This window comes from Eretmochelys imbricata, chromosome 8, assembly GCF_965152235.1.
Source record: "Eretmochelys imbricata isolate rEreImb1 chromosome 8, rEreImb1.hap1, whole genome shotgun sequence".
In the NCBI taxonomy this organism is placed as follows: domain Eukaryota; kingdom Metazoa; phylum Chordata; order Testudines; family Cheloniidae; genus Eretmochelys; species Eretmochelys imbricata.
This window is the reverse complement of record NC_135579.1, coordinates 8,966,563-9,543,278: the sequence shown is the minus strand read 5'-3', so window position 1 is coordinate 9,543,278 and position 576,716 is coordinate 8,966,563. Positions and strand designations below refer to the sequence as shown.

The following is a 576,716-nucleotide window of genomic DNA, read 5'->3' as shown; positions in this document are numbered from 1 at the left end:
AGCAAATGACAAAAATATATTGTTCTCTCCATTCAGGAGGTCTCTATGGCAGGTTCAGGGCATCACTCTGCCAAGGCCAGGGACTCCTCCAGAGCTAGGCTACTGCTTCATTTCAGCCCTAGCCCCTGGCCAGATTTTGCAGGGGACAGGACTCTTCAGGGGGCTGTCCCCCTTTAGAACAAAGGGTGCAGGTAACCCTTACCATCTGGTACCTTCCTTTCCTCTCCTCAACTGCTGACCATACTACCTATTTGCACTCATGTTCCCAGACTAGTGCTCAGGTAGTCCTGGATTGGGGTGGCGAGGAATGGAACATGCCGAAGAGGAAGCCAGATCTCATTCTTTCACACTGGCACAAATCTGGTGTCACTGAACTGACTTCCACAATTACTCCAGATTTACACCAGGGTAACTGATGTTCAGTTTGCACCCAGTGCCTGGCCTTCGTGAGTTTCTCCAGCCTATTTCCTGGTGGCGTAGTGAAAGGATGGATTCATTCTGCAGCTGGCTTTAAATGGGAAAGCAGACCATTTCCCTGGAGGAAAGTGTACACAGGCTGTAGGTGAGCAGGGCGTTGTTGTGAGTGCACTGAGAGCTGCCTTGTAAACATACGCATGCCCAAACCTCACTCCCATGGTGTTAGCCTCCAAGATATTCATCAGACATTTTTGCAGAAGGGTGTGGACCACATATGTCTTGGCTTTAAACAAAGCCTCAAGAAGGGAGCTTTTTTTTTTTGGCCTGCAGATGGATCTTTATTTTAAGACACCCAACTGAAAATCGCCATTGCTTCGTTCCAAAGCACATTCCACACCATTTTATTGTCCCAAGGGTTCTTTTTTAACAGCCCAGTCACCATGCCTAGTGCTTGGATCACAATTTGACTTTTACAGCTTTTTTTTTTTTTTTTTTTGTAGTGTGCTTTAAAAATACCTAACTACTTTGAAATGTCAGAACACAAGGCTCAGCTTTATTTGCCAGCATGAGTTTGCTCTAATGTTCACAATGGGTAATTGGAGACTGAATTGGCCCCAATTTGAAATACAGTGTGATTATTAGCTCCATACTGTGCTGACCCAGCTTTAGTCATGTTATTTTACACCTGTATAGAGGGGGGAATACAGCCGTAACTTCCTCCAGTGCCTGGTTTGGTAAACTTAAGATTTTAAAGCACTCAGCAAAGCAAGGCCCTGGAGGAAAGAAGTGTATTTTAACCTCTAATAGCATGTTATACAATCAACTGATATCTATGAGATGGATCCTACATCCATATTAAAATACTAGTCCAGATTCTGATCTCCGTAACATGAATGTAAATCCAGTGACTGATTACGGCGTGCAAGTGAGTTCAGAATCAACACATCAATCTTGATGTGTATTGACGAGACAAGTTTTTACAAAAGAGAGCACTATACTAAATTCAAAGGAATGATTTCTTTCTTAGTACAATAGGGACAGTATTAAAACAACTACTGCAGGTCTGCAAATCCAATGATACTCTCAGCCACATACAGCAGGAAAAACCCTGGCCCCATTGAAATCAATGGGAATTTTGCCATTGGTTTCCATGGGGCCAGGATGTCCCCCACTATCCTTGCTGTGCACCAGGAATTCCCACTGCCATCCATGCTGTTTCTGTGGCCTCTAGATAGTCTTTACCTTAAAGACATTCAGCTTGTATATGATAAATTGTTAGTACCCACAGAAGACTGAAATCTCGCTAACACCATTAAGTGGCCCCATCATCATAATGCCTGGGCACCTTATTAGCGTCTGATGCCATCAGCCTTCCCACAGGGCAGTGCTACTATCCTAATTGACCAGATGGAGTACTGAGGTACAGAGAGGCTAAGGGATTAACCCAAGGTCACACAGGAAGCACATGGCAGAGCAGGGAATTGAACTGAGCACTCAAAGGTCCTAGACTACTGCCCTAACCATGGCTCAGCCCTCCTCTCTAAAGGTTCATCCGCTGATTGAAGGGGAAAGGGGGTCTAGCATTTATAACACTGAACAGAGAGCAAGTACTCCTGGTTTTCCCAGTGACCCACTGTGTGACATAGGGCAAATGACTTGGGACCTGATTTTCAGAGGTGCGAAACACTTGGAGCACCCATTGACTTCAGCTGGAATTGTGGGTGCTCAGTGCCTCTGAAAATTAGGCCCTTATCCTTTGTGCCTCAGTTTACCCATCTGTCAGATACATATAATATCACCAACCTCAAGGGGATGAGAGGCTTAGGGCCTGATCCTCCTTCTGCTGAAGTCAATGGCAAAACTTCCATTGGCTTCAGTGGTCCTGAGTCCAGCTTTAATAAATGGAAAAAGCACTGTAGGACCCTCGAAAGGTTTTATGCTACAGAACAGCCATGCATTATGGCAGATATACCTTGGCCATTATTAGCTATTGTTAAGGCACTTTAAAAACAAAAGGCAGAAATGTAAGCAACTTCTAAGTAGTTTGTATTTACTCATCTGTCAGGGGCAGTGTGGCCTAGTAGCTAGCATACTGGCCTAGGAGTCCTGGCTTCTGTCCCCAACTTAGCCTGTTCGGTGACCTTAAGCACGTCAGTTTTCCCATATATAAAATTAGCATAATGATACTTCCTTTGTAAAGGGCTTTGAGATCTCCTGATGGAGAGTGCTACATAAGAGCTAGGTATTATCATCACTGAACCCTGCTCTCAAAGAAGTTAATATCCAAACTCTTGTTAACTCCAGTGTGAACAAGCTCTGGTCCTTACTGATTACAATTCATATTAAACAAGCACATGAATCTGTCATCTGCTGGCCTCACAGAGTTTATATGCAGACAAGCATAGTTTATCTTTAAAAGAAATCCTAAAATGCAGGTGCTTCTCCCTTCGAAGAATGCAGCCACGTCAACCATACAGCAACTGCATGTGCTTCACTATTTAGGTAGCCTGAAAATATAGAGAGAGGAAAGTCAGAGAAACCAACAAGATAGCACACTTCAGAAAAGACTATGCAACCAGAGCAGAAGGATATTTTGGCAGGTTAGACCATAAAACAACTTGTTTTATTTCTCCCTCTATTTTCAACTGCTGCAAAGTAACTCTGTGCCTGGAATATTGTATTCTTCCACTAGATGGTGCTTTGCTACCAAAAAAATATTACCAAGGAAGCACATTCTCAAGTTCTTTCCTGGAACAGAGTAGGCAAATATATGAAGTCAATACAGTTCATCTTTGGGAGCAGAACATTGCCATTCGCTCTGATCAACAGCCAGCCTTATAATTAAAAAACAAAACAATCTAACTGGAAAGCATCTCTTTTCATAAAATCTCTGGGGGATTCACAACATTTCTATCCTTTCTGAAAATTAACGCTCTTATAAAAAGTTGCATGCCATGTTGGTGTAGTCATGTTGGTCCCAGGATATTAGAGAGACATATTAAATACAGACATCTAGAGATATTAGAGAGACTCACCCACCATATAAAAAGTTGTGATTTCACAGAACTATCAAGGGGAACAAGTAGCTCTTGCAGCTTCACGCAGAAGTGTCCCCTCCAAAACTGTTGCATTTTGGTCTCTAGAAGTTAAGGTTAACACTTGTAACCTCAGGGTCGGGAGTTGTTAACATAGGAAAATTACTTTAGAAGTCCCCCCTTGGAAGAAATCCAGCATGCAGGAAATCCCAGGAATTTCCCGTTCAAAGAGGGTGCTGACAAGACGTGAGCTGACATGCATCATCTAACCACAGTTTTCTTACCATTTTTAAAGCTAAAACACCAGATACAGAGAATTGGTCATGAGTGGCCATATCACCTGACTTCGAAGAGCTACAAAAGGATCTCACAAAACTAGGTGACTGGGCAACAAAATGGCAGATGAAATTCAATGTTGATAAACGCAAAGTAACATACACTGGAAAACATAATACCAACTATACATATAAAATCATGGGGTCTAAACTAGCTGTTACCACTGAAGAAAGAGATCTTGGAGTCATTGTGGATAGTTCTCTGAAAACATCCACTCAATGTGCAGCGGCAGTCAAAAAAGCGAACAAAATGTTGGGAATCATTAAGAAAGGGATGGATAATAAGACAAAAAATATAATAATGCCTCTATATAAATCCGATTGAGGTCTATAAAATCATGACTGGGGTGGAGAAAGTAAATAAGGAAGTGTTATTTACTCCTTCTCATAACACAAGAACCAGGGATCACCAAACGAAATTAATAGGCAGCAGGTTTAAAACAAACAAAAGGCAGTATTTCTTCACACGACACACAGTCAACCTGTGGAACTCGTAGCCAGAGGATGTTGTAAAGGCCAAGACTATCACGGGGTTCAAAAAAGACTTAGATAAATTAATGGAGGATAGGTCCATCAATGGCTATTAGCCAGGGTGGGCAGGGATGGTGTCCCTAGCCTCTGTTTGCCAGAAGCTGGGAATGGGCAAGAGGGGATGGATCACTATTCTGTTCATTCCCTCTGGGGCATTGGCTACTGTTGGAAGACAGGATACTGGGCTAGATGGACTTTTGGTCTGACCCAGTATTGCCGTTCTTATGTTCTCAGATCTCACAGATATCACAGTCCTCAGTGTATTAAAGAGATACTGCATCAGGTTGATCCACAAACTGCTTAAATATATATTAAAGCGATCACACTTCATTGTTCCGGTTAGGAATGGAAACAGCATCAAACATCTGCAACTGAACAAAGGGCATGGGGAGGTAAGGAGGAGGAAGCTTTGTGATTATTGTTAGGGCAGGTGTCACCAAGTGCCATTGTTACACAAGTTCTTTTTCTTAGTGTGTGTGCAATGCCCAGTCCTTGGAGAATTGTGGTATTGTGGTTAGTTTTATGATGCACATTCTTTCACCGGGAGTTGAATCCCTAACTGTCCTTTGTGCCTTTGAAAACCTCCTCCTATGTCTCCTGACCCATCTCTGCTTCTCTCTCCACTGGCCAGTTTGCCTTTAGGCTACCATGAACTCTGCAATACAGTTACTGTCACTAAAACCCAACCACCTCTGGGGTGGGGAGCAAGACGCCTTTAAACAGCCAACAGCTACAACTTCACAAGCATTCTAGCCAGGGACTGAGGAATTACTCATTCCATTGACACTACCAGGGGAATTTTGGGAGGGAGAGTGTAATTATTCCCTCCCACTTCAGACAGGATGCTGGTGCCTCCGTGCTTCAGAACAACACACTAGAACTTTATCAAGGCATTTGAGGCTGCAAGCTAATCTGCTTATTGCTCCCTGGCTGAGGAGAACATGGTCTGTTCCTCTGGGGAAGGGGCAGGGGACAAGGAGGGAGGGAAGCAGAAGCTTGGAAGAGGGGGTGGGGCAGGAACATCACCAGAGGAGAACTTCAGTTTTAAGAAGTGTCATGTATGGGGCCGGGGGGCGTCCTCTGTCTGGTCCCGTGTTCACATAGCCTTGGTCCTGCCATTAACAAGGTGCTCGCTAGGCTCCTGTGCGGCTGCCTCTCTGTCTAGGGGCTGTCGATAATGCCCATTAGAGGGTCTGGTATGATCAATGTTTAACGTAACTGAATTCTCACACTAGCTATATCTTATCACAGGCTGCAAATTCCTCCAGCTAGCATTTCCATAGAATGAGTTTTAGAAACATGTACCAGCCTGAGAGATAGCCAGAACAAACAGGGCCTGGCCCATGTCATGGCCCAGCTAATCTCAGCATTTCACTGTACTGGAGGGCTAAAGAGGTGGCACTTAAAAAAAAAATCTTTGAGAGAAAACGTACAGTTCATTGTGAATTGTTTCCCCCTGCCTTTGACTCTGACTAGAAACCAGTTCCCAGAGGTCCAGCAACCTGAGACTGGGGCTGGAAGGCTGGGAAACTGGGCTTTACTTCTGGCTCCACCAATGAGTTGCCATCAGTCTTGGGTAGTTGTAGAGAGCCCATCACCTCAGCATCTAGGCTGTGTGACCTTGGGCCAGTCATTAAAGCTCAGCAAAGTGCTTGGCGACCTCTGGATTAAAAGCACTACCTGCCACAGGGCAGAGACGTGTATTTGTACAAGGCTCAGCGCAATGGGACTTGATCCTGATTGCAGCACTTGGATGTAAGACAAGGAGTAGCAATTATGGAGGGGCTGTCATGGGGGCTGGGAACCTCTGTGCCTTCTGGGGACCTGCAGATGACCTGCAAAAGCAATGAAGTATCACTCCTGATTAACACATAAGAATAGGGTTGGCAACCCTCGAGGATTGGCTTGGAATCTCCCCGAATTGGCATTGCTCTCCCGGTGACCACTGAAAGCAATCCAGGAGATTTTAATAGGCTATTTTAAGAAAATGACATTACATCATGGTGGGGAAAATAATCTCCTGGAATAGCTTCAGTATGAGTTGGCAGTCCTACATAAGCAGCATCATAAGAACAGATCCTCAAAGGTATCTGGGTGCCTAGCTCCCTGCCTAAATACCTGAGGAGCTGGGCCATTGGGCCAAAGGCTGGTTTCCACCTCCTGGTACCAAGGGACTCAAATGTATTCTAATCACAGTGTCAGTGAGGCGGGGCCAGCTGCAGAAGGGGTGGAGCCAGAGAGCAGCATGCTCCCTAGGGAAATCATGGATATTCACTTGGATTTTTCCTTGGACATTAACACTGTTCTCTGCAGCATTAACTTCCAGCCACAGCTTCTGCTCTCCCAGCTATGCTGCCTGGGGTAGAAGGAGTCTTAGGGCCTCATGAGAAGGGGCTAACGCTCTAAGCATATGCCCTGCAGGGGGCCATGGTATTGGGGCTGGGATTCCTCAGGCTCACAGTTAGGAAAGTGCACTCTCTTCCCACTCAGGAGACAGTGCCTCAGGCTGTCAGCATGGTGAGCTGCATGGACGTCTGGAAGGATCCCTCATGCCTCCAACGGGTTTGTGGCTCTGGAAGGGAATGATCTGGCTCACTAATTGGAACCAAAAGAATTCATGCCAAACAGTGAAACCCAGCTGCCTATTGTGGCCTGATTTTCAGAGGTGCTGAGCACCTGTAGCTCCCACTGACCTCAGAACTTCAGGCCATTTCCAGGTAGGTGCCTAAATATGTAGTTAGGAGCCTCGGTCCGGGTAGGTTTCAACACTGCAGCCTAAAAGTGCACATTTCAGTTCTGATGTGAATGTCCCAGTTCACCTTTAGTTAATTCACCCATATTCCTTATCCAGGCAAAACTCCCACTGACTTCAAGCCCCACAGCCTGCTCACCTGCCTGGGGAACGTGGCAATTTATGGGAAGCCAAGGCAATGGGAGATTTGGGACCTTTAGTTGGGAAGAGTAGAAAAATGCTCCTGTGTGAAACTGCATGTGCGGGAGGATTTCATCCGGGCCAGGGCTCTCAGCAAGGGACTGTTTTAAAACAACAAAAAATGTGGCAGGGAAAGAGCCATCCATGCACCCTGCTTGGGAGAGTTTCTGTATACAAACAAGTATATGGCATTGCACGGAGGGACTCATGCTGGCTTCCCGTGGAGAACAAAGCAGGTGAACACAATAAAATGAAGCCTTCCAGGAAGGGAGGGAATCTTTCTAATCACCCAGGTGGATTTTTATTGTAACGGAGCCAGCAAGGCAGGATTTGACGCTGGGGGTCTGAATGTGTCACTTACTAAGAACAACACAGCCAATGCTGTTCTTATCGAGCTTTCCTACCACCCAGGTGCATGGGCTGGGTTGGTTTTTTGGATACATCGCTGGAAATGCTAGAGGCCTGACCACACAAGTGCTTGTAGGCTGCACCAGTGCTGAAACAAAGATACTGGATTTTCTAGTCGGCCTGGAGACGCAGCCAGCCAGATTGCTCTGAGGCCATGGTGGTGGTTCCAGGGCTTGCATTGCTTCTGCCACATGTTTCATGGGTGTTCCTCAGGGGCTAATGGCTCCAGTGATCTGGGTCTAGAGACCTGGATTCTACCCCCAGCTGTGTGACTTTCTCTCAGCCTATAGTTTGTCTTGTCTATTCAGTTTGTAAACTCTTCAGGGACTGTGCATCGTTAAGCAATTATCATAAAGGGACTCTTGTCTTGGCTGGGACCTCCACGTGCTACTGCAATATAAATATTAACAGAGCATTAGCCTTCTCCCAGTCTCTAGTGCTGGGTGAATTCTCCACACTGTCCACTATCTGACTAAAACACGTCCAGTTCACCCCACCCCAGAAATTACTGTGCCATCAGCCTCCAGTTAAAGTACATGGTCAGCATAATTCAGGACCAACAAGTAGGCTTTTGGAAACATGAGTTAAAAATCCTAATATGAACAGAAACATCTTCTTTAATATTTCAGAGAAAAACACTATTGTTCCAGTCCATACTGCCCTTTCAGCTGAGCCTGAAGTTACGGTTATCTCCCTGCTAAGAATTATCCTCACTTAGAGATAGGTTCAAGTCACAGCATATGTAGATGGATCCAGATTTCCTACACACTAGAATCCAGAACAAGGCTGTTTTCTACAGCCCATTGTAAAGAAAGGAGCTATCTGCAACCTTCATTGGGATTCAGATTTTGAATACCTCTGATTGCAGGCGTGTTTGGGTCTTGATTTTGGTTCAGGCCCATCTCTTCAAAGAGATCTTCCGCCACCTTCTCCTCCTCTCCCCCATCCCGCTGCACTCCCCTTCCACTCCCTCCATGCATTTTTCCACACTTAATATAGAGTTTGTAAAATTATTGCTCAAAGTGGAAACAAAATTGGGTTAATCTGACAGTTACACCATGCCACATAATGGCTCCAATTCTCCTTTTTCTTTATTTAACCATAGGGCTCCAAATTCTGCTCTCACACATGTGAAAGCCCAAATGCTCAAGATGCTGATCCCAGTACAAGATGCAGAGTTTACTTGCCAGCTGTGACTCAGCAGCTCTGAACCCAGATCCCAACCCAAACATCAGTGCGTCCTCAATAGAAGCGTGTCTATCTCAACGTGGGGACCTCATACAAACAACCCTTTCATGTTTGCACAGGATTCTGCCTATCAGATTTCTGAAATGTGGCCTTTAGTTTCCCGGTGAAAGACAAAAAATTGCAATGAAATGCAAGTTTACAAAATGCACCCATGAAGGAAGGCAGATCTGGGTGACAAAGCACACACTAAAGTCGATAGGGCACACAGGAGTAAGTACAGGCTGCATGTTTAATGAATGTCACAGCTGGAGGGAACGTGTCCATATACTTCATTACATTGATTACCTCCTGTGCCAAGGGCTGTGAAAAGCCCAGACCATGAGTGGATTAACAAACCAAAACAGTAAAAAAAAAAACAGAAACACCATCTTAACATTTTATCAGTAACGTCAACAGAATTCAGCTGAAACTCGACAATATCTACCAAACCAGTGTTCTCTGGATCAATTGTTTCCAGTGATACCTGAAATCAATATGAAACTTAGTTGGTTTCATTGCAAACTTGAAACTGAGACTCAAGACTGGTTCTCGGAGTCCTGCTGCCCAACATAATGGACGGACGTTTGCCAGTTTATCAACCCACAATCACCCAAACAACATTAGACACTGAACATTTGGCTGCACCCAATCGGTTGCTTGTCGCTGTATGCGCTGCTCAGACTGGGCATGTCAAAAGGTTCAGCCAACCTCTTCAAGTGAAAATGGGTTTTGATGTATAACAAGGGGAAAGTAACCGAGTTTTGCTTTGAGAGACAAAGTGGGTGAGGTAGTACCTTTTATTGGAGCACCTTGTCTCTCTAACATCCTGGTACCAAGACAGCTACAACAATACTTCATTCGACTTTTGCTTTGAGATTTTAGGTTTATCTGAAGCGAAAACTCAAAGCAGATTTCTGGGTGATGCTAAAACCAGGCAGATCAAAATCCATGAAACAGTCCCTGCAAAGCAAAATGGTCAGTGTTCACACAGGTGTTAGTGAACTTCACCCATGCATGAGACCTAGGGATTTAGTGATTAGAGCACTAAGCTTAGTTTCAAAATACCTCTGTCCAGTGGAGCGATGCCACTGATTCATTGTGTGACCTTCTGCAAGTCATTCCACTGCTCCCTGCCTTGGTTTCCCCACCTGTAAAATGGAAATAATTCTAGTTACCCTCCTTTGCTTTAAGATCCATAGATGAAAAGCTTGAGAAGTGCAAAGTATTATTGTTACTATAAATATCTGGGGAAATCTCGCTTTACTTAATATGCCTGTCATGTGAATCGAACTCTGTTCACTTTTACAATGGAGGTAGGGTGGGGGGAGAGTTCTACAAAAAATATTTCAGTTCTACCCATTTGTGGCTTCATAGTCTTATTCTTGCCCTGAACGGCTTGTGATCACACACTGGGGCAGGTTCTGCTTTCAGCTATGCTGCTGTAAATGGAGAATAATTAATTGGCGCTGGCAGGCTTGTAAGAACATGTTCTCTTGTTTGTCAACAACCAGCATAGCTGATAAAAAGTTACAGGGAATTAAGATCCATGTGTTTTAAAGAGTAGACAGTATTATTAATATCCCAGGCAGGCAAGGAAATGTGTGGTTTGAATGCAGGATTTTTAACCTGACAAAGACCCTGCAAACAACACAATCTCCCCCAGAAGAGTGCCACACCCCTAAAAGCTATTTTTCTATCACATGGTTAGGAGGATCAAGTATGAACTGAGTTAACTGATGCTCCAAAATCTTTGAGTTGCACAATCTCTCTCAGATAATGAACACTAACATGCCTGCATAGATAGCTGCACTAAAACCAAGAAAAGGCAGCTGTATATAAAAATGCATCATATAATCCAAGCTATTATACCTGGGTTTAAATGACTGAGCTTCTCTAAATACACTGGCAACACTTTAGTCTTAATACATTGTCCTTTTGTAGCTCTGTACAAGGAAGATGTCATTTCAGAATGTTAATAGTTAAGATGCTGACTCAAGCCCAGTTTTGTCATCCCCACACGAGTACACTAGGGCTGTGAACGCTCTGTGCTCATGAAGAGGTATTTTTATTTTGCATTCATTACGTTCTCACCAACCTACAGTTTTAATCCTCAAATTGCAAAATTGCTGTTTGCAGCTTTGCTACACTGGCTCCAGGTCTCCCTTACACATGATCTAGGGTGATAAGTTTCTTCTGTTGCTTGCTAATAAAGCTGGTACCAAGCTTTGTAGAAATGAGCTTTTCCTTCTGCTTTCCAAAGGAGCAGAGAGCTGACCCATATGTGTATTTGTGGGTGCGTGACACTTACAGACACAGTGAGATGGAATTGGGTATATTTTTGCTAAGCGTTTCATAGATATAAGGCAGCCTAACTAATCCATTGCAATTCTATGGTGCCTTTCTTTTGAAGACCACCAAGCACTTGGCACATATTTAGTTATTAACCCAACAAATGTCTGAGAGGTAGCTAATCATCATAATCTCCATTTTATACATGGGGAACACTAAGGAAGAGTGAGAGGCTAAATCACTTGCCCATAGATACACAGTAATTCAGTGACAGACCCAGGAATAGAACCCCAGAGTACCTATTCACAAAGGCTTGCTGTCATCAATAGACATCACTCCAGCCTTGGCACTATTGGTTTTTGATGCCCTTAATAATACTGCCCATACCTATATCCAGGACCGGATCCTTGGGACTGATTCTTCTCTCCCAAATATTGGTTGTATACTGGTGTAACTCCTTTAACGTCAGTGAATTACTCCCCACTTACACCCATGTATGTGAGAAGAAACTCACATGTGCTGATGGATACCTGTGAGGCTCACACATCTGAAGCCAGTACGTGATCATGCTTTTGCTGTGGTGAACTTTACTGTGCAGAACTTGCTTCCCCCTGAAAACTGTCCTCACTATTAAAAAGAAAAGTGTCTCGCATATGGGGATATAGGCAAGGAGCAAACCTCTTGCAGACTTTTTGCACAGGGCTCTCAGGCTACAGCAATGTAAATTAGTAAGATTTCCAAACATCCTGGAGGGATGAAATGCCATTTTTGCAGCATCTGGTTGCCCTTTGGAACACAAACTCTTTAATCGATGAAAGTGTGGGGGGGGTAGGGGGAGTCTGCCTTTAAATAAATCCCTTCAAATCCTGGAGATCCGGCCCCAACAGATCTTTATAAAACTGTCACTGAATACTTCAGGAAATTCTCATAACAAGGAGCACTAAGATAGTGGGGGAACTGTAGAAATGTGGCAGTTTGTTATTTGAGAGGAGACAGGGAAGTGAGCCTCTCTGCAGAGGCAAAGTATCATGAAGAAGGCAAGTGGACCTTAGCTAGAGAGAGACAGCGAGAAATGAATGCTGGTGTGCTTAATAGAATTAAAGGTTGCCCATTGTTAGGGAAGTTTACTCTCCTTGAGAATCATCACAGGCTCTGGGTGACAACTGCTCCTTGTCTTTTGAAGTGCAGCTTTAGGCGTTTCCTTTGCTATCTTGTCACCCATTGGATCAGAGGCTCCTTTACCACATAGGGTCATTGGGTAGCAAATGAATAGGGGGTATTGGCCTTTCAGAACATCACCTTATAAATATCTGAGATTTGGATTCTTGTAACTTTCCTTGTCCTGAGTATCCCCACTTTGGATGTGGAGAGAAGCAGAGCTGCGCTGCTCATTCAACCATCTCCGGTGTGGAGAGCTTTAGATCAGCTAGTGGAATAAAACTTCACCCTATCTGACAGCCATGAAGAGCCACACCTTTATCATCTTCACCAGCATTGGGATCTATTGTGCCACTTTCCACACGTCAGCATGGTAGGGTCTCAGCCCAGCTGAACGAGGACTTTTTGGTGATGCTTCTGAGTCTGTATTTACCTCACTTATCCTGTTTTATTTGTTACAGGTCTGTGAACAACTTTCTGATGACGGGACCAAAGGTAATTTATACATGGATTATTATGAATTTAATTATAGATTTTTTTCCTGTTAGCAAACCAAATGTTGCCTTTCTAAGGAACCACATTTACTGATCTGCATATGGGCACCAGCTCCCTCTGTGTAATGAGGGGAAACAGTTGAAACGCATTTGAATTTGCTTTCAAGTGGCCTTTTGAAAGGTTTGGGAGTTTAAGACCCATTCTTTTTCTATGCAAGGCGTATCTGACCTACTCCACCAGCGTGGCTGTGGGGGCCCACAGCGGGATTGAAGAATGTAAACATCAGTTCACCTGGGAGCGCTGGAACTGCCCAGAAAGTGCCCTGCAGCTCTCGACTCATAACAGACTGCGGAGTGGTAAGTGTGCATTTAGAGGCAGAGCATGGATTTACCTAGAACTCCTTCTTTCCCTCCTGCCATCTCTGTGTACCGGATACAGCCAGTTTATATTTAGGTAGGGTCTAGACTATATAGATACATATATTAGAATGATGGCAAATTTTGGAGCGGGGCAGGAGGGAGACAGACAGGTAGACTGCAGACACAGCCTCACACTAAGGGCTTGCTTGTCTACATGAGAAAATTGCACCAGTTTAACCTCAGGGGCGACTTTAAACCCAAATTAGTTCAACCAATGAACACACACACTCACTCTTACTTCGGCTTAAGAGTGGCTTCTTGCAGTTTAGCTTATATGGTGGGAGCAGGTTTAAGCTGAAATGAAACCCCTTAAAGTGAATTAAAAAGTGTGTCCAGAGAGGAGTTTGCATGAGTTTAAAAACTGATTTAAGTTAAACTGATGCAACTTTACTGTGTAGAGAAGACCAGGCTGGAGCCTGCCACCAAAACAGAAAATGACAGGGACAGAAAGCTGCTAGAGAGTAACCCTGATTGGTATCAAGAAAAGTCAGTGATAATTGATCTTGGTGGGGTTAGGATCAGGCCTGTTATATTAAATCTCATTGTCCCCATGAAACTCTTTTCCATACATAGATACACACAAGGTGACACCTTGTCATGCCAGTAACTGTTGTTGAAACTGAAACAAAGCTGGCAGAAGACAGAATTCACAAGCACTTTGCCATGTTCTATGGAGGGTTTAATTCCTCTATCTTTTGTCCTAATTGCCTTATGCAAAGACTTCCCCACCCCACACCCCAGCCCATACACACACACTCAGCGATTGCTCTGTTGGAAGCTCCACGAGGGGGCCTTCTTACCAGTAAAATGGGACCCCCCCTACTAGCCCATACACACACATTCAGCGATTGCTCTGTTGGAAGCTCCATGAGGGGGCCTTCTTACCAGTAAAATGGGACTGAGGGTTTCTGTTCTTGAGGGTGACAGTGTCTTTTTTCGTTTCTTTCCAGCTACCAGAGAAACCTCTTTTGTTCATGCCATCAGCTCGGCTGGAGTAATGTACACGCTCACCAGAAACTGCAGCATGGGGGACTTCGACAACTGTGGCTGTGACGATTCCAGGAATGGCCGTGTAGGTGAGCTGTGATTTTGCTGGTCTAGTACACTGGTCTGCTTTTGGGTTGATGGCATCACAATTTTCAGACTTGAAAACATGTAGGGCTACATTCAACTCTGTTCCAACTGTGCAGCCCCATTGACTTCCTTGTAACAGAGTGAGAAATTGGCTCAAAGGACTGTTCCTGCATTTAACATTCATAAGAATTACACATTGAAATGATTCTGTGGTTCTTCTTATCCAGCTAACTCCCTGCCAATGCAGGATTGGCTCCTCCAACATGTTTCCTAGAGCTCTGGGTTTACACATTGTACTGAAATCGACCTACACCCTGAGCTTCTGCACATAGTTATTATTTGTGAATGATGCGTCCTTTCCTAGGTGGCCGAGGATGGGTCTGGGGAGGCTGCAGTGATAATGTGGAATTTGGCGAGAGAATTTCCAAACTATTTGTGGATGCTTTGGAGACAGGACAAGATGCCAGAGCTTTAATGAATCTGCATAACAATGAAGCAGGGAGACTTGTAAGTAAAAAAAAAGAAAAAAAAAAGGGGTTGTCTGTATCCAAAATATCTTCATAATCAGCACATCTACAAAGCTTTAAGGTCCCATTCTCCAACCCTGAGTTGTCCCATTGACTTCAGAAAGACTGCTTGCATGAATAAGTAATACTGCACGTGCATATGGAGTAAGGCTTTTGGAATCAGGCCCCAAAACCTGGACATCAGAAAATGATTGCAATAGGCTTCACTTGCACTTTGGTTCAAAGCAAAGCAAACAGCCAGTATAGTAACATGCACCATTTCTCAAGAATTGCAAAACCTGGCCTTTGCCGTCCTGTAGCTGGTAACCACTTGATCAGACAGTAAAATAGAGCAAACCTTATTTTCATCTCCTGTAATGTGCAGCTCAGGGCCTTCTTTAGGGGAGGAAATGTTGTCCGTTGGTTAGAGCAGGGTAGCAGGAGCCAGGCGATTTAGATTCTAAAGTTGAGGATGGCAACATTTAGCATACCTATTTCACAGGATATATCAAAGCCTAACAATCTGACATAGACACTACAGTATTGGCCCCCTATAATTATCATAGAGAGGGATTCGTAGATGATATTGGTGAAGTGCTTGGATTAAAGGTGCTGCATGAATACTTAGTACTGTCATTCTGTATCTAAGATTATTGCATATCGTCTGCGTGAACGGTGCTGGTTTAACAGCTCCGCACATGGAAGTTATCCACAGTCCTGGGACAACCCAGGCAATAGCATTACCTTGCCAATGTGCTTCACAAGCGGCCTGAAGAGACTCCACTTGTGGGGGTAAAGTAGCTCATGCCCATCTCTGCCAGCTCCCAGTTAGCGATGGAACATATGTCCATCAGGAACTGAACTGAGAGCACCAGTTCATTTCACACGGGCCAGTACACAGTAATGACTTTCAGCCCCAAACAGTGTGAGCTGGATTAGAACTGATGACTGAGAAATGAGCAACCCCTTATGCCACTATCTGAAGTTTTATTGCAACAGACCCTGTTTGTGCTGTGGTTTTCTGCTGCTCCTAACTGCTGTGCCTTTTCATCCCAGTCTGTGAAAGCAACAATGAAGAGGACGTGTAAGTGTCACGGGGTATCGGGCAGCTGCAGCATCCAGACCTGCTGGCTCCAGCTTGCTGAGTTTCGAGAAATTGGGAATTATCTGAAGATCAAATATGACCAGGCCCAGAAGCTGGAGATGGACAAGAGGAGGATGAGAGCTGGGAATAGTGCCGACAGCCGTGGGGCCACCGCAGAGACCTTCAGCATGGTGCTAGCCACGGAACTTGTCTTCCTGGAAGACTCTCCCGATTACTGCGTCAGGAATGCCAGCCTGGGCCTCCATGGCACCGAGGGGCGGGAATGCCTGCAGAGTGGCAAGAACTTGTCTCAGTGGGAGAGGAGGAGCTGCAGGAGGCTCTGCACGGAGTGCGGCCTGAAAGTGGAAGAGAAGAGGACTGAAATTGTCACCAGCTGCAACTGCAAGTTCCACTGGTGCTGCGTGGTGAGATGCCAGCAGTGCAAGCAGGTGGTTACCAAGCATTACTGCTCCAGAAGAGATGGCTCTTCCCCCAGCACCCCCAGGCGCCGGAACCGGGGGCACAAGAGATAATCGGCAACTCGCTGCTGTTAAGAAGTGGACTCATGACAAAGAGTTGCCTTTCCAATTACCCGCGGTTGCCATCCTATCACCAAATTTGCGATTGGGAAGAAATTTCCCTAGGATCCTAAGGGACATGGTGCGGGGGGTGGGGGGGGGGCTAATCTTCTTCTTGAAGCATTAAGTGGTGATTGTCCAGGCAGGGTCAGGTGGGTGTACTTCCCACAACCCATGTTGTGTGATTACACAGAGCAGGCCGTGGGCCCTGGTGGACCTAGGGCCTTCCTGCCTACTTTCCTGGTGTTTATATTTCCTTTTAACTCGCTTCTTCCTCATAGTCACTGTGTCTGTGTATCTGGGTGAAGAAGTAGTTTCATTTTTTGGTGATGTCAGATGATAGTCTGTGGGCCTGATTCAGATGTCATTTACACCACTGTCAATCTGGAGTAAATCCACTGAAGGACTAACTCCAGGCATCAGTGTAACAGAGATCAGAATCTGCTATTCCAGGCTGAAATCTGGTCTCAAGTACCTAGGTGCTTCCCTGTTGACTTCAGTGATGCCGCACAAGCCTAAAAGCAGAATATGAACCAGTGGTGGTTGATGCACGTGTTGCTTGTAAATATTTTTAACGTAATACTTATGCACTTTCTGATGTAAAAAGGGTCTTCACAACATCATGGTTTATACTGGGACCACTACAACATTTTTCACCTCAAGTGTTTTCCTAGCTTTACGGACAATATGTACAGATTTCATGCTATCTATATATATATAAAAAAACCCAGACAGTTTTATGTATCTGTATCGGATGAAATAACACAATTTATAGCGCACCAATTGAAAAAAAAATCAGTAAAGAAGAATTTGGCATCTTCTCTGCATATTGATTATTAAGCAAGTTGTATTATTGCTTCAACTCAATTTGTTTGCTGTATATATTCTGATGGTATCCAAAAGGTTATGATGTTGGACTATATTTTGCAATAAACATTTGAATTAAATCAATGACTTTTTCCTCCTGGACTCATAAAAGTACAGTATGAATATATTTATAAAAGAGCCAACAAGTTTTAATTGCTAATCCAAAGCCTAGTGAAGTCAATGGGAGGCTTTTACACTTCCTTCAGTTTGCTTTAGCTTAGGCTCTAAATCTCTACAGAGGATTTTGTAGTACCTATCACTGTAGTATCTAACCCTCCCTGAGTACTAAGCATGCAAGCACTGGCTTGCTAAAGTAAATTTTGAAACTCCACATGTCTCTTTAATTTGTCTATGGCCTAACATTCTACAAACAATGCAAACTCCATTGTACTTTGATGTGGTAAGTATCAGCACTTGTTGCAAAATTCTTTATTCTAAGGAACAAGATGAGCCCTTTGAACTAGAAGGCATGAGAGAAAACTTGGGGACAGTTGTGAATGTGTCTGCTAAGGTTCCCTGCTGATGCTGCTTATAAACAACCTGATGCCATGTATGCCTGGGAGAACAGGAGGAGACACTTGCTACTGCCGCTTATTTCTTAAGTGTGGATTCTGCCCTCCTCATTTGTGACACTGCCCTTATAATTTTGCCATTGCTCAACTTAATGGACTGATTCATCCTTCCACTGAGTCAACAGGCTTATGCTAGAGAAGCCTGAGCCACGTTTTCTAGGGTTTAATTTGCTACTAGTTTTGCCCAAGTCTGAGGTTGACATATGAGGTTTAATCAGGAAGCAAAATATTTTGTAAGTATTTATTTACCTGTTTTCAAATTGGCTGATTCACTTGATATAAAATTAAAATAGCTAAGTTAATAAATACATTAATCAAGTGATCAACCAGTCCCCAGCAATAACCCCATGCTCCTGGGGGAGGGACATTAAAATAAATACAGAGATATTGATCTTTAAAGATCAGGTCTGGGGTTTTTTTTAAAATCACTGAACTGTGATAAGAAAAGGAGTTCTTGTGGCACCTTAGAGACTAACCAATTTATTTGAGCATGAGCTTTCGTGAGCTACAGCTCACTTCATCAGACCACGGTATGCATCTGATGAAGTGAGCTGTAGCTCACAAAAGCTCATGCTCAAATAAATTGGTTAGTCTCTAAGGTGCCACAAGAACTCCTTTTCTTTTTGCGAATACAGACTAACACGGCTGTTACTCTGAAACCTGAACTGTGATAAGGTTTTTTAACAAAGGGCCAGAGCTGTCTGATGGAGCTATCCCTTAGAGGGCTTCTGTGGAAGCAGACTGACACAATAAACACTGGGGTCCCCAAAAAAGAGATGAGCCCAGGAAGCGCCTAGAGAAAGAAGTGCGCCATATGCACCCAACTGTGAGACTGAAGGCTTGTCTACACTACCGCTCAAGTCGATGTACCTTACGGCGCTCAGGGGTGTGAAAAAAGCCACCCCCGAGAGACGCAAGTTACATCGACCTAAATGCTGTCCACACTGTGCTATGTTGGCAGGAGAGTCCCCAGCTCACATAGGTTCTCCCTCTCGCTGAGGTGGAATAATTATGCCAATGGGAGAACACTCTCCTTTCGACGTAGTGTTTCTTCGCCAGACACACCACAGCTGTGCATCGCGGTAGTATAGACTTGCCCTAAGACCAAACGTTTTAACAGAAGCTTAGAGAAGGTTTTCTACCAGAAATCTCACAAAAGGGCTTTGTTTTTGCTAGGGAGAGGAGGGAGGATTTGAGGGTGTGTATGTGAGAGGATTGTTTTATGCAGACCACAAGGCAGCTATTCACCAAGGCTAGGATTTTCAAAAGCATCTAAGGGAGCTAGGCTCTTCTGGGTTTGTAAATTCCTATAGACTTTGGCAACTTGCTCCCTTAGGCACCTTTGAAAATCCCAGTCTGTAAGATCTGAGCCCTTTTGCATGTTATTCTCCTTAGAGCAACTCTTCATTTAAGTCTAAGTTCCCACTCCTTGTTCCTCCAGAATCTATAGTCATGTTATTGGTCTAATTAGGGCCCTGATCCTGCAAACTCTTATGAAAGTGCTTATCTTCACACCTGTAAATAGTCCCATTGACTTCAACAGGGCTACTCACGGATGGAGTTTTTCCCCCAGTCCTTTATTGCAAGGGACATCCCTTATTTTTTCATCTCTGTACAACAAGATTGGGAGTTGCTGAGTGCTGCAAAAAGCAGCAAGAAATACCCCGGCGAATGTAGGTGAGTACTGCTTATTAATTATTAATTATTATTGTAGGTGATGATGGTAATATTGGGAGGATGGATGGGCAGGGGGTGCTAAGAAAACAGTCCTTTATTTTTGAAATACAATGTTGACAACCCTACTCACAGGCGAAAAGTAAAACTCATCTGTGTCTACAGGAATAGGACCGTGGACTGTTAGCGGCTTGAGGCAGGGATCAATTGAAATTTCAGTCATTTGCAGTGGTCCAGTTCCACCGATTTCAATGGGGTTGTACCTGAGAACACAATATGGCCCCATCATGTTTTCCTACTTATTTGTATAGAACCATGCAAACCAGTATTACTATATAAACAACGAATGAGCATGCACTGAATACTCATGCACTGAATAATCATGCACTTGCAATATGTTCCAACCAAAGGCATAAAGATACTTTAACTCTGGTGGAATTAATTATTATTTGAAGCGGTACAATTGATGTCTGTTTCTTAGTCATTAGGAAAGACCTTAGAACACAAATGATAAACACATTAAGTAAAGCTACACCTTGAATAAAGCTCAGTGTTACACTCCTTCAGTATTCTTTCTCCATCCATCTTGTTGCTTAGATACAGTATTCAATCAATCCCTGCCAGATTCAGTAAGAAACAATAGAAATTTAAGATCATCTCAATCCATCACCGCACTGACAGAGAGCCATTACACCCCAGGGCACTGTTACTCACTTTCAACAATATTCACATTTGCAAATGTCATGTATACAAGTTGTCACATTCTAATAGTCCTTGAGGTTGCCCCGACACCCGATCCAGCAGACAGATTTAATTCTTTGAAAGGCAATTTTACCTAAACTGCTGCCCTGTTCGCTACATTTTATCCAGCAAAATTTCATATAACATACGACACCCAACCCCCCCCCTTTTTTTTTCTTTTTAAGGTTACAATAAGGCCTGCAACTTCCTGTTCTGAAACCTTCCACCTCAGACGATGAAGTCACCACCTTTTTTAAAAGACATTATTACTGAAGTCAACTCAAACCTAGAGACCTGATTCTCAATGCCCCATAAGGTCATTTTATGTTCCTGGAGCAAAGGTGACAAAGTGACTTTAAAGCTGCCCTAAAGAGGCAGCTGAGTATTGCCATGGTGTAAGGAGTCCTTATAGGCAGCTTTACACTGCCTGCTTCCCCCACTCACCCCTAAGGAGCTCGTTGCGGCCAGAAGACACAGGAAAAGGATGTTCTTCTGAGATGGGAAGAACTTGAGGAGGCAGAATTGGAGCATTTTATGTTTCACTGACCCTCACCCAGGGGATGATTCTTAGGGGAGTTGTTCTAGCCCGAGTAACTTAGAGCAGCCCTGGACATGAAGCATTCAGAATCTGATAGTCTTTACAAGGAATTTTTTTCACGTGGAATACATTTGGTATGGGAAAAGTAATGTATTTTATAAGTGACTTCATGACTGGACTTTTGATTGGCCTAAAGCAGTGATTATATATCACCAGCACGCACATATACACAGTGTTGTGGGTTTACTCCTCTTCAGTGCGCTGTCAGTGGCTTTTAGTGTGCAAAATCATTATTTTTTGTACTCCATATTTAGTGATAAACAGCAAGTTTTAAAAATAAACTCAGTAAAATTCATCCAGTCAGTGAGGTTGCACCAGGGATACATTTGGCCCACTATATTTAAGTCACACTGAACTATAGAATACTTTGAAAAATCATTATTTGTTTTGTGACTGTCCGCCATCAGGGCTGAAGGCCCCTTTGTGCTAGGTACACAGGTATAATGATAAAAAGATCTCTGCCCCAAGAGTTGCCGTCTGCATGGAGAGACAACAGGTGATGACAAAAGTAGGGTGGCATAAGCCATTGGCTGACGGTAGAGGAGATAAATGTCTGTGCATATGTTGGTTTGTTTTGTACAGTGAACAGGCTAAACCAAGAAGCTTTCTGGGTCTCTGGGCACTGCTAGTTTAAGGTCAAAACTCTCCTCTCAGCTCCGTGCAGTGGTTCATATTGGGCTCAATTCTGTTTACACTTGTGTGTGATCACAGCTGGGCCCACTGGAAATGAAAACTACGTCCACTGAACCAAAGAGTCACACCTGCATAAAACCATTGTAAGTGAGCTCAATATCAGGCAGGTCGAATCAATAGGGGCTTTGCTACAGATTGCAAAGAGAATGGGATTGGGCCTGTTGCATATGACAGGTGCATGGGGGACATGAAGGGTGCGTCCTGAAACAGCTAGTGTGAAGTTTGCAAAGAAACTTGGAGGATGACTGCTCATTTGCACAGGAACACCATTCTCTCTGAATGCATATGAAGCCAGAAGCTAGGACTGGACAACAGAGGATGGATCACCTGATAATTGCCCTGTTCATTCCCTCTGAAGCATCTGGCATTGGCCACTGCTGGAAGACAGGATACTGGGCTGGATGGACCTTTGGTCTGACCCAGTATGGCTGTTCTTATGTTCAGTTTCTCTCCCACTATAATCCCAACACAGACAATTGCTGCCTTTATTAAGGCCAGCCCCACTTCAGTTGCTTGTATCCTGCAGAGGACAGGCCTTGCTCTGTGTGCACTGTGTTGGCCTTTTGTCTGCTCTGCCAAGGCCCCGCTCTGGTTCTTTACTCTGTATTGGATGATTGTGCTGTATCCTCCCCTCTCATCATATTAAAGTGTCAGGAAAATATATTCTTTGGCCATCCATCTCCAGTGCTTCTGGCAATTGTATGACATGAATATTATGGCTCTCAGAGTAGAGAAACTCCATCACTCAAGCTGACAAGTGTAAGGATCTCCTCTCTTGAACATGGTGAGTGACCTTTTCATATGCAGCGAGACTCACTGGTCATGCTGCCTCTTGTTCAGTGAAACCAATGAGTCCCAGCAATTCCCTGAAGCCTTCAAACAAAAGTCATTGGCCTTTTTCGACTTGCAAAAACCTTCTTTAGCATGACAAAGTTAAAGGGTCTTAATCACCACTTGGATAGCCTCTGTCAGCTCCATATACATGAATGGGATGGAGGACAATGATGGTGTCTGCGAGATGCACTATGCAGGATTTGTTGGCTGGGATTTTTAAAGGATCTTACAGGAGTTAGGTACCAAAATCCTGTTGACATGCAAGAGAGTTAGGTTCCCATCTCGTATTAGATGCCTTTGAAAATCCCACCTGTAATTTTTAGCTAAAATTTTTACAAGTGTGTGTTTAAAAATTAGGCCCCTAAACCAAAGTGGCCTGATTTTCAAAGTTGTCAAGCATTTGCACTTCCCAACAAATTTAACTCAGGAAGTGCAGTCTCCACACTTATTCCTGGGTTCTGGCAAGGTGGGGAGCGGGAGGTGCACGAGTGGCAATGATCCTTAGCCCTCTCCACTCTCCTGTTGTTTTTTTTCCTGTCTCTCTTTCTTTCCCTACATACACAGCAGTGCTGCATTCAGGAACATTCTAGACTGAACGGCTTGAAGGAAGCTGAAATATATTGAAACTAGCCTGTAAGACTATCCATGTCAAAGACATCACTGAAAAAAACTCCTCTTTTTTAGCAACAAAGGTTTGCTCAGAAAATAAGATCTCATTAATGCAGATCTTTGGCTAAGCAAATGTCTAGATTAACTGCGTCCATTTAGACAGTGGAACTAGTTTTGTGTGAGTTTTGATATCCATTCACAATCAAGGCCTATCTAATGTGTCATAGCCAGCACAATGCAGTGAAACCTTACAAAATTCTTTTCACTTCAGTCTCATTAGAGTCCAGGTAATTAATGGTTTCAGCATTTACAAAATTGCTACCTTTTGCAAAACCCAAGAAAAGCGTTACAGGTATTGCCCAGATATTTTTTGAGAGGGGAGAGAATACTGGAATTGAAGGTATTTAATTTGGACCCTGAATGACTGGAGAGGAAAGCTTCATAATTATTAAACATTTATATTCTAGTAGCATCCAGATGCCCTGTTCAGGATTGCATTAGAAGCTGTACAACCGGAGGTAGGCACAGTCCCTGTTCTAAATAACATATGACCTAAGATGACGAGCAATATGATGAAAGGTAAAGGGAGCTAGCGACAACCAAATAGATATAACTTCCATATATATTTGCAATTTCCCCCCAGACCGCTAAAGTGCCATCAGTAAACTCATTACTTCATGAATGAGTAAGGAGACAGTCCCCAGCTGCCTAAAACGTCATTCTGAAACAGACAAGTCTGTTTAGACCCATGACAGGCCAGAAGACAGTTTTACATTGAGTGGGGACCCTCAGAAAGACCAGCACTGAAAGGCTTCATAGATGAAGAGCGCTTCCTGGAGAGATGGGCCTGATCTTTGGAGAAATTCAGATCTAGAGCCAGCTTTATGGCTTGGACCCATAACTATTTTTTTCCTCAAGAGGATATTGAGAGGAAGGAGACTTGATGCCTGAGATGTAGAAGGCAGCTCCCGAGAGTAGTGGGCAGTATAAGGACGACAAATGCAGCCAAGAGTGGGAGAAGACTTCCCAGAGAGCAGCTAGGAGGAAATGAGAGCAGATACGTAGTCAGGAGCAGAGTGGTGCAGAACCTAGGAGGTCAGGACAAGGAGCTGGAACCTGTTGTGGAAGGCGAGGAAGCCGATGAAGAGGTTCAGAGGAGAGGGTTACATGGTGGGAGGGAGGAATGAACTGAGCAGTGGCCTTTTAGATTTCTTCTCATTTCTTTAAGAGTTCTTCCCTCTAGTCTCCTTTCAGTGCTTACTTGTGACTCCTGTTAACATTAATGGAAGCTATATATGGGCACATCCAGGAAAGAATAGTGCCATATGTGTGCAAAGCCTAGGCAGTATATGGCCCTTAATTTCCTCCTCAAATGGTTTCAGCAGCCCCTGGTATGCAATAAAAGATGACGATGATGAAGGAATAAAGACTGTAAAAAACAGTGGGGAGAGAGACAAAGGGTTAATGCTTTAACCTTTCACCTCAGATTGGGCTCAAACACAGGCCATATGCAGCATAAGTTTGTTGGCTTCAGCCTCGTTTCTTTGGAGACAATTGGACTGCATCTCAAAATCGCTGCAAGAGTGGCTCTGCTGAGCAGGCTTTTCTCAACACAGAACTGGAGCATGCCTAGGACAGAAAAGAGGCGAGTTCTGAAATGCGGAGCAGCTTCCCTAGGACTTGGTCCTATTGAAGTCAGTGGGACTCTTGGCATTGATTTCAATGGGTGTTTGCTCAGGCCTATAGTGCCTATCCACACCAGCTCTGGTTATCATTTGTGAGACCAACTTTTTCCCATGCATATTTTGAAGAGGGTATTTTTGATGTGTTTTTGCTATCTATTAATGCAGAGCACCCCAAGCCGCACTACTCATTATTATTCACAATACCATTCAGCTGCATTGTTGAGGAGGCAAGGGGTTTCCCACCATCCCTACTCCACTCTGGACAGCAATAAAGCCCAGATATTCTAGTCAGACAGACTCAGGTGGTGGGTCTTGTTCCCCATAGTTCAGTCCAAATCCCAACTGGTGGCATCTGCCCAAATCTCTCACAGGTGCCAGTACTGATCCTTCAGGAATACAACTCACAGCATAAAACATAGAATTGTAGGACTGAAAGGGACCTCGAGAGGTCACCTAGTCCAGTCCCCTGCACTCAGGACTAAGTATTATCTTCTAGACCAGTGGTTCTCAAAGCCGGACCACTGCTTGTTCTGGGAAAGCCCCTGGTGCGCCAGACCGGTTTGTTTACCTGCTGCATCCACAGGTTTGGCCGATCGCAGCTCCCACTGGCCGCGGTTCACCGCTCCAGGCCAATGGGGGCTGCAGGAAGCGGCGCGGGCCTGTTCTAGACCATCCCTGACATGTGTTTGTCTAACCTGCTCTTAAACATCTCCAATGATGGAGATTCCACAACCTCCCTAGGCAATTTATTCCACTGCTTAACCACCCTGACAGTTCTGAAGTTTTTCCTAATGTCCAATTTAAACTGCCCTTTGCTGCAATTTAAGTCCATTGCTTCTTGTCCTATCCTCAGAGTTTAAGGAGAAGAATTTTTCTCCCTCCTCTTTGCAGCAACCTTTTATGTCCTTGACATGTACTTCACACAGACATGACAACTCCACTCTCAGCCCTCTCACACAATTCCTGAAGGTCACCCTGTTCTGGCCCAACTCCCCATTCCCACTTCAGCCCATCTCACGCCATCCTTCTTTTTCACCCTTGCCAATTTTCCTCAACAACTGTGTGGGCCTGGGATCACTTACAGGAAGTCCTGGTTTGACAGCATGGCAGGAAGCAGGAGGGGAACTAGCTGGCTCAACCCCATGAGGTGCTGAGCACCTCTTGCAAAATTTGGAACAATCCCAGCCGTTGAAACAAGATGCAGCACTGCAGGCTGGGGACTGTGCTCTCTGCACACCAGGGGAGAAGTTAGTAGTGACTCATGGGCACAACTGAGCCCACAGAAGCCCTGCAGCAGCAGCTCCTGTCCCACAGGGCTGGGCCCAGCTACCTACTTTGGCGTTGTGACCTGGTGGCACCAACAACGCACAGCAGCTCCCTCCATCCCCCCTCATCACCCTCTACACTGGACCAGGATGAAAAGACCCCAGAGGGGGGCTGAAGAGCAAGCCCACCCCACACTCACCCAGCAGCAACAGCTCCTGCCCTGCAGGGCTGGACCCAGCTCCCCACTCTGGGCGCTGAGACCCCATGTGCCGTGCTGCAACACCACTCACTCAAATATGGCCCAAACCTGAATGATGCTGTGACCCTGTGCACCAGATCACAATGACCAGAGCAGGGAGCCAAGCCCAGTTCTACCGGACAGGAGCTGCTGCTGCTGGGTGAGCGCGGGGCAGCCACACTCTTCAGCTCCGTGCATCTGGGTCCGCTGCCTGCAGTGCCAGGGCAAAGGGTGCTTCTGTGGGTGGTCAATGCCCCTTCGGCTGGGCAAGGAGGTGACAGCAGCAGGGGAGGAGTACTCACACTGAATAGGGAGCTTACATCCGCCACTGCTGTGGACCATACCTCTGTGACAGAGTTCAAGTTTAGCCCGGGGGTTCTTAGCAAATTGCAAATGTAACCCTTTTCACAAACACCCTTTTCACAATACAGCATGACAGATGGAATTCCCATATGAAATGTTGGTGTGTCTGCAGAGACAGCAAGCGTTAATGCGCGCTTCACTGGATCATGCATATCTAAAATTTCCATCTACTGCAGAAGGGCTCAGGCTGCAGGACTTGAAGCTAGATCTCAAACAGCCCACAGTTCGGGGTTGATCAGATTAGCTATGTTAGTTCAGGCCCATCTTTCAGATCTGCAACTGTAAGGGTCTGAGACAACTCCTTTCCTGCATGATCAGGGGATAGGAAGAGAGCATGCATAAATTGCAGCTTTATCTCATCAATCACCAGACGACTGTCACAAATCACAGTCCAATTCCTTTTAGGCAGTTGGAAGCACTAAATTGCTCCTCCAGTTTCCAGAGCTCCTCAAATACAGGCCAGGTACCTTCAGAGAGAGAACATAAAGGGGTGATGAAGATGGATGCTCAAGACTTCCTGTACTTTAACCCACAAAATGTCACATCAATAGGGAGCCTGCCTTAGGTCATCTCAGATTATTTCACTGTTTGAGGGATTGCCCTGAGTGAGGCATTTTCCACAGTTCAGTGCAGTTTCTCTCTCTGTTACCTGTTGGGAGTGTCTCTTTCAAGCTTCACAAAAATACAACTGCTTATAACACAAAATACTGTGATCATATTCAGCAAGGATGTAATTCTAAAACAATATTTTATAGAGCATGGAATTCTGACAGAAAATATTGCTTTCAAGAGAACCGGTAATGGCAGAAGTTCCTACTGCTAGAAATTCCTGACTGCTAGAAGTTTGGACTGGATGACAGAGGATGGATCACTCGATAAAGTACTCTGTTCTGCTCACTCCAACTGAAGCATCTGGCACTGGCCACTATCGGAAGACAGGATACTGGGCTAGATGGACCATTGGTCTGACCCAATATGGCCATTCTTCTGTTCTTTTAAAGATGAACTCAGTTTTAAACTCTTTCATATCAGTGGGGCACTTCCATTTACTCTGTTCTAGAAAATGAGAGGGTGCTTTACAGAATCATAAAGGCAACACATTTAAAACAGACGAACAGAAAAGCCCAGTGTTATAGGATATTATTGGGGCAAATAGCTCACTAAATTCCTAAATAATTAAAGGTCAGGCATTGATAAGAATAGGAACAGCCTCTACACTACAATAGAATTACAAGGGTTATCAATCCTTATCACCTGGGACATGAACTGATCACCAGCTGGCACCAGGAAGAACCTTCCCCTCAAGATATAGTACTGCAAAGTTAGGTTCATTATAGGAGTTTCTCACCTTTTGGTGAGACATCTGGCATTGTCCCCTATTGGAGGCAGGATGCTGGAAGATGGATCATGAGTCTGTTTCAAATCCCATAAATGTACAAGCTGTCATCATAACAGGGACTCTTATCCTGCACCAGTTGAAACTGGAATGAATTTTGCTACAAAATCAAACCCTGTCCCTCCACACACACACACACCCCTCCCCCCCGCAGGGCTTATCATTTGTATTTAGCCTGACAGTGATCTCTAAAATCTACCTTAGTTACTTAGGTCAGAGAACTCATCTTGTGGATGTTCATAATTGCGAAATCGTTTGTGTTGGCTTAGGTTCTGAAGCTAATTCTGCTCTTGATAAATCAGCAATGTTGATAATGGTGACAGCCAAGTTCTCCCTTACATGAGGCCCGCTCCCACACAGGTGGATAATTGTGCATGGGCATCTGTAGGAAGAATGTCACCTAGAGGTGGGAGATTATAGAATCAGAAATGTAGGACTGGAAGTTAAAGGGACCTTAAGAGATCATCTAGTCCATCCCTCCAAAACTGAATTTTTATTTCACTGGAATTCCCTGTATGGTATGTCTCCATTCCACCAAGCACACAGATACTTTTGGTCTAAATGACTTATTAAGAGAATGACAAAACAAGAACAAGAGTAAAGTCTCCAAATAAGAGCACACAGCATATCTGGCTTCTGTAACAGTACTGACGAACACAAAATGGCTGCCAGCCCTCAGGTCTTACAGTGCGGTGATTCTGCACTCCTGCAGCAACCCACAAGGCCCATCACATCAGGAAAACAATATAGGGCAAGCCTGAGGTTCTATGCCAGGCCCTCTTTAGCTCACCCCAGTGCTCCCCAAATAGGGAAGGCACCAGCCACTTCCCCTCTGGCATTGTACTAGCAAACCCCAGAGTCCTTAGAGATTTAAAGGTGTAGTACACAAAGCCAGCATAATAAATACATAGATAAATATGACACAACATATACTAATTTTTATATGCAGAAAAAACCTGTTGACCCCATAACCTTTATGGATATAAAAAGTCTTCTCTTAAGAGACATTCTGTAGTAGGTATTCACTCCTTATTGCCAGTAGTAAGGACCTTTTTGTCATTTGTTTTGGTGCAGGGACAAAGTAACTGTTTTAGAAGATCTATTCTTTAATCGATATTTATTTAAGTGGGATCTGGTATATCATTAATCATAGTGCTAAGATATAAAATGCTAGTCTAGCCTGAAGAATTCTGCCTCATTCCTTTTTCCAGAGTAAGACATTTAGAAATCTGCACTCTTATTTTTAAATGCACATCACTTCTTAATAAAGTAATGAAATACCCCTCTCGCTTGGTTAAATACATACCACAGTGCTGTTTTAGCAGGGTTCTAGCCCTGCATGGAAATGTACTGTAGCGAACCATTTTGAAAGTAACCCATTTTCATGTCACTGTGATTACTACAGTATTTAATGTTTAGCCGCTGTGCCTGATAATCAAGCTAACTGCTGACAAAAATCTTGATTTCTTTTTTTTGAAACTTGACTGCAAGCAGATGGTGGCTTTGCCCTTGGGGAACTATGTCCTCCCAGCTACTTTGTTATCTCCCTAGAGATCATATTTCCTAGCAATGGAAGTACAGTTATGTATCGGTAGGCTGCTAGATATTGTTGGGCTACTAAAAGTACACATGAAAATACAACCATCCTTTCATCATAAGCACTTACTTTAGTTTAACTTGAAGGTTACAGTCCCGTTACATCATCCTGCAAATTTTGCCTCAGTTTCCTTGACAGGCCACTTGTGTATTAGAGATGGGATTCGAGCTCCTGAAAAGACATCAGCTACTTTAACATAGGATGTCCTGACAACCATGGCAGAATTATCTTTCAGATATTATTCACTAGGACAAATGCCACCCTGGATTATGGTGTGAATTACTGCTTTTTAACCAGAGCAGCGTGCCCATTAGGAGCCCTTCTAGAATTGTCCAATACCTGTAAAACATTTCTCCAGTTATTTTTAAAGACAGTATCCGCACGGAGGAATCGTATTATTAACATTTGGCATCAGTTTAAAAGCCTTTCTTAGGAACTTATACAGCCCCTATTAACCTATTATTTGACAGCCCCACAACCTTTAAAGTACTTTTATTCCTGTTTTACAGTTGGAGACACTGAAGTACAGAGATGCTAAGATACTACAGACTTTTGCCAATACAAGTTACGACACAGTTAGTATATTGCTTGTGAATGTGTACGCTTGGCTTCTTGCGTTGCCACTGCATATACTCCCCAGGAGTGAGTGTTTCAATGCACAGTGGGGTGCATCACGGTGTAAGGAACTGGGGTGTAGGCAGTTTTGCCTAGCAGTGACAGCTGGGCTGGTGTCCACACATCAAGCTCAGCTACAAGACAGCAGTCATGGGTCAGAGGAATGGCCAGAGCCAGGATCAATAAGCAAGAGTCAGGCTAGGGTCAGATTTCAGAAGACAAGGTACAATCAGGAGCCACAGCAGACCAAAAGCCTGTGCGGTTACCCAGACAACTTCCTGGGCCATCCTCCAGGATTAAATTGTGAGTTTGGCCAATCACAGGGCCTCAGAGAACTGTCACTCTGGATCCTTTGGGTGGTACTTCCTGTGGCACCTAATCTCCAGCATGCTCCCTGGCTACAGCTCTGCATGCACTCCCAATAGCAATGTGGGAATATGTGCTGGCCCAAGCTCTGCAAGCCTGGGTTTGCACCTAGGCCTCAGTGCAAGCGGGGAAGAGGTGGGACCAGGCCTCTGCAAGCCTGGGTTTGCACCTAGGCCTCAGTGCAAGCGGGGAAGAGGTGGGACCAGGCCTCTGCAAGCCTGGGTTTGCACCTAGGCCTCAGTGCAAGTGGGGAAGAGGCGGGACCAGGGCGGGAATTTGGGGAAGGGGTTGGAATGGGGGCGGGGGAGGGGGAAGGAGGTGGGATGGGGCAGAGTCAGGGTGGGGCCAGGGCACCCACTGGCGCCAGGAGAAATTGACGCCTATGACTGGAATGGGAAAGCGTCCTGCTGCAGAGAAATAAATAAGGCTGCCATCCCTAGAAACCTTTGGGAGAAGATTGCAGAGTACCTCCATGAAAGGTTTGTCAATATCTATCAGGAGAATTCAAGGGACATTCCTGTGTACATAAACAAACTGCTCTGCGTGCCTCTTTCGCCCACCTAACTCTACAGGGGAATGAAAAGCAGATGCAAACAACTCCACCTCTCTTTGTTGTACAACTACCTCTTCTAGCACAAGTAAATTAATGAAAAGTCAATAGCTGTGTCCTGCTAAGTTGGCAGTACCATCACGGTAATGGAAAATAATTTTACACATTTACCTGACGTTTCTTTCCCCTGCATCGGGCTCCCCCACGCTCGACTGCCAGGACTGACTGGACTGTGATGGAGTCTCAAACAGGTATTGGCTCATGGCATGGCTGGTCCCCCCAGTTGAATGTCCCCCATCCTCCTTTTCTTCCACGTCCACGCTGTTCACACCAGAGGCCTGTGACGTGGGCTCCTCTGAGGTATCCATGCTGGTCTGCAGAGCATTGTGGGGTCTCCACCAAGTATGGCATGCAGCTCTTTGTAAAAGCGGCAGGTCTAGGGCTTGGCATTGGATCGACTCTTGGTCTCCGTGGCCTTCTGATAAGCCTGCTCCAGCCCCTTTGCGTTCATGTGCCATTGCTGCTGATCCCAGTCATACCCTTTTCCCTGCATCCCCCATGGCAATCTGCTCGTAGATGTCTGCTTTCTACAACTGGTCCATAGCTATGCTTGCACAGCCTTTTCTCATCACAGGCTCATGATATCCAATATCTCCTGTCTACTCAAAGCCAGAGTATGTCTGGAGCGTGTATCCAGCGCAGTCAGCTGGGCCATTGCGCACAATAATGGAGAGATGCTAGGTGTGCTCAGCAAGCTGGCCAATCAGGAAAAAGCATTTCAAAAATTCATGGGGCTCTAAGCGGGGAGGGGAGTGCACCTGTCGGTCTAAATCACCAGAGTGATCAGTGTTGGGCATGGTGGGACAGCTGCAGGAGGACTGTTAGGACCAACATAGGTAACGCAGTGCATACATTCGTGCTGCATTGACCTCAACACATCAACCACAGCTCAGGGCCACTCAGGGAGGTGGTGTCACTATGTCAGCGTAATGGAGAGCTTACATACGCTGACATTACATTACATTGGTGGGCGACAGGTTTCAGAGGGGTAGCCATGTTAGTCTGTATCAGCAAAAACAATGAGGAGTCCTTGTGGCACCTTAGAGATTAACAAATTTATTTGGGCATAAGCTTTCGTGGGCTAAATAAATTTGTTAGTCTCTAAGGTGCCTCAAGGACTCCTCGTTGTTATTGGTGGGAGACAAATTTAACTGTACATACATGCACAAGCAGGTCAATGCAAGGCAGCTTACATTGACCTAACTTTGTAGTGTAGACCAGGTCTGAGTAACTTGCCGAAAGTCACACAGGAAATCCATGGAGGGGATTCAACCCAGGTCTCCCAATTCACAGACTACTATCCTAGACAATGGACCATTCTTCCTCTCAGTCTGATGCTACCCCTTGCTGAGCACGTTCTGTAGGAACTCTAGCCAAGCACCTCCTACAACTAGATCACTGGCAGCCAAAGGTACCCAGCACCTTGCAGGATCAGACTAGACAGGTCTCTTCTACAAGGAGGATATAGAAGAGGGAAATTATTTTCCCAAATCTGAACCTTTCTGCATTTCAAAACAGTTTGATTAACTTTTTAAAATTTGTTATTAATTTAGCACTGCACTGCATTTCTGGCTCAGAAAAGGCTGGAGGGGATGAAATGCTCCACTGAGATCCACTGCAGAATTTTCGGAAGAAATCACGATCACCAGATGATCTAGCAAATCACTGACCTTTAGTCCCCATCCCCCACCCCAAGATCATCAATTTCAGAGCACAGCAAACTTTCCCTGAATATCTTAATTCTCCTGATCCCTCTGCGATGTTTCCACTCATCTATAAACCTGCCGTTGTTAGTCTGCCACACCTATCGCCCTTTGATGTGTTCTTACGGAGCCCACAGCTTGCTGGCCACCTCCAGAAGTGGTATTAAACGTGATAAGCTAAGAATTACAAGGGCAACCTAATAGCATGAGTAGATATATCAGTGGTAATAGACAGAAGGGAAATAGATAGCACAGAATGACATTAATGGTGAAAAACTCATCTTCCCTTCTATTCCTGCTCAGTGCACCCTGCTCTTCCTCTAATGTGTGAGGGGTGGTTTGGGTGGACAAGAAGCCCAGATTCTATTGATTTGGCCTTGAGCTTCCATTTAGCAAAAATATCCCCAACACTGGTTTTGATATTATCTGACCATTTGCCCACTTCTCTGGAAGAGTGAACAACTTGTGTCCTCAACTCTGTCAGATTAGCTGGTGGCGAAAGTATAGGACAGAGTAATCTGTTTTCACAGTTGAATATTAATTTATCTGAGATTCCAGTTACCTTATGGACTACAACCACACATTTTTCTTCATAGTCACTGAATTTTTCAAATATATGGGCTTGGGCAGTCCCCTGCAGATGAATGGTACATTTCATAGCACCCACTGTGTTCTAATTATGTAAGAGTGACACACCCATACAATCCTATGCACTGGTATGTACACTGTATAGTCATGTTCTAATAATGTTTTGTGTTTCAGGACCTTTTGGTGCTCACAATGGGCCATAATGTGAAGTCCTTACTCAGGTTTTAGTGAGTCCTTAATGAGACAAAACTGTCATTTAAGAAAAATTGAGGGAGGACCTCACAATATTGTCCAAATGTGCTTGCATGCAAGGGTTTGAAGAAAAAGTCCATCAAAGCCAGTTCTTGGTTGTCTTTGAAGCAGATCAAGATACCTCAACAGGGACATGTAAGAGAAGGATGTGTTCAGGGAAGGAGGGAATTTATGTCCCCTGCAGTGGAGATAGGCTTAGTGATTGGATCTGAATGGATAACAGACAAAGGAAGAGCCTGGTCTTTAGCTTCCTGCAGGGCAGACCACTGGAACTAATAGGCCTAAGGCTGAAACACAACATATGGATGAGTGATGGCTCTATTTAACTTGTAAACCAAGTCTAACAATTTAACTATCTTGCCATCATATGTAAAGCCACTGACCTGTTCCTACCACTTAAATCAAAACTTGGCTTCTAGGTAGATTAGTGCATTGGAAAAGATATAGAAAAGAACCACCTCAGAAGCTGTTGGTAAGAGATTTTTTGCTGATCCTGTTCTTTATATTGGTCTTTCTACAAAACAATATTTCAATCTACTTCAGTCCAATTGTTCTCAGTAGGCCTCCAGCATATCACAGAACTTTTCAAAACTACTACCCGATTATTGGGTCCAATGCCATGAATAGTGGAACTGCATTAAGTATCCCTGTCCCTATTTTGCAGATAGGAAACCTGAGACACAGAGGAGTTAAATGATCTGCCCAAGGTCAAACAGGAAGTCTGTGGCTAAACTGGGGATGGAACCTAGAGTTCCCAATACCCAGACCTGAAATCAACTTTCTATGGGACGGCTGAGGCAAGAAATAAGAACATAATAAACTTTAAGACAATTTTCATAGCTTTGCTCAGTGGGTTAAGCGTGTAAGTCTTGTAACTTCAGAACACACACCACTAACTGTACTGTACCCTGGTTATCCGGTTCATACAAAATACCAGCTTTGCCCTTCAAAGAGTAGGACTGGATGTCCTTCCTGGAAGCTCTGCCTCAGTGCTTTCAGCAATTTTGTTACAGTGTCAGGTTTCCAAAACTGTAAGGCGACTGCAGAGGTGATTGCTTTCCAGAGGTGGGAATCCAAGAAAAGGCAACATGATGGCACTGTTAAGCAAGTAACAGATTACTCAGCCTATAGGCTTTGGAATACTCCAAATATCAAAGATCTTTGAGCTTAATAAACCAACTCAGCTTCTTTCTATCACGAGATTCTTCAGGAGTCTTTTGTCTTCCTTCAGCTCTGGGTCCCTTGCTAACTAATTTAGTTGAATGGGTTAATTCTTCCCTCTTTCCAAGAAGAGATGCAGAAAGTTATTGCATTCTCCCTATGAGTCTGCACCCCCTGCTGTGACCTGAACTTAAGACACCCGCAGAGTGGTAACATTAGTTGTACTGAACGTTTTGGTTTTTCCCTTGCAAAATAGAAGAAGTGTTAACATGTTTTGGTTACAGAAACCTGCTTCTGTAACCAATCTATGTATTTTATGAAAGACTGTCCATTTTATGTTGGAAATGAAATTGAAAACAATTAACCCCTGACTTAAGGTTTGCCTTACAAAATCATCAATGCCTAAAATATAAGCAACTTTTATAAGCCAGTTTTTACCCTTTTTCTTCAAAAACTGAAATTTCTCTTACCTTAAACAGACTTTCCTCTCTGGGCCAAGTGTTAAGATCCCAGCACACAATCTCTTGCATGTTGCATTTTTGGCACAAATGACAGGTTTTACTTGTGCAAAACCCACTAGTCTTATTTCGCATGGACAAATGAGTTGCAGATGCAAATGATAGTGATTTTGATCTTTTTATGTTCAAACTTTGTTAGTTGTAACTAAGGAGCAGAGTCTGTAACAAAACAGCTAATTAATATAGTACAGAAATATGAAAGGCAATTTCTCACTAGTAAGCTATATATTATGATGGATAAATATGGGCCCCGTTCTCTGCTGGTGTAAATTAATGCAGCTCCAGAAGCTTTACACCGCCAGGGAATTTGACTCTGTATCGAGACAGCTGGCCAGAAACCCAGCTGGTACAAATCAGTATAACTCCATTGACCTCAATGGAGCTAGACGAATTTACACAAGCTGAGGATCTAGCTCAATATCTTCTGTATGCGTACAGTAAATCTATAAACTATAAAAGAGCACAGCTCTGATATTATATTCTAAACATGGATTGCACAATACTCTTATCCCACACTGGTTCACCCATCCCTAGCTAATAGCCTTTCCATTCATGTCTCACGGTGAAGGAGGAGCTGTTTGTTTACTGTGTGTACCCAGACAACAGCAACTGGAGCACAATCAGCTGGGAAGTTCAGTTTCCCCCCAAGCCTGTTTGACATCTCCCAAGCTGCCCAGGTGAGAGCTGCGAACACTTAAACATGCAACTTTCGCAAGTATTCACACTGAGTTGGGCTAGTTGAATGTGGCTACTCAGGTACATAAGTGTTTTCAGGGTGGAGGCCTAGGTAAATGTTTGAGTTAAGTGGTTGGTGGGAACAGAGGAGGAGGCAGGCTAAAAGCCAAACTGAGGTGAAAGCAGAATATGGATATATTACTTACAGCCCATTTTGACCAGAATGGAAAAACATATTCCTTGATCTTCCCATTTTGCCTTCCCTCTACCTGTCCTTTTTACTTCATCACCCCAACAGAAGATCCACAGTGAAAGAGACCCCAGCAGCAGGATTTGAGTGGTTTTTGCTTATGTAGCTGTGGCAGGACACCTCTATTGGACTGAAGTGCGTTCTGAGCTTTTCAAGCGGAGAAAGAATCTGATAATTTCCAAGGGTTATTCATTTCTATTATGCTTTCACATTTAGATCCCTTCTTCTGAGTTCTTATTGGCTGCAACTAAAAGGAACAGAGAAAGGAAAACTAAGAGGTAGCTGGGGATGCAGCTAGTATATACAACATGTAGTTGATATAATACAATGCAATGGCTAGAAGTTGAAGCTAGACAAATTGAGAGTGGAAATAAGGTGGACATTTTTAACTGTGAGAATAATTAACCATTGGAACAACTTATCACTGACAATTTTTATATCAAGATTTGGATGTTTTTCTAAAAGTTCTGCTCTAGGAATTATTTTGAGGAAGTCTGTGGCCTTTGTTATACAGGACATCAGACTAGATGGTCACAATGGCCCCTTCTGGCCTTGGAATCTATGCCCTGGTCTACACTAGGACTTTAGGTCAAATTTAGCAGCGTTAAATCGATGTAAACCTGCACCCGTCCACACGATGAAGCCCTTTATTTCGACTTAAAGGGCTCTTAAAATCGATTCCCTTACTCCACCCCTGACAAGTGGATTAGCGCTTAAATCAGCCTTGCCGGCTCGAATTTGGAGTACTGTGGACACAATTCGACGGTATTGGCCTCCGGGAGCTATCCCAGAGTACTCCATTGTGACCGCTCTGGACAGCACTCTCAACTCAGATGCACTGGCCAGGAAGACAGGAAAAGAACCGCAAACTTTTGAATCTCATTTCCTGTTTGGCCAGCGTGGCAAGCTGCAGGTGACCATGCAGAGCTCATCAGCACAGGTGACCATGATGGAGTCCCAGAATCGCAAAAGAGCTCCAGCATGGACCGAACAGGAGGTACGGGATCTGATCGCTGTTTGGGGAGAGGAATCCGTGCTATCAGAACTCCGTTCCAGTTTTCGACATGCCAAAACCTTTGTCAAAATCTCCCAGGGCATGAAGGACAGAGGCCATAACAGGGACCCGAAGCAGTGCCGCGTGAAACTTAAGGACCTGAGGCAAGCCTACCAGAAAACCAGAGAGGCGAACGGCCGCTCCGGGTCAGAGCCCCAAACATGCCGCTTCTATGATGAGCTGCATGCCATTTTAGGGGGTTCAGCCACCACTACCCCAGCCGTGTTGTTTGACTCCTTCAATGGAGATGGAGGCAACACGGAAGCAGGTTTTGGGGACGAAGAAGATGATGATGAGGTTGTAGATAGCTCACAGCAAGCAAGCGGAAAAACCGGTTTTTCCGACAGCCAGGAACTGTTTCTCACCCTGGACCTGGAGCCAGTACCCCCTGAACCTACCCAAAGCTGCTTCCTGGACCCGGCAGGCGGAGAAGGGACCTCCGGTGAGTGTACCTTTTAAAATACTATACATGGTTTAAAAGCAAGCATGTGAAAGGATTACTTTGCCCTGGCATTCGCGGCTCTCCTGGATGTACTCCCAAAGCCTTTGCAAAAGGTTTCTGGGGAGGGCAGCCTTATTGCGTCCTTCATGGTAGGACACTTTACCACTCCAGGCCAGTAACACGTACTCGGGAATCATTGTAGAACAAAGCACTGCAGTGTATGTTTGCTGGCGTTCAAACAACATCCGTTCTTTATCTCTCTGTGTTATCCTCAGGAGAGTGAGATATAATTCATGGTCACCTGGTTGAAATAGAGTGCTTTTCTTCAGGGGACACTCAGAGGAGCCCATTCCTGCTGGGCTGTTTGCCTGTGGCTAAACAGAAATGTTCCCCGCTGTTAGCCACGGGGAGGGGGAAGGGTTGAGGGGGTAGCCACGCGGTGCGGGGAGGCAAAATGCGACCTTGTAACAAAAGCACATGTGCTATGTATGTAATGTTAACAGCAAGGTTTACCCTGAAAGAGTGTAGCCACTGTTTTATAAAATGTGTCTTTTTAAATACCACCGTCCCTTTTTTTTTCTCCACCAGCTGCATGTGTTTCAATGATCACAGGATCTTCTCCTTCCCAGAGGCTAGTGAAGATTAGAAAGAAAAAAAAACGCACTCGAGATGAAATGTTCTCCGAGCTCATACTGTCCTCCTGCACTGACAGAGCACAGACGAATGCGTGGAGGCAAATAATGTCTGAGTGCAGGAAAGCACAAAATGACTGGGAGGAGAGGTGGCGGGCTGAAGAGAGTAAGTGGTGGGCTGAAGACAGGGCTGAAGCTCAAATGTGGCGGCAGCGTGATGAGAGGAGGCAGGATTCAATGCTGAGGCTCCTGGAGGACCAAACCAGTATGCTCTAGTGTATGGTTGAGCTGCAGCAAAGGCAGCTGGAGCACAGACTGCCACTACAGCCCCTGTGTAACCAACCACCCTCCTCCCCAGACGCCCAAGAACGCGGTGGGGGGGCCACCGGCCAACCAGCCACTCCGCCACAGAGGATTGCCCCAAAAAAAAAAAAGGCTGGCATTCAATAAATTTTAAAGTTGTAAACTTTTAAAGTGCTGTATGGCATTTTCCTTCCCTCCTCCGCCACCCCTCCTGGGCTACCTTGGTAGTCATCCCCCTATTTGTGTGATGAATGAATAAATAATGCATGAATGTGAAGCAACAATGACTTTATTGCCTCTGCAAGCAGTGATCGAAGGGAGGAGGGGAGGATGGCTAGCTTACAGGGAAGTAGAGTGAACCAAGGGGCGGGGGGTTTCATCAAGGAGAAACAAACAGAACTTTCACACCATAGCCTGGCCAGTCATGAAACTGGTTTTCAAAGCTTCTCTGATGCGTACCGCGCCCTCCTGTGCTCTTCTAACCGCCCTGGTGTCTGGCTGCGCGTAACCAGCAGCCAGACGATTTGCCTCAACCTCCCACCCTGCCATAAACGTCTCCCCCTTACTCTCACAGATATTGTGGAGCACACAGCAAGCAGTAATAACAGTGGGAATATTGGTTTCGCTGAGGTCTAAGCGAGTCAGTAAACTGCGCCAGCGCGCCTTTAAACGTCCAAATACACATTCTACCACCATTCTGCACTTGCTCAGCCTGTAGTTGAACAGCTCCTGACTACTGTCCAGGCTGCCTGTGTATGGCTTCATGAGCCATGGCATTAAGGGGTAAGCTGGGTCCCCAAGGATACATATAGGCATTTCAACATCCCTAACAGTTATTTTCTGGTCTGGGAATAAAGTCCCTTCCTGCAGCTTTTGAAACAGACCAGAGTTCCTGAAGATGCGAGCGTCATGTACCTTTCCCGGCCATCCCACGTTGATGTTGGTGAAACGTCCTTGTGATCCACCAGAGCTCGCAGCACTATTGAAAAGTACCCCTTGCGGTTTATGTACTCGGCAGCTTGGTGCTCCGGTGCCAAGATAGGGATATGGGTTCCGTCTATGGCCCCACCACAGTTAGGGAATCCCATTGCAGCAAAGCCATCCACTATGACCTGCACATTTCCCAGGGTCACTACCCTTGACATCAGCAGATCTTTGATTGCGTGGGCTACTTGCATCACAGCAGCCCCAACAGTAGATTTGCCCACTCCAAATTGATTCCCAACTGACCGAATCTGGCGTTGCAAGCTTCCACAGGGCTATCGCCACTCGCTTCTCAACTGTGAGGGCTGCTCTCATCTTGGTATTCATGTGCTTCAGGGCAGGGGAAAGCAAGTCACCAAGTTCCATGAAAGTGCCCTTACGCATGCGAAAGTTTCGCAGCCACTGGGAATCATCCCAGACCTGCAACACTATCTGGTCCCACCAGTCTGTGCTTGTTTCCCGAGCCCAGAATCGGCGTTCCACAGCATGAACCTGCCCCATTAGCACCATGATGCATGCATTGGCAGGGCCCATGCTTTCAGAGAAATCTGTGTCCATGTCCTGATCACTCACGTGACCGCACTGACATCGCCTCCTCGCCCGGTATCGCTTTGCCAGGTTCTGGTGCTGCACATACTGCTGGATAATGCGTGTGGTGTTTAATGTGCTCCTAATTGCCAAAGTGAGCTGAGCGGTCTCCATGCTTGCCTTAGTATGGCGTCCGCACAGAAAAAAGGCGCGGAACGATTGTCTGCCATTGCTCTCACAGAGGGAGGGGCGACTGACGACATGGCTTACAGGGTTTGCTTCAGGGAGCTAAAATCAACAAAGGGGGTGGCTTTACATCAAGCAGTATTTCAGGCAGGACTTCATGGAGCTAAAAAGGAGGTTAGTCTGGCCTCTGATTGATACATGGCTAGATTTACCTCGCTGTACCTTCCCTGTGAGTGACTGCAGTGTGACCTAGAGGAATGAGTCCCCTAGACGGGGGAGGAGGCAAATGAGTACAAAACAAATCTGGTCTATTTCTTGTTTTGATCCACTCCATCTATCTTTTACATCTTTGGCTGGCAGCAGATGGTGCAGAAGGACTGCATGCCATCCACATCTCATGGCTGCTCGGCAGAAGATGGTGCAATAGGACTGCTAGCAATCTGTATCACCTGCCTGCTCACCATAAGACTGTTCAATAGGACTGACTGCAGGACTAAAGAGAATGACCTGGTCAAGTCACTCCAAATTTAGTCCCTGCGCCCATGTCTGCCCAGGCGCTCGTGGCCGACGTGGCCAGGAGCACCTCGGACATGATGATGATGGCTACCAGTCGTACTGTACCGTCTGCTGCCACAAGGCAAGGGGTTGCTGCTGCTGTGTAGCAATGCAGTACCGTGTCTGCCAGCACCCAGGAGACATATGGTGACTGTTACCTGAGCGGGCTCCATGCTTGCCGTGGTATGGCGTCTGCACAGTTAACTCAGGAAAAACGGCGCGAAACAATTGTCTGCCCTTGCTTTCACGGAGGGAGGGAACAGGGGCCTGACAATATGTACCCAGAACCACCCGCGACAATGTTTTAGCCCCATCAAAGTGCTCCATTGTGACTGCTCTGGACAGCACTCTCAACTCAGATGCATGATTGTTTGCCGTTGCTCTGACGCAGGGAGGGGCGACTGAGGACACGGCTTACAGGGTTGGCTTCAGGGAGCTAAAATCAACAAAGGGGGTGGCTTTACATCAAGGAGTATTTCAGGCAGGACTTCACAGAGGGTTCCAATAAGAAATGGTGCACCTAAGTTATTGTTCTTATTGGAACAAGGAGGTTAGCCTGGCCTCTGATTGACATATGGCTAGATTTACCTCGCTGCACCTTCTCTGTGAGTGACTACAGTGTGACCTAGAGGAATGAGTCCCCTAGACAGAGGAGGGGGGGAAGCAAATGAGTACAAAACAAATCTGGTCTATTTCTTGTTTTGATCCACTCCATCTATCTTTTACATCTTTGGCTGGCAGCAGACGGTGCAGAAGGACTGCATGCCATCCACATCTCATGGCTGCTCGGCAGAAGATGGTACAGTACGACTGCTAGCCATCCTCATCTCTTGCCTGCCCGGCAGAAGATGGTACAGTATGACTGCTAGCAATCCGTATCGCCTGCCTGCTCACCATAAGACGGTTCAATAGGACTGACTGCAGGACTAAAGAGAATGACCTGGTCAAGTCACTCCAAATTTAGTCCCTGCGCCCATGTCTGCCCAGGCGCTCCCAGCCGATGTGGCCAGGAGCACCTCGGACACGACGATGACGGCTACCAGTCATATTGCACCGTCTGCTGCCAGAAGGCAATGGGTTGCTGCTACTGTGTAGCAATGCCGTACAGAGTCTGCCAGCACCCAGGAGACATACGGTGACAGTTACCTGAGCGGGCTCCATGCTTGCCGTGGTATGGCGTCTGCACAGGTAACTCAGGAAAAAAGGCGCGAAACGATTGTCTGCCCTTGCTTTCACGGAGGGAGGGAGGGAAGCGGGGCCTGACGATATGTACCCAGAACCACCCGCGACAATGTTTTAGCCCCATCATGCATTGGGATCTCAACCCAGAATTCCAATGGGCAGCGGAGACTGCAGGAACTGTGGGATAGCTACCCACAGTGCAACACTCTGGAAGTCGACGCTTGCCTCGGTACTATGGAAGCACTCCGCCGAGTTACTGCACTTAGAGCATTTTCTGTGGGGACACACACACTCGAATATATAAAACCGATTTCTAAAAAAACAACTTCTATAAATTCGACCTTATTCCGTAGTGTAGACATACCCTATGAATCCTCAGCTGGTGTACATCAGCATTGCCCTACTGAACTCACTGGAGCTAGTTTATACCACTGACAAGTTGTTCTGTAATCCTCATATTTTAACATGGACAGGAGACATCTGTAAGGGAGAAATACACTTAGCAGTATTTGTTTGCAGAAATGGAACCCCTGGTTGTGTATATCATGCTCACACACACTGGTACCATACAAATGCTTTTCTTATGACTTTTTCTACTTACTGTAGCAGTTTGTCACTCTATGTCCACCTCAAAGATTAGATTTCTTCCTCTTTCAGTTGTTAAAGTAATGCATTGGGAAGAAGATAGTGCTTGCAAAATAACATTCTATTCATTTACTTTCAGAACGGATTACAAAATCAAGCCAGATGTGCAATTTACTAACTCTATAAGCTTTCAGTTCCATAAACTTTACTGTTAAAAATAAGCCTTTGTTGGACTAAAGTAAACTGGCCAATATAACCTGGTTTCGTGGGCACTAATTTGGGATACCCAGCGTGACTCACTAATACCTTTGTACTGGTGAGTAAAGAGTGATCCCAAGTTTACACTAAGAAAATCTTGATACCACTTCATAGTCATGTATTCTCTATTTGGATGATGGCCATTATAGCAAAACATTTACAAACACCAATGACCAAATTATCAAGGCCTTGAGCAATTAGTAAACTATGCAAAATACAGGTGTGAAACTCAGCACTTCTGTACACAAGTGGGTACTTGCATGTGCAGATCAGGTTACTGCATATGCACTTCCCATTTCCCTCCACAATTACCCAAATTTCCACTCCAAAGTTTAGTACATGCAACAGGTGCATGTGCATTAGCCCCATCTCTTTGAAAACAGAACCATTTAGCCTTGCAATTCCATTGTTGCTTGGATGGGAAGTGGATAATTACTCATCTATGTTACAGATAGGGAAGTTGAGGCACTGGCCAAACAGATTCAGTGGCGGAGGCAGAATTAAAATCTAGTAGCCTTGACATGCACTGTTCTGCTCTCGTAGTTACGGATCAGATCCAGCTCAAAGAAAACAGAAAGATTCCCAATGAATTCCACAGAGGTTAAATTGGGCCAGATCAAATATTTAGTGCTTATTGTCCTTTGATTACAAGTTGGTGCTTTTCACAGAGGGATGTATTTTAAAAATACAATGTTTGCAAATAACACGATTGATAGTTCAGAGGATCTGTTGTCATTTAAAAGAGATATTTTGCAGAAGTGAACTAGCAATTGAAACAGCAAAGAAGGGGATTCAGGTTGGCTTTGTAGTTCAGTGACATTCTTTGCTGTATGTAATGATGGGTTTGCAGCTTTTGTAGCACTCAGTTAACATTTATTCAATGCAGACGCACTCTGCTCAGGTGGGGCAATATGTTTTATTGCAGTTCATAAAAAAGCAATAAAAGACTTTAAAACCATCAGGCTGATCTTAAATGCATGAACCTAATAATCAGTATGATAAGCTATCATTTACATGAATAGGAAATTGAATGGGGATTTCATTTCCTAAGCCTTTGTTGCTCCTATTGAATTGAGTTGATGGTGCTATTCAGGCAAGCCAGCATGGTGTCTTGTTTACAAGAGAAGTTTGCAAAACAAAGAGAGTCATGGTCAAAACTCAATTCCATATATTTGCATGGGAGGCCCCTGGAGAAAAATGTATCCTGAAACGCCCTAATGGAATGGTTCACTTGGAAGTGATAAGTTGACAAAGAATGATCTCAGTGCTTACCAGACCTGTGGAGGGCAAGGAAAGAGGAAACTGGTCTTAAACTGAGTAGGCCTGATCAAACTTTCCTTGCACGGGCAAAACTACCACTGACTGGACTTAGTACTTCTATCAAAGTGCTGCTTGCCATAAGAAGGTGTTGGTGCACATTGGCCAAGATCAGCATTGGAGTAATCAGGCACAACTCCCATTGATTTCAGTGGGAATTGAAGGTTCTCTATACCTTCCCTACAGACAGACTATGCACTTCAAGTACACAATAAATCAGCTGAACAGATCTCACAGCTGCACAGATTTTCATTTTTCCTTGTGAATGCAGACTATGGAGTCACTCTTCTGGATTTATACTAGTACAACTGAAAGCATAGTTGGGCTCAATGCTTTTAAAGCAGCCTTTGCCATGCCTAAGACTTTTCACAGCTCATTTGCTAAATTACAGATTATAAAAATAAGTAACTGCAATTGCGGGGCTGTGTTAATTTTAGAAGCTTAAACATCAGTCAGTAATGACTGCTTTCCATTGGTCTACGGCAAATGACTTTATGGTGCATGGAGGAGATTTATCCACATGCGTATGTTAAAAACTCCTGGGAATCTTCTCACATAGAAAGAAGAGAAGAGGCCTAACACAGAAACTAAATACATTCAAAACACTGCTGTCATTCATGCTGTAACAGAAATGCCACCCAGTAAGAAAAGGCTTTTACAACTCCTAAAGGAGATAAGAAACACCGGCCAGCATAGCAATAAGAAGCTGCTTTTGGAAGTGCAGAATTTCCCAACCTGACAATCAATACAGGTTCTGGAAATGCCACAGAACATAACTGTTTCCTTACTAAGGAAATGACAGTTTAGGCATTGACTATAAATGCGATTACAAAGAAGGATGGGTAGTTTGGAAAATCCTTTTTCAAAGTCAAAAGAATTTAAAGCTAAATTAGGCCTTGGCACACACAAATTCTACTGGCTTCAAGATTTTGCCTCATGTGAGCAACTGCTCACCCATGAGAGTAAGGGGTTCACAATCTGAGCCCAAGTTTCCTCTGCAGAATGTTTATTTCTGATTATATGTAAGGAATTAAAAAAATATAACTCCCAGCTCAGGTTTCAAATCTGAGGTTGATTTTTGAAAAGAAGATAAACAGGAAAAAAACCCTTAAATCAAGCAAATCTGATATGGAGTCAGAGAGAGACAATAAAAGTCATCCCCATTTTTACTGTCAGGTTTCAGAGTAGTGTCACACAGTAAGCTAAAGGTGAGCAAACCAGTTTTCTCCATCGCTAGCTATGGTTCGGGCACATTTTAAGATAATTTGAGGAAGGAAATAGAACACAGGACAAGACTACGTAAACATATCTTTCTAACAGGTCATGCAAACTATTTCATACAATAGCATCACCTCTCTTCATCTGTGAAACACGCCTGTGAAGTAAAACTGAAGAGAATTCTTGGTCCTTCAGTGTTATCATTAGAATATCATTTGCCCATTTGTTTGTAACAATGCCTCACCTCTGGTGGGGAAGACCAACAAAAGGCTCTCCCCTGAGCTGAGAGCAGGAGGTAATAACACAAGAATTTGGCAGGCATCCTCTCTAGGAGACTCCATATCAATCATGTTGCTGACACACCAAGCCCCCAGCGAAGAGATCTCAAGTTGAGAGCTTTCTGGGCTACCCGAGGCAATGGTGGGCCTTGCTGAAACAGAGAAGTGCACGAACCTTTACCTCGAATCAACTACCTATTTCCTGCTATGCTCCAGTCCTTACATATGACATTGCTACTTCAGTTTGAGAGCCAAGTGCATTTTATTAAAACACAACATAGCAAGTAATGGAAAATGGCATAGAAAGGAAAAATCTTTGTGGTTAATTTCCCCCTGCTCTGTATTGTCCTTGTCATTCAAGCCTTCACTTTAATAAGTTAGTAGACGAGATTGAGCTTCTATTGCCAGAGTTGCCACTTACTGTGTAACCTTGGACATGTCACCTAAAAGTGAACTACAAAGGAAAAACAATAAAAATTGTTTGTTTCTGCTCTTAGGATGTGCCAAGAGTTTGGTTTTTTTTCCAAAAGAAAACATCCAACATGTTTTCTGCTCATGTTTTACAATAGAAAGCTCAGAGGAAGTGGAGATTCAAGGGCTTGGAATTTCCAGAGGACTCTCGATTGCTGAGAATGGCCATGGAAAACTGCAGTTTATCCTCCAGAGTGAGATGACTTATCTTAACCTGACTGCTCTGGTTAAGCAAGTTCAATAAAGCCTCCTGTGTCTGCCTCTAGATAGGATCAGCTGTTCAAATGTAAGACAGAAAAGTAATTTGGTTTGCTTACTCTGCTCCTGTCATATCTGTCAGTTTAATCAGTTCATTAACAATGTGATGACCTGCTTAGGCCTCTAGTCCCTAGAAGGTGTGCAAGATTAGTAGCTACTTTATTGGGGGGAAGAAGGTGCTACTAAATGGTCCTAAGAATTAAATTTCTCCTCTAGTCTTAGGTGAGAAATATGGGTTAGCAAATACCCATCTAATTCTCTCCTTTCCTCACAGATGCTGAAGTAAAGTCATAAGCTTTGAGTAATGACTCCATCTCCATAAGCTTTGAGTAATGACTTAGTTCACTCAGAAGGCTATGATCTCTGCCTCCTACACTGGTTGATAATAAAAGCAAGTGGGGAAGAGGCTTTGCTTGAAGTTGTTGCCATCTTAGAGGGCATGTTCAAGGCTCACTGCAGTCTACATAGGCTATTCTTAAAGATAAGAAATCACTTATCAGCCAAGGTGGGCTGATGAGCAGCTATGCACTCCAATCTTGCTGGATCTGCAGTTCCAGGAATAGCCTTCATGCCATGATTTGGTGCTTACCCCGCCCACCAAATGAATAAGAATCTGGCGCAAATAAAAATCTAAGTCAAAATCCAAATGAAACTGCAAAGTCCTTCGAACCTTTTCCGTTTGCTGGGTCACAGTCCTCCTTTGAAGGTCTGTCCATCGTCTCACCTCTCCAAGGTGTAACAATATCTTTTCCACATCCTGCCCCCTTGGTTGTAGAGATATTTGCACCACTAGGTGGCACTGTGGAGAGCTATGGCCCTTCCATTACTCCAGGATCCAGCCTTGGAACTTGAAAATCCTGGTCAGATGTCTGTCCTCAAACTCCAAACTATACGGCTTCCCAGGGTCACATGCTAGGACACCTTGCTTTTAAGTCTCCTAGGCCTTCTCCCAGTCTTCTTCTTTGGGCCATCTTAGAGTTTGCCAGGTTCTCCCTACTCTTTCTGAGTTTCTCACTATTCTGAGCCAGAGGCAGCTTTTATATAGCTTGACATTTTCTCCAAGCAGGACTCGCTTCCAATCTGTAGTCACATGGCCTTCCAAGGACTACAATTTCCAGAAAACCAGTCTTTAAGAGGCTGGTACTTGGAACCTGCATGTGCTAGACCCAGCCCTGCCCTTAAAGGGACAGCACACAATGTGACAGTGAGCCATCCAGGAGTAGAAATTGGTAACTTCTGCTTTGTAGTTACCATACATCTGAATTTTCCCAGACAAAGCCTCTATTTTGAGTTTCATTTCTGTTTGGGGAGGATTTTAAAAATAACAGGAAATGTCCTAGGTTTTTGTAGAGCATACAAGCTGCAGTTCAGAAAGAACCCTGATTGGTCCACTTCCTGATTGGTCGCTCCCCTACATCTGCAGCTGATTGGTTCATTCCCCTGCAAGCCACATCTCCTGGATCCCACCCACCCAGGCTCCATCTCCCAGCCCTGGGGAAAGGGTTCCACAGGGAGTCGCTGACTTATGGCTGTCACTGTGTCCTGGGCTTGTGCCAGCCACCCTGCCACCGTGATGGGGAGCCACATTTCCCCCCTACCTCCATTGAGTACTCCTGCTTCTGATACCCCCTCCACCACCCCAACTGTGCCCCCCTCCTGCTTCTCTCCTCCCCGCCCCCAGCAGTATTCTCTTTTTGGGAACCTGAAATATGGTAACCCTACCTTTCAGCAGCACTCAAGCAAGCTAAGAAAGAGCTGTTGGTCAGCAATGTCCAATCCAGTGAATAACCTATGGACTCTTGCCTCAGAACAAGCATCTAACCTCTATTGGTCTTTCCTTCCACAAACTCCCAAGGGATCAGTTATATCTTAGAAAAATGGGAGTGAATGCTATTCATTACAGAAGGAGTTGGCACTAACATTTGCCATTATTGGACTGAAGAAGCTTCTGAAAGCTCAGAAAAGAAAAACTGAAATGATATATCCATAATAAACAAATCCTTGAATGATTGAAGCATCTTATTTCTTGCTAGGGTTATAAAAAATTAGCACCATCAGCTGCTTCAAACCTTAAAGAGTAGGACTCCTATATAGAGCTGTGTGAATTACTGATTTTTCAGTTTCGTGGCTACACTAAGAAACCAGGGGGAAAAAATCGACTTATTTATACTGGTATTGTTAACTCTCATGATATTTGGTTTTCTTCTTAAAGTCCCAGATCCTGGAGTCATAGGATTATGGGAGAAACTCAACTTTCATTAAAAAAAAAAAAGTTAATTTCTAGATCCCCATGGTTGTAGAGAAAAGCTTGAAAATGTGACCCCCTAAAGACTCAAAAGACAAGTAAAAGGCACCCATTTTTAAAAAAATATTATCTATTTTTAAGCCCCTCTCATGATTATTTGGGCCTGACTTGTGGTTTCTGAAAGCTTTTAGTTGGCATGACTGCAGTATTCTCCAGTGAAAGGTGGGGAGAAGAACAAGTGGCCTGTGTTAAATAGTCACATTGTTCTAGTATGTCCACAACATATCAAAGTTCAGATATTTGAAAATTAATCTTGCTACTCCAGCAGATAGAAGAAAATACCTAACAGGAGGGCATCTTATCTTGATGCAATATTCTGTGAATGTGGACAACTCATTTCTTATTCAAAAAAAGCCCCCTCCTGCCATGGGAGCACTAAAGCCGTATGTAACATTGCTCTTCTGGCTGGTATGGATCAAGCATAGCAGAATTGCAAAAACGTTTCAGAACTGTTATGTTCAATCCATGCCAGCCAGGCAAACTATGAACTGATGGAGTGCTTGTATAGAAAGCCTAAAGGAAAAGGTGTGACTACAATATTCTAAATCAGCTTCCTTCCTTGAGTAAAGGCAGTAGAGGAGGAGAATCGGCCTGTCACACTTTGAACTGTGTGGCTCATATCCCATTCTTGGTAAAACTCCCTAGCTGTAGAATAAATTAATTTTACTGTAAAAATATAGAGATAATATGGAAAAATCAGAACTCAAGGTATACCTTTAACATAACTAACGTAAAGCAATTCAAGAACTTTCTCACTAAAGGTAAGATTAAATTTTAGTGCTTCTTCCTACTAGAACATGCTGCAACAAAAACTGGAGATGGAGTAAACTATGGATCTCTATCAGAAATACACCTACCTGTGGCTTTTAATTAGAAACCTTAGGATTTTCATTTGTAACGGCTGTGCCATTAGCTGCCAGTTACTGAAATCTGTCTTGAACTTCTTTCCTCCAAAGCATGATGACAGGTTTCAGAGTAGCAGCCGTGTTAGTCTGTATCTGCAAAAAGAAAAGGAGGACTTGTGGCACCTTAGAGACTAACAAATTTATTTGAGCATAAGCTTTCGTGAGCTACAGCTCAATTCATCGGATGCATCCGATGAAGTGAGCTGTAGCTCACGAAAGCTTATGCTCAAATAAATTTGTTAGTCTCTAAGGTGCCACAAGTCCTCCTTTTCTTTTTCCTCCAAAGAGTATCTTGACCAGACATAAATGAATCAGATTATTTCAAAGTAATTTTGCCACTTGTCATTGCTGATCAAACCACTGTGCTGAAATTGCAGGCATGCATACATGGTTCTTGGAGTGCATCTAGTCACTTAACATTATGTTGAAGTATAAGCAGATGCTGTAAGCAAGACCTGATTTCACAAAGTACAGGTCAAAAGTGTCTTTTGGAAACAGCCACATGAGTAACTCATTAGAAACAACTGAATTACTTTGGATGTACAGCGGTGTAAATAAGAACTTGGTTCTCTATGGGTAGGTTAAACCAAGGCAGAGAGAGAAAATGTCACTAAAAGTATGATGTCATTTATCACCCAGCACAATAAACTGCAGCATGTGATTCTATGTTTATTAATTTAATGGGAATAGATCCTAAAACAAATAATTACTAGTTCAACTTATCCAATGATTACTAGTCAATTTGTAGTTGGTTATAACACTAACATTTATTTCATGTAATATTAATCACAAATACACTTAAAATGATACTAATAAGCATCTTAAGTTGATAGTGTTTAAAAAAATCTCCACTGGACTTTCATCCTTAAGGTTCTTCCACAGTCATCCACTGCTGTAGCCTAGGTTTATTGGGATTATGTTCTATCAACCAATCAGCAAACCAAATCTACAGGATGAAAAGAACATCTTCTATAACTATATAAAGAAAACATGAAAAACCATTTCACTTCCATAAAAACTGACCCTTTTTATTAAAGACACTATCTTGATACAGACACTACTAAACACAACACACCCTTTGTTTGAGACGCTATTAAGGTATGCAAAACTGTACAGCCCTGTTTATAGTAAGCCATAAACTCTATTTACCAAGTTTGCCTTTTTAATCTATTCATACGACATATTGCTCTTCAGTCTTCAGCTGCTTAAAATGAATTTTAGACTTTTCATGTCAGGGACTTTCTCTATATAAAAGTGTTTGTACAGGGGCATTTTAGCCCTACCTCAGTACAAACAATAAGTATGAGGATTCTATTTTGAAAATAGAATATGCACTCAAATGCTTACAGAAAAGTATTATTAAATTATGTCAGTTCTATCAACACTGCCAGCTACTTCAACACATTGAGCCCTTCATACAAAGTCAGTGTCACAACTTTCCACACCGCAATCATGTTTGAGTACCTTTCAGTAACCCTTACAGGCAGGAAATGGACCCCTTGAGAAGTCAACAAATGTGATGTTCTGGTACTTTTTGAAAACGCAACACATTGTGTAAATTTTCTAGCAAACTGTAATGGTATCTAAGCACAGATGTGAAAGGCAGGAATGCCTGAGTTCTAATTCCATTTGCTAATGACTCACTCTGGCCTTAGGCAAATTACTTACCCTCTCTGCCTTGATTTCTCCATTTGTAAAATGGAGTTTATCACACATACTTGCATACTTCATAGGGCTATTGAACACTAATTAGTGGATGTCAAGTGTTAAGTACTAGTAAACTGCTTACAGTACTGTGAAGGGAGAGGAGAATTGATAGAGTAGTAGAAGGGAAATGGAAGCAGGGATTAGTATCAGATATGAATACAATGCTTTGACAAGGGTTACAGACAGGTAGACTTTAAATAAAATAATCCTAGGAGGTTACAGGGAAGAATCTAAGGGACTAGGGCATTGAGCAGATCTGAACACTAAACACAAAACAGTTGAATTCATACACAGTGACAAAAAGTGGTGCAACTGGGAGGAAGAGGTTATAGGTTACTGCATTTTAGAGAAATGATTAAAACAATAAGAATAAGTATTTCAGCAGAACAAAGGCAAAGAGAACAGTGATTGCAAATGTACAGACAAGATGATGTAGGAGTAAAAAGTTAGCATAGTTAAGGGGCAAGGAAGACTTCTAAATTTTTCAGCTTCGGAGAAAATTAAACTTTTTATGTCCTGCACCAACGTTCATACAGTCATATGGGAGTCTTTCTATTCTCTTCAATGGGCTTTGGATAAGACGCTTATTTAAGGAGATTAATGATGACAGAAGGTCAAGAGGTTTAGTCAGTGACGTGGGCCTTTATACCGAATTCATTGCAGCAGTATAGATGACTGGAAAGGGGTCATAAGAAAACAGTTGGACACCTGTAGATGGTTTCATTGGAGAACTACTCAGGGGTCAAAGTTTATGTTAACTAGGGTGAACGTGATCACATGACCAAGAGAGTCCCAACCTAAGATAAGCAGTTAATTTGATATTACTAATTGTAGCACATATAGCAGAAGTTAAAATACAGAAATCTTTGTTTGAGGGATCCTGCAGGCATATATATATATAATTTTTTTTTTGTCTAAAAAGCTGCCAGAGCTTCACTGTATTAGCAAACTGTCACAAAGCATTTAATCTTACTCATGCCCACGGGTACCCAGTACTGGTTTCTCCCAGCTAAACTAGGTAGAGAGGCAGATATTTGACATCAGTGAACCTTAGCTGGCCCTTGATTTCTACGAAGAGAGGTAAAGCAGCTTTCCGTGAAATATTATCAGGAGCCATGAACGTCACCATAAAGCAAACATAATACAAGGGAAGAATTTTGTACGACAGAGTACAAACCAATGGATCTGCTGGTTTCTGCTTACAAAGCTCGGTGAGCCCAGCTAGTAGTGTAGGATTGACATAGAGGTTCAGGTAATCCTTTGCAGCTTGTCCAACTGGAATTGGCTCAATAATCACTGGAAAGAATAGCCATGTGAGTTGAATTATTGCAAAGCAATTTGCTTATAATGTTAAAAAATTACTTTCCTTCAAATGTTTAATATACCGTGGTTATATTTTCCTTGTAATTGATAATACTTAACCCTTTGTATGGCTTCTCTGCAAGCCATACACCATGACACAGAGCTACTGCGGTGTGTTGCCCCCAAAGCAATTCTAAGATGGATGGAGCTCCTGGATATTGTATCTTGGTGATCATACACTGGCAGTGGTTGGTCCAGGGGAAAAAAAGTACCCTTATAGATGATTGGGGGAGAGGAAGAAATAAGACAAATTGAGGACCCACCCACTTCACTGCATATTTATTGGGAGAGCCCATTGGGGGCTACTTCTTCAGTGCCCCACTACCGCTGTGGAGCTGGCTTGTCACCCTGGAGGACCTACATCAGATATTGCATTTTTATTGTGGGGCAAGGGACAGAGATAGAATGGTTTACATGGGATTCTGAAGAGGGAAAATGCATGATCTCCAGGGGAAGAAAGACTAACATTCATACTAAAGAAAGACCTGCGACAGGATTTGAGACAGGTTTTCAAGTGGTTTGAATTCTGTTTAAACATAGTTCCAACTAAAATGGTTTTAAACTCAGGACCACATGCTACTCCTATTTGGTTTTCTGGTGTAGTGGATAGGAAACTCCATGAGTATCTAATCACAGATTTTGCTTAGAATTACTCCTTTGAGGATTGTATCATCCTTCCCCTTAACCTATGGAACAAGCAAAGGGCTCTGTCCCAAAGCTAACAGGTGCCTTTGTCCACGCCAATTGGAACTTGGCTCCTGAACTGTACTGCCATGTGACCCTCCACCAGTGGATGAGCATGAATCCCCTACCCCAGTCTCAGAAGAGGGAATTCAACCATTTCAGATCAACAGTAACTCCAGGGCAGATTTTCACTTGGAAAGCCGCTCTGCTCCCAGTGAAACATGCTGATATGAAGTAGCTCCACGGTTCCTCCCATTCCCTAAATTTGCCTGCCCCAATTCAAATGTCATAGAGGGGCATTTGCAGTATCTGTGGGGCAGAAGGGAAATTAATTCCCAACCACTGTGATTTGGGTAGCTCTTCAAATAGATTTTGCTATTTTCTGCCCCACATGGCATAGCAGCTCAGCCATAGTTTAGTTAGTCAATGAAAATGGGACCAAACTGTTCTAAAACATTTTTCAACCCCCCTTTACGAGCCTATGTTCTATACTGAATGTTTGGCTACAGACAGGTAGGAATAGGGCAGGAGCCATACACTCCTAAAGACGACTTGAAGTTTACAGGCAAATAAATGCTAAATCTGTACCTTCAGGAAACATGAACTGAATTTCTCTTTCTGCTGAGGAAAATCTGATACTGCCATGAACTGCATTCCTCAGATCATCTGTTCCATAGATTGCTCTTAAACTAAAAGCAACAGAGAAAAGCTTTCTCACTCAAATTGCAATAAATGAGGTCCAATAAACAAAATCTTTCCAGTTAACAAAATCTTTTGTTTCTTTTTTGTGCCATAATTTCAAAATGAAAAAGGTTGGCCCAAACCTTTATTAATTTTCTACAGTAAGGGTGAAATCCTCACCCTAGTGAAATCAACCCTTCACTTCAACGAGGCCAGAATTTGACCCTAAATCTATTTTTCAGTACGTTACCTGTCAGGGTGCGTTTCCTTAGCTCTTATGCTATTTGATGGTCCAATCAACTCTTTCCAGTATGCGATAGCATGATGTCTGGCAAGAACCATAGCAACTAAAGCCCCAGAACTCATATATGCTGTTAAATTAGGAAAAAACATTTTGCCATATTGATCTGCATAAAAGTTGCTGCATTGCTCTGGGCTTAGTTGGAGCTTTCGTTTCTAAAAAACAAAGAAAAGGAAAAAGTAAGCTTCTATTTTAAGCATATATTGTATTAGTCATGGATGAACACCACCAAGATTTACATAAAAATGCTATATTGCATAATTTATATTTTCCAGCACTTGTAATGAATTTATAACTCTCCAATTTCCTACATTAAGCTATTTATCAGCAGCCATTATGTCTTCTTTAAAATGTGCTGAAATGAGACAAAATGGTATTGTGGGATCTCATGTTTGTGTCTTGGTAGCTTCCACATAAAATCTGAGCAACGTACAAGTAAAACATTTTTTCTGACCGCCAACCCTGCAAGCTCAACTGGGCTCTGAAAGACAAGTTATATTCTTTCTTTCTGTCTCAAGTAATAATAAATATTCCACAAATGGAAGTGTCAATTTCTGTTGATGATGTACAACTGGGAAAATAATCCAGCTCACTCTCCCACAGCTGTATTGGTTCTGCAGTGCTTACAAGAGTAAAGAGCAGTAAAAACTTAATTTACTGACAAAAAGTAAGCAGACACAAATCAGAATACACACAAGATGTCATTTTAGTCAATTTTCTAACCATAAACATGCTATAGCATTTTTTAAATTGATGTTTGACCTAATGCATTATTCTAATTAGACTGTATACAAGAAACTGAATGCATTATCAGTGGTCTGTGGTTTAGTTATTCAGCTCAGCAATACTATTTTGCACTTTTATGCAATCTTCTCTTCATCCTAGACCACTACCTATAGGACTGTTCGATTTTTCATTCAAAGTATATATATTTGTATATTCTCCAGAATAACTAACTAGCTTGCAAATAGCAAGGATTAAGGCAATTATCAGTGGCAGATTATTAGTGGGGACTGAGTAAGCATACAACATTCACTAAAGAAAGCAAGCAAAAGAAAAATTTGTGCTTTTTGAGCCCAGCCCTCTGACATTGGAGCACCTTCAGTTACTATTGACTTTAATGTTGAGGTCACTGGGTACCTCACAGGAAGCTTTAAGCACTCTATGTTACCAGGTCTCAGATTTTGTCTTTGTGAAATTTGATACATTACATGTAAAGCAAATAAAATGTTTTTTTTGGGGGGGGAACTTTGCTGATGTACTAAAAATGATACAGAAAATTATGATTTTGAAAAAAAAATGAAGGTAAAGTTTTTTAGTCCTTACTCCATTAAAGCTTCATATACAATTCCATAGCAAATATACTATACTTGACACCTACTATTTTAGTAGCTGGAATTTAATGGGCTGAAAAGGAACATTTCAACTGAGACGAATACAAGGGTTTTACTTGTCTATCAAGCTGTTTCTGAGCAGCTCAACTTGCTCCACTTAGGTTTCTGAACTGCCACCTCTAAAAGACAAAATAATTCAACACAGCTGTATAATGGTGACATCTAGTGGCCAGTTCCTAAAATCCAACGAACAGTAATTACTTTAAGCCAGTGATACCCAACCTTTACAGCCTGAGAGATGCACATATTAATTCAGAGGTCAAGGGACCACAAGCCATACTTTGGGGTACATCTTTGCTCCACTTTGCTTCTTCTGCAGTGAAAAAGGAGCAAATGCACCCTACAAGTCTTCTACTGGGAATTCCTGCTGGTATAGAAGTGGCACTGCCAACTCTTATAGCTCCCTCCCCAGAGCTCCTGGAACATCCTTGCTAGACATTTCCCTAGGCTCAGCCACAGCCAGTTGATCTTCTTTCCAACTCCCACTGGGCCTCCAATGGCCTGGCAGGGAAGCAGGCAATGGAAGAGCCTGAGCTACCCTCTCCTCTCTCTCTTGAGGGGCCAGGTGTTTGGCAGCTGTGGCAGTAAAGAGATAAACACTGCTCAGAATGCTCTGGGTTCACATCAGAGCTGCTCCTGAGGCTGCAAGGGAAGCTGGTGCCTCCACTTCCATCTTGAAGTGACAGGGCTAATTCACTTCTGTTCTATAATGAGAGAGAGTTTAAGAACTGCAGTGACTGGGAAACCAATTGCAAATCAATGACTTGCAATGAACTTAGCAAATGCACACAGCAGAAGAGACTTGGTGGGGTTCTGCTGTATTCTTAGAAAAGTGATTCAGTTTAAAATTGTAAATTGTTGCTTGACATTTGCATGTATCTGCTCCCTATATGTTGTCAAAGTCCCGGTTACAGAGTTTATTGACAAAATCAATGTTTTCCCTGCTGCCAGCAATGCAGAGTCAATGTTTCTATGGAAGCTGCATTCTGTTCCGCCTCTTGCAGCAGCAGCAGAATTACCAGCTCATTTGTACGAATAGAATCTTTCCTTCTGGTGATGGTGGCTGTTGATAATATAAAGTATCTGAAAATCAATTAGTATTCTATGTTTTATTTACAGTGCTGGCAGTTAAAAAAATCTTGTTCTGACTTGTAAACAGTGGTGCTGAAACTATGAGTGCTGGGGGTACTGCCGCACCCCGGGCTTGAAGTAGTAATAAACACCAAATACATGGTTTCTATAGTTTTCATGATCAGCATAAAAATTGTTCCAGCATCCCCCCTTGTAAACTAAGCCATTTTATATGGAACTCCCAGATATAATAAATATGGAACCTCAGGATGCTATTGCCTATAGAACCCACTGAGACAATAACTATGGAACAGCAAGATGCTATTTTTGAAATCACTTTTCTTAGGTGTGAGGCAATTCTCCAAAAAGGCCCATATTTTTTTAATTTAACGTACCCGCCCCTGCACATTATACCTCATTTGAAAGCTTATTTTATGTGTGTTTAGCTGAAGCATGATGTTGAGCTGTCAAGTGGGGTCATAAGCCTGTAGGAAAGCTGAAACTATAATACTCAAAATAAGGAAGTGTCATTTTTTGCACAGTTTTAGAAACACAACAACATGACTATGACTATAGTTTTTACTGTTTCAGTTAATTTCAACACCTTAATGTGGTGTTTATAGGTCATAGCTACCAAATGACAATGCATTAAAAAATTTGTATTGGTTTTGCATGGGCAAATTTCCGCCCCCTAGAAATGATTAAACTGTTTAGCATTTGGCAAAGACAGCGAATATCAACATTTTGCAATATATTAACATGAAATATTTTCACATTGCATATTCTTAATTGTCGAAGTGTCGCAAGTGATTATAATAGTTTTCTATTTTTTCAGTTGAAATTGGCTGACCAGATCAGTTTAACACTGAAGGCTGTTCACCAGTAACACTAGATTACGTGCCCATAATTTGTGCTGCACAGTGAGTAGATATAAATATATGAATTCCTAAAGGGATGCTTCTTCATTTGTAAGCTTTTGTACATATAATGTAGCATCTAGTCTGCCTCACAGAAAGTTTTAATTTATAATTGTCTATGCATGCAGTACTATCCTTTGAAATATTCTAGAAACTAGCTTTTGAATTCAGTGACACTTATGCACAGGTTAGTATTAGTGTTAGAGCTGACAATACACAACTTATTATGAATATGGAAAAGCTAAGAGAGAAAGAAGTGGTCTAACAAGAAGTAGTGAAGACAAAGTCCACAAACAGTCCTTGCTTCTGTACTGAAGAGGGATGAGGAGCATGTGACAGATCTCACCAACCATGTCATCAACAATATGACAAAAACTCATTTGACCTGGAATCACATTCAGAGATGCTTATCAACATATCTACTAGATTGCATGTAATAGATGTACAAGATTCTCTACTGAAAATAGCAGATGTTGGTGGTGAACAAATGGAGAGATTTGCAAGAAGTGTACTTGAGACACATAGCCTCTTCAGCCCAGTCAAGAAATCTGGCGTCAAAACATTAGTTGAAATGCGTAGTGCCGACTCCATGGGTGCTCCAGGGCTGGAGCATCCATGGGGGAAAATTAGTGGGTGCCACTGGCAGCCAAGCTCCCTCCACCCTGTGCCCCATTCCTCCTCCGCCTCCTCCCCTGAGCGTGCCGTGTCTCCGATCCTCCACCTACCTCCCAGCGCTTCCTGCCTTGCTGCCGCCAAACAGCTGTTTGGCGGTGAACTTGGAGGGAGGGGGGGAGCGGGAACATGGCACGCTCAGGGGAGGAGGCGGGGAAGAGGCAGGGTGGGGGATTTGGGGAACGAGTTAGAATAGGGGCAGGGAGGGGGCAGAGTTGGGGCAGGGACTTTGGGGAAGGGGTTGGAATGGGGGCAGGGCAGGAGGGGGCAGGGCAGGGGTGGAGTCGGGGCAGGGCCGCGGGCAGTGGGGAGGTTGAACACCCACCGGCGGGAGCAGAAGTCAGCACCTATGCTGAAATGACGTAAACCAAATGTAAGTCCGACATGACATGGGGGGGGGAGGAAGAGAGAGAGAGAATCACAGCAGCTATCAGTCCAGAAATTTTTTTCTGCACAGCCCTGTCCTTAGCAAGATGCAGAGATGATGTTTCAATGGCAAGTGTTCTTAGTATTCCAATAGGACCTAAGTCTATGTCCTTCTTCCATGCTCATGGAACTCTAAGAAGAACAGACTAAGCTTAATTAGGGCATCATCTGGAAACTCAAGCTGAAGAAATCCATGAGCTAAGAGCATGCAACAAAGAAATCAGTGTACATCAGAGATGACATGGTTTTCATACAAGTGATGGCTGGAGACAAATTCCACACATTCAGTGAATTGGCTGCTGAGTACCTGAGGCAGGTCCTAAAAAGATTTGTCAAAGCTGATTCTGTAACTGAAGCCTTTGATATGGATATGACAACTGTAACTCTGTGAAAACTTCATAAAAAGAGAGCCTGGACAGGATCTAAGACTGGATGCAAGAAATACCAGGTGATTGGTGGATGGTGGAAAAAGTTTCAAAATGTGGCATACAAGCAGTCACTTGTAAAATTTCTCTGTAAACATATGGTTCAAAATGCACCTGAGAGTGTAGGAGCACCTCCAACTCAAACACTCCTTGCTGGAGGCTTTTCCAATGGTGAAGTAGCAAAGTCCGTGAAGAAGCTCAAGATTTGTACAGTACTGAAGAGAAAGTGGATACAAGGATGCTTCTGCATGATGTATGTACCAACATGGCTTTTGGATCTTTTGGTGTCAAAGAAACCATAGTAATTAGGTTACCTGATACAGATATTTTGGCCGTTGCTGGAACACAAAGATAACATGTAGATTGAAACAGGCACCATTACCAGCACGCTGACAAGCACTGCTTCATACCTGTGCATGCAATTTGTGACGCACTCACTCCTGATTTCTGCAGCATCCTTCTTGCTGCACACACATTAGCAGGATATGACTCTGTCATCCCTATTTGGTATTGGGGAAAAAAATCTGTATCTAATACTGCCAAAACAAAGGGAGCTTACTGCTTCAGAGATCTTGTCAAACTGGCAGAAAGTGGTGGACAGCAAGGAAGTTGGTAGCACTGTTGTATGACCTGAGCAAGAAAGGAAAGGAGACCCCCAGAGACATGAGTTGTTCATACCTCAATCTAGCCATCAAAAAGGACAAGTCACTGGCCAACTCCCACCAGGTGAGGACAGTTTTGAAGAACATGTCAAAAGAGCATCTTGGCAAACACAGATTTGGATGTCTTCACACATAGGTAAACCAGACATTGGATCACCATTGCAATATGGATGGAAATAGGTGGATGATGAACTGCTTCTTGCATTCTTCAAGGGCTCAATGGCATCTGAGCTTATACAAGATCTTATCTGTGCCAGTAAAAGAAGAGATCGTTGCATAATAATTGGCGTCTGTACTCAGAACAATCTTCCCTACACAGAACGGTGTACTTGCTTATGTAACGAAGACTGTTATAATCCACGCCCTCTCGACAGAGATCACAATGATGAAAAGATGGATGATAATGATGTTGACTAGAAATGTCACCAGTGCTGTTACATTTCAATGATACCTGTACAAATGTATTAGATTTTGTTGAACCCTTTGGATTGTTGTCGTGATTCTTTGATGTCACAAAGAAATCCAATTTTAGGTCTTGAAATAATACATAGAGTCATTAGACTAACAGAAACGAATGCAAATATTTCATAGTGGCCATTTTAACAGGATGATGTTAGTGTTATTGTTTATCCCCATTTCTATGGTAATGGTACCACGTGACAGTTCCACATCATACCTCATCTTAAAGTAGACATAAGCTGTCAAATGATATATGATGTGCATGTGTGTAGAAAGGGTACATTAAGTCAACCAAATTGGTGGTGTTTGCATCTTGCTTATCAGATCATAAACAAATTTCAAATCAAAACCAACAATGTGCAGAATCTTGTTTTATGTAAAGCATATTACCTGAACAATGGTGAATCCTGATCTGAGAATTATATCTTCTATTTCTTCTTCTTTGTCAATTACATCTGGTTTGATGAGGGCCAGAGTTCTTTCTACATAAATCTGAGGCTCAGGCATTAACGCTTGCATCTTTGCTTCAAGATTAAAATTTCAGTGCTTCTCCCTTACTGAAAACACAGTGTTTTATTATAATTACATTACATTCTTGTTAGCTGAACATGCAATTACATACCAACATCTTTTGTTATATAACCTTTCTAAAATTTGACAGTTTACTCATATATAGGAGATAGAAAAGGAATCCCCCACACCTACAGAGGTTGCTCAGAAAGCAATACTATTACTGGGCCACCGCCTGCAAGACCTTTCTGCCAAAGAAGGCCTATAAGGAAGAGAGAAAGTCTGATACAGGTGTTAGCTGATGCCCATGTGTCTGCTCTGCATCTCTCAACAGTGGAAGCACTTGCTTGTTTGGCCCATGAAGTTGCTATAGATCAGTTGCTATATGGCTCTCAACTTCTTTATCATTGAGGGCCGCATATGTGGCCCACAATGTGTTATCTGGGACGCAGAAACTGGGTGGCAGGACAGCATCAGCCCTAGCCCTGACCCCGACCCAGGACCCTGTGTGGGGCCAGCTGGCTGCCCACCACGGTACCCCGTCATGCAAGGCTGGCCAGGTGTTCTGGAGCCGAGCGGCAGCCCTGGACCCCAGAGCTTGCAGGGCTGCGTGGCTGCCCGGGACTCCTGACCCTGCAGGGCTGGGCAGCTGCCCCAAACCCTGGACCTTGTGGGGCCACCGGGCAGCCCCAGACCCCTGACCCCAAGGGGCCGGGCAGCCCGGACCCCACTGCACCAGGCAGCCAGGAACCATGCGGGCTGGCCCTTCAGCCCAGAGCTGAGCCGGGCCACAGCTATTTGCTAATTGGGCTGCATGCAGCCTGCAGGATGAGAATCACTGCTATAGATCTTGTGAAGTGTGCCTTGATTCCTGCTGAGACTTCAGTAAGAGCATTCTTTGATTCTTGCAGCTTGCAGAACCTAAGGTCAGGCTTGTTAATATGCTATCTGCATCAGGTTTTTCCCATTCCTCCCTGATCGATCCTCAAAAGAGAAATACAGGAGAATTGCTGCCTTGGGGGAAGATTTTGAGGAACAGTATTTGCTTTGAGGCTTATCCTCAGGAATCTGCTTCGGATGGGTCTGGATTGTGATCACAACCTCTTTGCACATGGCCTCAAACTTCACAGGGGGAAAAATCCTTCCGGATTCTTTCCCTTTTTAGTTCTTTTGGGCTTTTTTCACTTTTTGGTCTACTTTAAGAGTATTACTGCCTGGCTGTAATCAGAGCACAATCTTTTGCAGCTTGCTTTGTGCACAGCCCAGAGCTCTCTAGAAACTTCTTCCTCTGAGTCCTTCCCTTCAGTGTCCCACTCCCCCAAGCTGCAGATGGGGTCTCATTGTCAGAGTTCCCCGGCTCTAATTCGGAGGGAAGGGGCTGGTTATGAGCCCTGCTTCTCTTCCTAAGGCGCTTAAGACCCATTTCAAGACTTGTGGAGGAGGACCAATAGCCCTGCAAGGGTCTTAACTGTGTGACTCCAAGACTTACCTCCCCCTCTGGGTCATCTGGATAAAGTCCTCCTCCTCCGAGCCTCTCCCTGTTCTGCTCTGTGACTTTTGCAGTGGAGTCATAGCTATTGGGGGGGGGGAGTAGGGGCCCCAACATGCCTGTCCAATTCAGAGACCTGTGGGTTGGCTGGCTGGCAGCAAGCTGGACATAATATACCCTCTGCCAAGCCTGGGGAAGCTCCCTCACATACTGAGCACCTTTTGTGCTTTGCCAAGTACTTGCACAGCTGCTGTGCCATACATAAAAGAGGGCAGAGGACCTCAGCAGGGAAGCACTGCTGCAGAGGCTCCCCACAGCTGTGGCCTTGATGCTGCACAAACCCTAAACCAAGCAGGTTTGGAACAAAGAAAAAAAGCTCGCTATTGCCTGAAAATGGTTAAAAAATAATAAAGACAAAAAAGATGAAGAGAAAACAAACTGCTCCTTGACTGCCGTGCCTCTGGTTAAGTGGGAGAAAAAGGAGTGGCCAGCGAATGCCTTCGGAAACTGCAGCATGGAGGGGAGCACCCAGATGGAGCAGAATTGTGGGAGATGCAGGACTGCAGAAAGTGCTCAATCCTGCAACCCATAGCCACTCACATTGTCCCACTGAAGCCAAAGGCACTATTTACTTGAATGAGGGCTGGGACCCTTTTACTCTGATCTGGCCCAACTAAACTTCAATGTCTTTCTCACTTTGATTAGGAATTTATAAGATTACCTTGAGCACTTAACTTAAACATAAGAGCATGGTACTGTACTATGTCAGGCCATTAATGAGCTCATAAACTAAAAATATATGCAAGCTCTTGTCCTAGGGTCCAGTCCAGGACACCTGAAGTACTTGCCCTGGCTGACGTGTCATGGATGGGCACCACCAAACCACCAGAGAGAAATGAGAGGCTTATTCCCTGAAAATGGATTTTAACTGGCGAATACTTCATTCATGGGAGATACCACAGCGGTATCCGTGCAGAAAAGAGCTGGTTCTCATTGTAAACCATTTCGTTTCTTTAACGCCCGGGTGTCACTGGAAGAGAAGCAAAACAAGGGGCCCGATCCTGCAGCTTCTAGCGCTCCACCTGCGGTCAGCAGAAATTGTGCGCGTGCAAGACACGCCGGATCGGACCCCCATCAGCATGGGAACCTACTGACACCGTGACATCCAGGCCTCAGGACTGAGCTGGGGATCTGCCCCGCGAGACCGACCCACGGACCCACCCCGCTCTCCTGCGGCGCTGAACCTGGGGGGAGGGGGGCAGAATCTGCCCCTGGTGCCCCCAGGCACTCGTGCAGCGCTGCCCACGGGCAAGGGCAGGGGATCGCTGCCTGGCCCCCGCAGCCAGCCCGCTCCCTAGACTCCCCCGGCCCTGCGAGCCCCTCTCCCCGCACGGAAGCCCGCAGACCCACGGTGGGTGAGCCCCCACCCCGCCATGGGGTCAGCGCCCCTGGGGAGCCCGGGGGTAGAGCGGGCCACGACCCCACACCCTGCCCTCGGCCCCCCACACACCTTCAGCCCGGCAGCTCCTGCCCCGCCTACGGTTGCTAAGAGACCCGAGGCAGCCGCCGAAGGAGCCGCCCCCCTACGGGGCCGGCCGAGGTCCGCGCCCAGCGCGCGTTCAGTGCCTCGGAGCCCGGCGCGCGGCGGGGGCCGACTGGGCGGAGAGCGTGGGCCGGCGTCTGGGGGACGGCGGCGCCCGCTGCTCCAGGCGCGTCCTCGCTCGGGTTGTTCCCATAGCAACGCGTCAGGGCGGGTGGAGAGCGACTCCCTCCTCCCCCCCACTCACTCCGCTTGCGCGTGGCTCTTCCTTCCTGCGCCTTTCTCTGGGTAAGAGCTCCCAGCCGCCCCGTGTGGACGTGCGGAATCCGGATTTGCCACCAACCCCTGCCGCCCTCTTACGAGAAGCACCGGGGGAGCTGCCGGAGTTCTGCTTAATTTATGCCAGGGCTGCGCCCCAGCACCTGCAGGCTTGGCCGTTCATAGCCCCGGCACCTCTTTCATTACAAATTAACCACCGCCTGGATGTCAAGCGCTGACCAGCTGGCCATGTCCCCTGCGCAGTCAGACCCAGGCACTCTGGAGGCTTTGTGGGTTTGAGGCGGTTTAGGTGACAAAGGGTTTTGGTGTGTGTTTGTCATTGAGATTTAAGTTTCATGTCTCACTGTTTTGAAAGCTGGCTCATTTGAATTCTGCACTCGGGTCATACATACTATGAAGTATTTATATACTACCTCTGAGCTGGAAGGATCCCCCGGTGCTTTACTACTCACCATAAACCTGGTCCTGGAATTGCAGTTGAACGCAGACGGGCTAAAATCAATGAGAATTCCGCATGTGGAGCACTTCCTAGTTCATAACCTAAATATTTACAGGAGCCCTGCAATCCAGCCACCTCTGGGGAAAAGGATGGCAGTCAGGTGGCACACAACATAGAGGGGAGAGAAGGGAAATTTTGACCAGTCTGAGGAATCCTATCCAGTGCACTTTTTGTAAGAGAAGAGGGTTTGCCACCCTTCTAACATCCTTTGCCATAATCTCCATTCGCCACCTTCCCTGGTACACTCTGTGTACAATAAGATGGGTACAATCAGAAAAAAAAAATCATACACTGGCAGGGAGATAAGACTCGAAGACTGAAACTGTCTCTTCCATCTCTGATTTATAGGATATAGAAAACAACAAATGGTTTACTCCTGTTTAGTCTAAAAAACAGCAAATGAGAAGGTAAGCAGTGGAGCAAGCTAAAATATTAGTCTTCAGTTTACAGAGAAGTTAATTCAATCTTGTTTTATCACAGGAAAATAAATTCAGTGGTTGTTCTTTTCTGGTCCTTTGTGCATATTTGTCCATATGATAAGGCACTAGTCAATATGGTGAGACATTCAGTATCCTCTAGAAATACCCGGAGACTGGATTATCAGGGGTGAAGTAGGACAGGACAAAACTGAGATAGTCACTATGCATACAGTTGACCTTTATCTTTAGATACTGTAGCAGACAAAGAATGTAAGCAGTTAGAAGAGGAAATGGGGGGATTGGTTCTAAGTGGCCACAAGATGTCACTATTGAGCCTCAGAAATCTGCCTCACTGTGTAGCGTGGAAAATATTCTAGAGTGGCAATTAAGGTGTCTGCAACATTTCCGCTAAAATGTAGAATTCATCTCTACTACAATAATTTGTTTCTCGTTTTTGAGATGTTCTGCTTCACCCTTGATAATCCAGTCTCTGGGAATTTCTAGAAGATACTGAATGTCTCACCATACTAACTAGTGCCTTATCATGTGGACAAATGACTTTTCAGAACAGCAGTTTCTTGAAACTGGTCTCAGAAACCCATTCCACCACCCATTTCTAACACAAATATTATAAGATCCAGATTCTAATATCTTTGCTCCAGTTTAGCAGCACCTTACTCAATCAGACTACCTGTAGTGAGGTAAGGAGATTTACCAATGTGTATCAAAATCTAGCCCTTAAGGACAAGAAAGGCAAAGAAACCTTTCCACGGGCTTTGGTTTCTACCCTGAACTACTCAACAAAGAACAGTCATGTAAATACTCAACTTCTCTTATTTTTATAGAATGCATAATAAATTTTGCATTTCTGTACCTAGTTAACAACAAATACTTGGAGTTGGTGCACTTGCAGCATACAGTTCTGTGCTACACTGAATGTTTTGGGGCTGTATAAAATTGAGTTTAACATTAGAATAAGAACTGATTATAACATTCATCTTCATATGAAATTCAATATGATATCTTTTCAAAAAGTTACTGGAATCCACTACAAAATTTCTAATCACCCTGCAATGGGTGGGGCTCACTACTATGGCACCTCCTGCTGACTGTCCCAGGGATTAGCTATGCTAGCCAGTGCACCCTCTGCTGGGGGTGTCTCACCGCTGTCACTTCTGCTCCAGGACCCACATCACTCCCAGGACCACGGCATCATTTTCATGACACAGCTCTCCAGCTGTGCCGCACTCTGTGCTCCACCCTTCCAGGGGTATGTACTGCAGTCCAATAGCCCAGCCATTTCCTCAGTGGTGAGGAGGTGGGGAGGAGACCCAGACCCGCCCCACTACTCTGGGTACTGGGCCCAGGGACCCTGTAGATGGCAGCCATGTATTGCATCCCCTCCAACCACTCAGTTTCCCTGGGCCACTTCCCTACAGTCCTAGCACCTTCTTCATCCTTACTTCAGGGCCTCAGCATAGCAGTCTTAGCAGCCAACCAAGAACTTGCTCTCATTCCCCTATTCCTACCCAGCATTGCTCAGTCCAGGATGCTAGCTTTCTTCCACCTGCAAGGCAGCCAGTCCTGTATCCTCAAAATCTAGGGAGAAACTGAACCAGCTCTGCCCTGAAGCTCTTCTTGTGTGGGCCTGCCTGGCCCTTATTGGCTGCTCCTTGCAGCCCCTCTCCTATTGGCTGCTTTCTGCACAGCCTCCCTAGGGATCCATTAACCCCTTACAAGCCAGTGTTGGGCAGATGCCCCATCACACTCCTGCACCAGAAGTAAGGGGGCTTTGCTTCAGAGTACTTATGAGTCCTGGCTCAAGAATCAGGGCCTTAGTTAAATATGTACACTACGTTTCTGTTCAAGATTTCTTTTAAAAGACTAAAAAGCTAAATATTTGAGACTCCCTGATTTTCCACAGCAAGTAGCCACTTTCCCAAAGATATCCCACTACACAGAGGAAAGGCTGAATTTTGTATCTCCCAACTGTCTTCGAGCTCAGTTTAGTTATCTGCTTTCTCAGTTTTGGGGAGGGAAAAACCAGGTATAAGTCAGAGCTGTACTCAACCTGTGACAATCTGTAATGTGATCTATATCTATAGTAGGCCAATATATGCATGACTGCACGCTTAAGGCCAGATTCTGCAGTCTTGTGAGCAGCCCTGTTAAAGTCAATGAGACATTTCACAGGAGTGCTTGTTTACAACTTACTGCATTAATATTATTAAATATCATCATGATGTTTGAAAAACCACCCAGGGTCTGATCCAACTCCCATTGATTTCAAAAGACTTTTGATCTGGCTCTTTGTTATGAATGAATAACAATAAACATGAGAGAGAAAATGGGTGAGGTAATGTCTTTTATTGGACCAACTTCTGCTAGTGAGAGACAATCTTTTGAGCTATACAGAGGTCTTCTCCAGGTCTTGGGACCAACACTGCTACAACAACACTGCAATAAACATTATGATTACAGCACAATGAATATCACTTACAGTTCTGAATATATCTCTGCACCTAGCTTTGCTGCTGTACTTTATCTGTTAAGAGGTTTAAGAAGCCTTAGTTGTCCTTACTTATTTTTAGCCAGCTTGAAATATAAAAAAACACTAAAGGGTTCTGGTTGCAGCTAAGTTTGCGTTCTGGTAACAAAAGACAAATATAACTTTTAACCTCCAATATTGTTTCAAAGCTTTGTATTCTCTGTACTGTCATAAAAATATGGAGAAATTAATTGGGTGTAGTTTGTTTTATAGAAGAGTATAACAGCAAATACTATCCTATATTCCAGAATAATAGGTTAAAGAAAGACTAAGGGAATGACGCTAGCTAGTACCATGAATAAAAAAATGTCAGGCTATTTGTATTTGCACATAATCCAACATTACCTACTTTTTGATGTTATACACTGTAATAATTTCTGTGTGTTAGTAATAATTCACTAGCTATATAGTGACCAAATGTAAAGCTTTCTGAGGAAAAATCTGAGGAACTGTCCCAGATTGACGTGTCATTAGAGGAGGTTTTGGAACAAATTGATAAACTAAACAGTAATAAGTCACCAGGACCAGATGGCATTCACCTAAGAGTTCTGAAGGAACTCAAATGTGAAATTGCAGAACTACTAACTGTAGTCTGCAACCTATCATTTAAATCCACTTCTGTACCAAATGATTGGAGGATAGCTAATGTGATGCCAATTTTTAAAAAGGGCTTCAGAGGTGATCCCGGCAATTCCAGGCTGGTAAGCTTGACTTTAGTACTGGGCAAACTGGATAAAACTAAAGAAAAGGACAAAATTGTCAGATACATAGATGAACATAATTTGTTGGGAAGAGTCAACATGTTTTTTGTAAAGGGAAATCATGCCTCATCAATCTACTAGCGTTCTTTGACGGAGTCAACAAGCATGTGGACAAGGGGGATCCAGTGGACATAGTGTACTTCTATTTCAGAAAGCCTTTGACAAGGTCCCTCGCCAAAGGCTCTTAAGCAAAGTAAGCTGTCATGGGATAAGAGGAAAGGTCCTCTCATGGACTGGTAACTGGTTAAAAGATAGGAAACAAAGGGTAGGAATAAATGGTCAGTTTTCAGAATGGAGAGAGGTAAATAGTGGTGTCCCCGGGGTCTGTACTGGGCCCAGGCCTATTCAACATATTCATACATGATCTGGAAAAAGGGTAAACAGTGAGGTAGCAAAATTTGCAGATGATACAAAACTACTTAAGAGAGTTAAGTCCCAGGCAGAATGCAAAGGGCTACAAAAGGATCTCTCAAAACTAGGCGATTGGGCAACAATATGGCAGATGAAATTCAATGCTGATAAATGCAAAGTAATGCACATTGAAAAACATAACCCAAATATACATTTAAAATGATGAGATCTAAATTAGCTGTTACCTCTCAAGAAAGAGATCTTGGAGTCATTGTGGATAGTTCTCTGAAAACATCCACTCAATGTACAGCGGCAGTCAAAAAAGCAAACAGAATGTTGGGCATCATTAAGAAAGGGATAGATAAGACAGAAAAATATCATATTGCCTCTATATAAATCCATGGTACGCCCACATCTTGAATACTGCATGCAGATGTTGTCACCCCATCTCAAAAAAGATGTATTGGAATTGGAAAAGATTCACAAAAGGGCAACAAAAATTATTAGGGGTATGAACAGCTTCCGTATGAGGAGAGATTAATAAGACTGGGACTTTTCATCTTGGAAAAGAGACCACTAAGGGGGGATATGATTGAGGTCTATAAAATGATGACTGGGGTGGAGAAAGTAAATAAGGAAGTATTATTTACTCCTTTTCATAACACAAGAACTAGGGGTCACCAAATGAAATTAATAGGCGGCAGGTTTAAAACAAACAAAGGCAGTATTTCTTCACACAACTCACAGTCAACCTGTGGAACTCTTTGCCAGAGGATGTTGTGAAGGCCAAGCCTATAACAGGGTTCAAAAAAGAACTAGATAAATTCATGGAGGATAGGTCCACCATTGGCTATAAGCTAGGATGGGCAGGGAGGGTGTCCCTAGCCTCTGTTTGACAGAAGCTGGGAATGAGCGACAGGTATCATCACTTGATGATACCTCTTCTGTTCATTCCCTCTGGGACACCTGGCATTGGCCACTGTTGGAAGACAGGATATTGGGCTAGATGGATCTTTGGTCTGACCCAGTATGGCCGTTTTTATGTTCTTATGTTTCTATATATGTATTTTACAAATTTTGAGCCATTACAGACCATCAGCTAAATATATAAGTAAAGAGTTTTCAGAAGTTCTGTTAAAGGGGCATACATAAATAAAAACTGAAATCAAAGACTTAAAAAAAAACCTGTAAGGAAAATTAATATTTCAAGTTAAATGCACCACAGCAAGATATTCAAAGTCAAGTGGCAGATTTTTAAAGGCATAGTTTTATTATGTGCCCAACCATCTTTGAAAGTTGCATGCATGGAAATTTGGTGTGGATCAATTTTTGCCTTTGGAAATCTATTTATTTAATCTAAATATTTCTGGCATCACTCATACATTTTTTCAAATAAGAATAATATTAGATAACATGGGAGGATTTCCAGGCTTTTGTAGAAGTCACATCCTCAGTTCTCCTTTACAACTGTTTTTTTTTTCCTGAAGCTGAAGTCTGTGTATTGTATGAGGTGCAATTTTGCTACCCTTACTCACCTAGAGTAATACCATTGTCCACAAATACATAAGGTATTACTTATAAGAATGGCTGAATTGGGCCCAGAATCAAGAGGTCATACACATTGATTTCAATGATAAATCATCATCCTCATCAAAATCATCATTATTGCAGGATCAGGCACACGGTGTGTGAAAACAGGATGTTATTTTTCACAGCAGAAGGCATGTTATGCAAGGAGTAACACACAAGAGGGTGTGTGGTTATTGGGAAATAACCACACCCTTTAAATACGAGTGAACCACAAGACCAGGAAGTTTAGTTACTCTAACACCCTGGAAGGACTGTCCAAAACAACTCCTAGATCCTTAGCTGTCACTGTGGAGCACTCTGTGAACAAACAGTGCAGTGGGATACAAAGTAGGTATACAAAAGGGATTTTTGCAGGCCCCATATTCCAAAAAGCCACTCTAATTTGTGTCAACTGCCAATGGTAGCCAGGGATTGCCAGGACACAGAGATACACCAGTCTTACGCTTTGCTGTTGGATTTGGGGAGTTTGGAGTATCAGAGGGAACCGTGCAGTTAGGAATGACATTTGGGACTGGCAGTTGAAATGGGGCAATTCGGAATGGCAGCTAGAAGTGGACAGTTGGGGTGTAGCCAGCTGGAATTGTCTAGATAGGTGCGAGACTTGGAATTGGCCAGCTAGAAATGATGGCTGAAATTGGGCAGTTGGAGAAAGGAAACTTATAGCAACACTTTCCATTTGTAGAAGAGAAGGGAAGGACATTCAAGTCAATGAGTCAATGTTAATCAGAAGCAGGATAATGCGTACGAGAAGAGCAATATGAGGGATGTGAAGGTGAGGCAAAGAAAAGAAAACTGATAGAGCAAAACAAAAAATCAAGAGAACTAGGGAAAAAGTGAGAGGAAAGAAAGGAAAGGAGAGGGAGAAATTCACCCGAAAAGAGAAGTGTGTAACTCCTGGTTAATAAGGGTGTGTGAAGCTAATGGCTTGTCTAAACGGGGACACCCAGCAAAATTAATCTGAATTAACTAATAATGGGAATTTAAAGTGGTTTAGTTAAACCACATTAAAATCATAGCAGACACTCTTATTCAGAATTAAAATGGTCTTAATTCAATTTAGTTTAATTCACTTCCTAAATGAATTAAAATGAATGGAATTAAACTCAGTTTAAATAAGAGCTTGGCTAAATGGGGACACAGGAAAATTAATCTGAATTAACTAAAGGTGTGAACTGAAAGTGGATTAGTTAAGCTATATTAAACCTCTCTATAGGTGAGGCTGTCATATAGAATTAAAGTGGCCTTACTTCAGTTTAATTTTAATTTACTCCTCGGGCTGGAAATTCATTTTGAGTGGTCACTGAATTTTAGATTGTTTTAATAATGTTGTGTTTGTAACCAATGAGAACGTGAAAATAAAAAGTAGGTTTACAAACACAAACAATATGGCTGAGAATTTAACCACACAAAAATGAAAAAAAAAATTGTTACAGTTTCACCAGCAGTTGTTAATCAAACATTGCACACATTCATGGGATTCAAAACAAAACTCCATCTTGGGCCTTTAAAATTCTGTTCATGACAAGTGCCATAGGCACCAAGACAACAGGGGCTGGGAAGTGGACTCAAAATGGTGAATTCTTCATTATGTTGAGAGGCACCAGATTTATCAAGTAAGCTCATAACTATGTAAGTTTGCTTATTTATTTAGAAATTCTCCATTAGGTCCTCACCCAATGACATCTTTTTACTGACTTCAAAAGGAACTGGATTAGGCCCTTACTCTAAAAATAGCATGTTATGGAATTGTGGTCATCCTGAGTACAACATTATTTTGCAATCATTCTTTGCTTGTTACAAAGACATGGAAAAAAACCACATTTCTCTGTTTTGATCTTAATTTGAAAATGGAGGAGGGGGGGGCCTAAAAATGTTTTTAAATGATTTGTGTAAGGATGGCCTGGATCTTAGATTTGATTGTTGAGCAAGAAAATACACCATCACATTTTTATTTTTGTTAACCACAACCAGTCACCGGTGTTCCTTCTGAATTGCAGTAGAGCGTGCAATTACTTGAGTGAAGCCAGAAGAGAAATTTACCAGAGTAACAAGAGTCAGCGGGCAGACAAGTAAATAATCATTTCTCTTTGCCAATTAGTAACATTTACAGAGAAATTTAGGTGGCAATTGTCACTTTCATCCTTAAATCAAATCAAGGCTTGAACAGGAAAAGTAAAAAAGGGTGGTACCCTCTGAAGTTCTGCCCAAAAGCCATGCTCCACTTTCATGAGATGCCAAAATGGGATACCAACAGACTGCAGATGTTGAAAAATATGACCACATGGGCTCTCCTGGACTTCTCAAGTTTGTTTTTTTTGTCAGTGAGATTCAGCTGCACTCTTGGGATAGCCAGATTAAGGCATAGGCTCTAGCTCCCACGGTCACACGATAACATCAGAATCTAAGGCTATAACAGGGATCCACAGCAGTGCCGCGTGAAAATTAAGGAGCTCAGGCAAGCCTACCAAAAAAATAGAGAGGCAAATGGCCGCTCCGATTCAGAGCCCCAGACATTCCGCTTCTATGATGAGCTGCATGCCATTCTAGGGGGTGCAGCCACCACTACCCCAACCCTGTGCTTTGACTCCATCCAGGGAGTGGCAGGCAACACGGAAGTCCGTTTTGGAAGCGAGGAAGATGATGATGAGGAGGAGGTTGTAGATAGCTCACAGCAAGGAAGTGGGGAAACCGGTTTCCCCAAACAGCTAGAATCTGTTTCTCACCTTGGCCCTGGAGCCAGTACCCTCCGAACCCACCCAAGGCGGGCTCGCGGATCTTGAAGGCGGAGAAGGGACCTCTGATGAGTGTACCTTTGTAAATATAATACATGGTTTAAAAGCAAACATGTTTAATGATTAATTTGCCCTGGCATTTGCGGGCAGTACAGTTATTGGAAAAGTCTGTTAATGTGTCTGGGGATGGAGCAGAAATCCCCCAGGGACAGCTCCATAAAGCTCTCCTGGAGGTACTCTCAAAGCCTTTGCAAAAGGTTTCTGGGGAGGACAGCCTTATTCCGTCCACCATGGTAGGACACTTTACCACGCCAGGCCAGTAGCACGTAGTCGGGAATCATTGCAGAACAAACCATTGCAGCATATGGTCCCGGTGTTTGCTGGCATTCAAATGACATCCGTTCTTTATCTCTCTGTGTTACCCTCCAGAGAGTGATATCATTCATGGTCACCTGGTTGAAATAGGGTGGTTTTAGTAAGCGGACACCCAGAGGTGCCCGTTCCTGCTGGGCTGTTTGCCTGCGGCTGCACAGAAATCTTCCCTGGTGTTAGCCACGCAGTGGGGGAGGGGTGAAGCCATCATCCCAGAGAATTGGGTGTGTGTGTGTGTGGGGGGGTGGTTAGTTGGGTTTCTGCTGCACATGAACCCGGAAACCGCAGCCCCTCCTTTTAAATTGCCAGCCCATTTTTCATGGGCAACCAAACGGCTACTTCGTATGGGAAATGAGGGCGCTGCTGTTTGAAGCCATTCCCATATGTTATGAAGGTTAAAGAAGCCAAAAGACTGTGGCTTACCATGGCTGCCTGCAAGCCGAATTCTGCTGCCCGGCCCTGCGTGAGTGATCTCTCACACCAAACCGGCAAACCCTCAATAAGAGGCACAATGCGACCTTGTAATGAAAACACATGTGCTATGTAATGTTAACAGCAAGGTTTACTGTGAAAGAGTGTACCCATTGTTCTATAAAATGTGTCTTTTTAACTACCACTCTCCCTTTTTTCCCCCTCCACCAGCTGGATGTGTTTCTCCTTCCCAGAGGCTAGCGAAGATTAGAAGGCGAAAAAAAAAGCATTCGTGATTAAATGTTCTCTGACCTCATGCTGTCCTCTCACACTGACAGAGCACAGCAAAATACGTGGAGGCAGACAATCTCAGAGTGCAGGAAAACACAATATGACTGCGAGGAGAGGTGGCAGGCTGAAGATGGTATGTGGTGTCAGCTTGCTGAAAGAAGGCAGGAGTCAATGCTCAGGCTGCTGGAGGATCAAACTCATATGCTCCAGCATATGGCTGAGTTGCAGGAAAGGCAGCAGGAGCACAGACCGCTGCTACAGCCCCTGTGTAACCAACCGCCCTCCTCCCCAAGTTCCATAGCCTCCTCACCCAGACGCCCAAGAACATGGTGGGGGGGCCTCTGGCCACCCAGCCACTCCATCACAGAGGATTGCCCAAGCAACAGAAGACTGGCATTCAATCAGTTTTAAAGTGCTTGTCCTTCCCTCCTCCACCACCCCACCCAGTGCTTCGCTCCTCCACCACCCCTCCTGGGCTACCTTGGCAGTTATCCCCCTATTTGTGTGATGAATAAATAAAGAATGCATGAATGTGAAGCAACGATGACTTTATTGCCTCTGCAAGTGGTGATCGAAGTGGGGAGGGGAGGGTGCTTAGCTTACAGGAGAGTAGAGTGAAACTGGGAGTGGGGGCACGGTTCCATCAAGGAGAAACAAACTGAACTTTCACACCGTAGCCTGGCCATTCCTGAAACTGGTTTTCAAAGCTTCTCTGATGCACACCTCGCCCTCCTGTACTTTTCTAACCGCCCTGGTGTCTGGCTGCGCATAATCAGAAACCAGGCAATTTGCCTCAACCTCCCACCCTGCCATAAACATCTCCCCCTTACTCTCACAGATATTGTGGAGTGCACAGCAAACAGTAATAGCAATGGGAATATTGGTTTCGCTGAGGTCTAACCAAGTCAGTAAACTGCGCCAGCGCGCTTTTAAATGCCCAAATGCACATTCTACCACCTTTCTGCACTTGCTCAGCTCCTGACTACAGTCCAGGGTGCCTGTGTATGGCTTCATGAACCATGGCATTAAGGGGTAGGCTGGGTCCCCAAGGATAACTATAGGCATTTCAACCTCCCCAACAGTAATTTTCTGGTCTGGAAAGTAAGTCCCTTGCTGCAGCTTTTGAAACAGACCAGAGTTCCTGAAGATGCGACCGTCAAGTATCTTTCCCGGCCATCCCACGCTGATGTTGGTGAAACGTCCCTTGTGATCCACTAGTGCTTGCAGCACCATTGAAAAGTACCCTTGCGGTTTATGTACTCGCTGCGTCGGTGCTCCAGTGCCAAGATAGGGATATGGGTTCCATCTATTGCCCCACCATAGTTAGGGAATCCCACTAAAGCAAAGCCATCCACTATGACCTGCACATTTCCCAGAGTCACTACCCTTGATATCAGCAGCTCAGTGATAGCATTGGCTACTTGCATCACAGCAGCCCCCACAGTAGATTTGCCCACTCCAAATTGATTCCCGACTTACCAGTAGCTATCTGGCGTTGCAAGCTTCCACAGGGCTATCGCCACTCGCTTCTCAACTGTGAGGGCTGCTCTCATCTTGGTATTTCTGCACTTCAGGACAGGGGAAAGCAAGTCACAAAGTTCCATGAAAGTGCCCTTACGCATGCGAAAGTTTCGCAGCCACTGGGAATCGTCCCAGACCTGCAACACTATGTGGTCCCACCACTCTGTGCTTGTTTCCCGGGCCCAGAATTGGCGTTCCACGCCATGAACCTGCCCAATTGACACCATGATGTGCACATTGTAGGGGCCTGTACTTTGTGAGAAGTCTATGTCCATGTCCTCATCACTCTCATCACCACGCTGCAATTGCCTCCTCCTCGCCTGGTTTCGCTTTTCTTGCAGGTTATAGTCCTGCATATCCTGCTGGATAACGTGCGCGGTGTTTATAGTGCTCATAATTGCTGCGATGATCTGAGCGGGCTCCATGTTCCCAGTGCTATGGCGTCTGCACTGAAAAAAGATGCAAAACAATTGTCTGCCGTTGCTCTGATGGAGGGAGGGGTGACTGACAGGGTTGGCTTACAGGGAATTAAAATCAACAAAGGGGATGTCTTTGCATCAAGGAGAAACAGAATGGCCCCCCTCAAGGATAGAACTCAAAACCCTGGGTGTAGCAGGCCTTTGATTTCACAAAGGGAGGAAGGAGAAAATGAATCCAAAACAAATCTGGTCTATTTCTTGTTTTGATCCACTTCATCTATCTTTATACATCTTGCTAGCAGCAGACTGTGCAGTATGACTGCTGGCCATCGTCATCTCCTGGCTGCTCATTAAAAGACAGTGTAGTAGGACTTCTGGCAGGACTGAATTGCTATGAACGAAACTTAAAAGGATAACGACCTGGCTGAGTCACTCCCATGTTTGCCCAGGCACCCCTGACCTCACCGAGGTCGGTTAAAAGAGCACCCTGGAGTATGGCGACAATGGCTACTAGTCATACTACACTATCTGCTGCCAAAAGGCAATGAGCAGCTACTGTGCAGCAATGCAGTACCACGTCTGCCAACACCCAGGAGACATACGGTGACGGTGAGCTGAGCGGGCTCCATGCTTGCCGTGGTAGGGCGTTTGCTCAGGTAACCCAGGAAAAAAGGCGCAAAACGATGGTCTGCCATTGCTTTCACGGAGGGAGGGAGGGAAGGGGGGCCTGACGATATGTACCCAGAACCACCTGCAACAATGTTTTTGCCCCATCAAGCACTGGAATTTCTACCCAGAATTCAAATGGGCGGCAGAGACTGCGGGAACTGTGGGATAGCTACCCACAGTGCAACGCTCCGGAAGTCGACAGTTGCCTCGGTACTGCGGATGCACTCTGCCAACTACATGCCGGATAAATGCACTAAGACCATTTGTGTGGGGGGACACACAATCAATCGACGGTATAAAAACGCTTTCTACAAAACCAACTTCTATAACTTCGACCTAATTTCATAGTGTAGACATAGCCTTAGATAAGTCACTTCACCTCTGTGCCTCAGGCCAGGTCTACACCTAAAATGTAGGCATAGCTACAGCCCTCAGGACTGTGAAAAATTTCGCACTCTGTGCAGAGTAGTTAGGTTGGCTTAACCCCTAGTGTAGACACAGCTAGCTACTGCCTCTTGGGGAGGTGGATTATCTCCACATCGGCGGAAAAGCCCCTTCCACTGATGCAGGAAGCATCTATGCTACAGGGTGCAGCACCAGCTGTGCAGACAGGGCCTGTGCGTTTGACTGAGGGGGCGAAGCTTCAAACCAATTCTCACCGCCCCCTTTAAATGGAGGCCAATGGGGGGATTAAGGAAACCCCCCCGCCAAGAGATGGGCGGGCTGCTGCCCCCCTGCTCAGGAACGGCCTCCCCCTCAGCACTCGGGCGGGGCAGACACACACCCTGGCTGGGGAAGCTTCATTCCACACCAGCGCCCGGACATAAGGCCCAGGCCGGGCGAGCCAGCCCCGCTGCGCGCCCGCGCCCGCGCCCGCTCCCGTCCCTGCATCGCCGGCCGGCCTGACCCAAGCTCGGCCCCGCGGTCCGCGCTGCTCGCTCCCAAACTCCCCAGGGCTGCCCGCCCCACTCTTGGTCTGAAGGGAGCCAATGAGAGAGGCAAACCCGCCTGAGTGACAAGCGACGACAGCCAATAAGCAGGCGCCTTGTTGCCGGGTGGCTCGAGCGCTCGCTCTATAAAGGCGGCCACGCGCGGAAGGCTGCGGTGCGGGCTGGAGAGTGCGTGTCTCTGGCGGGGGAGGGGGTGACGGCGGGGTCGGGCGACGAGCAGCAGCCGAGCGCCGCGCGAAGGGATCCCACGTCGAGCTCACGCGGGGATTTTAATCCGATTCCGGCCGGCCCGGATTTTATCGCGAGCGGGTTTTAAGGTGAGTCCGGGCGGGCCTGGACAGAGCCGGCGGGGGGGCGGCTTGGGCGGGCGGCGGCACCGCGGCCTTTCTGACCGTGCGCTACGCTTGTGTCGCAGGCGGCTCTGTCTCCAGCCTCGGGAGAGGGGCAGGATGTCCGAAGTGGAGCAGCAGGTGGCGGATCCCGCCGACGCCACCCAGAACGGGCACGAAGCGACCGAAGGCGCCGGGGAGCAGCAGGCCGAGAGCGGCGGGGCGCCGGCAGCAGCGGCGGCGCCGGCGCCTGCCAGCCAGAACGGAGCCGAGGGCGACCAGATCAACGCCAGCAAGAACGAGGAGGATGCGGGGTAGGTGTCCTCCCTGAGGCGGAGGAGCGGGCCCCGCTCTTGGCCGCCATGTGCCGCGCTGTCGCGGATCAGTAGGCCGCGCGCGCGCTCCTGCCTGTCGCCGTAACGGAAATGGGGGGCGGAGAGGGTAGAAGGCCCGGCCGCTCAGACCGTCTCGGCCCCTTGGGGTAGGGCCGCCGAACGGCCCCGTCGCGGAGGGCAGGCTCGGCTCGGCGCGGCGGCCAATGGGCAGGCCGGTCACTGCCGCGGCGGAGGCCTTTCCTTTGTTCTGGGGCTGCCTTTTGTTGGCGCCATGTGGAGGCTGGGGGGAGGGGCGGGGAATCGAGCCTGCTGGCTCCTCGCGCTCTGAAATGGCAGAGTTCGCCCCTCGCTCCCGCTCCGGCTGCGCCGCCCGGGGTTTCCGAGCGGGGAAGCTTGGCAGGGCCTTGCTTTTCCCGCTGTACGGGCTGGAGCGCTTCCCCTCTGCGCAATGGGGGCCGGGCCCCCTCCACTGTTGATGCAAATCCCGCTATCGGCCGGTTTTTGAATAAGGTCTGTGGAGATGCCTTTTCCGTGAAAATTGTTGAGGGGAATCTGGGGAAGAGATGGCATCATAAGGGTAGAACGGGAGCATTTAGCGTTACACGTCCTACACCACTTACTAGGGTCTATTTCTTGGTGCATTGTCAGCTAGTGGGGGTTTGTCTACATTTGAAATGCTTCAGTGGCATAGTTGTAACGGCACCACTGTGGCACTTCAGTGTAGATGCAACTGCCTATGCTGCTAAGAGGTTTTGCCTGCTGGCATAGGTAAATTCACCTGCCTGAGAAGTGGAAATTTTTCTGTCAATCTAGTACTGTCCATGCTGGGGGTTAGGATGGTGTAACTATGCAGTTGAAGCATGGATTTTTCACTCCCTTGAGAGATGCAGTTAAGAGAATTTAATTTTCATCTACATTGTACATTCTAGTGTACACAATGCCTTGATCTCTTCTGACTTTGGGGGAGAGGGTGGAGTTTTTCCAGTGCTGGCTCTCATCCAACTGTCTCTTGGGACTTACTATTACCACCCCCATATTGGTGCTTACTGGTGCACAGTTATGCCTGCTACCAAAATACAGCACATGTGTATCTTTCAGAGTTGTGGATTAAGCCACTCCTTTCCATTCAAGCTTACCTTCTGTCCTTGGTTTGAAGCCTTCTGATTAAGGTCCAAATAATCACATGAGCCTCAGATCTTTGGGTGCTTCACAATGGCATGGTTCTGCTCCGTATGACTGCCTGTCCAGCAGGACTGAGGAGGAGTGTAGGAGCTAGGCCACTGGATAATTTACTGTGCAAATCAAATACTTCAAAAATTCTGCCCTATACATTGAAGTGCAGTGCACACCTGTAGTAGCAGCAGAAGAGGAGATGTGATAGTGCGACTCTACCCGTTTCCTCACTGGGGGGAGGAGATTTTTTTTATCTGTTTTCCATACAGTGTGCAGGGAGCAGGATTTGGCCCAAAATCTAGGGATGAAACTGTCTGCAATTCTTATATTGATTTGAAAGCATTACAGTATCCTGTAATACTAAACTGCGTTATATGGTGACTTTTGGCAACTCTAAAGTGTACCTACAGAATTGTCTTGCCATTAAAGCAAAAGTGCCACTGTAGATTACTCAAACCTATTGTCAGTCAGTACAGATTAAAGAAGCCTTGCAAAAATTCCATTTGCTCAGGGTGAGCAAGCATTTTGGTGAGGATAAAATCAGATTTACATGATCTTCACACCTCATGGTAATGGGTGAGTGCCTGGTTTGGTAAATTCTCAACCCTTTTTGTAAAGGTGAGGTTAGTGTGATTGAGGACTAACTGGTCAAAAACACATTCCGACTTTCCAGTTGGACTAATGACATTGCAACTGCTTTAAAGAGTACACAACTAGAATCTCTCCACAAGGAAGTAGTAATCAGGAAATGGTCCTTTTACCTGATTACAGGTCTTTCTATTAAAAAAAAATAGATGGCATAATATACATTTGTTAAGGCTTTTTCCTTTTGTAGATAGGTGGGAACACTTAAATTTTCAAATAGATTGAACTGGAAGCCAAAAAGTAATGTCCAATAACTCCAGTTACTTCAGTTCACTTAAAAGTAGCCAAACTGGAACTAAGCAGCTGGGCTGCCTTTACGGTGTCAGGGCTCTGAATTCAGCCCTAGAGATGTGTGAAAGGCTAAGGTTAAATGTTACCTTGGAAATAACATGATGTGAAGTATAGCCATCTTCCTGGGTTTTGCTGGAGTTCCTGTTGGATCTTGGATTGTTTCCTGAGCTCTAATCTGGATAGATGAGCTGGGGTAGCTGAATGTCCCTTAAGTTCTAAATGTCTTGATTTAAGTCTCTGGTGGCTCAGTCTTCACTTCCTACTCTTGATGTCAACTTTACAAATCAGTTTTCTAAACTAGATGGTTTTGAACTTACAATGCAAGAGAAGGGAAACCTGGCTGCCTTTCATAAACTCTTAACTAAGCTTTCAGGGTTCTATCTATGGAATTACAAGTTAGTTGTTCCCTGTGTTACAAAATGGTATAAATGTGTCATGTAGATGTGACACTAACCATGTAGGAACTGGGCCAAAATTCTTGAATACAAAAAAGCACATCCTTCAGCTTTATGGATGTTAACTCTTATCGCAAAAACTAAATTTTATTTTTTGTGAGCTAGAAAGTTATAAGTGGCAGTCAATGAAGTGCTGTTAACAGAATATTGAGGCTCTGAGGGAGAACCTCAGTTTCTAACAATAACTGTCTCTGTACTCATTCTTGCATCAAACTCTCATTTTAAACACCTTTATCCAAATTAAAAGAATTTATGCAGTTTTTCCTGAAATACAAAAGACTGCAGAGTCTTCTAACAGCAATACCTTTGAAATGGCATATATTAACAGGCCATTGAATGCACTTCTTGCCTTTGGCCTTGTTCCTCAATGCACAGGAGGCATATAGATATTATGTACATCATGCTGTCTGCTGCTGTAACAATTCCTAATGTAGTAATTTTACCCTTATGAAATTTCAGGAAAATGTTTGTTGGTGGCCTCAGCTGGGATACAAGCAAAAAAGACTTGAAAGACTACTTCACTAAATTTGGTGAAGTGGCTGATTGTACAATAAAGATGGACCCGAACACAGGAAGATCAAGAGGTTTTGGATTTATTTTGTTCAAAGAAGCTGGAAGTGTTGACAAGGTGAGTTTAAGATTATGCCTCTGAGCTTTCTAAAGTCTAGTGAAAAATCTCCTTTTGCGTGAATTAATCTTGCCATACCAAATTATTTGCAGGTATTGGAACAGAAAGAACACAGGTTAGATGGGCGACTTATTGACCCCAAAAAGGCCATGGCAATGAAGAAAGATCCAGTGAAGAAAATTTTTGTTGGTGGACTTAACCCTGAAGCCACAGAAGAGAAAATCCGGGAATACTTTGGAGAGTTTGGAGAGGTATGTAACTTAATCCTGGTACATGCTGAAACAGAACAGAATATGCTGTAATTACATTTTGTAAACTGAACATAGACTGGATCTTCAAGTTGGCATCTGTTCCAAAATGCCTTCAACTATTAAACATTAAGCATTTTTATAGTAGTAACTTAAAATGAAGGGTTTGACTTTCAAAAAGTCATGCACATAAAAAGATGACCATCACTACAGCTCCATGCAGAAATTGCCAGATGTGCACTTGTTTGTCACCATATTTAAATCCTATTTTGCAAGGCTAGAGCTCTAAACTTGTGTGAATTGGCTTAAGGAAGTTAAAGCCAACAGAATAGCATAATCATGGTATCTGTATGTAATGTGTTCAGCATGAAATACAGAACGGTAACAATACAGTGAAAAGTAATTGTCCTGAAGTTGTAGTATTTCATGTTTTCAGATTGAAGCAATTGAACTTCCAATGGATCCAAAGACCAACAAAAGGAGAGGCTTTGTGTTCATCACTTTCAAGGAAGAAGATCCAGTCAAGAAGATCTTGGAAAAAAAATTCCATAATGTTAGCGGAAGCAAGGTAGGAAATGATTCAAATTGAAGCAATTATTTCCCCAATTTTGGAAGTTGCTATCTAGTTTACAACACTATTTCAGAAAGTATGAGATTCAGTTTAGTGACTGTTTCTGGTCTTCAGGTACACATATGCAATAAGGACAATTTATATTTCATTAGTTAAGTTGGACTATTATTTGAAGGGCTCTGACATTACCGTTCTAGGATTTCTCAAAGAAACTTCTTTCTGCTGATACTGCAGCAAGTTGTGTAAAGGACTGTGTTAACCTCAAAAGGAGTTCAGCTGCTAGACTTGTAAAAGTCCCCTTGCAGTTTTAAAATAACCCTAATATTTTAGGGTAGATAACTTCATTGTGAGACCAACACAAATTAGCTGAGGTGCTTGTTAAATGCACAAATTTAAAACTGAGGACAAAATTTAAGCTTTAATTTAATAGCTTGTAGCGAATTTAACATGATTCTTTCGAACCTCTTTAGTTTGACTGCCCTTTTAATAGCACTCCCTGGTGACCTTGCAACAGTAAACAAGAGTGGAATATCCACAAGCACTGTTCATTTAAAACCTCAAATCTGCAAAAGAGTATCAACTTAAACTTTTGGTATTTGCATTTATTTGGATCCTCTTGACTGGTGGCTCTCTCAATGAGGAAGTAAGCAATTTTTTGTAATGTTTTTTTGTAAGCAAGTAATTTTTAGTGAGGTGAAACTTGAGGTACACAAGACAAATCAGACCCCTGAAAGGGTACAGTAGGCTGGAAAGGTTGAGAGCCACTGTAGTAGACCAGTAAAATCACAGCTCACCTACTTTATATTTTCCACTACAAAGGCAGAGTTGTACTTAAGCACATTGCTCTCCTTGCTTTTTTTAGTGTGAGATCAAGGTAGCACAGCCGAAGGAAGTATACCAGCAGCAACAATTCAGTAGTGGTGGAGGAAGAGGCAGCTATGGAGGAAGAGGCAGAGGTGGAAGAGGTGGTAAGTGTTGCACACGATACTTAAGTATGGACGCATTCAGAACTAAGATGCTTGTACTAAAATGGGATTTTGTGGATGGTTTTCCCTTCTGTAGCTCAAAGTCAAATTTGGAATCAAGGTTATGGCAATTACTGGACCCAGGGTTATGGGAATCAAGGATACGGCTATCAGCAAGGTTATGGTGGCTATGGAGGCTATGATTATTCAGGATGTGGGTATTATGAATATGGACCAGGCTATGATTACAGTAAGTAAAGAGAAATGTATTGGGTATAAGCGCACACAAGTAATAGCAGTTTAATGCATTTGATCTCTTGTTCATAGGTCAAGGCAGTGCAAATTATGGGAAAAGTCCAAGACGTGGTGGTCATCAGAATAATTACAAGCCATATTGATCAAATTTATTCAGGTATGCAGTGGCATGGTCTCTTTTAGAAAATGACTGCATAGGTTTTGTACTCAATGCTGTAGATGGATATTACAATTATGTACCAAATTTAACTTTACAATAAATTTCTATGGCCTGTTAAATGTGCATCTTACTCAAGAGCTCCCTGGAAATGTCTTACATGTTTAATATTTACAGATAACTAGTTGTCTAGACAGTGTGGTGTGTAAACTTCAGCCTTCCTGAAGATATTAATTAATGATTTTATTAATAGGTTAAACTGAAACTGATTTTGAGGGTCTGCTTAAAGCTGCAGCTCTGCAACTAGGGACTGCCTCTTGGAGTTTACTATGGACTCTGCATTACTCCAGTTGTACAGAATGAGATGTATCTTAGGGAACCAGTGTCACTTTCCACCTTTTTATTTTGTATTGTTTTTGTGTCATACATTTCCTGTAATGGAAGTGTTAATTTTACTGTACTTTTTGGTACCTTTTTGGAATCTAATGTATTGTAAGGTATTTTACATGTGTTCTGATTCACCATGACATGGATATTGAAGCTATCCTAGCTTTTGAAATAAAAAAGGTGTAATCTAGTGTCGTGTACCATTCTTCAGCTGTATCAGTACAATTCTAGTGTACTGCTTCCAGAACTGAAGTAAAATTAGTTGTTCATAGCAATCTTGTCACAGTTTAAAGGCTGGACTCTAAAACTGGACTGTGTTGGTCAGTGGTGTGCTCACACTTGAAAATGAGCCATCAGCTCCCAACTCAAGTGTGATATTACAGAACAGAAAATTCAGTAGAAATCCCTCACTTAAATTGAGCTATCCAGGAGTGGTGGTGGCTTTTGAATATCTTGTCTTCCAGACAACTGACTCTCTCCTTTAAGCTTAATTGGGTACTAGTAGTTGACTTTGCCTCTGGTTCCTAGAAAAGCCAAACTGTAAGCCAGTGGTTCTCAGCCTATTTACCATTGTTTTTTATGTGGGCTGCATCCAATACTACCTGTATGGTCCTGAGGATGTCACGGGCTGCAGCTCTGCTGAGTGGGCTGCAAATTGAGAATGTATGTTTGTTGCAGGTGGCTTCATTGAAGAATCAGAACTGTGGGGTGAAGGGGAGACTAAGTTGGGAAGAATCCCTCTTTCCACCTGCTTTTAGCAGGCATTGTTAAAAGGTGTCTTAAACAGTGACTAAAATCCTGCTCATTTGTGTGCAGGTCTCATTTCCTTGAACTTGTGACTAATCTTTTCCAGTTTTCCAGCCTTCCAGGAAAAGTGAGACAACTTTATATTTGAAATTCAAGACAAGCTGAACTTTTCTGGCTTTATATAAATTAAAGCAGAAAGGAAACAACCTGTAAAGCTAAAACTGGCATATTAAATGCCAGTCCAAAATAGTTTAGACTACACTTTCTCCAGGGCCACTAATATCAAAATTCCTCTTTTTTAAATCTTACATTACACCTCTACTCACTGCAGTATAGTTAATCTTTCTTATTCTAGGCTTACTGACTACTCCAAATATCAGGTCAGAGTACTCTATTTAATGGCACCCACTGTTATGCTTTCTTGATGGAAGCTGGAAGAACCTTTTGAAAGTCACATTGCCACAAATCTAGCATAGCTTTGATATTTCAGTGTAGCAGAGACACCTAAATTTGAAGCAGTTATTTAAACATAATTTAAAAAAATTGAGAACTAGAATTTCAGCCAACAGAGCAACTGTGAAAATCAAGACTCCCAAGATGACCCCCTCACACAATTAACTGACTCCTCTTAATAGCTCTTCTGTTGCAACTTTAATTACCTTCTGTACTATCAAATGCAACCTTAACTCTATTTGGAGTAAGTGTACTAAAAAGGCAATGGTGTTACTGGGGAGCAATGCTAGTAGGCTTTTGGTGGAAGCCATCTACTGTAGAAGTATTAGGTAAATTGTCAGGACTAGCAGCAGATGTAATTCTAGCACTCATTTACTATCTAAATATTTACAAATTAGGGCTCAAATTAAGGTTTTTTGGAAGTTTTTTTTTCAGTAGAATGTATTTAGAGATGGGTTACTTTAAAGGGCATTGTGACCATGATTTAACAGGAAGCAGCTTTAGTATCTGAAACTTTTCATCTCTTTTTCTGGCTTTACAGCTGCAGCATTTCCCCAAATGCTTAATACAGCAATTTCCAGAGGCAGTTCAAAGCTGTAGCAGGGCCAGAGCTAATATGTATGCACCCCCCCCCCAAACTGCTGCCTCATCTCTGGCCTTGATGGTGGCAGCAGCAGTCAACCACCCCTTTGCTCCCACCTGTTCTTTAGCAGCTTAGCTTTTTTTGTTGGCATAGAAAGCTACTCTTCCCCTGCATAAGCAGGGGATAGCCTTCGCCACCCAGAACCAGCAATTCAGTGCTTAACTTCTAGACTCTAACTTCCCTTCAGCCATGACAAAAGTTGTGGTGCTAACTCAGCTCTTAAAAGAGCTACTTTCTAAATCTCTGCCTGAGACAACAATAGTGCTGCAGCTATTTAAGGATGTGATCAAAGACAAACAGGCTATACCTTGATAAGGCTCACAGCATAAGTTGTAAGAACCAAACAGAATGCTGTTATAAATTGATGCTGCAGTAATCATACTGAATCTCTCTCTCCTAAAGATCCACCTGCTAGAGGAAGTAAAAGGGACTCAAAGGTGCAGTAGCTACCCCCAGAGTATCCTGTCCTTTGCGAGAGCCACAGTAACTTCATTATGAAGCCTTTGTGGCAGATCTCACTGGATACAATGAGACTTTGTACAAGGGCCACGACATCCACTTCAGCAACTACAGAGATCTACCCCTGCCTAGACAAATTCCTCAAGATCCAGAACTTTGTGCATAGATAGCATGGACCATAACTAAATATTGACACAGATGCTGGTCTGCCTGATTTCATGGACAAGGACACATATACATTGCCTCTAGTACTTGCTAATAAAAGCATAGACCCATTCACAAGAATGCAGGCAGCAGCAGGTGCTGTTTCTGAGCCCTGTGAACACTCAACTAATGCATTATCCCACAGAACATTTGACAAGAGTCTCCCTCTATGCATTCCAGACTCACAGGTACTTGTGCCTAGATGAAATGGGAAGTACATCTGGGGCACAGGACAGTGCCAGGCATCTGGAACCCTGGGGAAGGAGCATCAACCTGTGGAGCTCAAATGTGTAAACTAGTGTTACGGAGATTCCAGAACCATATAGAGGGCTTCTGAATCAGTCAGACAAGACTCCCATTCAGGTGTATATTAACCCATAAGGAATGGGCAAAGAGGATTCTCCCTGCTAGAGGAGCAATATGCATAAAAGGAGAGCTGAACCATAAGACAGACTTGGCTCAGCAGACTCAGAACAGTGCCTGAATCAGGAAGCCCATGCTGATTTTGCACAAGTTCAGCCTTCTGGTAGTCAACCTATTCACCCATCAAAAGAACAAACATTTGAAATACTCCATCAGATGAATCCCTGAGGACAGATGCTCTTTTGCAAAGATAGCCCCAAGGCCTGCATATGCATTTCTGCCCTTTCTAATTCCAGAAAAGATACAGAAGATAAGGAGAGAAGCAACAAACCTGATAATGCTAGGTCTTCACTGGCCAAGGAGACCATGGTTTTCCAATCTGATAGAACTGAACTTGGAGCCACTGTTGCAGCTACTTGTGAGATGAGACATCCTTTACCATGGCCTATTCCTCTATCCACACCTAAATCATCTACAACTTATCGCCTGGCTATTGAGATTGGAAGTATTAGCTGTGTTAGAGCTATCCTCCACTGGGAGTGGAATCATCCGCTGTACTAGGTGAGCTTCAATACTAAAGGCCAGCTCCTCCATGTGGACTAGGTTTAGCTCATGGTGTTAACAGTACAACAAATATCAAGGATCCTGGACTTTATTCAGGAAGATGTAGGCAAGAGACTTTTGCCCAGCACCATAATATGCCATGTGTCTGCTTATAAGAAACATCCTATTTTCAAGATCCTCTGGTTCCTTGACACAGAACTGTCAGGTATTCAGACTTTGCAGAGCAGTCCAAGTGGTTCAGCCAATCTTTGTGGAAGCCTACCAAGGGCATTAAAAGCCCATGCCACACAACCTATTGAGCCACTGACCTGTATATCCATTCTGCCTATCCATGAAAAGTGTCTTCTAGTTACTATATCTGCTAGGTGAGTTCCTGAAGTGTCACTTCTATACAATAGTAGAACTCTATTGTAACATAATAACATGCTGCTAACAATCCCAGAATCAGCATTCCCTACCTCACAAGGAAATTATACTCCCTTCATTCTGTCCAAAGGCACAGCACCAAACAGAAAACTGTAGCATACTTCAGATGTTTAAAGAGCACTAAAGATTATATCCGGTGCACTGAACTGACAAGAAAAACAGGCTTATTACTTGCTTTCAAATGAGGTGCTAAGGTGTCAGTGCTTCTGTTCCTGATAGCATCAAGGCTCACTCCACAAGATCTATGGTGACTCTGTGGTGGAAAGAGCTTGTGCTTTCATGATAGAGATATGCAAGGCAGCAACATGATCATCTATTTAACATCTTTATTAGACTCTGTAAAAAGTGGGTTTTTTGTTCTCTGCAGCAGCTTCCATGGTCTAGTATAGTAGCACTGCCATTTTGTGCAGTTAACTTCTCTCACATCCCTCCCTATTTCAGTTAACTCCTCACTGCTTCTCATAAGCAATGGAAGTGTGAGAGATACTAAACTGCAGCACTGGAAACCTCTTACCTGACTAAATCTTTCTGCTCTCCCTGGATGGGTTCCTAGCCAGGGAACAGTATTTTAGTTCTGGATGTAGACCCTGGCCTACTGTTGGGAGTACACTTAACTGTACACTTAACTTACTAATACTATTCTACAAGTTTTTACACACATGTGGAATGAACTATCTGGCAGCAGGCTGGAAAAGGAGGCATAGCTAGCACAGGTGTATTACAGCTTTGAACTCCCTCTGGAATCTGCAATCAGGAGGGAAAGAGCTGCATCTCCCACCATTTGATAAGTAGAGGCTAGCAGAAAGTAAATAACCAGATACAAAATTTACCCCTCCCTCTGACCTTATTCTCGGAAAGTACTTAAACCTCCAGACTGTATATAACTTCCTGTATCTTACTGTTGTAGTATCCCACTGCCATTAGGAAACACCCTGTGAATCTGACTCTTTTGAAGTTGCTATAGAAGTGCCCCAGGTAGATCATGTGAGCTAAATGCTGTAGTTTGTTGCTGTTCTTCCCTCCCTGATCACTACCTTTTCATTTACCTCAAGGTAAGGGAGCATGCAAAGTAAAGTGGAACACAAGTAATCCTACATGCCATGATTTTTTTTTTCTAAAAATCAGTAAAAACAGCTAAAAAATAATCAAGCTGAACTCTGAGAACTTAAATAATTACATAACCATGGGGGTTTGGGGAGTGAGAAATAAGCAGATATTTTAACTAGTTCTAGAAACAGTTCAGCAGAGAAGACTCACACCATTATCCCTCATGAAGTGTACATTAGCCAGCAAGTGCATATAGAGCAGCTTGTGAGTTAAGGAGCAGGCTGTCACACTGAGACTTGTGGAGTTGGATCCTGGGTGCAGTGATTAGAGCCTAAAGCAAAAACTGAGGGTGCTTATACTCTAAAGCAGAGTTTACCATTCCTTTTTTGTTGTAGTTGAAATGTGTTCCATTGCTGTTGAAGAGTACCTCAAGCTACCCCGTGAGAGCATGTATGTACAAAGGTATCTTCATTGCCCATATGTACTCTGCCATCTGTGGGCAGTTTAGATTGGACCTCCTCTTTCCTCACTAAACATGTCCTCGGAAGGCAATTCACAGGGAACTTAGGTGCTGAGAGCCATCTGTTTGAAAACTATGGCTGAAAACCAGTCTAGCTGTTTAAACCTTATATTGGCACAAAATCAGGTGGTATAGCTGGTGAGACCCTGAAGTATGGCAAAATAAGGACCGATACATATGATTACTGGGGTCTGCATGCTCTCTAGTTCGGTACTATGGGATGGTAGAATGTTTGGCCTAGCTGAGATGGTTATAGTCACTGGGATACCTCAACCCAGAAAAATGAAATGCTGCAAAGTGTGGTACATAAGAGCTAGAATAGGAAAATAACTCCTGGGTAGTCATTGTTTTCTGAAACTGGCTGCTAATTAAGAGAATCCCACACCACCTTTGCTACAGCTGAAGCAAACAATTTTATGTCATAATGCCTATGTATTTTCTCTAAAGCTTTTCACTGCTAAAGAAGCGTTACTAAACATTGCAGCTTCAAATAATTGTTTAGCTTAAATATGCACTAGTTATGGGGAAACATGATCGATTTAATGATCCTTTATAGTACATTTTGTCAAATTACTATCTGGAACTATAGATGAAAGATAAGACATTGTAATGTATGTATCTGGTTTAATATTTTCTTTATGTGGAGGAAAAACTACATCAATACCTCTCCTCCTAAATTGTATTTAAAGCAAAGTTGCAGACTTTTTGCCATGTACTGTAGCAACTGTTTCTTGTATGATGTAGGAAATAAGCAACTAAAAAGGAGAACTACCTTCATAAAGTTGTGTGATCAGTTATATTGCATACACCTGAAAGCTGACATCCAGCCCCTACAGCAGTCAGTGTCTCTAATTTTAATGACAAATTAGGCCCTAAGATTCCTCTGCCTGCTGTTTAATTTCACAAACCTAGACTAAATACTAGTTAAGGTATGCTGCTTATATGCTAATTCAGAAGCAACTTTTTCATGCTTGAATAAAACAGATAATGTTGGCATGACTTTTTGTAGCTGATAATACAGCATTTGCGTGAACTAAAGTTAACTTCCGGTGCAATGCACAAGGATTTTAAGGTTTCTCCTTAGTTCACCACATTGTGTTTTTGCTTCTGGTCTTATTGCCACTCCCTTTACTGGCAAAATTCCAAATGGCATCAACTTAAAAAGGGTAGGGCTCTGTCACATACTGTGCCTTATAGGAAGGAGAAAGAGTATTTGTTTTTTCTTCTTTGATTACTCAAGGAGAATAGAGTAGATTCCAGCATGGACCTAGTTGTGCTTGTCTTACTCAAGGGTTCAAGTAGAACAGTCACATAAGCAGCAACCAACACAATGAAACACACTGAAAACTAACTACCCTCTCCATCACCATAAACAGACACACAGTAGGTGATATTCTTTTAATAGCAGCAGGTTCTAAAGGATCCAGCTGCTATTGGAGTAGTCAAATTTTGAAGTGCTTTAAGGATAAAGATTTAATTATACCAAAAAACAGGCATTTGACTTGAGGGAGAATAGATGGTTGGGGGGACTGAGAAGCCAAAGTGATCCTACATAAATCAAAATAGTGATTAGAATAGCAGAAGGGGTCATCTATTTTGCAAAAATACTACAGAAACATTTGATTGGTTAGCTCTTTACACCAAATGCACTGTCATTACTAGTTTAGTGATCTGAGCATTCTAATTAAACAAACTGCACAAGATAAAATGCTTACCTGGCCAGATAGAGCTGAGGCCTAAAGTTAATGGTGTTTTCCTACAGGCTCACATGTCTTTTCTCTTTCCATATCTGAAATGCAAGCAAATTCATAATGTTCAGACAAGACATTAATGACCCTACTGAGCTAACTGTGCAAACGTAAAAAAAGTTAATAGTTTAGAGATACAAAGTATTATATAAATATTGAACTAATTCTCAACATGTGCCTGGTCAGTAGATAAATATAATGAACCTATGCAAGTGACCACCTTTACTAGGCCTCTCTCTGTGCTAAGAGAGACTCGTACAGTTATCCCCCATTAAGTACAATTGTGTTCACCTCTTAAATAGATTCACTGGACAGGTTAAGGCCAAAATTTTCTAAAATGGCCTTTAATTTTGGGTGCTTTACTATAGGTAACAAAGGCCTAGCTTTCACAGGTGCAGAGGAGTTTTGAGTATTAGGCCCAACTGCCTCAAATTCGTCAAGTTAGAAACCATCTTGAAAAAGCTGCCCTAAATTGCTTCCCTTTGGTCGCACTATAGTAGTGACATAGCCAAGGTTCTTGCTCAGTTTGCTAACCAAAACTGCTGCAAATTAATCTGACAGTCTTACCTGTTAATATTTCATCCATTTTGTCCACAACTAATTTGGCATTGTCCATAGTAAAGCACAGTGGAGGCTTGAATTTAAGCACATTTCTTCCTGGACCATCTGTACTCAACAGAATGTAGTCTCTCTTTAATCTAGAGATGGAAGAAGATTGGTCTAAAAATCTAAATACTTCTAATAATTTGACCTAAAATGTAATTTTTTTAAAATTTTTAAAATATTAATTACAGCAGTGTTGGCATGATGGAGACTTCAGAAAATTCTCTGTCCTTTAAGTTTTGTGGTCCAATCACCACAAATTGTGTCAAGTTGTAGATCATCTAATATTCACGACATGTAAGAAGCTGAGATGAGAGGGGATTATTTTGTTTTAACAGAAATTCACATTAAGGACTGCATGCAAGATACAATCTAAATTACATGCTTTGATGTTTTGACTGACATTTTATATACCAAGTGTCAGCACAGTGTAATTTGAAACTGTTGAAATCCTTTGTGCTTCTTTTTATAGTTTAAAGAAACACCAGCCCACTGACATACACTAAAGCCAAGATTAAAAAAAAAACAAAAAAAAACAAAACAAAACCCAAACAAACCAGGCATTACTGGAGCCTCAGTACTTTTTGAAGAAGTGGTTGTCTTTATTTAAAAGTTTGGTTACTACATAAGTCTTATTTTACCTATGAACTTCACACAAACTTCCCAATGACGTGAGTCTTTAAGGATTAGACATCACTTTGAGCTGTATGTGGAGACTGACAAGCTCAGGGTTAAAACCCATTTATCATCTTGGTGTCAATATAATATTTTAGTCCGCAGTGGCTATGCACATATATATGCTGTATAAATGTTGAACGATTAGTACTTGTCTCTCACAACATTAAGTTTCATTAAGTGCTACAATATTGTGAAATCACATGGATGTATGTACTTTTTAAAAAAAATACCTTGTTATTAAATACTCAGCTTCTTCAGTAGCTGGGATCCTTTTCTCTTGGTCTTTTATCAAATCCACTCCAATAAATAATCCAACACCCCTTTAAAAGAAAAACGGGTATTCAGTCTAAAATCAGCAAGAAGGAATTAGGAATAATTTACAAAGAAGTGGAGCAGCTACTGTCCTATGAGCATATACTGTTGTACTTATTTTCATATTTCACTAATTCTATTACTAATGTGATTAGTTTGTTAAAGGGTACTACTTGTTGTCTTAACACAGAGGAGGTGCTGTCAATGTAATTAATACAGCAAGACAAGATTTTAATTTTTTCCTCCTAGTCACGCTAATTCCCTGATTGAGTTTATGTTGTGTGTGTGAATTTAGCGATGGCAGAATCAATGTATGTTTCCATTTCTGTGTTTTAATCTGGATCTGGCAGTGCATCATAAGGGTGTCAGTTTCTAGGCCAATTCAAGTCAGTCAATCTTTGTAATAGCTTGGATGGGGATGGGGAGAGAGACCCAAAAAACATTTGTGATGCTGAATTAGTGAACACAGGCCCACTGTAGTTCCACATTAGAATGTTAGTTGATGCTAAACATTGCCTGTTAACACAAGATTTAAAGACCTTGCCACCACCTGTGATTTGCTCCAATTTGATAAATCAAACTATCTGAAAATGTGAATTGGTTGTTGATACCTGACATCACCAATGATAGGATGCTTGACCTTCTGTTGATTCAGTAATTCCATCAAGAAGTTGCCTACTTGTGTGGCATGGGCCTGAAGATGTTCCTTCTCAATCACATCTAAAACCGCTAAACCTATTGCACATGAAACAGGATTTCCTCCAAACTAAGCTCAAAGGAAAAAAAAAAAAAGTGTCAGGCACTTAGGGAGAAAGAAAAAAAAATTAAAGGACAGTCTTTATGTATCAATAAATATTTCAACATTACAGCCGAAAACCTTCCTCCATTGTTTGTGGACTATAATTGCTCAATGTTGCTTTCAGTTAACATGTTACCTGTATCCTACAGTACTGTGACACTTAAACAGTGATGTCCTCTTTCACATTTAGTTGGTCATGTAACCAGAAAACAATGATTTGGTTAACTCTCTTTACTTACTGTATTAAAATACTCCACGCCAGTGTCTGCAAATGCTTCTGCAATTTCTTTTGTTGTTGCTACACAGGCGATGGGGTGCCCATTTCCCATTGGTTTGCCCATAGTGACAATATCCGGTACGAAATCCTCTCCCTGAAGCTGGAATGCCCAAAAACATTTGCCAACCCTGCCAAAGCCAACCTGAATTTCATCAGCAACAAAAACTCCTCCTGCCTTGTGTACGTGTCTGTAACATAATAGGGACATATTAGACTTTTGGCACTCAACTGCCATCTCTAAAATTTGTTGCAAAACTGTGATACTTCAGCTGATACTTGAATTATACAGCACAGTTTAACAGAAAATATCTAAACCAGGTAAATAAAAATCCAGTATGCTTGTTCTTCATTACATAATAATAATGTTGCTGCCCTGAAGAGCTTACAATTCAATAGGACTAAAGCATTTTATTCTTTTTATGTCAAAAAGCATATTAATCTAAGCTATTTGCATGTTGTGATAAAGACAGTGGTTTCATCTCAGTTTAGATAAATAAGAACACAAAACATGTATAAAGGGTTCTGAAAGCATCTACTTACTCTGCTATCATCTGGAAATAACCTTCTGGTGGAATGATCTGACCACCCACACTTGGCAAAGATTCAATGAAAAATGCAGCAATCTGGAAGAGTAACATGCAATATTTGAACTAAATAATAAAGGTTACTGAGGTAACATAGGCAAGTTGCAGACTCTACCTAGCTAGATGAATAGTTTTTAAACTATTACTTTGCTATATATAGTCAAATCTTCAGAAATTATATCTGATGGAGGTAACATGAAAATATAATTGTCATTTATGCCATCTACATGCTTCTTAATTCCCTGACATGGATGGTCCTGAAATGTCTATTGCTGCTGATAAACTCTACTACTAATTCCCACTGCTAAAGAGTCAGCAGATAGATTAGGAAAGATCTTTTCACCTTTCTGCCCCTTTTTTGTGCTTGCTCAATTATTTTTTTCACTTCATTGGCATAGGCTAGGACTGAATCTTTATGGTCTTCTCTGTATATTCCGCGGTATGTGTCTGGGAGAGGAGCCTGAACAAGGGAACAATGCCTTATGATTAGTAATGCCACAGATGTGGTGGATAATAAATTAACTGAAATAGTCGAGGTATACAGGCTGCAATATGTACATACCACATGGACCCATTCCTTTTGTCCTTCTAGATTTCTGAATTTATATGGACTTATGTCAATCAAGGATGTCAGATGTCCATGGTAAGCACTTAAAACAAAAACAATGTAGCAGCAGAACTAAACAGTAAGTTTCATAATATCACAGTTCTCTAGATTTAATCTGGTTTTGCACCCTTTGCTGTCAGACAATCCAGCAGACCAAGATCTGGTCACATGGCCCAAAATAGCTTTGCACAGGAATTTATCAACCAGGTCGACTGTATTTGGGATTTTGGCTCCTACTTTCCACCCTGTTTACTTGGTAGAAGAAATTGACATCAATCCCCCACTTTGGCTTTTCAATGGCTTGTTTCTACCATCACAGCTCTGTATCAGGAGAAGTATATTATCTGTTGGCCATGATCAGGAATCAAATCGGAATTAAGCCCCAAAACTCCAGATGCAGAATCTTTGCTGTTTCTTATGTCTGCTTTGCTAGCTACTGTGTAGTAACAGACTATTTTTTGTTATAGTCACTAGTACCATTGACACCTCTAGAGGGCAAAATTATGTCAAAGAAATTTGCAGATGGGGTAGTTGAATAAAATTGTGCCTTTTCTTTAGAAATGGAAATTAAAGTTATTAAACAAAAATAAAATACAGTAGATATTAAACAGTATTTGATATACTTACTGGTCCAGAACAATAATATCCTCGTGTTTTGTATACTGTCGTGCCAATCTCAAGGCAAGATCATTGGCTTCTGATCTGCAATTGACAATTCAAAAGCTATTTCACTGCACACACATCGACACGATATGAAACCTTGGCCCTCCATGCTGTGCTATTTTGCATCCACAAATTACATCAGTTGCACATGCAAATAATCACAGATGCAAAACTGCAGCCCACGGGGCTGGATATGACTAGGATTATGATACTACAGTGCACTTGCTAGATACAGGCTTGAAAGGATTAGAATAGTGGGTCTCAAACTTTTTTACTGGTAACCCCTTTCACATCACAAGCGTCTGAATGTGACCTCCCCAATAAATTAAACACACTTTTTAATATATTTAATACCATTATAAATGCTGGAGGCAAGTGGGGTTTGGGGTGGAGGTTGACAGCTTGCAACCCCCCATGTAATGACCTCGCGACCCCCTGAGGGGTCCCAACCCCCAGATTGAGAACCCCTGGATTAGAGTGTTTATTTGTAAATGTTCATTGTACACACAACCAAATGGAAAATATTTCCATCTACGATAATCAAAATAAGAAAAATGCTGCTTGAGAACGTAGAGTTTGAGTCAGGGATATTTACTTTGTATATTCTGATGTGATATTGACAATTTCCGCTTTAATGTTTTTCTTAATGTTTGCCATTAAATAATTGTCTTCTCCCCCCGTTTCACGTAACTGAAAATTTAAATGGATTAAAAGAAAATAAAAATTGAATTCTGCCAAGCCTAGTTATAGCACCTTTCAACAGAAGATCTGAAAACATTTTACAACAGTGGATAAGTACATAATATAAATTACCACAGAAGCAGGCCAAAACAATCATAGCCCTGGTTAGTTTGAAAGAAAAAATATTATATCTGAAAACAGAAATGAATACCCTTATACAGAAATCTGACTACCTGAAAAGAACTATATTTTAGGGTAGGAATCCACAGAGAGGCTAACTAAGGATAACATTAGCTAGAATGCTTCTTTGACCATGGGATGCTCTTCCAGGAGGAAGATCTGCTGGTAAAAGATGGGGGTCCACCTGACCAAGAAAGGGGAGAGCATCTGCATGCAGTAACTTACCAACCTAGTGAGGAGAACTTTAAACTAGGTTCAAAGAGAGTAGGTGACAAAAGTTAGCATAAAAAATGCAACTTGAACAGAGGGCTAGGTGTTGGAGTAGACATGGAACATTAGAATGTCATAGGAGCAACAAGAGGGAAATCAGTGGGAGAATCTGCTTAACAGCTTTGATGCCTATACACAAATGCAAGGCATATGAGAATAAATGGGAAGAACTGGAAGTATTAGTACATAAGCTAAAATAGGACTTAATTGGCATCAGGGAGATTTGGTGGTATAAGTGTTATGACTGGAATATAGGGGTATAGCTTGTTTAGGAAGGAGAAGCAGGATGAAAAGGGAGGAGGTGTTGCATTATATCACAAAAATATATACACTTGTTCTAAGCTTCAGAAGGTGGTGAGAGACAAACCAGTTGAAGGTCTCTGATATGGGGGGGAGGCGGGGGTGGGAAGAGGGATGATGTCATGGTATACTATATCAGGAAGAGGAGGTAGATGATGCATTTTTAGAACAAACAACAGAAATATCCAAGACCTGGTAGTCATGGGGGACTTGAACTACCCAGATAGCTGCTGGAAACAGAATATAACAAAAGATCAAATTTCCAGAAAGTTCTTGTAATGTATTTGGAGACAATTTTTTGTTTCAGAAAGTAGAAGTAACCAGGGCGATGGCCAACTTAGACTTCATTCTGACCAACAGTAATTAGGGTGAAAGTGATCATGTAATGATCCTTTTCTTAGAATCATGAAATCAAAGGAGAGAGAGAGAGAAAGAGAAGCAGCAGAATAAGGACAATGGACTTCCAGAAAGCAGGCTTCAACAGACTCAGAGAACTGGTAGGTAAAGTCCCATAAGAAGAAAATCAAGGGAAAAAGGGGTTTAGGAGATCTGGCAGTTTCTCAAGGAGACAATATTAAAGGCAGAACTGCAAACTATCCCAGTATGGCTGCATCAAGAACTCTTCAATTATCTGAAAAATCAATAAGGAATCCTACAAAAAGTGGAAACATGGACAATTGCTAAGGAACAAGACAAAAGAACAGCACAAGCACATGGGGACAGAATCAGAAAGGCTAAGGCACAAAATGAGTTACACCTAACAGGAGACATAAAAGGAAGTAAGAAGAAGTTCTTTAAATGTATTAGGAGCAAGAGAAAGATGAAGTAAAGTGTAAATCCTCTAATTAGCAGGGAAGGAGAGCTAATAACTGATGATATCAAGAAGGTGGAGGTGTTTAATACCTATTTGGCTTCAGTCTTCACTAAAAAAAGAAAGATGTGATCAGATACTCCCCACAATTAATATTAACAACCAGGGAGAAGGAGTGCAAACCAAATAGGTAAAGAAAGAATATTTAGATAAATTAGATACAGTCAGGTTGGCAGGGCCTGATAAAAATAACAATCCTAGAAGCAATCTTGGAACCCTCACCAATTATCTTTCAGAACTCCTGGAGGACAGGGGGAGTCCCAGAGGACTGGAGAAGGGCAAACGTAGTAGCCATCTTTAAAAAGGGGAACAAAGAGGACCCAGGGAATTATAGTCTGGTTAGCTTAACTTCAACACATGGAAACATACTAGAATAAATTTGTATGCATCTAGAGGATAATAAGGAATAACCAGCATGGATTTGTCAAGAATAAATCGTGTTAAACCAACCTAATTTCCTCCTTTGACAGGGTTACTGGCCTAGTGAATGAGGGGAGCAGTAAAAGTGATCTAGCTTGATTTTAGTAACGCTTTTGATACTGTCTCACATGTCACTCTCATAAGCCAAACTAGGGAAACGTAGTCTATATGAAATTAATATAAGGTAGGTGCACAACTGGTTGAAAGACCATACTCAAAGAGTAGTTATCAATGGTTCATTATCAAACTGGGAGTATGTAGCTAGTGGGTGCCGCAAAGATCAGTGCTGTGTCTGATACTATTCAATATTTTCATTAATGACTTGAATAATGGAGTTGGAGAGAATGCTTATAAAAATCTGAGATGACATCAATCTGGAAGGGAGTTGCAAGTACTTTTGAGGACAGGATTAAAATTCAAAGTGACCTTGACAATTTGAACAATGTGTCTGAATTCAACAAAATGAAATTCAATAAAGGCAATTGCAAAGTACTTCACTTAGGAAGGAAAAAAATCAAATGCATAGCTACAAAATGGGGAATAACTAGCTAGGTGGTAGTAGTGTGGAAAAGGATCTGGGGGTTATAGTGGATCACAAATTGATTATGAGTCAACAATGTGATACAGTTGTAAAAAAGGTGTATGCTGGGGTGTATTAATGGGATTGTCATATGTAAAACTGGGAGGTAGTTGTCCCACTTTACTCAGCACTGAGGCCTCAGCTGGATTACTGTGTTCAGTTACAAGGGCCATACTTTAAAGAAGTGGACAAACTGGAGAGAGTTCCGAGGAGAGCAGTAAACATTATAAAAAGATTTAGAAAACCTTACCTATGAGGAAAGGTTAAAAAAACGGGCCTTTTTGTCTTGAGAAAAGAAGACTGAGAGGGAAGATTGTCAAATATGTGAAGGGCTATTATAAAGAGGACAGGGATCAATTGTTCTCTGTATCCACTTAAAGTAGTAATGGGCTTAAGATGCAGCAAGGAAGATTTTGGTTAGATATTAGGAAAAACTTCATAACTACCAGGATACTTAAGCTCAGGAATATGCTTCTAGAGATGCTGTGGAATCCCCATCACCGTACATTTTTAAGAACAGGTTGGACAAACACTTGTCAGGGATGGTCTAGATTTACTAGATTTTGACTCAGTGCTGGGGCTGAATTTGATGACCTCTCAAGGTCCTTTCCAGCCCTTCCTTTCTAGGATTCTGTGATAAATCAGTTTAGACAAGAAGCTATAGAAGCTACTACTATGAAAATTAAATTTACGCTGACTGCTTTTATTGCAGTATAGATAGTACTGCCTTTAAAGATTGACAATTTTTTGAAAAAAATTATTAACTGATAGAGCAGAGCCTTTGAAATAGAATAAAATTCTCTTCAAAACCAGAATACTCTTAATTAGTTTTTTGTATCCAAAGTGTATTTTAGTTCATATCCTAATGTATAGTAGATTTTCTTGGCAAAAGTAGTCAGCTGGAATTGTATGTGTTAGTTGACACGAACATTATGGAATTTAGTCTTGTTCTGTAATGCAATATTGAGATTATATAGTATACACTTCTGTTTGGTGCATGGGGAACATTAATAGAAACATTTAAATGCATAATTAAATGTAATAATAAAATTTCAAATGTCAGCATCCAGTACTTGAATATCCCCATACCTCAAAAATAATTTAACACAATATTGGCAAGTCCACATAAGCCAGAGCAACCACAGACAGATCAAGAAAAGGAAAAAACCCTTAGTATGACAGAGTGAGAACACATCTAAATAATATGAACTGTTCATGTTTTCATAGAATCATAGAATATCAGGGTTGGAAGGGACCTCAGGAGGTCATCTAGTCCAACCCCCTGCTCAAAGCAGGACCAATCCCCAATTTTTGCCCCAGATCCCAAATGGCCCCCTCAAGGATTGAATTCACAACCCTGGGTTTAGCAGGTCAGTGCTCAAACCACTGAGCTATCCCTTTTCTTCTATAAGCTGCTTTTTAAAAGCTTTTCAAAACCATTGTGTCTGTGTTTTCCTAATAATTTGGTAATTTAAACCTTTAGAGCAGCAAAAGTTTAAAAAGGATAAACTCCAGCAGCTCTCTCAAAAAGTCTGAAATTATCTGAAAAACCAGACAATGCATGATCTACACCCATACTTACAAGATCCTGCAGCTAACTACTTATAATGAAGTGTATAGTCACTATACCTGTTCCTCAGCTATAGCTAAGAGTTTATCACTAGTAATACCTCATACTTACCCTGAATTCAAAAAATAGAATGTGCACAGCTTCTCAGGCAGTGTTTTAGAAAGTCTCTTTGCATAATCCACCAAATTATCATGGAGATAGCGAGAATTTGTATTTAGCAACTGATTCTGTTCATGTGCTGCTTTTACTACATCAGGATGGCAATGCCCAACTGAAAGAAAAAAGGGGGGAGTTTTAATGTTCTCTCCATTCATACAAGTTCTTTCCCTACGACATCTGTTGTTGACAAATAGATAAATATACACCAGTGGTTTCCAAACTGGGGTTCACAGAACATTACAGGGGGTTTGCCAGAAAAATTTCACTAATAGCGGCCGGAGGACCCCGGGCATTGGAGGCAGCAGGTGGGACCCGGGTGCAGGGCAGACAGCCCGAGCCCCAGGGAGAGCAGGGCAGGGCAGCTGGGGCTAGCAGCCCGAGCCCCAGGGAGAGTGGGGCAGGGCACCTGGGGCTGGCAGCCCGAGCCCTGCCCCCATCAGCGGCGGAGCCGGCTGCCCGAACCCCAGCACTACACGCGGGGCTGGCAGCCCGAGCCCCAGGAAGAGTGAGACCAGGCAGTTGGGGCTGGCAGCTCGAGCCCTGCCCCCGTCAATGGGGGGAGCCAGCAGCCCGAACCCCAGTGCTCCGTGTGGGGCTGGCAGCCCAAGCCCCAGGGAGAGCGGGGATGGGCAGTTGGGGCTCGCAGCCTGAGCCCCAACCGTCAGTGGGACCTGCAGCCTGAGCTCAGTTGACCGGGGTGATCAACGGGGTTCAGCAGCAGGAGCACCATGGAGTGCGGAGGAAATTTAAACTTAAATCCCTGGAAATATTCATTTTTAGGATGGAGGTTCATGAGATTTCACAATTTAGTGAAAGGGATTCATGGGCTGTTAAAGTTTGGGAACCACTGATATCCACTGACATGCTCACATATTTCTTAGGGTGCAGAAGCTGACATTGTTCCCTGTATTGCAGCAGTAGTGTATCAAAAGTATGGTCAGTGGGCAAAGACACAGTGCTGGTATGCTTGGAGAGTCTACTTTAGGGTGCATCATCTGGTTCACAAGTTCTGGTTGTATTTGTTAAAAAATTGCTTTAGTTCATATTCTTAACCAGATTTCCTGGATCCTGTGAATCAGCTTGCTAAATCTGGGGTAGTATCCAATTTTTAATCCACTGAACTGTGTGTGCACTCTGTCCTCTAAATCGTTCAAATGCATAGTTCTGCATAGGACTACAAGCCTTGACCACTTTGATAGATTCCAAATACATGCAAGAGGAAACATCTGGATTTTCCACTGAAGCAGCGGTCAAGGAGTAAGCAAAGAAACAGTCTTAGAGGAGGATATACACAAAAAACCCCGCCTTACGGTAAAACGTACACAAATGGAACAGACCCTATAAAGTCACTCATTGCTTTCAGCTAAACAGTCGATCTACTTTTGGCTGCATAAGCAGGAGTCTTGTGAATTTTAGTTTACTGCATTTTTACAAAGATTGAGCAGACAGCAAATGGGGAAAATTTCATGTATACACACCCAGAAATCAAGGTGTGTCAATAGTATTGCCCAAATTACAGACCCAAGAGATGTTTTCCAACCAAATGACATAAAAATTGGGCTTCTGCAATGCAACATAGTAGTGCCTTCTTCATTGTTTTTATTCTGTCTGGTTGAATTCTCCCAGAATACTGTTGCCTTCGTTTAGAACAACCTGGTAATGAATAATGTTATTTTAAACTTACCATGAGACACATTGTTGATACAGTCAAGGTATTCTCTTCCATGTTCATCATACATATACTGGCCTTTTGCCCTAACAATCTTCACTGGATCTTCAGGAAAAAAGAGCTTGCAGGAAGAGCTGTACCAAACATCAAAACCACAAAACTTCTTGAACTATAAGATCCTGATAAAACATCTAAAAGTCACATAGAATGAACTATCGCCAATCTTTTTGTAATTTTAACCAAAGGCAAAAAGGAAGCAATATTTTCTCAAAATAAACTAAACATGAACTGCCTGCACTCTACTTCAGTCCCCTCAAGCAAAGGTTGGAGAAGAGAGACAGGCATTGTACCATGCTCTTTAACAGTCAGCCAACTTTGGTGGACCAGCAGGGAAAACCAACTTCAAAATGAAGAGACCTTCACTGAGAATGCCTGACCACCAAACTCCAGTGTTTAAATATAGGGACTTATATCTAGTGTCTCGTCTGATCTGAACTGCTGTGGTCCCCTCTTTATGTTGTTATTACATTAAAATTTCAGACAGCTATATGTCTCCGCTCTCTTCGTCTCCTTCAAGAGGCACATACACTAAATTCTGTTAAGCTCTCCTCCCAAATCCGATCTTCTCAACTTTTCATAATTTTTTTCACCTGCCGTGTATTTTCTATATGGTTCTGATCCTACAAATAGAACCACATGGATGGACCTGTGCCCACATGCAACCTTGGTGACTTCTGTAAGTCTCTGCATGGTTGCTGCAGTCTGCCCACATGGTTTTCTTTGCAAGATTGGGGCCTAACTTGGGAGGGGGGCAAACATTTTGGCCTGAGGGCCACATCGGGGTTCTGAAACTGTATGGAGGGCTGGGTAGGGAAGGCTGTGCCTCCCCAAACAACCTGGCCCCCGCCCCCTATTACTTCCCACCCCCTGACTGCCCCCCTCAGAACCTCTGACCCATCCAACCCCCCCCCTTGTCCCCTGACTGACCCCTCCTGGGAACGCCCTGGGACCCCACCCCCTATCCAACCCCCCCGCTCCCTGTCCCCTATCCACACCCCCACCCCCTGACAGGCCCCCTGGACTCCCATGCCTATCCAACCCCTCACCTGTTCCCCATCCCCTGACTGCCCCCCCACCCCAGAACCTCCGTTCCATCCAACCGCCCCCTGCTTCCTGTCCCCTGACTGCCCCCCCTACCCCAGAACCTCCGTTCCATCCAACCGCCCCCTGCTTCCTGTCCCCTGACTGCCCCCCAGGACCCCCTGCCCCCTTACCATGCTGCTCAGTGCAGCAGGACTGGCAGCTGCAGCACCCGGCTGGAGCCAGTCCCACCGCTCAGAGCGCTGGTGGCACGGCGAGCTGAGGCTGCAGGGGAGAAGGGACAGCCTCCCGAGCTGGGAGCTCAAGGCCCGGGCAGGACGGTCCCGCGGGCCGTAGTTTGCCCACCTCTGGCCTAACTGATCAGTGTTCTTTTATAATGAGGTGCCCAAACAAGTAAAGCTCCTAAGTGCCTGCCCAAGGGACCAGGAGAGAGAATTCCCACCTGATGAAAATATGTAGTTTCAAGTAGTTATTAAAGGAACACCATCAACTTGAAATTAGTGAAGGAGAATATGTTATAGGAAGGCTAAGATTTTGTCATGGTTATTTTTAATAAAAGTCATGGACAGGTCATAGGCAATAAACAAAAATTCATGGAAGCCGTGACTTATCTGTGACTTTTGCTGCTGCAGCTCCATAGTTTCTCCCACCACCGTGGTGGCTGGTAGCTCTGGGATTCCCCCTCTGCTAATGGCAGCTGGGAGCTGCAGGGTGACTATATTTCCCATTTTCTCTTTGGGATACCCCAGCTTCTTGCCAGAGGCATCCCCCTCTGCCCACATGAGGCTGTCGCCCATCACTGGAACCCTGACAAGGGCCCCCTCAGGAGTCTGTCTGTGGGAACTCTGCCAGGGCCCCACTGGCTGTCAGCTCCAGAGTCTTGCAGCCCCTGGGGCTGAAGCAGAGAATGTCACGGATGTCTCTGGAAGTCACGGATTCTGTGACTTTATGACCTCTGTGACATAAACATAGCCTTAGTTATAGTACCTGTGCCAGTTTGTGTGGATTTAGAACCATATATTTCTATTGTCACAAATCTATTTTTCTTGATTCTATTGCTGTCTGAAAGACCCACAAAAACCACAGGGGACACTGACTGACCATGCACACAAAATGCTGTCAAATACACAAATAAAATGAAAAATAACTCAGAAAAATAACTAACTCAGTGACAGCAATCTTACTTGTAACAATAATATAACAACAGTAGGTAAAACATACTCTGATTTTTAAGGTTTCAGAGTAGCAGCCGTGTTAGTCTGTATTCGCAAAAAGAACAGGAGTACTTGTGGCACCTTGGAGACTAACCAATTTATTTGTGCATAAATATTTTTGCTCAAATAAATTGGTTAGTCTCTAAGGTGCCTCAAGTACTCCTTTTCTTTCTGATTTTTAAGTTTATAGTGTTCCTTTAGCACTTATTAAGAAATCTGGCTTCCAATGTCGATGACTGTGGACACATCAATTAGTGGGAAGATTACGTTTTGAAAAGTTGTTCCTCATGTTGTGTGTATGACTGAATCCATAACACATTTCTTTTAACACCAGAGCTCACTTTCAACCCATATCCTTCTTGTCATAAAACCTTTACATATAAAGAAAAGCCAGTTGAGAGAAGTCTGTCCTTAGTCTTAATTTCAAAGGTCAACAGTCACATAAGCAGATTGCTTGCTATTGTCTTTGTTGCATTCTACAGTTCTAGGAGCTTTTGTGGTCTTTTTGAAGTGCAAAGAAATTTCCAATAGTTCATTTTCTTCTGTTGCCAAGTACTGAACTCTGCTGAGGAAATCTAGTACAATAAAGGTACTTCTGTTTGGTATAGTGTCTCAGCAACACTTCAGGTTTTGAGCTGTAATATTATAAAATGAAGCGGAATATGTGAAATTAAATATAAATGAGACATTTTGCAATATAAACAAACGTAGCCTAACAACATAAGAACAGCCATACTGGGTCAGACCAAAGGTCCATCTAGCCCAGTATCCTGCCTTCCAACAGTGACCAATGCCAGGTGCCCCAGAGGGAATGAACAGAACAAGTAATCATCATCAAGTGATCCATCCCATCGCCCATTCCCAGCTTCTGGCATTAGGGCACTAGGGACGCCATTGATGGACCTATCCTCTATGAATTTATCTAGTTCTTTTTGAACCCTGTTATAGTCTTGGCCTTCACAACTGTGACGTTACACTCCATATTCTTAGGTTGACTGCGTGTTATGTGAAAAAATACTTCCTTTTGTTTGTTTTAAACCTGCTGCCAATTAATTTCATTTGGTGACCCCTAGTTCTTGTGTTATGAGAAGGAGTAAATAACACTTCCTTATTTACTTTCGCCACACCAGTCACCATTTTATAGACCTCTATCATATCCCCCCTTAGTCGTCTCTTTTCCAAGCTGAAAAGACCCAGTCTTATTAATCTCTCCTCATATGGCAGCCGTTCCAAACCCCAAATAATTTTTGTTGCCCTTTTCTGAACCTTTTCCAATTCCAACATATCTTTTTTTGAGATGGGGCGACCACATCTGCATGCAGTATTCAAGATGTGGGCGTAACATGGATTTATATAGAGGCAATATAATATTTTCTGTCTTATTATCTATCCCTTTCTTAATGGATTCCCAACATTCTGTTCACTTTGACTGCTGCTGCACAGTGAGTGTTTTTTTGTTTTTTTGTAAAAGAGAACTATCCACAATGACTCCAAGATCTCTTTCTTGAGTGGTAACAGCCAATTTAGACCCCATCATTTTTTATGTATAGTTGGGATTATGTTTTCCAATGTGCATTACTTTGCATTTATTAACATTGAATTTCATCTGCCATTTTGTTGCCTAGTCACCCAGTTTCAAGAGATCCTTTTGTACCTTTTCGCAGTCTGCCTGGGACTTAACTATCTTGAGCAATTTTGTATCATCTGCATATTTTGCCACTTCACTGTTTACCCCTTTTCCCAGATCATTTATGACTATATTGAATAGGACTGGTCCCAATACAGACCCCTGGGGGACACCACTATTTATCTCTCTCCATTCTGAACACCAAACGTGTTTTTTTAAATATACTGAAAATATGAACTAAGCAAACAATGAAATATATTTATATTTTGAAAATATGGATGTATCTGTTTTCACTCCTTTCAAAATACTAGGAGCCTGATCATCATCTCAACTCCACCAGCATAAATCCACATAAAGCACATTAACAGCGCTGGCATTACTCCTAAATTATCCTAGCGTTAATCCAAAATAACCATTCTGGATTTACAGCGGTGTAACTGAGGCTACCTCTTCACTTATGGAAGTGTGTAGACTACAGATACAGCACACTCAGCTAGCCCAGGTATGAGCAGCACTATAGACTGTGAGACACGGCTTAGGCAGGGGTTCTGGAACAATTTACAGTGGGGGATGCTGATGATGGAAACCATATATTTGGTGTTTGTTAATGCTACTTCAAGCCAGGGGGTGCAGGAGCAACCCCGGTTCCAGCACTACCAGGCTTTGGTGAGTAGAGTGCCCCACGCACCTGAACCCACAGGTCATATACTCTACACACCCCTTTATATACCCAAGAAGTGCTGCTCTTGTTTAAACTGCTATTTTAGCAATGTAGTGTCTTCACTGCTTCCCTGCTGCCAGATCCTTTCCCCACTGCTGAAGCCTCTCCTTGCAGCGCTGTAGCTACACACCAGTGACAAGTGTGGATCCAGGGGGTTGGACTAGATGACCTTCTGGGGTCCCTTCCAACCCTGATATTCTATGATATTCTATGATGCAGTCTGCCTTTCACTGCAGCGTGTAGTTACACATGTAATGGCTGTACTCCACACCCCACCCTGAGTGTGGACATAGCCTGAGAGCATTATCAAGACAGTGGAAGTGATTAAACTACAGTACTTTAAAGAAGCGGATTCAAAATTATTTTCAGCTGTAACCTGTGTTAATGCAGAAATCCAAAGGAGGAGGGAATTCTGAAAACCCCCAAATCCTCAGATCAATGAATCAGGGGAAAAAAACCCTAAATCTTTTGGGAGACAAAACAAAGAAGATTCGGGCTGCGGGTTATTATTTCTATTCTGTAGAAAGCACCGCAGCCGTAGACGTTAAAAGACAAGATCCCCCAAGAGCTCTGCTTACATTCTCCAGCTACCAGGCGGCGCAGCGGAGTTAGCTTCGGCAAGTTCCGTTTCAAACCAATGCAAACACTGAGAGAGTTGCGCCAGGAAAGGGACTGCCTGCCCTCGACCCGCGGACGCTGTTCAGGGGAGGGCCACGGGCACCTCGGTAGGTTCCTTAGGCTCGCAGCCCGCGGGCGCAGATGAGAACCCGGCGCCTTAAAGGCCCGAGCCGGACCCGAATGAAAGAGGCGACCCGTTGATGCTCCAGCGGCGCCGCGCCTGGCCGCAGCCCGGGGCCCCGCGCCGCACCTGAGCCTGCCGCGGGCGGCCCCTACTCTCGCCGCACCTACCCGATGAGCCGCCTCCGCAGAGCCAGCGTCTCCCGCCGGGAACACGGCTGGGCCTGCATGGCTCTTCTCGCGGGCGGAGAGCGGTGGCCGGCACGGTAGCCCCACCCCGCCGAGCGGCCTTCTCTCCGGGCGGGCAGGCTCGGCTCCAACCTGCCAGCCCCGCCCCCGCGAGGCCAGCGCCGCGCTCCTGAGGGAAACTGCCAGCGTAGCAGGCCCGGGCCCGGCCTCGTTCGGGGAGCGCCAGGCCCAGTGCGCTTCCCGCCAAGTCACGCCCCCACCATCGGTCGGCCGCCCGCTGCTGGGGCCCAGCGCCGCAGCTGGGAGGCGAGAAGAGCAAGGGTAGGGCGAGGAGCGCTGGCTGGGAGGGGTGGCGTTAGACTGGCACCCTCCGGAGTATTTCTGCCCCATGCCCGCCCCGCTGTCCCGAGCCTTATGGGCCCCCGCTGCCCCATGTCCGCCCTTCAGGGCTCTGCCAGCTGTGGTTGGGTGTATTCCTGGAAGTCTCTCCACCTGACCGTCTTTAATTAAAGATTCATCTTTAGCTGCTGGAGACTGCAGGACAATCCTGGACGTCTGGCAACCCTTCACGGCCTCCCTGCTGCCAGCCTAGGCCTGCGGCCTCACCCGACTTGTACCCACCCTACCTGCCTCACACCACAGCCTCCCTATGCCTGCCACCTCCCCGCTGACCTGGGCCCACCTTGGCCCTGCAGCTTTCCCACGCCCTCCCCGCTGGCCTTGGCCCCACGCTCCCCCCAGACCAGTTCTCCTGCCTCCCTCTCTTGATGCCGCAGAGAGGGGATGGGCACCCTGGAGTCTCCTAATTCTCAGGCCCAGCCCTGCTATTGCTTGTGCATGTAATAGCCAGTCTGTCTCGCTGTTACCCCAGGGTTGTCACTTCCAAGGGGCAGAAAACTCAGTCACTGGCCAGGCCCTCCACAAAGAAAAGGACCCTAGTGCTGACAGCAATAAAAACCAGCCAGATGGGAACCGTAGCAATTAAGCCAGGGATGGCCAACCTGAGTCTGAGAAGGAGCCAGACTTTATCAATGTACATTGCCAAAGAGCCACAGTAATGCGTCAGCAGCCCCTCATCAGCTTCCTCCCCTGCTCCCAGGGCCTTCCACCCCCCCGGTAGCCTTGCTGATTAGTGCCTCCCCCTCCCTCCCCACACCCCCAATCAGGTGTTTCCTGGCATGCAGGAGGCTCTGAGGCGAAGGAGCGAGGGCACGGCTGTCTCGGGAGGGGGCGGGAAGAGGTGGAGTGGGGGTAGGGCCTGAGCAGTGAGCACCCCCCTGCCCATTGGAAAGTTGGTGCCTGTACAAGGAGCTGCATATTAACCTCTGAAGAGCCGCATGTGGCTCCGGAGCCATAGGTTGGCCACCCCTGAATTAAGCTTTGTCTACAAGAGCAAATTACACTGTTCCAGCCTACAGTATGAATTGAAGATCATGTTGTTAAAGAGGTGCAAAACCCCTTGGGAACACTTTAAGAGTGACTTATTCTGGTTTAGTTTAGGTCAGTTAGGAACAAGTGTAAGCTAACCCATAAGTCACTCAAACTGAAAGAAGTGTATCTACACAGTTTGCTCTAGTTTAACTATATTGGTTTAAAAATGTGGTTATATTTATGTGAAACTGATGCAGCTTTCTTGTGTAGACAAGGCCTTAGTAAAGTATAAAGTGCTTTGAACAGTGATAGATTAAATGCTGCAAATTATTAATTATTCAGAACTTTTGGCATTTAGCACAGGCTATTCTAGTGATGGTATTATGTCAGCAGGAGCATCACTGCGTTCATGTGCTTTGTGATCCCATTAAAAAACACCTTAACAAATACATAGTGTCTCCAATAGAAAAGAACTCACCAGAAAAGAGCAACAAAAATAATTAAAGGTCTAGAACACATGACCTATGAGGGAAGAGTGAAAAAATTGGGTTTGTTTAGTTTGGAAAAGAGAAGAATGAGAGAGGACATGATAACAGTTTTCAAGTACATAAAAGGTTGTTACAAGGAGGAGGGAGAAGAATTGTTCTTCTTAACCTCTGAGGATAGGATAAGCAATGGGCTTAAATTGCAGCAAGGGAGGTTTAGGTTGGACGTTAGGAAAGACTTCTTAAATGTCAGGGTGGTTAAGCACTGGAATAAATTGCCTAGGGAGGTTGTGGAATCTCCATCATTGGAGATTTTTAAGAGCAGGTTAGACAAACACCTGTCAGGGATGGTCTAGATCAGGGGTGGGCAAACTTTTTGAGGGTCACATCGGGGTTTTGAACTGTATGGAGGGCCAGGTACGGAAGGCTGTGCCTCCCCAAACAGCCTGGCCCCTACTCCCTATCGGCCCCCTCTCACTTCCCACCCCCCACAGAACCGCTGACCCATCCAACGCCCCCTGCTCCTTGTCCCCTGACCACCCCCTCCCAGGACCCCCCCCAATTGCCCCCTGGGACCCCACCCCCCTTCAAACCTCCCCTGCTCCCTGTCCCCTGACTGCCCCAAGTCCTATCCACACCACCACTCCCTGAAAGGCCCCCCGGGACTCCCACGTGTATCCAACCACTCCCTGCTCCCTGACTGCCCCCTATCCAAACCCCCCGCTCTCCGCCCCCTTACCATGCCGCTCAGAGCACCAGGACTGGCAGCTGTAAGTAGTACACAGTAAGTAGCACATTCCTACAGGGAGCAATTTAATACACTAGACCAGCAGCTCTTGTAGCTGTGCTGCCCGGCAGGAGCTCGCAGCCCCGCCGCCCAGAGCACTGGTGGCATGGCGAGCTGAGGCTGTGTGGGAGGGGCCAGGGGCTCAAGGGTCCGGCAGGACAGTCCTGTGGGCTGTAGTTTGCCCACCTCTGGTCTAGATAATACTTAGTCCTGCCATGAGTGCACGGGACTGGACTAGATGACCTCTCAAGCTTCCTTCTAGTCCTATGATTCTGTGATCACTTTGAGACTTCCTGTCTGGATTCTAATTTTCTGTGGAGATTATACCAGTGAAGTACGTGACACTTTTTTAGAATTCACAATGGGTTAATACAAATAATTTTATGTCACTGGCCTGGGCCCTTCCAAATCCTCATTATCTGTATTGTACGGTTTTCTCTTTTGAATATTTGTATGTTAAGGTGGGTGTTTCTTTTTGTATCTAAAAATTAATTGTGGTGTGTGTTTTTGTGGGCTACCTTTCAGAACATTGTCCGATATCACAAACGTATTGGAAGCACGATATATACCCCATAGTTTTAAGCAAAGAAAAGTTTGTATTCCCACATTCCTGTGTTTGCTCAGTGAAAGAGCACCAGAGTTGACAATGCTGGAGAAAAATGGTTTACTCTCAAACTGGTGAAGAGGGTGCATGAATAACGGGAAATACTATCATTAGTTCAGATTGGTCACATTAACTTATTTGCACCGATTTGTTCACACTGAGGACAGTGGAAGAACTATTGAAAGCCTGAGGGGAATTCTCCCACCCATTGCTTAAAACGTTTGCCCTGTTTTAAACATAAATGGTCTTACAAAACAATGCCTGCAACCACTAACGTTCTGGAGTAAGCAGTCTGCAGAGATTGTAGACCTGAGCCCTTTGTGAACTGTTTGAAACAGCTTGATAGATTTTGTTACTGATTAGAAAATAGGGTCATCTATAAATTGCATCTTTAATTGCAGCTGTGGATAGATTTACTTGATAAATACAAGAGGAATTTAATTTTTGTGTAAATGTGGATGATTTGGAAACAATGATGTAACATGGACTCAAAACTACGTTGATTTTAAAGTCAAATTCATTTGTTTTATAATTAAACATACATTAAAGGGAACATTAGTAAGGTTCAGAGGGGTAGCATTGTTAGTCTGGATCTGTAAAAGTGGCAAAGAGTCCTGAGGCACCTTATAGACTAACAGACATATTGGAGCATAAGCTTTCGTGGGTGAATACCCACTTCGTTGGATGCAGCGGTATTTCGTCTGTATTCACCCACGAAAGCTTATGCTCCAGTATGTCTGTTAGTCTATAAGGTGCCACAGGACTCGCCATTAATAAGGTTGTTAATCTTTATTTGAATTCTTGCCTCATTAAAAACATTTAATAGTTATTTAAAATAACAAACATTTAGAATTTGGAAAGTTTATTCTTAGCTACAGATGCTGCAGTTTATGATATATATTCACACCATCATAAAAACAACTTGGAAAGGGAGGCAGTTTTATTTTTTTTTAAAGTCCAAATATTAATTTATTACAGATTAAAACACAATGAAGCAATGGTTTTGAAGGTTTCAAAATAATGCACTGTCCATTGCAGTTATAAAATAGAAATAAAATGATGGAGTACTAGTTAATACCATTTTAACATAATAAACAATGGATAAGAAACACTATTAATGCCTTTTTAAAAAACAAACAGTTGTTCCCCAAAAATATGACTAAGTAGAACACTGCTCTTGGCATGTACATTTTAACAGTTTATAAAAGGGTTTAAAAATAAGACTTGCTAAATGCCTCCTTTGTATAAAGGTACCTATTTTTGTTTTAGAAAAGCAATACATTTTACTGAAACTTAGGAAAGCTTCGGATAAGATATTATGTAAATACATTCAAACAGAACTGTTCTTCACAAGAGGCCCAGCACGCAAACACTTACTCATGTGGGTAGATGAACAGACGCAACTGAAGTGAATGAGATTACCTACATGAATAAGGAATGCTTGCATAACAGTTTATAGGATCAGACCCCACTGACATAATGAAACCTGGTGAGCTAATACACTTATTTATATTCTTCTAAATACTGTATAAATAGGTCAGATTTTCATTTAGTGTAAAATACTAACAGTTGTAGCTTCTTCAACGCAGATAATTGCACTTAGATTATAGAATGAGTGCAGTTTAAAAAGACTTGTATCTCCACCCTAAATAATACTGTATGGGGCAACAGATCGCAGGTGGTTTTGTTTGCACTTTGATTATTTGGATTGTAAACTGTGATTGTAGCCTTAACTTCCTGCTCAGTGGCATTTCCAGCTGTATGTTTTATCATACTGAATATATCTTTTTTCCTGTGAAATGCAGAAAGTAAAACATCAAAGGTAAATGGAGAAAAAACAAACAGTGCAAGATAAAAATTATTGTATTCTGAGAATTTCTACAATATTGCACTCCGCCACACTGAAGTTACCAACCAGAATGCACCCAGTAAGAGGCTGATCCAGTTTTAATTTTAGCTAATGGGCCTGATCCTGAAACTCAGTGAGTAATTGGGTGCTAAGCACTTTGCAAAATCAGGTCCTAACTATATTTATGTTTAACTAAAGAAAACAAATCTGAAAATATAAACTCAATTTTACACTCACATAAAATAAATTGCAAAACCTAAGGTCTGTACATATCACTTTTTGATAGGTACAAATCAGTATTTATCATCAGAAAAAGCAGCAGGGTAGGTTTTAGTGAGTTACAGATTATGTATTTTAAATATATGCATGAGATTACTCCATTTTTACTTCCCTCCTTTTAAGAACTCTCTGTTGTATAATGGAGCCTCATAAAAATAGTTAGCTGATTGTTCACATTACATGAAACTCAGCAACGAGGCAGCCTCTACCAGCCTGTAGTACACAGGGATTCATTGGTTTTACAGCAGATGAAAGGAGAACTGTAAACTGCCGATATACTGGTTCCCTACCTACAGTCAGTGGTTTTGATAACTGCCAGTTCTAATGCATTGAAAGCTGATGCCTCAATATCTTTTTCTGGCTCCCCCTAAACTCTCTAGAATACTGCATAGTCTCTGCTGTATAGTCTCATGTGCCTTGTTCAGCTCAGTTTTAAATTATTGAAATGACAGGTTTTCACTGCTTACTGTGCTCATATTCCACAAAATAATGCTAGAATATTTTTGCTGATGATGATTAAATGGAATACAAATACATGCAAGAGTCACACAATTAAAACTATGTATTAAATCATGAACCAACTGTAAGCAAGAGAGACTGAGTGCAAATTAAGAAGAGTAATTGTACTCAGTGGTTTACTTTGACGTTCAGTAGACTACCAAAGGAAGTAGATGAAGCTACTAGTCACCAAAGTATTTAAAACTGGATTAGATTCATATCTGGGATTTATAACAATTTTGGGTACAGCTGCCAAAGACTGGTTGATCCTCTAATAAAATGCGGTGGGGATGGACTAAAGTGATCAGTTGTTCTTGCTTCCTAATTTTCTGCATTAGTAGAATAGTTATTCTTAGCATAACAGTGAAACAGTTCAAGAACAGTTCATCTCTGCATAAAGGTTGTCTTGTAAGGCTGCCAAGGTCAGTAACACCCAAGGCAATATGCCACATCTGTGCCAGCTGTGCAAATTAAAGTGACTTGGGCAGCTTGAAATCAGTGAAAATATTTCATTAAATACATCAAAAACTTTATTGCTAACAGATAGGAAGCCCCATTTATTAAGTGCACCAGCAAATATTTACTTATAAATCTACTGTTTTTATCATTGTCAGGTAAAAAATGCTTATGAAGTAAAAACAATCAAATGCATAAAATGAGGGAAAGCAACACCGAGGTTACAGTGCATCCTAATGGAAACAAGTACCATTAAAAAAAAAAAAAGACAGATGGCCAAATTCTACTCTTTGCTACATTTACTGGTGTAAATTCTGTTGAGCAGAATTGGGCCAAGAACATATAGTACTTGTCTAAGGATAATTTTTTTAAGAGCAGCTTTTATTGTTTACATTTTATAGTCAGATTTTTAATTTTCTTTATTTGTACATTTGGCTCATTGTTCAGATAAATCTGTTGACAATACGGAAAATATTTAAAAGTTTTCTCTCCTTTCAAAGAAGTTTGGCTGGCAATCTCAGGCAAATTTTTTTTGTCTATTTAAGAAGCACAGTGAATTAATTACTAGGACAACAATTAAATAAGAACAAATGAGAAGTTTATGGTGTTTCTCATTATGGTGACATGTCAGAAAATATACAAACTGAAAAAAAAATTGAAAATATGAAACTGTGTTTAAATAAATATTCTGTTGTTTTACAGAGATATTTCAACCATAAAAATACATAAGAGAGTTATCCATACTTCTCCCCCAAATGAACATCAGAAAAATCAGATTCCCTTCTCCCTGACATAAAGCTACTTATTTTGCTAGAAAACATATCCTCCAGGGGGCAGCATTAAACAAAAGTTCAGTTGCCATGCAATCTACCAAAATCAACTATTTTGTACATCTAGTTTTGTTTATTGAATTTTCATACCAAAAGGATGCATAATTATATATTATGAAAGGTTATTTATGGCAGAGGCTGGCTGTTTGTCATGGCAATAAATCTGGAAGTGTCATGGCATAACAATACTTTGTTTGCCATAGGAAGTGATGAGAATATTTAAATAAATACCATTTATTTTATAGTGAATTGCATAACACAATTTAGTGGTGTTTAGCTAATAGTTGAAAACTCAAACTCCACTACATGATATGTAGAGAACACCAAAGTCCTGATCCTGTAGTTGGATCTCTGTTGGTGGAAGGGTCTGCCTGCAGAGGTCTAACTGCAGGATTGGGGCCAAAATTTGTAAAAATTCATGAAAGATCCTTGCTCCATCGTGGACTGATGCCAGTTTTACACCATCTAAGAATTTGACCCTGTGACTAAATAAAACAAAAACACAAACAAACAACAACAAAAAAGCAACCCTAAGAGCAGGGTTTCTGTCATGGAAGTCTTGGCCATAACAAACGTACAACCTTTTTATAGTAGATAATCATGGTAATATATCTGACAGGCTTAAAAAATATGGAATATGCTTAATAGATATTTTTGACATGGGTAGATTCCATCCTTTTCAGTTTTAGCATTAACAGGAATGACCAGTTCAAAAAGCACATATCAATGATTTGTTTAGTTAAAGACCATCAGACACCAAACATATGAAACTATAAAACTGAAAAACTGACTAAGAAACATTTTATCCTTTGGTTTTCTAGAAAACACATAAGAAATATTTCAGCTTTAGTATTAGGAGAAAACATTCATAGATAGAGATTTTAAATATACAGGAGAAATAAGTTCATCATCATTACATATACAGAAAATGTCAGCATCTATGAATGGATGAAAGAAAATAAAGTATTTGGCAACATCTTGATTTCTTGATCTAATTATCAAAAATAACTATCACGGCTTGGAAAGAAATATTTTCAGTTTGGAGTCAGTTTGGGTTTTCTCCCAATCTCTTTCCTAACTAGGAGAAACATTCCTTGATTAACCTCCAAGTACATAATTGCATCAACTGCAAACTACAGTTCCCCCCACAAGGGCAGGCTTAATCATCAGGTTGTTTAAAATGCTGGCAGTGAGTCAACCTCAGACTCCCAATGTCTGTATGCTGGTGGCACTGAACTGGAGCTTGCAATGATGGGAAATATTTGGAAAGTAGTCAAGGCCAGAGGATATCTTCCCATTGGGAATTATAGCAAGATCTCCCACCACTACTATAGCAATGGTGCAATCACACTGTTGCTTGCACCGACTGTGCTACACAAATGCTAGACCAACAGCGGAAGATTTCCCTAAAATTCTGCATAGACTAGGCCAGACAGGGCAACTGTACTGGAACTCTGTTAACAACAATTGGGCATTTAACATGACTGAAATGACAGGGTGCAGCATATGGCCAGGACTGTCCTGAACAACAGTGAATGAAATAAACCACTCTAGCTTTAGGGCTTGTTTACATTGCCCTGGCAAAACGCATTAGAAGGGTGTGATTTGTAAAGCACTCCAGTGTGCTGTACTCTAAATGCCCCATGTAGATCCCGTTGGTGTACTCTAAAAGATATCTAAGTTCGTGTTAACATAATCAAGCAGGAGTATGTTAATGCGAACTAGGGAATTGGGTGCGTAACTGCCCTTTGTGCCTTTCAGAATCTCCCCTTAAAGTGATAGCTAACCTCATGAATTAGAAATAATTACAATGCATTTTTATTGCTGGTTAAATTATATAATTCCTGTTTCTTGACCTATTAGTTTATCTGAGTTTTAATCAATATAATTATAGAGAAAAGTAAAAAATACAACATACATCTTTATAGTCTTGAAACAAAAAAAGACAAGTAATACAAAACCAGAGTGGCTGACAAATATAAGAAATAAAGTTAACTGCATATTCCTGTGAATCTTTTATGTAGTCCACATCTATCATGATGAGCTGTATGTCCATTTCAAACATTAATCTGTGTACAGGAAATGCTCTCTGTTGTCTAGGAGGCTTTCCTAAACAAATCCAGTAAAAATAATGCACCAAGGCATTGATGATAATTCATAGGCATAATTCTGAAACTTTCTACTATCTGTTTGGAAACGTAAATGGAGAGCAGCATACAGTACCGAGCACATTTATCCTTGTTCATTTTATTAGAGCTGGAATTAACTCTGCACTAGGTTAACTTATAGAGGCAAAGCTCATTAATTCTTGCCTTTATCCCAGTATCCTCACTTCATCACAAGCTTGCATGTGCCCAATAGACTCAATGGAATAATGATCTAAACACAAGGTTTGTATCAAAACAATAAGCACCATAGGCACAACGTTTTGATGTTTCCTCTCTCTTTATTCTTTAGTTACATTATGCTACTAAAGAAGTGCATTGGGAGAAGCACAGAGATCAAAGGATTGCAGTGCTTTGCCATGCAACTTTTTCCTTTCAGAGCCAACTCTCCTCAGCCAGTTCTACAGCTCTGTCCAAGATGGGAACACCTTCCCCTCCCCCTGGGTGGCACGCTGCTACTCCACTCTGTACAGCTAGGCATGCAGCTGCAGCTCCTATCCAAGACGAGTGTACTTGATGGCTGTGCAATCACTCTAGGTTTCTCCAATCTGCCTGGTTACCTTACTACTCCTGTTCCCTCACCTACTAGTACATCAGTTACAAAATCAGCATGTCCTAAAAGCCTGGGTCTTGACCTTTTGGTTAATTAGGCTTTACCTGATATAGGCTCTGATGACCTGTTTACCAGTACATCCAAGTTTTGTCTATCCACTTTTCAATGTCATTGGCGTCTACTGCTAAGCCCTGTCCCCATCCAATAAAGAGAAACCATTAGGCTTTCTGGATGTTCTCATTTCTTCAAGAATGGAATGGAGCTGGTCAAGGTAACTTGCAGAATGGGATTACTGTGTCACAGATCACAGTTCACAGAGTATTTTTGAGTGGTTGTGTGGTATAGACTGAGCCTGAGTTCAAACTCATTTATAGCAAAGAGAGAGAAAGACAGGGAGAAGAAGGTGGAGGAAGAGTATGAGTATGCAGATCAAATTATACAGTGTTCACAAAACAAGCCCTACCAACCAAGGGAATTGAATACTGTATTTCATACTGTGACCTCTTCCAAGTTTTGGGATCCCCCCAGTGTAGCACTTTTAAGTGCTCTCTTGCTTTAGAAAAGACTTTAGCAGAGTTCTCACTATGCGCTGAGCCTACGATAGCAATTTTTTAAAAAAGTGTGTTTGGCAGATGAGGTTTCCCAGGTTCTCTGGATTCTGCAGTAACAAAGACGGAATCCCCAGCAAGACTCTTGCAACTCTTCAGCCACACACCCCAGAAAGTTAAATGTATGTTTCTTCCCGAGATACAAGTTTTGTCATTAGTAGTTGAAGCATGCACAGATGGCCGAGTTCATCATACTGAGCCAAAACTTTACTTTTTCCATCAGTGTGGGAGCATGTAGCAGCGAATGGGGTTGGCCTTGTTTTCTCTGCCCGCTGAAAGTCCTTTCACTCGGCCGGGTGACAAATGAGTTTCTTTCATTTCTAGGGCTTCATTCTTCTTTTCTTTTTTGCTTTCAGCCATGTTTTTTCACCCTTTTAGTGAGTGTGCAACAGAAATGAGAGTTGAAAGCCAAATTTAGGAGAGGGATCTCTCTCCTCCATGCTCTAAGGCACACTAGGCAACAAATTGTCTCAGTACCGTTAGTCCACACAGTAGCATTAGCAGCAAATACGATTATTCCCATCCACTGCAGCTTGTTTGTACATAAACTCCCAATGTTGCCATGCATGTCCTATGGGCTTGGGAAACTTTATAACATTTTTAATGTCCATAAATGACAGCATCCAGTATAAAAAAGTTCAATATATTACTGTTGATTTTTTCTTTACAAAAATTAAAAGATCAAAATATGTCACATTATTTACATACTTTATGCTTCATGATTAGAGATCACTGAAAAAAAACACACAGACAGACAATGTTTTAATCACAAAGACAGGAATGTTTCTTTACACTCATTTACCACAAAGTAGTTAATTATTGTTAATGCTGTAAGAATTGATCCCTTTTGGCTTTTTAATATTAAACAACTAAATCAATCAACATAGAATTAAATACTGTTCTTTTAAGGCCCTGCCTACATTCTTGAGTTTGTAACCAGCTAGTGATGTGGTTGGCTCTGAACTTGATTTATATCCCCACATCACCTGGTTAAAATCTGATTGGTAGCTGAACAGTTACTAATGTCCCAGCATTGCCAGTGTTAGTCTGCCACATGCTTCTCTGCCTCTAACTAGTTTACAGTACTGTCCTTTAGTGGTATGGAGAAAAGGCCCTAACCATACCCAGGCAATTGGTTTGGGCAGTCCTCCTTCCTAGCTGTCTTTGCATTAGGTATCCCAGGATGCACTGTTCTGTGTGCTGCTGCTCTTTTGTATGCATGTCATTTAGGTGCTTTATCCCCACTACTGAGGCACTATGGAATAGCTGCCCAGATTTTCCTAGAATGCACTGGTACAAACACTTTCAGGCAATGTGGTAGGTGTGGCCGCACTATCGTGATGGCAGAAAAACTCCTGTATCAGGGTGCTGGGGGTGCAGGAGCACCCCCTGCCTTGAAGTTGTAATAGCCAAATACAGGGTTACTGTTTTCAGCACCACCCCTATAAAATTGTTCCAGCACCCGTCCTGTATGAAACCGAATGATTTGTAACTTGGTTAAAGAGACCAAAACTCTATCTGGTTTCTAAATCATGGCTAAAAGGTAGAGTATGGGGAGGGTTTAACAGAGAACTGTAAAACTAGAATGAAAATTAAGTTAAACCCAGATTGCTGAGCCAACCACCTTCACTAATGAGGTGGCAGGGAACATTCAGCACAGGAACAAGCTTTTCACCTTTCCCGATTCATTAAAGCTATCCCTGACAGTAATTTCACAAGCACTATGGCATCCTTGAAAACCATGGCATCTGTGCTGTCATAAAATGATACACTCCTAAAAATTGCTATATTCTCAAATACTTTGTGGTTCGTTGATGGCATCAAGAGGATTTTACATTGGGAGAAAATAATTTTAATACATTTATTTGAAACATTGCTGAGGAAGCATTTGGCACAATCCCTATTCTGCATTGCCTGGTTAGAGCGGGGAACATTTATTTCAAAAATCTGGGCTTCACTTAGTTTTCATTTGTGCAGAACAACTTCAACATTTAAATTTTTTTTCATTTTATTATATTTCCTAAATGGACTATATATACATACTGTACACATACCCCTACACTCTCTGGGGAAGATTAGCTGTTTGGCAGGTGCAAATATTTGTCAGTGTAATTTAGGCAACTTGGATGCATAAACATCTAAGTGTGCCTACAAATCAGGTACAAAGAGCTCTAAGTGACCCAGGGCTCAAACCAACAAATGTTTGCACACTGAATAGCTTTCTTCACATGAATGATCCCATTCACCTAAATGTGAGCTACCCATATTAATCAAGTTACTAAACTAACTATGCACATGACTGGGTCCCTAAACTGCAAGTGCAAAAATGGAGCCCTGGTAAAGCCAGGCCTGAAAAAAAGCTGGCTCTTTATGGACCCGGTTTATGAGTAAGGTATTCAGCAATTGTCAGCTCTGGAGTTTCTTGCACTTCCTCTATAGCATCTGGTTCTACTATTGTAAGAGACAGGATACAGAAGTTCTGCTCTGAGCTGGTATGGCAATTTCTAAGTAAGGTATGTTCTCCATTGCACAGTTTAAATGAAGCTCAGAAATACAAACAAAAACTCAAAATGCAAAAAAATTCAAACCACTGACAAAGCAGGGAGTTTCACTCTACCTTGTGCCAACATCCTGGTACTGGCAGTCCATCTGGTCCCTGAAAAAATTAATTCACAGGTATCATTTCTATTGGAAGTTACCTGAGTTTCATGCTGAAAAAAACTCAGGCCATTCATCATGATGATGTAAGATTCAGCAGAACAACCGACAAAGACTGACTCTAATTACCATGCAAAAACATATATTTGTATAAAAACAAAAATACATATGCAAGAGAAACAATTAGTTATCAGGAGCAATAAAAAAACCTGGAATCATGGTGAATTCATTTCACAGCCTGATTTAAAAGGCTGTGGGGTTTATGCGGTCAGAAGCATGTATGGAGGGAATTCTGCAGGAACACAGCTCTTGGTGGTTTTCTTGTTTTAGTTTTTTTTTAAATGAAATCTCAGTTTCTCTTAGTCTGATCCTGCAACACTTAATCCCTTTGAGAAGTCCAGAGTCGTTCCACTGATTTCAATAAGATTTCACTTAGCTTGTAAACTCTCTGGGGCAGGGTCCATCCTTTTGTTGTGTTTTTGTACACCACATCACACAGTGGAGTCCTGGTCCATGACCAGGTTGCCTAGGCATTACAGTAATACAAATAATAATGACTCATGGCGTAACAGACTACTCAGTGGGAGTATGGGTGTAAAGATTGGGCCTTTCATGCTTAGTTACTGACAGAGGTATCAGAGTCCTGTAAAGATCAGAATGGTGGTAAAGTTTGGCTATAGTGAGGGGAAAAAAATTAACCACGTGCATGTGACAAGCAAATTAATTAACCTATCCTTAGAAGGGAAAGGGGCTAGATGTGAATATGAACCACAGTTCAAAGCCACATTGGAAGAAATAGTAGATTAAGTCACCTATATATACTCTGTTTTTGGTGCTGGATTTTTAAAGAGCATGAGGTCCATCTCTGTGCATTTCTGCATATGTAATTACTGTGGGTGCGCATGTGAAAACTGGGTGTTCACACATAAGTCGGTAGAAAGGTAACTAATTAGCTACTGTGTGTGCAAATACCAGGTCTGTGTGCACAGTCATGGTAACTCTGGGTAAATATAAGTGAAAAATGCACATAGACTTTGGGCTGCTCCTTTTAAAAACCAGGCCGCTACTGCCCATCATTTCACAGCCTATTACTTATATTTTGCATTAACTTTCATAAGTTAAGATAACCTAACCTACATGAAGCCCAGTGTGACAGATGTGGCAGGGGAATGACACCCTCCCAACATTACGCATGTCATGATACACAGGTCATGCTATAGTAACACATCTTTTATATCATTACAGAGTGATTATAACATGTTTGGTCTTTGTGCTGCTTCCACATAAAACTTTGAATTCTGATGAAGTACCTTTGAAAGAGAGCACTTCGCCAAACCATTTGAACACTGTATTTGCTAGAGGTAAACTCCTGTCCTCTGCTGCAGGGGGTATAGTGGGATAGGAGGAGCTTGGAGGATTGGAGTAGGAATCCCGCTCTTACATTCAGACGACCATCAGTCAAAGCCAACCCTCAGCCTACTCTGTGTTGTCCTGCACTTCCTGCTGGCAAGATGACTCAGGGTTCAAGTATGACCCATTCTCCTTCCTTGGCTTATTAAGTACAGAAAAGTCAGCATCTTGCCCCAGACAGGAACTTTTCATTAAAAATATACAACCCATATATTTATTTTGGCAATAATAATAATAATAATAATCACCTGCATTTATATTGCACCTTTCCCCCCAAAGGATCCCAAAGCACTTTACAGACGTAAAAACTAGTTTGCAAACACTACACAGGGAGCATGCTATCTACTCCTGGTCTGAAACCTGTTCAATAGCACACAGCAACATTATGCAGCAGGTCAGAAAGTGCAGGATGACAACTACTCAAACGAAGGGTCTTGAAACAATAAGGTATAGGTTAATCCACCAGTGCCGCCCAGAGGATTCAGGGGGCTTGGGGCAAAGCAATTTCAGGGGCCCCTTCCATAAAAAAAAGTTAGTTTTGCTGCCCCAAGCGACGGAGAAAAAAAAAAAGAGAAACTCAAGTCATGCCGCCGAAGAAAGAAGAGGACAGGAGGACCTGCCACCAAATTGCTGCAGAAGACTGAAGCGGAGCCATTGAGCTGCCGCCGAAGTGCTGCTGATGAGGAAGAGAGGGACTGAAAGACCCGCCGCCGAATTGCCGCCGCCCTGTCTGTGGGGCCTGGGGCAAATTGCTCCCCCCGCTCTGGACAGCCCTGTAATCCACATGCATAGTAGTTAGGAAATGGAAATACTGTATCAGCAAGTGTATATACTGTCTACGTGCAGAAGAAACCAGATTCTATCTATAGTGAATACCATTAAAATCTTGATATTTACCACACCTCGGTATTTACCTATACTGAAGTATTCCCTGTAATTTGACTGGGAAATACTTTGGTAGATAAAACTACTCTGAGGGGCAAAGATCAAAAGTTCACTGGGGTCCCCTGTATATATTTGGTTTCCTTGATCCATGTAGGAACCTGTTTAACTTTGTGGAAGAATGCCTGTGTACTGCCCTTTGGTTGCTTGGAAGAAAAATATAGACCAGCTAAACATGCATATTTTTCTGTGTTTTTTACAGCAAACTCCTTCAGTTGGCCATGCAGAGTCACTTTCCACAGCACAGCCAAGCACACACATTTTCACATAATCTGCACTTTAACCTGTTGACTTGACAGCCAATATGTGCGGACAACTGGATTCTGACACTGCAAATGCTCTTTCAATGCATGGCCTGTCAGTGTACTCCTATGACCACCATTCCATAGAAGTACAAACTGGCTCTGAATCTAATGTGTGTTTCCTTCTCTCTTTAGGGGAAGGCACTCATATATCCATCATGAAAGGGCTTTGCAGCTGCAGAAACAACTAGACATAAGAGCCATGCAAGAAAGGAAAAGAGAGGAGATACTATACCAAAGGGCAGGGTATGCTCAACCCATTCAGGCCTGGTAAGCCTGGCTCCCCTTTATCGTCTTTAAGATTACGTTCTCCCTGTTTAAAAATGAACTGCTTGTTGAGATTGATGAAGGACACAGAAAAGTTACTTAAACAGACATAATTTAATCAGCAACAGAAAGAAAATGGGTTCAAATTACTGTAAATCTATTTTTGATGACAAGAATAGTAAATTCATCTAGACACTATCAACTCTGTCATCAGACAAGATTCTTATAACTTTGTAACAGCAAAGTTAAAACCATGGAAGTAAAATAATTTGATACACAAAGAAAGCTGATCTACAGAAGCCAAAATGAGTTACAAATGCTGGTATAGCTTATGCCAGTTTCCTGAACAAAGTAAGATATGCCGGCAAAAACACTTCTTTGCTGGTATATCTGCATCTACACCAGAGCTTTTGCCGGCACAGCTCTGTTGGTCAGAGGTAGGGAGAAGGAAGAAAAAAAAATATCACCTCTCTGACTGACAAGCTATGCTGGCAAAAGTTTTACGCGTAGACAAGGCCTAACAAAGAATCATTTACTTTACCTTGTTTAAAGCAAGTACCTCACAGTAGATCACTATGGCTGGAGTAAATTATAACCACTGATTTGAACAATGTTCCTTTAATAAATAACAACAGTAACTTTCATCCATAATTCTCAAAGCATTTTACCAAGATGGATCAGCAACAACGTACCCATTTTACAGATACAAGGAAAACAGTAGTTTAGAAAAGGAGGACTATCTTGACCTGAAGAAGAGCTCTTTGTAGCTCGAGAGCTTGTCTCTTTCACCAACAGAAGTTGGTCCAATAAAAGATATTAACTCAATCACCTGTCTACCTTGACGTAAAACAGAATCTAACTGTTCTATCTAGGCCAGTGGTGGGCAACCTGTGGCCCGTAGGCCACATGCGGCCAGTCAGGGAAATCTACTGACGGGCTGTGAGACAGTTTGTTTACACTGACCGTCCGCAGACACAGCTGCCTGCAGCTCCCATTGGCCAGGGACGGCAAACCACAGCCACTGGGAGCTGTGAGCAGCTGTACCTGTGGACGCTCAGATAAACAAAGCATCCTGTGGCCCGCCAGCGGATTACCCTCACGGGCTGCACCACTGATCTAGGCCCTATCAAATGAATGTGAAACTCTGGAAACATACACAGTAAGTTTGATTAATGTTGGTCTCGAAAAACCAGCTGTTCTGAGGAAGTGGAAGGAAGATTCTCTGATTCTCTCTCACTCTCAACTAGTCCCAATTGCAGTCTGAGGAGAGACAGCCCTTTGGTGCTAGTCGCTGTCCCACTCTGAGAAGCTGTCAGAGGGACCAGTCAACAGCATGTCTTCTCGCCTGGACTCACTGACAGCTTGGGGAATTCACAATGAAAAGATGCCCCTTGTACATGGTAGCACAATGTGCCAAGACTGCCAAACCAGCCCTAAAACATGGCCTTTGGACTAATGCATGAACTGTCCTTATTTTGCAGGAAAGGGTGTGTAATTTTAACCTGAGTTAATTTATAAATTGAGAAATTTGCACTGCAATCAACTATCAATTTCCAAAGGAAAAAACGGGTCAAATTTAACCCAGTGCAACCTCAAGTAATGTTTGGTGACTTGAGGAATGAATTTGACTCAATATCTAATCTTCTCACAGTACCACATTGTCCTCCATATCCCCAAGATCTGAACAGAGATGTGCTGGGCTAAAATCTCTCACCACTCTTTTAAAAGGGTGAACTATCTACTGCACATCTATCTTTGATTTTTAAATATAACGAGAAGGTCCTTAACACAAGATCCTTATCTTTATTACTGCAGCCAGTTCTTATCTGGCAAGTAAAGGATCATTACTGTGAGCCGATATGTCTTGAGCACTGATGCCTCAGCAGTGCAGATTGAAAGAAACACTGAAAAAAAAAGTCAGAAAACAATAGCAGTCTGCTCTGATCTAGTGAAAATTAAATGAGCTGTCAAACAGAGCCCTCCAACAGACAGCAGAGTCAAGAGAAGAGTGTCATGGGTACTCTTGGTGACATGGAATGTAAGGAAAAGCTTTCGCCCTGTGCAAAACAATGACATACCACTGGACAAGGCTGATCCAACCCAGGCGGGCCTGGTTCTCCTTTTTGCCCCTTGGCTCCTTTTCTGCCAGGTATTCCTCTTTCTCCCTGTTGACACAATAAAAAGATTAAGCCACACTGGACACAGAAGGATGACAGTTCAATTTTAATGTGAGAAAGACTTCCAGGGTTACCATTTTCACGGAATGATTCACAATGGGGAATAGATACACTGAAGTAGTTACGCTGATATAAACCCCACAATTAGAACCAGTCGGAAATTTTCCAATGGGATGGGTTTCTGTTGGAAAATGCCGATTCATCAAAATCTAAATGTTCTGCTGGAATGTTGATTTTGATGAATTTCCATTGAAAAAGAGGCATATATGTATGTATGTACATATAGATACACACCAAAAAATGTATTTTCATGGATAAACTTTGGGCAAACAACTTCTTCTATTTACATTGTTTTAACCTTGTTGGCTTAAAAGGGTTGCCATGACTGTGTGGACAAAATCTGGCCCTTTGTGACCAGAAAAGATATAAAATATACTGACCTTCTCTCCCCTTTCACTTTTATCTCCTTTCTCACCTCGTAGTCCTGGGAAACCCTATCAAGAGAATTTTAAAAATGAGAAAGGTATTTGTAAGTTCAGTTCCAAACAACTCCATCAAATGCATGCTAGCTCACAAGGTCAATTAGAAAGAAATCACATATTTTACACACATCAGTGGCTGATTTCTTTGGGGGAAAGCTCATGGTTTAATATACCTTCATGGTATCCTATCCCCTGGATGGGGATTTTAGTTATTCTGATACATTCTTAATGAAGTTGAAATTCCTCATCCAGCTATTAGGTGGCATTCAATCAAGCTGTGGCACAGTTACATCTGTGGGGCATGAAGTAGAGTGGTCTAATGGCTGTACTGCAATAAGTGTGTTACAGTAAGTCCACTTCTCATCCACCAGATCTCTCCTCTGGGCACAGCAGATTTAATTGAAAATGAGAGATAAAGTGCTATATTTCCTATATGGAAAATAAGTATTTGTAAAATTAACACACCACCCATTTTAATGTTTGATGTTCCCAGATGCCACAATTAAAACAACATATCAAATACTTACATCTAATCCTGGTTCCCCTGGCTTGCCCTGGGGTTATAAAAAAAATAAAGAAGAAGAAAAGATGCCACGTTAAGTGTCTCTTATGTTGTATGTAAACTTAGAACTATTTGGCAAAATAACTATGTGTCTTGTAGTTTTGTTGGGACTCAATATAAATGTACATAACTAATATTTAAGCAAACGGCTGGAGAGAGTTAAAGGGAAAGTATTTTTTGCAGCTCTGATAGGCAAATGATTTTGTATTGTTGTTGATAATAATGCTCCTTAATGCAGGTGCATGTTACCTGGGAACATGGGGAATGTGGACAAGTTAAACAGGACCATTTAGAATCTTCTGTGTGTGACAAAAGTAGGTCAGAATTGTCCCTGGTGTAACTCTATTGACTTCCAATTGATAGGAAGTAATAGAGAAAGAAAGAGAGAGAGAATTATCGGGTGGCTTGGAACCGTGACCTAAAGCTAGCTAGATCCAGATGATAAGGGACGGCATCACAGAATGCAGTTGTACATGCATATTAGATTTCTGTAAAGCAAATTTTGGGGACTTAAGAAATCTAGCGAGAAAGGTGTAATGGGAGAAAGCATTAATATCTATTCACGTGGAAGGTGGTTGGAGAATTTTAAAGATACTAATTACAGCACAGCTGACTACAGACTCCTTTGAAAAAGAAGAAATCTAGTAAACTAACCTCTTTGGATTTATACCACGGATGAATTTGGTTCAGTAAGTCTATGATTATCTTTATCTTTTTAAATACAGTAATGTCCTAGAGAACACAGCATCTGAGATTGCCATCATTTGTGTCATACACATCTACTAGGAGAATAACAAATGTGTGCACAAAAGGAAAACTGGAGGGAGGTAAAGGGCCTTATGCTGCATTCTGCTGCTCAAAACCACATTTGGCTTACCTTTCTGTCTTATGAATAAGCTCTGTAGATGGAGCCCTGCTCAGCCTATAAAGCTCTCTCATCAGATATCTATTCGCTAGTGATTTAAGTCATCTCTGAATATATGTACTATGATATTTATTTAACAGGGCTAACAGGAACCCAGTGATTGCTGAGGACTCTATGGCTGACAGTCTACTTCTCAGCAAAAATTGGATTTTTTAATAATTAAAATGACAATATAGTCTATAATTAGAGTATATTTGGTTCAACTTGAGAGTTAGATCTTTAGGAATTCTCTTCACTCCATTAGCTAACTGGCTTAGGAGATGGATGCCAAAGCAGACTGCAGAGTAGATTTCAAATTAATTTAATATTTTTGTGTCAAAGTAAAAATGTCTCAAAGCAGGTGTACACCCCTTAAGGACTGATTTCATTTGATTATGAAGTACTCATAATCCAACAATTCCATGGGTACCTAGGACTTCCTTTGTGTCACCATGCTGTATGCTGTGGCCACTCTGAATGTCAAAGAAATAGCAGGAATAGAACTAAGATCCTGCTGCTCCCAAAACACAGGCCTCTGCTACTTGAGCTAAAGGAGCACCTGTTAGCGGTTAACGGTATAGTGCCTGTGACCCACAGTTTTGAAATTCTGATTATACCCAGTAGAGAGCAGGTTTGCATATACACTCTAGTCAGTTCATTATAATTACAATATATTTTCATCTTCCCTTTCCCTACTGAATTATTACCTTCTCCCCTTTGGTGCCTGGTAAGCCAATAAGTCCCGGGGGACCAGCAGGACCCTAAAAAGAAAAGTGATCTATCAGAAGGATTTGGAAAACTGATACTAAAAGTTTTTTTGTAGCAAAAAAAATACAAGCTAGCAAATTTCCCACATACAAACCAAGCTACTCACAGGTGGCCCAGCGTCACCAATTGCCCCTTTCTCACCATGGTCACCTTTTTCTCCCTTTACACCATCCAAGCCCTGCATGAAAAGATGGTGACAGTTACCAAGGGGAGAGCATGTACATAATAGCATTGGACTGGGTAGGTTATAAATACCCTGGGCTCAATTCTTTTCTCATATACTTTGGTGAAACTGCCATTGAAGGCCAGAGGAATTGTGCCAATGTGACTGAGGACAGGTCAGGACCAATGTAAAAGTGAACTGCATTATCTAGGATCAGGATTACAATACTTGGACAAGGAAAAGGCCAGTTACTACATCAACTCCATTTCATGCAAAAGCAGTACAGTCGATACCTCTGATCTATCTGAAGTTTATCTCCCTGCCTCCCTGTAAACATATCATACTTTGCATTTATATATACAGTTGGACAGTAAGTTTTCTTGAATACATCACATGAGAAATATTTGGAACTAAAAGTTTAAATGTGTGGGTTAGGAAACAGTTTACATCACATGTTCTGCGCAGAGTAACAAAGAGGATTCAAGTTCATAAGTCGATTTGGAGGAAATATTGTTGATATAATATGGGCCTAATTTTCAAAAATGTTGAGCGCTCACAACTGCAACTGAAGGCAATGAATGCTTTTGGTGCTCAGCAATTCTAAAACCCAGCCCCTGTGTTTGATCATAGCCCTTTTTGTTCTCTCTCAGTCATGCACCAGCAGCCTGGAAGTATTGTGTGACAAACACTTAATTTATTGACTCACCTTAGGACCTGGGATTCCTTGAGGACCCTGCAGGGAAGACAATGGTGTATTTGAAAAAACAGATTTTTAAGTCAATTAAATATAATCAAATGCAATTCCCCAATCATTTTTTGTGTTAGACCCACAGATCTGTCTTTGGCAGTGATATATTATAATTATTTAATCTTAAACATTTCTTCTCAAGGTGGATGGTAGTTTTTTGTCTCTCTCAGACCAACTCAATAGGAATGAAAAATCATTTCTTGCATAAACACACAAAATCCTTGGAAATTAACCTTGGATAAAGAAGGCTACAGAAGGCTTTCTGAAGAGGGAAAATTATAAAGCGTTCTGTTGCTTAACCTGTACCCCAACATTAATATCCTTTTGAATCCAAGTGAATTGGAAAAGACCTTCGGGATCCCTTCTCCTGAAGCTATAGGTGGTATCTTAATTAAAACGGTCTTTCAGAAGTCCTCCCTTATTCAGTGCCTCAGAATAGTTCCCAAGACATGCTGCCTCCTCCTCCCACCTACAAATGTGATCAGTACATTGACTAGTCTGTAATCTTCTGGCACATCTCAAGGCTCTGTTTTGTCCTATGTTTGCCACCTCCCAGACATCTTAGAGGTCTCTGTTGAAGAAGCTCAGGGGGTATCAATCCTACAATGGCAAAATTCCCTTGACTTCAGTAGGACCACAATCCAGCCTAATTTGTACATGTGTATATGCTGATGACAGTTCTTGCCATTTCTATTCCTAAAATGCTGGGGCATGCGCTGATATCAACTGCAAATACAAGTCTTAAGCCCTATGATACTTAAGCATGTGCATTTGCATACAATTACACAAAAGTGCTGAAGTACATTCCTGAATCAGGGCCTGAAACACAGCATTCATACCTTTCTAGAGAAAAGTTTACAGAACACAAGAAATAGTGCTCAAGTTAGTTTGGGAACCACATTATGGCCCATTAGTCCCTAATTCTTCGGACTGCTCAATGAAGTCTGAAGTGCGTAGGATAGCAGACAATAAAGTGCTTCCTTTTTTAATAAATTTAATGTGTCAGTGAATTTTCAGACATTCTCTACTGTAGGTGCCGTTCGTCATAAACTTACCATAGGGCCTGGCAATCCAGGGGGTCCTGGTTCCGGTATGATCTGAAAATAGGAATTTCATTATATATTAAAGTGGGTTGTTAGCATGTACTGTATTGTGCCATATTAACACATGACTAGTGTGGTCATTGATTATTGTTTAACTAGTTTTAGTTAACAACACCTGGATTCACAAAGGGGCTTGTCAAGGAGGAGAATGACGACAATTGCTGGACCAATATGACAGCTGAATTATGGGATATTCTAAGATGGGTGCTTCTCAAACACTCCTGTTGAAGTTCCACTTTAATTGAATATTGATTGGGCCAGAGAAAGCAAGAATGACTCTACAGGCTAGTGCGTTCACTTGCAAGGTGGCATTTCTCTACTCTAACCTCTTCTCCCCATCAGGCAGAGGGGGAACTTGAACTAGTGGTCTACTACATCCCAGGTGAGCACCCTATCCACTGAGCTAAAGGAGATCAGGGATGTCCTCCCTCCCGCTCTCAGGATTTTGTGTAGAGCTAGGTGGCCTCTGAGCATACCTACCTGACGGGGCCCTACAGGCAAGTTAGGCGTAGAGTGCCTATCTTCCCCCTGTTCTTGGATCACGCTGGGGCCTAGAGGCAGGCACCAAGGGAACTTTTACTGTAAAAGTTTAGGTGCTGAGTGAGTTTAGGTGCTTACAAGGTGAGGCAGCAGCCAAGCTGGACCATAGTGGTGCCTAAAAACAGGACTTAGGCACCTAAGTACCTTTGTGGATCCGGCCCTGAACAACTGAAGAACCTATTCAAACTCAATCCATTTTCTAGTCACAAAATACAAGTGCCTGAAATGTGATTTCTCTAATTTTCTTAGGAATCTATCCCTTTTCATGCAGACCTGAGAAGAATGGCTTCCTATTTGACTAAAAGCAAATAATTTCAGTTCTGGTGTAATTAATAAAAAGCTTTAATTGAAACCAACTTTAAAAAAATAATTAAAAATGAGCAAACAAAATATATGTGTATATACTGTAAAATGGCAATAAAGTCACAAGAATAGCACTTAATTACCACATCGCTGCTCAACACTTCAGTGATCAATGTACAATCCAAGGCTAAAAAGAACATTAACTTTGCATCTGTGACGAAGAATTGTGCATCAGTTCTAGTTGAAAATGCAGTGTTTTGCTCATTACCATTACTGTACCTAAAGAACTAAAAATATAATTGCAGCCTATGCACACACCGACTTCTTTTAATACTGATAGCATCAACAACACTGTGCTAATGTCTTACATGATTGTTCTGCAAACACGGGGATCCAGTTTCTCCTCTCTCTCCTTTTGGCCCATCAATTCCCTAAATGGTAAAAATATAATGCTGAGTTTACACATCCCAGGCTTCCAAAAAGGCTATAAGAAGAGAGAAAAATATATTTTCTTCACCTTATCCTGAAGTCTTTACTCAAGCAAAATTCTGATTCACTACAGTGGGACTGTTACATGAGTGAAGGGCATTTTGCTGAAATAAGGTTTTTAACATGGCCTCCCTACTGGGAAAGCTACTGTTTCCATTGTCTTGCTGAAGCTCAGGGATGACACAGACTTGTCAGGCTCTGATCCTGCATGTTGTGTTCTGCATGAGTAGACCCGATCCCCACCGCCATCACCACAGAGCTGCACTGATTTTCACCCACATGGGGCAACTTGCACCATTGGATCCTTAATGTTTATGGCTCTGATTCAGCAAAGCAGTTAAGCACATACTTAACTCTAAGCCCTAAAAAGGACTGGAAGGGACTTCAAGAAGTCATCAAGTCCAGGTCCCTGGGCTGAGACAGGACCAAGTAAACGTAGACTATCCCTGACAGGTGTTTGTCCAACCTCTTCTTAAAATCCTCCAATGACGGGTATTTCACAAATTCCCTTGGAAGCTTCCAGAGTGTAACTACCTTTATAGCTAGGAAGTTTTTCCTAGTATCTAACCAAAATCGCACTTGCTGCAGATTAAGTCCATCACTTCTTGTCCTACCTTCAGTGGATACAGAGAACAATTGATCCCCATTTTCTTTACAACAGCCCTCAAAATATTTGAAGACTATCATGTCCCCCCTCAGACTTCTTTTCTCAAGACTCAACATGCCCAGTGTTTTTAACCTTTCCTCACAGGCCAGGTTTTTTAAACCTTTTATCATTTTTGTTGCTCTCTTCTGGACTCTCTCCAGTTTGTCCACATCTTTCCTAAAAAGTGTGGCACCCAGAACTGCATCACTTAGGCACTGGCATGCCTAAGTCCCACTGACTTCAAATGGCAGTTAAGCACGTAATTTTAAATGATTTGCATGGGTCTATGAGAACTATGTTCTTTGGGGAGCTGAGAATGTGTTTCTTCAACTTCCATCGAAAACCTCTTGAGACATCACACATTGCTCCTTATTAAATCAACACAATTCTGTCCCCTCAAGTGAGTTTGCTTCACATTTTCCAAGAGCTAGTGCATTTTTCAACTTACAGTACTGATGGAAAACAGGTTGAAGAACAAGGTATCTTTCGTGACTGCTACTCAAGATACAAAACACATAGATGGAGAAAGAAGAACATGGGGAGAATGCCTAGCATAAGTTTGTACAATAATAATCATATCTTACTGTACTGTACTGATGATAGTATTACTGATGAAGAAACAACACTGGTGGTGAACATGCAGCTCACTCCTTATGCCCCTCGCCAAAAATGTACCTCTTCTTATTCAGTTAATCATTTCATGTATTCTAAAAGTGATGTTAGCTAAGCAATGCCATTTGCAAATATTTCTTCAGCTCCTTGAGAGTTCTGACATATCATAGAATTAATATTACTATTAACAAGGAGAACTAAGCTTATGAGTTAACAGCAATATTGGTTTGATAGGGATGTAATTTAAACTAACAAAGCATCTAGATATATAACACACATCTATGGAAACAATATGCTGGAGGCAATAAGCCCAATGTGTATATACTGACAGACAGACATACCGGTAGGCCAGACAAGCCCATTTCTCCGATCTCTCCTTTTTGTCCCATTATCCCAGGGTTTCCTGGGTCTCCTTTAGATCCCTGCAGGTCACAGAACAGAGCTTTATTAGGAGAAAGGTAGATCTATATCTATAGATACAGATCTATCTATCTAAATATAAAAGGGCAACAGATACCTCCCCCTTTTGCTCCCTCTTCTCCATATTACTACTTCTTCAGTACACATCAGTCAACATCCCTTAATATTAAACATTGTAAATACTGATTTTGCAGTGCAGTAGAATTTAATTTAGTGGCTGAAGAGAATGCTGAAATTTAAGATTTACTAAAGAATTTGAGAGAGTGTCTCATGAGCTACACAAAACTAATTCAACTTGTGTGGGATCTGAACAGCATCCTGTAGACTGATAACTGACTGAAGGGGCCATAAGCAAAAGGCAATGAAGACTGCTGTCTTTGCATGCTCAGATTTAGTTTTGCAAACTGCACTTAGCATGGCTACGTAAGGAATTCTTTTAACTCAACTCCTACTATCATACCACAACAGTCATAATTTTATAAACCATACATCTAGTACCTTTTCCCCATCAACTCCAGGTGGACCAGGCAATCCAAGCTCCCCCTAAAGCAGTACAAATGAATAAAGGTATAACATCAAATGAAACCAGAAAATAATTTCACAAAAGAGCTGGATGTAAAAGTAAATTCTCTTTTTGTATGGAGTCTGACGGGCATCAGCTTATGAGCAGCGTGAGGTAGAAAATGGCAACTTTTTATTTCAAGTGAAGTACTAGGTTTCATTAGTCAAGTAGAATTTGGATTGAACCGATGGGCAGAGATATACATTATTCTGAACCAATCTAAATATCATTTCCTAGTAAGATACTTTTGTGCATATTTGTTATAAGAAATTATAACTGATTGACTATTATTTATTGCCTATTGATCTTGACTGTGAATGAGGGTGACCATTTCACAAAGAGTGGATGGTACTGGTACTGTAAGATACTAAATATGTGTATGCGAAACACTCAGACATGCTAAGTGTGAGAACATGGCTTCTGATAGGAGAAAACAAGATAAAACTTAGAACTTAGGATGATCAATAGCCAAGCACAGTGCATACTCACAAGCATTTTCTTTATCAATGGGCGTAATCCAGACTCCACTGAGTTCAATGGCAAAACTCCCATTGACTTCAGTGGGGCCTGAATTTCACTCCAATATATACAGGAATGTGTATGGGCTCACTTCCAAGTACAGTATAACACATTCATTCAGACAAAGCCAGCAGAAGGGTGTTGGCCCAGCGATGCAGAGAAAAAAAAACAAACAAATATACTTTTGCATCTAGGTAAAAGGCTTCTGTTGTTCAGAGAGGAGGAGAATTTAGAATGCTCTCTTTCCTGCAGACAGACTCATGAGTTAAAATACCCAGGTTCAGTCCTTTCCTGCCTCCCACCCTTTGTGATTTGAAAGACATTTCTCCAGTCTTGCTCTAAGATGTCATCACAAGGGGACACATCCCGCCATAGTTCCACATGGAGAACTCCCATTGATTTTGATAGGAGGTTTGCATGAGGACCGATGTCAGGGTGTGGCGAGGGGGCACAGTATCTGCTGCATGCTGTATAACAGAGGTCAATCCAACCTTTGGTCCTGGAGCTCCTTGAGGGCCTGGTGGCCCCTGGGGACCTGGTGGGCCCTGAAAACACAGCAAAGAAAGATGGCATAAATATAACTGTCTAGAGTATCATTACTAATCCAGCACACGTTCACTTCACTCTGGGGATCAACCTTGAGCGAGCTTCTCTTATAGGTTATGTCTGCTCTTGGAGCCAGGGGTGTGATTCCCAGCTTGATCTCATCATGCTGGGATGCTAAAAATGGTAACATAGTTGAAGTAGCAGGGGCAGCAGCAAGCACTGGCATAGGCTAGTACCCACAGTATACCCACACAAGCTGGAAATCACCCCCCCACACACTCCAAGTGTGGACGTAGCCATAGATTTATAGTAATGTTTGTCTAACTTATCATAGCACAAATGTCCATGACAAGATCAGCTAATATTAAACAGACAAGGCTGTTTCCCACATCACAGGAAATGTTCACTCAAAAAAGACTGTGTCCAATCTGGTGTAGAGGGCCATGCTAGCACTGAAATACACGTGCTTAAAAGGCACACATTTCTAGATATAAGTAGATCTGGTCCAAAATCTGTCTTGTTGCCTGTGGGCAGGGCTGGCTTTACAGTTTTTGCCGCCCCAAGCAGTGAAAAAAACCGCCGCCGCGGCCGGCAAAAGGAAGAAGCTGCCGCCGATTTGCCGCTGCGGCCGGAGGAAGTGCCGCTCCTTTCTCAATGCCGCCCTAAGCACCCGCTTGGAAAGCTGGTGCCTGGAGCCGGCCCTGCCTGTGGGGATCTTACTTTTTCCATCCCCTCATTACTGGCCAATCCTATGCTGGAAACACATCGAAGAGGAATGGTGCCTACCAATTCAGATGGACAGTAGACTAGATGAGGGAATTTTGCCTATCTATGGCTCAACGTGACCATGATGTTTGAAATCAACCAGCCAATTCAACTCAGCTCTACTGGCAGGTGAAACATGAGTTCCATTATGCCACATATGAAGTGATTAAAAAGTAGTGGGAACAGAAAAGCGTACATGAATACTAAGAGCAGGAAAACCTTCTGCTAAAAGTTTGCAAGCTCATGTAAACTATTCTTCTTACTAGAGACCTTTGCAAAGCAGGAGTTTGAAAATCCTTTGATGGGGATGCATTTTGTCATTTATAAGGGATCCCTAAATGGCACCACATCAGTCACCTACCCCTTCAGCTTGAAAACCAACAGTAACATGTTGCATTATTCTGAGCTCCTAGTCCCCATTGTTGTACTTCACAAGGTTACATTTAAACAAAACAGTTTTTAAGAGGCCTGTTCACTGAGAAGGAATGAATGGGTAAATAGGAGAAATGGCTGAGATCCCAGTGAATAAGCAGAAGAACGGTAAAGGCAAGGTCAGTGACATTTTAATAATATACCCCTGAGCATCTCAACATGCAGCACACATGAAACTCAACCGACTCAGAGACCGTGGGTCATTTTGTTAGTAAACTGAAACTCCAAACTTTTGGTGGAAGCTTTCCAATGATCTCAGTCCACAAATTCCATTCACAAGGCCACATGCTGTGCTATTCTGTCCAAGCAACCCATGTAGACATCTGGCATACAGTAATTACCATCACTTTATGTTTCCCTGCAGCCTGTTATAAAACAATAAAATGGTTTTCAAATGTGTCTGTAATTAAATATTTATTCTACTCAGCTTCTTTAATCTTTGCTAAATGGCAGCATTAAACGTGGTCTCACTTCTTTTCTTGCATAGCAAATACAGGCTACACAACAGGGACATCATTTTCCTTTACATGAACTTCAGGAAATTTTCCTTCTGGATACTTTGTCGTATTGTTTTCATTTTATATAACTGACAGAGACAAAGGGTCAAATGGTACCCTCCTTTACATGTACGATCTCACTATAGTCATGGGCACAGATCAGATTTGGCTCAAGTCACAAGTACTTCAGAGAACAAGTACTTCAGTCGAGAACAAGTACTTCAGTCGTCTCTAGGGGGGTGCTATGCAAAATGTTTGCTGCAAATCCTGAGACTCACCTGATTCAAGGTTTTGTGGGGACTCTGAAACTTGATTTACATTTGCAGATTTTTCAGGGCTCCTGGGTCAAGTTTTGTCACTGCACTCAGTCCTTCCACTCCCAATCAACACCAGGCTGACACAGTCCTGCTGGGGCCTGCAATCCCTCTGTACTCTTAGCTCCAGTATCTTCTGGGGCTGGATGACTACTACTTCTACAGTCTCTGCTTAGTTGGGAGTAAGAACACCTGATTGGCTTGCTTCCCTTAGTCCCAAACAGGTCTTCTAGGGATAAATGTGTCAATTTCCCTCTGCATTTCCTCTCCACCCTGCAGCAGTTGAGTGGGAAAACCTCTTGTTCCTACTGTTGTGGCTGCTTTAGCCTGGAGCCTTAGCTAATACTTAGTCTAATTGGTCTAGATAATACTGAGTCCTGTCATGAGTGCAGGGGACTCCCTTCCAGTCCTACGATTTGATGATACCACAGGCTACACCTGTATGCTTAACAGGGAACAGAGTGGCATCTGACCTCAAACCCACTCACAGTGACTCAATATGTTCATGCACCTTAGCCCATATTGTAAACATTAGCAAATCAGGCTGAAGTAGTCTGTGTTGCTTCTGTACATCCATCTAACCAAGCCCTCTCTAGTGCACACATCAGCGTGGTCTCCGAACACTGCAAACTCTTAGGAACGTACCTGATGCCCTCTGTCCTCTCACTCAGCCCTCCTGCCAGGCCACCCTTGTTCCTTAAATGGCCTCCTAGGTCAGGAGGAAGCATTGGCCTAACGGCTCCCCATTTCTTCCTAGAGACTGGGTGACCTTCACCATTTCCCCACATCTCTGGGGGCACTGCGTGGTCATTCCTACAAAGAAGTGCCTTGGGTGTGGCTATATGGTTTAGGCAACTATGTCCACTATGTCCCTGTTCCCCTCTTCTATCTTCTGCAGGGTGTGATGACTCCCCCACTCCCAGTAGAGCAAGGAAAACACTTCTGCTCCCACTGCCAGACAGCTCTATTCTGTTGGGACTCTAAGAAGCCTCAAAATCCTTAGCACAGGGATTCCCTAACAATACACACTAGCGGTTTTGGGGCATCTTGGCTTTTGGGTGTCTTTCCCAGCAGCCATGCTAATGATTATGGGGCTTCTCTCAGGCCCAGATCTACGGTGATCAGTGGGGAAGGAGTAGCTTGAGGAAAGAGAGGGTCCTGTGTGGACAACGTGAGGTTCAATCTTCCTAGGTATCTTGCAATTCTTGCTCATCCGTCTGCAAGGTCCTGATCGCTGCATCAACCAAACTCTGCAGGGTAAACTAACTTCCCCAGGCTACTCTAGCATATGTCTCAAGATCAGTTCTCTCTCAGATTCACTGGATTTCAATTGGTGCAGTAATCTCAGCTGGTTAATTCAATTCCAATTAAGAACAGGAGCACACAACAAATTATCATTATCATCTTATTGCAGAGGTACCTTGAGTGCATCCAGGATTCTGCCATCGTAGTCAATTATTACAGTATCTCCCTGTTCACCCTTCAGGCCAGGTGGACCCTGGAGACAAAGGCAAATTGCAAACTTTGTGGTAACAGCTATGGTGTTACCCCCTGAAAAGTGGGCAGCATGAAAACAACAGCTAGAACAGGGTTAAGTACTATTTTGGCCCCTAGATACTTTGGTATTTGTCTCCATATACATGCAATCGATACCAAGAATGCAACTATACAGAGCAAAGTCGGAAAGGACCTGGAAGTATAGGTTGAGTGACAGGCAGAATGTAATTACCTAAGCTGGCATTTGACTGGTACAGCCTCATTCTTATGAAAAAAAGTCATGGGATCTTTCAGTGACAGCAAGTGGTCAGCACCTCTCTGAGGTCAATAGTAAAAGTAGATGCAACTTAATTGACTTCACAGGAGCTATCTGCATTAATTTGGCTCAATATCTGTATGGTGATTTGTTTTAATATGCTCCATCTTCCATATTATTCTTATACAGTACTGAACCCTTCAACTATATGGCAACAGATGACAGACAGAGTTGGATGGAGGAAACTGACCCATGTTAAGGAGAATACAAGAGTCTAAATTAGTGAGGCAAAAACAAACGATCATATACCCTTGGTCCAATGGGTCCATCTCCTCCTCTCTCACCAGGATCACCCTGAAAATGAACATCACATTTATTATTCAGAAATAATAAGGAAAGTCAGAAGTATTATGAAAAAAGTCATTTACTGCATGTCAAATACTTATTTTAGGTAAAAGTATAGTCTCAATAAGAAACTCCAATTGGTCAAGAACAAATGGATTTTAGATATTTAGAAGCATATGCCTTGCTAAAATAACCTTAAAATAATCTAGCTGGCAACAAAAGAACCCAGCCTGATCAGATATAAGACAGCAAAACCATTTATACAGATTTGACTTAATGTATTTCCGAGTCACAAAGTGATGCCATTTCAATAGCTAAGCATTTAAACCTGAAAGTAAGAGTTCCTAATAGAGTGATACCAGCTTGAAGCAGAAGTACCAGCAAGCACAAATCAGCACTGCTACTATGGATTTAGAAGTAGAATGGCTAAGGGTTGTCTCCAGCCCTTAGTTTTGAATAGTTTTATGCATGATGGGGAGTATGACTGCTCTGAGCAGAAACATACTTGGATGCAGATTCCATTAAAGCAAAAGCAGCTGTAGAGGAACAGCTGATCATGAAGGGCAGACATGTTATGTTGTCACTGCTCAATACAGCGTGGTCATGTTGCTGCATTTCTTTTCAGTTGTGAAGAAAAAGTAAAACTGTGAGACACACTAATGCTAACTATGTAAAATGGATATAGTATTAATCAAAACACGCAAAGCAGAGGACAGAATCTTCAGATTTCTTGCAAGACAATGCAGCCAAAAATGTCAGAAAGTGGTGATTTTGGAACTCTATTCTCTGTCTCAACCCACCACGAAAAGGTAAAATGTTAGTGAAAGTTTACAGGCAAAGTTTTGGTTTTTGCCATTTTAATGCAATTTTTAGAAAACAAAAGTTTAAAACTCTTGTTAAACTGAAACCCACTGCCTCAATGCTGTTGTGACCAACTTCCAGCTTAATGAACATGTGTTTTATTTACCTTTGATCCTGGCAATCCATCTATTCCTTTCTCTCCTTTGGGACCTGTGCTTCCTTGCTCTCCCTGAAAATAAGATAATTCACACTGAACCTTACCAGATATGAACTTTGAAGCCAAAACATCTTAAGTCTAACTTGATAGGACAGAAAGCAATTTTCTTAAGGTTACAGTACTTTTGCCTTATCTTAAACTTCTACACAGATACTGGAATGATCAAAGCTTTGCTTTTATTCTAAAAGGTCTTCAAGTGCTGCCCATGCCCAAAAGGGAATTTGAAAAACTAAAATAAAGCTTTCAGGCTTTCAAACACAGTAGGGGAGGACACATTCACCAGCAAACCTAGTCCCTAGTAGGCAGCCACCACGAACATGTGAACAATGGGAAACTTCCACAGAACCGAGTCTGCTATACTGTTGAAGTGAAGTTATTATAAAGACCACATACATCCTGAATTCCCACGTCAAGGAAATTCCCACTGGCTTTGCTTGATTCAGTTCTGCAAGATCAGGTTCTAAATGACAACTTGTAGCGTATGTCTGCACCGCAATCACAACCGTGAATTCATTAATTTAATAATCTGAGTTATGACTTGCAGGGTTAGCCTGTGCTGAAGCTTGTGCTGCTGCAGCTTCACTGCACAGGTACCCAAGCTAGCTAGATTAAAGTGCAGGCATGTCCCCAAAAGCTGCAAATATGCCCCCTTGATAGCAGTGTAGACAAACCCTGTGTTATCATTTAGTTAGTGACTGTCAGCACTTTCAAGTCAACAGATAACAAACAAGTGAAAATATTTTAATTGGCATTAATACCCTAGGTGTTTAGATTACACGTCTATTGTTCCTTTTTTGTTCTTTTTAGTTTCAGATCAAAAGTGTCTGCTTATGACTCTCTGCTTTAGGAGCAATCTGCATTGACTGTGATATCTGGCCAGCAAGGGGTACCAGATGGTAAAAATAGCCACCAGGCAGACAGATATAGAGCTGAAATTTACCTTAGGCCCTTGAAGCCCTGGCTGTCCTGGGATCCCATCATCACCCTGGTGAAATAAAAATATACATAGTGTGTCTATCAAACCGTGAAAATACACAGGTCCAATATGCCAGCCAATGTTACCACTGGGTAAGAGCTCAATTATACTTATCACCATAACTCTGATGCGCTCATGGGATAGAGCCAGATTTACAGGGTTTTTAGGTGCCAATTGGGATTTTCATAAGAGCCTAAGCAGGTTAAGTGCCTAACTCTGATTGGAAGTCAACAGGCCTTTGCAAATCTGGCCCATAATATACAGGAAGGTTCTACCTGCATTTTGGAAATTGAATGCATTATATTCACTAAGAATTCTAACTTGTCAAAAAGGAGATTCACAGGTTTAGCTAGTCACTTGCTTTCATTGTTACATTTAAATTAAAGATTGTTCATAACTAGAGAATGATAGAGTTTAACCCTTATATATTGAAGATTCGGAGCCAAATTCTGCCCAGAAACACACAAGTCCTTGATTGCCTTAGGGAAGTAAGGAGGAAGTAAGGCATGAGCCTTTTGGAGTTTTGGTTTCAATTCTCTGGAAGGCATTGATATAGAACAGCTTTGGGCACCAGTATAAAAACTGGATAGACAGGATTGCTCATGCAAGGCTCCCTGGTTTTCAGTGGGCTACTTAGAGCAACAGTTTGTCCTCCTCGATGAAAGGCCAGTATCCTGTAGAAGAGCAGACAGTGTGTGTGTAAGCTGCTCTCCTTCCTTGCCAGAGAGTATACTTTCTCCAAACACAGAGATTATGTCCAGTGGGCTCCACTCCTCAGAGTATGGTGATGTCTTTGTTTGGTCAGTCCTACGAGAGATTCAGACTAACCAATGCTGGCCTGATGGAGAGAAGCATTCTCAAAAATTCACCCATTTTATTTTCAATTAATTCAGCAAAAGGACTCACATCTACAACCTTGTGTGGCATTTTGGCTATTTTATTCTTTGTCGATGGGGCTAATGTAATTACTGCTTCTGGGCTGATCACCATAATGAAAAACATGCTGATGGCACAACAATGTCTGTTTCAAGGTCACAGAATTGTTATTCTTTAATTGAACATGTGCTAGAAATCCTGAAGAATATAAAGTGTGAATCAGTGCAATCAACCATGACTAGGGCCTTGTTGAACCTTGTTTCTACAAATGGCTCACAAAGCATTTTGTGTGGCGGTGAACTTTTTTTTTTTAAAAAAGGAAGAAGAATCAATATCTTACCTTTCTCCCTGGAAAACCAGGCTCACCCTTCAAAAACGAAAAACAAAGGAAGGGAAATAAGAGAGAGATAACATGAAATAATCATACTCATTTTTAAAATTATCAGTTGAAGTAGAAATATTGTTCTGCTATTGATCTACATTATCTTCTCCTGAAATGCCAAAAAATCCAGTGTGCCTACAATATGCTAAAATTAAAAAAGCAAATTCCCCCCTCCTCATTTGAAATTTCATTGTTTTACTTCTCTTAACAATTAGCATACTTTCTGTCCAGAAGATGCAATAAAAAATTAACTTTTCAGTTTCCAGGCTATGGCCAATTTGATTCTCTGGCATTCATAGATGCAACTGATGAGGAGGAGATTACATCAAACTGAAAAAATGTGTGCAACCCTGCCCAGGCACATACAGGCATTTTGAAGGTTCTGGCCTTGTTAAAATTAGAGGTTTAATAAAATGTTTACCACCTACCTTTAGTCCTGAAGGTCCCCTTACACCCTGTTAAAAGTCAAATTTATCAGTATATTTATTTGGAAATAAAAGCATAACAGGATTTAAAAATATATGTCTACAAATGTTTACAGCTCTGTAGAAAATGGCGAGGATGCCTATGTCTGTTTTTGTTATTTATCAGCATTACTACAGACAAACAAACACTCTCAGTATCAATGCACTTTACACCACAAATAGTAAAGAAAATGCTCCCTAAAGATTTATATTTTATGTATGAAAAATGACCCATAAAGTGTTTTGGAACCTGACTCAGTACCATAACTCCATGCTAGACCTCTGCACAGAACAAATAATTGAAATGTTACAGGTGAACTTGTTGAGCTTGGTTATGTCGGCTATTTTATATTCCATAGTGGGACTCAAAAATATGGTCAACGGAGGATGTCCACAACACCAGTGCTTTCCAATAATCTGCTGGTGGGGAAGCAGGTGATTGGTCAGTAAAGCAGCATTAGAGTAGTTTGTAAATATAGCTGTTTATGAGATAATATAGATTAGATTCCAGGCGGTGGGACAAATTCATCCCTGACATAAACAGGCACAACTGCCATGATCTATTGTCACATTGTGAGTCAGCAACACTAGTTATTTAGTGGGTTTCAGGATCTTAACAGACAGGTTTCCAAGTGGCTATCCTATGTGAGGAAGGGGAAAACGGTCCAAAGGGCGTTACAACAACTGTACCTAGCTGGGAAGGAAATCCCTTCACTCCATGGTTTGAGGAGATGGATTTAGAGCTGTTTGAGTTGTTGTAACAGGTGGAAATGAACTACTGTTCAATTTAAAAGGTGATAGAGAGTAAACAGTCAGTTCATTACAGTGCTAGCGTCACCACAGAATCATAGAAATGTTGGGCTGGAAGGGACCTCAAGAGGTCATCAAGTCCAGCCCCCAGCTCTGAGGCAGGACCAAGTAAACCTAGATCATTCTTGACAGGTGTTTGTCTAACCTGTTCTTCAAAACCCCCAAAGATGGGGGGTTTATAATATAATTATATTTATATAATATATATATATAATATTATATATATATATATATATATAATATATAATTTATATAATATATATATATATATAATTATATAATATAATTCATCCCTGACATAAACAGGCACAACTGCCATGATCTATTGTCACATTGTGAGTCAGCAACACTAGTTATTTAGTGGGTTTCAGGATCTTAACAGACAGGTTTCCAAGTGGCTATCCTATGTGAGGAAGGGGAAAACGGTCCAAAGGGCGTTACAACAACTGTACCTAGCTGGGAAGGAAATCCCTTCACTCCATGGTTTGAGGAGATGGATTTAGAGCTGTTTGAGTTGTTGTAACAGGTGGAAATGAACTACTGTTCAATTTAAAAGGTGATAGAGAGTAAACAGTCAGTTCATTACAGTGCTAGCGTCACCACAGAATCATAGAAATGTTGGGCTGGAAGGGACCTCAAGAGGTCATCAAGTCCAGCCCCCAGCTCTGAGGCAGGACCAAGTAAACCTAGATCATTCTTGACAGGTGTTTGTCTAACCTGTTCTTCAAAACCCCCAAAGATGGGGATTCCACAGCGTCCCTTGGAAGCCTATTCCAGAGTTAAATTACCCCTACAGTTAGAAAGCTTTTCTGAATAGCTAGACTAAATCTCCTTTGTTGCAGATTAAGCCAGTTACTTCTTGTCCTAACTTCAGTGGACATGGAGAACAATGGAGCCCCATCCTCTTTATAACAGCCCTTAACGTATTTGACGACTTATCAGGTCCCCCCTCAATCTTCTTTTCTCAAGACTAAACATGCCCAATTTTGTTTTGTGTTTTAAGTTTCTTCAGGTTTTTTTAAACCTTTTATTGATTTTGTTGCTCTCTGGACTATCTCCAATTTGACCACATCTTTCCCAAAGTGTGGTGCCCAGAATTGGACACAGTACTCCCGCTGAGGTCTTACCAGTAGAGCAGGACAATTACTTCCCATGTCTTACATACAACACTCCTGTTAACACACTCCAGAATGATATTAGCCTTTTTCATAGCTGCATTCCATTTTTGACTCAATTTGTGATTCACTATAACCCCCCAGATCCTTTTCCACAGTACTACCACCTCGCCAGTTATTCCCCATTTTGTGGTTGCACATGACCTTACCCACTCCACTGTGGGTGATACCTATGCTAAACCAAACACATCCAAGTAGATTCAGCAAAGACCTTGCAGCACTTACTACCCCCTAGGGTGGTCCCCTGGGTCCATTTTTTCCTGTATCTCCAGGGGGCCCTCTCTCTCTTCCATACCTTCTTTTGTCTGTTGACAATAAATTCTTCACAGTCTTCGCTGTGATTTCTCTGCTTCTTCTCTTGCTTTTACTTGGGATAGCCAGGATAATTTTTTTCTCTGGTTCTTTGACCAACTTTCAGATACTGAGTGATCTTGCTTTTTGTTGCATATGACGAAGTAGGTAATCCAGAGGTGTAAAAAAACCCCCAAGAACCAAAACCAAAACCTAATATTTTTTTAAAGCTGCAAAGGTGTAATACTTCATGGTCTTCTACGCGGTTCAGTGCTCAGAACTTTTTCTTCTCTCAACCTTCTTTTCTTGGTTTGAGGAAGGTGCAGGAAAACGAGTGAAAATAATCCACATTTACCAACGGTGTCCCTTAAGAATTAACCCTCCCCTGAAAAATATAAACTGTGTCCTAGGGGAAGTGGGTGGCACCAATGAATCATCATCATGTCAGCCAGATTCTGTTCCCAAATTTCACAATTAGATACTTGTGAAACTCATCTTGGCATTGTAGCTGTAGTGACGCTGGTAAGTAGCATTAACAACATTTTCACCAATTAAAAAAAAAATCTCAGCGAAAATAAAAACTACCCCAAAATTCACAAAATGCAAAACTACTTCCTTGACTAATTAGAATCCAAATTTTGGAAGTGTACCTTTTCCTGTATCTCCAGGGGGACCACAGAGGAGGCAGGGGTGGGGAAAGTGGGAGCAAAGGAGCTTTTTAGAAGAGCTAGAAGACAAGAGACTCACCTCTTTTCTTTATGGTGAAGTAGGGTCTTATGGTGCATCTGAGAGGGCTGAAGTATCAAGGCAGTATCTGATTGCTTATGTTTCCTGTACAACTTTCTAAGCTCAACAATTGTCCATCTCTGGTAATGTGTAGCTTAGCATACTTTTTAATTAGCAAGCAATGGCACAAACAAAATAATTTGCTCTGTGTAGTTATGGAGGGGAGTAAATAGGACACCCAAGCCAAAAACTACATGCATGTCTGAGCTAGGCAAACATTCCACACTAATGAAGCATAATGAATCCATTTGTGCTGACACTACATGGCAGGAATAATACTACTAACCATCACTCCAGCTTCCCCTGGCTCTCCTTTTAAGCCCTGGGGAAAGAGGTTAACCAAGTCAGTGAAACTAATTACGGATATTTGCACCAAAACCCTTTATCCTCCAAAAAGTTAAAAAATAATTACTGAGAAGTTCATTGATTTTACATTCTGATTTTTTTTTTAAATGAATTACCAATGAGTTGGAGATTTGCAATGGGATGGGTGAAGGTTACTCATCAGGAAGGAAATAAACTTTGCTTTTTTATAAATTTAAAAAAATATTCTGACTTCTGCAGAAGTCAGCTCCCATCTCTAGCCCACAAGTTTTCCAGGATAATTAATTTCACCTATTGTGAAGCTACCATTTCTCTAACGACCAGACTTCTGCAGAAGTCAGCTCCCATCTCTAGCCCACAACTTTTCCAGGATAATTAATTTCACCTATTGTGAAGCTACCATTTCTCTAACGACCAGACAGTTATAGAGAATTAAAGAGACTTATTAGGTTACATCCAGAGGAATCATTAGAAGCAGCTCTGAGGCCACCTATGGTGACTATTCTCCTCCAGTTGTGATAGGGAAAGAGAAACTCAAACTTTGTGGGCTAAAAGCCTAGCAGTGGTGAGCACTGCTAGTAACCAGAGCCAGCATGCTGGCACCATGCAGGATGGGCCCTCTGGGCAGGCATCCATGCTGCAGGGTAGGGTACACACTTTTGCCCTCTTTAAAGAGAAGCACACATTCCCTGCTAGCAAGTTCTGGAGACCCTGGGGCCTGGTTAGACACCCCAGCTGCCAGACCTGGTCTCCCGGCAGCCATACTTTATTCCCCTATGTCATAGCTCCCTTTCCTAATGATCTCAAGTGCTAGGTGAGAATCCTAGCATATCCTGATGCAGCATCACAGGGCAGGAAAAGGCTCCTAATATCCCCTTCCCCTACTAGTACCTCCACATGGCCCAGAGAGGCATGGCCGTGTGCCAGGTGGCTCCCAGATGAAGTACATTGTGGGCATTCTTAGAGAGCACCCATTCTGTTTTACAATGTGAATACTCTGTATTTATCATTTCTTACAGGGAGGCCTTGTGGTCCCCTGGGGCCATCTTTTCCTGTATCTCCAGGGGGACCTCTTGCACCCGGTGGTCCTGGGGGACCCGGTGGGCCAGCAGCTCCATCTTGACCTTGATCACCCTGTAGGAAGTTCAGACAAACATTGTGATGTGAAAAAAAAACAACACAAATGCTAACAGCAAACTAACTACACTGAGTAGGAGAGAAACCAGCAGGGGGCATGGTAGGGGGATAGGTCCTTCTGATAGCAATGCCAAAATTGTTTGAATGGCTTGTCCCATAGTGATGGTTAAGATTTGAAGACAGCCAGTTATGGTGCATGTGCGTACATGTGGGTGAGGAGAGCTCTTCCACGTGGATCATGGATCACATCTCACCCTAGCTTTAATGCATGGTGACAATAAGGCAAATTTGACTGGATGCTTTTTAAGGTGAATGCCTTGGATACAGCCTTATAGTAAAGGATTATAGCATCCTGGAAGAATGGCCCCAAACACTGCATGGGGACACTGCATGGTTTGGGTGAAATTACTGTAGGCTACTGAAAGGTTTTGTTTGGTTAAATAAGAGACAGTAGAGAGAACCTGTGAAAAGACTCAGATTCCTCCAAAGTCTGCAAGAGCACTGTGGCATGCAGGGGTGTGTCTAATTAGAAAGCTACAACTGTAGGTCAAAATTCTCTGTTCAGATCTGCCAAGCAGATCTCATCTCTAATATATGCACAAAGCTGATGGTTTGTTCACATATCCAAGAGAAGTTTGCCCCCTAGAGTTTTATTGGCATGCAGGGAACCTGTTAGCTCTGTGGGTGATTTTCAAAGATTTTCAAAACTGGGTGTCTAAATTAGGCTCCACAGTCCATAGTTAGGCAATGGAATAACCTGATTTTCAGAAGTGTTGAGTACTCAGCACCTCCTTTTGATCTGACCCATATTTTTCCAAAGACTATCCCAAAGGATTTTAGAGTAACAGCCGTGTTAGTCTGTATTCGCAAAAAGAAAAGGAGCCACAAGTACTCCTTTTCTTTTTCCAAAGGATTTTAACATTGAATGTCCCAATCACGCAATCCCTATTCAGACAAGACTCCCAATGGGCCATTAAGGTCTTTTTTTTCAGTTTTGACTGATCCCTTATTCAGGATTTTGACCCACAGCTTCCAGCAGGAGTTTTGTCTGAGTAAGTTGTGCAGTACTGGGCCTCATAGCAAATACGAGCATAGAAAACACTTGTACTACCACCATTTAGTAGATAATAAAGGAATCAAAACATATTTAATGACATCCCTCTACTACAGTGGTTCTCAACCTATTTACCATTGTGGGCCGTATATGTGGCCTACAATGTGTTACGTGGGCTGCATCCATTACTACCTGTATGGCTCTGAGGATGTCACATGGGCCGCAGCTCTATGCTGAATGGGCCACAAGTGGCCACAGGTTGAGAACCACTGCTCTAATACAACTGAAATGTAATGATATTAAAATGCTCCACTTGCACCATACTTTGCCAGGAGATAAAGAAAAGATGAGCCTACATCTCTACTTGAAATTTTAACACTAAAGAATTTAGTAGTATACACTTGTTTCAGTTAAACAGCCAGAAAAGCTTGTTCAGAAGCAGGAGCACTCCTGATCTCAGAATGAATTTCACTACTCAGATTACCAGCTACTGATCCCCTGGTGAACGCCAATAGCCCAGCCTTTAGGATCCAAGCTGATTGTTCTGACATGCAGAGTTAACAGTAGAAATCCCCATGAAAAGGTTAGATCATAACTCTTAACAACATCTGGACAGGATACCAATCTGAACAAGACAGGAACAGAATTGTGTTTAATATGGTCCACCCACAAATTAGGGAGGGATTTTCAGAAGTGCCTATGTGAATTGGGAGCACAAATCCTATTGCCATTCAATGTGATTCATACTCCTAAATGACTCAGAGACTTGAAAATTCCACTGCAAATCCTGAAGACTCTACCCAATTTTGTCTCAGACAGGAAATCTCCCACTGCATTTTGCCTAAGTAAAGAAATTCCAGTTAAGACTTGCGGATTTGGACTGATCTATTTTATTGTGTGATTACTACTATTATTCATATGGTGCAAGTATAGCATACAGAACTATCCTTAATCTCCCCTCTTCCCCCCCATGACTCACACAAAGAGCCAGACCCTCAAGGCCTTAGTTTTCACTCCTTCCTTACATAGGCAGAACTCTCACTATGTTCACACGGAATTTTGGTTGAGTTAAAAACTGAGCAGGCCTCTCAGGATTTGGCTCATTGTATTTATAACTTACAATGGCAATAAGGTGCTATTAGCTAATAAGGAAACATAATTCAGAAGGAAGCACAGCAAGCCAGAAGACGTAGATTCAACACATCTACCTTAAGGATTCGTCGGCTAAAGACATGCTGGTCATTAGAGAGAAATCCATGATTGAGGCGAGGAAAAACCATCTAGCCAGGTGAGTGAGACGTAGAGCGTGAAAGATCAAGAAGTCAAGACAAAGGTTACAGCATGGGAGTGATTTTTAAAAGGTTCAGCTAATATTATCTTACAAAGTAACTTCACCAAGGAATAAAGAAATGACACTGGAGGAAATAACCAAGAAAGAGAAATAGTGAGATTCAATGATTCAATTGGAGGCTTTGTAAGTAACCAAGAAAGAGAAATAGTGAGATTCTTTGATTCAATCGGAGACTTTGTAAGTAGCAAACACACACATGAGAGAGAAGTCTTTTCATTAGCTTAATGCAGAGGAGGGAATTCAGAGCTGGCAGGGTACAGAAGAGGTTCCCACATGTCAGAGTTTCACTATACAATAAATACATTATTCCAACAAGACACAACGGAAGATATAGCCCATTGGAAGATACCCCCCCGATCTCAAGATAGCAAATACATTATATTTCCTCAGTAGCCATAATGAATATTAATTGATTCCTCTGCCCCCAACCTACTAATAAATCTTACAAATTTACTGGATGAAAAACAATCTATTCAAGAAAATGACACCATTCATTGCTTCTTTTTAAAAGCTGGATATGTATCTATCTATAGAGAAGTGCAAAAAACATTTAATTTCTGAAGAGACAAGGTGGGTGAGGTAATATCTTTTATTGGACTAACTTCTGTTGGTGAAAGAGGCAAGTTTGATCTCCACAGAAGTTGGTCCAATAAAAGATATTACCTCACCCACCTTCTCTCTCATATCCTGGGCCAAACACATGGATGCAAACATTTCATTTCTTAAGAGCTCTCTTCCCCCACCAGATTCATGTGCATGAAACTTTAAGTCAAAATACTGTGAGCTGAATGTAGCTGAATATGACAGATTTGTGTTCTAACTTTCTATCTGAAATTTGAGTTCGGCGAGTGCAGATCACCTAGTTTTCCTCTCTTGAGAGGATACCAAGGGATACTTTTCCAACTTCTGTCTCAATTACAGACTCTGGGAACATTTTTGTCAGCTTAACCATGCAGCCTGTTGCTAGCCAGTGTCTGTTTCTATAATTTCCCAAGGTACCAGAGGGATATAACACACATTATCAATAACATCTTTCTTCAAGGGGCACTGACAATGCTGAGGACAAGTGCTGAACACTTAACTGAAGGTGGAAGTGGTCGGATATTGGCAGCTGAGTGGGTATGAGACTGAGTTGCACAGTTCTTGACACCTTCATGACATGTCCAGATGATAACTCCTGTCTCCTAAACTGCTAAGCCAATATGACGTCAATTAAGCTATCATCAACCAGGCTGTTACCTTCAGATCGGGAAGTGGCTTCGTCATTTCTGGCAAAGCTTACAACTTTTCCTTTAACTTTGCCTTAACCTGACATCCTCCAGTGACTCCCACTATAGTGTCTTTTGCCCTGCTGCTAAGAAGTCTACTACTTGGGCCAGTCAGTAACACATACACAAAAAGCATAACATTTTCTCCTTCCCAAGAACAAAGCATGTCACTGGCCACACGCAACAAATCTCTACTGGCCTAAACATTCCCAAGTCCATCACTCACTTGAGTGTAAGTCACTTGTCTACACATCTGTATTGTCAGAGAAAATGAGATCATATGATATAGGACAATCAATAAATCTAGAGTAGATAAAACAGGGGCTTGATTAGAGAGAATAACCATACCTTTGAGAAACAGAACTCCATATTTAAGTGGTGGGTAAAAAATTCCCTAAGGTAACATCCTGTTCATCTCTCTCAGTAAATAAATGAAAGAAAAGGTCACAGCTAAAGTTATTGATCCTGAAAAGACTTATGCATACGAGTAGGCTACTAAGGATAGTTACTCACACGTGTAAGCGTTTGCAGAATTGGCCACTCAATTCTCAAAAATTAGCACATAGTACCTGTATAAGGTAACTATGTGAGCAAGAGTTACATCCATTTATGCGATTATCTGTTTTGGACACACATTTTAAATAGGTGCAGATTATAGAAAATTAAGCCCTAATAAAGTTTATTACACCCAAGGACAGAAATAGAGTGCACAGCAATGAATTTTAGTAGTTAATCTTTATTTGCGTTGATCTCATTTTCACTGTTTGTTTTCTCGAGAACATTCATGAGTATTTATTTTTTCTAGTCTTTCCATACTCAACATAGTGTGACAAAGTTCCTCCTCTGCCTTGGTGGGTCCTGTGCTTATTGGTGGATTTGCTCGCCTCAGAGGTTCACGGCAGCCCTCAGTTTGGCCACTTTCATGGCTCAAATCTGACGTTCACTCAGTTAGCCTCATCACTGGCCAGCATGGGGAAAGGAAGAAGAACAATCCCTGCAGTCTCTGTTGATCCACCTAGTGGATCGGGGAACAGGCCAGAGACCTTCCACTCTGGTGGAACCCACAGTCCAGTTCAACTCCTCTGGTATCAAGTAGGGAGTTGGGGGGGATGGAGGGAACCCGGGCCCACCCTCTACTCCGGGTTCCAGCCCAGGGCCCTGTGGATTGCAGCTGTCTACAGTGGCTCCTGTAACAGCTGTGTGACAGCTACAACTTCCTGGGCTACTTCCCCATGGCCTCCTCCCAACACCTTCTTTATTCTCACCACAGAACCTTCCTCCTGATGTCTGATAATGCTTGTACTTCTCAGTCTTCCAGTAGTACAACTTCTCACTCTCAGCTCCTCGCACGCACACCACAAACTGAAGTGAGCTCCTTTTTAAACCCAGGTGCCCTGATTAACCTGCCTGTCTTAACTTATTCTGGCAGCTTCTTGATTGGCTGCAGGTGTTCTAATCAGCCTGTCTGTATTAATTGTTCCCAGAAAATTCCTGATTGTTCTGGAACCTTCCCTGTTACCTTACCCAGGGAAAAGGAACCTACTTAACCTGGGGCTAATATATCTGCCTTCTATCACTCTCCTGTAGCCATCTGGCCCAACCCTGTCACAATAGTGATACTATTTTTGTATTAAGTTTTGCATTAAATAGGCTCTTTTCCCCACCATGCTATTTTACAGATCAGGCTCTTATTGGATACATTACCAGTTATTTATCCTTTTGGATTATTACCACCAATTATTTATTCTATCTGATTCTTTATTCTTTTTGATTATCAACACAGAGTTGTGACACAGCTTCCTCTATCAGCTAGGAAACAACTTTAGAAAATAAAGCGACCACTGAGACGGTAGAGATAATAGTTAGTTTGTGTGTGTGGTTTTTGGAGGGGGGTGGGGGGGGTGAGAAAACCTGGATTTGTGCTAGAAATGGCCCACCTTGATCATCATACACATTTTAAAGAGAGTGGTCACTTTGGATGGGCTATTACCAGCAGGAGAGTGAGTTTGTGTGTGGGTGTGCGGAGGGTGAGAAAACCTGGATTTGTGCTGGAAATGGCCCAACTTGATGATCACTTTAGATAAGTTATTACCAGCAGGAGAGTGGGGTGGGAGGAGGTATTGTTTTATGGTCTCTGTGTATATAATGTCTTCTGCAGTTTCCACAGTATGCATCCGATGAAGTGAGCTATAGCTCACGAAAGCTCATGCTCAAATAAATTGGTTAGTCTCTAAGGTGCCACAAGTACTCCTTTTCTTTTTGCGAATACAGACTAAGTTATGGAAACAGAACTACTCTAGGCCAGATGGTGTCGAAGGACAGTATGTTTTAGGGACAGTATGTTTTAGAGATGCTGCGCAGTGAGTAAGTGCCTTAGAAACCCAGACACATCTGATTTATTTGTGAACCACAAACTTTTAGCTTCAGAATCTGATTGCTTAACTGTGCTGCCGAGGCCCCAGAGCCAGGGATTCCCCAGGGACACAACACATTGAGAAATTGGGGCACAAACATATTTCATAACATGGACACTTCTGAATGCACATGGTTTTTATGTAATTGAGAACATCTGTGAATTGCTTTCAGCCTAGTTTTAGTTACATAAGGCAACTGCTGCACAATCACTCAGGAGGTTTTGTATTTAACCCATCACCATGATACTCTAGAAAAAATCAGAGCAGCTCATTGTAGAGTCAGTCCTCATCAATCATTAGACTTCTTTGTGTTTCTCTCTTGACACACAGGATCTCATTTTTTGTTGTCTGTTTGTTTGTGTTTGGGCACCTTTTTAATCTAGCAGAAAAAGGCATAATGAGATCCAATGATTAGAAGCTGAAGCTAGACAAATTCAGACTAGCCAGAAGGTGCAATTTTTAACACTCCAGGTGACTAACCACTGGAACAAGTTACCCAGGTTTGTAGTGGATTCTCCATCACTTGCAGACTTTAAGACAAGACTGGATATCTTTCTTCAATGTACACTATAGTGCAAAGAGAAGCTATGGGTTGGATGCCAACGTTACTAAGTAAGGTTCTCCAGCCTGTGTTCTGTAGGTGGTCAGATAACGGCCATAGTAGTCCCTTCTGGCCTTAATAACAATCTCTTCTGTAGTTCACATAGGCCCTGATCTTGCATTGTGATCTATGCAGGCCATTATGGGTCTCTATTTGGACAGATTGGTGTTTCTGTTCAGAGCCACAAAGCGTTCTCAATCTGGATTCGGGGTCAAAGGGTAGAAACCACATCCAGCACAAGGCTCACACCCCTCTTAGATCATATTTTGAGGACTTGGATAGGAATTTAAATGGTGCCTAAGCCTGGTGTTGATCCTCTGTGCAGGGGATGGCAGGTTAAGCATTTCAAAAGGACCTAAGTAACTTAGGAGCCTAAATCTCCATTTAAAAGTCAATGAAACTTTGACTTGGGCACTTAGGATCCACTTTTGAAAAATAAGTCTTAACGTCCCAATTGATTTAGGAGCCTGAATTGTCAGTTTACCTCAGTCACTGTGACACCAGGTATGTTTATAAAATGACATCCAACCTTAGGAGCCTGATTCTGCTGAGCGCCGAGTGCCACAGCACCTTGTCAGAAGAAGCCCTAAATTTTTTAGCTCCGATTCAGAACTTTCAATAAACATTTAATAAACAATTATCTCTGCATGATGTCACAAAGCATAATATTCCTCATGAGGATGAGAAAAAACACAAAGATCATTCCTACATCTCTTTCCCATGAGACCAGTAAGTGAATTCCTGGTAACCTGGTCTCACCTCTGAGTTATACAGGTGGAGTTTATATAATTTTTAGGGCTGTCAAGCAATTAAAAATATTAATTGTGATTAATTGCACTGTTAAACAATAGTAGAATACCATTTATTTAAATATTTTTGGGTATTTTCTATATTTTCAAATATGTTGATTTCAATTACAACACAGAATACAAAGTGTACAATGCTCACTTTATATTTATTTTTGATTAGAAGTATTTGCACTGTAAAAACCAAAAGAAATAGTATTTTTCGATTCACCTAATACAAGTACTGTAGCGCAATCTCTTTATCATGAAAGTTGAATTTACCAATGTAGAATTATGTACCAAAAAACCTGCATTCAAAAATAAAACAAAGTCAAATTTGAGAGCCTGCAAGTCCACTCAGTCCTACTTCTCGTTCAGCCAGCTGGTCAAAACAAATAAATTTGTTTACATTTGCAGGAGATAATGTCACCTGAAAGTGAGAACAGGCATTCTCATGGCACTGTTGTAGCCGTGTTGCAAGATATTTACGTGCCAGATGCATGAAAGATTCATATGTCCCTTCATGCTTCAACCACCATTCCAGGGGACATGCATCCATGCTAATGAAGGGTTCTGCTTGATAAGAATCCAAAGCAGTGCGGATCGACGCATATTCATTTTCATTATCTGAGTCAGATGCCACCAGCAGAAGGTTGATTTTCTTTTTTGATGGTTCGGGTTCTGTAGTTTCCGCATCAGAGTGTTGCTCTTTTAAGATATCTGAAATTGTGCTCCACACCTCATCCCTTTCAGATTTTGGAAGGCACTTCAGCTTCTTAAACCTTGCTGTAGCTATCTTTAGAAATCTCACATTGATACCTTCTTTGCATTTTGTCAAATCTGCAGTGAAAATGTTCTTAAAATGAACATGTGCTGGGTCATCATCCAAGACTGCTGTAACATGAAATATATGGCAGAATGTGGGTAAAACAGAGCAGGAGACATATAATTCTCCCCCAAGGAGTTTAGTCACAAATTTAATTAACACATTTTTTTAATGAGCGTCATCAGCATGGAAACATGTCCTCTGGAATGGTGGCCGAAGCATGAAGGGGCATACAAATGTTTAGCATATCTGGCTTGTAAATACCTTGCAATGCCTGTTCTTACTTTCTGGTGACATTGTAAATAAGAAGAGGGTAGCATTATCTCCTGTAAATGTAATCAAACTTGTTTGTCTTCGCAATTGGCTAAACAAGAAGTAGGATTGAGTTGCAGGCTCTGAAGTTTTACATTGTTTTGTTTTTGAGTGCAGTTATGTAAAAAAAGAAAATCTATATTTGTAAATTGCACTTTCACAACAAAAGGATTGCAGTATAGTGTTTGTATGAGGTGAATTGAAAAATACTATTTCTTTTGTTTATTATTTTTACAGTGCAAATATTTGTAATAAAAAATAATATATACTGATTTCAATTACAACACAGAATATATATGAAACTGTAGAAAAACATAGAATCATAGAATATTAGGGTTGGAAGAGACCTCAGGAGGTCATCTAGTCCAATCCCCTGCTCAAAGCAGGACCAGCACCAACTAAATCATCCCAGCCAGGGCTTCGTCAATCCAGGACTTAAAAACCTCTAAGGATGGAGACCCAAAATATTTAATAAATTTTAAATTGGTATCCTATTTTTTAACAGTGTGATTAGAACTGTGATTAATCATGATTAATTTTTTTAATCACGATTAATTTTTCTGAGTTAATGGCGTGGGTTAAAGGTGATTAATTGACAGCCTTAATAATTTTGTTTGTAAATAAAGAAAAAAGATAATTCTTCACCCCAAAGATGCTGAAAGACCCTATCACAAAATACCACAATCCACCACTGCGTGGTGACAAGACCCAACAAAGCTTTAAACCCTCTTCTTAAGGTGCACCCGGAATTAGACAATTCTAATAGTCTGCTGACTCAGTTTAACAGCGGCTCTGTTCTCCCTGTCAGAAACACACCCAAAACACTTCTCCTGCAGAACACAGTTCATTGCAGCAAGTTCCCAAGAATAAGCTTGTGAGGAAACAACAGGGAACTCTGCAGATCAACCATCAATTTCCCTAGAAACTGTTGTGCTAGACAGGTTTCAGAGTAACAGCCGTGTTAGTCTCTAAGGTGCCACAAGTACTCCTTTTCTTTTTGTGCTAGACAGACAATGATAGCGTATCCTCACAATACACTTCCCACAGACAGTGCTGTGCAGTAACAGAGTAATTACCACACAAGTGTTCCTTTAATTGGGTAATATGGAAAAGCCACTTGGGTGGTATAAAGTTCCCTCCCCTTTTCAGGCTGAAGGTGTCCCAAGGGTCCCCTCACTTTATCTGCTCTTCTCTCCTTCATGTCCCTGCATTGTGATTGCTGCTCGCTCCTCTGGGGGATGGAACCGCTCCCTCTGGATGCCTACTCCCAATACAGCACAGAGGTGTTGGTACAGACTCTACCCTTCCTGCTGAGCACACTGATCCCAGCAACTGCTAACCAAAGTTCACATCTGAATCTCAAGGGCCACCTAACACCGTATGCTGCTGGGTATCTGGGCTGCCCTTGTTTTGTTGCAATTTTTTTCAAGGCCTTTGCATCTTTGATTGTGATCTGACGATCGGTGGGAATTTGTTTCTCGGCTCCCCATGCGCAGACTGTGACCAGCTCACATGCTGTCTAGCTAGCAGTAATTAATACTCTTCATTAAAATGACAATATTAACTATGTGGTACAATCAGAGCAGTGTGGGATATTCTGAGACTCCACAGATGGAGAGTCTGGAGGAAGCCTGGGGTCCTGGATCTTCTGAAAGTGACAGCACCGCTAACAACAACCTCTTCCAGCCTCAAAGGAAAGCCACCAGAATGTAAGAGACTCTCAGTCTGAACACAGCTGTGCAAAGGAGAACATTGTATATTTAATAATCAGGAAGGACCCATATAGGTTTCCTTCACAAAGTGCCTACCCTGCATTTAAACACAAAAAGAAGATTCCAAGAAACCACACATCAAAGCAGCAGACGAGCCATCTTCCAACAGCCAACTCCTAGGTTACTCTCTCTGCGTCAGCCTCTAGGTTTAGAGAGGTGCACGCTAATTTAACAACGTTGAGCGTTCCCAGGCACCTCCAGCAGACATAAGAACTCCAGCTCAGCCTGTGTTTATACACTGCAGGCTAATTAAACCTTTACTCACCTGAGTAAAACATAGTACTGTGGAAAGCACGTGTCTGATGACACCCGCACCACATCATGTCTTATTTCTTGACATGTTGAGCCTTCACTTACCATACCTGTAACCAGCGGCTCTGTTCTAGCTAGAGGATTGATCCCATATTTTCAATGATTTACTTCACAGGTTAGAAACAATATGCGTTAGTGTCATTCCCACAACTGGTCATTAATTTCCACACATTATGGCAGAAACGGTTTTCTCTCCTCACTTGGGTTGGTTACCTTTATGCTCAATGAGAAGCAGCCCAGAGCAATTACGAGGGAGTGAGAATAGATTATGGAAAGAATACACAAGAATGGAAGAGACCCTGAGAGGAGAGAAGACGAAACAAACTTATAACACCAGTAACCCTACTGGTACCTCAAACTCCTGCATGTGTCTGTTGTATCTACTTGCTGTCTCTCATCATGTACTTGCATTGTAAAGTCTGTAGGGCAAGGACAGTGTCTTTTTCACTATTCATATGGGTACAGTGTCTAGCACAGAGGGGGCACTGATCTCTGACTGACAACTCTAGGTATGACCACAATACAAAGAACAATAGTTGTCTCAAGTGAAACATGGAAGCTTCTGGTATTTCTTTGTTCTCCTTTCTCAAAGAAAAGAAGACCTAATATTGGGAAACCAATACAAAAATGACCTGGGCTCATAGGACTGAAGGTTCTTAACTAAAGTTTTCATGTCTCCTGACCATAATTATCTGGGGAAGAAAAATGATGCCCAAGACTCAATAGTGATGGCAGAATATTTTCTAAACCTTCACTGCATTACAGTTTGCATTGACAAATATTACACATAGATTTGCTTTCCTTTACCATAGTGGGGTTTGGTTGTGTTTTAGAATCATAGAATATCAGGTTGGAAGGGACCACAGGTGGTCATTAGTCCAACCCCCTGCTCAAACCAGGACCGATCCCCAATTAAATCATCCCAGCCAGGGCTTTGTCAAGCCTGACCTTAAAAACTTCTAAGGAAGGAGATTCAACCAGCTCCCTAGGTAACGGATTCCAGTGCTTCACCACCCTCCTAGAGCAAAAGTTTTTCCTAATATCCAACCTAAACCTCCCCCACTGCAACTTGAGACCATTACTCCTTGTTCTGTCATCTGCTACCACTGAGAACAGTCTAGAGCCATCCTCAGGTAGTTGAAAGCAGCTATCAAATCCCCCCTCAAAAATAAATGAATGAGTGCTATTGGTACTTACCCTTGGGCCGATGTCCCCTTGTTCACCCTACATGTCACACAAAGCAGCAAGGTACAGCAATTAGAGCTCAAATCTCAGACATGCAAGACAGAGTGGGAGGCAGTAGACTGTGGAATCGTACCCCAGGGGAAATGGAAAGAGCCCCATAGCTTAATTCATTCAAAACCAGGTCGGATAAGGCCTTCAGACAATTTGACAGGGAACAATTCTGCATCGGCAGGAGATGAGCAGAAACTCCAGGTATTTTCCATTTCTAAGGCTCCCACAGCCACTGCCTGTAACCTACATGGAACAATGGTGCCTGGGCTAAGATAGTTTATTGTAACAACTTTTCTAAATCTCAGTGGGAGAGATAGAGCATAACATAGAAATAGGAGAGCACAGCCACTAAGCTATCTGTGCTGCTGGAGAAAAGGATGGCACGTGGATGTATCAGGTTATGTGAGGATCACCAGGAAACTTATCGCTTGGAAGAGTTAGCATCTGCTAATTCTTTCCCCCGCTGAAGAGAATGTGACATTATTTCTACCCTGTCATTTCAGAGCATTTCCTGCTGTAACTTTTCCCTTTGCATGGGAAGGTAAAGAGAGAATTTAGCCTTATGGCTCCATGCTCCACTATGAAACAATTAGAAGACAGGACTATACCATATAAGGGTATTCTGAACTAAAAAAATCCCAGTGCCCAGGAAACAATAAGTATTTGCTAATGCAGTGTAGAGGGTTTTTAAAGATGCATTTTGATGAGTTTAGTCTTTACCTTTTCCCCTTTTGGTCCTGGAGGTCCCTGTAAATATAAGTGAGATCAGAATAAAAAAGCTGCATATATAATCAGCACACACATCTTTGTTCCATGTCTTGACTAGAAAGAAGATTCTTTGTTTCACAATTTGATTCCCATTCAACTCTATTTCTCTTTCTTTTTTATTAAGCTACATGTTCTTTTACATAAAAGTTGTATGTCTAATGAAGCATCAGTAAGATCAACCATTCTGTTTCCCTCTCATCAGCAGGAAACCCCCAGACTAAAATAACAGAAAAAGCATTTTTAATCTGCATTTCAAGCACGCATGATATTGATATCTACTATAAACAAGACATTGCTTGAGCTATTAAAATCATTTCTAGACACACATGCTCAGTACGTCATTACAGGTGTGTTATTCCCAATTATACAACTGTTCAAAACATATAAGGAGGGCAGGCTGCTTTCTTTGGCCTATTTGCTGTTCCCTCAAAATAGCTCTGTCTCAGATAGACAGGAAGAGGGGGTTAGAGCCCCAAAGAGCCATGAAAAATGCTCTGATGTGTGTTTCACTCAAGGTTTAAGGCAAAAGAAGAATTTCATTTCCATTCAGCACAGTGAATGGCGTGAGCATTAGCTAAAGCAAGATCTCATGTGCCACAGGGTAGAGAGGAGACAGCAGGTCAAAAGGGAGGCGCAATGGCAGAAGCATTTGCCTACTTGCATTGCAGCCCATTCGCTGCAAGTCTGGCCTCAGGCAATAGTGTTGGCCCCTTACTTTCAAGGGCATTCCATGGACAAGCTCAGGAGCGGCCTGGTCTGAGTACAGCCATTTGATGTGCTAGGTTTGCTTTTTCTTTCAGTTTGGTTTTTGCCTCCCCAAAGGAGTCTCTTCCAGCCTTGGGGCTTGCATTGAACTTCCGACCATCAGCATCAACATACACACAGAGAGAAGAATGGGCCCTGTACTACATGTTGTATGTGTTTTTGGTTTCTGTTTCTTCTTTTAATTTATGGGTCTTCTTTTGCCTTAGGGTTTTGCTAATTTAAGGCCAGATCCCATTTGGACAGTAGAATGCTCAGCATGTTGCACAACCTGGGCCCCCAGTTTCTTGGGTTTAGATTTTTTTTTTTTTTTTTTTTTTAAACACCGCATTTGCCTTTTCTCTATTCCCATGTGTTCTCTGTAGGGATGGGCAAAAGCCAGAGGGGGTTGGCTTTGCAAAACTAATTCAAGCTATTCACAACCAGTAACCATTCTCATCCTTCTCACTGCCACCAAAGTGTGAGGTGGGTTTGGAGTACGTAAAATGGTTCCAGTCTAAGTCTATTGCTATGTTTTTTTTGGGTTTTTTATTTTTTACATTTTAAACATTTATTGAAATTAAAAGCATTAGTGATAGAGAAATTAACATGATTTGGAAAAAGGAAAATCAGATTCACTTGTTCTCCTTTTAGTCCAAGCAAACCCTGTAATTTTAATTTAATTTTTTAAAGAAAAAAATAACCATCAAATGTTTCTCATGGGGGAACAAACTGAGAACAACAAGTATGGGACATGAGCTCCAATTCTGCAGGAGAGTCCATGCCTCTGGAGCCTGTTGCAAGATTGGGGTTATAGCCTATATTTGCTCTACACATGGACATCCTGCTTACAGACATGCATAGATTTTAAGGCCAGAAGCAGCCATTACGATGATCTAGCCTGACATCCGGCCTCTCCATATGCCAGTGGATGTTTACTATGTGGACCAAAGGAATTATTGGGCTGTACAAAAAGTAGATCACACTATAATACACAAAAAGAAAAGGAGTACTTGTGGCACCTTAGAGACTAACCAATTTATTTGAGCATGAGCTTTCGTGAGCTACAGCTCACTTCATCAGATGAAGTGAGCTGTAGCTCACGAAAGCTCATGCTCAAATAAATTGGTTAGTCTCTAAGGTGCCACAAGTACTCCTTTTCTTTTTGCGAATACAGACTAACACGGCTGTTACTCTGAAACTATAATACACGTGGGTTTCACGCCCCTCTCCTCACTCAGAGTCCTATCCTGCAAACATTCAATTCCATGTGTATGCTGACAACAAAGGAGCCCAGGGAAATCTATTCAAAGTTCTTGGCTGAAATTTCCAAGGAGCCAAAGGAAGTTAGGCATTTAGGGCCAGATTTGTAAAGGTATTAAGGTGCCTAAATAGGTACCGACTGGGATTTTCAAAAGCACCTAAATCCAATGGAAATCAATGGAAGTTAGGTGCCCAGATGCTTTTGACAATCCCACTAAGCACCTACCTGCAGCTTTTGGCACCTAGCTACCTTTAAAATCTGGCCCTTAGGTCTCTTCAGCCCCTTTGAAAATCCTATCCTTTGTGTCCTGAAAACAGGGCTGGAAAACACACGAGACCTGCCTCTTTCACGAAACTTCTACTCTTTTTTTTCTTTCCAGGTAGGCCAAAAAATACTGAGAACAGCACAGAAAATTAATTTTGTGTGTCTATATATAAAAACATATACCAACTTTTTCAAACGTCAAAAAAAGTTCAATTCCGGATTGGTTTGAATTGTGGGCAAAGAGACTCTCGTACTGGTCTAATTGGTTGGTCCACCCCAATTGTTTTCTACTAGTAGTCTTTGTTTTTTTTAAATGTAGCAACAGAAATAGAGCATATTTGCAGCTATAATGAAACATTCGCAAAGTGGCTAACAAAATATCTAGAACGACTTTGCATGAATGAAATTAGCCTCTACTAGCTTTCTCAATACAGTCACTTAATGATTTGTAGCTTAAAAAGATTTCAAATGCAGCCCTCTAGTGATCGTGGAAGGAAATGTAGTTTGAAAACAAAATACACATAAGTGACAGTTCTTAAATATCCTTTCTGAAAAAAATCATAACTGACCAATGTTCAATTAGCATGTTATCAAAAGGCTCTGATTTTGTAAAGACAATAAGGAGACATGTACCTGGATTTCCAATAGGCTTCCAAGCAAAAGAAAGAAGTCAAGAAAACATCGCGTAAAAATGGATTCCAGACTGTGCCCCATCCCAATAATTCACAACATGCTATTTCAATAATCATGCACCCTGAGACCAGCTCCAAACCACTCTGGAGAAATGTACACCCCTATTCAGCAGTGTGTGCATTCAGACAGACTGGTCACTTTTGCAATTAAAAAAATTTATTGACACTTTTTACTCCCATTAGCACCCAGCTAAGAGTGTACACTTGATTTTGTTCCCTCTGATGCATCAGTGGAGTTGTTTCTTAAGTTCCTTACAATCTGTGCAAATGCATGGAAAACAATGGGGTTCATCAGATGTTACTGAGGGCATAATTTGTTTTACTAGAGGAAAGAATCCAACTTTGCTTCCCAGCCAATCCCTAGTTGAGTTTATAGGGCTGGCACTTAGAAAGGTACATCTTTTTATTTGTAAACTCAGCACACTGTATATAAAAATGACAGAGAGTCAAAAACCACAGAACTCCAGAATGACAGCGTTACGTGAGTCACCTTTCAGAGTAAAAGCTCACAGAGGCCCCGATTCTGGACAGATTTACAAAAGTGCTGAATTTTATACACTGTGATTGGTCCCACTGAAGTCACTGGGATTTCACCCAAGTGCTGCAATTTGCCCAGATGCAGGATCAGGGCCTAAACTGGTAAATCCTGAAGTCAGTCTGTGTTACAAAGCACAGAGTGACCTTGCTGTACTGCACCTTGTAATAATCATACTGCAGAGCGCCATTATTACAATATTTGGCTCTGTATGTGTGTCTCTCATGGAGTAACTAGAAATAAACAAATAGTACATTTGACACTTAATGCACTACTTACTGGCTTGCCATCCAAACCAAGGGGCCCCTGAAAAGGGAAGCAAAGATACCAGATTACAAAAGGAGATTAATTTGTGAATGCAGTCATTTCAATCATGCTCTAAAAGAGGCTCTAGATTAGATCTAGTACATTGTTAAGGATATTAATAGATCTTATCACTTTTTCAAGATTCAATAATATTTCTCAAGAGAACAATAAAATAAGGGAGGTCAAGTAATATATAACAGAGAGTATGAAAGGGTGTGAAAAGAAACAAAGGCATGGTGGGAAGAATAAGATGATTCCCTTCAGGCATGGTGCTTAGATCTGTCAGGGATTTTTAAAGCACCCAGCAGAGCAGCACAGAATCCAGGATGGATCCCACATGTGATTCAACTTCACAACTGGGCCTTTATTTTTCAAAACAATAGGGACAAGAATTTATCATTTACCCAGATTCTATGGGCCACCTATTGCCCTGCATCATTTCCACTGACAGCAACAGGAGTTCCGCTGTGCAGAGACAACATATAGCATGGTACTTTAGGCCCCGATACTGCACACACATACACAGATGCTCAGCTTCGCTCACCAGAGTAGTCGCATAAAGTCAGATGCATTAATAAGTGTTTGCAGGATTGGGGCCTTAGCAATCTTAACTATCCTTTAAATCTACCCTCTAGGATTCCCAAAGGAAATGCACAGTAAGTAACCCGAGTAAAGGTTGATTTATTATTTACAATCACTTCATCCCTTACATGGCTTTTAAATGTCATTAAACATATTAGATCAAATTGTGTCTGTCCCTTGACTGAGTGTACATGAGAAGGGGAGTCCTGAGCACCAGGATACTGCTGCGGTCTAGGAGAACCTGTGCAAAGACACTGACTTTAGTCCTACTACTCCTCAATCAGAGCAGTTGAATAGTTGCAGTAAATCTCTGGAAAGACAGTGCTGTTACCAGCTGGTCTCCTTGCCACCCAGATAACTTCATATCTTAGTCACCTACTAGAGGACAGGCCCAACAAAGAGAATAACAGAAAGCCACTAGTCGTCACCTTCAGCCCCCAATTAAAACCCCTCCAGTGCATCATCAAAGATCTACAACCTATCCTGAAAGATGATCCCTCACTCTGACAGATCTTGGGAGACAGACCAGTCCTCGCTTACAGACAGCCCCCCAACCTGAAGCAAATACTCACCAGCAACCACACAACAAAAACACTAACCCAGGAACCTATCCTTGCAACAAAGCCCGATGCCAACTCTGTCCACATATATTTTGCATCCAATGAAGTGAGCTGTAGCTCACGAAAGCTTATGCTCAAATAAATTTGTTAGTCTCTAAGGTGCCACAAGTACTCCTTTTCTTTTTGCGGATACAGACTAACTGGGCTGCACTCTGAAACATATCTATTCAAGTGACAGCATCATAGGACCTAATCACATTAGCCACACCATCAGGGGCTCGTTCACCTGCGCATCTACCAATGTGATATATGGCCATCATGTACCAGCAATGCCCCTCTGCCATGTACATTGGCCAAACTGGACAGTCTCTATGCAAAAGAATAAACGGACACAAATCTGACATTAGGAATCATAAAATTCAAAAACCAGTATGAGAACACTTCAATCTCTCTAATCACACAGCGACAGACTTAAAGGTGGCAATTTTGCAACAGAAAAGCTCCAAAAACAGACTCCAAGGAGAAGTTGCTGAACTTGAATTAATATGCAAACTAGATACCATTAACTTAGGTTTGAACAGAGACTGGAAATGGCTCAGTCATTACACTAATTGAATCTATTTCCCCATGTTAAGTATCCTCACACCTTCGTGTCAACTGACTGAAATGGGCCATCTTGATTATCACTTCCAAAGCTTTTTTCCCCCAGCTGATAATCGCTCCTCTTAATTAATTAGCCTCTTACAGTTGGTATGGGTACTTCCACCTTTTCATGTTCTCTGTTTGTATAAATATCTTCTTACTATCAGGTTTCAGAGTAGCAGCCATGTTAGTCTGTATTCGCAAAAAGAAAAGGAGTACTAGTGGCACCTTAGAGACTAACCAATTTATTTGAGCATGCTCGGGGATCGCATAACTAGTTCCACTCTATGCATCCGATGAAGTGAGCTGTAGCTCACGAAAGCTTATGCTCAAATAAATTGGTTAGTCTCTAAGGTGCCACAAGTACTCCTATTCTTTTTGCTGATACCGACTAACACAGCGGCTACTCTGAAACCGTTCATATCTTCTGTAATTTGATTTACAACAATCTCCTAAACATATAAGGGACTGAGGTCCCAATACTGAGGTCCCAATTCACTTTGGCACCTGCTTACGTCTCACAGACTAACACAGCTGCTACTCTGAAACCGTTCATATCTTCTGTAATTTGATTTACAACAATCTCCTAAACAGATAAGGGACTGAGGTCCCGATTCACTTTGGCACCTGCTTAGGTCTCACAGACTTCAAAGGGGGTTAAATATAGGCCAACTTTTAAGCACATGCTTTAAGCACTTTGTTAGATAAGGATGGACTTAAGCATGTGTGACATACTTTGCTGAATCGGGCCTTAATAGGTTAATTTTAAACAACTGTGCTTTGGAGCACAGCGATTCTCCAGTGGCAAAGTCTAATCCAGCTCAGCAGTGTGGCTTGGAATTCTACAGTAATTTCAAATGCCATTTATGGTTCAACTTCTGTTGGTACAATAAAAGATTAATATCACTCACCTGGTCTCTCTCATATCCCGGGACCAACACGGCTACAACAACACTGCAAACAACTTTATGGTTCAGCCTTTCCCTAGGCTGGTGAGCAGCTGTCACTATGTCATGTGAGAAACCCAACTACAAGACTCCACACAAGAACCATGCCATCCACATGCTCATACAGAAGCAAAGGAATTGCTCATTTGTGTCCCGAAACAAACATGCAATTTTGATTGCTATAACTGAATGTGATGTTGCTTTCATCACTTCATGGTAATATAAGGGCCATGGTCACTAAGTTATAGCTTGGAATCAGTACTCTTTTATATTTCCACATCACAGCTACAACTGTATGACATATGTCTGCCCCTCTCTCTCTTTCTCTAAGCAACACCGGGCTGAATTCTGCTTTCACATGACAGGGATGTAAATTTGGAGTAACCCTTTTGAAGCAGAGTTTGGATCACTCCTGTACAACAATATATTGTCAAGAGTCTCCAGATTTCATAAAGCAAAAAATATGGTAAAACAATTCAGTTCAACTCAAAGTCTTGTGATGCTGTAGTTAATTTAAAAAAAAAAAAAAAGGACAAAAAATTGTGTAAGAGAATCCCAAGCAATACATTAAAAAAATCTCTCTCCGCCTACTCACTTGTTAGTTTTGGAAGTAATCTTCAAAAAGTGTGATTCTGTTTTCCTTTATGCACACACATTCTAAGGATTTTGTATGGTGTTTTAATCTTCTTAGAACAATGTTACCCAGTGAACTTTTTTCAGTTTTTTAACCAAATAAAAGGCAAACAGACAGAGAAGAATTCACATGGCATGCAGAACTGGTTACATTTTGGTAGAGCCTGATATAAAGTAGCTCTGGAACCTGGAGCAAATTCTAGTTTTCAGAAGCAAGTTATAAAAAAATAATCATCCAAGAATTTAAAGATGCAAACCATTTCATTTCAAATCCCAATCCAGTTGCTTTTAATTGCTGTTTTATACCAAACACACAAAACAGTATCCAAAAGGGATGGGAAGGGAGGTTCTCTTAAGGGAAAATATTCTGTTTGTGGGAAGGTGTTTAATGTGTGTTTGGTACAAAAGGCACACTAGAACAGATTTCCAAAGGGTCCTCACCCCAGCTATGACATCTGAGTGCTGCCAAACTGAAATTTGCATATGCATCTACTCCAAGCCTTGAATTTTCAAAAGCATCCTTTTACTGAGATCACTGGTCTACGCAATTTGAATTTTGGGCTACGTAATTTGAATTTGGAGTAGTCTTTCATTTAACTCATTTCTAATCTAAAAAGTAAAAACTATAGTTTCCTCTGTAAAATTCATCCCTATGCAGAAAATGACATGGAGCCAAAGCACCATTTAAATTCAACTTAAGCCCTGTTTTAAGGACTTATACTAACACTTTGTACAGGGGTGAATTTCACATCTCATCCACATAGTCTCCTCCACGTTTTATTTTAAGACACACTTCAGCTATCCTGGTCCACTCTAGCCATTGTTAAAAACTTAATAAAAATAGCTTTACTGTGTCTGGAATAAATGTAAAGCCCTGAGGCAAATTTCCATTTCTGATTGGTTCCAGAGAAATCCGATCCACCAACACTCTTCATGAGGGCCTCCAGTCACAAGCAGGACATCATCAAAACACATTCCCATTGGCTGAACATGCTGTGAGGACAGGACGCTTTCCCCTGGTAATTGAACCCCATTCTGTGACTGGTACAGTACTGAACATTGCCTGTCTTGGGGCTCAGACCAGTGTAACTTTGTGGGAAATAATCCACTTTTGGAGGGAAAGGAGGAACTATTTCTCAGTCAGTTTGATTTAAAAAACCCAACATCTGTTTGGAGCCACTCAGAGGTTTCGAACATTAGAAGTGGTGTGGAAGAAGGGACTGTAGATGTAGACTGCAGGTGATGGGGTGATAGGTGCATGATAAGTGAATATATTCTCCTTGATTCTACGATCTAAATGGTACATATGCACACATAAAGACTTCTTTCCAGATTAAAAATAAAACCCGGGGCCTATCTGTTCTGCCATGGAGTGTATGCAATGGTTTGTTTATAGTTTAATTTAAAACATAGAAAGTAGTAAAATAAGATGTGGGCTTTGGGCTGGGCCATCACCATTTTCTCCATGTCAGCACTTGACATGCAGTGTTTCAACCTCAGAGTAAACCGGATTTATTCAGACACATTTTGAAACAAAAACAAATTGTGGCTGTTTTATAGTTCAAGCTGGGGAGGGGGAGAGTGGAATGCCGAAACGTCATTTCAGATTTATCTTTTAATTCTCAGTGGCTGAACTTCACGCCTGTGCAGAAAGCCAGCTCAAGGCCTGTGAAACATTTACACCTTTGGCCTGGTTTACTCCTAAGCTATGCTGCTCAAGTGTATGAAAAATTCACATACCCTGAGAGACATAGTTAAGCCAACCTAAGCCCTGGTGTAGAGACTGCTAGGGTGGAGAAGAATTCTTCCATCAACCTAGCTACGAACTCTTTAGGAGGTGGATGTACTACCCCAACAGAAAACTCCTTCTGTCACTGCAGCAAGTCTCTACACTACAGCGCCGTAGCTGCAGCACCACAGATGTGCCGCTGTAGTGCTTGTAGTGTAGACATACCCTTCAAAATCGGGCTTACGTGGGACTTGAAAGGTGCCTGAGTCTTCGATCTCTGGACAGGGTTTATGTTACCACCGGTGGGTGGGTGGACATGGATGTGTGGTCGCCAGTATAGCTATCCTGGCAAATCTTTTCTAGTGGAGATCTGGCCTAAGTGAGCGGGCCTGCCACATGTGGAGGAAGCAGTGGGAGGAGTCAGCTTAGCAAAATGAGGCTGCTGCAGGCTGCTGAATGGAGGATTAGTTTGTGATTGCTGTTGGCAGTCACAGCCTTCTCGTCTGCTCAGTGTTTGCATGTGACTGAAGAGTGCTGGGAATAAGAGATGAATGGCCTTTCTTTCCCCCTCCCCACTTTTGCTTTATTCAATACTAAAATACCACTGACGGTACTGGGGAGGCGCTAACAGGGCTGTAGTTAATAGAACTTGCTCTCATCTCACTCTAGGTTATGTTTCATTGGTATGTGCAGCATAACGGATAATTGCTTCAGTTCTGTACTTGCACTATGGCGAGAATTTAATAAAACAAAGCACATAAGAAAAAGAGGAAGTTAAATTACTTTGCTCCTTTGAAATTTACAATGGGGGAGAAAAGGGGAAACATCAGGAAATGAAGGGCCAAATTTTAATAACTGAGGCAGCAACGCTAGACCGCTGGCACTAACTGAATAAGCCTAGTAACAGCAGACACAATTGTTGTCATGTACCCTTTGTAGTTTGACTAGCTCCAAGCCCTACACCAATACCAATTTACTTGGTACGTCCTCCTCTAAAAGTTTATTGTGTCGTTTGGATTGACAGCCATTTCAAAAGCATGTTTCCTATTAGGTTTAACGTCACCATCCTGTAGTAATTGTCAGTAATTTTAAATGGTAGCAGAAAGCATTCTCAGGCTTAAGAAGTGGGTTTTAGTTGCAAAATGAGTAAGATCTGGTCAGAAATGGGAAAAGGCCATGCCCACACTATGACTGAGACTTTGTTTAAATGTGATTATTGCTAGCACAGACTCTCCATCCGTTGCAGAAAGGGATTCCCCCCTCCGAGAATCCATATTATAAAATCATGCTGCTGATTGCTAGGGGGTTCAGCTGTAGCTTGATACTAGGCAAAAACATCCAAATCTTTATTGGTTTCAGAGTAACAGCCGTGTTAGTCTGTATTTGCAAAAAGAAAAGGAGTACTTGTGGCACCTTACAGACTAACCAATTTATTTGAGCATAAGTAGCTCATGAAAGCTTATGCTCAAATAAATTGGTTAGTCTCTAAGGTGCCACAAGTACTCCTTTTCTTTTTGCAAATCTTTATTGTTCAGGAAAACTTGTTAGGAACATGCTAACAGCAGCCATTTTTAAGCTTTAAATTTGGCTGCAGCTAGTTTGATTTTAACTTTAGTGCAGACCTTCTAATGAGACTGGATTGCTGCGAAGCACAGGACAGTATAGGAAGAATCCTAAGACTTCCGCTTATTTTGGGGTGGGGTGGGGAGAATGAAAGAGGCTAATCTACTGTGCTTCCTGATTGTTACCAAACCGTTTTACTAGCCCTGGCAATTATATATACCATGGTTTGGTCCCATCTGCAGAGGTATAGTCAAACTCAACTGTAAGCACAGCTGGGGTGCTACCTTTTAGAATCCAATCTCCCAATGACAAATTAGAATCCTGACATTGGTACAAAAGCAACAGTGTCAGCTGGCAGCTCCAAAGCCTGCACATCCCCACACTCCACCCCTGAGTGCCAGTCCTCATCCTATACTGCCCTGTTCTCATATGATGCTGTGGCAGGGGTTGGCAGACAGAGGGGTAGCACTTTCTCCCTGAATATAGTGAAGAACCTCAGCTGCTTACTTTAGGACTGTCCAGCAGGTGTTGCTGGGCTGGCTGCAATGGAGTAGGCAGTTCCTCCAGCACATGCTGTAAGAGGGAAGTGTTCCAGGGAGTGCTACAATCCAGCTGCTGCGAGAAGCCAGAAAACTTGGGAGAAGCAAGAAAAAGCCCTTTGAGAGCCTCCAACCTTGGCAATACAAAGCCATCCTCTTTGTTTTACATTTAGAGACCCAGCGAAAGGAAGCCTGTTGAACACTTCAGGCCTGAGTCCCGTCCCACTTACACTAACATAGCTCTGACTTCATTGTAGTTACTCTTCATTAACAGAAACATCAGCAGGGCCTGTCCCTTAGTTTACACACTTCACTGTGGGAATGTGATTTGTTTTGTTCTGCCCAGGCTTAGTGTTCATTAGTCAGCAAGACTGCAGACCCTGGGGATACTGGCTTGCCCACCCATGGCTTGCCTGACCCATCATACATCCTCACTATACTAAGGAGAAAAGTCATGGCAGCTGCATATACAGTTATGAGCAGACTAATGCTGGTTTCTGCCACGTGAGCATGTTGCAAACTCCTGGCTGCGAGGGTGGAGCAAGGATTTTGCAAACATTCTGAGATGACTTTCACACCCATAGGTCAGCAATGAAGAACTAAAGTAAAGTAGCAAGGTGATGTAACTTAAGTTTCATTTGATTTTGATGCAACTTCTGTGTATGTAAAAGGCTACATTAGTGTCTCCCAACATTATGAATTAAGTCTCTAAAATACTATGCGGCTCTGAAAATTTATAAGCAAGCTCTCCAACTGGAAAGGAATTTATCACATCTTCTCCACCCCCATTCCCCTGCTTTTGTAGAACTTATGATTAAACCCAAAAAGTTTGATATGCTATTTTTTAAATGATTGCATAACTAAAAAAACCCTTCATTTACAAAAGAACTTGCATTTGTCATGTTTCATGTCAGTGTATTTGCATAAAAATACTTTTGCAAAGCAAATTATATTTTAAATGATTGAAACTAACCAGCATGGCATTCCCAAAAGGAATACCTGTTTCCCTTCTTAATATTTTCTGTGTAATTCAATCAAATGTTTTTCTTGTTAAAATTATTACAAAGAGCATCATTCCAAAGCCAGTCTCGGCAAATTCCTTATTGCCAGATTTAACAGGCAAGCCATTTGAATTCTATGGGGTGCCTGATATGAATGCAGATGAAATTTAAATACATCACAGTTAAGCAAAGATAAATATTTACTCAACAGAGATGCCCCACAAGAAACACAACTGCCTTCTGAATAAAACTAAGCCACAGGATTTGCTTTATCATCATGATTACTGTAATGCTAGAGTGTGCAGGGCACTTTACAGACAGATAGAAGGCATGGGCTCTGGTCTTAAAGGCCCAATTCCACAACCTAGTCTTGCCCCGCACAGATACCAACTCCTACAATGGAGTCCCACTCAAGCCCATGGGACTTGGAATGTGGACCTTTTTTCCAAGATCAGGCTTAATGCAGAACCGAGCAGCCTAAGGGCTACTCTAACTTGTGCCAATTTGTAATAGCAGCCTAATGAACATTACAGCATTAAGGATCACTGGAGCACAGTGCATTCTGACGCTGCTTCTACCCCATCCAGTTTCCGAAATACCTGCTATATACCATGGAGTGAGGGAGGACTTTGCACCAACTAAGGATTCCTCATATAAGGTGTCTTTGTGCCCCTTGAGCAATGCAAAATGACCATAGCATGGGCCAAAGAATTACCCGGCAGGACTTGCACAAAAAGTAGCAGCACAAAACTTACTTCATATAAAAAATGCACCGTGTATGGCCGTCGGAGAAACAGCAGCGATACCATCAGAGTTATGTGAAGACCTTTGGCTCTTTAAGTAGGCAAGGGAGATATTTAGTTTGAAAAATAGCAGCAGGTGTGAGGGAAGAGAGAATTTTATCACAAAATGACAGAGGTTTTGAAGTTGGCTACAGTCCCAGCATAACATAAAACAAGACTCGGGTGGACAAATGGCCACACTCCAGCCGATGTACTGTTAGCATAATTCATTCCTCATTGCATGGACTCTCTGTCCTGATAGTAAATTAAGCAGAAAGATTTATGTCCCTAGAACTACTGAACCAGTGGTTAGAGAGAACACTTTGCATCTGCTGTACAGCTTTGAAAAGGCATTTAGTACTCTCTAACTGACTATTACAGGGAGGGATTAGGCCAAGGTGTTGTGTACACAGTATCGGCTTGGAGGTGTATGAATTTCTCCATTTGACAGGAAGGCAAGATATCATGGGAATAAGGGATAAGTAAGAAGTGGTTATTTATTTAAACAGCCACATTATTGGAACGAAAGCTACTTCATGTCTTTGTTCAGAGGTTGTCAGCCCCATCACCATGAAAACAGAAGGAGACAGTAATTACAATGAATAGAGACTGCTCTCTCGCATTTGGAAGTGATGCTTGATTTAAGGCCCCCATGGGAAATATATGCATTTTACAGAGCCTGTGGCTTCTTAAGGAATTTGCACAGTATTCCACTTTACTTTATTCTTATGACAGCAACCTCCCTCCACACAGCCTAAAACAAGGAAGGGTATTGAAAATGAGACATTTGCCTTCTATATGATCAGCAAGCCAACTTGTTATCCTAAATTCTGGGGACATTTCAGTGTTGCTTTTGTTTTGTGATTATACTTCTATTTTGAGCCACCCAGAATAAAGGAAATAGTTACCAGATGATTGATTGTTCTGACTAGGTGGCACAAATGTTTACTGATGAGTTGCTTTCTTGATAATCTTTCACCTCAAGCACATGATCCTCTTACGATCCCTTTTTGGCACTGTTCCGGATAGAGTCACAGCTAGTCTCTCGCTGTTCAGTTGACATATTGTACATCATTTTAAAGTATAAGGGAATTATGGGTTCCATGAAATCCATCCCCCTGGAACTCTTGAAGTCCTGCACACAGTATCATATACGACCCCAAACAAACACTTTAAGAGCTTCATTTTTTGGTTCCAAAGGGATTATTTGAGCAATGTTGCAAAAGGAAGCCCTCCACACTAACAAGAGAATTTCTAAAGTATTCCCTGGGGACTGGGCTGCAGCCACCATCTTGCATTTTCCCTGGCAAAGGCTAAATCCTTGTATGCCTTTTTAAAAAGACCACCTGCATTCACTCCACTCAGAGAAGACACTAAAGATGACTTCTGCCAGTTCTGGTTGGGACCCTGAAAGTCTCCAAATCCCCTCAGCTTGCCTCATTACTACATTTTCCTGATGGTGCTGTGTTCCATACCAGAAGTAAGAAGCAACAAACTCTCCCCACAGAGGTATCAGATGACACATAACAAAACAACCTCTGATAAGCCAGAGTTCTGCATTAAATGAAGGTTAAAATTCCTCACTCTGTTTCTAGGAAGATACGCATCCAGACTGCAGGACTCTGTGTATCAGGTCCTTGATGAAAAAAGAGCAGAAAGCAACAATAAATTGCTAGCACCAATATCCATGATACAAAACAAACAGGAGAACTCTGCAACTAAACTCAGCCATTGCAGAGGTTATGTTATTTAATGGAGGGTGAATAATCAAAGTGTTGTTAGAATCCAGTGTTGCAGCTTTTCATTCTACTCTGGAGGAAGCTTCACTCTGTTTTACCTAAGGAGCAGACACAACTGTCATAGAGCAGTGGTTTTCAAACTGCGGGTCACGACACAGTACTGGGTTGTGGAATTTAAGGCACTGGGTTGCGGTGGCTCTGGTCAGCACCGCCGATTGGTCTGTTAAAAGTCCTGTCAGCGGTGCTCCCCAGCTAAGGCAAGCTAGTGCCTACCTGTTCTGACACCACGCTGTGCCCTGGAAGCGGCCAGCAGCAGGTCCAGCTCCTAGGTGGCGAGGGACTATTGGGCTCCACGTGCTGTCCCCGCCCTGAGCACCGGCTCTGCAATTCCATGGGGGGGGGGGGCGATGCCTGTGGGCGAGAGCTGCACAGAACTGCTTGCGCGCCTCCGACTAGGAGTCGGACCTGCTGCTGGCCGCTTCCGGGGTGCAGCGTAGTCTGCGGTGTCAGGACAGGCAGGAAGCCTGCCTTAGCACCCCAGCTGTGCTGCTGACCAGGAGCTGCCCGAGGTAAGCCCACACCCCAACCCCACGCCCCAATCCCCTACCCCAACCCTGAGCTGCCCCCAACCTTCCTGCACCCCAAACCCCTCATCCCCAGCCCCAATCCAGAGCCTGCACCCCCAGGCTAGAACCCTGACCCCCTCCTGCACCCAATCCCCTACCCCAGCCCTGAGCTGTCCCCAACCTTCCTGCACCCCAAACCCCTCATCCCCAGCCCCAATCCAGAGCCTGCACCCCCAGGCTAGAACCCGGACCCCCTCCTGCACCCAATCCCCTGCTCCAGCCCAGAGCCCCCTCCCCCACCCTGAGCCCCTAATTCCCAGCCCCACCCTGCAGCCCTCACCCCTGCACCCCCAACCCTCTATCCCAGCCCTGAGCCCCTCCCACACCCCAAACCCCTCATCCCTAGCTCCATTGGGTCACGGGCATCAACAATTTTCAACTTGGTTGCCAGAAAGAAAGAAGTTTGAAAACCACTGTCATAGAGGACCAACAGACTTCACTAACACACTGAGGACATGATTCATATGTTCATTTTACTGAGAACATGTTCAGTCCTCTGGCCTATGACAACTCTTACCTGGATGCCCCAAGTCTACTCTCAGATGTCTGTCTTAATGAGATTGTGGAGGACATGATTGAGAGATTGGCACAGGACAATGATTTTTTGTTGTTGTTATTACTGCTTGGGTGGGTGTGCTCTCCAAAATATTAAGGAATACACCTGGAAGTGTAATGCTAAATATCAAAAAGGTAGTGACCTGAAAATGCAAAATTCTTGAAAGACAGAAGCTAAAAGGGGTTTCTGGGTTTGTGACTGTTACAGTGATCTTGAGTAGGCTTGGCACTAAGTTTTGATCTATCTCGGCAAAAAGAGTGAATAGTTCCAACAACAGAACGATTTATTTCTTCCACTCTGTCCAATGAAAATGGCAGAGTTTGAAGAGTAGTAGTAGCTTATAACTAGCCCACGAATCAAGTCACTGTAAGCTCTGAAAGGAGAGCCCCACCCCCCAACCCCGCCAAGCTGTCAGACATGCCACATCTTCTTGGCTGCTAAGCTTCATTTCAAAAGCCACTGCTCACTCATCTGTGCATCACATTGCACCAATTTTCCTCCAGAACAACAAAGTACTTTTATGGGGGAACCAGTCCCAAGGCTCCCCTCAAATTTCTGAGATTTGAAATGACTTCCATATGTCCTGCAAGTTTTTTTTCAAGTGTTTAAACCTTGGTTGGAATTTCACCTAATGCCCAAACACAGGAGAGGACACAGATTCTGTGCGGTTTTAATGCAGGTAAGCCACCATTTTGGAGCAGTATTTCATGTAGGCATTTCATCCAAGCACTTCATCTCTTGACTCCTTTATATATATATATATATTTTTGGTGCCAATCCTTCCCTGTTTTTCAGCGCTGCTAGATTCCAGCTGGGTTTCCTCCACATTTGCTGCATGGGAGTAAATCTTCAGCTTTTCGTGCGCAACAAGCAGAACCTCCAACACAATTTCCACGCACAAACACACTGGAAGCAGGAAAGCAGACAACAGTGTAGTAGAACTGGTTGGGTAGCAATGTTCCAATACATCAGCCATCCCTCACAAACACAAATAGGGAATATCCAAGACCGGTAGCATGAGCAGCTACTGGTCTTAGATAAGTACAATACTAGGTTGGAGGATACTAGGATAGAGGTAGACACCCAAAGCTTAGTTTGTGTATACATTTGTCTTTCAAGTATGTTGGATCCTGATGTAGTCAGTGCACTTTGTACTCGTGTGGAGGAGCAGGCTGGAGACAGGCTGTAAGTATCAGTGACCCCTGGCTGGAGACTATGGCAGTACCGTGGTGTAAAAAGGTAAAAGGAGAGATTTCATAGCAAGCTCAGATTTGAACACAAAATACCTCATTAGGAGTGGGGTTTATTTCAGAAGTTCTGGTTTAAGCAGGAAAACACACATTTGGCTGAGGACTCTGTATTCCTTCCATGCAGCATTACAGCAAGTAAACTCCAAAGCAAATGCACAAGCCAACAAAAAAAGCAGATCTAATGTTTCTTCAGAACTCCCTCCTTTGGTGTCTGGTCTGTAAAGCCACTTTATCCTCTTCCCATGGCCTGAAGCTAGCCGTCCCCCCACCCCGCTTTTAAGATGCTGAGCCGAACCAGGACCAGCTGGACCTAATTAGCTCCCAAGCTGAGAGCATCTCCGACTGTTTCCTCTGAGGGGCACCATCAAGATGGGGTATGGGAGGGTTGAGGAGTCCCCCTGGAAGGATCACTTGAAGATGTGGGTATGATACCGCAGGGGAAAGAGGGAACCAAGATTTGGCAGAGCACCACTGGCAAGCCTGAAGAGTGCCCAGCCGGACCACACTTAGCCTATGTTAGAACTTTGGACACATGGGCACCACATTTAGAAAGAGAATGGCAATTGATTGGGCCAAATTCATCCCTGGTGTAATTAAATGTACTTGAATGGAGTTACTCCTTTGGTCTGATGATATATGAAACATATACACCTTCAGAACCAGAGAAAGCATTTATGCCTGTGTCAAAACCCACCCCTGTAACCTGTACTGAACAGTGCTCATCACCATAGAACCCAAGTGCCTACTACAGTCATTGCTAGGACCCCCACTGCTTTGTTATGCCCACTGGAAAAAAAACAGGGATCAGAAAGGCTAAATGAATGCAACTGCAATGTCCCGGTGGGGCGGGGAGCGGGGCGCTTTGTCTTCCCAATGGAAGAACCATCCCTAAATCCAAGCATAAACATCCTGCTTCCCCAGAGAACTGGTCTTACAAAATTAAAGTTGTCGCCACTTATATTATTGTTAAATGAATATGGCAGAGAAATTCACAAGTACGTTCGAGGGTAACTTTCTGCTTAAAGAGTTTTTCTAAAGTCACATGTTATTGGACCTGGTCACAAAGAAATAAAAGTTATACTAAAATTGCGGTGAAAGACAATAAAACTAATGGTATTCTATAGATTACCTCCATCCCCTCGTAAAAATGCATGTTTATGTCACTATGTAGGTCAGGTTCTCATTGAGAAAGAGATCCTGAAAGCATGTGCATGGGTGACTTGACTCACAAAGGTAACCCCTCTGAAGTAAATGGAACTTGTGTGAGGAAAGATACTCAAATGGGTGTTTACAGGAAAGGACCCTAAATTACAGTGTTATAAACCATGGTGAAGCTACCTAGGAAAACTAAGTGTTTGATACAGCAGCCAAAGTCCTCATTTAAAGGATGGACACTGATTAAAGCACATAAAATACAAACTATGTCTTAAAATACTGAAGAGTTAAACAGCTGCTTGGTATACTATATCTTGCACAGAACGGTCTGTGGTTATACAGTAGCTGCAGCTCTGTTTCAGACAAACAGTTGCATTCTCAATATGCCTGGCTTAATACTCTAAGGGGATATCTTCAATTATTAGGACTAAGTGATTATCACACATGTTGACAATTCATCGAATTACCAGACTGTCAAGTTGTGAGTAATTTCTGATTTCTCCCTGTAAAAGCAGCTCTTTATGGCATGACTGCTGGCATTCAAGTATCCTTCTTTTCAAAAAGTCTAGCTAACCATGTGTCTTGGAGTGTGCGCTTTTCTGGTACGCTAATAGAGTACCCTTCATAAGGAATGGGGGTTTCTGAGGATTTATTCCTTGGCATATGTTATTCATTTCTTGTAGATCAGCCTGTCTACAGTCTTAACACATTTACTGGGTCTTACATAGGCTTTCCTGTGCTTAGTTATCTACACAAACTGAAATTCCTAATAGCTCAGGGGAAAAAAAAACTCGATTGGTTACGGCCAAGGTCTAAAGCTGCCCTCAGTTCCATTATTCTGCTGTTCTACAGAACTTCTGCATTAGGAAACTTACAGGGATCGAGTTCCTTTTTTGCATTTACTCCTTTCCCTTCCAGACATAAGATGCCCAACATTAGGCTTTAATTTTTGTCTTTAAAATTAAATTAAAAACTGAGTTTACCTCTCTTGCCTGTTGTGTTCCAGTTCTATTTCTACATACATATAACTGACTTCAGTGAGACAACCAGAGTTACAGCTGTGGCTCCCAAAGAAGATTTTAGCCCACTGTATGTATCTTTAAAAACTATTTCATTGATTTACTTATTTTTAAAAGAGTCTCAGCTGTTTAGTTACAGCACGTCATTACTGGGGCTGATCGTAACCTTACAAGTAATGTTCTTCCTAATGAAGAAGTATTTAGAAAATTCGTCTCAAACAACTCATTCTTCATTGGGCAGCTGTTCAGAGAATGGAAGAAATGGCCCTAATGCACAGAAACCCTGCAGGGTAGTCTCTTTTTGTTCTGTCTGTACAGCATCTAGCACAATGGCACCCTAGTCCACGACTAGAGCTTCTAGGTGCTACTGCAGTACAAATAATAAATGCTAATCCACTTTCTCTCTTTTCTATTTTATTTTATTGAACAGTTTTGGGCAGGATCAATCATCAGCTGATTCTATTAGCACCAGTGGCCATCGTAAGAAAAGGAGGTTGTTACTGCAGAGATTGAGGCTATTGTATTAATTTGGGGAAGGTCTCCACATTTCACCCATGCCTGCGTTCGGATTCCTTGCATTTCTTAAAATTCAGCCAAAAGCAGCAAAAGTTCCAACTGGCCAGAGGTCAGAATTTAATTCTGGTTTTCCTTTTCCTGCTCTGGTCATTCCCCTGGAGCTCTCATCACAGTAAGAAACGAGTTAGGTGCACATGCAGCACTCATGACAACTACGATTTATAAAACTCTCTCATAATCAAAATTACAAACTGAAGGAGACAAATTAACAATTAACACCCCTCGTGTCACTAACGCTGCAAGGAAAATTTAGAAAAATAGGAGACAACTCTTTATTACACTACACATTTTCTGTAATTTGCTCCCCCTGTGCTTTCTATTAATAAGGCCATTTGCAAAAAGACAGACTCTTGGTTCTTGAATTCATCTGATCCTGGTGCTTCTTTCCCAACTCAAAGACATAATCCTCTAATCTGCAACATCGCCATTTGTTGCTGTGAGATTATTATAATGTTACAGAAGGATCATGACATCAGGCGGTGAATAAGGAGCAGAGGTACATGAAACTCCTGCAGAAAAAAAGGCTTCAAAGGTCTCCTGAAATGAGAAAGGGAAGAAAAACGCAGTCCAGAAATATAAGATCTACTGTGTTAAGAGAATCATTCCTTAACAGTAGTGATGGGTCTGAATCAAACCTCGAGACCCAGACTTGACCACGAGCCTCTCTCTAACATGCGGAATGTGAATACACTGTACCTTCCTAAAGTTCATATCCAGATCCCAACTCCCTCTGTTTGGATCCCACGTATTGGTTCCGTTCTTTATAGAAAGGGAAGTTCAGCTCAGAACCAGGATTTTGGATCAAAGCCAAAAGCTATTCAGTAGCTTTTTGTTGTTGCTGTTGAAGTTTTCCACGTAGCATGAATGAGTCTTTAGTAAACCAATCATCATCCTGGCTGCTGGCACCACAGTGCAACCACCTGCCTGGAACTGCCTGAAGCCAGGCCACCTACAGGACTGAGCCCTGAAGTTCAGACATGCTGTTAAAATCCCAGAGTGTGTTTCCAGAATGGTGATGGGGCTGAGTGGTGATGGTTTGAAGGTACCTTCTCTAGTAGCTGGAAGCATATTAACCTCCTCTACTATGGAGGCACTGTAGTGGGACTACAGGAGCCGTGCTGCATAGCATGATGTTGGCAGTTAGCTGAACTGTACGGAGACAGCAGCCTTGAAGACGGGAGCCATTCACATGGCAACTTTTGTCTCTGGGAACTTAGGGATGCCTTCTTCCTTGTGAAGCCCCACTGCTTCTAAACACTCCCCCACAAATGTCTAGGGAATGATGCCTCAGAAATTCCACAAGATTCACCTGACTGAGTTGTCCTACCCCTCTTGCATATGCCTGTGGGTTTCTCAGCTGGAGGGCAAATGGGGTGGCCAAAGTTCACATATTTTGCCCCGATCTATTCCCAAGTCCCAGAGCACCGTGTAGTAAGGCACTAGTGTGAACAACTAAAGGAATCAGGCCGCTTAGAAACTAGAGTGATGAGCATGCATAAGAACCTTTATAAAATAGAATAGTTCTTATTTCTTCCCTACGTGACTTGAATTCATTAATTGGCTCCATAATGGGAAGATCTCACTGCATTTAAGTGTTAGCGGGAAAGGTCTATGGTATTCTTCTTGCATCTGGTCTTCATTTTCTCTTTACTCCCTGAAAATTCAGCTGTCTACACTGCTAACATAAGCAGGAGAAGGCATCCCTTTCTTTGCTTCCTATAAAGCCAATCTGTATACTGCTGTTTTAGCTTTAGAATGTAAATGCCCACCAACAAGCCGACTGACAGCCTATCAAATAGACAGTAACTATTCCAGCCCACATACGAGGACCCGTCTAAGCCATTAAGTCAAGGATAAAGAGCTGAGCCGAGAGCTGGAAACATTCTAGGCCAGATTTTGCCACCCTTCATCCCATGCAGTAGTACCTTACTCCATGAATGGCGTCCTTGGTTTCAATGGGATTACTCGCAGAGCAAAGTCCTACTCAATATGAATCTTTACAGAATCCAGCCTTGTGCCAACATTTTGGTGAATCATAGAATATCAGGGTTGGAAGGGACCTCAGGAGGTCATCTAGTCCAACCCCCTGCTCAAAGCAGGACCAATCCCCAATTTTTGCCCCAGATCCCAAATGGCCCCCTCAAGGATTGAACTCACAACCCTGGGTTTAGCAGGCCAATGCTCAAACCACTGAGCTATCCCTCCCCCCAATCCATTTTCTTTCCCTGTGTCCTTTTTGCATTGACTTTTCCCCGAGCCAAAAATGGACTTCGGGACTGAAGCTGAAAATCAGTTTTGTGACTCAGCGGAATTTGTTTCGGTGGAAGTAGAAGCAGCAGGCTTCCTAATTTTCCTACCCTTGTCTGTCTCCTTCTGGTGAACCCACTGCTTCCTCAACTCTCAGTCACTGCGTACACAATGACTACCAGTTGCAGAATCCATATTTACCAGAACAATGCGTGAGGCGACAAGCTTGTTGGAATGTTCCAAAGCCCCCTCACGATGAGGTTCTGTTCACATCTTCTCCCACTGGGACCATGCACTGACATATGCACCTCAGTTATTATGTGTCAGAAACTGTGGTGAATGGTGATGGAAAACTAGAGAGCTGTAACCGCAGAAAAATTTACTTTATTATATATGAAATGTCGTACGTTGCACACTTCCTAACAACACAGTGCAGTTGCATTCTGTGCTTGCTTCTGTCAAACAGAGGCTAGGGACACCATCCCTGCCCATTCTGGCTAATAGCCATTGATGGACCTATCCTCCATGAACTTATCTAGTTCCTTTTTGAACCCTATTATATTCTAGGCCTTCACAAAATCATCAGGCAAAGAGTTCCACAAGTTGACTGTGCATTGTGTGAAGAAATACTTCCTTTTGTTTGTTTTAAACCTGCTGCCTATTAATTTCATTTGGTGACTCCTAGTTCATGTGTTATGAGGAGTAAATTACACTTCCTTATTTACTTTCTCCACACCAGTCACCATTTTATAGACCTCTATCATATCCCCCCTTAGTCGTCTCTTTTCCAAGCTGAAAAGACCCAGTCTTATTAATCTCTCCTCATATGGCAGCCATTCCAAACCCCGAATAACTTTTGTTGCCCTTTTCTGAACCTTTTCCAATTCCAACATATCTTTTTTGAGATGGGGCGACCACATCTGCACGCAGTATTCAAGATGTGGGCATAACATGGATTTATATAGAGGCAATATAATATTTTCTGTCTTATTATCTATCCCTTTTTTAATGGATTCCCAACATTCTGTTCACTTTTTGAACTGCTGCTGCACAGTGAGTGTTTTTTTTTTTTTTTAAAAGAGAACTATCCACAATGACTCCAAGATCTCTTTCTTGAGTGGTAACAGCCAATTTAGACCCCATCATTTTTTATGTATAGTTGGGATTATGTTTTCCAGTGTGCATTATTTTGCATTTATCAACATTGAATTTCATCTGCCATTTTGTTGCCCAGGTACCCAGTTTTGTGAGAACCTTTTGTAGCTCTTTCCAGTCCACTGGATTGGGCATTGGATTGGAAATCAAGTAATCTGAATTCTATTTCCAGCTGTGCCACTGACCTGCTGTGTGACCATAGACCAATCACTACTCTGTGTCTCTTTCCATTCCCATTGTTTGTCTGTCTTATTTAGTTAGACAGCCCTGTGGGGTGGGGATGTGTTTGTATGGTGCCTAGCACAATGGGCCCTGATCTCATTTGGAACATGTTGGCTCCTTTGTCATACACTGCTTTAGAGAAAGGAGACAGCTAGCCAAAATGATCAGAGTTATTTTTACTGAATGGATTGGAACATTGCATGGCTCATTAGTATCTCTGGAGGATGTCAAACAAAGCCACTAAAGTTTGACATTTTTAAATCAGCAGGTCCAGATAATTTGAATCCAAGTGTTTTAAAAGAACTGGCTGTGGAGCTCACTGGACAGCTATTGTTGATTTTCCAACACTGGAGAAGTTCCAGAAGGCAGAAAAGAAAGCTAATATCGTGCCAGTTATTCATATGGGTAAATGGAATGACCTGAATAACTATAGGCATGTCAGCCTGGCATCAGTCTAGGGCAAGATAGTGGAGCGGCTGACTGGGGACTCGATTAACAAAGAATTAAAGGAGTGTAATGTAATTAATGCAAATCAACATGGCTTTATGGAAAATAGATCCTCTCAAACTACTTGATATCGGTTTTTTTAAATGAGATTACTAGTTAGGTTGATAAAGGTAATAATGTTGACGTAATATACTTGAACTTCTGTAAGGAATTTGAGTTGGTAGCGCAGATTTTGATTAAAACTAGAATGATATAAAATTAACATGGCACACATTAAATGGATTAAAAACTGGCTACCTGATAGGTCTCAAAATGTAACTGTAAATGGAGAATCATCATCATGCAGGTGTTTCTCCAATGCGGTCCCCCCAGGGATCAGTTCTTGGCCCTATGTTATTTAACATTTTTATCAATGACCTGGAAGAAAACATAAAATCATCACTGATAAAAGTTTGCAGATGACATAAAACTCGGGGGAGTGGTAAATAATGAACGGGACAGTTCACTGTTTCAGAGCAATCTAGATCACTTGGTAGACTGGGTAAAAGCAACCAATATGCATTTTAACATAGCTAAATGTAAATCCGTACATCTAGGAACAAAGAACGTAGGCCATGCTTACAGGATGGGAAACTCTATCCTGGAAACCCATGACTCTGAAAAAGTTTTGGGATCATGGTAGATAATCAGCTGAACAGGAGCTCCCAGTGTGATGCTATGGTCAAAACAGCTGGGAGGCACAAACAGGGGAATCTCGAGTAGGAGTAGGGAGGTTATTTTACCTCTATATTTGGCACTGGTGTGAGCACTGTTGGAATCCTGTGTTAATTTCTGCTGCCCACAATTCAAGATGGATGGTTATAAATTGGAGAGGGTTCAGAAAAGAGCCATGAGAATGATTAAAGGATTAGAAAACATGCCTTACAGTGACAAACTCAAGGAGCTCAATATATTTAGCTTAACAAAGAGAAGTTGAAGCAGTGACTTGATTATAGTCTTTAAGTACCTACATGGGGAACAACTATTTAATAATGGATTCTTCAGTCTGGCAGAGAAAGGTATAAAAATGATCCAATGGCTGGAAATTGAAGCTAGACAAATTCAGAGTGGAAGAACAATGAGAATAATTAACCATTGGAACAATTTACCAAGGGTCACAATGGGGTCTCCATCATCGACAATTTTTATGTCAAGACTAGATATTTATCTAAAAGATCTGCTCTAGGACAGACATGATCATAATGGTCCCTTCTGACCTTGGAACCTGTGAATATATGAATCATGGAGAGAAAGAGAGCACAAAATACAAATCATTTGTGGAGGGAAGGAATATATCCGATTTGTCTTGTTTATCCTGATTCTGGCATTCTCCTTTTAGTCCCAGCCACACTACTGGATATTTTAAGAGCTATGATGATCAAACTCTGCTATCAGTGGCCTAGTAGTTTATACCAGGGTTTCATAACATTTCAGAAAATAAAAGGAACTACAGCTACATTGATAGCAAGAAAATTTACTATGGCCCTGATCCTACAAAACTTACGCATGTGCTTAACTTTACACACTTCAATGGGACCACTTGCTGCGTGTCAAGTCTTTGTAGGATCAGGGCCTAAACTATACTAGTTAAACATGTCAGATGTTAACATGGTTCCATCCATTGTATGGACAGGCTTAACAGTAGATTAAATATAAAAAGTCAAAGTTTTATAGTATTTGAATGAAGAGTTTTTCTAGGCAAAACTTTGACGTGGACTTGCTCCAGGTCTAATCTGATAGACTCTTAGAAACTGGGACTTCACCCTCACCCTCTGGTTTTCAGGCTATGTATGGGAGAAAATGGTACATTAAAACTCAAATTGTTTTAGATCCCCAAGCAATGGGGAGAAGGAACAGTACCCCAAGGAGGTCACTACGCATCTACCCCAGTCATTATAATTATAATCAGACTATTGGATTGAGTCAAACTGCTTCACAATAATAACAGTGCATCTCTAGAGGATTCAATGACACGAGGCATAATGAAAACACTTTCCTCCTCTCCTCCAAGCAGTTATGAGAACGTTAAGAGACAATAACAGTTGATCACTTTGGCAATGGGTAGGATAGTTTAATAATCTGTGTGATAAAATTGTTTCCATAAAAAAAGCTACAAAAAGAAGGGCTGTTTTCTGCTGTGTTCTCTGCCAAGAATGCTACAAAGTTTATTCCTTTCCAATTTTGAACCAAATATATAAAAGCTAAAGTTAGTCTTCTGGCAATTTACTAACTTTATTGTTTTGCCAGCTGAAGTCTGCATTTAGAATAACTCAGAAGCTATAATTAGTGATTACATCCTAGCCTAAAACTACCTAAGAAGTTTTGGGATTTTTTTGTTTTTAATTGCAATCTACATAGCTAGGATGAGCACAATAAAATATTTTTAGTTGTTTTAGAGTTAAAATGAAACATTTTACTCCTTCACTTCTCCTTAGTCTTAGATCTTGATCCAATCGAGACTGTGCAAAAAGCTATGCATGTGCTTATGTCATTACAGTATCTGGGCCTTATTTTATACATAGGCTTGGCAGAATTTGCTTTTTATTTTTTATAATTTCGATAGACAATATCAATGTTTATTTTTAAGCATTATTTTTTCAATTTTTATCAATTTAGATTTTCACAGTTGCAAGAAATTACAGGGGATGAGACAGTTATTTAATGACAATAGATGCTGAGTTTCAAAGAGTTAAAGCTTTAAAAACCATTAAAACAGAAATCATCAACATCATACATCAAAATATACAAATTAAATATCCTTAAACCAACAAATCATACCCGTTTTTACTACTCATTTGCTAGTCCATTTGTAACAAACTTTACTGGAAAGTCTAAATCACTGGATATTTACTGTATTACATTCTTAATTTGCCTATCTGTAAATTTCAGTTATCGTTGATGGAAATATTTTGTTGTTGGCTTGTGTGTGTATGGTGAAGTTGACATTTATCGACATTTACTAATAAAAATCTAATCCTCCCAAGCCTATTTATATAGTGTCTTTAAAACTGGTTTTCAGGATGCTTTAAAGCAGTGGTTTTCAACCTGTGGTCCATGGAATTTAATATAATATTCAACCATCCGACAGAATTTCATACAGTATTACACCTCTGCTATAGAATTTTACAGTATGGTGCAATAAGCTTCCTGAAAGAAGATAATTCACTATTAAATTCTATATTTTTTCTTATAACCCTATTACATTTCTATAGAACTCTAATTGGTTTCATTCCTTTCAAATTCTACAATAGTTATTTTATCTTCTTATAGAAATAACTTTATCAACTCAAGATTAAAATAGCCACATATGTAACAAAACACTCCAGTACATCTGCTGGATTCTACTGAGGTCCCAGAAATTTAAGTGTCATGTGCATTTATGACCCTGGATGAAGAACCATTTGACTTAGACTTGTTATTTCCTAATATGCCAGAGGTTACATGTATTTATTTCATTGGATAAGGGATATATAGATTAAAAGGAATTGCTTTCAACTTTTGTAAAAATACACTGTTCTTGGAAATTTAGAAGACGGTAGAAAGAGCAACCCTCTACCTGCTCAGAAGACTACATCACATCAAGTTCTGCCCTACATTACAGCCATGCAATCCTATTGACTCATACAATTGTAACTGAGGGTAGAATATGACCCAAAAATGTAAGCTGCATCAACTGTCAAAAAGCCGTGTGTGGAATAGACAGCAGACATCCCATCCATGCATCACAACAGATGGAGGACTTTTTATCCTCCTTTAAACTCACACGACAGACACAAAGCCAAAATTCCTTTCTACCACAACAATGCCTGTTATTGAAAATATCAGGGAAGTTTTTGTTTCTTCTTTTACTGTCAAAACCTCAGGTAGTGTAAATAACATTCCCCCCCCCGCCCCGCCTGAAATGTCCTGCAATGAACAGAGCTGCACTTAACTTGAAGGCAAGCTGCTGAACTGACCTCACTGCCAAGTGTTTCCCATCTGTATATCATAAATTCACAAAAGGGCATCCTGACACAGTGATGATCACTAAAGAGACTGCACATGAATTCAGGTTTCCATACGCAGTACGAGACAGCTAGAGGACAGAAAGCAAGCCCGCTAGCTAGCTAATCTCTCTTTTATAAACCACAAATGAGTAACAGAGTTAACCACAGCAGCATGTGTAGCACAGACCACCTCCCAAACATCTACCTGTTCAGGAGTGACTAAATCATTAGACCAGTCTGATCAAGCAATTGGATGTGATGGAGGCCAGCATGTGCTGCTACCGAATCTGAGACACAAGTGCCTGCTTTTATTTAAGCTTTCCTCTCCAAAGGGCATTGGACTCTTCAGAAAAGAGAGATACGTTTGCCTCCTTCTTAGATAAAGCTACTTATTGTGCTTAAAGCTCTGTGGAAGCAGCAGCCTGGGGTTCGGATGAGTTTTGGCAAGCCTCACTGGCAGGTTTGGCTCACTCTGTTTTGCAACTATTTTGACCAGGATCTTAAAGCGAAACTGCATGAGTTACCTTGAGTGCAGGGCCCAGTGGGGTAGGAGGGAAACAGCAGCCACAGTGGGGCAGCAACAGGTTCCTGCCCTCTTGCAGATAGAAAGACAGGGGTGAGGAATAGGTGGAGCTCTGACTCTGTTTCCCTCCAGTACTCTGACCAGCCGCGCTGTGGTGGTGGGGGCACCAGGAAGGGGATTGTGACTAGTATGCTCCCTCAGGGCAGATTGTAAGGTTGTATCCTAGCCCTGTAAACTGAATTATTTATTTCCTTCCATCATTTCTGGTTTTCAGGAGCCTGCGACTAAAACTGCATTTGGCAGTGCCAAAAATATCATTGGGATAAAAAAAAAAAAAACAAACCAAACCCAAACCCAACAAAACAATATTTCCCAAGGGCAGCACTAATTTATAAATGGTTAGTCAGCATCCTGTTGAAGAAGAAAGTCATTCTAAAATTGCTATTGAATGGTCCAATTAGAGCAAAACCTTCATGCTTAATCTTTAATAAATTAAATTCTTAACCTCTGATAAGCCACTTAAGCATTTCTATAAACTTCTGTTCAGTCGTGTTTGCTGTTCTTCAGAGGGATTTCTACTGGTTGTTCCCTGGCACTTCGCAGTTAGCAAAAAGCTGTCCGTGTTGCTATGAATGTTCATTCTGGGGTTGGCATTTCCCCCTGTTCACGACGACTGGGTCCTTTTGAGGGGAGAGGGATGATGTGTAGGTACCTGAGGCCTTGCCAGCAGTGCTACTCTGGGCAGAAAGTGCAAGGAGCTTGAGAGACCTCACCACGCTGTCGCTGGAGTGTTCCTAGAAACCTTTTCCACAGCTATAAGAGGTTAACTCCCAAGCTGCTGCCAACTGCAGTGTGTTACCATGACCTTGGAGCCACTGGCAATCAGGATGGGTTCAGGTAGTAATCCTGCCTCCAAACATCCTCTCAAGTCTTTAACCCTGAGTTCACACAGCCCAAGGAAGCTACTCTAAACAGTGGTGTGTGGGGCAGTCAAGCACCTCAGGAAAAGTGCATGGTACTATGTGGGGGAGGGAGCAGGGGTTGATATGGTCAGAGCAGGACCTGCAGAGGCAGGACAGGTTTTAAAAGGGATACACAGTGGTCACCATTAAAAGACCAAAACCCCCAGGAATTGCTACACTCTGTCAGATACCTACATTAGAAAACACTGACCGTTTAAACAGAGATACCCCCCAAATACCACACCCTTGCATTGACCACCAGCAGGGAGCACTGAACCTGGGAATCTTAAAGCATGTGCCTCTACTTGCCTGAGCTAATAGACTTATATCTATTAACCAAGGTTGTAGCAGGCTCATCAACCACTATATGCAACCAGTCACCACTAGAGGGGGACAGGGTACCACTCTGAGTGGGTGTAGGTTACATGAATGGTAGTTGTAATTTCCTCTGGAAATAAGCAGTCCGATTGACTATAAATTATTACAAAGAATCTTGCAGGTCTCCTACTGTTCCTTTCAGAATGGGTTTTTATACTGAGTTTAAGTTATTAAAACCAACTAGAAGGGCAACTACATACTTTCCTGCTATTGATGTAATGAAACAAAAGGCTTGTCCTAGAAATTAATTTACTATTACATTGCCCAATCTGCGAGGCCAGCATCTCTGAGGAAATCTTTTCCCAGGGCGGCTCAAAAACAAGTTCCAGGGAAATGAAAAGTGAAAAGTTTTTCTTTTTTCCCTTAGCCATTTTCACTTCAGCTATCCATCCATCACACACTGCAAGTTTCTGCTGTTTGCATGGTTTCAGAGGAGCAGCCGTGTTAGTCTGTATCCGCAAAAACAAAACAAGTACTTGTGGCACCTTAGAGACTAACAAATGTATTAGAGCATGAGCTTTCGCAAGCTACAGCTCACATCATCGGATGCATCTGATGAAGTGAGCTGCAGCTCACAAAAGCTCATGCTCAAATAAATTTGTTAGTCTCTAAGGTGCCACAAGTCCTCCTTTTCTTTTTGCTGTTTGCATGAGTCCAAAATGGAATTAAGCTAGAGCACAAGGAGGAGGAAAACAAGAAAGTGCATTTTCCCAACAGCTTCTTTTAAAAAGATGTCTGTCATAGCAAGGAGAAGCCTAAATCATCTCCTGTCCCTTAGAAGGGGAACAGCAGGAACATCAAGAAGCTCTGACAGAGATTCAAGCAACACAGTGTGAACTGTACATTATTCACAAAAACAGCTGCAAAACTGCAGTGCACTGTAACACTAATGGATGTACATTGTGATTTCACTGACTGATTGCACACACAGCATACGGAGCAATCACTTTGCTCACCACTGAAGTGCAGGCACTTGCTCCATTCTGGGGTGGAACATGGCAGGTGTTTAAAAATACACAGTAGCTACACAATGGGGTAGTGGGGCACATGTAAATCCACAATTTGGGATTTGGCCAGAATCAGGTTAATACTCCTACTCTTGCAGTAAGTGTCACAAAATCATAACAAAAAAAATAGCCAGGACCTTGGTTTATTCTCTCCTCAGAAAGAAGACACCCTCTGGCTGAGCAGCATCCTTTAGAACCAGTGCAAATGGGAACAGCACCACATACTGAATTACCTATACTGCTTCATACCACTCCTGGGTCTTCCCAGAGTTGTCTAACCCTCAGCAGGGCTGTCCCTAGTGGGGCAGGGGGCCTGGGGTGGACGTTACAAATCCGTCACTTCCGGGACCAAACCGTCACTTCCGGGACTGACTGCACCAGCCAACTGCACTGGCCCGTGGGGCCCCACAAAGTGCGGGCCCCGGAGCGGTCGCCCCGATTTGCTGTACCCAAGGGACGGCTCTGACACCAAGGGACTGAGGTCAGCATTGCTTAGCTGTGAGATCACAGTTGGAGGTGGTAGGGTGCCCCATTCTGTAACACACTTTAGAAAAGAACAATTGGGATATTTTTAGATATGGATACATCAAGGCTCATTTTCAGCTATCTGTGCATTTCCTTCAGCAAGTCAACACCCAAACGAGGCCCCTCTACTGCTGAGCATTAACATGGAGACAAATCCCAAGGTCCTCACTCAGTTTATACTCCAGCAAGCTCTCAGTGGTTTGCTTGAGTAAGGCCTCCCTACAAATATGAAGGGAGTCAGGATTTAGCCAATAATCATTAGTATACAATGCACAATCTGCTCTAGAGCTGTAAGATTAAATCCCTTAAATACCATATCCACTAAAGGGAGAGAAAAGGAAGAAAAAAATCTTAGACAGGCAAAGAGAGCGATGGCTGATGGAAAAAGAGCAAAATGCGAGGCGTAGCTTAGAAGAGAGTAAAATATAAATGGCATGGCAGAGTTACCGGGTAGCCATCTCGTCCTGACTGCCCCTGTGCGGAGTGAATAAGCGAGACAACAAGAAAAAGTCAGTCACAGTTCTACTCTCAGCAGCCTGACAACACACTGCAATATGTAAAACTCAGAGCCTGACCCACCCGGAGGGCTTAGTCCCTTCTGCATCCTTGGCAGCCAGTGGGAGGCGCAAGAACTCACCAACGTTTAAAGTGCAGGCTATCACAAGAGGAACTTTTCCTATTGGAGGGGAAACTGATACAAGTGTGAATCAAATACAAATCTCTTCACCTTTCAACTGTTTTTGACTTTTTGTATACATTTGCTACTTAGCAAGGGCTTTGCTCCCACCCACCCATCCCCTCCTCTCATGCAATCCTACAGCGGAGTCAGGGACATATTGCCAGGTGCCACTGCAGGCCAGCAGGCAGAGTTCCCCACAGCAGTAATGAGGAACATTACTCTGCTTTAAGCAATCTGATGGCAAGATATAGATGCGCTTTGGCATAGTGCCCCCTCTGGGTTGAGGACCCTTTCTTGAGAAAAGCAATGGGGAGAAGCAGGAGGAACCCTGTGACTGTCTCCGTTTGTGTCTATGGCTTTGTGTCTCCCTGTCTGTGAAGACCTCAGGGGAATCTGCAGGATTAGGAGCCCAACCTGTGATCTGGGGCAGTTCAGCAGTGTGTGAGGACAAACACCAAGCCCTGCCCTCTCTTGATGGAGGGATTTGGGTGAACCACTTCTGTGAGGATTTCCCCTCTCCATATCCCCCTTCCATTGTTTTTTCCATGGGAGGAGGCAATTTCCCAACCCCGCTCAAGGTTTTGCACCTGTTTAGGGTGAAGTTAAAATAGAAGTTGGGCTCTACACAGAAAAGATCTTATGCAACATCAGAAAGGGGACACAAAACACAGCTGGCCAAGGACGTTTCTCATTTTCTAGTCTCCTTGTTTTCCAAAGGGATGTTTGCAGCTAGATATATGGTTAAACACGTAGTTAGCTGCCCATCTGGATATACAAACGAGTGTACAAGTCATACAGATTCCAAGTACAGAGCTGTTAAATTTCAGGGTTGTATCTAGTACAGCAATGTCATGTGATACTGTATATACGTGGACTTTATTGGCATGGTGTTATTATACAATGGTAGGTGCATTCATACATTTCTTATTGTGTCAACTTTCTATATTTTCTCCTCAAGTTTCCTCCAATCTAAATACAGTAGCATCCACGTCTAGTAAAGAGACACTGCAGTATTTAACACACACTCTACAGAGATGTAGGTTCTTCCAGGAACAAGACATTAATTATAACAACTCATTTAACAAATTACAGACTTCACATAAAATATACAGTGTAATTTTTATGAAGGTTTATGGTACCGGACAACTGAAGCATAAATATATAAGTAGGAAACACTGTGTAAATCATAACCCTCATTTATTGGTAAGTTTCCATGGTCTGTACCTTAATACAGAAAGTGTTTGTTAATATCTGTTACAGTAAATGTTAAATTATAGTATATGGTAAATCTATCCTTCAGACTGTAGAAACTTCCTACTCAGCATGTGATTTTAATATCCTCTGTAACTGAGTCTTTATAGAGTATTTGACTAGCATACTCCTTCTTCTACAGACAGAATGATCCATCATCTAACAGACCTAAATACTGTACCACAGATTCTAATACTTCATACATGCAACTAATTTATGACAGCCAAAAATAAAACACCAGAACAACCACTACTAGTGGCCAACATAATTGAGAATGCATTTTAGCATAATGTGACGCTATATGTATAGAATGTAATCAGTTCCTTATGGCCAAAAATCAAGAAACATAAGAAAGTAATAGACTTAACTGCAATGCTGCTGACATAAAATAACATTGTGTTTCTGTGGGTTTTAGGACTTTTTTTTTTTTTTTAAAAAGAGTTTAAAGAGTCTTAAGCCACAGATTTAGGGCTTATTAAGAAAAGTTTTACAAAACGTTAAAAAAAGTCTAAAAGAGTGCAGGGGGCAAAGAGTCTTGTTTGTGAGTAAAATGTTCGTAGTGGTATAGCTGCAGGAGTGCCCCCTAGTGGACCTTCCCAGCTGCCTGTCATGGCTGTGGATCTCCCCAAGAGGGGGAAGTCTCTGTCTCCAGTGTCCACGGAAGTGGGTTCCGGCCCACCAGCTAATTGTTCTGTCAGTCTTAATCCCTTCGGGGGCTACTGGAGGGGCTCAGCCTTGAAACATTTTGATGTAAAATAGGAAAATCAACTCAGTACTGGACCACCCCCAGTCTTCCCCTGGGGTGTTCCCTGCCCTTTCCTTTGGGCTTGGTTCCTAAGCAGTCTCTTAGTAGAGCGTTGCTCTCTCCTGGGAGAGAACTGCTACTCCACAGGGGCTGCTCCAGCTAACTCTCCACCAGCAAAAGTCCATTTGTGCAAAGAGACAGAGCTCAAGCCTTCTACCTGGCCAGTCAGCCCTGGACTGGGCCAGGTTCTTTCCTTTTATTCCCCCTTTAGGTATGGCAGGCAGGGCTAGCTGGATCCAAAGGATCTGATTAGCCCCTTCTCTGCTGACGTGGGGCCTCTCTGCTTCACCAGTCTCCCCTATGCAGTGTCTGCAATTCAACAGCGCGTGATAACCAGCAAAATCAAAGTAACTGGAGACCAAAAGGAAATAGTTTCTAAATATGTTGTTCAAGCTAAATCAGATTAATAGAAGTGAACGGACAGCACATACAGTGACATTTCAGGCCTCAATCCTATAATTGACAGGATGAAGGCAGACTGCATACACCTTGTGGTATCAACTGCAGGAGTGGAGCCTAAACTGTTAAAATATTCACTTTTAGTAATTTAAGGGGTGGTAAGCAACAAATGCAAAGAAATGCGTCTTTTAAAATATATAGGGAGTTGGAAGCAGATCATCTTTTTAATGTTTACCTACAAATAAAATAATAAATAATAATAATAATAAAAGACTTTTCTGAATTCCAATCAAATTCAAATAATTTAATACATTGCAGAACACAAATTTAATTAATAGGTAGGGTGACCATATATCCCGTTTTGGCGAGGACAGTCCCTTTTTTAAGCCCTGTCTTGGCCGTCCCAACTTTTTTGGCAAAAGTGGGCATTTGTCCCCTTTGCTCTTGCCAACTTGATCAGCTGACAAAAGCATATGGGACAAATGCCCACTTTTGTCAAAAACGTGGGGTGCAGAGGAACGCACAGGGAGATGAGCAGCGATGCCAGCCCTGCGTGGGGCAGGAGGCAGGGCTTGCACAGGAGGCAGACAGGGCTCGCGCGAGCAGTGACCCAAGTCCCGTGTGGAGGGCAGGCAGGGCTTGGGTGAGCAGCGACGCCAGCCCCAGCCTCATGTGTGGGGGCAGGCAGGGCTCAGGGAAGTGGCGATGCCAGCCCCATGTGGGGAATGGGGGAGGACTCGGGCTAGCCCCAAGCACTGTCCCATTTTCCCTTCAGGAAATATAGTCACCCTATCCATAGGGTACCTTAGTCGGGGGAAACTGCCCCAAATATACCATGCAAAGCTCTGTGTGGTTGAATTGTGCTGGTGTAAATCCAGAGTAGAATGTCTCGAAGACGGAGCCCTATGGCTTAGCTCTAGAAGGTCAGTGTGTATAATGATTTTGCTGAAGAAGCAAAAACATGCTCTGGATTTTGTGCATAACAAGGAAGCTCAGGAGCCAATACCCAGCTCACCTCAGTGCCAAGTAATCTGGAATCACTTGCTTCTCAATTGTTTTTCCCCCCAATAAATGTTCCCTTGCTAATATTACGGAGACCCATATACTCATTGTACTATGTGGATAAACAGACTGTTGAACTTTTTATTTAGAAAATATTTACAGAAAAATGATTTCACTGACAGACTAAACTCCTAAATACTAGTGAGCTCGGACAAATTCATTTACCTAGGCTTCTGCAGACAGATACCGCCACCGACTGATTGCTAATATCGTGCACAACTTTTATAACAGAATGTGTCCCTGGGTAGAGTTTCAGACAAGCCCCATTTCCCTCCCCTCAGGGAGGTTATCGGTCAAAATCATTGTTAACTGCACATTCTTCTATGGTTCCCACTGAAAACCAAGCCAACATAGCGAAAGTTTTCAGATTCAAAAATGAACCTGAAAGAAAAATGAAACCTCAAGGGACATAAACGCACATTAACTGAAAGCATAAACACAAAATGTTGTTCAAACCCACACGAATCAACACTGCTGAGTTTTACCACCCTAACATTTTACTTGTGTTTCATCATCAGTTCAAGGATTTAACTGAAATATATAGACTTGGAGATTAACTAGATCAAAAGATGGTTTATCAATGCATTGCAGAGATTACTGGAGTAACTCCCTCCCAGTCTCATTGGCCCTTAGCAGGAAGGGAATGGTATTTGAAGAAACTGAGACTGACATTACATTGCTTATCAAGAAAAGCATGGCAGGTTTGAAATATAAAGAGCAGGACTTTCAAAAGCTGTTAAAGGTTTTAGATGCCTTTCATTCACTTTCAGGAAGTCAATGGAAGGTGGCGGGTGCCTAATTCCCTTAGGTTCAATTGAAAACCCCATCCATGACAGCATTTAATTGGTGCCAGTAAGGCTAACTTCTCATCCCAAGAGCACTGGGAAAGTAACAGATTTGGGGATTTCATTGGAGGGGATAAAGAGGGATGTGTCTGAAAGTTTTCTTAGGAGGAGGGATTAGCACATATTCAACTACCATCCCTTCAAACAATGCATTCACCATAAAGGTTCTGGCCATGCTGCAAGGGATGTTTATGACTGGCCAAGCAGCCCCGAAGAGAGAAGAAAGCTATAAATTTTTTTGGCTGAATCACAGTGGTGCGGGGCTATCAACATCACTAATGATAGGCAGTAACCAACTGAGACACAATAGGTGGGAGAAGTGAGATGGACAGTTTTCAAATTTAAAACATCAAAACATTAAACTATTAATACAGTGTGCACATTTTTTGAGCATGGAAACTGACCAAAGAACTCTTTAAAGAAAGAGAACAATGTGTTTTACAGAATATTTGCTGGGTTTTAAATTGCCACAGGCTCCTTAGGGCAGCGAGTTAAGCATTTTTGAAGCTTTTATTTTTTTAAACTAGTTGTCTACAATCAAGGGGGCGGGGGGGGGAAACAGCATCTGGTACCAATTTTCCTTCCTTACACACCTCTACCAAAAAAGGCTGTTCTTGTAAAACGATACAGAAAGGAAAAAAAATTGCCTTAACTTTGTTGACCCAAGAGTAAAATCCACGGTACTTACTGCAGGTCCTGAAAAACAAAAGCAAAACCCCAAACACTTATTAACCACAAGAAAGCAAAGTATCATGGAATACAACACAGTACATAGCAGGGATATTTCTACTTTGCATCAAGTTTGACAGCATTCCACATGTAGATAAAACACAGCATCTACGACCCGGTTTTGGAGCGAGCGTTACGCAGCTGTACATGAATGCTCCCACACTAGGATAAAACTGAATCTTTATCTCTAGCGTGTGAGCCTTGGAGAAGGCCCGGAGCTGGCAGCAGCAAGTGGCAGTGCAATACAGCTAAAAGTCTGTGAACCGTGCAGCTGCCACTGTGGAGTTCTCTGCTCCCATTTCTGGTGTCTGTAGGAGGAGGCCAGGTCTATACTACAGCCTTCCGCTGGCATAGCTATGTCAACTCACAGGAGTGAGGAGCTGAGTGGGACCTCTGACCAACACAGCTGTGCCAGCAAAAGCCCCTAGCGTAGATGCAGTTATGCTGGCACAGCTGCGCTTCTGATGGTAAAGCTTATTTCACTTAGGGGTAAGGCTGCACTGGTTTTGCTGGGATAAGCTGCGTTCCCACTAGGAGTGCGTTGTTGCTATAGTACGTCAGTATACCTATACCAGCCAAGCATTCCTAGAGTAGACCTGGCCGACGGAAGGGAGCCACTGATGCATAGCAACTTACGAGGCACAAATTCCATCACCACATTTCAGCTACTGGGCTCCATGTTTCACTGAACATTCTCCTGACTTCCACTCCTGCACCTAACCATTGGGTCACGCTGCTGCTACTCACTTATGTTGCCACAAGAGGGGAACATGCTGTGCGTCACACACAGGGCAAGGTAACTGAAAACAAAAGAAAGACAGACTCCTCTTGACTTCAGTGGGCTTTAGATCAGACCCACAGAACTCAAGTCTCAAGTGGTAACGGTGGCAGTGGGAAACATGGCATCTCCTGCTGCGTAACCACCTCCACCATGCAGGTACCTACTCCCGACCAATTTCTACAGCATTCCCACACTCCCATCCCTTCAGCACTGTGCAGCAGGGGTGAACATTTGGGCTGTGGACCAATGACATCCATGTTCCACTCTTGTTTGAGAGGCTTTTTACACTGTGTGTTTTTGGGCCTCTTCATGCTCCATTTCCTACATGATCAAAACCAGAAATGGATTCAATGCAAAAAAATGTGGGAGAAATTAAAATAGAAAAAAAAGCAGCTTACTGGAAACTCAATTTTAAATGAGAAGCATGTTTCTGTTTCTTTTTATGAATCTTTTCAAGCTTTCAATTTTTTTAAAAAAACTTAGTTTAAAACATCTAAGTGTTTAAAAATGAAACAATAAAAACCAAATAATTGTGCAGAATAAGGATCCAAACCAACTATTTATTACGGCATGGGGTACATACTGCCAGGAACTGGCCTGTTAGCATCAATAGGCCAGCTCAATGTATTCAGCACAAGACCTGATAGCATCTGGGCCTGAACATGGTGAGTTCATTGTGAGTTGTGAATGCTGCAGGTTATATATTAGAAGGGCATACATCCAAAGTTTAATTTGTTACGGGGGCAACTTGACCCATCTTCGGATCAGGACCATTATCTTTACCTTAGGCTATGACATGGCTGTTATTGTACTTTCACAGATTTAAATTCTTATGACCAGATCCTAAGCTGTTGTAAATTGGCGTAGCTCCATTGAACTTAGTGGACCTAAGCCAATTTACCAGCAGAGAATCTGGCTCTTAACATAAACCTGATTTAGTCACTAATTTCTATCAATTTACCCACGCAAGGCCCCTTTTCATCTTAATGAACACCAAATTAAGTGACGTAGTCAGGACATTTTAATATGGGATTGTAATGGTGTACCTAATTTACCTTAGACTTTGTTGTCTTTTTGCCTTAATTCAGATACAGTGTCCCTCAAATATAGGCAAGCAACTATGATATCTGATCTGCCACGTGCTCTTATAAAATGCCTCAGCCTTGGTCATGAGGCTCAACTGAATTGCGTGGATCGCTGTAGATCATCTTTTGCAACATGCAGCTCAGGGCAGTAGTACCTTGATATCCTGATTGATATCAGTTATGCTAAACTTTTACTGATAAAGGGCAGAACTGGCTAGAAATTTTCATTAATTCTAAAAGTTATAGGAGTCCCTCAAGGGATTTATGAATGAACCAAATTTGATTTTTTTTTTTTTAAATATTGTCCAAGAACTACATCGTTTCTGACTTGCTCAATGTTTTTCACAGGCCGGTCATGAGACACTTGTCTGCTACAGAAGAAAGTCTTTTTTTTTTTTTTAACAAGGCAATAAGCAAAGAAGTTAGCCTTGTGCCAAGGGTCTCGCTCTCCTTCCCTTAAATGTAGGTATACTGCATGAGGCACTCTCCCTTTCTGAGAAATTTGTCAAAATTATGAATAAAAAGTTGATCAGTTTATTTTCAACGTTCTACAGACAGAATGAAACCAGTTGGAAATTATTATTATTATGACAAGCAAAAATTGGAAACAGCCTTCGTAAATTTGGGATTCCACAACAAATTACTTCGGAGGCATATTTCAGAAAGGAAAATGGGAAGACAAAATAACCTACGGAACAAAGTCTGAGCCGTTTCTGACAGATACCCCATTAACAAACATAGCATTGGCAGGATGCCATTCTTATCTATAACCTGCAGCATTTATTACTGCTAGATTTAAACAACTCCTATAATTATGACTTTATGTTAAATAGCCAGAACTCTAAATGTATATCAAAGTATTTGAAAATGCTCACAGGCACACAAAGGTGGATGTGTTGGAGGAAAAAGAAGTCAAATTAGTTAGTTAACAATCCAGCCCATGAAAGCTTATGCTCAAATAAATTTGTTAATCTTGAAGGTGCCACAAGTATTCCTGTTCTTTTAATCCAGCTTTAGTTATTTATTATTAATATATATTTAGACTGGGGTAGTGCCCAAAGGCCTATCAGGATGGGCTTTGTGGTGCCAGGCACTATACAAACATGTGGTAAGTGACAGCCCCAGGCCCAAAGAACTTAGAATCGTTTGCTTTCATTATTTTTGGCATATAGCTCATTCCAAACATGCTGTGCTTCTCCCGCCGACAGAGCTTCTGCCATTTGCAGAGGTCGGAACAGAGCGTCTGCACCAGACGCGCTGCATCGGTAAAACTTCCCCGCGGCAGCGCTGTACGTATAGACGTGGCCTTAATCAGTTAGACCTTATTGACACTGGGAAAATGTTTTATGTTTGAGAACATATTAACACAATGTGAACAAGATTTTGCCCTTAGCGTGGAAAAGGACAGTTATATTTAACGAATATATTAGCTGGCTGTAGAGGATAACCATGAACAAGCTAACATTTTTAAATATCACTTTTCCCTGTCTATACCAGGGTGCCAAGCTGTGTCAGTTAAAACATGTCAGCTAACACATTTTCTAACAAGATGCGTTTTCCCTCTGTAGAAATTTGCTTTGATGGCAACACCTTGGATGAGTTCTTTAGCTTAGATACTACTTAACAGGTGGTATCTACAATGGTTTCTTCCCGGTGCAGATGAGAAGCCACCTGTGTTGCATATGAATCCGTTGAGTCAGTCTCCTGCAATGCCTCATATATAGAAAATTATCCTGAAGCCCCCCAGTCCCAGCAAGAGTGATGAGCATTATAGGATAAATGCTTCAGGTATCCCAGAAAGCACTGGGACAGCCATGGATCTGTAGTATGCTCTGCAGCAGGGGTTCTCAAACTGGGGGTTGGGACCCCTCAGGGAGTTGCGAGGTTATTACTCGGGGGGCCATGAGCTCTCAACCTCTACCCCAAACCCTGCTTTGCCTCCAGCATTTATAATGGTGTTAAATATATTTTAAAAAGTGTTTTTAATTTATAAGGTGGGGGTCACACTCAGAGGCTTGCTACGTGAAAGGGGTCACCAGTACAAAACTTTGAGAACCACTGCTCTACAGAAATGTACCGTAGCAGTTCTGTCCAAAACAGTTTTGGCTGCCTGAACACGTCAAACAGTTGCAAAGATAAGTGAGACCCACCAGCCAATTGATGCACTCAGTGTTCAGGTAGTGGCTTTCTTGCTTTCTGTAGACACACCTGAAAGGTGAGGGCAGGATGGTGCTTCCCAAGTGAGACCGATTAGTTGTTTAAGGTATCTTGGTCCCATAGTTGCAACATTACACTGATTTTTTACACTGACTTTTTTTAAAAAGCAGCCTCTTCCAGGAAGCTGTAACCTGAATGCCCTTTACAAAGGTGATTCCTTCTTTGCATATAGCTTTGAGACATACGTGAAATCCATGGCACCGGCTGCTCCTCTGTCAGAGACATGGAAACAATTAAATAAGAGCCAGATGACTGCAGGAGTAAATAAAACGGGTCAGATAGAGTCAACGACTCAATAAATCTGTGGACTGTTTAACTGTACTGACACTGACAAAAATGCTTTCCAAATCTATGCATTGTTCCTGTTTAAACATGAAGGTCGGTGAAGACCATTAGAAGAAACCTGGGCTGTAGCTGTAATGGACAAGAAGGGTTTGGGAGACTCAAGAAACCCCCAAATTCACATTTGTTTTACTTGTTCCGTAGAGATTTTCACAACACTCAGGCCATGTACAAATGTGCCTCTGCATTTACTTTTGAAGTGTACAGTCCTGGCTCCTAACACACTTACGTCCTGACCAGGCCAAAGGACAAGAGCAGGAACATGCAGTGGAACTCACAGGGAGAGCGTTTCAAACTGCCCCAGTGCAGGGCTTTGGCTGGGTTTATGGGGAAGTTTCTTTCCACTAAAGGCTGCCTCTGCACTGAAAATTTACAGCACTCATCCCACGGATAGCCTAAGTACAGTATCCCACGGATAGTACAGTACTGGCTGGCAGACAGGCCTATCTATGTATGTGGGGAGGGGACAGCTCTGGAAGACCATATCACTTCCAGAAGTGAGCAGCTGCAGCAAGACCCTCCCCTCTTTATTATCTCAAAAAGCAGCTGCAGCAAGACCAGGAGCCAGGAATTCCCTTCCTATTCCTCCCTTCATGGGGTAGAAACAATTTATCTTTTTGTCCCCAGTCAGTAAGAGCAGAAGAGGAGGGAAAGGTGATAATCCCTTTGGAACGTAGTACTGAGCACCTATATTGTTTGGTAAGAATTGCTGAATTCCGAGCAGATTAGCAGAGAGAACCCATTTATGTTTGGCTGCACTAGCATTGTTAGCCAGGGCTGGTCTAGCCCGAGTGCAATGTCACCGTGAGTGGCAACAGTGGAAGTGCTAGCATGGCCAGAGTATCAGCAGTTTTACCACCTAACTTGGGTTTGCATTTGGCCCAATGGCGCCACAGTTCAGACATGTCCTTTAAGTACTTTAGTTTTACTAAGGAAATTTTAAATTAATTTTGAAATAGTATTTTATCCACCCATAAACAATGCCCATCATCAGTCGTCTTCAGTGTGCTTCAAGAGTGATGAACTCTCTGTAAATTCCTATACACTTATAGCTGTATGGTTAATTCTTATACTGTCCAAATCTAAACAGAAAAGAAATGGTTCAGTTGTGTTTTAAATCAAGAAGTGGGTGTGGCTGGAGAAACCAGGCTGATCTCTCCAACATCACTGTGGAAAGCTGCTTGATTTTAGAACAAATTTATTGAATGCCTCATATGTATTAGAAAGCTTTAACATTGTAATTTTAACAGCTGCCAGAGAAAGACCTCCCCCAGGGCAAGCCTGAACCAGTGCTGAGCCTTCTGGCACTAAGACATTATTGGTCTGGAGGCTGTGAAGTTGTAACCACATAGAGTCTCCAGGGAGGGATGCTATCATGCTAGGCAAACAAATTTTTATTCCCATTTATCAGCTGTGGTGAAAGAACAAGGACCTGGTTTATGTGTGGTAAGATTATGAAACAAATATATAAATATATGTTCAAGCTATCTATGAAAACAAACTTTTGGCAGCTATGCCAAAACCAATATGCAGAGGGAAGTCTGCTCTTTGCCTTTCTTTATATCTGTAATACAGCATGACAATTCTCATGGGCTTCATTACATAGGCTGTGTTTAACTACTTTGCTGTATCTAGTGTACTGCATTGTGTGCTCTTGTTCCATCTCAGTGTAAGGCATAGTTTAACCACAAGTGTGTGCCCTATAAGCCTCCCTGCCAAAAATAACTACAGTTTCTCCTTGGTTTCCCTCCCCAATTACAGAAAAATCTAAAGAGACATAATTGAGTCTCATTAATTCTTCATAATTCCTCTGCTGGTTGTCGTCTGATCCCAGGGCAATTTTCTGTTCCTTAAGAGGAAGGATATTCTTATGGTTAACGCACTGAACTGGAACTCAGGAGACCTCAGTTCAAGTCCCTGCTCTGCTACAGACTCCCTGTATCACCGGCGGCAAGTCACTTAGTCTCTCTGTGCCTTTGTTCCCCATCTGTAAATTAGAGATAATAGCACTTTCTTTCTCTCACTCTTGGTGCTGTATATGTAAAATGTAAGCAGCTTTTTGGGGCAGGGTTAGTCTCTTACTGTATCTGTACAGTGCCTAGCACAACAAGGTCCCAATCTCACATTCGGACCTAGATGCTATTTTAATACAATTGCTACTAGCATCACAATAATCATATTTTCAGGCTGTTCACGTGAAATATTAAAATATAGTTTGAGTACAAATTCTCAGAGGTCACCATCTTGAACCTCAATGATGTCTTTAAAACAGAAGTGGGCAAACTATGGCCCAGGGGCCACATCTGGCCCGCGGGACTGTCCTGCCCGGCCCTTGAGCTCCCGGCCAGGGAGGCTAGCCCCCAGCCCTTCCCCCACTGTCCCCCCCTCCCCACAGCCACGCCGCTGCGCAGGCTGGGCAGTGCAGCTTCCAGTCCTGCTGCTCTGAGTGGCATGGTAAGGGGGTGGGGAGGTTGGGTAAGGGGCAGGAGGTCCCGGGGGGAAGTCAGGGGACAGGAGGCGGTTAGATGGGGCGGAGGTTCCGGGGTCAGTCAGGGGATGTGGAACGGGGGAGTTGAATAGGCGTGGGAGTCCCAGGGGGCCTGTTAGGGGGTGGGGAGGTGGATAGGTCGGAGCAGCCAGGGGACAGGGAGTAGGAGGGGTCGGATGGGGGGGCCCCGGGAGGGGGCAGTAAGGGGACAAGGAGCAGGGGAGGTTGGATGGGTCGAAGGCTCTGAGGGGGGCAGTCAGGGATAGGGAAATGGGAGGGAGTGGGGGGCCAGGCTGTTTGGGGAAGCACAGCCTTCCCTACCCGGCCCTCCATACAGTTTCGCAACCCCAATGTGGCCCTCGGGCCAAAAAGTTTGCCCACCCCTGATTTAAAATGTTTGACGACTGAATAGATGGACAATGTCGTAAGAGAAAATTCAATAAACTGAAGTATTTAAACACTATTCACTGTTTGAACGTTGCAGTTAGCACTTGGTTGAATCTTATAGCCAACCAATAACTTTATGGAGCAGAGTGCAACATTAAGAAATCAAAACCACATGACAGGATACTCCACCTCGACAGCTGGACTTAGTCAAGCAGAACAGGATTCATTGTAGTAGATTGGATCGCTGTCCCATGAAGTCCAATATCCTTTTGCTGGTTGCAACAATCTCTGATGTTTACCTGGCCCAATATGTGATGTCCTCTAGTGAGGAAGCGAAGGAAATTATTTCCTGACCTCTATGGCAATCAGTTCTGTGGCCTGAAGTGCATGATTTACCTCGCTCCACCTCCTCCTAACTGCAAATACTGATGGTCAAAAAATTATTCAGCCCTTTCTGAAAATTCAGTGAAAGTATATGATTATATGTTCTCCTGCAGCACTGAGTTCCACAGGCTGACACCATGCTACACTTTTATTGATACGAAATTTACTTACCCTTAATTCCATCATGTGTGTTCTAGAAGTTCATAGCTGAGTGTTTATATCAGTTTGGGATATGACCAGCTTGGGCTTACAGCCCCAGATGTTGCACCACCTGAGAATATTTTTGGCTTGCCCTTGAAATGAAACTATATCCAAGGCACAGAAACCCTGTTGCTAATTAAAAATACGTATTTACAGTGCTACGTTTGCTTAGACCAAATTAAAAGGGCACTGTCAAAGTTGGGAGGCCAAAAATTTCATCCACCATGTTTTAATTTGTATAGCTGTTCACAAACTCCATGTAGTTCTTTAGATATGTTTTTACCTCCCAAATCCAACTTCGTTCCACTCTACTTCCGTAGTACCTTCTAGCTTCAAAGCATAAAGCAAATACCCTTTTGAAGCTGATATAGAAGCATCATTAGCCCCATTTCACAAGAAAGGCAGAAAAACAGTCTTCACAAGGAGACAGGTGTGTTCTTATCTCGAGTTAGCTAAAACATGGTGACTAACAAAAGGGGAAATCCTTGCGAAGGATGAGGAAGTTTATAGTTTTTATATGAGTTAGCTAGCTGAGGTAAAGGCTATGGGTGAACGTGAATCTCAAGAATTTGTGCCCAAGACCAACACAAGTTAGGCTTAGAATTCACTCATTCCTGAGTCCCAGTCTGTGAACATTTTAATAGACCACACCAGGTGTATAATATATAAGTAATCCTAAAATAATAAGCTGGTGTATGGTTCCCGAGACACTGTATATGTGCCTTTTATATTTCTCTCTGTATTACTACCTGCTATGACTGTTCACATGCCCACCTCCCTTCTCCCTGTACTGTCTTTCTTTGAAAGAGAATGGTTTCAGAGTAACAGCCGTGTTAGTCTGTATTCGCAAAAAGAAAAGGAGGACTTGTGGCACCTTAGAGACTATAATAAATTGGTTAGTCTCTAAGGTACCACAAGTACTCCTTTTCTTTTTGAAAAAGAATGGGGCACACATGGCTAAAGGAAAAAACAGCAGACTAATAAATTACACACGGACAGACACACACCTGCATAATCAATGTGATAGTGCCCCTTTAAGTCACTGTGGCTAGGTACCAGTAGAGCTGAAGGGTTTACATCAATAGATAACCTATTGTTCATGGGAGATGGGACTTCTTCATTTCACAGGTCAATTAGATAAAGGTGGCTAGTATCTTTATCAAGCAGTTGAAGTACTTTTAAGTACTATTCCAATCATCACCTGGGTGCACCACACTCCACAGGAGGAAACATGAGGCTTACCAGGTTCTCCTCGTCGTCCCGGCTTTCCCCGCCTTCCTGGAGGGCCTGTGGAAATGAGAGAAAAGAGCTATTTATTACATGGAAATCACTGTCAGGAAATAAACCTCACAGGCAACAGGACCAGGAGAGAATATACAACAAGCCATTCCTTTCACATTCAAAAGCTTCCTCACATCTGCGCCATCCTCCCCTATGAATCATCTGAAAAACAGTAGGTGCTTAAGATACATTTTAGTATGTCCACTATAGCAAAAAACTGTTTTGGAGAAAATGCCTCTCTTTGCTGATCCATTGCTAAAGCACATGAAGGGAATGCTCTTCCCCTTACCACTCCATTTGGTGGGGAGTGCTCTATGATGTTACACCCCATATTCTTCATAGAAATATGGTTATGATATGAACATGGTACAACAGATATACTTTATGCAAGATGGGTCTTGTAAGATATCATTGGAAAGGTTATAATTTACTGAATGTGTTTATCCAATTTGCATGCATGTATCATTTTTGTATCTGAAGCGGGGAATAATAACCATGTCTCTGTATTCCAAATGTGCTACTTTAGATGAGGCCAAACAATGTTAGTGGCTTACTGAAGAAATGCACACATGCATAAGGATGACCCCAGGAACTGTGTGCAACAGAAACCTCTCAGAGATCGCTCTACACAATGGGAACTTTGACCCAGGTCACAGCAAAAATGCTTTCCACCAAGTGGTGGTGGTGGGGGAGGGGGGAAAGAGATATAAAAGAGGAATCCTCACTTTCCCTACAACAATACACCTGAAAACACCTGAAGAACAAAGACTGAACTGTGGGAAGTGATGGTCCCAGGCTGGAAGGATTTTTAGCCTCTGTATGAAAACCTGGGAAAGCCAAGGCCACTTGTGTCTTGAGAATCTGCCAGTCTGTTTATCACTCAGGGTGAGAATCTGCTAATTTCTATTCAACCTATCTGGTGTCAAGCTCAGTTAGTGGCTTTTGTTTATTTACTAAGGAAATCTGCTTTGTTCTGTTTGCTATCCCTGGAACCACTTAAACCCTGCCTTTAATAGTTAATAAAATTGGTTTTGTTTATTATTAAACCCAGTTTATGCAATTTCTAACTGGGGAGGGGGGCAAGAAGTCTTCACACTGAGGAAGAGGGTGAATTTTATGAGCTTGCACTGTACAGATAGTTCTATACAGTGCAAGACTGTATTATTTTGGGTTTGTCTCCCAAAAGGGATGGGCACGTGAGTGTTGGGGGAGCCCTCTCACAGAGAGCTGACTTCAGTCTGTGTCTGCAGCAGCGTGTGGCCCTGCCTGTGTGTGTGCTGCAAGAGGCCAGAGAGCCTAATTCCACAAAGCAGGGAGACGGAACCCAGGCTGGTTGAGCAGGAGAGGCTCAGTTTAACCCCAGCACATCAGGTGGCAACTCGGACGGAGAGGTGGGGTGTCCAACCTGTCGCATTCTCATTATATAATATTTTCAATCGCCCTGTTGGAATAAGGCAACCATTTTTCCGAGCTTACAATTCCCATGATCCTGGAGACATGTGAATTGCATGATGAGGCCAAAAGAAAACACGTGATTGAGGTTGGTGGTCTACCCTTAGCTGGCTGGTTCTGGTCTGGTTCTCACCATCTGACACAGACGATAATGAAAAATAAAAAGCAAGAAACAGCACTGCTCATTTTCATCATGAAAACCCCAGTGTTTCCCAATTATGCAGCTATTCTATTTCCAGCCCTGCCTACTATTGTTTGATGGGGAACAGAGTCATTAAATATTCCTGCCCCTTTTACAAAGAACTCACAATTTGCATGAACGATTCCTTTTCTTAATAAGTAATGGAGTCCCTAGCCAAGCTCTGGAGTCCCTAGCCCTTCTTAGTGCTAACACACTTTTAGGCATAGTCTCCAATTATTTTATTTGCAAGCCTCCCATTGACACAAACGTACATTTCAGAGGCAAACTGAAAGGAGGATATTACTCTTCAGTGTTGTTTAGTATCAAGAAATACAATTCCATTTGCAAATAAAGGATTTTTAATTTCTACCCATCATTCCTGTGATCTGCAAAGCTTTTTGTTTTAGGTTCCAGAGGTTTGCTAGCCAAAAAAAAAAAAAAGAAAAAAACCCAACAACCCAGCTTTTGCTAGATGGTCATAGTTTTAATTCACTGCAGTATATGGTTCCATAGTTTTTACTCCAAAAGATGACAAAAATTTCAAAATTTTCTAACATATTCTGGGGGGAAATTTTGCTGAACTTATACCCAAATACTCTCATTCAAAAAGGGTGTGGGAGGTACAAGACAGTGGAGAACTTTAGACCTTTTTCTGTACCCTGAAAGAATCTGTCTCTGACACTGATCTAAAAGGAACTTTCCGCAGTAAACAGAAAACATTGCCCAGGTTTTCAGAAACGGTTTCACAGCACCTAGTCCAAATTTGAAGTGAACCTAGGCAGGGTCTTGGCTTCATTTGGAAACCATGGATGGATTGTCGGTTCTGCATGGTTTCAACCCATAGCTGGCCTTCAGTTGTGTTTTGCTTTGAGTCTTTGGGTCTGATTGACTCCAAACCCAAGAAGGTTCACACAAAATGTTGTGACCCAAAACTGCTCAGTTTTGCAGAGCTGTGGTCTCAAAACCTCTGTTGTATAACTTGAATAGCCAATGGATATCAGCTGAGCAAGCATCACAGACTCCTTCTACCCTGACTTCTGCCCATGAACCATAAACTTTTCCCCAAAGAATGAGAAGGTAAACTGGTCTTTATGCTGGAACAGATTGCGAAAACTGCACTGCAGTTTCCTTATGCCGATTGCTGGACAGTGGACTTGTGTTGCAAAATTCCTTCCTTCTCTCCTTCCTTCTAAGTGAAGCCATATGAAACAATCCACTTTACTTGGTGTGCTGAACCAATCAGTTAGTTCAGGCTATCCTCTGAGATGACTCATTTTAACTTAAAAAGGACTGATTGATAAAGACAACTTGAAGAATGGCTAGAGACCCTGGGATGGCGGGCGGGGAGGGGGAATAAAAGGATTTAACCAGTTCAAGCTAAAAGACGAACAGAAGAGAATGGAAGGTCATAAATCATATCTCTAGGTGGAACTGGCATAGTGATATAAAATCTATTTCCAAAGTAAAATACAAGCTATGTAAGCGCATCTGCAAAAGAAACAGGATCCAAGGCAAGTTCGCTAACTATACAACTATGATTATTTATTAAGTCGTAATGTAAGCCACACACCTTCTGGGTGTGGTGTTCTGTCCCATCTAGTGGCACCGAGACCACTTAGAGAGCAATTAATGAGTCTGCTCTACAACCTTAGCTAACAGCCAGTTGGCTTTTAGCTCATGTGATAGAGGCTCATGCACTAAGTTCCAGAGGTCTCCGGTTTGCTCCTGCCTGCCGATGCCCAGGGTCTGTTGGTGTTACAGTAACCCATAGGCTCAGCACTTCGTGGGCACACACCCTGGAGAAGCCCCACACTAAGGGTCTGTCGAGTTGCCCCTAACTGCTCCCCACTCCTGTCCAGTGGTGCTTTCAACCCAGGCTAGATGGCCTGGCTGAGGGTGTGGGTTAGATCTTGGGTGCTGCTGTCACTTGGGCTGGTAACCCCCCACTTTGTAGCGTGGATGCACTCTAAATGACTTGAATGCTGATAGTCTTCCGGTGCCTTCCCACAATTCCCTCCGGGTGACCAGGAGGACAGACAACCACTGGGCTACTGGCTATTCTGGAGTGGGTCTCCCTGTTGAAGCTATTCCAATTTATATAAATAAATAGTAATTGGATCAAGGAACTTGCAGCTGGGTCTCTCACATCCCAGGGGAATGCCCTAACCAAAGGGCTAGAGGGCATAAGGTAAGCACACCTCTCTTCCCCCCATGGCTTTGTGAATCTAGCCACTTGCTTTTGTGGGGAAAAAAAAATGGTTACAATGGCCTGGGAACTAACGTTTCAGTTTTGGTTTGAACAAAATGTTTGTTTATTTAAACAACTTTTTCTATTCACAAAAAAAATCTGAAAATTTTCATTTGCAGCATAACCTGACCCAGTTTTATTTTCATGTTTTGGAAATTCCAGTGAACTGAAAAAAATCAGCTATTTGCCCAACTCTACTCACAGAACAATGAATAATGAATGTGCCTCAAGTGCAGGTCAGTTCCTGGAATACAATTTTTGTGTGTGGAAGACAGACAAAATTAGTGCCTCTCCATCTAACTGTGCCCTATTCATTTTGAGCCATACAGCTGAAAAATTAGACTAATGATTGAGGGCCCCAGGGCTGAAAGTTCTCCCACAACTAAGACTACCGTTCATTTCAAATGGGAGTCTTGCCTGCATATGACTGCACAATCACAGACTGGTCATGTAGTGATATATCCTGTTCACCTTACTTTTGCAGAACTCCAATTTACGCTCACCCCCCACCCTTTTTGTTTTGTTTTTTACAAGGGTAAGGTGGACAGGAGTTTACCCATAAAATTTCAGTGACAAGTGCCAATTATACCTTATCACAAGAACAGGAATGTGCACAGGAGACAAAGGTCAAGGAACCAGATTTGATTTGATTACAAGGGGGAAAGAGTCAACCACATGGGGCACAATGGGACCTGCTTTCCTGGTATGGAGAGAATTATGGCAGTTCATTGAGTGCGTCTGGCACCACATTGCCCTATTTGCAAACTCCCTTGGGCAGACTAGCTCAACTAGCCATAATTTACTGAACTGCTGGAAAATGTAAGGTTTTAAACTTTCCCAATATTTTACAGTTCATTATGAGTTTTAAAACAGTGTTGATTTTCATGTTTCACTTATTAGCCCAATGCTAGACAATATAAATGACCACTACACAATATAACTAGTCTGTTCTACGCTGCACTGTGAACTTTTTACCTTGTTACTGAATGGCAACTATTTCATTGTGCATATCAGCTATTCCTTGTAATGTTTCCAGACAGCAATATTTTTCATGGTCTTTTCTTGTATTCCACGTTACTAAACTTGTAGTCTTACTAGAAAGCTACTAATGCTTTGATATTGTCAGTGCTCACATCTCATGTGCTGGAATAAGACTGTTTAGTTTGAATGTGACAAGATGTTTAGAAATAGACTGCTTTATGCTTTGTATTTATTCTCCTCTCCAAAAATATCTCGCATAAAAATGTAAATAAAGAACTCTTAGCACTGATATGGGATAGCTGATGAGGTTAGAAAAAAAAGGCATAGCTATTACGCAAGTGACAGTAATGCAACATAAATCTTAATTATATTGAACCAGCATCAAATTACATGAGGTTAAATAATTTATAATCCTTAACAATTATCTTCATATGAATTATAAAACCACAATTTTCCTTGTGTTCTTCTAACAGAACTTAAGTAGGATAACTAGGAAAACCACACTACACAGGAGTTGAAACTAAGCCTGGCTTTTTAAGTCTTTTCTACGCTAGGGAGATTTTTTTTTTTTAAATGTTTCTTGCCGTTGCTAGCATTCAGCTGAACTGGAGATAACAACAGTGGGACATCAGCTGTAGAGACAGCCCACTATGAGCTAGTGCCTAGGATAGCACCACATCATTCTAACCTTGCATGCGAGAAAGTCTAATTGAAATGATGCTGACAATCTCATCAGCAGCCCACAGCCCATGTACACCAGATAGCTGATGTTGGCAACATTGGTTCATCTGATCACTTCTATCAACAGTGGGAAGTTTTTCAAAAATGTCTCTAGTTAGCAAAGAATTCAAAGAAAGATAAGTTATTCCCAACTTCTGTGTATTGTGTGTGTTTTTAAATCGATAACAAGGTTGCCCACTAAATTTGTAACTTCGGAGGACCATGGTATATCTTATGGCAAGGTTACACTATCCCGTATTTTATAAGTGCTAGTGGGGTCAGGAATTCTGCTGCCTTTGGGTTCGGTCTTCAATGACTCCACTGGGCCCAGTAAGTGACTGTGCTCCCTGATTGGTCAGAAGAGCCAACTGATCAGTGTTTAAACCCTGGAGCAATACAATGGGTGCTCAATGTGTTCTACTCCTGCAGCAGTGCCAGACCTACTTCCTGCTTCCTCTCTGGCCCTTGCTCCAACCCCTTCTGCTCCACTCCTGCCCATGTCTCTGCACTCCTGATTCCTGACCCCTGGCTTGTCTCCTGACCACAACTGCAACTCTGCCCCTGGGTTCTGTTCTGGCTCCTGCTTCCTGGCTTTAACTATTGGCTTGTCTCTTGACCACATCTGTGGTTCTGCCCTCTGAGTCTGCTCTGACCACTAGGCTAGACTCCTGCTCTGACCACTAGGTTGCACTGCTTACACCTCCGTGTGTGTGACTGTGGGGTTTCTTTTTCTTCAGTTTGGCCATACATCAGTAATAATGGGATCGTCAATAACTTGAAAATATTGACTAAAGTTATCTTGATTTTAATCGGTATCAAAAACCCCTCTCCTTTGAGTGCATCATCCATATGGAAATGAAAGGCAGTATGACTGCTGTGACATGGTCGGGCCAGATGGCTACAGGAAAGTGATAGAAGGCAGATATATTAGCCCCAGGTTAAGTAGGTCCCTTTTCCCTGGGTAAGGTAACAGGGAAGGTTCCAGAACAATCAGGAACTTTCTGGAAACAATTAAGGCAGACAGGCTGATTAGAACACCTGCAGCCAATCAAGAAGCTGCTAGAATCAATTAAGGCAGGCTAATCAGGGCACCTAGGTTTTAAAAAGGAGCTCACTTCAGTTTGAGGTGCGTGTGCGAGGAGCTGGGAGCAAGAGGCACAAGAAGCTGAGAGTGAGAAGGTGTACTACTGGAAGACCAAGAAGTACAAGCATTATCAGACACCAGGAGGAAGGTCCTGTGGTGAGAATAAAGAAGGGGTTGGGAGGAGGCCGTGGGGAAGTAGCCCAGGGAGGTGAAGCCGTCACGCAGCTGTTACAGGAGCCACTGTAGACAGCTGCAATCCACAGGGCCCTGGGCTGGAACCCAGAGTAGAGAGCGGGCCGTCCCCCCAATTTGATACTGGAGGAGTTGAACTGGACTGTGGGTTCCACCAGAGGGGAAGGTCTCTGGCCTGTTCCCCGATCCACTAGGTGGATCAACAGAGACTGTGGGGATTGCTCTTCTTCCTTTCCCCATGCTGGCCCATGATGAGGCTAACTGAGTGAACGGCAGATTTGAGCCATGAAAGTGGCCAAACTGAGGGCTGCTGTGAACCTCTGAGGCGAGCAAATCCACCAATAAGCACAGGACCCACCAAGGCAGAGGAGGAACTTTGTCACACTGCTTATGACAACTGCCAAAAAAAGTATTCAATACTTCAAAAATCCAACTTTGCACCATGTAACTTTAGATAAAGCCCCTGATTAAAACAAATGAAATACACATTTTCCTTCATTCTGTTTGTTTCATGTCTCCCACAAAAGCACTGTACTTGCAATTTCATGTGTTACAAACATCCTGTAGCCTTTGCTGGAGTGTTAACAAAAGAAAAACTGCATTAGCTGAAGGCTGACATATTTTAAAAGATGTATCAGTTATTTTAATTGCAGGTTATCAAAATTCTTCCCCCTCACTCACAGGCTAAATATTATGGAATCCCTTTCCAATAAAGTAGTATTTCATATAAAAAACTCTGGCATCCCTGGTTTCACTCACAGGTCTCTGAGCAGAATTGAGATACAGCAGCATAAAAATCTTCAGTACAGGGAAATACATTTCCATCTACCTAGTCACAGAAAAGTCACATGGGTTTTCCTGACCAAATTTCTAAAAAAAATTGACTTGAGGATAAATGCGATCAGCACCATTAAAAGAACACATTGCACTTACTACCTTTAGGTCAAGATTTTCTGAAGTGACTCCTGATGTGGGGTTCCCAACTTGAGACACCTGAAGCAGATGTGGTTTGCAGAAATTTTTGAGCACTCACCTTTTGAAAATTAGGCCTCCCTAAAGCATCTCACACAGGGCTCCCAAAAACATAGACACCTAAGATCACTAATCACTTTTGAAAAACTTGACCTTAGCTTCCAAAAGCTGCACTAGCAAACTTCATGAGAAACTTTTCATTTTCTAATTACTACTAGCAAAAGGGATGAACCAAGATGACACCACTACGTTAAGCGCATCCAACAGGATTCAATCAAAAGACACCAAAGGATTAAATGAATGGGGATGTCTAAAATGAACCTTCCCACATCATTACAGAGTGGTTTGTGCACATCAAAGTAGAAGCACATTTAGGAACCACTCTCCTCTCCCTTTACCCACAGGTCAGAATGTATCTATTAAGAAGGTTTATGTAAGCGCCAAGGCAGACAATAGATTAGTTTTAATTGTTCAACATTGTCAGGCCTGGAAAAAAACTGGTAAATTATAATCCCAGTTTCCCCTTCAAAACCCATTTATTCTCAGCCTTAGAGAATAAGCCTTCACTCCCATACGTTGCACTGCACAACTACTAGTGACTGGTTACGAGTCTGATTTAACCATGCTGGAAATGCACATTTGAAATTTATTTTGATTTTTCCCTCCAAATGTAACAGAATATTGAAGAAAGGAAACAAGAAAATCCTCTCTCATTCACGGTCTCAGTTCCATTGATTTCAATGGGGTAGCACAGAGGTCGGGGTGGACAAAATGTGTCCCGATGATCAGGAGAGACCCCACGTTCTATGTTTCAGTATCTTGTGAACACCGAGTGGCAAGATGTCAGTCTATTCACATAGCCTGACACTCACTTCTGTGCAGAGGACCAGCACAAAGAGAGGGTCATATGGTGCATAGGCCAGGTGCTATCTCCTTGCCTAGGGAGTGAATTCCACCCTTTAAGGAAAACCAAACAACAGTAAATTGACTACATTGAATGTTCACCGAGACTGAGGAGAGTGGTGCACTTTAGTTAAAGACATTACAGCTCATCTAGAAGGCCAGAGGCATCTTTGGAGACAACCAGTTATATTGTGGGATTTCTTAAGTCTGGTTAACTCCTATTCCTCTTACCTTAAGCAAACTCTTTTTGCAATGAACAAAACATCCCGGATCATTTGAAGAGCTAACTGAAGTGGAATCTTAGCATTTTACCACATGTTTAAACTACTGAAAAGCCCAACCCTGCTCCCTTTGGAAGTAATGGAGATTATGCCATTGGTTTTAATGGGAGCAAGTCTGAGCCCTAAAACTGCAGAATTGAATGCTGTAATATATATTTTAGGAAATTGGTTCTCTTTTCTACCCACACCAGACAGCTTCTTCAGACTGTCAGTGGATTCAGCTCTTTTGTTTATTCATTAGCATCCAAGATAAAAATGAATTTTTATTTAAGATATACGTTAAGAATTAACTGGAATAAAGCCACAATTGCACTTAGGTTGATTTTTTCCCTTCTTTTGTTATGACTGCTCTCTCTCTTGCTATTTTCAGATAACACCCTGGCATGGCTGCAGCACAAAACACGTATGGTGGAGGGCAGAAATGGAATTATGGAATACACTTTTTTTTTTTTTTAATAAAGACAAGAGGACACTTATATTTTGGCAGCTGTGCATCCTGCCATATGCAGGTTGTACCGCTTAAATGACAGATTTCTATTTTCCACATTTCCTTCTAGACAGCTGCTTCAGTACAAATCCTGGACGAGGCTGATCACTTTGAAAACCTTTGATAAACTATCAGAGGGGTAGCTGTGTCAGTCTGGATCTGTAAAAGCGGCAAAGAGTCCTGTGGCACCACAGAAAGCTTACACTCCAACACGTCTGTTAGTCTATAAGGTGCCACAGGACTCTTTGCCACTTTTGATAAACTAAATGCACACACACAGCTTCATGTTTCTTTGTCAGCACAATGGCGCTCCCCATTCATCTGACCCAGTGTATGCAATGACAGATTAATTCACTGTATTCCTAAAGGAAATTTACTTTCCATAGTTACAAATGTCATTATTTAATTATTTAGAATTAAATAATAATAAAGAAGAAATCTATACAAACGTTCTTTGTGTCCTGATGCTTAACTGACGTTTTAATGTCACCATGGCATCCTGCAGCATTAAAAAGCAACCAGACTGAAACAATTAACTCACTTTAACAAGCAAATCAGCTACAAGAAACCACCTTTCCAACCCTCATTGTTCTCCAGGAACATACCAATAGCTCTCTCCAAAAACCCTGTCCAAAGACAGCTTTTGCTGTGTGTGTCCTCAAGGTCCAAGGTCCTCAAATTCTACTTTTATCAGACCAAAACAAGGAGCAAGTTTTAGATTCCTAGATCCCTCACAGTTTGTAACTGAATTCAGTAATTTAACACTACTAAACACTACTAAATGCAAACTATTGTCAGTAGCTTCCAATGCAACTGATTTCCGTGGCAGTAACATGTTTAGAATTCAGTACCATCTGTTCCCTTATTCAGAAGGGATGCACTAATTAACATTGCACTTGGGCAAGTGACAACTCAGATAATAAAATTAATCCAGCATTTCAGTCAAAGAATGGGAAAGCCTCAAATTGTTAAAATAAACACTGAAAAGTTTCAGAGTAACAGCCGTGTTAGTCTGTATTCGCAAATAGTCTGTGCCACAAGTACTCCTTTTCTTTTTACTGAAAAGTTTAGATCTTCCTGCAAACTATCAAATCCTTGCTAGGTCTGCAAAATTGGCCTGGAAAATTTTACAAGAACAGAGTCCCACTTACCACTGTAGCGGGAAATGAGAAATAGAAACATTCATCTGGGCATTTCAAAGCCTCTAAAAGGATTCGGATCAAAATTAAACAGATTGAAACTCTTTTTGGCAGAGACCATTCTTCTGTTATGTGGATACAGAACCTAGCCCAGCTGGGATCCCTGTATCTTGACTAGGCCTCCTAGGTTCTACTGCTGTAGGAAAAAATAAATAATAAATATAAGGTCTTCTCGTTTTATCCCAAAAGGTCTATTACTATCTATAACTTGCCTAAATCCCAAAGTAGAGCTATCCTTATGTAAGAGCTCCTTATGATTTCAGATTGGTTATAGTAGAGACACAGGGCTGGTTTACACTACCGCGGTAAATTGATCTAATTTACACAACTTCAGTTAAGTGAATAACGTAACTGAAGTCGACATAGTTAGATCCACTTACCATGGTGGCTACACTGTGCTGTGTTGACTGGAGAGCATCTCCCGTCGACTTCCTCTACACTTCTCGGGGAGGTGAAGTACACATATCGATAGGAGAGTGCTCTCCCATTGATTTAGTGTGTCTTCACCAGACCCGCTAAATCCGTACTCACTGCATCGATTGCAGCAGTGCCAATCTACCCTTAAGTATAGACATGCTCACAGTAAACAGATACCACAAAATAAACGTCAGCATGCACTAAGGAATGCCATTCTGTCCAATAATAGATTTATAGCCCTGAGTTACATTTGTTAGGAGCCCATTGTATTGTGGAAATAGTGGGTTGCAGATGTTTGGAACAAAAGCAAATCACCACAGGACTCAACATGTGCCCAGGAAGGTTCTGCCAATATAAAGTTACCACCACCAGTTGGCAAACTCCTGTTATTTGAGAGCACAATATGAATCTTATGATATTATTCCATTGTCTCATGTGGCACTGTACCGTGTTTCAAGGGTGGAGCAAATCAAACATAATAGCATCATCATCTTGAGTCTGGAATGAAAGAGACTTGCGTTTTCTGCCATACATCAAGAGGAAATGGTTTAACACTCATCAACAATGACAATAGCGAACGACCAGAAATCTTATAATGTACATAAGAGGGAGTTTGCTCTCCTTACTTTGATAAGAATCAATCATCCACACAGTGTCATCAACACTATGTCACTTGTAGTGCCGAGGGCACTGTGTGGGTGACTGATTCTCACAGTAACTTGACACACCACCACATGGTCAACCAGAAGCAAGGTCAAATTGATATATTTGGTCAACACACACAAATAACATTTGTGGGTAGAGAATAGAATTTTAGTGGCAAAAACAACACAAGACCACACACTGCAAAGTCATTCTGCTTTTACGGACTTATTTAAGTATACAAAGCAAAGGATTGCTCTAGTTGAGTAAGCAAATTTGCACATCCAACTATGAGCTTGTTTACAAACAGCCAACAGGTGTACATGCATGTGGAGAACACTCTGTCTAGCTAGCGTGTTTCTAGTAAGTGGCAACAATGTAATTCTTTTTCCTGATCGCTCCAAGAACTGCAAGACATTTCCATAACATCTGTAAGATAATACAGTTTATCAGTTTACTGTATTAAGTTAATTTAGTTATATTTTTAAACTCTAATGGGGCACTTACTACTGACACAAGGTTAGACTCATCTTTGGTAAGAGATGCATTTTCAGACCATTTAAATAATTAAGGAAATGTATACCATGTGCATTAGCCTCATGTAATCTCACCCCAAGAAAAAATATTCTTGTTCAATCTCCAGTATTATTCAATGTGACAGAACGTCAATCAGTGAGAAATTGACAACAGATTATGACAACAGATGGACTGTGCAATTGTTCACATATCCCCGGAATGATCCCCATAACTACACAGACAAGTGCGTATATGATAAAGGCTTAAACCAAAATACATGTCCTTTGTATTTAAAAACACTGTTCCATATAGTGTGAACACATTCAAGGACACAATCAATGGGCAATACAGAATTTTGACAAGATTTTCTATACTCTTTGTCTCTACGCTCCCTAAAAGAGAAACCTGGCAAATGCAAACCATAAAGAGCTTGGGGGAAACAGCCAGATTTATCCTAAATATAAGTCCATGATGGTTCCATGGGCAATACTTGCAGCTATCATTCATGTTACAAATGATGTTTAACAAAATTAGCTTTCCTGTTTCAAAATTCATCCAGTCTTGCACTATTTCATAGCACAGTTTCAACATCTTTTAAAAATTTGTTAAAAACTTCACATTTCCTTTCTGTTCCAAAATCCCTTCATAACGCCTTCAGCATGCAGAGTATATTTATTTTAACCTTTAAAGGATTAACATGTTTTGCGTGTGTTACCTCACAAAAGCATCACTAATAAGAACCTTAACTCCTTTCAAATGAAGGATCAAGAGTAATGCATGTTTCATGCAAAAATGTTTTAGACAGCTTCTGGAAATGCTAATTATTTTTATAAATATACCTTCCGGAAGAAAAAATCCTTCCATGTTTGTAACACATGGAATGGAAGCACCATAGTTAGTAAGTTTATTCCATATGTAGATTTAGCAATACCACATGATGGTGCCAGGTTATGCTACCGCACCTATAAGTCAAGGGAAATTTGAGAATACTAGTCAGAGAGAAATTTTGCTCTAAAGCGACATGCTGTGATTCTACTAATATAGCCCTTTGACATTTCCATGCCCCCAATCCGCAAGGTCAACGCAAACAGTAACAATTCATCTTGAAGATTAATAATGTCAGTTTAGATTTCTGTAGGGGACTGGGAACTCTCTCTAATCAAGCCAAGAGATGAGCAGCAAGCAATTTTTGATGAGGCTTATGAAATTTAAGAAGAAGATAAACTTAATCTGTTATGATTTAGTTTATCAATTTATTAATGAACACAGAAAGATAGTACAAATAAACCTAAGATCTTGCTCTGGTTAAAATACGAGTAATGAAAGCTGTTTCTAAGTATGTTTACCCTGTATAAAGTGTATAGTGAACCATACAATGAAGTTACAGCACTATCTACTGAAGAATCCAACATCTTTCATCACTTAGTGGAGAACCGGACACAGATGACAGATATTTAGGAGAAAAAGTGATAGCTATTTGGGATTAAAGAACACCAGACAAGAGATTCTGATGTGTGAAGCTACATAAGATAAATCTAATTTGAAGAGTTTACTAAACAAATGTGCAATATTGGCAGTACTAGTCAAGGGAGAGCTCTTAAAACAAATTTCAATTTCACAAACAAATGATTTAAAAACAAAAATTCAGATATTCATGACATAGTAAGCAGCTCATTTATAGCAGGGATGCCCAGACTCTGAGACACTGCACCTTGCCAATTGCTTGGCAGCCGCACCAAATTTGCATGCGCAAACTTACATAGTTTTAAAATGAACATGAACACAGACACACCCAATATTTGCTTGTATTTGCGTGTGTGGTGTGTGTGTGTGTTTTAAAGGAAATGTGGAATAAGAACTCAATTGTATTTTAAATTACAGAACACACACCAATTTCTGCCCTGCCTTCACATACAATGTTCACATAAAGTTGCTGATGTTCTGGTACAGGCTTCCGTTACCAGAGAACCAAGTGAAGTCTGGGGAAAGAAAACCGTAGGTTCCAGAAGCATTATTACCATATTGGCAATGAGAAAGGTGTTCCCCTCAGAGCGGATCACAAATGGGGAGGAATACATCAGACCTATGGCAATCCCAAACCTTTCCCTCAAAGCTGGATAGCTATTGTATTGGTAGATACATTTTCAAACACCATTACTTGATGGTTACTATCTCCAAACTCTGATTTTGTAATTGCTTTCTACTTCCAGGGATCAACTGACTTTTCTATGCAATGCAGGAAATTTCACAAACTTACTCTCATTCCAACCCCTCCCACCTCCTTCAATATAGGGAGGAAATTCTGGGTATGAAAGGGCACTTTGACATAGCAAAGAAAGCCATAAAAACAGATGGCTGGAAGCTGAAACCAGACAAATTCAAATTAGAAATAAGGCATGATTTTTCAACGGGGAGAGGGTGATTAACCATTGGAATAAGCTACTAAGGAAGTGGTAGATTCTCCATGTCTTGAAGACTTCAAATCAAGACTGGAGGCCTTTCTGGAAGATCTGCTTTCGTCTACCACAAGTTATTGGGCTCATTACAGGAGTCACGATGGCATTTTGTGGCCTGTGTGATATAGGAGGTCAGACTAGATGATCTAGTGGTTGCTTCTGGCCCTAAAATCTATGAATTTACACTAAACGTAGTAGACTATTCCATAGATTTGAAAAGCCAGAAGGCACCAGTAGAGCACAACAGTGCAAAACTATGACACTGGAAATTGTGCATATTAAGGGAAAGAAAATATAGTGGCAGATGCCCTGTCCAGGAAAGAGGACTCTGACCTTGCTGTATTGTAAGAGGGGAGGTGTGAGCCTGGGAGCCCCTCAATGCCAACTGGCAGAGGGCCCACAACACTAACTCATATCAGACCTGGCATACTCATTACCCCCAACACATTGTTGTCATAATATGTACGTAAAAGGTATCACATATCGTAAGTAAACTGATGACACGCTGGTCCTGAAAAATCACTGAGTGATGTATGTACGGGTTGTGTACAAAGAGTTAGACATATGTGCTGGAAATAGGTTATTAAAATGTGTTTGAGATGCAGCACATGAACCCAGCTTGCCCCAGGCAAAGGAATGCGTATTTACCTGTCTGACTGGCTTCATTTTGATTAGAGGACAGTGAAAGCACATTTATACACACAGTGAACAAAGCTATCAAGCTGGGGCTTAGTAAGCACACCAGGGGGAAGAATCTGCACCTCAGAAATCCTTCTTCGCTTTGGAGACAGAGACAATAGACTTTGGGTAATTTTCAGGGAGCCCAAAGGCATTTTAGTTATCTGTAAGTTAGGGCAGGGGCGGGCAAACTTTTTGGCTTGAGGGCCACATCCGGTTTCCGAAATTGTATGGAGGACCAGTTAGAGGAGGCTGTGCCTCCTCAAACAGCCAGGTGTGGCCCGGACACTGCCCCTTATCCGACCCCCCCCCGCTTCTCGCCCCCTGAAGCTCCCCCCCCGGGACTCCTGCCCCATCCAACCCCCCCGTTCCCTGTCCCCTGGTAGGCCACCCCAGGATCCAGCCCCATCCACCCCTCCCTGTCCCCTGACCGCCCCTGCCCCTGACTGCCCCCCGCCTTCCCATCCAACCCTCCCTCTCCTTCCTGACTGCCCCCCGGAACTCCTGCCCCCATTCAACCCCCTTGTTCCCCGCCCTCTGACCACCCCAACCCCTATCCTTACCCCGACCACCACCCTGAACTCCCCTGCCCTCTAGCCAACCCCCCTGCTCCCTGCCCCCTTACTGCGCTGCCTGGAGCACCAGTGGCTGACGGCAAGAGCACCAGGACAGGCAGCCCAGCTGCAGCCAGCCACACCACCGCACAGAGCACCGGGTCAGGCTGCGGCTCTGCAGCTGTGCTGCCTGGCAAGAGCTCGCAGCTCCACCACCCAGAGCATTGCGCCGGCAGCGCAGTGAGCTGAGGCTATGGGCAAGGGGCCTGGGGCTAGCCTCCTGGGCCAGGAGCTCAGGGGCCAGGCAGGAGGATCCCACGGGCCATAGTTTGCCCACCTCTGAGTTAGGGAATAAAGGGAACAGCACGCTTTGGTTCGGTGAATGTTGGGTCCCTTGGCAACTTGATGCGAGAAAGAAAACTGCTTAGGCATAGATTGTAATTTGCTAAATGTAACTTCGTCACTGAAAATCATGTTTTATTTGTAACCATACCCCGTCTCCTTTTCTCTTGCTTAGTATCACTGAAATCTCTGTTCTTTGTTAATAAACCTGTTCTTGTTTTATTACAAAACCCGCTCAGTGCTCTGTATTAAAGTGAAGTGAGAGTCTTCAGGCTGGCATGTGCTCTGTCCCTTTGCAAGCAGCAAGAGGGACTGGGCACTGCAGAAAGATACCTCTGGGGGAACTCGCTTTCACTGACTGTTACCTACAAGGCAAGGTTTAGACTGGCAGATTCCTAAAGAGCAGTCAGGCTGATGTGTCAGGGAGCTGACAGGCACCTTGGCAGCAGCAGAGCCCTCACTTGCTGAGGAATGGGGGGGGTGACACAGTGGCTCACAGTTCTGGGTGCCTTGAGCAAGATATCACAATCATCTAGTTTGACCTGCTGTTTGACCCCCTGATTGCAGTCCAAGAGCAGTGCCTGAACTAGAGCATATCTTGATTTTAAAATATCCTGTCATGGAAACTCCACCACAACCCTTGGTAAATTATTCCAGCGGCAAATTACCCTCACTGTTAGAATAATGCATGATTCAAAGTAAATTTATGTCTGCAATTACAATGGTAACAGAGCTACGTAAAGTATTTTTAGCAAATATTTGGTAACGAAACTCAATTGCTGCAAACTATGCCAGGAGAGTACACCTTCCTTCTGTTAACAATAACTTATTAAACCAAGGTGCAGATTTTGGCCACAATTTAAATTCCCTCCACCTTTTGCTACTTCATTTGTAATAAATCTTGCAGAAACTAAAAATATAGCTGTATTCCAGCTACACATTTCGTTTCAATGCGTACGCAATAATTTATTTTTAGATTCTTTGGAAATCAAAACCTTTTGTGCAAGGCGAGTATCAAACAGTGTATTTTGCAGATACACAGTACAGGTGAGTCATATCACATGCGCATTTAACTTAACACGAATTCAACTATACGCACTCGGCAAAAAAAAAAGAACAAGATACCTGTAAATAGTGCTGGCGATTCTGCCCACCATTCCACTCAGTGAGCATATGCCCCAGAGTGAGTGTGAGACATGAATCTGCTGTTCCCTCAGTTGATCTCAGTTCCCTTGTGCCTCTCATAGTGTGAGCATCTCGCCGCGCTGAGTGTGATTCTAGTGTTTAAAGATACTGTACATATTTTTCATACAACATTGCCCCTAAACGCAAGCCAACTACTTCATCTGGTGCTCAACCTAAGAAACAGCGATCTGTTCCAACGCTGGATGAAAAACTGGCTGTGTTGGACTTATTGAGAGATGGTATATCGGTCTCCAATGTGGCACGTAAATATGGCCACAACGAATCAAGCATCCATGCCTTCAAGATTCAGGAGAGAGAAATTCATCAAGCCGTGGCATCAAGTGCTCCAATAAGTGCTAACGTGATGAGCTAGGTGCGTGATAAGACTTTAGTGAAGACTGAAAAGGCATTAAAACTTATGGCTGGAAGACATGAACCGCAAATGTGTGCCTATCAATGGCAACATGTTGCGAGAAAAGGCTCTTAGCCTCTACGCGCTGTTCAAACCTCCTGCCGAAGAGGGACAGCCTTCTGATGAGAAGGAATTCAAAGCCAGCCAAGGTTGGCTTAACAGTTTTAGGAACCGCTTCAACCTCAAAAAAGTGCAACTACCGGTGAAGCTGCATTTGCCAGTGAAGAGGCAGCAAAAGTCTACCCTGAACAATTAAAGAAAATCATAGAAGAAAAGGGCTATCTTCCGGAACAAGTTTTTAATGCTGACGAGACTGGGCTCTTCTGGAAAAAAATTCCCAACAGCACTTACACTTTGAAATCAGAAAGACAAGCCCCTGGCTTCAAAGCAGCTAAAGACCGTGTGACTGCGTTGTTTTGTGGCAATGCGGCTGGGCATTTAATAAAGCCAGGCTTGCTCTACAGGGCTGCAAATCCCTGTGCTCTAAAAGGCAAGAACAAAAATCTCCTGCCTGTGTTCTGGCAATCAAATAAAAAGGTTTGGGTGACGGCAGCATTATTTCTGGATTGGTTCCACAAGTGTTTCATTCCGGAGCTCAAGCGTTACCTCGAAGAGAAAGGACTTGACTTTAAAGTGTTGCTGATCGTAGACAATGCTCCTGGCCACCCTGCAACACTCTGGTTTGCGTATAACGACACTGAAGTCGTCCTTCTCCCCCCCAATACCACCTCTATCCTCCAACCTCTCGACCAAGGAGTGATTCGCTGTTTCAAGGCCACGTACACTAGGTTTATGTTCTCACGGATATGTAGTGCTATGGATGCTGATCCCAATCTTAATGTGTTGGAAGTCCTTCAACATTACTGATTGCATCACTTATATTAAACAGGCAATGGATGCAATCAAGCCTGAAATAGTCAATGCATTTGGCGAAACCTATGGAAAGAATGTATGAATGATTTTAAGGGTTTCCCGACCATTGACAAAGAAGTGAAATGCATTGTTCAGGTGGTCAGGCAAGTGGGTGGTGATGGCTTCATCGACATCCTTGAGGAAGAAACTGAAGAATTAATTGAGGGCCATAGAGAAACATTGACTAACGAAGAGTTAGAGGAACTGATAAAATCATCTATAGAAGATGAAGATGATGACGACAAACAGGAAGAGCTAGCAAGTTGGAATCTTCATAAATTTGCTGAAGTGTTCCAAGCAGTGAAACACTTTGAATGATTTAATTTTTGAATACGATTCCTCTATGGAACGAAGCCTCAAAATCACAAGTAGTATTACAGATGATTTAAGACCGTATCAAGAAATGTTTGAGCAGCTCAAGAGACAACAGAGACAGCTGCCGATCACCATGTTTTTCAACCAGTAGCAGATGAGCCCATGCAATCAACTTCTCGAGCTGAACCAGAGCCAACCACTTCGTCTACCACTCGCACTCTATCACCTCTGTCTCCTGGATTGACATCAAGCCCTGATGGCCCCCTGTAATTACTCCCTGTAATTAAAAATACAGTACTGTAAAATTATATTTTGCATATGTACTCTATTATATACTGTACATTACTGTATACATTATACATATTACTGGACAGGGTTGTATACACAAAACCATGTACAGTATACTGTACTTTATGGGCGATTTAAGGGATTTTCAAGGGTAATTTTGACTATAGGCGCTTTTCACCTTACACGCTGACTTTAGAACCTAAACCCCCGTGTAAGATGCGACTCCACTGTCTGTGGCTGCGAAGGTTCATGGGGATAGGTTCATGGGGACCAGAGAGAGACTCGCTTCTTGGCAGTGTGACATTATTACATTCTTAAATGAGCTACCACAGGTCTAAGTTCATTTTCTAAGACAAACTGTTGAGCCAGAACACTTTATTTTTGTAATCTTCAAAAATAATGTTGTAACTGGAATAAAGGAATTCATCTACATGGAAAAATTATTGCAAGGCCTTCTACCGCAGATATATCAACTCCTGGCTTTCTACTGTATGCAATAATTCTCACCAAAACACCTTTACAAAACCCATTTGCTAATATTAACACGGCTGCATTGTTCCAAATTAAGCTCTTTCCTGAAGACTGTGGTGTCTCTAGGACCAAGTGGCTTTGCAAGTTAATGTACTAACAAATCTTTCAGTGCTAGAGACCTGGTTGCAAATTTGATTTGTGGTCTCATTCAAGTTCCTCATGGAAAAATCTTCACGCAATAAAAATCAGACATAATTTGTTACAATGCCGTGCAATTGGCAGTCTGTGCTGAGAAAACAGTCCCAGAGCTGCAGCATGAGAGCAACTAAGATGGACTGGCAGACCTACAATGACAAGCTCTCACAACACCTGCCAGCATTACATCTGGCTCAGATGCCTAAACCTTGCTTATCAGAACTAAAATTCACTCACCAAAGGCTAGGAAAGTAAAAGGGCAGTCTGAGGAAAAGCTGGAGAGAGAGACAGATAAGAGGGAAGAAAACTGAAGAAGAGCAAGGATAGAAAAAAGTTGGGAAAAGAGAATAAGTAGAGAGAAAGTGAAAGTCAAGTAAAACAATGGCTAAGACGGGATATTTTCTTCATAGCATTTTGAAGAGGAAAGATGTGTATATGCAGACACAGAATTTTGGGTGTGTGGGAAGGGTCTGCAAAGGTTTTATTCTCCTACCAATATTCAGGATATATTGCTTGGGGAAAAAGTCTCTGAACAGTTTTGGGTTCTCCAATTAAAGTTTAAATTACGTGAAAAATCAAACAAAAAGGTTTCACTTCCAGATCTGCAACAACACCACACTTTGTTCTGACAAATTGGGACCAGGAGATTGGCACAGAGACTCTGGCACAGAAATCGTTTAGCTTCACATTTGAGATCAGGGCAATAGCATTAGATCACTTCGTCAAACCCAAGTTGTGAGCAGCTGTTTGGCTTTCATTTCAGACAAAAGTTTATCCCGTAAAAGAAATTCTGGCCCAAACCCAAGGGCTATATTTGTTCGCAAGCAGCGTTTTATATTTTAGTCCTGATAATGGAATGAAATCAGTGATGAAAAATTTTAACAGGAAAGACTAAAAAAAACTGATGAGGTTCTTCGGTTAGCTTTGATTCTGTTGTGTTGAAACATATTAGTTCTTGAATTTCCAACATATTAAATAGGATTTTAGCCACATGAACTTTACCTGAAAACATAATTAAAGTTACAGTGAGCCGCCCCCCCACGAGGATCATGAATAAACACCAATTTCACTCTGTTTCTAACCCGTTTGACCAGCAGGGAGACATGCTTTTAATAAAAATTAAAAAAAAAAAATCTGGAAATGAAGTATAGGTTTTATGGGAAATACAGTATTCATTATATAGAGAGACAAGGTGGGTGAGGTAATATCTTGAATTGGATCAACTTCAGTTGGTCAGAGAATGAGGTTTTTGGGCTTACCGGACCTGAAGAACAGCTCTGTGTAAGCTTGAAAGCTTGTCTGTCTCACCAACTGAAGTAAAAGATACTACCTCACTCACCCTGTCTAATATCCTGGGACAACATGGCTACACCACCACAACATATTCAAGACATAGTCAATACATAGTTATCTACACTTGGAAATAGATTTAGTCCTCTGAAGCATTAAGCAAGTATGAATGATCAGAACAATACAGTAATTATTTCCAGTGCAGTGTGTTTGAACTGCACTGTACAACTTTCATCAGAAACATAAGAGGAGGTCTCAGTTGAAGATATCAGCTGAAGTATAGTGCAGCCCTAGGTAGGGAAGAGAAAAGTATGGTTGACATGATGGATCAAGAAAAAGTGTTTCAGTATATTAAGTTTTTTTTGTTTGTTGGCTAGGAATTCCCGATACAGTACTACGATCAAGTTCAAATCTGAACCAATCATGCAACAGAGGGATGACCGCTAATGCAGAGGATTTATTTAAAAAAGCAAAATGAAGGAAGAAAAGCATAATCAGTTGCATTTAGAAGACATGCACCAACTGCACAAGTATCTGGACATCTTTACAATTAACAAAAATGATAAGCAGCAAGCAGACCCTCACCAGATTAACCCCAAATATCATAATAATGCAAGGGAATTAAGAGATGCTGCAACCAGTCATATAGATACAAGGTACATATAGATACAAGATACGTATAGATACAAGATACCTCAAATCTTTAGTTATGCATAGGCTTGAGTAAACAGGCCCTGAAGGTAAACAGATCCCAACTTGCTGGGCAAGGAGTATGTGTTCCAGAATCAAGGACCCAGTTGCTGAGCATACAGTTTGCAATGGATGTAAATGAATGAAGAAGGCCTGGAGAAATGAAAGGCACCTCAGCATGTATAAAAACATAGCAGAGGCACCAAAAGGTATGCTGAAGGCTTTCTGGCGGGCAGCATGCACAATAGGTGCTTGGCACTAGGTGGCAAATAGGAGAAATTAATGAAGAGCCATGGCCCAGTATTTCCAAAAAGCACTCACTGAGACTGTAACTGTTACTACATTCAGTGGCTCTCACTTTCTGGGCTCTCTGGTGACACAGAATTTGGAGTTGTGTTACTTTTTTTTAATTCTCGTGTGAAGAGGAGATTATGTGTTGTTTGCAAGCAGGGACGTGGGCAAGGATACAACAATTACTGTATTTTAGACAGAAGACTTCTTAGGAGTCATCATACTGCACAAAATGAGAGAATTGTGTGATCACAATCAAGTACTGGAGCTGCACAGTTCCCCGGGCCTAAGAGATTCTCTGTGGAGCTTTGCAAGCTTATATTCAATTTGTGAATTAATAAATTACCACTGTGATTTGTTTAACCACGTTTGTTGTGCTTCCTCACTACATCTTATTTGATTAACAGTTTGTTTTATTTGGCTGCTTTATGTCAACTACTCTCGAAAACAGCTTCGAATGTTATGAGAAAGCTATTATGAAGTGAGTAGCATTGCTTGACTGCTCCTTCCAGATGAATAATCTATTATCTACAACTGAAAACATCTTTCTGTGTGATACACTGGCCATTTCAGCTCCAAAGCTTCAGTCCTCTGTTGAGCAAAGGGGCTATAAATCCTTCTTTTATGGCAACCAAACACTTTCACCCTTAAATATTTCACAATAAAAGACAGAAGACCAGGATTGATACAACAACAGAGGAGATGTACATTACTTTTTTGTGGAGGAAAACATCCCAAAGATGTCAAAGGAAAATTAAATGATTTATGACAATATTTGCAGGTAAAAAGATTGCACTTTCAGTACTTTACTTCACAACATCTGTACAGTTTACAGATCAACAGAATGAATGATAGATTGCTGGTTTGACTTAACATCCAGCAAAGGCTCACAGTTTTAGTCGAGATGAAGTACTGCTGTTCTTTAAATTTTGAGAGCACAATGAAAAGCAATAAGGGCAAGTATTCAGAGTGAAGCTATACAAGATGTTACTAAATTTGTACATCACTGTCAGTTTCCACTTGCACTTGAAGTGTCAGAATTGGAGAAAAATGGTACAAAATACTGTGGAAACATGAAACACAGCCAGAAAAATAAAGACAGGAAAACATTTGTAATAGCCAATCTTTTCCACTTTAGTGATGGAAACTGAATGGTAGAAGTTTGTGGATGGAAGTAGTTTGAATGGGGGAGAGAAGGGTCATGTAACACAGACAAGAATTACAAAGTACAGAATCAATGAATTCAGCACAATTTTGGGATTCACTTCCAGTTATACTAATTTTGGGCTGCTACTTTGCTTAATTAACTAATTTATCACTTTATGGACAGCTTCTGATTTTGGACTGGCAACATTTCATATGAACATGCTCTATGCAAGGTTTTTGCTAAACATCTGTGTTACTGTGATATCATCTTTCAAGAACAAAGCCAACAATACTCCTTTCCACGAGGGAAGTGGGTGGGACAGTGGGGATGGCCTTAATTTTTTTTAATTGATTATTGTATGGGACCCATCTCCACGTCTTGCCAATAAAGTCAAATTAGTTTTAAAGGTTAATTTGCAATACAATGGGCAGAATTCTGATTCCAGTTAAATCCACACTGATGACACATGGACTGCAAATGACCCAATTTTAGGCTTGCCTATGAAGGTGAGCTGTTTCAGCCAATAACAAATCCAGTCACAAGATCGTAGACTTCATTACTATTATTAGCTAAATCCAGACTGTTTGGACACGTTCTGGTCACAGTAAACTTCACTTTCTGGTTCTCAGGGCAGATTTATATAGCGTAGTTTATTTCATCTGAGGATCTCAGAGTGCTTCTCAACATTAATGAGCCCTTAAAGCCCTGTGCGATGTTAGGAAGTGCTGTCATTTCATGGTAAGATGGATAAATGGAGGAACAAAGAGGGCGAGTTACCTAAAGATATGTAACATTACTGGTGCAAATGAGAATAGAATCTAGGAAGATCCCGAGTTCCAGTTTCCTGCTCTGGACAATGCTTCTTTTCTGAGATAATAATTTGCTAGCATAACATGTTTAATTCAGTTGTCCCAAGTGTGGATACATGCTGCTTGATTATTAACTGTCAATTATCCTTTAAACTTTTATCACATTCAGATTATAATATACAACACAATCAGTTTGGGTGTTATGAGATGGGATTTATGTTCTTTTAATGGGTTAAAAGATTATTCTGCAGCAACAGAAACCAAATCTGAATAAAAAAAAGTTTTTCTACTCACAAAAATGTTTTGTGAAACCCTTATATAGAAAAAAGGTCCACAGAGCTGAATAGATATGAAATCATCAGGTTTCTACAGAAATTAAATGAGTTTCTAAAGAAGTTACTCTAAAAACAACGCAATATCATTCTCTATTAAATAGTCCTACAGAACTTAGCAGAGAATTATAACCCTGCATTAGAATTCTATACGTTAATTAAAAAATTTTATAGAAAGGTTGTCAGATTTTACCATAAGGGAATACACAATCTCAACTCACCCACATTACTAGGCAGTCTCCCTTTAATTATATTACCTGTACATAATCTGAGTGGTTACTGTTCAACCAAATAAGCATATATACTGCAATATTTATTTTTGACAGCTGCTTCTATTTTGGATCCAATACAGTACGCTATATAATTAATAGCAGGTATCTCATCTGACTCATACATCTCTCTGATGTGTGAAACCAAAGTCAAGCCAATCTGACATGGAGTAATCCATTTTACTATATTCGGGAGTGAAAAACAACATCTCTTTCATAAAACAAGTCTTCAGAATGACTATCTGCTAGATTGGTAGGAATAAAACTGACAAGAAGGATTATCCCAGGAGAACCCTGATCCACCAATAATTATCTCCACCTGTGAAGGGAATACATTCAAGTGTCTTTTTACAGGATTATGTGAACAGAACAAATTCCCTTTCACTTTGGTGACCGCTATCATCCTTTTTTGGGATACTTACTGCTGGCATGTTAGTAGCCAAGTTACCCCCTAAAACTGACTTTGTGCTATGAACACTTGACAATATAATTTTACTCATGCTCCTCATCTTCATAATTCACTTCACTCTTGGAACCATCATCAGTGATTTCAACTATTCTTTTGAGGCACAGCTGCCTTTTACAACGGTAGTTGCATGTAAGTACTTGTAATTTATACTCTGCAAGGTTGCTCTACTTCCACCTAGCACTCTTTAAAATAGATTGAGGACATGTTTTGAGCTCCAGGTGCCACGTCTAACAAACAACAGACATGCACTTGTTGCACCCACAAACCATTTAATTTCATGCACACTAGTTAACCATGAGATTCTCCAATCCAGGTTTGGTTCATACAAATTTTGCTTTGGATCCTGTTGCAACCATTGCTGAAGATTTGGTCTTATGAACCTTTTGTTGAACAAGGGATATTTTGAGCTGCTAGGTTCACAAAGACACAGGTGCAGTGATGCTCAGCATCACCACACCTAACGTTTAGGCACCTAGAAAAATCTCTGGGATTCACAAAGCCTGGGTTAAGTGCCTAGGCTCCCTATACAACGAATGGGGACAGCTAGATGCCTCGGAATGGGTTTCACAAAAGGCAGCATGCCATGAGGCACCTCACCTAAAATAGCCAATGGGAGATGCCAAGCCAAGGGTTGTGTGCTAAAACTCACTCCCTCTCTTAGAGATAGGCACCTAAGTCTGGGCATCACTGGATCAAAGCGAGCAGGCATGAGAATGACTCTCATCTGCTGGGTAGAGCATCCCGATCTGTGAGGTGAGACACCCAGGGTCCAGTGCTCCAGTGAATTTCTTATTTAGTTATCCACAGTGGAACCGGTTCAACAGAAGACAGGGAGCCCCACCTCAGAATGTTCCATAGCCTAAAGACTAGGGCGCTCACCTGAGAGGTGGCAGATCCCTGTTCAAATCCCTTCTCCCTGTCAGGTGGAAGGGGGGGACTTGAAGTGGGGGTCCCAAGTGAGTACCCTAACTACTGGGCTGAAAGTTATGAGGAAGGTTCTCCTCCACCTCCTGCCTCTCCTGGCCATTTTGTGTATAGGGCCCTGATCTGGAAGTTATGTTCTTTGGAGGACCACCTACCTTCTGGTTTGGGCATCGCTCTGGGGCTCAGGCATCTGGCAGAGGCAGAAACACAGGTGCCCAGAGAACTTTTAGTACAAAAATGTAGGCGCCTACAGGCAGCGGCTGAGCCAGGGTTTTGAGAGTCCCAGTTGGGCCTGATTCTGGGTGGCAGTAAGGTGAAGATCCTTTTGTGAATCTAGCCCTTCATTATCAAAACGCTGATTGGTTGAGTATATGTCACACTGAGTAAGACACAGTGATGTAATAAATGGAAAGAATATTATTCAGTTTGTACAGAATGTGATTCTGAAACTTCTCTCTTACATCCAGCCAGGAACTCAACCATATCTATTTATTTAACCCTTCTGCTTGCATTTGAAGGTAAAATGAACTGGGCTGCAAATAGGCTAACGTCACACCACAGGCCGCATTTAATAGTCAGCACCATTGTGTCTGAGACATTCCAGTATTTCCCTATACTTAGCAGAGGAAATTACAGGGCATCTTAGATAGCATGATGCGGTAGATGTTGGTCACTCTTTGTTCTGTCATGGAATCATAGAAATGTAGGACTGGAAGGGACCTCGATAGGTCATCTAATCCAGTCCCCTGCACTCATGGCAGGACTAAGTATTATCTAGACCAGTGCCTCTCAAGCTATCTGATGTGGGGGATTGGCATTTTTTTTTTCAATGTGCGTGCAGACCGGCAGCTGATGGCATGCCTGTCTGCAGACCACCACTTTGAGTAGCACTGATCTAAACCATCCTTGACAGGTATTTGTCAAACCTGTTCTTAAAAACTACCAATGACAGAGATTCCACAACCTCCCTAGGAAATTTGTTCCAGTGCTTAACCACCCTGACAGTTAGGAAGCTTTTCCTAGTGTCTAACCTAAATCTTTCTCGCTGCAATTTAAACCCATTACTTCTTGTCCTGTCCTTGGTGGTTAATGAGAATAATTTATCACCATCCCCTTTATAACAACCCTTTATGTACTTGAAGACTTATGTCCTCCCTCAGTCTTCTCTTCTCCAGACTAAACAAACCAATTTTTTTCAATCTTTCCTCGTAGATCATGTTTTCTAGACCTTTAATCATTTTAGTTGCCCTCTTCTGGACGTTCTCCAATTTGTCCACATCTTTCCCAAAGTGCAGTGCTCAGAACTGGACATGAGATTCCAGCTGAGGCCTTATCAGTACTGAGCAGAGTGGAAGAATTACTTCTCATGTCTTTCCAGCTCCTGCTATTAGGTCCCAGAATGATGTTTGCTGTTTTTGAAGTAATAACCACACAGAACTTCTGTATCAGTGATGAATCTGGTAAATAAAGCTCAGTTATATTAATTTCCCCTTAAAAAGTTCAGATTTCACAAGCTTCAGCTACTTTGTTCACTTGCAGCAGTGAGGCAAATACAGATGGCAGCTCAACCCGCTTGCCTCCTTTCCATGGTTCTCTTTTTAATCTACTAAACATCTTACTGAAAATGCTTGGATTCTATGCTCATTTTTTCCTTGCTATAGTGAGTTATACATGTTTACATTTTGCTGTAACAGTTTAAGGAGAGTAAATCTTACAAACACTTCTGCTGAAGCCATATAATGATAAATCAGACGCTAAAAAAAAAAAAAAAAGGAATCCAGACTTCAGACGGAATAAAGACAAGATGGAGAGTTTTTAAAAAACACACTCTTCAAATGTTAACTTCTCTCCTTCCACCAACTTTTCAGAGGTAAGTTGCCATTTGCCTTGACTGACACCTCTGCAATAAATATTCTATAACAAATGTGATGATGCTGACGGACAAGTCAGTTTCCTTCAGTTATCAGATTTTGCTTGGTAAACCATGTAAAAGGAGATGAACAAACACTATATTCCAGCAGTTCTCAGTGAAACTCCTGCCAATTCTTTTCCCTTTGGAGAAGCTAATGACCTTATTTATAGGAGTTGGGGAACAAACTGCTGAACTTCCTTTCCATAATCATTTCATCATTGTCCTCACACTGAAAACTGGCTTTTACAAAGTAAGTAGTATCTAGTCATCAGTCTCATTTTCCAGCAAGAGACAAATTAATTTTACAAGTTTAGGAAGCCTATTAGAGTGCAAACCAGAAGACTGTATATAACGTCCATTAGAATTCCTGTTCTTTAGGGTTTAAAATTTGGTCTAGTGCTTTTATGTCTATTTCTCAGTTGGGGATAACATTTCTTGGAAAATGTGCTAAAGTGCCATTTTACTGTAAAAAGGGCATACATAAAAGTGAATTTCCAAATCAGGCTTCCAAAAGAAATGCAGGAATTCAATGACTCACCAGAGTTTGGCATGCTAAGAACAAAGAATTGTTTAGGGAGAAGAGTATCTTCACATTGAAAAAGGCAAAGGATAATGAAGTCCCAGCCACCTATATTCAGTATTGGTCAAATTTTCTGCAGTATTTATTATTTTTATAGCACCCAAAAGTATTCTAGGCACTTTGCAGAAGAAAGATAAGGACCCTATCTCAAAGAGATCCCAGTCTAATTTGATACATGACACAAAGTGAGGTTAGCAAGCAATAAAAGGAGGAGGTAAAGAAGAGCAAAGGTACAATAACACCACCCCATGGTTACTCAATTCCCGGAGTGCCTCTCAATGGTCGCATTACATCTAGATAGAATTTTCTTTTTAATGAGGAAGAACTAACTCACTCTTTGTAGATGACATGGCTTTGCTTTTAAAGTCCTCAAACTAGGAAAAACTCCCTTTGAAGTCAAGGGGAGGGTTGAGTTTTGCCTGAGCAAGCGCTGTGGGATGCTTACATGAAGCAATTCTCTGGAGAACCATTATTTGGAAAAATATTGACTGAAACAGGAAATTGCATAAAACAAAAATAAATTGGACACTTGACAGAATATATAAAATATTTAGGCTAAAATAACTACCACTGCACAAAGCAAACAAACAGTTGCCGGAAACACAAATTAAGTTGCTGGAATCAGAGAAATAAACAGAAGAATAGTAGATGGAATCAGTAACAAAATCCTCAGTGTGCATACAACTGACATGTCTGCCTATTGCCGCTGAAAGAGCTGGCTTGGATGAGTCTGCTCTGCTCCTGACTGGACAGTCTCCCTTCCTATTGAGTGCCAGATGCATGTCATAGAAGACTTGACATTGCACGTATTTTAAGGTTTGATTTAAAAAAAAAAAAAACCTCAAAGTCTAAAGAAATAATTAATTCTTCCTACCCGGTGCTCCAACTAATTACAATGGGACCCATTATTTGAAAGATACAACTCCTGCATGAGACATTGGAAAATTCATTCAATTAAGCAGCATGACTGGATTTATATCTGCCTCAAAATAGCACAAAACTCTCAACAAGCAGACCACAATATCAACAGCTGCTGGAATTGAAGCAAAGCTATTGTGTGGCTAACACAAGGATTCTTCTTAGCCACTATACCTTCCCTCAGCTTCTGATGAATGGTGATTCTGAAGTTTATCTTGGAACTGTGAGTGTGGTTAGTGTCACTGGATTCAGAGTCCTTACAGCCAAAAAAAGGATTGGGGGACTTCTTTTCTCCTGTATAATAGACTCTTTGGAGACGTATTTTGAGTTCATGGCTAACCTTCAAACACGATGCTCAGAGTCCTTCATCCCCACAACGCCTTCTCTTGTCACCAGGAGTGGGTAGTGCACTAAGAACAGATTAGAAATACTTGTGTGACAGTAGGAGTAGGATAGTCATGCCACCACGCTTCAGCACCCAAAGCCACACAACAAAAATCATAGAATCACAGACTTTAAGGTCAGAAGGGACTATTATGATAGTCTAGTCTGACCTCCTGCACAACGCAGGCCACAGAAATTCACCCACCTACTCCTGTAACAAACCTCTAACCTATGTCTGAGCTATTGAAGTTCTCAAATCATGGTTTAAAGACTTTGCGGTGCAGAGAATCCTGCAGCAAGTGACCCGTGCCCCACGCTGCAGAGGAAGGCAACCCCCCCCCCCACCCCGGGCTGGGTCTCTGCTAATCTGCCCTGGAGGAAAATTCCTTCCCGATCCCAAATATGACGATCAGCTAAACCCTGAGCATGTGGCAAGACTCACCAGCCAGACACCCAGGAAAGAATTCTCTGTAGTAACTCAGATCCCACCCCATCTAACATCCCATCACAGGCCATTAGGCATATCTACTGCTAATAGTTGAAGATCAATTAATTGCCAAAATTAGGCTATTCCATCATATCATCCCTTCCATAAACTTATTAAGCTTAGTCTTGAAGCCAGACATGTCTTTTGCCCCCACTGCTTCCCTTGGAAGGCTGTTCCAGAACTTCACTCCTCTGATGGTTAGAAACCTTCATCTAATTTCAAGTCGAAACTTCCTGATGGCCAGTTTATATCCATTTGTTCTTGTGTCCACATTAGTACTGATCTTAAATAATTCTTCTCCCTCTGTGGTATTTATCCCTCTGATATATTTATAGAGAGCAATCATATCTCCCCACAGTCTTCTTTTGGTTAGGCTAAACAAGCCAAGCTCTTTGAGTCTCCTTTCATAGGACAGGTTTTCCATTCCTCAGATCATCTTAGTAGCCCTTCTCTGTACCTGTTCCAGTTTGAATTCGTCTTTCTTAAACATGGGAGACCAGAACTGCACACAATATTCCAGATGAGGTCTCACCAGTGCCTTGTATAACAGTACTAACACCTCCTTATCTCTACTGGAAATACCTCACCTGATGCATCCCAAGACCGCATTAGCTTTTTTCACGGCCATATCACATTGGCGGCTCATAGTCATCCTGTGATCAACCAATACTCCGAGATCCTTCTCCTCCTTTGTTACTTCCAAGTGATGCGTCCCCAGTTTATAACAAAAATTCTTGTTATTAATTCCTAAATGCATGACCTTGCACTTTTCACTATTAAATTTCATCCTATTACTATTACTCCAGTTTACAAGGTCATCCAGATCTTCCTGTATGATATCCCGGTCCTTCTCTATATTGGCAAGACCTCCCAGCTTTGTGTCAATGCTGAAACACAGAATTATCTGGAATCATGTAAGACTGAAAAACAAACAGGAATTTACTTCAGTGGACATTTGACTGGAACAATTATGAGGGCTAGATGGCTGAATGGAAAGAAAGCAGTTTTCTACAAGCAGCACTATGGCTATGGCTGGACATCAGTTAAGGCAGCTAACTACTGTGCATAATATAATGCTGGCTAGTTGGCTGCAGTTCTCTTTCTTAATCACTAGCTGACACTGCTACAGATGAGTTCCAAGCTACAGATTAGGATGTGGAGCCAAAATTCAGGGGTGTGTTTGGATCCTGTGTTTTGGTTTGAGCCCATCTCTTGTTAGAAAGTAATCACATGTAATAAGGGTCTGGCTCAATGAGTTTTCATTTCAGACTTCAGGCTGCTGTTTTTCCCCCTGCTCCGACATATTTTATGGCTACAGCACATGAAGAAGAATTCAAATATTCAGCTAAGATCAATTTTGTCTCACCCACACTACTTTCACACAACAGCTTCTGGACAAGTTAACTTCTAACTTTTGCTATGTTACAAACTGTAGTTCACTGTATTTTTCTGTGTTGCCCAGTGAAAAAGTGAAATGTCCTTTTACCAAGCCAGTCAGATACCGCAGTGATGAGTGTAATATACGAACTTATCTAGGAGAGGTTAGACAAGAACACATTGGGGGAACAAGGGATATTACAATTGTTCAGAGAGGTATTAATCCATTTCCCAAATATCAATCAATTTGATATTTGCTTACACATACCAGTATGCATGCAAAAGTTCCCTCCCTGAAGAAATAGTTTTTTGACCATTTTCTCTGATTGTTAAGGGATCTGTAATTCACATCAAATATCAGCTTTAAAATCTTTACTACAATGGTGGCTGTCGGTTTACCTCTGGTTTTCCAATACATTCTTTTCCAACAAAACAAACTCCACTATATATGGACAGGGTTCATGGCTGATTTCAGGATGCACAAGCTAGCAGTTTTCCAAATAGAAATGGGCCACAAAGCCCATTTTTCATCACAGCCAATTTAAGAGCTCTGTCCATTTGTTTCTCCTTCACATCCATCTCCACCCCAATCCCAGGTGAAAATGTGTATCAGAAATCTGCTAATTATGCATTTACCTGCTGCCTCCCTCTATACACAAATGATAGGATCCCAAAAATACCATGTTTGATTATGGGATTTCTAGGGTGCATCATTTTTTATTTTGATAGCCAGTCTGTAGTGGTGCTACAGATGACTGTCTCCACACTTCTGTTATAATCCCCTATTTCAATATCAACATCTGGCTCTGCCAATTACCCTAACCCTGACCCAGAGAGCGGTGAGACTTAATCCTCTCCCTGAAAAATTTCCAAGCTATCCTGTGACTGCCAAAAAAAGTCCACATTCCTCATTTTCTATCACCCTCAGCTATATGGCTTGTCAGCTTGAATTGTCTAATCATAAATACAAACATTTTTTAATACATCCCTGGAGGGAACTTGTATTGCTTTACAGTGTGGTCCACAGTGATCACAAACACTAATAAATGAGACTTGCATATTAATTTCACTGAACCAGACACCTCCTACATAGGGTTTCCAGTTGTGGTTGGATGTATTCCTGGAGGTTTCATCACATGACATAATCTTTAGTTAAAGATTAATCTTTAATTCCTGGAGACTCCAGGACAATCCTGGAGGAGTGACAACCCTACTTCTACATGTCCCTGGCACACAGAGGCTTGACTTTCCTCACCAGTGTATTTGGATAAATAAGAAGAGACTCCAATATTAGTCCATCCCTCATTTCAAGAATGAACTAAACTTCTGTGGAGGTTCAAAAATGTTTGTGTAGGAGTGAAAACATCAGCTACTCTGGTATTTCTGGCCTAATCAAACTAGGGAAAGACGAGGAATCTCAAGAGAAAACTCAGTTCTCACAAGAGTTCCAGCCCAATTTTGCAGATGAAAGAGGTCTGGACAGTTTAGAAAATCATCCTGAAGTTTGGGGTGTTTACCCAAAATGAACCTTTTCCGTAACATGAAGTTCACCCATTACTCACTTTTGACCACACTCCTCTGTCCCTGTGTAACCCATACACCTCCTGGGTGTGGTGTTCTGCCCCATCTAGTGGCACTGACACCACTTAGAGAGAGAGTTAAATAAGTCTGCTCTACAGCCTTAACTAACAGCCAGTCGGCTTTTACCACATGCAGCAGAGGCTCTTGCACTAATCTCCAGAAGTTCCTGGGTTCGATCTCGCCTGCTGACAACCAGGGTCTGTTGGTGTTACACTTGCCCCTTGAATCTTTCTGGAGAAAGAGCCTGTTTTGCTGAAGGATAACCCAGAGTCCACCCATGAGACCTGACAAACACGCAGAGTTCCCAAGGGAAACTTAGCATATAGCATCTGGGAAACTGGGCTTAACTCAGGCGGCTCCTGATCAGCGACACAGTTGGGCTAAGGCAGGCTGCCTGCCTGCCCTGACACCATACTGCGCGCACCCTGGAAACAGCCAGCAGATCTGGAGCGGGGATGAGGGGGGGAAGGTAGGAGGTTCCAGGCTCTGCTCTCGACCGTGGGCACTGCCCCCCAGCTCCTACTGGCTGGAAACTGGCCAATGGGAGTGCGGAGCTGGTGCTCAGGGCAGGGGCAGCACACAGAGCCCTATGGCCCTCCCAGCTAGGAGCCGGACCTGCTGACTGCTTCCGGGGCACAGTGTGTTGCCAGAACAGGAAGGGACTAGACTGCATTAGCCCCACAGCACCGCCAACCGGACTTTTAACAGCCAAGGCGGTAATACTGACTGGAGCCGTCAGGGTCCATTTTCAACCAGGTGTTCGGGTTGAAAACCGGACACCTGGTCACCCTGCTTCTCACTCCAGCACTCTCATACCCAAACATCATGGCCTGGCTTTAATCCATGTATGGAGTTTCTTATTATTTTCCTCTTATAAAAAAAACTGTAAAAAAATAAAGTTTGTTTCTTGTCTTTGGGTGAATGCAAGAGGTAAAATACAATCCAGGGGACAACTGGACTGTTTGTATTTGATGTTTTAATTTTAATTAATTCATTTTGGTTAATTTAGAAGGGATAAGACATCAAAGGACAATTAATTATGGTAACCCCCTAGCAAAACCAGCTCTGTTAATTTCAATTTCTGCACGTGATGATCCGTTTGCTATATTACGAATTTTTCTGAGGGGTCTGTTCCAAGGCTGAGCACTGTAGCCTTATCCAGCAAAGTTCTTAAATGCATGCTTAACTTTAACATCGTTGCTGTCTCCCATGATTTTACCATGAGACATGCGACATTTGGTATTTTTTGAAAAGCCCCAGTTCTTGGAGTCAGGTGACTGCATGAGAATCATATGGTTATAGAGTTTAAGGCCAGAGGAGACCATTAGATCATCTAGTCTGACCTCCTGTATGTCACAGACCACCAGCACCACCCAGCACCTCACATTAAACCCAAAAATGGAAATGAGACCAAAGTAAATGAGACCCACAGGAGGCCAGATTGTTTTGTGCTACAGACAGCAGATAGGACAGGAGGTACCAGCAGAAAGGACGGGATGGCACTGCAATGGCAGGGAATTGATTAGATGAGATAGACCCAGATAATCCTGGCAAGGGATCCACTCCAAAATGCTGCAGAAGAAGGCAAAAAACCGCAACGTCACCACCAATCTGACCTAGGGGAAAATTCCTTCCTGATCCCACAGAATCTCAGCTTTTACTTAAACATAAAAAAAGGTAAAATTCAAGCCCTCCTGGTTGCAAAGAGAAGCTTGAAAACATGAGGCCTAAAAGAACCCACAATTATTATTTTTTAAATTTCATGATTTTTCAGCCAAATTTCACTTATTTGGGGGCCTGATTCACAATTTGTAAACACCTGGTGTTAGCAATACTGCTTTAAGTATAAGCATAATTTCACTAACTTTAAGGGTACCATGTATGTTGCTTAAAGTGTCAGCTAGATCAGGGCCAGAACACTCAGCATTTTGCAGGATTCAGCCCCAGAATTACTTCCCCTAAAGGCCCCACCTGGTGTGAAGAGGATTTATACAGGAAGTTTCTACCTAGACCAGGGCCTGGCATCTGTCATGCTCCCTTCAGCATTACTCCATGCATGCAGCTATTACTAAGTTGAAATCCTTCTCAAAATGCTGGCAGACTTCCAGTCTGTTTCCATGTCTCTTTGTGAACTGACGACAAAGATTCTTCCTTTGTGCAGAACTGATGGTTTCTCTGAGGTCACAATTTTTGGCCTAAGTTGTAGCTACTTCAAAGGCAGTAGATATCATGGGGCAGGCAGAAAGCAAGTTGTAAAAAAAAAAAAAAAAAAAATTAAAAAATTAAAAAAAAAATGCTGGCACTTCAGCAAATAGTGGTCCACTTCAGGGGATCTTCAGAACTTTAAAAATTAATTTGAAATTCATTTTATCATGCATCCATGTTATCTGTTGTAAATCTCAGTACATGAGGATTCTAGTTTTGATCCTAAACTCCTGGAAAGAAGTAAAAATCAGGAAAATCCAACTGCATTTCTCATTCACTTGCTGCCCTAACTACAATCTCCCTTCCCACCCTACCCTTCAGATTAAGATGCAGACGTAGGCCAGGTCTACACTGCAGACCTATATTGGTATAACTATGTCACTCAGGGGAGTGAAAAATCCACACCGCTGAGTGACGTAGTTATACGGACCTAACCCCCAGTGTAGACAGTGCCATGTTGATGCGATGGGAGAGCTCCATCGACATAGCTACTGCCTCTCAGGGAGATGGATTAACTACACCTACAGGAGAAATTCTCCCATCAGCGCAGGTACATCTTCACTTAGTGCTACAATGGCGCAGCTGTGCTGATGCAGCATTTTAAGTATAGACCGGCCCTCATAAGATCATTGAATGTTTTACTTGACTCTCAGATATCCAGCAAGTTTCCTTAGGATATAAGTGTACCTCTACAATATAGTTGAAATGTTTGCCATATGTAGAGTCACCAGCTAGAGTTATTGTTTTTCTGGATGAAGTTCTAATCTGCATTTTTAAATTTTTATTTATAATGGCTATGAACTATGATTACGACAATCATCCTCCAAGCCAAAGAGTTACTGCCACCTATTGCCCAATTAATTCACCAATTCAGAGGGGAGTGATCAGAAAACATTTGTGAAGCATGTTCAGTTTCTATTGCTTTACTCATTTCTTTACTGAGTGTTACAAGAGGGTCTCAGGTACACCATCAAGTAATTGATTTTTTTTTTTTTTTTTTTTTTTTTTGCAATGAGCGTTGTGATCTCCGCACATCCACCAGTGAAGTTATTTTGGAAAAAGTCTTTGTGTTTCAGTGTAGCAGCACAAACGTAAAACTAACAGCAGAAAACTCCTCGCCAGGCTGGGATTGCTCCTCTCCTGCATGGAAGAAAGGGCCCAGCTACTTCCACTGCAGACATTGTTGAGTATATTTGGTGGAACTAGCATCAGTGGCAGGATGGAATTGGAGAGGCTTCATGCGAATCCATGGGGTTAAAACCTGGGTCTGCTGGTCCCTGGACAACTGCCGCATCTATGCAGTCACCTGACACTCTTAAGCTTGGAGAGGACACCAGGAAGTTGTTTGTGCAACCAGGCAGATTCCCCAACAGGCTGCTTCTGGTTCCTGGTCTGTGTCTCCAGCTTTGGCTCTTGCTTCCTGGCCTCTGACTCTGGCTCCGACTCCAGCTACTGACTTCTGACTCTGGCTCCGGCTACTGACCCTTGGCCTCTGACGCCAGCTCCACCCATGCCCCAGCTGTGACAGGCTGCAGGACGAATGGGTAAGCCAAGGGACCCTGCTGGCAAGATAAAGATTTCCTGGAAAAGTTAACATAGCCTGGGGTTGTGTTATTTTTCCACTTAGACTCTTCTGTGGTGGGGAACCTTCTTCTATAGAAGTTCCTAGGGCAGCTGTGGTCAGCAAAGACACTGGTAATGCACAATTGAAGGTATGCTGCCAAAAGCTGCTGGGGACAAACAGATGGTGCAGAACCACAGGCTTCCAAAAGGCCAATGCTGCCTGACGCCACCACTTGGGTGGTGCACCTCCTTCCCTCTCCCCGGCAGAGTGCTGCCTCATACAAGGCACAATTTAGCCCTAATGGTACAAGATGCATTTCTGAAATACAAGGTCAGGGGTGTAATTAAATGGAGCTGCTAGTTTAATGACACTCTTCAGAAAAGACAATTAATAGCTAAAAGGCATACCCTGTTCTGGAGCAGCAGAGTCTGTACTGTGTTACAATCCAGCCTGCAGCAACAAGGACAAATGGGTCGCAGCATATAATGAATGCATGTGTGGCCCAGATGACACACCCCATGTGCCAGTCATTCAAAGCGCACTTCATTCTCAAGACTTGTCTACACAGTGTGTTAGTGCTCATCGGAGTGGTGCAAATTGTAGTGTGATCCAGCGTGTTATGCACTAACTGGCCCACGTGGATGCTGCTGGCGCACACTAAAAATTCCCTAGTGTGCCCATTAACATAGTGCATGTTAGCGAGTAGTAGGAAACTTTTGGTGTGCACCAGTGGGGTACACAGAGGCCAGTTAATGTGTGACACACTGGTGCACACTAGAATTTATACCCCAGCTGATGTAAATAGCTAATATAGTTTTTAAAACTTAGGTAACACTTTTTATTTGAGATCTTCAAAGCGCTTTACACAGAACAATACGTATCATTATCCACTTTTTATGGATCAAGAAACCGAAGCACAGAATATTTAAGTGACTTGCTTAAGGTCACTGAAGAAGCCAGTGCGAGTTGGGAACAGAAGCCAAAAGAAGGTCTCTTGGCTTCCAGTCCAGAGGGCCAAACTGCTTCTTTGTGTTAGCCAAACCATCTGCGCTACAACCTTCTGCCTTACTTACAGTCTCTCTTTCTTTAATCAATTGCAAAGACAGTGCAGGTTCTTCCTACACTGCAGTAACTTTCAGATACCACCACACTCCAAAGAGAGCCAGTAACTCAAGGTAGAATTTCTGTAATTATGCTCACATGCAGGTTGATGTGTTCTAATTTAAATGCATTGAGTACTATTTGGAGCAGCAGTTTATAGAAAACAGCTCCACCGTTTACATTTAATTCCACCCTGGAATAATGACCATACTTCTCAGAACCAGCCAATAGATATGTCTGCAGGATTCACGCTGGTGAAGCCTCACAAAGTCTACATCAACCAGAAAGGAACAGGGGAGGTCAAGGTCAAGCTTCCCAAGCAGCTGAAGGATGAGACGAACAACCTCCAGGTTTAAAATACTGAGGTCTAGCCAGCTCATTGGAGCTGGTAGGAAAAGAGATATTCCCCACCCACCTACCCCCACTGAAATTTTTGAAAACAAACGAAATTATAATTTTCATTGAAATTTTCAGAAGGATTTTAACTTTTACTCAAAAAACTGAAAACACAAAAACTGAAATCTTTGGGTTTTGGCCAAAATTTTTGTTCTCTGACCAAAAAATTAAAAAAAAAAAAAATAAAAATCCTTTTTTTTTTTTTAGGAGAGCACTTCCAGTGAAAAAACCTGTTTTGTTGAAAACTCAATTTTCTGCTTTACAAAAAAAGAAAAATTTTGCCACCCCTCCTGCTCAAGTCCAGTTACCTGGCTGTACGTGGCTGTTGTGGACACAAGAAATGCTAGCAGTACAATAACAAGGAGATGTACAAGACTAAGGATCGTAGATCTATTGTCTATCAAAAGAGATGTAGAATCAAATGAGTAGTAATGCCCAATGTACATCACATCAGAGATTACAATTACCTAATTCCAGTAACACAAGTACCCTCTCCCAGCCACTCTAAATTACTTCATTGAAAGTGGTAGTTTTCCTATTCCCACTCAATGCCTTTGGAAAAGCAGCCTTCAAAGAGAACAGAGAAAGCCTTTGTGTTCCATCTTATATTACTGCTTACTAAGGAATCCTTTTCAAATAAAAACAGCTCACTGACTGTGTAAAACAGTCTAACAAGACCACTACATTGAAGTAACGTCTAAAGTCAAGGCCTCGAGCTGTTTTAAGAAGCAACATGCTTCTATGTCTTTGACCATAGTAACAAAGATAGACACTGACAAGCAGCAACTCTATATTAGGTGCATGTTTAAAAACATTTGGAGTTAATTGAGGCTTGTCTTCATACCAGCGCAGAATGATGCATTGAATTTTGAATAGGATTCAGTATTATGAACATTTTTTTTAAACCTTATTGGTTATGGACTCTCTCCCTCCCTTCCCCCTTTCAAATACAAGCTTGAGGCCACAGGTCTCTCTCCCCATCCGCTTATCTGTTGCTTTCAACTTCCGTCAGCTCCTGATTTTACTCAGAGAAAATCTTGTATGTTCCAGTTAAGGTCTTTTCTGTACTATAATATAGCTACATAAGGGCTTGCCATTTTCTGGTATCTCAAATGGATAAATTACAGAGTTCATTAGGAGGACAGTTTCTTGGAAATGGAATCATTTGTCACTGTGTCTATAAGAACCTACTCTGTTAATCTTGTAGATGATTCCAGAACCAGAACTTGCCTTCGATATGAAGTCCCAGCTCCTGCCATCAGCTCTACAGGTTGTATAATTGGGGAAGGCGGGCAAATCAAGCAACCAAAGGCATGAAATCAGACTGTGTTCTGGTGTCCTCCAAAGTGGGTGGCCCTTCAATCTCATATTACCCCTGTCTGTTTTCTCAGACACCCCAAAGAGGGGTTTAGTTTGGTTTTTTTAACCCGAAGTAGGCAGAGTTAGTAAAACATGGAAGTTTATAATGTTACCTTCTTTACCAAGCGCATTTGGATTCTATTTCAGAAAATTAAGTTGTAATTGACTTTTTATAGATACACACATTCTGGAGCCACCTCAAATGTTCAGCCAATAAGCAGTTGTCTGTGTTTTTATAGCAACGTGTCTTTTGACAGTTTTTTAACCTTTTCCTCCAAAAACGTGCAAGTTTGCAGAAGGGATTTTGTTCTGTAACAGTGTCTAGTGCAGGGATTGGCAACCTTTGGCATGCGGCCCGTCAGGGAAATCTGCTGGCGGGCTGGGACGGTTTGTTTACCTGCAGCATCTGCAGGTTCAGCTGATCGCTGCTCCCACTGGCTGCAGTTTGCCATTCCAGGCCAATAGGGGCTGTGGGAAGCAGCATGGGCCGAGGGATGTTATCCTTTAGGTGCTTACAAATTGGTTGTTTAATAATTTATTCCAGTATTTTTCCGGGTATCAACATTAGGCTGATTGGTCTATAATTCCCCAATTTCTCCTAGCTCCCCTTTTATAAAGATAGGTGTTACGTTTGCCTTTCTCAAGTCCTCTGGGACCTCACCCATCCTCCAGGAGTTCTCAAAAGAGAATTGCAAACTGTTCTGAGATTGCTTCGACTAGTTCCTTCAGCACTTTACGATTAACTTCATCAGGCCCTGCTGACTTGAATACATTAAAATGTCCTTTAACCTGTTCTTTCCCTATTTTGGCTTGCGTTCCATCCCCCTTGTTGTTAATATTAATTGTGTTGAGTGTGTGGTCACCATTAACCTTTCTTAGTGAAAACTGAAGCAAACTAGGCATTCAACAACTGTCAATATCAGCAACTGTCAATTCAGTAACTGTCAAGTAGAGGACCCATACTTCCTTCATCTTTCTCTTGCTTCTAATGTATATAAAGAACCTCTTCTTATTGCCTTTTCTGTCTCTTGTGAGGAGTAACTCATGTTGTGCCTTAGCCTTTCTGAAGTCCCTGGCTGCTTATACTAGTCTTTTGTATTCCTCCTTCATTTGTGAGAGTTCTGGTCTATAAAGCACTATTTGCATAATTCTGTTGACTTTAAGAACCCACTTGAAAATGGACCTGACAGAGAGGAAGGATGGTTCAGTGGTTAGGACACTAGCCTAGGATGTGGGAGATCTTCTCAGTAGAGACTTCCGGGAAAGTGGGGATACAATGGGGTTTAAACAGCCTACCAGTCAGTGAGGATAAATTCATTAAATAGTGTCGAGTGCCCAGGTACTATGGTAATAGCATCATGTAAGTACCCAAGACGGATAGTGTCTTTTATTGTTTGACATCACAGTTGGCCAAATGCTGAACTCCTGATCTTTCCTTCCAAACCTCCTCCACTCCCCACATTCCCTTTCACTGCTGACACCATCCTTCCTATCACTCAGTTCAATAACCATTGGGTCATCAGACTCCTCCCTCTCCCTGCATGTTTAAACGGAGATGGTTCAGGGCAGATGGGATGGTCTTGTTTTATATGACCTGATTCATTCACCCACTCTCGGCCACAAACAAGTGTGAAATGAAATGGATACATTTAGTTTCTACTGACACACTTTAAAAACTGCAAGCATAATTGTATTAATACCAGAAGTGGGTCTGAGCAGCACAGTTGAGATGTAAATCCAACCTGCCCCAAACTTAGGGAGAGTGTTTGGATCTGGGATACTGGCTCAGGTCCAGTTCTCATTATTACTGTTAATTACCATTTTAGACACTAGGAGTAAGCAGAACAGCTAGTATTTGGAAGGCACCTACCAATTTTCCTTTTAGAGCTACCATTTATCCTGATCTCTTGTCTCTCAGTTATATGCTGTTGGGAGTGGGAGAGAAGACATCATCAATGCTACAAAAGCACCAGCTATTATTCTGCTTGTTTCAAGTTTCAGTTTTTCCTCAAGTCTGCATGTGCTAATTCTTGCTTTCATGAGAGGACACAAAACAACCACATGATGGAAAAGCAGAATGGTGAGAAACAAGCCTGCTCTCACATCACAGTGCACATTCCGATCTCACTATGGAACACAACACAACAACACAAACCTTGCCTTACTATCAGCAATCAACAACCCTTTTCAGAGACATGAAACGGGAACTCTATGAGTACAATAAAGAGAAGCAGCAGCAAAACAACAAGGTCCTTCTACATGTTTGTTCAATGGAACCCGTGCAACATTTGCCAGAAGTGACTTCAAAGAGAAATTTTGGTCCCTGCCTGTGTGCTGTGCTAATCAATCAGCATGTCTGATGAGTCAGAAAACCCACAGGGTGACATGTAGAACATTTTAAATTCTGCCAGGGTGTCTTGCCAATCAATCACATTCTGCACGCTATGGGTCATAAAATCCAATGAGTAACATGAACCAAACTCCAGATTCTGCCCAGTGTGCTATGCCAATCACTCAGAATGTGCATGACAAATCATCACATGTTCACTGGGCAACATGTGGAAGCATTCTTGGATTCTTCTATGGCCCCCTCCCCCCCCAATAGTTACTGCAGGGAGAGGGGAGTTTATTGCTCTCGCCACAAACTGAAATTAATTCTACTCTTGCTTATAATCCCATGTGATAGGTGCTCTTTATGAAAAGATCTCATAAAGCACTTGTGTGGGCTAACCAGATTACCCACTATCCTCAACACATTTACAGACCACTACTCTGGTGAGTGGACTGCACAGTTTTCTTACACACTTCAGAACCCAATTTTGCAAAGTCTTTCTTACACAAGTGTGACAGACAGAGATGCCAATTTCCTGCACAAACCCTATTGAATTAAATAAAAATCCTACTGAATTAAGTTCAAGTATCTTTGACAAAGTGTATGTAGTATTTTGGGATTGTACATAACTCTCTCAAAGGGAGCCTTGGGAAGTGTTATGAGCGTTAACTGACTACTTTAAAACTGTGTGCCAGACAAACAAAGTGGGTGCCTAGGAAATGGGGGGGGGGAAAAAGGTAAACGCAAATTAGCACCTCCAGTTATGCAAAGATCTGGCACCTTTTGAAGCTTCGCCCTGAGGAGGGGACCATTGTCTGGCCAGTTACCTGTTCACGGTCTCTGCAGATCAAAGACCCAAACTGTCTGAAACCTGTCTAAAGGAGCGACTCTCAGATTCACAGGAGTGCTTGTTCTTACCTAACAGCTGTTATTAATTTGTGATTAAAAAAAAGAGCCCTTGCTGGAGTTCAAGTGATCTCTGGTAAATCTATTGGTGTGGGCTGTTGTTTTAAATGTGATCACCTGAAGAATAAATGTGTGATAATTTATACCTATGACAGGTTTCAGAGTAACAGCCGTGTTAGTCTGTATTCGCAAAAAGAAAAGGAGTACTTGTGGCACCTTAGAGACTAACCAATTTATTTGAGCATGAGCTTGAGCTGTAGCTCACGAAAGCTCATGCTCAAATAAATTGGTTAGTCTCTAAGGTGCCACAAGTACTCCTTTTTCTTTATACCTATGAGCAATTACATGGTTAATAGCTTCTGAGGAGAAGGAAGAGCAGGCCTGCTTAGATAGTCTGACTTGCTGGGGAATTGACAGTATAGGCAGGAAACTAGGTAGCTTTAAAATACCCCGGTCTGGAGGGAGAGAGTCCCAGGTCTTTGCCCAAGAGAGGAAACTGCTGAGGAGCCCAGAGCTCACAGTGGGTGACCTTGGTGGACTACAAGGGGAATGTTTCAGAGTAACAGCCGTGTTAGTCTGTATTCGCAAAAAGAAAAGGAGTCCTTGTGGCACCTTAGAGACTAACCAATTTATTTGAGCATGAGCTTTCGTGAGCTACAGCTCACTTCATCAGATGCATACCGTGGAAACTGCAGCAGACTTTATATATACACAGAGAATATGAAACAATACCTCCTCCCACCCCACTGTCCTGCTGGTAATAGCTTATCTAAAGTGAGCAACAGGTTAGGCCATTTCCAGCACAAATCCAGGTTTTCTCACCCTCCACCCCCCCACACAAATTCACTCTCCTGCTGGTGATAGCCCATCTAAAGTGACAACTCTTTACACAATGTGCATGATAATGAAGTTAGGCCATTTCCTGCACAAATCCAGGTTCTCTCACTCCCTCACCCCCCTCCAAAAACCCACCCCCATACACACACAGACTCACTCTCATCAAAGTTTGGATGAGCTATTACCAGCAGGAGAGTGAGTCTGTGTGTGTATGGGGATGGGTTTTTGGAGGGGGGTGAGGGAGTGAGAGAACCTGGATTTGTGCAGGAAATGGCCTAACTTCATTATCATGCACATTGTGTAAAGAGTTGTCACTTTAGATGGGCTATCACCAGCAGGAGAGTGAATTTGTGTTGGGGGGGTGGAGGGTGAGAAAACCTGGATTTGTGCTGGAAATGGCCTAACCTGTTGCTCACTTTAGATAAGCTATTACCAGCAGGACAGTGGGGTGGGAGGAGGTATTGTTTCATATTCTCTGTGTATATATAAAGTCTGCTGCAGTTTCCACGGTATGCATCTGATGAAGTGAGCTGTAGCTCACGAAAGCTCATGCTCAAATAAATTGGTTAGTCTCTAAGGTGCCACAAGGACTCCTTTTCTTTTTACAAGGGGAATATACATGCACAACTTCCCTGAACTGTGACAGCAAGTATCCACAGAGACTTACTCTCGAAAGTAAGGTTTGATACGTGACAGCCATACTGGCTTCTTTCAGGCTCTTGTCCAAGGGCACTGGCAGTCTAGACTCTGCACTTTTGGCCCTGTAAATTTTGAAATGCAGTCTGAGCACCTGCATCATTTTTAATCCCATGTTTTAATCATCAATCTACAGGAAGAGAATTCAATATATCCCTTCAAATTGGGCATCACTTTCCTTTGAAATGATATTGAAACAATAAAACATTTCAATAACCATACAGCTGCAGAACAGCAGTGCTAGAAACACATGCTGAGTTAAAGCCCTCAGCAGATTTTTATGACTCAGTTACAAAAGAAAACAAAAAGCCTTCTGTGGTTCGAAACAGGGGTGGCGAGTTATATGGGCCTGTGGTGCCCGGGCTCGAGCATATTCAGGGCCCGAGAGCCTGGCTCCACCAATGTTCGGAGCCAGGTCTCTCCCCATACCCACCTGCCGCACCTGCGCGCCTCCCCCAGAGTGTGTCCGGGCCCCGCCTGCTGCCCCTGTGCACTTCCCTCGAGTATCCCTGCCTGCCCCGGGCAGCAGGCAGCTGCCCCCTGCAGTTCCGCCCTCCGCTCCCTCGCCAGCCACTGCCAGCTACAAGGGAGTGGTGCCGGGGGCAGGCTGAGGTGGTTGTTGCACCCGCAGAGGGAGGAGGTGCATGGCAACCCCAACTCAGAGTTGTCTCCAAGGGTGGGGAAGGGCTTATTCTGGCTGGACCTCCTGAGTAGCAGCCTGCGGGGGACTTGCGTGAGTGTCAGGCTAGGGAGGGAGGCCCTCCCACTCCTCTGCAGTGCAGGGAGAGGGCGGGGCGGGGCTGGGAGAGTCCTCCTCTCTGCCCCCCCGCCCCAGACCCAGGGCAGCCTACCTGTTGCACCCCAAACTCTTCATGCCCGGCCCAGCCCCACGCCCCCTCCTGCACCATCTGTCCCAGCCCAGACCTCGCACCCAGCACCCAACCCCACCCCATCCAGCACCCCAAGCCCCCTTCTGCACCCCCTCATACACCCCAAACCCATCCCATACCAGAACCTGCACCCAAACTCCCTCCCAGAGCCCACATCCCCTCCTGCACCCCAATCCCCTACCCCAGCCCAGAGCCTGCACCAAGCACCCAAACTCCATCCCAGAGCCTGTACCCTTCCTGCACCCAAACTGCCTCCCAGAGCCTTAGGCAGGTGTGTGGGGCGGGGAGCAGGACTTGGACTTGTTCTGGGCACCACCAAAAATTATACCCCTGATTCCAAACCCACAGATGGACACACTGGGCAATCACCAAATAATTGTTCTATAAAGAGCCAGTTAAAAAAAAACAAAACAAAAAAAAACCCCCACACTGGTAGAAAAAATACCCAGGGCATTATAAATAGCCCAACTGTGCATCCTTCCCACTGCAATTTACTTAATGCTTTAAAGCACTGCAACTGAGCCCAGGGGCAGTGGGCCTGTACTATTGGAGTACCCGTCATTAGTTCAGTCTGAGAAGGTGCTTGGAACTGCAAGGCCTATCAGTTATGGCCAAACACACAAAGCCAAATCCTCATTGCCTACATAGCCTGGGGGAATGAGCTGTTCAAAGGGCTGGGGGAAAAGGGCGATGCGGGACAGAGGGAGCAAACTGACCACCACCCTCCTGTGATGCTTTTTTGGGGCATCCAGAACTATACACCACCTTGTTATATCTCTGCCTCAGTGAAAGATTTCCAGCTGCTAAACTGTGTGTCAGCTCTCTGACATTTCAGTCTGTTAGCCAGTCCAGCAAAGGATCGCCCGTCCTTGCCTTGCCTGTAAATTCTTGGCATAATTCAGTTCACAAACTCTCCAAAAGTGTCTTCCTCCAGCCCGTCACTGGATACCTACAGAAATATCAAGTCCACTGACTCCAAAGGGACAGAATAAACACCAGCCTGCAGGCTCAACTGAGGTTGCTCACCTCCTGTAACGTAACAGCACTGAGATGGATTTATACTAAAACAAGAATAAATTTATTAATAAAGAATAGAGATTAACTGCTGCTAAACAGAGATAACAGATACAGAAAATGCCTACAAGTAAAACAGAAATATAATATGTGCTTCAAGACTCTGAATATTAACCTTAGCAGGCTCCTCGTTTGTCTAAGTCCTCTCACTTTCAGTTACTTTTGTCCTTGCCCCCCACAGTTGGGGATCCACCATTCAAGAATGCAAAGATCATTGACCTCTTTGGTCCCTCAGTGTCAGATAACAAGATGCCCTATTGCTTCTCCTTATACTCTCCAAAGTGCATTGTCTTTTCTTCAAGAGTCAGATGACCCCCTTGTGTTCAGACTGTGGGGGGTGTTTGCTGGTGTGCAAACCAGCTGTTTCCTCATCTTCCTGTGACTTGCTGTTTACCTCAAATGCAAATGAACTGCCCATTGTCTCTGGCATCCTTGAGATTCCAGACAGAGGCAAACCAACCTTCCTTTGCCTAGGACAAACGTGTTTACCAAGTCTGCCCCCAAAACATATTTCAGGAACATAGTTATGTATGTGTGCTGGAAATCTTTATACATCATCCGTCCATACATCACCCAGTGGTATTAATGACCAGCAAGTCACCAGCTTTTATTTGATATGTCACATGATGCTCTTTACATATAAATATGATGACAGCAATGTGTTAGGTGTAGAGAGTATGTCAGGCCTCAGAGGAGTCACAGAAGAGTGGGAGCCCTCCGCCAGTTGGCACTGAGAGGCCCTTAGGTCACACCTCCGCCCTCATAGCCAAAGACTACAGAGTATCTCAACCTGCCAAGGGACAAGAGTGGGACAAAAAACCCTGGGGTGGGGGGAGGGAGAGAGAAAAATCATTCATGTCAGAAACTTCAAAATGCTCTGGGATTCCTTCCTTTATGACTCTTTCTATACACCCAATATGGTGTTTTTTATTTCTAAAGGAATTCATTTTCAACAATAAAAGCCACTAGGCATTTGTCTGGCACAGCGGTAACTTTGGGTAGAAGAGGAGGAATGCCGTCCCGCAGACTGTGGTGCAATTGTGCAGTGCGGTTGCTCCTGGCTAGGACTGCAGCAGCTTCTAAAGCTGCTGTGCCTCCCTTAGGCCGTGAGAGTTTGGCTAGTGGATCTGAGGAGTTGCAGATTTTCATTGCATTAAGCCCAAAACGTGATAATTCTAAACCAAGGGGAAAAGGGCTGTCTCACCAAACTCCTCAGCAGGAATTAACTGTAGTAGGGAAATCTCCTATTTCCCAGGCTTTTAAAGTCTAACAACAGGACATTTGTGAGCGTGCTATGAATTATGATCAGAATAATTAAAACTGAACACTTAGAGGGAGCGCATGCACGCCAAGTGCTCAGGTTTGCTCTGTTTAAGGCAGAGAAGCCTCTGCCCGCGCACAGAAATGCGCACGCTGCTGAGCAAGAGGGAAAAGGTTATGCCTACAATTAAATCAGTGCTAGTGAGCAGGGGCTACTCCTGCTGCCATCCTGGAGAACTGCTTTTCCCACTTGTACAGAAAGTGTGCCTTTAGGAGAAAGTGTCTCACGACATGTGCTGGGCTCACCAGCCTGCCTGCCTCACCCAGTCTGGTTACTTCATCTGACAGAAGTAGCCACAGGTGTATTTAAAGAGTAATATGATTCTGTTTCTCTCTGCATTTGCACAAGTTTCTTCTCACATGCACTGTTTTCATGTTAGAAACACCAGTGCATCTTTTGTATTAATTTTGGGCAGCTGAAACAGAGGAAAGAGGGCTGCAAAGGGTTGTGTGTGCTGGAAGAAGGAGGGAAATGAAAGGGAATGAGAAAATATAAGGCTGGCTTTTATCAAAAATATTCTTTCTTGCAAAATATTCTTGTCCCTCACATTTCACTCTAATCTCTAGCGCACTATTGAAACTTTTAGCCTCTCCATCCTCACTCCTGACTCAGGTTAGAGAGCATGGACCAGAAAAACAACTAAACAACCAACGAACTGGTGGTCTGAAAGTTTTCATTCAACTCACTATTCATATAGTAACTGACAAGGAGCACTGATACCCTCTCCTAGGCCTAGATGAAACCAGAATTTCACAGAAGCACCAATGAAGTTCTTTAGGAGTTAATGATATAGGCCTCTATTCTGCAAATGCTGACACACGTGAGTAGCTGTACACACATCTAAGTGAACTTAATGGAACTACTCACATAGCTAAGAGTTTATAGCATAGGGGCCACAGCTTACATCCCCAGGGCTGTGTGTGGTCATAACTATGCCCCCTTTGGTCAAACTAATTCTTCATCCTATAAACAACAGTGGGTAACTTATGAGAGTTAGCATAACTTTCAGAGTAGCAGCCGTGTTAGTCTGTATCCGCAAAAAGAAAAGGAGGACTTGTGGCACCTTAGAGACTAACACATTTATTTGAGCATAAGCTTTCATGAGCTACAGCTCACTTCATCGGATGCATTCAGTGGAAAATACAGTGGGGAGATTTATATACATAAAGAACATGAAACAATGGGTGTTACCATACACACTGTAATGAGAGTGATCAGGTCAGGGGAGCTATTACCAGCAGGAGAGCGGGGGGGCCGGGGGGGAGGGGAGGGGGAGGAGAACCTTTTGTAGTGATAATCAAGGTGGGCCACTTCCAGCAGTTGACAAGAACATCTGAGGAACAGTTGGGGGTGGGGGTGGTGGGGAATAAACATGGGGAAATAGTTTTACTTTGTGTAATGACCCATCCACTCCCAGTCTCTATTCAAGGCTAAGTTAATTGTATCCAGTTTGCAAATTAATTCCCATTCAGCAGTCTCTCGTTGGAGTCTGTTTCTGAAGTTTTTTTGTTGAAGAATTGCCACTTTTAGGTCTGTAATCGAGTGACCAAAGAGATTGAAGTGTTCTCTGACTGGTTTTTGAATGTTATAATTCTTGACGTCTGATTTGTGTCCACATGGCAGAGGGGCATTGCTGGCACATGATGGCATATATCACATTGGTGGATGTGCAGGTGAACGAGCCTCTGATAGTGTGACTGATGTGATTAGGCCCTATGATGGTGTCCCCTGAATAGATATGTGGACACAGTTGGCAACGGGCTTTGTTGCAAGGATAGGTTCATGGGTTAGTGGTTCTGTTTTGTGGTGTGTGGTTGCTGGTGAGTATTTGCTTCAGGTTGTGGGGCTGTCTGTAAGCAAGGACTGGCCTGTCTCCCAAGATCTGTGGGAGTGATGGGTCGTCCTTCAGGATAGGTTGTAGATCCTTGATGATGCGTTGGAGAGGTTTTAGTTGGGGGCTGAAGGTGATGGCTAGTGGCGTTCTGTTATTTTCTTTGTTGGGCCTGTCCTGTAGTAGGTGACTTCTGGGTACTCTTCCGGCTCTGTCAATCTGTTTCTTCACTTCAGGGGGTGGGTATTGTAGTTGTAAGAACGCTTGATAGAGATCTTGTAGGTGTTTGTCTCTGTCTGAGGGGTTGGAGCAAATGCGATTGTATCATAGAGCTTGGCTGTAGACAATGGATCGTGTTGTGTGGTCTGGATGAAAGCTGGAGGCATGTAGGTAAGCATAGCGGTCAGTAGGTTTCTGGTATAGGGTGGTGTTTATGTGACCGTTGCTCATTAGCACTGTAGTGTCCAGGAAGTGGATCTCTTGTGTGGACTGGTCCAGGCTGAGGTTAATGGTGGGATAGCGCAAGTAGCAGAGCATGACCAGATGTGATACATACGCATAGGGATTAGAAAAGGGACCAAGACAGAGTCTGGATTTGAATCTGAACCTCTCAAAATCTGAGGGAGAGGGGAAGTGGATCTAAGTTTTCCCGCTTGGGCCCATCTTTGGAATGGACAATGTTATAACCACTTAAACCTTTTCAGAAACGCTCCAGCCATTGCTTCCAGGATGAAACCAAGGTACAACAAAGTCACTTCCTGACACAATTTTGTGGGCAAATAATGGCACTCCCTTATGCCCAGTTTTATTGAATAGAGAGTGTTTAAATGCAATAGAAACAAATGTAAACCAAAAACATTCACAGGTCAGGAAAAAAGGGGCTAATTTCCATGTCTTTATTAGCACTGAGGCTATTTGTCTGCTTTGGCAGCAATATGTATTTATAAAAAAACCCAAAGCTTTGCAGCCCCAAGGAACATGAAAGTTAAATCTGTAAGAATTTTGCATACAATATCAAAGAGCAAGACAACGCAGTGAAACTTTTCAAATAGCTCATTTTTCTCTTAGCAAAGCAAATTTTCCTACTGTAAAAAAAGTGCACAGAGTCTCAGATTTACTCTTGCAAAACGCAGTGTGAGCCGCACGTAAGACCGACCACATGTTCAAAGAGCCAATCCATCTCCTCCCATTTTGCAAGTCAGATACTGGAGTCCTAAACACACTGCTTTGAAAGTCTGAAAAAAGACAGAGAGACTGGTCATTTTCACCACCTTTCCTCGGTGAGGAGGAGGAGGAGTGAGCGGATTGAATTTTATATTAAAGTAATGTGTGCTCTAAAGTGACTCTCTGAAACCAAAGACGTTCTCTAATTTGATTAAATAAAATGAAAGAAAACCTTTCTTGGAATTCAACATCTCTGAAACACTATTGTTTGGAGCTGTGGTGGGCAACCTGTGGCCCGTCAGGGTAATCCGCTGGTGGGCCATGAGACAGTTTGTTTACATTGGCTGTCCGCAGGCACGGCCACCCACAGCTTCCAGTGGCCGCAGTTCGCCATTCCTGGCCAATGGGAACTGTGGGAAGCTCCAGGGACGTACTGGCCGCCACTTCCCGCAGCTGGCCAGGAACAGTGAACCGCGGCCACTGGGAGCTGCAGGCAGCTGTGCCTGTGGATGGTCAATGTAAACATTGTCTCATGGCCCACCAGTGGATTACCCTGACGGGCTGCATGCAGCCCATGGGCCACAGGTTGCCCACTACTGGTTTGGAGTATTTTAATCTCTCTGCTAAAGAAGTTGTTATATTTCACAACCCCCGGCACTCCTGCTCCCCTTTTCTTCTTTGGGATCTTTCATATTCCCATTGCATTTCCATCACTGTAAGATTTCTCCTTATACTAATGGCCTGGAATGTATGTACAATCATTTCTTTCAGATTTTTGTCTCAGTAAGCCATTAAGTAATTTTTAAAGCACTTTTAGAGCTAGCTCTTTAAAAAGTCATCATCATTCTCTTCTCCCACTGTGCCCCCAATCTATTTCAATTTCCAGTGTCAATCAACTATTTCTAATACTTTTCAGCTGGTATATAAATGTTCCATCCATTTTAGTGTAACGGCTGTAAGAGACTTGCATGTAACAAGCGCAGTTCTGTTTTATATTAGTTAGCATTATGAAATATATAAACACATATTTGACCCCCCCTCTCCTCCACTGACTTTTTCTAAATGAATTTATTGCTCATGAAAGGTGCAGTATGACAATCCAACCCACAGGACAGGTGAAACATGCACAACGGCAGTGAATGCTCTCTGTGTCCCAGTGTGTCTCAACTGGCGCTGGTTGAAATTTTGTGTGTGTGTGTGTGTGTGAAATATGCACTCACTTCAACCTGAAACATTTGGTGAATTTATGCCAATTTTGCTGAATTGTTTTGATTGGGGGGAAAAAAACCCAACCCTAAAAATACTCTGAAAAAAACTCAAAACATTGTTTCAACGTTTTCAAAATGAAACATTTTGTTTTTTGAAGAGAAGTTTCCTTTAATTTAATTAATTTGTTTTAATAAAAAAAAAAAAACATTACAGAGAGCTCAGTAGTGAAACAATTTGTTTGACCCAAAACAATTTTTTTCAATTTTTTTGATTGGCCAAACATTTTGGAAAATTTCATTTTCGGTTTGACCAGAAATAAAATGATTTTTTCTGATTTTTCAGACTTGCCAGCGAACCAATAAACCCATTATTTGCACAACTCTAGCCGCAATCTCAACATGAAGGGATCAGCTCTAGGCATGCAAAGTCCAGTCTCAACACCCAACCAGTCCTTGCCCTGTGCACTGAGACTGCCATGAGGGAGCAAATGATGATGGTGCTGCCAGAGACTTCGACATCCGTCCACTCTGAGGTGAACCAAGACTTGCACATCTTCTGGTATTTAAGTGGAGGCCTATTGGAGAAAGGCCCAACACATCCTACTGCCAACCCTGTGAGCCATTTTATAATGCCACTCATGACCATTATCATGCTCCTTCACAGGCCAGATCCTGGCTCCTTGGAAGTAAATGTATTTTAGCACTGCTTTCAAGAGGACTAGGATTCGAGCCTAAGAGAACAAGTGCCCTTGGCCCTTCTTCATTCAAAAGCCTATTTAAACACACGAGTGTGTGCTCTGAACAGCTCTGAATGCCCATAGCCTCCATTTCCAAACTGGTGCTGTTTTGTGGCCCCCTGAATGCTGTGGCTCTCCGACATCGGATATTGGTCACTTTCAACCTCTCCCAGAAACCATCAGCTCAACCTGCAACCTCACTGAACGTTTCTTCCTTAAAAGCTTGAGCCTCCCATGCTTCTCCCAGTGCGTAGGAGAAGTCTGTGGATGGAAAAAACCATCTCTGCCATTGTGAACGATGTACTGTTCTGAGAACGCCAGAACTCGGCTGGTTTTGATAGTGCCGAGCAAAGTTTTGACTATTTATTTATTTAATTTACAGCTTTAGTCCCTAAAGGCCTCATCCAGTTAAAGATATTACCAGTTTTTGCAATGCAGAAGACATAAAAAAAAATCTAATTTCCTATATTATCCTTTATACAGCAGTTTTGGGGAATATAAGAAACAGACCTAGTACATATATATTATAGCATCTGGAGAACAGAATCTTGGGCAAAATCAGTCAACTACAAGCACATGGTTCACTTATTATAGCCTTTGAATAGGCTTTTGGGCACTGACTACACTATCAGCTGCCCAGGAGTAAACTAAAGCATATCTGGAATGGATGATCCCTTGCACTTGACTTGAGTGTTAGATCACTCTCATGGTATCTAGCTTTCCAGCACTCTCCCCAAACGTAGCAGAAAAGCCTTTCCAAGCTTCCCAGCAGTTTTGTTTTTTTTTTAAGAATACAATTTTATAACAGACAGTTATAACTATGTTGCACAAGTACAATTCCAGCAACCCTGTATAACTATGTGTTTCAGCTATTCTGTACAAGCAAAGTTCCAATAGCCCTTTCTCGGAGCTGATTTCCACACGGGGTTAATCGTGTTTTAGTCTCAGCAATGCCATCTGTTGGAGATCATGCTACAGTAGACCTCATTTGAGATGAGGAAAAGGTTGTGTTTTTTTAAAAAGGCCATCAATAAGTAAACTGTACCTAGCTATCAAGTAACATGATTTATTACAGAAAAAGCCAGTTCTATAAGACAACAGGCTTTTGTTTTGAGGGTCGCCCCCACAAAATTCTTTTATTCAGAAAATGATACAGTTTATTTCCTATTGTTCAGTGTTAAATAGGGAAGTGAACAGGTGTTCCAAAAGCAGCACTTCCCTTGGTATCTGACAAAGAAATCTCCTAGAGACCTCAAAGTATTAATCTGGTAGGAGAATTTGATCCCTCTGGAGTAGAAGACCCTATCCACCCAGGCCATGTACATTTAGAAATTATTTATCCTTCAGAGAAATCCTTTGAAGAAGTTGCCATGCTCTATCCCAACTGGTTCTTCAGTTGCCGCTGGAAAGAGACATAAAGGGAGCTAGGAAGTCACCTTGAGGGGACAAAAACCAATTCATGCTCTCCTGGGAAAAACGAAAGGTTCTGGTGTGAGACACTGTCCCTGGCATGTCACGTGACTAATACATAAGACTTTTCAGCTCTGTTTCAAAGGGTTTTTTCCTTTAGAACATTCCAGCTCCACTTGTCAGTGGAAGGAGGATACTGTGAGAAAGGAGGCTGGATTTTAGCTAACTACTATCAACTGTAATCAGATTATACAGTAGTGACTTCAGAAATCAGAAGCATCTTTATTATCAAGCACTAACCAGATTGACATTACCTTGGCCTAGCTAAAATAAAATGGTCTTTGAGCCATTTTTTTATCCAGATTAGTTACATACTAGGTACAATACGCATAGTGAAGTGACCACATTTGTTACAGTCTATTTGTAAGTAACACTTGCAAAAATTTAAATGAACAACAGTCAGCGCTTTGTGTTCCTGAGAATCTCTCTAGACCCCAAGCAAATCAGTTTTAGAAAGAGAAAAAGAGCAGAAAAATGGTTCATTAATCATAAGCACAGTTTGCTAAGTAAGAATATAAATGCACACTTGTTGAGTCCTCTAAATTAGAATCAAAAGTAGTAAGCTAATAGGCCCTTAACTATACCCAACACCGAAATAATACCAAGCACAGTACTGATTTTTTGGTTTTCAGCCAAAAACTTTGTCAGTTGTTAGTTTTTTCTGATGAAAAGTCAAAATTTCCCACAGAAAGCTTTTGGACCCCCCCCCCCCTTTTTTGGGGGGGGGGCCACAAAAATGTAATTGAAAGCTCAATTTTCCATCAACTAACAGTTCTAATGGAAAATTTTCAACCAGCTCTAGTTAGTTCCACCTTTTAGCTTACTTGCCAGACCTGCTGCTTAGACCAGAGATTCTTCTCTGAGTCTCATCTGTAGTAATGTACATGGTGTACAAATCCTGTCTCTGACACAAGCCTTATGGCTAGTCTGCTCTAGTGTCTGGCTGACACGTGCACTAACAGAAAGGGAAGAAAATGGAAAATATGGATTCTACAAATTCCAGATGAGATTTTTCTTGCACGTTTCCTACCAGCCTGGCCAGAGGAGATTTCCTTTTGGTTCATCTGAGAGAGCTGCCAACAAGACCACAGGCATCCTAGGCTGAGTTCTGAAAAAGTTAATATTCAGGATACCCACCCAGTGCATCCCAGCTCCTAGTTAGAGACTCAGCCAGATGGTTAAGCCCATTCTAACGTCTGGTCATCATTCAACAGACCAGGTTGCCATCATTTTAGCAAATTGCTACCATACTGCATCAGCTGCAGATTTTTCTCTTATGAACTTGTTGTTATTCTGCCTTATTAAACCTGCCAGTTACATATTTTTTTTATCACCACCACCACTACTAGTTTGATAATGAGTTTACAAAGTATGTTACATAGAACATTGTGGGGAGGGACCACATGTCTACCCTGTGGGATATGCTAAGGACAGATTTCGGCCCCAGTCCTGTTGGAGTGTGAACTCTGATATGCCAGCCAAATTCCAGTTGTGTACTTTCACTCAGTTCAACTAACAATTCCCCCTACAGTTTCAGCAGAACACACTTTTCACATTAAATTTCCAATGCTATGTTAACGTGGACTGTTAAACAGCTGTTATGTTTGTTCTCCTCAACCCATATTCCAAACTGCATTTCAGCATTGGGCGAGTGATCTTTACATTGCATGTATGAAGTTTGTAAAATGCTTTAGGATGAAAGACAGTTTATAAATGTAATATATTATCAACTCTAGTATTTCCAAGCCTTTCTCAATTCCACCAGCTGTGTCTGACTGATCATCTTCTTATGTCCTAGTTTGGATAGTGATTTAATGACAGGTACTTATGTCACCACTGAATCAGACAATGTTTTAATGTCATGTAGTACATTGTTATGCCAACATTCCCCCTTCACAACCTCTAGATCTGGAGGTGAAAATGAAAATGCACTGAAGAAAATACAGACTTTAAAATCTTCGTTTGTTATAGGAACTTTTTGCAAACTCAAAGATTTTCTTCAACAAAAGAACTCCTGAACCATCAGGTTATAGAAGAAATCTCATAGGCAGAGCGCACACATCTAGCACAGTGCATTTTTCAGTTTATCGTATCTGTTACTGATATTACAATTACAAGGCTTTTGTTTGTAAGATTCCAGATTTAACAAAGCAACTGGATTTGTAGGTAAAATATAGAACATGTATTTGGCTTCAATCTTTCTACAATTATTTCTATAGTTAGTTCAGAAGTGCAAACTGATTTAGGATATTACAGATTAAGAAGTTGGATGGATTCATCAATTCCTTTGTTGTTCTTTAGTGAAAAGAGTATCATTCCGTCATTAAGGTGGGGGTTTTCAATGGAGTCTAAGTGAGTTAAGCACCTAAAATCTCACTGAAGTTCTATGGGAACTGGGCACCTATGTCCCTGATGCTTATTTGGAAATCCCAGCCTAATATAGGTTTCAGAGTGGTAGCTGTGTTAGTTTGTATCAGCAAAAAAAACAAGGAGTACTTGTGGCAATTTAGAGACTAACAAATTTATTTGGGCATAAGCTTTCATGGGCTAAAACCCACTTCATCAGATACATGCAGTGGAAAATACAGTAGGAAGATATATATACATAATGTAATACATATATATAATGGTGTCCAGTTTGCAAATTAATTCCAATTCTGCAGTTTCTCATTGGAGTCTGTTTTTGAAGTTTTTTTGTTGGAGAATTGCAACTTTTGGGTCTGAAATTGAGTGACCAGGGAGGCTGAAGTGTTCTCCGACTGGTTTTTGAATGTTATAATTCTTGATGTCTGATTTGTGTCTATTTATTCTTTTGCGTAGAGATTGTCTGGTTTGGCCAATGTACATGGCAGAGGGGCATTGCTGGCAGACATCACATTGGTAGATGTGCAGATGAACGAGCCTCTTACAGTGTGGCTGATGTGATTAGGTCCTACAATGGTGTCCCTTGAATAAATATGTGGATAGAGTTGGCAATGGGCTTTGTTGCAAGGATAGGTTCCTGGGTTAGTGTTTTTATTGTATGGTTGCTGGTGAGTATTTGCTTCAGGTTGGGGAGCTGTCTGTAAGCGAGGACTGGCCTGTCTCCCAAGATCTGTGAGAATGAGGGATCTTCCTTCGGGATAGGTTGTAGATCCTCCAACAAAAAAAAACTTCAAAAAACAGACTCCAACGAGAAACTGCAGAATTGGAATTAATTTGCAAACTGGACACCATTAAATTAGGCTTGAATAAAGACTGGGAGTGGATGGGTCATTACACAAAGTTAAAACTATTTCCCCACGCTAATTTTTCCCCTACTGTTACTCATACCTTCTTGTCAACTGTTTGAAATGGGCCATCCTGATTATCACTACAGAAGTTTTTTTTCTCCTGCTGATAATAGCCCACCTTAATTGATTAGTCTCATTACAGTTGGTATGGCAACACCCATTTTTTCATTGTGTGTGTGTGTGTGTGTGTGTATATCTTCCTACTGTATTTTCCACTGCATGCATCCGATTAAGTGGGTTTTAGCCCACAAAAGCTTATGCCCAAATAAATTCGTTAGTGTCTCAAGTCCTCTGTTTTTTTTCAGCCTAATATATTAGGTCAAAAAGCAAAGTACACAGTAAATATGGTACACTGATAAATAGAGTGACAATAGTATTGCTGCTAGTCAGCAATCACAAGAGGACACTGAAAAAGTAAAGAAAGCCAACAAGATTCTTGGATAAATACTGGAATTGACTATAGAGTAAAGGAGATGGTGCCACAATACAAGACCCATGTCAGGCCTAGTCAGATATTGTGTACCAAACTGGGCATCAAGCTTAATGGCATTCAGATGTTAGAAACAGGATGCAAGTGAACAATAAAGCTAATCTGTGGCACAGAGGGAATGAAATATGTTCAGTCCTGAAAAAAAAAATTCAAGTACAGCTGACATGCGATTGACTACAAGGTCCTGGCCAGGAATCTGTTACCACTACATTACTAACCTAGACTTAATAAATAAATCTTTGGCTCCAATGTTAGGCAGGACTTTTTTTAATCCTGCAGATTAGATACATATGAATAAGAATAGCCAATCCAGATCATTGGCTCGTGTAAAAAAAGACAAATGTTATCAGTCCTCATGCTTCATGGCATAAACTGATCACCAGCTGGGGGTTAAGCAGTTTCCCCCATAATGAGCAATTGTTCTAGTACAGTATGGAGTGTCCTCACACCTTCTCCAGAAGCATCAAATATATACTGCTGTAGAGGCAGGATACTGGGGCTATGTAAACAATTAGTTTATTCTGACACAGCAACGACTACATTTCTGAAGCATATTCTTTATATACTTTGTTTTCTTTGTCCATTTCTCTGATAACCAAAGTTGATAAATACTTAATGACTCAATGACACATCCAAAACCACTCGCTCATAAAGAAACAATAGCCCTCACTGCAAAATAGGAAAACAAAGTTTAGAGATTCCCTCCCTTCAAGCTTATGTTTGTGTATATAAAACCGTACTTGTCTTTAATATTTTAAAACTGCTGAAATAAATTGTAAGATAAGTACCTATACACTTAGTGCAAAAGAGACAAGTCAGCTTAAAATAAACTTTGTACTCAGAAGGTTTGAGTGGAGGATCCTGTTATCTTTGAAGTTGACAGCAAAATTCCCACATTTATCAATAAGAGTAGGATTGAGGCCACAGGGGGTACAGATTATCTCATGCTATTGGATTTTTCACAGTTCAAATGACCGTATACTGGACAGTGGAATATTTTTCCCAAAGGAAGCAGCATAAGCCTTATGACTAGGGAAATTTAAACCAGACTGAACAAAGCACACACAAAAAATCTGTCAGAGGGAACAATCACTGTTCAGGAAATGGGGAGGACAGGGGAACTTTTCCATCTCTATGCTTGGCAATTCTGTTATTTTGCTCAGGGTAGGTATCTCAGTAAAAATGTGTTCAGTCTCTACCAGCTACAGCAATGTCAATGAAGTTAGGAGCTTGTGTGAAATGTCACTTGGACCCAGCCACGAAAGATTTGGGAGTGAAGCAGCATTTGCCCAGACTGTTGAGTTCTGGTCATTGTGTGTGAAATATGGTTCTCTGGTGAGGAATACAGAGAATTGAGGCTTCTTATGTTCAACTCCCTTCTTTCAGCTTTATATCTTGACCAATGCAATAGTGATTTCTCTACAAAAGGCTGCAGAGAGAACTCATTTACTAACAAGAAGTGAACAATCTGCTATAACAAAGGGGGAAAAGAATAATAATCAGAATACAAAAATGCATTTAAACGTTTACACAGCTGGTTTCAAGACAGCATTTCTAAGGACAGCTGTTTGCACAGTTCAATAAATAATTTTACCACACAACCTGCAGTTTAGCTATAGGGACAGAAAAATGCACTGTACTCATGCTTCATTTGTAGGACACTTCTTTGGTCCCATTTCAAATCCAGGTGCATCTTCAGCATGGAATAAAGATATCCTCAATCTATCAACGTTTCTTAAAAGTATACCAGCTTCCTAGGATAACCCTGGTGATTTGTAAATTTTTGTTTCTTTTCCCTTTTAAAAAAAAATAAAGAACCCAAATGATTCCAAAAAATAACTCTTAAAACCAACCTCTCTCCCTTTTGAAAAAATCCTAGTTGGATTTGCTAAGGTTGAGGGTGGTTTTTTAAAAATATGTTTAAATGATTAAATTACTTAACTGCAAGTCAATGCTGTTTACGAATAACGTCAAAGTAATACAACTGCATCTGACTTTACTTTCATTCTCTTAGACTTGATTCCAGCACAATCACTGCCTTAGAACTAGGAAATAAAACAACAGCATGAGATTTTCACCAAAGTCTGTGCATCATCTATATACATGCACTCACACTTTGTTTTAAAAGAAAGCTCTTTTGATCCATACCAGAGTACTGACACTTACCCACCCCCAGCCCGCATCTCTCACATATTTTTTAAATTGCCATCAGGAAATAGAGTAGAACTTTAAATAAATCAGACTCGGAAAAGATCCTTCATTCATTGTTGCATTCTGAAGATGGCATTTAGTAGAACTATTTAGTGACAAAATTTAATTGCTTTGGTTTTAAACACACTTATGAAATGGAGCTGATTATTAAGCCCAAGTCAGCAGTTCATTCCTATACCGCAAAGCACTTAAGCATGTGCTTAAGTCTCATTGTCTTCAAAGGGACTTAAACATGTGCATAAATGCTTTGATGAATTGAAGCCGAAGAACAGAATCCTGCAAGATGCTGAATGCCTCCTAAAAAGGTGCTGAGTGCCCTTAACTCCCCCAGAAGTCAGTCCTTAGCAATGCTTCATTTCCTCATGGGGCATGGTGGATTCTTTACAGTGATGACCTTTTCTCCCCTGAGTCAGTAATGAATATTAATCTGTATTTTCTACACGCTCCAAGGACTCTACATCAGACATTGTGTCTCTTTGCATAGAGGTTTTCTTTCCCTTAAGCATAACTTATGAGGGAGGATAAGTGCTTTGGCTGCATGGTATTCGGCTGAAATGCCACACAAAACCCCAGCACTAGGTTTGAAGGGGGTAAGTATATTGTTCTGTATGGGTTTCTAATACAGGAATAGTAACTCCTCTTTCTAATTGACCCAAAACTGGTCTTGGTCCTAAAAAACAAATCTGCAGTCACGCTCATAAGAGGCTTAATACTGCAGAAAACAGACAAAGCAGATGGTTCAGGATCAGGACAGTCCGCTCACGCCAATATCCCAGATGTTGCCACTTCTGATGTTCTAAAAGCTTTTGCCTTCAAATCCAAGTCCAGAGGACTGAGACCCTAAGAGCTGGTGATCAGCAAACCTCAAAATGGATCAGAGGCTGAGTTCAGAGTTCCTTCTGATGCACTACCCGCTCTAGAAGCCATTCTGACATGCTAGCATAGTTAAAATGCCATGGCGTTTAATGTGAGTATATTCTAATTCAATTAATCAGGGGGCTACTCACATAAATATCTGTCACAAGAAGGTAACTTCATGGTCAAGAGCAGTTTGCAAGTTACTAGAATGAGCCGTGAAGTTACATTTTAAACAAAGGCTTTTGTTGTTCAAGTGTATTTTGTCTTTTGAAACGTTTGTTGCTTTTTAACTACCTCATCTTTCATACAGGGAAGTACACTGATTAAAACTGCGGGGTTTATTAATGCTATTTTATATTTATACCGAAGTAGCAACCTCAAGATTGGGGCCCCATTACACCAAACACTGTACAAATTTATAGGAGAACAAGCAGGTCACTGCCACAAAAATGTCACAGTCTAAGTTTTCCCTTCCACATTCACCCTCACTTATGGAAAAACTTGGTCTTACCAGCAAGGGTTTTAAAATGTCTTTGTGGGCAGGCTAGACTCACAACAAGCCTCACGAGAACTCAGAGTAGAAGGAGGCAAACATGTGACACACTCATACAAGATGCTTGGGACAGAGACCACCTCTTATAAATGTGTGCCAAGCACACAGACAACCATATTAGTAAATCATATTAATCAACAGCCAATAAATATTAATAAGAAAATAGTTTGATGCACTGTCTGAGGCTTGCAGTGGGATACAATTCCTCCTTAAATGCCTTCTTTATACTTTGAGTCCATTGGTCTTCTGGCCTACTTTCCCCCCCATTTTAGGTGATTTGAAACTTATCCAAATGAAATGTAGTTTTGTAAGTTGAACAAAAAGCTGCCTGCAGGTAGTATGTTAGAACACACTCCATAAAATTACTCTCCAATCACCAAGCTTGACTTGCAATAAAAAAACCTGAGTCTTCTTGGTAATTATATCTCACTTGTGTGATTGTTTCAACATAGGACCTGGCTGTCTGATCCACACAGAATATCTCATGAATATTACTTTAAATACTGTAGTTACCACAATCTATTCATTTCTCTCTTCCAAACATCAATTGCATCAGATTCCTAAAGGTAAATAGAACACATCAATTTGAAACAGTATGCTGATGATGTATCTTCAGAACAGGAGACAATACAGCCAGAAGTTGCTAGGAAAGAGGAAGTTATTACTTAATATATATTTTCTCCTTAGCCAATACATATTGATCAGTAATTTCTCTATTACATATGAAATTAGCCAGGTTTTTTGCACCCTCAGTCCAAGCACTAATTCGGGGTTTCTTAATGCTCAGTGCCCTCTCTGGGATTGTTTTTTGATGACAAAGATGAATACTGACAGTGTCACTTTTTTTGTAAAAAGTACATCAAAATATCAGAGAGAGGGGGAGAGAGAGAGAGAGAGAGAAATCAGTCACACAGTATTACAGTGGTGTGAAAAGAATGTCTTGAAACCAAACAGTGATCAAAAAAGTATATGAAACATCATACAATAGGATGACAACATTTTTTACTACTAAAACATTCTGCAATACAGGTACCACTGTAAATGGATAATGCCATGCTGGAAAAAACACTTGAATAATTCTTATCTGTTTTAATAATGAAATCTAAACATGGTGAAGTTGATTTATACTATTTCTTTACTTATTGCCATTTATATTACTTCGGCATTTTGCTCATCTAGGATCATGAAACGAAAATGTTCTTTTTTCAGAGTAGCAGCCGTGTTAGTCTGTATCTGCAAAAAGAAAAGGAGTACTTGTGGCACCTTAGAAAGAAGAAAAGGAGTACTTGTGGCACCTTAGAGACTAACCAATTTATTTGAGCATGAGCTTTCGTGAGCTACAGCTCACTTCATCAGATGTATACCGTGGAAACTGCAGCAGACTTTATATATACACAGAGAATATGAAACAATACCTCCTCCCACCCCACTGTCCTGCTGGTAATAGCTTATCTAAAGTAATCGTCAGGTTAGGCCATTTCCAGCACAAATCCAGGTTTTCTCACCCTCCACCCCCCCACACAAATTCACTCTCCTGCTGGTGATAGCCCATCCAAAGTGACAACTCTTTACACAATGTGCATGATAATGAAGTTAGGCCATTTCCTGCACAAATCCAGGTTCTCTCACTCCCTCACCCCCCTCCAAAAACCACCCCCATACACACACAGACTCACTCTCCTGCTGGTAATAGCATGACCATGAACATGATACAGTTCTGTGGTGACCTAGAATCCTATATTACCAGCAGGAGAGTGAGTCTGTGTGTGTATGGGGGTGGTTTTTGGAGGGGGGTGAGGGAGTGAGAGAACCTGGATTTGTGCAGGAAATGGCCTAACTTCATTATCATGCACATTGTGTAAAGAGTTGTCACTTTGGATGGGCTATCACCAGCAGGAGAGTGAATTTGTGTGGGGGGGTGGAGGGTGAGAAAACCTGGATTTGTGCTGGAAATGGCCTAACCTGACGATTACTTTAGATAAGCTATTACCAGCAGGACAGTGGGGTGGGAGGAGGTATTGTTTCATATTCTCTGTGTATATATAAAGTCTGCTGCAGTTTCCACAGTATACATCTGATGAAGTGAGCTGTAGCTCACGAAAGCTCATGCTCAAATAAATTGGTTAGTCTCTAAGGTGCCACAAGTACTCCTTTTCTTTTTGCGAATACAGACTAACACGGCTGTTACTCTGAAACCTGTGGCACCTTAGAGACTAACAAATTTATTTGAGCATAAGCTTTCGTGAGCTACAGCTCACTTCATTGGATGCATGCAGTGGAAAATACAGTGGGGAGATTTTATTTTCACAGAGAACATGAAACAATGAGTTTTGCCATACACACTGTAACGAGAGTGATCAGGTAAGGTGAGCTATTACCAGCAGGAGAGAAAAAAAACCTTTTGTAGTGATAATTAAAAAAATGTTCTGAGTTTCTAGTCAGTTTTGCACACTTTATACCTCTTCTAATAGGCATAGAATTTAGGTTGCAAACATGGCACAAATGTTTTGAAAAATACCCTCTCTGATATTAAAAAAATAATTAAAATATTAGTTTGTAATATGTTTAATTTTTTAAACAGAACCAAAATTTGGAGCCAGATTCTCTGGCAGTGACTATTTAAACAATATAAGGGGCAGCACAGATGAATGGATATTTTATTATATGCAGATACACTACATCATTAATGTAAGATGAATATATTTTTAATGGAGAGTGTAATGTGATCATTTGTTAGTAGTTTAAAACCTGTTGAAAGGTTTATCAAAGCAGCTATGAAAAGTTCAAGTCCACACAAATGGAAGGAAGAGTTTAAGATACTGTATCAGAGCTTTAATAAGTCTTTCCACTAAAATGCTGATAAAGGCAGATAATTATTTCACAGTTGAAAATTTTCAGTTTTGTATAGAAACTCTGATGCTGCAACAAGGATAGAATGGAAAGTTTGGAAGAATGACTAGGTCATTTTATTTGGTCCCTTTGAAGAGATCTATCTTAGCTTCCCCAGAACAAAACTGGAAAACAGACTTCAGTAGCTTTCTTGAATTCCCCAAGTTTAGTTCAAGATCATATTTTTCTTCTGGGGAATGAAGAGGGAGATTTTACTTCTGGCTTGAGGTATTTCTTGTGTTTGACAATCCTTCCCTTGCAACCAGATTATGCCCAACATTATCCCATGATGCCACAGGGTATAAGGCTGCAAGCATTTACACACATGAAAAACTTTATGCATGTGAATAGTCCCAGTGAAGTCAGTGAAAATACTTGCATGGGGAAAGTTACTCATGTGTAACATTCAAAAACCAGTCGGAGAACACTTCAGTGTCTTTGGTCACTTCATTACAGACCTAAAAGTGGCAATTCTTCAACAAAAAAACTTCAAAAAAAGACTCCAACGAGAGACTGCTCAATTGGAATTAATTTGCAAACTGGATACAATTAACTTAGGCTTGAATAAAGACTGGGAGTGGATGGGTCATTACACAAAGCAAAACTATTTCCCCATGTTTATTCCCCCCCACCCGCCCTACTGTTCCTCAGACGTTCTTGCCAACTGCTGGAAATGGCCCACCTTGATTATCATTACAAAAGGTCCTGTCCCCCCGGCTCTCCTGATGGTAATAGCTCACCTTACCTGATCACTTTCATTACAGTGTGTATGGTAACATCCATTGTTTCATGTTCTCTGTGTATATAAATCTCCCCACTGTATTTTCCATTGAATGCATCCGATGAAGTGAGCTGTAGCTCACGAAAGCTTATGCTCAAATAAATTTGAACATATATAGAACATATATATTAGGTTCATATATAGAACATATATGAACCTAATAATGTCTCCATCCTAATTTTCATTCTCCCATGGAAATACCCTTTTATTATTTTTCAGGAGTTCAAGCTTGAACTCTTCACACTCATGTCAAAGGAAAATGTTACTCCTCCACTTCTGGCTTCCAGTGCAATTGAACAGTGTAGAGCATGAGGAAAGAGCTGTTTCTCTGCATTTGTTTTCTTAAATATGTTTTAGAACACACAGTATGGTTAATTAGTTGGGCTGCATCCAAGTTTTACAAGCCAAGCAGCATACTGAGAACAGACACCCTCATCTAGGGCAAGAGTGACTATGTAAATCATCTCCGAATGACACGGTCATCCGCAGATGAGGGCTGCTTTGATTTGGAATGTGCCAAATGCTGCTTTTTGCCCTGGTCTGCCATCATCTGCACCAGACAGCTATACCCTGGGGAATCATCATTCTTGCCATGGACAAATGCGTAACAGATGCTAAAAACTTCATAGAGATAGCAGAGCAACCATTGCTCAGGTCACGGGCATAGCTGTAAACAGTCCTGAGCATCTATAATACATCCAGCTACCAACACCTAGGGTTGATACAAGGCAAATTGGCTGAAGGAAGAAGAAAATCAATGAACGAACCAAAGCCTTAAGTGTTCAAAGCTCAACAGTCCTAAAATTCTAGAGATGTATAAAATAGTCCTAGATTTTAAAGATCTACTAAATCCTCTCATCCGTTTCCTGGATATTACATTGTACGCTCAGCCGCTTTGCCTACTCTAGGATTAAATGCAGTGGCAGCTCTAAATCAAAACGTCAGGTGCTTTGGCTCTGTGAGTACTAATTAAGGCCACTTTTGCAAATGCCTCAGCAATCTGCTGTGGTACCAAATTGTTCACTGAAGTTCTCTTATTGCTTGGTAGTCCATGACAAGGGTGCACACAACAGAGCCTAGGACTTGGAAATGCAATCCCACAAGGCTCCTTCATATGCCAATTTTAACAGCTCTGAGTGGTACACAGAACTGGGCTCACGGGAAATTTATTTCCCTTTGTCTGAGGGGAAAAGTGCCTTAGGGTGTGCCAATAGGAGAAGTGTATTGACAGGATAAAATGATTTAAGGACTCCCAAACAGTGGTGCTTCCACCTTCTTCCTTGACAAACCATCCTTCTAACAGACCTCACCATTAAGAAAAAGTCATATTGATATGTAATCTGGGGATATACTCTCTCCAATCAGACTGAGAACATGAATCCTTTCCATTGAAGGTCTCATCACTACACTGAGATGAATGCTGCTGCTGCTGCTCTCAGTTACACTAGTGTCAACCCATAGTGATTCTGCTGAGGTCAGGGAACTTTCATCTGGATTGACCTCAGTGCAACAGGCATAGAATTTGGCCATTCAGTGTATGATGTTGCGTAATTTCTAAGACTTTTAGAAACGTTCTCCCTCTTCTCAAACTGCTACACATAGTAGATGAAGTGATTATAAGAGGAAAAGCTATTTGCTTTGTCAATGCATCCACTCAGTCATTATAGAAAATTTCTACAACCATTTAAACCAGCCAATCTCCCTCTATCAGAAGAGAAACCACACAGCATGTCAAAATGCCTCAAACTACAGTCATTTAAGTTGCTCTATATTTATCAGATTTCAAAAATAAACTTAATTGTGAATTAACATGGCCTGGGACCGTGGGGGAGAAACAGGAAACAGTTAATATCTCTGCGCAAATCCATATTTCATAAAAACACCTGTACCCTATGCAGTGAGAGATATAGTGAAAGGCTAACATGGCACTCTAATGCATGCTACTGGCTGCCAGTAACTGGCATAATATGCAGATCTTTAAAATAGGTGACTCACATGGTGGACCACAAAGTCCTCCTCACTCCTTCCGGGACATTAGGGTTATGGTAGGCACTGATCTCCTGCATACCTTGCACAAGACTGTGACTAACCTCTGTGCATAGGCATGTGAAGGAAATACCTTGTGTCCTTCCCCATCCTGGCCTTGTGTGCAGCTAGCCACAATCTATCCCTGAGCTACTATATGTCAATTATCCTGGCCAACATGGGATCACTGCATGGAAAATTTGCTGCTGAAGATGATCTTACAGAGGAGTGACTTTACCATAACAAAACCATAGTCATTAGCTTAGGAAACTTTACTCATACTGACAGGTTTCACAGTAGCAGCCGTGTTAGTCTGTATTCGCAAAAAGAAAAGGAGGACTTGTGGCACCTTAGAGACTAACACATTTATTTGAGCATAAGCTTTCGTGAGCTACAGCTCACTTCATCGGATGCATTCAGTGGAAAATACAGTGGGGAGATTTATATACATAGAGAACATGAAACAATGGGTGTTACCATACATACTGTAACCAGAGTGATCACTTAAGAGGAGCTATTACCAGCAGGAGAGCGGGGGGCAGGGGGCGGAGAGAAAACCTTTTGTAGTGATAATCAAGGCGGGCCATTTCCAGCAGTTGACAAGAACGTCTGAGGAACAGTGGGGGGAGTGGGGGAATAAACATGGGGAAATAGTTTTACTTTGTGTAATGACCCATCCACTCCCAGTCTCTATTCAAGCCTAAGTTAATTGTATCCTGTTTGCAAATTAATTCCAATTCAGCAGTCTCTCATTGGAGTCTGTTTTTGAAGTTTTTTTGTTGAAGAATTGCAACTTTTAGGTCTGTGATCGAGTGACCAGAGAGATTGAAGTGTTCTCCGACTGGTTTTTGAATGTTATAATTCTTGATGTCTGATTTTTGTCCATTTATTCTTTATGTAGAGACTGTCCAGTTTGACCAATGTACATGGCAGAGGGGCATTGCTGGCACATGATGGCATATATCACATTGGTAGATGTGCAGGTGAACGAGCCTCTGATAGTGTGACTGATGTGATTAGGCCCTATGATGGTGTCCCCTGAATAGATATGTGGACACAGTTGACAACGGGCTTTGTTGCAAGGATAGGTTCCTGGGTTAATGCTTCTGTTATGTGGTGTGTGATTATCACTACAAAAGGTTTTCTCCCCCCCAACCCTTCTCTCCTGCTGGTAATAGCTCACCTTAAGTGATCACTCTCCTTACAGTGTGTATGGTAACACCCATTGTTTCATGTTCTCTATATAAGTATATAAAGTATATAAATCTCCCCACTGTATTTTCTACTGAATGCATCCGATGAAGTGAGATGTAGCTCACGAAAGCTTATACTCAAATAAACGTGTTAGTCTCTAAGGTGCCGCAAGTACTCCTTTTCTTTTTACTCATACGGTGAATCACCAGAATGAACAGCTGGCTTCTAAAAGCTCCTGCAGTGCTTTCAAACTATTCTCTGGGGCTGGTTTTCATAAATTGTCACTGTTAGCACCTAACACACAAATTTCAAGCTTGCCAGGAGGAGCACCGCTGCCACATTACTGACCAAAGCAGAATGGTTGGTGCAGAATGCTACCGTTGGGGAACCAGTTTCTCAGATGCTACTTGAACGGCAGTTCTGTAACAGGGCTGGGGAAGGATGGCATTTTAGTAAAGCAGAAAGAGATCTCCCCAGCCCCGCTGCACACTTTTGCACAAGCAAATTTAAATAATTAGATGGGAACATCAGAAGTTAAAGATGGGTGTGTGACGGGCTGGGTCAAGAAACCCCCTTGGGACTGCCGCCTGATATGCTGAGACTACCTCTGAGCCCGTTTTCCCTGGCAGCCTGGGACTTCAGTACCCTGTCTTGTTGAACCAGACATGCTAGCCTGCTGCAAACACAGACCCAGGTCTGATCCACGTCCCCCACAAGCTGCAGACTTAACTGAAAACAGCTTAAGAAGTGCTCCTGTCTCTAGCACCCAGACACCCAGTTCCCAATGGGATCCAAACCCCAAATAAATCCGTTTTACTCTGTATAAAGCTTATACAGGGTAAACTCAAATTGTTCACCCTCTATAACACTGATAGAGAGATATGCACAGCTGTTTGCTCCCCCAGGTCTTAATTACTTGCTCTGGGTTAATAAATAAGTAAAAAGTGATTTTATTAAATATAAAAAGTAGGATTTAAGTGGTTCCAAGTAATAACAGAACAAAGTAAATTACCATGTAAAATAAAACAAAAGCACACAAGTCTAAGCCTAATATAGTAGGGAACTAAATGCAGGTAAATCTCACCCTCAGAGATGTTCCAATAAGCTTTTTTCACAGACTAGACTCCTTTCTAGTCTGGGCCCAATCCTTTCCCCCAGTACAGTCCTTGTTCCAGCTCAGGTGGTAGCTAGGGGATTTCTTGTGACTGCAGCCCCCTTTGTTCTGTTCAACCCCCTTATATAACTTTGGCACAAGGCAGGGATCTTTTGTCTCTCTGGGTCCCCACCCCTCCTCCTAAATGGAAAAGCCCCAGGTTTAAGATGGATTCCAGTACCAGGTGACATAGTCACATGTCCTGTGAGACCCCAAGCCTTCATTCTTCCTGGCCTGACTCACAGGAAGGCTTGTAAGTAAACAGAGCCATCTACAGTCAGTTGTCCTGGTTAATGGGAGCCATCAAGATTCCAAATCACCATTAATGGTCCACACTTTGCATAATTACAATAGGACCTCAGAGTTATGTTTCATATTTCTGGTTTCAGATACAAGAATGATACATTCATATGAATAGGATGACCACACTCAGTAGATTATTAGCTTTGTAATACAACCTTACAAGAGACCTTTTGCATGAAGCATATTCCAGTTATATTATATTCACAGATTAGCATATTTCCATAAAATCGTATTGAGTGCAATGTCACAGGGCGCAAATAACATTCTCCTAACGTAATGTAACGTGAGCTTATCAAGAGTTCCTATAGCTCCTGTTTTCTAAGTATAATGCATGTTTCTCATTAGAGATGGCTTGAAACCAAAGTGCCCAGCCTGCTTGGGGTGTTGTCATAATGGCCCCAGTTAATCTGGCCCTTAGAACATTGCTAGTCGCATATCCAGTACCCCAAAGAAACCATCTGGGCATAACTGCCTGGGCTTAGACCACCTCCCATCTGATCAGCATGGAAGGCCAACTGGCACAGCGTAGTAATAATAATGAACAAAAATAAGATTAGCTCAAAAGCAATAGAGGATCTCAGATATACAAGCAAGTCATGGACAAGCTGATTATGGCAAACTGTCAGCTGGTCCCATGAAGCTAAGTAAGAGATGCATAAAATATATTTCTTTGTGCTTAGAGGCCACTAAGTTAGAGAACAATGTCTACAAGGGATTTCAAAGAGGAAAGGAGGAAAAGGATATCTAAGAACTCAGAAGACACATTTTATTGCTCTCTCTTTGGCATTTGTTTTCTTTAACAAGCAAGTTCAACAAATCATTCAGCAATGCTCCACTACTGGCCTGCAATGGCATACAAGTGAGTTAGAACAGAGCTTCCGAACTGTGATGGACCCTTACTCTTTTTCAACTGACTCTCCTTTCCTCCCCAGGTTAAACTGAAGGAAAACTGCAATTTATGGATTTGATTTTGGAATTGCTCCATCTAATTAAATAGAAGAGTAGATAATTCGTTTCCTTAGCTTAAAAAAATATTAATTGAAGGAGGAAGCTGCCATTTTACCAATTAGACTAAGAACCATGTCAACTTCAGTCCACACTCAACTCCTGTTTGCATCAATGGTCCATCCACATAAGAAACAAGAGCAAGATTAAGCACATAGTTTACAATGTATATATGTTGCTAGACATATGAAGGAGTTAGAAAAGCTAGAGCAGTGGTTCTCAACCAGGGGTACATCAACTCATCTAGATCAATGTTTCTCCACCTGGAGGTCGTGATTCCAGGGGGGTCACAGGACAGGCTTAGGGGGTTTGCATGTGCAGAGCTGGTGTTTGGGGGTGGCAAGCAGGGCAACTGCCCAGAGCCCTTTGCCACAGGGGCACCATGAAGCTAAATTACATGCTTCAGCCCCAGACAGCAGGGTTCTGCTTCAGGGGTACAGTAGTCTGAAAGAGAACCACTGAGCTAGAGACTTCCACGGTTGTTTTAAAGTAAGCTACACTGATCCAAGGACTGACAATGTTGCACTCAGCGTTACAATTGCACTCTGCGTTGAGCAACTTGGTTAGCATGGGCTCACTGCACAGCAAATCTGCTGCTGCCAATGAGCTTTCTGACTGAGGAATTCTTAAGTTTTACTATTTCATGAGCCACCCGGGCAAGGAACATCTAATGCCACTGGATTTGGGGGGGGAGGGGAGGAAGGGGGAGGGAGAGGTTATGGTAGAGAGGGTTTAAAAATAGGAGTAATACAGATATCCCAAACTCATGCCCATAGAACCCCTTATACTATCTCACACCATCCTGTGGGTCAAACCCTGAAATCCTTTACTCATAAAACAGCACCCAGGGCCTTCAATATCTCCTTCCCCCTCAGGTATTTGGTTTTAATTAATATTCCTTTAATGGTATAAGGCTTTGGAACGAATCACTGAAGGTTTCCCTGAAGTAACTGTAACTCGCATGTATTCTGTTCTGCAGCTGGAGTCGTAGTGGCACTCGGACAAATGTATTTTTCTGGCATAGAGATGAATCACTTTGTATTTGAAAGCTGGCTACCCAGAAACCGAGCAGGGGGAAAGGTGGTGAGTGCAGGTTGGGGTAAGGAAGAAATCACCCACAGATGTTTCACAGAAAGACCAAAAGAGCATTCCACTCTCTGAAAAAATGCAGCTGCCAACAAAGCCTCTCTGATCGGCTACATCATCCAAGGTGCAAACGTTTGCAGCAGATGTATAAGCTGAGAAGATTTCCCAGTTCCTCCTGAAAGAGTGAGGTGCTTGGTACAGCTGAATGACAGGGAGAAAACAACATTTGCCGTAGCTGTTTGGAGAATTTAAAACAAAGTAAAGTAACAATTCCATTAACACTAGCAAGTACAACCTCAAAACCTGTTAGTATTATCATGCTTATTTGGATGGTTGTAGTAATTGCTAGTTTGGGTCTTGTCTCATCAACCAACCTGAGTAGGGCTATGCAAGCAAAATGATTCCCTGCCACTCATTGGGAAAATTTTCCTGGTGAGGGTCTATAGTTGTCATAAAAGATCCTTTCAGTATATTCTGGGCTGAGATTCACTGGAGGTCACTCCAGTGTGCGCTTCATTAGTGAGTCAACTTTGGGACCCCATAAATGGCAATCTCAGCTTTCATTCAGGGAAAAAACCCTTTTCCCTGTGGAGAGTCTTGAAGATGTCAATTGATATAAGCATATTATTAGAGCAAAAAAGAACCAGGAGCTCACTTCCTCTTAGGGACATAGGAGTTGCCATGCCTCAGGAGACCAGTGGTCAATCTAACCCAGTATCCGGTCCCTGACAATGGCCAGTATCAGTTGCAGGACGTTGGGAAAGACCTCAAGATCCATACCCTCTCCTCAGCCCTCACCACATATACATGCTAACCTTTCAAATGAAAATTGGCTTACTGAGTTTCATAGGAAACTTCTCTCCAGCCCGTCTCAAAATCTGTAGGCCTGCCCTGTGCACAATGGTGGGATTATGGAGGACAAGAATTTGTAGGTTCTGGGGTAGCAAGGGCCGCAAAATACAGTTTCACAGCCCCCCGTTTCCTCCCCTCTGTAATGCTAAGGCATGTTAAAATTTTCAGCCCTCTGAGGTTGGGACTGAGCCATTGCTGCTTGCTCAGTCAGGAAGCTCCTATAAGCAACCTCATAGCTCAAACATCTCTATTGGTGGCTTTTCAATCTAATATGACCTATATAAGCCCCTGTATGAACCACATCCTGAAGTCCTTACTCAGCCCCAGGGGAATTATCCTGGAGGGAGAAACAAGTAAAGGTTTACAACACTTGGTCGTCTCATTATCATTAGTGAGCCTACATACTTGCACCCAGCAGCTGTGCTTCCAGACTTGATATTTTTATAAGCCAACATGCAGCGATGCTGTCCTAAATATTGGCATGGCTCTTGCTAGACACTCAAAGCTCAGTGGGGGTATGAGTCAATTTACAAACCAATAAAAATCTCATTATTGTTGATTATAATTATTTTGTTTATACCGCATGTAAAAGGCAAACCAACTGCTTATGTGACTCACCGTAGGAGCCTGATTTACCAGCAATCTGGTAGTGATTTCTTAATAAGATGAAACAGAACCCACAAAGCATGCCTCCAAATTGTTAGCAAATAAGGAAAAGACAACTGAATTCAATTTCTTACTCATGTGACTGTCGAAATGGTGCCTGGTCTGCAATGGTACTTGAGTTTAAAAAAACAACAAAAACCCAAGCCTGGTTAGTGCCCATTAGAGGATATGTTTCATAATCAAGTCTAAGAGTCAGACAAAAACAGACAAGTTTCCAATATCTTTTCCTAATTGATTAAAATCAGCTGGAAGGTGTCTATGCAGAGATTGTTTAAAAATAGAAACAAAAACAACATAGTTATGTACCAATGGAAAGGAAAAGGATTTGGGAAAATCCTAAGAAAAACAGAATATAATTAAGTTCCAGCTTGAAGACAGCAATAAGTGGCAGGATTTTCTCTCTGAGGGCATGGCACTGAACTAACCTCTGGCCACACATGGCATCAGTTTTCTGGTCTTCAATAGACCTGTCTAGTTCAGCAATTCCTGCTGGAAAAGAGGTCTGATTTAAACACAGTGTGGTGCGTTTAACAATGGTAGCTCACAGGACTAAATACTTAAAGCCGAAAGCAGCCTTTTTGTCTATTTTTTGACTCTTTAAATCACCTTTTTGCCAGGATGCCTATAAAAAAAATTGAGAAAGCTTAGGCTGCCAATGCACTGCTGTGACCGCCAATCGTGTTAACTAATTCTGTCTCATTGTGTCCTTGTCTCCCCTGTTCAGACAGTCTGTATCCACTTATGGTCTCTTGTAAACTCTCTGGGGCAGGAACCATCTTTTTTTGTTCTGTGTTTGCACAATGCCTAGCACAATGGAATCCTGGTACATTACTAGGCTCTCAGGACCTATGGTGACAAAAATAAATAATAGCATCAACTAAGGCCTACAATTATTAGCAGAACCATTTCAAAGAGTCTTAAAAATCTTCTGATTTGTTTCTTCACCTATTTTTATGCCCCACCCATTGCCATGGGATTCAGGTGCCATAACCAAATTGAAAACATACAAGCAAAAACGGAAAGTAAAAAAAAAGTGCGCACAAAAACCCTAAAGGAAGCCAGCCAAGGCAGTGGGGTATCATGGCTAACATGTCTGAGACCGAGTCAGGGAATGGTTGAGAATAGTCAAAACAAATATAAATCTGTCATTTCAGTCATGAGTAGTCCATGCTGTTCCACACACGTAGATACTTGCCACTTCTCTACCGGACACAGCTTCTTCAGACCTGTCTTCTCCTGTCGTAGGAGGAGGTGGCACAAGTGATCCCTGTCAGGAAAGGGCTACTGCTGAAGGGACACAGAAGAGACAGAGGCCCCCATCAATATTCTATGATGGGGAGGCACATACTTTTCCCTTCCCCTTAACTTCTCTTCCATTACTGCCCTTCTGTATGGATGTTCAAGGCTCTAGCCCCTGGAGCAGCTCAGAAGAAAAGAGCAACAGGCCAGTCGTTCCTTTAACCAGAGTGGCAGCCCTGGAAGCACAGCTCTAGATTTGTGAGCCCAGTTTGTCCCTTCGAGACGGTTTGTTTGCTGAAGGTCCAGGTGCTTCAGGAAGCACTGGTATTCCTAGTAAGAAATGATTTGGTATTATTTGCAGTTAGGTTGGGTACTTCAAATAGCCCATTGCTGGTCACGCTACAGTGGATAACAGAGTAATTAAATACATATTCTGTCTGAGCAGTAACTGTGCCCACAGGAGGTGACAGATGGGATTATGCCCAGCCCCAAGTGCTCCAAGCGCAAACGGTGGAAGACGGTGCTTGAAGACGATGACGATGCCAGTACACACAGAGGCAGGTAGCCTCCTCATGGAGGGCAGAAGGGGTCAGCCTGTGACCCCCTCCCAGCAGTCTGTTGGATCTCCAGAACATCAGAACCAACATCACAAAGAGTGGTGCCGCACTCACCTCACCCCCCCGCCCCCACACACACACTTGTGTCTGCCTGGTGCAGGTCTCCCATAGCTCTTGCTGGGGCAGTGGATATGTGCACTTGCCCCTATGTAGGGCCTGCCTTAAAAAGCACAATATAGACCCAAGTTAGTGGAATAATAGATGGGAACATCTTTAACTAAATGTAATGATCTCTCAAGTATGCAGCTTGACAGAGGAAGAGGGACAAGATGGAAAACACTACCTGCTGACCAGCAAATGATACCACTTAGTTTAATCACAAATGGGCAACGTAATGAGCTAAGAAAAATTAATTATATAAATTTAATGGCAACTTGAGAATAAATATTGTAATGAGGCATGATACTGAAAAAACAAACACATCCAGCATTATCTCTTTATGTAAGAGCAAGGACCTGCCAGGTATTACTGGGGACCAGAGGATGGATGGAGATTTATTGTATTATATATTTTATATATTATATTATATATTTATTATATATATATATAAACCCTCCAAAACCTCCCTCTCTCCAACAGATTTCTAAAGTAAAAAATGACACAGTGTGTATTCGCAAAAAGAAAAGGAGTACTTCTGGCACCTTAGAGACTAACAAATTTATTTGAGCATAAGCCTTCGTGAGCTACAGCTCACTTCATCGGATGCAGTGTGTATCAAAATCCATCTACTTGGTCATTAATTTTTAAATCCTGGATTTCTCTAAACACTTTTCTGGCAAACTTTAAGTCTCCTACAGGAAGTGACCCAATGGCCTGAACACCCAGTTGTCTGTGCTTTGAAGTTGTGGAGACTTCTTAAAAGTGTCTATATGACACCTACTCTAATGTCCTTCCTCTGAATACCAGATTTTGACCTTTCAGCCTTGTAAAGACTTTTTGACTCTTGCCCTGTCTTACAAAAGAATGCCTTTTCTGTGCATTTATAAAATAGTTCCAATTTCTACAGCTTCAAAAGGCCAAGGAAGCACTAATCCATATGCATGTTACCAGCCTGATTGTGTTACTACAAGTTGATATCCGGTTGTATTTAAACTGAAAATAGGCCATGCTAGGTCAGACATTACATATCTGGGAGCCCTGGTGGGAATAATTCACAGTGGAAATCTGTTTTCCTGTGGGGTTTTAACTGCCAGTTTTGCAAATTCTTTTAGCCCAAAAGGAAAATATATTTCTAAAGTTCAAATGATGCCATAAAGACAAACTGCTTTTACAAGATACTTTATTTAACCTGGTAACTAACCCTTGATTGCTGTTTCCCAAAGTAAAGAAACAAAGCGTGAGGATTTCAACTGTTTCTACATAAATGAAAGTGAGGAATTTGGTCATTCAATTATCCTAACATTTTGAAACTGCCTAAATAATCAAGAGATAAAACATTCAGCTTTATCCAAGATAATGTCCATTCTTAAAGGAATAGGCTCATTAGTGATTAGTATGGCTTGCAACCTAGCTGGAAAGGCCTGAGAAAGAAGGCCCATATATAATCTGTACGTTACTAAACAGTAACAGTGTATGTGTGTGTGCTAAGCACCTTGTAAACACATGGAAAAACAGACTCTGCACCCTAGAATTTACAAATCCAATTAGACAATTTGCAGAAGGGATGGGAGAAAATGGTCAAGATTTTTTAAATATCTAATCGTTTTATATGTTGCACCTAATTCACAGTTTTTATTATTACTTGACCACATACCTAACCTCCCCTGCCTTGATCTGTAATTGATTTTGTTATTAATCTTAGTCTGTTGTCCCATATTTGCTTATTTTCTATTTTAGGCCTTAGTAGAATTACACTATGCTACAAAACAAGGCAAACAAAGAGTGCTACTCACCAGCAACAACAGCACGTAACAGAGCTGTGGAACTGCAGCAAGCTCCAACACACTTGTGAAAAGTGGTGAATTTAAGAATTAATTAGTAATATTCCCATATGTAATATAACTCAGAACTTTAACCCAGGTCTTCAATAGTTGAAAGGCTTACAGCTTGGCACTTACGCTTTTATCATCAGTGGAACCTGAAGCACTTTATAGATGTGGGAAGGTATTATGATCCATATTTTACAAGTGAGGTAACTGACATGCCCAAGATCACACAGCAAGTCAATAGCAGAGCTGGGACTGGGTGCCAGGTCACCTCACTTCAAGGTCAATGTCTTAACCACTAGACCATGCCACCTCCCTCTACCTCACTGCACAATCAAGCTCTCAATCTGTCTTAGACAAATATACACCTTCCCAAACTGATTTCCGAAGAAATGAGAGTTTGGCTAATTGCTGCTAAGGGGAAACCTAAGATGTTTGATTATATCAATGGGAGATAAATTGTGCCTAAAATGTCTGTCAAAACTAGTGTGCATGTCCATGAGTGACCTGTATGACTCTTCAAGCCAGACTATAATTGAACCTTTGTCCAAAGCAGAGAGCATTCAGAATCAACAAGTTACCAGAAATGAAGCCCTTATCAGTACATCTAATACAATCCCTTCTCCTTCAGAAATTCCTATCATCTCCCACTCAGGGGTTCAAGAAATACAGTTTCCAAACCAGACAAAATTGCACAACAAGGGATGGTAAAAGAATGAGTTTTATAAGAACAACAATAATTTGGAGGTTGAAACAGCTCTTGTTTTACTTTAAAAACTGCATTCAAGTGATAATAAAAGCCAGATAAAAAGTAATATGAAAGGAAAAATTCTACTTTCAGTCAGCACAACACTTCCACATCATGATAAACTCCTGCCGTGCAGACCGGGAGTTGCTGCAGTCTGACTTTTAGTGACTAATGTTTTGAAAGCAATGTGGAATTATACTTCATATTGTCCTTGTAGCCGGAGCTCTTTTAAATATATCACTTTAATATTTAGCACAGAGACACAGAATCATACACTTTGCTTTCCAGAGCCCTGCACAGTATTTCAGCAGAGGATGCCACTTCCGTAGTTTCAACAACACTGAACCGTCCATAGTTGCGACATGAATCCACAGATGCCATTTAAAGTATATCTGTCATTTCACAAATCAATGTCTGAATTAAGGTTTTGTTGAAGTTTCCATATTCTGGCAGTGACCGGAGCTCTGAGGCCAACAGGAAACATTTGCAGAGATACAAGGTTAACCATACTTCTTAGTGAATCAGTATTCCTCCTCTCTTTTCCTCCAATGTTTAGTTCATTTCCCCTTTTTCCAGCACCAGCAGAATTTCTCCATGTTCAAAGTTAAGAGAGATGAAAGCTTCCAAGGGCACAGAACTTAAGGCAGATAAAGCACAGTTCACTCATTGGCTGGATGTCAAACGGGAAGCTCCCAGCAAAAGATATTGGTCCCACTCCACATTTAAAAAAAAAAAAAAATCTGGCTCATTAGAGAGCTGCTGTTAGTGAAATCACAAAGGATGAGCTTCCTTTCCACAGATTCTGGGGATCTCACAAGAGACACAGGGGCAAGTCTGTAATGAGAGTTTTACAATGAACTATATGGTGGATGATGATATGCAGAAAATGATGGTCTAAGTGGTCAGTTTGGTTAAGAAATTTTGACTGGTGAATCAGTCCCATGCAGGAGAGTCCTGAGGTAGAAGATGTGAGAAGTATGTTGAAGACACAGAATAAAGCCAAAGAGAAGGAAAAGAAAGAGGACTGGTCCAAAGTCAAAGGAAAAAGAAAGGACAACTCTGAAGCAAAAGGAAAGAAAAAGAACAAATCTAAAGTCAGAGGTGAAAGGATTCCAATAGGAAGCCAGCTGAATACGAGGCAGAAAGACCTGTCAGCAAGTTCTGGTACACAATCCTATCCTCCAGTTAAAGTTAGACGTTAGGCCTCATTGGGCTTTTCATTAGCAATAAGTGTTTCTGAAGCAGAGTGACAGGGGTGTGCTGGAAGAACGTGAGAATTTAAGACTCTAGTCTTACTCAGAATAGTGGCTGATCCAAAGCCCAATGAAGTCAATAAGAGCCTTTCCGTTGACTTTAACAAGCTTTGGATCAGGCCCTCTCTCTCTGATCTTGTGGTAGCCATGGGTGCATTTCTGGGCCCCTTGCTTCTTCCTATCCCACCACATGACAAACACCCATCATTGCTGCCTTTTGACAAAATGGAGGAAAAGGTAAACATGATGGAGAGAAAAGAGAAGGGAACAGAGGAGTAGTGGCCCTCCCCCTGCCCCAAATTAAAGCAAGGATAAAAACAATGGAGAGCAATACAGATGGTCAAACGGACCAAACAAACAAATATCTCAGTTATAAGGAAAGGTGTTATCTGGGAGATACCATGGGAGAGGTATGCAAAAGTAAAGTGAAAGTTACATGCCCAACTTCCATCAAAAGTTCAAGGAAGTTGGGCACCTCGCTGCCCTTTTGTGTCTTTGGAAAACTGCCTCTTCCATTTCCTCCAGGTTAAGCTCCTCTTGTATTTTGGTTGCCCATCTTTCAAGGGTTACTATTTCCAGCAAATCAATGTTCTTGTCCTTGATTCTCGGCATATAAGCTGACTTGCACTTTTGAAGGAACAGTCACTCAGCTGAGAGAAATCACCACTTCAGATGTTTATTAAGGCTTCTTTTCAAACTGGAAAGGCCCAAACTAAATATTTCTGGTTCTGAGATTTGTCCTCAAGCTCATGTCCCTCCAAAAAGTAATTACTTTTTTAGGACAGTTCCATAATGCATGGATCAACAACCCTATGACTCTTCCAATACCTCCATCAGTTCTCTGGGCCTTTGATCCCTGCTTTTAAAATCTAGGAGGGAGTCCAGTGCATCTGAAATAATCTTTGCTGTATCAGGCACAAGTAAGGATCTAGAGAAGATGTCCTCATATAACGCCCAAAGGGCAGTTTTAATGTGCTTTTGGCTCAAACACCTTGCAATAGGCAGTAGGAAGTGAGATAATGAATAAATAAGTTTTGAATATTTGCACTGTAGAAGATTCACTCAGGCATTGAATCTAGAGCTCAGAAAATCCTAGAACATGTACATGCTCCTTTTAAAAAATGCTGAACTTTCAACTATGTATGACTCTGTTTTCTTAAGAGACTGGTTTTATTTAAGATGAATTATCTACAAACGGCTAATAGTCACATTTTGAAATGAATGCATTATTCTTGGACCTAGAATAATTCAGCAATTGGCTGGGAAGGGCCACTTTATAAATGATTATCTTTCTACTTAGTATTTAATGCATTTCAAATGCTTTGTCTTTATGTCTTTGCATTTTTGCAAACGTTCTCCAAAAAACCTCTAACTCCTCTCTCCCTTTCTTGAAGCTTCTAAATGGGTATCAATACATCACAGTGGAGTGAACAAATATGGAAAAGGCTAAATTACTGACAGCATGACAATCTATGGTTTCAGAGCAAAGACCTAAAATATGGAATTTATTAATGTGTTTGTTTAGTGAATACAATACCACAGTGTCATCTTCAAAGAAGACTGGTTTTATTACTTGGAAGGAACAGTCATATTAACAACAACAGTACTTTAAAACTGTGTTTTAAATCCCTTGTTTTTCTTTTCAGAGTTCAAGCCACAGATGAGGTGAGCTTCTTTGGTTTAAGTGAGTAGACATTTTAATTCTCCTCTAGTGACAAGTACAGAGGCTTAAAACGTGTGGTGGAAATTCAGCTGCAACACATGCAGCCCCTGCCACAAATCTGTTACTTCAGTGGAGCAAATCCCTCCAGCCATTCCAGTGCTTTGTTCCTTTACGCTGAAAGTACCTGGCGGAAAGCTGACTGTGTTGGCTGGCTTTTTTGTCGACTATTTAGATTTAGGGAAGGGCGTTTCATTTTTTAAAGCTGACATGAGTTGGAGCAGTGTTGTTCAGCCTGCACACAAAACTTGAACCAAAACGTTTTGTTGAAGTTTGGAAAAGTCTGGCTTTTCATGCTATCTTTCCATTTTCAGGCACCTCTAACAATTCCTGGTTCTGGCCTAGACTTGATGCTATGTTCATGTGGAAGGCCATTCCAGCCCAATATTGTAAACCCAGGGAGGGATGGTTTGAATAAAGTTTGCTTAGCGAAAAATCACCTTTGAATCCTATGAGGCTCATCCAATGCTTAAAGCTACTGTGGGAAGTATAGGCTCAAAGGTTACTACTGATCCCAGTGTCTGTCCTGTCTCAGAGCTTTATACCTAGGCCATGGTCCAGATGCTCCAAACCCAGCCAATTAATTTACAGCATAAACATCAGACAGTTTAACAAACACAAACGAAAGCAGTAAATTTATCAAGGAAAAAGTACTAGACTTGTGTCTCCACACCACCCACCACTGTCACAAGATGTCCCTTGCCCACCACTGTGTTCCTCCACCAAATAAAGGACTCCGTGTTTGCCTTAGACAAGATTAACTTATTTAGATTCAACGGAGCAGCTGTCATAAATCAAAATGAAAGAAAAATATCTTAAACCTAATCTCTGTTTATCTAACTGTTTCTGGCAGTGTCTCTAATTTCTTATTAACTCCACACTGGAGCCTTCTCATGGTTTCCTAGAGGCTGCCACAACTCTGTCTCATTAGACAGTTCGATCGACAGAGGGAATACTACCCACTAGCGGTCTGAGTGAGCGGGCTTTTCATCAGACTCACCTCAGAAATCCGCTGAGTACTTTAGCTGTATGTTAGCACATCATTGAAAGGCAACATGAATTCACCCAAAAGCGCTAGACTACACACACGCACACACACACACACACACACACACACACACAGTTCTTGTACAAACCCATCACATTTTTAATCAAGAAATCTAACCTAATCCTCATGAAAACATTGGCTGATGAAGTGTATTGGCAACTGCAAGATTTTTGTGGGTTGTTAAACTGTTTAATTCTGCATAGTTGTGCTTCCCATAGCATAAAAGCAGTGCCAGCTTTAAGTCTCATTGGTGATTGTGTAGGCAAATACAACAGTTGTACTTAGCAAAAACTCGCATATAACTTCGGACCTCAGAACCTTTTTTTTTTTTTTTTTTTTTAACCCAGAGGAAAGACTACAGGGCCCTGGGGTTATCCTATACTTCTTCTGAACATACCATGGGATCTTTAGTTTTTATCTGGACAGCCACCAAATACGGGTTAAAGAGACCTCTCAATATTTCATCTGAATGATGGCAAATCTCACAGTGCAACTTTCTCCTAGCACTTGAGCGTGAACATTGTGTACAAGCCTGAGTCCCAGAGTAGGTTATGAACTCACTGCCTTTGGGCTAAGAGTTCACAAAGCTACTAAAAGAGCTACAGGGAAGCATGCATCATGTCTGTTATGCTTCACACTTTCACATCTAGTTTGCTTGTGAACATTATGCATTCCTCTCACTTGAATTTTTAGGAGGGGTTTTAACATTCTCCGAAGCACAATTTCTGGAGCCTGAAATGACTGTTCTCTGCAAGTTATAGTTTACACCATTCAACTGCTTCTGAAGGATGATGTGATGACATTTCTATGTATATCGAATCAGGGGATATTCAGAGGTGTAGCAAATTAAGTCTATTTTCAACCCCTATTACATATCAGTGGTTTTGATTTCAGAAATATGTTTTTGAAAAGCCAACATAGGCAAACATTTAAGCATACTATTTGTTGTAGCATGGTTTTATTTTGCAGCACTGAAGCATTAATACAGTCACATCACCAAGGAGGACAGAGGAGGAGAAAACATACAGAATTTCTTCAAGATTTACTTTAAACATCTTCACTTAATACTGCCTAGCAAAGGAAAGGTCCAGGCCTGTAATCCTTTACTGACATGAGTAGCCTTACTGACTTCACATGAGTATGAGTTTGCAAGAGCAAGTTCTAACTTAGCATATGTTTTCACTCTGAAAGCCTTGCCCTGCTTGGCAATCTGTCTTATAGTTCTTACTGTGGGCTCCTGAGCTGGTTTTAGAACCCCCAGGCAAGGTCAACGGATCAAACAGGTTAATTGGCAGGGTAACAAAGCCCACTTGCTTGGCCCCCTGCTGGCCCTGGATGAATTCCTATAGCAGAAGCAGCAATAGCATCAGCCTGGAGGAGAATGCAGTTAGCCCAGAAGGTTTTTCCCCTGAACTCTGAAGAGCCAGTACAAGGATAGAGGAAGGCCATAAATGAACCCCATCACTATTGCATCTGGGTGTCCCACAATCATCAATGATTACCCAACACAACCCTTATGAGGTAGTGAAGCATGACTGATATATGGGGAACTGAGGCCCAGGGCAGACTAAGGGTATGCAAGCACTGCTGCTGGGACCAACCTCCTAGCCTCGGTAGACAGGCTTGTGCTAGTGGGTCTCAAGCCAGGAGTATGGACGTTGCAGTTCAGGCTCTCAAGCCTAGGGGATTGGGTGAGCTTGAGAGCCCAAGCCACATTGTCCACGCTGCTATTTTTAGCAAGCTAGCTTGAGCTCTGCTAGTACGAGTCTGTCTACCCAGGTTGGAGGCTCGCTCCTGGCTGCAGTGTAGACATACCTTAAGTGACTTGCCCAAGATCATATGGGGAATCTGTGGTTGAACTGGAAATTGAACCCAGGTGTCCAAAGTCTTGGGACAGTGTCCTACTTAACCGTACCCTCCCTCCTCCTCTGGATAAGTGTGCTTCACCATGCAGTCAAATGTGTTTATATTTAAGGTAGGTGTCAGCATCAGAACATTAAAAAAAATAGCTAAGTTAAAGGGGTTACTGCAATACAGTGAGTGCTGAAAGGTCTTGGAAAAAATTTTGAAGGAGAAGGTAGTTAAGGACATTGAAGTCAATGGTAAATGGGACAAAATACAACATGGTTTTACAAAAGGTAGATCGTGCCAAACCAACCTGATCTCCTTCTTTGAGAAAGTAACAGATTTTTTAGATAAAGGAAACGCAGTGGATCTAATTTACTTAGATTTTAGTAAGGCGTTTGATACGGTGCCACATGGGGAATTATTAGTTAAATTGGATAAGATGGGCATCAATAGGAATATTGAAAGGTGGATAGGGAATTGGTTAAAGGGGAGACTACAACGGGTCCTACTGAAAGGTGAACTGTCAAGTTGGAGGGAGGTTACCAGTGGAGTTCCTCAGGGATCGGTTTTGGGACCAATCTTATTTAATCTTTTTATTACTGACCTGGGCACAAAAAGTGGGAGTGTGCTACTAAAGTTTGCAGATGATACAAAGCTGGGAGGTATTGCTAATTTAGAGAAGGACAGGGATACCCTACAGGAGGATCTGGATGACCTTGTAAACTGGAGTAATAGGAATAGGATGAAATTTAATAGTGAGAAGTGTAAGGTCATGCATTTAGGGATTAATAACAAGAATTTTAGTTATAAGCTAGGGACGCATCAACTAGAAGTAACGGAGGAGGAAAAGGACCTTGGAGTATTGGTTGATCATAGGATGATTATGAGCTGCCAATGTGATATGGCTGTGAAAAAAGCTAATGTCGTCTTGGGATGCATCAGGAGAGGTATTTCCAGTAGGGATAAGGAGGTTTTAGTACCGTTATATAAGGCACTGGTGAGACCTCACCTGGAGTACTGTGTGCAGTTCTGGTCTCCCATGTTTAAGAAGGATGAATTCAAACTGGAACAGGTACAGAGAAGGGCTACTAGGATGATCCGAGGAATGGAAAACTTGTCTTATGAAAGGAGACTCAGGGAGCTTGGCTTGTTTAGCCTAACTAAAAGAAGGCTGAGGGGAGATATGATTGCTCTCTATAAATATATCAGAGGGATAAATACCAGAGAGGGAGAGGAATTATTTAAACTCAGTACCAATGTGGACACAAGAACAAATGGATATAAACTGGCCACTAGGAAATTTAGATTAGAAATTAGACGAAGGTTTCTAACCATCAGAGGAGTGAAGTTTTGGAATAGCCTTCCGAGGGAAGTAGTGGGGGCAAAAGATCTATCTTGCTTTAAGATTAAACTCGATAAGTTTATGGAGGAGATGGTATGATGGGATAACATGGTTTTGGTAATTAAATATTCATGGTAAATAGGCCCAATGGCCTGTGATGGGTTTTAGATGGGGTAAGATCCAAGTTACCTGGGAAAGAATTTTCTGTAGTATCTGGCTGATGAATCTTGCCCATATGCTCAGGGTTTAGCTGATCGCCATATTTGGGGTCGGGAAGGAATTTTTCCTCCAGGGCAGATTGGAAGAGGCCCTGGAGGTTTTTCGCCTTCCTCTGTAGCATGGGGCACGGGTCACTTGCTGGAGGATTCTCTGCTCCTTGAGGTCTTTAAACTACAATTTGAGGACTTCAATAGCACAGATATAGGTGTGAGGTTTTTTTTGTAGGAGTGGTGGGTGAAATTCTGTGGCCTGCGTTGTGCACGAGGTCAGACTAGATGATCATAATGGTCCCTTCTGACCTAAATATCTATGAATCTATGAATCTATGAAAGGAGAATACTAAATATGGCGATCGGAGGGGGAACATACAACAGTGAGATCTGGCTACAGAAACAACGAATCACAATCTTTGGCAGTTCCTGAGGAGGCCCCACTGGAAAATGAAAACACAACCTCTAATCTTATTTTGTGTTTCAGGGTGTATTTATTGCATGTTTGTTTAATTTATTTATTTAACATACGCACATCCTCTAGGATTTTCCCAAGTATATGAAGCAAATAATTGTTTTCAAAGCTCAGGAACCTTTGTTCTCCTGCAAACAGTTCCGCTTTTTTCATTCATGTGTGCGCGCAATAAGAACCAGACCCATCCTGGGTGGTACTGAGACAGAATCTCCTCAAGTCCTGCACTCTTGTACCATGCGAGACACTGTTTTATTTGATGCCAAAGAGGAAAGGGGGGTAAGAGGAGGGAGGGTGTGTAGCATATTCTCTCCTTCCCTTCCTTGCCCCGGTGCAGTCATTTTCCTTAAGCCCATCAGTGCAGCTGTTTCCACCCAAAGGGCACTCACATAGCCCCTTGGACACATGTTCTATATCTCAACAAAACATCACCAAAAACAATTTAAAACAAATGCAACGATCTGTTCTCCTGAGATTACTATCAGGAACTTTGAGTGGATCACTGCAGACTACGTGGCTCTGAGAAGAAGGATAAAGGAGTTTGAGGCGTAAGTGGGGTTCTCATCCATCCTCCCTGTGGAAGGAAAAGGCCCGGGTAGAGACCACCGAATCGTGGAAGTCAACGAATGGCTACACAGGTGGTGTCGGAGAGAAGGCTTTGGATTCTTTGACCCTGGGATGGTGTTCCAAGAAGGAGGAGTGCTAGGCAGAGACGGGCTCCACCTAATGAAGAGAGGGAAGAGCATCTTCGCAAGCAGGCTGGCTAACCTAGTGAGGAGGGCTTTAAACTAGGTTCACTGGGGGAAGGAGACCGCCCTGAGGTAAGTGGGGAAGTGGGAAACCGGGAGGAAGCACGAGCAGGAGAGTGCAAGACGGGAGGGCTCCGGCCTCATACTGAGAAAGAGGGACGATCAGCGAGTTATCTCAAGTGCCTATACACAAATGCAAGAAGCCTGGGAAACAAGCAGGGAGAACTGGAAGTCCTGGCACAGTCAAGGAATTATGATGTGATTGGAATAACAGAGGCTTGGTGGGATAACTCACATGACTGGAGTGCTGTCATGGATGGATATAAACTGTTCAGGAAGGACAGAAAAGGTGGGAGAGTTGCATTGTATGTAAGAGAGCAGTATGACTGCTCAGAGCTCCGGTATGAAACTGCAGAAAAAACGGAGAGTCTCTGGATTAAGTTTAGAAGTGTGAGCAACAAGGGTGATGTCGTGGTGGGAGTCTGCTATAGACCACCAGACCAGGGGGATGAGGTAGATGAGGCTTTCTTCCGGCAACTCGCAGAAGCTACTAGATCGCACGCCCTGGTTCTCATGGGTGACTTTAATTTTCCTGATATCTGCTGGGAGAGCAATACAGCGGTGCATAGACAATCCAGGAAGTTTTTAGAAAGCGTAGGGGACAATTTCCTGGTGCAAGTGCTAGAGAAGCCAACTAGGGGGGGGGGAGCTTTTCTTGACCTGCTGCTCACAAACCGGGAAGAATTAGTGAGGGAAGCAAAAGTGGATGGGATCTGGGAGGCAGTGACCATGAGTTGGTTGAGTTCAGGATCCTGACACAGGGAAGAAAGGTAAGCAGCAGGATACGGACCCTGGACTTCAGGAAAGCAGACTTCGACTCCCTCAGGGAATGGATGGGTAGGATCCCATGGGGGGCTAACATGAAGGGGAAAGGAGTCCAGGAGAGCTGGCTGTATTTCAAGGAATCCCTGTTGAGATTACAGGGACAAACCATCCTGATGAGTCGAAAGAATAGTAAATATGGCAGGCAACCAGCTTGGCTTAACGGTGAAATCCTAGCGGATCTTAAACATAAAAAAGAAGCTTACAAGAAGTGGAAGGTTGGACATATGACCAGGGAAGAGTATAAAAATATTGCTCGGGCATGTAGGAATGAAATCAGGAGGGCCAAATCGCACCTGGAGTTGCAGCTAGCAAGAGATGTCACGAGTAACAAGAAGGGTTTCTTCAGGTATGTTGGCAACAAGAAGAAAGCCAAGGAAAGTGTGGGCCCCTTAATGAATGAGGGAGGCAACCCAGTGACAGAGGATGTGGAAAAAGCTAACGTACTCAATGCTTTTTTTGCCTCTGTCTTCACTAACAAGCTCAGCTCCCAGACTGCTGCGCTGGGCATCACAACATGGGGAATAGATGGCCAGCCCTCTCTGGAGAAAGAGGTGGTTCGGGACTATTTAGAAAAGCTGGACGTGCACAAGTCCATGGGGCTGGACGAGTTGTATCCGAGAGTGCTAAAGGAATTGGCGGCTGTGATTGCAGAGCCATTGGCCATTATCTTTGAAAACTCGTGGCGAACGGGGGAAGTCCCAGATGACTGGAAAAAGGCTAATGTAGTGCCAATCTTTAAAAAAGGGAAGAAGGAGGATCCTGGGAACTACAGGCCAGTCAGCCTCACCTCAGTCCCCGGAAAAATCATGGAGCAGGTCCTCAAAGAATCAATCCTAAAGCACTTACATGAGAGGAAAGTGATCAGGAACAGTCAGCATGGATTCACCAAGGGCAAGTCATGCCTGACTAATCTAATCGCCTTCTATGATGAGATTACTGGTTCTGTGGATGAAGGGAAAGCAGTGGATGTATTGTTTCTTGACTTTAGCAAAGCTTTTGACATGGTCTCCCACAGTATTCTTGTCAGCAAGTTAAAGAAGTATGGGCTGGATGAATGCACTATAAGGTGGGTAGAAAGTTGGCTAGATTGTCGGGCTCAACGGGTAGTGATCAATGGCTCCATGTCTAGTTGGCAGCCGGTGTCAAGTGGGGTGCCCAGCAGCAAATTTGCGGATGATACTAAACTGGGAGGAGTGGTAGACACGCTGGAGGGCAGGGACAGGATACAGAGGGACCTAGACAAATTGGAGGATTGGGCCAAAAGAAATCTGATGAGGTTCAATAAGGATAAGTGCAGGGTCCTGCACTTAGGACGGAAGAACCCAATGCACAGCTACAGACTAGGGACCAAATGGCTAGGCAGCAGTTCTGCGGAAAAGGACCTAGGGGTGACAGTGGACGAGAAGCTGGATATGAGTCAACACTGTGCCCTTGTTGCCAAGAAGGCCAATGGCATTTTGGGATGTATAAGTAGGGGCATAGCGAGCAGATCGAGGGACGTGATCGTCCCCCTCTATTTGACATTGGTGAGGCTTCATCTGGAGTACTGTGTCCAGTTTTGGGCCCCACACTACAAGAAGGATGTGGAAAAATTGGAAAGCGTCCAGCAGCAACAAAAATGATTAGGGGACTGGAACACATGACTTATGAGGAGAGGCTGAGGGAACTGGGATTGTTTAGTCTGCGGAAGAGAAGAATGAGGGGGGATTTGATAGCTGCTTTCAGCTACCTGAAAGGGGGTTCCAAAGAGGATGGCTCTAGACTGTTCTCAGTGGTAGCAGATGACAGAACAAGGAGTAATGGTCTCAAGTTGCAGTGGGGGAGGTTTAGGTTGGATATTAGGAAAAGCTTTTTCACTAGGAGGGTGGGGAAGCACTGGAATGCGTTACTTAGGGAGGTGGTGGAATCTCCTTCCTTTGAGGTTTTTAAGGTCAGGCTTGACAAAGCCCTAGCTGGAATGATTTAGTTGGGGATTGGTCCTGCTTTGAGCAGTGGGTTGGACTAGATGACTTCCTGAGTCCCTTCCAACCCTGATATTCTATGATTCTATGAACTGCATCAAATAGGTTAAGAGCAGTTGTTACAGTTCTTATGAAACCTTTCCCCTGTACTTTATTTGTTTTTTTTTTAAAAATCTGTATAAAAATTATGTATACAACCTAAATGAAACAGTTACATTCACGTTCAGGAACTAAATTATTGAAGCCAATGGGTAGTAAAATGTTTTGCTCACTGCGTGCTTTCATTTTACTATAATTTAAGGCCATTTAGTTGACATTGAACTCAACAACACATCATTAATGCGATTTTAGTTCAATTTTCAATCAGATGTTTTCCCTTTTTCAATTCTCTCCTTATAAATCTCAAATTAGGTTTCATCCAAGGCAATTTATCATTTAAAATATATGCATAGCTGATGCTTTCACTGATATAACTATAACAAATCTTCAGCCACAGAATGCAGGCACAATACTCTGTACCATACACTGTATTTTTTGTTGGAAAAGGCAGTTTTCACACTTTTTCAGTGGGAATGAGATGCTGAAATAATGCTGGGAAAGAATGGAAGAAATAATGCTGAATGAGACCTAGTTCGTGAGAGTGGAAAGCAAATTAGACAGGAGTTTGCAATTCAACATAGTTGCCAAGAAGAAAAAAAATCCAATATAATTTTAGACCGCATACACAAAAGGTATTCTGTCAGAGAATAGGGAAATAACAGTCTAACAGTCCCACACACTTCAGCTCTGGCATTAATTAAATATTGCTTTTGATTCTATGCACCTAAAATGTATTAACACCTGGAGTTCAGAGAAAAACAAAAGTGATCACATGGCTGAAGGCAAAATTAACAAGGACTAAACAGCAACTGATTAAGCAGCACCCAAATGACGTATAAACTGACAGGAAAGGAATTACTTAGTGTGCATTAGAAATCATCATCAAAAGGGACTAAGTAAAAGGTGCTAAAATTTAGGCTGACAATCAGGAGAAATATCCCATCAATGAGATCTATTATACTGTGGAATAATTTCCCAAGAGAAGAAGTGGTGGAAGTCCCGTCTCTTGGTACTTTAAATACACCAGAGACATGCTGGAGGAAACAATCCTGCATTGGTGGAATGGGGGTGAAGGAGGACTAGAAGATCTAATAGATTTATCCTCTCTCTAATTTCCAAGATATGCTACTGGCACATTTGTTGATGTTCTCAGCAGAGAGTACATTGACTAAATGGACACGGAGGCTGAATTATCTCTGATCTCTTCCAAACCAAGATTGTGGCATGTTTCCTGGGCAGTACAGGGGTGTTTACATAGACACAGCCTTGACATACTGGTTCCATGCAGAACAACTGCTGCAGAGAACTGGTTCAGAGTCCTGGATAGAATCCTTACATATCATTAGGGTTTCAAATCAGAATGTATCTTAACATGCAAGGATGGTGAGAGAACAGTAAGGGGAAAATGAACAGCTCAGGGGACTGACAATGAGGTTTCAAGTCTCATCTCCAGGTGACCAGTTCAGTTCCAACCCAGACTGGAAATGACTACTAGTTTTTACTACCCAACAGGGGTCTAAGAACCTAGGTTAAATGGGTCTGTGGTCCCACTCCAGTTGCCTGGGAAGAACTCTCTATCAGTACATCAGTAACAGCATTGCCATCTCTCACATTTTTATCTGAAGTCTTGTGACACTGGTGGTTCTCATTAAGTTTATGGACTCACGTGATTATGTGACAAACTGCTTTCATAGAAAAGTATGTTTCTCGCCCTCCTGGTTGCAGAAAAAAGTTTGACAACATGAGCTGAGCAACCCCTAAAGGCTCAAAAGCCAGAAATAAAAAAATAAAAATAATAAATATATATATATATATATATATTTTCAAATCTCATTATTTCTAAGCCAATTTCTTCATTTTGGGGGGGTAGGGGGTGACTCATGATCTCTCAAAGCTTGGGGTTGGCAACAGAGTTTATATATAATTTATTAAAACCAAATACTCACCAAACCAAAAGCACTCCATTGCACGCACCATTCCCCCCTTCCCACCCCAGGGAGAGAACAGGAGAAAAGAATGAACCACAAGTGACCCATGTTAGTCACGTCACTTAATGCATTGTTGAAAGGCGCTCAAATACTACAGTGATGAGGTTACTACAAGAACCAATTAGAATAACATCAAGTCGAACTTGTATCTTCTTCGCAGTCACAGAGAAGCCAAGGACTGAATAAAATGGAGAATAAACTGGCTTTCCACAAGGAGGTGGACTTTCCAGGATAAGGCTGAAGCATGTGGGTGAGACAGGGAAAGCTTCCGTTGCACTGCCTATGCCTTACCTGTTTAGAGGAGATTGCAGTCTGCAGAACTTAATCTACTCTTTAAAGGGAGCAAAAGTAGCTAGGAGAGCAATAGGAAGAAAATCATATTAAAAGCAGCAAGACTCTAACATCACAGTACAGTAGGTATAGCTGCAAAGTAACTGCCTTTCCTTTCCCTACTCATTGCATAGATCTCGCCAGACTCACCATCTTTTTAAAAAAACAAAAACAAAAAAAACCTTAATTGCAAACAAATGACAAACAAACTTTGAGTCTCACATGACTAATTTTGGCTCTGAATTTACTCCTCTTCTCCCCCCCTCCTTTAAAAAAATAGCTGCTAAGATTTAATGAAAGCAACATGTGAATGCAAAGAGCCAACTGCAGAGCAACTTAAACATCCGCATTTAGCTGATCTGCATTATGTAAGGTTTGCTGAGATTTACAGCAAGGCTCTGCTTTGGCTCTGAGGTGGATGGAGTCAAATAAGCAGCACTGCTTGAACTCACGCACAAACACAACTGAAAGTGCAGAGCATGGAATTTGGCTGGTCCTGCAGGAGACACACAAGATTAAATTCTATGCAAAAATATAGACATTTGTGGCTGTGTTTTTCCTTTTTTAACATCCAAGATTAAACAGCAGCAGGAGACTTGTTTTCAGGAGGCTTGTTTTCAGTACAAGATTTCACTCAACGACATGACTAACTGTTCAGCTTCCACAGTTAAACACAGTGGGGCTGATTCTTTTCAGGTTAAGTGGTACTCTTCTCCCAAGTAGTTGAAATCAACAGAACTGCAAAATAATACTCCTAGGGTGAAATTCTCCCCTGCACAGAGGCCAGTTCAAGACCAGTGCACCTACTGAAATCCCACTTAAACCCTATTTTGATGTAAATGGTGCATAGTCCTCTGCTGCCCTCCACATAGGGGTGAATTTCATCCCTAATGAGTAAGAGTGTGGCAGAATTGGGCCATGAATCTAGGGACTAACCTAGCAGTCTAATGGCAGCTCAACACATCGCCATGAGGGAGATGCAAGTTCAGTTTCCTCTACGAGATCCATCTCTCCTGGAGTAAACAGAGACTTGGGAGTGCTGTAGAGACAGCACACTGAGCTCCAGCATAGGAAGAATGACTGTATTTGACCAACAGAGGAAGAGATGACAGACTCTGGGTTGAATTCTTGCCAGTTCTCCTCACCAGAGGATAGGCCAGTTGATATGTTGCAGGACCTACAGCAGGGGGTCTCAAACGGGGGATCAAGACCCCCTGAGTGGGTTGCCGGGGGTCACATGGGGGTCATGAGCGGTCAGCGCCAAGCCTGACTGTCTGGTGGGGCTGTCAGCCCCAAGCCCCAGTTAAATTAAAATAAAATAAAAAAACCACAATTTTTAATTTGTAAGGGTGGGTTGCACTCAGAGGCTTGCTGTGGAAAAGGGTTCGCCAATACAAAAAGTTGGAGAACCACTGGCCTGTAGGATAGGGAGAGCGTAGAAAGCATAAGAGTTGGGAGAAGAGTATTGTGAGTGGCAGTCTTAGAAGAATATGCATTTAGAAAAACAATATAAAAAGTTGCATCATAAAAATCTTACTGTTTACACATTTGCAACTTAAAGAGCAATGGGCCTGACCAAGCTCCCACTGAAGACAATGAGGGTAAATGCAGGACAGAACCAGAATAGACTCTTCTATCTAGCAGACATAGGTATAGTGCAACCTAATGGCTGGAAGTTGAAGCTAGACAAGTTCAGACTGGAAATAAGGTATACATTTTCTTTTTAAACAGTGAGAGTAATTACCCACTGGAACAGTTTACCAAGGGTCATGGTGGGTTCTCCATCACTGACCATATTTAAATCAAGATTTGGATGTTTTTCTAGAAGTTCTGCTCTAGGGGTTATTTTGGGAAGTTCTTCGGCCTGTGCAATACAAGAGGTCAGACTAGATGATCACAGTGGTCCTTTCTGGCCTTGGAATCTCTGACTCTATAGCCTCATTGCCTACCCATCCCCACTTTGCAGAGCCACATGCCCCAGGAATTAGGGAAGGAGTGGCCCCTGTGGTCTCAGATACAGGGACTGGTACATTGCTTGGCCTTTGCACACACTGTGCAAGGGATGGGGATTCTTCTAACAATCCCCTTCCGCTCCCACCCTGGGCACCAGGCAGTATCTGGCCCCAAATTACCCATCCAGTTACTAAAAATAACTATTACCATTTCAAGTAATTAAGCCACTATATATTTAATTTCTTATTTTTTATCCTTTCCCTTTATTTTACAGAGTTCCTGAACTTTCTCACAGCCCCATGCAGTTATCAAAGCAATTAACTTCCCACTTTAGATTATGGACAGACGGCAGTTTTTCTCTGCATAAAAAAAACTGTTAGCCCTTTGGGTTATTTCAGACAGGACTAGAAGGCTGGAGTCTAGACAAATCTCCTTCCTTCACCCCGTTCGAGCTGATGATAGGCAGATGTCTCAGCATGAAAATGGCCTCAAACAAAAGCAAAGGTGCTGTGCTCGCTTTGCTGAGCTTTCTTCAGATGCTGACAAATGACACTATCTCCAGAGCTGAGATGACATCATCCAAGGAGGCTGATGCATAAAGATGCTTTTGCATGACATGGTTCTCTAGAAGCAGAAAAGGCTGTTAAACAAAACCAGGCATGTCAATGTCATCTGCCTTCAAACGACATGGAAATATTTGCCAAATGGGAAAGGGCAAAAATCAGTAGTTCTTCACAGAAGGATCCTATGGCAAAAGAACAAATTAGTGGAGTTTTATACTACAAAAAGGTGGCTTAATATTGTCCAAGTCTCTAGGCAATACATACCTGCTCCTCTACAGTCAATTAAGTGTTCTAATAGAAAATTTGAATTAAAGCTCACTCTAAATAGAATAAAGAACAGTATTTCTATTTATTTAGTCTTCCTAATTTAGATATTTTAAATATATCAAATACAGACATTCAATTGGGGGGGGGTTATTTTTCAAATTTAATTATAATTGACACACTCCAACCACCGTTTAAAATTTCAGTAGGATTCATCTCCATATATTTCCAGAAGATTAAGGTATTGCCTTACCATTATGTTTTAAAGATCAGAATAAAAAAAGCCATGTAATTTGTAAAATGTAAAATGGGGGGGGGGTGGAGGGTGAGAAAACCTGGATTTGTGCTGGAAATGGCCCAACCTGATGATCACTTTAGATAAGCTATTACCAGCAGGACAGTGGGGTGGGAGGAGGTATTGTTTCATATTCTCTGTGTATATATAAAGTCTGCTGCAGTTTCCACGGTATGCATCCGATGAAGTGAGCTGTAGCTCACGAAAGCTCATGCTCAAATAAATTGGTTAGTCTCTAAGGTGCCACAAGTCCTCCTTTTCTTTTTGCGAATACAGACTAACACTGCTGTTACTCTGAAACATGTAATTTTAGTAATTACTACTAAAGACTAGGAGCTATGAGAGGTGGCTTTTTTTTAAATCTAAAATAAGCCATTGATTCACTGGGTGACCCAGGGCAAGGTCACCATAGACTTCCTTATGCCTTAGTCAACCCAGCTGGAAATATGGGTAAAAAAGGCAGGACCTTGCTGAAAACCAGATGCTACATCTCAGCTGATATTTCCTGGGTAAACAAACTACAAAAAAAAAACAAACCACACCTCATGCACTTTGGAGTGACTCAGTGGAATTGCAAAATCCAGAACACGCTATGTTCATGAATAAGACTACCACATTATATAGGCAAGATGACTAGTGTAAGGGTCCAAACCAACAAGCCCTGTGCACACAGAACTCCATCACCTTTAGTGGAACTTGTGAACAGAGGGACAGTGGGAGCAGGCCCCAAGTGTGCACTGAAATGGATTCTGCTGACAATTTTCCTAGAAAATTATGCTGAATGTCATCTGATTGCTAAATTACTTTATGTGGCTAGTGAGCCAAATCCTGCTCTCCGATACACCTGCATAATCTGAAGTAAGTCCTGACTCACAGCCATGTAATCAAGAGCAGACTTGGGCCCAGCCTCTCGAGTTACAAATCTTATCATAGAGCTAGGGATATTTTCTAAGCTTTTTCACTTAAATCTCAGAGTCTATTTGCCAAACCACAGACCAATACAAGCCACTGCTTGGTCATGGTATTTTGTGGCAGGATATAGAACAAGGAAGTTTGGAATGATCTCTTGGTAAAGTATGCACACGAACTTATTTCAAAGCCACATAACTTCATTATCATAAATCAAAATGGTTTCAGAGCTTATGCAGCACAACATTCTACGGGAGAATTTTTAAAAAACGTTTGTCATTAGAGCGGTCTAAAACAGTAACATGGGCCTTGATCAAGCAAGTTGATCTACAAGCATAGACCCTATGCTCAAGAGGAGCATCAGTGGCTGCTGGGGGGCTCTGGATGGGTGTAAGGGTCCACTCACATGAATCAACTTGCAACACTGGAGCTTTGGTTTGTATTCCACCATGTGCTATTGTTGTCTCTCTTTCTCAGTTGTATAAAACCAACCAGCAACACTATCAGTATAGAGCAGGTAAAGTACATGCATTCAATTCCAGCAAAGATGGTGACATTTATTATTAAATGTGTATTTTCTTTACATGTCCTTTTAAAAAAATGCTGGAAAATCATTTCCCAGTTATAATGAAAGTGCACTTGAAATCTGTATTCAACTTTTGGTTGAATAATCAAGACAGTTGCTGAAATCAGCAGTTCATCCATTAGTCCAATGTGAAAGAAGTAAATATGGCAGGCGACCAGCTTGGCTTCACAGTGAAATCCTTGCTGATCTTAAACACAAAAACGAAGCTTACAAGAAGTGGAAGATTGGACAAATGACCAGGGAAGAATATAAAAATATTGCTCGGGCATGCAGGAGTGAAATCAGGAAGGCCAAGTAACACCTGGAGTTGCAGCTAGCAAGAGATGTTAAGAGTAACAAGAAGGGTTTCTTCAGGTATGTTAGGAACAAGAAGAAAGTCAAGGAAAGTGTGGGCCCCTTACTGAATGAGGGAGGCAACCCAGTGACAGAGGATGTGGAAAAAGCTAATGTACTCAATGCTTTTTTTGCCTCTGTCTTCACGAACAAGGTCAGCTCCCAGACTACTGCACTGGGCAGCACAGCATGGGGAGGAGGTGACCAGCCCTCTGTGGAGAAAGAAGTGGTTCAGGACTATTTAGAAAAGCTGGACAAGCACAAGTCGATGGGGTTGGATGCGCTGCATCCAAGAGTGCTAAAGGAGTTGGCGGATGTGATTGCAGAGCCATTGGCCATTATCTTTGAAAACTCATGGCGATCAGGGGAAGTCCCGGACGACTGGAAAAAGGCTAATGTAGTGCCCATCTTTTAAAAAGGGAAGAAGGAGGATCCTGGGAACTACAGGCTAGTCAGTCTCACCTCAGTCCCTGGAAAAATCATGGAGCGGATCCTCAAGGAATCAATTCTGAAGCACTTAGAGGAGAGGAAAGTGATCAGGAACAGTCAGCATGGATTCACCAAGGGCAAGTCATGCCTGACTAATATAATTGCCTTCTATGACGAAATAACTGGCTCTGTGGATGAGAGGAAAGCAGTGGACGTGTTGTTCTTTGACTTTAGAAAAGCTTTTGACACTGTCTCCCACAGTATTCTTGCCATCAAGTTAAAGAAGTATGGGCTGGATGAATGGACTATAAGGTGGACAGAAAGTTGGCTAGATTGTCGGGCGCAACGGGTAGTGATCAATGGCTCCATGTCTAGTTGGCAGCCGGTATCAAGTGGAGTGCCCCAAGGGTCGGTCCTGGGGCCGGTTTTGTTCAATATCTTCATAAATGATCTGGAGGATGGTGTGGATTGCACCCTCAGCAAGTTTGCAGATGACACTAAACTGGGAGGAGAGGTAGATACGCTGGAGGGTAGGGATAGGATCCAGAGGGACCTAGACAAATTAGAGGATTGGGCCAAAAGAAATCTGATGAGGTTCAACGAGGACAAGTGCAGAGTCCTGCACTTAGGACGGAAGAATCCCATGCACCGCCAGAGACTAGGGACCGAATGGCTCGGCAGCAATTCTGCAGAAAAGGACCTAGGGGTTCCAGTGGACGAGAAGCTGGATATGAGTCAACACTGTGCCCTTTTTGCCAAGAAGGCCAATGGCATTTTGGGATGTATATGTAGGGGCATTGCCAGCAGATCGAGGGATGTGATCGTTCCCCTCTATTCGACATTGGTGAGGCCTCATCTGGAGTACTGTGTGCAGTTTTGGGCCCCACACTACAAGAAGGATGTGGAAAAATTGGAAAGCGTCCAGCGGAGGGCAACAAAAATGATTAGGGGACTGGAACACATGACTTATGAGGAGAGGCTGAGGGAACTGGGATTGTTTAGTCTGCGGAAGAGAAGAATGAGGGGGGATTTGATAGCTGCTTTCAGCTACCTGAAAGGGGGTTCCAAAGAGGATGGCTCTAGACTGTTCTCAGTGGTAGCAGATGACAGAACAAGGAATAATGGTCTCAAGTTGCAGTGGGGGAGGTTTAGGTTGGATATTAGGAAAAACTTTTTCACTAGGAGGGTGGGGAAGCACTGGAATGCGTTACCTAGGGAGGTGGTGGAATCTCCTTCCTTAGATGTTTTTAAGATCAGGCTTGACAAAGCCCTAGCTGGAATGATTTAGTTGGGGATTGGTCCTGCTTTGAGCAGGGGGTTGGACTAGATGACCTCCTGAGCTCCCTTCCAACCCTGATATTCTATGATTCTATGACAGCAAGGGGCGATAGTATGCCCTCCTCTTTGTGGCAGAGATGAGATAAAAGGGGAGGATATTCATCTCTTATGTCCCTCAAAATGACAGTGAGCAGAGGACCTCATTGCTAGCAGACCTTAGAAGATCTTGCAGGTGATCTCTAGTTGTGTGGCTGGCCGCAGCTGCTCTACACATCCCCCCAGCAAGCTTATGGGAAAGTTCCTATGGGAGTTAATGTTGATTAAATTGCACAGCGTTCTGCACTATGTAGCCATCAACTGCAAGGCTTAGACATTCAGCAACCCAGAGAACAACATGAAGATACTAGTCCTCCATGCACATGCCCACAGGTCTTGGGACATCCTTCTGTTGGGTGGCCAAATCCATTGGCTCTTCTGCTTCTTTTCTGCCTATAAGGGTCACCTCACAGAATTTCCCATGTGGTTTTGTGCCGTGGAGTTTTATTTCAGTGGGAGGATATAGTCTTAGGATGGATGATGGTTGAAGACAACTTTGTTAGTTAATATTTTAACCTTACCATTAACATATTCCTCTTTTAATTCAGAATATTTTATCGGAGCTGTTGATAGTGTTACAAAAATCATTTTCTAGCACAACTAAGGAATCTCTCAGTGCTACCATGTTTGTTGTTACTACTTCTCTTAGAGGAAGTGCCAAATATTTTCATGGAGTTCTGCCTCCTCAGCCCACACAAGCTGCTATCTTGAACGAACAGGTGCACAGACACAATTATCAAAGTTCAAAACAAAACAGCGAGATTAATGTGCTAAAATGGCCAGGATTTAAGATTCAAAACCTTGTTCATATCCAGCCTTGCTGGGTCATTTAAATCCTGACCTTGGTCTATTGAGACTCCTTAAAAGAAACAGGACCTTCAGAACCAATTCAGAATTATTCATTGGAATTCTGACAGAAACAACAGGATCACCAACTTCCATCTATTGACACAGTTTCTAACAACCCCATAATTTCTCAAAACTGTACATTCTCCAAAGATAAAAAGGAAAACAAGTAGTAAACCAACACCCTTTCCTGAAGATGTCCTCCCTGGAAACCGATTGTGTTTGGAATTGAGCCACGCAAATTCATCAGAGACAAGGAACTGTTTATTTGTACACCAACTACATCTTATTGTTTCTGGAAGTAGTGTATGTAAATTGTCAAAGAACAAATTTATTTTTCCACTGGCTTCAGCTTTTTGTGCTCTATGCAGACTATATTCCACTATGCCTATGTACACGCAGTGTATGTTTAAACCCCCAAATTTTAGCATGTTGTGTGTCCTCATCAACACTTCCCTTGCAAAAAGTCATGCTGGATTCAGGATATGATGTGTTGTCAGTGACACGCACAGCCTCATCTTCCGTTGTGCTGAGCTCACGCACCTCCTACTGGCTTTGACTGGAGTTGTGCATGTTCAGTGCTTCTTAAAATCAGGCCCCTGATGTGGAAGACAAACTGTTACTGGCAATCTGGCTTTACACGCTGGTCAAAAACATTACTTAGCAGTTTCTGCAAATATTTTGTGAACTTTACCACTCCAAAATTTGTAACAACCAGTTGCTGCAAAATCAATAGTGTACTAATGAGAAATCTTTGCTGATACAAACCAACTGAAGAAGGCTCATTCAGATGAAACTCCAAAGATATGATTATAAAGCAAAATGAAGGAGCTGTTCACTAGGGCTATTAAGAAAGCTAGCATTAAATACATAGGTAGATCTCTCTGCTCCCAAAGTGAGGGATGAATTCTGTGGCATCTTTAGACAGGAGAGCCACAAACTGGGTTGAAAGGCAGAGGCTGCAACAGAGAAGTGATGCAGAAAAAACCAAATGGGTTATTTAGCAGTAGAGGTGGTGTGCTGGGAAGACATAAGAAAGGTGGAGTTGAAGGGAATGTCTACACTGAGTCACATCAGGGCTGGAATGAGATAGGGGAAAACATGGGGAATACCTGGATGAGTTGGCATGAACAAGCCAGGATCAGAGCAGGGTATGAGACATGAAATGTACCATGGTCCTCTGGATAGGACACTGACCTGAGTCAGAAGCCTTGGGTTCTACTCCTTGCTCTGCCCACTGCTGAATTCCTGGGCAAGTTACTTCTCTGTTTCCCCTCCCACACTTTGCCTTGTCTATTGAGGTCATAAGATCTTCAGGCTATGGACCATCTTACTATAGCTTTGTAGTGTCTAGCACATTGGGGTCTAGGTGGTACCGAACTACAACAACCACAAGAAGGCAAAGGGATAAGTATGGATGGAGTTAATTGATGGTCTTTTGGAAGTTTTTTGTAGCTACACAAAGACTTGGATTTATACATAATGGAGAAAGCCAACTTTTATGTGCTCCAGTTTCTTTTGCAAGTTTCCATGGATTACTATAAAAACCAGTGAGTAATTATTTTAAAAAATTATAGAAAAAAGTCTCAGGGTCCTTGATGTGGTTTCTCATGTTCTCACAGTAGGGAGAACACTGAAGAGCTTTATGACAATATTGTTGTTTAATATAGAAAGCAGATGAAAACAGTAAATGCACTAGAAGTGATGCTTTGGATTGGAACCTGTTTATCATGTAAAGTCCACGTGGCATTTAGCACCACTGGCTACGAAAGCTAGCACCAAAGCTGGACTACTCACTGGCATTGAAGTTTAGCGTGACCAAGTGTTACAAACCTGTCTGAAGGAATTTGACCCCATTACTTTGGACATGGTAGCAGTGTCTCCCTCTCAGAATCCTAATTTTAGTTTTCTTCCTAGTAGGAAAACATTCATTGCAAATAATAATAAACTCAAAGGTAAATGCCAAAAATAATCAAGAACACAAGTGTGTTCTTTGTTTTTTTTTAAAAAGGATATTATTAAAGAACCTCAAAAGAAATGCTATAGAGCTAAAATTCCTCAATTCTCCTTTTTTGGCAATAAATAGTAAAAAGAAACCCTCACAAAACTTGACCTTATGGTCTGAAAGGTGATCTTTCCTCTGATGGACTCCAACTTCCCTGCTCATTGTGAGTCCTAGATCTCTCTGAAATCTAGTGTGATTGACAGAATGAGTAGTAACTAAACAATTTATGAGCCTGATGGGGACTGAGCAGATTCTTATTTCAGTGCAGGTTTTAGACTTATTTAAAACTGCAGACCATCAGATAAACACTGCTGCTTTCAGCAGTCATCTATCACTTCACAACCTTACCACGGTTGTCTGTAGGCTTCTCTGACATACTTAACTGTGTAAAAAAATCTTGGGTGTTTGTAGGCAAAATATTTTCCCAGGAAAAATATATGTTAGCAAAGAACAGACATACCATTTGACAGGACATTCACAGACATGCCTAAATTCTAGTAGCGAGATGAACATTTTAGTCCTTGATGAGCTTATCTGATAAAGACCACTGTATGTTTTGGCACAGCTAATATTCTCTAGCCTGGTGAAACCCAGCACTGAGATAATTTACAGGCTGAAGTGTCCTTTTTGTAACCAGGGTCCTTGAGCCAACCATATTGTATATTATAAAGTTATGAAGTGTGACTACAGTACAACTCAGCTGATATCTAACCTAAAGGAGAGAAAGTACCTCTACTATCTGAGGAAGAGCAAACATCGTTGTTTCCAGGCTTTCTCCATGTGTACCACTGAAAGCATGATGTAAGCCATGGATTTGTAGATCCCAAGGCAAGAACGGACCATTGTGATCTGATCATCTAGTCTGAACTCCTGTATAACATTGGCCTCCCCAAAATTATTTGTAGAGCATATCTTTTTAGAAAACCATTCAATCTTGATTTTAAATTTGTCAGCAGACAGATAACTATCATATTTAAAATTCAGGATAAACAACTCAGTCCATCCGAAAAAGTAAATTGACAACAGCTGAGCCAAGGTGAAGATGAATTCTTGGTTATTTCAGTATGACTGATGCCATTTGTTAAGAAAATTGTTGTAGTGGCAAGATTTCCCACAAAAATTATAAATTTCCATCTTGTTACGACTCCAGTTCTACATGTACCAGATTTTGTGGTGTTTTCTGGAACTGAACTGATACATTATGGTTTGGCAGTAGTGCGAGTAGTTCCTTCTCATTTTCTGTTGTTCATTAAACTTGTTGGAAATAGGACTTTAGTTGTTGATTTCTGTATTGCAGCATAACTTAGAGTAAATGGATATCAGAAGAGAGGGAAGCCAAAAGGAAATAAAAATAAATAAAAAACCCAGACACACAAGAGCAAAAATCAAGTCAGAAAAGTTATGAAGAACTAAATCAAGAGATGTGTCAGGTGTACAAAAACAGGAGGCTAGAGTCTGTTCCTCGTAACATAGTGCTCCTCTTAACACTCTTGCAAGCCCGACTGCTTGTCCTAAAGAGACAAAGAAGCAGATATGGTGCTAATTCTTGGGGAGTCCTTGTCAACACCATCTGTGTTCACGTCAAGCTCTTGGATATCAAGATAAATCAAATTCCCTCACAAGAGGCAGTTTGTAAAAGCTAGAACGCAAAGCAAGGAACAGGGCTGAGAGTTAGCCTTAGGGTTGCTTTGATTGTCTCAGTTACAAAACAACAGCAACCCACTTATTTCACTGAAAGCTCATTCTTGTCGCCTCACAGTGCTGCAACAGACTAAACACAGCACTCTGGGCTACCAGTACCAAGATCTAGTTTTGCCTAAATTAAAAATAAGACCACAGTGCCATAGAATGAACTTATCTCGTAAGCAACCTTGTACTATTTGCATTCAACTAGATATTCTATATGGAAGTTCCTAGCACTTTCATACAACATTGGTAGCAAATCCATGTCTTGGCTCCAAATCACAGGTTGGCGAGGTGATCACAACTCATTACAGATAGGTACAAAAATGATCACCACATTGCTTCCATGCAATCATACAACTGAGAGAAGGGATGGTCCAGTGGTTAGGGAAACAGTCTGGGACTTGGGAGACCCAGGTTCAGTTCCCTGCTCAAACCACAGACTTCCTGTGGCCTTGGGCAAGGCACTTAGTCTCTGTCTCATCTGTAAAATGGGAATAAGAGCACATCTCTAGCTCACAAGAGTGTTATGGAGATAAATACATTAAAGATGGTCACGTGCTCAGATACTACAGTGATGCCAGCGATAGATAGATAGAAAAATCAAATGCAGAGCTAGCTTTTTGGACACGTCTTAAAATCCTTAAAAAGAAAAGGAGTACTTGTGGCACCTTAGAGACTCTATTTCATCACTTTGTTTAGCACCGTAATGATGTTCCTGGCTCAAAATACTGCTTATTTGTTGTTGGCTTGTATGTATCTTCATCTTTTAAAATTTAAACCAAAGTCTACAGAGATGAGTACATAACGAGTGGTTAACTTGTCATTTACCTCTAAAACATGAAAAGGTAATATATCCATCCACATGATTGGAGCATGCCACTCTTGCTAGCCTACAGTCCCCTAAAATGAGGTTGGTTACAAAATTTAAAAGTAGACCATGTAGCCAGTCACAGGACTGATGCCCAGATTTTCAAGGTAAAACAATAAGATAGATCCCATTCTAAATAATTATAGAATTTGTATCATTGTGGCATGTGTTGACTACGAAGTGTTTAACTAAAATTGTTTAACTACACTAGTGATTAGTTTTTAAAAATGTTCAAGAGACCAAGTTATTGAATTTAGGCAAGATTATTGTCTAAAGACCAAGCAGTACAATATGAAAAGAAGACATACGTATATTCCTTCAGAGAAGTAAATTCTTGTAGGATGTTCGCCTTACACAGAAGGTATGCTTCAAAGATACGCATTTCAGCTAGTAATATTTATACTATGATATAACGAGTTACAAAACTCTTTACAAGTTACTAAAATCCAACCTACCAGTTTGTAATAGTTCCTTAACTTGTTGTTTTGTTCTGTACTTTTCTTATCTCTGTTTTGGATACTACAGTCCAAACCAGTTGGGCATGGACAAGAAGTAATGGTCCCAAGTTGCAGTGGGGGAGATTTAGGTTGGATATTAGGAAAAACTTTTTCACTAGGAGGGTGGTGAAACACTGGAATGCGTTACCTAGGGAGGTGGTGGAATCTCCTTCCTTAGAAGTTTTTAAGGTCAGCTTGACAAAGCCCTGGCTGGGATGATTTAGTTGGAGATTGGTCCTGCTTTGAGCAGGGAGTTGAACTAGATGACTTCCTGAGGATGACTTCCTCCCTTCCAACCCTGATATTCTATGATTCTATGAAGGTATATCCCAACTGGTGCTTGGACACACCATTCACATATGTTGCTTTTGACAGACTTCTTATTTTCTAATGCCAAAGTTGACTTCTGCTTTGCAAAGTGTTATTACTTGACATGGGTGAATAGAATTGTGAGGAGAACACAATACATTCAGTTTCCATAACTTTCCAACACTTTTTATACATGCATACATGTGTGCACACCACACAAAACCATGTGCATAATGCCCACTGCTATGGTGTATACTGTGCCCAACATACATGTATTGGCTAACATATGAATCAACAGATGTGTGGGTGTGTGGGGGGCGTTACATAGCAATTGCCAAATGGGAAATAGACTCACCCACCTACTCCAAAGGAAGGAGGAAAATGTCTTTAATGAGAAAGGTTAATTGTGCAATACTGCTCCCTGGGAAAAATTTTTCTTTGTCAAAGCAGTAACTAAAATAAATAGATCATTCTATCCACTGGTCACTTAAAAGTGCAACAGTCCAACATCTGTATGTGAGTGAATTTTAAAACAGGGAGTTAGCCTTCAGAAAAGGAACTCCAGCTCCTCAATTAATAAGTTATTTTCCATTTATTACAATAGGATAAGGAGAGTCAGGACAAAAAGCAAGCACCATAAAGCTAATTAAAAGACTCATAAAATCCCAAAGAAAGAGCAATGACAACAACCCATCATTAAAATAGACATTTTCTGCTTTAACCTTTTTCCTATTTAAATATATGTCAGCCAGCTATAAGATTTCTCTGCTTAGCAACTGTGAGCCATAACCTATTCAGGAATATAAGGGAAAACTTCCACAGTAAAACAAAATTAGGCCAAAGTGCATATCCAAGTCGCTTATTACATTTTACAGCGCTGGACAGGGATTCAAATGCTTGAGCCAAATGTTATTGGGTGAATAACGGTGAATCTGCTTGAAATTTATGAATATATTTCAATTTGTTCATAAGCAAACACATTGCTGAATGTCACTAAGAAAGTTACTTTAGAATAGGTTTATTATTAATGTAATCTGAGAAGAAATACACTAATGGAATTAATATTTAGCCACACAGAGCTACATTGTTCTTTCCAGAGGTAGTTTTGGTAGCATGAACACAATCTCCAAACTACTCTGATCTTTAAATGTAAGTTCACAAGAAGCAGTCATTTTTGCATTTATCTCCAGCATCAAAGCCCTAATACATTTCTTGTACCCATATTTTCAAAGCCATCATGCTCAGCACAGTCTTGAAGCACCAGAAACCTTGTTCCATTTTAGGGGAGATGGAGGAAAACCCACAGATACATCCTAGGTGTAAATGAATTGTAGCATGATCTCTTCAACCAAGTAATAAGCATCCCATCAACGGATTCCTTTAGCCCATCGGAGAGGAGTTAAGTGGATTCAACCTATACCATCCTGAGAAGCCGGAAAGTCAGATTTAGCAAATTAGTAGGTAAAAGAAAGCAACAGGAGGAATTCTTTCAACACCATTCACTGAAAGGCACACTGGTTGTTTGTTTGTTTGTTTATTTATCATTATACCAAGCTGCCAACAAATGTTTTAGCAAAACAAATACTCTTAGAAGCACATCACAGTTCTGAGGGGCCAGGAGTTGCTGAAAAGTGTCTGGCGTTTTCTGTCACTCTTGTTTCCTGATGAGGCTTCTATGAAATCTTTCCACTTCTGTAGAAATAGAATAGACTATTTCTATGGATCTTCGCTACTTCAACTAATACAGAAGAAATGTAGTAGAGGACTTACTCCTGGATTTTGTCATTTCCCCTTCTCTGAGAGTCATCCTCTTTTAGAAATCTTAATTGTTAATGTTAGAGGTTTCAATAAACGCATTAGTGCAATATATATGACAGTTTTAATGTTTTTAAATAACCATTTATTGAGCTAACACTACTGGGCAGAGTTTTCTAACTTTGCTTCCCTAAAGTTTGGTATATAAAATCCATATTTAAACACCTAAATAAGTGGTCTGATTTTCAGAGGTGACTTCAAATGACAGTTGCAAGTATTCAGACCCTTTGAAAGTCTGAACACTTGGAGCAGACTTTCAGAAAATTAGGCCTTCACTAAATTTAGGTTTGTAAATAAAAGCTCTAGAGGCAAAATATTCTCAAGTGCCTAAGTGATTTAGGAGCTTAAAGTCTCATTTTCAAAAAGAATTAAGCACTTAGGAGTCTATTAGGCACTTTAGAAAATCTTGGCTAAAGTTAGGCACTATGGGTAAATACATTTGAAAATTGTGCTCTTATGTGCACTTAAAGACATATGGGGTATGCAACTCAGTACGCAAATTTTATCATGTGAGTTCTAAGAGAAAATACACATGGATCCACTTGGTTTATTGTGAAGTCAGGTTTGTGATTATAGATACACATCTTCCCTTACACGCACTAGCAACTTCTATGACTGCTGAAATCACCCAAATTAGTATTTTCAAAGGAGACAAAGGAAATGGGCATCCAAATCCCTCAGGGCTCCTTTGTAAATCCCAGTGTAAAAGACTCCCACACAATACCCTGATTGCTTAAAAGGGAAAAGCAGTTTAATTTGTTCCTCCTAGTCGCCATTTCATTTTAACAAATGAATAATTCTGAATATTTACATGGCATCACCAAGAATCCCTCCCCCCCCCCCCGCTTTTGACCCTTGAGAATCAGCTTTGATAGCTTCAGAGAACATTTTTTTAAAAACAGACTCCTCATTTGGCATCCAGTATCCGAAACTGAAGATAGAGCTCAGGAGTGTGTGAACAGAAACAAAACGAAGAGAGGGCTTACGTTATTCCCCTTCATTCTGAAACAGGAGAATGTCTCGCAGCTCTGATCTCCTAGCCCTTTCCACTTAATTAACTGATTAAACAAATACACTGTGTTAAATATGTCAGTTCCAGGCAGTTAGAGAAATTCTAAAACTCTGCTTGCCCTGAATCCACACCATTAAAATCAATGGGAGTGCTACCATTGCCATTAATGGGAGCAGGATCCAACCATTGCAAGTCTTTTAAAAATCATCCTCATAGATGGACCTCTGCCTTAAAGCTAACCATGCACTGTATACTCTCAAACGTGCACTGGTTTAGCGAAAGTTCTGTTTGAAAATTCACTTAGCCACATCAATACAAGTTTGTGTGTAGACATTCTTATTCCAGTTTAAAGAGTAGCTTTTTTTTCTGTTAAGCTTTACAAAATGGATTAAACTCAACAGAAGTCACTCGAACCAGAATAAAAGTGTATCTACACACAAACATACACTGATTTAACTAAAATTGTTTAAAACCATACATTTAGTTAAATTGGTGCAAATTTGTGTGTAGACGAACCCCCACTTTTCCCACAAGTATTACCAGCACCTTGACACCCTGCTGAAAAATACAGGACACCAAACTTTGATAGATTTCTCTTCTCTCTGTAAACAAAGAGGTATAGTAGCTGTTCATCAAATCTGCCAGTTCGTTATTCAACATCTCCAGTTCCTTTTTCCCTTTTTTCTTGTGTCTATTGAGAACAGATTGAAAAGCCCTTTAGAGACTATTTTTCTAACAGTACTAATTTCTCTATGCTTCTCTTATTAAACTTTTAACTTACTTCTGGTTATTTTTATAGCTCTCCTGATGCTCCTCTTCTCTGGATTGTTTATATTTTTAGAGTAGAGTAGTCTTGCTTATTGCTTATGCTAATCTTTATAGCCTTGCTTAACCACATGGGCCTCTCTTGCCTTTTATCTTGTTTAGATTAAATGGGGATAAGTTACAATTACAGCTATTCCAACTATTTCTTAAATATTTTTCACTTTCTCCAGGAGAATTCCCAGACATTAATGAATTCCCATCAAAATTCCTTGGGGCATTTCACATCCCCTCAACATTGTCTTTTCTATAGTCAAAACCTTCTGCTGCTTCCTCTTACACTTGCGATGAATATTTTAAATGGAAGAATACTGTAACTGTTAGATCCTAGCTGTTCCCCTACTTCAACCTTATTTATCATACTTGGCTCACTTACTAAAATTAGATCCAAACTACGTCTGACCCTGTAGACTGTTAAATCAATTGTTCAAGCAAGCAATTCCAATCAAGACTGGGCTACAGACTACAGTACCTCTAAGAACAGGTCCTTAGTTTTGCACACTTGTTATCCCACTTAATACCCAAAATTAAAAACTCTACTCAATCAAAATTTGGACCATTTTACACTTCTCAGATGTTAAAAGAAACATCCTAACTGCCTGGAGGTCTACAGTAATGGCCAAGAATGACCCAGTAGCTATCTTTATTGTCTTTAGCTTCTGTCCAAATGGTCTATTCTGTCAGCCAAAAATGCTTAGATCACATCTCTCTGCACACTCAGTGTTGACATCTTCTGGTTTATTTTTGCCTATGTCTTCGATAATCTCTGACACTGAAAAGCCAGTAATTTTTCTTGGTTTACTGTTATTCTAACACCATAAAAAGAACAGGAGTACTTGTGGCACCTTACAGACTAGCAAATTTATTAGAGCATAAGCTTTTGTGGGCTACAGCATAGAATGGAACATATAGTAAGATATACACACACACACAGATAAGTTGGAAGTTACCATACAAACTGTGAGAGGCTAATTAGTTAAGATGAACTAACACCATATTTATTCTTGGCAGTTGCAACCTTCTCTCTCCTAGGTTTACCTACTCATTGCATCCTACAGTTTAGCCAGATCACATACGACCCACAGGCAGGTGCCCTCCGTATTCTTTACTTGCCTCACATTAATATACCACTCCTGTTTCCCTCTCCAAATCAGGGTGACCAGATGTCTTGATTTTATAGGGACAGTCCTGATATTCAGGATTTTTTCTTATATAGGTCCCAATTTTTCACACTTGCTATCTGGTCGCCCTGCCCAGATCTTAGTAAAATAAGAATCCACTGGAACATCACACTTCAAGGGCAAAATTAGGCCCAAAGCATCTCATTTTGTTTAAGCACCAACTATATCCTCAGCACCATTTTGACACAAAAGAAGACAGTCCTAGCCCCAAAAAATTCACCTCACAAAATTAAAAATGTATCCAATATACTATCTGATTGAGAGTCAGGTTGCTTCCTGCTCTCCACAGGCCTTGTCTTTATTAGGAAGAATTTAAGTGTGTTCTTCTCTCAAGGTAGCTAACACATGATAACTATCTGGGGGAAAATCCTATTGAAGATGAGGCAATTTGAGATTTTACCATCAATTAGGATGTCAAGGTAAACCCGAAGCTCCCACATAGTCTTTACCTTGACCTGCCAACTTGAATTAAAAACTGCAGACTGCCTTGTCCTCACTAGGATTTTTCCTCCTGATAATTGTCACACATTAGCTAACATGAGATAAGTGAAGATTCCTAATGAAGATGCATCCACAAAGACTTTGCCTTCCCTGACACAGACGTGGAGTTTTTGTACAGCAAGATAATAAACCTGCAATAGTTATTTCGCTGTAAAACCCTAAGTGGAGACAAGGCACTTGTAATGTTTATTATAAGCTAGCTAGGTGAGGTCAGCATCATGTTCCCCGGCCTGCGTTTGACCTCATCTAGTTTACCTCACAGTAAAGCTGAAGTGACTGGTCTCTACTATGTTTCTTCCAGTGGGATAAGTAACATGCATTGGTTATCTCATAGTTAAAAACATACCTTTTTTCATCAGTGAAGACAGCCAAAGATTATCATGAATTTCAACGAGAGGAGTGCTGGCCTATGGCATCCTCAAATCTGGAAAATGGAGGAGCAGCCACCTGGAAAACCCTGATGGAGTAACTTGGCTCACGAAGGACTGTGAGACAGGTCACTGGATCCCAGGAGACATCTAAGAATGGGGACGTTCAGGGTGTGAGTGACTAGGGAAGGACTTGGGGTAACAGAATGTGTTTCCCCCTTCTACAGAGCCCAAACCTCCATGTGAGCCAGCAAGAGTTGTCCCAGTGCCAGCCCCTTCAGGATCTGATTCACCTAGCCCAAGGTCGACTGAATACCATGGGATTCATTTACCACTAGTTCCAAGGCCATTTGGATTAGCATCAAATGGAAAGTAAGGGGAGCAAACTTTGTTGAAAGGATCAGAGACTGATGGATTTTGGATGAGAACTCAAAACATAGACGTGTTAACATACGGAATGAGCAGCAACACAACGGTGCTGGCAGTTGAAAAAAGGCCTGTGGCTGCCACAGGATGTGATTCAGAGATTTGCACAACCTGAATGGTCATAGCCACTTTTATGCTTTGAAGAGTCTTACTGTAAGTGGTCTCTGTTGAAATATGCATCTCTCATCCATAATGAAGCATTTAAAAAGCTTACCCACTCAGAGGAACAAGTTGAAAATGGAAGCCACAAGCTAATACAGTGGAATAATACATCTCCCTCAATGCAGGCACTTGTGGGATTATTACACTTAAAGTGGCAGCCCTGTAGCAATCAACACAATTTTAAAACAGGAGCTAGCTAAGCCCATGAAAGAACAGTATTTTGGGTTTAGAGAAATAAATAAAATAAATAAATAAATACCCATTTATATTCTATTGTAGCACTGTTTAATTTCAAAACAATTTACAAACTCTCTCACAACAGCATTGTGGAGGCAGGACTGGAAGTATCACAATGTTAAAATGGGGAAACTGAGGCAGATATGCTGAATGACTAACCCTGGCTAAAACACGGTCTTGTGAAACCTTGGCCAAAAGAACCCAGGAGTCCTCGATTATGATTATTATTCTAGGAATACTATCTAATAAGTTCCTCTCTGAGACAGAGCCTGCATGAGAAGAATGTACAAGTTTAGTTTGTATTCTCTCAACTGGCTTATAAACTGAGAAATAACATGATTTTTCAAGAAATTTGGATTCCTTGTTTAAATACAATGGCATAAGATAGCAGATGCCTTTCACTGCACTCTGTATGCCCCTGACCCTACAATCTGACTCAGGCAGGCAGACCCCAGTGGGAGTTCATATGGACAGAGGATCTGTCCACTCGGGTAGATCAGAATGTAGGATCAGGTTCTATGTTTGCAAAATTGAAGTCCTGATACATGCAACAGGAATTGCCTCAAAATTCCTTGGATTCTATTTTTAAAAACAAACAAAACCTCAGTTCTCAAGTCAGACTCATGTTCCAACAACTAGACCAGTAGTTCTCAAACTTTTGTACTGGTGACCCCTTTCACATAGCAAGCCTCTGAGTGCAACCCCCCCTTAAATATATAAAAAAGTATTTTCAATTTACAACACCATTATAAAAGCTGGATGCAAAGCAGGGTTTGGGGTGGAGGCTGACAGCTCATGACCCCACATGTAATAACCTTACAACCCGAGGGATCCCGACCCCCAGTTTGAGAAACTTTGAACTAGACCTTGCATCTCCCTGCTGGCTACAACTGCTAATCCAGATAAAGGCATAGATACACTGATAGAGTTAACATCTTTATGCCGATCTACAGTTTCCTTATTTTCTAGACGTTTTTTGGTTCACATTCATCTACTGCACAGCAAACAACGATCACTGCTTTCTGAATTAGTAAACTCTCGATTGTAAACCTGGACACCTGTTGGTTTATAGATGGAACTTTAAGTTGTTGGTATTAACCTATGAAGCCCTCAATGGCTTGGAACCTTGATGCCTGAGGGTACACCAATACAGCAGAAAAAGCCATGGCATTGACTTGAGCCTGGTCAACTCACTCAGGCTCATGGAACTTGGGGGGCTCAAAATAGCAGTGTAGATGCCTGTGCTCTGAAACCATCCCCACTAACTGGGTTTCAGAGCCAGGACCCAGCCCAAGTGGAAACATCTACACTGCTACTTTTAGACCCATAGAGTGAGCCCAAGTCAGTTGATCCAGGCTACGACCTGCCGTGAGATTTTTTTGGCAGCATAGACTTATCTTGAGAGACCACCTCCCTCCCTGTATGATATCGCTATAGCTATGATGAGTGAAGGTGCTTAAGCTAACAGTCTCTTTGGTTCAGAGAGACCATGCTGCAAAAAAGGCACTCTCCATGAAGGACCACAGGATCTCGAATTCCATTTTTCTTCTGCAGAGAGCCAGAATTTGCTAACCTTCAGAGCTTATTGTATGTCAAACTTATCTAAATTCGTGAAGGAAAGGGCTGATGGGTACTATTAATTTGTACAGCAATTTGGTGGGAAGAACTTGTGTGCATTTCTGTTTTAAGTTTTTGTAAACAGCACAATTGCTATTAAATTCAATAGAAATAGGAATACATATATAAATCAAACAGCTCTAATCCATTCTCGGATTTGAAATACTTTCTAGGTTTCGGTTTTTGCTACTGGAAGAAACAGGATGCTCACAAGCATACAGAGGATGGTCACAAGCAGAGGTGAAAGTAAGCTGGTATGGTCCGATACGGCATACCAGCAAGAGCCAGTACACCATGCCAGACCAGACCGGCTTCCCTGGCAGTGATTTAAAGGGCCTGGGGCTCCAGCCGCTATGGGGAGCCCCAGGCCCTTTAAATCACCACTGGAGCCTGGTTGCTGGAGCCCCAGGGTAACGGCGGCTGGGCTCCCACGGTGATTTAAAGGGCCCGGAGCTCCACAGCAGCCAGAGCCCTGGGCCCTTTAATTCGCCCCTGAGCTCTCAGCCGCCTCTGCATCTGGTAACTCCAGTGTGATTTAAAGGCCCTGGGGCTCCCAGCCACAGCTGGAGCCCCAGGGCCTTTAAATCTTGATTTAAAGGCCACACCCCCCTCAGGACTCCGGCGCATTGGTAAATCCTTTAAATTACTTTCACCCCTGCTCACAAGCAACATACATTCCGTATGTTAATAAGGCAACTATCTGACTCAGACAGGCAGTGGGGTTCCATATGGACAAAGGGGATCTGTCCATCCGGGTAGATCAGAATGCAGGATCAGGTTCTATGTTTGCAAAATTGAAGTCCTGATACGTGCAGCAGGAATTGCCTCAAAATTCCTTGGGTTCTGTTTTTAAAAACAAACAGTGCTGCCTTATTCCCATCAACCAGTAGGATCCCATTAGCTCTAGCTCAAGATTTTCAAGAGACTATCCTCAATTTATCTGCCACATGAGCAGCATCTTGTGTTACAGTCTTTTACCAAAAAGACAAGTTAGCAAGACTTAATCCCAGCTGTTAAGAGTGGAATTCATACATTATCTTCAGCCATTACCATCTACTAGAAAGAAATTTGTTTTTAAATGTAGGTTACAAAAATCTGAAAAAGGTGCGCTAATCATGGGCTCTATATTCCTCTTAAATGTGGAAGACACAATGCATTACTGACCGGGGAGCAGAATTTGGGACTAATGCTCCACCTCCCCTCTCTCTCATTGACTGGTGCTGAAAATTGTAAGCACTGAATAAATAAGGCACTTCTTGCTCCTGTGAGTAAGGAAAGGCCTACGGTCACTATCTAGCCACCCATCCAGTTGACACAGTAGCAATTTATGAGTAACAGTTTATGGACTCCAGAGAGCCACAACCAGAACTCCTCATCTTAAGGAAAGTGAAACCAATATGCAGTTGAAGGAAAGGTGAGAAAAGGGGAGACAATAGATGATGTGTAAGGCTCCAAGGCCCAGAAGACAATCCAGGGTGACAAACATGGCAGCAGCTATATTTTGCCTCCTAAAAGAAAGTTGTACTTTATCTTTGGCCAAAGCAGCATGAAAGCAGCTAATTCTCTAAGCACTGAATGGACGCACCAGGAAAGAGTTACAGAAGGGCAAAACTTCCCCTTCCCTTTCAAAGACACATGAACTGAGCAGTATATCACTTCTGGGATTCATTCAGCATGCACTGGCTTTGGGCCCATGAATATAAATTCTGGATTGAGTTTGTTTCAGTCTCACTGGATGCACTCCAAAATGCTGTCCATCCTTACATCAAGCTCTTCATGTACTGGTACCTCTGTCCTTCACATGGTTCAGACGCAAAGTGTGCTGCAAACCTATTAATGTTGTTTGTGGAAATATATATCTTGCCACAAATGGTTAGTCAATCTTACAAGGTGTCTTCAAGAAAGGCCATGTCAGGTTCAGAAGACCCAACATGCTCCCACGTTTGTGGCAGCTTTTCAAGTGAGTTGCTGGTAAAAAGGGAAACTCATTAGCACTTCAGACCATCTATCACAGTCAACAGCATGGCGGAAAAAAGATTTCTTGTGGGAATGTGGAGGGCAACCTGGAGGCTGAACTTGTATTTGTGGAGACAAGCTCAACAGATCCTCCCTGCCCCCGACATCCCTTTTTCCAGCTTTCTTGAGTTTCTTATTATAAGAGAAAATAGAAGCAAGACTATGGAGGATCAAAAGACAAAGTGTCAATGTCATGATTCATGACTGCCTGGTTCCTGTTCATTTCAAGAGTGACAAAGTAAAATAAATGAAAGCCAGCTGACTAAAACAAGCCAAGCTAATTCATGGATGAACCTGGGAGAATCAAAAGCGTATGACAACATTAGCAAGAAAGGCTGCTTCTGCATGCAAACAACCCTCACTGTGTAAATGGCCAATTAATTTATGGGAGCCAGATGTTCTTGTTTACTGGGGTTGTTTACCTTGCTGCTCCACTCTTTGATGGATTGATAGATGTCACCATTTTTCAGCAGTGGGTGACCAGGAGGCCTGGTGCCTCTTAAGCTGAAATCCCCCCACCATTTCCAAGCTTTACAATGTTCTTCTCCCCATGCTTTGCCTTCTATTTCCAGATTGAAGGGTCTGTAGGAAAACAACTTTTCTTAGTAACCAAAACAAAGATGTTTCTTCTCCCATTAAACAAATCCTTGTACAGGGCCAGAGCCAGTTCATGTTGAAATAGGCAAAGAGACAGATGGGGTTTCTACAATGCACACGGTGGAACTACACTGCTGAAAATACACTTTGTATTAAATCAAAGCTGATCTAAATGCAACAACTTACTTACTTTCTTTTAAACAAGACAATAAATATTGTAACAGAAAAGAACATCAGAAACAGCAATGAGAGATCAATAGAAAGAGCAACAATTTTTTGAACACTTCCAAATGGTTTTGCAAAATAAAAAGCCAACAATATATATATACACACTACACATTAAAAACAGGATGTTAGGCAAATTTTAAGCAGGTTGGCAATGTTACTTTAGCCATCTCATTGTGCTTGCCTGGAATGGCTACCTCCACAGAAAACAAATTAAAGAAAAATATAGGAAAGAATAAAAGCAGTTTATCGTGAGAAAACAACAAAATCCAATCAAGGTAGAAAGTAGAATGAACAGATAAATGAATAAATAAGAATTGCAATATTCACTGAATCCATGTCTAAGCAATTACTAACCACGCAATTTAATATAGTATATATTCTATCACTTAACACAAACAGTGTGTGTGAAAAGTTACCACAAATCAATATTAATCATGCTTGTGATCTATGTATAATTGAAATTAACCCACATTTCCCTGTATGTAGAAAATGTGCCATTCATTCTGTGTATCATCTCTACAGGAGAGGTAATGTTGGGCATCAACAAAAAAAGCAATACTTCAAAGTGAATGGAAAATGCATCATCACCGATGAATCAAAACAGGTTTAACACATGCTGATGTTGCTATCCATTTTTTCCTAAAAAGTCACATTTTGCATAACACTGAACTACTTCAGCATGAGGTGCTAAAATGACATGGAGTTGGGGGAGGGATACTCAGTGGTTTGAGCATTGGCCTGCTAAACCCAGGGTTGTGAGTTCAATCCTTGAGGGGCCATTTAGGGATCTGGGGGAAAAAAATTGGGGATTGGTCCTGCTTTGAGCAGGGGATTGGACTAGATGACCTCCTGAGGTCCCTTCCAACCCTGATATTCTATGATTCTAGGACATTGGTGCTAACAAGCAGGCTTTTTTTATTATTTGAATGACAATTATAGCATATATTTATGTGGACAAGACCAATAATTATGCCCAATATCACATTTAATACCTTTGCATCTACAACTTTTAATCCACAACATTTTAGTCTACTGGTGACCCATTTACAATGCAAATAATGAGTTTGAATTTAGCCTCTGTGGCCTAATCATGAAGCGAATGTTGGCATTTGAATCGTCATCATCGGACATCATTCTTCCCTGAAATTAACAGGGCAGTTCACACCTCTCAGAACTATAGTTCAAGGCTCTGCACTGACTCAGGAAGATATCTCTGCATGGGTTACAATCAGTGCACGTTTCGGAGGTTGTATTTACAATTGTAACAGCGAGCAACTTGAAAAAAAAAAATAACGAAAGCAGAGTTTGTGCTGTGCTGCCGCATACCAGCAGAATCAGAGTCTTGCCTTGTAGCTAAGAAAGAGTCCACAATATTGTCGTTTGGAAACAGACAGTTTGAAGTATGCCTACAGCTACCAAGAGTGTCTGGCTTTGAGGTTCTCTTTTGCTCGGGTTACAAAACCTAGATGTCCACTGTCCCTTCTAATTCTTATTGTAGTCCTCAAGCCCCTTGCAATTGTTGGTAACACTGAAACAGAGATATTGAAGTAGAACATGAGGAGCAAGAGACAGCCATAACAAACGTGTGCCTGTGAACAACATGCACTGCACTTGGCAGCTCATTTGCGCACACACACAGAACCAAGGAAAGAATGTAGGGTCTTTAGAACATAGGCGTATGAACAATAATTTCTTTTAACTTTATCCTTTGTACACCAACCCGAGCCGTAGCAACACACAGTTAAGCAGCACTTATCCCTATCCCGCAGAAGGCAGGGCTACATACACACTATAAACCAAGTCATTACAGAACAATTCATCCAGATGGCATTTTGCTATCGTTTGACAATTTGGATGCAACACTAGAAACTAATTACAACTCTAGAGCAGTTTGCATGTAACCAGCTTGGAAGGTGAATTGGAATACGAGTTTCAGAGTAGCAGCCGCCTGGGGTGGGGGACACAGGGGTCTGTGTGTTGCCCTGGCCGTGCCTCCAGGTACCTCCCCCAAAGCTCCCATTGGCCGGGAATGGGGAACCGCAGCCAATGGGAGCTTCGGGGGCGGTGCCTGGAGGCGTAGCCAGGGCAACACACAGACCCGTGTCCCCCCACCCCGGTCTTGGCCGCTTCCCTGAGCTGCACGAGGCCAGGGCAGACAGGCGGGGAGCCTGCCCTGCCCCCGGTGCATGCCGAGCCGAGCCACTCTAGGTAAATGCTGATGGGGGCAGAGGGTCTGCGGGGAGCTGGAGGGCTGCAGAAAATAACCCCGCGGGCTGCATGTTTGAGACCCCTGATCTAGACAGTGGATATGGTTGAGTTCTTGAGTTTAATTGGAAAGACACTTAAGTTATTTTATAAGAAGTTAATGTCTAGTGGAATAGCTACCACGAAACAATGATCTTCATAATGTCCACTGAGGAGAAGATTCTGCTATTAAATCACAGCTGCTACCCTGCAGTCCAGTTGCATGCACTGCTGACTCACCACTCAGACTGTTCATACTTTTTAGCTATGTCCATGTAGCTATTCAGCAATTGCCATGCAGACTGTAGCACGAAGGTGAACGTTACATTTTTTCAGTTATCCGCACTAGTGAACTTTAATTACAAGCAATTTTTGTTCTAGAATGTGTGGTCAAATTGTAGGTTTCAGAGTAGCAGCCGTATTAGTCTGTATTTGCAAAAAGAAAAGGAGTACTTGTGGCACCTTAGAGACTAACCAATTTATTTGAGCATAAGCTTTCGTGAAATACAGCATCCGATGAAGTGAGCTGTAGCTCCCGATGAAGTGAGCTGTAGCTCACAAAAGCTTATGCTCAAATAAATTGGTTAGTCTCTAAGGTGCCACAAGTACTCCTTTTCTTTTTGGTCAAATTGTAGTATTTCCAGCCAGCAGTTCTGGTGACAATGCAGCAGAGATTAAATGGGAGATTCTCAATAAGCCGGACTCTATTTGAAACAACAACTCCAGGGTCCCTTTCTTGAGGACAGGCTGCTGGCTTTGCTGACCTGTGAAGCAGGCACAAGCAGCCAGATTTACCAAGGTATTTGGGCTATTTACAGAAGTGCATAGGGTAGTTAGGGCCTAACTCCTATTAAAGTTAGTGAGTGCTAGGCACCTAAGAAGGTCATTTTAAGACAGTGACTTTGAGACCAATCTCTCTGATTCCAGTTTTCCCCATGGCAGGACATGATTAGCTGCTATGGAGGCCAATGGGAGTTACTCTGATCCTATGGTTGTGAGAATCAAGCATCTGATCTCCAGAGACAAAGGTTTCCGGCTGTGCCGCTCAGAGCACAGCAATTCTTAGGGAAGAGAGGACTTTGTCTTTCTTGCTTAACTGTTTACAGTTTTGCACAGAGCGCTGATGACACGGGCAAGGAGCTAAATCACCACATGCCCACAACAGTTGCAATTCCTGATTTATTCAAGAAGCTTAAGGCTGTCTGTAAATTAGAAGATTTTATCATCCTCGACTTAGAAAAACTACAATATTCTTTAGAACATGTGTTGGGCTTTGACCTGGAGGAAAGATCTCACTGGTGAGTTTTCAGCAGAGGCTTCCCACAGGCTTGTCTGTTGTCGTGGAAACAAAACAGCACAGCACAGGTTTTCACTCAGATGACTGCTTTACCCTCGGAAGTCTGGAGTCAGGAAGGAGGTCATACACTGAGTCTTAGGCTCTGAAGACGGGGCTCAACTGAATGGCTCTGCAGAGAGCAGATTTAGTTGAACCAGACTTGTCAAGAACAGATACTTTAAATACACAATAGCCCCTCCTCCTTGCCCCCCAAAAAGTGCAAAGAAAAATAGGATTCCTCAGAGGTGCTGTCAGAGCTCCCTGTTCCACAATCAAAGTTACCACCCTGCTGCATATTCATAACACAGACCTTTCGTTTTGCTTGTGGAACATTTCACCGTAGTAATAACAATTCATGTATTTCAGATTGGTCAGAAATGAAGAGACAATTACCAAAAAGAAAAAAAATCTATGCTGGTAGTCCCCAAACTTTTCAGTGTCACGCCCCACCTGTCTGCGCTCCCTCCCCAAGCCAGGGCCATGGCTCAGGGTTGGGGGGAGGCAGAGGGGAGACATGGGTAAGAGGGTCGAGGTTGGGGCTGCAGCTGGGGGCAGGTCTGGGTCCCAGAGTGGAGGCCCGGCCGGAGGCTGAGACTGAGAGCGGGGCTGGGAGCAGAGCCACGGCCAGGAGCAGAGCTGGGGGCAAAGTGGGGCTAGATGACACTTGCTCCCTGGGGAGGTTGACCGAGGCCCTGCAACTCACCTCCCAACGTTCCTTCCTGCCCCCCTTTGGGGGCACACCCCACAGTTTGGCGACCTCTGATCTATGCACTGTTCTCTCTTCCCTATTCCCTGTTCTCTTCCATGCAAAAATTGTACTGAAATGTGATCAATTGCATTCACTCTGCCTCGCCTGCATGCTGGCTAGAATCCATGACCAGTGGGATCATTTCTAATCATTACAAATTCTGAGGAGCTTCTGAGTCTTTTTTCTAACTGATAGAGGAATGCTTCCATCTTCCCCCCCAAATGAGAACTTTTCCATACCCCGTCACATAATTACACTGGCCTGGCTACAGTCAGAGGTTTGAAAGGTCAATATCTTATGATCTATCAGGGCTCAACATGAGAAATGGGAGATTCCCAGCTTTCAAATGGGGCTCATAGCCCTTGCTTCTACACCTGGAAGTGCCAGACCCAGCACATTTTAAAACCAAGACATTTCTATGTGTCAAAAAAAAACAACCAAACAAACAAAAATCACCCCATAGCTTAGGTGGTTTTGGAAAGATTTCAAATTGTACAGTAGAATTAAGCTACCCAATCTGGATATATGGTACTAAGGGACTCTGGAGACTCAAAACTCAGAAAAATATAATCCAAACAAATTTTGGAAATTCGCTAAAAAACTTTCTAAAATAGCTTCTACTACACATGCCACATTCAGAGTAACTAAAAATGATGTGGTCTGAAGGTTTCACTAATTCTCACTGGGGAAACATAACTCATGCATAGCTTCACCTCTCAAAAAAATCAGCATTTGTTTGCAATGGCTGCATTAAAGGGCCTACTAAAGGGTAGTTTCACTGACTTCCGTTATATGTATATGTATTCCATGAGACTAATCTTTGAGAAAGGGCAGACCCAAAATCTTTGTGCTACACTAGGGGTCTCAAACACACGGCCCGCAGGGTTATTTTCTGCAGCCCGCCAGCTCCCCTCGGCCCCCCCCAGCATTAACCTAGAACGGCTCTGGCCCAGCACGCACTGGGGGGAGGGCAGGCTCCCTGACTGCCTGCTCTGCCCCCGTGCTATGGTTCTCCGTTCCCGGCCAATGTGAGCTTCAGAGGAGGTACCTGGAGGCTTGGCCAGGGCAACACACAGACCCCTGTGCACCCCTCCCAGGTCCTGGCCGCTTCTCGGAGCAGCGCGGGGGTTGGGGCGGGGCAGGCAGGTAGGCGGGGAGCCTGCCTTGCCCCCAGTACGTGCCAGGCCAGACCTCCCCCCAAACCCCTCCTGCAGCCAAACCCCCTGCCCTGAGCCCCCTGCTGCACCCCACACCCCTCCTGCATCCCGAGCCCCTGCCCTGAGCCCCCTGACACACCCCAACCCCCTCCTGCACTCCCTGGGGGCAGTGAGCGCGTGGAGTTGGGGTGGGGATTTCAGGGAAGGGGTTGGAATGGGAGCAGGGAAGGGGTGGGAAGAGGCGGGGCAGGGGCGGGTCCTCACAGAAGGGGTGGAGTGAGGGCGGGGCAGCGGTGGGAAGGGTGGTCAGTGGTGCGGCCCTCAGGCCAATGTACTAGTCCTCATGTGGCTCTCGTGGTCATTTGAGTCTGAAAGTCCTGTGCTACACTATCAAATACTCTCTCTCTTATACAAAGATGTATAAATGCATTGGTAACTATGTAGTACATTGTTTTCCTAACCCCCCCCCCCCCACTTCCTCAGACGTTCTTGTTAAACCCTGGATTTGTGCTGGAAATGGCCCATCTTGATTATCATACACATTGTAAGGAGAGTGATCACTTTGCATAAGCTATTACCAGCAGGAGAGTGGGGTGGGGGGAGAGAAAACTTTTTGTAGTGATAAACACCCATTTTTTCATGATTTGTGTGTATAAAAACAAACATCTTCTGTATTTTCCACAGTATGCATCCGATGAAGTGAGCTGTAGCTCACGAAAGCTTACGCTCAAATAAATTGGTTAGTCTCTAAGGTGCCACAAGTACTCCTTTTCTTTTTACGAATACAGACTAACACGGCTGTTACTCTTAAACAATATATACCAAATCTTACCTGGAAGTAGTGATTTCATTTAATGAGGGACCAAGAAGAGTCCAAGCAATCAAAGTGGGTAAACAAACATGCAAGGAAAAGAAAAAAAAAAAGGGAACACACATTAATAATGCTTCCCTTTTTGCACACTCAGACCCTCCCTCAGAGACTAAAGCCTGGTAAAACTCCACGTTAACATTGCTCATGAAATACTAGTAGAGAGAGAACAGGACAGTACAGTACACATTTATATAAAATTTTTATTGTGCTATGTTTGGGACAGCCCAGTTGAGTTAGGCAGACCTTCCGAAACAAGAGGCAATAAAATCTTTACAGCATCTCGATCACACAGCGTGTTTGTTTTTGCGCTCTTTAAAGTCTCTCTTTGGTTTATCCCCTTTGAAGTGCATTAGGCTGGAAACGTGTTAGCATTTTGCAATGCTATACGTGCCAATGAACTTTTGTTTATACGTAACCGTAAACTTTGTTGCCCATTTTTAAAAATAGGCTCATTAAAAAAGTGCAGTTCACTCAGTGTTAAATCCTCAGAATGACCATTTGACAAGAGCCATTCGTTTAATAGCTCCCTGGTTTGGGTTTGTTGTTTAAGGGTTTGCTACACAGGGAAATTGATTGGCATAGCTACTGCAGAGGAATTATGCCATAAAGTAGCTTATTCCAGAAGAGAGGTCCATATAGGGGAGTTATACCGACACAGCTATAGCAATGTAATTATTCCACTATAGCTATACAATTTTCCCATGTAGACAAACCCTTACATGATCATCAAAGAAGCCCAACAGCTGACCTTAAGTTAAGTTCCAGCCTACACAAACGTACAATGCAAGAGATTTAGAGCCCCAAATCTTATGTGACCACCTGTTTCTCAGACAGACACTTCCTGAGTGGCTGTCATGCCACAGCACTTGCACTGAGATACTGTTACACTGTTGTGCACACCATGCCATAAATCATGAGTGCAGCCTTTTGGTTATCTGCATTAATATTAGGTGTTATGTTTACTTCTGTAAACAGTGCTGCATGCGACATCTCTACCTTAATGGGGCTCCCGGTGGACAGCAAATTATTAACAAGGGAAGTCAAGAAGACAGCCAAGTGACGATTCCAAAGTGATGATTCCTCCTATATGCATCCTTTTTGATCTACCATTTGTATCTGAAGTGATCTTGGGTTGTGAAGCTGTCACATCAAGATGCTGGAGAATGACAGCTGCAAAGTTGGAACGCTCTCTAACTAGCAGTCTCTTTGCTGCATTCTGCCCTTGCGTAGAGTCAAAGAGCCATTGAAAGGAAAATATTTTAAATCTAAATGAAAATATTTTCATATTCAGATCTTATAAATAATCCTCCCAACTGCTTCAGTCTCTAAATTTGTAGTGGACTTCTCTCTCAATCACAGGCACTCTTGTGTGCTAGCCAGGGGCCAATGCACAGCAAGGACTATATTAGAAGGTATTGTACATGGCCTTAAAGCAAAATATTTTCTTCACTTAGTTTTTGAAGACAATATAGGAACTCTGATGTCAACCATAAGGAGGCCAGCTAAATACAAGGATGTCTCATTGTATTTAGACAAGACAAGTAATGACATGAGCGAAATCTCCTCCCTTTCTATTCTTTGGGCTCATGTGCAAGTGGTATCAAACCAATATCCAGTGTACAGGGGGGGCCACATAAAACAACCACTATAAAAACCAGTGCTAATTGGCTCAATTATTATTACTACTTGTATTACAGTTGATAATCTCAGCAGAAAGGCTAAGGACTGAAAAGACCACAGAGGCAAAATTAGACTCTGACCCCTAGAAATGGATCTACCATCTCACATCACTGGTTGGGAAACAGATGGAAATTTATACTGCCCATGATGGATCTGTTTTGTGGCTAAACAGAAGGCTTCAGTCTCCTGGGAGCTGGCAATTTTTACCATGGTGGTATAGGATTGATCTTGACTTTGAGGTAACAACTATTTGGGTCTTGTCTTCACTGGGATTTTACACTGAAATAGCTATCTCACTTGAGCTACCTCGATGGGAAAAAAGAAACAAAAACAAAAACGCCTCTTCTGCAATGAAGACAAAGCCAAAAGTGCTGAGCACCATCCGCTGCCCCACTGTGAATGGGCTGGCTATTCTTGGTACTGACAAGTGTACATAGTTATAAAGGTAGCATGCTGTGCCAAAGCCTTTGATAACCAGTTAGATTGGTTAAGTGACTGGTAATTTTATTGCATAGTAGCACTTCTGTTATTTGTCCCATTTGCCCTGCACCCAAAATGCGGATGGGAAATTAAATTCCTTGGGCATAGGAGGGCTTTTTTGCCAATTTTTGCTTCCTGCTAGGTGGAGCCAGTGATCTTCCTAAGTGAGGGATTTCCTGTTTCAGGTAGAGGAAGGGAAGAAGCCTGACAAGATCAAAAAAAGGGTCCAGTACCAACAAAAGGGAATGTGACATAAGATACTAATCTGTGGGAAGTGATCTGAGATAATATGAAAGGAAAGAAAGCCACCAGGAGACTAAAAACTTGTTAGCTTTCCTACGAGATACACTACGGATGTGATTGTTATTTGTGTTATTACACGGCTACTGTTTTCTCGTTCTCCCCAGAACTGTGGCCTACAACAACTGTTTACATTTACTGCCAATCTTAAGACGCAGACAAATGCATAATACACAATAACAGGTCAATGTATTTGTGAACCATTGTGTTTATAAGCAACGAACCCTCTAGATCAGTAGTAGCTACGTTAAAAAACAAATATCAAAGACTCTCAAAAATCAGGTTTCAGAGTAGCAGCTGTGTTAGGCTGTATCCGCAATAAGAAAGAACAGGAGTACTTGTGGCACCTTAGAAACTAACAAATTTATTAGAGCATAAGCTTTCGTGGGCTACAGCCCATTTCATCAGATGCATAGAATGGAACATATAGTAAGAAGATTATATATATATATATATACACACACACACACACACACACACACACACACACACACACACAGAAGGTGGAAGTAGCCATACCAACTGTAAGAGGCTTATTAATTAAGATGAGCTATTATCAAAAGTCAGGAGAGTTTGGTATATTAGGAGAATATTGTCAAAGGCACAATGCATCTAACGCCCACTATCAAATGGGCGTTAGGTGCCCACATGCCATTTGTGCCTCTGAAAATCTTCGCCTTTGGATATTCTACTCTGCAGTTAAAAACCCACAGTTGGCCATGCGAGATGACTCAGGCTTGTAGGGCTTAGGCTAACAAGCTGTTTAACGGCAATGTAGATATATTCCCCTCCAACCTCACAGGGTCCTAGAGCCTGGGCTCCAGACTGAGCTTCAGTGTCTACACTGCAATTAAACAGCCCCTTAGCCCAAGTTGGGCTGGGCCAGCCCTGGGTTTTTAACCGCAGGGTAAACATACGCTTAGAGAGAAAGAGTCTTGAGATCTGATGGAATGGCCAAGTTGTTCCTAGTAATTCTGACACTGATGCTTTACAAACGTGTGCTTAACGTTTCAGCACTCTTCTATTTAGACTAGGGTCGTAACCAGGGTGGAGCGAGTGAGGCAGCTGCTAAGGGAACAAAGCTGTGTGGGTGGAGAAATGATGGGGACCCAACAGCAGGGGACACAAGTATGCTTGCTCTCCCCAGGCGCTGAAGAGCCTAGTTACAGCTCCAATTTAGACAAATGCTCTGAGCATATGCACTGTCTTTTTAAAAACACACAGTATGAAGCAATGAAAGGAAAGGAAGAAAAGAACAAATGTTCTTTTAATGAAAGAGTTTGAGAAATTTCAGGAGAAAAATACATTCATTCAACCAAAGTGATCACTTCAAACCACCACAGAGAAACAGGCAGCAAACATATGTTCAATTTCTCATGCATGAAGCAGCAAGAGTATCAAAAAGATTTTCCAGTAAAAAGCCACAAAAATATTTTCCTCCTGTTAAGAACTTATTTTAAATAAAAAACGTCTCCATGAAGTTGGTTTCAACATGGGGCTCTTCTCTCCAGGAAGCCGTTTTGACTTGGGGTCAGGCAAGATAATGAACCATATGGTAATGTAGTTTTTCATCACTTAGAGAAAACACCCTTGCAAAGAGAAAACACCCTTGCAAAGAGAAAACACTCCATGGGCCTGAATCTACTAGCTTTACCCATGATAAATAGAGCTCACCAAGAAAGAAACTGCTCTCCATGGGTCAAACTCCACGGCACATTAAAAAAAAAAAAAACACCAACAACAACCACCACCACCCCACAGCAGCTCCAGACTAGTGGACATTAGCTATCCTCTGCAAACTGAACCCCAAACAATCAATTAGAGCATGTGAACAAGCCAATCCACATCTGTGTTATGAAGCAAGTCTGTTCTTCCCGGTCCATAATTACCATGAACTTAGCTAGCCGTCTGGCATCTGCCTAACACCCAATTATAAAAACTTTTCTTCTGGGAGCTTCATCAAGCATGTTATATGATATGCCTGGATATTTCAGCTGTGATTGCACAGTGATACCAATTCATGCTGACAGTGCAGAGGCAGCCAGCAACCCAGGCCACCAGGTTGAGCTGTAAATATCATGCTCCTAATTAGTTTAAGGCTTTTAAAAGCTACAGGCTCTTTCCCCTCCATGAGCTCACTTCACATTTTGTACACCATCACCGTATCAATTGTGGCAAGGCACAACATTCACAGTAGTTTCACCTGCTCATCCACATGTAGGTAGGTATTTGTTAACACATCCACTTCACATTGGGTTAGGGTGGCCAGCAGATAAGACATGATCCCGCCCCAAAGTATCTTGGTGTGCCATTAGACCACAGCCTTACATATCATCAGCACCTAAAAAAGACTCACAATGAAATAAAGATGCATTCAAATCTCATCCAGAAACTGGCAGAACAACCTGGGGAGCCGATGCAACAACTCTATGAACCTCTTAATTGGACCTTGTCTACTCTAGTGCAGAATACTGCTCACCCAGCTGGACACAGCTTCCACATACCACTTGTCAATTCTCAGCTTAACACCACTATGCAGAATATTATGGGCACACACAAAAAAAAAAATCAATGCTACAACCATGGCTTCCCACACTGGCGCATATCCAGCCAACCCAAATTCATCCCGCAACATGAGAATTCTTCAGGAGTCCCATCATGTTCGAGCGAACAAGGATCTTCCAAATACCTGAAGATCTAAATACCACAATTCCAACTCAAATCGAGAAAACTCTTTTGGCTTGCAAACACAAGAGCTCGAAGATTCAGAGGTTTTCCCTGAAGATCAATAGTGAGCAAAGTGGAAGGACACCAACATCCCAAACAAACACCATCAAGGATCCAACCAAAGAACTCAGTGGCTTTTCACTCCCCACGGAAAATATAGTCCGCTATGAATCGCATCTGCACATCACATAGCAGATGATGCTAACTTCACCATAAATGGGGACTGAGACACAATCCTATTTGTTAATGGGGAAACAGACTCAGAAGTATGGAACATCTCATCAATCAATGCCCTAAATGATCTTATCTTGGTGATATCTTCCACTCTGCATCACATGAAGCAATCAACTGAATAACCACCCTAGACGAAGACATCCAACATTGATATTTTTAAGTCATGTGGAAGAAGAAGACAACAACAACTCACATCACATGAAAGATACAATAGAGTGTTCCACTTTTGAGCAAACCCTGTCTCCTCCTCCCACTCCAGGGATGCAGAGGGTTCCAAAGACAGATGAATCAGTAAGGGGAATAGGGCGAACAGACAGCATGTGTGAAAAATCGGGACAGGGGGTGGGGAGTAATAGGAGCCTGTGACAGTGCCCCCCATAAGGCTTTATGGAAACATGCTTATGAATATATATGACATAACTGGAATATGTTCTATGCTACATACGCCATGCAACATATCTATGTAAAGGTTATGACCTACTGAATCTATTAATCCTATTTCTATGCATGCATCATTTTTGTATTCGAAGTTATGAATATTGGCTGTGTACTGGCTTGATTTCTAAATAACCTTAGTAGAGGATTTGGTCAGTTTTTGGAGAAAGAAATGGAGTACTTGTGGCACCTTAGAGACTAACCAATTTATTTGAGCATGAGCTTTCGTGAGCTACAGCTCACGGTATCCTATTTCCTCTTGTTTTTTCCTCCCCCCCCCCCCCCAGATGTTCTGGTTTAACTTGGTTTTAAACTTGGAGAGTGGTCAGTTTGGATGAGCTATTACCAGCAGGAGAGTGAGTCTGTGTGTGTATGGGGGTGGGTTTTTGGAGGGGGGTGAGGGAGTGAGAGAACCTGGATTTGTGCAGGAAATGGCCTAACTTCATTATCATGCACATTGTGTAAAGAGTTGTCACTTTGGATGGGCTATCACCAGCAGGAGAGTGAATTTGTGTGGGGGGGTGGAGGGTGAGAAAACCTGGATTTGTGCTGGAAATGGCCTAACCTGTTGCTCACTTTAGATAAGCTATTACCAGCAGGACAGTGGGGTGGGAGGAGGTATTGTTTCATATTCTCTGTGTATATATAAAGTCTGCTGCAGTTTCCACTGTATGCATCTGATGAAGTGAGCTGTAGCTCACGAAAGCTCATGCTCAAATAAATTGGTTAGTCTCTAAGGTGCCACAAGGACTCCTTTTCTTTTTTAGGGAACAATGCATCTTGGAATGCTCCAATCCACATAAGAAGTCTTTCTGAAGACATTCAAGATACCATGTGGGCAAGGGCTTCTGCCTGTAAAATCTGTGAGTCATGCATGGACTTTGTTTCCTCTAGGAACTGGTTCATTAAGCAACTTGAAAAATTTCACATGTTCTGCCTCTGCTCTATTCTGAAGATCCACATACAAACACTAACATCCTTGAAAGATTAAAACAATCAGCATGGAGGCAACGATTATCAAAGCTCATCTTAGATGGACATTATCAGAATGAGCAAAGACAGTCAGACTCCTCAAAAAAGGTTTCTGTAGCAAGGTGCCACACAGAACTCATAGGAAGGATGGTCAACAAAAACTCTTCAGAGACATCCTTTATGTTGCATAATGGGAGATCCTGCATAATATTGATAACTTCGAAGTCAAGGACAGACCTGGGTGAGAAACAACTTTCAAAACATTTTGGAGGAAGACAGTCACAAAAAATGGACTGAAAAAAGCCCAAGCATCTTACCAAGTCTTCAGTGGGAGCCTGCACATTCCCATGTGACATCCTTTGCTTTTCATGGATTGGACTAAACAGCCACATGAAAAACACACAGCATGCCATGACAACATCATTGGTGGCTCATGCATTTTGCACTACACATTCCTGCTGTCAACCCAAAAGGAGTTGTTTACACATGCGGGGGCTGCACAGACATGCATACTCTGTAACTCAAGTCTGCAGAAGCTGCCCACCTCAGAGGTGGTAGATTCCAATCTGCAGATCCACCAAATACGACCCATTTCAGAGGCAAGGTGGAATAGTGGCAGCTGAGCAGACTTGCTCAGACTATGATGGAGGTTTCCTACCTCCTGCTCTATTCAGAATCCCATGGCCAAGCCCAGCTACCTGGAAGGGAGAAAGAAGATTTACACTTCATTCACCTAGAACCCAAATAACTTATTATTTGGAGAGTTGATCTTGCCCTGTATGACTCTGCACAGCATCTCATTCCAGTCTAGCCTTAATTTAAAATAAGGATGAAACAGAGAAATGCCTCACAAGGTTCAGTGAAAAGCTTCTTTAGAGCATTTCCTCATGAACGGTGAATCTTTCGGAAAGCTGCTTACAAACTCCATCAAGTGCTGCTGTGGACCTAGTTTATTAACTAACTCTTTCCCCTTACCAGTCTGATAGAAACAATTCCGGGGAAATTATTGTAAGAGATCAGTGCTATAGATAAACCAGAACAGGGCTTTTGCCCAGTTTTAGACTCTGTTTCTGGTAGTTCTCTTGCATTTTTTACCAATGCAAATGGACTGAATGTTTATGGCACTGACATACAGCTATAAAAAGTAAACCTTATGCCCCCAACTTTGATTATTGGTTGTTAAAGGATCTTTTCCTTTCCATCTTGTTCCCCATTGCTACCCTAAATATACACAGTTATTGCATTTTGACCTATGACACAGTGAACATTAAATGGTATTCTCTCCAGGGACACCTGCCTTTATTTATTTATTACTTTTCGGCCTGGACAGCAGCAAAACTCTCCATTTGTGGGACAGCCGAGAAGACTGCAGTGTGTTTTTCAGCAGGCTATCCTTAGCGCTCTCCGTATGCTCCTGACCTTTCAACCCTGCTTCATTTCCTGCCCTGATCTTAAAGATAGCTGGCTGGGGGAATCGGGGGGAGGGGGGGGGGGGTGGGGGGTGTGTGCAGGGATATTTCCCAAGCAGAGGCTCCTCAGGCAGGGAGGGGAGACAGGCAGCGAACTCCTTGAAGTCCCCTAGTGAGCTTACCATGCAGATTTATATTTCTGGGAAGTGCTTGGATGCGACAGTGATGGGTCATACCAGAAACCCTTAAGTTAGGTTAGATCAGATAAAATCTGATAAGATAAGATAAGATCACTTTGCATCTATGCACCGAAGTGCAACAATAAGTTATTCAGAAAAGGAGTTGGATACAGGACAATCCCCCATCTCCCCTTCAGGTCTCCTGCATTAGAGCTGAACTGGCAAACCCAGCAGGCATTACAGAGGTGAAATAAGCTATCACTGGTGGCAGCAGGTCAATTGACACCCTGGCAACACAGTAAGTGGGTCTGGCAATTGGTTCAATTTATGAAGAAGGCAGTTCACTTGTCGGCATCTCCGCAAGAAGAGCACCAGGCAACAGCCGTAATGAAAGAGGGCGGGGAACGGAAGAGCTATGCTAACCCATCCAAAAATCGGCTTGGAACAGATCTTCCAAGGTCTTGGGGGTTTTTTTAAGATTATGAGACAGGTCCTTAAATCTCTACCCTCTTCACTAAAATTATACCATTGCAAATGTAAATATCAACATGAGAGCCATTTTTACAAGACTGAACAAATACAGAATCCCATGTGGACTAATATATATATATATATATATATATATACACACACACACACACACACACACACACACTGCCCTCAACAATTCTGATTATTCTACACAGTGAAGGGCAAGGCACATTAGTGAGCACTAAGTAAATGAGAGATGGTGTCTCTTATCTTTTAGTTTCAATAATATACACCTACGGCCCAGAGGTATCGGGCGCTCAGAACTTTCAATAGCCACCCCATGTACTCAGTACTTCTGAAATTACACTGCAACCGGGGTTTGTTTTCATGTACATGGAGTACAATCGCGGGCAGTGCCAAGTGAGCCAACCAAAGCCTTGTGCCCATTTTTTTTTTTTTTAAACCAACAGGGTGGGAGGTGAGTAAGAGAAAGATGACACACCCTCTGCACCAGCCAATCCATACTGAAGAGCTGCCAGGGCAGCTCATCAGAACGAAAGTGTTAGAGAACCTGGATTTGTGCAGGAAATGGCCTAACTTCATTATCATGCACATTGTGTAAAGAGTTGTCACTTTGGATGGGCTATCACCAGCAGGAGAGTGAATTTGTGTGGGGGGGCGGAGGGTGAGAAAACCTGGATTTGTGCTGGAAATGGCTTTTAGATAAGCTATTACCAGCAGGACAGTGGGGTGGGAGGAGGTATTGTTTCATATTCTCTGTGTATATATAGAGTCTGCTGCAGTTTCCACGGTATGCATCTGATGAAGTGAGCTGTAGCTCACGAAAGCTCATGCTCAAATAAATTCGTTAGTCTCTAAGGTGCCACAAGTACTCCTTTTCTTTCTGCGAATACAGACTAACACGGCTGTTACTCTGAAACCTGTCATTACAATGTTGCCTACTCTGGCAACTTTACTAAGAGTCTCATAAAAACTGTGTTAGTCTGTATCAGCAAAAAAAACGAGGAGTCCTTGTGGCACCTCAGAGACTAACGAATTTATTTGGGCATAAGCTTTCATGGGCTAAAACCCACTTCATCGTATACATCTTCCTACTGTATTTTCCACTGCATGCATCCGATGAAGTGGGTTTTAGCCCACGAAAGCTTGTGCCCAAATAAATTTGTTAGTTTCTAAGGTACCAAAAGTACTCCTCATTTTTTTGTTTTTGTTTTTCATAAAAACTGGTGCTCTTCTTCAAGCTTCAGCTTCCAGAGCCATGGGATTACATGAGAAAGCTCAGCTTCCACTGGGGGAACAGAAGGTGGGAGGAAGGAGAGGATTCTCACTCTCATGATTGTGTAACAAAGTGTAACTTAATGGCTCAGAAGCCAGAAGGCATAGCAGATTCTGCTACTATAAATGAATGCCAATAGCTGGCTAACTGAAAACTGCACAAGCATGTGATTAGTAACTTAATGTGTAATAAATCCTAATTTTCCCTTACAACACTTGTGTATCATGTTACTACACACATGCACCCAAGCAACAACAGCTGTAGCATGTATCTACACAACAACTGCTTTCCTACATGTCATGAGCAAGTTGAAACAACAAAATTCTTATTAACAGCTGACTTGAACTGAATCAAGAACAGCACTGAACTGGAAATGCACAACTCAAGGACACGGCACACAGCTTGAAAAAATGTCCGTACATTCTGATTTGAACACCACAGTTCATAGCACGACTGTTCACAGATGTGACAGACTTTAGCCAGAGCTGGTCTTAAGAGTGTTTGTGGTTTGGAGTGGAACATTTCAGGCAGCTCTACCCAGGTGATGGTGCTTTGGCTACAGTGATCACTGTGAATATGGTTTGTAGAAACTTAGGGACTAGTTTTCAGAGGTTCTGAATATCCACAGCTGCCATTGACTTGATATAGAGTTGTAAGACCCTTATGTTTTCTAATAGAATTTTTTAAAAAAGGAGGGATATACTACTATTTCTGTCATTAACATTTGACCTAAAAATCTAAAGCATGGAAGCGGGGTGGGGGGTGTGAAGAGGTAAAATTACACCAGTTTACAGCAACAACAACGGAGACAAGTAAGTTTCAAACCACAGTGAAGAAAATACAGCGAGCATTATTTATACAGGACAGATACAGGGAGAAAATAATATACAGTAGTCATCATTACACAGCTGAAATCTCAGCATTTGTGGCCGATATCCCTTTTCCTTCTGTAAAATATGATTTGCCACATCACTCACTGAACAGCATAACAGAGTGGCTCACAGCAGTATTCTAACACTGGAATGTTCTAGGGTTGGATATTTATCTTTCGGGACTTGTTGTGTAAGATGGGAAAACTGACACCATTTTTGCAATTTATTTTTAGAACTGAAACAGGGAAGCACACGATTTCATCACAATCTGATTTAATAGCTGAAGCGTTGAGTGAAAAACTCCTTGGTCTGCACATATTAAATTCAATTAAGTTGCATTGCATTTCAGCAATAACAATACTTACATTGCATGTTAAGCAAGGAAACGTTCCTTTAAGAATGACATAACCACCCTTCTCCATCCCTCCGCCCACCACCACCACACATACTTTCTTGCACGGCTTTATAACATGAAAGTTTATTTAACAAAATACACCAGAATCTTGCCAATCTGTGCTAGTAAAATACCACCCCAAGAACAGATTTGCCTGTTGACAGTATACTGAAGCACAGGGTATTGCATTTCAGCTGATCGGTGTAGATGCCAGTACAGATGTCAGAGGCCAATGACAGAGTACCACTTTACCCAGTGGTCCTGCTCCCAGTACATACATATGCCATCAAACACTCATTACTCTCCTTTACTACATCTCCTCCACGCATTAGTGCCAGTACAGGTTAGTGCAGATAAACTAGGTTCTGTTCTCTATAGGTTTTATGCCAGGCTTATCACTGTAGCATCTGAGCTCCTTCCAGTAGTGCATTAAGCGACATAACTAACATCTGTCATGTATTTGTTCTCTCATCCTCTCCTCAAGGGGAGAAGCATGTTAGTAGAGTTTGTTTGGTTTAAAGATACACATTGCTATCTATTTATGTTGGAGAGGGTAGGTCAAAGATATACACCTTGTACTTGGAGCAGATGATGATGAGGTTTGGGGTGGTTCTTTGCTCCAGAGGGAGTTCATTTGAGTGTAACGGAACAGCCCCCAACAAATTCTACATCCTGCGCAGATAAGCTTTACCCTTACTGCAGAGAGTTCCATATTGTACCAGAGGAGCAGAGCTGTCAACCACAGTCTTCATTCTGGAGCTTTAGATGGGTTTTAGATAGTCTCTATGGCCTGGGCCCAGGCTCTCAGAAATAAGAACAGGTTTCAGAGTAGCAGCTGTTTTAGTCTGTATTCGCAAAAAGAAAAGGAGTACTACTGGCACCTTAGAGACTAACCAATTTATTTGAGCATAAGCTTTCGTGAGCTACAGCTCACTTCATCGGATGCATTCGATGAAGTGAGCTGTAGCTCAGGAAAGCTTATGCTCAAATAAATTGGTTAGTCTCTAAGGTGCCACTAGTACTCCTTTTCTTTTTGAAAAATAAGAACCAAGACCTAGATCTATACAGTAAGTTCTGGTTAACCAGGAGGCCACAGGAAGTTATTAGCTGATAAGGAGGAACCTGCCTATTATTTAACTGAAAACACACAACACTTTTTTCAATAATGGGTTTGGGTTGTTTTTTGTTGTTTTTGGTAAACAGTTTAAAATCATTGCTTTTTGTTGTTAAACTCTGTGCTTTGGGAAAAGACACATGTCTTTGCTTAGCATTTCAATACAATAAAATAAGATACAGGGTTTCTTGAACATGTGCAACTTCAGGTCAATGTTAAGAGAAAGAAAAAATCAGGACAGACAGTAATTTCTGTCTGGAGTTCAATACACATTACAAATCAAGCTGAGCGGTTTAGCTGTAAAGATGTCACAATCCACTGACTTGTACAAAATCAAGACAGCAAGTCACCACAAAGAACTATCTATGAATTCCTATCACACTGTCATCCTGTTTTTAGAGGGGACTGTGACGGGTTCCCTGTGGGGTGCCACCTGGAACTGGTGTATTTTGCACTTAGTTCCCCTGGCCCACCAGCCTGGGCTCCCTCTCACACTGTGGTGCTGTGACAAGTTGCCAAGTTTGGTCTTTCACCGGCATACACACAGGTAGGGACACACCCACTGCAGAACTTAGAGGCTGCTGTGATCAGCTCTGCATGGCGAGGCTACAGCTAAGGAACCGCCCAGCTGCTCAAGAGCACACCCCCTTCTGGAGTGTAAACCCAAAGTTATACTGCCTTGCGCTGCACAGAGATCAGCGTAAGCTCATGAAATTCGCCCCCTCCCTCAATGTGGAGAGAGAGAATATACAACAGCTTTTTGCCCCAAGTTATAACTCCCCACACACCGGTTTGTGATAAAGCAAAAACAAATTTATTAACTACAAAAAGAGATTTTCAGTGATTATAAGAGCTAGCAAACAGATCAAAGCAGATTACCTAGCAAGTATACAAAAAGTAATCTAAGCTTAATATACTAAAGAGATTGGATACAAGTAGCAAAATTTTCACCCTAAAATGATGATTTAAGCTGGCTGCAGGCTCTTAAGGGCAAGCTGCACTTGCTTGCAGCTTAAAACCCCAAGTATTCCTTTCACAGGATAGAAATCCCTCTAGCCTGGGTCCAGCACTTCCCCCCAGTTTAGTCCTTGCTCCTCATGTTTTTTCAAGAGTCTCCTTTGGACGGGGAGTCAGTGAAGAACCACTCCCCTGCTTTAAAAAGCTTTTGCATATGGCAGGAACCCTTTCTCTCCAAGCTTGATTCACATGCCCGGACAGTGGAAAAACATTGGTATTCCAAGATGGAGTCTAGTACCAGGTGACTTGGTCACATGTCCCTGTAGAGTCACAGCAGCCATGACTCTGAGGCTGTTTGTAGCATCCTTAGGAAGGCTCCCCAGTGGGAGATTAGCTTCTTCTAATACCTGTTGTTCTCCCTAATGGTCCATTGACTTGAATGGGCTGTTCCCAGCCTGTCATCTAGACTAGTGGATATTCCCCAGGTGTAAACGCATTTGTAATAGATACATAGACAATATTCCTAACTTCAGATATCAAAATGATACATGCATACAAATTGGATAATCATATTCAGTAAATCATAACCTTTTCAATGATATCTCACATGACCTCTTGTACATACACAATACATCATAGTTATGCAATAATCGTATCACAATAATATTACTATGAAGAATATGGGGCATAGTGACACAGGGGCATATTAAAATCATAGAACAGAATTCTCCCTATCTTTTGACCCAATACACAACTGAGGTGGAAAACATTTCCCATCCTCAACCCAAATTGGGAAGAGCAGATGGGAAGGAAAGTTAACCTGCCTGAAAAAACTAATTTGTTTATTAACTTACTGAGTTTACAAACCAGAAAAAAACAAAAACAGAAAGGGTTAAATGTGCTGCATCAAGGGAAAGATCTAAATTTCGCTGTCTGAACATTTTTTTAAAACCTGAACTGTAGGCAGGGGGCATGATCCTTATACCTTACAGTTCACTGAGCATTTTAAAAACACTTGCATTTTTAAAGATACTTGTGCGGCATCAAGCAAAATCATTGAATGCTACAAATGGCTTTGCTGCTGCATGGGCTGCAGTGATTAAGGAGTACTGGTTTATCATGGGCTGCGGCATGACAGCTGCTTTCAGTTTTGTGACACATCACATAATTTATCATCATGTCTAATCCTTTCCAAATTGGAGTATTTGTTTTACCTTGCAATTGATTTCTTGATTAACCAATTACAAAAACCAGGGTCAACAAAGAACAGTTGACAAATCCGACAGAGCTGATAGCATGCTAAAATCATTACATTGCATCTGGCAGGACTACAGATTATTTTCCTTGAGCTCCCAACTGGTTGCCCTGCTGCTTACCTCAATGAAATGTCAACAAGAATGTAAGTGATCAGACCATAGATGGCAATACTATCTTTTAATTATTCAACTGTAAATACAGGTTCTACACAGAATCATCACATGCTGCGCTTAGTTCAACCCCCTTCTGTGACAAATTACAACCCACCCTCACTCTAATTTTAAATCAACATTATATACTTTCAGGAACAGAAAGAAAGGGAGTACTAGTGGCACCTTAGAGACTAACCAACTTATTTGAGCATAAGCTTTAATGAGCTACAGCTCACTTCATCAGATGCATTCGATGAAGTGAGCTGTAGCTCATGAAAGCTTATGCTCAAATAAGTTGGTTAGTCTCTAAGGTGCCACTAGTACTCCTTTTCTTTTTGCGAATACAGACTAACACGGCTGCTACTCTGAAACCTTTCAGGAACAGGTTATTTGTAGTTGCAGGACCCTGTATTCTACTTTCGTTTCCCGTAGTAAAAAACCTGATTTTTTTTTTCAGACTACAGTGGAGCAATTAATTTACTTGATCAGTGTAGCCTCTTTCTGCTTGTGGAATGTCTGGGAGCAGAGAAAAAAACTTCTTTAAAAAAATTATCCACTATTGTGATGTTTGTTTTTAACTGAAGTCCCCACCCCTGCAATGAACTCTCCATGGGCAGACCATTTCTACCACTGAGCGCAGCAGTCTGTCCATGCATGGCTGATTGCAAGATCAGGGCCTATATCACTAACCATTCCTTCAAAATTTGATCTATATTACTGAGCTCTGATTGGTCACATGAGTCTCCTGGTATTATTTCTGTTCCCTGATTAGAGAAGCACTATTAACAACATCATAAGGATAGCCTGAAGACGACATTGGGGCTTTGACTCTCTCAGAGATGGGAGGCAGTTTAAGGAAAGATCACAAATATTCCAGATTAGGGGATTTAAATTGTACATCTTTTCATAGCAAATATGCCAGTGAGTGAATCAAAGTAAGCAAAAATGACAAAAAATTACTTTTAGACACAACAAAGACCAACAAAATCCTAAATATTCTCTTAAGGAGTATGAGGTTTTAATTTTACACAAAAGTAAAGTACCAATAATGAGATTTAAACTCATTTCATATAGTAGAAAGACAGAGATGTCACTTAAAGGAGTTTCATGGAAACATGAACAACAAAAGAAAACTTAGCCCAAATTTAGCTCATAGCGACTGAAATACTTTCAAAGAAAAGTCCTTTTGTGAACCACATAACGGAAAAGATTTCTGCTTCACTAAGCCCCTTTCCCTTGCCTTTCACCATTCAGAAAGCACCTCATTAACAGTTAACATCTACATAATTGGTCACATTTTACCACCACATGATTTTAAGTGCACGCAGTCAACCTTGTCAGGAGAAATTGTAACTTAGACCACAATACTAATTATATAACCGCCCATCAGTTATCTCCACTTTGCTTTCATCTTTCAAATCCAATTCAAGACCACTTGCCAGGAGGGAGGACAGTAACAGTCCCACTTAGCACTGGTTAAAGTTTTTCCCAGTCCTTGCCTTACAATTGGATACATTTCCAAGCCCATATAGAAACATATTCTTTAGGTTAAAAACTGCAGATGGCTCCTGTATATACTTTGATAATAAACCAATCATATTTGTAACACAATATCTAGTACAGCCTTTTCCTCCTGGAACTGCTCCTGTCTCTCTGGAGACTAAAGTCTCTAAGGTGCCACAAGTACTCCTTTTCTTTTTGCGAATACAGACTAACACAGCTGCTACTCTGAAACCTGTCTCTAAGGGTGGATCCTCTGAACATGCCCCAGAGAAAAGGAAATTTGAAGTACTATTTGCTGATTTTGTGTTTCTTTTCTTAACTTGATTCCTCTTCTTTCTCCCCTGTAGGTAAAGTGACAGGCCGTTATGTCACTGCAGTTTCTCACTTTCCCTAAGAGAGATCAAAAGCAGCTGCTAACTCACTAACTCAGGAGCACAAAAACACTCAATTCAAGTATAAAAGACTCCGATTTCTTCCCTATAAATCCCCTCTCTCTTGTGGGAGGGAACCAAGTGATGAAAAAACATCCAAAACCAAAAAACCAAAGCCCGTGTGCCTCTAGCATGTCCAAAGAGAATGGAAATTAACTCATAACAGATTCTCTATGGTTTTCACCTACATTTTGTTTATTGCTAAACTTAACAGTCTAATGTTAGTACTGGGGAGAGAGGAACTAGTTCTAATGAAAGTCACAAAAGCACCCTTGAACTATGGCTTAGAACAGAAGTGGGCAAACTACGGCCTGGCCCTTGAGCTCCCGGCTGGGGAGGCTAGCTCTCGGCCCCTCTCCTGCTGTCCCCTGTCTCCTTCAGCCTCAGCTCGCCATGTTGCCAGTGCTCTGGGCAGTGGGGCTGCGAGCTCCTGCCGGGCAGCACAGCAGTCTGGCTGGCTCCAGCTGGGTGGTGCGGCTACGAGGTCCTGCTGCTCTAAGCGGCATGGTAAAGGGGTGGGGGGGGATTAGATAAGGGGCAGGGGGTCCTGGGGGGCAGTCAGGGGACGGTTGGATGGGGCTGAGGTTCGGGGGGGGGGCGGTCAGGGGATGGGGAACAGGGAGGGTTGAATAGGCGTGGGAGTCCTGGAGGGCCTGTGAGGGGGCAGGGGTGTGGACAGAGGGCAGGGCACTCAGGGGACAGGGAGTAGGGGGGGTTGGATGGGTCGGAGGTTCTGAGGGGGGCAGTCAGGGCGTGGGAAGTGGGAGGGTATGGATAGGGGGTGGGGATCAGGCTGTTTGGGGAGGCACAGCCTTCCCTACCCGGCCCTCCATACAGTTTTGGAATCCCGATGCGGCCCTCAGGCCAAAAAGTTTGCCCACCCCTGGCTTAGAACAGCAGCTCTTCATCTGAACCTTTACATTTTTGAAAGCTTAGGTACATGGGTTCTTTCAATTCCAGTTTCTTTTTGGCACTGGAACCAAAAGTGTTTAAATACAGCAAGAATGGCTGCTATTATATTATTTGCACCCATGAATGGCTGCAGAAGTGCAAGGAAAATCACGTCAAAGCCTGTTCCTGTTAGTTTTCCAGCCCAGTTTTCCAGACTCCAAAGGTCTGAACAGTTCAGATAAACTCTGAGTACAAATGCAAAACCCTGGGTGCTAATCTGAACCTAAATTTTAAGCCTTTGCCACTTACCCCTAACTATTTAATATAATCAGTGATGGATGAACCGGGAGATATGTCAGACAGTTACGATCAGAGCCAGGATTAGAACTCAAGAGCTCCTCATTTCCAGTACTGTATGAGACCTTGGTAAGATTTATTTATCCAGTTGAAACAACAAGAGGAATTTAAGTAGATTAATACTTACTGGCTTCTTGCTCTACGGGTGTCCACTGCAGGCCAGAGTGTGTTTACAGCACTTTTCATCTTCAAGAACCATGCAAATATTAACTAATTAGTCACAATGACCCTTAGCCTTGGGCTCAGTTTGCCTTCAAAAGGTGTCTGGGGGGAAAACTGCATGAATCCCCAGACTGCCTTCCATCTTCCATGCTATTTTCTCTGTTGAATTACACTCTCTCTCTCTCTCCTCCCCCGCCCCCCCCCCTTGCCTGGCCTCCTGGCTTGAGTACAGGACTGGGAACCAGGAAATCCTAAATTCTAACCCTCTTTCAGAGACAGACTCTTCCTATGGCCCTGGGTAAGCCACTTGCCACACAGCATCACTCTCCAACATCATTTCTCCACCCATCTCTTACAGGTGTTTGTCAGGATGAGTTTGCAAGCCACTTTGAAAATGACACGCCCCCTTTTTAGTGCTAGGTATTAATATTAATTTCTCCCTTTCTCCCTCTCAAACACCAGCGTGTATGTTGCTGGCTCAAAATAGCTGCATTTTAGAGGTGGATGAATGATGCCTATGCACAGAGACTGTTAAAAGAGCGTGCAAGTGACTGCTAGAATCAGAAGGTTCTAACAGCAGGAGGCTATTATTGCTTGCTGCGAAGAAGCTGTTTGTTAGTCTCAAGGTTGTACCACTAGCTCGGTAGAAGCCTCTCCTATCTCACCATTGTACAGATGGAAAATCCAGGCGATCTTCGAAGTTATGAAACATTCTGGGATAATCGCCAAGTATCGTGCAGTAGTTTTTCTGTGTTCTCCAGGTATCATTCAAACCAACAGAGCACTTCCTACCAAAACTGTATGATGCACTGCGATACATCTGTCAGTTTGGATACATTTACAGTGCATCACACACAGCCCTGGTAGAGCTCCCCGGTGTGACACCATCCCCTCCTGAATTCCACCTGTCACCTGGCTGTGTTGAGTTTTTACTATAGTGATTTTTGTCCCTCTGCAGTCAGCCCTGTACCATGATACTGACTGTTCACTTGATATGCTTATCCTGCGTGACTGTGGGGTTGAGTTGTATCTCAGTGTCTTTAGCAAGGCTTCGCTGTTATGTTATAGCTCGTTGGTCAAAATTTTCTGATGGGGGAAAAAAAAATTTCCATCAGCAAATGTGTTTTTTTCAAAACTGGAAATGTCAATTTTGACAAAGTCTTTTGATTTTCTGAAGGAACATCGAAATACCGATTTGAAACTAAAAACTTTTGAAACTAAAGCTGTGAATTGACATTTTGTCATGCTACATCAAAATGGCAATTCAATATAAAAGGTTCACTTCAAATCAATGTCACAAGTCAAAATCTTGAAATGGTTAATTTTCAACAGAAATAAAGTTTTTCTTTTCAACAGTTCCAAATCAAACTTTTGTCACTTTTCATGCCATGACAGGTTTCATTTTTTTAAGACATTTCTTCCTAACTCAGAACAAAAACAAAGAAATACCAGCTTTTCCCAAAGCATGGAAATTCCATTTTCCAATCAGCTCTGGGTACCCTAAATACCTGATCATCAGATAGACATCACAAGAAACAGAACATCAGCTTCACTGGGATTTACACAAATTATTTATTTTTTTCTGGATAGCCAAGTTTTCTAGTGGGAATGAAATGAAACAAATCATGAAGTTCATGGTGTGTGCAGTGCTGAATAAATATGAAGGGTACGTTAACATTCTCTCTGACCATTTTTCCACTAAAATTTCCCAAAATTCCCAGTGAACCAAGAAGGAAGGTATAATACCATCAGAAATGTATCCAGTTCTGCCAAAAGGCCTTTCTCCTTGGGCCACAAAGACACAACTGTGGTCAGCAGGGGTGCTGACAGTCGATCTCCACAGTGATGCAAGAGAGGGGGATGGCTGGCAAGGTGGTCTCAGGGCTCCGAACTTGCTCCTCCCCCTTGATCCAAAATAGCCCAAATTTAGTGACTGTCCAGGCATGCCATGTAAGACATCCGTTTGAGAGTTTTGGAGAGAGCTGAGTGTATGGTTCCTAGATGATGAAAGAAACAGGATGGCTGGCTGCATTCCTGTAGAACTAATGATTTTAATGCTGCTGACATGTAATTGTATTTATATAATGTATTTATATAATGTACTTAATTTAATTCATTACGTCAGGATGTCTAGAGCCTTGGACAGGAGTCTTAATTATTTTAAACCTAAATAAATAAAATATTGCATAAAGGAAGAAGAAAGGCAAAGCCAGGAGAAGGACTGTAACCATTAAAAGGACTTTCTAGGTTGAACTGTTTTGCCTCACATTAGAGTGGGGAAAAAAACATCACAGGCAGCAAGCGTAAACAATGTCAACCAAAGCAATCTATTAGCTCAGAGGCAAGGTCCAGTGCAAGCCACCATAGCATGAACATAGTTGATATCCTTCTTCTTGACTGACTGAGGGGGACACATGCATCCACACACACACACACACACACACACAATACATTCATCATGTTTGCTCAGTTCTCTAGTTTTGTGGATAGGGTGTTCTAGAGACTGAATTCTGGGCAATGTATTCAGGGACATGAACTGATGAGAACTAGAGAAACATCTGAAGTGACCACCAAACTTAGGGTCATTAGATAAAGTAGTTCAACTTCTGTGCTCAGCAAGGTGATAGGGGTATGAAATGAACAGCATCACTCATTTCATTCCTCTCATTAGCTCAGGTGTCAAAATGACATAAAACCACCCTGACTCGGGGTGCTAAAACAGTTTGTATAGCGGGGGGGTGGAGGGAGGAGGAGGGAGGGTGCTCAGAGCCACTGAACTAAACTGTAAGTCCTGTATATAATGGAAACCACTTCAAGCCAGCACCTATGCCCGGACCTGAAGAAGAGCTCCTGGTAAGCTTGAAAACTTGTCTCTCTCACCAACAGAAGTTGGTCCAACAAAAGGTATTGCCTCACCCAACTTGTCTCTAATATCCTGGGACTACTGATAAGGCTACAACAAATTAAAAAACACCCATCAAGACTCAACAATATTAACAGATATCTTGATTTCTCAAGGTCTTGAGAGCCTAGAGCTACAAATGACTTCAGTGGGAGCGGATGCTGCTCAATGTCCAGAAGGGCGGGGAGGAGGGGTGGAGAATCACATCAAGTGACTTTTTTTTTAAAAAAAATGAGCAACAAACATGGGATTCTCTCCTGAGAGGTGTATGACAATCTCTCTGTTATAAAGACACAAGCAGTACACAGCAAGTCTTCTAAAGATGGACCTTCGATTTATTTCCCACTGATCTACTGAGATTCTCCCTAGTCCCCTTTGAGAGTAGCAAGAGTGTGGGAGAAGAAAGATTTTACATTTCACTGAGTTTAACAAAGCAGGGGAAATTACCTGCAGTTTGACCATGACAGTACGTGCCAACTCCATTTAAAGTCACAATATAATCTTGGCTACATTTAATCACTGAGCACAAGCTCCCAAGGGCTTCGCTAGATTTGAAGGCAAAGCATGGAGATGCACTGCTTATGCACATGAGTCACTTTGAGAATTTGCTCAAACAATGCCACCGTGGAAGCAGTGTTTTCATAGGCAAGACAGGTCTAAACAGGGTATTACTTTCCCACTTATATCCTACTCTAATTTAACACGTCATGCAAATGGCACAAGAGGGAAAATGAGATGGAAAAATCCCCTCCATACCCCAAAACTAACAGACCATCTGCCGTTTCAAAAGAAATTCTAGAGAACACAGACAGCATCTGCACCCAATTAGAATTTAATTTGAAACAATTGTTATTTGCTATCGCTCTTGTATTTCCGGGGACAGCTGCTTTGACGTATGCCAACTGACAAAATATGTAAGAAATATGTATTTAAAAAAACCCTGCTGATGGAAGATAGAGGGGTGGACCTCCACTGGCTTACCAACAGGTAAACAAGGCTAAACAAACAGAAAACAATAGCTCCAACTTCTCACGTGCCCTCCTTCTAATTTACAGCTATGAGGACAGGACTGGCCAGATGGCTAACTTCTTCTTTATTCAGCACTGTGCTCACTAATCAGAATTCTCTGATCAAAGGGTGCTCATCTCACAGCAGCAAATTCTGGAGAAGAGGAGTCGCTATTGCTGTAGGATAGGGCCTTGCCAAGTCAGAGCAAGTTATATAGTTTCTCAGTAGCATGCCAGCTCTCTTCTGCATCCGTCTCCCTTCTCCTCCTCTCTCCCCCTTCCCATATTATATATAAAATGTATATATAGAATGTAAATATGGATGGCGAACATTCTATGCTTGGAGTATTTACATACCGCATACTACACGTGAGCACTGCTTGCTCAGTCACGTATATTGGTGAAGATCACAAATTTCTTCCCAATCTTTAAGTGCCTATCACAATATGAAATTTTATTATTGAAAACAGCATTTATGCAGAATTAGTCAGTCAGAAGACAGCAAAGCAACTAAGCAGCATTAATGCATTCTCACAGCATTCACAGAAGGTAGTCTCATTATCCATTTTACAAATGCATAAACTGAGCCCAAAGAGGTTAACTTGGCTTGCTTAAATCAAGGTGGGACAGAGGGGGTATGTGAAGGAATCCTATTCCCCTCGGATATACATTTTGAATTTCATTTTTTGTTCTCCATACAAATGTCAAAGCCAAGAAGTTGAGTATTACCTCAAATATCACATTACCAGATTATAAACGGTGTATGAAGAGTTAATTAAATCTGTGTAAAGAAATGGATCAAGAAAAACCATTAATTTTGAACTTTGTACAACAGATGTCCTGGTATTTATGGGTACAACTTTCCATCTCTCTACTCCACAGCAGACCACAAAGGTATCATAAAAACATGTTTGCTTCTAAATCAGCCATGCATTTAAAAGGTGATGTCCCCTCATGTGTTTACTCCTACTACGTGACTTGTTGTACTATTTTCCTTATAACGAAAATTCTTGTCCATTGAAAAAACTTCTCTACTTACGTAGGTACTGCCCATCAGCTGAAAGCTTGTGAGATTGTCAAAGGAGGCTTTGGTTTTTCAGTGCAATCAGCTGGTGCCCAAATGGCATGAGCAACATTTAATGGAGATTTTTTTTGAGGGAAGTAATTACTTTGCACAAGTTCCTTAGCAAAGCTGGAGATGAAGCAAATGGGAGATTCCCATTTAGTACATCATCTTCTGATGAAAACAGAAGGAACTTGGTTCTTTTGCAATTGCTAAGAACGTGGAATAACACTTCAGCCAGCATTAACATGGTTGAATGTTACACAAACTAGCCACCTGCGGAATAAAATGCAGAACTACAATTAAATACATTGAACCTCAACTTGCACTTTTTACTAAATGTATTATCGTATGATGGGCCCTCCTGTAGCATGGTATTTAAAAAACAACAACAACAACCACCCATCGCTTTCTGCCCCTGTCCTCAATACCAGGGCTGTTCTTTCACATCTCTGTCTGCAACTGCGGAGGGTCATTTCAGACCCTGATTTACACCCTTCTAGGTGGCCAGAATGTGCTCCATAGAGCATGCTAAAATGTGGCTTGTGGTCCAAGCGTGCAGTGCTCCACTAGTCTCTGTGGGCTGCATCTCCACATCAAAGGTGGTGATGGCAGCTGCGAGTTGGGGCAGAACTTTAGATCCCAGTAAGCCACGGTGTAGTCCTTAGTCGGGCAAAGTTTGGGTGAGGGTAGGAGCATGGATGCAAGTGCATTGCCCTGTTGAGAGATGCATACAGCTTCCCATTAGAATTATTCACTCTCACCTGACACTACAGAGCCCTATTTTTCCATAGACCAAATCAGTAATATATTAAGGGCAGATCATCTGAGCTCAGAAGTGCTGAGATTATTTCTTCTGTGTGGACGTTGCCCCAAAGGAGAGAAAGACCCAAGCCTTTCCCTCGCGCACAAGGTTGCTCAGGAAAAGATCATGGCCTGGGATGCCCCCACTCAGAGCAATGCTGATAAACAGTCTACTCTACTGCCAAGCATGGAGCAACACAAAGGAAATAACCACAGTTAATGAGTGATTCAGAAAGTGTTCCATGTCCTGTGCACGGCCATGACTGGCCTGGAATGGTCTCAAAATTAATTCAAAGGAGCACTTCTTACTGGAGTAATGGCAGCTTTAAAAAAAAAAAAAAAAAAAAAAAAGGATGGAACTTAGTACAAGCCTGATCCAAAGCCCGTCAGATTCAGTGGATTCGTTTAACTGATTTCCATCACTGGTGGATCAGGCCCTATGTATACATTATTTGCCAGTATTCTGCTATCATCATGTCACCCTCTTGTAGTACAAGCTGCTGGGAAATAGCAACTTGGTACATACACACACAAACTTGGGAAAAAAAAGTCTTGGCTACATCCTATCTTAGTCAGAGATTCAGAAGGTTTCAAGTTGCACATTGTGCTGGTAAACAAGTTTTCCCAAGCCCTAGGTTATAAATATTTACAAGATATGCAGTAACAATTGGTGCAGAAAAATTATAACCTACAACACACCAAGAACAACACTGAGAACCAGCTACAAATGCTTAGAGTGACAGTATTTTTGGATTTTTCTTTCCAATATATTAGATGATACATAGATACAAAGGATTTCTATTGTGTTCATCACCGTGGCGTTATATTTTAGATAGAAACAGACATGCATGCACAAAAGTGAAAGTGAAAGATTGCCCGGGTTTGGCTGGGGGGTGGGGGAGAGGGAAAAAGTGATGGGCTTAAAGTACATTTACAATAACCCTTCTGTTCTTTGTGTTCATGGGGCACAGGGTGGATAAAAATCTATTATTTAAAAAAAAAATAAAAATTGAATTTTTTTATTTAGATTGGATTTTTTTGATAAAACGCTTTTTGAGGAAAAAACTGATCTAAACATAGTTTTAATTAAGATACATTATAGCTCAAAGATATCTCATGGAATAGGGATTATAAATTCTAATTCTATAGTATGAGACAATATATTCATGGAATGTTTAAGAAAAGTTTTGTAAATGAGTTCCAATAGTTTATGGGTTAGGGAATCTAATCTTATGGGCTGCAGGAGCTTCTGTTTAGATTATTTAGGTTAATCTTTCTATCTACGCAATGAGACTCAGTGCTCAGTCTAGAAGATACCATCAGAAATGCTTAGTTTTGCAGTTCTCAAACTGTGGATTTGTGTCTCCAGAGGTAACATACTTGTTAACAGCAAAAATGTATTTAAATAAATAAATATATAGAGGTGAGAAACAACAGACCTCAACTCTATTGTCCCTCTACAAATTTGTGTACACAGAGTCAATCCCTTACCTCTCTCTAAAAGTGCAAAGTTTCAAAAAGTTCAACGAATACAAGATGGTTGCGGGTGGAATAGATCTGGACAAGGAGAAGACGTCTGGAGATAAATGTGAGAAGCAAGGGACATATGCTTGTTTTGTTAAAATATATGTTTGCTGTTGAAGAAAAAAAATCCAGAATATGTAACGCTTTTGTTTGTTTTAGTTAAATAAAACAATTTTAAATGTCTGTTTGGTGATGTTCTCCTCCCAATACAGTATGGCAAGAAAATCCTCCAAAAATTAATGATTAACCTGTTGAATTGGTGATATTTATGAAGTTATTGGGAGGTGAACTATCTGCTTCAATTACTTTTGGTAGATGAAATAACCAACCAACCATTCATTCATTTGCTGATATAGCTGTAAAACTAATCTGAAAAGTTTTCAAAATAAATCACTGTTTAAAAATGTATAGTTTGTACTTCTAAAAATGAAACCTTACATCTATCTCTGAGTTGTGAAGAATATGTATTAAGGTTACACCAGTGAATAAGAATGCACTTTTATGTAGAAAAACCATGATTAAATTGAGTCTTCCTAACTAGTGATTTAAATCAAATCCACCCTGATGGGGCATTTCACATCCCTTCCAATCCTACCTTGTCTCTACATACTCCTGACATTCCATAGTAAGCAAGGAGATCTCTGGGACTGGATCTACATTAGGGGTTGTAGCTTGATGTAGCTAAGGCAGTACAAAACCCTATGATAGATATACTGCCAATAATGTAGGCTAGGACTTACACAAATGCAACTTACCCTAGCCTGAAACCAGCGCAAGGCAACTCCACTGGAAGTATACACTAGTATAGACACATCAGAAATCACATCAGTGCAAAACTCCAATGTAGACAAGTCCCAGGGCTCCCAACCCACCTGCTACATCCTTGGCTTGAGCAAAAATTGCTTGGGGGGTGAAGTGGGGGAGGGAGAAGCCAACTCTATGGTGTAGTCTGGCATCTCCAAATTGTCCTATCTTGAGCTCCTGGAAATTTCCTGTAAAACTGGGGTCTCAAGATGAAAATATTTAAAATTTGTACAAATAAAAGCTGAAATTGACTGGATCCACTTCTGAAATCCCCCTATAAACTAAAACAGCTCAGGAAACATTTCAATAGCAGGAGTTTGTTAAAGCAATGCTCACACACAGACATACTACTAGACCATGGGGAAATGGCAGCAGCAGCTGCACAGTAGAAAAATTGAGACTACATCTGCAGATAAAAATTAAATGCGCTAGATTTTTATTTTCCTAAAAAAAAAAAAAAAGAAAGAAAGATACCCAAGAACAAAATAATGAACACCTAATGGTCAGAACAATGATACCAATGGAAAACAAAGTGCGACAAAAATTATGTTTATTTGAACGTCCATACAGTATGTGGTAGGGTGTAATATCTTACCACTAAGAGCTATATTTTCAAAAATGTTATAGAACAGATACCTAGGGTATGTCTACACTTCAGCAGGGAGTGAGCGTCCCAGTCCGCATAGACAGACTTGCACTAGTGTGAAATTGCAACAAGGACATTGCGGCTCAGGGCTGCAGCTCGGGCTCTCAAAGCTGGGGGTTGGGTGGTCTTGAAACCCTGAGTACCAATGTGGACACAAGAACAAATGGATATAAACTGGTCATTGGGGAGTTTAGACTTGAAATTAGACGAAGGTTTCTAACCATCAGAGGAATGAAGTTTTGGAATAGCCTTCCAAGGGAAGCAGTGGGGGCAAAAGATCTATCTGGCTTTAAGATTAAACTTGATAAGTTTATGGAGGAGATGGTATGATGGGATAACATGATTTTGGTGATTAATTGATCTTTAAATATTCATGATAAATAGGCCTAATGGCCTGTGATGGGATGTTAGATGGGGTGGGATCTGAGTTACTACAGAAAATTCTTTCCTGGGTATCTGGCTAGTGAATCTTGCCCATATGCTCAAGGTTTAGCTGATCGCCATATTTGGGGTCGGGAAGAATTTTCCTCCAGGGCAAATTGGAAGAGGCCCTGGACGTTTTTCGCCTTCCTCTGTAGCATGGGGCACGGGTCACTTGCTGGAGGATTCTCTGCTCCTTGAAGTCTTTAAACCACGATTTAAGGACTTCAATAGCTCAGACATAGGTGAGAGGTTTTTCGCAGGAGTGCGTGGGTGAGATTCTGTGGCCTGCGTTGTGCAGGAGGTCGGACTAGATGATCATAATGGTCCCTTCTGACCTTAGTATCTATGAATCACAACTGTTTTTAGCTAACACGAGTCTGTCCACATGGCTGGAGGGTTGCTCCCAGTTACAGTGTTGGCATAACCCTAGTGAGCTTTTCAAAGAACAATGACATCAATGGGTACTTTCGAAAATATCCCACTAATCACTAATATCTAATCTCTAGACACCCATATGCCTTGGAAAATATGGGCTTAAATCCATGGACTAAATTCCTAAAGTCTGAAGAAATACTCCTATTTCTTCATGGTATATAAAGCAAAACACATTCACCTAGTCACCAGTTTCCTCTTCCATGGGTCACCTGTAACTTGATTCAACATCTGCAGTGATAGATTCTTATACTGTCCTCATCACTGTAGCATCCAAACACCTTCCAGTCGTGCAGTAAGGGATGTGACTACCATCTGTCACATGTGTCTGTCCCCTCTATCAACAACTTTGTGTGCAGTGTGATGTTTTGATTTGGTATGGTTTCGTCTATAAAATGCACATGCCACCATGTATTTATGACAGAGAGTGGAAGCTGAAGAAGCGCACCATACACTTGGAATGGAAGGTGGTGACGTTTGCAATGGTCTTTAGTTCCTATGGGAGTTTGTACTACACTTTCAGACCAGCCTGAGAAAGCCCCATTTCCTGCACAGATAAGCTTGACGCTTACGGTAGAGTGTTCCACTGTGCCTGAGGAGCAGAGTTGTCAATTGCAGTCTTCATCCTGGAACTTTAGGCAATCTTTTCAATATCCTGAGCCCAGGCAATTGAGCACCTTGAAGATAAGGACCAAGACCTTGAACTCGACTCTATATTCTATAGGAAGCCAATGTAGAGAGCAGAGGAAAGGTGCAATATGCTCATGGTAGCTAACACTACTAAGGAGACGTGGTATCATTCTGAAGTTTCCCCAAGGGCTGATGGCTTCTTGCCCAGGTATACTATACTCCAGACAGGAGGTGATGAAGGCATGTATAAAATTGAGGCCAGGTCTTAAACTATCAGGCTGGAAAAGAGTCTCTTAGCTAAGCAGTCATGACAGATGCTGCTATGTGAGTCCAGGAGCACTCCTAAGCTATGGACTCAATTGACCAATCAAAGGCATGGGCCTTAACAAGAAGGAGACCACACTGTGGCTGCAAAAAAAGTGCCTCCCTCTGCCCACCAGCATGATCTCTGTCTTGCTCAGATTCAGCTTCATCCAGCTGTTCTTTAACCACAAGCAGATCTTGCCAAGCACTGGACCAACTTGCTGGTAGTGGTGTGGTTGTAAGTGGTGAAGTATAGGGATAGCTGTGTGTCACCTGCATATGGCTGGCACTTGAGTCTATGTAATTTTACCAGTTCACCTAGTGGCTTCATGAAGATGTTGAACGGGACCAGGGAGAGAGAGAACAGTTCCTCATGGGACTCCACAAGTGAGGGTGTCTAGTGGTAGAAGTGCCATGTTTGGGTCTGTGAAGGGCTTCTCCAGGTAAAGTCATCCTCCTTTGCGGTGAGAAACGGAAATTATTCCCCAGTGCTTTCATGGGCCTCAATACATAAAGGTGTGCTCTTTTGGAGAGCACTTACGAAAGGTACAACGCGTTACTGCTACGCATCTTTTATTAAAACAATCGCTATGGAGACTTTTCCAAGAGATGTCTGAATTGTGCCCAACGACACTGCAGGGAGTTGAGAATTCATAGAGAAAAGGACTTATTTTCTGCCACGTTTTTGGCATGGAATGTTGACATATGTTTTATGAACAGAAAGGCCCTTATCTGGGTGCAACCAATGTTAGATAAAGAATCTCTTTATGCCCAAGCCCGATCTAAAATTACTACCCCTTCTGGGTGAATGCACAATCTGAATCCTGTAGGGCCCATTCTGGGGGATTAATAGTGGTCCCCAAGGAGAGGGAATTTCAGGTCCTGGAGTTGCTGTCTTGAGGCACAATTTGGGATGTTCTGGAGAAAGGGGAAATTAGGGGTATTAAAAGAGCATCTGCTGAGGTTCAAACTCTTGCAGTCCTGAACTGATTTAAATAGAACCTGAATGCATCCTACAAAACGGGAATAATAATCTGTATTCCTCTTAGTAGAATCCTTTGAAATTATTGGATGACAGGTACTATTCACATAAAGGGCAGATCATTGTTATTATGTCCCCCGTTCTCTGTAGCATTTGGAACTGAAACACCCTGATGGCTTTCCTGTGTCAGTCAGGCTGTCTCTCATACATTGGCAGCCTGGTGACGGATTCAACATACCATACAGCTCTTGATTTTGAAACCCTACTAACTTAGATGGTTCTAATTATCTGTTCTGAACAGCAACAAAGCAGCTGAATATGATCATATAGTTAGGAATATAACAGTCGTGCCTGCACAGAAACGGTGTAGTGGATGTAAGCCAAGCTGCTAGCTGGAGTGATTTGTTTAAAGGTCCTAAAAATATGGACACTATAATGGAAACATTAACAAAACCTTAATTACAGCACTGCAAGTGCACCATATTAGTATGAAGTTTAAAGCAAGAGCTAAACTTTATAGAAGACTACATTACATTCATTGGGTACATTGCACACCGTGGAAATCATTCCACTTTTTATTTCTTGTAAGAGTTACTAACTTAGGGCTTGTGTATACTAAGCAGCTTTTAGCGACAAGGCTGTGTCGACACAGCCTTGTCTCTAAAAGTCAGTGCATGTGAACGCTCTGTCAGTATTTTGTCGGCACTTTTGCCGACAAAATACTTCCAGCACCGTGAGCACCATTAGCTTTGTCAGCAGGAGCTGTGTTCACACTGCCGCTTGCATCAGCAAAACTTTTGTCTTTCGCAGGGGGCGGAGGGCAGGGGCTTTTTTAAGTACCCGTGAAAGACAAAACTTTTGTCGACAACATCACAGTGTAGACAAGCTCTTAGACTGACAATTCCCCATTTGTATCTTTCCTGAAATAGACACACTTTCACATGTTCTATTGTCTTAAACCTCAGTCCCTGCGAGAAAGTTGGGCACAGCATGAAGACTGCACTACTGGGGGTGACCAAGTTTCATATTTCCCAGATGTGGTCCATCTCCTAGCTGCCTGTATCCCATAATTAGGGCCAAATGCCCCTCTATCTGACTATCCTTGTCCTCAGGCCTGAAATTGATGCCAGCTATGGGCAGAGTCTTCCTCGGACCTTTTAAGCAGCGGCGGACTTAATTTTAAGTTTTAAATCACTGCAGTTTATAACAAACACGTACCCACTTGTTTTTTCCTTCTCCTTCTCTCTGACCACATCTCCCAGCTTCTTGAATCTCTGCACTGCTTCTCATTTTCATTAGTATTTCTTCCATCCTACACCCCAACCAATTTTCCTCTGTACTCCCTTAGTCTTCTATGCAGACTCCTGTCTTGGTACTTTCTTCTGTTTATTCATCTAGCTTCCCAAGCAGACACACACACCCAGCTCTACCAGTCTGTTCAAAGCTTTTAAGAATCCATCAGCTCAGAGACGCATCCCAGCTATTGCCATATAGCATTTTATTCCCTGCTAGTCGTATTCTATATATTCATTACTTTATATAGTAACTTCAAGACAAGCATTCTATTCTTTATCTTTTATTATACCTACTATAAAAATCACAGTATTTTATAACAAATTCCCCCTCCAAACACACACTTCCTTCCCTTCCCTTCAAGTGGCTGTTTGCCACACTTCCGCCTCATCAGCAGGGAAATCCCACTTATCTGTACTGCATTCCATGATGATAGCTACACATATGCTTAAGCTATTTCCATCACCAAAAATGCAGTGGTATTAATGGTTTAATTCTTATTTATTAGCCCTACTCCAAAATGTTCCAATACCCCCCCCCTGTCATAACTTGCAGACTTGCATTTTCGTAGTGGTTTGCGTATTTTATCTGGTGCTTTTACAAGCTAAGTGATTCAGCTACTATGATGTAACACAGATCCACAGCATTGTACAAAAGCACTAAACTCTGAAGTACAGTTATCAAGGTTCCTCCCCACTCTGAACTCTAGGGTACAGATGTGGGGACCTCCATGAAAAACCTCCTAAGCTTATCTTTACCAGCTTAGGTCAAAACTTCCCCAAGGTACAAAATATTCCACCCTTTGTCCTTGGATTGGCCGCTACCACCACCAAACTAATACTGGTTACTTGGGAAGAGCTGTTTGGACGCGTCTTTCCCCCCAAAATACTTCCCAAAACCTTGCACCCCACTTCCTGGACAAGGTTTGGTAAAAAGCCTCACCAATTTGTCTAGGTGACTACAGACCCAGACCCTTGGATCTTAAGAACAATGAACAATCCTCCCAACACTTGGACCCCCCCTTTTCTGGGAAATGTTGGATAAAAAGCCTCACCAATTTGCATAGGTGACCACAGACCCAAACCCTTGGATCTGAGAACAATGAAAAAGCATTCAGTTTTCTTACAAGAAGACTTTTAATAAAAATAGTAGTAAATAGAAATAAAGAAATCCCCCCTGTAAAATCAGGATGGTAGATACCTTACAGGGTAATTAGATTCAAAAACATAGAGAACCCCTCTAGGCAAAACCTTAAGTTACAAAAAAGATACACAGACAGAAATAGTTATTCTATTCAGCACAGTTCTTTTCTCAGCCATTTAAAGAAATCATAATCTAACACGTACCTAGCTAGATTACTTACTAAAAGTTCTAAGACTCCACTCCTGGTCTATCCCCGACAAAGACAGACTATAGACAGACACACAGACCCTTTGTTTCTCTCCCTCCTCCCAGCTTTTGAAAGTATCTTGTCTCCTCATTGGTCATTTTGGTCAGGTGCCAGCGAGGTTACCTTTAGCTTCTTAACCCTTTACAGGTGAGAGGAGCTTTCCCCTGGCCAGGAGGGATTTCAAAGGGGTTTACCCTTCCCTTTATATTTATGACAACAGTACTATACTGCACACTCCATACCAAATACTGTCAAACGAACATTAAAGTTGCAAAGTGAAGCTTTTAAACATCAGGATATGCAAACTATAAAACTGACCGTGGAACCTTAAACTCACATAATGCATTAATTGATGAAAACTTTAATTAACAATACCACATCCTATTAATTTCACAAGACCCATGTCTTATTCCATATCCACGAGTCCTTCCAGGAAATTCCACTCAACTTATGCACATGTGGCATGTCAACAAACTTTTTGAAAATCATTTATTTAAAATAAAACATTATTAGTGTTACAGTTACAGGGCTCACTGCATGTTTGTCCCCTTCCTGGTCTCTCAGAGTGCACACCCTCAAGCCTGGTCTACACTAGAAGGGAGGGTCGATATAAATTACACAACTTCAGCTATGTGAATAGCACAGCTGAAGTCAACGTCCTTAGATCTACTTTCTGCGGTGTCTTCACTGCGGTAGGTCGACTGCTGACACTCCCCCATCGACTCCGCCTATGCTTCTCACTCTGGTGGAGTACTGGAGTCAACGGGAGAGTGCTCGGCGGTTGATTTATCGCATCTTCACTAGACGCGATAAATCTACCCCTGCTGGATTGATTGCTCTAGAGGCAAGTGTAGACAGGCCCTCAGATGTCAGGGCTCCTGCCTTTACCTATCCTGGAGAGGATTTTTGCAGTTCTCCCACTTTTAAGACCAGGCCCTGGCCTACACCATTCTGTTAATCCACTATGATTACCTAGCAGGTCTGGTTCAGCACCTGCCGTTCTTTCCTTTGGGAGTCTTTTGCCAGTGGTGAATACAGAGATGAGAAAGCCTTCTTCCACCAAAGTACTGTTTAATTTTAAATAGGTGGAATAAACTCTTTAGAAGAAAAGGATTTTAGAACATTCTATATGGACGCCGGTCTTACCTGATGGTACCCTAGACAGGCCTGGCTTCTCCAGTCACCCTAGATTGACACGGGTTTCCTTCAAGAGTTCCCCCCAACAACTACCTTCCCCCGTGAGAGAGAAAGTCCTCTATAATCCAGCTGGAGTTCCTTTGTTCCTGTCAGTTCAGGGTTTTTGTCCTACTTGTCCAAACTAATTTGGTAGGCTCAGCACAGTGGTTCTCCCATTGTTTCATAACAACCCCCAAGTGTTTACCTTGGGGTTGCTTATCTTGAGCCATTGTTTCCTTCCTGCTTCTTTTTCTTACAGCATCCAATTATACACACCAGTATAGGCATACAAGTAAACATCCCGATAATAAGGTCACCACACAGTATTCATGCATTATTACAGAATAGCTCAAAATATGACATAGTTTAAGAAAAAATAGCCCTTATAATTTTGCAGTCATAGAATCATAGAATATCAGGGTTGGAAGGGACCTCAGGAGGTCATCTAGTCCAACCCCCTGCTCAAAGCAGGACCAACACCAACTAAATCATCCCAGCCAGGGCTTTGTCAAGCCTGACCTTAAAAACATCTAAGGAAGGAGATTCCACCACCTCCCTAGGTAACACATTCCAGTGCTTCCCCACCCTCCTAGTGAAAAAGTTTTTCCTAATATCCAACCTAAACCTCCCCCACTGCAACTTGAGACCATTATTCCTTGTTCTGTCATCTGCTACCACTGAGAACAGTCTAGAGCCATCCTCTTTGGAACCCCCTTTCAGGTAGTTGAAAGCAGCTATCAAATCCCCCCGCATTCTTCTCTTCCGCAGACTAAACAATCCCAGTTCCCTCAGCCTCTCCTCATAAGTCATGTGTTTGTCCCCTAATCATTTTTGTTGCCCTCTGCTGTACTCCTTCCAATTTTTCCACATCCTTCTTGTAGTGTGGGGCCCAAAACTGGACACAGTATTCCAGATGAGGCCTCACCAACGTCGAATAGAGGGGAACGATCATGCCCCTACTCATACATCCCAAAATGCCATTGGCCTTCTTGGCAACAAGGGCCCACTGTTGACTCATATCCAGCTTCTCGTCCACTGTAACCCCTAGGTCCTTTTCTGCAGAACTGCTGCCGAGCCATTCGGTCCCTAGTCTGTAGCGGTGCATGGTATTCTTCTGTCTTAAGTGCAGGACTCTGCACTTGTCCTTGTTGAACCTCATCGGATTTCTTTTGGCCCAATCCTCCAATTTGTCTAGGTCCCTCTGTATCCTATCCCTAACCTCCAATGTATCTACCTCTCCTCCCAGTTTAGTGTCATCTGCAAACTTGCTGAGGGTGCAATCCACACCATCCTCCAGATCATTTATGAAGATATTGAACAAAACCGGCCCCAGGACCGACCTTTGGGGCACTCCACTTGATACCGGCTGCCAACTAGACATGGAGCCATTGATCACACCCGTTGAGCCCGACAATCTAGCCAGCTTTCTATCCACCTTATAGTCCATTCATCCAGCCCATACTTCTTTAACTTGCTGGCAAAAAGAACATTCAGTTTACCACAAAAAGCTCCATGCAGTAACGGGCCACACTTATCAGAGGTGGAAGCCTGAACAAACAGGTGTCCTTCAGTCCAGGCATAGCCTCAAAAACATTGACACCAAGAAATGCTCTCTCATGATTACAAGGCATAACAGCTAATATTTATGTCAAACCACACCACCACCACATACTTATAATAAAAAAAAAAAAAGGGGGGGGGAACAGGATTGCAACATTAAATTTATTCTAGATTAGTTAAATCTATTAAAAGTTGGATGGAAAGAATGACGAATACTAAAAATAGAATCAACTGTTGGGAAATTTGAGATTGGCATAAGTAAACTGTCAAGGAATAAAATGATTTCAAGCTCATTATCTGCACAAGTGCCTGCCGTGGACCACACAGGAGTTTTTAAATCTCTACGCTGGTACATTTCATTCCAGTTAAACATTTGCCTCCACCGAAATATTCTCCCAGATTCTGGACAAGAGCAGAAAAACTACCTAGGTTTAGCAATTCTCTGAAACGGATGTTAACTTCAGGAGCCCACAAAACTCCTCCATGGGAGCACTTATCGATGTCATAATAATAAATAAATAAATAAAATAAATAATAATACCACCACTACCTACCTATTACATAGCTCTTTTCATCAGTAGATCTCAAAGTGGTTTACAAGGGAGGCCAGTATCATGATCCCTGTTTTACAGAAAAGGAAACTGAGCCAGAGGCGCTCACAGAAAGAGCTCACTAGCTAGCCAGATCCTTACGTACAAATTAAACTGCTCTAGCTTTCATTTCTCTCTATCGTGTGTGTGTGTGTACACACACAGAAATGTAGACATTAATATGAAATTTAGATTACTCTACTACTACTGCATATGATTCACCAGTTAGTTTAGACATTATCAGCCACGCTCAAGTTAATACATTTTAAATTGTCCACCGATAAGATGTTGATAATGCAGAACACTATCATTTTAGTCAACATAATTCTAGATTGATCTTCTATCCAATTTTAGGGCATGGGGTGGGGAAGAGGGGAATCTAAGCTATTTCTGAATCAATTTGAAAATGATTTCAAGTCCAAATTTCAGTGCGGTCATTCAGCGGGACTGAAATAAGAACTTTACTGTATTTGACACTTCCAAAACTATGGGCCTAATTCTGATCTCACATATGCCAGTGTGAAATGAGTTTCAGGTCCCTATATTGGAACCTTTTATGATCTTCAGCACACAGAGAGGTTTCTGGAAGTTCTGTTAACAGTGCCTAATGCACTCACTTATAAATAAACGTAGGAAAGAGAAAATCTGAATACAGCAGTCTGGTCATTCTCTAGTCCTTTTACATCCACTGAAAGCTAACAATCAGTCTGGTAACTAATGACGGCTAAGAGATTAACCTAGGATAGAACAGCCTTGCCCTGTTATCCTGAAATTGCGCAGCTCTGTCTTTGGAATCTGCAGTAACTTTTCACTAGAATAAAGCGTGTAGAGATTTTATTTGTTCGCATGAAATTTTATGGTCAGTTCTCTCAAAAACATCTAGTAAATATGGGTTTATAAAATATTCCACAACAACCCAAGATAGGTACTTTTGAAAATCTTAAGTGACTTAGGAACAAAAGTCTCAATTTAATGTGCTCCTAAATTACTTAGACGCTTTTGATCATATTCTTATCAGGTGAGATTTTCAAGTTTTAAATGGTTTTTCTGAAATGTAAGAAGTTTACTCATTTCTCCTTATTTTCTGGCCATCTGTTCCCTCCATTATGTTCAAGAGAAAATAATAAGATGAGGGATACCACCTATCATGTGTGCTGCCATACCTGGGCAGAATGAAGTTAGTTAACATGTGTCACTTTCAACCAAGAGTCAAATGTACTCCATTTAACTCAGAAGTGGCAATGAGCTAGACAATACAGATTCATCCTTTAAGATGCCTCTATGTCCAATATTATTCTAATAAAATGCAGGGGCAGAGTATTTAAATGCACGTCTTTTGTGATTCAGATGAATGTAATTGCTTGGGCATTGAGTGTGCCTCAATGCTATATAACCGGATGATTGATATCTTATGGCTGAAATGTCATGTTCAGGCAACATTAAGTTTGAACTCAATGGCATTTAATCTTCAATGTGTTATGGGATCTAACTTAAAAAAAGACAACTGTATATTCATTTCCAGCTTGAGAAGCAAAGAAAATTTAACAAAAACATACTGATTACAGGGAATTAAGAAGCCTTCTCTATTTCCTTCCCTCCACTTGGCTAGGAAATTTCATCAAACAAGTAACTTCATCCCATCTGACTCCCCAAATGGAACGAATGTATAAGTCACTATGGGAATTTATTACATAACAGCAACAAACAAAGAGCAACATTTTCCTCTCCGAGGCACACCGCAGATCTGGATTCTGATATTCGGCTCCCCCTACGTGCTCAGAACTCCCAGGGAGAGCAGACTATCTGATTTGAGATCAGCCAAGTGGCTCTCCGAAGGCAAATTCTGCCTTCAGTCATTAAAATGAGCTCACCAGTGATCATGCTCCTCCACACACTGGAGGAAGTTCGTTTTCATCTCCACCTTAGTATATTGAAGTCAGAAGAGTGCTGCCTTACAGTGAATTTCTAGGACAGGTTTTATTCCACCATGTACACAGTATCAGAGTATGCAGGCTTTCCTTTGAGGGGAACTATTAAAAAAAACTTTTCTTAGTTTATCCTACAGGCTGAAAACCAGAGGGGTTAAATTACATGGCCAATGTTCCCACTGACTTCAACTAGTTTGAAAACTAGTTATTCCTTTTATTACCTGAGAAGCTAGAGTTCCAAATTCCAAGTCTCCCTTATTTCACAGGTTTCACAGTAACAGCCATGTTAGTCTGTATTTGCAAAAAGAAAAGGAGTACTTGTGGCACCTTAGAGACTAACCAATTTATTTGAGCATAAGCTTTCGTGAGCTACAGCTCACTTCACCGGAAAGCTTATGCTCAAATAAATTGGTTAGTCTCTAAGGTGCCATAAGTACTCCTTATTTCACAGAATCACAGAAATGTAGGGCAGGAGTGCACCTCCAGATGCCATGTAGGCTACCCCTCTGTGCCGAGGCAAGATTAAGTGTACCTAGCCCACCCCTGACAGGTGTTTGTCTAATACATTTGCCTGATTTGTTGAGGCCAACCCAAAACACAAAATACAATGAAAAGGCAAGGAAGCAATATTCCATTGGGTAATAAGCATCTCTTCTCTCTCCCTACCGACATCCCTGTAATCTCTGCTCCACAGCCCACTTCCCCTTTAGCAATGCAGCATAATAGGAAACCTCTTACCTGTTCAATCTGTTCAAACCAGATAGTTTATTACAATGATCATAAACTAATATCTATATTGCAGTAGTTTACCACTAACTTTAAATAAACAGGAAGAGGAGGTCAACAAGCAATCTGACGCTAGGCAACAGTATGTGATAGGGACACATGATCCAAGATACACCTAGATGGCTTTGAGACATTTTAGAAGTGGTTTTAGAGTAAGCGGAGCTCTTTTCTTCTGATGTACTGTGTCATCAGCAACAAAAGTTCTGTAGGCCAAGTTAAGCCTTCAGTGACATCTACAGCCACACAGATTTCAAATGACGGCCTCATTGACTTCTGTGAAACTCCAAGGTCTTCAATAGGTTTGTACAGGTCACCATACCTCTGTAGAACTCAGCAAACCGGTCTGTCCCCAATGCACAAGGCGAAATACAATACTGTTCATCAGTAGCACTTCAGCTATGGGAGAACGATATAATTTTATCCACTGAAGTGAGATGATCTGACTCTTGGTACACACAGAAGGCTGACCTGCTGAGCACAGCACAGGCCCTTAGGGTATGTCTACACCACCGGGGGGGGGGGAGGGGGGCGGAGGGAGAAAAGAGCAAAACTAAACTAAACCAGCGAGTCTCAGAGCCTGGGTCAACAAGTCTGGGCTCTGAAACCTGGCAAGGGGAAGAGGGGGGTCTCAAAGCCCAGGGCCAGCCCGAGCAGGAATCTCTGCACTGCTATTTTTAACCCCATAGCACGAGACTTGTGACTCCAAGTCAGTTTACCGGGTTCACTGCTGTGATGTTTCGAGGCCTGTCCGTTTCCCACCCCCCCAGTGTAGACATAACCATAAGGGCCATGAGAATCCAGGCCAGGGGTGGGCAAACTATGGCCTGCAGGCCGTTTGTATCCGGCCTGCGAGCTCCCGCTGGGGAACAGAGCCGGGGGCTTGCTGCACTCCCGCCGGGGGAGCAGGGCCGGGGGCTTGCCGCACTCTGCCTGGCACTCCTCAGTGATGAGCAGTCATTTTCAGCACCATCTTCAGGGAAGATTCTGCACGCAAAACACCACATTCCTCAGGTATGACCTCACCACCCTTACGCAGCAGTGTGTCAAATACCCTCCCTGTTTCCTACGGCCCCACCCTCGAGAGCCTCAAGTGGAGGGAAACCACCCAGGGCCGCAGCTGCTCCCGTCTGCACATGGCACAGCTGCCTTGGTGTCACACTGCCAGCAGAGCCTGTAGGAGTCCCTGGTACCACTCTGTGAAGCCCCCCGTGCGCCACCCCTCATAAGTCCTCTCGCCACCCTGCGGTAAAATCCCTTATTATATACAAACTTTTAATGAATACAACCATGCAAACAGAAGTCAAAGTACAATAGTAAGAACGTTTTTGCGGGGAGGCTGCTGCATAAAGTTACAGGTGAGTTTACACCTGCCTCTTCTTGTCCACATAGATTCTGGGATAGAGTGCCATGGCTCAAAATTGTCAGGGGCACTGATGCCCGACAAATCCAGTCTAGAGAGAAGGCCCAGTTTTTTCACAGTGCATGCATCTTGTAAAATAGCAGTTTGAAATAAGGGCAGCAGTTAGGATTTTCTTTTCCCTTTCAAAACTGAGTGTTGCAAAAAAAAAAAAAAAAAGAAAGGTGGACAATGAGTGTTGGGTTTTCAACAAAGAATGGAATACAAAATATTTTTCACAAACATGAACTCAAAGGCTGTATGCCTGAATTGTCAGGAGAGCATTGCGGTGTTCAAGGAGTACAACTTGAATCGCCATTTTTCAACAAAACATCCTAATTATGGCAGCAATTTAACAACTGAGGAAAGGGCAAGAAAAGCTGAGCAACTCGCCACAAACTTAAAAACTCAGCAAAATATTTACATGTGACAGTCTGCAATTCAGGAAGCCGCTAGAAAGGCAAGTTCTGGTGTTTAAAATTGCTAAACAAAATAAGTCTTTTGCTGAAGGGGAGTTTTTTAAAGAATGCATGGTTGATGTTTCTGGCATGCTGTGCCCGGACTACCAAAACTAATGTTCTCAAATTTGTTTGTCACAAAGAACAGTTACTCGCCATGTAGAAGTGACTGATGAACATTTGGCTTCTGAGTTGAACAAGAAAGCATAGGGCTTTACATTGTTTTCATTAGCTCTTGATGACAGCACTGACATTAAGGACACAGCACAGTTACTGATTTTTGTCAGAGGAATTGATGACAAATTTGAAATCACAGAGGAATTTTTATCAATGGAATCAATGAAAGGCACAACTAAGGGATCGTATTTATACGAGAGGGTATCTGGGTGCCTTGAACATCTGAAGCTTCCCTGGAGTAAACTGGCAAACGTAACCACAGATGGATCACCAAATTTAACAGGGAAAAACGTAGGACTTTAAAAAGAATTTAGGACAAAGTAAAAGATGACGACCCTGATAAAGAGGTGATTTTTCTGCATTGTATTATACATCAGGAGGCCCTCTGTAAAAATGTTCTGGACATTGATTATGTTGTTCGCACAGTAGTGAAAATAGTGAACTACATAAGAGCGAGTGGACTTAATCATTGGCAATTCATTTCCCTTCTTGAAGACACTGACACCAAACACCAGTACGTACTTCATCATACAAATGTCCGCTGGCTTAGCCTAGGAAAGGTATTGCAGTGAGTGTGGGAGCTCAGAGATGAAATTCACAGTTTTCTGGAGATGCAGGGGAAAGAAAATGATTTGCCTGAATTAGAGAATTCAAACTGGGTGTGCAACCTCACTGTTGGTGTGGATATCTTGGCACATTTAAATGAACTTAATGTAAACCTGCAAGGAAAGAATGTGTTTGTACACAAATTGTATTCTAGTGTGACAGCTTTCAAAGCCAAGTTAGCCTGGTTTTCAAAACAAATTAAGGACAAAGTGTTCGCTCACTTTCCAACACTGAAATACTTGGAACAGTCACCAGACCAGAGAGAAAAGTACAGCAAAATTTTGAGTGACGTGCGCGGGGAATTTTCTCATCGATTCTGACTTTGAGAAGATAGAGAAGACACTGGAGTTGGTGTCATGCCCACTGTCATTTGACTACAAGAAAGCCCCACAAGAATTACAACTGGAGCTCATTGATCTCCAGTGCGATTCCACCTTGAAGGAAAAGTACAATTCAGAAAAACTGGATGAGTTTTATGCCCCCTTGAGTGAAACAAAGTTCCCAAATATCCACAAGGTGGCACAGAAAATCCTTGTTTTGTTTGGCTCCACCTATATGTGCAAACAAACATTTTCCCTGCTGAATTACAACAAATCTCACTACAGATCCCAGTTAACTGATCAGCATCTCACCTCAGTATTGCAGATTTCTACAACAAAAATGACACTGGACTTTGATGCCATTGTAAAAAAGGGTAACCAGCTGCATTGTTCACATTAATCAAAGAGGGTGTGGAAAGGGGTTAAGTTTGGTTTAACTATTGTAATACATTATGATGGTATATTTATAATAATAAGTAAGGTTTTATGTTTATTTCCACTAAAATGTATCTTTATTAAATAGAGTTTATTTGAATAGCTCTGAGTTGTTAATTTCGTGAGCATTCATGGCCTGCCATGAGGTGGTCAGGGGGCGGGAAGTGGGAGGGGGCAGGGGCCAGGCTGTTTGGGAGGCACAGCCTTCCCTACCCGGCCCTCCATACAGTTTCGCAACGCCGATGTGGCCCTCAGGCCAAAAAGTTTGCCCTCCCCTGGTCTAGGCTGTAGTAATGACACCTACACAGAGCAAATCCAGCCACTGGATGGGGGATTCTGATCTAGCCCACTAGCTGGCCATGAACTGCAGCCACAATATTCCCATGTTATTCAATACAGAGCATTCGCTCTCAAATGTATATCTGTCAGTCATCATTCTGAACAACGAATTACAGACCTATAGTACAAACAAAAATTAGAGACCCAATTAGGGAGGTGATTATTTTAAAACCTGATTCCACTTAAAACAAAACATATACCAGCCTTCTCCTTGGGTTTCCAATTTAAAATCATACAAAGCATTTTAATTTCATGCTTTGAATTTTGCAAGTGCCAAATAATAGAAGAGATTGGGGAAAAGTAATTGTCCATCAGCTTATTTAACTTGTTAACTGAAAATATTTGAGCAGGAATTTCATGCTGGGATAAGCCACCCAGAACAGCAAGAGGTTATGGTAAAGATATAAGCTATTATATGTGTGCGGGAATATGTTACTGAGAATGTTACTGTTAGGATTGAGATGGTATTTCCAAATTAACTCCTCTTTTCCAGCTGCAAATAACTTTCACAAACAACTTCTTTTAGGGGCTAAAGTTTTCTATCTTTTGTCTCAGCTCAAAGGCAAATCTGTTTGTAAGAGCCTGAGCAAAATAAGTTATGTTTGAGTTATGTGAACAAGAATATCAAATTGTTTTTTTCCCTGTGGGACTTAAAGGTTGCAGAAGTTGGAAACTTCAGACTTATCTTGTTTTAAAGACCTTACTGGTGGAAGGAAAAATCAAACAAAAAGAATTGTTTCAGAATTTTTCACATTAAAAAGTCAGATTTTTTTTTTTTTTTTTAAAGCACACACGTACATATCCTCTTATAACCCACCCAGCTGCCTTCCCCCAAGCCCCACTTTTTCCCTCCCAAAACAGCCAGAACACCCATTAAAAGTCCAGTCAACGGTGCTAAGGCAGACTAGTCCCTACCTGTCCTGGGGCACCATGCGGCGCTCCGGAAACGGCTAGCAGGTCTGGCTCCTAGGCGGAGGGGCCACAGAGCTCCGCGCTGCCCCTACCGCAAGCACCAGCTACCTATATGGGGGGCAGTGCCTGTGGGCATGAGGGGGGCAGCGTGTGGAGCCTCCTGGCCACCCCAGCCTAGGACCTAGACCTGCTGGCTGTTTCCAGGGCATGCACAGCCCGGTGCCAGGACAGGCAGGCAGCCTACCTTAGCCCCCCGCTGTGCCACTGACCGGGAGCCGCCTGAGGTAAGTCCACACCCCAGCCCTGAGCTCCAACACCCCCCAGCTCCAGCCCTGAGCACCCCCTAAGCTTGCAGCCCTGTCCTGTACCCCAAAACTCTCATCCTCAGCCCAGAGCCTGCAGCCCAAGCCCAGAGCCCTGATCCCCTCCCGCACCCCAACCCCCTGCTCCAGCCCAGAGCCCCCTCCTACACCCTGAACCCCTCATCCCTGGCCCCAACCCAGAGTCAGCACCCCCAGCCCAGAGTCCTCACCCCCTCCCACAACCCAATCCCCTGCCTCAACCCGCAGCGCCCTCCCACACTCCGAATCCCTCGGTCCCAACCCCCAGCCTGGAGCCCCCTCCTGCCCCTAAGCCCCTCATCCCCAGCCCCACCCCAGAGTCCGCACCCCCAGCCGGAGCCCTCATGCCCTCCTCCATCCCAAATACCCCCAGCCCAGAGCCCCCTCCTTCACCCTGAACACCCTTCATTTCTCTCCGCACCCCAGAGCCCACACCCCCAGTTAAAGCCCTCACCCTCTCCCATACCTCAACCTCCTGCCCTGTGAAAGTGAGTGAGGGTAGGAGAGACCAAACCACCGAGGGAGGGGAAATGTAGTGAGCAGGGGGGGCGGGCCCTCAGGGAAGGGGCAGGGCAGGGGCGGGCCTCGGGTGTTCAGTTTTGTGCAACTAGAAAGTTGGCAACCTTACCCATGACTGGAGGAGCGTTAACTTGAAAGGTCCCTTGGAATGTGTTAACTACTTGTGCTACACAATCTGTTCTACCTTGTATTTAGCTGTGGCACTCTGTGAGTACGTTTCCCAGACATGAAGAAAAGGGCTGTGTAGCTCGAAAGCTTGTCCCTCTCACCAGAAGTTGGTCCAATAAAAGATATCACCTCACATACTTTGTGTCTCATTTTAGCACATAGGCTTTTGTGAGTATTGACAACTGATGGCAAATATAGGGACTGCATTAGTAAACAGAGGAAACACTGAGTTTGGAACAGAAGCTTATCTACTTTATTAGAAGTGGGGGAAGAGGTCCTTAAAGCATATTCGACTGCTATTTATTTTTTTTTTTTTTTTACTTTACTTCCCCTCCCAAATGAAAAAAAGTTGTCTACACCCCCTGCATTAGACTTTCCCAATCAGGAACTGGGACCCCTCCATGCTAGGCACTCTGTACACATGATGACAAGATGGTCTCTGCCTTCAAGGGCTTACGATCTAAGGCCTTGATCCTGTACTTCATTGATTTCAAATGGAACTCAGCACAGGCACAGCAGTGAATTGCCACATTGGCGCCTAAGTATATTAGATGGATACTTTAAAACAGGAGGGAGGAAGCAAAAAGTAACAGTGAGATGATTATGATCACACAATAAACAGTGGTCACACTGGATTTTTTCCTCGTAGAAGATCTCCAAACAGGTCAGAAACAGTAGTCAAAAAGTTAGCATGAACCCAAATTTTGGGTTGAATTTCCTTGCTTGTATGAACTTTAAAGCCCAGACCAAGATGATTTTCTAGAGCAAATAAATAGCACCACATTAGTCACATCGATTAACAGTGCATGAAAAATCATCAACTCTGAGCACAGTTCAGAAATCCTCAGAGAAGGCCAAGCACCATCAGTACAAAGTCCCATTGTCTTAGAAAGTTAGTTTCCTTCTACCATTACTAGATTAATTTCTTATAAAAATATAATTTTTACTTTAGTAACGGGGGTTTCACATTTGCCTATTGAAAGGAAAAAACAAAATAAAAAACAAAAAAACTCTTAATGATCTAATGACAAAATGCTCTGGGAAGAGTTTCTAAGAAAAGCAAACCCAATGCTTTCACATGCACGTCTCAGTTATTCCTTTGCTCCCAACATTACAATGTAATTTCCTCTCAGAGGTATTCTTTATCACTGGAGAGTAAGGACACATTCTGGTGCTGTTTGATTTGGCCTCTGCTCAGATAAACAAGTAAACTGCAGGAACGCAGAAGTCAACAATCAAGAGCGGTTGAACTGACAGCATCCAGATAAAAATAAGCAGGTCAGAGTCTGCTTTACTTCATTTCCTTACACATCCTGGTGCAGTGCTACAAAGACTTTCAGAAGAACTATTACTTATTGAAGCAGAGCTACTTTATTCAAAACTAGTACACCTATTTAAGAGATTTCCCAAAGTTAAATACATCATCCACATAGCACTATTTTCATATACTTTACTTTCTTGACTGAGTGGATTTCTCTAACCAAAAACAGAACCAATGTCTTTTCTTTCCTCCCAAACTCCCTTAAAAAGGCCTACCAAATGATACAATATCTTTTATCCCCTAGAACGTCCAAAACTAGGGATATATGAGGTCATCTAGTCCCAGAGTTGTCCTTAACGACTTTGAATGGTCCTGCAAAACAATTATTCACTTCTTCCTCCCAATGTTACTGACTCCCATCCACCAAGAGCACATTACTATCTAGACAGCCAGCCTTAAGGTTAGCACAAGGGTCAGCAAAAGAATCTTTGTGCCACCCCCAAACTTAAGACTCATCTTCCATAATGGTGGGGGAGGATTTGTGGGTCAGCACCAGGACCAGACTCTTAGAGTATTCGCAAAAAGAAAAGGAGTACTTGTGGCACCTTAGAGACTAACAAATTTATTTGAGCATAAGTTTTCATGAGCTACAGCTCACTTGCATCCGATGAAGTCTTGTCAGCAAGTTAAGGAAGTATGGGCTGGATGAATGCACTATAGGGTGGGTAGAAAGCTGGCTAGATTGTCGGGCTCAACGGGTAGTGATCAATGGCTCCATGTCTAGTTGGCAGGCGGTGTCAAGTGGAGTGCCCCAGGGGTCAGTCCTGGGGCCGGTTTTGTTCAATATCTTCATAAATGATCTGGAGGATGGTGTGGATTGCACTCTCAGCAAATTTGCGGACGATACTAAACTGGGAGGAGTGGTAGATACGCTGGAGGGGAGGGATAGGATACAGAAGGACCTAGACAAATTGGAGGATTGGGCCAAAAGAAATCTGATGAGGTTCAACAAGGATAAGTGCAGGGTCCTGCACTTAGGACGGAAGAATCCAATGCACCGCTACAGACTTGGGACCGAATGGCTAGGCAGCAGTTCTGCGGAAAAGGACCTAGGGGTGACAGTGGACGAGAAGCTGGATATGAGTCAGCAGTGTGCCCTTGTTGCCAAGAAGGCCAATGGCATTTTGGGATGTATAAGTAGGGGCATAGCGAGCAGATCGAGGGACGTGATCGTCCCCCTCTATTCGACATTGGTGAGGCCTCATCTGGAGTACTGTGTCCAGTTTTGGGCCCCACACTACAAGAAGGATGTGGATAAATTGGAGAGAGTCCAGCGAAGGGCAACAAAAATGATTAGGGGTCTAGAACACATGACTTATGAGGAGAGGCTGAGGGAGCTGGGATTGTTTAGCCTGCAGAAGAGAAGAATGAGGGGGGATTTGATAGCTGCTTTCAACTACCTGAAAGGGGGTTCCAAAGAGGATGGCTCTAGACTGTTCTCAATGGTAGCAGATGACAGAACGAGGAGTAATGGCCTCAAGTTGCAGTGGGGGAGGTTTAGATTGGATATTAGGAAAAACTTTTTCACTAAGAGGGTGGTGAAACACTGGAATGCGTTACCTAGGGAGGTGGTGGAATCTCCTTCCTTGGAAGTTTTTAAGGTCAGGCTTGACAAAGCCCTGGCTGGGATGATTTAACTGGGAATTGGTCCTGCTTCGAGCAGGGGGTTGGACTAGATGACCTTCAGGGGTCCCTTCCAACCCTGATGTTCTATGATTCTATGATTCTAAGTGAGCTGTAGCTCACAAAAGCTTATGCTTAAATAAATTTGTTAGTCTCTAAGGTGCCATAAGTACTCCTTTTCTTTTTGCGAATACAGACTAACACGGCTGCTACTCTGAAACCTTAGAGTATTAGGTTTATAAAGGAAAGGAAAAGAAAACCGGACTTGCTTGAAAGAGGGGACACTATGGGAGTTACTAGTCAGGGGTCACAAGATTGTTTTATTTCCATGTGCCTATTGTTAGTTGCCCCATCGTCAAATTTCAGATTTTACATAGAGCTGTTTACTACTAACAAGTTTCACACTTTGAAATGTTCACTTCTGCTGAAAAAGACAAGACCAGGGATTCATTAACATTCTCACCATGAAAAGAACACAAACCCACACACAAAATTGATAAGCAACAGCCTGTACTTCATTTACAACCACTACCACCTTCCGATTTACAGTATTAAACTTCCCCATGTTAATTAAGAAAGTTGAAATGCTTAGAGCAGGCTGTACTCCCTCAGGTACTGTATTTTGAAGTCAGTGGCACTTATGCTCTTAAATCACGTAAGTGTTTTTAGGCACCTCATCTGAGGGAGGAATTTTTGCAGACATGTGAAAATGTTGGTCTGTGTGTATAAAACGGTCACAACAACATTGTTAATGTATTGACAGCCTGAGTAAATTTTTATTGCTAATACTGCAGCTTTAAGTAACAGATTTCATATCAATAAGAGAAAAGTTTTTAATAACACAACTTGAAATACCGATGCTCCAAACACTTGTACCCACGGCTAACTTTAAGCACATAAGCAGTCTTATGGAAGTCAATGAGTACTCTACAAAGAAAAAACCTCAGCACCAAGTCTCAAAGCCAGGGTCAACGGACTTGCAGGGCCATCCCTAGCTATTCTGGTGCCCTACGCAGCCCCAAGGCTTCCGCGGACAGGAGCGGGGGGGGGCGGTTCCCCTCTGACCCCAAGCCTGGGAGCCGGGGAGCAGAGCAGGCTGGGGCTGGGTCACTCCACTTTCCGCAGGAAGTGGCCAGCCCCTGTCCCCTGCGGAGGCCTGGGGGAAGGGGGGAACTGCCCCCCCAGCACTCGCCGGTGGTGCAGCTGGGAACCAGGGGAGCAGAGCAGGTTAGGGCCAAGTCACTCCACTTACCACACTGTGAGTGCAGGGTCAGGCCTAGTTGCAATCTTCAGGGGAGTGAGGGTGGGGCTGGGGGGAGAGCAGGGGCAGGGGTCTGGGGAAGAGCCAGTGCAGGGGCTGGAGCAGCACTCAGCTGCGCAGGGCACCAGGAAATTTGGTTCTGGTGCCCCAAATTCCCTGGTGCCCTATGCAGCTGCGTGCTTTGCGTATGGGTAAGGACGGCCCTGCTGACTTGGGCTAAAAATAGGGGTGCAGACATTCCCACCGGGGCTCCGAGATCCTCCCTTCTCCCAGAGTTTAGATCCTAGGCTTCAGCCCAAGCAGAAACATCTACACTGCTATTTTCAGTCCCACAGCATAAATCCAATGAGCCCAAATTGATTGACCTGGACTCAGACTCACTGCCACGGATTTTTCTTTGCAGTGTAGACATACCCACTGGGACTACTAGTGTGACTCACTAAAATTATGTACTTGATTAAGTGCTTGCAGGATCAAGGTCTTAATTCTTGATGTTCTGGAAAATTCAGATAAGATACCAGAGTGTTACGTAAAGAAAAAAAACATTTACAGTTAGAGTCATTATAAATTGTAATCTAAAGTTGCAATACCACAGGTTTTCAAAATTAGTTTTACAAAACCCTAACTTTTTTTTTAAAAAAATCAAGCTATTTAAAATCGCCACCTAGTTTAAAAAAAATTGAAATATTTTATTGTGCTCTGGTAACTTAAAATGGGTTAGATTTCAAACTTATAAACTTCCTCGATGTGAAAATTTGTCAGTGGAGTATACTGATGTGTTTAAAGACATTTATTTCATAAACGTTGTAAGTGCTCACAGGTTTATTAGTGAGCTTAATTTATGTCCAAGGCAGACTTCTGGACAGAGGAGTGAATCCAGGGAACATTTTACGTTCATACATCTTCCGTAAGGAGTTTAATCTATGTGCCCGTATTATAGTACTGAACCAAATTCTTTGTTCCAGCTACACAAAGTTGTAAGACCAATATAACTTTTAGGTAAGTTGTATCTTTAAGTGTAGGAAATAATTGTCTGCCTACTATGCAAAGAGTTGGGATAGCTGGGACACCAGTGAATAGCACTACATTTTTCTGCATATGTTGCATCTCCCTTTCCCAGGCAGCAGTAAGATGAAATGGTGGTCATTTTAACTCAGCTATTTACCAAGAAACCTATAATTCTCCAAATGTTTCACACTGTGCAAAATGTTGTCAGCTGCAGGGGGTTAAACTTTCAGTGATGGCTGAAAACTATTATGGCAGTTTGCCCACTCACTATAGCCATTTACCAAAGGTATTCCAAGGACATTTCTTAACAACACTGTTAAGGGTTTAATTTATTTCTTCTTTCTATGTCTGAATGATTACTATAATTTTAGGGGCCTGCTGATGAAGACGTTCATTCACTGAGAGGAGTATAATGCTGCCAGATCTCAGAAGCTCCCTTCCAGGCGAACCAGAGTAAGGTCCCCAGAGAGTACAGTGATAGATGCTCTTAAGGTAGTTCAGCAGAGATAGATGGCTATTCAGTGCTAAGTCGTGTCTGGGCCTATCCCTCATTAGGGTCCTGATTCAACCACCCACATAGGCATGTGTTTAAGTGCTTGGCTGAACCAAAATCATTAAACATCCCAAATGATGTCTCATAACATGGGCAATGCATTGCACTCTTAGGTCATTCCTATGCTGCACTCTGTTGTGTTTGAAATCGGGTGTCAAACAGCAGCCACTGCCGTTTGTGGGAAGGCAGTGGGGGCTCCTACACTGACAGCTGATATTAAACAGCAGTTCCCCAGGTATAAACACAGACTTACATAAGAGCACAGGATCACAAGCAGGTCCATGGAGCTTTAAGGTCAGTCATGGTTTGATGACTGCTCTCTTCATCCAGTACTGACTTTTCTTTCCTACTTCTCATGGGAACTATGCAGAAATCAAGACCTCTCAGCGTCAGAATGGAAACGTGCTATGTTCTCACCCCATCGCTTGAGAAAAAATGTTTGATGTAGCAAGTAAGGAAAATAGTCAGAGGCTCCAGACTTTGCACACTGCAGCGGGTATGTCTGCCATGCATCCTTTTCCCAACAGTTAGCAGATTTGTATTTTTGTTCACACAATTACCTAAGTTGCCTGTGTAAGGTGACACTTCAAAATAAAAATCCACCAAAATTTTGTGGCAACATTTTTTCAGGTCACTAAACACTCATGCACAATGTCAGAATACACCTTTTTGTTTTAAATGTGTGTGGATGTTTTCTGGATTCTTAGGGAACCTACCACAAATCCCTCACTTATGACATCATATCACATGCATAAGATTAGGACTTCAAGTCAGGAATAAATAAGCAGAAAGAAGAGATTATATTTTAAGGAACAAAGATTCTGTCTCTTGTGAAAATGTCCTCTACTAATGAAACAGGCCAAGAGAAACAGATGTGTGATATGGAAGCAGATTTCTTTGAGAACAGAATTATTTGATAATGCAGAGTCATCTGGTCTGTGTACACTGTTCGAAAAGGTGCTTCTGTTATTGGTTGAATATAAACTTAAATGCTCCCTTTTGATTTGATAAAAATTCAAGTACATTTTAACCAAAGGTTGGGCCATGTTACATTTTAGCTAATTTATTAATTGTCTGCTACTGACTATTAGAGTCCATACACTGTCCGGGGGTTCGTCCATACGAAATGATCATCCACCATGTGCCATCTAGCTGTAGCATAAATACTATCTAAATTTCAGCTAATGATAAAAATGAAGCATAGACTTATGTTTTAGAAGGAATCCAATGGATAATCTAATATACAAACACAAAAAGACCCCCCTTCTCCCCATGATTCTCAGTTCTGCTTTCTTTAATATTTCCATATGAAAAGTTGCTGGACCAGAGTTTTCATTCTATCCTCAAAGGAACTACAAGCATACGAGAATACCATGATTAACTGATAGCCAGCAGACTGCAGTAAATATGAGGCTTCCAACCAGAGAGTTAATCTGCTATTGAACGCTGAACAGCAGAGGACAGTTCCAACACAAATATGAACAATACCATTTTATAGGCTTTCCAGCATAAGGGTTCATTTAATCAATTAACATTTTAAATCTATAAATCCACAGGCTAAAAGCACACTGTATTATCAGCAGTATTATACCAGCATAACAGCAGCTTATCCCTTTTCAAAATTATTTTCCTACATAAAGCAGCACATAGTGCGTCAGGACAAGAATGCTTCAGCCACAAGGCTTTAAGGTGCCATAGTGAAGATCACAGCAGCTTTTCAGGTTATTCTCATCACGTATTTTGCAAGGAAAGAAGATGAAGAAACATGTCTCTCATTTCTAAAGCAGCTGCCCTCTTTCTGTGATTCTGTTCTCTTCCTCCCCAACACCATGACTTCATGCGGTTGATTGAAACAAATCTTTCCATAGCCTGTGGCATATTTTAAGGAGAAATAAAATGAAATCTAAATTTCATCTGTAAACTGCTTTAAAATCTGTGGATGGAAAGTGCTATATAGAGCAAAGCACTATAGTCCCAGCTTGCATCACAGAGCTCAATATGTACAAAAATAACGTTTCCAAACAAGATGACCAGAAACATTCTAGGGAGCCTAGTACATACATGAAATACTACAGATTAGCAAACACAGAATAGGCTACCAGAATATGTGTAATTATTAGTGTGAACAATATCAAAGTTACTCCATCAGCATACCATGTCTTTTGGATCTGGTCATATGCACTAAAACCCAAATCCCACTAGCCTCACCGCTGTCAGCCTAGGGACATGCGTTAAGAAGATATCCGATACTTCAGGTTAACAGAATGGATACTTCAGGTTAACAGAATTTGTAAGTAGCTCACTGACAGCCACTCTGTGGGAGGCCTATTCTTAACACAGACGCTATATTCAATTCTGATTCACTTGATTCTACAGTCCATTCACTTCAAGAGTCAGGGTGGGAACAAGGAGAGTTCAGGTTGCAAGTCACTGGCACAAAGATGGCTGTTGAAGCTGTGTGACTGGATGAGATCATCCAAAGAACAGGGGGGCGGCGTGGTGAACCAAGAACAGAACCCTGGGAGAATTCTTTCTTCCTTCATCTGACTCTGGAGCATGAAAAAGGGGAGGAGAACCATGGTCTAAAAAAGTTGTTCTAAAGGAAAAGACAGAAGTGGGAGAACCCACAGAGGACAGCCTGACAGAAGCCATTTGAGAAACAGAGCATAATCCACACTGTGAAAACTAGCAGGGGGGTTGGAAGGATGAGGATGGAGCAGAGGGCCTGAGAGCTGGCCACCAAGTGAAAGTAGTGTCAGTGGAGCAGAGAGGACAGAAGCAAGACTGGATCAGATCCAGGAGAGAACAAACAGTGTTAATAAGAGTTTGAGGGAAAGGTAGGTGGAGACTAGGGAGGTGCTCATCCAACCCATTAGCAAGGTTCCGGTTTGTCTGGAAATCAAGGCTGGGGATTACGCTAGGTCAGGTTCTTTTTGGGTATGTCCACCCGGGATAAAAACAAACAAACAAACACACGTTTGTTCTTAACTCTGATTAGCGAATCTTCATTAGCAAACTCGGGTTAAAATAGCAGTGAAGACACAGCAGCTCTGCTTTTAACTAAGGTTAGCAGCTCCAGTTAAAACTTTTAAGGGAGGCTAGGGTTGAAATTGAGCTGCTAACCCAAGTTAAAAGCAGAGTTACCATGTCTTCATTTAGGTTTAGAGTAGCAGCCGTGTTAGTCTGTATCTGCAAAAAGAACAGGAGTACTTGTGGCACCTTAGAGACTTAAAAATTTATTAGAGCATAAGCTTTCATGAGTTTCATTGCTATTTGAACCCAAGTTAGTTAATGCGGGTTAGCTAACCCGCGTTAAGAACATATCTTTCTTTCAGCATACACACAGCCTTTGGATGACCTTGCCCAGCAGTTGTGTAGCAAACCCAGATCTGCAGGAGTTTATAACTCAGCCACAAACATTCACTGCATGTTAAAATCTTAGCATGGGCAGTTTTAGCATAAAACCACATTTCATTGCACAAACTAAAAACAAAAATGTTTTATGTTATATTATTTTTAGAGCTAGAATACAATAAAGTGAAAAAATGCACAAGCAGTTTGAGATGCTCATTTCTTTCTTATAGCTCCAAAGGAATGTAGTTTAAGATGTGAAGTTTGGCAGTTCATCATATCATCCATTAGCCTTCAATATTTTCAGAGAGGAAACAAAAATGGCCAAGATGTTTAATATTGAGAAGTGCCTACTGCATAAACACAGGAACTATAATACATAAGATATCTGTTAAACATGCTAAGCTAAACTCATCCCTGGTGCAACTTCATTGATGGAACTGGAATTTAACCAGCAATCAATTTAGTCCACATGTCAGAGTACCTCTGCCAAAATACATATTTACACCAGCAGATCACAAAACTCCAAATGGCCAGTTACAATCTAGACTGAATCTACTGGAAGGTTTTTAAAATTCTAAATATTTATTTACTGCAAGTGATAGATAGGGCCATTATAACTGCCTGTCAAATAATACATGCTTAAATAAAAAAATCACTTCATATATTTACATGAAGACAAGGAGATCTATAGATCAGTCATTAATCTCGATCAGGTAAATACTGTCAAATATTTTTTTCTTAATGATCTAAACATATTAATTACTTTGACACTGAATAGTTTGCATGGATGTTTTTTCAAGTGTGTAGAAAGTCCAGTAAGATGTCAGCAGTCACACACTTGTCCACGCTGCAACATTAATTGTACACATTAATCCCATTATTTGTTTGACTATGCCACTCTTATTATTATTATTTGTATTGTGGTGGTGGTTAGGTAGCCTTATGGAGCAGGACCCCATGGTGCTAGGCACTGTATAGACATAATAAGGTAGTCCCTCTGCCAAGGAGTTTATAATTTAAGTATAAAACAAAAGACATACAGGTATCCATAGACAGATGGGAAAGCACAAGGAAGCAATGAGACACTATTAGTCAGTGTAGATCACGATAGGCAGTGGGCTCAGCACTCCACTTGCCAGGACATGAGTCCTACTTTGTGAGGGAACAATACTAGCCAAATCTTTCTTCATAGATTGGAAGGCTAGAAGGGACCATCTAAGTCTGATGTCCTATATAACACAGGCCACAGAACTTCCACGAAATAATTCCTGTTTCAACTAAAGCAGATCTTTTAGAAAAACATCCAGTCTTGATTTTAAAATTGCCAGAGATTGCCACACAACAGAACCACTAACCCAGGAACCTATCCTTGCAACAAAGCCCATTGCCAACTGTGCCCACATATCTATTCAGGGGACACCATCACAGGGGCTAATAACATCAGCCACACTATCAGAGGCTCGTTCACCTGCACATCCATCAATGTGATATATGCCATCATGTGCCAGCAATGCCCCTCTGCCATGTACATTGGTCAAACTGGACAGTCTCTACGTAAAAGAATAAATGGACACAAATCAGATGTCAAGAATTATAACATTCATAAACCAGTCAGAGAACACTTCAATCTCTCTGGTCACTCCATTTCTGACCTAAAAGTTGCAATATTACAACAAAGACTTCAAAAACAGACTCCAATGACAGACTGCTGAATTGGAATTCATTTGCAAATTGGATACTATTAATTTAGGCTTAAATAGAGACTGGGAGTGGCTAAGTCATTATGCAAGGTAGCCTATTTCCCCTTGTTTTTTCCTACCCCCCCCCCCCAGACGTTCTGGTTAAACTTGGATTTATGCTGGAAATGGCCCACCTTGATTATCATACACATTGTAAGGAGAGTGGTCAGTTTGGATGAGCTATTGCCAGCAGGAGAGTGAGTTTGTGGGGGGGGGGGGTGAGAAAACCTGGATTTGTGCTGGAAATGGCCCACCTTGATTATCATGCACATTGTAGGGAGAGTGGTCACTTTGGATAAGCTATTACCAGCAGGAGAGTGAGTTTGTGTGTGTGGTTTTTGGAAAAAGGGGGGGGGGGTGAGAAAACCTGGATTTGTGCTGGAAATGGCCCACCTTGATTATCATACACATTGTAAAGAGAGTGGTCACTTTGGATGGGCTATTACCAGCAGGAGAGTGAGTTTGTGGGGGGGGAGGGGGCGGAGGGTGAGAAAACCTGGATTTGTGCTGGAAATGGCCCAACTTGATTATCATACACATTGTAAGGAGAGTGATCACTTTAGATAAGCTATTACCAGCAGGAGAGTGGGGTGGGAGGAGGTATTGTTTCATGGTCTCTGTGTATATAATGTCTTCTGCAGTTTCCACGGTATGCATCCGATGAAGTGAGCTGTACTCACGAAAGCATATGCTCAAATAAATTGGTTAGTCTCTAAGGTTCCACAAGGACTCCTTTTCTTTTTTCAGAGATGGAAAATCCACCACAATACCTGATAAATTGTTCCAACAATTAGTTACCCTCACTGTCAAAAATGGACACATTATTTTCATCCTGGATTAGTCTAGCGTCCACTTTCAGCCATCAGCTCTTGTTATATCGCTTATTCTACCCATTGAGTAGCCTCTTTCAACCAATGGGATTATTTGCACAAGTAAGGCAGTGGGGATTGGGCCCTATTTGTACAACATTTAAATAGTCTATCATCCCTCCAAAGAAATGATCTCTACTTCTATCAGCTGCACTCCAGGCTGCTTCATTTTTAAAGCCATCACGCAAACGGTCTAGACAACAAAGGCTCTGATTGTGTAACAGAACTGTAATCTCTCAAACAAAAGCACATTTTAAAGATAGATCATCGTTTTATTAGGCTAACAATTTGTTCTTTTTAGTACCAAGAGCCACCTCAAATGTGTTGGAGGTCATTGGGTGGGGGCAGTGGTGCTTTGTAACTCAAATGATCATACACCAACTCTTAAGTGCCACCCTGCACCCATCCTTGACTTCAGCAGAGCTGCAGCTGCTGAGCAAGTCTGGGATCTGGATTCATATTATGATTATCACGAGCAAAACTGCTACCCGTTCAGAACAAATTTAGCTTTGAGTGAGGATGCTTTGTAGGCCTATGCTTCTTCTCCCATCACCAGTGAGTCCAATCCCCAGCTATAATTTAAAAAAAAAAAAAAAAAAAAGAAAGCCAACCTCACCCATCCCTTTATATGCTGCTGCTCACTGCCAAGTGGATGCAGGAAAGGAATGCCAAATTTCTGCCCTACGACTCTCCCTCATTGTGAACATGGCCCGATTCACATTATCTGGGATCTCACACTCTAAAATGTAAGCAGCACAGATATTCTTACGCTCTGCTCAACTTAAACAATTTCCTATAGTATTTGACAATGTGACTGCAGCCTGCTGGCAGACACAATGGAGTCATACCCCCTTACTGAACTCGTTTGACCCCTAAGAGACGCTATGGGGATATTCCATTGCTGTGAAAGCTCAACCAAATTTCCTCTGTTTCACAGTGAAATCTAACAGGACAGCTATGATAAACACTTGTGTGAAAAAAAAAAAAAGGATTGAAAAAGGTTCTCATAAACCCTTTAATCACCAGATGCATTGCATCTCACATTTCAGCTCCCCAAGCCACATGATAATGATGAACATAAATTTGAGCCCTTGTTCAGCAAGGTACTTAAGCACATGCCTAATTTTAAACATGAGTTCTTTCACTGAAGTCAAAGGACCAGATTTTTAAAAGGTACTGAGGGTGCACAGAATGATTTTCAGAAGTGTCACTTTTGAAAGTCCCAGTAGGTCAGTGGTTCTCAACTGCGGTCCACCATTTGTTCAGGGAAAGCCCCTGGCGCGCCAAGCCGGTTTGTTTACCTGCCATGTCCACAGGTTCGGCCGATCGCGGCTCCCACTGGCCGCAGTTCGCTGCTCCAGGCCAATGGGGGCTGCAGGAAGGGCGGCCAGCACATCCCTCGGCCCGCTCTATTTCCCGCACTGGCCTGGAGCGGCGAACCACGGCCAGTGGGAGCCGCGATCGGCCAAACCTGCGGATGCGGCAGGTAAACAAACCGGCCCGGCGCACCAAGGGCTTTCCCTGAACAAACGATGGACCACAGTTGAGAACCACTGCAATAGGTACCTAAGGTACTTTTAAACATCTGGCCCAAAGAGACTACTCACATGCTGAAACTCAGGTACACGCTTAAGTATTGTCCTGAAAGAGTAAGGTGCTCTCACAAGAACTAAAATATAATAAAATAAAATAAAATTGAGGCCAGTGCTATGCTGACAGCAGAGTTTCTCCCACTGACATAGTTAGTAGCTCTCAGGGAAGCAGATTACACTGACAGGAGAAGCTCTCCATCGTCGTAGAAGCATCTTCTCTAACGCGCCACAGCATTTTCAGTATAGACTTCCCCTAGATGTTTTCTGTGTGCATGTCTGTGGAATTTGTAAACCGATAATTACATTCTAATTCTTCTGGCGCAACATGACTGTGCTTCCAATTCATGGATCACACCCCACAGATAGATTTCAATCGCAAAACCATCTTCCAGTTGGGTGAAAAGTGTTATGTTCCCACAGCACTGTCAATACTCTGCATGATCATCAGTAACACAGCTCGGAGACTGCTACACCCAATGAAAGAATACTGGGAAACTTTTAGAAAAAAAATATAAATAAGAATTTGGTCATAAAGGAAACTCCAGGTTCCAAACTTCTCTTGAGCTTCTTCTGCAACTTGCCAAGTATCCCATTCCCAGCCATTCCAGAGACTCCTGCCACTTTAGCTCCCCCATCCCACCCACTGAATCCCATATGCTTCCTATTCAGTGCCAATAACCATCCTGTTTTCTTGACATCTGCAGTATTGCCAACCCCAAGCATTCATAAATCATAAGCGAGGCTCCTAAAATCATGAGATTGGCTTAAAGTTCATGAGATTATTTTAAATGATAATGCATTCTGAGATCTCTTCATTTCCCTTTTGAGCCTTTAGGGTGTGTGTTTTCAAGCTTTCTTCTACAACTATGAGAGAAAAAATTACCTTTTTTTTTTAAATGAAAGCTGAGATTCTCACAATCACAGGACTCTGGAAGCTGGGTCTTTTAAAATATCACCAGATATCACATGCTTTGTGATAAAAATCACAAGAGTTGGCAGCAGTGCCATCTGTTTGAGATGAATTTTTTAAAAAATTTAAAAATGAAACAGGGGCCCTTTTCATAGTGAACTAATCAATACAGGGAAGGATCAAAAAAGCATAACTGAAAAATCACGGGCCAAATTCCACCCTGACGTAACCTCCCATCCAGCCTGTGTAAAGGGACTTGTTAAGTGCCTCCTGGAACAATAGGATTTAAGCATGCTAGTGCACATGCAGGATCAGGCCCTATGTGATGGTTACATATAGCCCCATTTTTCAAGCATTATGAATGCCCATGGTTTTAAAACTCTTGCATAGTTTGCAAAAAATGTTTTTCCTCAAGTCATTTATCATTTTTACTTTACATGTCCATCTATGAATCTCCAGACAAATTATATAGCAGTCAGAGTTACAGTGTTAAGGCACACACCTTCTAAAATGGCACAGAGGGCTTGCAGGATGGTATCGCCTTAAAGATGAGAACTATTTGTATATTTTTAAAAACACAGCAGCATAGTTGAGTGTTAAATGGCTTTCTAATGTGATCAGAAGTGTTCTGGAAGCATTTAAATAATTGCATTATAATTTGCCTCATTCGTGTTTGTGGTCCCTTGCTTACTGTTCAGTGCGCAAATCAGGCACTTTGTAAAATTCAATTACAAGTAAACCCAGCAATCTTATAATCTCATATTAGGTTTCATAAACAACTCCTGCTGTTAGCAGAAACTCTCCACATTTGGCAAGGGGGTGAAAGCCCTATGTGAAATCTAACAGACAATTATTTATTGCTTCTTAACTAAGATATAATTAAAAAACAACTTGCAGGAAAATTATACTAGATATTACGGGCCAAAATCCTCATATACTGTAAATAAGCATTTAAGTGAATGTAATTGCACTGACTTTTGGCAGCTGAGGATCTGTCCCCAGGATTAATTTCGGTTTCATCGTGAGAAATATCTGGGTTTCTGAACTGCAATCCAAAATGCAAAGCCTGAGCATTTCCACCTGGAGACTCTTGCTCTCAGACAGAACAGAAAAGAAAAGATTCCCTAGCAGGATCTTTAGGAACTGGAAAAGCTACTCCATAACAATGTGTCTTACAACTCTCCACTAAACAGAAAGAAAAATCTCATGTTTTATGGTAGAACAGTTCCCTTCACTACACAGATAGTGTTTGGCTTAGGGCTACAAGATCCTTGAACAAGAAACCCAGCTATTACTGTTTCAGATTTACCATAACTAATGGCCAAACATCAGTTTCCAGGAAAAAAATCCCTAGAAGTCAATTAACTCCCATGATGGTCCCATTGTAAGTGTTCTCCAACAATACCACATGGAAAGCGTTCAGCAATATTTCCACACTAGCAGGGAATATTCAATTTTTCACCAAAGTCTGTTTCTATATGCAACAAATCTGAGATTACAGGTAAAGCTGTCAAAAAAAAAAAATTCTAAATGAGGTTTGTTGAAAAGAGGCTTTTTAAAAAATGAAACTGAAAAATTATCAAGTTTTTGCACATTTCTTGCTAAAATGTTCCATGATATTTACCGATAATTATAAAATTGATTTAAAATTCTTACTGAAAGCTGGGTGTTTGTGAAAAAATTTCAATAAAAATGGACAATGTGTCCATTTCAAACCCTGATATACAGAAACAATTTGGAAATGTCAGCTTTTTTTCCAAAACCATTTTCCTGTTTTTCAAATAGCAACAGCTATAAAGATATTCACCAAATTAGTCTGTCAGTTACACCAGTGTAAATCCACAGTAATTCCATAAACTTCAGAGTAGTTACTCTGGATTTGCCCTACTATCCATCAGAGCTGTATCTGGTCTGTTTTAAAATGACTGACACGATGGACCAAATACTCAGGTGTGGATATGCAAGTCACTAGGACTGTCAGAAGTCAATTATAATGTACATGACAGTCACATATGCATAAACACATTTGTGTGGGTTTTCAAAATAAAAGGTGTCACAGTGACAAGACTAGCTGCTCTTTGGTCCCCTTCCTGGTCTCACTGCATGGTTAGTAGAACCTATTCTGCTAACCATTTTAATAGAACTCAAGTTAGCAGACCCTGGATTTGTCTACACTCATTTGTAACCCCGGGTCCCAACCTGGGGCTGCAGCATCTACACTGCATTATGCAGTATGAGTCCTACCACCCATATCCCAGACTTTCTAGCACCCTCCCAAAATGTGTCTACTCCAACCCTTTGGTGGTTTTGCAGCGTGGGAAATCTCGACCATCCACCAAACTTTGTCCAGAGGACAAAGAAAATCAGCTCACAGGACCGTGGGATACTTTTGGTGGACACCCAGAGCACAAGTCCAGTGGAGCTGCGTTTACACTGCAAAGCAATAGGGCTTGAACCCGGGGTCCCAGCTTGACTCAGACTTGGATCCTCCACCCCTCCATGGAGTACTTGGACCCTGGGTCCAAGTCCTGGGGAAGCACAATTTGTGTGTAGATGGTAGAGGTTGAGGCTTGAGCCTGGGTTCGAACCCTGGGCTTACGTTGCAGTGCAGACTTACCCAGAAAGCCTCTTGCCTTCATCTATCCTGAGAGTGGATTTCTGCAATTTTCCCTCTCTTCCACAGGGCACTGACCTGGTCTATTCACTGTGCTTACACTGCACACCTGACGGAGTTCAGAGCCTGCAATTGTTCCCTTTGGGAGTCTATGACAAGAATAAATAAATAAAGAGCAACTAAACAGCCTTCTTAAGCCAAAGTATTGTTTACTTAACAATAGGACTAAAGCCTTTCGGAAAAAAAACCCAAAACTTTAAAATAAACTGCACACACCCATCTTACCTGAAGTCCTTACATTCCCTGATGGCAAGCTAGGCTGCCGTAGCTTCTTCAGATTCCCCAGTGGTGCTGTGTCACAACATGGTTCCCCTGAACAGCTACCCTCCCCCCTCAGTTTTGAGAGTATCAGTCCCTCTTTAAACTGCACTATAATTCTTTTGATCTCATGTTCTTGGGAAGCTTCCGGTCCTGATATTGTCTCTTAACAACCATCACTTATTTGCAGAGAAGTAGCTTTCTTGAGCCAGTCCTTCCTCTCCAACTTGATCCCCTCAACAGACCCCTATTAAACTAAAAAAAAATATATTCATACAGTAAACATCCCAATAACCAGCATTCATACATTATTACCGAGCAGCTCCAAATCCGTCACACATGGCACACTGAATTATTTGCATGGCTACGCGGCCACGCATACATACAATTGAAAAATATCTAAATAAATGAAGAGATGGATAGATGGATCCAAACTAAAAACTTGGATGCAAACATACCAAATTTGTGAGCATCAGAAACTAGAATCCACTTACAAATCTGAATTTAGGAAGAACAGTTGGTGTTTGAAATCCAGATTTTGCGGCTGTACTTTATCTTTTTAATTTTGGGTTTTTCACACAAGTTTCATAGGGTGGTGTGCAGAGTTTTTAGGAAGTTCAGTCCAACACTGACAGTAACGGGGGAACCTCGGGTGCTACCTGAACTGGACCCTTGAACTTCTTTAGGCTCGTTCATCACTACTAAAAACATCAAACCAATTTTCCACATTCAGGAAAAAAAAAAGTTCTCCTCCCTTCTTATACATCATGTGCTATGTGTAGAGAGAGGGAGAGCGATTGTCTATAGTTTCAACACATGATAACCATAGTCAGACCACAACAAACAGTTGTAAATGCTCTTCAGCCGAAACACACTTAAGCAGCAATTCTAGTAACAGAATTAAAATGCCATGGCTTATCGCACTGTAAGACACAGTAGCTCTGAGCATTTAATGGAGCAGCAACAGATTTCACAATGTGAAAGAAAATACAGATCTCAAGCAATTAGCTAGGACACTTGAGTAGAGGCACCAAGCAATAGTGCACTGTACAAGTTCACCCTTCATTGTTATTTTTTTCCTAACATTTGAGGCTGTCCAAATGTAGAGAATGGATTTTACAACACAGACAGTTGTTAAATGTCATCTCCTCCCTTAGCCAGGCAATGCATTAGAAACCAATATCATGAAGCGGGCACTGGGCCTCGGGGAATCTCGAGTTTTCATTCCTTGAAGGGTGTGTGTTATTCAGTGGACCAAAGCATTTCACTGTGGAGAGAACTACAGAAACTCTGAAGCTGGGGCTTTGCTAAGACTTTCAGAAGGGACTAGTGATTTTGCAGATCTCTGGGCAAGTCTACACTACAGAATTAAGTTGGCCTAAGTTACATAGACATACAGCCACCACAGTAATTGAATCACTCTTGCACGTCCACACTATGCTCCTTGTGTCGGCAGCACACGTCCTGTCAGCGTGAGGGCACTGTGGGACAGTTTCCGAAAGGCAGCAACAGTCGATGCAAGCAACACAGTGTCTGCACTGATACTGTGTCGACCTAACTACATCAACCTAAGTACTATGCCTCTCACGGAGATGGGAGTTATTAAGTTGGTAGTGGGCTAGTCACATCAGTGGGAGCTACATTTCAGTGTAGACACTTACAGAGTTAGGCACTTACGTCGACCTAACTCTGTAGTGTAGATCAGGCCTCTGTTCCTAGTTGCCCAACGTAGCATGACTTACAGGATCCTGATTTCCAGAAAGCGCTGAATACTTACTCTGAAAAACTAGGCCCCCTTAAAGAGCATTTGGGCACTCAAAAAATGGAGCTGTATCATAGAATCATAGAAGATTAGGGTTGGAAGAGACCTCAGGAGGTCATCTAGTCCAACCACCTGCACAAAGCAGAACCATCCTCAACTAAATCATCCCAGCCAGGGCTTTGTCAAGCCAGGCCTCAAAAATCTCCAAGGATGGAAATTCCACCACCTCCCTAGGTAACCCATTCCAGTGCTTCACCACCCTCCTAGTGAAATAGATTTTCCTAATAGCCAACCTAGACCTCTCCTACTGCAACTTGAGACCATTGCTCCTTGTTCTATCATCTGCCACCGAGAACAGCAGAGCTCCATCCTCTTTGGAACCCCCCCTTCAGGTAGTTGACAGCTGCTATGAAATCCCCCCTCACTCTTCTTTTCTGCAGACTAAATAAGCCCAGTTCCCTCAGCCTCTTCTCCTAAGTCATGTGCCCCAGCCCCCTTAATCATTTTCGTTGCCCTCCACTGGACTCTCTCCAATTTGTCCACATCCTTTCTATAGTGTGGGGCCCAAAACTGGACAAAAATAATCCAGATGTGGCCTCACCAGTGCCAAATAGAGGGGAATAGCACACACCCAACACCACAACGGTGCTGCAAACTTTTAATGATTGTTTTACCATTATTGCAACTGAAATCCAAAACATTGTTAAAAACTTATCCCCATGCCTGACTTTGGAAGGTAAAAATATTAGATTCCTTGCAGCATTTACACCAATTTTCTGCTGCTGTAATCCCACGGTTGTTCTCCATTTTGCAAGACTTTTGTCCCATTTTTGTGGCCATGTGGGAGACAATTATGACTATTATTAATAGAAAATTCTTCTCCGGTATTCCTTGATACCAGAAGTGCAAATGAAGAGCAACTCTATAAAGATGTCATCCTAACAGTTGACTCAATGATTCCTTTGTCAAAAGTGACCAGTCTGCAAATAAAAACGTTTCTCTAATTACCAGACCTGAAAATTCATACAGGGATCTGAAAGTCAAGCTGGGTGCCTTTCATGATCACCACTAGGAAAAGCTCTACAAATGAAACTAAATCAGTAATTCTGCTGATGGTACATTAACCAGAATAAAAATCTAGCTCCCTCTCTCACAGCCAGGCAGGTTCTGCAATGCTATGTACAATCTTACCAAGCAACATCTGCTAAAAATGAAGGTGCCGTTTTTACATAGTAAGTTTCACATAGCCCTTTGTTGAAATATTTGTGGCACACTTACAGCCATGAATCATGCGTTGAGAACTCCAAACTAATATCTGATTCGTAGTACAGAGAGAAGGGAACGTATGTTACATTAAAAAAAACCCCTAACATTAAGTAAAGTAGCAAACAAGTGAAACTGCAAGTACATCCAACTTAAAACCATTACACTAACTGGGTAACTTCCCTGCTCCAGTTAGAGGTGGGTTTGAATGACAGAAATAGCATAATTCCCAGACATGAGCCATATGACTCTGTTCTACTTTTTGTTTCAAGCCGTGTTCCATGTCAGCACCACATTAAGGAAGACTGGCACATGTTGCCAGTTGATCCTGTGGAACAATATCCACTTTGTCAGTGCATCCAGGGGTTCAGACTAAACAATAAGCAAGAACAAAACACACACTGGTATTGAGACCAACAGGCTTTTATTAAATCATATTTATTTTTCCATTACACTATATTATATATAGAAAAAGCATATGGCAAGAAACCATATGGCAAGAAGTTTTCACCTGCACAAGGATTTGAATTAAAAGCAGTTAGCAGAAGAGTCATGGAAAAAAGGAGTGGTAAGAGAATTATCAGTTGTAAATGTAGCATTAGCATAGAAACGTATTGTTGCCTTTCTGAGCACTACAGCTGCATGTGCACAACAGTATCCAAGAGACAGAACCCTTTTTCTTTGTACTTAGACATTCAATAGTATCCTCACAGACCAAAGACCAGGAGAATTTCTTTACACAATCTAAGTAAACTGATGTTGAGTATTACTCTTAAGTGCAGCCAAGATTCTGTTTTTAAGAATAAAGGCCAATTAAGGTTCAAGGACACAGACACCTCAGGAGACCTCTTGGCATAACACTTCAGAGTCTACAGGAAGGAAGATGCAGCAGGCTCACTAATCTGGTTTAATAATTAAAATACATGCATCCAATATTTTTTTTTAAACCACCTGGAATTTGAGCAGCCATGGTACAGAATCTCTCTAAGGACCGCAATCCGTCATTATCTTGCAATGAAAACATCTCATGAGCAGTACACACAGATTTCTGAAAGCTAACATATATTCCAGGAGCCAATCCCTAAACCTCCATAGGATTGACCCAGCCTACCCAAAAGAGACTGCATGGTGTTGCCACCTCTCTTGATTTTTTAAATTAGGAGTCTCCGTTATTTGGCATCTTTCCTGAAGCCCCAGCTCGTGGAGTCAAGTGATTATAGGAGAATCTCAGCTTTCGTTCTGAAAACACAGCTGTGGAGAAGAGACAAAAAATGTGACCTGAGCGCACCAGAAAGACTCAGCAACCAGAAGACAATGAATCTCATGATTGCTTTAGTGACTTGAGGATAGCAAGATTGCAATGACCTCCAATAGGTTTGCCATCTGGTTGGTTTTCAACAAGCCTTTAACCAGCCTGGCCAATCTTTATATTGCCTTGGGACAGAGTGCACTATAATTCACTTCCCCAGAGTCTGGACTGCAACACTGTGTTACTAATAAGGTAAGAAAAGTAACTGTTTTTATTTGTGTAAATTGTTCTCTAAAACATTTTTGGTAATAATTAGCTAGAGTCAGTCCTGGGCCCCTTTTCGTTAGTGGTGGGGTGGGGCAGCTAGTGGCCAGCTTTGATGTGTCTCAGAGATGGCAACCCTAATCTCCCATAACAGTCTACAGTTTCAGAGTAGCAGCCGTGTTAGTCTGTATTCGCAAAAAGAAAAGGAGTACTTGTGGCACCTTAGGGAATAACCAATTTATATGAGCATAAGCTTTCGTGAGCTACATCCGATGTAGTGAGCTGTAGCTCACGAAAGCTTATGCTCATATAAATTGGTTAGTCCCTAAGGTGCCACTAGTACTCTTTTTCTTTTTGCATAACAGTCTAGGCTCCACCAGGGATGCTAGCCCATGTCTCACGAACACAGGAAACAGAACTTTCTCTACAGCTGACCCACCACTGTGGAACTCATGTCTGGGATAGAATGAGTGGGCCATGGCTCTTTAGAGCCTAGTTTTCCCACAATAAAACAATCCCCACTGTACAGGGGTTGGACACAGCTTTGTGTGCTCACTTTGAAATGTGTATGGCACTTGGATACCACAGTGACATAAAGAGCATAAACACAGAGACAGATGCATGCATTGCAACCAGCATTTTGTCCATTGTAGGGATACTTAACCCAAGAAGTAACAGTTCAAGCCACAGTGTCTTTGGCTCTAAGTGAATAATCAAAATCTTCTCTCTCTCTTCCAAACAAAGGCTATGCCTTCCCCGGTTTCCCTGTGGCTTCAGGAAGAAGGATCAAGAAACTGAAGCTATACAGAGATGCTTGTCATCCTACCACTCCCGACATATTTGATATTAACCCCCAATGACCACTGAGTTTATTACGGATGTCAGGGAGTTGGGTGAGCTAGAAACTGCCTTTAACTGATGAATCATGTCATTCACATGGGCAAAGATATCTGAATGGTTGCCAGCCCGCATCTTAAAATAAACCAGAAGAACATGTGTGAAACTGTCTTATGTCAGTGCCTTCAAAAAGGAAATTAGAGTCAAGTGTCAAAATAGTACCTTGTTCTTGCACAGTGCTTTTCATCAGCATATCTCAAATCACTTTACAGAGATCAGTATCATTATCCCCATTTTACATATGGGGAAACAGAGCAGGGATGTGATATGCCCAACGCCATCTAGCAGGCCAGTGGCAGAGGTGGGAACAGAACTCAGGTTTCCCAAGAGCCAATATGGTGCTCTCACCACCAGATCACACTGGTGATTGTATTTGCTTCATAACCGTGTCAGTACAATTGAGACACTAAAAAAAGAACAACCCTCACACAGGTTGCAATAGTGGTCCCCTGGATGCACATACCTTCAATTAGTCAGTGAGCAAGCATTTTCCATTTGACACAGCATCATCGACAGTCCCTTTGAAAGGGGGCGGGGGTTGTGAGAGTAGTTGCTGTGGGTGAGACAAGGATGTTAAGGGGAGTGGTATCGAGGTACAGTCTCTCGGGTACAAGTCAGTGATTCAGATTAAGGCCTGGTCAGTAATGGACTTAACAGTCATGGATGGCTGTCTGGTGACACCTATAAAAAGCAGTTTGTAATCTCAGCCAGTTCCTTTATGGGCACCATGGTTAGCACAGAGAACAATAACTGAATAGGCATGGCAACTGAGCCACCTTGTTACCTATGACCAAGGTACTGCCAGAACAGAGCCAAGTCATATTTGTTTGGCATGAAGGAGAAGTGTTTGGAACCTAGTACTGTCAACACCTTTAGAAGTCAGCTTAGAAAATGTACTGATTGGTGAAAAAGGAGATTCCTCCCTGCCCAAAATCAGGGATGCCCATGGACAATGATTTTATGGGGCCCATATGCTGCATCTGGTCAAAACACCAGACACCCTAGACATTGCTTTATGCCAATAAATGAATTAAAAATGACAAAGTCAAATGGAAAGCGTGCTGTGCCAGTGACTGTAAAGGAGCAGAGGTTCTTGATGTCTGATCCCTTCTTGTCTGCTGTCAAAGTCTGGAAACAAAATTAACGGGCTATGAAGCCTGCAGTAGTCAAGGAAGAACTGGCTGCCACTACAAAGTACGGGGGTTGTGTTATCAGGCACATGGCAAGAGAAAAGGGGCTGGTGTTAGGGGTTCAGCCTTTTGATTACCCAACTAAGCTTTTAAACAAAAGCAGCTGATACATTAACATGAACTGGAATGGAAAGCAAGCACTCTGCTATAATTTACAATAAACATTCATTTATTTCAGCTTTGTAGCTTTAAAAAAGGGGATGTGTGGCTAATTTAATTCGTTTCAGTCATTCAACTTTTTTTTTATTAAAGGCAGAAGAGTACTCAGGTCTCCATTATAGCATGTAAACTGGCTGACATTTAATAGATTTATAAGTATATGTTATGCAAAAATACCCATAACCCTCTTTATGGTTTCAAATGAAAACAGAAATGAAGCATCCCCTATAAAACATCTGAGCTTTACAGATGCATTTTTCATTCAATCCCCTCTGAGACACTGCTGTTCCAGACAGCCTAAATGTGAGCTTTTAACTTTGATTGCTGCGTCATAAAGTTGCAATGTATATCTGGAGTCAAAGCAAATGAAAAAGCAAGGAAACCAAAAGATCATAATCCCTAAAACAGTAGAAATTAACATACAGCTAACATTCATTTGAGAGGACAAGGGAAGAACAGCATAGAGCTTCCAAACGAGAGCCAGATGGACTTGCTCTGGTCTTTGCTGCTTTACCTAGCCTGAAGAGCAATGGTCGAGGCCAGTTTTTTATTGTGTGTGTGCAATTGGGCGCTGAAATAAATTATGCCCTAAAGTGCCATTTACAAACCGGGGAAAACCAGAAATGAGACTTTTGTGTGTCGCCAATGGAGGAGGAGTTAGTTATTTCCTTGACCAGTGACTCATTATGAATCAAACTTCATATGTCAAAGTACTTGCTATACTGCATATTCACGACCAGATACTGAAATTAATGGGCAAGCTACGTTTCTGGTTCAAGTCTTTAGCCTGTCTTCATTACCCCCATCCCAACCGTAATAGTAATTATTTAGGCTGCAGGCTTCTTGGGGTAGGGACAGTCTCTTTGTTCTACACTCACACAGCGCTTAGCCTAACGGGGGCCTGGTCCATGACTGAGGCTCCAAGATGCTACCCCAATATAAGTTGTAATAACAATATTATGAGCAAAACTGTTCCTAAAAGGGAACACTGATGTATTATACAAATCTCCAGACTGAATTTTACAACATTTTAGTTCAATTGATTTCATGGGTTTATGCCAGTGATTAATGTGGCCCATTGAATTGTTTTTTTAATCCAGTACAGCAAAGTCTTTTTGTTTCTGGGTGTTACTGTTTATGAAATTCATATTTATACAGTTACATGAACAGCTGATGCCAGTCAAGCAAATATTTTCAGAAATTTCAGAAAAGCTTATCTTAAAAAGATATTTTTCCTCCATATGAGATTTAAAAATCTGTGTGACACTGGGATAACACCTTGATCTTTTTTACTTTGTGGAGGAGATGTCTGATCCCATGAAGTGTTCTCACGTATCAAACAGCAGAGAGATAAGACATCTGGCACTTTTCCCTCAGGTATGGACACTCTCAGTATGTGTGATCCAGTTGTATCCTTTCATCAATACCAGTCTTCATCCTAAACCTGGGTCATTCCTTTTGCTTTTTCATTCTCATTTTATGGTCCACCTGGATATTTTCATCAAAGGAAGGGAAAATGCAGAATGAGACATGCCTTCCTCAGTCGGAAATTCGGAGTGATTTTTATCAGGCAATATATTCCATTATAGGTAGGAGAGCAGAGATCAGTGGCAAGCGACTCCTTTCTGTAATAAAGATTTATTTACCCTAATAGCAAATGTTATTCTAAAGAGCGCACATTATGGAAGAATATTTGAAATCCAATGAAGTGAGCTGTAGCTCACGAAAGCTTATGCTCAAATAAATTGGTTAGTCTCTAAGGTGCCACAAGTACTCCTTTTCTTTTTTTGAAATCGTATAGTTTGTCAAGAAAACTTGCTGTCACTGTTTTGACACTGAAAACTAAGAGAAGGAGGGAACAGCTGGCGCCGAGGAATTATAATGAAACCTGGAGCCTTTCATGCCTAACTCTGTAGTCTGAAACAAGCCTAGGTGGGTAGGAACCAAGAGTCACTACATTTGGATGGATGTTCAATGACCTCTGAGGGAGGACTGTCATTCATATTGCAGTTGCACCTAGAGGCCCCAGACAAAGATCAGGGCTCCTTGGGGCTAGGCACCATACACAACTATAACAAAGAGATAGTCCACATCCCAAAAAGTTACTGGAGTTGGTTGCCTCAGCCCAATCCCTAGAAGGTAAGCTCCTGTCTATTCTACAAATGCTTATCCAGTGTAGCTGTATAAGCAGAACTCCCTAACGTAGATGCACTTTATGCTGACAGAAGGAATTTTTCTCCCAGTGTAACACGACCACCTCCCCAAACGATGTTAGCTATTAGAAGCGCTCTTCTATCAGCGGAGCTTGTCTACACCCCAGTTTGTTGGCATAAGTTTGTTGGCTAGGGGGATGTGGTTTTTTCCACAACCCTGACTGACATAGCTATGCCAAGAAAACTTGGTAGTGTAGGCCTGGCCTATGCCACCTAACAAGTGAGAATCAGCAGAGAAGCCAGAGACAATTACTCCCCCAGGTTGACTATCCAGATTGAGGCAAGTTTTGCAGGGCAGTTTAGGGAAACTGGCATTGCTGCTGCTCATGCTAGATTTTTGTTTGGGGTAAAGAGGACCTCATTTTCCAGAGCTGTCAAGCTGGCATAATTTTTCAAGAGCACTACATTAAATAAGCTCAAGTCAAACATTTGACAAGGAACTTTATTTTTTTTTAATCTGAAGGACTATTTGATCTGTGTATTCATATCACAGACTACCAGCTGAGCTGCCAGACAAAAGCTATATAAATCCACATATTAATATAGGATCACCTGTCTGAAGCAAAACTGATCCAGAAATAAAGTCTTCACAGGTGGATTTGCTGAACAGCTACCAGCTGGGAAAGTGACCAGTACACAGGATAACATCTAGTGTATTCTTTCTATACCCAGCCTAGTGGAAGAGAAGTTGATTTCATATTGCATTAGCTCTTTGATGAATATGATTTAACATATGAATGTGTTAAAACATGGTACAAGAGTGCCTGCAATAGACGGCAAGTGTCTGATATGTAAATACCACACAGATAAATTGTAAGCTGTTTTGGGGGCAGAGGCCTGACATCACATTCGCTCTATGAACACAAACACAAAACGGCAGCAGTGTAATCGGGTAATAAGAAATTTAAAATGCATTTTGTTTACCTAAAAAGGTACCAAGAAGAAGAGTCAACCCAGCATGGAAACACATACTGTATACACACTATTATAGAGATGACTTTGAAAAACACCTGTTGCTGATTGGACCTGAAAAATCCCTAACTAGTTACTATAAACAGTTATGTAAACCATCGTTTTTCCTAGTAAAAATCCTTAGGAAGAGTAGTCAGTTCTCATGCACAAAGTCTATTTCTCAAAGATAAAGAAACTTGCAATCATTACGATTTCGGAGAAAAGAGACACAAAAACAAGCCTGGGAAGCCCCTCAGTGGGTGTTAATGGTCATAGGGTATGTCTACACTACGAAATTAGGTCGAATTTATAGAAGTCGGTTTTTTAGAAATCGGTTTTATATATTCAAGTGTGTGTGTCCCCACAGAAAATGCTCTAAGTGCATTAACTCGGCGGAGTGCTTCCACAGTACCGAGGCAAGCGTTGACTTCCGGAGTGTTGCACTGTGGGTAGCTATCCCACAGTTCCCGCAGTCTCCGCTGCCCATTGGAATTCTGGGTTGAGATCCCAATGCCTGATGGGGCTAAAACATTGTCACAGGTGGTTCTGGGTACATGTCGTCAGGCCCCCCTTCCCTCCCTCCCTCCGTGAAAGAAAGGGCAGACAATCGTTTTGCGCCTTTTTTCCTGGGTTACCCATGCAGACGCTATACCACGGCAAGCATGGAGCCCGCTCAGCTCACCATCACCGTATGTCTCCTGGGTGCTGGCAGACGTGGTACTGCATTGCTACACAGCAGCAGCACCCATTGCCTTATGAGAGCAGACGGTACAGTAGGACTGGTAGCCATCATCGTCATGTCCGAGGTGCTCCTGGTTGCCTCTGTGAAGTCGATCAGGAGCGCCTGGGCAGACATGGGCGCAGGGACTAAATTTGGAGTGACTTCATCAGGTCATTCTCTTTAGTCCTGCAGTCAGTCCTATTGAACCATCTTATGGTGAGCAGGCAAGAGATGTGGATGGCATGCAGCCCTTCTGCACTGTCTGCTGCCAGCCAAAGATGTAAAAGATAGATGGAGTGTATCAAAACAAGTAATAGACCAGATTTGTTTTGTACTCATTTGCAACACCCCCTCCACCCCCCCTTCTAGGGGACTCATTCCTCTAGGTCACACTGCAGTCACTCACAGAGAAGGTGCAGCGAGGTAAATCTAGCCATGTATCAATCAGAGGCCAGACCAACCTGCTTGTTCCAATAAGAACAATAACTTAGGTGCACCATTTCTTATTGGAACCCGCCGTGAAGTCCTGCCTGAAATACTCCTTGATGTAAAGCCACCCCCTTTGTTGATTTTAACTCCCTGTAAGCCAACCCTGTAAGCCATGTCGTCAGTCGCCCCTCCCTGTGTCACAGCAACGGCAAACAATCGTGCATCTAAGTTGAGAGTGCTGTCCAGAGCAGTCACAATGGAGCACTCTAGGATAGCTCCCGGAGGCCAATACCGTCGAATTGTGTCCACAGTACCCCAAATTCGACCCGGCAAGGCCGATTTAAGCGCTAATCCACTCGTCGGGGTGGAGTAAGGAAATCGATTTTAAGAGCCCTTTAAGTCGAAATAAAGGGCTTCATCGTGTGGACGAGTGCAGGTTTACATCGATTTAACGCTGCTAAATTCGACCTAAAGTCCTAGTGTAGACCAGGGCATAGTGCCATTGGTTTCAATAGAGCTATGTCAACATACTCCATCTGAGGACCGTCCCTTAGGCACTAGTTAAACTGCATTGTTTGAACCAATGAAAATGTTTGAGCTATAACAAAATCTCTTTTTTTCTTCTAACTCACTACATTTGTTTCTTCCCTGGAAATATTCCTCTCAGGCTGAAACCATATTTGCCAGACTTTGATCTCTGAAATTTTGCAGTCTAATTATAAACCCTTGAAAAGTTAGACATATATTGGAAACACAGAGGCAAACTAACCTGTAACAGATGCAAGGGGCAACTTTAGAGTAAGAGTCTCTAAAACACAAGAGTAAGTTAAGATTGGTTGCTTTTAAACATTTTCCTGCATCCTTCTACCCCAGCATGAGACCCACAACTAGTTCTTCGCATAGGTCAAGAGCCTTCAATTAGAAGGTTTAAAATCATTCCGTATATAGCTATAGATAACCTCAATGACATCCACCAACCTACTTTGCTAGAGGATCTTGAGGCTTATGCTTACATCTGGGCTACCATTTGCTGCTTCTGGAAAACCTATCAAGGTTCACTCAGCAAGGAAAGTAGTTTAGAAGTTACCTCCCTCACTTTGCGAGTCACCATCTGCTTGGTAAATCCAAGAGGAATCAGAAAGGTACAATCAGAGACTATACCATCTTCTCTACTTTGCAGAAAATCAAGTGCAATGCGGTGCTCAATAAAGAAAAGATAACAGGATGAAGCGTGAGACAGAAATAGTGAGTTGTCCCCAGATTCTGTGGATGATGCTTACCTTCATCAAAACATGAAGGCTCTTTCCTCTTTTACACACTAGGCTAAGTATATTCAGTCTAGAATGCCGAGGCTCACACGCTTTAACCTAATGGCTCACTGGCAACATTAGAAACTGTCATTATCTATATCAGGGTAGTGTCAAGAGCCTCCAGTCAGGATGGGGCAAATTGTGCCGTACAAACACTAAGTAGTGCTTTAGAGAGGGACCTTGTCTGTCTTTTGAGCCAAGCACTCCACTATCCAACCCATAGTAATATTTCATGTGTACAAAAGAGCCAAAACTAGAAAGAGAGCAGTTCAGCCACGCCAAGATGGTGTAGCTCGGGCTTCCCCACAAGGTTGAGTCTGAACAGAAGGTAATGCTAGCTAGCACCCTTCTACTGGAGTAGGCATTGTGTCACTTCCATGCAGCTCAGATCTTAGTGAGCACCCCTTCCTGGCCACCCACTGGGAGTGCTGTGAGGGGAATTCAAGCCTGTGGATCCCTTGGGTGTGTCAGACTCTTGGAGCCTAAACGAAGTCCAGCCACTGTCCCAATCTTCAGGTTCCTTGGTGCACACTCAGGGCACAGACCTTATATCTGGCAACCCACTCCAAATGCTGGGACCTGCTGTCCCGTTGCCTAGCCCCTCAGGGGGCACTGCTGTCCTTTCAGACTCCAAGAACCCCACCCCGAAGGTATGAAGCTTCTGGCTTACAGTTTAACTCTCGCAGAGACATGCAGTAGTTGTGAAGCATACACACATATGTACACTTTGTTCAGTTCAACATCTTTATGCTCTTTAATCCTTAATCATGTAAAGCACCGGAGAGTACAGATCATACAAAGTAATGAAGCATCCAAAACGTGATGTCCCTCACTAGCTCACACTTCCCTTGGGAAATCATCTATGTTACAACAAGCAGGGTCCTCTGCCCCTAGCCTATCCTACCCCTGCAGCAGCCTCCCTTATCTTAATCTGGTACAAAAATTATGTCTCTCTTCCTCAGCCCCCACCCCTCACCCCGAATACATTTATACATGCCTGCTAGGGGCATCTGCTTGTTTTGTTACTCCTGGAAACTTTCCATTACACCAATGCATGCCCATCCCTTCAGACAAGAGGAGGAAGTGTGCTTCTCACAGCTAGAGCAAAACCCATCATTTCGAGGTGTTTTACTTTCAATAGACCACATTTGAATGCTGACCACTCACCACTGTCTCTGGCCTGGCAAAGACATGACATAACCCTGCTAACTCACGGTGGAGCCGTATATGTAGGCTTCCCAGGAGACAGAGAGACCAGGTGGGTGAGGTAATATTTTATTGGATCAACTTCCATTGGTGAAAAAGACAAGCTTTTGAGCTACACAGAGCTCTCCTTCAGGTCTGGGAAACGTATTCAGTGTCACAGTTAAATAATTTAATGATCATTTCATAAAATGATCCACAATTCAGAACTGGTACAGACGAGAACCTCAAATTATCACACACGGCAACTCCAAGGATGCCCATGTCACAGTTCTCATGTCAGGGTGCTGCACTGAAGTCTTTAGAAGGCAAAGGTTGAGAGTCTGTGCTGAATTTTAGAACTTACTGTAAAAACTGACTTGGCAAAGCCATTACAATTAAGATGAGTCCTAAATATACCATAGACAAATTGCTACTTCTTGTTTTTTTAACAAATTAGATGACATCGTCCTAGCTGGAATACCAGAAAGAACAAGGTCTTCAACCAACTTTTAAAGAGCCTTAAATCTTTCAGTGGGGATCAGGACACCAGTTGTTCCAGTAATGAACTGAAAACAGAGACTAGGGAGAAGAGAGGAAGGGAATTTCCGGAGAGAGTTCCTCTCACAGTCATCACTCCAGGAATAGAAATATTCTCATACTGCAACCTTTAATAGCTCTACAGAGATCCTCATGCAGGGTTAGGTTGAGACTTACACTTCGCAAGACATAAGGGGCAGTGCATAGCTGCATCACCCCAGGAGAAGTCTAGGGAGGAAACTGAGATGCTATCATGATTCCTTCCCCAGCTCCCCCTTGCTCTGTGGGGGAAATAGGGCTGTGTCTGCCCTCTGCAGGGTGCAGCTTACTTCCCTCTTAAGCCAGCTCACTGTGCTGGTCGATGTGTTGCGGAGTGGAGATAAGCCTATGCTGTGTCCCTACCCACTTGCACATGGAAAGCGTGTGTAAATTGCTCTATAGGGTGTCTGTCTATCTCTCTGCCATGTTCAGAGTGGCAATACCAAGATGCTTACACCTCTTACTCCCCTGTGCAATGACATAGGGACACACCACTATTTTTTTTCCCCTCAAAATACTTTTGGAGGATTTTTTTTCCTTCAATATTAATGGGATTTTAAAATGTATGAAAGTCGCTTATTACATCAACTTTGCAATATTTCACTGTGACACTTTGTATCTTGGGGGAACCACCCTGCACCCCCATGTTCATCCTTATAATATGATTGTGTGGCATCCAATGCAAAGTTTGTCATGTTGGGTGTCTTCGGAAGGCTCATGATGCACTGAGCATTGTTGTTACAGTAATGTTATAGGTTGTAATTTCATGTATATAGTTATGAGGTTGAGTGTCCTCATTACTTAAAACAAGCCCGGGCAAAACTCTCCAGGAACAAAGGGGCAGTTCACACCTCATCAGGGCATGTATGGGACAAACCCAGCTTCACAGGAACAAAGGACACCTGCCTAGGCAGCAACAAAGGATCTGTTGGACTCTCGAGTTAGTCACCCCGCCTTCCCTTGGTCAGTTAGGGACTATGATGAGGTAATGTTCACCTGACCCTGAAGAGGGGGCGCAAAGCCAAAATAACAAGCCTGGTACATATCAATTTCTTTGTTAAATTGACAAACTCACATAAGCTTGCAGCGTCCAGCAGGCATAACTGGACACTGCAAGACAGAGGTTCCTAGGGTTGTATCTGGGACTGGAGATATTGGCTAGTGTCATTCGGTTGCACAATCCAAGCAGCTTACATGCCAGAGGCTGTGCGTGAACAGAGGGGTTCTCACAGCTGAGGGGTTCTCACAGCTGAGCAGGGTAAGGCTGACTCCCAGAATCAAGGATTGGAGTGACCTAGCAGATCACCGGTCCAGATAACACGAGGGGAATGTCACACTCACTTCAGTCACTATAAAGCTTGCACTGAAGCAAGTATTCTTTTTTAAAGTCCATCGTTTCAAAGCAGTTTCCACTGGCCTAAACCTGCTCTGAACTGCTAGCTACAAAGGATGCACAATGGAAAAACAAACAAAGGGCTAGTATGATTTTTAGAGAGAGGACAGTACTAACTCTTAATTTGTTAGAAACTACTCAGGTGCAATTATATCAGCTTGCAAAAATACCAGTAAACCCCAAACACAATCTGTACAGAAGAGCAGAAAGTCAGGGCTATGTTTTGTATTGAGGAGATTTCAGCCTGAGAGGGAACGCATCTGGATATTTGCCCATCACATTTATAAAGGACTGCATTTCCTCTTGAATTTTGCATTCACTTTGAAAGCTGGGAAGGGGTGAATAAGAGATACGTGTTAATATAAACATACATGTTTTCAGTTTAAAACTATTCGAGCCATTTAGAGCTTTTCAAACAAACAGTAAATTTTCTTTCAAGTGCATTTTCCTCATGGATTAAGCAACACGTATGTTGATTAAAATATTTGTCTAGCTGAGAAGTCAGAACTGGTCAAAGACCTACTGAAACCCGGTGGGAAAAGTAGGTAAACATTCTATTTAGAAAAAACATCGAGGAGTCCTTGTGGCACCCTACAGACAACCAATTTATTTGGGCATAAGCTTTTGAGGGTTTTGCCCAAATAAATTTGTTAGTCTCTAAGGTGCCACGGGACTCCTCGTTGTTTTTGCTGATACAGACTAACACGGCTACCACTCTGAATTCTATTTAGAGACCATTCTGTTTACCCAGTATATTGCTTGCTGCCTGGTTTTAGTGGAGTCACTTGCCTGTAAAACCATATCTATTTAAAGCTTAGTCTCCTGTATGACAAAAATCACTGGACACCATTAACTTAGGCTTGAATAAAGACTGTGAGTGGATGTATCATTACACAAAATAAAACTATTTCCCCATGTTTATTTCCCCTCCCCCCACTACTGTTCCTCACAGGTTCTTGTCAACTGCTGGAAATGGCCCACCTTGATTATCACTACAAAAGGTTTTTTTTTCTCTCCTCCTGGTAATAGCTCACCTTACCTGAAAAAAGAAAAGGAGTACTTGTGGCACCTTAGAGACTAACCAATTTATTTCAGCGTAAGCTTTCGTGAGTTACAGCTCACTTCATCGGATGCATGCAGTGGAAAATACAGTGGGGAGATTTTATATACACAGAGAACATGAAACAATGGGTGTTACCATACACACTGTAACGAGAGAGGTCATGCATCCGATGAAGTGAGCTGTAGCTCACAAAAGCTTATGCTCAAATAAATTTGTTAGTCTCAAAGGTGCCACAAGTACTCCTTTTCTTTTTGCGGATACAGACTAACACGGCTGCTACTCGGAAATCTATGCACGAAGTGTTTCAGGAACGATTCTCCAGAGAATTCAGGACTAAAGCTTTTTGTTTAGCCTCACTGCTCCAACAAATATTGCAAGGTGCATGTAAAATCCCATCCAGTAAACCCTTTGTGTTCACATTTACAAACCCACAGTCCACTCTGCAAGTGGAGGGTGTGCTGAATCAAGCCCACTGTCTATAGCCAAGTTCCTGCAGACACTTAAGCATATGCTTAATTTTACTCAAACCAGTAATCCCATCGATTACAATGAGGCTGGTGTGAGTGAATTTAAGCACATACTTCAGTGTCTGTAGGATCAAGGCCCAAATCTAGACACACACTGAGATTTGTAATAGGTGCTATCTAGTTCAATTAACAGTTAACTGGGAAGGAGTCATTATCTAGGTGTTTCACATCAGTATGATAAAAAGAGACCCACAAGATCAACTCATTTATGAGATGACAGTGAGACAACATCCTTGTGTAGCGTATGTGTGTCACCATGTTAGGAAACATGGTGAAATAGCATCTTACCAGCCAGTCATTTATGGGATGGTGAAACGTATCTGCAAGATAGGGCTGCCCCCACTTAAGCTGGAATTAAACCCATACAATGCTGGATAGTTGGCAACATCCCCAGCTGTGCCTCTTCACTGCCAAGCGATAGGATGGGAGGGATTGTGGTGAAGGCATTGCACTGGAACACAGGGGATGTACAATCAGACAACTTCCTATGTGATGTTGGCTAAGTCACTTAATCTCTGACACTGGCAAATAGGATAGAATAATATTTCCCCTCTCTTCCCTTTGTCTTGTTTGTTTGCCATCTAAACATTACAGATAAGGATCTGACTTTCTATGTGTTTGCACAGCACTTAGCACAGTGCAGCTCCAATCTCACTTGGGGACCTCTAAGTGCTACTGCAATATGAAAAATTAATTATAATAATGTGTGTGCATGGAGGGCTGCCACAGAAGGTATAACAGCCCCTCCCCCAACCTTTTTGGAAATAATATTTGTACATAATACCATCGGGGTATTTGGTGCTTTACAAAGAGCATCTTTTCCCAGAATATGTCCCATGGTTACATGAACAAAATGTGACTTTAGCAATAATAGAATTTGGTAACGAAAATTCTTCCATCAACAACAACAAAAAGACTCTCTCAAAAGGTTCCTGCATTAAATAAATATATAAAATCTTGGACTGCAAGTAAACCAGCCACACTCTGTGTTCAAAAGCCAATGACCTCAGTGTCTCTACTAAGTAGCTGCAGTAACAGAGAAGGTAATTTACTGCAGAAACACTTACGGTAAATAATACAGGCATCAACGGTGAACTCTATCTGGTACAATTAATTTATGGTTAACTGCTCAATAAACATTTAACTATTTTGTTTTTTAAAAAAGTTTAGGTATGTGAAACCACATGAATAAGCCTGTGAGAAGGGTTCTAGGAACAGCCATAAACATTGTGGACACCATAAACAAATCTAAATTAGTTCACTAAACAAACAGGTCATTGATATACCCATTCAGGGAATGTTTAGACTTGCAAATCATCAGGTTTGAGTCATGCATCCTAAATTAACAAACAAAAAGACACTTTCGCATGTAAAGCTACATATTTTCCTCTTTAAAACTAGGACTTTCTTGAATTGCTGTGTAGTTTGTTCCTTATGATTTAGTAAAAACAATGATCTCTTGTCCAAACAATAGTAGAGAAAGAGGCCTGAACTCAGAACAGGTTCTGGATGCAAGCTCACTGCTCTGAACCCCATGAATCAGCTTGGAAGAATTCGATGGTTTGTTTTTTATATAATATCAACGGACAACATGGGTGTTATTTTCAAGCATTTTTTCAGATTTTTGTCTATTTAAATGTTCACAGTTGCAGGAAATTATGGAGGTGGGGGGTTAGAAAACTATTTAACGACAGTAGATTTTGAGATTCAAAAAGTTAAAGCTTTAGAACCATTAAAAACAAACTGTCAATATCACATGCCACAATATACTGAGTAAATATCATTAAATCAATTTCTAATAAGTTCTCAGGCAAGGCAAGAAAAATGCTACTGATCTGTACATTTCAGTCATCATTGATGGAATGACTTTTTGGTCAGTTTGTTCATGTACAATGAAATCAACATTTACCAATAAAAAACTAACCCTTCCAGAACTACCTATGGGTTGAATCTGACAATTGCAATTTATCCCAGGGAAGTATGGGCAAATTCTTATTTTGATTCCCCCTCCTCAATTCAGCAGTGCTTCAGATCTAAACTTTCATAGAATATCAGGGTTGAAAGGGACCTCAGGAGGTCATCTAGTACAACCCCCTGCTCAAAGCGGGACCAATCCCCAACTAAATCATCCCAGCCAGGGCTTTGTCAAGCCTGACCTTAAAAATCTCTAAGGAAGGAGATTCCACCACCTCCCTAGGTAACGCATTCCAGTAACGCATTCACCCTCCTAGTGAAAAAGTTTTTCCTAATATCCAACCTAAGCCTCCCCCACTGCCACTTGAGACCATTACTCCTCATTCTGCAATCTGGTACCACTGAGAACAGTCTAGATACATCCTCTTTGGAACCCCCTTTCAGGTAGTTGAAAGCAGCTATCAAATCCCCCCTCATTCTTCTCTTCTGCAGACTAAATCCCAGTTCCCTCAGTCTCTCCTCATAAGTCATGTGCTCCAGCCCCCTAATAATTTTTGTTGCCCTTCGCTGGACTCTCCAATTTTTCCACATCCTTCTTGTAGCGTGGGGCCGAAAACTGGACACAGTACTCCAGATGAGACCTCACCAATGCCAAATAGAGGGGAATGATCACGTCCCTCGATCTGCTGTCAATGCTCCTACTTATACAGCCCAAAATGCTGTTAGCCTTCTTGGCAAGAAGGGCGCGCTATGGACTCATATCCAGCTTCTCGTCCATTGTAACCCCTAGACCCTTTTTCGCAGAACTGCTGCCTAGCCACTCGGTCCCTAGTCTGTACCAGTGCATGGGATTCTTCCATCCTAAGTGCAGGACTCTGCACTTGTCCTTGTTGAACCTCATCAGATTTCTTTTGGTCCAAACCTCTAATTTGTCTAGGTCTCTCTGTATCCTATCCCTATTTTCCAACATATCTACCACTCCTCCCAGTTTAGCGTTAGCTGCAAACTTGCTGAGGGTGCAATCCACGCCATCCTCTAGATCGTTAATGCTCTTTGGGCTCCATCTGTCTGTTACAGGGAAGTAGGCCCTGATTCTTCCCTGCCTTCTAGGTTATTTTTAAAGAAGGTGGAAAAAAATCTCAGTAAAAATACCATGAATATTAAATAGTAATACTGATTATTTGTACTATACTAGCACCACAGAGCCCCAGCCACGGACCACGACCCCACTGTGTTAGGCACGGACAGAATTAAAAGATACTCCATGACCCAAAGAGTTTACAATCTAACAAATATTTCCTCATCTGGCAAGTGTATGTAGCCTACCTAGTATTAGAATGAGGGGAAGGATGGTACCACAAACTCAAAATGCCAGAAATATAATCAGGAAAAAGTTACAACAGTTATAAGACACTTGTTCTTTAAAGTAAAAAAAAAAAAAAAAAAAAAAGCCATCGTGTTTTGAAGTTTTAAAACAGTCACTGCTACTTTTGCAAGTAGGAGGAAACAGATCTGCAGCAGTTTTCCTCAGTGGATTATAAGAATGTATTTTTTGCAATAAACTGGTTGATGTGTTCATGCATTACTGCCCTTCTCCCCAGAGCAGTTCAACTGTTTTCCATATACCCTGTACAGCTAACAGAGATTCTCCTTTAATCAAAGCAATGGAGAGGGGAGCTGTCTGCCCAAGAGGAACCTGTGGATTCTAGCCCTATGGCTACCTTGAAAGTTCTCAATTATAAGAGTATGTGGCACCAGTGATGACTGTAAAATACTAAAAGGCCATGGATTTGATACAGTCTCCGTTATCAGAAGTGTTTAAGGTTCGTTGCTTCCCCCCCCCCGACAGATTCTGTCTGGTTAGTCAGCTATTGTAGAGGGCTCATGTCTGGGGGAATCATAGCCTGATATCTTTCAAACCTTGCAACGCTGAAGTGATGTGCTAAGGGCTGATTGCCAGACCTTACTGTATAAAAACCATCGAGCTTTGCTATTTTGACTTGCCCTCTTCAGCAGCCTAACTCAAGGCACCACTTCCCTAACGGAAGACAAACAAAATCACCATCAATCATATTTCAACAAAAGAGACACTTGTGTATTAGCAAGAAGGCTTTGCTCCACCCATTTCCATTGAATTTTCAGTCCTAATAATAAAAGTAGAGACTTTGAGGGGAAAAAATGCTGCTGGTGCATTCCATCAAAGTGTCTTCTCTGAAGTCAAATGTTGGAATCACAGAAAGCGATTGAATGAAACCAAAACGCAGCGACTGAAGCCACATGTCAGTGCCAATATAAAATCTATTTCGTTTGCAAATTCCAGAATGGAGTTTTATTAGGTATAAAAATTGCCTGTGTGAAACGTAACCACCACTTTAGGAAACAGAATTTAATTCTCTTTTCCCATCCAGTGGAATACTTTGTGTTTTCTTTGGCATTCTGGTCTATTTCTAATACACCTACTGGGAAAACCACATCTGGGCAGAGCTGAAAAGGTGCACTTCAATGTAGATACTATTTGGTATATGTAGCAAGTATGAAATTAATTTCAGCAATGCAAATATCCCAGGCACTGTGCCAGCTCTCGAGAAATTAAATGGCATATACAGCAACTTGCTTTCCCCCAAGATAATGTAATCTCGCCCCCCCCCAAGGATATTTCTTTAAAATTATACACGTGTGCAACTTGACACTTTATGCTGAAGTGAAATTATTAATGTAAAATCATTTTTCTGTAACACTGTACACCAGGTCATCTGGTTGAAGCAGTATAAAATCTGAGAGGTAAGGTATGCTGAAAATACTCTTAGCCCACATATTTGTGTAATGGTTTGTAGTGCTTAGCTCTAAGAGCAAGACAAATCATAGGGTACGAGTGTCTTCTGTGGCTTCATCAAGGAAACTAAATGCAGAACAAAGCAGATTGCTTGCTCTCTAACTACAGAAAATTGTGAACCGTGTAATAGCTGACTGGGCAGGATAGAAGTGACAGGTTCAGAACAAGGGCTTTTCAATCAGTTTGGGCAGGGAGTAGGGTTACCTGGCCGGTATTTGACCAGCCTGGCTGTTTTTTTTATGGATTTGCCAGTTGCCAGAAAAATAATTTAATCTGCCAGGGGTTTTTTAAATGGGTCTAAAGATTTGCATTACCACCACAATACACTGGGATATCCAACGTTAAAAGTTTCTGTGCCCAGCTAAAGATGCTGCAGTGTTCCTACTTTCACAGTTTTTGTGATAACAGATCAAAACTGTTCAAACATACAGCAGTTGTCTGCCCACCACCATGCAAACAGCATGCATGTGTCTGAGAGAGGGTTTGAGTCACCTGAGAGTGAGGAAACTGCGGTGTTACCCATCTTATCTGTGTGTTCTCTCTCTAGATACTATGAGTGGCTGTTGAAGAGGGCTAGGGGGAGGGTTGCGGAGTTGCTTTGTGGTTGGGATTGCAATGAGTTTGCCTTGTGGGGGTGGGTGAGTGCCAGGTTTTTTTTTGCATGTCAAAGGTGGTAACCCTACCATTGATCCAAATCTACAGTCATCCGAACCAGCCTGCTGACACTAACTCAAACTCCGCAAGTCCAAGGTGGGCAAACATGAACTCACAACAGTGTGATGACAGACACGAGAGGTAGTTTGTGTCACCTGTCATCATGCACAGTGCCAGCACAGGAAAGCCAGGGCTCTCGAAGCTCATTCTCCGAGCACAGGTGACGAGAGGGCCTGCCGCTTCCCTAGGCACTTGGCCCCGCTTTCTCCTACTCCTTCCACAAGCTCCTGAAGCAGAGGTATCCCAATGCGATCACATCCCCGCAGCACAGGTTGGGCTCAGGTTCAAACTTTGTGGCTATAACCTGCACCCAACCTCACTGCATGCAAACAGCTGACATTAGTGCAACATCTACATTTGAGAATCTGAGCTCTCAAAAGCCAGAGTTAAGGCTGAAAGTTGAACCTGGGTTCTGTTCCCATGTGCTCATGCTTTAAAACAGGGACTCTTCACTTCACTGGGAATGGTTTGTCAATTTATAAATATTTTTTAAAAAACCCACCAAAAAAACCCACATCACGCACGCACAAGACCAAAGTGCCTCTGAGGTAAGTCATTTAAAGTTTATTGTCTGCACTGCTACATGAACCTCATTGCGTAAGGCCGTGGAAAAGTCCAGCTGCCACTCAGTTATTTCCCTGGCCTCGCACAGCACATTAAAGGCAATTTCTGAATACTGGACATGCACCATGTGGTGTCCAGCTGGGATTTGCTGCTTCGCAACCAAGCTCCTTCTCTCTGGTCCAGACTCTCCCCTCCAAAGCGGACCTAGTTGATGCCCTCGCACACAGGACCCGAGTCCCTGTTATACTAAAGGCCCTTGCCACCATGCCAGCATGTAAAAAGAGGCCTGGGTGAAAACAACCCCCTGGTTCAGGGAGCCTTCCCAGCTGGTACAAAGGCTGTACACCAGCCCTACTCCAAACCACCCTGTGTAGGAGGTGCAGATCTGCGGCAGGTCACGAGCATGGCCAGAGCGCACTGGGCTACAGCTATTCTCTGCTGCCCGGGACCCATAGGAGGCTATGGGTAGCAGAGTGTAAATTAGAGCAGCCACACCAGAGGCCAGGCAAGGCCTCGCACAACCCCAAAATACAGGATGTTCAAAGGTGACTTAAAGCTAACTCCCTGCTGCCCCACCACTGTCCTTTTCTCAAGTGCAGGAACAGAGTAGCTAAGAATCTGGCCCACAGCATCAGTGGCCTGACAGCTGGTTCACACCCTGGTTGCAAGATGAGTTGCAAATGCCAGTTCCATTGACAGGCACCTCACGTGCTGTCCAACGCTACATCCCCCAACACATTTTCCACTCGTGTTTGCTAGTGCAAATTCTGCCTTTGGACTTGTGCCTGTAGCTCCCACTTACTTCAAAGGGGGCCCTGAAAGCTCAGCTGCTACAGTGCTGCAAATCCAGGAAACAGAAAGCATGCCTCATTTTGCTCAGCCACAAATTATGTTTCAGAATTTTTATTTTTTTATACTTGAAATTATTCACCCCAGGAGTCACATCTTTGGCGTTTCTGAAGCACTGGTTCTCAAGAAAAACTGGCCTTGTTTTCCTTTTACAAACATGAAAAGCACAGCATCTGTCACAGATTAAAATACTGTATTTACGTCTCAAACTATGCCTGCACCTACGGCAGCGTGTAGAGAACAGGCACTCCATATGTAGCTACATGCTGCAGCAAAAGGCTCCAGCAGGAGGGAGGCAGCGAGACACTATACTACTAAACACAGCAGCGTAGACAAGGGAGGCCCTACCTGGGGGCAGGGAGAGCCATGAAGGATGTATACCCTGAGGATTCAGGTGTGCAGGGCACTCTACTCTACCCACCAAAGCTGTTCCTCCCCATCTACACTCCTACCTATATCGGTGCTAGCTGGGTGTGTAGTGTCTGTTCTCTACACGCTTCCATAAGTGTAGATGTACTCTCAGTGTAACCCGCCAATTGGCTTTTGGAGTCCTACAGGAAGGATCACAAACCCCCATGATGCCCCTGAGTGAAGGATTTTGCATTTGGAGATCTGATTTGACTGAGAGATAAGCTGCCAAACAGTTCCCTCTTGACTACACATCAGAAGAGGATAAAGAATGCATGTTATTCCAGCTAAGGTCAGCTTTAATTTACAATCAAACAATTCCCTCTAAGTCTCCCTGTTTTAGAACATATCGTGCAAGGGTGCTCCCCTTTTCCACATCACATATTTCAGTCCACAATGCACCCCCAACAGAAACATGGGAGACAAGAAGAACTGAAGCACTCCCCTGTAGGATGCTTATCAGCACACCAACTAATGAAGAAATGAGTAAGTTAATACTGAACTGGAGATTCAAAGTGAATTTTGCATTAAGGGTTTCACTATTTATTTCTAAAATCTTCATCACCACATAAGCTCTAAAACGCTCTGAGAATGTCAGTGAGACATTCCAACCAGAACTAAGGAACATTGCTTCGGTCAATAAAGAAAGAGCATCAAACACACACTCAGAAGAGTGGTGTTCAACTCCCAACTTCGCCTTATATTTCCTGTGTGACTCTGGACAAGTCATTTACTCTCTCTGTGCCCCATCTGTAAAATGTGGATACTACTAGTAACATCCTCCAGCCCTTTGGTTCTCTTGTGATTTGAAATTATAAACTCTCTGGGACAGGGATGGTCACTTATCTGCATGGAGGGCTGCTACCACAATGGGCCCCTGCTCATGGTCAACTCAGTTCATTAAACTGCCAGGCCCAACAATTTTTTTTTTTTATGTTTGTTTTGATGTTTTTGACTAGCCGATTGTAGGAAATGGAACAAGTGGTGCCACAGACATAGGCAGGGAGTTATATGGGCCCGTGGTGCCTGCGCTCCACCAAAATCCAGGAACGTCGCTCGCTGCTGCTAGCACCAGGCCCCCCACTAATCCCCCAGACTGCCCTGGACTCTGTGTTCCCCTGGAGCATGGGGCCCACTAAAGTGCAGGGCCATCCTATGGATGGGACAGCTCTGCTTGGACCCGTTTTGGTCACTACCAAAAAAATTATACAAACCTGAACCCATGGCCACAGAGCAACATGCTGCCTCTGTGAAAAAATTAGTACACTAGAAACCTATTCTCTCTCATACACATGTACTAAAACATACATATTTCACAGCAAAAAGGAAAAGGGCTTTAATGTACTTCTGTTTATAGCCCCTTCTCTAGTGCCTCTGATCATGGTTTCTAGGCACTCCACATAAAAGTGTAGGATCTGTCCAGAAAGAAAAAGCAAGTTTGCCTCTTCCTCTTAGGTTTAGATAGTGTCTGTTATTACTCTTGTGTTTGTGTGTCTTGGTTTGGCGCATGGAAAGTTTCTGCTTTTAAACAGATTAATTCCTTTAACACAGATTGTATTAATTAGGCTTTGCTGTGGAACAGTTCTCAATATTAGAAAAACACCACTTATTGAATTTTAAATCATGATTGTTGCATTTTCTTGTTTAATAAGCTTTGAAAGTGTCATGTCACAATCTATTTAATCTTAAATCTTATTTTCCCGCTAGGAACACTTCCATCCACCCCAAAGAAAAGCCAACCCCTCTCCTGTGTGTGTCATAATACAGGCCTGCTTACAGTGAAAGTTATCTGCAAATCACTCCTCAGGAGGACTGAATCTTTCCAGTCATTTTGTGCGGACAACTCTAAAACACACCACCATTTGCAGAAAGCCATAAATTTTCTTGTAGGCAAGAAACATCTTTCATACGACAGCAGCAATGCCATGCTAATGGAAATGCAAGATGTTAGCAGAGCTCTGCAGACTCCTCAGGTCAACTGCAGACTTGAAATCAATGCACTGGAGATAGAACTTATTGAATGCCCAACAATCCACAAACAATGGGGGTCATTTTTAAGCATATACATTTGTCTTGATCAAGATCTAGTGGCACCAATGAAGAAGAAAAGCAGATTTTAGCAGGCACAAAAGCAGAAATATTCAGACTAAACTTCTTTATTAACATAAAGAAAAGGAGTACTTGTGGCACTTTGGAGACTAACCAATTTATTTGAGTGTAAGCTTTCGTGAGCTACAGCTCACTTCATCGGATGCATACTGTGGAAAATATAGAAAATGTTTGTTTTTATACACACAGACCATGAAAAAATGGGTGTTTATCACTACAAAAGGTTTTCTCTCCCCCCACCCCACTCTCCTGCTGGTAATAGCTTATGTAAAGTGATCACTCTCCTTACAATGTGTATGATAATCAAGGTGGGCCATTTCCAGCACAAATCCACAAATTAACATAGGAATGAAGCTTGATAAGATCCCCTCATTCCCATTATCCCCCTAACAAGGGGATATGGCCAACTCTCGGGTCCTGTCCAAGCATGTCAAAGCCATAGTGGCTGGGGCACTCAATAAGCCAGGTAGATGATAAAGCATGTAGAGGGCCTAGCTCAGTGGGCTCCTGGTCCATGACTCCCTGTGCTACAGTGATACAAATAAATAATTACAAGTACTATCACTAGGGAGTAGCACACTTTGTTGCCCCCCGATTCCTCCCTCCCTCATACTAGGGTCCCCTATTCTCCATCCCCATAAGGCCAGGGTCTGCGTGTGCCCTCCTCTTTCCCCTTACAATTATTGTTTCTTTTTTTTAAGCTGGCAGTTCAGGTATTTAGGGTTTCAACAATTTAAACTGTACTGTAACAAAAGGCAGATCTGAGATGAGGTGTTGTACTAACAGGAGTTAAAGGTTGCTATCAACTGGTTCTTCGATCTATAGACATTAATTATCCACTGATGAGTCTACTAACCAGATGCCTTGTTTCTTCCCTCACCTTCCTCTTCCATTTTTCCAATTTTCCACCAAAATCAATAGGATTCTGCCCAGTGATGCCTAGAACATTCCCTGAAATTTTGGAATTGATCAGAAGCAGTATTCAAAATTATCATGTTACTGACAGAAGGACACCAAATTGAGTATAGGCCTTGCTTTGCTCGGCCATATAAAAGTGGCCTGGCCATATGTCATACTGAGAGATGAGGCTGCCCTACCCCAGACTTCAGACCAGTCCTTAATGCTCAGCTTATTTCTAGTTCATGTCACAAGTGATCCCCTTTCCTCCCAGTTATATAAAGGCCTGTTCCAGCTTCCACTCAAGGCAATAGGCGGTTTTCCATTGACTCCAGTGGGAGGTAGAGCAGGTCCTAAAATTGGAAACTCTTTCTCACCTAGTCTGACTGATTCTGACCTGTTTCAAGGGCTACCAGCTACAGAGAGTGCACCTAAAATGGTGAGAACTGGGCAAATAATGGATTTTTTTGGTTCACTGACAATTTTGAAAGCTCCAAAAAAAAATTAATTTTTGGCACAAACAAAACATTTTGTTTCAGCTGAAATCAAATGGCTTTATTTCAACTGCACATTTTTTAATTAAAAATAAAATTGCAAGAAATGGCTAAACAAGTTTTAGAACAGAAAAATATCAAAACGTTTCATTTTGAAGATGTCAAACCAAAATGTTTTGACTTTTCAGGAGGGGATTTTGTTCTGCAAAATCAACACAAATTCCCAAAACATTCCAGCATTGCTGAGTCTGCATTTTTCGCTGAAGAAAATTTTAGTGGAATAATTTCACCCTGCTCTACTGTGAACTCACACAGGTAGGTTAAGCATGAACTACACTAATTACACAAAAGCATAGCCATCCAACCATGGAGCAGCAGCCATCTGCTGAACTCAAAACCTTTAACACAGGCAAGAAGCAATGTTCCCTCTAATTTTTGACAGGCCATGAACGCAAAAAATTTCTTCTGTGCAAATTGTTGTGTTTCTGTACAAATTGTGTGTGTGGTGTTTCGCCATGTGCGTGGGGTTTAGGATCTGTGTGCGTGCGCACACGCACACAGCTTAGAGGGAACAGTGGCAGGAAGGTGTTCTATTTAGCCTTTCCGCCAACTGTCAGCAATCAGGGAGCAGAGCTCTTCTTGAGCTCTGCCTCCCTCCCTACAAGGAGCCAGTGGGGCAGCATCAAGGGAACTGCTTCGTTCCCATCACACCCCAAATAAACACAAGGTGGCTAGAGGGCTAGGCTGACTCAGCTCAGGCATCTAGTCATTAAGAGCAGACACAGGGCTGGTCTACTCTGGGAACTTATATCGGCACAGCTATGTCTCTCAAGGGCATTGAAAATACACCCACACACCTACCAGACACTGCTATAGTGACCTAACCCCCAGTGTAGACAGTGTTAGGTCGACTGAAGAAGTCTTCCATTGACCTAGCTACAGTCTCCTGGGTAGGTGGATTACCTACAGTGATGGGACTTGGGAGAAACCTTCCCGTTGGTGTAGGTAGCATCTACACTGAACCTCTGTAGTGGCGCAGCTGTACCATGTTAAGTGTAGCCATACCAGACTCTGAAAATCTTGAAACCGCTACATAATATGCATATTCCATAAATTTTACACATATTTCCTATCTTTTCTGGCAGGAGAATGGCTCCCCAACTGGAAAAAAAAATATAATACTGCTTGCTGAATAGGTGGATGGAAAAGCAACTTTTCTACAACATAAGGTACAAATGAATAATATTCAAACCAGCAGTTCTAAAACTATAATATCTATGTCCCTTTCAGTTATTGGTTACTTGGCTCCAGTGTTTTTTAAAGGAGCAATAGTATTATAATATTTATTTAGCTTTCACAATGTTGGATAAGTTTTCATCAAACTCAAACATACATCTAAACAGATGCCCCTACAGTATTAGTCCTTGCCACAATAAAGACACAACACTCTGTTTATAGCCTCCTATAAACCCAGGCTCTTTGAAACAGCCTCGTGGGGATGGGAGGGAAAAAGAGTTTATTAGTGGCACACACACAAAAACCCAAGTCTTCCCCATTTGAAACAGTGTTTTGGGATTTCTGCCAGGGCCCGGTGGAAAGTTTTCACATCTGTGCTTTACCATTAAAATGTCAGAGTCACAGCTCAGACAGTACATTAGAGATGAACCTACAAAGCAATACAGATTTTTAAAAAAGTCGTATTCTTCAGTGAGTTATGCCAAGATCTCCCAATTCAACGTGAACCAAGATTTCATTTGCTGACTTCCAAAAAAACATCACAGGACCCAGCCACTTTTAAACTTGGGGATGGGGGGAGGGGAAGAAGAGTTTTTTTCTTTTTTCCCCTTTTCAGAGCATATCAATTCCCCCATTTAAAGAGAACTTAAATCATCATAACACTGCTATTGTGAGTATCCCCCATCATGACAATTACATTGGCACACATACTATGGCTAATATAATGCGTTTGGTCTATTATATTAGTGATCAAGGTTCAGTATGATACAGCTGAAAAATCTAATTTAAAATGGTCAGATGTTACGGAACAAAATACTTCTGTATAGTACGATCATACAGATGTATGGATCCAGAGAATTATGTTTCTATCTGGATAACAAATGCAAACCCTGAATATTAACATGCAGGAGAAACAAATAAGACCCCCTCAACACAAAAGAAAACAGATTTCAACTAGTATCTCTCTCACTGCATCGATGCAACAAAACAGAGACAGACTTTATTAATATACACAACTAAGGAGTGAAGTTTGAAAACCACCCCCATCCCAATTATGCCCATAACAAGGGGACATGCCTGACTCTGGGGTCCTGCCCAAGCATGCCAGAGCCACATATTACAGCTATTTTAATGGATACTTGACAGAATTCTACTAAGGTCAATGGTGCCCGAATTTAGAGTTGGAGGATCTGCACACTGTATGCAGTCCCAAAGATGTTCAAATCAGGATACAAGCTTGATGAGGAATTCGAACAAGAATCCAGCAACTCCCAGGGTGTCTGTCTACACCTTTTGATGATGCGTGGATCCAGGTCTTCAGATTCAAGCCCCTCTTCTTCACCCAAAGTGATAAGAGACAGGAAGGCAACCCAGGGATTCAAGGAGGGAAGGTGAGGAGAGCAGAAGAAAAGGGTTCTAGCATACGAACATAAGAAAGGCCATACTGGGTCAGACCAAAGGTCCATCCAGCCCAGTATCCTGTCTACCGACAGTGGCCAATGCCAGATGCCCCAGAGGGAGGGAACCTAACAGGTAATGATCTAGTGATCTCTCTCCTGCCATCCATCTCCACCCTTTGACAAACAGAGGCTAGGGACACCACTCCTTACCCATCCTGGCTAATAGCCATTAATGGACTTAACCTCCATGACACCCTAGCAGCTGCATGGTGGACAAATATGCACACAAAGCGTGCATGTTTTGGAGAGGTAAGAGGAAAGTTAAAAATATGAAGGTCAGCCCTGGTGAATATGCAAACACACAAGCAAATCACTTCATTCGCTAGTGAAAGGCAAACTCCCCAGGTGGAAAACTGGCAGATGGTGATCATTTAAACGCTTCTTACAGTAGTGTCTAGGGGCCAGGACCCCATTGTGCTAGATGCTAAACAAACATATAAAGACAACCTAGTCCCTGTCCCAAGGAGCTTACAATGTATCCCCTAATATGTGCGCAACAGGACTGGAAATTAACAATACTGAGTGCAGAATACTAAATACAGGAAATTCCCCGACTGGAATCTACACCCTCACTCTTGCAAAGGATGCCAGGGGGTCTTTTACGATCCCAAGGTGCCAGGACCAAACCTCAGTTTTATCTCACTCCACAAGAGTGCACTAGCAGCAGGATGCCCCCGAAGGCATTACAAGACGACTGGATCAATAAGGGTATATGTCTGCAGCGTAAGCCCGGGCTCAGACTCTGATTCAAGCCCAAACCCCCATTCCGTCCACACAGAAATCTGTTTGACTTGAATCAGTAAGCCCTCAGGACCCACACCCTATGGGTAGCTGGAGCGAGGGGGGCAAGCCCAAGTCCCACTGAGACTCTGGTTCATACTAACATTTTGCAGTGTGGATGCAGTTTAAATGACTCACTGTGTTATCATTAGCTGACTCACCATCCTGATTGCTAGACTTTGTGAAACTGTACTCTTTAACGGACATGCCTTGTTCACAATGGGAGTTCTTGATCTAATCACAGCTCAGTGGCGTTGCCTGCAGGGCCAGTCCTTTTTACAACTGGATAAGCACTATGGTACACTAACTTGTGACATTTTTGCTGCCTCTACCCACTATATCATCGAAAATGCTTCTCAAAGTGTTTCTTTTCTTAGTTTGCTAGTTTGGCTCCAGCTTTCTGATTATGAATTATATCAGCATTCTCTAGCTTACAAATGACAGAAGGTGAAGAAGATACTATTTTAATTATTTCAAACACTTGAGATAAAAATATTGACTCTCTTTTTTTCCTTTATTTTTAGTTACTAGGGTAATTATCGAAAGTATTTTTCTGTGCAATACAGACCAGCAAAAAATGTAATGGTTCTCTAGGGAAGGTGAGTTGAGCTACAAGGTCTTCTCGAACCACAAATCCCCATGAACAAACCACCCCAGAGTGGTATTGACCTGTTAAAACTGGTTATTTGTAGCTGAGAATTCTCAAGAAAAAAAAAAGACCAGACATTAATGTTACCCATTTTAATCTTTTAGGAAGCAGTGGTATGACTGAGATGTTCTAAGTATGCCTAATTAGATTGAGTCATCTCACTGGGCATTCATCCCCCAAATATATTTTACAGAATGAACTGAAAGTTCAAGATTTGGACACAGCTCTCCAACCCAGCACCGATGTTAGGCAAACATGTTCTCGTTTTTGTCTTTTATACGGTTCAATCTAGCTAGTCAGGCTGTGCGGCTACAACAAGAGAGGAACAACAGCAAAAGCAAAGGGAAGATTTGGAAAAAGTAAACCTAGATTTATTTTTTTTTGCCCCGGGGGGGGAGGGGGGTTGCAGAAGTCCTCTTGTTAAGAGAGTAAAGGATTCCTTGATCTTCATTCCCTGCATTAATCACATAGGTACTCTAAACAGGGACCTTTCTTTTCCTATAAACATGACATCTCTGATTACGGTTTGGCTGCATAAAGCTGGTAAAGCAAAACAAAAACATTTCATGGCCCACAACATTCCTGGCTCCCCCTCAAGGTATTGGCAGCCCTTCCATTCTAGGGCTGTTTTTTTAAGCGGCTCTGTCTGTTCATCTGTTTTCTCTCAGCTTTTACACTTACACAAGTCAAACTAGTCAAGTACAAATTGCCTTTCATGTTAATTATTTAAAGTAACTTCAGGTGATAGTGGCTGGTATCATCTAAAGATCAGGTCAGTTCATCATAACAAACCTGAGTGGGATCCTCCTGGATACATGGCCTAGATCAGAGGGCTTTCTGAGCAATTTGCAGCTCAAAGCCCTCTCTCAGATGGACTCATTCATTAGGCTGCTCGTTAGTCTTTTGCATTGTACAATTCCTAAATATAAGAGCGGTCCAACATACTAAACAATGTGCACAGTGTGATGTTCACAGCAGACAGCGATGTTAGACAAAAACATAAAATCCTACTTCTGCAAGGGTGCAACACAACACTACTTCCTCATTTCAAATCCAGAAGCTTAACCAGAAGTGCAACTAGAATTTGCCTAAGGAGGGGGCCCGGACAAACTCTCCCTCCCCTGGCCTACACCCAGCCCCATGTACTCCCCTCGTTCTCCCACACCCAGCCCTGAGCTCCCTCCCCCTGCTGCTCCCTCATACCCAGTCCTGAGTTCTCTCATGCTGCCCCATGCCCAGTCCCTCATTCATCACCGCATATTGCCCTCCATCCTGCACTCAGACCCACAGTCTCAATGCCCCACACCCAGTCCTGTGTTCTTCCCCGACACACATTGCCCTGTACCTGCTTTGAGCTCTGCCCCCCACATCCAGCCCTGTGGTCTGCCCACACCACACGGGTTTAAGGGTAAGATTCTTAGGCACCTGATATGAGCAGCTCTTTGCAAACTCATTAAAAGCAAAACCCACAAAATTGGTATTTCCCCTCTGGGTTCCCCCTCTCCTTTTTTACACACACACACACACAGTGACAAGTTAATTAATAAGACCTAAACTACTTTATTTGCAAAACAAATATCTTTAAGTTCAGCAACTTACTGCTACTGTACCTTTAAGAGGTTTAGACTAAAACAAGTTCATTGATAAAAATTTAAATAGCGTACAAGTGTGGTGTTTTTACACTTCAAAGATATGATCCACACCAGTCTATCACACACAATGGAACATATCTCTCCATTATCTTTATAATAGGGATGTGTATGGTCTTTATCAGTACAGATTAGCACAAGTTTCCTGACCAAAGGAGCTTGTAATCTAATTTGTAAAGATAATACAAGAAATCAAGACTTAAGTGAAGGGAGGGTTAGTGCAGGTGACAAGAGCTGAGGGAGAAGAGGGGCTTGTAGAGGCATGTTAGATTTAATTTAGAGGTCTCATGCAGGAAATTTGTGTTGTACTTATCTATCACGTGCCCCACTCACAGCTCTGACCATATGTGCAACACATGCAAAATACCCAACACATGCAAAATACAAATTCGACCAATGTACATAATTAAAACCCTCCCTATCTTAACAAAACAGATGCTGTCATCAGCCACTCAGTGCCCCCATCCAGCACAGGTCTGGGAAAGTAGATAAGCTTTGTAACTAGACCCCAACAGGAGCTCTGGGAAACCAAGAGGGGAAGCAACTCCCTGAGTTGAGGTCCCTTCACTGAAATTGCCCTGCAGACTCCAAGGATGTGTCTTGTGTTCTCTGAATATGGGCTGTTAAATTCTGCACTTTCCAAACCTACTAACCATTCTTCCTCCAGCAGAGCTCTACCAGGGAGAGGCTCCCATCTGCGATACATGTGAATTTGTGAGGGTTCCTAAGACAACGTGTATAGAGCGTGTCCTTCAACCAGACAAAAATCATCTGCTCTTTCCTTCCCATCTCAAGAGATTTCTCTCAGCCAAGCAGAACTGCTCATTGGAAGAGATGCACTCACAGTACAGTAAATCTAGCGAGGTGCAGCATCGTGATCTGAGACCTGTCTTGGGGCAAAGAAAATAGAATTAGGAACATCCAAGTATATCAGGTTTCAGAGTAACAGCCGTGTTAGTCTGTATTTGCAAAAAGAAAAGGAGTACTTGTGGCACTTTAGAAACTAACCAATTTATTTGAGCATAAGCTTTCGTGAGGTACAGCTCACTTCATCAGATGCATACTGTGGAAAATACGGAAGATGTTTTTATACACACAAACCATGAAAAAATGGGTGTTTGTCACTACAAAAGGTTTTCTCTCCCCCCACCCCACTCTCCTGCTGGTAATAGCTTATCTAAAGTGATCACTCTCCTTACAATGTGTATGATAATCAAGGTGGGACATTTCCAGCACAAATCCAGGTTTCCTCCCCCCCCTCCACCCCACTCTCCTGTTGGTAATATAAGCTATTACCAGCGGGGGAGGGGGGGACCTGGATTTGTGCTGGAAATGTCCCACCTTGATTATCATACACATTGTAAGGAGAGTGATCACTTTAGATAAGCTATTACCAGCAGGAGAGTGGGGTGGGGGGGGAGAGAAAACCTTTTGTAGTGACAAACACCCATTTTTTCATGGTTTGTGTGTATAAAAACATCTTCCGTATTTTCCACAGTATGCATCCGATGAAGTGACCTGTACCTCACGAAAGCTTATGCTCAAGTAAATTGGTTAGTCTCTAAGGTGCCACAAGTACTCCTTTTCTTTTACCAAGTATATCAGGAAGTTTCAAAAACTCCTTCTGCTGAGTCACCACCTTTCTAGAGGAGGTTGTATAACTGGATTCAAAAAGAGATAAATTGACCCTGATCCTGGAACCCTCATTGGCCTAAGCAATCTCACTGAAATCGATGGGATTAGAATCACAAATAGGGACTCTCACATAAGGATCAGAAGATCAGTCTGTCTGGAAGCAGAAAGGGGTCTTGTGAAAAAATATGTTCACGTTTTGTCTCAGAGACCATTTGTGGTTTCTTGGTTCATGGTGTTAAATTTCTGATGTTACCCAGAACCCAGCTCTGGAATCCCCTTGTAAGCAAACACCCTGGTATTATGAGTGAGATAAGAAAAAGAGAAATCAGCTTTGAGATTGCTGTTAAAGAGACAAGGTTCTTCTCTCTCACACACATGACAGCTGAATGGGCTAAGTGTCAACAAGAGAAAGCTGCAGAGGACTAACTGCATAATTTCCAGCAGAATGCATGTCATACAGAGTGCTCGCATCAAAGAATGTGTAAGAGAAGAAAAATTATATGCAGTGTATACATTAAAATCATGGGTAAAATGTGTTACTTGGAAGCCACAGCTTTAAGGAACCAAATTAAGTTTTAAACTGAGTATTTAAGTACTCTCACATGTGTGTTATTTATCTATCTGTAGTTAACACATGCAAACACTGTTCAGAGAACATTATTTCACTTGCAAACTTAAGCATTCAAAAGTTCAGAAACGGCAGAATTAAGTTTTCCTGTGCAGCCTTAATTCGGCCCCCTTGTGCGCATGCATTAATTACCAGCCAGCCCCACAACGGAGAAGAGGGTGTAACATACTCTTGGAGCTGCTGCCCCCCCACCCCCGCCATCTAGCTCTGCGGGGAGGAGGAGAAGAACCCCAGGAGCTGCAAGAAGAGCAGAGGTGAGGCTGGGGGCAGAACTGATGTGGAGGTAGGCAGAGCATAATTAATTGCTGGGCTGGGGGGGAAGGTGGATGTTCTGGACCATCAGACAGCCAGGAGACCTCAATAAATTTGGAAGAGTCGGCAACACTAATTGTCCCCCTTCCCCACCAAATACACAGAGTGGACAGGGACAGTTAAAAGTAAAATATAAAGACGAAACCATAAAGGCACAAAAATAATTGGAGGGAAAAAAAGCGTCATATTTTTTGCGTTCTGATATAATTTTTGAGCTTTTGGGGTTGCCAAGACTTGTCACTGTTTAATAATGACCAACGGTCTTTAAATCACTAGACAATGCTTCCTTCCATACCATGCACATCAAACAGCAAACAATAATGACCAACGGTCTTTAAATCACTAGACAATGCTTCCTTCCATACCACGCACATCAAACAGCAAACAATGCTCAGCAGGTCCAGATATCGTATTAAAAAGAGTGCCCCTGTGCCCCAATTCAGATGTACAGCTCTTCTTGTAATTCAAGTCTCCATAGGTTTAACTTTTTTCTCAGTAGACAATTCCCAACCGTGCTCAACTGCCCTCGTTATTTCATCATTTTTTTTTGTGAATTATAAAATTAACCCAAGAAATCTTATTTCGCTGGTTTCGCGAACTGTAGACAACTATTTTTCAATCAGTTTGTCTTAAGTGCATCCAATTTAAGACCTTAACCACTACTTTTCAGACTAAGTCTTATTTTGGCCAAGATCGTAAATCCCTAATGAAAATGCTCACAGACCTTTAATTATAGGTGCAACTCACTCACATCAGAGACCAATGACCTGTTGGATGTGAGCACAGTATTTGAAGAGAATGAAATAGTCATGTGTATGAAACTGCTACATTATGATGCTGTAATAGACTCTAAATGCCCTGGCTTCAAGAGTACGCTATATATAACCAGCTTTACTGTTTCAGCAGTGTTGCCTTAAAGTGACACTGCTGTCGTCCCTATAAAAATTAGCAAATTATTAGAACAAGTGGGAGCCCATGATGTGTGTGAGATGGCAGCGTGGGGAAGCTGACTGAATGAATTTTAGTTGAAAAACCTCAATGTGTTATATACACGGGTCAGTGCAGTCTGTGGAGACAATAACGTCAATGTTGTGAAGATGAGGTAAAACTATTGTAATATGGCAAAGCGTATGGGCAGGTGGTGGAGTGGGGGTAACATATTGCAGGAAGATGTGCAACATCCTAAACAGATACTTGGACTTTGCTATATTTGTGCATCAAATCAGCTATAATGCAGAGCAGGGAACTGGACAGCTTTGGCTGGAAACACGCAACTTGTTTTATTGTTGAACAGCTCGAACCAAGAGAAGAGTTTGGAATTGTTTAGTTACATGTAATATTATAAAGTATCATCCCTATAATGTAATCGTATATATGTCTAAAAGATAGTTAATGTAACTGAATCCTTCTGGGGGGAAGAACGGAAACTAAAAACAAATAAGCTACAAAACAAACCAAGAGCCAGTGTCCTTGCAGTGCACACAGTTATGAGCTGCTGAGCCCCAAAATGGTGGCTTCCAGAACACAAAATAGTCCATCCAAAAATCCACTAAAAGGAAAAACTGTCAACAATAATTGCACTAAATCAAAGCCCAGAATAAGACCCAATAAAAAAAAAAAAGCCATGAAAACGTATTCAGTGAGGTAAAAGAATTTGGTTCTCTCTCTGTAGCTTTGTTTTCATTTCATTTTCCTTCACTCATTTTACTCTAATAAGCCCTAATGAGTTCCTCTGTCCAGAGTTTCTGCATTGCTATGGAAAGCTTTGAACTTCCCTCACAGGTAGAGAGAAGCTGCCCTTAAAATGTGCTCTGTGGTCCTCAAGGATGCTATTTGCAAAGCAATGAGCACACAACAGGCTACTTCAAACCCATTAGAAACTTGAGAATCACAGCCCACCGGGAGATAGAGTTAACTGCGTTTAGCTTCAGTTCATGTCCTGCTGGTCTTGACAAAGGGAACCTCTTGCTGACTGTTATAGCAAGGGCTATTACCAGAGAAAGACAGCTAACTGTTTGCATGGAAGGGCACTAAAAATACTCAAGCTGAATGCAATCCACACTTTATCAAGCAAACCAGATTTGTCCTTGGGGAAGAGCCAAACAAAGTAAGATTTTTAAAAAGTAGTGTTTGAGAGAGAATATTCAAATCACAGGATTAAATCATCCGGTTATCACTGTAATAATAATATTGCTCTGAACAGGGAGAAAGTTGCTCATTGAGGCTTATGTAGGGGCTGAAAGTTCTCAAAAGCTAAAAGAACGAGGAGTACTTGTGGCACCTTAGAGACTAACAAATTTATTTGAGCATCAGCTTTCGTGGGCTAAAACCCACTTCATCGGATACATGCATTGGAAAACACAGTAGGAAGATTACACACACAACACACACACAATGAAAAAATGGGTGTTGCCATACCCACTATAATGAGAGTGATCAGTTAAGGTGAGCTATTATCAGCAGGAGAAAAAATACCAAACACCTTTTGTAGTTTCAGAGTAACAGCCGTGTTAATCTGTATTCGCAAAAAGAAAAGGAGTACTTGTGGCACCTTAGAGACTAACCAATTTATTTGAGCATAAGCTTTCCGGTGAAGTGAGCTGTAGCTCACGAAAGCTTATGCTCAAATAAATTGGTTAGTCTCTAAGGTGCCACAAGTACTCCTTTACCTTTTGTAGTGATAATCAGGATGGCTGGAAAGGCAGTTTCTCAAACCACACATCTTAGAACAGGGTGAGAAGGGGCAGGAGGAGGGGAAAACTGATCACCTTCTGTACAGGTGCTCTGCACTATTCACCACACCACTCCTTCCAAAAGCACACCCAGCACCTAGTTCCACCTGATGAGGCAACTCATCTAATCGCCATTTTCATACAAGTTGACAGTAACTGCCATTAGCCAACAGGACAGACTTCAGTGTCTTAAGAAAAGGGATGTTCAACTCCCATTCATTACATCTCCTCATCAAGGCCCACGTGCTAATCTTTAAGAGTGTGTTTTGCTCCACTGACTTCAGTGGATCTGGCACTATGCAGGTGCTAAGATTAATCATGTATGTAAGTGTCTGCAGGATAGAGACCCAAGAGTGTCCCTGTGTGCAGCACAGATACTATACAACCAATTTAAGATGAGTAGGATGCAAAGCATATAGAAGTCACCATACCAATTATTCAGAGAGAGAGTGTCTGAATCCAGGAGAATATATTCAACATCTCCACGGACAGCAAACTCACCCAGGCTCTTCAATCATTCTTATCAGCCAAGACACACAAACCGGCTAGATCCTTCCCTACACAACATGTGGGCAATCCATCTCCACCGCCCGGCAGTACTGCTAGGGAGCACTTGTAGTCACTGTGCACAAAACAGGACAGTAAAGAGAAAAATACACACGCAAATAAAGTTTGTCTGGAAATAAACATTTCCAGAAGTATATGCTTTGCTGGTAGACATGTTCTAGTGGTTTTTTTAAAGCCTACCCACAGATATACAGATGGTTGGGAATTCTTTATGATAATTATTATAGTATAATTATTATTCATTTTTAAAAAATCATTGACTGAGGCATATTTTAGAAATGAAGTAGCCTGAGAGGGTGGGAAAGGATGCTATTTTATGGCAGTTAGGAGAAGTGATGCTCTGAACCGGAGAACTCCCCACCTCCCATTATCTGTGGGGCACGCCTGGGCCTCTTCATTAAATAGCTGAAAACAAAACAAACTGGTGACAAAAAACAAAAACCACCATACAGATTGCAATCCCAAAGGGACTATTTCCAATTATGCTGTGCCTATAGTTTGAAACAACGGAAAGGTGTCTGCCAACCTGATGCGATCAGTTCGAAGTCAGGCTCACGTGTATACTTTAGATTCCCCACCCCATCCCCACATCACAAAGCACATTTTCCCCTCTCAAGAGTTCATGTCTGAGTAGTTATGCATCAGATGGGCCAGACCCCACATTTGTTGTGCATCCTGAAATCCCAGTAAGTGGGAGTTTGGGGCGTGAAAGGAACACAGTATCAGGACCTACAGGCATCTCTACCTGTTGTTTCTTAATTAGCATGAAAAATGTGTTATTTTGTTTTCAAATATTCGTTTACTGAAATGTATCTACCAAGGAATAGCACACAGATTTCACCTACATTTAGCAGAGCTTCTACCTGACAAACATGGGCAGATAAACTTTACTCCCTGCAGTTTCAGTGACTCAAGAAAGATACCTGTGTGAGTAAGAACTACAGAACTGGGAGCAAAGGAAGAACAATGAAAGGAGAAGCCTATATTATTCAATTGCATCTAGCCAATGATTTGGCTTGTAGGGTTTGGGGTTTTTTTAATCCATGTCACTATTTCAGTCTCTTTTTCTAATATTTTAACATAAGAGCCAGCTGCTGCTCAGCAAAAGCCAAGCTTTTTTTAGTGTCTTCAAAATAATTTTTTTGAAATATTGTGCACAAAAGGGAAGCACATGAATATTAGCAAAGCATTTAAAAAAACAACCACCACCACCCAACCCACAAGATTTACCCAAAATCTAGCATGGCCAATGTGCCTTGGGAAGCCTCCAGAAAAAGATTTTATTCCACCAATTAACCGCTATGTCTACAACTCTGCCACTTGTATCAAGAGAATGATGATTGACTTTTTTAACCAGCAACATACCCCCACTGCCTCTGAGAAACAATCCCACAACTTCATTCCCTCATCCTGCAGAAAGAAAACCACCACCGAACATAAATATCAGAGCAAGAACCAAAAATTTGTGCTACTATTTCCGGAAACTTTTGGCTTAATATTTAGACAAAAAAAATTCTTGACAGCAAGATATACGAGACTGAGGAACAGGATTCCCCAAAGGACGGGAGGGAGGGAGCAGCAGGTCCATTAATTGAGACTTCGAAAACTACATTGGACAGGACAATACAGCAGCGTAGCATGGAGGATAAACCCTCCACTACCAGGGAAATGGTCTAGATGATTTACTGCTGTGTGTATTACTTGTATAAAACCAACAGCATGTTTGGTGTGCTCTCTTCAGTTCTTTACATCTGTCTTCCAAGGGTTTGATCCAGCAAGATGCTGAGTCTCTGGCCCTAATCCAGCAAAGCACGTAAGCATCCAAGTAATCTCATTGACTTCAATGGGACTATACTCAAGTGCTTAAAGTAAAATCTATGCTTTGCTGGAACGGGGCTGGGGCATTTGGCATTTTGCAGGGTCTCGCCCTAAGCATCTAGATGGCAATGAACATTTGTGATCAACAGGCAAATATGAGCCCACTATCTCCAGGAATTAAGCTTCTGAAGAAAACTTTAGTTCTGAAAGAGATTCTGTCATCTTCAAACCAAAAACAAACAAACAGTTGTGCCTGAAAATGTTTTCCCTCTTAATATTTATTATTTGAGGTAGTATCTAGAGGGGCCAAAAAAGGATCAAGGCTCCACTGTGCTATGCACTAGGCACACAAATAATAAGACAGCGCCTTCCTACAAGGGCTTACAATCTAATTAGTTGGTACAAGTAACTCCTAAAAATGATTGCAACTGTAAGTGACCAGGAGATAATATTTATTTCCCTCTCTCCCTGGCCCCCGTTTTTCAGTTTGATTAGTCCGTGCATATGACAGCAGATTGAGCCAGGTTTTGCACTGTGCTCTGACCACCTTCCACCATGCCATGATGCAAAGAAGCCCTAACGTTGGCACTGTGGGTCCTGGGAATCCTCCAGTTGTGTAAAGCCACTGTAGTGGCACTTATGGTACCTCTTTCCGTGCTGCCAGCATAGGGAGCCTGGCCTGGGTAACGGGGTTGTGGCCAGGGTCTCTGTATACGTCACTGATCCCTGATTGACCCGTTGTTCCCTTACCTGATGCACAGCTGGCCCAAGATCAAGAGCAATGGTGGCTTAATACTACGTTTTACCCCTTCTCCTGGCTTGTACTGTGCACTCTTTGGTCACAATCCAGGTTGCAAGCCAATATGGTCAGTTTCAATAGTCACTTTCCCCTTTTTTCAGGTGGGTTTTCACAAAGGAACAGTGAAGAGGAAAAGATTTAAAGGTAGAAAAATAAAACCACATGTGATAGGGCAATTCAACACTTATCAGTCCTTCAACTCATTTTTCAAAATTGATGAGACTTAACAGTTCATATACACAGGGACTTCTGGAGCTAAACTCATCTTCTTTAATTTCATCCCTGCAGTAGCACATTGTATTTCTGTATGCTGCCAAATGCTAATGCTGAGGGATACCATGGCACCAGCATAGCTTCTATCTCATGCAGGGAAAAGACTGACTATGACAAACATTTAAGAACAGGTGGAGGTTTAATTAGGTCATTGAAACCATTTGATTGTAACTTGCAAGGATGTAGTTATGTGAGTTATTGTGCTCGCTGAGTTCCTCCACACTGGAGTGGATGGCAGATATAAATAGGTTATAGCGACATACATGAGACATGCCGCTGGTTGAAATGTTCTGTGATTTTTTTGTAGTCACATTTAGCGGGGGTGGGAAGATTACTGCATCTTGAGGGAAAACCGTGAGAGTTTTTAGAAAATAATTCTGACAGGTCCACATCTCATTTGTCATACTAGGTCTGATCCAATTTTTTAAAAACCGTCCATAGTTAAGCCCTGGAACAGGTTAGCAAGAGAAGGTCTTGAATTCCCAAACACCTGTGAAGGACGCTCTAGTTTACTTGGCCCTGCCTGGGGGGGGGGGAGGGGAGGGGACGGACGACTGGACCACATGACCTCTCCAGGTCCCCTCCAGCCCTACATTTCTATCATTCTATGATCTTCATGACAGCTCTATAGGTTGGTAAAGACAGCAGCAGCAATTCACCTACTTTCTGAGCCAGTACATTGTTGCTACATTTTAGCCCCTCCTGAACAGTTAGCAAATAGAGAGTCACCAAAATATTTAGTTAGGACAACAGCGATCAAAGGAGTGAGGGATCCATCCTCTTTTCCTACTTTTCCATGCACTGTATCACCAGCAGGACCTGTCACTCAAAGAAGAGCTTACCTTAACGTACACACATGGAAAGGTCACTTCAATTGTTTGCCATCTCAGGGCACCACATGAGACCCAGCACACAGCCTACAACAGGCTCCTTTTCCACTGCCAGGTTGAAATAACAGGCTTCTCTGCAGCCATTTCTGGCATCCTGGTGCCAGGCAGAGAGCCTTGGAGGACGGGGGGGGTGGGGGGGGGGGGTGGTACAATACTGCTGAACTTGCTTCTCTGAACACTTCAGAATCATTAACTGACAACCCCTCCAGATAACCCTCAAAGGAGCAGGGTTTCCAGACAGGCTATAAAGATTCTCAGCGTAAACTGAGCAATTATGGCTTCAGCTCAGATCATTTAAGCCTTTGGTAAAGGAGACTCTTGCATCATGACTTTTAGGGATAAGTTCTGATCACCCAGGTAAACTTCTCCAACTCCCTGAATGAATTTAACTGCCCGCTTTTGTGGATCTTCCACTAGTTTTGCTCATAAAACAAAAACCAGGGCAGTCACAAACAAATGAAAGTTGGCTGTTTTGTTTGATTGAATGCAGCATACATGTAAGCCTCTGGCCTACACAGTACAGACCCCCACAGAGCTTGGTCTCCAATGCTCAGGAGATGCTAGGGGCCTCACTTTTCACCCCACAAGAAGCTGGGAAAAGAATGTTTCAGTGGAAAATTTCCATCAAAAAGTAAGTGGCACAGGAACATTTTTCTGCTCGTTGCCAAATAGTATAAGCTGTAGAGAGAGCATAATGAAGTGAACTAAGCATGAGACCAAAAGCCAGGAACTCCCAGTCTCCATCTCTGCTACAGACTCTCTTTAGGATTCTGGGCAAATCACCTAACCACTGTGCGGCTCCATCTATGCTGAGAATTTAACTACAAACTAGCTGAGCTGCTTTAAAGCTCCAAGAACAAGTCTGGCAGATCTATCTATGCTTGATTTGGCTGGCCAGCTGGGGGTGGTGAAACAACGTGATAAATCCATATTTGAGCCATTTCATGTTTCTAAAATGGTTTATCACAGCACATCCTCATCCACGCTGGTCAGCCAAACACCACCTAATCCAGAACTGAAGAATATCTCAGTGCAAACTTGAAAGCTTCTCCACTCCACCAACAGAAGTTGGTCCAATAAGGGATATTACTTCACCCACCTTGTCTCTCAAACAACACTTAAGTCCTTTTAGCTGGAATCACCACCAGTTGTCTCACTCAGTTAAAATCCTATTATGGCCACAGTTTATCCCCAACAGCGAGTCTTCGACTATGTTGACACTACAGACCTTACAGTGGCACAGCTGTACTGCTGCAGCCGTGGCACCGTAAGGTCTCCTGTGTAGCTCCTCTATGCCGACAGGAGACAGCTCTCTACTGGCATAATTAAACCACCCCCAACAAACGGTAGTAGCTATGTCAGCGGGAGAGCCTCCCCTGCCAACATAGCACTGTCCACAGCAGTGCTTTTGCCAGTGCAACTTATGTTGATCACGGGTGTGGTTTTTCTCACACCCCTGACTGACAAAAGTTTTGCTGACAAAAGTGCTAGTTTAGACAAACCCACACTGTCAGAATTACTCCCAAAAGTGAAATGGTGATTGTAATATTTATGGTGATTAGCAAGTTAGAGGTCTGAAGATGTAAAGTATGATATTATGTGCTAAGTGTTTATACTCCTAGACCTTAGAAGGATCTTTTCCTTTACAGAAAATCCTCAGGAGCAAGAACCAACTCTGCTTCTCTAGCACAAAATTGTTCTGGAAAACAAAGCAACAGAAAACCCAGCATCTACCTGGGACTGTTGTACCTGTAGCTCTGGTAAGATCAAAGCCTAATTCTTCAGGACAACACCGCTATGTCTTTGATAAGTGCAATGAAGATATTTCTGGATTCTTTTAAGCTTAGACTGCCCTAAACCCACTAACCTTACAGTCCTTACAAGAAAAAGATATGCCCTTGTGTTGTATCAACCAGGCAAGGTACTAACAAGCTTCAACAGGACTTTATTTTCAAAGTGGAAACCTCTTTACCAAGCTGCTGCTGCACCCTCTGTAGCTTTCTCCCAGCCTCTCAACTCCTCCCCACTCCTTCCTGTTTCCTGTCCTTTCAGACTCTCAATAGCTAGTGCTCCCAATTCTAATAATTACAAGCGACATTTAAACAGCACATTCCCTCCTCTCTTAAGAAACTCCCAATTAAAATAAACATTATTGTTCTAACCACAGGAACAAATATGAAACAAGACACTATACTGTTGGCAGAAATATTACACTGAAAACACTGTAGATACTACATAACAGTCTCTAGTCCAGACACGTGGTCGTCTGGGTCTGACAGGCCGTCTCTCGAGCCCCGGTTCCAGTGCAGTGTCTTGTTGTGTTGGTACTACGGCGAAGTCATCCAATGCAGACTGGGTGTTGGCATAATCTCCTCTTGGTGCATAGGCAGGTGCAAGATAAAAAGCATTCCATACCCATCCATCAGAAAGTCGATAGGTGTAAGGTCCCTTCTTCTCTAGGATTTTAAGAGGAGCTGTGAATTTTTGGTCCCCTGTGTGTAAAATTCCAGGTTTTCGTATTCTAACAAAGGAACCACACACAAACTTTGGTTTCTTAGCACCCTGCCGCTTGTTTGTGAAAGCCTTAGACTCTGCTTGGTTCTATTCAGCTGTTTTTCTCACATCATCCTCGTTTGGAGCATCAGGTTGTGCCTTTAACAATCCAGCAATGTTCAGTTTAGTATTCATCTGTTTCCCATGCAGTAACTCTGCGGGTGATCTTTGCGTTGTGGCATGTCGTGCAGCCCGGTATGCTTGCAAGAAATCAACAGTGAAGGGTATCCACAATCGCCCTTCTAGTTTAGCCGTTTGCAAACTCTGAGTTTGCAAATGGCTAAACCATTTAACTTCTGTTAAACCATTCGATTTCCCCATTGGCTTGAGGGTAATATAGGGATGACATTCTATGTAAAATGTTCCTCTGTGCTAGAAAAGTTTCAAACTCCAGGGAAGTAAATTGACTACCATTATCTGAAACCAGTTCTTTGGGGTTACTTTCCCTACTAAAAACTGAAGAGAGGAACTTAATTACAGTAGCAGAAGATATTTGTGGTGTAAACGCTACCTCAGGCCATTTACTGAAATAGTCTATTAAAGTGATGGCATAACGGCAGTAAATTGGAGGAGTATCAAAGGGTCCTACAATGTCAATCGCCACTTTTTCCCATACAGATTCAGGAAGAGGAACAGGCTATAATGGAGGGGTACATGTTACTACTGTCTTATGCATTTGGCAAGTGACACAGGATTTTAGGATTGCTTCAGTTTGAGAGTCCATCCCTGGCCACAGATCCCGTAATCGTCGTTTGGTTTGGACAATTCCTTGATGAGTATCGTGTGCCAGATGTATGAGTCTTGACTGTAATTCTTCTGGCACTAAGAAAGTTCATCCCAAACTCTAAAATAAGGCAGCAAAACTGGGTCAAGGTTTTTAGGGTGACTGGGCCATCTCTGTCAGAAATTCCCATAGTTTTTGTTGAATTGGACACGCTGAACAAGCAGCTTGAAATTGTTCTCTTGTAACTGCAATGAGAGTGCTTGTAATAAGCACAACCGCTACATCCTCATCCTCCGGTGGACCATCTGATGAAGGCAAAGGCAGGCAAGAAAGTCAATCAGCGACCACATTTTGGTTTCCAGGCTTATTATTCCAGTTCATAATTGAAAGAGTAGTCTTGCAGACCATCGAGCAATACGGTATCCTGCTCTTCCCAGTCCTTTCGTGGTGAGCAATGTCAAAGGCCTGTGGTCTGTGTGCAACTTGAACATGCGGCCCCACAGGTAAGTTCTCCATTTTTCAGTAGCCCAGACACAAGTGCTTCTTTTTCGACTGTAGAATATTTTCCCTCAGCATTACTTAATGTCCTTGAAGCAAATGCAACAGTCCTCTCTGTGTTGTCCTCATGCAGTTGTATGAGAACAGCCCCAAGTCCATAATCAGAAGCATCAGTAGTTACAATTGTGGGCAATGCAGGACTCAATGCAGGACTATGTACAATCAAGTCTTTCACCATTTCAAAACTATCTTGTGCATCCATTGTCCACACTAAGGTTGAACTTCTCCGTAGTAATTCCCGTAACGGTTTAATGATAGAAGCGTAACTGGGAATGAATTTTGCATACCAGAAGGTAAGACCCAAGAAGGAACGCAAGGTTTGCAAATCTGTTGGAGGAGGAGCATTTGAAATTGCCTGGATATGATCTGGATCAGGTTTTAGTCCAGCCTGTGAAATTGTATGCCCCAGAAAGGAGAATTCAGTTTGCCTAAATTTGCATTTGGACCTATTGAGCTGGAGGCCTGCTGTGCTGATGCAGTTTAGTATAGACTGCAGGTTATCATCATGCTCCTCAGAAGTATTTCCAAACACAATAATATCATCCAGATAGCACTGAACTCCATGTTGATTCTTCAGAATCAATGACATTTTTTGAAAGGCACTTGGGGGAGATGCGAGACCTTATGGAACACATTTAAAACGAAATAGTCCCTCATGTGCAATAAATGCTGTGAAGTCTCTGCTATCTTCACGCAACATAACCTGGTTGTATGCGCTCTGCAAATCAAGAGTAGAAAACATCTTTGCTTCATGGAGTTCTGCAAATACTTCTTCTATGCGAGGATGAGGATGGGTGTCAATCACAATAGCTTTATTTGGCTCCCTTAAGTCCACACAAAGGCAAATGCCTCCACCCACTCTGCGTCACTATTACAGGTGAAACCCATTCCGAGGAGTCGCTCTTCAATAATGTCCTTTTGAACAAGTTTTCTAAGATCCTCTGAAACAGTTTCCCTGACTGAAAATGGTAAGCGTCGTAACTTCTGTCATACAGGCAACACATTACTCCGCATTTTATGCGGAAACCCATAAGCACAGCCGAGTTTCTCCTCAAGTTGGTGTTGGGTCCCAGCTGAAACTGGTGTGTGTACTGCAAGAGTGCTTTGCTGAGGAAGATCAATTCGTCCATTAACTACCCTGAGATTTAAAGCAGCCAATAAATCTCTGCCAAGGATAGGAGTGCCTTTGTGGACAATGTAGAACTCTGCACTTACACAGCAATCACCAAAAGTAACTATTACTGGCAGGCAGCCATGTACTGGAATATGGTTTTTCAAATAGCACACCAAGTGAAGTCTGGGTTCAGTAGGAGGCACACCTTTAAAGTAATGCAGATAGATACTGCTGAGCCAGTGTCCAACATTAGCTAAATAGAGTGTGGTTTGCTTGAGGGTATGGTGGAAATGTTTACAGTGCACTTATTCCAGAACAGATAATGTGCAGTTGTGATTTTGTCCACGCTCAGTACAATAACATCTGGTAATGGAACTGCATGCACCTTTTGATTGAACTGGCTACTGCGACATACTTTAGCAAAATGTCCAATCTTTTTGCAATGATTGCACTGAGCTACTTTTGCTGGACATCCTGTGTAGCTTGCAAGGTGTTGTGGGGATCCACAGCAAAAACATGCTTTTACTGTATTTTGAATTTGCTGATTCAGTGGTTTTTCATTAGTTTTCCTCTTGCAACTGTGTGTCTGCAGTGGTAGTGAACTTTTCTGCAAAGAAGTCACAGCCTGGACTGTGCCTCCTGTATCCATGCTCATTATTGTGGCTTCAGCTGTAGCTGATTCAATCTGAGTAGCAATGGTTATTGCTTCTTCTAGTGTAAGTTGTGGTTCTAGAAGTAAGTGTTCTCTTACATGAAGCATGGTTGTTTTCTAATGAGCTGGTCTTTAATCATCTCATCTGCCATATTCCCAAAGTCACAAATTACAATCAGACTCCTCAGGGAAGCAATATACTGCATTATAGTTTCTCCTGGTTTCTGCTCACGCTAGCAAAATCTGTAGTGATTAGCTATTACATTCACTTTTGGCACAAAAAAAATCTTTAATGCAGTGAGTGCAGTCTCATATTTATCATCTGCAAGGGGAAAAGTGTAAAATATACTCTGCCCTTCTGCTCCAAGGCAGTGGATTAGCAGAGCATGCTTTCTTACCTCAGAAATCTCTGTAGCACTGATTGCAAGTAGATAAGTCTCAAACATATGGATCCAGGTCGTTAAAGCAATTGGAGGCTCACCAGGGCTTTACAGAAAGGGTGCAGGTGTGTTCAGAGGCAGAAGATCCATCCTCATCACCAAAATGTTGCATCAACCAGGCAAGGTACTAACAAGCTTCAACAGGACTTTATTTTCAAAGTGGAAACCTCTTTACCAAGCTGCTGCTGCACCCTCTGTAGATTTCTCCCAGCCTCTCAACTCCTCCCCCCTCCTTCCTGTTTTCTGTCCTTTCAGACTCCCAAACAGCCAGTGCTCCCAATTGTAATAATTGCAAGCAACATCTGAACCCCACACCTTGTTATCTTAAAGCAACAGAAAACAAACCAATCAACCAATACAAAACCATGCCGTCTGGGCTGGGTGCAGCAGCACAGCTGAGCAAGAGATGAGAATTTATTAATGGCCCAGGATTTCATGCATCCTAAAATGAAGGCAGATTGAACAGTTTAATCCACTGGATTCTAGAAACAGTAAATCCTCACTGTGCAACTCTTGCTTCTGAACAATCCATAGGTTGGTAGTGGCAGCAGCAGCTTTGTTCACCTATTTTCTGAGCTGGTACATTTTTGCCCCTCTGGAAAGGAGTTAGTGGCATGAGTCACTGGGGGTCCCCAGAATGTCAGTTAAGAAAACAGCTATCAAACAAAGCAGATTCCTCTGTCTGGGGGGAGGGTGCAGAATATCATTAATATAAATTTAACCATGCTTTAGCTCATATTTGGTTTTGACTTATGTAGCCACTTCCAAACCCCTTAGTACAGCACACCAAGCACAAGGTGATGATGCTCATTATGCAGTGCACAGTTCTAAAACCCAAACCGTTAAATAGCAGCAGCCTGCCATTTCTTGGTGGCACAGCTATCACTGCAGGAATGCTGCCAAAAGCAGCTGACAGGCCAAAATCATTTTCACACAGGGCTTGTGCTAAAAACTGCTTCTCTCAACACTGCATGCATGATAAAATCAACCTAAAGCACATTTAAACGCATTCTAATCCCATTATACACACAGGACTGATCAGAAATGATAGCACGATTGACTCGCTGAGATGGCATAAAGATACAGTAGTTGCCAAACTGTATGTAATCTACTTTCAATTCCCACTCATTCAAACAGAATTCAAATAAGGGGGGAAGGACACCGAGGGGAAGCCAATGGGAAATTCCTAGACAAATCAACACAAGAAAAACAACCAGTCTAGTTTCATGAGGCTAATCTTTGGAAACCCAGAACTAAATGAGGTCTACATCAAGGGTATCTGGGTCTAGTTAACTAACTTCATACGTCAAGACAAAGATAAAGTTACATACAGATTCTTAGAGGCCATGGGCATCATGTTTATTTTTATAGTTTTAATTACTCACAAAATAGCTTTGGGAGCCTTAAGAAAAATGTTAGAAGTCTTCTTCCATTGATGTCATCGTTTTTAATTAGTTAAAGTACTCTGGAGATGAATAGCACTATGAAAGGGCCCACTATTACTCCACTGTTCTGGACCTTTGTATTTGGTAAACTCTGGGACTGTATCCTGCTCCCACTTCACATCAACAGGAGTTTTGCCCTGGGACTTCAACTGGACCAGGTTCAAGCCCATTGTTTTATTTTGGTGTGTTTAAGAGAGCTGAAAACTAAGGCGACAGGACTTTTTGATTCCTTCCTTGGTCATGCACCAGTGTCCTTGCTGTCAGTACCACTCTGGAACTAGTATTTGTAGCCTGCTCACAGCTGCTGAGCAACCAGAAGAGAGCACCCATCCACAACATATTTAAAGGCCCACAAGAGACATTAACATCATTACTAGAAGACAGCGACAGATTTTTTTAGAATCTAGGACATGCCTCACTGAACTAACAATTGCAGTAATTTTGGGGGACCCCTATCTGAGAGCAGTCCTTTCAGCTCTTAATCAGTCACTATCCTATTCGATGGAAGCTGCATTTCTTTCCTTCTGCCAGACAAAGATCATCTCCCTCTGCATGCCCCTTTAATGCTGTTCTCTCCCACCTCTCCCCACCAGATCCCCCAGAATAGGAGTGAAGCAGCAGTAAAAGCAGCAGCAGGCACTGCCAAAGATACCCCTCAGGGTGGAAGAATCACATTGCTGCAGTGAGGAAAATCCCAGCAGGCAGCATTGAGACCACTGGAGCTGCAATATTGGCGAGACCACTCTGTGGGGCACAGATCAAGCACATCACTAATACAGAGCAAACATCATTAACTAATTCACTTGCTTCTGTGGGGAAAGCTTTCATGATTAGTGGATTCCTGTTAGTGGCAAGAGTCACAGATGCTACAGTGATGGAGGCCACTGAAACATTAGAGAGAGCAATAGCAGTTGCGCCATAGCTGAGGTTGCAACCGTTTATGGTTCCTACCTAACTCAGACAGACAATTTAGCACTGAATGAGTTAACAGCACAGCCCTCTGTGTACATCTTAGAATGCAACACTAGAGAGTCCCTGTTTTATCTGAGGGAGTGGATCATGGCCTTGGAGATTAGAATATTTTTAAGGAGTTTTAGGGTATCACTCGCTACTACAGGTAGGTCATGGGAAAGCCAGGCCAGACGTTGCAGCGCTCATGTGGTGCGCAGATACCTCTCCAGATGCCCTTTGAGGTTTTTCATCACCTCCCAAAGGGAGTTAGGGAGAGCAGTGGGCTCACTGTCTGGACACAGCCATAATGGGGACACCACTGGCAATAGTGTTAGCAGCATTTTTGAGCTGTAGATGTTGCTTTGTTACATGAAGTTGCTAACAGATCTGTGATGGGGTTATATTAACCAGGGCCAAGGTTACCAAATCAAATCAAAAGATAGCTTGCCTGAGAGTAGGCTTCTAAACAGATGGCCTGATTTTTCAAATGTGTCACACACCCAGCGGCTCCTATATACGAGCTTAATGTTAGGCCCCCATTTGTGAAAATCTTGGCCTAAGTACCACTGTGCAGGAAAAAAAATCTGATTTGATAAAATCTGTTAGTTAACGTAACTTAGCCCTGGTCTACGCTAGGAGTTGAGGTCAAATTTAGCAGCGTTAAATAGATTTAACCCTGCACCCATCCACATGACAAAGCCCTTTTTTCAACTTAAACGGCTCTTAAAATTGATTTCCTTACTCCACCCCCGACAAGGGGATTAGCGCTGAAATCGGCCTTGCCGGGTCGAATTTGGGGTACTGTGGACGCAATTAGATGGTACTGGCCTCCGGGAGCTATCCCAGAGTGCTCCATTGTGACCGCTCTGGACAGGACTCTCAACTCAGATGCACTGGCCAGGTAGACAGGAAAAGGCCCACGAACTTTTGAATTTCAATTTCCTGTTTGGAAACAGGTGAACAGGCGGAGCTCATCAGCAGAGGTGACCATGATGGAGTCCCAGAATCACAAAAGAGTTCCAGCATGGACTGAACTGGAGGTACGGGATCTGATCGCTGTATGGGGAGAGGAATCCATGCTATCAGAACTCCGTTCCTTTTTTCGAAATGCCAAAACCTCCTAGGGCATGAAGGACAGAGGCCATAACAGGGACCCGAAGCAGTGCCGCATGAAACTTAAGGAGCTGAGGCAAGCCTACCAGAAAACCAGAGAGGCGAACGGCCGCTCCGGGTCCGAACCCCAAACATGCCGCTTCTATGATGAGCTGCATGCCATTTTAGGGGGTTCAGCCACCACTACCCCAGCCGTGTTGTTTGACTCCTTCAATGGAGATGGAGGCAACAGGGAAGCAGGTTTTGGGGATGAGGAAGCTGATGATGATGAGGTTGTAGATAGCTCTCTGCTTGCTTGCTGTGAAACCATTTTTCCCCAACAGCCAGGAACTGTTTCTCACCGTGGACCTGGAGCCAGTACCCCCCGAACCCACCCAAGGCTGCCTCCCAGACCCGCCAGGCGGAGAAGGGACCTCTAGTGAGTGTACCTTTAAAATACTATACACGGTTTAAAAGCAAGCATGTTTAATGATTAATTTGCCCTGGCATTCTTGGCTCTCCTGGATATACTCCCAAAGCCTTTGCAAAAGGTTTCTGGGGGAGGGCAGCCTGACTCCATCCACCATGGTAGGACACTTTATCACTCCAGGCCAGTAGCACATACTCGGGAATCATTGTACAACAGAGCATTGCAGTGTAGGTTTGCTAGCATTCAAACAACATCCGTTCTTTATCTCTCCGTGTTATCCTCAGGAGAGTGATATCATTCATGGTCACCTGGTTGAAATAGGGTGCTTTTCTTAAGGGGACACTCAGAGGTGCCTGTTCCTGCAGGACTGTTTGCCTGTGGTTGAACAGAAATGTTCCCCGCTGTTAGCCACGGGGAGGAGAGAGGGGCTGATGTGCTATGTATGTAATGTTAACAGCAAGGTTTACCATGAAAGAGTGTAGCCATTGTTCTATAAAATGTGTCTTTTTAAATACCACTCTCCCTTTTTTTTCCCCTCCACCAGCTGCATATGTTTCAAGGATCACAGGATCTTCTCCTTCCCAGAGGCTAGCGAAGATTAGAAAGCGAAAAAAACGCACTCGTGATGAAATGTTCTCTGAGCTCATACTGTCCTCCCCCACTGACAGAGCACAGATGAATGTGTGGAGGCAGACAATGTCAGAGTGCAGGAAAGCACAAAATGACCGGGAGGAGAGGTGGCGGGCTGAAGAGAGTAAGTGGTGGGCTGAAGACAGGGCTGAAGCTGAAAGGTGGCATCAGCGTGATGAGAGAAGACAGGATTCAATGCTGAGGCTGCTGGAGGATCAAACCAATATGCTCCAGCGTATGGTTGAGCTGCAGGAAAGGCAGCAGGAACACAGACTGCCGCTACAGCCCCTGTGTAACCAACCGCCCTCCTCCCCAAGTTCCATAGCCTCCTCACCCAGACGCCCAAGAACGCGGTGGGGGGGCCTCTGGCCACCCAGTCACTCCACCCCAGAGGATTGCCCAAGCAACAGAAGGCTGGCCTTCAATAAGTTTTAAAGTTTTAAACTTTTAAAGTGCTGTTTGGCCTTGTCCTTCCCTCCTCCACCACCCCTCCTGGTGCTACCTTGGTAGTTATCCCCCTATTTGTGTGATGAATGAGTAAAGAATGCATGAATGTGAAGCAACAATGACTTTATTGCCTCTGCAAGTGGTGATCGAAGGGAGGTGGAGAGGCTGGTTAGTTTACAGGGAAGTAGAGTGAACCAAGGGGTGGGGGGTTTCATCAAGGAGAAACAAAGAGAACTTTCACACCGTAGCCTGGCCAGTCATGAAACTGGTTTTCAAAGCTTCTCTGATGTGCACCGCGCCCTCCTGTGCTCTTCTAACCGCCCTGGTGTCTGGCTGTGCGTAACCAGCAGCCAGGCGATTTGCCTCAACCTCCCACCCCACCATAAACATCTCCCCCTTACTCTCACAGATATTGTGGAGCGCACAGCAAGCAGTAATAACAGGGGGAATATTGGTTTCGCTGAGGTCTAACCGAGTCAGTAAACTGCACCAGCGCGCTTTTAAACATCCACATGCACATTCTACCACCATTCTGCACTTGCTCAGCCTGTAGTTGAACAGCTCCTGACTACTGTCCAGGCTGCCTGTGTACGGCTTCATGAGCCATGGCATTAAGGGGTAGGCTGGGTCCCCAAGGATAACTATAGGCATTTCAACATCCCCAAAGGTTATTTTCTGATCTGGGAATAAAGTCCCTTCCTGTAGCTTTTGAAACAGACCAGAGTTTCTGAAGATGCGAGCATCATGTACCTTTCCCGGCCATCCCATATTGATGTTGGTGAAACGTCCCTTGTGATCCACCAGTGCTTGCAGCACTATTGAAAAGTACCCCTTGCAGTTTATGTACTCGCCAGCTTGGTGTTCCGGTGCCAAGATAGGGATATGGGTTCCGTCTATGGCCCCACCACAGTTAGGGAATCCCATTGTGGCAAAGCCATCCACTATGACCTGCACATTTCCCAGGGTCACTACCCTTGACATCAGCAGATCTTTGATTGCATTGTCTACTCGCATCACAGCGGCCCCCACAGTAGATTTGCCCACTCCAAATTGATTCCCGACTCACCGGTAGCTGTCTGGCGTTGCAAGCTTCCATAGGGCTATTGCCACTCGCTTCTCAACTGTGAGGTCTGCTCTCATCTTGGTATTCTTGCGCCTCAGGGCAGGGGAAAGCAAGTCACAAAGTTCCGTGAAAGTGCCCTTACGCATGCGAAAGTTTCGCAGCCACTGGGAATCGTCCCAGACCTGCAACGCTATGCGGTCCCACCAATCCGTGCTTGTTTCCTGAGCCAGAATTGGCATTCCACCGCATGAACCTGCCCCATTAGCACCATGATGCCCACACTGCCAGGGCCCGTGCTTTGAGAGAAGTCTGTGTCCATGTCATAGAATCATAGAATAGAATCATAGAATATCAAGGTTGGAAGGGACCTCAGGAGGTCATCTAGTCCAACCCCCTGCTCTAAGCAGGACCAATCCCCAATTTTTGCCCCAGATCCCTAAATGGCCCTCTCAAGGATTGAACTCACAACCCTGGGTTTAGCAGGCCAATGCTCAAACCACTGAGCTATCCCTCCCCCCCATTCCTCATCACTCACGTCACCGCGCCGACGTGACCTACTTGCGCGGTATTGCTTTGCCAGGTTCTGGGGCTGCATATACTGCTAGATAATGCGCGTGGTATTTAATGTGCTCCTAATTGCCAAAGTGATCTGAGCGGGCTCCATGCTTGCCGTGGTATGGCGTCTGCCCAGAAAAAAGGCACTGAACGATTGTCTGCCGTTGCCCTGACGGAGGGAGGGGCGACTGACGACATGGCTTACAGGGTTGGCTTACAGGGAATTAAAATCAACAAAGGGGGTGGCTTTGTGAGAAACTGAATGGCCCCCTCAAGGGCAGAACTCAAAACTTGGTTTAGCAGGCCATTGATTTCACAAAGAGAGGGAGGGAGGAGAAAATGAATACAAAACCAATCTGGTCTATTTCTTGTTTTGATCCACTTCATCTATCATTATATATCTTGCTGGCAGCAGACTGTGCAGTACGACTGCTAACCATCGTCAACACCTGGGTGCTCAGCAGAAGACGGTGCAGTATGATTACTGGCCATCATCTTCTACTAGCTGCAGATTAAAAGACAGTGCGGGACTGAATCGCCACGTGACGAAACAAGGGAAATGACCTAGCTGAGTCACTCCCATGTTTGCCCAGGCGCCCGGTTAGAAGAGCACCCAGGACTACATCGATGACGGCTACCAGTCATACTGCACTGTCTGCTGCCAAAAGGCAATAAACTGCTGCTGTGTAGCAATGCAGTACCACGCCTGCCAGCACCCAGAAGACATACGGTGACGGTTAGCTGAGCGGGTTCCATGCTTGCTGTGGTATGGCATCTGCACAGGTAACTCAGGAAAAAAGGCGCAAAACGATTGTCTGCCCTTGCTTTCACGGAGGAAGGGAGGGAACGGGGGCCTGACGATATGTACCCAGAACCACCCACGACAATGCTTTAGCCCTATCAGGCACTGGGATTTCTACCCAGAATTCAAATGGGCGGCGGAGACTGCAGGATAGCCACCCACAGTGCAATGCTCCGGAAGTCGACGGTTGCCTCTGTACAGTGGACATGCTCCGCCGACTACATGCACTTAGAGCATTTGTGTGAGGGCACACACAATCAACTGTATAAAAATGCTTTCTACAAAACCAACTTCTATAAATTCGACCTAATTTTGTATGATTTGCCTAATGCTCCAGTGGGCAAAGGAGGAACGGAAAGATGAACCTTGCTGAAATGAAGGTTGGGGTGCAGGGAGACGCCAAGACATGGATGAAATTACTGTAGAGAGGAATAATACAAAAAAGTGGAGTTTTAAAAGCAAGATTTATTGGGGGATAATCTGTGTGTTTTTTTCTAACTGGGGAATTAATAAAAACAAATATTGTGTTTTGCTAGGGATCGTTACTCTGCTCCAGAGAAATCAATCTCACAGAATGGAAAAAAATCTGAGACATTCAACTTTACTAGTACACAAAAAGACAATAAAGGAGCATAGGACCCCATGAATTTTAAGGGGAAATTCAAGATTTTTTTTTCCATTTGATGCACCATTCATTATTTTTATTATGTCCATTTAAGTGATCAAAAATTACGATTTTGAAACCCACACAAGGATATATCTTTCATATACACAGCCCAGGAAAGATATTAGAAGCCTGGCGTAGCAGAACATAGATAAACAGAGACCCTGCTAGTTAAAATTCAATTCAATCTGCAAACTCAGCAGTAAACATCTTGCCCCCTGTTGGGTAAAGTCTGTGAGTGGTCAACACTAAAAAAATGAGATGAGCCCCATTACCTTTGAACTCTGCTAATTAGGGAAGTTCCATTTCAATGTTTACGTGGGGAAGACAACCTAGGAGGCTCAGATAGCAAGAGATGTTTGAGGACCCCGCTCAACAAAAATGATGATTTTACTGGCCAGGTATTTCAATGAGCTGGGAGCCATAGGATCTACTAGTACACTTAACTGTTCTACAACCTGATATAAGTTCTGTACAGCCAAATCCTACCTTAAGGCAATGATCCCCAATCTTTCTTGTGGGAAGTGAGAAGTGGCAGCAGCAATAAGCGCCGCCGCCGAAACGACGGCGAGAAACGGCAATGCTTCTCGGCGGCATTTCGGCAGCGGGATGTCCTGTGGGCGCACAAAAATGCCCCGGCAGGCGCCATGGCACCTGCGGGCACCATGTTGGAGACCCCTGCCTTAAGGGTATATCAACACTGCAAGAGAAGACCCACGGCTGGCCCATGTCAGCAGACTCCGGCTGTGGGGCTATAAAACCGCAGTGTAGACGTTCAGGCTGGAGCCTGAATGCCTATACTGCAATTTTATAGCCCTGCAGCCCAAGCCCCATGAGCCCAAGTCTGCTGATATGAGCCAGCTGTGGGTCTTGTATTGCAGTGTTGACATACCCTAACAGGCTTAGGCATGATAGCTGGGATTTCTGAAGTTGCCTGCGAGAACTGAGCATCCAAATCCCACCGAATTCAGTGAGAGTTAAGTGCCAGGCTTCCTTTGGCTCCTAGAAAAATCCCAGAAATGTTTGAAGGGAAAGCACAAGCTATTAAGTTGCTCTGCAACAGGGGAAAATAGTATGGGGCCACTCAGCCTGCAGAGGTGTATTAAAATTCACCTAATCTTCTTTCCTAGGCACACACGGTTCCATTTCTAGACAATTAAAACCATCTGCTCTCCTGCAGGTACGAAGCACCATTCCACAATTTTTGTGGCCAAGACATTATTAGGAAATACTTATGTATTAATTTGATGTTCCAATCAATTATACTGAACATTTTATGCAGCTTGTTATACACACACAAAAATCCAACATTAATTCAAGGTGAAGACTAGAAAATTTTATCATATGGAAATCGAGAAATTGTGAGTTAAGGTTTTTTCTCTGTACTTCTGCCTGTTTGAATGTATCGATGACAGAACTGTTGTGTGATTGTGGAACTGCTCTTACACTTCAGAGAGGCATGAATGAATCAAAACAAAGTTGATACATATCAGACAGTCTCCAAAACTCATCATTGTTTGATGGCTGTTGGGCATGAGTTGGAGATCTCAATCCAGTGTCTAATAGAGCAGCATCAACTCCAAAAGAAACCAGTGATACAGACACCTTCATCTCAGAGGTCAAAGAATGATTGAGGTGGTGGGGACAACTGTCTTACTCCTCTGGCTGCCCATTCACAACAGATTGGAGCATGCCATCAGGGGGAAACTTGCACAGAGATTCTGGGTAAGTGTGGGAGAGAAGACGGCTCAGGGGAAGTGTGCCAAGACACATAGCAAATGAGGTGGTGTACAAAAGCCACTTCATGGATGGCCCTGACCTTCAATGGATGTCAAAGGATCTGCCAGATTTGGGAGCAGACCTAGTCTATGGAAGGAACCCTCCTCCCAGTCTCCAGGAGAGCAGTCAGAGGGGAACTCTTTGAGGGGGATGTGTGCAGGAATTTCCTCCATCACAGCCCAACTTTCATTTCTTTTACTGACAGTAACCGGAAACAACATATCATAGATGTCTGCCTTCTACTTCTGCCAGCAAAGCAGCTGTCATCTTCTACACGTGCAGCACTCAAGGCCCTGTCTAAACTACATACGAGGTGACCATTCGGGTTTTTTTTAAATCTGTGCATTTAAAAGGAAGTACTTGCTTGGTTCTAAGATGATCTAACATCTCAAGCTCTTAGGGCTCCGTTACCACCGATTGGAAGAGTTCATGTATTACTAGTACTGCAGAAAAACTTCTCATAAGGCAAATATTAGATTTATAAGGGGTCTTTCAGGCAAAATATTTCAAACCACTGTGGATGAAAATACAATGATTTTTTTTTATTAGCCACAGGTTTCACAACTGTTAGTGAACAAAGCAGAGGGTTTTCATTTTGCTTTTTTAATCTGTCTCCAAGGACGCATCAGTTGAAAAGCTATTAGGAGCTCCACCACTTGAGTGCCTTTCAAGCAAGTGTTCTTGCACCTGCCAAATTTTATCTAATAGAGGCCACATGAGGATCAAGCCAGAAAAAGAAAAACTGGCACACAGGAGTTAAAGGCCTCTGCAAATTATAACAGGCATGAGTCAGAGAATGCCAGTAAATCTTCCAACTGAGGTGGTGCTTCACATGGAGTTGACGTAAGGAGGTTGTTACTAGTTCTGGATTGAATACAAACAGCTGTATCCAAAGCCATAGGAGTTGGAGACATTGAAAAATGAAAGGTCATAGTTGTGACACAAAGCCAAGATGGAAAACAAGCACTACCATTACTATTCACTCAGCACTAAACTTGGCCAGTGAGGGGTACTGCCCCAAGGGTACCAAACACTGGAACTTGTGCAACAACCTTCTCACACTCAGGTTATGGAGCTGAACAAGTTATGGAGAAATTTCTAGCCACACATTTAGGCAATTTTTGTTGTTGTTGTTGAAGAAATGAAAACAAAATGTAAATTAAGCTGGATTTTCATGAAGTTCTGTAAACTCGCAGACCTTGCAGGGAGCTAGGAATGTACCTCATTTTAGCATCATAGACTTGAGCCAAGGTTTTTCATGAGCTACTTTTCCTTGTCATTCTCATTTTGTTTCTATGGTATTCATGAAATAATATGGGCTCCCTCTGGTGGCCAATGATACCTCTATGGACAATAACAAAAGTGTCTCTCAGTGGATCAACTGTCTACTTTCTATTTCAGAACAGAGTCAACTGAAAGCCTGCTGGGGTTCTATTTATTAAGAATTTTATTTTCTCACACACACATACACACTCTATAATTAGAGTCACTCATTCTTACCATTTTTAAAAGTTTTTTTAAATCAGTACTGAGCTGATCATATAAAACAAGCCAAGTTATTAAAAAAACAAAAACAATTAAGCCGTATGAAAATATCTAGAAAATTATTAGCCATTTGGTCAAAGCACAATCAGTGCTTAACTGGTGTCCTATCCCACCATTCAACCCTGATTTAGGGCTCCTGCATGTGATTTTATGATATCTAGGACATGGGTCACATTAGCTCTGAGTCTCTTTTAACTTGATGGTTTATCATGGTTAACCCCTTCCCTTCAGGAGATTGTTTTTCCAGCTCTCACATCTTTATATGTGGCTGAATTGTTCTTTTTCCCTAGCCTGGCCAGTTTCGCTTAGGAAGTGTTTTCAATCAAGCAACAGCGTCCCAGCCTCATAATGAAGGCAGGGAGGACAGCAAGAAAAGTTCTCTTTGTATAGAAGATGCGAAGAAGGAGAGTTACATGAAACACAAACGTATACCAAACATAGCAAATAAAGTTACAATAGCTAGCATAAGTATTGCTTTAAAACCAAATACGGCTCCAAATAAAAGGAAGGATCACCTTACATTAGCCTATGTTCTGGAAAGGGTAAAATTAAGCCTATGAACTTGATTCTCTCCTGTGACTGAGTTCCACTCAGTTCTGGCTTGTTGGCCCCAACGAGAGTTGGAGCAGTTTCCAAGCAGCTCTAACTTGCACCACTGACCAAGGGTCCTTAATTGACTCTGTAGAAGGGGAGGATTGCCTTGCTTTGGTCCCCCAACTCCAATCACCTAGACCAGGGGTAGGCAACCGGTGGCACGCGTGCCAAAGGTGGCACCCGAGCTGATTTTCAGTGGCACTCACACTGCCCGGGTCCCAGCCACTGGTCCTGGGGGCTCTGCTGCCGACCTGGGGTCCGGTCCGCCAGCTGGAGTTCCATCTGCCGGCCCTGCTCAGACCACTGCCGGCCCCAGGTCCTGGCCACTGGTCCGGGGGGCTCTGCTGCTGGCCTAGGGACCCGGCTGCTGGCCCGGGTGTCTACAGCTGCCCCCAGCTGTGGCCCACTAGCCCCAGCCTGGGGCAGTGAGGAGTGCAGACAGAGGCAAGAGGGGGCGCAGCTCAGCACCCCCACCTTAAAAATTGTTCCAGCGCCACTGTACTGGGATATTTTAAAGTCCTGATTTGCTGCTTACATCACTATCACGCCACGTGGAACAGTGCACTGCGTTTGAAGTTGAGATTAGAATTTACTTGCAAGAACTGGAATCAGAATTTTCTGACAGATTTCAAGATTTCCAGCAATTTGGCCCAATGCTTTCTTTTCTAAGTAAAGCTGAAAAGTTCCATGAAAGCGACTTGGATTGGTCTGTATTTCAGTGGATGGGTGTTGAAGATTTCAAAATGCAGCTCATTCAGTTAAAAAGCTCAGAATTGTGGGCATCAAAGTTTGGAGATCTGCAAAGCTACCAAGAGAGATCATGGGGCCTCTATTCTGACCTGCTGGATGTCCCTGCCAGTGAAATTTAACTGTTTGAAGAAAACTGCGATTGTAATGCTTTCAGCATTTGGATCCACATACCTGTGTGAACAGATATTTTCACACATGAAATCTGTCCTCTATCCCTCTCTGAGCCGGTGAACAACTAATCACTTTGAAGTGTGCAACTTAAAGTATCCGAAGAGGTGCCAGACATTGAAAAACTCAACAAGGAAAAGGAAGGGCAAGGATCACACGAAACTGATAAGGTCTTCATTTTAATTTAATTTTAAATGAAGCTTCTTAAACATTTTAAAAACCTTATTTACTTTATAACTAAACTACTGTATGTATATTATAGACTTATAGAAAAAGACCTTCTAAAAGCGTTAAAATGTTATTACTGGCACGCAAAACCTTAAATCAGAGTGAATAAATGAAGAGTCGGCACACCACTTTTGAAAGGTTGCCGATCCCTGACCTAGACCCAGCACACCCGCACCAGCCAGCAACTCTCCTCCTACAGGGGAATTCTCTACTGGCCAGTGGCAGCCAGTTTCTGGCCCCTTTGCACCTCCTGACTGCTGCAGAAAGGCCTGATCTGAGAACAGATTCTGGCCACAGCTTTCTAAAGATGTGACTTATCCCTGCAGTTCCAGATGACTTCAATGATAGTTGCAGGTGATCAGCACTGTTGAGGATCAGAGTATTTAACTAGGGGTCAGAGAGGAATTTAATATTCCTCAGCAAAGAATATTGGAGGAAAGGCTGCTACGACAAATAAAAATGGCTGTCAGCTGAACTTCAGACAAAACTGAAAAATCTTCAGTTTTATATAAGGGGAAGCGTGGTCACCACCACCAACTTAACAAAGCACTCATCTCTTTGGAGGAAGAGTACTACACAGGTAGAAATATTATTATTGGTTGACGGGAGTCAGGATTGGTAGCAGGTTCACAGTAACTGTGTATCACCAGTCGCTTCACAAAAGCTTTTCTTCTTTCTTTTTCCTTACAAAATTACTCTACCACAGTTGCAACAAGTATTTGACCAGCATATAGAATACTTATTTTGAATATCTTCCCCCGACTCATTCAAACAAATCCATCGGCCCTTTAACAGAGTGGTGGCTCACCTATGCAACAAAAGAGACTCTTGGATCTCAGTTGCCTTTTGTACTTAAAAGGATTTTTCAGTGCTTAACACTTAACTCAGCAGGCATCAGTACCTTCCTGATTACAAGTACTCTGGTTAACAAATTTTGCAGCTCAAGACCTCGATCCTGCAGTGAGCTGTGTGCACCCAGAGCCCCACTGACTTTAACAGCTCTGGTCCCAAGGTGATAATTTGCCTTGTCAGCAGAAGGAAAGCACAGAACAGAGATGAAGAGCATCAGGTCAGCTATTGTTAGTTGGGAACACCAAGGGAATAAAGTTAATTTTCCCTCCTCTGAGCCAAAATGTGCATGAGAAAAAGAAAAGGCCTTTCTTCCAGACTTTCCCGGACATTCAGATATGGGCTGAAATAACCCTGATTTGTTTCTCAACTAATCTAGTCTGGTTGCAAGACAGTCAGCCCAGACATGGAGCATAAAGGCCATTCACGTTAGCTAACCACAAGCAAATAAATTAAATACAATTACTACAATTGCATTAATGCTTTTAAAAGAGCCATGAGTCAAATATTTTATAGGCTATTATGTATAATTTTAAGGCTTAACAGCAAAAGGAAAAACACACCACCATTTTTGTCTCATGAGTAAGGAATAATGCTGGGAGCCAGACTGTGATAGTTTTCTTGTCCAGTGTGTTGGGAAAATCCCAGAATACATTTTTTATCTACTGGGTTTTCAAATGCTGGAACTTTCAACTTTTTATACAAAAGTAATTTCATCTTAATCAGTGCTGTTTAGGTAGACTTTGATTTCTGTACAAGACTAAAATACACTCATATGGAAGCTTTTGACCTCAAATGTTAAAATTATCCCTCCGTGCACAATGTACAGACAGCTCTACATACCGTAAGCTTTCCATATTGTTCTAAAGAGATTACAGTCAATGTTGAGTCAATAATGATTGACTAAATGTTTTAAAGAAAATTTAGCACTTCCGTGCATTTTCCATCATCAAACATTGTCCAATCTAGCTCATCTTCACAACACATCTGTGCAAAAAAAATTAGAAATGCTCCATAAGGCGAATCACAAACGATTTACTACAACAGCTGAATATTTCGAGTGCATTTGTGTAAATGTGATTACCACGCAGACTAATTGAAGATGTTTATTGTTTCTAAAGAGGGTGCTCTTTCAAAACAAAACAGGAAGATCTTGATTGTCTAGGAAGTTCATTAAACTGTGTGAGGGAATTTAAACAGCCAATGAGAGTTTTCATATGCAGAGCAATGCTGGAGAAGCTACTCTCGCATCTTAAAAGGAGGTGGTGATACAGCTTTTAATTATCACACTGATGTTTAAACTGCAGAGGTTTTGGTAGGTCTTTTTCTGAATGTCTTTCAGTGGACTGTGTAGGGCACAAGGTCAGTACATCTGTTAGAGTAAAACAGTTACTTAATAGTGCACATGGCTCCCCCACTCAAGCCCCAAACACCATAGTCATGTAAACACACAAATGCAAGCCAAGGAAAGTTAATCCAGTTGATCAGAAGAGGGCACTTCATTTTTGGAGGTATTTAAACTCGTTAGCATATTCCATTTAATATAAAGGAGCAGCTAAAAGAAAGAAGAGGAATGTGGGCAGTATTAATCCAGTAAGACTATCAACAATTTACCAACAGTCAAACTTTGGTGGTAATGGTATAAAGATGTCACTGTTCCACATACCTGGTGGGCAGACACATTCAGATGGAGCCTCTCGCACTGTCCGCAGCTTGGCTAATCCTTCACCCAGTTTCTGTCCAGAGGGAGAGGGGGAAGAAAAAAAAAAGAAGATATTTAGAGAATAAATATATACTCACTGCATTCGTACAAAGGGCCAAATTACAAAACAAATCCTCTTCATGCTATGGACAAAACTCCACCTCTATTTTTGTCAGTCCAGTTTAACAATAGGTTTCAGAGTAACAGCCGTGTTAGTCTGTATTCACAAAAAGAAAAGGAGTACTTGTGGCACCTTAGAGACTAACCAATTTATTTGAGCATAAGCTTTCGTGAGCTACAGCTCACTTCATCGGATGCATACTGTGGAAAGTTTAGAAGATCTTATTATATACACACAAAGCATAAAAAAATACCTCCTCCCACCCCACTCTCCTGCTAGTAATAGCTTATCTAAAGTGATCACTCTCCTTACAATGTGTATGATAATCAAGGTGGGACATTTCCAGCACAAATCCAGGCCCAGGAGAGTGGGGTGGGAGGAGGTATTTTTTTATGCTTTGTGTGTATATAATAAGATCTTCTAAACTTTCCACAGTATGCATCCGATGAAGTGAGCTGTAGCTCACGAAAGCTTATGCTCAAATAAATTGGTTAGTCTCCAAGGTGCCACAAGTACTCCTTTTCAGTTTAACAATAGCTTCTTCTAAAATAATACACAAGACATTCAAAATTGGTCCGTCTGCCACCCTTACTCATGGAGAGTAAAACCTTTCCCCTTGGAAAGCAAAGAAGTTACTTGCCAAATAAGACACTACTTAAGCATGGCAGAATCTGGCCCAGAGATATTACAAGTACTTTATATAAGACACCTCCCCCACCCACTCCCCGCCAGCAGATCCAATGCAGGATGATAACAGTGCAGTGAGGTTTAAGTTGTAAAGGTGATGCTCTCAGCCTCCAAAGGGAGTCTACTGTGCTACTCAATCTCTAACACCTCTTGTAGGATGACTGGAAGAGTGACTTATGTGCCCCAAGAGGGGCACCTTTGCAAGGCAAGCACAAAACCACTTCAAGGGATCGGATTACATAGGAATTAAGGGCCAAGAATGCCACACGGAATTATCCCCACACCTTTTTGTATGCCTAAAAAAAAATAAAAGGAGGAACAATATATCATAGAATAATAGAAATGTAGAGCTGGAAGGGACCTCAAGAAGTCATCAAGTCCAGTCCCCTACACTGTGGCAGGACACGGAAACCTAGGCCATGCCTTACAGACATTTGTCCAACTTGTTTTTAGACGCTACCAACGATGGCAACTCCATGATCTCCCCTGGAAGCTTATTCCAGAGCTTAACTACCCTTATAGTTAGAAAGCTTTTCCTAATATCTAACCTAAATCTCCCTTGCTACAGAGTAACCCCACTACTTCTTGTCCTACCTTCAGTGGACATGGAAAACAATCCATCGCCATCCTCTTTATAATAGCACAGGAATGTAAATTTGACCGCTTTTGGAGGACACGTTCTGTGCCCGCACTGCGGCCCTGGAGGAGTTATGCCCCCGCCAACCATTGGGGTGGGACCATGCCTCTGCCTGCCCCCCCCTGTGCACACCCCCAAGCCCTTAACATATTAGGAGACTTATCAGGTCTCCTGAGTCTTCTTCTCTCACGACTAAACAAGCCCAGTGTTTTCAACCTTTCCATATAGGTCAGGTTTTACAAACATTTCATCATTTTTGTTGCTCTCCTCTGGACTCTTTCCAATTCGTCCACATCCTTCCTAAACTGTGATGCCCAGAACTGGATATACTACTCCAGCTGGGGCCTCACCAGTGCCACGTAGAGTGGGAAAATGACCACCTGTGTCTTACATACAAGAGTCCCGTTAATATACCCCAGAATCACATAAGCCTTTTTTCCAGCTTTTTGAATTTTAAACCTGTACTCCAAAATGCTTACAACCCCTCCCAGCTTGGTGTTATCTGCAAATTTTATAAGCATACTCTCTACTCCATTATCCAAGTCATTAATGAAAATATTGACTAGTTCTGGATCCAGGACTGACCCCTGCAGGACACCACTAAACACACCCTCCCAATTTGGCAGCAAACCATTGAGAACTACTCTTTGAGTATGGTCTTTCAACCCACTGTGCACCCACCTTTTAGTAATTTCATCTAGATGACATTTCCCAAGTTCACTTATAGGCTACATTGTTTTCTACAAGCTTATGGGACACTGAAAACATTAGGCACTATTTACCCTCCTCCGTCAGCAGACATCAGCATAATACTGATACTTATTCTTTCACTGGGAATATTTGAACCAAAAGTTTTCCTCCAGCTTGTCACAAACTGCAGGAAACAACCTATTCACAGAGATGTAAAAATGTCCCCTAGAAGTCACCATAATAAATCCATGGTGGTAGCACTGATGGTATATTACTTGACTGCATATTTTTAAGCCCATGTTATCTGCATATATGTAGATATTTCTGTTGGTTTCAGGCACACAGTAGAACAATTCCAACTACAGGGTGCTGTACTGATGGAAGGGTGAAAACTGCTTGAGTTTTAAAATTGTTTTCTCCAAACACTTTCATATATATCATCATACATTAAAAGCCTTTTTTTTCCTTTTTTGGTCACAGAGCATGGATGCTGCTGCCTCATTTTCAAATATTCTGTACTACAACAACAGCATTACAACATCCATTAGAGAAAACAAGGGCACACTTGCAGTACACCTATCACAACAGCAGGTTTGTAAATATTATCCAGTAGGAGCCCAATCCAAAGTCCCTTGAAGTAAACAGAGAGGTTCCCACTGATCGGAATGGGTTTTGAATCAGACCCCCAACTTGGCTGTCGCTGATTCTGGTGGGGAGCAGGGAGAGAGGAACATATCTATTAAAATGTTTTGTTCAAGTTAAGGGTTATCTGTCATCTGAAAATGCCCCAAAAAACTGTGTTTAAAACTTTCATCAATCTTAACTGGCTAGGAAAAATCCTCTTGTCCAGAATCCTGGGATAGCCACATAACTCAGTCCAGACATAGGAAACCTAATTATTCACTGCTCTCAAACCAAGCTGCTGACTTGCACTTAAGACTGACAAGCCAGTACTCCTGACCCAAGGCTGAAAGTGTCCCTAGTATCCTATGGGTGAAAAAGTCTTTTTATTGACACAGTGCAGTGCTTGCAATTGTACATACATTTGTATTGGTTTGGACTGCAGAGCTTTATAGCCACATATTATAAAACTGCACAAATTCCTAAAAGAATACAGAGAGTTCAGTCAACTGTTAGCTTAGCCCATTCTTGTTCCCAAATCCATCATGCATTTCTCTGACAACCACATATTGCAGTTTGAGCATTACAGGTGAGTCATTTATGACTTTTACAGTCATCCCGATTATAAAACTGCCCAGGGAAAGAATGTACATTAGCCCATTTTTAATCCATTCATTAGATTTAGATATCTTGGGGAATAAGGAAAATATTTGCATCTCTTTAATTCTGAAATGAGTGTTGCGGTCTTCTATTGAATTTTCCTAAGCATTAAACTGATTAATCTGAACACTATATGGCTAATAAGGAACAATAAATCCATTGTGAACTAAATTGTCCGGCTCTGATTACAACTAAATATTTCTTTAATCCTCGCATTAAAATTTTTATGCATGAGAACTATGCCTTTTGAATTCAAGCTTTTGTTAAGGAATAAACGGAGATATTACTATACCTGCACCATATGGTTAAATACATATTGTATTGAGCACTGGCTCTCAATTTTTCAGATTACTGTATCCCCTTCAGGAGTCTGATTTGTCTTGCGTACTCCCAAGTTTCACCTCACTTAAAAATGACTTGCTTACAAAATCAGACATAAAAATACAAAAGTGTCACAGCAAACTATTACTGAAAAATTGCTTACTTTCTCATTTTTACCATAATTGATTGGAATATAAATATTGGATTTAAATATCAGTGTATAGTATATAGAGCAGTATAAACAAGTAATTGCCTGTATGAAATAGCTTGTACTGAAACACTTACTAGTGCTTTATATGTAGCCTGTTATAAAACTAGGCAAATATGTAGATGATCTGATGTACCCCCTGAAAGACCCCGTGTACCCCCATAGGTAGATGTACCCCTAGTTGAGAACCACTGAGTACACTGTACTATGAATCTATAGAATGTTTTCATTAAAGAGCAACATAAACTCTCAGTGAGGTTTTATGTAAATAAGACTTCAGAGAACACTAGCGTAGGTCTGTGTATTTATTGGGTCAAATTTACAAAAGCATGCATGAAATCCCTGAGGGTTTACTTGGGTCTACAACTAAAAGGGTGCATAAACCCCAATTTGGGCACCAAGATATTTGCTTTGCACATAAACTTCATGAGCCTGAGTTTTTTATTTACCCATTGTTTGAATCTCCATTCAGAAAAGCAGGGGAGGGGAAGAAATCCTGTCAACACGCCTCAACTAAGATGAGGGCCCCATTGTGCTAGACCTACACAAACACATAGTATGAGACAGCCCTTGCCTCAAAGAAAGCCTTACAATCTAGATAGACAAGACAGATAAAAGGCAGGAGAAAGAGATACGATACACAAGCAGAAGATAGGGAACTGAAGCACAGAGAGAATAAGCAATTTGTCCAAGCTTAGGCCTTGTCTACACTGGCAAGTTTCTGCACAGTAAAGCAGCTTTCTGCATTGAAACTCCTGAGGTGTACACTCTGCCAAGCCACTTAGTGTGCAGAAACTAGACAGTTGCAACGCTGTAAAAAAAAAAACAAACAAAAAAAAAAAACAAAAAAAAACCCCAGTGAGAGGCGTATAGTTATCTGTGCCAGGGCTACAGCGCCGTGGTGCCAGTGACCCTGGTTGAGTACAGCGCTGCGATTGGCCTCTGGGAGATGTCCCACAATGCCTGTTCTCGCCTCTCTGGTCATCAGTTTGACCTTTACTGCCCTGTCCTCAGGTGACCAACTGTGAGCCCTACCCCTTAAATTCCTTGGGAATTTTGAAAGTCCCCTTCCTGTTTGCTCAGTGACGCGTGCAGTGGTCTCAGCGTATCTTTCCAGGTGACCATGCCTGCTCCATGCACCAGACGATCCCCCGCTTGGAGCAATGCCAAGCTGCTGGACCTCCTCAGCATTTGGGGAGAGGAGGCTGTCCAGTCCCAGCTGCGCTCCAGCCATAGGAATTTTGATACCTACGGACAGATTTCATGATGCATGACAGAAAGGGGCTATGACCAGGACACACTGAAGTGCAGGGTCAAAGTGAAGGAGCTGCGGAACGCCTACCACAAATCGCAGGAGGCAAACCAGCACTCCAGTGCTGCGCCCACGAGCTGCCAGTTCTACAAAGAGCTGGATGTGATACTCGGTGGTGACCCCACCTCCACTGTGAAGGCCGCTGTGGATACTTGAGTGGCTCACATGCCAGTTGAGAGTGGACCGAGCCAGGAGGAGGAAATCTTGGATGAGGATGTGGAGGGGGACCCAGAGGCAGAGGACGACTTGGAGGTCAGAGAGGCATGCAGTCAGCAGCTCTTCTCTTTGATTTTGGGAATCGCTGAAGCAAGTTGTTGGGGGCAGGAGGGTTACAGAAAGCAGGCTTGTGTCTGTATGATGCACGTACCACCACATGTCTAGTCTAAGCTGTGGAACAGGGTGTTGATTGACTCCCTCACTTCACAGGAATCTGCCTCAGATTTCCATAAGGGCCAGGGTGGAAGCCACAGTCTTGGAGAAGACCCTCCCTTGATTCCCTGCTCACCCTCAGGAGTGAGGTATCTTCCCTAATGAATACAGCCTGTGGAAAATGTGGGGACAGTAATGATCATAAGGCCCCCCCACAGTGCTGGCTCTCCCCAAGAGCCATGTGCCCAGTGTACAGTATGGTCCTGGAACACAGATTTCCCCTGCCCCTGCAGTTACTCACCATTCTGGGGGTCTTATGGCTCATGTGTGCTTGCTGGGGTAAGCCAGTTAGTGATAGGTATGTGAAAAGTGGCTCTTTCAAATCACTGAATCAGTGGTGTGTGTGTTGCAAACAATACTGCTTCTGTAAAATGTTGCATATTGGCTTCACAGATATGAGCTTGGGAGCCTAGTCTCCCTCTTTCTTATCGCTGGCTGAACGGCTGCGCAGAATTAGAAAGCGGCCACAAAGAACTGAAGAGGACTTTCTGCGTGATGTTATGATGCACTCCGCAGCTGAAAAACAAGAATTGAAAGAGTGGCGGGACAGCAAGAAGAGGGACTGAAAGGAGAATGCAGCATGCCAGAACAAACCCACGAAGCAGCTCTTAAATGTTATGGAGCACTAAACAGACATGCTCCAGGCGCTACTAGCACTGCAAACCAAGCAGCTCCGTGCCCACCCTCTCCTACAGCCGCTGTCGCAAAATTCTTTCCTATGCGCCCCCCAGACACAGCCAACACACTCTTGTTAACCTCGTGGCTCCAGTCTGTACCTGCTGGATTCTACTCCTCCCCTGTCACAGTCCAGCACCGTGGACTCCCAGTACCCACTGCACTCAACACCCGTTCCTCTGCAGTTTAGCCCTGCTGAAGTACAGTACCCGCTGCACTGTACTCCAAAGGACAAGGTTGGATATGATACCTGGACATACACAAATCTTTAACCATCCTGGGACCCCACCTCCTCCTAAGACCCTCTCCCTTCCCGCATCCTCCTCAGCGCTGATGTGGTTTTTTGTTTGTCTCTCTCCTCCAGTTGTTGCTTTTTAATAAAAGAATTGTTTTGGTTTGAAAGCAATCTTTTATTTCATTAATTGAAAATAAACAGAGCCCTGCAAAGCAACAGGCAATTTTCTTAAACCTTCATAGTACATCATCTGCACCAATCACAGTCACCTCCTAGCATTACAAGCACTGCAATCCCGAGCATAGCAACAAATATTAGTGGCTTTCAGATTCAAATTGCTGCCTCAAGGCATCCCTGATCCTTATGGCCCTGCGCTGTCCCCCTCTAATAGCCCTGGTCTCTGCCTGTTCAAAATAAGCCTCCAGGCACTGAGCCTCTGCAGTCCAGCCCTGAGTGAAGCTTTCACCCTTCCCTTCACAAATATTATGGCGCGTACAGCACACGGCTATAAGCATAGGAATATTGTCATCAGCCAGAGCATATAGGCAGCGCCAGCAAGCCTTTAAACAGCCAAAAGCACACTCAACAGTCATTCTGCTCAGCATGTTGTTGAACCGCTCCTTGCTGCTGTCAAGGTGCCCCGCGTATGGCTTCATAAGCCATGGCATTAAGGGGTCCGCACACTCTCCAAGGATCACAGTGGGCATTTCAACTTCCCCTATGGTGATCTTCTGGTCTGGGAAGAAAGTCCCTGCTTGCAGCTTCCTGAACAGACCAACGTTCTGAAAGATGTGTGCATCATGCACCTTTCCGGACCAGCCTGTATTAATGTTCATGAAACGCCCACAGTGATCCACAAGTGCCTGGAGAACCATTGAGATATACCCCTTCCGATAAATGTACTTGGTGGCTAGGTGGTCTGGTGCCAGAATTGGAATATGCGTGCCAGCTATCGCCTCTCTGCAGCTAGGGAAGCCCATTTGCACAAAGCCATCCACAGTGTCAGGCACGTTGCCCAGAGTCACGGTCTTTCGGAGCAGGATGCAATTAATGGCCCTGCACCCTTCCATCAACACGAGTCTAACAGTCAACTTTCCCACTCCAAACTGGTTAGCTACCGAACGGCAGCAGTCTGGAGTAGCCAGCTTCCACAGTGCAATCGCCACACGCTTCTCCAAGGGCAGGACAGATCTCATTCTCGTGTTCTTGCGCCGCAAGGTTGGGGTGAGCTCATCACACAGTCCCCTGAATGTGGCTTTCCTCTTCCGAAAGTTATGCAGCCACTGCTCATCATCCCAGACATGCATGACGATGTGATCCCACCACTCAGTGCTTGTTTCCCAAGCCCAAAGGTGCTGTCGTCAGCACCTTTGTAAATGCCACAAGCAATCTGGCGTCGTAGCTGGTAAGTATGGTGAGATCAATGTTGCACTCCTCTTGCCTTTGTAGTTTAAGGAATAACTCCACTGCCACTCATGACGTGGTAGTGAGAGCAAGCAGCATATTGGTCAACAGTGTGGAATCCATTCCTGCAGCCCAAAGAGGCAGAGCAGAGCATGCAGTACACAAACTGTTGAAAGATGGCGCCAAATGCAGATGGAAGCATGGGAATTGCTGGGATGCAAAGCAATGCATCACGGGGCATTGGGACAGGAACCAGGATATCCCACGACCCCCTCTGCCTTCCCACAGCTCTTAGCAGCAGAAGAGGAAGAGATGCTCTGCACGGGCAGCTGACAGTGTGAACACACAACAATGGTTTCCCTTCAGCATTCTCTGAGCAGCGCTGTAACTGCCAGCACTGTAACTCTGCCAGTGTAGACATACCATTAGAGGGGAGGTCTCTGTCACAAAGGCAGGAATTGAAATCTAGTCACCTGAATTCCAATCCAGTGCCTTAACCACAAAACCATCCTTCTTCTCTACTCTACTGACTTCCTATCCTGTTCTATTTGTCAAACATTCCCCCCCCGCCCCGTATTTTTATGGAACACATCCCAGCACGGCTGTATTGTATTTATGCCCTTGAATGTGCCTCACTTTCAAAGGTTATGTCAGCAGAGCCCTAGTAGCAGGGTACATTAATGCTCTGCAGTAACAGAGGACACAATATTATATCTAGTTTTAGGTTTGTTTCTTCTGTGATTTGGTGGTAGAATTTGAAAGGAAAAAAAAACTGTAAATATCAGTTTATGGTCATGAAATAGACTGGTAAAACAGTTTTACCTATAGTGAAATTCTCAAGCGCAAAAAAAAGTTACTTTGCTAGTCATGTTTTATATAATTAACAAGAAGTTAATCAAAGAGCATTTTTGTTATTTAAAATGAACATAAATGAACAGATGTAGTTTAGCAGGACTGACGCCTACTGTACATATTAAAAAGATAGCAGAATGACTAATTAGCATTCATTCCTTGAATCTGTTACTCATTTAAAAATTTGTGCTCTCATTATTGACAGACGTTTGGTCACACTAAATGTTTCAACATATTTATTCTTGCATTAGGAATTCAATTATGTGGTTTCACTTTAGTTTCCCTCTACAATACCCATCTGAGTATTCACAATACAAAGCAAGCTTTCCACACTTTACTAAATCTCAGTGAGGAACTGTTTCTGTGGCATTGCCTGAGAGCAAGTATAATTCCCCACGTACACACATATTTACTGACTGAAAGAACAGATAGAAACAGAACTGCTGTCATGATTGACATGCAAATTCTAAGCCAGAGCACACAAATAAACTAGAGTTATTCAATTAGCTTCCATCAAGAAGTGAAATCTAAACACATCTGAAAATGTCTCGTTTGCAAGCACCCTCTCTGCACTGATACTCCGTATTATCCCGTAAATCATACCTAGATGACTGATTGATAGATAGGTGAGAAGGCATATGGCCCCCACCCCTGTATTAACACTACCCTCTGTGCCTGGAATAGTCTCCATCTTTCTGAATGCCAGGCAACGATGGGTTCTTCCTTCACATCTCTCAGTTTTCTGTTAACTTCACACCACAGACCTCCATGTGGTTTCACCTATTCCCTTCTTTGACACCTACCCATAATTTAAAATGTAAGCAAGCAAGCAACATATACATTCTGCTTTCCTTGCTAAATCAGTGATCTCTCAACAGTCCCTTCCCACTGTTTACTGTTGTCTCCTTTCCCTTTCCACCCTCAAGTACATGTGTAACTTTACTTCCATGGAACTACTCAAGAGGGTAAAGTTATATGTAAGCTTTCTGCAGTATTGGGGCCTTCAGTATTGCAAACTTCTTGGGGCAGAGACAATCTCTTATATACCAGTGATGCAATACAAGAATAAAAAGCCAACCCAATATTCCATATTCCATTGTGTAGGCACTTCCACAGATGTCAAGCTTACACTACCCACTAATGTCCTGTTGGAATCTCGCTATAACCTGCTTCAGTTTTATGAACAATTAAGGTTATATTCTAAACTAGCAAATCAGTAATAGTATCCCAAAACTCTACTACTGGACAAAAGTCACTCAAACAAAATCCACCTGAACTAAGTACTACAGTTGGCACCAAAACGCATAACAATCTCCTGAGTAGAGTTAGTTTTTGTATTAGAAGATAGAAACAAATATAGAAACTCACTCTGGAAGCGGAACAATTCATTCAGCACAAGAAACTATGGGATCATAGCAAAAGACTCAGTAAATACAAGAACAGTAGCTGTTGGTGTTCCTATCATCCATAAATCAACTCAGCACCATTGTACTATATGATGCTTTATGATACTCTAAAATAATGGGGAACCACATTAATGTACGTATAACATAAAAATAGTTGTCCATTACAGCCAAAGATAAATGTTTTTTTAAATACAGGGATTCTCTTTTCCCACAGGAATAAAATTTGCTGTATTCACGGATTTTTTTCCACCTTATAAATCACTAATGAAGGGCCAAACTCTTCCACATCTTACTCCACAAGTTAACCACCTTGAAATCAACAGGGCTACTCACAAAGTAAGGTATTCAGTGTGAATAAAGGTGGCAGAATCTGACCCGCAGTATTTATACTTTTCATTTATATCAACAGTATTCTTCTCAGAGTCCAGAGGTGCTTATACTGTTTAATCGATTACTTTAGCTGCAAGGTAAGTAATCAATAATGCCATCTTTCATGGCCTGCTACTCAAACTTGTAATCAAGAGCTACTGCACGTTAGGGGGTTTATTGTGCCCCCTGCCACTAGGTAGCATATCACCTTAAGCAGTTCATTTAACCATCTCTGTGCCTGAGCTGTAGCTCTTGAAAGCTTATGCTCAAATAAATTGGTTAGTCTCTAAGGTGCCACAAGTACTCCTTTTCTTTTTGCGAATACAGACTAACACGGCTGCTACTCTGAAACCAGTCTGCACCCTGCCACCAGTTAGCAGGTAACATTGACTGCACTCATGTAACCTCGGGCCGCCATGGAACCTCTCCTGTCTCTCTTTGGGATAATGATACTCGCCCACCTCACAGTCACAGCTGGGCCCGATCCTGCCTAGTACCTTCAGCTCCCGCTCACTTCACTGGGAACTGAACCCACGGCATAGCCAGAACCCAAGCCGGGGAGGCTTAATGTTACGGGGCGGGGCTTGGGCATCCTTTAGGCTCTACAGGGGTCAGGTACTGATGGGAACGCAAAGGCCACTCTGGCCCCAGCCCCCTGGCACAGGGGGAGCTGAGGCTCGTCTTGGGACCCCCCCCCCCGCAAGGCCCCCATTTCTCTGCCGTATGCCAGGCAGCCTCCAAGCCACAGCTATGCATACACCCCCCAGAGACTTGCAAAGCCCCCAGGCTGCAGTGCTCCCTCCGACACACTCAGGGGTTCGGGGCTCAGCCCCATCCCTGGGGGTTCAAGTTGGGGCCGGAGCCCAGCGCCGGGGGCAAAATCCCCTGCGGGGAGCCCGCAGCCCATGCCCGGCCCCCGCAACACTCACCTCCCGGAAGAGCTGCTCCATGTGGGGCTGCAGCAGGGCGAGCAGCGGTCCGGGGCTCAGGGGGGCTCCCGGTGCCCAGCCGGGGCTGCCCCGCTCCTCCAGCGCCGCCACCCTGCCCTGCAGCTCGCACGTCTTGGCGCTCAGCAGCAGGCAGGCGGCCAGCGAGGTGAGCGAGAGGAGCAGGCAGAGGGCTGCGGAGCCGCCGCCGCCCCCCGCCCACCGGGCGCCGGCTGGGGGCAGCCCGGCGGCGGCCGCCGCCCCTCGCAGCCTCCCGTCGCCCTGGCTCATGGTCCCGCAGCAGAAAGAGCGGGTCTGCGGCGGCCCCGATCCGCCCTCGGGCTGCAGCGAGCGGCTCCTGCCCAGGGCGCGCAGCAGCCGCAGCAGCAAGAGGCGGCGGCGCTTGGGAGCCGGCTGCGGGAGAAGTGGGGCGGGAAGCGGCGGAGGAGCCGCTTTTCTCCTTCAGTGTGTCTTAAACTGGGGAGGGGGGAGATCCTCTGTAATCCCCCCCCGGGGGGGGTGGATGGAAGGGAACTCGGCAATAATCCCACCCCCTCCCCGCGCTCCCAGCGCACGCGGGGGCTATGCAAATAGCCCCGGCCAGAAAAGGAGATGGGCGCCTCCTGCGCGCCCCAGGGGTGGAGCAGGCTGGCGGGACAGACGGGCGGGGGCACAGATACTCCTCCGCCGCCTTTCGTGCGCGGGGGACCCCGTCACACCCACCCCCAGGCTTCCCACAGCGGGGTCCAAGGTCTCGCTCGCTCCCCCCGAGGAAGGGGAGAGCCCCGCTGCCTGAGGAGCGATGGAAGACGAGCGACCCCCTGGTCAAACCCAGCCACGCCCCTTTATATTCCTCACCTGTGGGGTGGGCGCACCCCCGAAGCTTGGGGGTTCCCAGCTAACCCCCCCCCCCGGTCGGGCGTTGGGATTCCCGAGGGTTCTCCCTGGGCTTGGCTTTGCAGGTGGAGGTGGTCTCCCCTCACCCGCCTTGGGCTGGGGTCTCTCGTCAGCAGCCGTTGCCCTCTCTCCTCCGCCCCTCCCCCCCGCCAGATTGCCCCCACCGGGCGCGCGCGTGCGGGGGGGGAGGGGTGTGCCGGGGAGCGGGAGCCTGGCTGCCGGCCGCACCTCCTGCGGTCAGCATCCCCTGCCGGGAGACTCCAGCCCCAAAACAATTTCATCGCCCGGCCATTCAAGGGGCTGACAAAAATCCGCTGCCCCAGGGGTGGCCTTCAGTGCGCTGGGGATGCGCTTTGCGCTGGGCTCTAGGCAGGCCGTTGCACAGTAAGAGTCGGTATCCAATCCGCTCCCCCAGCTCCAGGTATTGACATTTGTCCCTGCGTAGGCTAACACCCGGGGGCAAACTGATCTAACGCCAGCCTGGGTACAGGGCGATGCGCCACGTAACGGCAGACAAGCAGCAATCCGACTTTACCTTGCCTCGCCTGCCTCGCACACCTTGTATCCCACAGTCCCCGACAAGAGTTAAATACAGCGTGGGGGAGGAGAAAACCTAAAACGCGTGAGGCAAAGGAAGACAGGAGACTGAACTGAGGCATTCTGTTGTGTCTCATCAGAGAAGTGGGGCTCTTGGACGCGGGGACATCTAACCCTTCAGTTCTGTTCAGGAAAGCTTCCCCAACCAACTTTGCAATAGATTTTAGTTTAGGCTCTTACTTCCGCGTTGCACTGTCGCTGTTTTGCCCGTAGAGTTTAGCGGCCTCCAGCGGCAGAAGATTGGCCAGACCAATCCTACTGAATTTCCCTGGTTACTTCAAGGAAAAGAAAATTGAAAAGAGACATCAGGCGTTCTTATCATGCGGATTGAGTGACAAGATAGCTATAAAGAAAAGAATCGTGTTATCTTCTTCCAACTATCTTTCATGCTGAGCGATATCTACAAGATAAAATATTTGCCTTCTACAAAAGTTAAAGTTTAGATTGTAAACAACAACAAAGACTACCTGCCAAACACCATGCACTTTTGTGGTGGCACTAAAGTAATAATGCTGATGCCATGCACGTGTAATAGTTTAATCAGGTTAAAGTGCCTCATCTTGTTTGCAAATGTTTGTTTGAAGGAAACTGGTATTGGACAAAGTCATTACATAAACTCATATTATGATTATCAAAAACACTTCCTGCAGTTTGTTTATACCAAACTGGCCCCCTTTTATTATTTGCATTGTAATGTATCATGTAAACTATTAATTTAGGAGCATCATAGTCCCCTAACCTAGAAAAAGTAATGCTCAGATGATTTTATGTTTTCCTAGCCTCTGATACACATGCTATAAAATGTAACTTGTAATTCCTCTTTGGGGAACAGAGTCTGCCAGCCTTACTCACAGTGAGTTAGTCCCATAGACCCACGTAAGGGTGGCAGAATGAGCATTTCTAAGAGATGTTGGCATAATTTTAGGGAGAAAGTTTTGTAGGAGCAACCGCATGAGTGGGGAAAGAAAAGAGAAGGCAGAAAATATGAATAAATCCCTGGCCTCTGTTATGATATACACAAATCAACTCCTAACACACCACATACAAACAGGTATACATTTAAATAATACTTTCCTCTTCTGTAAACCACCTCATTGCACTTGTTCATTCTGTTGCCATGGAAATTAATATAATTTGCAGATAAGCACCAGAGCAGAGGATTTTTTGGAATTCCAACAACTGAAAAACAGATGCTAGGAAGGAAACCCCAAGTAAATTGTTTTGAGCAAGCCTGCACTTTGCTGAATGGTTTCAGAGTAACAGCCGTGTTAGTCTGTATTCGCAAAAAGAAAAGGAGTACTTGTGGCACCTTTCTTTTAATCTCTAGGGGGGTGGGATCCACCAAGGGATTTAAGGATCACAACACTGATATCATGGCACCTAACTTTTAGGCACCTAGAATATCAGAGGAACAACGCTGTGATCCACAAAGCTGAGTTAGGCACCTAGGTTCCCTATACAGTGAATGGGGAAAGCTAGATGACTGCAAATGAAATCTGCCTAAACTAGCTCATGGGAGATGCCCACAGGCTGGGGAATGTGTTAGGCCTCAACCCTTTCTCCTAGTTAGTCACTTAAATGCAAGCTCCAGGGAGGCATAGGAACCCACTGCCTGCAGTCAGGTGGCTTAGGTGCCCAAGTACTTTTTGAGAGAATGAGGTTTAGTTGATGGTAAGAAAAATAGAATTGCAATGTTGGCATAAGCAGCTTGATGCACAGAGGAGCAGTGCAGTAAAGTACGTAGGCTTGTGAAAGTGGTTTATAAATGACTCAGCAAGCTGGACGACTTTGAGAAAATACAGACTAGATCACTATGGAGAACAACAATAATGTTCGAATGCTGAGGATGCATCAATGGCTTCTTGCACATCTGTACCGTCACCATTATGGCATGGACTGTTCTCCCACTTCTTTCCAGATAAGCCTTTTCTTCCCGGCTTGCTGTGAATCTTCATTCTTTCTCTGGGTCAGACCATGGTTTCAACCTTTTGGGATGGGAGACATGCCTTGCTCCATATCTGTGATGACTATGTGGCTGTCTCTTGCACCTAGTGCTTACATGTCAACCTTGATGTGGATCCCACCTCTTCCCTTTCCATCAGTTCCTTTCCCTTCTTGTCTTTATTTTTTTCCATATAGATTTTGCTTTATTTTTGTTCCTATTTTTCTCTCCATCTCAGTTACCTCAGTTTTCTCCTTTCCTCTGAACTTTCTTCCAGTTCACTCCCTATTTATCTCTTCTTCCTATTCTTAATTCCCTTTCCATCTTTCCTAACCCTTATTTTCCCCATCCTCTTTTCCAGTTTGCTTCCCCCCACCCACCCCTTAACCTTAGAGCTTCCATGTTGTTTCTACCACTATTCACCAGAGGGCTGCATTCTGGAAGGAAAGGGAAGCTATTGGTGGCTGCACATGGAAACAAAACCACACAGGTACCTCAGTACTAGAAAAAAGGGTGGGTTTATTGCCGCATTAGCCAACATGCAATAAAATTCTAGTGCAGACAGGGCAGTTCTAGCTTACATATAGGCTAGCAGGTTGAGATGAACACATAGGGGGACCCTACAAACTGCCTTGTCCACATTTCAAGATGTGTTAGCTAACAATGGTTAAACCTCCCTCCCTAACCCCCTTGATTTTTTCCAAGTGAAGATAATACCACTGTGGGAAGTCAAGGGAGAAAGCAAGACAAGTTGGACAGACATCTTAGAAGAAGCTTCTGGCAGTTTTCTGGTCCCCAGCTGCATCCACAGCTCCATAGTACTTCTATGTGTGGAACCTCTTGCACTCTTCCAGGAAAGGTCTTATTCCACACTTACAGCACCAGCATCACCATTTGGAACCCCCAGCAGAGCTGCTATGTGTATCTTGATTTTACTTTTTGTGTGTGTTAAAGTTGAAAAAAATTATTGCATTTCCATCTCAGAGTAAACAAGCTAGTGCTTGTGGCTGTGCTGTTTCCTTTTCAAATCTATCACGGTAGGAGCTTATGTAGCATCTTTTAGTAGCTGTGTTATTGAAAGCTACACTACTCACTTTTGAGTTAAACAGGACAGAGCAGAGAGAGAGATCTTCTCCCTCTCTAATTTCTACACTGTTGTGGGCCTGGTACAACCCTGGAGGTTGATGGGATAACTATAACAATGCACTTATTTAGATTAAGTAGTCATTGGATGGACTGCTACCTCGGCAGAAGCCCAACAGCTGCCTCTGATTTGCCAGCGTGAGCCTACTTTCTCCCACTTTGCCTCAGGGATAGCTGTGGTAAATAAATTTCAGAGGAGGACTGATAAATTAAGAACAAAGGGAAATTACCCATTTGGAAGAGGCCTGTATTTCACAGCAGTAGGTGTTGCAGATAGAGAAGAGTGCATCACCTCTCTCTCCTATTAGGTCAGCTAGGTAAGGTGGAAAAAAAGGTACGAGAGAGGTGGAGCTTGCAAGGGAGTGGAGGGGGAAGACTATATTAAAGGGGTGAGTGTTATGAAAGATAATCATGCGTGGTGAGTTGGTATGTCTACAGCGAAGAATGGGCTGTGGAAGATCTTCCCCAGCACAATTCTACTGTTTCAAAAGAGAGGTAAGGAGAGCAGATGAGACAGAACCAGATGCCTACCCAAAAACAGTTTAATGGAACATGACCACTAATCTGAATCTTATTCTGATTTATGGATCACTTAAAGGAACAGACTTGGAGCCTGGTGCTGAGGCTGCAATCAGCCTTCTGAAAAGCTGAACAAACCCTTTTTCTGTTTTTTGCTTTTAAGGAAGACTGGGTTGAACAACACTTCAGCTGTAAAGAATTCTAAAGGGTGCATTTCCTGTTTTAACTTGGCTTTACTTAATTTTCATACCTTGCTGCAGTGCAGTCCTACAGAATATGTAGTAAAGACCTGGATAAATAGATATATCTTGCACATCGCCAAACCCAGACTCTTATGGGAACCACCAGATGAACGATATTCCAGAAGCACAGACCCTCCCACCCGACAAGCCAATCATGCTGTGTCAAGTGAGTTAAGTAGCACTGAGTAATACAACAAAACCATGAAGCGGGTGATGCAGCTAGGAGATGGGCTGGCAATCAGTGCCAATTTTTTCTTGAAAATGTCTGAAAATGACTTGGTTTCCACACTAAGCAATTATGACTAAGAATCCATCTTCTCTTCCCCCCTCCTTTGCACTGTTGAAAAGGCCTGCCAATCTTATGTTTATTAGCAAGTTACCAGTTTCTGAGGCTACAGCAGAACTATTAGTTCTTAAGTAAATACAGACCTACTCCATGAGAATATTTAAGTCATGAAGATTTAATACTTAGGAAGATCATGTAAGTGTCTGATCCATTAATGAGGATGATTTTGCTACTAGGACAGAAAAGTCACATTGCAATTCATAGAAAAAAGCATGACTTCTTTTACAGCCATATTCCTGCTGTATTTATCCACAGCTGGCCAACTTAAAATTATTTAACAGAACTACAAATTTGTAAAGAGTCCCTCTTCTGGTAGGCAGAAGTTTAGTGATGCAGATTCCCTCACCCTGAAATTCATGGGTAGGCAATACTTCCTCTACCCTCCTTTTCATTAGGAGTAAAGGGACGGGTTTTATGTTTGGGAGCCATGAGCAGGAGAGTCCCACAAAAATGCTACCGTGAGGCACTTTACTAAGGAAACTGTTGGTGTTTAGAGAGTCAAACAAAGTGAAAACGTCAGTGATACTCTTAGCAGACTCATCTTAACCAAGGAGTACTTGCCAGTATGGATCATGCCAAACATTTGGTAAAAAATGACCCATGCAAATGTACGCTCCCCTCTCTTTAGATTTGCAGTTGTGTCATTAACCATAGTTCAGAAGATTACTGCTGAGTAGGTAAAAATAGCCAAGTGACAGTAAGACCTACTGAATTTGAAAAACAAAACAATTAAGGGCTTTTAAAATTAAACTGCATGTAAAATATTTCAATATTTTAAAGGACACTAGTTTATAATGTTACATGTCTCCATATAGAAATGTATGGATACATATCTAATGTTAGGTATATAAGCAACATTTTTTCAAGCATTGTTTAAACTTTAATGATTAAACACATGGACTCATGTTTCAGACTAAAGAAAAAGGTGGTATTTGTTAGACCTCTCTATGAAAGAGTATTAGTGTGCCAACAAGTTTAAAAAACTGCAACCTGTTTCAAAATAGTTGTTACTTTTCATTTTTACATTTTGGCATCCATGATTAAAACCAGACTGACCAACAAGATAAACATGGCAGTGATACAAAACATATGGACATATTTAAACTTAACTGTACAAAATAAATTAAAGTTTACAAAAATCTCATGCTAGCTCTGTTAACTGACACAGTCTATGTAGTCTCCTCGGAGAAATATATAAGATTTCTGATTTATTTATTTTTTAATAAGTCAAAGAAAGGATGCTGCAAGGCTTCATCAAGAGTAATTCTTTTGGCTGGATCATATTCCAACATTCTGCGAACAAGGTCAAATAGATTCTGATGATCTGAGTCATGACAATGCATTAATTCCTGAAAGAAAGAAAGAAACTCATTTACATAGATCCTTCACAAATATGAATCCAGCTGAGAAAGAAATCAATGGCTTTGGGGTGTTTTTTTTTTTTTTTTTTTTTTTTTTTTACCTTTAATGGTTTACAGCGTCTCCTAACATATCGACCTGCAGAACTATGTTCATCCCAGTCCAATTGATCATGCTGAAAATAGCATTTTCTGCATAGAAACAGTTTTATTAAGCAATATTTTCTAAGTTTGATCTTGGAAATATCTACATTTTTCTAAGTAATTCTGAAACAGCATAAAAATTATGTATACTTCATATCCTTCTATACCTGGATTCAAAAACAGAATTTTCCAGCTAACATACATACATGAGAAAACCTGTTCTCTATAGCTATAGCAGAATACGGACAACGCAGGTTAATTACTCTCTTTTCCTTGGCATTCAAACCACTAAAACAAACATTTAAACTATATTTACACGACTGACAAGTTAGAGAACCAGAAGCTTCAAAGAAGAGAATGATTTGTCCTCAGCTTAGACTGGTACATGTAAAGGAGAGGATGTCAACCTTAATTATTTTTATAACTTTTATTAGTCTTGTATCATAATTTGGTTTCTTACATTTAATCTTTTTAGTTTTTGAAAAAAGTTGTCAAAGTGAAATTCTTAGTACAACTGGATATTCTCAAAAGTCTTCAGAAACTGTACTCCCAAAACACCTAAAAGCTACTGGGTTCAAATAAAAGCTTGACAAATACAGTTGTCAACAGCAAGTAGGATGATGTATTTTTGGAGAGGGGGAGGGGAGGACTCAGGAGTCTTATCCAGTTTCTGCCAAATGTAAGCATTCATTCCAAAAAATAACTTTTGAAACTTATTTGTAAAAGTAACCAACAAGCAAGCAATTAATGTAACTAACAGTGCTATCTTCCTGAATCTACGGAGACAGCCTTAAAGAAGAAAAGAGTGAGCTATCTAAAGCTTAAATCCAGGCACAACCTGGAGCCCAACCATCCAAGCCTGTCTTCTAGAGGTGCCTGTTATGTTGTGGGGAAGAAATCCTTCCTTTCCAGACCAGACCACTCCACAGTATTGAAATTACTCCATGTCTGCTTCTTTCGTCTCAAAAATGGAGTAACCTTTGTGCTATTTTGCTCTCACTCCACCCCTCACTCCCAATGTGCTTGGAATGGATTGGCACAGCAGAAAATCCACTAGCTTCTCTCCAGCTCCATTGCCCAAAACCCACTGTGCACAGAGACGCAGGGAGTTTATAAAGAACTAGGCTCTGAAGTCCAGTCTATGCACTGTCTCCCCACATCCTAGACCCACTACACTGCAGACCCACACCAGTTCCTACCAGTTACGACAGTGTCCTCAGACCCAGATGACTTGCCCCAATAGAATTATGACTTGCCCCAATAGAATTATGAACAGACATCTTTCATCTCAAAGAGACTTAACTGTGAAGTCTCTTTCTCTAAATCCATCCATCTTTATTTGGATTCTCAACACTGCTGTGTGTTGGAAATTTTTGGAATGTTACAGCTATCTCCCTCCCATTTCTGCTACCCAAATTTTGCATGCACTTTAAACACTGTTGGAAAGTACAATAAATCTTCTGACTGGTGAGTTACTGATGGACTTAGGAATTGGTCTTATGGATAATCACTTGCACAATTTAGATTTTCAGGGGCTGTTTTTTGATGCTCCAGAATTTCTCAGCACAAATTATAGCTCTTTAAACAAACATCTCACTGCTTAAGCACAATTTATAATTTATATCACTTCTCTGGCTCTAGGACTTTCTCCCTGCTGAATTTCAAAGTACTGCAGCAACCAAGAGAAACATTATAGTTTCTCTAAAAAGGTCACAAGAATCAAAAGTGTCACACAACCTAAATATAGGGGTTGCTATTAGCTCCCTCTATACCATATTTACCTTGATTTCTTAATCATGTGAGTTGGTAGAGGTCCTAACATTCTCTCCATCATTGCCAAGTGTTCTTTACTATCATGTGTCTGTAGGAAAAAAAAAGTCATTACAATTTATATACTATTTCTTCCCTTCCACTTAAGTATACTTAATCTACACATCAAATGTCATCCATTGCTTTAATCACAGAATCATTACACATTACTAAAAAAAAAAAAATCAGTTATGCAGTGCTGTAAAAAGAAAAGGAGTACTTGTGGCACCTTAGAGACTAACAAATTTATTTGAGCATAAGCTTTTGTGAGCTACAGCTCACTTCATCAGATGCAATGCTATAAATATACACTATGCTTTCCAGACAGAGTAAAGTGTTCCCTGAACAAAAGTTTATTATCTAAATAAGATTATACATACACATTTAATTATTCCAATCTTATCAGCTTCTTTATATTATAGACTGTGTTTAGGAAACTAATATGTACCCACTTCAGCAGCAAAATTTTTTTTAAAGATATCGTAGACAGAGTTTTCTGAGTAGATCTATATTATAAGAATTTGAATTTAGAGTGACTTTCGTCTGAGGAGCTCAAGTTCCTTTGAACATTAAGCTTAAATACCTATTCTTATTAGAACCATTTTACTGACATATAGTCTGAGGGACAGATAGAATGAGTGATGTGCCTGAGATCACTCACTAAGTCAGAGACAGAGTTTTGGGTAGAACCTAGAGGTACTGACTCCATCCATGCTCTAACCCATTAAGACATGTAACCACCACGTCAAAGGTTCTTGAAAGCATAGGAAGCCTTTCAATATCATATCTCCTCCTACTCAGCTATATAACTGCCCCATACTCTCCTGATCATATACAGTATAAGACCACCACAAAGCCTATGGACTTGTGGCATACCTAGCAATTCACCATGTTCATCTGAATTAATTTTCTGAAACTTTAACATCAACCAAAAGACTACTGGAACCTAGTTCTATCTACTTAATTCCTCCCTGTAAATCACCATATCTACAAATAAATTATGTAACTTTTGGTGTTTTGCTTAAGTTATAAAAGCTAAGAGGATTTTAAAAAAGAATGACTACTTTATATTTTGTAAGACATTGCATGTAACATCATGTTATCTTTATATAAAATGTATCGCTATTTACACTTTCTATTATAATACTTAAATTTGCAAACATATTTTATGCCTCTTATATTTACATTCTTTTAAGTAGATGGCATTAGAAAATCAAGTCAAGAGCCCATAATAAAATGGTACATAACTGCTTAACATACATACCTGAAATACCGTAAGACCAAGGTAATATTCAATTAGAATGCAACCTATACTCCAGACATCACAGGGCTGTGACCACCCCAGCGCTACAAAAGACAAACAAAAATTCCAAAGCATGTTTAATTTTTAGCTTAGGCTGAAACTGTATAAGTCACCAATCAACCTCCACCTATTGTTTGCCTAATTCCTAACCCATTTGTCCTTACCATTTTTCTCTCCCTGAAATCATTTTGACAGTACAGAAAACAGAATTTGGCTGGAAAAAAATGAGAACTCAGTTTTTTTAATGTGCAGCATTGTTGTAGTCATACTGGTCCTAGGATAGTAGAGAGACAAGTTGGGTGAGGTAATATCTTTTATTGGACCAACTTCTGTTGACAAGAGAAACAAGCTTTCAAGCCATATACAGCTCTTCTTCAGGTCTGGGAAATGTACTCCGTGGGTAGGTCTACACTGCAACTAAATACCTGTGGGCTGGCCTACGTCAGGTGACTCAGGCTTGCAGGGCTTGGGCTGCGGGCCTACAAAACTGAGGTGTGGATGTACGGACTTGGGCTGTAGCCCAAGCTCTGGGACCATACCCCACCCCGGGGACCCAGAGCTGAAGCTCCAGCCTGAACCTGAACATCTACACTACAATTTTACAGCATCACAGCCTGAGCCAGCTGTCATGGGCCTTTAATTACAGTGTAGTCATACCCAGAGTGTCACAGCCAAATATAAGGCAGAACAGATGGTTTAGCAGAAGTAGTTAACCTGTATTTCAAGGGGGCGTTCAAGGTGAAATGGCCTGTTAACACCTCTCTGGTCATAGGTGGGGAAAGGAATAGTTAAGAATAAGAAAGTGGCTTTTTGTTGAGCTATTAATAGGGTAAGCCATCATTACCTACTAAATGGTAATAGCAGAAAGGACCATATATTAAATAATTAGGATTATCAACAACTAGTTAGAGCAGTTTATGGAAAATTACAAAGCTCTGGAGTGAATAGTAGTTAAGAAACAAGGTCCAATACATGAGAAGGTCTGAAAGTCTCTACTGACCTAAAATAACTTCAGGAGCTCTGTAATGTCTTGTAGACACTAAAGTGCTGTGATGTTCATTATCAAAAGTTGCGCTTCCAAAATCTACAACTTTGATGTCTGTATTTTTTAGTGTGCGTTCATCCCGCTTCTGTAACAATCAAAATGCACATTTGTTACATTTTCTTAATAGACATGCTTATTTAAAGCTCTAGGTTCATACACATATAATTTTAAAATACCTACAGGTTTCCAATTGACCTAATGACACGATAAACTTCCAGCCCGGCCCTATAAAACAGCACTTCCTCCCTACATTCACTCTCATTCAGCCCAACTCTAAAAAAACAAAACAAAAAATCCCACAATAGACAAAGCAAAAGGAACAAGCTGTGCAACTTGTCCTGAAACTTGTCAGAGCAAATATGGGCTGTGTTCAGGGTGGATTTGATTTAAATCATGATTTAAATTATTAGTCAGGAAGACTTGATTTAATCATGGTTTTCTACATAAAAGTGCATTCTTGCTGGCTGTTATAACCTTAATGCATATTCTTCACAACTCAGAGATAGATGTAAGGTTTCATTTTTAGAAGGTACACACTATACATTTTTAAACAGTGATTTATTTTGAAAACTTCAGATTAGTTTTACAGTTAGAAAATGAATGATTGTTTCATTATTTCATTTACCAAAGGTAATCGAAGCAGGTATTTAAGAAGTCATTGGGAGGTGAACTATCTCCAACTCAACAGGTTAATCATTAATATTTGGAGGATTTTCTTGCCACGCTGTATTAAGAGGAGATCATCATCAAATATACATTTAAATCGTTTTATTTAGCTAAAACAACAATGTTAAGTATTCTGGATTTTTTCTTCAACATCAAACATATAATATTTTAACAAAACAAGCATATGTCCCTCACTTCTCACATTTATCTCCAGATTTCTTCTCCTTGTCCACCAGATCTATTCCACCCCCAACAATCTTCTATTCATTGAACTTTTTGAAACTTTGCACTTTTAGAGAGAGGTAAGGGATTGACTCTGTGTACACAAATTTGAAGAGGGACAATAGGGTTGAGGTCTGTTATTTCTCACCTCTATATATTTATTTAAAAACAACATTTTTGCTGTTAACAAGCATGTTACCTCTGGAGACACAAATCCACAGTTTGAGAACTGAAAAACTAAGCATCTCTGATAGTATCTTCTATACTGAGCACCGAGTCCCATTGGGTAGATAGAAAGATTAACCTAAATCTATACAGAAGCCTGTGGAACCCCATAAGATTGGATCCCTAATTCATGAACTATTGGAACTCATTTATAAAACTTTTTCTTAAACGTTACATGAATATATTGTCTCATACTACAGAATTAGAATTTATAATCCCTATTCCATGATGAGATATCTTTGCGCTATAATGTATCTTAATTAAAACTATCTTTCAGTGGATTTTTTTTATAGAATGCTTTGAGGAAAAACTACTGTTTTTGATTAAAAAACATTGATTTTTAATCCACCCTGGTTCTGTTGCTCAGTGCATGTGCACATATGCACTAATGAAAATTCCAAAAATCAACATCCACTGCTGAAAATTCTGTGCCTCCGCTGAACATATCTTAATATTTTATTTTAGAATGTCCCTATTACACTCAACCAACCAACGAGACATAAGGCATAAAGTGGTTTCCAAAGAATGCATGACCCAAACCACAGAGGGTTTTAGATCAACAACTTGAGATGAACTCTAACTTAACTGGAAGCCAGCGCAATCTTTGAATCACAGACATTATGCTTTCTGGGCGAAGCTCTGCTGACGAAGTGGGCAGCCATATTCTGTACCAGCATCTCCGGGTATAGTGCATAAGAGCAAGTCAATCTGAATATGACACAAGGCATGGATAGTATGGCAAAATCTACATGCAAAATACAATTACAAAACCTTCTTGCTAAAATGCAAGTAAAAAAGCCCTCTTACTCATATTATCTGACCATTCAAATATAGAAGATCCAAAATTGCAAACCTTAGTGACAAAATGCAAACTCAACAGAAAAGGCACATATTACCTCTGCCCTTTCATCTGTTTGTTATCCTTAACATTACACCTCTCTTATCCAGGACTATCCTTTTCCATGCTCTAAATCTTTGGTGCATGCTGATAGACACAGTAACTTACACCACTGTAGATCTAAAGAAACTGAAACAGAACTGGATCTCATCCACAAACTGAGGGCAGCAAAGTCCACATTACCTCACTATTTCCATAAGCAACTTGTGCACATTAAAAAAGGAGGAGCAACGTAACAGAACACTATGTTATTGTTACCTTACATGGCAAACCTATTAGGCAGACAAGCAGTTACCCTAACGCTATGCTCTAGATCTCTCTCAGAAAAGAATGGAAAGCAACCCTCTCCATCCCTGGTCAGGCCCCACTGGCATAGCACCACCTGACAGACACAGAAAAAACAGCATGGACACTTGTCCTTGTCAACTGCCAGAACACTGACCAACACCACCAAACTGTTCGCCATACCATAACCAAATTGATAGAGGTCAAGTAAATCTGAGGCATCATCACTACTGTCTCTACAACCTTCCAAAAAGATTTCCTGAAAATGGGAGTAGATTCAGGACAAAACTGGCACAATTCTCAACATCTAGAGAGTTTCTTGAGCAAGGACTTAACACCATATCTCCATGCTGGACTTCTGCAGCCAGGAAAAACATAAGTTCAACACTCAGTTCTTAGATCAAAAGTTCTCTATGAACCCCCAGAACCTCAACAAACAACACTAGCCATGTGAGAACTATCAGGTAATATTCTGCTACTTTATAGAGATCGTTTGTTGATATCAGACCAATCTTGTCAGTTAAGAGGAAAGACAGCACATCTCAATGAACATATGGAAGCTAGGAAAGAATCTTATTTATCACTATAACTTTTACACATGGCAAGTTATTTTTTAAAAGACCAAAGTAAAAGGTAGTGGTAAGGACAGTCCAATGGGAATTGGAATAAAAGATGTAAATTTACCATTTTAGAGTTGTACTTTACTACATAGTCAGACTCCACAAACAAAATATTTTCAGGCTTCAGATCTGTATGAGTCAACTTATTATGATGCAAAACTACAAGAGAAGGAGAAAATGGAAATCAATATTACATACATACTATTATATATTTCCTAAACTTTTTAGACATGCATGCAGACATTAAAGTTTACTTACAATTTATAGACTGACAAATCTGATATGCCATCTGTCTAATGTCATTAATATGAAATGGCAAAAAGCTGTTTTCTTTAATAAAGTCATAGGTACTAAGTCCCAGCAGCTCAAACACAATGCAAACATGACCATGATGATCAAACCATTCCAGCATCTGGACACAGCGGCTTTAAAAAAAAGAAAAGAAAGTAAAGTGAATACTCAACTCATATGTGGCTCATTTTGCAAATCCTTAACTCTTTGGCTTATATTCCATGTTTATACTTACAACATGCTGCTGGGATCCATGGTGTTTAAATACTCCAATACCTGTATTTCTGAACGGGCTGCCTCACGGTATCTACTAACATTTTTCACAATTTTAACTGCTACATGCATTCCTCTCCTTTGAAATAAAGATTAACTGCATTAGTTCTCAAACAAACATGCAAAATTCTAATACACCCTGACCACCAAGGACACTGGAAGATTGTGGGCAACGGAGAATTGCAGATTCGTTTTTGGGCATTTAATTTTAGCACTTGAAGGCAGGACAAGTGTTATATGGTTTTTAACAGGAGCTCTGGTTAATTAGCAGGAAGCTAGGTTTTACACTAGCCTCCATTTCCAGATAGCTTCAAGATTTCACCTCAAGCAGAACGTGTTACAGTAGTCTAGTCTCAAGGTGACAAAAATATGGAACAAGGGTCTTCATTTCCAAAAAGAGGGGAGAGTACTGCAAAAAGTTACTCTGCAATATACACCACATTGTTCTTGATGTTTTCTAATGTCCGTGCTGGCAGCAGTGAAAATTAACTTTGATAAAAGGAATAAGAATTAGCTTGCTTTTAGACTGAAGGCATGTTTCCCACTATTGTAATTTGATAAATCTGCATGTTTTTCATTTTATAATGTTAACACTATAATTAGGGCTGACAAGCGATTAAAAAAATTTATTGTGATTAATTGCACTGTTAAATGATAATTGAATATCCTTTATTTAAATATTTTTGGGCGTTTTTTACCTTTTAAAATATATTGATTTCAATTACAACACAGAACAAAGTGTACAATGCTCACTTTATATTTATTTTTGATCACAAATATTTGTGCTGTAAAAAACAAAAGAAATAGTATTTTTCAATTCACCTCATACAAGTACTGTAATGCAGTCTCTATCATGAAAGTGCAACTTACAAATGTAGGATTTTTTTTGCTACATAACAGCATTCAAAAATAAAACACTGTAAAACTTTAGAGCCCATAAGCCCACTCAGTCCTACTTCAGCCAACAGCTCAGACAAAGAAGTTTGTTTACATTTGCAAGAGATAATGCTGCCCGCTTGTTGTTTACAATGTCACCTGAAAGTGAGAACAGGTGCCCGCCCGCATGGCACTGTTGTAGCCAGTGTTGTATTTATGTGTTGGGAATTAATTGAAGTGGCCTTGTTAGTACTGACCACTCCCCCCCACACTTGGTAAGGCAACTCCCATCTTTTCGTGTGCTGTATATTTATACCTGCTTACTGTATTTTCCACTCCATGCATCTGATGAAGTAGGTTGTATCCCACGAAAGCTTATGCCCAAATAAATTGGTTAGTCTCTAAGATGCCACAAGGACTCCTCATTGTTTTTATTCTCCCCCAAGGAGTTCAGTCAAAATTTAATTAACGCATAAATTTATTTATTTTTTTAAAAAAAACAAGCATCATCAGCATGGAAACATGTACTCTGGAGTGGTGGCTGAAGCATGAAGGGGCACATGGATATTTAGCATATGTGGCATGTAAAGACCTTGCAGTGCCAGCTACAAAAATGCCATGCTAATGCCTGTTCTCACTTTCAGGTGACATTATAAATAAGAAGAGGGCAGCATTATTTCCCATAAACATAAACAAACTTGTTTGTCTTAGCGATTGGTCGAATAAGAAGTAGACTGAGTGGACTTGCAGGCGCTAAAGTTTTACATTGTTACATAGCTACACTTAAACACAAAAACAACAACAACAAAAATCTACATTTGTAAGTTGTACGTTCATGATAAAGAGATTGCATTACAGTACTTGTATGAGGTGAATTGAAAAATACTATTTCTTTTGTTTATCATTTTTACAGTGCAAATATTTGTAATAAAAATATAAAGTGAGCACTGTATTTGTATTCTGTGTTGTAATTTAAATCAATATATTTGACAATTGTAGAAAAACATCCAAAAATATTTAATACGTTTCAATTGGTATTCTATGGTTTACCATTGCAATTAAAACTGTGATTAAGAGCAATTATTTTTTTAATTGCAATTAGTTAATCGCGTGAGTTAACTGCGATTAATGGACAGCCCTAATTGTAATGTCTTGCTTAAAGCTGAGCACAGATCCAAGCAATTCATCCTCTCTCGCTCATTCAGATGTTGTCTCTCCAATTGATTAGTTGAATGGTAATGATTTAAAAATCATTCAGGATGTGACACCAAAATCCTGAAAAGGACCAGTCAAATGACAGCATGAACTAACCATCAAAAGGAAATGAAGAAATCAACTATAACCATGACAGGGGAACAGGAGATATGAAACATGGTTAATTACTTTAATCTGCAGCTTGAAGTACATTTTTGAAATGATCCAATACACACAGAGGAAGGAGGGGAATGTTTTGATCAAAAAAATATGCCAGTTCCTTGATAAACAATCATAATATTCTATGAGGAAGAACGACATTGTGTTACTGTGTGTTCGTAAGAGGTTTGATGAATACGTTAAAAAACCATCGTTATCTAGTGGACTGAATAAATTGTTATGAGCTAGAAACTCCAGTCTCAAACTCCTGAATAGTAACTTCAACAACAATAATGCTGGTTCACTCACTGTGTGGCCTTATCAACAGCAATTTCAGTTTCCCCATCTGTGATGTAGAGTTACTACTACTTATCCGCCCAGCAATTAATGAGTTGCTGTTTAGTTGATGTTTGTACTGTAGTTTTTTAAAAGCAGTGTTAAATATTATAAACTGGCCTATTTCTGAAGGAAACACTGTGCTAGCAGACATTTCCCAAGGGAAATGTGATCACAGAACAAGCTTATGCTGTCTGAGAAACAAAAAAAAAAGAAATATTCCATAACCAGGAATATTTTTTCATATATTTTTCAGTTTGCTTACTTAGTGCGCTGACCAGCATTTTGTGTATAACCATAGTTTCACTGTTTCCCAAATGTTGTAAGTGCTGTGTCTTTTGCATAGCAACAGGATAGAGAAAACAGTTAAAGATAGTAAAATATAATTGAAGAACCACACAAAAATTGATGGGCAAACTCAGCAGCAGGTGCAATAGTATCTGAAACTACATTTATTTTTAAAGTGTGACTAGATTTCAGGTTTGTGATGTCCCTTCAATACTGATAAACACAAAGACTCTCTCAGAATATATGACGTTACATTTTATCTGAATCTGCATTTTGTGTCAAAGCAATATAATATTTGGACTATCATTTCTGATCCCAGCCAAGGGGTTTTGTTGAGACAGTGCCCTTAAGAAGATAACTAACATACTTACATATTGTGATCAATGCATTCCACTACTTTTCCAAATGCTCCTTCCCCTAACGTGGCAATAATTTCATCTAAAAAGAACAAACACAAGTTAGAACAATTACTGACCTACTCAACCAATGATGAATGCTATTAATGTAAGATTTTAAAAATGTGCCATTATAAAAGCGTAATTAAACTTAAATCTCAGCATTTGAATATGTTACGTTATTGGACAAGTGTCATGGAAACAATTAACAACTATCTCTTGATCTAATCTCAAGCTTCAGTTACTACTTTGGAACTTTCTGAATAATAGTATTTAAATTATACAGAAAAGCTATGCAAAAGAACAAAAAAGCACAAAAGAACAAAACAAAGAACAATGAAGATTTCTTGAGCCCCCCTCCTCTGACATACTATTCTAAACAGAGTTTCTGCTGAAAAGCTTTTTTAAAACAAGTGTTGAAAAATGTTCTATACATCTTGCTCTTAGTACGTCTCCACTTTCACAGACCAGGTGACCCTCCTCATCATCCTCTACACTCCTGGATCCTTTCCTTCGGTGACTCTTCTGGAAACGGCACCAAGATCGTCCAGCCAATCAATATATGACAGTGAATTCAGGGCAGAATACGCAATTCATTCAGCAGGGAGATATTCAGGCATTCAGTTACGCACCAGGGCACGAACAGTTGGCAGGAGCAATTTCAAATTCAGTCCCCAGAAATTCACAGGGCACAGTTTATGTTACAGAAGAAAAACATGGCAAGGAACAGATTTTCAGATAAATACTTCAAGTGATAAAGCAACAGAAAACAAAACACAATTGTCTCTCAAACACTGGTTTAATTGAAGACTAAAAGATTAAGACTGCAATGTCATTACTTAGTAATAGCTTGCTATTAAACTGGAAAAAATAATCTTTATTGTATTGTGTATATATACAGTCTTTTAACCAGGGGAGAGTTCCTTGACTGACCAGTAAAAGGTTTTAAAACAATGGTTTTAGAAATTAAAAATTTTTTATCAATATTACTTTTTTCATATTCAGAGAAACAAAAGAGAAAAATTTACTCAAAAAGCCCTTGAACTGCCATGTATAATCTAACACATCTTTCTGCTTCTACTGAAGAGTGGGGAAGTATGAATAATTAGAATCATAAAACTTAGAGCTGAAGATATTCATGCTATCTGGATTTTTTTTACTGTGCCTATTTGCTTATCCAATCTTCAATAAAACATTCAACAGCCATCAGTCCGACACATGAATGATCAAAATTATGCGAGGAGCAAGATATGGAAGAGAAAGGTCTCTCTTAGCACATTACAGGCATCAGTTACATGTCATGTTTATCCATTAAATTTAAATACAAGGATACATTATTTCAATTCTTTTTAGTACTGGAATTCAGCAGTGTCTCAAACTGGCTGTAAAATAGCTGTTTGACCACACTGTGACAGTTGCACTGTGAAGCAGGAAAGGTCCCTGCATTTGTTTCCAGAACAGAATTTAGAGGATGTCAGTAACCTAACTATTGGCCAAAGGATATTTCCAATGGAACCGAGTCTTGGATAGAACAGTACTAATGATAACATTTTTCCTAGTACTATCTGTTTACTATGTACCAAAATTCTCATCTAATAAGTATATATACACACACTTTATATATACACAGGAAGAGATTCAGCTATGAACCCTTTATATATAAAATATATCTGTCCAAGGTACTTGTGGCTTAGGAATTGAAGTTTTAATCACTAATCTATTAATAATAAAGTTAAAAATTACTCATACCGAATGTGAATGGTGACTGGAGCAATGTCGTCTCTTATGCTTCTTTTTATGACTACTTTTCCTGCCCCGACCAGAGGATTTGCTATAGTGGTGATGGTGACTCTTTTCATAGCCTCTGTGATAATGCCTGTGGTCATATACTTCACAGAAGTCATTTCTGTATTCCTCAACATATCTCCGGTCGTGATGATCTCTCTCATTTATGGATCTATCGTCCAAATAATGACTGAAAATACATTTAAAGTGAATTTTCTCCACTTTAAAAATACTTATGTTCCGACAAGAAAAATTACTTGAGTTGCTAATGCTTAACTGAACATTTATGGCATTTTTATTTACAGCACGAATTCTGCTTTATATCATCTCCTCCTCTAGCAAACAGCTAGAGATTTTCAGGCTAATTTATATGAGGAAGCTGGTTAAGTCATCTGTCTAACATATATTACCTTACTTTGGAACTGGGTAAGCAGAATAACCTGTACAAGTAACAAGAAATCCAGATCCAAATAGGAAATATTTGTCTCAACAGCTGGCATAATTCCACTCCAACAACTCAAAATGTCTCTTTAAAACATACAAAAAATCAAAGATAAAGTGCAAACCCACCCTTTCTTTGGTATACACCAATGATCCTCTTCCATGTCCTTAAAACACACAAGCATAAAAGACACAAACTTAAAACCAATTTGCCATCCTGAAAAATCTAAAAGGGAGCTACTCTTATTATTAGTACTCTCCATTAACACACTAAGAACCAGAGAGATTTTTGGGTTTAAAACTCTCCCCTCAGAAAGCAGGGGCCATGAAAGCTTCAGAGCAAGGAAAAGAGCACCTCGTGTTGCCGCACATCCACTCCTACCATTTTAGAAGCAAATTGATGAGCTCTTTAAAATGTGGTCTTCCGCTTTCAAAGGAAGGACACAGAACACTATATCCCCTCTTAAAGGAAAAAGAGAGAGAAAAGCAAGACACCTGAACAATGAATTAAAGCAATCTAACCCATACTTACCCTCTTATGAAATGTTCTAAGAGAGCTAAACTTCACCTCCCTCCCCTATCCTCATACATGAGAAACATTTTATTTGAAATTTAATACTACATATTGTATTTCAATATAAATCCTTGCTATGTGGGCATTCACAGAAACAGATTACATGTTAATATTTTGTGTCAGAGAATCACAGTTAAATAATTTAGATCATTGTATCAGCAAAACAAATTCTCTCAAATCTGGCAAATAATGAGCCAAATCCTAAAGGAATTACCTGTCTTGTCTGCTCAAAACATTTTTTTGATTTAATTTTATTTACAATTAGAGATATCAGTATTGGTAATCCAAGAAGTCTTTTACCTGTCTGAAACTTCAAGATGATGTGATTTATAGGGTTTGCTTTCTTGTACACTGCTGTGGGACCTCTTTTTGCGTTTATGGGGAGCACTGTGCTTTCCTTGATCCCAGCTTTTTTTATCATCCCACTCAGAGCAATGACTTCGTTTTGAATGCCGCATCTGTCACGGAAACATTTAAAGGGAAAGAAGGGTTATATTTTAGTATACACTGAAATGATACAGTCTACTAATCCAGATTCAACAGGCTGGTTCATACAGAAATCAGTTTACCACCGCTCGTTGGGGGTGGCTTAATTATATCAGTGGGAGAGCTCTCTTCTGCCAGCATAGAGCAGCTACATAGGAGACCTTACAGCAGTGCAGCTGTAAGATCCATAGTGCAGATATAGCCTAAGAGTTGTATATAGTTAGGACTCTGTGTTGTCAAGATACAAAAATGGCTACAGATTAAGTCCTCATCCTATACTAAGGGCTTGTCTTCATGTACAGCACTGCAACTGTGCTGCTATATTGCTTTAGTGAAGGTGCTACTACGCCGATGGGAGAGCTTCTCCTATTGGAAGTTAATTCACCTCTCTGTGAGGTGGTAGCTATGTTGACAGGAAAAGCTCTCCCATCAACACAGTACTGTCTACACGGGGGGTTAGGTTGGTATAACTATGTGGCTCAGGGGTGTGCATTCTTCACACCCCTGAGCCACAGTTATACCGATATAGGTCTGTAGTATAGACCTGTCCTGAGATTTTCCAGAGTAGACTTCTGCTCAGATAGAGAGCCCCCACTGATTTTAGAAACTCCACACAGGTGCACGGGTCTTACAATAGTGAACCTCTATGCAAACTTGGAGCAAAGTGCTTACATACCAAAGTTGGCAGAAACATCTTTAAAAACAAAAGGAGTACTTGTGGCACCTTAGAGACCAACCAATTTATTTGAGCATGAGCTTTCGTGAGCTACAGCTCACTTCATCGGATGCATACCGTGGAAACTGCAGCAGACATCATATACACACAGAGATCATGAAATAATACCTCCTCCTACCCCACTGTCCTGCTGGTAATAGCTTATCTAAAGTGATCATCAAGTTGGGCCATTTCCAGCACAAATCCAGGTTTTCTCACCCTCCACTCCCCCACACACAAACTCACTCTCCTGCTGGTAATAGCCCATCCAAAGTGACAACTCTCTTCACAATGTGCATGATATTTATGAGAGTATCCATTGTGAAGAGAGTTGTCACTTTGGATGGGCTATTACCAGCAGGAGAGTAAACCAGTGTATGCTTGTAACTGTTGTTTTTTGTGTTGTATGTTAACTTGGGTACTCAAAAGTAAACAGTCTTCAAACATTTTTTCCAATAAAATCCACATTATAACAAAGTTTATACAATTAGCTCTTTATATGCTATTTTATATGTAACTAATATATAAACCAGTGACTGTATATGTATTAATTCAGAATATAAGTTTTAAGATATTGCACAGATTTATTTTGCCAGTCTTACTGTAACACGGAGCCAGATTTTAGAATTATCTATAGAATCACATTCTGAACCTAGTGCCTAGGTAAATATGCAGCACTGCAATAGCACAGAACTATGCAGGTGTTTTTCAAGTTAGCTGCTCTGCCAGAAAGAAGTGCAGGAGCAGATACAGAGTTTCTGCTGTCAAGTGTTCGATGTAGTGACCGCTGAGACAGGCACATGGCCTTACTGACAAGCAGAAAAAAAAATTAGGGAACAGCTATACAATCAGGAAATCAAAGTCCATTTGTACATCCAAAGTGGTCTTCTGAATACATATTTTAAAATGTGGAACAAACATATACACACACACATACATATATAGCGTGCTAGTAACTCATACCACATATTAAGACAAATTCTAAAATTAAAGTATAAAACTACAATCATCATACTTGAATAAGATTGCAATGAGAAGGCAAGTGAATGACCACTCATTTCAGAAACTGATCACTGACAATTATATCAGCAATTCTGACTTGTCTCTCCACACCTGGAAGCATTTCTTAACTCTGAAGTTTATACAAAGAATATTACGAAATAACAGCATCAGAATGTTGTTAATTTGATCAAATTCACTTTTTTTGGACTTCTGACAATGGTAAGAAATACTTCCTACCAATTTTCTTTCAAACAGATTTTTAAAAAATCACTTCTATCATCAGTTTTTAAAAGGAGAGAAAGCACAGTGTTACAAGAGAGGATGAATCAAAAGGTATAAAAATGATCTACTAGATCCTGCAAACGTGGTTAACTTTACTACTGTGAGTAGTCCCAGTGAAATCAATGAAGTTACTCAGGGTAGTAAAGTTAAGCACATGCATAAGCGTTTGCAGAATCAGAGCCTACCTGACTATATTTTCAGCGAGAAGCCATTCCCCCATATACCTCTCCACTCCTCACCTTTTGTCTCCATGCCCTACTCCAAAACCATTCCTCTTTATATCCATGCCTATTAATTGAAGACTTCAATTTCTCTCTTTTTAGGATGAGGAAGTTTCCTCTTCCCTTCATTCAGCTGCAAATTAATGAGGATTCCAGTTTTTATCATCACACCCTAACCAATCAGTCTTGCAAAAGTGAGGCAGTTGTTAGGCCCAGAGTGCACCAGAAAATTAAGTCAGCCTAACTACTTCACTCAGGGGTGTGAAAAATCCACATCCGTGAGTTGCATAGTTAAACTGACCTAAATCCCCATGTAGACACGTAGACTAAATCAACAGAAGAATTTGCTACTGCCTCTTAGGGAAATGGATTACCTACTGCCAAGAAAAGACCCTCCCATTGGCTTAGGCAGCATCTATGCTAAAGCGCTGCAACGGTTCAGCTGTGTCACTGTACCATATCGAGTGTACGCAAATTAAATGTAAAAAAGGTACCCAGAGAGTACTAACCAATCGTGCAAGGAAAGGGAAGACCCAATTCCCCTAAAATGCCTGTATCCCAGGTTCATCACAGGCCATCCTCCTCCCCATGAGCTACCATGGGAGCCAAGGAGCACTGGGACGCTCCTGCAAAGGGCCCCCGGATGTAAGAGCTGTGGGGGCCGATGGCCCAGCATGGGTAGGGAAGGCTCCTCTACTGACACCTGCTTCCTTTGCCAACCGCGATCTACAGTCAGGGTCCAAGGCCCAAGTCTCCCTGGCATTTCCGTGGTGGGGTGTGTGTGTGTGGGCGGTTTTACCAGCAGGGTTCTCACCGCGGGGGTTATCTGCAAACTGGGCGGGTGCCAGCGCCACCCCTGTGACAGCCCAACGAAGCCTGTCCAGAAATGAATCACCCCCACGAGCCCTCACCTTCCCCTCCTCCAGGCCCTTCACCCCCCAAAATTACCCCCCTCAGGCCCTTTCCCGCTACAATTACCCACCCCTCGGGCAGCACCCTACCCCTCCCGAAGCCCCGCGCCACAGCGCCCTAGCGACCAGCTTGGAGCTCAGCCGCCTCGAGTCCACCACGACGTCGGCCTTCCCCGGCCCCTGACATGGGATTGGGATGCGGGAGAGGTCACCGTCGTCACTTACGGCAGGCGAGGAGCTGACCGAAACCCTCCACTAACACAAACAAAATGGCGGCCGCGCCCAGCCTTAGGTACCTGCAGTTCGCTTCCCGCCCGCCCCCGGTGCGGGATGGCGTCACACGCACCTAGCAAGGGATGGGATAAGAAAGGAAGAACGAGACTCCGCCCCTTAGCGGGAGCGGCGGCAGAGAAGCATTGAGGCTCCGAGGCTCCGCCCCCTGTTGGGGGGAAAGGGAGACACAGACTGCCCACCTGGTGGGGGACGAAGGAGGAGCAGAGGTTTATCCCCTATTTGTGGGGCTCTGTAAAGCGAGGCAGATGGATTCTGCCCTGCTGGAGGGGGGAGTTAAAGGGAGGCTGTGTAATGGGAGCTGTGGAAAGCACTCAGCTGCCCACAGGCCCTTGCGCGCTGTGGGCCAGAACCTCAAAGATATTTTACATACCTAACTCCCATTGAAATCAGTGGCGTTTGGGCACCCAAATAACTCTGAGGATCTGGCCTTGGGGGCCTATCCCACCCTACTGGACTCATTCAGTTACTCACAGACCTGCACCACCAGTGGCTCTCCTTGCCCCTTGGCAGCCGGACCCATGGGGGATCCGATTTCTGGAGGAAAACAACCCCCCAGGAAGGATGTGAGAGAATTAATACTGTGATAGCTGCACCCAGGGCAGCTGCTGCTAACCACACCGGTGAATAATGCAGTAACATGTCCTTATTGCTCCTGACCCAGGATTTCCTGAGCTCCTATGCCCTTGGCTGTGCAGGAGATGAAGATGTTTAGCATCTCCACCATCTCTCTCAGCCGATCTACCTGCAAAGCATGCAGCCCGCTCTGTCTAGGCTGCTTTCCGCTGGGGACTCATTTTTGCACTTCCTTCTGGGAGGATACAGCTTTTGCTATTTTGCAGAGAATTTTGCTCAGGCTCCATACGGAGCTGTCCGTATCTGTGACAGCAGAGCAGGACCCTGAGCGGATGACCGCTAGGTCAATGCTAGAACCTGTGCTGGTGCTGCTCCGTTACGTTCGTGGAAGAACTCTATTCCACAACCCATGCTTTGGACTCATGTCCCGCCTGGCTGGTGAAGGCTAGTGGGGAAACACTTAGTCCTTTTCTGATGGAGAATGTCATGACCTCCTTTAAGGAAGGACATCCTGATCTTCCATTTCTGGCTAGGATTGTGGAGCAGGTTACATAGATGCCTCTGAGTTTCTCAATCCTTGTCAGTCTGGCTTCAGTACAAGTTACGGCACCTGAAACTGCACTGGTCAATGATTTTCTGGCAATAGCTAAAGATCAGCTGGCCATACTGATATTACTCGATCTATTACACATTGATCATGGACTGCTGCCAGCTCACTTGGGGACCCAGCTGCTGTGGTGGCTTCATTCTCTCCATATAAGAGATCCCAGAGAGTAGTTTTAGGTAATTATTTTTCTCTCCTGGGGGTACCACACAGGGCCCCATTATATCCCTCCTCTTCAGTAAAGGTGGAGGAAATAGGGAGGAGACATGGGATGAAATCTCATATTTTCTATATGCTGATAATACTCAGCTCCATCTATCCATTTTGCCTGACCCAGAGAGTGTGGTTTAGTTTCATTCTCAATATACGAGCATGGATGAGAGTGAGCTAGCTGAGGAGACTATGATGATGGTAAGCAAAGGGAAGCAACCAGAAGATAAGGTAAAGATTATATCAGCCCCGCTAACTGAGGTTGTGTGACCCTTAGAGCATACCAGTGTCAGAGGGCAAGGGCTCACTGGTATCAGGTAATAGGTTTCAGCTGTCCTGACCAACTCACTATGGTTATAATCTGTACCTAAAAGGTATCATGTAATATGTCATTGGAAAACAAATAACTCGCTGATCAATAATGCTGTTTCATGATGTATGCGTGAGTTATGGATATATGCTGGAATGATGACTAAACTGTGTTTAAACCAGGCATATCAGGGGAAATTGTTAAACAGGTATGCCCTAGATAAAGGAAAGCGTATTTGCTTCTCTGACCAGTCTGGTTGTCAGGGAGAGACAGTGAAGGTCCATTTACATATTAGGTAAACAAAAGGCTATCTTGCTAACAATTCAGGGTGGAGACAGCTTCTATCAGGAAAGAGAAACTTTATCTGGGCTATAAAGACAAGGGGTCTGAACATCAAGTGATAAAAAATGGAATCAACTGATTGCTTACAATATTACTGTATTATAAAAGTTTATCGAATGAGGTGTTTTATAAAAGCTTATGACACACTGATGATTAATGTCATTGTAAAATATATGTATTAGCACTATATAAAGAGTTACGGATACTCACTGATCTTAGGCTTTACAATCTATGTCCAAACAAAGGGAGAAACAAGGTGGGATTGAAGTCTCCAGAAACTGAATATAGGTGAGAAACCTGCTTAGGCAAAGATCTTTTGCCTAGGAAGACAAGGGTGACTAGCTCCTTGTGCTTCTGTGGCAGGTCCTGACTGAGAGAAAATTAGCCATGGCTGGGAAAAGGGAAAATTGGTGAAAGAACTCATCTTGAACAAAGCCTGGCCTGTATCTTGTCAGATTAAATTTTAGACTTTTAGATGTATGTTTTCACTTTTATTTGCTTTAACCCTTTCTAACTTTGTTCCGTTTACTTCGCATCACTTAATCTATGTCCTATTGTTAATACATTTGTTTTATTGTTACTATAAACCAACTCAGTGCTATGTTTGAAGGGAAGGGTGTGTTTACCCCAGTTAAGTTAATAAGCTGTAGTGTGCTTTTCTCTTTTTACAGGAGCAACAAACCTTATTATTTCTCTGAGTGGTCCAGGAGAGGGCTGGGGATTGCAGAACACATGGTTTTGGGGAAATTCAGGACTGGGAGTATGTTGGGGTACCCTTGCTCCTTGTAACCATTCAAAGTTTTTTAGCTCAGAACCAACACCTTAAACTATACCCAGAAAGCAACAGGCAGCCAGTGCAGATCTCAAAGCACTGATGCCATGCCGATAGTGAGATACATGCTTAACAAACAGTATCTCATGCGCTGCATCAGCTTTAGATTCTGAAATGATCCCTTTTTAAAGGCTAAAAGGGACTGTACATCTCTACCTCTTTATCCCTCACCTAGCATCAGTGGCCAATTTATTACTGTCTTTGTCAGGCTTTATAATGAATTGTACAGTCTAAAAATTGTTTATCTCCATTTATGAATACAGCCTCAATTCCTCATAACAAATTGACCAAACATTACATTCTCTCACTTTGTTCGCTAGGTGATTCATATTCTCTGTGAGAGCCAGAGAAAGTTTTTTCCTGTTTCTAAATTCTTTTGTGGCAATTTGGTGTCTAGGTTGACTAATTATATTATCATGGACAGACTTAAACAAATGGCTAACAGATTGTCCTCAGGGTTTCTCTCCTACATAACACCAGAAAGCCTTGCAGTAATACAATTGATTTCCTATCTAAGCCAGAAAGCTACAACCACTCATCCTCCATGCCATTATTAACCATGGGAGAATTGATTGGAACTCTAAATAGAGAGAATATATGCATCACTCAGCAACAGTGAATCAATGAGACCCTCTACTTCTTATTCCTGATGGGGCCCAAAATTGGTGGATCCAGTTGATTGATTTCAGTGGAACTACTTTCAAAATCAGAGAGGAAGGGTGGCAGATTCTGGTTCCATATAACTTGTTATAGATCAATATTGACCAATAGGCACTTGATATCTGTGGGAACATGGAATTTTCGATAATGAATAACGTTTGGTATCCTGCTTCCAGCACTGAGGCTGGAGAGGTAAGCAAACCCTTGGTGTAGTGCACCTGACCACATGTACAGTTCTGTACAGTGGAAAATTTTCTTCCTGACTCCTGTGGCACTCAGCACACACACGGAGCCGTGTGATTTGATGAATCCCAACCAACCCAGTTTTTATTAAAGGAACACTGCACACAGCTGAAAGAAGGCACGTCCAAATGAGGGGAAACTGGACCTGAACTATTATTCAAACACATCAGTACTCAGACTCATTTATTTACAAAAAGAAAAGGAGTACTTGTGGCACCTTAGAGACTAACCAATTTATTTGAGCATAAGCTTTCGTGAGCTATAAATTGGTTAGTCTCTAAGGTGCCACAAGTACTCCTTTTCTTTTTGCGAATACAGACTAACACGGCTGCTACTCTGAAACCTGTCATTTATTTACAGTAGCCTTTCTGAGGGGAAATTTAAGTCTCTGAAGATAAAGTGGATATATTTAGGATTTCCTTCCTAGTGACTTGTCCACAGAGCACTCTGTGGAGATGTCATCCTTGGCATAGCAGGGCTGGCAAGACTGACGCATACTCTGGGATTTGTTTCCCCAGAGCAACACCTTCCCAACTAGTACTGAACCGCTAAGGTGTAGCATGGCTTTTACTATAACTGATTGTACACCTAAAGTGAAACATGACTTTAATGTAGGTGCACAATTTCACTTTCACTCCTGCCAGGTACTAGAGAATAGTCATGCACGTACTGTGGACAAGCATGGCATTTTAGCTTTGTGCGAACTGTTTCATTAAGATTTCCTTGGAGGAAGATTTCTTGGAGGTAAGGCTTTAAACACGGATTCCATCACACTGAAAATCTCATTTCTCCTCTTGTTCTTCAATATGAAGAGGAACTAACATCTAGGGGGTTGGAGGATTAATTATTAGTATTTATTACCATTACAATGACATCTACAATATTCTAAGAGCTTTCCAAACATATGACGACAGTCCCTGCCCCCAGGAGCTCACAATCTCAGAAAACAAGCACTAGAAGGAGAAGGGCGAGGAAGAAAGATAAAGCACAATAACTTTTTTTTTGGTTGCCATTGACCTGCTACCTAATCAATGCCAGTGACAATTTCTCATGAACATCTTTTTTAAGTGGGTCTCAAGGACCCTCGAGCTTGGGAAAAGGAGAAGGTAGTGGCATTACGGACTAATTCACATGTATGGGTGCTGCAGAAGAAAATGGACAGGTATCTGCATTCTCTTCCTGCCTCTGCCAGTGCCTCTCCTGCAGCTCACTTTACTAGGCTCTCTTGTGCTACCTGGTGAGTGGGTTTCTGAACATATAATTGTTGTTAACAAAAATGTAGCCATTCATTTAATTGGATAAAGCAACATATTTGAGAGCAGCACTTCAAACATCGCACCTGTGTGTGCGGTGTGCAGAACAAAATGCTTGCACACAAACTGTTACATCAGTTAAAAAAGGAACGTAATATAAACAATAAGGGGAACAAAAATCACATTTGTTTTGATGATTACTATTTAGTTTTCCTTTCTGTTCAGCAGGTGACAGTGGTGGCACATCAGTAGTGGGAATCAGGCTGTGGTATTCTAGGAGCGTCGTATATAGAGAATAAAATCTGTGAGCGTATTTTCACCCAACGTGACAGGTTTATGTAGGCAGAATTATGTATCAAAGGTGGAAATAGCCTATCTACAAATGGCTTTTTTTGAGGGGGTTGTTAGCTAACCATGAGGAAATAAAAGCAGAGGAGTTCTAATCTTGGCAAGTTGGGGAAGGGTAATGCTACGGGACAGACTGTGGAAGGGGGAGAGAGATGGTGGCAGTGTTATCCAGCATCCCCAAAAGGGGCAGGTTGGAGGGGAGTGGGACTGCCACCCCTTTTCTATTCTATATAGGTTCTTATACCGCTCAGTGTACTATCTTCCAGTAATAACATGAGTACACAGTTCTCGTGTTATTTGTTCTCTCATCCTCCTCTGCAATCACTAGTTCTTTTGCTACTATGTCTCATAGCCTGCAAAACCTTACTCACTAGAGTAATCTAGCTGAAGACAGTGGGACTTTTCACATGAGTCAGAACTACTCAATAGCAAAAGTCACTTGTGTGAATAAGGATTTGCAAGATTTGAAGTCAGTGATTCAATGAGTAAGGACTACTCACATGAGTAAAAGCAATGCAGGATCAGCTTGCATGTTAAGTAAAAGTAGTACAATTAGAGAGGCAGTGCGATTCAGTGGATAGGACACAGGATGGGACAAGCGACCGGACTTCTATGCCACTAACTTCCTGTGCGACTGGGCACATCACTTTGCTTCTTCAGGGCTGACTCTTACTATGAATGCTTACCACACAGTAAGCATTTCAACTGGTACTACTGAAATGCAAATAACAATAATAATATAATGAAACGTGGTTGTACAAGTGAATTGTATATTAAATGACTGTAAAATCTTCAATCTTCATACCACCTGTGAGTCAGAAGAAGTTGTGGGTCTCGGATTCATGTTTGTAGCAACATTTTCTTAAGGTCTGATAACTAGTAATCAAGACAATCAGTGTTTAGCTTTTATTGTGATGTACAGTGCAGTGCAATTTCATACCTACACAGGAAAAAATAAAACAGTGAAGTGGAAACCCCAGAAAAAACTGCAGAAATTACAAGGTGTTTTTCAATGTATCTGTTTATTTGAAAACTGCCTTGTGCAATCAGGTTTGTCTGTCTTTTTTTAGAGGGACTTTAGAAGTAGCAAGAATTTGCTGTCAGTTCTGATGATCCAGTTACCTAAGTCTCCTCCAAGAATAAAATTGCACATGCATAAAAAACTAAACAGCTAGACCAAAAACATTTAATTGATTTTTTTTTATTTGACACTCACATTACAAAATTTAGAAACCAGAGACAGTTCAGGCAAACTGTTAAAACACAGTATAAATTAGGTTTGTAATATATAAATTCTATACATAGGTAAATTAGCTTGAACATGACTGACAAAAGGGGTCACCACAGCTGTATAAAAAGGCATCAGAGTGGGGTGGATACAATAATCATGAATGCAGGTTAAGACGTTTTCCACAAACAGCTATAAAGCCTACTGATGACCATGCTATTTTTGCAATGTTTATGCAGGGTATAGTATGCACATTGCCATCAAAATTATGTAAGGTCTATGTACAGTCACAAAATCATAATAGCCATTATCAAGTAACCTTCCTGTTGCCTGCCTGTGCAGTTAATATAGTGTCAATATTAACTGAGAACTCCTATTTAACAAAGGGTGTTACTGGGATACCTATTTGACCTGAATATGAAGGAACTTGGGTTTAAAAAGAACAACAACAAAAAACAAAGAAACAAGTGGCAGGAAAAAACACAGCTACTTCAGTACCCGTGCTCAGGAGACACTTGCGTCTTTAATACCATATTTCTTTCAATGCCCAGTTTGGTTCTTGCTTTATAAAAATATCTATCACAACATAGTGTCCAGTTTTCTAAGCACAGTTGCGCAGGGAGTTGTATAGCAGAGGGGTAAAAACAGAGTTTTGGTAACACCACCAGTAAAATTTTGTAGACGTTTGGAATGTAGAGTAATGCTTTTGAGTCCATTTAGGAGCCAGCTGTAGCAGATGCTGTCACATTTCATAGAACTTGCTAAAAGTGCAACAACTCTTAAATCACATTTCTGTCCTATGCAAGTTGAATACTCACACTTTTTAAGATTCACGACATACATCCCAGTGTTCTGAACCCTGGATGTCAATTTATTTTCCATAATTGTTACACCAGCAGTTTCACTCTTTTTTACAGATTGCCTCCTCGAGGAAGTTACTAATTGCACATGTGTAAGAATCATATCTTTAAAAGCTTCCTTTAATTTAATAGCAGTGAGCTTGTCCCTTTCACTGAGTGTGAAGAGTTAATGGGACAAGTAAAGAAATACTGAACTGTAACAAATTCATCCCAGTACAAGATCCAATACATCCTATTGCCAGATACAGGCCATAGAAATCTGAGAGAAAAGCATACTGTAAACTTTAACCAGGCTTGGTCTGCTATAAAAACACATAGGAACTCGTATTCCTCAGCTACCCAGGTTACACCCCCAAACTCGGACTTATCCATGGGTACGTCAAACTCCAGAGAGCCATTATCCGGTTAGTCATTCCAGGAAAACAGGAATGTTAAGAGGTGCTCATTATAGGAGTGACATAGTATTGGCTAGATACAGATACCTGATAGGGTTACAGCTGTCTGGAAAGTACCAGTGCTCCAGTACTTTCTGTAGTGAACCAGGTTTAGATGGCAGCCCACAGTGCCTTGAAGGGAGGTTGGCTAGTTCAAATATTTGACTTACAGGATGTTTGAGCGTGTGAATCCAGAATCTTCCCCCCTTCAGCAAGGCCTGGGAGCTTCACAGAAGTAGGAAGATTTCCTGCTGCTGCAACAGTAGCCTGAGCTGGCTGTTTTATATGGCAGGTGATGCTCTGAAGGGAGACCTACCCCTGGTCTTCTGGCCAAGGGCACTAGGGTATGATTACAGAGCCTGCATATGTCACAGGAGGACATGAAACGTCTACTGAAGTTTTGGAAGAGCTGCTTCTTAGGCAGAAGCCCGCCTCAACAGAGGCAAAGGCATCCAGGAGGAAGTTAGCAGCTTTTCTAGGCTCACCCAGATTTCTTCAATTTGCAGGGCAACAATCTGAGTCTGCCCACAATGGCAGAAAGGGAGCACAGATGGGAATAAGTCAGTCTCAAACAGGAATCATGGCTGAGAGGAGCAGACAGACAACAAGAAAAGTCCCAGCAGTTTTAATTGGTCTGGCCTACTGCTTAGGGTGACCATACATCCCCTTTTGGCTGGGACAGTCCCTTTTTTAAGCCCTGTTCCAGCTGTCCTGACTTTTTTTTTTTTTTTTTTTTTTTTGACAAAAGTGGGCATTTGTCCCGTTTGCTCTTGTCAGCTGATCAATGCCAGCCCCAGCCTCGCAGGGGGGAGGGGGCAGCAGGCAGGGCTCGGGTGAGCAGCGACCCCATGAACTGGAACCATAAACTCACTGAACATTAAATCTCACCAAACGAGGGTCAATCCATCCTCATCATCGTATCCACTCACTATACTCCACACCTGAACATAGCCATTATCTGAACAACATACCCTCATAGCTCAATGTCTGTACTTTGACCCATCAACCTTTTACCCCCAGTCGGGGATACTGCAGATTATGTATTCCTTACGCCACCCGATCTTAAACCAAACTTCGCACCCATTGATAATCTGTACGTTATTCCCTGATAAACAGAAACTTCTATACTTAAACTCTGTACCGTTCACTTTTTTTAATCATCATCTTGAATAAAATTTTTAAATCTGCATAAGCAGTTTTCCCAAATGGAAATCCATTGAAAATAATCGAATTAGAAAGCCATAAGAGTTACCGTGAGTTGTCTAGAAATTTCTATGATTCATAACACCTCAGTGCCTGGTGTTACTAGCTCACTTTCTTGTAGTTCTGAAGAGTTCTTCACCTGTCAGTAATGGGAAACTATTGGAGATTATTTTTTATTGCTGATATAAAATTATTAGAAAACTTTAGGGAAACGTCCACCCCCAAACTGTTAATGGAATCTTCTGTTGCTATTGTCCCCTTACTTATTAAACACGTGAGTGAAGCAAGGCCATCGTGCTCTCATCTATTATGGGAATTTATTTCTTGGTTGGGCCATGCATAAATCACAGATGTAACTGACAAATTTAGGGCCTGCCCCTGCCCCTGAATCCAGTGGGAGTTTTGCCATTCATGTCAATGAGGGCAGGGCAGGATTTTTAAAGCCTGCAGGCTGCTGAGTGCCCTCACCTCCCACTGAAGTGACCTTGCAGGAAGCAGTCAGTCTCTCTCAGGCTCAAACCTTGAGAGCCAACTTTTACAAAGTGCTCAAAGCCTCATGTGAAGCACGGCTTGTCCTCAATGTTCACTCAAGTCAGTGGGAACTCTGGACGCTCAGCATCTGTGCAAAACAGATCACTTATAAACAGGTGCCTCCATGTGGATTTAAGGGCCAGATTTTTAAAGGTATTTAGATGCCTAAAGATACGATTAGGCGTCAAATGGGATTTTCAAAAGCCCCTTGGCACCTAACTCCAATTAATTTAAATGGGATTTAGGCAACTTGGTTCTTTAGAATATACCACTAGCCGTCAATTGCATCTTTAGGTGCCTAAATACCTTTGTAGATCTGGCCCTTAGGTGCCTAATTTTAATCACCAGGTTTGAAAGTTTTGACCCAACTATTGATCCCCACAAGGATCTCCTGAGACTTAATTCAATAGGTTTTGGAAAGTTCTTTAAGTTCTTGAAATGTGCCGTAGGAGTGCTAAGTATTATTAATTATTATTATTAGAAAAATAATATTTTTAGTTCATATCTTCGGAGGAATAGAATCTCAGCTATCCTAGCCTCCTCCTGATTGTTAAAGAATGAATAAAATTTCCACTTTAAAAAGAAAAGGAGTACTTGTGGCACCTTAGAGACTAACCAATTTATTTGAGCATAAGCTTTCGTGAGCTACAGCTTTCATCGGATGCATACTGTGGAAAGTGTAGAAGATCTTATTATATACACACAAAGCATGAAAAAATACCTCCTCCCACCCCACTCTCCTGCTGCTAATAGCTTATCTAAAGTGATCACTCTCCTTACAATGTGTATGATAATCAAGTTGGGACATTTCCAGCACATCCTGGATTTGAAAGTGAAACCTGTCACTTTAAAAAGCAGATCGAGCAATGCTGCAGTTCCAGACAATAAAAGGAGACCATTAGCACAATGAAGTCATAATATGCCTGCTATAAAGATATATACAGTAAGGAAAATGACCACTCAGAGGGTACACATAAGCCTTAGAATTGTTATGAATAGGTCTATGAATACTGCCCTGGATTTGGTTGGAATTTAACAGGTTTCTAATGTCATCATTTTGGAACTGGTTCCATTTCAGTAGCTGTCATTTCTAAATTTTGACTTGTAAAATACGCCTATTGACTATTTTTACACTCACATACAAAAAACCTATTAACAGCATCAAAATAACACTGGTTCCCAGGCTGAAATGATTCTGCATCCACCCTGCAATTAGCCGCTTTGGGCAAAAGCTTGAGTAAACAGAGGAACTCTACAGCAAACTCAATCTCTGACAGACAAAAAGGAAAGGGAGAACCATGGTCCCACCACTGAGAATGCCCTGCCTCTAGCCCTACGTATTTAGATCCAGGAACTATTAGAAAAGTAGCCCAGCCGACGTCAAACCTCATGACAGAGCACAGGAGAGTGGTGGTCTCTCAGGTGGCCATAACCAATATCCTACAGGCCTTTAATTGATCAAAATCAACGCCCTGAATTGCACCCCAGAAGCCAATGTAGCATTGTGGGAATAAGTGCAATATATACCCTATGGATAACAATTCAAACAGGCAGTTGCACCCTATACCAGATGAAGCTTCTGAGTGCCTTCAAGGGGAGGCCAACAAGGGAGGACCTTGCAACACACTCAGGTACAGGTTACTATAGCGAGGACAGCAGTGGGAAGTGATGGCTATAACCTTTCTGGCTAAAGCCATACACAGACCCAGCCAACTTTCTCATGAGCCTTGTTTGTTTGTTTTTTAAACCCAACAGCAGTTCTGATAAGTTATGCACATGATTCTTCGCTCTTTACTGGGGGAAGTTACCATTGACTTCAATGTAGAACTGAACGCGTTATGCTGGTCAGAAAAACAGACTGGGACAGCTAAAATGCCAACACTGAGCCTGTAATTAAAGGAGGAGGAGTTCAGTAGCACGTGGCATTTTTTATTTCCGTTATGCTTTTGCGTGGTTCTTTTTTCGAACCTGACCCCTGCCTATCTTTATGTCCTTATGCTCACAAACAGTACCGTGGGACTGCTCATGGAAGTGAAACAGGTGAAGTCCTCTAGTTTGCTTTGCTCTAGTTTTAGAGTTCTGGTTTGCACCTGGTCTAAGCCCAATTCATTTGCAGTCATTTCATGTTTATATTACAGTAGCACCTTGGTTTCTGCAAACACAAAGGCAGATGCGGTCCCCGCTCCGAAAAGCGAACGTCTCCAGGGAAAGGAAGTGGTGAGCACAGTCCAGCACATAAAAAGTCAGAGTAAAAATGGGGCGTTGCTAAGTCTTTACTCTAGTGCATTGGCACACAGAGGGAAACCTCTTCATCTCTCAAATGCACTGCTGAGTCCAAAAATCTAGGCTGCTCTTCCTCCCCTGCCCTGCTCCGCTCCCTGTGTCCCAATATCGTGTTGCACTGGAACCAAAGCTAAAGTAAGGAGACGGAACAAACCCAATGAGTTTCCTCACACAATCACCTTCTATCACCTGCCAATAAGGTAAGGCGCCTTAAAAACACCGCTCTCAGCATCAACAGAATTAAGGAATAGTTTAAACAGAGGTAAGTAGGACTTGGAGCCATTTGCTTCCCACAGCTTTCAGTGTAAGCAGGACATCTGTATTTTGTCTCATCTTTAGTTCATGCCCCAGAGAAGTCTGCCAAGATTCACAGTAAGAAAGGCAAGAACAATTGGAGAAAGAAGAAATAACTAATTTTCACAGTTCAAATCATTCTATGTAAAAATTCATGGGGTTTGCATGACTTTTCATGCAGATGTGGTTTACATGAGTTTTTATCCATGGGCAGCTTATCTCTGCTGAAGTCAGTGCATTGTTCAACAAGGCAGGAGGCTGCTGACGTAAAATAAAATCCTTCTTTCCTTCCTTAGCAATTAACCAGATTGCTGTTGCATTTGACAAAATTTGATTTTACTATACTCAGAAAGGATTTAGGGCGCTGCTGTTTGAAGCACCTGCTTCTGACATGTGCACACTGCGTCTTTAGTTTTCCATTGACGACCATTCTCTGTTGCAGCACCATGACTCTCCTTGCTCTTGTTTTGTTTCCTTCTGAGTCAAGGTTACAGTGATACTGACATAATTTGTGGCCATCCCAAAACTATCTGTTGTCCTTCCTCTCTTGAGTAATTAGAAAAGCATAACTGTGCATATGGTAAGTCAATTCTGTTAATTTCAATGGATGAATCCAGTTCATCACATTAAGCAGTCCAAAAATAAAAAGGAAGAAAAATAAAAACTAAATCCCAAATAGGCATCTTTGGAATCAGTAGTGCAAAATATTTTTGCTGATTTTTTTTCTTGTCGTACTGCAATAATCTGAGTCTTCAAGTCTTTCCTAAAATAGTAGACCTGCAAATATGAAACATTACAATAATGAAGATGAAACAAAGAAGCATGCATAATTAGTGCTTTTTGGTTTTGGCTCATTCAGAATTATCGATGAGGCTTTATTTTCATTTACACTAAAGCCTGTTTACATTGGTCCAGCAGTATGAAGGAGCCTTAAGGTGGATATAAATGACACACTGGCAGTATTTTACATCTGCTCCCAGGCACCTTTACACAGCCAGAGAAGTCTAAATAAGACCTGGGCCCTTTTTATTTACAATGTATAATTTATATTAGGACTATTATTTTATCAGTTACAGCTTTGCAGTTATTATTTTCAGTTATTATTTTCCAGTTACAGCTTTGCAGACTAGGGCCTTAAGCTGAGAACACCTTCAGCACAATCAACAAGACACATATTTGATGCCAATCCAATTAAGAAATTTTCAAACTTCAGTCAAGTTTAATTCTTGACTATCAATGTAGTGCATGTATTGTAATTATGGTTTTATAAAATGAACTCCTACCTCAAGGATTTCCATCTCTCTTTTTCAATCTGGTTCTCCGGGCTTTCACTTTCATAGGAAGCCAGATACAAACCTAATAAAAAATTGTTATCCAAATATCATCAGGAACCCCAAATCCCTTTGCTTCCTCAAACTACAGTCATTCACTGTGAGTTTTGCTGGTACACGTTATCTTCCTCATCTATTGTCACTACTGTATCACACAATAAGCAGAATGTTTTTAAAAATCAAGGGCGGTTAAGTGCCTAACTCTCACTGAAAGCCCTGGGTGCCAAAATCCCATTTGCGCCTTTGAAAAAGCGGCCCCAATGCTTTATCAAAAAGTAAAAAATCAAAGGACTGACAGCTGAAGAGACAAGACCCCAGTCTCCTACATTAAATTAAATTCACATAATTTAACACTGAATTTAATTCCTCCCCACTCCCCATTTTCATCTGCAACCTCTTCAGATTCCTTAAGAGACGGCATGTTAAACCAATAGCACACTAGGTAAGAATGAACGTACAGCAGCCAGAGCGAGAAAACGCAACGCAGAAATGACACCCTCATGACATATATAATCGTATAAACTGGTCTTCGTTTACAGACCTTTTTTGAAGATCCCTAAACTACAGGATGCGTTATATAGTGCAAAAATAAGGGTACGCATTAAAGATTCCATCTGTGTGAGCTGGTAGTGCGTTACCATCTAGCTTGCTTTATGGACTTCTATAAGTAGGTCATAATTTGTATTCATGGACACTTTTGCATTCCACTGTTTAGTTATGCTTTATTCTGTAATGCCACAGTCACCTTTGTCTTTTATTCTGTGATATAATTCAATGAATGTTTTAATATTCAAGAGTTAGCCCACTATTACTCTGTATTGTGGCATGGAGAGCTTATTTGTTTTACTTGACCGGTCAGCGCTCTCTCTCTTTTATTCATGGTGGGTCTTTCTGCTCCCCACTTTACCTTTGGCAGTCAGGGAGGCCAGCTGTAGCCTGGCTTCTACTGAGGGCATCTCATGAAGCCGGCATGAATATGACCCTTTATGTGGGGGAGAGGGTCTGCAAGCAATTAGGGAGTTGAGGTCACCATGCAGCCTGAAAACAGCCCTTCTGAGATATCTACAACCACCGACACACAGTACCCTAAGCACCACCTGAAGCCCCCATTCCCCCTCCTTGCCATACATATTGCTTTAATCACTTTAATTATTCCTTTTTGGCAGTCATTCCTCATGGGATTGGAGCTTAATTTTCCTAGCTGTATTTTGACTTCTGATGTGGCCTATGAAGTAACAACTGACTGGTGTGATTAACTTGGATGGTTGTAGAAAACTGCCCTTAGAATCAAAAGGAAAAATAAACCCAAATGCAGCCTAGCTTATGGGAATGTAGCTGCTGTCACTTGATATGTCTGACATGATGTAACAGGATGAGAATGAAATAATTCCATATGAAATGAAGCAGTGTGACAACCTAGATTCCAAAATGGAAAGGGTAAGAGAGGAGACGGGGAAGAGAGATGGGACAGGGACTAATTTCGGAAAATGAATTTGGTCATATTTTAAAGTACTTACTATGGAAGATTTGTCTTAAAATACTTAAAAACAAAATAAAGTGTATCCTCATTGGAGCAAGGGACGTGAGTTGGACTCCCACAGCCTGGGGCTCTGGAGATCTTCTGATTGGCGAGCTGAAATTGTTGATTGGTAGGGAAAGGTAGCCCTGACCTCAGTCCCAGAAGTGCTTTTGGCTAGAGGATGATTGACATTCATGATAGTTCCTGATGTGACTGCTCAGCCTCATTCCTTGGCTGAGAAGCAGTACCATCCCGGTGACTTACTATAGGCAGAGACGTGGTGGAAAAATGGTACAACAATGACTTAATGGGCCAGAATGTCATTTTCACAGTAGCACGCTGGATAGAGTGGTGAGGAGCAAGTTAAGAGGCTAGAAAGAAGCAGCTTGTAGTGGTCAAAGTGAGAGATCACCAGAGCACGGATAAGGGTTTTATCAGTGGTGATGGAGAGACAGTCACATTTATATTATTTTGAATGGTTAAAAATATATATGGATTTCTTACCATCTTCAGTAAAGATGGGAGCTGTATGCAAGTAGTGGATGATGTTATGGTCTTGTTCAAACGGGCATTCCACTTGCTTCCATGTTATAAACTCGCCTACTTGTTTAGCCAGTTCCAGGAATTTCTGCAAATATTATAAAGTCCATTTAGCACAAGAACATCATATTGCTGAAAGGATCACAACTGGGCAGAGGCTGCAGATTTCCTAATGCAAACTGCACGGATATGCATTTGCAAAGGAACCCCATGAAATTCAGAAGGGAGCATTTTCTGAATAAGACTTCTCCTTGGTTTCCATACTGTGCTGAAAGGGGAAGAAGCAGGGCTGGGGTACCCTATATTCCATCTTCACATGAAATCCTGCTCTACTCTCAAGTAGAAATAAGCAATTTACGGTTTCCATACATAGGGTTTGCTCCAGAATGGATGGCATAAAACTCAGTGCCATTCTGGGATGAGTCCCAAGTTTATTACATCTCAGAAATTTAGAATGCTGCTTTGTACAAAATGCTTTACAGGAATATATCATATAAGGCTTCATGCAATATATGATAGAAACGACAAATGCATTAGATCAAAAATGGCGTGTGTAAATCCATGTAAATTAGACCTCCCAGACTATCACAGGCACCCTTTCCAATCCTTACACTTGTTCTACCGAGGCACAAGGATGCCCACGGTGTTCTGAGTTAAGCTGCATCTACATTGCAAGCTAGGAGCATAATTTCCCTGCTTGCATTCACCTCCTTCCAGATGCTCAATGAGAACTAGCGTAGCTGCGACGGCATGGGCAGTGGCAGGAGTGGCATGGCCTAGCTGTGCCAAGTACAAACACTTCTGAAAACGGTGGGTATGTACTCAGCACAGCTTAGCCACGCTTCCATGGCTATGCTACTCTTTATACTTGTGCTAGCTCTCACAAGCTACTGTGTGTGTTTGCGAGCAGGGGATCGCATCACTAGCTTGTAGCGAAGGTAGAGCCTGACTGTAAGAGGTCATCTAACTTACAACACCTTAAGCACCACTCACAAGCAACAGGCTTGGCTCACTGTGTGGTGAAAGCTTTCTGCCACAATGCCTCTAAGGGAGGCAGAAACTTAGAGTAGCAAGCAAAAGAGAAAAGATGTTTTCAGATGAGATTCAGAAAGCACCTGAGAGCTGATGGAGCAAATGTTCTTCTTATTTATACAAGGGCAATTGTACAGAAGCTGCTTCGTCTTTGCATTTTCACAGAAGTTCAAGAATACAGCAGGGGTGATGCGTAACTCGATATTAAAAAGTGGAATGCATGTACATTGCATTCAGCATCCTGTCACATTAGTGCAACACCACTCTCTAGTGTATGGACTCAGAATTACTCAATTATTTATATGCAGTCTAGTTGTAGCTGTGTTGGTCCCATGACATAGAGAGACAAGGTGGGTGAGGTAATATCTTTTACTGGACCAACTTCTGTTGGTGGGAAATACAAGCTGTCAAGCCAAACAGAGCGCTTCTCCAAGTCTGGGAAAGGAACTCAGTGTTATAGTAAAAATGGACTGTCCAGAGACACTGGATTTATGACAGGTTTCAGAGTAGAATTTATGACTCACTACAACTAACCCCCTCTTCTTGTTTTATGACTGTAGAGGAGTTATGGGCTATTCTAGCTTAAATGGTCCCTTACAATATGTGCTAACTACTTATGCTGAACAATCTGGTCCACCTTGTATTTAGCTGTGATGCTGGGAGTTCCTTATTACCTCACCCTGTCTCTCAAGTTAACTATTTGTGACTATTACCATCTAGTGTCTGGCCTACGGCGAGGACACATGTCTCTCTACTGTGTATAATGGTGGTTAATGCAAATTCTCCTTTTGTGTAATCAGTAAAGGCTTCCAAGCAGAAGATCATGAGTTTTAATTCCCAGGCCAAATGTGTGTGATTTACCTGATGAACATGGTGACTGTACAGATGAGGCCTTATATAGTTGTATTCTTATATTTACATAATGTTTGCAATTGGTTGACAGGGTATGCCACCTCCCAAGCACCCCCTTGCGGCCCGAGGTTGCGTTGTAGGCCCCTGCCTCAGCTTCCCCCTCTTCAGAGGGCTCCTTAAATACACTCCACACAGGCTTTTTGTGGCAAAGCCACCCCTCCTTGGGTCTGGGTTTATTAACATAAAATAATCTCAGAATAAAACTTCAAATCCCAAGTTAAACTCCAACAAAAGTCCACACACACACACAAGTTTACTCCTGGGGAGATTTTCTGCACTGGTGTGGGGGCGCAGAATTCATATGACCCGCATTTTTCTGTGCCCCCATGCAGAAAAATGGAAAAAAAAAAAAATCTGCCGGGGGACATGCGTCTCTTCCCCGATAGCCTGGGCAGCACGTCAGTTCCAGCATGCCTGGAGCAGCCTCAGAGACAGGGGTGGGGCGGGGCATGCGTGCCTGCGTGGTCATCGTCGGGGTGGGGGAGGGCTGAGTATACGTGTGTGCCAACAAGCGAGAGAGAGAGAGACTCTCCCTCCCCTGACTACCGCAGCTCATTGGCGTGTAAGGGTAGGCCTTTTTATTATGCAAGAGGCAGGCTAGAGGTACACATAAAATTTCTCTTCCGACTCCCAGGCCTTCCTACCAGGGGTAGGGTTGCCGATTTTGGTTGGATGTATTCTTGGAGGTTTTATCACATGATATAATCTTTAATTAAGGATTCATCTTTAATTCCTGAAGACTCCAGGACAATCCTAGAGGGTTGGCAACCTGAATCAGGAGCTTCTCCTGCTTTGGCAGGCGACTCCCAGGCCCTACCTGGCTGGAGTCTTCTCCTTCTTACACCCTTGGAGTCTGTTCTCCCTGGCTCTCAGCCTTCTTCAGCCCTCCAGCTCTGGCTTCCAAGTCCAAACCCTGCCCCCTGGTCCAGGGTGTCCTGCGGGAGATTCCTGCTCATAGCAGGTCCTGTGCACTCTTGGCCCCAGCTTCCTCTGGTTTTCTCTTCTTAAACACCCATTGATCCCTGCCCAGGTGTGCCTACTTCATAACTAATGGCGTCTCGCCCCTGGCCTCTATCTCTTAAATGGGCAAGCCACCCTGTTAAAAAGCCTGCTTTGGCAAACCTCCCTATTTTCTTAACCTACAAAATGAGAAAACGCTACTGTCCTTGTACACAAAAGTATCAGGCACTGTACACTGACTTGCTTATCTATGGATACATGGTAAATATATTTCTCCTTTGTCTTTGAAAAATTCCCCTTTCCTTCCAGACTGTTTGTATAATCACTGATGCTGCTGAAACTGTATTTATGCCAGCTAACCCACAGGACTCAAGTTAGGATCTGCCACTCATTCGGTATTAGAAACTCCTTGCTTTTTTGGATCTCTGAATGGAATGTTTTTCTCTCTATATATGAATTCTTTTTAAGGAAATCCTGGGATTGGTTTGCCCTTCAAGGAGGATCACACAAGGTCATTCCTTTTGTAGGATCTAGTCTTTGTCAGACTGCACTGAAACGTGTGCAAATGGTCTCAGATAGTGCTATCAGGATGGAATAGATAAAGACATTTGCAGATCTTACTTCAAAGTTGACGTGCCCATTCGGAAGGCGATTAGCACATCCTTCATTCAAAAAGTAAATGTCTTTGATCAATAGGCTGAAGAAAGGGATCACAATCTGTGAAGGGAATGACAACGATTATCTTTGTGGCTCCGTATTTTCACTACAGGAAAGAAAAGTTCAGTCAGAAGGGAAAAAAAAAGATTAACTTCCCAATGTACTGTTCTATTATAAAGCAATACAATGACAGACAAGCACCAGGGAAGGAGGGTACAAAGGTATTTTCAACGATCTGGGGGATGGCTGCACCATTGAAATGAACATTCTGTGGGCACTATGGGCAAAAAATGAAGCAATAATTACAACTGCGCTCCAATTCCTTCTTCATATTTCAGTGGCATCACTTTCCTGAGCAAAGATAAGACTCTTTTGTCTACAGAGTTGTTTTATAAGCCATTGGATTCACCAACAACAATTTAAAGATAGCCAGGATCCAAAGAATACAATGAGGATGGAGAACCCTTGCTACAGACAGTTAGGTGAATGCTAATAATCACACCAAAATAAACAAGCATGGAATAATGAAATCTTGTGACTCAGGGTGTGTCTCTGCATGGATTTACTCTCCTGAATAATTCCATGTGCGGACACTCTTATTTCAGAGTAAGAGTGCCACGTTCTTGTGTAGATAAACCCAAAAGGGGCCAAAACTCTAATCTGAATAGCAGAAGTTCTAATGACTCAGATGAAACAGAGTGATTGACACTGAACCTTTGGTAAAATGCTTTGCCACTAATGGCAAAAGGCCAGGTCTTCAGACGGCCTAGATCAGTATTACTCCATTGACTTACAATGGAGTAATGTGGATTTACACTGGCTGAGGATGTGATCCACAACCAGCAAAATTATGGCTTCCACTTTACTTCTCCTGATTGGAGAAAAGTAGTGTTTTGACCAGGGGTACGTGTACCCCTGGGGCTACCCAGAGGTCCTCCAGAGGGTACATCAACTCATCTAGATATTTGCCTAGTTTTACAACAGGCTACATAAAAAGCACTAGTGAAGTCAGTACAAACTAAATTTTCATACCAACGACTTGTTTATACTGCTCTATATACTATACACTGAAATGTAAGTACAATATTTATATTCTGTGGTAAAAATGAGAAAGCAAGCAATTTTTCAGTAATACTGTGCTGTGACACATTTGTATTTTTATGTCTGAATTTGTAATAAGTAGTTTTCAGGTGAGTTGAAACTTGGGTGTACACAAGAAAAATCAGACTCCTGAAAGGGGCACAGTAGTCTGGAAAGGTTCAGAGCCACTGGTTGAGTCCATAATCTGCCAGCATCTCAAAACGTCATGGATCCTGAGTGCAACACTAATTCATCCCAAGATGCTGGTATGAAAAGCTATAGACTAAAAGGCAAAAGGACCAGTCTGGCACCAATTTTATCAAGGCCACGTGAAAAAAGGAGGCAGTGAAGAGATCTGGAGAAAGAAAGGTGTTTATTTTATTTCTGGTTTGGTGGAAATGAAGATGAAAAGTCAGAGACACTCCTGCGAAGGCTCAGTAAGGGCTATCCTTTGGAATACTGAAATTAAACGCTTGGTACACCAAGAAATGTCAGTAGTAATCAGAAAGACCTAATCAAAGAGGCCTCTGAGCACTCAAAACAAGCACTGGGGATCATCTGGGGCAAACTGGAATACACACTCAGATCCAAAGCCTTCCCTCTCACCAATATGATGCACTATCATCTAAGCTTTATTTTGTATAGAAGGGGCCTAATTCCTCCTTTAGTGTAAATCTTCTGAACGCAATGGAGTTAGGTTAGAGAAGAATCTGGCATTACAAATTCTAAAGTTGGATCTAGGAATAGGGTCCTGGTATGAAGCTTTGAGCATCCTGGTATGGTTATAGACTGCAGTGGGCCTATCTCAAGGTGGTATAAGGAGCTCTCATGACACAAGGGCCAAACCCAAATGCTGAGAGCTATGGGGCAGACCAGCTAGTGACCAAGCATCTTTTCAGCAAGGACACCAGAACCAGAGATCAAGTTTGTGTCTTCACTCTTGTTGTGTGGGCAGATCATACTAGGGAAAGGCCACTCAGAGGGCTTGGTCCAATGAGTCAGTACTAAACTAAAGGAGTACTTGTGGCACCTTAGAGACTAACCAATTTATTGGAGCATGGGCTTTTGTGAGCTACAGCTCACTTCATCGGATGAAGTGAGCTGTAGCTCACGAAAGCCCATGCTCCAATAAATTGGTTAGTCTCTAAGGTGCCACAAGTACTCCTTTTCTTTTTGCAAAGACAGACTAACACGGCTGTTACTCTGAAACCAGTACTAAACTAGCGAGCCTGTCTTTGTAGCTGCCACATCTGCAATTTAAGTAGCTGAGTATGGGCTCGATCACTGTGAATGGACATAAGAACGCGCCATGTGGGTTTCAATATCCAAGTGGATCTACTGGCCACTTAGTAAATGAGCTGAACTATCTCTTAAGTGAAAGTACAATAGCTTTGAGGAAATGCAAGGCTATGGGAATTGATGAGAATGAAGGAACCATTTAGTTAAGTAGTAAAGGTTATTCAGTCTCATGCTGAACAGCAGCTGAAGTGGTATCTGAAGTGGAACTAAGGTAGAATGTCGCCAGTGATTTTCCAGTCTACAGCCTTCACAATGCACCAATAGGGAGTGCAAGCACTTGATAGATACTAAAAAGGAAATGTAAGCAAGGACTCCCAAAACCAGAATGCTGCTCTTGTTATAAAAACAGAAACCACTTTCTGGTCTAACTGAGGTATTGCATCGAGTGAGCTGCTGAAGGGATGCCTTCCTGTGAGTTTCTTTCTGTGAAGGTTATTGAGGATTTCTTGAATGTAAATGTAGTGCTCCCAAAGGAAGGTCAGACTGGTTTCCCTGGAGACTCCAGTACTATATCGATTCATAGAATGGATACAGTACGGGAAAGGGCACACTGAAAACTCCAACACACTGGGCCTGATCCTACGAAGTGCCAACAAATGGCGAGTTGACGGTGCTTTTAGGATTGGTCCCATGCCTGGCCAATGAACCTGAAGACTTCCCTACAGGGAGCAGCCCTGATGGAAAGAGACTTATTCAGTCTAGGGCCAGGCTGCTGAGGCTACCACGTAATGACAGTTGTGGCAGTCTTTTTGTGATCTGGAAACGCGTCCACTAGAAATTGAAGTGAGTCACTTAGATCACCATCTGGAAGTGACTGAGATCACTAGTTCTCTTCACATAGGATTTTAATGGTTGCTCAAAGACCAAAAAACCCCAATAAATGTCCCCAATAAGAGTATATCACTCTGTGTGTTTTAGTTTCAGAATCTCTGTAGTGAAAGCAAATACACTAGAGAGTTATATTTGTAAGGCGGGCTATTATCCAGCCACTTAACTAGCACAGAACTTGGGCTACAGCCAGAAATTCACATTTCATTCCCTTTTGATTCCCCCCAAACCTTCCAATCCACCCACACGCCCACAGAGAGAGAGAGACACACAATCGCTTCCTTCAGAAGGAACCAAGTTAAGGAAATCAGACAAGCACTTCCCCGTGGTATCAGATAGCAACAATGTACACAGCCTTACGCTGTACGGAGTCCAACATTTCTAAGCAATTTAGACAAACATCATTAACGCAAAATGGTGATTCCCTGTGGAATGACTTAACTGTGGGGATGACACAGGTCAGCTGACTGCATACATTAAGCAGAGTTAATTTCCCACAAACATGCTCCTTAGAACTCTGCCCTGAATACAAACCCTTTATTGTCACGTGATCTGTCACTCTGCCCTGTGGGGGGCTTATTTCTATTAACTCTGAAATTAGCCACTGTATCATGTCACAGCTTGAAGGGCTGCATTAGCATATTTTTATTTAAAGCCTACTCATTCCTAAGCAAATACAAAGTACTCTAAATAAACCATTTACGCAGGGAGAAGATAGCTGGGTCAATGTAACAAGACTCTGGGCTAACTTCCAGGTTGAGCCTCCATGAGTACGCTGAGAGGATGGAAGCAACAGGGTGCAGGAAGCACCTTTCCCCCACTACACACATACAAGAGCCAGGCAGAATGCTGACACGAGAACTCCCTGAAAGCAAGGTAAGGGGCGATGTCACCACGCCAGATGGTGCTAGCACCAAAGGGCCCTAGTAGCTGGGCTGGAGGCTGGGCAGCGTCCATGCCCGGGCAGTAGAGTGCCTCCCCCAACCGTGGCCAAGCTGCATCCCATCTCACTCCAAGGAGGCCATTGGGTCCTCTAGTTTCACTTCTGTCTAGATGCCAAGAAGCAGAAAACTCAGCAAACTGAGACGGTCTTAGCTTCTGACACACATGGAGGAGACAAGAGAAGAAAAATACAGTGCTTAAAAAAAGAAAAAGCATGGCACCAATGGTGTTTGGGGAGCTGCACGTTCAGTTCTTGGCCCCGCCACAAGCTTCCAGTGCGACCTTGAGCAAGTCACTTAGTCTTTGTGTGCCTCCATTCCCCACCTTAAAATGAGGATAATAGCATTGCCCTGCCTCCCTGGAGTGTTGTGAGGAGAAATACATTAAAGGCTGTGAGGTGCTCAGATACTCTGGTTCAGGGGGCCAGAGACATACCTAAAACAGACTGAACAGCCAAAGATATTCCATACACCTAGGTATCGTCAGAGGGAGACACCAGAGAGCCATCCTGTGCACTGATCGCAAAGCAGGAACAAGCAAAAATGCCAGAAAATTGGAAACCACTCCAAACAAGGCAGAATCCATGGTAGCCTACCCCAGCAGACAGTTGGTCACTATCCTTTTCACAGTGGTTTTATTTATCTTTGGCACACACCACACAGAGAGAACAATGACCTGGAAAAACAGTAAGCACAGCCCAGATCCTGCCTCATCTTGAAAACTTGTGCCTCTGTGTTACAAGGGTGCAGGAGGCAGCCACACTCATACCGTAGCTGGGCAGTGTTCCTATCTACCATTCCCTAGCAAGCTAGCTGGACCACTGGCTAACATGAGATATGGTCTGAATGTGCCCTGGACCTTCTGCTCAGCTGCTATTGCTGCTTCCACACGGCAGGTTTACAAGGATAGGATTTTGCCAAACATTTGCAAAGCTGAAACAGAAAAAAATTAGCAGCCAGGCCTGTCAATAGCAGCTGCTGCCCCACGTCACGGTCTCTGTGGCCCATTTCTGCTTTTTGCTAGCTCTCTTTTGGAATGTACGGCACATCAAGTGTGCACTCGAACGTGAGCAGCCTATGTGCCTGCTTAGACATCCCGAGTATCTGCAAGGCAAATCAGGCATTCAATTAAGGTTCTAAGTTATTCATCTCAAATGCTCAGCTCTGAAAATCTACCCTCTGATTTAGTGTCAACCTTTCATTCAACACTTAACATTCAGCAAAGAATAAGGCTATAAAATAAATCCCAAACTCAACAGATCACGTAAACTGAAGTCCAGATTGTAGGGATTTTATTATTTGTTCAACCATTCCCAGAATGAATGTTTTTTTAGACAACTAATCCAACGCAAAGGTGTCTAGGTAGGGCCACATCCTGGACAAGGCAATGAGACCATTTTTTATAAAGAAGGCAAATAAGATGCAGTGGATAATGTAGGAATCGGTGACAATAAAAAGGAGAAAAGAGGATTATTGATGATTGGCTTGTATATGGACTCAGCTCATCCTGTCCAACCCCAGGTGACGTGGTCAGAGCAGACATCTCTCTTCTCTTTGAATCCCTCCACTGGCTTCTCCTCCAGTGCATCAATCTCTGTTGCTTTGCCTTTAAGACCCTTCACCAGTGAGCCCCACATTGTCTATCAGACCTACTAACATATCAAACTGTCAACTCCCCATCCTCTCTCTCCCAGTGATGCCACTCTCTTGTCCACTTGTCCCTCAGGCTCCTCTGTGCTTTCTCCCATGCCATCCACTATTCATCGGACAAACTGCCCATCAAAATTCATAAACCTTTCCTTTTTAAACCCTCCTCAAAACCTCCCTCTGCCCTGATGCCTGGACCTATTTATCTAGGAACACTTTGGCTATTGACATTGTTTATCTAGTGCCCTCCAGAACGTATCACTTTTTGCCCACCGCTCCCGAACAGAGGGTCTATACACAGCCTGTAGCAGTAAACATAGTTATTCTGCAAGTGATTGGGAAAAAAACATTACCAACATAGTCCAATTTGAAAACAAATAGGTTTCTGTGGTTGCAAGAGGTGAGCTTTGCTAAAAAGACTGACAGAAAACCCTATAACACTTTCCATGGGCTGCGATCACATTCTGTTGTCATTGGATAAAATTCAACAAAATACCTTGACCAGGTAGCTCACGTATAACAAGCAATGAAATTAGGAAGATCTGGGGTCTGAATTATGTGCTGTGCCGTATCTGGGATTTTAATGTATCCAGCAATGATAAGCCACTGAGCTTTAGGCCTGAACACTTTCTAAAGCTAATATGTTATGTACACAAAGGACACAGAAGGTGGGTTTTTTCCTCAAATAAAATAGATTCCTATCAATCTACTAACCTACTGGCCCTTGGTCTTAACTAGGCATAGATAGGAATGTGCCAGAGAACTTCCACAGGAATTAAGGTAAAGTAATAAAGCAGCAGGCTTGAATATATATGACTGTCACCAGAGGAATAGATTGCATAAGGATCTCAAAATGTCAGGTTCTAGATGAAGCATGTGTGAGCTTGTTCAAGGAATTTCTCTACTCTTCATTAATATCCAATTCATCAGCTCATCCCGCAGCCGGGTATTGCTTTTCGGAACAACTCTGCATATTTCCCTTACAACAATGGCAGCCTATGGACCAGATTCTGACCTCATTTTAGGGTAAATCTTGTGCAACTCCATTGGCATCAGTGCAGTTACATCAGAGTTGCACAGATGTGACATCAGAATCTAGCCCAGTTCCTCTAGCAATGAATATTCAATTTCACATTATGCTTGTGATTGCAGCATCTGCTTCGCTGCACGCAGAGTGTTTCTCTATTTATAACAATGTGCTATCATAACATTTAAAAAAAACTTTTAACAAAATAAAAATTAGAGTGAATGGGGAAAAAACAAAGAAAATCAGAAGAAATACAACGGAGCTCATAACACTCATAACAGATATAAACATATCTGAAAAGAGATGATAGAAGAAAATAATTCTGAAATCACAACACACTCATAATTAATTATCTTCAAGTTTCATTCACTCACAAACAAGGAATGTGTTATTCAAATGTATCTTCCTCTGGCAAATGCACACTGAGCATTAAAAACTCGGCGGGATTCTCTTTGATTCAGTTTGATTTAAAATTAGGGAAACCTTCCATCCTTTCCTTTCAGCACAGGAGATCTGAAGGGGGGCAGCTCTTACTTAGTGCAGTGGGAGCCACTGAGTTAACTCAGAGTTGCATCTGGGTATCTGAAGGTAGAATTAGGCCCCAGGTTTGCTGTAAGTGCCAAACTTGCCTACAGTGCTTTGAGCAAGTCAGGGTCACCTACTGTTCGCTAACATTCATCTTTGAGAAGAAGCACCTTTCGCTCACCGTCTCAAGTCAGCCACTACACAAGACGGGCTTGTCTACACAGGGAAACTGACTGGTATAGCTAGAGCAGAATAACTATATTAATATATAATATTAATAATATAATAACTATTGCACTGTAGCTGCACAGACATAACTCCCCCATGTGGACCCTTTATTCTGGAATAGATAACACTGCTTCAAAGCTGGTCAGTTTTCCTCTGCAGACAAGCCCTAAGTGAATTTTCAAGGGATGTGGAAATGTATGTAATGATTGGGCAGGAGGGGCAGCAAAAGCCATATGGACCACTGCAGATTCACTTAAGTCAGGGGTTCTCAAACTGGCGGTCAGGGGGTTGTGAGGTTATTATATGGGGGGGTCGCGAGCTGTCAGCCTCCACTCCAAACCCCGCTTTGCATCCAGCATTTATAATGGTATTAAATATATTAAAAAGTGTTTTTAATTTATGGGGGGGGGGGTCACACTCAGAGGTTTGCTATGTGAAAGGGGTCATCAGTACAAAAATTTGAAAACCACTGACTTAAGTACTATTTTGAGGTTTGAAGTGGGATTTAAGACTTGTGCGTAAGATTTGGGCTGGTGGTGATGGTGGGATTCACCCTAAGGGCACACTGAGAATTCCAGTGATTAACCACCAGCATTAATCGTCCCCCATCCATTCAGAAATAAACAAGACAGGGACAGACCTACCTTCTCCCTGTTGCTGTGTGCAGTGAGGGATCGGTGGGCAGCCCCTCGCAACGCAGTTCTGTAGTTATAAAAATTACCAGTAGGGTCCATCTGATGCTAAGTGCAAAATAAGACAATTGCCGTGTATTTGATCAGAAAGGACTTGGATTCTTTTTTCTCATCAGAATTTAAAACCAAGTTGCAGTAATGGAGATCTGAATATGTACGGTCTAGGGATGGACAACTCGTCATCATTTTCTTGTCACGTTTATGTAGCTTAATGCTTATTTACCGAGACATCCAGACGTGATTTTAGATTAATATAGATCATCATAATGTGGCAGTGTCGGAGAGCTCAGCTAGCACTGAATGAACCCCCCGAATCCAGTCAGTCCGTTCGGTAGGGGCTCAGAGTAAAACCCAAGATGGATTCTCTGAGGACAGTCTCTCCTTTGGTTGTTCCAAAGTCCTGGGCAGAGGCCACACCTATATCCTCAGGAGATACATAATTCCACCTAATTCCCTGTAAGTGCTGGCCATGGAAACAGCTAGAAATCTACATGTATAGATTGTGGTTGTTTTTATCTTTGATTTTTATAATAAAATCAGCACAATTCTATTTGAACAAGGTGGCATATATGGGGTAATATCACAGCATCATTGTACATATTAATACAGGCCATACTTAATTAGTACAATACATCAGGCCAAATTCTTGCTCCCCAATGGAAAAAAAACGATGAATGCCTGAATAGGTGGTGCAATATTACGCATTTTTTATATCAGGCTGAATCTGGCAGGCATCAGGGTGAATCCCTGCAGTAATCCGCTGGCACGTCTCCATATGACACCGTAATAGTCCCTCACAAAAGCTCCGTGTCCCTGTGTGCCTTGCTTTCGCCACCTCCGAGGTGGAATGGTTTGCTCGGGTGCCGTACACAGAGCACTATGCATGCAGTGGGAGTTTTGCCACTGACTTCACTGAGAGCAGGATCAGGCTCATGAATGATCCTTTAGAGAGGATTTCATGCCAATTACATCCACTTTTGGCACATTCCATCCAAGCCATCCTACTCTGCCCTGGTGAGTGGAAGCAGAATTCAGATGCTCCAGCTGCTCTCTGCATTATTGTTTTATACCTTCTTGATCATGTGTGCCTCTCCAGAGAGGCTTTGAACCCTAGTCTATGAAGATCCTCTATTCTAGGGATTCTCAACCTTCTTTCAGAGGCCCCCCGAAACATGCTATAAAAACTCCACGGCCCACCTGTGCCACAATAACTGGTTTTCTGCATATAAAAGCCAGGGCCAGCATTAAGAGGTAGCAACCAGGGCCACATGCCACAGAGGGCACTGTGAAGCTAAGCTGCTCAGGCTTCTGCTTCAGCCCCAGGTGACGGGCCACAGGGCTCAGGCTTCAGCCCCATGAAAGTCTACCCCACTGGTCCCGATTGGTGGACCCCCTGAAACCTGCTCACGGCCCCCCAGGGGGCCTCGGACCACTGGTTGAGAACCACTACTCTACTAAGTATTGTGCACCTGAATACATTTGATTAATACAAATAACAAAGCTTTTTTTTTTTTACCTCTAGAATAAAAAATTTGGCTGTTTTCACTTTTGACCAGGTCTTCTTTAACCTGGAGACGGGGCTCATGTTCATCCCAGCTAGGAGGAAAGAAGAAGAGGGGGAAACAGTTAGGAGTCAGGTGTGCTTTTTACAGAAATTATGCCAAACAGAAAAATTCTATTTTGAAGCATCTACCATACTTACATATGATTGCCATCAGTGAATTAAAATTCCCTATGTTAAAGCACTCTCGGGCAACATCAATGAAGAACTCTATGACTTGTGCTCGCTGTTTCTTTTTCGCAGGCTGCAGATTAAATAAATAAATAGTCGTGACAAGCACATGCAAAATCATAGGCAATGCCAGGCTTTGGTGCCCTACCCAGGAAAATCCTATCTTTACAGCTCTATCAGCTGAGTTTTTTTAAAAAGCCCAGCTATTGACTAATTTTGTATCAGCAGTTTGATTGACTAATGACATTTGTGAATGGCAGTCTCCTGAATAAAGGCTTTCATTGCAGATGAGGCCAAAACCCTTTCACGGCTCACTCAGCCATTAACCTGGCACTGAAGCAGAAAGCCAGCCTCTAGAGACTACTGACTGCAGGGACAAGTTGTCCAAATAGCTCTAAAGCTACCAGGTAAAAAAATTATTACACACCTGGCTCCACTGAAATCTATGGGAGTTTCGCCATTGACTTTAGTGAGGCCAGGATTTCACCCCTATACAACAACCGCACCTACATTCTATGGAAGCTTTGTCTCATAATGTATTAAAAAACCCTTTCTCCTATCCTGAAGGTAAATTTACTGCTGATGGAAAAGTAACAGAAGTGGGGAGTGATCCACAGATGAAATAGCACTGACGAGAACAGTGCAAGCTACCCCAAATTCTGCCTGCTAATTTCTTTCCTTCTGTTTTTCCTCTCATCTGTCTAGGTTTCATATCACACTCTTCACCACAGTATCTGAGCACTTGCCTCAGCCCTGACTTGGAAGAACAACATCCAAGGATGAGACAAGAGTCCACAGGTCATTCAGCTTGACCCTTCTATTGAGACTTTTCACAAGCGTGCCAATTCGAGTTAATTTGGATGGTGGTTGTGGGTTTAGAGACCCATGTCTAGTGGTAACTAGATTGAGATCACCATATTCTTTTCAACTAGGTCACCAAACTGTCAGCAGATGGTAACAATGTTGAGTCACCAACAACTCAACCTGTCAACCCTGGGGTGAAAGGTTCTGCGTTCCCTTCCCCTTCCCTCCATGACACGTCCTCCACATTTTTAAAACAGGTAAAGCATTTGTGTCATTTACAGAATCCAAATTAAATAATACTGAAAATAAAAATACTTTAAACAAGCGTTAAATATAGATTACATGTGCTGTCATAGGCAGTGCATCAAAGAACCATGTGAAAAGGCCCAAACAATGACACAATGATAACTGTGACGCTGATGGTCACTGTCATTCAGCTCCTCTTCAGTTTTGCACTGGGATGAGATTGCACAGAGACAGGAAGAGGAAGGTCCTAAGAGAGATTCCAATGAGATTTTCATGGAGAATGAGCGTGGTGAGCCATCCACCAACAGAGATGCAGCAGGAACAGCCAGAGGGGGAGGAGAGGAACAAAGACAGGATCACAAAAGCCAAGGCAGGCCAAGATTGCAGGAAAGAGTCTGATTTACAGATTCAAAGGCAGGAAAAAAGTCAAAAGAAGATGCAGATGGAGTAAAAGACATATGAGATCTGGCCACGAGGAAGACACTGTAGACCGGGGTAAGATCAGACTCAGGAGATTGGAGAGGGCAGAGTCAGATCAGCAGAGATCCATGATATAGCCGGAGGAGAGGACTCAAGGCAACAGATGTAGACAGCATGTTCAATGAGTGTAGAGATGAAAGGGTGAAGGGAGATGGGGCAGTAGTTTGAGTGACAGGAGGGGGTCAAGGGGGCATTTTTTGAGGCCGGGGGACACCAGGACATGCTTGGATTGTGCAGGGAATAAGCCAGAAGAGACAGAGGGGTTAAGTTGAAGGGGTCAGAGTGGAGGCAAGAGAGGTCAAGTGACAGGGAGAAGGAGGAATGGGATTTCGAGGGGGAGAAGACAAGAAGAGGAGCGGGGAATGGAGAAAGATGGTTTCGGCAGTTCTTGTCTCTTCTCAATGAATGGAAGATTGGAGCAGGCTCATTTGGGATTCAGACACATACAGATTAAAAGCATTCGGAAGACAGAAGATAAAAAATTTGTTGCTTTTCATTCTTCTCTGGAATCTTTTCAAGGGAGTAAAAAGACATTCATGGCATCATTCAGGTTATTTCTCTTGCAGAGTTCATTATTCCACAACTCCACACTCGCTACACACTCACAGCTTCAACACAATGGATTTTTTTTACTCACTGCATCAACAGACTCCCTCCTTTCCCACCTCCCTGTCCCCTACCCCAGCTCTATTTTGCTATATGTTTGTAATTTACCCGGGTGCTTCTGTGAGCATGTTATTAAAACGTATGTGAACAACTTAACTGGGTCATGAAAAATATATCCCTGGGATTGCTTATTAATGTACCATCTCAAACTGGCACATCAGGCATGTGATAAAACACTGCCACACATTTTCACTTACCATGCAAATTTCTGTTGCCACAAGATAGCAGAGTCTATTGAACCATTTCACATAGGCCTCAAGGTTACTAGTCTTTTTTTGCTCATTGAAACAAGACTGGGGGGGAAAAAAGAAAAGCACTGAATGACATAACTGTATTTTACTTAGATTTCTTGTTTGTTAAGATATATGCTACATAAAGGGAATGATTGTTGCCACTGTTTTGAAACAAATCTCTCTCTCGCACACATTGGCTTATGCATTAAGGATGGAGTTCAGAAAGTCAGTGGGTGGGTGGGTATTGGCAGATATGTGCAGTTTAGCTGAGATTGTTGCTTTATACCAATCAAATAAATCTATGAAGAACAGTCCCATTTTGCTTGCAACAAATGCTCCCCAATGCAATTTATGTTGATCCTTGTTCACTGGAATATTAACAGCCATTGTACTGCAGTATTTAAAGAGCAACATCAATATAAATAAGACAAGCCCAACATTCCAGAACACATTCAGTTTGTTCCTTTGACTCCATGACTTCCCGCAGCTCAGCAAATGCAATCATCCACAGCCTTTTCCTGGACAAGAAAACTCTCTAATTGGTTAAGAGAAAGAAGGGCGAGCAAAATAAAAGACAGTTATGGCTCACCTCTTTTTAGAAAAAAAATTGTTTCTTTCTCTTATTCTCTTGTCTGTTTGGAATGTCTTCTCAGCTGACCTGGTTCTGTTTTGTAGGTTGCCTTGAAACAGGCCAATTGGATCAAGGGAAACAATCAGCAAAAGGTATTACAAGAAGCATAATTCCCTCTTTTTCAGAGTACAGTCTCTTTAGGCATGGGGACAGATCCTTAGCTAGCGTAAGCTATCCTAGCTCCACTGACTTCAATGGATTTGTTGTCTTCAGTGGAGCGAAGACAGTTTACACCAGCTGAGGATCTGTCCCTGAGATTTTGAAAATTCAAGTCTTACAAAACCCAGCCATAACAAATGCTGGGAATTTCCTTTCTCGGACTCACAGCTTTCTACAGATCTCTGATATAGCTGTACATCTCTTAGCAGCCACTAGAGGGTATTGGTGGCTATTGATTTTTTATTTTTAAAGAGGGTCATTTCCCATCCCAACGCAGTCTAAAGCAAACGTAAGCGGAGGAATAGTCCCGCTACTGTGGGGAATTTTCCTGGCTTCTGCACTACCCCAGTGAAGTGGGCTAGCAAAAAGATCCGAGTCCTCGCGCCCACTTCCTTTACCCAGTGGCCTCCCTGCCCTTGAGGACTCCCCTTCCACTCTCCTGTCTGGCAGAGTCCTCGTAACCCCAACAAGGCTGGGCCCAGGATTCCTGGGGGGCTCGACCTCCAACCCTGCTGTGGTCACCTAGGACAGGGGCTAGGGTGTCCCCACTCCGGGGTACTCTCTCTGCACTGGGCACTTCTCTGACCCACTGACCATTACATACAAGTTAAAGCAAATGCAAGTTATTTAATCAACAATTAATTTTAAAAGAATAAGGGAAAATGGGAAAGGTTAAAGGAAACACATCAGCCCGCTCTGTGGCAGGGAACATCACAAACAGTGTCTCTGGAACATCAGGGCAGTTCACGGTCTGTTCCTTGTAAGTCCCAGGCCTTCTTCTCAGGCCCTGGCCGTGCTGCAGGGATGCTGTGGGTTGGACACTTGCTCTGGTGGTGGCCTCACGCTCTCAGGCTCTAAGCGGTAGGACCCTTCTTCCCAGTGTCACCCCCACCCTGTCAGGGTTACGATCCAAGCCTGGCCTGCAGAGCCTCTTGGCTGAGGCGTCTCCCTGTGCTGGGCCTGCTGCCCAGGGTACCCCTCGTTCTCCCCAGCTGCTCTCCGCACCCAGCTCCGGACTGCTCCAGCCCCAGCTCCACCACTCGGTCTCTGCACGGCTGCTGCTGCTCTGCCTCCAGCTCCCTGGGCTGCTTCTCTGGCCCCTCTGGCTTTGGTTGCTGCAGCTCTGCTCCCAGGACAGGTCTGCTCTGCAGGCTGCTTCTGTGACTCTGCTCCCAGCACTGACCTGCTTCCTGGGCTGCTTTTCTGGCCCCTCTGGTTGCTGCAGCTCTGCTCCCAGGGCAAGTCTGCTCTCTCGGGGCTGTGCCTCTGGCTTTGGGGCTGCAGCTCTGCTCCCAGGACAGGGTCTGCTCTCTCTGGGCTGCTTTTCTGGTCCCTCTGGATCTGGCCCAGCTCTGCTCCCCAGCTTAGCTTCGGCCTCTGCTTTCTCCTTAGCTCGGCCCCACTCTGTCTGACCCAGGCAAATCCAGCTCACACGGAGGACGGGACCTCCCTGCCCTCCTGACTTCCTGATTAGCCTGCTCGCCATATCATTCAGGCTGACCTAGATCATTGGCCTCTGCCCATTGTTCCTGGGGGCTGTCAGTCTCAGGGTCCTGGTTTCCCATAGACCCTTCCCCTTTTAGTACTGGGAGCTTGCAAACCAAAACACCCCCACTGAATGTTAGTAAGGGGGCAACAGTCCCCTAACACAAAGATGAGTAAGAAAGTCAACAGACAGAGCTTATCTATGGGAAGCAAATCTTGATGCATGCAGAGGAATCCGTTGAAGGCACTGGGACTACTCACAGCATGTAAAGTTAAGCAAACGTCTAAGCTGAGCAATGAGTCTTCACAGGAAGAGGGCCTAATATAATGCCCAAGGTGATTCAAAAATAGAATCCTGATATATGATTTTGGATGTAGAAGAGTTTAGAAATAGAAATCACTTTACTGTACTTAAGGGAAATTCTTTGCAGTGCTGACATTTCTGTTTGTTTTAAAAGAAGAATATAAATACCAATGAATAAAAGAAATGAAACAAACAAAGAATCTACTAAAGGTGCCCCAAGATTAAGCAGCAGTAAGAGACACATGCTTTTACAAAATTGTTTACAGTCATTGCTTTTGTTATTCCTAGTGGCAATTCTTAGCCCATGTATTAATAAATCTCTTTGGGTCCTTCTGGAAAATTGGGCCTTTCGTTAAGAAACCCAGTAAGCACGCTCACTTTTGGGAGTGTCTTAGGAATCAACTTGAAGTTTTTGTTTAAAGCCCACTTTTGCAAAACTTTACCATTAATAAAAAAATTTCATTCATTCAAAAAAGAAGTAAACAAAACCAGTTTTTGGTATTGGTGAAGGCATCCCCCTTCAGAGTTTGCAGCACAAGACAGCTGGGTTCCAGTGCATAAGAACCAGTGGGTATGATTGATTAGAAATTTACCAGCCACAAAGATTTTAGTAGAAGCTTTTCTTTATCTAAGCTGTATAAATAATAATATTTAGCACTTATAGAACCTCTTCTAGCTGCAGATATCAAAGCACTTAATAAACATTCATTAACTAAGCCTCACAAAGTCCCTGTGAGATAGGTACATTAAATATTATCCCAATTAGCAGATAAGGAAACAGAGGCAGAGAAAGGTTTTAGGGCTCCAACCAAAGCTCCCTTAAGGGAAGGTCTCCAATCAGGGCTCTATAATCTGCTTTGCTCTCACTCCTTGTAGGAGACAGGAAGGGGCAGGACACAGTGCACGGGACACTGCCAGATCCTACACAGCTGGTGTAACATACAGCAGCCTTTAGGCTATTCTAAATTTCACCTAGGGCCTCAGCTCAACCCAGGATCAAGAGAGAAGCAAAGTGGCTTAGAGCCATCTTTTCCACCCCACCTCTCTCCTCAGTACAACTGAGGACTGAGCTCAGAATTTGGTAGTTTCACATTACATGTGAAAATTTTCAGGCAGTTGTCACCTTATTCACCAGACCCTTATCTAGCGGGTGAAGACATTTCCTTCAGCTCAGTCAATACTTCAGTGCAACATAAGATTGTCTTCATTCTTTTCTCACGCTGTTATTAAGCACTGCAGCAAAGACTGCGGCTGTTGTACAACAATACCTCAATGAGCGGATCAACGTTTAAAGAATATGTATAACCAATAACTATTTATTCCCTTTGTATTTATCTTGAAAAACTCTTGAAAATTATCTTGGCCTATTGATACAATTCATTTGGATTCTCCACCAGGCCATTATCTGTACTTTTTTCATACTCTCTGGGCTTCATTCTGTACTCTATCCTGTCCTCTGTACCTGATGTTTCTTTGCATTTGCTTCTTATCCTTAATTACTCTTTGCATTTCATTGTTTCTCCACATTGGCTTTTTGCTTTAAACTCCAGCTATATTTAATGGTAGATGACACGCAAAGCCTTTGGGCACACATTAATTTATCGCTGAACATTTCCTCTTTCCCCTCAGTCTTCTTTCCCTCTGTTGCTTCATCCAATTCAATTTCACTCATCGCCATGTTTCCCCCCAATTCTTCCAAAACTCACTCCACTAAAATTCAGTGTCCTCATTTCATCCCTTTCTCTTTTTAATTTTACTTAGTAACCTAAATTATTATTTGCACCTGTCCATTTTCAGTCATGTCCCTCTAGGTCAAGTTCTTATCAAGTAGTTGAAACCTCATCACAATTAGTTTCTTTACATCAGAGACCTTTTTTATTGTTTGGCTATCCCACTATATTGAATACAACAGAAATGCCAATCACAGTGCGTTGGTGTGGGGGGTGCTGAACGTGGACTGGAATTTTCAATGATGCCTCTCGGAGCTAGGGCAGAGGCTCTCAATCTTTCCAGACTACTGTACCCCTTTCAGGAGTCTGATTTGTCCTGCATACCCCAAATTTCATCTCACTTAAAAACTACTTGCTTACAAAATCAAACATAAAAATACAAAAGTACAGCACACTATTACTGAAAAATTGTTTCCTTTCTCATTTTTATCATATAATTATAAAATAAACCACTTGGAATATAAATATTGTACTTTCATTTCAGTGTATAACATATTAGGTCCCTTCCAACCCTGATATTCTATGATTCTATGATATAAAGCAGTATAATCAAGTTATTGTCTGTATGAAATTTTAATTTGTACTGAATTTGCTAGTGCTTTTTATGTGTCCTGTTGTAAAAATAGGCAAATATCTAGATGAGTTGATGTACCCGCTGGAAGACCTCTGAGTACCCCCAGGGGTACACATTCCCCTGGTTGAGAACCACGGAGACGCTACCAACATAGTTCCTCACCATAGTTATGCCAACAGAACCCCATAATACAGATGACATTCCACTCATGGTAGGGTTTTCTGTAGGTGCAGGAACACTACCTCCCCACGCAACGGTAGCTACATCGACAGAAGCATTCTTCTGCTGACATAGCTGCATCTTTAGTAGGGGTTAGGTCAGCACAGCTATGTTGGTCCGGGGGTTTTCGTGCCCCTGACTGACATAGCTATGTCGACCTAACTTCTAAGTGTAGAGCAGGCCTTAGGTGCCTAAATTGCATCACCTTTCAATGGAACTTGCACATAACTCCTTTAGCCACCTTTGAAAAATCCCACCTCCTACACTTTAGCTATAGAAAAAACATTAGTTAGGGCCAAATACAGCAACTGATCTACTCTCAAAGCTCCCATTGATTCAATGGGAGTACTGCACACAGAATGACCACAGGATGTTAGTCAACATTAGCCACTGGCTCCAAGATTGAAAAGCTTTGCTTTAGCTCTGAGAGCAATACTTGGAGAGATATCAGGCAAATTCAGTTCTGATCTAAGTGGGAACAACTCTTTCCCCATTCTTCTAAGTATATATTGGTCCCGCCACTCCATAAAGGGGTGACAAGGGGCTGCCACAGCTCAGCTGGGTAAGGCAAAGGCCATTGCCACTGGAACAGAAAACACATAAAACAAGCTGCTGTCTTTAAAATAAAAGATCTGGGGCTTTAGCCAAGCCCAGTGCTAGGAGCCTGATCCTGCAAGGTGCTGAGCACCCTCAGCTCTCACTGAAGTCAATGGAAGTCGTGAAACCGACTTTGTCATTTTTTTCGGTGTTGACATTCTCTTCTTCAGGTTTGGAGATGCATAGGTAGGAGGGCAGGGCAAGCAACCTGGTCTCATTTCCCCAGCAGGAGTGCCAGGGGGACTGCAGGTGAAAGGGGGGGGGAGGGGCCCCAGCTTGCTCTGGCCCAGGGCCCCACAAAACCCTAATCCGCCCCTGTGAATAGGAACACAGGACATAGCACTGGAAGGGACCTCCTGGGTCACTGCGTGCAGACCTCTGCTTTTGCAAGCAACCCGCCCTATAACCCCAGCTGTTAAGCGCAATCTCTGTAATATAACACCCAGAGAGTGAGAAGACAGACAGGCAGATAGACAGACTCATGGGTACACACCACACAGGTTTATCCTTTTAAATTTTCTTCTGGGCCAGCATGGGACTACAACTGTACCCAAGAAAGGGGCAGTTTAGTGTTTTAATTTGTTTATGGAATAGAGTCAGATCCCATCGATGCTCCAACTTTTCACTGTGTTGTAATTGCTTTGGCAAAAGCCATGCAATATGCAGGTCCCCTGACTCAGTTGTAGGTTAAAATGGGGCTTTAGCATTTTGCTGTCATTAAATCCTGGCAGAGATTTGTCGACAGAAGTTGCTAAATATCCTGCGTAAAATGTGATAATTTTTAGTCTATCTTCCATGCATTGGCAAAACTTCCTTGGAGACAGGAGAGTTATGAGAGTTACTAAGGACAGAAGAGAACTCCCAAATGATTTTGAATCTGGTTTAACTAACTCAGTTTTTGCTTATGCTGATAACAGATGTCATTTCCCCAGTAATCGAAAGCCCTGCCAGTAATTTTTCCATTAAGAAAGTCTCCTTAAGACACTTCTAAGTACAATCAGGCACTTTTGTGATCACATATTTTTGCAGAATCATTTACATCGATTACTTTTACTGTTCGTGGCGTTCTGACACCTCTCTGACACCAAAGCTCCTTTATGAATATGAAGAATACTATTAGTTCTTATAGTACCAAAGCAATAATTTCACCCAATTCCACTCCCTCTGAAACCAAGGGTAAAATTCCTCTTTACTTCAATGACAGCAGGACTGGGCCCACTACTACACCTATTACTTGGCCAGGATGGAGATGTTATCACTCCACTGGAGCTACATTACAAGCTATTTCAATGCCCATTATCTGGCCAATATTAAAAACAGATTATCTGCTGCTATTTCCATCAGTTAAGGGTGAAATTCTGCCAGTGTGTGTGTGTGAGTGTGTGGCGGGGAGGCCAAGTGAACTCAAAAGGAGCCCCCATGGAATGCTGACAGCAGGATTTGGCCTTATCTTGACCTGTTCTTTTTTTTTGGTGGTAGTAGTACAGAAACGTTTCAAAACTATCACTCTGTCGCAGTGAAGTCACTTTCCTTATTGATGAAGCATCAGTAGCTCTGTCAATGTGCTCGCTCGGATCCAAACCCCACAGGAGTCAGTGGAAAGACTCCCATTGACTTCAGTGGGCTTTGGATCTGGCCCTAAGATCCCAATCCTGCATGCCATTCCCTACAATCCCTTGGGCTCCAAGCTGTTATGTAAAGAGAAGAAGATGGTGATGATAATGATGATTACGCTCACTCATAACAGACCAATTCATTAATATGGTATCTGGACACATTCTGTGAGTGTTACATGTATGTTACAGATACGAGAAGAGACAGCTAGTGGCCTGAACACCACAGGGCTACATATCTAGTGGTCTCTAACGGTGGCCAGTCTGAGGCTGGGACATATTTCCAGCAGGAGGGAATTTCAAAGGCAATGATCCACCAATAAGAATCTTGACCATGAGCTCCATCCACACTGCATCATTAGACTAAGGGCTTGTCTACATTACTGCTTAAGTGGATGTAAGTTACATCACAGGGGGTGTGAAAAAGCCACCCCGCGAGTGATGTAATTTACATCGACTTAAAGGGGTGTCTACACCATGCTTGTCGAGGATGTAGCGCAGTAGTGAAGACAAGCCCTAAGCATGTGCACTGCCTGTAGCGTGGCCCTAATCCACACATTTCCCAGTCACAGTTAGTTTTACACTCTCACTCAAACCAGTTCATCTAGAACAAAACAAATAATTGCAAGAGACACTTTCCATGGTGACACAGCCTACCTTGGTACTGTCCAAAGAGTCTTTGTGTACAAACGCCTGCACAAATTCTTCAGGCCCAATGTGACTGAGCCTTTCCTTTTGAGAGAGAGAGAGCAAGAGTAATCTCCAGAATCTCTTATTTTTGGCTTTGCAAGACTTCAGCTTTACTAGCCAAGTTTTGGCATCAGGTTGAAATGGGACTTTAATGAAGTGCTATGCAGCCAGCAAGTTCCCCACTTTAATTTTCATAAAAATAATCAATGTTACTGCAACAGAAACAGAGGAGTGATAAACAGGGGAGAATAAAATCATCTCACTACCTCCAGCCAACAGAATATAAATAGCTTGTGGTGGTGATAAACCACACTGAAGACCTGTCTGTATTGTTCATAAAACGGAGGGCTCATGACCTAGTGGCGAAGTCACTGGGCTGGGAGCCATTAGACCTGGGTTCTGTTCCTGGCTTTGCTGCTGACCTGCTGTGTAACTTTGGGTGAGTCACTGCCCCTCTCAGTATCTCCATTTCCCTGCCCACAAAAGGGGGATAAACAATGTGATCTCCAGTGATAAGTAAAAGCTAAGTACATATTGCTTTGGCCCTTACTACTGCTGCGCTTGCTGAAGGGGGCCAAAGGTAGCCTGGTGCCCAAGCGTACTGCCTGTATGCAAATGGCGGAAATATGGCAATGAAGATGCATGCACCTAAATACCAGGAGAGCATCATTCCAGTGTCAAAATTAGAAGTAAATAATGTATTGAACTGACAGCTAAAGGAGTAGGGATGTCCAATAGCTATAAAACTCTGGCACATCCTCATACATCTCAACTCTCACTGCCTAGGAGGGACAGTTGTGTTCTTTTCCCCCCATCATGACTAAGTGTCACTAGAATGGCAAGAGGCGTTACAGGTTAAAAAAGAAGCTAGTGTTTGCGATCCTGCCTGCACAGGATATCAGTTTAGCTCCCCAAAGAATCAGGCTCCCTGACACAAGCTCAAAGGGAGCACAAAGTAATATTTGCTTGGCATTAGCTCTGCATGTTTGGTCGAAATGAGACATTTCATTTGGAAAGGAATGATCATTGCAAACGATGAGTGCTCCTGTCCTACAGCTAACAAAGCTTCTCCTTCTACACTGGAGAGAGCTACTTCCTACTGCCCCATAGCTTTGTCTCTGGGATTTGCTGTCTGTCAATACATTTCAAATGGATTTAGAAAGCATGAAGTAGGATGTGATATTTTACAGGAGTTGACATCGGCATCACAACTGATTATACCAAGGCTGTCTGCTACTAAGTTCTTAATGAACTGAGCCCTACAGGCCAAGTTCTGATCTTGGTTACATTCGTGTCACTCCCTTTGACTTGCACATGTGCCCAAGGTCACACTTTATCCAATATGTGGAAGTAGGATAGAACATTAGTTACATTAGCTACCTCTTGTTATTATCATGCCAATGTGGCCTAGTGGGTAGAGCACCAGACTGGGTCTCCGGAGACCTGGGTTCTAGTTCGAGCTCTTCTGTTGGCCTGTTGGGTGACCTTGGGCAAGTCACTTCCTCTCTGTGTGCCTCAGTTTCCTCATCTGTAAAATGGAAATAATGATACTGACCTCCTTTGTAAAGCTCTTTGAGTCTACTGATAAAAAGCTCTATAGAAGAGTGTGGCAGCCAGGCTGGAACACAATGGCCCTTGCCATGAGCTCAGTGTCAGCCTTTAAATGGTTAAACAATAAACTCAAAATCTGGCTGTAGGTGCCTTTAATTATTGAACAAACACAAATGGTAACTGCTTAGTCACAGTGCGTTATGACCCAGGCTTGTGAACTAGTACAGTGATTCTCAACCATGGATCACTGCAGTCACATCATCTCATTTTAGAGTCAAGTTGTTCTGTGGGGAAAAAAACAAACAAACAAACCCTGCCACAAAAGGCTTCCGCAGTCTCTGGTGCTGTTTAGTTAGAGCTCCAGAAAGCTAGGAGGGCCAAAGTCACATATGCTGAAAACCAACCTTTTGGTTGGTGGATCCTATAGATGAAGCCTATAATTCATGGGTTTCCTTCCTAGAGATTCCTCTTGGAGGAGTAGAATATGGCCAACTGTGGGATTAGAAAACTTTCGAGTTCCATAATATTCCCCCCAACCCTTCATCCCTACACAGTTTCACCTTTTTTTTTTTCTTTAAAGTTATTTTCCATTCAGGTGAACAGAGAAAAATAGGCTTAGGGCTCCAGAAGTGAACAGTGCCCTCCCAGGTTTAAGCTTAAGGGTATCAAGAGGTTTGAGGACAGATGCAGCGTTGTGGAGCAGCAGTGAGGTTATGATGCACCACCACATAATCTGATGCCCAAATAAATCTGTTAGTCTTTAAAGTGCCACCAGACTCCTGGGTTTTTTTTCACATAATCTTTGAAAGGAGGAGGTAGGACACCCATGCGGTGAACCTGACACTGCATGGGAGAGAAGGCTTCGGGTCACCCAACCACCTTGAAGAAACTGCCCCCGTCACCGCCAGAAGAGGGAGCAACAATCATCAGAAGTCTGCTGAGGAGTGGATTGGGTGGGGAGAAGGGAGACAGTACGACTGGGTGGGCGCACAGGTACCTGAAGTCTCATAAGTTCAGGTCTATGAAATTGAGGAAGGAAAAACACCAACAAACGAAGATGCTTGTGTAGCAGAAAATTGGGTCTGAGCAATGTAAAAGCTTGAATATGGAACAAAATTGGGATGAAAGAGGTCAGCCATTCCACAGCACCTTCCATTCAAGGGGCTCAAAGCACTTTGCAAATGGAACTGAACTAAATTCACTGGGAAGCAGATGAGCAAACTGAGGGAGAGGAGGAGGTTAAGTGACCTGCTCATAGTCACAGGACGACGCACATACCCTGCTTCTCAGTCCTCCGCTCTAATCCACTAACCATGCTTCTTCCTGCAGTATTGATACTGTGCTAACTATGCTGCAGCAGCGTATGTATTTCACTTGGGTTTTGACGACACAGCTACTGCTGGGCTTTAAAATGCCACCTTTGAAATCAAAGTTAGGAATTCCACATGTGTTGCACTTACCAATTCCACATGTGTTAGCTGCTGAGCCAGAGTGTAAGGGTCACTACAGACGGTCAGGATTTCTCTCTGAATTGACGGCGGTTTACTTTTAAAGGCAACCAGCTTGTCAGAGACAGCAGCATTGATCTTGACTATTCCTTCCTGCCCGTGGCTAAGGGTTGCAAGCTTCTGATTCAGGGCTTGCAAAAGCTGATTCATCCTTTTCCAGTAGGCCTGGAGAGGAAAAACAAAAACTAAGGAGGAGATAAACATACAAAAGCCACAGGCCTCGACAATGGTGTATTTTAATTTTCCTACCCCAAAATATCCATAAACTAGCACTGGGCTACCATCTGATTTTCACCAAGACGATTTCAGAACAGCCAGTCGACTTAATTATAGTTCTGCCCGCCAGCTCTGCACCACAGAATCAGCCTCCAGGCAGGTGTGCAAGCAAGCTGTGCTCCCTTGTGCCAGCCCAACCCATTGACCAGCGCCACCACAGACTGGCCAGCAAGGATGATAAAAGGATCAGGAAAGAGAGGTGGAGCCACTAAAGTGAGCAGCTCCAGATTTCGACCAATTGTAACAGACAGCAGAAGTTGGCCCTTAATTTCCATTTAGTAGTTGCCATGCCAAGGACTCTACTTCTTAGCGATGGCTTGTCATAATGAACATGGCTAATGCTATTCATAGCTCTCTCCATCCCTCTGTTTTGCACAACGTCCCAACACAGCGGGGCTCGCTGCTTGCAATGGACGGCCATGTCAGGAAGGACGGAGCACTTCATAGATGTGAGCAGTTAATACACAAATAGTTCATTTCTTTAAGCAAAGCTTATATTATTGAATTCCTATCACAGCAACACACTCAGGAGGCATAGTCATTCCTGGGCAGCCTAGGCTGATGTCAGATGTGGTGCTACATGTCATACTGCAACCTAGAGGAGCTGGGGGTCACGAAAGAGGGGCTGGAATGCTCTTGGAACACACCCATGACTGACAGATGCAAATGCTGTAAAACTGAAACACCTGGGAAATGGTTTGATGGATTCTCTAGACAGAGATTTTCATTTAATAAGGCCAGGCCAGAATCGATGGGAACATTTCACAGCTGTGAAATGTTCCAAGGATGAAAATCCCTGGGAGCCGCTCAGCTTAGCTGCGCGTGGCCACACAAAGCTCTCCCCTCCCCTGCATCCTGAAGTACGGCAGAGCAGGGCAATGCTCCGTGGGCTCACCTTGCTGTTGTTTTAAGCATAAGTTCTGCGTGCACTCGCTGTTTGTTGATGGCAGCACATCCCCCAGCTGTGGTGGGCTGGTCCCTACTCACTTGCACACACCATGGGCACTTGGGGCATGGTTTGCAAGCTGGCTTATTAGCAACTATACCTCACAGCACGTTCTAATGTGCTACAGAGGGATACTTATCTGGCTGCTTGTAAGAAGGAGAACCCCCTACTCCTCATCCAAATGGAGAAAATTTAGCCTACATATATTTTATATGTTACTGAGCTAACACAGTGCAGCTCTCTTTGTCCCCCTCTATGGCAAAACTAGGAATAGCAGTTTGAGTCTGCAATTGCCTCTGAGCTTTGATCCTTCAGTTTAAGCAGTAAAACCGTGAGTTTCTAGACAGAGAGGCCCTGGGTTCAATCCTGCAGATGATTCATTCAAGGAGGTTGCTACATAAACATGATCTGGGATCTAAAGACCGCTTTGCAGTTCACTCACAGCTACACTGTAACCACCGGCAAACCTCCCAAACACATTCTAAGAACATCTCACATAGCAGTTTCCCCTTGGAAGAGACACAATCAATGTTTTGTATTCCTGGCGCTCACATTTTAAGTGGGCAATTCCTCAGGGCCCAGGCTCAGTGGGTGTGGTCCATGTGCTCATTACTTCAAGGAATAAAATAAGGTGCTTACATCCACTCTGCTTTCACTACAATCAAGGTGAGAGGCTGCAAATCCCTAGCACATCTACAGCACTTCAAAGCCTGCCATAAGACTTTCATTATTTCTCTGTCAGTTAATGGCTTTTCTAACAGAAGGAAAGAGATACGGAGTTTGCTCATTCTGCTCATGTGAGTAGCCTGCATCATTCAATGGACTGCAGCAAGTCAGGTGAACAGGATTTGGCTTTACTATTCCTTAATCAGTAGCTGGGGAGCATGAATCAGCATTCACGTTGCACTCCCCATCAGTACCCAGCCCAGGCTGGGGAAGCTAATGATCCAACCAGCGGACCAAATTCAGGCCATGTGCCAGCTGAGGGCTGTTGCACATACGCTAGGAAGAATCAGTAGCTGATGAGCCTAGTATACTGTGAAGACCTTGAGGGGTGGGTAGGTAACTCTTGGAAATCGCTGGACACGCATTCTATTTCAAAATAATGCTGCTTAGGTATCACTGGGTTTTTTGCCTCTCTCTTCATTCTCTGGCCTTGTCTACACTACAAAGTAGTGTCAGCAAAAGTTATGCTGCTTTAGGCTATGTCTACACTGGCAATTGAGTGACAAAACTTTTGTTGTTCAGAGGTGCTAGCCACCCCAGCTCCCGAAAGACAAAAGTCTTGCCACGGCAAGTGTCAGTGTGAACACGCGTCCTGTCGACAACGCGAACGCCGCTCGTTGGGGGTGGAAGTATTCTGTCGGCACAAACAGCGGCTACGCTGCCCGACTTTCAGCGGCTGTGTCAACTTGGCCGTGTCACTAAAAGCTGTGTAGTGTAGACATAGCCTTAATTAAAGCGCTTTAATTAAAATCACTGTTGCATGTCCACACTAGCTCCTTGTGTCAGCAGAGCGCATCCACACTAGCAGCTCTTGCATCGACCCAGAGAGCTCAGCATGGTGGGCAGCTATCCCACTGTGCAACTGGCTGCCAGGTGCTTTGGGAAGGGTTTGCAATGCCTCATGGGGCAGGCACAGGGTCACATGATGCAGGTTTCTCAATCCCATCCTTCCGGGGACCATCCTAGTAGATTGTCAGTGGCTTTTTCAACTGAAGTGTGGCCGGGGGGGGGGGGGGAAGAATGGAGTGTCTGGGGTGGGCGGAGATGAACACCCCCCACACCTCAGCCCCCAGCTCTGCTCAGCACAGCAGTCTCTCCCAAAGCAGCCCGCTCTGCCTGCCTATGGTTCTGTGATTCCCTCTGAGTTCTCCCACAGCCTCTGCTGGGAGCAGCATCCTAAGCAACTCTGTGAGCTCTCCGTGCTGAGGAATGTCAAAGCAGCCCAGCAATTCCCCGGCTCTCTGCAGCAGCAATCGACCCCTGTGTTCCTCTTGCCGGGCAGAACAGGAGCATTCCACATTAATGCTTTGCTCTTTGTTTCCCAAAGGGAGCAGCACACTCAGCTGTCAGACACTTCCTGGAGCTTTGAAAGGGGAGGGGTGCATGCCTGCAGGGCAGCAGAGATCAACACAGTGAGCAGAGCGGTCATGGCAGGCATTGTGGGATACTGGTGAAAGCCAGTTCTGTCGACAAAACTAACAGCGGTGTCTACACTGATGCGTTGTCGGTTTAACTTTTCGGCAAAAAGCTTTATGCTTCTCGTTGAGGTGGTTTGGTTTTGTCGGCAAAACAGCAGAGTTTTGCCACCAATAGTAGCTTTGTAGTGTGGACACCTCCCCTGTTTTGCCGGCAAAAGGCAGCTTTTGCCAACAAAACTTTGTAGTGTTTACAAGGCCTTTCAGAGTAACAGCCATGTTAGTCTGTATTCGCAAAAAGAAAAGGAGGACTTGTGGCACCTTAGAGACTAACCAATTTATTTGAGCATGAGCTTTCGTATGCATCCGATGAAGTGAGCTGTAGCTCACGAAAGCTCATGCTCAAATAAATTGGTTAGTCTCTAAGGTGCCACAAGTCCTCCTTTTCTTTTTACAAGGCCTTTGTTACTAAGGCTACTTCTATGAAAACAAGAACCTTTGTTTCGTTAGATAACAAAGATTTTTCCAGCACGCTGCTTACTGGCTCTGATGCAACAGAGCTCACCAAACTTCTCTCTCATATGTCACCAGGTGCCCAGAAGGCAGAGCTTTTGGTTACCGCAGACTGGGCTGGCTCTGGAGCAGTGAAGGGTGTCTGAACACTTTCTGTGGTTTATGCCCATATGGGCTTGCACACGTCTCTGCTGGTTTTGAATCTCAGTGACGATCTGGTTGAAAAATGGGTTTCTCTCTCCCTGCAGAAAATGTTGATTTTTCAGTAGAAATTCAAATACCAAGACATTTTGGCTGGAAATCAAAATATTTCCATTTTTGACTGAAGTATTTTGGTTTTGGGGCATTTGTTTTTCAGAAAGAAAAAGTCTACAGAAAGCAGACAATGTTTGGAAAAATGTTTCACTCAGTTGAAAATCCAATTTTCCATTCAAATAAAATGTTTTGACAAAAATTTTATGTATCCTACCTCTAGGATAACCAATTCCTGACTGTTTTTATGCAAAGCAATAAACTAACCCAGCATTGCTTGAAGAATTCAGGAACATTAGCAAACCTTTTCACAAACCTTGGTCTACATTTGTAGTTTCCCCGCTTTTGTAGTGAACATTTCACACAGATGTAGAAATAGGCCACAGAAAACAAAGATTCATATAAATGTCCCAGATAATATATAAAGAAGAGAGTGACACTGAACATACATAAGCAGGAATATTTCTAAATAAAATTTCTCCAAGAAACTCATTGAAAAAAGAGAGTTACACTCATTTTGCTCAGTGCATTTCCTTGTATTTGTGAACTGCCTTATAGCTTTTGCCACCACAGAAGGATTTCCAGCCTTGTTTAAACTGTAATCAGCAACTGAAAATAACGTTTTAAATTAGATTCAACACTATATTTTGGAATACTCCTGCTGGTAAACATCTTGCCACAAAGTGACACTTGATGATATGGGAGCTAAGTGCTAGACTAGAGAGCATGCCATCCTACGCTGCTTTGCTGCTAGCTTAACAATTAAAAGAAGAGTGCTATTGTGTAATATTTAAACAAAATGTTTAATTCTTAACCAGGAATCTTCAGAAGACAGAGCCCCGCAGGTGGCTCAGGAGCTCAAAATTTTAATTAAAACTTCTCTCTCTAAATGCAAATCACAACACATGGCAAGCAACCATTCTCAGCATGTGTACCTTTATGAACACTACACAGAGCCCTTAGAAACCAGACTGTACAAAGGACAGGAGAATATCCTGTAGGGGAAAATCCTGCAGTAGCCTAAGGGAATGGACTAGATGACCTAATAGCTCCTTTCCATCTCCGATTTCTGAGATTCATAGTGCTGGCAGCTTTCTTTCAAACAAGCACAACCAACAGCACGGTGCCTCTTTCATGCTGTTTCTCCAAAAGGAAATTTGCATCTGTAGGATGGGAGTTCTTCCTTAAGTTAATTACAGCGTTTGTTCAGGCATAATCTCTTGTAATTACAGCTCACATTAATATTTGAAACAACAATGATTTGGGCCAGATTCAGAGATGCACTGAGCTCCCCCGGGACACCTCCCAGCTCCCAGCAAAGGGAACGGGAGGTGCAGGGGCTCAGAAGTTACAGGCATACAGCAACTGTTCAGGGCTGGGCCTTTCATTTATGTGGCAAAGTAGTAAAAGTTTATATGCCAAAGGCTAATCTCTCTCATGTTTTTAGCTCTTTTTCAGCACTGCTGCTTAAAATAAAGTATCAATTTTTAATTAGATGTCTTGCAGCAGAAAACTCGTCTGTTCCTAGCCTCCCTCCTGTTCCTTCCTTTCCAAATTACTCTACTATATGACGTTGACATATTTCCGGCAGCTTCTTCCTTCGACTACAAAAGATCGGTGGACACAAATCCCCTTCTTAGTCAACTGGCAGGAGAGTGGAGTAAACTGTTTAACTATCTGCAGAAGCCCTCCTCTCCCCTTAGTCAGACAGGAACAACTCCAATGCTCGGAAAGAGGAGCTGCACAGGTACAACACAGGAATCAGAGTGCTCCCAATAATAATAATAATAAGCAACATAGTGTAGCAGTGGCTACTCCACATGCTTCACTGCAAAGCTCATGGCCTAGTCAACTACTCCTGCTGACCTTCAGCACGTATCTTTCACTGCTGGTGCCTGTAGAGCAAAAGACGGGATGGGGGCAGGAGGGCTGCGTGTCAGGGCCAGAGAGGATGTATGCTGCATGTTGGACTCCAAAACTGGTTATGATGAAGCAATTTGGGAGTCTACCGTTAACTTCACTCCCAGACCAAGCGTCTACCTGGGCTGTGAGGCACGCTCCCAGCGGCAGTCCTCAATGTGGCCGGCAGTGATCAAGCAGTGATAAAACCTGGAAATCCCATTCAGAGCATGGAAGGCTTTTCCCACTATATTGGAATCAGGCAGGGCGAATGCGGTCCCTTTAAACTGAGCCTAAAACATGTAGGGTAATGTCAACCTTGGATTTTTACCTGGACTCACTAGAAATGCTTAGAAATAGGAGTTATTTCCACTGTGTATTGAGTTTGAACTCCTGTGGAAGAGACAGGCTTTTTGTAAAAGGGTCCTGTTGCAGGTAACAGCAGGTGGTTGAATGGAGGCCAGCTGCCTTAGAGATCTTCCTACAACTGCTGCAAATCTTAAAGACGTGTTAATTATTCCAGCCCAGAACATTCATGAACATCTGACTCTGATTTAAGATGTGACAGTTCTCTCCATAACATGGCTCTTCATTTGCCATTCAGAATCAGTCTCTCCCATCCATGTATTTCAGGTACGGGGTCTGATTCTCCTCTCCCAGGTGACTTGCACAGGGATAATTCCAGGATGTAAGTGACAGCAGACTCTGTGCCTCAAAAGGATATGTCCCTGCTCCGTTCAGAATAAGCTTATCACTCAGTATTCTAAGTGCAGATCTCAAAGTACAGTCACAATTTACTGCTGCCCGAGCTTTAAATGTTATTTTCTTGCAATGGCATGTTCCTAAGACATTTTCCCTCCACAGAGAAGGGAGGAGAAAGGATTCCCACATCTGTTGGGCCCAGCCCTAATCTCAGAGTGGTCAGTGGGAAAACTTTCAGTGACCACAGCGGGAGCAGATTCTGGACAATTATGGCTAAAAACAAAGGGAAAGCTCCCCTTTGCAGAAACAATGTTAGAAACCCCTCCTGACCCCAACACAGTCCTCACCCATGCCCATCCCTCTCCTCTGGCATAAGTACACTGGCATGCGAGTGCTGAACAAACTGATACCGAAGTATAACAGTCCAGAACACCTAATGAGCCAGATCCCCAGCTAGTGTAAACGGGCACAGCTTCACTCCAGTCAATGTGCCTGTTTGCACTAGCTGAGGATCTGGCCCAGATAGTGTATTTCTGTCTGCAACCCTCCAGGTTGCTGAAGATTGTCTCTATTAGCTAAGGGGGAATCTCCATTAGTTTTAAGGGAAGGAGGGGTCCTATCCTGTCTGTAGCCTGCAGTCAACAATAAGACTGACACTAAGACCTGTCTCCACTCTGCTCCTGACCGTGCACCGTTACATGACGTCTCACACCTTCTGATGCAGGTAAGCTGAACACTATGCAATTTATTCTGTGGGGATCTTTGTCCTCTCCAATCGCATGGGTATTAAAGACCCCAAAGCAATTTTTGTAAGGTCAAGGGGTTTCCCCCAGTGTCCTTGGCCAAAATTTCCCTGCACTCTACGTGCAGCACACTGTACCCAGGCTGGGGTACACGCTCCACCCCGGAGATGGCTGCATTTCAGTAGAGCAGTATCATTTATGAGACACACTGCCAGCTTTGCGCTGTTAACATGTACATTGCAATTTATAAGTAGCAGTAAAAAAAGGTCAGTCTGGCTAAGGTTTATTTGTGAAAGCAGAGACAAAGGAGGAGGAAATCTGTGAGAGACTCCCATCCCAAACTGTGCCATTGGGCTGGGTGAGGTTCCAGCAAAACTGGCCACAGGACCAGCCCAGATACCCAGTGCTGCCTGGGGTGTCTCCTTCATGGGGTGGGTCATGGTCATGTATGGGGAGGCCTTTATGGGAGCAGTGTGTCCCTGGTACTCCCCCTGTGCTCCCTTGCATCCAGGCTCCATTCAACAATCACGCAGTCCCCCACCCCCACTCTCTTCTCCTGGCATTTTATTTATGGTGGCCTCCTGGCCAGCCAAACCAGGGTAGCGATGCCAGTGTACAACCAGCCAGTGCATTGTCAGTGGCTATGCCAGCCCAGCCCAACAGCAGCTGCTTCCATTTCTCTCCTGTTTCATGTGGATGGAAGAGGCATATTTCCTTTCCTTTCTCTTTCAATCCTACAGTTTTGTTTTGTTTTTTTAACTGGACTGCCCACATCTGTGGCCTAAAGCCTAGAATGAGCCTGGATGCAGCCAATGGACATTGAACTTCTCCACATCCCATGGTTAACCTAGCAGTAATTAAAGACTCTCAATGCACTATTAGCCCTTTTCCTTATCATCTGCATGGGCTTTGTGCTATTTTTAATATTACTTGGCTTCTGAATTTATTTCAAGGCCAGACCCCTGAATCTGAATTCAAGTCCCACAGGCATACCATCTCTCCACTGCTCTGTTCCACTCTGCTATGGATAAAGTTAATGGGTTTTAAAGGCCAGAAGGGACCACTATGATCATCTAGTCTGGCTTCCAGCATAATAGACCACAAGTTGCTGTGTTCAGTTAAGAAGTGCCACTTTCTGCCCCCCAAAGAGGCTGCATTTCACCAAACAGTTGTAAAGCATCTGGGAAATACTTCAGGTTGTATTACCAGTCACATACAGGCTTTTATATTCCAGGTCACGTAATGCAACTCTCATAAAAGACGTTGTTTGGTTTTAGGCTTTAATTTCCTCCCCAGAAGCATATGCATTTGCAAATGACTTAGAAACAGCAGGTTCACTGTTTATTGCAACTAATTCCTGTACCAGATAAAATCCAGAGGTTAATGCTACCTTCATTTGCAGTCAGCATTTTACTTCACAGGAACCTCTGTGTTTCACATCTCGGATTAATATTCAGTACAATGCAGTAGATTTAGCATGTGATCACCACTTACAGCCAAGCGCAAGTGGATTTAGGAGCACGACTCCCATTAATATCAACTGACTACATCTAGGGCATCATGCCGACTATCTATGGTCTTACAATTAGCATCTTGTCAGGCCAGTGTATCTAGTGTGATGCGGTGCAATTGCAATAGCCAGGGTGAAGCTTTAGAAGAAGCGAGCACACCCCATTTGTAATTACACCACACCCCATTTGTAATTACATTCAAGTACTGTTGTTAATCAGCATAAGGAATAAACTTTGCAGGCAAACTAAGGACCCTGCTCCTGCAGTTCTTATGCAAAACTCCCATGGAGATCAATGGGGAATTTTATGGGAGTAGCATTTACAGAATCAGGTCCCCAGTGAAAAGAGAGGCCCTTATCCAGACATTTTTTGAAGACGTGTCAGTGGGGAGGAAGGTCTGTGCAGATTATCCCAGGTGTGGATCTGTGGCTGCTTCTTTCCCGAGGAATTAAATTTTTCAGTGTACGTGGCATTTTAATTGCTATAATCCCAGGGTTATCCGCCGGCCCCTGGGGTGACACAGCTAATTAACGCTAAGGCCGGCAGTGGCAGCGCTGAGGTATTTTCCATACTGCCCCACACGGCTAGGTTGCATGCCACCTGTGAAGGCACAAGTTGAATTTTTCAAACCACATTTGCATTTTCAGTCCCCTCTGCCGGGGGATCCTCAGAGGGGAGCTTCCAGTGCCTGTGCTGGATCAGAGACAGGCATTCATATGTTTTGGGTGCTCCGGGGGCGGTGGGGTTAGGGGTTAAACAGAAAAATGGTTCCTGATTCTGAGAGGCAGCCTGGGCTAGAGAGCGGGGGAGGGTGTGGATGGGGCGGGGGGGTGTGTTGGATGGGGCAGGAGTCCCGGGGGTGCCGTCAGGGGGTGAGAAGCAAGGAGGGGGCAGGGGCGCAGCCTCCCCTAACCGGCCCTCCATACAATTTCTGAAACCCAGTGTGGCCCACAGGCCAGAAAGTTTGCCTGCCCCTGAGTTAGACCCTGAGCATGTGAGCAAGAATCAGCTAGCACCTGAAAGAGAGGATGCTTGGGCAGGGTGGGCCAGGTGGCACCATTGTCTCATCTCCAGCCATGGTCATCCTGGTGCTTCACAGGAAGGAGATTTACAGAAAAAAAACCCAACAGAATACACCGGGAGAAAAAATTGCTTCCCGATCCAGCTGAAATCCTGAAGTATGAGCTATAGGAATATACAACATAAACCGGAAGCGAGCCGCAGGGCTGTTGAGCCCTGCTCCTACCATCACAAGCATCCCTATCATACAATCACCATCATAGGTTTGTCACTAGGCCATGCCCTCTCCCTGGCCAGCAGTGCTCAGATTTCAGGTGGCACTGGTCCTTTACCCGCTCACTCCTAGAAAAAGGGAAATGTAGGCTCTGTGCCCCAGTTCACACCAGCTTCTGCCAGCATAACTCAGGTGTGAATCTGGCCTGATAAGTGCTAGGTATCATTCAGATTTTGTCACTTTCAGAGGAGCCCCTTTCAGCTCATTTTCCAGTGTTTAAAATCTCCCCCAAGCCACTCTATCGAGCCAATAAGGGGGATCCCTAAAACACTGTCCAACCCTTGATGGTTTTATACTGAGCCTTAATTTTTACGGCCTAAAGTGAACAAGATACAAAATGAGCTAACATTCTGGCCCATTGACCTTTTGGTCTTCATTGTGAATCCCAGTGACATTAGTCAGGCCATGATCTGAATCTGATGTTCTGTATTGGTTCTGTTTCTGGATCCTGCCTCCGCAATATTAATCAGCTCAATGATGAAATCTCTGAACCAAAACCCCACTGGGTTTGCTAGTGAAAAAAGATGACAAAAAGCCATTAATGACTGTGGGGTGCCTATTCTATGGCTATATGAGTACCTAGATAGACAGACAGACATTGATTTCAATAGATCTACTATGGGTTTTACCAGCAAAACAGAGCAGAATCTGGGTTCCCTCGTAAAAGTCTTCAGCAATAGGAACAGATCAGATCAGTGTCCCCTGTGCATGCAAGTTCTTGAGAAATCTCATCCTCACCTCGTCACACGGGGCTATCCTGTCAATCATGTCTTTCAAATGGCCAATCATCCGCTCTTCCTGAAAATCATAGGGGAAAGTTTCTGTCCATTCTGTCAACAACTGTAGGAGTTTAGGCCCAAATTTTCTGATCCGCGCCTGGAACAGAGACAAGAGTAATAGATACTGATTGAAAGCACATTCAACAAAGTTCTGATAAATGCCTGCTGAACTGAGTTTGGGGCCAGATTTTCAAAGAAGGCACTTATGGTTGCACCAGCAAAATCTGCTCATATGCAAACAAGTAATCTGGTACACAAATGACACATTTCTGATGCAAAATATACACATGCCTCTCTGCATGCACAACTGTCTGTTATACATGCAGATTTATGTATTTTGCACATGCAATTGCCTGTTTGTGATTGGATGGACACATTTTGTTGGTGCAACTGTGATACCTTATTTTAAAAGATCTGACCTTTTTAAAAAATGTACATACATACATTCCTCCCCTACCTCCCCCTCTCATACTGCAATCATTTGGCTGGGGAAAAAAATGGTTGCAAAGTGTTTCTTGAGTCAACAAACAGATGATTCTTTTGCTTCTTTGCTTTCTGGTAAGATACAACACAGTTAATTTGGCAGCTTTACTGCATCTCCGATTACTGATAATGCTGTCCACTTCTCATGGAATAAGCCATCAGGAAGGAGGGCTGGGCAAGACAAAGAGAACACAAACTCATATCATATGGACCTGCAGCCAATTCTGAGCGGGTCTAGATGTATCTGATTATGCGACTGTCAGACGAGTTTGGGGATATTGGTGGGGGAGAACGTCAGTGCAACAGCTTTTAATGCATGTTGCTTCCAAAGTTTTATATTTCCATAATCCAAGACAACAGGCAGAGCAAATTGCTCTAAACCAGTGATTCTCAACCAGAGGTATGCTTACCCTGGGGATACATCAGCTCACCCAGAGGATATCTGCCTACTTTTACAACAGGCGACATAAAAAGCAGTAGCAACGTCAGTACAAACTAAAATTTCATACAGACAAGGAATGACTTGTTTATACGGCTCTATATACTATACGCTGAAATGTAAGTACAATACGTATATACCCATTGATTTATTTTATAATTATAGGGTAAGAATGAGAAAGGCAGCCATTTGTCAGTAATAAGGTGCTGTGATACTTTTGTATTTTTATGTCAGATTTTGTAAGCAAGTCGTTTTTAAGTGAGGAGGAACTTGGGGATCCGCAAGACAAATCCGACTCTTGAAGGGGATGGAGTCGGCTGGAAAGGTGCAGAGCCACCGCTGTAAACAGCGGCTACACTTTTATTTACAGAAAACCTGGACCAAACCCAACAGCTCGCCTCGGGAGCATGCAGCGGGGAAACGAACGTGCACCCTGTAATCAGGGAAAATTAGAGAGTTCTGCTCCACAGCCTTCTGCTTTCTGAAGAAGTTGGTTAAAATGCGTATTTCAGCTTCCCGCCAATAACAGGTTTCAATGTACCACAGCTCTATCAATAGTCACTGCCAGCTAGCATTAGCAGACACATGCTCAAGTACCAGCAAGTGGCTATTATGGAGAAGGCTCTGGTGGGAATTGCAAGGATTTGGGAGTATTTTTTGGTCCAGCTGGGTAAACTGATGCTTACTAAGCTTACAGACTGAAGGAGAGACGTTTATGCTGGTCACAGGACATGACTCAAGAGAGTATTTGCTACTGAGGCTGGGTGGGAAGGATGCTCATAAGCAGGTCTTCCCAAAATTTGAAAGCTTAGCCCCACCCTAGGGAAATCAAATCAACGGGGCCCCCTTTCCCTGCACCAGGCCTACCCAAAATGAGCTCCCTCTCAAGGTAGATGGGGTAGATCTTCATAATATGATACTTCCTCTCTTTTCTTACAAGCTCTGATGAGCTGTGGAATACTTAACAATGCTCACATTGAAATGACCATAAGTGGCACCCGGGTTAGCACCCATGTAAATGAGTACAGCACTTCACACCTCAGAGCCATTGTTTCAGACTTTGCAAACACAAGCAGATATTTCTATTGCGCACAGAAGCAGCAATTTTCATGTGCAAGTCAGGCACTTGGAGAGGTGACTGCTTTTACACATGCAATCAGCAGCCTGTGCAAAAGTGGGTGCACAGATTTGGAGGGTGGGGATGAGTATCGGGGCCATAATGTAACAAAGTGTTCTCAGGTTAATGGTTTCATGCAGTTGCATAAATCTTGAGCCAATGCAGAGATTACCAGTTTGAAAGCAAGAGATGATGATCCTGCCAATAATTTTTATCATTCTGGTATTTCAGTAACAATAGTATCAAATGACTGATGCACAATCTTCTCCGCTCCACCAGGCCTGACATCAACCAACGTGCCATCTGGGACAAAACACACCTCCGATGTACTGGGTAACTCCTCATTGACAAGCTCATGAAAGTTGTGATGGAATCTGGCACTGGATGAGTTAATCTTCTCAATTCCAACCTCCTCATAGGCACTGCCAGAGGACGAGTGTATATGGTTACATACCATATCAGAATCTGCTACAATTCTCTGGCACAACAGGATGAGCTAAGATGCAAAAACAGCTTGGATTTTGTCATTCTGTTAGCTTGTCACAACCTTACTATTACTTAAACATGGTTCCTAGTGTGCTAGATATAGCCAGCTGTAAGAATGATCTGTCAGAACAGAGACCGGAAGGTTAATGGGTAGTTGCATGCTATTATTTGGAGATCACAGTGGCAGGTAAGCCTGAAAGGAATTGTTACATACTGTACCAGAAGCAAGAAAGCAAAAGGCCAGACGTATTAAGTAAAAACGGGAAAGACAATGGTTTGCTGACATGGGCAATTGACAGCGTGCAGTTTAAATCCTACCTCCTTGCATCCTGTAGGCCTGATCAGAGCCTTAAAGAAGTAAGAAGGGAGATCACCTGGGAAGTCTGAGACGGGGTGGGGGAGGGGAAGGGAGGTTAGAAGACTATTTGGAGGGACTAGTGCCTGGAGCTCTGCTCTTGGTTATTGATGGTATTAATAGGATGCCACTATGTCAGGTTCTCAGGAACAACAATAACCCATATGGGACTGGTAACATTCAAACAGGGAGGAGACAGGAGGACAGATGCATTAAAGACAAAATCAGCAGCGTTTTCCATCAGCCCTAGAGCTCTCTGCTCTTTGCAAATGTCACAAACCTTCCCGTGGTAGAACTGAACTAACCTTATCCAGCACCGGGTCGTCCAGTCGCTGCTGCTCAATGCACTTGTGACAAACTCGGGACAAAAGTTCATGAGGTTCAATGAAGAGTCTTGAACTCAGCAGGAATGTAAAGATATAGGCCTTCTGGGGAAATGAAACAGTCAGTCCTACTTTAAGACAGCTGTACAGTGTGTAAGATTTACCAGAAAATATCTTGAAATCCATATTTAGATTTTCTCCTTGTCACCAGACAGAGATGTTGCTGATTCCTCAGGTTACAAGTATGCAGTCACTAGAGTCCACTCTCTGCCTTGAGTTTACGTATATTTGCATACATAAAGAAGTTTAAACTATACTTTCTAAACATCTCTTCCATTACACTGAAGGCAGTGGGATTGCACTGGTGCAAATGAGAAGAGCATATGTCTAAAAGATGCATGGATTTCTGACCTTGACAACAGACTTTATTACATCTTTCATAGCCCCATTATCATATATCTGAGCACCTCACAGTCTTGAGTGCCTTTATTCTCATGTCACCCCTGTGAGGTAGGGCAGTGCAATTATCCCCATTTTACAGATGGGAAACTGAGGCACAGAGACTAAGTGACTAATCCAGGGTCAGACAAGAAGCCTGTAGCAGAGCAGGGAAATGAACTCAGTTCTCCCAAGTCCCACACTAGCACCATAACCACTGGACCATCCTTCCTCTCTTATGTCAGTCTTTTTACTCCTTGTGATTTAAACCCTTCTCCCAACAGCAGCGTGTGCTACCTCTATAACTCTCACTTCCAACTCTTGCCAGCCCAGGCACCCAAACTCATGGCAATGATCTGTCACTAGATTGCAGGGCTCGCCCTGCCAGCATTTGGTAAGATTTACTCTAGCAACTTTCCAGAATTGGTTTTAGAGGCCAAGCTGTAGGAATGTCATCAGCAGCCCTACGAGTCACTGCCACTGTGGAGGGGCAGGTCTGTGAAGTATGCGGTTCAATTGTTTACAAATATATTTGTACCGTGAGTTTAAAGCATATGCATGAATCTCAAGTGAGAATCCTTAAAATATTGTGCAAAGTTGCTTTGGGTCCATAACCCCCAGGCGGCCTGGGTTACCATCGGGCAGCGCCACCAATGTTCCTGAACAGCTCATGAAATATTTCACATCATATTGGGACTACTAAAAACCCAACAACCGAATGTGTCCATGACCTAGTTTAATTGCTTTTCTCATTTTTCAATTCATCTGTTTATGTTCAGGTGATCACAAACAGAGCAATTGCTAATGTAAGACACTGCCTGTACTGCACTGATAACTTTATAGCTCCGCAGAAGTCAGTCACACTCTATGATTCTTCATAATACAAGTCATCCCGCTGGGACACATTAGCACTGAAAAGTCTTCCAGTCAAATTCTTCCCTCAATTCCTCTGGGGCTGTGAAAATCCACTGAAGTCAATCGACTGCATTAGTGCAAAAGAGGAGGATTTAGCTTCTTGGATTAGATTCTCAATGCATCAGTGGAGTTACTCTGGATTTACATTGGTGGAACGCAGATCAGGACAGTCATATGGGCCCTTGGGCCCAGAGACTGTAAGAACGTTGGGCACAATACATCCTAGGTGATTATTATGAATGGGCATGAACCGTGGCTCTATTTTCAGTAGGGGAATGCCTCTCACACACAGAAGCCTGGGCAATTTTAGCAATTGCTGAAGTTCTGCAAATTTACTGTCTGTTCTGGCTTAGAGCTGTTTTTTGCTTCAGTCTAGCACTAAACCCCTCCAGGATGCTCTTCTGTTTTGCCCCCACGCGCCAGCTCACTAATTCGTCAACACCAGAGCTTTACTTCTTGGTGTCTTATTTAAAGCAACAGATCCCCAACCTGAAGCTCTCTCATGGAAACTTAATCACAAAGCTGTTCAACGGCATTTAAAGCAATGCATCAATTTGCCAAGCTTTAATTGTAGGCCGCTTTAAATAATCTCTCTTGATTCAAAACCCATGCATTTACATTGTTGCATAAAGCGCTGCCCCAAGTCAACAAAATTAAACTGTTTACTATACTATGAATTGCTTACTTCAGGGTAGTAATCAGTTGTAGGTATAAGATGTTGGATCAAAGCATCAAGAGATGCGGAGGCAAGGTTTCCATCCTGGAAGATCAGTCCCCCTTGATCATCTTCTTTTGCTGAGTGCAGATGAGGACTGAAGCCACAGGGGGTGAACATACTGATAGAACTCAGGGTTTGGGGCATGCCTCCCTGAAACAGAGAGAGATTCGTGTCAGAGACCAGAGCGATCTGATCTACTCCCGTAAACTCGAACAGCTTCCCTTTCCAATTAAAACGCCCCCAGCCATTAATGAGACCAAGGAGGGTTTCTGTTTACAAAACCAGCATGATTTCACGGCTGTGTGATGTCCTTCTTCACATGCAGCATTGCTTCTGCACCACATCTGCTTTCGGAAAGTTACTGCTTGAGCACAGAACACTCAGCTACAGTTTTAGGAAGAGAAGACGGCGGCACCTGCCTAGGGCATCTGACTGAAGAGAGCGCCCAAACTACCTCGAGCCCACCCAGCAGACAGTAGTGGAGAAAGTTTGCAGGAATTTGGTACACCATAGGCCCTTTAAAGAAGATCCTGTTCGCCTCCTGCTTTAGGCCCTGGAGATTCCCATCTAGGAAGGGAAACGCTTGGGCTTGAAACCCAGGACTCCCCAGGAGACAGTTGGAGGCTGTAGGCTGGAATTTCCATGTCCCCTGGAGCAAGTGGCGGCTGGTTCTTCATGCCCGTGGAGCTATTGCTAACATGCGGAGTAGGAGAAAGGGGAGGGGTTTCACCTCTGGCTTGCTGGATAAGGGTCTTGGGGGAAAGGCTGACGATTCTGTGGTTCTCAGGAGATGAGTGAGTGGATGCAGGGTGAGAGCGAACAGTGAGGAAGGAGCAGCACGTCAGGTGGAGAGAAGTACGGTAGGGATACTATGAGAGGTGAGATGGAGATGGTGTTGGGAGGGGAGGCAGAGGAACAGAGTGTGGGAGCTGTAGAGGAAAAAAAGGAAGGAATACAAAGGAAACAAAAGAAGCAAACATGGAAATAGAAGGAATAATAGGAATGTGGGAAAGGACCAGAGAAGGCATTAGCATTATTTAGGCCAAGATTTTCAAAACTGGATGCCTGAAATTATGTTCCTAGGTCCACATTGAGCCACATAAGTGTCTTAATTTCAAAGGTACTCAGCACCCACGGGCTTTAACAACAGCTGCTGGGTGCTCAGCACATTTGAAAACCAGGCAACTTATTTAGGGGTGTCAATGTGGACCTAAAACCATAACTTCAGGCTTCCATTGTTGACAATCCTGGCCTTTGTTCCATTCCTATTCTCTGTGCCGGCTGGCGCTCCAGGGGCATCTCTCCCATTGAGATGTATGGAATGATTTGATTGTTTAGACTGTTGACCAATTGTTTAGTTTTTGAGTTGGTGCAAGCAACATGGTAGATTTTTCCATGTAGGCCTCCAACACACCTCTAAGCAACCCTGATGACACTGCCCAAGGTGTCACTCTAGCCAGAATGGAAGCAGTAGCATCTAATTGTAAAAAGAGTGCAGATGTCTTTGTTAGTAAGTCTGCAATAGCCCTCCCATAGCAAATAATTGCTACTTTTTTTACACTCTTCAGACACTGTGTATTAAATAGGAAAAGACAGCCAAATCCCATCTGTTATTTCTAACACTCTGCATGTTACGTCTTGTTTCTATGGCAATAATCCCAAGAAAGATTACATGTGCGTACAGATCAAGAAATAAATCTCATGGATATGGACTATCTGGGCCAGGAATAAAAAAAAGTTAAAAAGCTATACATTTATATGACACATTCTTGCATCAATGCAAAATACAGAATTTGGGGTTATAATTAATGCAAAGCAATTCCTCACTGTCAGCACCATTTTTATTATCTAATAGAAATGTATTTGAACAGGATATTGCCTGAACTGTTGCATTGTTCTACAGCTAAATAAAAATGGCACGTGCAGTCGTTTTACTTCTTTCTTAAATATTGGTAAAGAATTAAGCTCCACTCCCTGTCCTGTTTTGGTGCTCCAATTAATGTTGCGTCTCATTCTGAAACACACTGGCATCCCCCTTTAGAAGATGGGCCACTGGAAGATAACAGCCTACCAACTGCTACTGCCTAATGCACTTGCTTTTAGCTCAAGTGGCAGAGGTCTGTGTTGCAGTGCTGAAGCCTCTGGGTTCAAATCCTGCTGATGATTCATGGGAGATGTTGCTACAATTGCTGCAGAGTTTGCATGGGATGAAGGATGACTGTACAAAAGACTAACAACCCTAGTGACAAAGTTCTGGCATAAAACTTCCTTATTCATGCTTGAGAAGGTCACAGTCAAGTCGACTTGAGGTTAGGGCACTGACTTAGCTGGTTTCACTGTTTTACAAAACTATACTGCTCTTTCCTTCCTTTTTTAATGTGAGCCTGAAGTATCACTTCGTTAGCAATATGGAAAAATGAGAACTTCCTTTACAATAAATCTCAGGCAGCATTTTTCTGTGCATTCTATCTAGTTTACGAGCGATGCTTTGGGTGACCTATGCTGTCAGTCATAGTAATGAAGGAGACAAAGAGGAAAACGTTGATTGCAGTAAAAACAAAACAGAAAAGACATTTGTCTCATTCTACCTGCCATGATTTATATAAAGGGGCACATGTCTTGTCTCGAGGTGTTGCAATATTGTCCCGTTCCTGGAATGTGAAAGTGCAGCGAGCAGATATCAATGTGATAAGATTAGGGCTGTCAAACGATTAAAAAAATTAATCGCGATTAATCACACTGTTAAACAATTATAGAAAACCATATATTTAAATGTTTTTGGATGTTTTCTACATTTTCAAATATATTTATTTCAATTACAACATGGAATACAAAGTGTACAGTGCTCACTTTATTTTTTATTACAAATATTTGCACTATAAAAGACAAAACTGTATTTTTCAATTCACCTAATACAAGTACTGTAGTGCAACCTCTTTGTCATGAAAGTTGAACTTACAAATGTAGAATTATGTACAAAAAATAACGGCACTCAAAAATAAAACAATGTAGGACTGAGTGGACTTGTCGGCTCTAAAGTCTTACATTGTTTTGTTTTTGTGTGCAGTTAGGTAGCAAAAAAAAAATCTACATTTGTAAGTTGCATTTTCATGATAAAGAGATTGCAAATATTTGTAATAATAAATAATAATATAAAGTAAGCAGTGTACACTTTGTATTCTGTGTCGTAACTGAAATCAATATATTTGAAAATATAGGAAAACATCCAAAAATATTTAATAAATTTCAATTGGTATTCTATAGTTTAACAGTGCGATTAAAACGGCAAATTATTTTTTTAAATCATGATTAATTTTTTTTAGTTAATCGTGTGAGTTAATGCAATTGATTGACAGCCCTCGATAAGATCAGTGCTTCCTTTTTAATTGAAGCAACTGCTAGTATCACAACAACCAAACCAACAATGTCTTTGCACAAAAATGCACGTTAGTCCACACAGCTTCTTCTATGGAGTTTGGATACACTTGGCTGCCTGTGGCAATAGCAACACTAGGGCCCTGTTTCAGGAAAGCATCCCTATTCAGCAAGGCACTTAAGCACGTGTTTAAATGCTTTAGTGAACTGAAACTCAACTATGGCAACCAGCACTTGGCCTTTCCTTTCAGTTCAGGGGGGGTTCTTCAGACCTGGAAAGTTCTACGATGAGACTTACTGAGAGACTGGTGCCTTAATGGTGGAAAAGCTGCTGCCAGGCAGTGGATCTGAAACCAGGTCCCACACTCCTCAGGCTGGAAGTGTTGCAATAGAGGCACGTAGAGCCTCTGGTGGGGATGATGAGGACAAAATACCTTACGTCTCTTGAGTGACCACCTTGGCTGCTGGGCTGTGGAGAGAGTATCCTTGGCAGGAGGTCTTGAGTAAGTGGGAGAAGTCCATACCCCAAAGAAAAAAGAATGAATCTGATACAGGCTTGCAGCACAAATACCACCATTCAAGCCACTTATGCATGGCATAAGTGGTAGATTTAAGGGAAGAGACGTTGAGCTATGTGCTCATTTCTGATCTATTCCAAACGAGGAGGGAAAATGTGACGTTGGGGCTCTTTCCATCTTCCTCTTGATCACACAGAAACCTGCTGTAAAGAATATGCTCAGATGCCATAGCTCTGTGGTTAGAGAAAAACAAGGCTAGGGAGGAAGGATGGTCCAGTTGTTGGGTACCAGCTAAGACCTGGGAGATTTGGGCTCGATCCCCTGCTGTGCAACAGACTTTGTGGGAGACCCTGGGCAAGTCACTTAGCCTCTCTGTGCTTCAGTGCCCTACCTGTAAAATGGGGATAATAGCTTTGCCCTGCCTCACACAGGTATGGGGAGATTAAATCCATTCAAGATTGTGAAGTGCTTTGACGAGAAGCACTACATAAGGGTTAGGTGACATCACAGAACGTGGGACACAATAGGGAACATTCTCCAGTGCCCCACAACTTGTGCCCTCATTTACACCACCCCCCAGGGAATGTAAATCAGAACAGTAGCACTTTGCAGAAGTATAAATGACCACACAAAGGCAGGAGGGGAGGGGGGCAATGGATAACCTGGCCCACTGCCACCTGTGTTAATCACAACAGCCCTAGATAGCCAGCCCTTTCCTTGCTTATTTTTATACACTTTACTACTAGGTATCTCAGTGACTCCCAGACACTGGGGAAACAACAGCATAAGCTGTGTCGTGGTATGCTTCTTTAACTCTCTCCAGTGTTAGGGATAGGATGTATTCAAGGCTTCTCCAATAAGGAGATACCACAGCTCAGGCCATATCCTGTTCTAATACGCGAATATTAGAGAAAAAAATGGAGCTTGCCAGAAGTAAAGAATTACACAGCATTTAACATAACACTGACTCCCGTATTTCCATTGTGGAAGAAATGTGGGACCATTTCTGTCTAATATTAATAACTAAACCATGGACTTTTAAATCACATACCTACTCTTCTCCTCTTTTTCCTGTCTCTCTCTCTCTCTCTCTCTCTCTCTATTCTTTTGACCTTCCTTTCATTAGATTCTCTAGTCTTGTACTGAATATTACATTATAATATTTCACTGTATTACATATATTAAAAAAATTAAGCTACCTCAACAGAAATAAGAGAATGATGTCAATATATTGATTTTTAGCTTTCTTTCTCCCCCACCCCATCCTAATCAGGACAACTCCATATTCCAATTCAGAGATTTTTATCCTGTGATCCTTTAAAAGTGGCACCTGATGATATCAAGTTACATATAAAAATTCTGCAATTTTTACATAAAAATGTGTACCAATGAGTTGTGCCCAATTAAGCATAAGCCAAGAAAGGCCTTAAGGATTTGAACCATTGAGCTAAAAGAGTAGAACCAAATTCCAACTGGTGCTGTGCAAAGACGCCTACTACAAATTCTGCATATGGCAGGAATGGGAACAGGAATTTCCCACCACAGTCTCGACTTCCCCAAAAGTCCAAGCAGAAGCCATGCAGCAAGCCTTCTGGGAGAGCAGCGGCAGTTTCAGACCAGCAACGTCTCTTGCACAGGTTATTCCTGCTCGTCTATGGGCGTTTTGTGTGCAGAGCCACCACAGACTGGAATGGTTGCCCCTATTAACCAGGGGGATCAAACAGCTTGCCCCGGGTAAGTATTTGGCAGAGCAGACAGTGGAGAACAGACTTTCTTGCTCATAGGCCTGTGCTTCAACTTGTTACACTTCCTAACCTCAGAAACAAGAGAAAGATAGTGGGCCGAATCTGCCTTTGTTTGTGCCTGTATTTTGTCCTTGCAGTCCAGGAAACTATCTGGCTTCCATTACTGCAGGTTCTTAGCACCTCCCCAAAAGATTATGGCTGGGAAGTATTTACAGGATTTACCTCACTTTCCAGGTGGAAAATTCTGATGCTCTCAGCACTGTCACATAACTGCACTCATACTAACCCCGTTACCAGTGCACATACAGACCGTCTGTACTAAATGCAGGTTAACCTTGCCGAGATCATCATTAAAGGCTTTGTGTTAGAGCACGAGACTGAGAGGAACTTCACGCGTGCATCCGTTTTCTTAACAACCCTGCTAACAAGGGTACTAATGGTTATGAGCTTTTTATATTATGTGGACGCAAAGGGCCAGATTTTCAACAGACTTCAGGCAGTGCTTAAGCTGATTAGGCGCCTACCTCCTATCGATGTCAAATCGAACCTGATTGGGCTCTTTTGAAAATCTCGACACCTCTTGGTGCCTAAACACGTTTAAAAAATCCGTCCCCAAAAGCCCCAACCTAGAGAGCGGAGCAGAGCTCAGATTAATGCAGAGGTTGCCAACCCTTTTCATAGCATTAGCCACTGTAAATAGCAAGAATGCCTCCCCTGCCACTGGCATTCTACACACAGTCCCAGAGCATTGTTCTAAGGGTCTGACACACTATGGTGCTGGCCAGAAACTGCCACTTGATTTCATCAGTCACATGACCTAAGGCCAAATTCCAAAGGCAAATAAATACCCTGTCCACGTCCACTGACTCCAGTAGTTGCTGTTACAACAGTCCCTGTGGCAATGACAGCTATTGCTCACCTGGGAAAGTAACATGAGGGAAGCAGTTAATGTATTTCCAGCTGGCTTTGACATGTTAAGTGTTTTATCCTTTTATCAAAAAGTTAATCAGCAACATTAACTTTTGATCTTCATTTCATTTCCCCTTCTCAGCTGTCTCTCTCTCTCTCTCTCAGATGAAAACAAAGAGAGCCAGCCTCATGTGAGCAGCCATCTCTTACCGTGGACTGCACTTTGGGAAGAACTGAGTTAAAGGGTTTTCTCTCTTGTAAGAGCATCACGGGCTGAAAGATGGAATCTTCTGCACCAGCTGGCCAGGCTGGCTGTGCTTCTCTGTACATGGGGTTTAACCCAGTGGATTCATGAAGCGCATAGATCTGCTACGGAGATCTCTGTGCACTGCAGAGACCCCTGTGCAACCTCACCATAAATCTTTTTTCCATCTATTCTATTATTATTTGTATTACACTAACACCTAGATCGGGTGGTAGGGGATGTACAGACACACTGTAAGGGACTGTACCTGCCCCAAAGAGATCATAGGCCAAATAGACAAGACAAAGAGTGGGATAGGAAATAGGAAAAGACTTTAAGTCTTCTAACTGCCAGTCCAGGGCCCTATTTATGAGGCCACAGTATCTCTCTAGGGACCGAGTTACATTTGAGATCAGTGCATGAGTGGCTTGGAGAAGGCCTTCTCCATCATTGCTTTTGTCTGCATGAGCTTTGGTTTAGCATTCTACGTTTGAACTAGGTGGAAACAATTTTGATGCCGAATCCGGCATGTCACTTAGGCATATGTTGTCAAAAACTTCCATTACTTTTAACTCTGCAGACAGTTTCAAGGCGAAAACCTGTGCCAGGATTTTTACGCTGTTGAGAAATGCGTTTCTTGGCATGAAGATTCCTCCTCACCCCTGGCTGAAGGAGAAACATCTTTAGAAAGCAGCCCAAGCTAGTTTTGACTGGATAATGTGCCTATTTCAGAGAAGCCGCATTGAGGGCCTGTAGGTATCAGATGAATACACCGGTATTTTCATCCTGGATTTATAGTCACTTTCTCTCCAATGCCTCACAATTGTTGGGGATTAGCTTGATGTTTATTGTGAGGGCCTATCACAAACATTAGAAAAATCTGCTACACTACTAATCTCCTGTTATGCTGAGAAGCAGCAGGGGACTCCATGGGGCTGGTGTTTGCCTGTACAGGAGGGTTGGAATAAAGCTGCTTTTGCTTTTCCCACTGATAGCTAAGCTAAAATTTGTTAAAGCTTTAGCTCATCTTGACAGCGTTCAAACCTTCTGTATCTTCCTGTAACTTGTATTGCCTTCTTGCCGGCCTCCTTCCATAAAAATACAACTTACTCTTCTCCAGCAGTAGATTTCTGGCTACCATTGCTTCTCTCAATAAAACCTGCTCTTGTCCAAAGCCCGATATGAGTCACTGCAGAGTGCAAAACAGCCGCTGTTTACTCGTGTGGTCACTGCCCTGACACCATCAATTTGTTAAGTATTTTTGGAATACGAAAGGCATGGTGTGAAAACAACATGCTAGCTGATCTCTTTTTCACTAATGCGCATTCATTAACCTCTCACTGAGTCAGGGTATACATCTGCATTGTCTCGGCAAAGTTAAAATAAAGCACGTCTCGGTGTCATAATGTCGAATGTGAGCTGTGGGAGCCAAAGATTTTTGTTTTTAATAAAAGCAATGGTTTTAGAACATGGTGGTACATTTAGATTTTCTAACACAGTCTTTCCTCAGGTAAATTCTCAATGGGAACAGGGGTTTGTTTGCATAAGGACTGAGTGAAAGCTAAGAAAGGACCTCAGGATTTGGCCAAAGTTACTGAATCATATCATATAGTTGCATGCAGTAGATATCCATACTGGGAGGGTCTTTCTTATTAAAGAGATGAGAAAAAATGGAAAAATTCTGCTTCAGGTCTCGATGTCAACGACAAAGTTCAGCAAAACTCCAGCCCTCAGATACACCTGTCCAATTCCTCGTCCTCAGAGCCTGCTTCTCCAGGGGCCAGAGCTTTGCACTGGTGCCATGCTGTGGTCACGTTTCCTTCTCAATGCATACATCATGTCACTTGCAATGCACCTGACATTTCAATATAGTGTGTCTGCCAGACAAGACTTAGGCCTGGTCTATACCTAAAAATTAGATTAGGCCTAGCTGCATCACTCAGGGCTGTAAAAAATTCCACATCCTATGCAATGCCCACTACCCCACACTGTAGATGCAGCTAGGTTGATGGCGAGGTGGATTAACTACATTGACAGAAAACCCCTTCCACTGCTGTAGGAAGCGTTTATGCTATGGCACTAGAGCAGCATATCTGTACCACCCGTAGGTGTGCCACTGTAGTGTAGACACACTCTTAGTATCAGGGTTGGGCACAGTAGACTAATGGGGCAGTTTCAGGCAGGATCAGGTCTCCGTGTTAACACAGATCCAGATAATGGAAGTGGAAGGATGTAGCAGCATGTGTGTTCTGGAGAAATTAATCATCTGGCAAAACACTGAATGTGAAATAAAGGAGTAATAGAATCACAGACGATTAAGGTTGGAAGAGACCTCAGGAGGTCATCTAGTCCAACCTCCTGCTCAAAGCAGGACCAACACCAGCTAAATCATCTCAGCCAGGGCTTTGTCAAGCCAGGCCTCAAAAACCTCCAAGGATGGAGATTCCACCACCTCTCTAGGTAACCCATTCCAGTGCTTCACCACCCTCCTAGTGAAATAGTTTTTCCTAATAGCCAGCCTAGACCTCCCCCACTGCAACTTGAGACCATTGCTCCTTGTTCTGTCATTTGCCACCACTGAGAACAGCCGAGCTCCATCCTCTTTGGAACCCCCCTTCAGGTAGTTTAAGGCTGCTATCAAATCCCCAACTCACTCTTCTCTTCTGCAGACTAAATAAGCCCAGTTCCCTCAGCCTTCCCTCGTAAGTCACGTGTCCCAGCCCCCTGATCATTTTCGTTGCTCTCTGCAGGACTCTCTCCAATTTGTCCACATCCCTTCTGTAGTGGGGGCCCCAAAACTGGATGCAATACTCCAGATGTGGCCTCACCAATCCCGAATAGAGGGGAATAATCACTTCCCTCGATCTGCTGGCAATGCTCCTACTAATACAGCCCAATATACCATTAGCCTTCTTGGCAACAGGCTGACTTATATCCAGCTTCTCATCCACTGTACTCCCCAGGTCCTTTTCTGCAGAACTGCTGCTTAGCTAGTCGGTCCCCAGCCTGTAGCAGTGCACAGGATTCTTCCATCCTAAGTGCAGCACTCTGCACTTGTCCTTGTTGAACCTCATCAGATTTGTTTTGAACCAATCCTCCAATTTCGCTAGGTCACTCTGGACCCTATCCCTACCCTCCAGCGTATCTACCTCTCCCGCCAGCTTAGTGTCATCCGCGAACTTGCTGAAGGTACAATTCATCCCATCATCTAGATCATTAATAAAGATGTTGAACAAAACCAGCCCCAGGACTGACCCCTGGGGCACTCCACTTGATACCAGCTGCCAACTAGACATCGAGCCGTTGATCGCTACCCATTGTGCCAGACAATCTAGCCAGCTTTCTATCCAATTTATAGTCCATTCATCTAATCCATACTCTTTTAACTTGCTGGCAAGAATACTGTCGGAGACCGTACCAAAAGCTTTGCTAAAGTCAAGATATATCACGTCCACCACTTTCCCCATATTCACAGAGCCAGTTATCTCATCATAGAAGGCAATCAGGTTGGTCAGGCATGACTTGCCCTTGGTGAATCCATGTTGACTGTTCCTAATCACCTTCCTCTCCTCCAAGTGCTTCAAAATGGATTCCTTGAGGACCTGCTCCATGATTTTCCAGGGACTGAGGTGTGGCTGACCGGTCTGTAGTTCCCCAGGTTCTCCTTCTTCCCTTTTTAAAAGATGGGCACTATATTTGCCTTTTTCCAATTGTTCAGGACCTCCCCTGATTGCCACGAGTTTTCAAAGATAATGGCCAATGGCTCTACAACTGCAATCACATCAGCCTGTTAAGGAACAGATTAAGAGAGAGGAATGGAAGAATCATGACCTTGAGGTTGACACACTGGGCTGTGATTCAGAAAGATTTGGGCTCCACTTCTGAGATCTCCCACAGATTTCCTTTGTTAAGTGACTTGAGCAAGTCACTTAAACTCTCCATGCTTCAGCTCCCCATCTGAAAAGTGAGGATAACAACACTACCTTTCTCCTACTTTGTCTATTGTAAACTCTTCAGGTCAAGGACTGCATCTCGCTCTGGGTTTCAACAGCACCTACCACAATGGAGCCTGACCTCAGCTCTGGTCGCTAGTCGCTATCATAGTACAAGTAATGAATAACAACAGTACATCCACTGGGACCCATAATACGCAAGGCTGGTTTCTTGTACGCACATTTTTCACACTAGTTTCATGCATTTTTAAGCTATTCATCTTAGCAGAGAAAGACAGTTTAGAAAGAGAATCCTGATCCCTCTTCTTTTTTGCCAGGAGGGGAGCTGAAGAAGGGGGAAAAGATCAGCGGTGTTTCAGAAACGTGAAGGAAAAAGTCATATTGTACGAACTGTTTCAGCTTGCCAGGGCTGTGGTTATAAATGGCTTCTCAGCAAGCAGGGGTGGTGTTAAGAACATTATTATGTATTTGATGCTGATGTAATTAGGAAGCTGGTGGCAGATGTTGCTTCCTTTTCACCAAGCTATAAAACATTCAATTTACAGACCGTGATGCAGTAAAATGGCACAAAATTCAACCTGTCAATCTGAATAATGTTGGGAATGATTAAGTGAGCAATATACTGAAACTATACAATTTACGAATGCACAGGAATCACAAGGGATGAGTGTGGGGCAAACCACAGAGGGGAAACTGACATTCTGGTCTATTCTTCCCTTATTGTGACCCCCTAATTAATACTCATACACCATAAAGAACAGCAGCTGCATATCAGTCTTCCCAGCCCAGCTTCAATATGAGGGAGTCAGGGTTTGACCCAAGGTCCACAGACGTCATTCTAATGACTTCATTGGGTTATCTCTGGCCCTCTGGATAGTGCTAATGTAAAATACAGAGGGGTTTTGCTCCCTGATATGTGCACATCACTGCATCTGAAATCAGTCAATAGGAGATGTATGCTTACATGTCTTCCAGAAGTATTTGTTCCATCACTGCAGTAAAATGACAATGATCATAGTTGTCGCTGTGTTACAGGTTTACAAGAAATATTTTGCCATCAAAATATTACACTGAAAAACCAACGACTCCCACCAATTATCTAAAAATCTGCTGATAAGTGTGCTACTGAAAGAAGCCCAATTTATAGACGACGGTGAGGCACTAAATCAATTACCAGTATATTGCTTGCAAGAGCAAGGTCACCTTGCTGGGGGAATGTTCCTGTTTACGCTCATATCTGTAAATTTTGTTTGATAGGGAAAAACGAAACACTGATTAGCATGAATTTGGTAGCTAGTCTGAAGCAGAATGTAAATCAGAAATCGGAAGATTTACGGCCTATTAAATTGAACTCCAATCAAAATCCCATCCAGGCAACAGTTCCCCAAGGGCTTCCATTTGCTAACATCACTTTTTTTTTTTTAATAACTTTCTTTTTCATGTATCAGCAGCAGTAATAAAAGCCCTTTGGTATCAAGCAGAGCAGAAAACACATTATTTACCTTAAAATGCCGTCACTGCTTGGAACCATAATGAACTAGAGCCATCAAGGGCAACACTGAGAAAACACTCAGGTATGAATCCATAGATGCCAAACTTCTCTCTTAATCTGGAAAGAAATTCTGTTCTCATTAAACTGATTTAAGTCTGGAGTATTTCCATTGAATGCAGTGAAGTTACTTGAGATCAACATTGGTGCGAGATCAGAATCTAACCCCGATGTCTATACATTTTAGTTCCTATGCTACTCATGCCGGCTAGACGGTCTCAACCATAACGCCGCCTGTTTAAGGAACACAGGATGGGGCTCCGCTGTATATCTGTAGCCAATTATTATTAGAATGATAGAAATACCGAAAAGGATGCATAAACTCCAGGTGCTCTTGACATAGCTTTAAAATACATTCTAAGTGAAGCAGTACACGTCAAGATAACCCACCACCTGTAGCGAGCAGGGCAACTAAAGATGTTAATTCACCATTCTTTACCCGTACAATCTCTCTCCCCCACCCGTTTTCAAACACCTGGCAAATAATCATGGGCAATAAACGAACTGTCCTGGGTGTGTATATGAAACGATGACATTTTTTGTTTTGTTTTAAGGACATTGAAAATTAAAGCATAAAAATGGGAGAAACGTGAGAGCCCTTGAAAAAATGGAAGAATTTTTACTTACAATTCGGCAAGCACTAACAGTGCACTCAGAACGCTACAAAACACAAAACCCTGGGCCCTGGTCCAAGGCATTTACAAACTACACACCTGATCCAAAGACCACTGCAGTGAATGGCAGTCATTTGGTTGACTTCAGCGGGCTAGAAAAGACTGCACTGAGAAAGGTGATCACTTAGGCCAGATCTACACTATAAACTTACACCCACACCCCTGAGTGATAGAGTTATGCCAGCCTAACCCCCAGTGTAGACAGCGCGGTGTTGGTGAGAGAGCTTCTCCCGTCGACATAGCTACTGCCTCTTGCAGAGGTGGATTAATGGGAGGAGCTCTCCTCTCAGCGTAGCAGTGTCTTCACTGAAGCGCTAGAGCAACACAAGTGCAGCTGTTCTAAGTGGAGACATGCCCTTAGATTCCTTTATGTGGACAGGAACGCTGGTGACGTTATATCGATCTGGGCTGGCCGTTATATGAATCATGGAAGAGAGGGGGTTTTAAGAAGGATTTAAAGAGATTTTAATGATGATTTAAAAGCTCTAAATTAAAATTGTTTTGGGACTTGTACAATGATACCTGCTTGGCATGCAACATTCTCCTAATTGTTCTTAAATTAAGAAATCCAACTTTAGAATTTTGATATACTAAATAAATGTATATGATGCACCTACCTTCTGCAGCTTCCGTCACACACAGGAAGCCATTGAATTAACTTCTGTGATTACGTTTCACCATTACATACCCCGCAACCACTATTACTGAGTCAAAATGAATTACAAAGACATAAGAGGAACTGATTTACTGATTGTTTTAAAGGCAGTGTCTTTTAGCATTATTATTTTAACATTTGAAGTCTGAGTCTGTGCTTTTAATCCACAGCTAGCCAAAAGACTGAAAATGTATCTCCGAATCTTAAGAACACCCTGTAGCTCACAAAAGGTTATGCTCAAATAAATTGGTTAGTCTCTAAGGTGCCACAAGTACTCCTTTTCTTTTTGCGAATACAGACTAACACGGCTGCCACTCTGAAAAATGAAAGAAATGTTTCAGATCACGTCTGAGGACATATCCCTGACCCCAGCGAGAAAAGTAATCATTTAACAACCCATTTTCTCTTTGAAATGGATATTACTTTGATAGTGGGAGCTGTCCCTCCCGGCCCCCCAGTTCCTCCCTTCCATTCAAAGCCTGGTTTCGACCTTTGCAGTAAGTTTCTTCTGTTCTTGTTTAGGTTGCTTTTGACACCTTGGTGTTTGCCTTCGACTACTGGGGCCTGATTCTCTACTGCCTTCCATCTTGTCTGGAGTATAAAATGGCACCAAATCAGAGCAGCCACCAAATCAGCAATCTCCACAATGTGAAAATTGCACCTCCAAGCAGTGTACAGCCAGGATGTGTCTACACAACAATAGCTGCACATGCGGCTAGCCCAGCCGAGTTAGCTTGAACCCAGCGAGTGCAGGTAAAGCAGCACTTCAGACAGTGCAGCACAGGCTTCGGCGCGGTGGGGGTGGGGCGGGTGTCCAGCATGGGCCCCGAGTACATACTTGGCTTGCTAGCCTGCGCTGAAGCCCACACTGCTCTGTGCTAGCTGGATTCAAGCTTTCGACGTACCCTCTGGCCCCTAGTCTCAATTACACCAATGGAAATCGGGGGGTAACTTTACTGAAATCAATGGAAAGTCACACTGGTATAACAGTGCTTTGGCTGAAATCAGAATCAGGCCCCTTGATGCTACAATGCTGTCAGCCTTGTAGCCGTGCAGATGCCTCTCTTTCCGTCTGAAAGAAGGCCAGCTCCTCTTGATGCTTACAGAATTACAGCTGAAAACCCATAAATGAAACAGAAACGCAGTGCAAGGTCCACTCTCACGTCAGCTCAGATAAACAGGCCCCAACAAGTATAAAAGTCTTCCGCACCAAGCAAAGCAATTCCACTATTTATGCAGAGGGGAAAAAAGAAAGCTGTATATCAACAGTTAATTACAAGCACAGCTGTATCTGTCCCTGCTGATTACTTGCAGCTAGGTTTGAAGATTCTGTCATCACGCAGCAGGTTGCTCCGAAAGCTGCATGTCACAACACTTCAATCACAGTTCTTTCATTTATTAGCACCTACTGTTACTGGTCTCCTAGTCGAAAATCTTAACATGCATTTGTAAATTGGTCTCTGGAGTCTGTCAGAGAGATTTAAAAAGCAATAAATCATATTACAGATATACACACACACACCCCCACATATATATTATATGTGTATATACACATATATATATATATATATATACACACATATACACACACACACAGACTCACACAAAATATGTACATAAATAACTGACTGTAAAGATTATTTATAACTAATTACCCCAGGAAGAACCAAATCCTACAGCCCACATACATCAGTAATCACTGAACAGCAGCACCAGCACGGCTAGGTACAGTATGTCTGGTAATTAAATATTCATGGTAAATAGGCCCAATGGCCTGTGATGGGATATTAGATGGGGTGGGATCTGAGTTACCCAGGAAAGAATTTTCTGTAGTATCTGGCTGATGAATCTTGCCCATATGCTCAGGGTTCAGCTGATTGCCATATTTGGGGTCGGGAAGGAATTTTCCTCCAGGGCAGATTGGAAGAGGCCCTGGGGGGTTTTCGCCTTCCTCTGTAGCATGGGGCACGGGTCACTTGCTGGAGGATTCTCTGCTCCTTGAAGTCTTTAAACCATGATTTGAGGACTTCAATAGCACAGACATAGGTGAGAGGTTTTTTGCAGGAGTGGTGGGTGAAATTCTGTGGCCTGCGCTGTGAAGGAGGTCAGACTAGATTATCATAATGGTCCCTTCTGACCTAAATATCTATGAATCTATGTCAATTTTTCACTATTGTTAAGTATACCATATTGCAATTCATAATCTGAGCAGTTACCTGATTAGCACGGAAATCCTACAGATTTTGATTTTTTTAAGAATCCCTGGGTTCGATGCATCCCTTAGATTTATGGTCCCTGGAAAATAAGAGGTCCCCACTGCCCTTGTATGTACAGATGCAGATTAAATACTATAAACAATAGCATTTAGCTCTCATCATTGATTTTCATCTGTGACTCTCCAAGAGCTTTACAAAGAATTTTAGAGATGGAAGAACAGAGAGGCTAAGAGACCTGCTCAAGTTCACATGAGCAAGTCAGTGGAACAGAACCCAAACATGCTGACTCTGGAACCAAGGCCCTAGCTCCAGGAACACACTGGGCATGTCTACACTGCAACAAAAGACCCGCAGCAGGCCCGGGTCAGCTTATTTGGGTTTGTGGGGCTCAGGCTGGGGGGCTATAAAACTGCAGTGTTGACAATCTGGCTTGGGCTGGATCCTGGGCTCTGGGACCTCGTGATGGGAGAGGGACGCAGAGCCTGGGCTCCAGCTTTAGCCCAAACGTCTACACTGCAATTTCATATACGTGCAGTCTGAACCGCATGAGCCTGAGTCAGCTGATCCAGGCCAGCTTCAGCTGTGCCGGGGGTCTTTTATCACAGTGAAGACCAGGGATCGGCAACCTTTGGCACGTGGCCCATCAGGGAAATCCGCTGGCGGGCCAGGACGGTTTGTTTACCTGCTGCGTCCACAGGTTCTGCCGATTGCAGCTCCCACTGGCCGCGGTTCACTGTTCCAGGCCAATGGGGGCTGCAAAACGGTGTGGGCCAAGGGATGTGCTGGCTGCCGCTTCCCGCTGATCCCCGGGGTAGACGTACCCTAAGGGCCAAATTCTGACCTCCACCAATGCAAGAGTGACAATGCAAAGGGGCTGTGTCAGTGTAACCAACAACAGAATTTGGCCTTAAATACAGATTTCTGTTAACGAGGATAAGAACTTATTTTCTCTTCTCATTCCCCAGAGCATTCCAAATCAGAGAGAAGGTTCCTCGTCTATATGGATGTAGGCATAGTCTGTAACAAAAACTCGCTCTCAAGCTTCTGGTCTTACATACCCTTCCAGAGCACCATCTGCACCTGTTCTCAGTGCAGCCACCTGTTATTATGGCATGCTTCCATCCAGCAGGGTAGAAATGCAGGCTCTTAATGAGCTAGCTAACCCATTGCTATTCTAAGGAACAGCTAGCAAGAGATCATAAAGCAGCAACGTAGTCGGTAACCAGCCTGGAGTTTAAACATATTAACTCTGTAATATGCTCAGCCCATGCAAGTTAAATGATCTTTCGGTCAGCTAAGCAGTCTTCTATTTTCACAGGCTAGATTAAGTATACAAAGAGACTTGGCTGGCATTTAAAATAATGCAGCAAGTTTATAGCTGAATAATAAACCTCCTCTCATTCCCGGAAGTCTCAATTGTAGCCCCAAACAATGACTCCTTTCTCTACTGCAGCTCCATAATTAAGGATCTATGACTCATTGGAAATGGGCCCAGTGTCAAAGCAACATAAGCCTGACTTCTTTGAGCGTTGGGGATGTTCAGATCTGCATTTGGGGCAGATTTTCCCCATTGGGTGCAGCAGGATGAGGGTGCAGTGAGGAAGTCTGCTCCGGCTCCCTGAGTTTTTGCACCAGTGCTGATGCAGGTTAGACTGCTGGCTTGTGGTAGGTGCTTGTGGTCCCCATGGAGTTCACTTTTAAAAAGTGACAGTTAGAGAATTGGTCTTTAGTGCAAACAAACTGGATGGGCCACTTTTCCGTGATCATCACTAGAAGTCTGTCATCAAAAGGGACTGCCAGTATCAGTTCTTTGCTTATTATCAGGACACAATCTACATGAAATTATGGCTTTGCTATTAGCAACTTTGGTCTCTTAGGAACATAGGCATTGCCAGACTGGATCAGAACTGTGGGTCATCTAGGCCAGTATCTTCTCTCTGACAGAGCCAGTACCAGATGTTTCAAAGGAAGATGTCAGAACACCACAGTAGGCAGATGAGAGATGAATCTGCCTCCCACACAGGTCTCTAATAGTTTGAAACTTGCTTATGAAGCATGAGGTTTAATAACCCTTCCAAAATGTTTATCGTCATCAGGTATGATAGATTTCAGAGTAACAGCCATGTTAGTCTGTATTCACAAAAAGAAAAGGAGTACTTGTGGCACCTTAGAGACTAACCAATTTATTTGAGCATAAGCTTTCGTGAGCTACAGCTCACTTCATCGGATGCATACTGTGGAAACTGCCTATTTCATCCGATGAAGTGAGCTGTGGCTCACGAAAGCTTATGCTCAAATAAATTGGTTAGTCTCTAAGGTGCCACAAGTATTCCTTTTCTTTTCAGGTATGATAGAGAATTCTGGATATTATTGATATCCATATAAAAATCAAAATCTTTGTAATCTGACCAGCACCAGCCCTTTTAGATGAAATCCCGTGAGCCTCGTGAAAGCGAAGTGATAGGAGGAACTGAGTTCAAAAATAAGGGGACAAATCCCTCATTGGTATAACTCCACTGACTTCAGTGGCATTAAAATCAGGGATGAATTTGGCCCAAGATATGCACAGGATGAATTAAATCTTGAACTGTAATTGCTGACCGCCTAACTCTTCAGCCGTCAAGATGTGGTTTACAAAGCCAATTTCCAGAGGATCAGACTGCATAAGCATACTGCAAAGATTTTTCCCACCTAATCCACATTAATTCGATTCTCTTTTGAAGTGCTCTTTAAATGACACTGTCAAGTCATGTATGGCTCCAAAATTCTATAGATCATACTAGGAAATGTGATCCAGAAAACACTGTAGTGTTTTTTTAACTGACCATTCCAGCAATTGATTTATCTACCCAGATACAGTACTAACACGGTCTCCTTCACCGTAATATCTGAGTAAATGCCAATTATTTAAAAATACAAATAATCTCTCACTTTCCTTTTCCTCCTTCCCATTCTATAGGAGAAATGGCTTGATTAGTTCATAGGGATTGGTGTGTGTATGTTCATAAAGAACAAATTATTAATCCTCCAATCTCAGATATCCCAATACATCCAAAAATATAGCATAAGTGCAAAACTCAGTTTATATATAGGACCTACATGAAATGCTGCATTGTTCATTTGAGTTATTTCTTGCACAACTGATTTAAAACAGACAAACAAAAAAAACCACCAACAAGCATTACTTCTTGATACTACCTTAGTAGCAAATTTTGCCTGGGGCCTAAAAGAGCTTGATATGAAACTCGAATGAACAGCAAAGTTATTACCTCATAGTTAAAACAACTACACTCAAAATTGTAGAGTATAAACCTCAGCCTGTTGACACGCCAGTCCTGCAGTGCGCACACACGCTTAATTTTAAGCCTGTGAGTAGTTCACTTCAATGGAAATGCTTGCACACCTGAAGATGATGCATGTCAGTAAATATTTGTAGTATTTGCAGAACCAGGAATCTAAGCCTTCCCACAAAATGTTGGTACCTACAGCATTTCAAGCACCTGAATTTTCAGATAGTATGTACTAATGCCAGAGACTGAGTCACATGACGTGCCTAGAAACATTTATTTGGTCGAATTTCAGAGTAGCAGCCGTGTTATGTCAAACGATCATTTAAAATTGAACAGCATTCTAAGAAATGAGCCAGTCTCCTGCTTCAAATAAAGGACAATGAACAATGTGCACAAATTACTGCCCTCACTGACTTGCTTTCAATTTAAGCCAATGGCTATGAGGTATATGGTATATTTCCAATGTAATACGTAGGAGTTATGCATATGCAAGGAGGGAAGGATAGACCCCAGAGCCTATTTTGGAGGTATTTAACACTGACATACAGAGATTGGTGAACTCTTACAACAGAAATGTTAACGAGAGTTGTATGAGTGGTCCTTACTAGTCCACGTGCAAAAGACTCTTTAATTTTGCCCCTGGGAGAGAACTGGAGAAGGAACCACTCTGGACAAATGTCAATCACTTGGCTTAATGCTTAGTTGGAAAGTCCTCTTATATTGTAGTGATGGGTCGCAAGCATGAATTTTATGAACCTAGTTTGGTAGATTTCAGCTTTAAAAATCTAATTGTCACCATGGCAAATAAACTGACCCCTTGGTGCAGCCTGAGAATCTGATTAAGAATAAATACTATCACTGTGAAGAAAAGAGGTTACTGAAACTACTGATGTAATAAAGGCTAAATATTCATGGTCTAAAGCAAATATAATAAAGAGATTTGTTTGGAAAATTCATTAAAACCTTTGGGTAAAATTTTCAGAAGTTCCTAACTCAGCTCCAGGGCTGGGGATGGGGCGGGGGAAGAGGTGCCTCTCACTGGCTGCAGCAGGTCCAGGGCTGGGGCAGGGGAGAGGCGCCTCTCCCCAGCTGCACAACCCTTGATAGCCTGCTGCACGGCCACACAGTTTAGGGGGAACTTGGACTAGAAGGGGTGTAAATTTTAGTCTGTGCTGGTGTGTTTCGCACTAACTGGCCCACGTGGAACCTGCTGGCATGCATTAAAAGTTTCCTAGTGAGTGTTAATGTAGTCCTGTTTCAAACACACTACATGAATGCACACTATAGAATTTTTAGTGTGCACCAGCAGGGTCCACACAGACCAATTAATGCATGACACACTAATGCGGAATAAAATTTACACCCCTCTGGTGCAGACTAAAGCACCACATAGAATGCCTGTAGGAACTTATGAGCCTAAGTCCTATTGAAAGTCAATGGGACTTACGCTTTTAAGTGTCCAAGTCACTTTTGAAACTAGGACAGGCACTTTTGAAAATGTCACCCTTCATCTCTATAAAGTATGCCAACAAAAGATCAGATCCTCAGCTAGTGAAAACTGGCATTGCTCCCTCAGCAATGAATTTTCCTACACTGAAGAGCAATGCCATTATATTTTGGGTTTGGTTCTAGTTTGTTCTAGTCTTTGGCAGGGCACTTGAAGATCTGGGATGCTTCTCATACATTCTTTTAAATTCCAAGACTTCTTTTCAAAGCATCAGCTATATTTTTTAAATAAATAGTCATGATATTTCCTTTATGACACTCAATTATCAAGGGACTGTGTTTAAAAGGGAACTAGTGTGCTAACCATCCTGAAACCCCTGAGAAAAGAATACTTGCTATCTCCATGGAGGGGAGGGGAAGGAAAGAAAAAGAAAGTGAAAGGTAATGACAGGATAATCAACAGCTCTCCAGAGATATCAGCTTATAGGGCATAACCATAGTATATCTATTAGAACTTGTTTGCATATCAAGAGAATTCAGTGGGAGGTCTGACAGCAAAGTGCAGCCTTTGTAAATATGGTTCTCTGTAAAGCTGAGAATTTGTTCAAATGTAAAACCAATCTTCCTAACATTTAACTTGGCAACCAACTACTAAATAACATCAATATATCTATTTGGGGCAGCTTATGCTGTGAAATCACTTCCTATAGCTGCTCTTTTCTGTATTCTGCAGAGTCTCCTGAGACTCAGAGAAACGACCTGTTCTTCCACTCCTCTAAGGGACTACACAGATGGGAATCCCCACTCTGAATATCAGAGAATGTTGAATACTCATATTTTCATGCAGCATGGTAGAGTTGGGAAGATTTTAAACGTTTAACAGAAAGAAACTGAAGCTGCCCGGGAGAAAAGCTGCCATTGTATGTTATGGGAATAAGAAGGTGGACTGGAATTTGGTTTTAGACATCAAAATCTCATCCACAGCCTTGTTGGATAGGCCTGCAGCCATATCATCTTAAATAGTGATCTCATCAGATCTCGGAACTGTGCAGGGTCAGCCAGTTCCAGTCAGTGCTTGGATGGGAGACCTTCTAGGAAAACTCAGGAAGCCATGTTGGTGTTTCACGGTGACACTCCTTCTCTGGAGTCAGTACTTAACCCATTTCTTTCCTGGAAGTAATGAACACTGTGCTGCTGGAAGTTCTGTCTACCTGAATGAGACATAAACCAAAGGGAAAATCCTGGTTCCACTGAAGCCAATTGCAAAACTTCCATTCATTTCAATAGGGCCAGATTTTCACCCAATTTATGATTATTAAAGATCCCACAGCAATTTTTGCAAGAGCAGAGGTGTCAATCCCAGTGCCTTGGCCAGATTCCAGCATTGACCCCCCCCACCGATTGATTCATTTTGATATAGATTTCTTCTTCTCTTCCTGTCCTAAGCGGTTTTACAATGTTGCCATAGACTATTAAACAGCTGCCGTTTCCCACCTCAAAGGGTGGCTGCCATTCAGTAGTCATTCTTGTTTACAAAGAACTTTGGGATTAACACTTAAAATGTAAAATATGACTGTCATCATCTGTCCCACTGAAAATGAGAAACGGCCAAGACACCAAGATGATCTCATACTGTTTTGACAAGCTCCATGGAATCTTTCACCTTCACCATAACAAGAAATGGGGAGGCAATAAGACATTCAGCTACTGTAAATTATCTAAATATATCTATTTTAGCATCTCTGGCAATACTAATGATCAATGTCATGTACTTTTCCCACTCTGGTGGGAAATTTTAGAATTGTATCGCTATTATAAAAATGCCATAACTCATTTCTGCACATTACAATTTTTTACTTCAATATACTGAATACCCACAAATATACTGCATAATTAATTGGCTGGGGGAAAAAAATCTCTCCCTTATACATGGTCCAATCTACCAGTAGTGTAGAGACCTACACAGCAAACTGGACTTCAGAAGCTGAGTCATTTCTGAGTGGAGATTCATCGACCAAATCCTCCACTTTTTAAATGTTCCTTTTTATGTTACAATGGCTCTTCATTCCACTCCAGGGGTGAATGGCAAACCGTGAAAGGCTCGAATCAAAAGGCTCTCTTGGAACTTGCTCAGTCATCATTCAATGACCACCTTCTACAAAAACACTGAGGAGCGCTTGGTTCCAATACTATACTAGATAATGCAATGTTTGTGATGTACTGTCATATTTCCATATTCTCAGAAATCTGAACTTTTCTCTCTTTCACACCTGAGACTCTTGGATAATTTTCACTTTCTCCAGTTCAATTGCACTTTTCATTTGCAAGCAAGTTAAGGCAGGAGTCTTAGTGGATGAGTAGTTTCACTATCTACATTTCACTAACACCTTAGAGTTGGCCTCCTTCCAGCCAGCAAGCTTTTAAGAATTCTAAAGAAACCTTTGTATTCAAGACCCTGCCTCTTGCACAAGTATGGTATTTGCTGAAGAGTGATGCTATGAAAATGACATCATGGCGTGGCATGCTTGTTCTTCCTCAGTGACTTCTGCGTTTCATTTGTTTTGCACAGGAGTCAAAACTAAGGTTTTCCGAAGGGTCAGCATCACAAGCCCAGCCTCACAGAGCATAACATGGCATTCAGCTTTCTACTTCAGACATCAAACATCAGCAACAATAAGGATTAAGCAGCCAAATCTGAGCTGGCCATTTTTTATTTTAAATGATTCATGAGACTGATTAAAATACATCTTGTTCTTCCATAGCTACATTGGCTCTGCACTGCTGTAGGAGTATGATTTAGTTTCCTCCCTACAGTAACCTAAGCACAAAGAGGAGAAGACCGATGCAGTAATAAGGAGCCCATTTTACAGTCACTTGTCTGATTCTAATGACTCCTTCACTAACTGGGTCTAATGTGATGATTCATTATGAGCCAACTGTGTGTCCTTACTCAGGCCAGGCAGTTTACTCCTTGAGTAATTACAATGAAGTGAATGAGATGACTCACAGAGTAAAGTACTGTTCAACATGAGAAAATGATGGCAGAATCATGCCCTATACATTAAAACAATGTTTAATAGAATGATAGACACACTGGGAGTCACATTACTGTTGAGGTTAACTTGGCTCTTCTGGTCCTACCCCAATGGGAAACGCGGTTTTTCATTATAAACCCCAAGATACTGCAGTTCATTACGTAGCTTGTTTATTTCTAGTGCTACATGACTGTCAAAGGGGACAAGGAATCTCTTATTCCTAAGAGAATGGTGACACAATAAAGAGAAATCTTCAGTCTCTCAGAGGCCAAAAAAAAATGTTTTAAAACCACTTTAGGTCTTAGCACCCAGGAGAAGACTGGTGAAACCAATCACAGCAATGATTTTAATTGCACTGGCAATCGCCATCAGTCCAGAACAAGAAAAGCAGACAGGGGAAATCAGAGTCGTGGAGAGGCACTGCGTGGCGACTCTTCCATTGTGAGATTTCGCTGCTATGCAGCCGCAACTTTTCCTTTTTCTTTTTTTTTAAAGCCGCTGGACTATCAATTCTTTATCCAGAGGACAGCACTGGTTCTTCCATTTGAACCCTGGTATGATATACCGCCTGAAAACACATCTTTAAATATGAATTTTAAAAGAGATCCCTCAAAATTTACCATGACAAGCATGTAGCCCCATTTATTTCTAACCACTTAAGCCCAAATTTTAATGTACCAGGGGTGAACTTTATTGTTGTTACTTATTTAATAGTCTATGCTCAGAGGAGGTTCTGTGAAGTCATAGTGAAACACAATTTAATTTTTAAATACGGTTTTGCAAGCCGGTCCCTAGAGTTAATTATCTCCTGATAATTGGGGAAACGGTCTTGAAATGCATGTGTTTGAAAGAGAACTACAGAGAATGAGAAATAACTAGTGCACAAACTCCTTTAAAGGTGCCAATTCTCCATTTGTTTAAATGGGTCTTAACACATCAGAACATTCTCCCCATGACAAAATTAATGCAAATCAATGGGGATCACTTGGCAATGTTGAATTACAATATCAATGCAAGGGTGTAGAGACCACATTATAACGTCAAAATAGTGTCAATGCAAGTCTGCGGAGACTATGTTATAATGTCAGATTACATTGACTTTTTAAATACATGTAGACCAGAGTCATTATTTGACATAGTCCTAATCCCCATTACTTCAGTCTTTTAAACCTGGACTGGATTAAACACTAGAAAAAATCGTATAGGGATTGGGCTGACTAGAGAACACAGTGCAGCTCATCCAATTGAAGCTACTATCCTAGACTTGGCATACCCTGGATTCAGGCCAGGACATGCAACTGAAACCACTTTAGAGGCACGGATGAATGATCTCCCGTTGTCAGTGGATCGAGGGCAGACATCTATTCTCATCTTTCTGGACCTCTCCGCAGCATCTGACGCTGGGAACAATAAGATATGGCTGTCTCGCCTGAGGGGGGTGGCAAAGGTCCAGGGTAGAGTCAGATTAAATTTTTCACCTGAAACATTTGTGGTGAAAAATACACATTCAGGTTTACCAAACCATTTCGTTAATTTGTGTCCATTTC

At 42.5% G+C, this 576,716-nt stretch overlaps 7 protein-coding genes across 21 annotated transcripts; 2 read left to right on the top strand and 5 right to left on the bottom strand.

The window, feature by feature from the left end:
• The first annotated feature begins 12,634 nt into the window (after nucleotides 1-12,634).
• Nucleotides 12,635-16,443, top strand: WNT8A (Wnt family member 8A). The gene is made up of 6 exons (XM_077824359.1): nucleotides 12,635-12,705; nucleotides 12,794-12,827; nucleotides 13,045-13,183; nucleotides 14,197-14,322; nucleotides 14,685-14,827; nucleotides 15,883-16,443. Exons 1-6 carry the CDS (start codon nucleotides 12,635-12,637, stop codon nucleotides 16,441-16,443), a joined length of 1,074 nt encoding a protein of 357 aa, XP_077680485.1.
• A 34,242-nt stretch (nucleotides 16,444-50,685) lies between these two features.
• On the bottom strand, nucleotides 50,686-61,100 carry NME5 (NME/NM23 family member 5). The gene is made up of 5 exons (XM_077825180.1): nucleotides 60,972-61,100; nucleotides 54,505-54,710; nucleotides 54,162-54,262; nucleotides 52,705-52,823; nucleotides 50,686-50,766 (listed from the first exon to the last, which is right to left on the bottom strand). The coding sequence occupies exons 1-5, from the start codon at nucleotides 61,098-61,100 to the stop codon at nucleotides 50,686-50,688; spliced, it is 636 nt and encodes a 211-aa protein (XP_077681306.1).
• Nucleotides 61,101-78,082: 16,982 nt separating this feature from the next.
• On the top strand, nucleotides 78,083-95,961 carry HNRNPAB (heterogeneous nuclear ribonucleoprotein A/B). 4 transcript variants are annotated; one of them, XM_077824515.1, is made up of 8 exons: nucleotides 78,083-78,249; nucleotides 78,348-78,575; nucleotides 81,620-81,788; nucleotides 81,881-82,039; nucleotides 82,473-82,604; nucleotides 83,470-83,584; nucleotides 83,670-83,822; nucleotides 83,900-84,561. In XM_077824515.1, exons 2-8 carry the CDS (start codon nucleotides 78,382-78,384, stop codon nucleotides 83,968-83,970), a joined length of 993 nt encoding a protein of 330 aa, XP_077680641.1. In that variant the 5' UTR covers nucleotides 78,083-78,249; nucleotides 78,348-78,381; the 3' UTR covers nucleotides 83,971-84,561. The 4 variants fall into 4 exon arrangements, with proteins under 4 accessions (XP_077680641.1, XP_077680640.1, XP_077680638.1 ...); XM_077824514.1 differs by lacking the exon at nucleotides 83,670-83,822 and adding an exon at nucleotides 95,391-95,961 and having other exon boundaries at nucleotides 78,087-78,249; nucleotides 83,470-83,575; nucleotides 83,900-83,984; XM_077824512.1 differs by lacking the exon at nucleotides 83,670-83,822 and having other exon boundaries at nucleotides 78,087-78,249; nucleotides 83,470-83,575; nucleotides 83,900-83,984; nucleotides 84,238-84,561.
• Nucleotides 91,513-108,487, bottom strand: PHYKPL (5-phosphohydroxy-L-lysine phospho-lyase). 3 transcript variants are annotated; one of them, XM_077824509.1, is made up of 12 exons: nucleotides 108,341-108,487; nucleotides 102,784-102,902; nucleotides 101,052-101,211; nucleotides 96,033-96,107; nucleotides 95,361-95,448; nucleotides 95,142-95,258; nucleotides 94,755-94,837; nucleotides 94,177-94,402; nucleotides 93,750-93,904; nucleotides 93,057-93,146; nucleotides 92,113-92,243; nucleotides 91,513-91,586 (listed from the first exon to the last, which is right to left on the bottom strand). In XM_077824509.1, the coding sequence occupies exons 1-12, from the start codon at nucleotides 108,397-108,399 to the stop codon at nucleotides 91,540-91,542; spliced, it is 1,350 nt and encodes a 449-aa protein (XP_077680635.1). In that variant the 5' UTR covers nucleotides 108,400-108,487; the 3' UTR covers nucleotides 91,513-91,539. The 3 variants fall into 3 exon arrangements, with proteins under 3 accessions (XP_077680635.1, XP_077680634.1, XP_077680636.1); XM_077824508.1 differs by having other exon boundaries at nucleotides 95,142-95,448; XM_077824510.1 differs by lacking the exon at nucleotides 108,341-108,487 and adding an exon at nucleotides 108,010-108,314 and having other exon boundaries at nucleotides 95,142-95,448.
• A 12,964-nt stretch (nucleotides 108,488-121,451) lies between these two features.
• Nucleotides 121,452-468,089, bottom strand: COL23A1 (collagen type XXIII alpha 1 chain). The gene is made up of 29 exons (XM_077824679.1): nucleotides 467,802-468,089; nucleotides 456,210-456,279; nucleotides 207,100-207,144; nucleotides 197,932-197,939; nucleotides 192,650-192,676; nucleotides 164,786-164,812; nucleotides 160,963-160,989; nucleotides 160,204-160,230; nucleotides 148,192-148,308; nucleotides 147,137-147,172; nucleotides 143,753-143,779; nucleotides 143,283-143,309; nucleotides 142,031-142,075; nucleotides 141,040-141,102; nucleotides 140,037-140,081; nucleotides 139,395-139,472; nucleotides 135,912-135,965; nucleotides 134,838-134,882; nucleotides 134,261-134,341; nucleotides 132,541-132,603; nucleotides 131,282-131,323; nucleotides 130,185-130,211; nucleotides 129,422-129,493; nucleotides 129,255-129,308; nucleotides 127,609-127,635; nucleotides 127,040-127,093; nucleotides 126,501-126,587; nucleotides 124,391-124,468; nucleotides 121,452-121,499 (listed from the first exon to the last, which is right to left on the bottom strand). The coding sequence occupies exons 1-29, from the start codon at nucleotides 468,087-468,089 to the stop codon at nucleotides 121,452-121,454; spliced, it is 1,689 nt and encodes a 562-aa protein (XP_077680805.1).
• Nucleotides 468,090-471,736: 3,647 nt separating this feature from the next.
• On the bottom strand, nucleotides 471,737-492,618 carry CLK4 (CDC like kinase 4). Of its 10 annotated transcripts, XM_077825300.1 has the most exons (14): nucleotides 492,514-492,583; nucleotides 491,396-491,510; nucleotides 488,972-489,129; nucleotides 487,621-487,846; nucleotides 486,306-486,396; nucleotides 485,848-485,914; nucleotides 482,586-482,702; nucleotides 482,318-482,484; nucleotides 482,124-482,218; nucleotides 479,099-479,228; nucleotides 478,060-478,142; nucleotides 476,768-476,847; nucleotides 474,947-475,034; nucleotides 471,737-474,833 (listed from the first exon to the last, which is right to left on the bottom strand). In XM_077825300.1, exons 2-14 carry the CDS (start codon nucleotides 491,504-491,506, stop codon nucleotides 474,693-474,695), a joined length of 1,554 nt encoding a protein of 517 aa, XP_077681426.1. In that variant the 5' UTR covers nucleotides 491,507-491,510; nucleotides 492,514-492,583; the 3' UTR covers nucleotides 471,737-474,692. The 10 variants fall into 10 exon arrangements, with proteins under 10 accessions (XP_077681426.1, XP_077681428.1, XP_077681427.1 ...); XM_077825302.1 differs by lacking the exons at nucleotides 491,396-491,510; nucleotides 492,514-492,583 and adding an exon at nucleotides 492,585-492,618; XM_077825301.1 differs by lacking the exon at nucleotides 491,396-491,510 and having other exon boundaries at nucleotides 492,514-492,610.
• A 12,924-nt stretch (nucleotides 492,619-505,542) lies between these two features.
• Nucleotides 505,543-551,704, bottom strand: RASGEF1C (RasGEF domain family member 1C). Its single transcript, XM_077824715.1, has 13 exons — nucleotides 551,528-551,704; nucleotides 549,472-549,594; nucleotides 546,246-546,383; nucleotides 535,183-535,395; nucleotides 532,139-532,213; nucleotides 524,134-524,229; nucleotides 521,711-521,813; nucleotides 521,525-521,604; nucleotides 519,961-520,056; nucleotides 511,706-511,801; nucleotides 508,145-508,268; nucleotides 506,074-506,146; nucleotides 505,543-505,567 (listed from the first exon to the last, which is right to left on the bottom strand). Exons 1-13 carry the CDS (start codon nucleotides 551,702-551,704, stop codon nucleotides 505,543-505,545), a joined length of 1,419 nt encoding a protein of 472 aa, XP_077680841.1.
• Between the last annotated feature and the right edge of the window lie 25,012 nt (nucleotides 551,705-576,716).

Coding starts and splice junctions, on each gene's coding strand:
- WNT8A (XM_077824359.1), top strand. CDS start 12,635: ATGAAGAGCCACACCTTTATCATCTTCACCAGCATTGGGATCTATTGT. Junction 13,184..14,196: donor TCATAACAGACTGCGGAGTG/GTAAGTGTGCAT, acceptor GTTTCTTTCCAG/CTACCAGAGAAACCTCTTTT. Junction 14,323..14,684: donor TTCCAGGAATGGCCGTGTAG/GTGAGCTGTGAT, acceptor GTCCTTTCCTAG/GTGGCCGAGGATGGGTCTGG.
- NME5 (XM_077825180.1), bottom strand. CDS start 61,100: ATGCAAGCGTTAATGCCTGAGCCTCAGATTTATGTAGAAAGAACTCTG. Junction 54,263..54,504: donor AAGGAAACGCACCCTGACAG/GTAACGTACTGA, acceptor TGTTGCTTTTAG/TTTAAGAGCAATCTATGGAA. Junction 50,767..52,704: donor AGAAACCAGCAGATCCATTG/GTTTGTACTCTG, acceptor TTCATCCTGTAG/ATTTGGTTTGCTGATTGGTT.
- HNRNPAB (XM_077824515.1), top strand. CDS start 78,382: ATGTCCGAAGTGGAGCAGCAGGTGGCGGATCCCGCCGACGCCACCCAG. Junction 81,789..81,880: donor AAGCTGGAAGTGTTGACAAG/GTGAGTTTAAGA, acceptor AATTATTTGCAG/GTATTGGAACAGAAAGAACA. Junction 83,585..83,669: donor TGGAAGAGGTGGTAAGTGTT/GCACACGATACT, acceptor TCCCTTCTGTAG/CTCAAAGTCAAATTTGGAAT.
- PHYKPL (XM_077824508.1), bottom strand. CDS start 108,399: ATGCAGGCCCAGCCGTGTTCCCGGCGGGAGACGCTGGCTCTGCGGAGG. Junction 101,212..102,783: donor TATCAACAATGTGTCTCATG/GTAAGTTTAAAA, acceptor TTTTTCTTTCAG/TTGGGCATTGCCATCCTGAT. Junction 94,403..94,754: donor TATTTCCAGATGATAGCAGA/GTAAGTAGATGC, acceptor ATTATGTTACAG/ACACGTACACAAGGCAGGAG.
- COL23A1 (XM_077824679.1), bottom strand. CDS start 468,089: ATGAGCCAGGGCGACGGGAGGCTGCGAGGGGCGGCGGCCGCCGCCGGG. Junction 160,990..164,785: donor TTGGTTTGGATGGCAAGCCA/GTAAGTAGTGCA, acceptor TTATATTTACAG/GGACCTCCAGGACCAAAAGG. Junction 160,231..160,962: donor CAGGACCAAAAGGGGAAAAG/GTAAAGACTAAA, acceptor TGTGACATGTAG/GGTGAACAAGGGGACATCGG.
- CLK4 (XM_077825300.1), bottom strand. CDS start 491,506: ATGAAGGGAAGAGGAAACTTCCTCATCCTAAAAAGAGAGAAATTGAAG. Junction 482,703..485,847: donor GAATGCATTGATCACAATAT/GTAAGTATGTTA, acceptor TTTATTTCAAAG/GAGAGGAATGCATGTAGCAG. Junction 479,229..482,123: donor TAAAGTACAACTCTAAAATG/GTAAATTTACAT, acceptor TGATTGTTACAG/AAGCGGGATGAACGCACACT.
- RASGEF1C (XM_077824715.1), bottom strand. CDS start 551,704: ATGCCCCAAACCCTGAGTTCTATCAGTATGTTCACCCCCTGTGGCTTC. Junction 535,396..546,245: donor GGATAGCCCCGTGTGACGAG/GTGAGGATGAGA, acceptor TTTCCTCTCCAG/GCCTACTGGAAAAGGATGAA. Junction 508,269..511,705: donor ATGGGCACGTCAACTTTGAA/GTAAGATCTGCA, acceptor TAATATTTGCAG/AAATTCCTGGAACTGGCTAA.